The sequence below is a fragment of the Bombina bombina genome, chromosome 6 (assembly GCF_027579735.1).
Source record: "Bombina bombina isolate aBomBom1 chromosome 6, aBomBom1.pri, whole genome shotgun sequence".
Lineage (NCBI taxonomy): Eukaryota > Metazoa > Chordata > Amphibia > Anura > Bombinatoridae > Bombina > Bombina bombina.
The window spans coordinates 1,037,390,654-1,037,918,469 of NC_069504.1; the positions used below are offsets into that span (position 1 = coordinate 1,037,390,654).

Here is a 527,816-nt window from a genome sequence, read left to right on the forward strand (position 1 = left end):
AGAAATTAATTTGCGGCTAATCAGAAGGATCTGCATGCCAAGTGGAGAGAAACCTCAAAAATGCTCTAATTGGGACAGAGTTTTTAAATAAATAAAAAAAGAGAGAGAGACGTCAAACGTGATGTGAACACTGCAGTGTTTAAGAATAACAGTTTGTTAAATCATTATTGTTTTGCTAATTTTTGGTATGTTTGACTTTTACTACTAATTCCGGCCTGTTCCTTCTCTCTTTCTGCCGTCTGATTCTCTTACTGCATCTGTGGATAAGGCTAGTTTATTTCAAACTTTAAAGGGATATTCTTGTACCCTTTTTTTAAAAAAAAAATGTGGCCCCTGCATACTGTAAGCAATAAAGTTACCCTATATGCTATTTTTTTTTACATGTTTTATGTGGAATTTTACTCTTAAAGGGACAGTCAAGTCCAAAAAAAACTTTCATGATTCAAATAGGGCATGTAATTTTAAACAACTTTCCAATTTACTTTTATCACCAAGTTTGCTTTGTTCTCTTGGTATTCTTAGTTGAAACCTAAACCTAGGTAGGCTCATATGCTAATTTCTTAGACCTTAAAGGCTGCCTCTTGTGTGAATGCATTTCAACAGTGTTTCACCACTAGAGGGTGTTAGTTTATGTGTGTCATATAGATAACATTGAGCTCACGCACTTGAAGTTACCTAGGAGTAAGCACTGATTGGCTAAAATGCAAGTCTGTCAAAATAACTGAAATAAGAGGCCAGTTAGCAGAGGCTAAGATACAAGGTAATCACAGAGGTAAAAAGTGTATTATTATAACTGTGTTGGTTATGCAAAACTGGCGAATGGGTAATAAAGGGATTATCTATCTTTTTAAACAACAACAATTCTGGTGTTGAGTGTCCCTTTAAAACTGGCACATTTTCTATTCCCCAATACAGATCTGTATAGAAGCAAACAGCTGTAATTTCTGTGAATTTATATTTAGCCATGTATAGGCCTGGGAGCAGGATTACAAAAAAAAATCCATCTTCTTCCCTCAGGTTTCTTTTTTCTGCAAAGATCCACTACATTTTCAATATTAAAATTCCACATAAAATGGAAAATGTTTTCTGACTCTGTACGACAAAATAGCTCTAAAAATGGACAATTACATTCAGTATTCAAATTCATAATTTAACACATATATATATATATATATATATATATATATATATATATATATATATATATATATATATATATATATATATATATATATATATATATCTATATATATATATAACAAATAGCCAGTAGCCGAGCACTCCTTCCACTCAGGTGTAATCACTGCCTGGGTGCTGTCCTCATGGGGTATGTAGACACTTTTCATTGAAGGAGGGCACTCACAGGACTGTCTCCCAATCAAATAGAGATATCCGTGATCACGGATATCTCTATTTGATTGGGAGACAGGCGTGCATGCCGCTGTGAGCAATACTCGTTGCATTGTCAATGTCATATTCGTCTTGAAGAAGGCCCACAATGGGTCGAAACTAGGGTTGCACCGATAACGATACTAGTATCGGTATCGGTACCGATGCCAAATATTTGGATGAGTACTTGTACTCGTGTAAATGCACCGATACTTAAACCGATACCTCCACTTCCTACCCATATGCTATCTTGTGACGTTTTTTCAAACTGCATGTTCTCATTTCATTTTAAGCTGGAGTTGAGACTAAACTAAAAATTTTAACTATTGTTCTGCCAATACAAATTGTTGTTATTTGTATTATTGTAGGAAAGATCACTGTACCTCGTTCAGACAAACCCCTGAAGTACTGGGCAGTTAAAGGGACACTGAACCCAAATTTTTCTTTTGTGATTCAGATAGAGCATGACATTTTAAGCAACTTTCTAATTTACTCCTATTATCAAACTTTCTTCATTCTCTTGGTATCTTTATTTGAAATGCAAGCATGTAAGTTTAGATGCCGGCCAATTTTTGGTGAACAACCTGGGTTGTTCTTGCTGATTGGTGGATAAATTCATCCACCAATAAAAAGTGCTGTCCAAAGTTCTGAACCAAAAAAAAACTTAGATGCCTTCTTTTTCAAATAAGGATAGCAAGAGAACGAAGAATAATTGATAATAGGGGTAAATTAGAACGTTGCTTAAAATGTCATGCTCTATCTGAATCACGAAAGAAAAAAATTGGGTTCAGTGTCCCTTTAAGAAACTGAGATTTCCAGCACTGGCTAAAACGGCCCAAAAATATCTTTCTGCCCCATGCAGTAGTGTGGAAAGTGAAAGACTGTTCAACTTAGAGTCAAACCTCCTTACTGATAGCAAAAACAGACTAATAGCTTAACATGCAGAGATGCTTCTGTTCTGTTCCTTAAAAAGAATTTGCCACTAACTTTTGAAAAACTATTCTTATTGCTTGATTGCCTTTTTTACTGCTAGTTCTCATCTTGCACAATTATGTTCAAAACATACTGTACTCTGAGGAACATCCATACCCTTAGATTATATAATTGCAGGAAGAGTACTCATAGGACAAATTAAGTTAATTCCAATGAACACTCATCCTGCAAGTATAGGACTAGATTTAGATTACATTTGATTGGTAAGCTTTACCAATGCTCTGTTCACATTTCCAATTCCATAGACTTTAAAGGAGTAGGACATGTAATGAGATCATTGGTAAAGCTTGCCAGTCAAATGTAATCTAGCCCATAGTGTTGTTTCCCATGATTAAACAGTGCACTGTTCTATTTTTTTTTACTGTATTGCACTTTTGGTTGGTTGTAATTTTATATTTGTTATTTATTGTTGTTGTTATTAATATATTTTATTGTAATATTTTTAATTTATAAACATATTCTGTAAACTTTGTGACAAATAAAACTGTTTTATTATTTCATAATGCCTTTTGAGTTACATTCCTTCATAATTATAAAGAAAGAATCTTAAATAGTTAGTCTGTATTGTGCTTGGTAAACTGTCACATGACAGTAAAAAAAAGTATCGGTAATTGGTATCGGCAAGTATTTGAAAACAAGTATCGGTACTTGTACTCAGTCTTAAAAAAATGGTATCGGTGCAACCCTAGTCGAAACATCAACATTTATCTCATTGTTAAACTCATTTGGAAATAAAATTGCACTGTTTCATTTTACAAAAGTCCTGTGAGTGCCCTCCTTCAATGCAAAGTTTATATATATATATATATATATATATATATATATATATATATATATATATATATATATACATACATATTTATTTATACAGTGCATGTATTTTATTATATTTGCACAGCACTCTCTACCAGCTAGTAAGTGTTGTTAAAAAAATAATAAGAAATACAAATTTGATATTGCAGTATTAGTTTCAATATTAGAAAAATATATTTCAATATATTTATGTTCTGACCTTTCATAAGCATTTTGAAGCATTTTTTGAGCATAATGTCCCTTTAAATTGCTAACAGAACTGTCTTTAATAAAATAAGCTGTTTTTTAATTTATCTTCACTAAATTTTATAAACATTATTAACTGAGCTGGGGGGTTTTCTGTAATGTTTTAATGTATTCTAATATCTAAGCAAACTTCATATAAGCAATGTCAGATTTGGTAACGATATTTCATAATGTGCCCTAATTTGTATATCCGACAGTCACATATACAGATCCATTGTTATATTCAAATGAGTTGCCTTCATTTCATCTGAGCCTCAATGGATAATTATTTGTATTAACAATATTTGATTAAACCTATCGCTCTTACTTTGTAGATAACATAAAATATGACATATTATTTACATTTAAAATAAAATATCTGTGCGTGTGCAGTAGTACTTCAGTATGCTTCATAGCAACAAACAGCCTTGAGAGCACTCTTCTATAGTATACAATGCAATTGGTGATACAGTTACTTATTGACTAAATGAATCCATCTCAGGGGGCAGGTTAAAGTCCTGCAAAATAGACAGCTTTTTGTTTATTTAATGCAAAAGCTGCACATGATACGTTAAAACTTTTGACACATTTGGATTAAACTTGATTGAATGGAAGTAATGCATCAACATTTAATAGGACATAAGGGCAGTGCATAAAGGCAGTAGCAGCACATTTCAAATTCCATTAGAAACATCTTTGCAATATGCTTATTTTTGCAAAAATATTTCTTGGAGAGTTAGCACTTTTCTTGAGTGCACAATATTATTGGCAGATGGAGAGTGAGCGATTGGCGGACGTGAAGCACTATGACTAAATGATAACTTTCTAAAGAAACACATTGTGCACTTCATCCTCTCCAGAAGGAGAGGAACCACCACACTTTCCAAGGGTAGTTTACAACAAAAGCAGGCAAAATAAATAATGAAAGTTTATTACAATGTAGTTTAATTTATTTTATGGTGAAATTAAACGTTAAGTTTAATGTCCCTTTAGGAAGATATGCTTGTTTGCTGGCAATAACAAGTATATGTGCTAGTAATGGTATTGGCAGACACATGCTATTTACATATTCACTGAGAGGCTAATTAACCTGTGCTAAGGCACATTGGCTATGCAGCCCTCCAGTGCTTTTTTCCTGGCACTCACTTCCTCTCATGGAGCCTGATGATCTAAAGCTCTCCTTTCTGGCGAGAAGATCTAAATATATCTCATCAGTACAGCGAGGTCCCTCAAAGACTTTTAAAAAGGCCTTTTTTTCTTATAAGTTGTTTATATATCTATGTAGAGTTCTGGATGGGAATGAGAGACACCTACATTGCAAAATAATGCTCAACTCAATCTCTAACATTTGGCGAGATTTCTCTCCATGCCGGCAATTTCTTGATCACCAGGGCCCTTGGTGTTATTATATGTGTGCATATGAACTATAGAGATAATCCTCATCATCATTTGAGTAACTAATTGATTTTGTGCCCTCCCACAAATAACACTCAGTGATTATTATTATTAGACATGTGCATGGCGAAAAAATTCGGTTCGGTTCGGTTCGATTCAGAATTTTTCGAAGTTCGGACCGATTCGAATTTGGAAAATTTCGAATCGATTCGGATTCGTTTCGGATTCATTTGGATTCGAAGAAATTCAGCTGGATTCGGTTCGATTCGGTTCGGAAATAGACTAGTATTATACTGTATATTAGGTGTTAACCTAACATACTGTATAATACTAGTGTAATCCCAATGGCCATCCGAATTTACGAATCGATTCGATTCGGTTTGATTCGGAAAATTCAGCAACATTTTAATTCGGAAATTCGGTTTGATCCGAATGGCCAAATTTGCAGAATTTTCCGAATCGAACCGAACCGAATCGCGCATGTCTAATTATTATTATTATTGTTATTATAGTGGGAAACACTGAATAATATATACAGCTAGAGAGAGGAATATTTATCTATTCACCAAATACAGAGACACAATTTTGCCACCTATATGACCAAGTGAGAACTCAAGTCAATGCGAAATAGTCTCAAGACTTACAGGATTATGAAAGCACAAAGGTTAAATTTAAAGGGACAGTCTGCTTGAAAATGTTTATTGTTTAAAAAGATAGATAATCACTTTATTAATCATTCCCCAGTTTTGCATAACCAACACTGTTACATTTAATACACATTTTAGCCAATCAGTGCTGACTCCACGGGAGGGAGAATAAAGTCATCTATAGGGCACAAATGAACTAGCGCTGTCTTGCTGTGAAAAACTGTCAAAGGCCTTCAAGGTATATAATACATTAGCATATGAGCCTACCTAGGGCTACCAAGAGAAAAAAGAAAATTTGATGATAAAAGTAAATTGGAAAATTGATTAAAATTGCATGCCCTATCTGAATCATGAATGTTTAAGAAAGAAAGAGCAAAAGAAAGAAAGAAACAGAGAGAAAGAGAAAGAAAAAAGAAAGCAAGAGAGAGAGAGAAAGTAGGAAAGAAAGAAACAGAGAGAGAGAAAGAAAGAAAAATGAGAGAGAGAAAAAGAAAGAAAGAGAGAGAGAGAGAGAAAGAAAGAAAGAAAGAAAGAAAGAAAGAAAGAAAGAAAGAAAGAAAGAAAGAAAGAAAGAAAGAAAGAAAGGGATAGAGAGAGAAAGAGAGAGAAAGCAAGAGAGAAAGAATTGTATGTCCCTTTAATTCCAGTTCCCTGGTTGACTACACTCTCATGCTCCTCTGTACACTCTCTGTTCTTTCCTTGAATCATGAATGTGAAAGAAAGAAAGAAACAAACAAACAAAGAGAAAGAAAGAAAAATGAGAAAGAGAAAAAGAGAGAGAGAAAAAAGAAAGAGAGAGAAAGAAGGAAGAAAGAGAGAGAGAGAAAGAAAAAAGAAAGAAAAGCGAGAGAGAGAAAGAAAGAATGTTATGTCCCTTTAATTCCAGTTCCCTGGTTGACTACACTCTCATGCTCCTCTGTACACTCTCTGTTCTTTCCTTGAATCATGAATGTGAAAGAAAGAAACAAACAAAGAGAGAGAAAGAAAGAAAAAAACAGAGAGAGAGAGAAAGAAAAAAAGAAAGAGAAAAAGAAAGAGAGAGAAAAAAAAAGAAAGAGAGAGAAAGAAGGAAGAAAGAAAGAGAGAGAGAGAGAGAGAAAGAAAGAAAAGCGAGAGAGAGAAAGAAAGAATGTTATGTCCCTTTAATTCCAGTTTCCTGGTTGACTACACTCTCATGCTCCTCTGTACGCTCTCTGTTCTTTCTGCTTTCTGTCATCCTGTCTTTTTAAAGTATTTCTATGCCTGAACATTTGTTTCTCATTACTTTACCATTAGCTTAGTAGTTATTTCTGTTCTGTTTTATTACTTTTAACCCTTAGCATGCAGAAGGAACATTCAGCACTTTGGAGCTCATGATACACAGCAATTGCTCTGCATTTCACTCCAGGATAGAAGTGGTTATTATGATTATTGCTGTGAATTGAACAGAACAGCCCCTCAATGAATTCTGAATTGTTTTCATTGCCCTCTGCCTCTCTAGTTTGTAGGGGGGGGGCTCCCAAAGGTTGGGGGGGCTTCTTTATTTTAAGATGTTTTTGTTGGCCTCAGTTTAGAATGTGTCAGTTTCAAGGTCTTTATTTCCCAGAGAGGAAAATCTGTCATCAAACGGAGGTGCAGCCCTTTGTGTAAGTGCCTCATTACTGAAAATGTGTCAGGGATACAGATTCAATAACTTTCTAATGCAATACTGGCCAGGCCCACAAGTAGACTTTATGCTGAGAAATTTTCCTTCCCTAGAAAGAATTCATGATCAGAGACCCCTCCAGCTGTATGGATCACAGACTATGGGGCTGATTTATCAAGTTCCGTATGGAGCTTGATGCCCCTGTTTCCGCGCGAGCCTTCAGGCTCGCCGGAAACAGAAGTTATGAAGCAGTGGTCTAAAGACTGCTGCTCCATAACTTGTTTGTCTGCACTGAGGCCGCGGACAGAAATCAACCGGATCGAATACGATTGGTTTGATTGATACCCACTGCTAGGGAATCTGCAGGGGGCGGCATTGAACCAGCAGTTCACAAAAACTGCTGGTGCAATGGTAATGCAGACACCGTATGCTATCGGCACTTATTGATGTGCAGCGGACATGATTTGCTACATCGTATCATATCCGCTCGCACTATGATAAATCTAACCCCTATGTCTTTAGTTATAGATCCTGATTGAATTTGTTACGATAATATCCTGGTTTTAGTAAAGGAGTATGGTTTATCTTACAGCTTTTTAATTGTTGGGTTTAACATGTCCAAGGCTGGCTGGAAGTAGTGTACTACTTACTCTTGTAAAACAAATGGCCTTTTTTGTAAAGAACTACAATATATGCTTATCATATGCAGTTTCAGATTTCAAAAAACTCCATAATTATGTTGATTGGTTAGTCTGAAGAACAAGAAATAGAAAGAATTTAGAAGTACTATAGCCTCTTTGTTTGGCGCTCCTTCTAAATTCTTTCTATTTCTTGTTCTAATATATAACGACCGTATTGGGCGGTCGTTTTCTAGACGTTGAGCCAGTACTTTGTTATCTTTTGGCGCTGACCACTACAAACCATTTCTATGGCTAGTCTGAAGAAGACTGTTTTGTTATATTTTACAAGTCATTTTTATAACCGGTAACTTGGGTTAGATTTAATTTCTGTCACTAAAATGGAGCTGGTATAGAAGAAAAGCTACAATATCTATTTTTTTCATAGTGGCTCTATTTTTGTACCAGAATCACATTGAAATTGATATTAGAAATGAATTGCTATATGCAGACTTGCTTCCAGTAACAAATAAGGTGGTGTGCAGTGGGAGGGGGAGAGTAAGATTGCTGTTGGGGGGGGGGGCAGGGATATGGAAGGGTGAGGCGGGACCCCTACACTATAGAAATAAATAAATACATTTAACTAAACTGCATACAAGCAGACTGTCTTGCAGTACCAAAGATGGGGGGGGGGGGGTGAAGCTGTTTGGAAGGAATCAAGTAGGGATCAGGGTAGGGACGAGGTGTCAAGTGGGAGGCTAATCCCTACACTACAGCAAAAATTAACCTTACAAGCAAACTGATTAACCCCTTCAACTGCTAGGAATTTCGAAACTGTTGTGTGCAGCTGCAATATGCAGCCTTCTGATTGACAAAACCATCCACGTCTGCTATTTCTGAACAAAGGGGACCCCAGAGAAGATTTTACAACCAATTGTCTTATGACTGCAGTAGTTGTGTGTAAATAATTTCAGTAAGAAACCCAAAGTTTGCAAAACAGTTAACAATTTATTTTATATGATAAATATAAACCAAAAAAGGGGCATATACCAAAGTTAATCAAACCAACAGAAAACAAGTCTTAATAAAAACAGAACAATAAGACCTATTATGATCTAGACCAAAATGAAAATATATATAAAAATAAAGTTCAAGTCTCCTTCACATCTCCCAAGAAAGGCTACAGCACAGACTTCTCCTTGTCACCAGAAGTTGGTCCACCTCGTCCACAATGTGTATCTGAAACCAAACAACACAAGGGCGTTACATGGCCTTGCCAGGTGTCCAATATTCAACTGGACAGTCCAGTATTTTAGCAGGCTGACCAGTAAAACCTGTACAAAAATACTGGACACTTGAAAGGGATATTAAAGTCCAAATTAAGCCCTTCAAGCTGGAATTCTGTCCCGAATATTATGATATACATTAACTCCATGGAAAGGAACATATTCTATACTCTGAGTAAGATAGATTTATTTGAACTAATATGGGAAGATTGGGTCACACTATATAAACCTAATTGGCGCCCCACGGTAGCTATGTAATATAGACTTGGGTTCTCCTAATTAACAGCACACCCTCAATAGTAGGAGCCTAACATACCCCCCCTCCCAACCTATTCTCCCTAAACCTCTGATCTTTTATGCATATCTATTTTCATGAACCATCTTGAAACCACAATGTTTGATTCCCCACTAAGTCAAGGGGAACTATATGTGAACAGAGAAACTTGTATTACTCATTGGTTTAACATTCGCTGTTTCATATTGTTATACCACACTTTTTTGTTTTTGAACTTTACTGTATTTAATATGTCGAACCTTAATAAAGCTTTGAAAAAGTGGGGGGGGGAAAAGTCCAAATTAAACTTTCACGATTCAGATAGGGTGTGTAATTTTAAACAAATTTGCTTTGTTCTCTTGTTATTCTTAGTTGAAATCTAAGCCTAGGTAGGCTAATTTCTAAGCCCTTGAAGGCCGCCTCTTATCTGAATGCATTTGACCGTTTTTCACAGCTAGAGGGTGTTAGTTCATGTGTTTCATATAAATAACATTGTGCTCACGCACAAGGAGTTATTTAAGTCTCCAGAAGCTTAGATACAAGGTAATTACAGAGGTAAAAATTATATTTCTATAACTGTAATTGTTATGCAAAACTGCTGAATGGTAAATAAAGGGATTATCTATCTTTTAAACAATAACATTTTTGGTGTTTACCCTCCCTTTAAATGTCCAGTATTTTCCAAGTCCCCTGAGTGTCAGCTAATCATAAAGGGCCTCCTATGTATCTATATATTACAAATATGGCCCAAAAAGACGTAACACTGTGAAGGATGATGTGTGTGGAACTCAGAATACAGGAATAGATACACAAATGAAAGTTGCTTTCTTGATAGCTTTACTGTTTGATAAATAAAAGGAACAGTAGGTAGTGCAGATTGAAGATCACAGTAAAGACCTTCAAATCACTAAAGTCTTTCAGCAAAAACAAAGTTCATTAGACACTGGTTTGGTTAGAGCAGTAAAAGGTGAGGTTAACACAGAATACTTATTAGCTACAGCAGGCACAGCTGATCTGAAGAAGGCTATCACTGGTATGGTAGACACAGGTTTCTCAGCAGGCACAGCTGATCTGAAGAAGGCTATCACTGGTATGGTAGACACAGGTTTCTCAGCAGGCACAGGATACCCAGTGGGTACTGTTGGTGAGGATACCAGGTAGCTACAGCAGACACAGTTTCAGGAACAGGGTGAGCATACACCAGTATTAGGTTATTCTGCTTGACTTTCATGATCCAGGAGAGCATATGTGGGAACAAGGTAAGTATGCTTAGTTTCAGTAGCAAAGTGAGCATACACAGGTATCAAGGTAAGTATGCTTGTCTCAAGAGCAAGGTGAGCATACACAGGTATCAAGCTAAGTATGATTAGTCTCAGGCGCAAGGTGAGCATACACAGGTATCAAGGTAAGTATGCCTGGTCTCAGGAGCAAGATGAGTATACACAGGTATCAAGGTAATATGCATGGTTTCAGGAGCAAGGTGATCATACACAGGTATCAAGTTAAGTATGCTTGGTCTCAGGAGCAAGGTGAGCATACACAGGTATCAAGGTAAGTATGCTTGTATTGAGCAATAACTCAGCCTAGAGTGATGGGCTGGGTGAGCTTTTATAGGAACTCCCACACCTGAGTCCTCCAGGTGGGTGTTCCTATAATCAGAGGATGGCCCTTTAAATCTAGGCAGCATGCGGCCATGCGCTTAGAAGGCTGCAGCCACAGCTTATACAGAGACAGATCTTGCAATTTATTAAAAATAAGCATCCATTACATATGCTTAAAGTCGTTTGACTGTACATAAGAACGGTTATTGTATGCTCTGTTCTGTGACAGATACTGGCTATGTTATATGTCCAATATTTTTAATAAATTGCATTCTTTTACCTTGGAATCGTTGAAGTATCTATGATTGCCATCTCAAAAGTCGTGGGGCTTTATACCTACATGTGCTACCTCTAAGAGCTTAGATATAGCTCTCCAAAGTGTACGTATTACTCCCTTTTACTCGCTGGGCATTGATTCAAGCGGTCTTCACTATCATTTCCCCTCTCTCTCTCCCATATGATCATCTGAACCATATTTCAATTAAGTGTATGGTCCTCTGACAATACCTTTTTTCCAGTCACGGGACTATTTACACATCCTTTGTATACACTGTTGTTTTATAGCCTGGAGTAAAATGGCTGCTCAGTTGTAAAAAATATACATGGTTGGTTTAAAAGTGGGACTGTGGGGGGCTTTTCAGGAGGAGTATTGTGTGAACCCCACCTACCATAGTGCCCAGTCATCTAGAATGTGTCCAATATAATGGACAGCTGACAACACTAGGTATAGGTGTAATAAAGTGATAACACCTACAGGTGCAGTATAAGCAGACTAGGACCTCTCAGTCCCCCAGCAAACTGCAGTCCACGTCAATGCACTCTCATAGCCGCAGACACAAGCAGAAACTAATAGGTGAAGACAATATTTATAAAATAATGTAGAGCAAATAATGCTATATGATATAAAATCAACAATCTATTTAAAATCAGCAACACGTTTCTCAGCCATGTTATTGGCCATTTCCTCAGGCTTAATACAAGGTTAAAAGCAAACTTGCTCTATATAAACATATGTGCAGGATCCTGTTGGACCAGCATTTCAACACACTTGTGTACTGATCCGATCCAATTCACCCTAATTGGTTTATCAAATGTGTTAACCACTTTAAATAAAATGTTATATATATATACAGGTATATATATATATATATATATATATATATATATATATATATATATATATATAAGAATTCAAGCACACACAAATTTCTAATCACAATAACAATACTATCACTGACTAATTAAAGATAAGCTAAAGAGTTAAGGCAACAAATCAAGTGATCCTTATCCATCAAATGACAAAACTTGATATGAAGGGGCATCCTACACAACCAATCAGATTAAAGAATCGTCTAAGATATCAGTGAAAAATCTTTAAAAATATACTACCACTGACTAATAAAAGTGTGACCTATATGAATATACTACATATACAAGCTAAAAAAAATAAGACAGCTTTCAATATAACGGCACCCATGACTAGGGAGGCAGGAAAAAAACCTCAATACTAAGCTTATAAAATGTATTTAAAGGAACATGAAACCCAAAAATTTAAAATAACTTTCCAATTTATTTATCTAATTTGCTTTGTACCCTTGGTATCCTTTGTTGAAAAGTATAAATAGGTAAACTCAGGAGCTGGGAGCTAGTTGGTGATTTGTGGCTGTTCATATATACCACTTATCATTGGCTTAGTGATGTGTTCAGCTAGCTCCCAGTAGTGCATTGCTGTTTTTTTCATAAAAGGTATCAAGAGAATGAAGCAAATTTGATAATAGAAGTAAATGGAAAGCTGTTTAAAATTGTATGCTCTATATGAATTGTAAAAAATTGGTTTATGTCCCTTTAATGTTTAATGTCCCTTTAAATTATAAGCTCTATAGGGAGCAATTCCCTGTAATCCTTCCCTCACAGTCTGCCTTCTCTGTCTTACTAACTGTTCTCCAGTAAAGCACTGCAGGATCTGTTGGTACATTACAAATGAGGATAATAATAATGATAAGAATGAAGACACATACACACTCCTGTGTCTACCTTAGTATGACATCATAGAAAAAGGCCAAGTTTCCACCTAGGAGACCAATAGATAGAGGTAGATTTAATAAAATGATACATTATATATATATATATATATTAAAGGTACAGTACACTACACACTCAGTTCCCATCCTACACATACTTGTCTGTTGAATTAGCACATATTGGTGTTACTCCTGCAGTGTCACTAAAACCATGTTATTGTGTGAACCATTTTCCTGAGTCTGCACACTCTCAATCTCTCAAGCTCATTCTCTCCTCCACAGACACAACTTTTATATTACCATTTGCACACATACACTGACACTCACTGTGAGGGGTTTAGGGTGTGTGGAATTTAGAAACAGATACACAGTACAATGAAAGTCTTTTTAAAGGCTTTTCTGATTGATAAGCAAAAGAACAGTTGGTTAATTGAAGATCACAGAAACAGCAAGTTTGTATGTAGGCCCAATGCAGAACACTTTAAGTAGGTTGCAGTAAGAAAGTCCAATGGGCACTGGTGCTTGAATTGCACAGTAATGGGTAAGGCTGTCACAGAATACCTGGTAGGTACAGCAGGCACAGCTGGTATGAGGAAAGCAGGCACAGGGTTCTCAGCAGGATAGGGTAATGTTGGTTAGACTGTCATGAGATACCAGATAGGTAAAGCAGGTACAGCTGGTGTGAGGAAGGCTGTCATTGGTATGGTAGACACAGGTTTTTCAGCAGGTACAGGATACCCAGCGGGTACTGTTGGTTAGACTGTGACAAGATACCAGATAGATACAGAAGGCACAGCTGGTTTGAGGAAGGCTGTCACTGGTATAGTAGACACAGGTTTCTCAGCAGGCACAGAATATCCAGTGGGAACTGTTGGTAAGACACGGGATACCAGAAAGGTACAGCTTTACAAACAAGGTGAACATACAAAGGTATCAGACAAGTCTACTTGGGTTTCTGGAACCAGGTGAGCATACAGGGGAAATGCATGGTAAGTATGTTTTGTCTCTGAAACAGGGTAAGCATACACAGGTATCAGGTGAGTATGCTTGGTCTCTAGAACAAGGTGAGCGTACACAGGTACAAGGTAAGTATGCTTGGTCTATGGAACAAGATGAGCATACGTAAGTACAAGGTAACTATGCTTGCTCTGGAAAAGGTGGGCATACACAGGTATGAGGAAATTATGCTTGGTCTCTGGAACAAGGTTGAGCATACAAAGGTACAAGGTAAGTATGCAAGAGACTCTGGAACAAGGTGAGCACACATAGGCATCAGTTAAATATGCTTTGGCTTTACAGGAACCAGGAACAAGATTGAAAGGCAATAATGCAGTCCAGAGTGAAGCAGAGCTTTTATAGAACCTCCCACACATGAGACCTCCAGGTGGGAGTTCCGATAATTAGCACAGTGTGTTGCCGTGCGAGCCTAGGGATGCATGCAGCAGGAGCAGGAGGAGCTGGGTCTTGGCGTCCCTCCACGTGGGACACCGAGGCTGAAGCAGTTATTCTCCATGTTCGCTGAGATTGGAGGGACCAGGGCTCCCCGAGTAAGTCCCTTATACCCACTCACCAGGCTTACACATTCACACACATTTATGTCACAAACAAACACACACATTTACATTACAAAATATAACAATAAATACATCACACTCACACACACTCAATTCCCATTCCACACATACTTTAGTGGTTGAATTAGCACAATGTGGTGTTACTCCTGCAGTGTCAGTAACACCATGTTATTGTGTCAAACAACAACCATTTTACTGAGTCCATTTATATTCCATTCTCCATGCACACTACTTTCATAACACCATGTTTCACACACCGCACACTCTCACAGGTTTATTCTCTGCTCCACACACAACTTTCATATCACCATTTGCGCACTGACACTCACTCATCAGGCTTACACATTCACAAACATTCATGTCACAAACACAGTTAGTAAATTAAGAGTTAAAGGTAAGGTGTAATGAAGGTTAGAGAATGAAGATAAAAAGGAGATAGAATTAATAAGTTAAACTTACCCACTCATGCAGGCTACACCACCTAGATATCTTCCTGCAATATTGAGGATACTGGTTTTGGCAATGACGTAATTGAACCTTATTTATTTCTCTGAGCGAAAGCTGTGGGGGTTTTTTTTGCACCTCATTGGTGACACCATCTGTGGATGGATAATAGATTCTTATTATTAGATTTCTTTGCAGGATCAGACAGGAGGAGTCGTCAATGTTTAGTTAGTAATGCCTTGTTATTGGCTGGTTAAGGTTATTTGTAGGTTGGTTAGGGTTTAGTTAGTAGTTTAGTTAGTACTTGTTCGTTGGTTAAGGTTATTTGTTAGCTGGTTAGGTTGATAATGCTCACATTCGGTTAGAGAAGGTGTAGGGTTAGTAGTAGTACTACTAGTGGTGTTAGAGGTTAGTTTGGTTACTGTTTAATGATAGTTACTAGTTAGTTACTGAGGCCTAGATTTGGAGTTTGGCGGTAGATGGGCTGTTAACGCTCCGCAGGCTTTTTTCTGGCCGCACCATAAATTTAACTCTGGTATCGAGAGTTCAAACAAATGCTGCGTTAGGCTCCAAAAAAGGAGCGTAGAGCATTTTTACCGCAAATGCAACTCTCGATACCAGCGGTGCTTACGGACGCGGCCAGCCTCAAAAACATGCACGATTCTCCCATAGGAAACAATGGGGCTGTTTGAGCTGAAAAAAATCCTAACACCTGCAAAAAAGCAGCGTTCAGCTCCTATCGCAGCCCCATTGTTTCCTATGGGGAAACACTTCCTACGTCTGCACCTAACACTCTAACATGTACCCCGAGTCTAAACACCCCTAACCTTACACTTATTAACCCCTAATCTGCCGCTCCCGCTATCGCTGACCCCTGCATATTTTTTTTAACCCCTAATCTGCCGCTCCGTAAACCGCCGCAACCTACGTTATCCCTATGTACCCCTAATCTGCTGCCCTAACACCGCCGACCCCTATATTATATTTATTAACCCCTAATCTGCCCCCCACAACGTCGCCGACACCTGCCTACACTTATGAACCCCTAATCTGCCGAGCGGACCGCACCGCTACTATAATAAAGTTATTAACCCCTAACCCGCCTCACTAACCCTATCATAAATAGTATTAACCCCTAATCTGCCCTCCCTAACATCGCCGACACCTAACTTCAATTATTAACCCCTAATCTGACGACCGGAGCTCATCGCTACTATAATAAATGGATTAACCCCTAAAGCTAAGTCTAACCCTAACACTAACACCCCCCTAACTTAAATATAATTTACATCTAACGAAATTAATTAACTCTTATTAAATAAATAATACCTATTTAAAGCTAAATACTTACCTGTAAAATAAATCCTAATATAGCTACAATATAAATTATAATTATATTATAGCTATTTTAGGATTAATATTTATTTTACAGGCAACTTTGTAATTATTTTAACCAGGTACAATAGCTATTAAATAGTTAAGAACTATTTAATAGTTACCAAGTTAAAATAATAACAAATTTACCTGTAAAATAAATCCTAACCTAAGATATAATTAAACCTAACACTACCCTATCAATAAATTAATTAAATAAACTACCTACAATTACCTACAATTAACCTAACACTACACTATCAATAAATTAATTAAACACAATTCCTACAAATAAATACAATTAAATAAACTAGCTAAAGTACAAAAAAATAAAAAAGAACTAAGTTACAAAAAATAAAAAAATATTTACAAACATAAGAAAAATATTACAACAATTTTAAACTAATTACACCTACTCTAAGCCCCCTAATAAAATAACAAAGCCCCCCAAAATAAAAAATTCCCTACCCTATTCTAAATTAAAAAAGGTAAAAGCTCTTTTACCTTACCAGCCCTGAACAGGGCCCTTTGCGGGGCATGCCCCAAGAATTTCAGCTCTTTTGCCTGTAAAAAAAAACAAACAATACCCCCCCCCCAACATTACAACCCACCACCCACATACCCCTAATCTAACCCAAACCCCCCTTAAATAAACCTAACACTAAGCCCCTGAAGATCTTCCTACCTTGTCTTCACCATCCAGGTTCACCGATCCGTCCTGAAGAGCTCCTCCGATGTCCTGATCCAAGCCCAAGCGGGGGGCTGAAGAGGTCCATGATCCGGTCAAAGTCTTCATCCAAGCGGGGCAGAAGAGGATCTTCCATCCGATTGAAGTCTTCATCCAGGCAGCATCTTCTATGGTCTTCTATCCGGAGCGAAGCGGCAGGATCCTGAAGACCTCCAGCGCGGAACATCCATCCGGCCCGACGACTGAACGACGAATGACTGTTCCTTTAAGGGACGTCATCCAAGATGGCGTCCCTCGAATTCCGATTGGCTGATAGGATTCTATCAGCCAATCGGAATTAAGGTAGGAATTTTCTGATTGGCTGATGGAATCAGCCAATCAGAATCAAGTTCAATCCGATTGGCTGATCCAATCAGCCAATCAGATTGAGCTCGCATTCTATTGGCTGTTCCGATCAGCCAATAGAATGCGAGCTCAATCTGATTGGCTGATTGGATCAGCCAATCGGATTGAACTTGATTCTGATTGGCTGATTCCATCAGCCAATCAGAATATTCCTACCTTAATTCCGATTGGCTGATAGAATCCTATCAGCCAATCGGAATTCGAGGGATGCCATCTTGGATGACGTCCCTTAAAGGAACAGTCATTCGTCGTTCAGTCGTCGGGCCGGATGGATGTTCCGCGCTGGAGGTCTTCAGGATCCTGCCGCTTCGCTCCGGATAGAAGACCATAGAAGATGCCGCCTGGATGAAGACTTCAATCGGATGGAAGATCCTCTTCTGCCCCGCTTGGATGAAGACTTTGACCGGATCATGGACCTCTTCAGCCCCCCGCTTGGGCTTGGATCAGGACATCGGAGGAGCTCTTCAGGACGGATCGGTGAACCTGGATGGTGAAGACAAGGTAGGAAGATCTTCAGGGGCTTAGTGTTAGGTTTATTTAAGGGGGGTTTGGGTTAGATTAGGGGTATGTGGGTGGTGGGTTGTAATGTTGGGGGGGGGTATTGTATGTTTTTTTTACAGGCAAAAGAGCTGAAATTCTTGGGGCATGCCCCGCAAAGGGCCCTGTTCAGGGCTGGTAAGGTAAAAGAGCTTTTACCTTTTTTAATTTAGAATAGGGTAGGGAATTTTTTATTTTGGGGGGCTTTGTTATTTTATTAGGGGGCTTAGAGTAGGTGTAATTAGTTTAAAATTGTTGTAATATTTTTCTTATGTTTGTAAATATTTTTTTATTTTTTGTAACTTAGTTCTTTTTTATTTTTTGTAATTTAGCTAGTTTATTTAATTGTATTTATTTGTAGGAATTGTGTTTAATTAATTTATTGATAGTGTAGTGTTAGGTTTAATTATATCTTAGGTTAGGATTTATTTTACAGGTAAATTTGTTATTATTTTAACTAGGTAACTATTAAATAGCTATTGTACCTGGTTAAAATAATTACCAAGTTGCCTGTAAAATAAATATAAATCCTAAAATAGCTATAATATAATTATAATTTATATTGTAGCTATATTAGGATGTATTTTACAGGTAAGTATTTAGCTTTAAATAGGAATAATTTATTTAATAAGAGTTAATTTATTTCGTTAGATTTAAATTGTATTTAATTTAGGGGGGTGTTAGTGTTAGGGTTAGACTTAGCTTTAGGGGTTAATACATTTATTAGAATAGCGGTGAGCTCCGGTCGGCAGATTAGGGGTTAATAATTGAAGCTAGGTGTCGGCGATGTTAGGGAGGGCAGATTAGGGGTTAATACTATTTATGATAGGGTTAGTGAGGCGGATTAGGGGTTAATAACTTTATTATAGTAGCGCTCAGGTCCGCTCGGCAGATTAGGGGTTAATAAGTGTAGGCAGGTGTCGGCGACGTTGAGGGGGGCAGATTAGGGGTTAATAAATATAATATAGGGGTCGGCGGTGTTAGGGGCAGCAGATTAGGGGTACATAAGGATAACGTAGGTGGCGGCGCTTTGCGGTCGGCAGATTAGGGGTTAATTATTGTAGGTAGCTGGCGGCGACGTTGTGGGGGGCAGGTTAGGGGTTAATAAATATAATACAGGGGTCGGCGGTGTTAGGGGCAGCAGATTAGGGGTACATAAGTATAACGTAGGTGGCGGTCGGCAGATTAGGGGTTAAAAAATTTAAATCGCGTGGCGGCGATGTGGGGGGACCTCGGTTTAGGGGTACATAGGTAGTTTATGGGTGTTAGTGTACTTTAGGGTACAGTAGTTAAGAGCTTTATGAACCGGCGTTAGCCCAGAAAGCTCTTAACTCCTGCTATTTTCCGGCGGCTGGAGTTTTGTCGTTAGAGCTCTAACGCTCACTTCAGAAACGACTCTAAATACCGGCGTTAGAAAGATCCCATTGAAAAGATAGGATACGCAATTGACGTAAGGGGATCTGCGGTATGGAAAAGTTGCGGCTGAAAAGTGAGCGTTAGACCCTTTAATCACTGACTCCAAATACCAGCGGGCGGCCAAAACCAGCGTTAGGAGCCTCTAACGCTGGTTTTCACGGCTAACGCCAAACTCCAAATCTAGGCCTGAGTTAGGTAAGGATAGGGTTTGGTTTTAGGAAGGATGATGAAGATGAGGAAGTCTTAGAATCCATCACCCTGGCTGTGGGTGACGTTCCATTATATAATTAATTTATCATCAATTTTACAAGCGGTAGCATGAGAATACAATCTTAGTAATTGGCGCTAAGACTTTAGGTCCCTCACCCTGGTGGTGGGTGAAGGATATATCATTCATCATCATAAACAATCATCATTATTTTCTTAACAGCACTAAGAGTTTACAGTGTGTATAACTCAATTTGTCTATCAAGTAAGGCAACTATTTTAAAAAACGGAAGAATACATTCTTAGTAAATGGTGCTAAGACTTTAGGTCCCTCACCTTGGTGGTGGGTGAAAGATATCATGTGTGAGTATGGTAACACCAAGAGTGTAGCTTGTTGAACTCAAGGTGTGGAAGGAAGGCAGCATTTTATGAGGGGGTAGAGCAGCAGGAACAGAAAGTCTCAGTAATTGGCACTAAGACTTTAGATCCCTCACCCTGAGGGTGGGTGAAGTATATGTTTGTTATTAAGCACTCAGAGTGTAGCTTGTTGAACTCAAGGTGATGTTAGGCCAAAATCCATCACACTAAAGAGGGTAGATGTTGTTACTGGAGCCTAGTACAAAGGACATTCATCCTGGCACAACTGTATCCTTAATCCTATGGTGTGTCTGTCCCATGGACAAAACCGTGCGCTGTTCCCTAAGGATCCACACCATATCCGTTGTAAGGTAGCATTTTTGAGGGTGTAAAGCAGCAGCAGCAGGAACACAAAGTCTCAGTAATTGACGCTAAGACTTAGATCCCTCACCCTGGTGGTGGGTTAAAGATAATAGGATATTATTTGTGGTTAGTAGTAACACCAAGAGTGCAGCTTGTTGAACTCAAGGTGAGGAAGGCAAGCAGCAATTTTTGAGGGGATAGACCAGCAGCAGCAGGAACACAAAGTCTCAGTAATTGTTGCTTTAGATCGCTCACCCTGGTGGTGGGTAAAGCTTATGTTTGTTGTTAAGTGTCCAGAGTGTAGATTGTTGAACTCAAGGTGATGTTAGGCCAAAATCCATCACACTAAAGAGGGTAGATGTTGTTACTGGGGCCCACTGTAAAAGACATTCAGCCTGGTACAACTGCATCCTTAAATTGATTGTCCATCCTAGCATTTGTGAAAAGCTATTGACCATTGGAACAAATAAAGGGAACTTTCAATCACGAAGTATAAAATACTTTATGCTGAAAGCTCCTTTATTTGTTTCAAGCATTTGCCGCACTGAGCTGCTCAGGCAGCCACCGGCAGAACGCTGTTTTGCTAGACGCGAAGTTTCCACCTCTTAGCCAATAGCCGTGCAGCAAATACAGCGCCACACGGGGCCAAGCTGGATTTCCCGCATGGCTATTGGCTAAGTGGTGAAATGTAAATAAGAGTCTGCCTTGGGCAATTTACTTAATGATTATTTTATATCCTGGGTGAACTATCAAAGATCTATCCAAAGTTTTTACATGACATCTTATCCTTTAAAAGGTGTAAATTCACACTGTATAGAAATTGTTTGTTGCCAACATTTTATGGTCTTCAGTCCAATATTTTAGTTTGTTGTAAAAAAAAATTATGACTGTAAAAATTACAAGCTCAACTCTTGTGTTTTAGCTTCCTTGCCAACACACCATTCCAATCTATAAGAAGAGCTGACGTCTTCATTAGTTATTACACCTGAGTTATGTTTAAAAGACTTCCTGAACTTCTCGATTTCTTTCAGAGAACTACACCAACAAAATGTTGATATAAGGCTAATAAAATGTGGGCAAAGATAAGGAAGATCAGATAAAACATAAGCTCCAAATGAAAACAGTTTTAACTATAATGTGATGTTATTAGATCATATTATTAAACATTCTGATATTGTATTTGTTACTTCTGAATCAGGAGTAAGCACTATTAAAGGGACACAATACCCATTTTGTTCTTTCATGATTCAGATAGAAAATACAATTATAAACAGCTTTCCAATTTACTTCTATTATTTAATTTTCTTTATCCTTTGTTAAAAAGCAGGAAGGTAAGTTTAGAAATACAATAAAAATCTCCAGACCTCACTAGCTATAAGTCCTTTTTAGCACACTCCTAAAAAACGTGATCTTCTCACGCACGTTTTAATTAAGATAAATCAAAAATTGTTATACATAAGCAAGATCACTAGATAACACTGACAGCACTATTTACATAAATTTGTTAATAGAAATAATTTGGAAACTTTTTTAGAATTGTATTCTCTATCTCCTGTAGTTTTTTCACTGCTTAGATCAATTGAGTTGCTCATTTATAAAAAAAAAGACTTAACTTTGCACAATAATAGAGATAAGGTTAAACCCTTCAATAATTATATATAACAGACACCAGTCAGACGTCTGCAAGTCTCCAAGATCAGCACTTTGTGCACACTCCTACTAATCTTGAAAGTAAAAGGACATGATACTCAAATATTTTTGTTCTGTCTAAATATAGAATGTTCTTATATGGATTACAGCACTTTTTAAAAAAATATATAATTGGTGTTTCTCTGCTAAATAAATCTAATTTTAATGGGAGAGTATAGGGGCATATGTATCAATTTGCGAGCGGACATGATATGAAGTAGCGTATCATGTCCGCCGCCCATCGATAAATGCCGACAGCATACGCTGTCAGCATTTATCATTGCACTAACAGTTCTTGTGAACTGCTGGTGCAATGCCGTCCTCTGCAGATTTGCGGCCGCTAGCAGTGGGTGTCAATCAACCCGATCGTATTCGATCGGGTTGATTTCTGTCCGTGGCCTCAGAGCAGGCGGACAAGTTATGGAGTCTAAAGGCTCGCAGGAAAACAAGAGGCAAAACAAGGGGGAAACAAATATGCCCCTAGGACTTAGTTTATAGACAGTGCATTTCCTGCTACTTTCACTTTAAAGTTAAACAGCTTTCCCTTAAAGGGATACTAAACCCACATTTTTTCTTTCATGATTCAGATACAGTATGAAAATTTTAAGCAACTTTCTAATTTACTCCTATTATCAATATTTCTTTGTTCTCTTGGTATCTTTATTTGAAAAAGCAGGAATGAAGGCTTAGGAGCAGGCCCATTTTTTGTTTAGCACCCTGTATAGCGCTTGCTGATTGGTGGCTATATTTAAAAGAAACATGAAAGAAAAAAATTGGTTTATTATCCATGTAACATTTTTATGAAATAAAAAGTGCAGTACTATGTTCCATACATTTTTCTGAAAAAAAACTTTTGTATTAAAATGTCATGTTAAAGTTAACACATGTTCAATAGGTCCTTAAAATGAGCATATGAGGTTTTGCACTACATTTTAAAGGGACATTAAACCCAAAATTTTTCTTTCATGATTCAGATGGAGAATGCCATTTTAAACAACTTTCTAATTTACTTTTATTATCTAATTTGCTTCATTCTCTAGATATTCTTTCCTGGAAAGCATATCTAGATAGGCTCAGTAGTTTCTGATTGGTGGATGCACATAGATGCTTCATGTGATTGGCTCACCCATGTGCATTGCTATTTCTTTAACAAAAGATATCTAAAGAATGAAGCAAATTAGATAATAGACGTAAACTGGAATGTTGTTTAAAATTGTATTTTCTATCTGAATCATGAAAGACATTTTTGGGTTTAATGTCCCTTTAATTATTAATATGTTGATCTATCGTTGATCTATATATATATATATATATATATATATATATATATATATATATATATATATATATATATATATATATATATATTATTTCTTTTATTCATTTTTTCTACAGCAGGAACTATTTGTGAACTAGGATAAAAGCTCTACCAATGTTTCAGAAAAACCTCTCTTTGCCAAAACCACTAGAATGCTGTTTCATAAACTTTTATCTGTATTTGTGAAGTAACTTGCATATTCCCACAGTTACTCAGCAGGTCAAAAGCATCAGTTGTATTACTACCCATTCAAAATGTTGTTATGACAGCTGGTTTGCAGGGAAAAAAGTGTTTAAACAGAGAGGTGCTTACAGGACAATGAATCCAAAGTTAACAATAATGAAGGACTTGAAAAAAAGTATTATATTTAGTTAAGGGCAAATCATTCAAAAGAATTAACAGTTTAAAAAGGGACATAATAATATGAAAGCTTCACTTCCACTGCAAAAAAAGAAAATACTGGTTTAGCAAAAATATGTTTTCTATTAATTTAAATTTGCAAAATAAAAATGCACACTTTAAAGGGACAGTACACTGTAAAATTAAAATTTTATTACCTAAAGGACCAGTTTACTCTGTGGTGATGGGGTTCATAAGCAGGTATAACGCAGTTTTAATAACAAAACTAAATGAGTAATAATAATTATTATACGGAAAACATTTTTTTTAACCTTTTTCCTTGCCGATCTGCCCAACGACCCGGACAGCCCTGATAAAAGGGCTGTGCTAGAATGCTACCTTAGGCCCCCCCCCCCCACCCATGGCCAATCATATTAATTTATTTAAAGGGACACTGAACCCAAATATTTTCGTTCGTGATTCAGATAGAGCATGCAATTTTAAGCAACTTTCTAATTTACACCTATTATCAATTTTTCTTTGTACTCTTGCTTTCTTTATTTGAAAATTAGGCATCTAAGCTATTTTTTTGGTTCAGACCATGGAAAGCACTTGTTTATTGGTGGGTGAATTTATCCACCAATCAGCAAGAACAACACAGTTTGGTAACCAAAATTGGGCCGGCATCTAAACTTACATTCTTGCATTTTAAATAAAGATACCAAGAGAATGAAGACAATTTGATAATAGGAGTCAATTAGAAAGTTGCTTAAAATTGCATGCTCTATCTGAATCACAAAAGAAAACATTTGGGTTCAGTGTCCCTTTAATTATATGCAAACTACTCAAAGTTAGCAAGGCGCATGCGCAATTTGTTTAACACACGCCTGCACTATGCTCCATTAGTGCGCTCCCAATGACGCGCACTACTAGGTATAGTACTGATCTTTCTCAGGGGCAATTTCTCTCAGTGTTGGTCTCAGGGGCAGGACTGAAACAAATCAATCTGCTTACACACAGTGTAATATAAAGCCTATATCACAGAATTCCACTATTGCTCTGCAGGATGTTTTGCAAAGTAACTCATCCAATTTTGTGCTCAGTGTGCGCGCTAAGACGTATATAAGAGGTATAGTAGGCATTTTATTCATGGACCAATATGTATATTATCAAGGAACTAATAAACTGCTAAATGCATATATGAACTCAGAAATTTAAGAAGGAGGTACAAAACTCATGCACACCAGGCAGAAGCACAACAATTTGATCACTGCTGAAAACGGACGAGCATTTAGTGAGCGCTGGTCCGTATTCACACTACCAGTGACATCATCATGGGGGCCGGCACATGCGTATTGTGCTGCTGGGAGTGCAAACAGAGTGGCCGCATGGCCAGAAAATACAGTACTGGGTATGGGTAATGAAATAGAAAAACTGACTTTTCATAAATATGTGTAAAAACTTTAAAAATGAACTTTGTTGTTAGTGCAGCAACAGCCTATGTAATTAATTCATGTTAAGCATTTAAAAAATATTCTCATATTGGGTAAATTGTCCCTTAAACTATCCTGCACCCCACTGGGAGTGTACTTTCTTCTGCTGGCTGTGTTTACTTAGGTTTGGCAATAGCTTAGGCTCCAGTATACAAACTTTCAGTATAGGTGGGGATACCATAGGCTAAATCAGCTATTTCAAATGCCGAAATTGGGGTAAAGGAGCTACTTGTAAACAATTCAATACACTCCAGCAGGTAAAATGGAATGGATCATTGGGAACAATTTAAAGAGGAGAACATTTTTGGGTGGGTAGGTGGCGTGCACCTCTGAAGCACTATAGGACAGCAGTTTGTGCAATCACTGCTGCCATCTAGTCTTCTTGCAATGTATTACATTGTTAAAAACATTCTTGCAAAACTGCTGCCCTATAGTGCTCCAGACGTGTACATTGCTGAGCATACCTACCTGCTTTTGCACAAAACATTCTTTCCGAATAATTTAAGAAACATTTCTTTATTTCATGTTCCTTTTATTACTTATTCTGCACATGCTACCTGCTCCCTCGCACAGGCTATTTTTTCCTTTATACAGTTCTGCTTTGTGCAATCAAAGGCTGCATCGGCTGAGCACGGTAGCCTTCTAGCTAGCTTATCTATCATATAATTGGCTGCACAAAGCAGAGTGATGCAATAGAACAAAAAGTTGTGTTATTTTGTATAAGGTTTTATTTTGTTTTTGGTATAGGTTTTAATAGTTGTGTTAGTTTGTGTAATGATTTGTTTATTGTTTTTAGTTTGTAAAAGGGTTAGGTTGCAGGGGGGGGGTGATGGCTATGAAAGGATTAGTAGTGCAGTGGGGTTAGGTTGCAGTGGGGGTGATAGACATTAGGGGCAGAGCCTTAAGCTACTAGCCAGCCCAAAATGTTACTCGCCACTTTTGATCCCACCCACTACCCCCCACACCTCACCCACTAACCCAGCCCCTCTTTGCAATTGTTTAGCCAAAGTGAAACACCTTATTGTGCAGTACTTTTTTGTATTGTATTTGTTTTATGCCATAAATTAAATAATGCTACAAACAGTAATACATTTACCAAAATAAGTGCATAGCAGTTAGCAACATTACCTAGGGTTCTGGGGAAGACAACAGTTAGACAGAAATTGTAAGTTGTTGAACTGAGAGAAAGCAGAGAATGTTGACATTAAAGGGATACAAAAACCATTTTTTTCTTCTTTCATGATTCAGATAGAGCATACAATTTTAAGCAACTTTGTAATTTACTCCTATTATCAATTTTCTTCATTCTCTTGGTATCTTTATTCGAAAGGCAGGAATGTAAGCTTACAAGCCGGCCCATCTTTAGTTCAGCACCTGGGTAGTGCTTGCTGATTGGTGGCTAAATGCAGCCACCAATCAGGAAGCGTTATCCATGCTGCTGAACCAGAAATAGGCCGTCTCGTAAGATTACATTTATGCTTTTCAAATAAAGATACCAAGAGAATGAAGAAAAAAACATAATAACAGTAAATTAGAAAGTTGATTAAAATTGCATGCTCTATCTGAATCATGAAAGAAAAATATAGGTTCAGTGTCCCTTTAATGTAAGGCCATAGCAGACCTAGAAAAATAGTTTTACAATTGTCATCTCTCATCTATCTTTCTCCACTGCCTCCTCTCTTCAATCTCTCTTTTTACCTCCTCCCTTCTCTTTCAGGCCATATCTTCTCTTTCTCTCACCTCTCTCATATCTCTTTCCTTTTTTTTCTCTCCACTCTTTCTTAACGCTATCTTTTTCTCCACTTTCACTTTTCCTCTCCAATCTCTCTCTCTCTCTGCCCCTGTTTACCCTCTCAGACTAAGTCTAAGCCAGGGGCGGACTGACAAGTCGGGCAAATCGGCCCTGGCCTGAGGGCTCGGCTTCTTAAAGGGGTCCCATGCATCATACTGATGCTGCATTTTTTTTTCTATAATTTTTTTTTATTAATATATATATATTTTTTTTTTTTTACCGTGAATATTTTTTTTTTGCCGAGGGGGTGGGAGGCCTGGTGTGGTGGTGGAGGAGACGTGACTCGTCAATCGTGTGAAGCAATGAAGTCAAGCCAGGAACTTAGCTCAAGCAGGAGCCGGTTAGCCTAGGTAAGAAAAGACTGCAGTGGACTGGAGCGTGGAGCCGGGTGTAGTAAGAGGCAGCCTATGTGGACCTGCGGCCGGTGTGTATAAATCCAGAATCCAGTCCACATATTAATGATCACCTGCCCACCTGCCCTGGCTCTGTCTGGCTGCTCAGCTCCGCCTCCACGCGCCGTGCACACACAATTTTAACTGCGCATTAGAGGCTTAGGCGGCTGCTGCAGCAGACAGACAGTGGCCACACGTGCTTTTTGGAGCCAAGCTGCTGAGGAGCAGAAAACTGAGTCAGGCGGGCCGAGGCGACAATGACGTAGACAACTAAGGTAAATGGCAGTACAAATATAAATCTGGACCGGGCTAATTACAGAATGATTTCAAAGCAAAAGAAAGCAGGGTGTTATTGGTAGTAGAGGAGCTTATCACATTGGGTGGGTTTTAACAAGGTATAAATAAACTATCTACTATGACATAATTATTTTGTCTCCTTGCCTTGCTCTACAATACTGCTGCTTTGTAACACTGGACTATATAAACCATCAACCCTGAAAATTCTTGTTTATTCTAAAGTTCCTGGAGATATATAGGCAAAGCATATTGCATTCCAAATAGTTCTTGTGATGAGAGCAGGATGTGATGTCACTAGCATGTGGGCGGGGCTTAGGTCCGGTGTCTGTGTCGCAGTTAGTTTAGTACAATCAACCTGTCTGGATGTGTATTGCTATGCTCTGTAATAAAATAGAGTTGTACCATCATTGCTGTGTCCTGCATATGTCCTGCATCTCATGACATGGTGTCAGAAGTTCTGGACTGCGCTTCTGTTCCTGATCGATTGCAATGTCAAAGTTTACCCCACCTGAGCCTTTTGACTTTTCTCAGCCTGCAGCTTGGCCCACATGGCGTCAGCGGTTTCAGCGCTTCAGGATTGCATCCAAACTGAACAAGGAGAGTGGTGAAGTACAAGTTAATTCTCTTTTATACTCCATGGGGAAAGATGTAGAGCCAGTGTTCAATGCTTTTACTTTTCAAGAAGGGGAAGAAGTTAACTTTGATATAGTTATGGATAAACTCAGTGCCCACTTTGTGCCCAAAAGAAATGTGATTCATGAGAGAGCTTGTTTTCACAAACGTAATCAGCGTGTGGGAGAATCTGTGGAGTCATTTGTGCGCAGCCTGTATGAATTAGCTGAATTCTGTGAGTTTGGTGTTGCTAAAGAAGAGCAAATCAGAGACAGAATAGTTATTGGAATTGCAGATGCTGAAGTCTCCCTGAAGCTGCAGTTAGAGCCTGATTTAACGTTAGAAGGGGCTATTAGGATGGCCCGCCAGAGTGAACTGGTGAAAAAGCAAAGTGCTGATCTGAGGTCTGAGAGTATTGTGGATGAAGTGCAACAGTCTAGAAAAATTACTAGTGAAAGGCACAGTGTGAGCGGTAGATCAAAAGTACTGGAAAGGCCTAGAAGTGGATGGGCGCAACATGGCCGATGCACACGGTGCTACCGGGCTCATGATCAGAGTGCCATATGCCCGGCCAGAGATAAAAGATGCAGAAAATGTAACAGAATAGGCCATTTTGAAGTGGTGTGTAAAACTGAATACATTAAGGAGATGCAGGTGGACAGTGACCAGGAGGGTCAGGAAGTGTCTTTTGTGGGGTCTGTTGTGGAACGGACAAGCTCAGAGGAAGATTGGAAAGTTACTTTTACTGTAATGGGAGCCAATGTTGATTTTAAGATTGACACAGGAGCTGATATCACTGTAATGTCTTTTGCTGAATTTATGAAACTGCCTCGACAGCCCCAGCTGGCGAAGGTTACGACAAACGTCCATAGTCCTGGTGGCCGCATTGATTGTGTGGGGAAATTTCTCGCCAGCTGTGAGTACAAACAGAGAAAGTTCACCATGTGGGTGCATGTGATCCGAGGTCAGTGTGTTAACAGTTTATTGAGCAGAAAAGCAGCCTGTGATTTGGGCCTCGTGGCCAGAGTGAATGAGGTCTCTGAAGATATGTTTGGCGAGTTGGGCCTACTGAACTGCAAACCTGTCCGTATAGCACTTAAAAGTGATGCAGTCCCATACAGTATTTCTACTCCTCGTAGAATTCCGTTCCCGCTCATGCCTCAAGTGGAGAAAGAGCTCATGCGCATGAAGTCTATGGGGGTTATTGAAGAGGTTGTTGAAGCAACTGATTGGTGTGCCCCCATTGTTCCAGTTGCAAAGAAAAATGGGAAGGTGCGCATCTGTGTGGACCTGAAAAGGTTGAATGAGGCAGTGAAGAGGGAGAGATTTGTGCTGCCGACGTTGGAAGATATAGCCCCGAAGTTGGCTGGGGCGAAATTCTTTTCCACATTAGACGCTTCTAGCGGCTTTTGGCAGATCCCCCTGGATCCAAAGTGCCGCAAACTGACTACCTTTATCACTCCGGTAGGTCGGTTCTGCTTCTGCAGACTTCCCTTTGGGATATCCTCCGCTCCTGAGATCTTTCAAAGGGAAATGAGTTCTCTCCTGAGTGGCCACGTGGGCACAGCAGTCGTCATGGACGACATTCTAGTGTATGGGTCTACAGTGGAGGAGCATGATCAGCGTTTGAGTTGTGTGCTGCAGGCTATCAAAGAGTCTGGGCTGAAGCTGAATAAAGAAAAATGTCATTTTAGGAAAACTGAATTATGCTACTTTGGGCATATCATCAACGGGGATGGCATCAAGCCGGACCCCGAGAAAATTCGGGCTATCGAACAGATGAAAAGCCCTTCGGATGTACATGAGCTGAGACAGATATTGGGCCTTGTAAATTACGTGGGCAAGTTTCTTCCAGATTTATCTACAGTTTTGCACCCTATCACAGAGTTGCTTAAGAAAGATGTTGCCTGGGTCTGGGGACCCTCACAAGAAAAAGCGTTCCTGCATGCTAAGTCCCTGCTGGGGTCTGCCCCAGTGCTGGGGTTCTACGACCCTTCAAAAAAGACTGTGGTTAGTGCTGATGCAAGCAGTTATGGGTTGGGGGCTGCACTCCTGCAGCTGAATGACAACAAACTACAGCCCATCGCCTACTGTTCCCGCACACTGACGGCTGCAGAGTCAAAATACGCTCAAATTGAGAAAGAGTGCCTGGCTGCAGTTTGGGCCTGTGAGCGCTTTCAGCGTTATCTAGTGGGTTTGGAGAAATTTAGTCTGGAAACTGACCACAAACCGCTAGTCCCTCTTATCAATTCTTATGACATCGACAAAACACCCTTGAGATGCCAGAGACTTTTAATGAGACTACTCAGGTTCAATGTTCAGGCAGTGCATGTGCCGGGGAAGCAGCTGGTTGTGGCAGATACACTGTCCAGGCTCCCGCTGGCTGCTGCTGAAGAATCCTCCACAGAGTCGGATGTAAAAGTGTATGTTGATTCAGTTCTGGCCTCTAAGTCCATTTCTTCAAGGAAACTGGAAGAGATAAAGAAAGAGACATATTTGGACACAGATCTGCAAGAAGTTATAAGGTACATAAGAGATGGCTGGCCCGAGAGCCGGGCAGCCTGGATGTCTTTAAATGCTTACCAGCCAGAGAGGTCGCAGCTCACGGAGCTGGAGGGGTTGGTGCTGTTCCAAGACCGTATTGTAATTCCTGTCAGCATGAGGAAGGAGATGTTAAACAGGATTCACGATGGCCACTTAGGCATTACAAAGTGCAGAGAAAGAGCAGCTACAGCTGTGTGGTGGCCTGGGATCAGCTCCGACATTGCAAATCACGTGTCTAAATGTGCCTTTTGCCGGGAACGCCGGCCTACTCAGAGAAGGGAGCCCTTAATGTCTACCCCGCTGCCTGCGGGGCCGTGGCAGAAAATAGCTGCTGATTTGTGCGAACTGCACGGGAAAAAGTTTCTTGTTGTTATCGACTACTATTCCAGGTATTTGGAAATAGCACCCCTGAATGATATCACAAGTCAGGCCGTTATCATTCGCCTGAAGAGCTTGTTCGCCCGCTGGGGCATTCCAATGGAGCTGGTGAGTGATAATGGCATGCAGTTCGCTTCTACAGAGTTCAGTGCTTTCAGCAGGGAATATGATTTTGTACATTCCACGTCAAGTCCACATTATCCGCAGGCCAACGGAATGGCTGAAAGGGCAGTTCAAACAACAAAATTCATTCTAAAGCAATCTGAACCGTACCTAGCCCTCTTGTCATACAGGGCGACGCCCATTCAAGCCACCGGGTTTAGCCCGGCACAGCTGATGCTAGGACGCCAGATTCGCACCACTTTACCCTCAGTGGGTGTCTTCAAGCCGCCTGGCCCTGTTCCTCGGGACGAAGTCCTTAGGAGGGATGAAGAGGCCAAAAAGGGTTATCGTTTCTTCTACGACAGGAGACATTCTGTCAGGCCTTTACAGGAACTGAAAGCGGGCCAAAGTGTCAGAATTAAACTGGATGATGAGAAGAAATGGAAGACGCCTGCTACGGTAGTGGGCCGCTCTCCAGAACCAAGGTCTTACACAGTCCTTACAGAGGGAGGGACGGTTACACGCCGTAACCGAAGACATCTTCAGCCTGTACCTGAGAGTCTGGAACCGGATACCTCAGTACCACCGCCGGTGGGATCCCCTGTTCTAAGAGAGGTGCCTTCCCCTCAGCAAGATCATAGCGGGGATATATCTTTGCCTCCAGCAGACTCTTGTTCACCATCTTCTGTATCAGAGGACAGTTCATGCAAAGTTACATCAAGCGGAAGAGTGGTGAAACTTCCGGCCCGATACAGGGACTGACTTTAGCTAGAACAGTGACCGGAAGTATGGGCAGAATAATCCCATGGTCACTGTGGACTAGGGTAGTCTACCCCGATGTCCAAGTCAGGATGTAATTTATTTGTTCATGTTTTCTAATCTATCTGTTTTTATAATGTTCAAAAACAAAATGTTGTTGTATACTCTGTTGGTGTACCTTGTTATTTAATATATGCGAATGTATGCTTTGCCTTTGAAAAAGGGGAAGATGTGATGAGAGCAGGATGTGATGTCACTAGCATGTGGGCGGGGCTTAGGTCCGGTGTCTGTGTCGCAGTTAGTTTAGTACAATCAACCTGTCTGGATGTGTATTGCTATGCTCTGTAATAAAATAGAGTTGTACCATCATTGCTGTGTCCTGCATATGTCCTGCATCTCATGACAGTTCTATCACACATATAAAAACAAGGCTCGGAGAATATTTTTGCATGACAAATATTTGGTAAAATCTGCTTAACAAGGTTTTGTAAACAAGGTTCTTTTATGCTTCAGTGTCTGGAGAAGTTGTGAATCTAAAGCACAAACTAGAAGATTTGTGCTGAATATATTATTAAAATAATAAATGAGTGAAAGTTATTTCATATCTTGCACTTACTGTATGTATTTGATACTTTCAAGGAGAGGATAATGCCTGAGTATATTTCAATTTTGAATGGAAGCATTTTGCAATATACTTGTATTAGCAAAAATGTTCCAGCAAAAGAGATAATTGTTTCAGTTATCTCTTTTTACTCTTCAAGGGTGCATGTGGAGAATATGTAAATATGCTACTTGCACCTGCATTAAAACTCTGCGTCTGCTCAGTTTGTGCAATCGCCATTTCGACATACACCACTGCCTGCTGTCTTATGAGATGTTTAAGTGCAGATGCATGGAGCATATGTACACATATTTTTAGAAGGGTAAAAAAAGAATTAGTGATAACTTTCACAAGAAGCATTTTTCCCTCAAAGAAATGTATGCAAAATGGTTAAATTCAAAACTAAAATTCACTCAAGTGCATTTCAGTTTTGACAACCATGTCCCTCTAATTTATTAGTTCCTACCTTGTACGTTTGCTTGTTAAATAGATAAGTTATAACTACATTTTAGATCCCACTCATATCCGCCAGTTGCCTAGTTGTGTTTATTAATATCACTGTGGGACGATTCCTATGGCTGTGTGTAATTGTTTATTCCTCCTAATTATTAGTATTTCTGATATAAAATATAACATTCTATTTGTGTATGTTTTTCTTATGGTGTCACATACACTCCGCAGTTTCGCTTTGTGACAACAAGTGACATTCTGTAACGGTGTGTCTGCAGCACTGTCTTGGTGGCAAACTTGCAGGTAGTTACATAGTGGTATTTCCAGTTCTCTCTGTTAGTTGAGAGTGTTCAGAGTGAAAGGTGGCTGCATAGGTGGCAAGGTGACTCTCTTTGAATCTGGTGAATTTACTCTGAGACTGAGCTGTAAATGAATTCTTGTATACATGTATTAAAGTGTAATATATGTGTGTGTGTGTGTGTTCATGTACTGTATGTGTCTGTGTCTGCATGTGTGTGTGTTTGTGTAGTGTGTGTATATGTATGTGTGTATATGTTTGTATGTGTGTGTATATATGTTTGTGTGCATGTGTGTTTATATATGTTTTTTTATGTATGTGTGTGTGTATAAGTCTGTGTGTGTGTGTTTATATATGTGTATATGTGTTTGTTAGGTCCATGTGAACATATGTGTTTATATCTACATGTTTTCATGGTGAAGATTAATACACACTTTTTACACATGGTTATATCATAAGTGTGAGTGTGTTTAATATTCTTACTCTTACGCTGTGTGTATTGTATATTGTTGTATTTTGTTAAATGCCATTGTATTCAGTGATCAGTTTGTGTATAAAGTAAACCAGAAATACTAACTATTGAATGACCCAAAATATTAATCTTCTGCTTTCCTATATTTTTGATTCACAAGGTCTGTGCAGGTGTCTATAAACTATGTTTATATATTTCTTTTTGACAGTAAATTGCTAAACTTGTGTATGGGAAGAGGATACACAGAAATTGCACCAGCAACCATTCAGTACAGTAATAGCATTGAAATTGAGATTGAGACAAAAGATAGTGAGGCTGTAGACGGTTTATTCTGGCTAGTGTTTGTGAGTATGCTTAGGGAGCTGCTTGCAGTGACAAACAACTGGGTGCATCATTAATGAGACAGTCTACTTGATAATGTTTATTGTTTAAAAAGATAGATAATCCCTTTTGTGATGTGAGTGGGAAGTGATGTCACCAGATTTGGGGCGGGGCTTAAGTCTGTTTGTCTGTGTCGCAGTTACTTAGTGAGATCAATGCTACCAGATGTGTGTTTCTATGCTCTACAATAAAATAGAGCTGTACCATCTTTGCTGTGTCCTGCATGTATCCTGCATCTCATGACATGGTGTCAGAAGTTCTTGCCTGCACTTCTATTTCCTGATCAATGACAATGTCAAAGTTTACCCCACCTGAGCCTTTTGATTTCTCTCAGCCTGCAGCTTGGTCCACATGGCGTCAGCGGTTTCAGCGCTTCAGGATTGCTTCCAAGCTGGACAAGGAGAGTGGTGAAGTACAAGTTAATTCTCTTTTATATTAATTTGTACTCACAAAAAAGACTGATTCAAATTCTTTCAAAGATGTGGTATTCTCTTTAGACCCTTGAATGAACGTCAACGCGTTTCACCTGTGTTTTAGGCTTTATCAAGACATCTTTGAAAGAATTTGAATCAGTCTTTTTTGTGAGTACAAATTAATACTCTGCGCAGAGTTCCCAAAAAAGATTACGGATAAAGCCCATATTGCTTAAAGCGGATTGATACACATTTGAAGTGGAAGTGAAAAAGAACCGGTAGCCCCAGAAACATCCGCCACCTTGAGAGACCTATGCGGTAAAGATTTACGACAAGAGCAATCTAACCGGGATACGAACACATCCGAGAGGTCAGAGGTGAGATCGGAGGCCGACTGGTCCAAGGTCAGACCGTAGATATATTGCCCAATCAGCTCCATATCGAAACGGCAAGGGGACCGGTAAAGTATACGCACTATTTGTATCAATACCGTATTGAATTTTTATTGCATATCGGCTATCAGAGTCAAACCCACCATACATCCTGCAAATGTGAAAGTCTGTATACCAACTGGGAAACTGATTTTATAAGCCATTTTATAAGCTGTTGATGCAAGCTTTAATGGAACATTATATGCAAAGCTATCTGAAAGTATAACTTAGACTTTGATACATGTGCACTTTCCATTATAAAGAGACGTTTTTCTTTTCACAGATGAACTATATCTGACACACGCATTGTACAATCAGAGTGAATCGTCTAAAGGTGGTTTTAAAAAATACATGTAGAAGTGGCAGAAACACAGAAATTTTAAATAGAGGTTGGAGGAGACGTCCTCCTGTATTTACATTAACCTACGTTTTTTTACTTTGCAATATGCTTTTGGTTTCCCAAATGTGATATTGTTATATGGTTTTAAGAAATTAAATTGTATTTGTTTATACTTCGATTCTGAATTTTTTTATATATCAAATATCTGTTGATGCATACCTCTAGCTAACCAGTATTTAGATACAGGTCAAGCACTGTTTAAATTTTTCCTTTTTCTGTACATAGGGTTACTCTTACTGTAATGGGAGCCAAAGTTGCCTTTAAGATTGACACAGGAGCAGACATCACTGTAATGTCTCTTGCAGTATTCATAAAATTGCCACGACAGCCCCAGCTGGCGAAAGTTACAACAAATGTCCATAGTCCTGGTGGCCGCATTGATTGTGCAGGGAAATTTCTTGCCAGCTGCGTGTACAAGCAATGGAAATTCACCATGTGGGTGCATGCGATTAGAGGTCAGTGTGTCAACAACTTATTGAGCAGAAAAACAGCCTGTGGTTTGGGCCTAGTAGCCAGAGTGAATGAGATCTCAGAAGATATGTTTGGTGAATTGGGCCTACTGAATTGCAGTCCGTATATCACTTAAAGGTGACGCAGTCCAATACAGCATTACCACTCTCCGTAGAATTCCGTTCCCGCTCATGCCTCAAGTGGAGAAGGAGCTTCTGCATATGAAGAATATGGGGGTTATTGAAGAGGTTGTTGAAGCAACTGACTGGTGTGCCCCTATTGTGCCTGTTGCGAAGAAAAACGGGAAGGTACGCATATGTGTAGACTTGAAAAGGCTGTATGAGGCGGTGAAGAGAGAGAGATATGTGCTGCCGACACTTGAAGACATAGCTCCAAAATTGGCTGGGGCGAAGTTCTTCTCTACATTGGATGCTTCTAGCGGCTTCTGGCAGATACCTCTAGATGCAAAGTGCGGCAAACTGACTACCTTCATTACACCAGTAGGTCGGTTTTGCTTTTGCAGGCTCCCCTTCAGAATATCCTCTGCTCCTGAAATCTTCCAAAGAGAAATGAGTTCTCTCCTAAGAGACCACATGGGCACGGCAGTCGTCATGGACGACATCTTAGTGTATGGGTCTACATTGGAGGAACATGATCAGAGATTGAGCTGTGTGCTGCAGACTATCAGAGAGTCCGGGCTGAAGCTAAACAAAGAGAAATGCCATTTTAGGAAAGCTGAGTTATGTTACTTTGGGCATATCATCAATGGGGATGGCATCAAGCCAGACCCCGAGAAAATTTGTGCTATTGAACAGATGAAAAGTCCTTCTGATGTACATGAGCTGAGACAAATATTGGGCCTTGTAAATTATGTGGGCAGGTTCCTTCCAGATTTATCCACAATACTACACCCTATCACAGAGTTGCTAAAGAAAGATGTTGCCTGGGTCTGGGCACCTTCACAGAAAGAAACTTTTATGCAGGTCAAGTCCCTGCTGGGGTCTGCCCCAGTGTTGGGGTTCTATGACCCTTCCAAAAAGACTGTGGTTAGTGCTGATGTGAGCAGTTATGGATTAGGGGCCACCCTCCTGCAGCTGAATGAAAACAAACTACAGCCTATCGCCTACTGTTCCCGCACACTGACGGCTGCTGAGTCAAAATACGCCCAAATTGAGAAAGAGTGCCTGGCTGCAGTTTGGGCCTGTGAGCGCTTTCAGCATTACCTAGTGGGTTTAAAGAAATTTAGTCTGGAGACTGATCATAAACCGCTAGTCCCTCTAATCAACTCCTATGATATTGACAAAACACCCCTAAGATGCCAGAGACTTCTAATGAGGCTGCTCAGGTTCAACGTTTAGGCAGTGCATGTGCTGGGGAAACAACTGGTTGTGGCGGATACACTGTCCAGGCTCCCGCTGGCTGCTGCTGAAGAGTCTTCAATGGAATCGGATGTGAAAGTGTATGTAGATTCAGTTCTGGCCTCTAAGTTCATTTCTTCAGGGAAACTAGAACAAATAAAGAAAGAGACATATTTAGATACAGACCTTCAAGAAGTTATAAAGTACATAAAAGAAGGTTGGCCAGAGAGTCGGGCAGCCTGGATGTCTTTAAGTTCTTACCAGTCAGAGAGGTCGCAGCTCACAGAGCTGGATGGGTTGGTGCTGTTCCAAGACCTCATTGTTATTCCTGTCAGCATGAGGCAGGAGATGTTAAACAGGATTCACGATGGCCACTTAGGCATTACAAAGTGCAGAGAAATGGCAGCTACGGCAGTATGGTGGCCTGGGATCAGTTCCGACATTGCAAGTCATGTGTCTAAATGTGCCTTTTGCCTGGAACGCCGGCCTACTCAGAGAAGGGAGCCCTTGATTTCTACTCCGCTGCATGCAGGCCAGTGGCAAAAAATAGCTACTGATTTGTGCGAACTGCACGGGAAAAAGTTCCTAGTCGTGATCGACTACTATTCCAGGTATTTGGAAATTGCACCTTTGAATGAAATCACAAGTCAAGCCGTTATCACTCGACTCAAGAGCTTGTTCGCCCGGTGGGGCATACCAATGGAGTTGGTGAGTGATAACGGAATGCAGTTTGCTTCAACAGAGTTCAGTTCTTTCAGCAGAGAATATGATTTTATACATTCCATATCAAGTCCACATTACCCGCAGGCTAATGGAATGGGTGAAAGGGCAGTTCAAACAACAAAATTCATTTTGAAGCAATCTGAGCCGTACCTGGCCCTCTTGTCCTATAGGGCGACTCCCATTCAAGCCACAGGATTTAGCCCAGCACAGCTGATGCTAGGGCGCCAGATTCGCACCACCTTACCCTCTGTGGGTGTCTTCCAGCCAACTAGCTCTATTCCACGGGACGAAGTCCTTAAGAGGGATGAAGAGGCAAAAAGGGGCTATCGATCCTTCTATAACAGGAGACATTCTGTGAGGCCCTTGCAGGAGCTGAATGCGGGGCAAAGTGTCAGAATTAAACTGGATAATGAGAAGAAATGGAAGACGCCTGCTACGGTAATTGGACGCTCTCCAGAACCATGGTCTTATGTAGTCCTTACTGATGGAGGGACAGTTACATGCCGTAATCGAAAACATCTTCAGCCTGTACCTGAGAGTTTGGAAATGGATGCCTCAATACCACCGCCTATGGGATCCCCTGTTTTAAAAGGGGTCCCTTTCCCTCAGCAAGATCACAGCGGGCATATGTCTTTGCCTCCAGCAGACTCTCAATCACCTTCTTCTGTATCAGAGGACAGTTCATGTAGAGTTACATCAAGCGGAAGAGTGGTGAAACTTCCGGCCCGATATCGGGATTAACTTTAGTTAAAACAGTGACTGGAAGTATGGGCAGAATAATCCCATGGTCACTGTGGACTAGGGTAGTCTACCCCGATGTTCAAGTCAGGATGTAATTCATGTTGTTTATATTTTCTGTAACTTTTTATCTGTTATATACTATACAAAACTGTTGTTGTATACCTTGTTATTTGTTATATTCAAATGAAAAAAAAATGTATGCTTCATCCTTTAAAAAGGGGGAAGATGTGATGAGAGTGGGAAGTGACGTCACCAGATTGGGGGCGGGGCTTAGGTCCGTTTGTCTGTGTCGCAGTTAATTAGTGAGATCAATGCTACCAGATGTGTGTTTCCATGCTCTACAATAAAATAGAGTTGTACCATCTTTGCTGTGTCCTGCATGTGTCCTGCATCTCATGACACCTTTATTACCCTTTCCCCAGTTTTGCATAACCAACACAGTTATATTAATATACTTTTTACCTCTGTGATTACCTTTTATCTAAGCCTCTGCAGACTGCCCCCTTATATCAGTTCTTTTGCCAGACTTGCATTTTAGCTAATCAGTGCTGATTAATAAATAACTCCACAGGAGTGAGCACAATGTTATCTATAGGGCACAAATGACCTAGCGCTGTATAGCTGTGAAAAAATGTCATTCAAGGGCTTAGAAATTAGCAAATGAGCCTACCTAGGTTAAAATTTCAACAAAGAATACCAAGAGAGCAAAGCAAATTTGATTATAAAAGTAAATGGGAAAATGTAATTATTAAAAATTGCCAATTTAAATCATGAAAGTTTAATTTTGACTTGACTGTCCCTTTAAATCAGAATCCAACATGCTTAGTGTGAAGGGTACTTTTGACCTTACCCTGTATAAGCAGAATGTGGTACCTTTATGTCATAATAAAGCACTTGGACATCCGCTTCGCATTCTCTTTCATAAGGCATAAGCACAAAAAAGACTCATAACTGAGACAAACTTGGGGTAGACAATCCCTTTTCTGGGTGTGATTTGTCTCAGAAGTGTGTACACGTTTGTGTGTCTGTTGTTGGGTTATACAGTGCAGGAAGAAAAACATATATTTTTATTATTTTTTGGACACAATGCAGCACTTGTTGATTTATATTTTGTTCTATCTTATTAAAATATTTAAGGAAACTAAATGGTCTCTCTTTATATAGCAAATAAAAACATGGCAGGGGAGGAGCATAAGAGGTGGGAGAGGCAATAGGGTGGAGGATGGGCAGATGAGGTAGGTAGGTGGAGCAAAAAGGGGGTGGGGGGCCATGCCACACTTTTGCCCGTGTGCCCTGGTTGGTCTCAGTCCGCCCCTGGTCTAAGCACTAATGGGGTATCTATAGCCCTAGAGGAATATCATATTTTTGTCCTTTCATGGATATATAATATCCCTTTAGATAATATTTGTAGCAGGTAACCCAACAATCAACCACCAACTTTAACTTACCACTGTTAAATAATTTCACAAGCCAATGGCTAGTGGGCTAGTGGAAATTTTTAGCTCTGGGTTAATAGTGTAGAAGGGTTAGATTGTGGTGGGGGTAATGGCGATTAAAGGGTTAATAGTGTAGCAGAGTTAGGTTATGGTGGGGGTGATGGCAATTGCGGGGCTAATAGTAGTGTTGTATACATATCCAGCATCACCACCTACTGAGATGTATTGTAAAATGCCTCTCATCAAGACTGCCTTTAGACACGGATGGATTTCAGACATTTTGAATTTTTCACCAGCTTCCTTGTTCTGGCGACGAATCCCTTTTCAATATATCGCCACATTGCAGCAGTTTTGAACATCAGCGCCTAAGAGAGGAGCAGGATTAATAATGTTAGTTAAGGTAGATGTTTGTATATATTTAGCAAAAATAAAACAATGGTCTATATTACAAGTGTAGCATAAAAATATTAGCACTTTTGTTCTCAAGCACAATCAGTTCACATTACTCAAGCACAATCAATACTTTAAAGTTATTTTTTACTGTTTGAGCAATAGTCTAGGGTGTGCATGTCAAATAGCTCAGGTCCTTTAAATCCTTCACATCATATACTTCTATGGTGACAAATTCACTCAAGCACTAAGCTGAGGTGCATTGAGCCAAGGGTGCACTAAGCTGATGGTGAGCAAGTAGTGGAGTTCTTCATTTAGTCCTGTGCTATATTATTATAATGATCAATAATAATAATAATAATAATAATGATAAAAAGGTGATGCATTTTTCAGTGGTATTTGCAAAGAGTGAGCTTATATTGCTCCCTGCACTATCCATTAAAAGCATAGAGTGTGCTAAAAAACATTATGGTTGTGTTAAGATGATATGGTTAAAATATTTAGGGCCAGATTACAAGTAGAGCGTTATTTAACGCTCCTGCGCAAGCTTTACTGCGCTTGAAATAAGCTTTTTGCGCACAACGGGTTGTGCCCGTATTGCAAGTTGAATATAAACTGTTTTCACTTGTGCGCTACGCCGACGAACATGTGTTCGCTTGTGTATTGAGTTGATAGCTCTTATTCTGGCAATTACTATTTGGATTTACTGGTTTGACTTCTGCTTACCCTGACTTTGTTTCTGTTTAACCCTTTGTTTGGACTGATTTGATTTATGACTTTAGCTTGTTAATTGACTCTGCAACCGTTTAATATTTTGTGCTGCTGTCCCCTTTGAGGCCTTGACCCGGACTGTCTGACTTTAATTACCTTTACCGTGGATACCTCTGCTATTAGAAGATCTGAATATAAGTCATTTATACAAGTTACATTCGTCTGGATAGCGAGACTTAACTTATACAAAGGTATGTCTTACTTTGATATTCAAATTTATAAACCTATAGTTACTTTCTAGTACTTAATTGGTGTTTGTTTTGTAGGAGCTAATTAAAGTATTAGAAAGAGTTCACCTACTAAGTTTAGTTTCATTGCTGTTGAAACACTGTGTTTCGTTCAGTGCATCAGTAAGGGCTTGTGGTGAGCTGAGCCTCTCAGCCATTGATTCCAGCTTGTTACATTTGAAACAACAGCACTCTAACTGACATTGAGAAGATGCGTTTTTTTGGACAGGAAAGTGGTTTGCTCAGGGCCGGCTCCAGATATTGTGCTGCCTGGGTCCGTGAATGAAATACCGATCCCAGTAGTAATATTACTAATTAGCATATCAATCTACTAGCCTGGCCTCTGATCTTACTAAGCCTGCCTACCCGCATGAAACCAATGCTTATGCACAATTGCACAATAAGTGGGAAAGAAGTTAGGGTAGAGATGCATTTGTTCTACATTGAATGTTGTCCCTGACAGGTTCTGTGTCTGTTCGTAATGAGGTTACGTTGCTGGGAGTCTGCAACATCCCTTCACGGAGACAGAGGACAGAAGTGGTCTGGGTCTGACAGTGACTGACTAAGTCACTGAAGTGCTGCACCTTGTCAAGTGCTACCTGGGTCCACTGGACCCACTTGGTCCCATGGTTGAGCTGGCCCTGGGTTTGCTGTTTGTTACAAAGAAAGTGTGATATGCAAGCCATGGCATTTTTAAAGGACCATTAAATACAGCAGAGTTGCATAATCAGCAAATGCATAAATAATAAAACAACACAGAAACATGTTGGATGTCAACTGAGCAGTAGATTTCATGTAACAAACCATCAGTCAATCACAGATATAAGTATATCTTATAAATTCTTGTGCTGGTGCCTCAGAAAGTGTGCACATAAAAAGAATGCACACACTTTCATAATTGAACTAAATTGGAACATTTTTTTTTTTAAATTGCATGCTCTATCTGAATCATGAAAGTTTAATTTTGACTTTAATGTACCTTTAATGGAATAAAAAGAGAATCATGTACAAGGGAATATCACAATATACTAGTGTGTTTGTATGTGTGTGGGGGGTATACACAGCTTTAAAAGTGTGAGGTATGCAAACGTGGACAGTGATGGTATTTTATAAAATACAAAGCAATATTGTAATGCAGAGGCATCAGTGTGTGTGTGTGGTATACAGAGATATAAGTGGGTATATATAACAAGATGAGATAATGTGAAAATAAGTACAATTTAAGGGGGATTATAATGTTCCAATAAGACGTAATTTATGTAATTAACGATGTGTGACAAGGTGTGTGCCAGTGCGTGGATTACAAGGGTGTGTTTTATATAGATAATTAAGAAAATGTGTGTTGTACAAAGGGCCTATTGTTGTGGGTGTATAACATTCCATTTAAGCTATATATTGGGGTGTTGTAAAGAGTTGGCAGAAAGTGGAATTAGGAAAAGTTCTGAAGCCATGTGTCATGCACAGGCGTTTGAGCAAAATAAAGGACATGAATGAATGTCATAAATAGGGAAATAATACGTAGTATTATATGGCACAATTTTGACCAGTGGCGCCTTGCATTTTTTATTTTTTTTTGCTTCTTGACACCCTTTACATACTTTTGAATTTTGAATGAGACACATGATTTATAGCGTATATGAAACCTACATTACCCAGAGCATTTCTTTGACATACTAGAATGTACTTTAAAATTAAAATACTATGAAATAAGAAGCAAATATGACTTATGTTGCACAATGAGAAATGCTTAAACTTTTAAGATTAAAAATATATCCTCAAAGAATAAACAATTTGAGATGTTATGAGACGCAAATGGAGCATTCCGGTTATTTGTTGACTCTGTTTAAGAATCACAGATTTAGAACATTCAGGTGTATGGTCTGTGTAAATAAAGGTTGTCCAACATTTTAAGCCAGGGGGCCACAATGTATTTTTTCCCACCTGCATCTGTTTTTGAACCTATGGGGTATATTTATTAATGTGCGAGTGGACATGATACGATGTAGCTTATCATGTTTGCCGCACATCGATTGGCCGCTAGCAGGGGGTGTCAATTAACCCGATCGTATTCGATCGGGTTGAGTTCTGTCCGATGCCTCAGAGCAGGCGGACAAGTTATGGCGCAGCGGTCTTTAGACCGCTGTTTTATAACTTCTGTTTCCAGCGAGCCAAACAAGGGGCATCAAGCTCCATACAAAGCTTGATAAATCGGCCCCTTAGTATTTAATTAAAGCAGCAGAGAGAAGAGAACTGTGCTGTAACATGTGCAGAACAAACTACAAAAGTATTAGTGGAGTGAAATTTTGAGGCCTGGGGAAATCAATGTAGCAACCTGTAATAAAGTGGAAATCACTTGGTTAGACTGTCCGTTAATTTTCAGAATACAAAATTGATAAACCATGCAATCAATACAAACACTTGCAAGTCTTGACAAAGAAACTAGCCATGAGTGAAAAGACCTGGCCATGAGAGAAAAGACCTGGACATGCTGGATCCACAAGTACTGTTGTTGGTTGACTTGTTTAAATATCTGAAGAAAAATAAACACTGAAGTGACCCACGCTAAAGGAAATACTGATGATATCTTCTTCAAGCACTGAAACAGACATAGCAGTTCTTCCTTAATGCCATGATATATTTTTACTGTGTTAGAAATAGAGCAGATGAGCAACAGCATTGGACAGAGCTCCCACTTACACATGCTTAAGTTGCAGCAACATAAAAAAAGTATGCTTACCTGATAAATGTATCTCTTTCATGGTGGTGAAAGTCCACAATACATTATTTATGGGATTCACTTCATAGCTACTAGGTGGAGGCAAAGATTCCCAACATTTTTAAGATCACTTCTTCCCTCCCACCTCACTGGTATGCCAGTCATATGTATAGTCAAGACAGGAGGAATAGCAAAGAAAGGTAGGAAGGGACAACAGGGTAAATAGAGGTGCATAATGGTACTGTCTCCAAAATTTAGAATTTTAAATATTAAAAAGATTTGGCAGGGCTCATGGGCTCTCACCACCATACAATAAATTAATTTATCAGGTAAGCATAAATTTTCATAAGGGGGTGAGAGTCAACGATCCATATTCATGGGAACTAATACCCAAGCTGTGAAGTCCAATAGTAATGTTGGGCACCTATTTTCCAGATACTGCTGTCTGGATAACTTTCTACCAAAGGCCACTTTTGAAGAAGCAAAAACATCAAAATGATAGAATTTAGTAAAGGTATGCAAGGATAACCATGTTGCTGGCTTGCAAATCTGTTCAACAGAAGTCTCATTTTATGAAAGCCAAGGAAGAAAAAACAGATCTGGCACAGTGGCTGTAATGAGTTTAGAGGAACCTTACATGTCCCCAAGTAAGCTTTGTAAATCAGGCACTTTAACCAAAAATATAAAGTAACAGCTGAGGCCTTTTGGCCTTTCTGTGGACCCAATAACTGAATTAACAGATTAGAAGGTTGTCTGAAATCTTTTGTCGTCTTTAGGTAAAAAATTTCAAAATTATGAAGAAGTCTTGCCTTTGAATTTTGTGGATTAGGCCAAAGAGAAGGGACTACAATCTTTTGATTGATATTATCAAAAGAGACAACCTTTTGAAAGAAATCACATTTTGTTATTAAAACTGCCTTATCTTGGTGAAAAATAAGATTAGGAGGGTCACATGAAAGAGCTGATAACTCAGAAACTCTTCTGGCTGATGAAATTGCTGGTAGAAACAAAACCTTTCAATAAAGATACTTGATGTCTAGAGCAGGGGTCGCTAACCTTTCGGACCTCAGGGACCACTAAACTCACAATTTTGAATCCTGCGGACCACTAACATGATTTTTAAAAAAAAGGTAAAAACCTCTATGTGTGTGTGTGTGTATATGTATTTATATATATATATATATATATATAGTAGCTCTGTAGATGGAGGGCACTCACAGGACGTTTTTCGTGTTGTGAGTTCGTTTAACAATGCGGCACGCACTATTGCAGATTATGAGTTGTCTTGAAGAAGGCCTCTGGATAGGCCGAAACGTCGACATTCTTTAAAATGTGAAATTGATATTATGAATAAAGATTACAGATTATATAAAGTCCTGTGAGTGCCCTCCATCTACAGAGCTACTCTACATTCTAAACTGAGGATCGCACCCAGGCACAGGCAACACAAGTGTGGAAGGAGTGCTAGGCCACAGGCTCTATATTATATATATATATATATATATATATATATATATATATATATATATATATATATATATATATATATATATATATATACTGTAGTGTATATATATATATATATATATATATATATATATATATATACTGCAGTGTCCATAACTAGTAAAATCATAGCTAAGTTTACATTATGTATATATTTACACATTTTTAAAAATTATTTTATGGAATTAAATAACTGAATGACAGATCTGAGAGAATACTTCCAAATGACAGATGAGAGGCACAAAGTGGGAAAAAAAGAATTATGTTTAAAAGGACCACCCGACTTCCAAGTCTTCCAAATTACCTCCCCAGTTAGGAATTATTCAAAACTACTTATGATCATGGACAGACATTGGAGTCATATTTAAGTTTATATCAGAAAGCTCTCAATATGGATGTGAGCTAACCATGACTGATGTTACTGGTAATTACTATAATACTGGTGGCATATGGCTGATCTGCTGGATGGCAATTATTGGAATTAAGGTGGAATGGCTTTGTGCTCTGGAAAATTATTAGAATAAAAAATAATTAATATTTAATAAATAAAAAAAGAAGATGGAGGGGAGGAAAACAAACAGTGAGGTAAGTCCATCTGTAGGAATTAGGAAAACTACTACAAAGAGACAGGTAAAGGGAAGAAAATAAATTAAATATAAGAGAATTTGTTTTTTTAAGATTTTCTTTCTTATATACAGTACTTTAATTCCACTATTTCAAGCCAAGACTATACCAACCTCTTCTGGCTTTAGAATGAAAGCATCTTTCTCTGAGCAGCACGCGGGGCAGGAGGAGTTAAAAATACAATCTAGCTATGCAAGTTGCGCAGTGCTATGCAAGTTGCGCAGTACTACGCAACGTGCATAGGGAGATTGTAATTTAACTTCTCCTCTGTCGGTTTTCACTGATGTCCAGCCAGGCACTGTAGGGAGTTACGGGGCAATGGGGGTGTCCACGGACCACTGGTTGGCGACCGCTGGTCTAAAGAATGCATTGGTTCGAAGGGAGAAACCTGCAAGATTCTAAGAACCAAATTAAAATTTCATCATGGTGGAGAAATTCGATAAATAACAGGACGAATCCTAACTAAGGCCTGAACAAAACTCTTAATGTTAGGCTTTGCAATCTTCTTGTGGAATAAAACAGACAGAGATTAAATTTGACCCTTTAAAGAGCTTTCAGATAAACACTTATCTAAACCCTATTGTAAAAATTGAAGAATCCTAGGAATTCTAAAAGAATGCCAACTAAAGCCATTTTTCTCACACTGAAACAAAAACCTTTCCAAATTTTGTGATATACTCTTCTAGTAACAGGCATTCTAGCATGAATTAAGGTTTCTCTTTTTAAGAATTAGGCATTCAATCTCCAAGCCTTCAAGTTGAGAGACTTGAGATCTTGATGATAGAAAGGACCTTGAGAGAGAAGGCCACACAGGGCAAGTGGACATCTGAATCATATCCACATACCTGCGAGGCCAAGTTGGAGCAATTAAAATTAAAGATGATTGCTTTCATTTGATCCGAGATATCACTCTGTGAAAAAGAAAAGTTGGAGTAAAAATGTAAGCAAGTTGAAATGACCAGGGAGCTGTTAGAGCATCTACTGACTCTGCTTGAGGATCCCTGGATCTTGCAAAATACATGGGAAGTTTATTTTTCAAATGAGAAGCCATTAGGTCTATCTCAGACAGACCCTATCATTCTACTATCTGATCAAACACTTCCTGATGTAAAGACCATTCTCCTGGATGAAGATAATCTGCTTCCCAGTTTTTTACCCCAGGGATATGAATAGCTGAAATTCTCCAAAATTTCTACTCTGCCCAATACAGGATATGGGAAACTTCCTTCATTGCTAGAGAACTGTGAGTGCCCCCTTGGTGGTTGATATATGTGACATTGTCTGATTGTAGGGGCAGGAAAGTCTCTACTTTCAGGAGGTACCAGCTCTAGAGAGCCCTGAAGATAGTTCCAGGATAGCAAATTTCTTTTAGTTGAATCCGAAAGGATCCTTTGAGAAGGTTGAGAGAAGTCCTTGCACCACTAACATAGCATGCATAACTAAAGAGGTCTCATGTGAAACTGAGTAAATTGAATTGTATCTGATGCAGTAATTATCAGACCTAGAAACTCCATTTATAAAGCTAAAGTTGGATATGATAGAGACTGAAGTTTCAAACAAGTTGACTGCAAATTTGCTCTTCTTTGATCCATCATTCATTGTATATGATGACTCCTAGAAAGGAGACTCTGGTTTAGAGAGAGAGAGAGAGAGAGAGAGAGAGAGAGAGAGAGAGAGAGAGAGAGAGAGAGAGAGAGAGCTTGCAAGCTTTTTGGAATGTTGATTCTCCAACCATGATTATGAAGAAACAACTTATTTAGATATTTATTAGTGGGAGATTTTTCTAAAGGTAAAGATGGAGACTGAACCAAGGTATTGTCCAGATATGAGGCCACCGAAATACCTTGAGTTCGAATGACAGCTAAAAGTGTTCCCAGACGTTTTGTAAAATTTCTGGGAGCAGTAGGCAGACCAAAAGGAAAATCAACAAACCAGAATTTTTGTCCACAAATGCAAAGCAAAGGAACTGATGATGGTCCTTGTGAATAGGGATATGAAGGTAAGAATCCTTCAAAGATATTGTGAACATAAACTGTCCTTTGTTGGAAAAGAGGAAGAATAGTTGAAATTGTTTCTGTTTTGAATGCAGTAACCCTTGGAAATTTGTTTAGAGTTTTCAAATCCAGAATTGGCTTGAAAGTTTCCTCTATTTTAGGAACTATAGAAAGACTGGAATAAAAACCATGTCCTTGTTCTGGAGTCAGAACTGTAACTATTACTCCCATGAGTTCTAGATCCCAAATACAATGAAAAAAGGCTTAAACCTTCACAGGGTTCTTTGGAACATGAGACAGAAGAAACCTTACTCTGGGAGGCCTTGATCTGAAACCAATTCTGTATCCCTGAGACGCTATGTTTAGCACCCAAGGATCCTGTTGAGATTGAGACCAGGCCTTCTGAAAAAGGCATAATCTGCCCCCTCCAAGAAGATAATCTGGATCAGGGGCTGCACATTTATGCTGATTTAGAAAAGGAAGAATGCTTTTTTGAATATTTAGATTTGTTCCAGTAAGGATTAGATTTCCAGGAAGATCTGGATTACTTTTTGTTTATTTAGAAGAGGAGGAAGATCTTTGGTTCATTGATTGACAAAAGGACAAAACTATTTCAAGTTTTAGTCTTTCCTTTAGACTTTTTGTCTTGAGGAAGATAAGCTCCTTTACCTCCAATAATGATAGAAATGATTGCACCTAGACCAAGCCCAAAAGGAAGAGATAAAAGTCTAGATTTTGAAACCATGTCAGTAGCCAAGATTTGAGCCACAAAGATCTCCTTTTTAAAACGATAATGTCATGTTCTTGGTGTTTAGTCTGCTAATGTCTATAATAGCATTGCAGATAAATGCATTTGCTGACTGAAAAAGCTTAAGACGACATTGAAAATCTTCTTGAACTGAATCATAAGACATATGTTCAGATATATTGTCAGACCAAAGAGTAGATGCTCCCGCCATGCAAGCAATGCTAATAGCTTGTTTAAACAAATATCCCGCTTGAAGGAAGGCCTTTCTGTGGAAAGACTCTCATTTCCAATCCATGGGTATTTAAAAGTGGTACTGTCTTCTAAAGGAATAGTAGTCTGTTTTGCAAGAGTAGAAATGGCACAATCTACCATAGGAATTGTTTCCTAAAGTTTAACACAAGTCATAGATAGGAAACACTTTTTTAAATGCAGACATTGAGGCTCATTTATCAAGCTCCGTATGGAGCTTGAAGGGCCGTGTTTCTGGCGAATCTTCAGACTCACCAGAAACACAAGTTATGGAGCAGCGGTCTGAAGACCGCTGCTCTATAACCCTGTCTGCCTGCTCTGATGAGGCGGACAAGAATCGCCGCAATTCAACCCGATCGAATACGATCGGGTTGATTGACCCCTCCCTGCTGGCGGCCAATTGACCGCGAGTCTGCAGGGGGCAGGGTTGCACCAGCAGCTCTTTTGAGCTGCTGGTGCAATGCAAAGTACATAGAGCGTATTGCTCTCCGCATTCAGCGATGTCTGTCGGACCTGATCCGCACTGTCGGATCAGGTCTGACAGACATATGATAAATAGGCCTCATAGGATTAAAAGGAAGACCCGGCTTAGACCACTCTTTGGTGATAATTGCAGTAATTCCTTCAGGAACCGGAAAAACTTCTGAAGTTTTAATAGACTTAGGATCATGTACCCTCAGATTTTTAAGAAATCCTGTAATAGAGTTCTAAGATGTTCAATCTTAAACATAAAATATAAAGAGTCAGTATCCTGATCTGTAACTTACTCCTGGTCATGAGAAATGGTTGCCAGAGACTCTATTGCACATACTTGGAGGAGGCATGGCTGTCAACATCTCAGACACAATAGAGCCCACAAAATCTTTAAATCCAGGAGCACTGTATTGTACAAACAGAGGGAGGACAGACTCCTTAAGAGGCAAGGACAGCACTAGAATGGTTTGAATGTTAGATGATGCATAGATGAGCTGCACAGTTGAGCTGGTGGAGTAATAGAAGCTTACAGAAAATTCACTTGAACAAGGTATCAGAGGATCTACAGTAATGGGGACATTTCCAGAATGCTCCTTAGCAATAGCTAATAAATTAGCAGACCAAATTTTAACTCTTAATAACAGTGAATATGGTTTTACAGGAGACAGAACAAATGGAAATATGCAGGGACTTAAAGACGTTAAGGTCCAAGAAAATATAAAGGGAAAATGCTGGTAAGCACAATAAGGCCTATGTTAAACAATTTACACAGTAGCATAATAAAATACATTAAACATGGCTCTTGAAAATTGAGGAAAAATGTACCCCCTCCTGAGAGACATGGAATATGAAACTGCAGTGCAATCGCCTTAGTGCATAAGAACTAAAGAAAAAAAGGCAGACTTATACGAGGGGGGAAAATGTTAACTCTCGCATAGCCTATTAGCTAAAGCACAAAAGAAAAATCCTTAGGCCAAACAAGAGCGTTAATTCAATGCTGGAGGACGCCACAGTAGCCTTCATTAGCTTCACCTCCTAGTATGAGAGAAGTCGGTGTGCGCTATACAAAAGCAGTGTAAAATAATAATAGTGCTATGGTCCGGAGCGAGTAAAAGGCTGCAGCTGAAATATACATTAAAACTTAACAGCAAATAAAAAGTGTCAGAATAACATAGTTGCAGATGGAAATCTGTACTCCTGAGAGAACTGTGCCAGGATACCTGAGAATTATTATATATATATATATATATATATATATATATATATATATATATATATATATATATATATATATATATATATGTAGAACCAGGGTGTATAGTATGTGCACTCCCACCAACAAACTCCAATTTGCCAGGGTGCTGTAGCAAGGAGTGTAGAATTTCAGATAATAAAGCACTCACTGGACTGTAGACATCAGTGTTAAATCCAAACTTTATTGTGATGTTTCGGGGCCAACAGCGTCCCTTCCTCTGACAAACATCTAGTGAGAAAATCAGACTTTTATAGGCCTACAAACCACTCCCCGAGTAGGCTACCAATCAAAGTGAGCCATGTGCAGAAAGGCACAGACATGTGCAATTAATATAATACTGGTCATAAACAGTGTGAATATAGTGCTATATAAACAATATTAGTGTATCCATAAAAAATGTGTTAAGACTACATAAATGTGAATACTTATATCCCCTTAGAAAACTATGATCACGATCGTAATATATAAAGGACTGTATCGGCAGTATCACATATGTTGAGCACAACAAAAGTCCTGATAGGTGTAAAAACGTCATACCCCTTATTCATGATTGGCTAGTTCAGACTAACTCCACACCTCTATTAGCCCGTATGACAACATCAACAAATCTAACCACTATGCGATCCCAGAAACAGGAGATTACCTTCTCATGAGAGACCAAATAATTCCATCATAGTAAATCCGATATACAATATAATCAACATCCACAATCGCAAATATCAACATCCCCTGTAATCCCTACAGCAAAAGGAGAAACACGCTCATTAAACCCGGCACAACACACCCCTCGTTTTGATTGGCCAGGATCGTTACTCGTCAATGAACAGTCACTTCGCACCTACTACAAACTTTAAAACAAACTAAGTGCTAACAAATCACAATATATATACCCATCATTATATGTAAACGAATGTGCTGCTCTCATATCAAAGCATGCCAAATCATACCGCATCATTCCCATAAAATGTGTAACCACCAATACCCAATCAAGGACTCATCACGCGTATCCAAGTATATCTCCAGAACATTCAGTCTATATTTCATGGTCTTATTACTATAAATCATGCGAGTGCTATAGTCTGGAGCGAGTACAAGGCTGCAGCTGAAAATATACATTAAAACTTAACAGCAAATAAAAAGTGTCAGAATAACATAGTTGAGGATGGAAATCTGGACTCCTGAGAGAAATGTGTCAGGATACCTGAGTATTATTAAATAAATATATATATATATATATATATATATATATATATATATATACAGTATATATATATATATATATATATATATATATATATATATATATATATATATATATATATATATGTGTGTGTGTATATTTATCTACACATAGATTTATGATGACCACAGTTCAATTCTCTCTCACTCATCAAAGAAACTACTTACATAATTATTTCAGAGAGAACAAAGGATTGCTTTCAAAGAGTTCCTGATAAGGTGTGAAGCTGAAACCCCCATCAGATTGTCACTAACCCTTTCTTCTGAATATAAAACATTTGGCCATCAGTCATTTCAAAGAAAGGCAAATTGCTTCAAAAGAAATGGCAATGTATATTTTGTATATTATAAATCTTGGATCAAACATGATGATTTCCCTTCCTGATTAACAGGACATATGAGAACAAGATTATCAGATAGATAATCCCCTGCAGGGATATCAGAGAAATAGCTGGATTTCTTTTGAAACTCAATTAGACAGGGAAAACCAGCATTTAGCTGAAGAAATGGCTTATGTCACATAAGTGTGAATTATCCCCTGCAGAGTTTTCCATGTGCAGATCCCAGACAAATTGGCATTTAAAGTCTCTGTGTAACATAAAGAGAATAAAAAAAAAAATCTTGCAAAAGAAATGATCTATTTAATCTTCATATAAGGGAATACTCAAATAAATATTCAGACAAAAATTTCAATGTCTTAACCTCTGTATTTTTGAAAACACATGAATATGGGAGATTGTGGACCTAAGAAGCAGTGAAAAATAGCATTCATATTAGATAAATATTTGCTGAGATTGATAATCCGCTTCAGCTATTGGTCTAAGAAGGTCCTGTGACCAGGTAAAGTAACCCAGAACAAGCTACCCTGAGTAGAGAGCGGTGGAGCCTCGGAAGATATCCCCACCAGATGCTGGGCTCTAACGGCAAACAGGTTACCCTTTAAAGGTGAAGTGATGAAAACATACCACCACATCTCTTGGTCTGTCGGATGACACTGATCGTGGTCTAAGAGTCCTATGGGCCTGTTCCATGGCGTGCATATTTCCCTCCAAGGGACCCAGGAGAGCGGTGAACAAGGAAACAAGGAAGCCCTGTAGATCGCCCGTGGCGACCGTCTCTAGAATGCCTCGAAACTGAACATTGTTCCTTCTGGCTCTATCTTCTACATCAGCTAACTTTAATTCGAGCTGAGATATTTGTTCAGCAAGGCTTTCCGCATAAGACAGCAGGTTCGAATGGTCAGTAGCCAGGTCGTCCTGTTGGCACTCGAGGGAGTCCACTCTATCATCAATTTCAGCGATATCTTTTTTAAGTTCCGCCGAGCTTCTCTGGATCTCAGTTGTAATAGATTTGGTCTGGGCCGCCAACAGTTTTTGTAGAGTGCTTTCAGTGATGTAGTGATTGAGATGAGTGGCAGACTGGGAACTCGATTGCGAACCTTCATCCTGTGACTCCGGATCACTGACATCCTTCCTCTCGGGATTGGACACCTTGCGTGACTGAGAGAAATGATCTAGAACAGTCTTTTTAGCTGCCGCCGGGGTCCTGGAATTTTTCCTGATGGAGTGCAACATAGTTGGGTTTATATGAAGAACTGATACTGCCCCGAAGATCTACAAAGAGGCCCAACCCTGACCACCTACACAAAGAATGGTTGTTAGAGCATTGAGAAATAAACACAGATTATAACATTCAACTAAGTTATACTAAAGGCTAAACTCTGATGATTGGTTAGAGCATTTGCAGTTAATAGTAGAATGTGAGAGCGGGGCTAAACACAACCCTCAAATACAGGTTACGTCTGACACATATTATTCAAACATATACATTTGACTCAAAAAGGTCCAGCTAGTGGGCCAGCAACTGGCGATTGCAATGGTCCCTAAGGACCCCCACGTACCTCAGGCAAAGGGGGATACGACCAGTTGGAAGGGGAAAGGGGGAGTGGCAGTGACCAACCCAGACAAGCTGGGCCGGAAAGGGGGAGGCCCGAGGGGGACCAGAGAAACCAGCCCCTACCCTGTGGAACCCACAATCAAATACCAGTAGAGTACAATGTAGAGAAGAAATGAAATGGAAGAAAAGGGAGCAGTACACTAAAGGAAAAGTTATAATGTAACAGTAGGCTACGGGATAACTTTACTGATGTATCAAATATCTGGGTATGCTCACCTCACAAGGTACAATCAGAATCCACACTTTCCACCAAACCTTTAGAGCGGGGCTGGAAGGAATGTCACATTTACAGTCTACCTTATTACATTCTTAGACTACTAAACATTACAGGCAAATAGTAGGACCTAGGAACCCAGTGAGTGGGCCAATACCAAAGCACCTTAAAAGTTCTGAAACGGACACTGTAAGCTTAGTCTCCACGTGTGCAAGTGTCCTACCACTCAGCGGGGGCCAAAGTGACCCCTCAGGACTCAGGGTACAGGGGATACGACTTATAAGAAGGGAAAAGGGGTAGTGGAAGTGACCAACCCAGACAGGCTGGGTCGGAAAGGGAGAGTCCTCAGGGGAATACACTTACAAATAAGAAATGAGCAAACTCAGAGGCCTTATGTAGAGGGGACCAACTAGAAAATGTAATTAAAAGTATGTGTAATATAACGGGGCTACTGCAATGTTGCTAAGGTCTCATAAAGGTTAACAGCCCCAAGACAGCTGTGGCTCCACTAAGAGACTATAAGGTCTCAACAGTAGAATACTAATATGTTGTTAAAGGGTCAGATATCACATTAGTGTGTTCTCCAAAGGGGCAGGGTTGTCAGTTAATTACCTAGTAAGGGGTATGAGTTCTGAAAATTCCACCTAGAAATACTTGTAAATGCTAAGGGCCACTAGAATGGATCAGGAGCCTGTACATTATCTAAGACCAAAACATGGAGTGTGGGCAAAGAAATAAGAGTGTGCGTTGAATGCTGTGAACCATGTAACACATTGAATTGTAAGCAGGTGAGAATTGCATACACATATAATCACACTCCACTCTGAGCAAGGGCCTCAGAGAAACATTTGCTGACGCAGCAGCCTTCAAATAACCACTAGTGCCAAAGTAAATGATATGAGAGACCTTCTCAAGTCCAGGATAGCTCACATGGGGGTGTGACTGATTACAGGCAGCAGTCCTGAAAATAGGTAACACATGCACAGGAGATTAGTCGTCCTTTTACCAAGTAACACTATTGCTGCCACACAATTTAGGTAGGATGTTCTCTCTCCCCAGAGCTGTAGTTGGGAGGCTTAATGTGGAGGTATATGGAATGTCCACCTTGTTATGGGGGGCATAGCCCGCTAGTGGGGCAAATAAGTGAGTGCAATTGTGGATTGAGACCTCAGTATCCCTTGTGGCCTCGCACAGGCAGGAGATCCTCCTGATTAGGGGGGGATGGGTTGGTGAACCTTAGGCCCTTAAGTAGGCCTCAAGCAGACATATGTGAAGGGCCCCAGGTGTTGTCAGATACCTTAAGGGGATAGGGGTACAGTTAATTTAGGGAAAAAGAAAACAAAGTCTTACCCCCTGTGGCTTGGTAGTAATGTCCCGGTAAAGGAGCAGGCCTCAGACACCGGCTGGGCAGCTAAACCTCTCTGGCTCAGCTAATCAGATGCCCACGTGGCCTCCAGTGCACACCGGCAGATGAAGCAGCCCAAGGAATAATATGTGGGCCAGATCCGGCCTAAGGGCAAGCAGGAAGGTGGCCCCTCTGGGCAAAATGGACAATCCCAACGAGCCGATTGCTCACCACAGCAGCGCCTCTCAACAGGCCTCCCAGATCAGAAGCCAATGCAGCATGAGCCACAGGTAAAGTATGGCGGTCGTTAAGAGCTAAAGTGAACCGCTCTGATCGGGACACCTCCGACCTCACTCCTCACCAAGTATGGATCCAGACACTCAGCCTCAGAAGTCCGCTCTCGGAGTGTCTCACCAGCAGTCCCCCGTAAGCAGAGCACAGTGAAAGGAACCTGCGCACCTCGCCAATGGCGGCTTTTCGCGCCACCTCAGCCACATGGAGATCACTCCGGCACCAACCCTCCAGGCGCAACAGGTGAGTATGGACGGGTCCAGGGGAACTTCCTCAGAGTTAGGTAAACCGGACAAGTTTGGTGCCCGGCATCGAGTTAGTAATGGATAAGGCCGACCTGCAGTCAGATCATGATGGCGTGGGCCATTGATAGCGGTATGGTATTTGCCGATTCCTCCCTCCAGAGAGGCCAGATAGACCCGATCCTGAGATGCTGAGACACCGGAGCGGAGCCCCGACCCTCCGGTGTCTTAATAAGGCCTCTGCTTTGCGTCTATCAAAGGTTGCTTGCTGGCTCGAAATATGATCTTCCCTTTGTGTTGTGGACACAGGGTGATCAGTATCGATCTAGAGAGGTGTGTCATGAGATGCAGGACATATGCAGGACACAGCAATGATGGTACAACTCTATTTTATTACAGAGCATAGCAATACACATCCAGACAGGTTGATTGTACTAAACTAACTGCGACACAGACACCGGACCTAAGCCCCGCCCACATGCTAGTGACATCACATCCTGCTATCATCACATCTTCCCCTTTTTCAAAGGCAAAGCATACATTCGCATATATTAAATAACAAGGTACACCAACAGGGTATACAACAACATTTTGTTTTAGAACATTATAAGAACAGATGGATTAGAAAACATGAACAAATAAATTACATCCTGACTTGGACATCGGGGTAGACTACCCTAGTCCACAGTGACCATGGGATTATTCTGCCCATACTTCCGGTCACTGTTCTAGCTAAAGTCAGTCCCTGTATCGGGCCGGAAGCCTCACCACTCTTCCGCTTGATGTAACTTTGCATGAACTGTCCTCTGATACAGAAGATGGTGAACAAGAGTCTGCTGGAGGCAAAGATATATCCCCGCTATGATCTTGCTGAGGGGAAGGCACCTCTCTTAGAACAGGAGATCCCACCGGCGGTGGTACTGAGGTATCCGGTTCCAGACTCTCAGGTACAGGCTGAAGATGTCTTCGGTTACGGCGTGTAACCGTCCCTCCCTCTGTAAGGACTGTGTAAGACCTTGGTTCTGGAGAGCGGCCCACTACCGTAGCAGGCGTCTTCCATTTCTTCTCATCATCCAGTTTAATTCTGACACTTTGGCCCGCTTTCAGTTCCTGTAAAGGCCTGACAGAATGTCTCCTGTCGTAGAAGAAACGATAACCCTTTTTGGCCTCTTCATCCCTCCTAAGGACTTCGTCCCGAGGAACAGGGCCAGGCGGCTTGAAGACACCCACTGAGGGTAAAGTGGTGCGAATCTAGCGTCCTAGCATCAGCTGTGCCGGGCTAAACCCGGTGGCTTGAATGGGCGTCGCCCTGTATGACAAGAGGGCTAGGTACGGTTCAGATTGCTTTAGGATGAATTTTGTTGTTTGAACTGCCCTTTCAGCCATTCCGTTGGCCTGCGGATAATGTGGACTTGACGTGGAATGTACAAAATCATATTCCCTGCTGAAAGCACTGAACTCTGTAGAAGCAAACTGCATGCCATTATCACTCACCAGCTCCATTGGAATGCCCCAGCGGGCGAACAAGCTCTTCAGGCGAATGATAACGGCCTGACTTGTGATATCATTCAGGGGTGCTATTTCCAAATACCTGGAATAGTAGTCGATAACAACAAGAAACTTTTTTCCGTGCAGTTCGCACAAATCAGCAGCTATTTTCTGCCACGGCCCCGCAGGCAGCGGAGTAGACATTAAGGGCTCCCTTCTCTGAGTAGGCCGGCGTTCCCGGCAAAAGGCACATTTAGACACGTGATTTGCAATGTCGGAGCTGATCCCAGGCCACCACACAGCTGTAGCTGCTCTTTCTCTGCACTTTGTAATGCCTAAGTGGCCATCGTGAATCCTGTTTAACATCTCCTTCCTCATGCTGACAGGAATTACAATACGGTCTTGGAACAGCACCAACCCCTCCAGCTCCGTGAGCTGTGACCTCTCAGGCTGGTAAGCATTTAAAGACATCCAGGCTGCCCGGCTCTCGGGCCAGCCATCTCTTATGTACCTTATAACTTCTTGCAGATCTGTGTCCAAATATGTCTCTTTCTTTATCTCTTCCAGTTTCCTTGAAGAAATGGACTTAGAGGCCAGAACTGAATCAACATACACTTTTACATCCGACTCTGTGGAGGATTCTTCAGCAGCAGCCAGCGGGAGCCTGGACAGTGTATCTGCCACAACCAGCTGCTTCCCCGGCACATGCACTGCCTGAACATTGAACCTGAGTAGTCTCATTAAAAGTCTCTGGCATCTCAAGGGTGTTTTGTCGATGTCATAAGAATTGATAAGAGGGACTAGCGGTTTGTGGTCAGTTTCCAGACTAAATTTCTCCAAACCCACTAGATAACGCTGAAAGCGCTCACAGGCCCAAACTGCAGCCAGGCACTCTTTCTCAATTTGAGCGTATTTTGACTCCGCAGCCGTCAGTGTGCGGGAACAGTAGGCGATGGGCTGTAGTTTGTTGTCATTCAGTTGCAGGAGTGCAGCCCCCAACCCATAACTGCTTGCATCAGCACTAACCACAGTCTTTTTTGAAGGGTCGTAGAACCCCAGCACTGGGGCAGACCCCAGCAGGGACTTAGCATGCAGGAACGCTTTTTCTTGTGAGGGTCCCCAGACCCAGGCAACATCTTTCTTAAGCAACTCTGTGATAGGGTGCAAAACTGTAGATAAATCTGGAAGAAACTTGCCCACATAATTTACAAGGCCCAATATCTGTCTCAGCTCATGTACATCCGAAGGGCTTTTCATCTGTTCGATAGCCCGAATTTTCTCGGGGTCCGGCTTGATGCCATCCCCGTTGATGATATGCCCAAAGTAGCATAATTCAGTTTTCCTAAAATGACATTTTTCTTTATTCAGCTTCAGCCCAGACTCTTTGATAGCCTGCAGCACACAACTCAAACGCTGATCATGCTCCTCCACTGTAGACCCATACACTAAAATGTCATCCATGACGACTGCTGTGCCCACGTGGCCACTCAGGAGAGAACTCATTTCCCTCTGAAAGATCTCAGGAGCGGAGGATATCCCAAAAGGAAGTCTGCAGAAACAGAACCGACCTACCGGAGTGATAAAGGTAGTCAGTTTGCGGCACTTTGGATCCAGGGGGATCTGCCAAAAGCCGCTAGAAGCGTCTAATGTGGAAAAGAACTTCGCCCCAGCCAACTTCGGGGCTATATCTTCCAGTGTCGGCAGCACAAATCTCTCCCTCTTCACTGCCTCATTCAACCTTTTCAGGTCCACACAGATGCGCACCTTTCCATTTTTCTTTGCAACTGGAACAATGGGGGCACACCAATCAGTTGCTTCAACAACCTCTTCAATAACCCCCATAGACTTCATGCGCATGAGCTCTTTCTCCACTTGAGACATGAGCGGGAACGGAATTCTACGAGGAGTAGAAATACTGTACGGGACTGCGTCACTTTTAAGTGCTATACGGACAGGTTTGCAGCTCAGTAGGCCCAACTCGCCAAACATATCTTCAGAGATCTCATTCACTCTGGCCACGAGGCCCAAGTCACAGGCTGCTTTTCTGCTCAATAAACTGTTAACACACTGACCTCGGATCACATGCACCCACATGGTGAACTTCCTTTGTTTGTACTCGCAGCTGGCAAGAAATTTCCCCACACAATCAATGCGGCCACCAGGACTATGAACATTTGTAGTAACCTTCGCCAGCTGGGGCTGTCGAGGCAGTTTCATAAATTCAGCAAAAGACATTACAGTGATATCAGCTCCTGTGTCAATCTTAAAATCAACCTTGGCTCCCATTACAGTAAAGGTAACTTTCCAATCTTCCTCTGAGCTTGTCCGTTCCACAACAGACCCCACAAAAGACACTTCCTGACCCTCCTGGTCACTGTCCACTTGCATCTCCTTAATGTATTCAGTTTTACACACCACTTCAAAATGGCCTATTCTGTTACATTTTCTGCATCTTTTATCTCTGGCCGGGCATATAGCACTCTGATCATGAGCCCGGTAGCACCGTGTGCATCGGCCATGTTGCGCCCATCCACTTCTAGGCCTTTCCAGTACTTTAGATCTACCGCTCACACTGTGCCTTTCACTAGTAATTTTCCTAGACTGTTGCACTTCATCCACAATACTCTCAGACCTCAGATCAGCACTTTGCTTTTTCACCAGTTCACTCTGGCGGGCCATCCTAATAGCCCCGTCTAACGTTAAATCAGGCTCTAACTGCAGCTTCAGGGAGACTTCAGCATCTGCAATTCCAATAACTATTCTGTCTCTGATTTGCTCTTCTTTAGCAACACCAAACTCACAGAATTCAGCTAATTCATACAGGCTGCGCACAAATGACTCCACAGATTCTCCCACACGCTGATTACGTTTGTGAAAACAAGCTCTCTCATGAATCACATTTCTTTTGGGCACAAAGTGGGCACTGAGTTTATCCATAACTATATCAAAGTTAACTTCGTCCCCTTCTTGGAAAGTAAAAGCATTGAACACTGGCTCTACATCTTTCCCCATAGAATATAAAAGAGAATTAACTTGTACTTCACCACTCTCCTTGTTCAGTTTGGATGCAATCCTGAAGCGCTGAAACCGCTGACGCCATGTGGGCCAAGCTGCAGGCTGAGAAAAGTCAAAAGGCTCAGGTGGGGTAAACTTTGACATCGTCATCATCAGAAACAGAAGCGTAGTCCAGAACTTCTGACACCATGTCATGAGATGCAGGACATATGCAGGACACAGCAATGATGGTACAACTCTATTTTATTACAGAGCATAGCAATACACATCCAGACAGGTTGATTGTACTAAACTAACTGCGACACAGACACCGGACCTAAGCCCCGCCCACATGCTAGTGACATCACATCCTGCTATCATCACAAGGTGGTCTAGTAAAAAAGACACTTGTTAATTAAAAACTGCAGATTTTCTTTAAAGGCTTGCAGAGCTCCACACAACTGCGACCATTCAGCTCGGCTGACAGGTTACCCTAAGTGAAGAGCGGCGATATCTTGAAGGATATTACATCTAGACGCCGATTGAGAACGGTGAATCTCCGAAGGTAACAAATTTTACACCGACAGCCTGGGTAAGCTTTGCCATTGCTTAATACATGCGGAGAAACCATTGAAAGTTTCGGATTCTGGGAAAGGAGTCACGGACTCTATATACTTAAGTGTGCAGACTTTTTCACTAAAAAGTAATCTTCTTTTATACAGCTGAACTTCTACCCTAATCCTCTATTATAGTTTTATTTCCACCACAATCTTCCATTACAAGGTGGAACATTTGCTTAACATTTAACCGGATTTCAATTGAATTTGTTATGTATAGCCTTTTTTTGCTGGAGGATAATCAGTATTAGAAATACTGGTCCATGTTATATCATATCCTTGTTTGCATTAGTCATTTTAATATTCTTATATAGGTGATTTTAGCTAAGGTTTATTAATTGTAACCACCGGTGGTTTTATTTCTTTTTAAACAATATTTGTATTTGTACTATCTGTATTAAATAATACTCTTTCTAACGACATCTAACCAGCTCTATTCACATTTTTTTTACCTTGGAGGTCCAGCACTCCTCCTCAATTCAGTTTTATACTCACTCATTTGCATTTGAATATAGTACATTTTAGGGTATTTCTTGATCTCTTTAGCTGCTTATGTTTAGCGCTCCTCTTTTTTTTAATCAAATATTGCAAATAGATATATGAATGTTTAACATTTCTAACAATTATTTCTTTGTGTTGCAGACAACAATTGGTCATGGTCATCAATCTATACATTCAGAAAGAAGTGCACTGAATGTGAAATATGCTGCGGTTTTTGTATGAATATGGGGAAATAATCAAATGCTATTTTAAATGGATTTTTTATATTATAAGTGGAATATGTTCACGTGTGATCTTAAAATGACCAGAGAAAATGATACTGTGTTACCCATGTGTATTTGAACATGTAACTTATTAATATAAAGAAATTATAGTATTTTAAATAAAACATTTTTAAAGAAATGTTTTTACTGTATAGAAACAATTGAATGAAACTGTTTGTCTCTGCTGCCCCTAGTGTTGTGACCCGAGAATTACAGCCAAAAGATTTGACTGTTAAGAAAAGATGCGTTTCCCTAGTAACCATGCATTGCCATGGAACCAATGAAGGGAGGTGTCTCCCAAGTTAACCAATGAGATGTTCAGCTCCGAAGGGCCTCCCATATTGTTTCATCAATGATTAGGACAATATAAGCTGTATGCAAGAGGAGAAAAGGAGGAGGGTTGCTGACTTTTTGCTGGAGGACTAGTAACTGAAAAATTGGCTGCGTTGAAATACAGTTACTATAAGCAAGATTGGGCTACCTTTTTATGATCCACATTTGCAAATACACTTATTTTCATATGAGGTGAAACAAAGAATATTGGAAGCTGAATATCGATTTGGTTATTTTTGGTATAAGAGGTTGCTAAATATAGGTAATATTTAAAACAAACACCCATTGTTGCTATAGTTAGCAGATTTAAAGGAATACATTGTATTTTAACCTTGTATTTTATAGCCTGTATATTTTAAAACTAATCCTTAGTGCTAAGTAATTTATCTTTGCAAGTATATATATATATATATATATATATATATATATATATATATATATATATATATATATATATATATATTAGAATTGGTCTTAATTGTAAGTAATTAAACATTTACCTCAGCTTAGATAAATTGTCATTTAAACTGACTGTTTACATTAAGAATATATATACTTCTGGTGTTCTAATTAGAATTGTATTAGAATCAGTTGTGGGTTAAATAACTTAATTGTACCAGTTTGAATGTTAGTGGCTCAGATTCTGGTATCTCATTGTGGTATTCTAAAGGCAAATTTTAGGATCTTTGCATATCATATTATAATAATTTAAATGTGTATAGTATTGATTCATATCTGGATTTCTACAAATATATTTCAATGTGTGTATAAATATTAACTAATAAAAAAAGAACTTAGGAATTTACATTAATTTTATTGTTTCGTATATGCATTTTATTGGGGGTTTTATTTAAAAGAATAATTATTAAATATATTGTGTTATAACCCAGCCATATACTGGCATATTATTTGGAGACACTTGCATGAGATATTATTAATATTTATCACATTGATATGATATATTTGTAGTAAATAGAAATTATTAAAAAGAAAAAAAAATTAATCTAAAAAAATTATTATTACATTTTTGTTGTGATTAAATATTTCAAAATTAATATTAATATCTTCAAATATTAAAAAAAAATTAAATTGATAAAAATATTAATTTTCATATTTCAAAATTAATATTAATATGTTTGAAAAATATTTTTTTTTCTCTTCTCTTATTGGCCAAAATTGTATTAGCATTTTAATTTCACTAAATACTAAGCCAATATAATAATGTCTGTAACCAGAGGTGAATCAGTTGAATCTGTAAATAGCATCGAAAATTGTTCCCCCGACAATACCCCTTACTCCAGGTGATGTCCTTAAGATGGACATTATAGGCCACATTAAAGAGAGGTTTAATATTGCGGGTGAATTAAATGACTATATGGATATTCTTGAAATTAAGGCTAAAAATATTGCAATTTAAAAAAGTGAATTATTCAAAGAATTATTAAAAATTAATCAATGCAAGATTCTCAAAAAGCGAGACAAACTAATAGTAAAATCTTGGCCCCTTGTAATATGGATTATTGATGAAATGTCGCTATATCTCATAGAGAAAGAATTGCAAATACAGGGGCTAGAAAATAGTATTCGTTCTTCGCGCAGATGTGAAGAGAATTTAAAAATAGCCGAAAATAAAATTGATGAGTTTGCCCAAGACATAGCCACCTTAGATAAGCATAACTTAAATTTACTAACAAAAATACAAGAGTTATACATCAGAATTGAAATACAGAAATTTAGGGAAGAATTTAAACAAGTGACCTCTAATGGGTCAGAAGTAAATTTCCCAAATAGACAGACACCTCATGATATAAATTCAGGGAGCTGCTATAACTCAGCTGAGGAGGGGGAGGGAAGCTCTAGTAGTGAGTCAGAGGGTGTAGCTAACTTCCCAAATAGCCCACGTAGTACTAATATACGTAGGGGGTCCCCCCATAGTAATAGGGCAGATAAGAGAAACTACAGCCCCAGAAATAAGACTCCTAGGAAATCCCGAGATATGCCTAATATGTTATATGACACCCATAAAATAATTAACTTTTTAAGTCATGCAGTACCTAAGTTCTCCAACAAGGGAACAAATTCTATAATTGACCACTTAGAGGCCTTTGAAAATGCTTTATCTATAATGAATGTTACAAGTGAGCAGTCAAAAATTGAATTTCTTCCCTGGGTATTTGCAGGTAAATATCACAAATTCTTTGCTTCACTAAAGGATATGAATATTTATTCCTGGAATGAGACAAAACGACAGTGCAGAAAAGAATGCGGGCAACATTGTACTAAAACTGCAGCTAAAATATCTGTTTAAAATGTAGTGCAAATCAAAGCCCTATATAATTCCTTTATGTACTGAAAAGTGCGTACAGTATGGCTGAAGATAATCCCATTTTTGAATGCTCAGAATTTGTGAATTTATTTTTTGAAGCACTGCCCGCACCCATCAAACTTAATTTAACTAGAGATTTTGATGAGAACTGCTCATTGGAATGGCTGATCAAAGAGAGTACAAAGTTATACTCTATTCAGCAGTCCGGTGAACAGGGGGTTAAAAGGGAATCAAAACCCAGTCCCAAAATTGTGGCAGAAACTAGGGTGTCACCTAGCCCCCTCAATTTGGAGACTAAAAAGAAAACCTATGTGGAGGTGGCTGAGAAAACAGGCCCTCCGCACAAAGTTTTAACTCTGCCCCTCCCCCAACATGGGCTGAGGCGCAGAGAGACTATACCCAAAATGGAGGGGCATACCCAGATAAATAATTACTCCCAAAGAGAAGAATACCCACAAGATAATAGGTATCCCCGCAAAGGTAGATACAATAAGTGGCAAAAATACTCTCAGGGTAACCAGACACCCCAAGTAAATAGTGCTCCCCAAAATACTAACACGAGACAAGCTGAACCCCAGTGGCAACCACGCCATGATAGAAACAGCGGCCCTGATTCTGAGGGGACCCAATTGTCCAGGAATCACTACCATGGGGCATCAAGAGATAGGCCCAGGGCTAGAGGTAACTTATACGATCAAGTAGATCAGATTAGTGCCCAGCTAATTCGGTTGAGTGAACAATTCGCTAATATGAGTCAAGCGTTTTATGTGTGAAATGGTAGAAACTGCAGGGAGATATTATGTATTAGCTGAGCTGCAGGATTCAGTTTCCAACCCTATCATGGGATTAATTGATGCTGGGTCTAAGGCAACTATTTTATCCCACAAGTACTACACACAGCTAAATGAGCTAACACCCCACTAACCTAAAATAAAAGAATTTGATGGTTCACTAATAGGTGTTGGGGGTGACTCTCTAAAAGTCTACGGTACGGCATGGTTAAAATTTAAACTGGGGAACAGGGTCTTAAGGCACCCTGCCATTATAGTGGATCTGCGAACTGATTGTTTAATAATTGGTAGTGATCTCCTGAAGCGATTAAGCACCATAATTGATTGCATAAATAATGTAATTTGGTCACAAGTAAAACGGCCAATTAATTATGAGCAATCCGGTATATCTCGCACCCGACATAACTGTCACGTGGTGGAAGAGAAGCCAGATGCTGTGGAGATTCATTTCAGGAATAACTCTGTACCTGAAATCACTATCTTAGAAATAGATGATCAGACTCCTTTAAGTGGCTCTGATGGTAATACTTTAAAAATTTTGCCTGGAATGATAGCGAATATTTCCTTAGACGGCGATGTATTAATCATATCTTTTCACAAGAGGGATCATAAAATCCCTAAGGGGGAAGCCACACTCAATACCTCACAGGAATTGAGAAAGTTAAGGATGATCTATTTATCCCAATGCAAGTGCATGACCTTGGTAAAACCAAGTATGCTAAATTGAACTAACAGGAAGCTAGCTATATAAGCGAAGGCTTATTAGCGCAGATAGCTGAACCTAAAGTGATAAAAAAACCTTTCTCCCCAAGACCACTGTGTCCACGGCCTGGGTGACAGGTTTGAAAGCTATAACATCACAGCTAAGTGCTTATTATCTATATCTATTGGTAATAAATCAGCAAAACACCTGTTTTTAGTTTTAAATACTCCCCATAATCGAATAGACGTTGGCAATGATCTCTTACATAGATATGCCATACAAACAGATTTCATTAACTCTTGCCTCTGGAGCAGGTTAAAGGGGGACCCTGAAGTATGCCAGGATGAAAGTGCAGCCCTGAAATCAAACCAGCAATTGCAATATGCTGTGAATATGCAGGTGTCTAACGATGTTATAATTCCAGCTGGGGCTGATAAATTCCTTTTACCTTTACAGGTAAAAAGAGGTCAGAAATTTAAAACTTCTGAAAAAATAATTTGCCTCTCCCATAGAATACAAAAGCTGGGTATCACAATGACCTATGCTCCTTTGGTAAATATTGGAACTATTCCAAAACATGTTATTGTGCATAACATGACCCCACAGGATATTAACCCTACCCAAGGGAACTACAATAGGATCTGCGCTGGAATCAAGTTATTACACTTTTGGATTCCAGAATAATGTAATTGGGCTAATACCTGAAGGATACTTAACTGAAGAACAATTAATATAACAATCTTTTGCATCTATGCCAGAGGATCTATTTACTATTCAGTCTATTTATCCATTCAGCTCAGAGGAAGGCATCTGTAAAATTGAAGAAGCCTGCCTGGTGTTTGATCAACCGATTAAACAGCAAGAATACCCCAATACCCAGAGTTATGGGGGAAATGTAAATTATAATCAAGGGGACCTCACCTCTAGGTTGGAAGAAGCCTATGAAATAGGACAGCCTGAAATCTTTCCAGGATTTTAGCAAATAGTCCAAGAGCAAATATCTTTAGCTAATGGCTGTTCCAGTGATGATGAACAGGCAACGGGGGGTGACAGCAATTAACTTTTATTGAAAAGTTACATAGACAAAAAATACGGCATGCCATGCCAAACAAACAAACATTACTAACTTATATACTGACATACCACTAGGTGGCGCTAATGGTCATTTTATGTGTTAACTCATTCATGGCCTATACAACAATATATTATACAATGTTACATCATTTTTCTAGATATTAAGTACAAAGTCATTCTTAGATAAATTAAGCAGAATAAATACTCTAACTTGAAGGAAAGAATCACCATAAATTGCCCAATAAATTCATGCATCAGAGAATAATTCTATTGCCTAGAAATGGGACTATAAAAACACGGACAAGTCCCAATCTTTATTTAAACATTTAGGCTCAAGGGACCCTAATTCATAAATCCAAAAGGATTCTCTCTGCTTAAGACGTAGCTCACTGTCCCCCCCCCCCCCCCCCTCTGTGTGCTATTTCAATATGGTCAATAATTTTACATTTAAGTTGGCTAATTGAATGACCAGCTTTCAAAAAATGATTAGCTAGTGGGGCTTTATCAGAGACCTAATCAGAGAGGAAGGGTGGGCACTATCAAATCTTTGGAGGCTGTTGCAATCAGTGTTTTTTCTAAAAAGATCAGTTTTAAATGAATTGCCTTTTTTGATTACTCTTACATCAAGAAAGTCTAAGTATTCCTCGTTCCAGACTAATTTAAACTTTATATGATTGGTAGATGAATTTAACTCATTTACAGAGTCTACCAGGGTTCCAACGTCGCCCAGCCATATTCCAAATATGTAATCGATATATCGCCACCAGGTGGCGCCATATCGAATAAACATACTATTTGAAAAAATATATTTTTCTTCGTATAAATTCATAAATATGTTTGCATAATTAGGGGCGACGTTGGAACCCATGGCCGTCCCCTGAAGCTGGAGAAAATAATCATCCTGAAACAGGAAATAGTTGTTATATAATATAATAAATAACAATTGCGTAAGAAAATCAATTTGTGCCTGATTATATTTGGTATCAGATGTTAAAAACGAATATACTTTTTATCAAGAAATATGGAAATATTGGTGAACACTGAATTAGTGCTGGCCACGATAGGGTGACCCGGGGGATTAGCTAGATTTTTATGCACTTTAGGGAGTGAATAAATTACAGGAGTACATGGGTGGTCAGTTTTCAAAAACCTATACCTATAATGCCATTTTTCTTGGCTATTGATGTAACTCTTTCTATTTCCCTTTGGATTTTAAAGATTGGATTATATGCAATTCTCATATACACTGTGATGTCATCAAGTTGTTGTCTGATTTCATTAACATAGTAATCTTTATCTAAGATTACAACTACCCCTCCCTTATCGGCCCTTTTCAGGAAATTTCAAATTATTGACCATATTGAAATAGCATGCAGAGGGGGGGACAGGGAGCTACGTCTTAAGCAGAGAAAATCCTTTTGGATTTATGAATTAGGGTCTCTTGAGCCTAAAGGTTTAAATAAAGATTGGGACTTGTCCATGTTTTTATAGTCCCATTTCTAGGCAATAGAGTTATAAGGGATAGCCTCCCGAAACATTGCCGTATTTTTTGTAACTTTTCAATAAATGTTAATTGCTGTCACCCGTTGCCTGTTTTGATATTGTTTGGGGTCTTGAGTAGTGACCCTGGAGTGACGTGCATTACCTCTTCTGAGTGCTGGGATTTTCACCTGTGCCAGTGATGATGAACTCCAACAGCTACGGGAACTCCTGGTGGAGTACAAAAATATTTTTGCTAGAGATTCTTATGACTGTGGGACTACAGACTTGCACATTGCAAGAATCCAAACAGATCCCAATGCACCACCTGTCTTTGTTAAGCAATACAGACTTCCTTTAGCCTCATATGATTCTCTCGCAGAAATCATAGGGAACCTGGAACAAAGGGGTATTATCCGACAGGTGCACAGCTCTTATAATAATCCTATTCTAGGTGTTCTTAAACCCAATGGAGCAAAACTCTATCCCCAGTAGAAATAAAATTTAGCGATTGCGATAAAGCCCTCTTATCTACTGTATAGGCTCTACAAAATTTCCGCAGCTTTATACAGGGCAAGAAAATTATTGTAGAAACGGCCCACCAGCCTTTGCTATATTTGCAAAGTGAGAGAATAAGAGATGGGAATTTGTCTAATAGCCGCATAACAGTGTGGACTCTTTCCTTACAAGGCTGGCCTTTAGAAATTTGCTACAAGCAGAATAAAAAGAATCCAGTTGCACAGGGGCTTTCTGAGCTCCACGATTGTACTGCTAAGGATCCTGGGGAGAAATTATCAGAAGATGATTTCCTGGAGGAACAATTGCTTTCCCCATATAAAATGTATAATGAGGACCAGTGTCAAACATTACCTTGGGTATATGTTGATGGTTGTTCTTACCATGCCACTATTGATAATGAGCGCAGATTAGTTGCTTGCATTGGTATAACTTGGGCAAATGGATTCCCAAATATATCTATAGGTTTCAACATTGGACTAAGATCCAGTCAAGTTGCAGAACTAACTGCTGTTCTAAAAAAACATTGAAATGGCTATTGAACAGGATATTCATGAATTTGTGGTCATTACTGACTCAAATTACGTGCGTGACAGTTTTGTTGAATACCTGCCAACTTGGAAAAGAAATGACATGCAGAAAAGTAACAACAAACCAGTCAAGCATGGCAAGTTGTTCTGCAAGATTGATAATCTGGTGGTATCCAATGATTTAACCATACACTGGAAGAATACCAAGGGTCATTCCAGGGTTCTAGGTCCTGATAAGGAAGGCAATGATCTTGCGGATTCATTAGCCAAACAAGGAGCCATAACTGGAGAACTCCTTAATATCGACCACTTAATGGGTGCAATTCAAATTCAGGTAGAAGCCATTACCAGAAACCAGACTAAACAACAGAGTGAGCCTAACTTGGTACAATGGGGTCAGGATTCTCCTAGTGAGGACCTGATCACTAGTAAAAAAGAAGACCCCATTGTAGGCATCTTCTATAAACACATAGAAGATCCTGAAAGCAACCCCATCTCAAAAGATGATTGTATTGGCAAAGAAGATCTTAGAATCTTAATGAAGTCCAGATCACAATTCAAGTTACAGGATGGTTTGTTAATTAGAACCTCCAAAACTGGCATCCAGCAATGGGTAGTACCCACCAAGTTCAGAGGTCTCATGCTTCAACATGCCCATGATGCTCCCACATCTGGCCATTGTGGTGCCAAACTCACATATGAAATATTGCGTGACTATGCCTTTTGGCCACACATGTTGAAAGATGCTCAAACCTACTGTCAAGGTTGTTTAATCTGTCCACAGTTCCAACCCACTGCACCAAGGCATAGGGCACCATTGCAGAAAAGGGGGATGGTAATGCCATGGTCAGATATACAAATTGATTTTATTGGTCCAGTAACAAGGTCATCAAGAGGTAACAAATACATGTTAACAGTGACATGCCTGTTCACTAAATGGGTAGAGTGCATCAGTGCACCTAACAATAGTGCTGAAACATGAGCAGCATTGCTCATCAACCACCTGTTTTCCAGATTTGGTTTACCCCAAAGAATTAAATCAGATCAGGGAACCCACTTCACTAGCAAAGTGATGACCAAAATGTGGAAAATACTAGGGGTTAAAAGAAAGCTCCATATTGCATATAGAGCTGCCTCAAGTGGTAGTGTAGAGCATTACAACCAATCCATTGTGAAAATCCTCAAAAAGTTTGTGAGTGAAACGGGTAAAGACTGGGATGTAAAACTACCTCTAGTCTTAATGGCATTAAGAGCAACTCCAAGTAGTGCTACCAATATGTCACCTTTTGAACTGATGACTGGTAGAAGAATGGTTCTACCGCTGCATCTACTGTACCATACATCAGACCAGAACTTGATCATCGCTGCCAATACACATCAATATGTGGAGAACCTAAGAAAGCACCTGCTGCCTTTGCATTTGCTCAATGGAACTTAGAAAAGGCTGCAACTGCCACTAAAACCTATTATGATCTCAAAATGTCCAAAAAGGAATATGAAATAAATGATAAAATTTATCTTTATAACTTTGGAAGAGATCAGGTTAAGGAGAAGAAATTTCTTCCATCATGGAAGGGTCCTTTTGTCATCACTGACAAAATATCTCCAGTTGACTATAAAATAAAGATCCCCAAAAATGATAGTTTCATAGATAAATCGGTCCATATGAATCAGTTGCGAGTGTGCTATCCTAGATCCCGACTGCAAGTCATAGAGGGAGAATGAAGTGCCATATCCCAAAATGTACTAAATAAATAATGTAGTTTAAAGAGGCCTAACTATTGGAATAAGGGCTCAAGAATATCGGACTCTCTGCATAGAAGACTGTCTATGATGCATACTGCCAATGTACTCACCAAATACCACTGACTGTAAGCCAATTCAAATACATGTGTCCTACATCTATTTAAAATTGGAAGGGGTATTCATGTCAGGATACCTGAGTATTATTAAATATATATATATATATATATATATATATATATATATATATATATATATATATATATATATATATACATACATATTTATCTACACATAGATTTATGGTGACCACAGTTCATTTTGCTTTCACTAATCAAAGAAACTATTTGCATAATTATTTCAGAGAGAACAAAAGATTGCTTTCAAAGAGTTCCTGATAAGGTGTGAAGCTGAAACCCCCATCAGATTGTCACTAACCCTTTCTTCTGGATATAAAACATTTGGCCATCAGTCATTTCAAAGAAAGGCAAATTGCTTCAAAAGAAATGGCCATGTATATTTTGTATATTATAAATCTTGGATCAAACGTGATGATTTCCCTTCCTGATTAACAGGACATATGAGAACAAGATTATCAGATAGATAATCCCATGCAGGGATGTCAGAGAAATAGCTGGATTTCTTTTGAAACTCAATTAGACAGGGAAAACCAGTTTTTAGCTGAAGAAATGGCTTATGTCACATAAGTGCGAATTATCCCCTGCAGAGTTTCCCATGTGCAGATCCCAGACAAATTGGCATTTGAAGTCTCTGTGTAACATAAAGAGAATTAAAAACAAATCTTGCAAAAGAAATTATCTATTTAATCTTCATATAAGGGAATACTCAAATAAATATTCAGACAAAAATTTAAAAATGTCTTAACCTCTGTATTTTTGAAAACACATGAATATGGGAGATTGTGGACCTAAGAAGCAGTGGAAAATAGCATTCATATTAGATAAATATTTGCTGAGATTAATAAATATTGCAAATAGATATATGAATGTTTAACATTTCTAACAATTATTTGTGTTGCAGACAACAATTGGTCATGGGTATCAATCTATACATTCCAAAAGAAGTGCACTGAATGTGAAATATGCTGTGGTTTTTGTATGAATATGGGGAAATAATCAAATGCTATTTTAAATGGATTTTTTTATATTATAAGTGGAATATGTTCACATGTGATATTAAAATGATCAGAGAAAATGATACTGTGTGACCCATGTGTATTTGAACATGTAACTTATTAATATAAAGAAATTATAGTATTTTAAATAAAACATTTTTAAAGAAATGTTTTTACTGTATAGAAACAATTGAATGAAACTGTTTGTCTCTGTCTGCTGCCCCCGGTGTTGTGACGCTAGAATTACAGCCAAAAGATTTGACTGTTAACAAAAGATGCGTTTCCCTAGTAACCATGCTGTAAGTATATTTATAAGAGTCTCAGCAGTACTCTCCAAATAATATGTCAGTATATGGCAGGGTTATAAAACAATATATTTAATAATTATCCTTTAAACTGAACCCTCAATCAATATGCATATACTAGACAATAAAATTAATATCAATTCCTGAATTCTTTTTATTAGTTGATATCTATGAACACATTGAAATATATTTGTAGGAACCAGAATATGAATAAATACTATACACATTTAAAAACTATTAAAATATGCTATGCAAAATTAATAAAAGTTTACCTTTAAAATTAGCCTTACTCACAATAGCCTTTCATTCAATTAATACAATGAGACTAAAATATAAAAAACTAAACATTCAGACTGGTACAATTTTAACAGTGCTTAGTTAAACAATAGGACAATATATATATATATATATACTCAGCTATTTAGCTACAATTGATTCTAATACAATTCTAATTAGGATACTAAAAATACATATATTATTAATGTAAACAGTTACTTTAAATGTCTATTTACTTAAACTGGAACAAATTCTTAGTTACTTATAATTAAAACCAATTCTAAGATGTATATATATCTATATATTCTATATTTTGCACAGATGAATTACTTAGCATACAAAAGATAAACTTAACCCTATACAGGACTATGAATATAAGCAAAAATACAAACTGCTCTCTTTAAATCTATTAAATACAAATTGCCTATGTTCTTACCAATAACCTTTGTTTCAAATATTAAAAACTAGAACAATTATACTTCATCAATTTGAACCAATTTGTAGTTGTCTTTAGATAATCTCATTTGAAGGAAAGTTATTGCATAGATCAAGGTAAGTTTTCAGTTTCTTGCTTAAGTGAATGTGTTCCCAAGTATAATCGCCAGTTATCAATCACCAGTCTAAGCAAGTCACACAAAAACTGTCCCTTGTTTTCATTTAGCCATTCCTTATATCTAATCATTGATGATCTTTTTCGTTCATGCCCACGGTGCTTGTCCCTTCTAATTGGTTTATTTTGTGAATGTATGTTGTCAGGGAGATGCATCTTTGTAACAACCAATCGTCTTTTGGTTGTAATACCTGCATCGCAACACCGGATTTTGTCCATCGGGGCAGTATGACAAACAACACAGCAATACATTTAATAATTTCTAACATTTAAACATATTTCTTTAAAATGTGTAATAAATGCCATAATTTCCTTACATTAATAAGTTATATGTTCATTTGTACTGTATTATGTCACATTATTTATGCTGATTATTTTAATATGAAACATCAAATTATTTTTAATATCATATTACATTAAAGTAATTTCTACTGGTAACTGATTAGCTTTAAATCCATTTAAGATGTCACCAGTATCATGGCATTTATATATAAACACATCATATTTCACATTCAGTACACTTCCTCCTGAATATATGTAGATTTATGCCCATGACCACTTGTTGTCTGCAATCAAAGAAATATTTATTAGAAATGTTTAAGCATTCATATGTCTATTTGCAATATCATCAATGTAGTTATACTATAATATGTGTCTTTGCTGGTCAAGTTTTCATTGCCCCACTTACACAGCATGGGGTCAATTTGCATTTGAAAAGTGGTTACTTTCTCACAAAATATGTCCCTTAAACCAGACTTCTAGGCTACTCTGTGAGGAGTAGGAAGTTTATCACACATTTCCAGGTTGTAACCATATGCTCTCTTGAAATGGCTCAATGGTCCTATCCTATTTCATGCCATAAAACTCTGTACATAGCCAAATAAACATGGTCATTCCTTTTGAAACAAATTGCATTTCCTTGAAGTTTTCACCTCCAGCTAGAAAGCAAATGCTGTTTCTTGAAGTTTCTTGAGACATCCTGTCTGTATTTGAGTCTTGAGATGTGTATTTAAATCATGTGGGGTTTGAGTAAATTCCTGACATCAGAATTGCAACCCTATTTTAATAATATCTGATAAAAATATGGCTTCATACATAAACACATTCCCCTGTCCTATTTACATATATATATGTTAGTACATATATATATATATATATATATATATATATATATATATATATATATATATAATATATGTCATTTACCTGTACCCTGACAATTCATTTCCATGGAACCAATGAAGGGAGGCGTCTCCCAAGTTAACCAATGAGATGTTCAGCTCCGAAGGGCCTCCCATATTGTTTCATCAATGATTAGGACAATATAAGCTGTATGCAAGAGGAGAAAATGAGGAGGGTTGCTGACTTTTTGCTGGAGGACTAGTAACTGAAAAATTGGCTGCGTTGAAATACAGTTACTATAGGCAAGATTGGGCTACTTTTTTATGATCCATATTTGCAAATACACTTATTTTCATATGAGGTGAAACAAAGAATATTGGAAGCTGAATATCGATTTGGTTATTTTTGGTAAAGTATAAAAGGTTGCTAAATATAGGTAATATTTAAAACAAACATCCATTGTTGCAGTAGTTAGCAGATTTAAAGGAATAAATTGTATTTTAACCTTGTATTTCATAGCCTGTATATATATATTTTTTAAATAGTTTTTTATTGAGGTTTTTGCGATAAAAACAACATACAATGAACGCCTTGTAACAATAAAAGACATAAATGACATTGTTTAAAATAAATTAATGTTTGGAGGTAAACAGAAAAATACAACAATGCATAACCATAGGTAGGCTTCTCAAACCTCCATTTTTTAATATTATAGCGTGGTTGGCTGACTACTTGAGTGGCCACTTTTGGGCCAGATGATTGCGAAAACTGGGAGATATATGGTAGTCAGGTGAGCAGCCACTTTTGGGCTGTATGATTATATTAAATAGGAAATAGTCCCCACATCTGCAAGGGAAGCATGCTATATTCTTCCAATTCAATGGTAACAAGATGTGGGGAGTTAGCTCTTGTGGTAACCACTCTTAGGCCATAGTCTAAGGGGGGGAAGAAGTCAGCGGGCGAGAACCACTCAAAATATAGGGGATGATGGGGGGGAGGGGGGTGGGCGAAGCTTTCTATAATTCAACAAAGAGTTAGCTGGGGGAGTGAGTAAAGAATATATGGTACGCATAGAAGGGTAGTAATATTTAATGGTGTGTATCTATGGCAGGGTAGCAAGACTAATTATAGTGCAGCCTAGTGTTGTAAAATATCTCACATAATCTAGGCTCACTATCAGGGCGAAAGCCAGTTTATGGCAGTAGGGGAAAATATATCACTTAATACCGAACTTAAGACATAATATACAGTCACAACAGTAATAATAAGACATTGAAATAAAACTACCTCCAATTAAACATATAAGATGTAGGCTATAAATTATGAACATCCCCTCTTTTAGGCAGTGACCCATATATGAAAGCTTTAAATAGTAGCAAACAATACATCTTGTGGCCAAGGTAGATATTCATACTAAGATTCAGCAGTTTTACATTAAAGGGACAGTCTAGGACAAAATAAACTTTCATGATTCAGATAGAGCATGTAATTTTAAACAATTTTCCAATTTACTTTTATCACCAATTTTGCTTTGTTCTCTTGGTATTCTTAGTTGAAACCTTAACCTAGGAGGTTCATATGCTAATTTCTTAGACCTTGAAGCCCACCTCTTTCAGATTGCATTTTAACAGTTTTTCACCACTAGAGGGTATTAGTTCACGTATTTCATATAGATAACACTGTGCTTGTGCACGAGAAGTTATCTGGGAGATGGCACTGATTGGCTAGACTGCAAGTCTGTCAAAAGAACTGAAAAAAGGGGCAGTTTGCAGAGGCTTAGATACAAGATAATCACAGAGGTTAAAAGTATATTATTATAAATGTGTTAGTTATGCAAAACTGGGAAATGGGTAATAAAGGGATTATCTATCTTTTAAAACAATAAAAATTCTGGTGTAGACTGTCCCTTTAATGTATGTGTAGCTTACAAGTAACTCATGTAAGGATATGAGGAGGGAGATGCGCTAAGTATAATGTTATAATATACAATAAATCTTTCCGAGTCACGTTAGGGATACTGACCAAAGGCATATTAAACATATCAGCAATGACACATATTCGTACTAATAGCTTGATAAATCTCCCTTAATATGACACAAAATAAAGCAAGGGCATGTATGAGGTGCTCACATGACTGTGCTTGAGGGACTAAATTGGCCAAGACACTTCCTGTCACAGCCACTGACAGGGAAGCTTGGGTTGTAAGTACCTTTTAAATGAGAAATAGGGATGTCCACAATGCACAAACCAAATAAGTAGGAATTTACCAAATGCTATTAGGAATAAGGCATATATCTAATAATAAGGGGGGTAGTTATCAACGTGTCTACTTTTCCTGCCTTCGCCGGCCCAATACGCCCGCCTAAGCTCGCATCACATCGCCGCCGCGGAAGTTATCAAAAAAGCTGTCAAAAATCCGCGCACCAAGTATGGGCCGATGAGCAGCAGACTGTGAGAGTTATCACTCATCCGATCTCGCTGCTCTTCGTCTTTTTGACAGCTTTCTTGCTAGCCTGTCACTAAGCACCCACACTAACTACACTGTTCTACCCCCTATACCGGCGCCCCCGGAGCCTCCCGCAACTAAATAAAGTTACTAACCCCCTAAACCGCCACTCCTAGATCCCACCGCAACTCTTATAAATGTATTAACCCCTAAACCGCCGCTCCCGGACACCGCTGCCACCTACATTATACCTAGTAACCCCTATCCTGCCCCCCCTATACCGTCGCCCTCAATAATAAAGTTATTAACCCCTATCCTGCTGATCCCACACCTCGCCGCAACTAAATAAATAGTTTAACCCCTAAACCCCGCCCCCTGACCCCGCCGCAACCTATATTACATTTATTAACCCCTATCCTGCCCCCCCCTACACTGTCGCCACCTATAATAAATTTATTAACCCCTATCCTGCCCCCCACTACACCGTCGCCACCTATAATAAATTTATTAACCCCTATCCTGCCCCCCACTACACCGCCGCCACTGTAATAAAATTATTAACCCCTAAACCTAAGTCTAACACTAACCCTAACACCCCCTAACTTAAATATTAATTAAATAAATCTAAATAATATTTCTATTATGAACTAAATTAATCATATTTAAAACTAAATACTTACCTTTAAAATAAACCCTAAAATAGCTACAATATAAATAATAATTATATTGTAGCTATCTTAGGATTTATTTTTATTTTACAGTCATCTTTCAATTTATTTTAACTAGGTACAATAGCTATTAAATAGTTATTAACTATTTAATAGCTTACCTAGCTAAAATAAAGAGAAATTTACCTGTAAAATAAAAACTAACCTAAGTTACAATTACACCTAACACTACACTATACTTTAATAAATTATTCCTATTTAAAACTAAATACTTACCTGTAAAATAAACCCTAAGATAGCTACAATGTAATTAATAATTACATTGTAGCTATTTTAGGAATTATATTTATTTTACAGGTAACTTTGTATTTATTTTAGCTAGTTAGAATAGTTATTAAATAGTTATTAACTATTTAATAACTACCTAGCTAAAAGAAATACAAAATTACCTGTAAAATAAATCCTAACCTAAGTTACAATTAAACCTAACACTACACTATCATTAAATAAATTAACTACAATTAAATACAATTACATAAACTAACTAAAGTACAAAAAAAAAGCTAAGTTACAAAAAATAAAAAAAATAGGTTACAAACATTTAAAAAATATTACAACAATTTTAAGCTACTTACACCTAATCTAAGCCCCCTAATAAAATAACAAACCCCCCCAAAATAAAAAAATGCCCTACCCTATTCTAAATTAAAAAAGTTCAAAGCTCTTTTACCTTACCAGCCCTTAAAAGGGCCATTTGTGGGGCATGCCCCAAAGAATTCAGCTCTTTTGCCTGTAAAAGAAAAATACAATCCCCCCCCAACATTAAAACCCACCACCCACATACCCCTAATCTAACCCAAACCCCCCACAAAATAACCTAACACTAATCCCCTGAAGATCATCCTACCTTGAGTCATCTTTACTCAGCCGAGCAGCGATGGAACCGAAGAGGAGACCCGGAGCGGCAGAAGTTATCCTCCAAGCGACACTGAAGAAATCTTCCATCCAATGAAGTGATCCTCCAAGCGGCGCTGAAGAAGTCTTCCATCCGAGCGATGTCATCTTCCAAGAGGCGCTGAAGAAGTCTTCTATCCGGGCGATGTCATCTTCCAAGCGGGGTCTTCAATCTTCATCCCGCCGATGCGGAACATCCTTCTTTCCCAACAGACTACCGAAGAATGAAGGCTCCTTTAAGGGACATCATCCAAGATGGCGTCCCTTCAATTCCGATTGGCTGATAGGATTCTATCAGCCAATCGGAATTAAGGTAGGAAAAATCTGATTGGCTGATTGAATCAGCCAATCAGATTCAAGTTCAATCCGATTGGCTGATCCAATCAGCCAATCAGATTGAGCTCGCATTCTATTGGCTGTTCCGATCAGCCAATAGAATGCGAGCTCAATCTGATTGGCTGATTGGATCAGCCAATCGGATTGAACTTGAATCTGATTGGCTGATTCAATCAGCCAATCAGATTTTTCCTACCTTAATTCCGATTGGCTGATAGAATCCTATCAGCCAATCGGAATTGAAGGGACGCTGTAGCGGAGGGCAATATTAAAATATACGATCTCCGCAGGTATAACCGGTAAATCCACAGTCAGCGCTGAAAAGTAAGGCAATATCCCAATACTCCCAATAACCGGACGAAACACAGTTTGGGAGTCAACAACTCACAACCCAGCCAGTTTTCAGGTTTAAAACAGAATGACATTTTTTTATTTTTTTTATTTTATTTTTAGTCAACAAGTGGTACAGTGAGAGGAAATCAAAAATACACCACGCAGGGTGCCATAAAGTAATATAAAGCTGATACAGTTGCATAGTACGGTAACATATGTCTATACAGATATACAAATACAGCAGTATACAATGCATACAATATAGTAAGGTCTGCACCCGTCTCCAGTGGATTATAGAATGCTCTAGCTTCGGTACCCTCTAGTACCACATTGTTGGGATTTTTCTTTTATTTAACTTAATCTAACCTATAATCTAACATAGCTTATGGAAAAGGCTAGTGTCCGTATCTCCAGTGTCCATAGTTGGATATGTGTTTCATTCCTCATAGTACCTTTTCCAATTGCTCCTAGCCTTTAATAACTATTCACATTTTAACACACTAACACTTTAACAATTAACCATTAACATTGATAGCTGACCACAAACCTGATGCGAGCAAGGGAGGGCGGGGGAGAGCCAGGAACTTGGGGCGGGGGAGGGAGGGAGAGAGGGAGGGGAGAAAAAAAAATTCTGATTCAAAACAGCATTACCTCTAGAGAATCTTCGCCCACCGTGTTTTGCCTCCCCTCTCTTAGATTTATTTGTAACATTGCCTCCAAATGAGCAAAGGGTTTCAAAACCTGATTCTGTATGGATGGATCTAATGTGTCTATGTGTATTTTCCATTTCTGGAGAAAGGGGCGCAGTCTACGTGTTGTGTCTAGCCTAACGTCACACTGCTCCATGAAAAGTTGTTTGAGTAGTAAGTGTTTTAGTTGTGCTATTGTCGGTGCTTGTCTGTTGATCCATCTTTTAAAGGATACATTGTCTGGCCAGTAGTATGCATAGTGAAAGGAACCTAAGTAACTTTTTATGGGTATCATCCCATCTTAACAGAAATATTTCCGCCTCAGCAAGTGTTATCTCTATCTGATATGTACTCTTTAGCCAATATTGGCACTGGCTCCAGAATCTCTTAATCTTTGGGCAGGCATAAAAATAGTGGTGAAATGATGGCGCTGCTATTCCGCACTTAATGCATCGGTTAGGGATCCGCCGATCCCACTTTGAGAGTCTGTGTGGTGTGATATAGTCCATGTGTAGGATTCTAATCTGCGTTTCCCTTTGTGATATCGCTAGTGTGGCCTGCCTGGTGTGTTCTAAGCTTTCTTTCATGTCTTGTATTGTCAAGTCTAATAAGCAGTTATCTCTTTGCTTTGACATCATATTTGCTAAGATCAGAGATTATTTCTGCTGTAAGAGGCGTGTATATATATGAGAGAGCGAAAATGATCCCACTCGGAATAGTGTCTGTGTAATCGCAAAAGGCGATGCTCCCCAGAACTCAGTATTGGAGGTTTGCAATGAGCCCACATAGTGCAGAAGCTGCAAATAGGCATAGAAGTGCCTATTCGAGAGTTGAAACTTGGTTTTTAGTTCCTGAAATGATCGCACTGTATGTTGCAGTGGGTCCAATACATCTCCAATTACCCTTAGACCGGCCTTTTTCCAGTCTCGGAAGGGTTCCTGATCCAATCCAGCCGGAAAGTCTGGGTTTCCCACTATGGGGATGAATTTGGGGGGGGAGAGTCAATTTTCAAATATTTATGTATCTTGTGCCAGGCCCTTAATGGGTCTTTGTATGTTATGTTGGCAAGAATTTCATCTGGAAGTGTCTGTCCACTTCCATATGGAAGGTACGCTAACGAAGTTGGCGCAACTACTGCCTCCTCAAGCTTGTTGTCTCTGAAGTGGCCTGTGCCCAACTGCCAGTCCATTACTAATCTAGCCAGGGCTGCCCAGTTATATAGTTTTAGGTTCGGGAGACCCAGCCCCCCTGCCGAGTATGGGAGCTGGAGTTTTTCCAACGCTATTCTCGGTTTGCCCTTTTTCCATATAAATTGAGATATTGCCCTGGTAAGTACGCGTAAATCCGTTTGAGTCAATAGGAATGGCAACATGAGCATTGGGTAAAGTATTTTAGGCAATATTGTCATTTTGACTAAATTGACTCGGCCCGACAGTCCTAATGGGAGGTTGAGCCAATTTGACAGCTGGGAGGATAATTGAGCGCATTTATCAGTGATATTCAATCTGTATATTTTCGAGGGGTCTCTATGTAGGTGTATGCCTAAATATGTTAGGCCTTCCGTCGCCTCCACAAACGGGAAGCTATGCTTTGAGAGTGGGTGTCTGCAAAGCCACAAAATCTCAGATTTTGAGGTATTTATCTTATACCCGGAGAAGCCCCCAAATTCCTTTATCATTTGGAGTATGGTGGGAACGTAGGTTTGGGGGGATTCCATGAACAACAACATGTCATCCGCGTATAAAGCTAAATGAAGAGGGATGTCTTTAATTACGATACCTGGGAAAACCTGTCTGAACCTTATGGCTAGCGGTTCCAACGCCAAATTAAATAACAGTGGGGACAGGGGACACCCTTGTCTGGTGCCCCGCTGTAATTGGAAGTCGCCGGAGAAGAGACCATTAGCAAGGATCCTAGCTACCGGCGAGTCATATATTTTACCAAGCGCATTTAAAAACGGGCCTTCGAACCCAAATCTGTGTAGTATGTCCATCAGATGGGGCCACTCCACTCTGTCGAAGGCCTTCTCTGCATCCAGGGACAGCAGGAAGGCCTCCGGGCGAGCCCCCTCAGTATCGCATCTCCCCAACGTCCGGTAGTGGTCTATAACCTGCAGGACTCTGTGGAGATTCACCACCGATGTGCGTTTAAACATGAAGCCCGTCTGGCCCAGGTGGATCAGATCTGGCAATATGGTCTTAAGCCTGTTTGCCATGATTTTCGTGAACAGTTTATAGTCCACATTCAAGAGCAAGATGGGCCTATAAGATTCTGGCAATGAATGATCTTTGCCGGGTTTAGGTATGAGCGTGATGTGGGCCACCGTGAATTCCCTAGAGGGGCACGCGTCTGTTAGAAGGAACAAGTTAAATAACTTAGTAAGTGTAGTGGTCACCTGCGGTTGTAAAACTTTATAAAACTCGGGGGGCAGCCCATCCGGGCCTGGTGCTTTGCCCACAGGCAGGTCCCTTAGGGTGCTAGACAATTCGTCCTGCAAAATCAGGGCATTCATTTTATCTAGTTGGTCTAAGGTAATCTGTGGTAGTCTTATCGAGGCCCAAAACTGAGCCAATTTGTCGCCCGATGTCGGGGTTTGTTTAGTATAAAGCTGTGAGTAGTATTGTTCAAAGCATCGCACTATGTCTTCAGACTTAGTGTAAGGTCTATCTTTCCAGCGCAGAGCCGCAATTTTAAATTTGCCCGCCCTTCCCCCAAACCTGTAGAATTTACCTGCGGTTTTCAATAAACCTGATGCGGCTTGTTGTTTTATGAATGATTCTAATTCAGCTTTCGCAGCTATGTATTTATCGTACTGTGTTTTCGAGTTAGACTGGAGGTATGAGTGATAAGTCTGTCCTAGCTGCTTTTGTAATGTTCTGTGTCTGTGTTGGGTTTTATATTTTACTTTTGCAGCATATGAGATGATATTCCCTGCCAATACTGTCTTGGCTGCCTCCCAGAATAGCTTTATATTATCTATATGAGTAGCATTATCTGTCACATAGTCTGTCCATGAATGTTGTAGGAACTTAATGAAAGTATGTGGGAAACCGGAATGTATTTCTGTTTGTGTAGTGCTCTGTGGATCCCAATGTCAGTTCTACTGGCGCATGGTCTGAAATTAATATCTCATGTATTTTGCAGTCTTGCACCTGTTCAGCTAACTTGTTGTCAATTAAAAGTATGTCTATCCGAGATAGGGTGTGTTTGGTTTTTCGAGAGACATGTATATTCCTTACCTTCTGGGTTGTATAATCTCCAAATATCACAGGTATTGATATCTGATTCAAACATTTTAAATATTTTCGATTCATATTTTGCTTGTTTTTTTGGGGATCTCTAACTCTGAGAGGCTCCAACCATTGTCTGTCTAGAGTGTGTGTAGGGGAGATATTAAAATCCCCTCCCACTATCAGCTTGGACCCTAGATGCGGTGCTAGATTCTTTATTAGTTCTTTCCAGAATCCTAAATCTCTGTGGTTGGGTGCATATAAGTTACAGAATACATAATCTATAGAGTCCACAGTCGCCTCCACTATCATGTATCTGTCGCTTGAATCTAAATAGGTATGTTTTATATTGACCTTCACTCTTTTCCCGAATGCTATAGCCAATCCTCTACTGGCCCTGGTGTGCGATAGAAAGACCACATGTCGTATCCATTCCCTTTGTAATTTTTGGTGCTCTATGTCTAGTAAATGTGTCTCTTGAAGCATTGCGACGTCGGTGCCTATTTTCCTGAGGTGGTTAAGGACTGCCTTGCGTTTAATTGGTGTGTTGAGGCCTCCCACATTCCATGTTACTATTCTAAGTGGCATATGTGCATGTGTGTGGTATGCAGTGTGCAAGAAAAGTCAAAAAAAAAAAGAGGGGGGTATGCGGGAGTAGGGGGAGGTAGGTATAGGGCAAAGGAAGAGCGGAGGATTCAAATTCTTATCAAACAGTGTGAAAAGCAAGGTAATAGAACATCTCACAATACATATGTCGCTATACCACGTTTGACTGTGTGATGCGAAAACTCCTCCCTGTCTGACTCTTGTGATGGCTTTCAGTAGTGGTCTGTCCTTTCTGTATACTATCCTGTCTGGATCTTTGAAAGAGCAGGGGGATCTATTTAAGCCCTGGAGTCTTAGCTGTAATGACATGCTCTCTCTTCCCTCTAATTGGGCTACTAAGAGGTGTAGATGTGTTGTCTTCCCGCGTGCTGTGTGCTTTGCTTTCCTTAGTATCTCCCTCCCCTTCAATATCTGTCTCACAACTGTTTTCCTGCCAAAATGAGTAGATGAAAGTTTGTTCCCGCTGGTTGTACAGAGGGCCTGTGTTTGTTTAAAGACTGTGTAGCCTAGGGTACTAGTGATGTGGACATGCCTAGAATTTCCCCTCCTCTGCCGACCAAGGATGTCTACATTCCCCGGCCAGCATCCCCCCCCCCCCCCCAGCCCCGCTGCGTGTCCCTCCAAACCAGCTTTAGAATTGTGTTTTCCAGTGGGTTCCCCCCGCCTGTGTAAGAAAGGCCTCCGTGTATGTGGTTTTCTTTTGTTAAACAGTCAGAATTATACAAAGAACATAAAGTGGTATAGCTAAACATTAATAGTAACATATTAACCCAACTTACAGTATTCCATTTACTCTTCACACCAGCAGTTAAATATAGCTGCCGTATTCTTAGAGAACAATTGGAAACATTATAACCAATTATTATTAAAAATACGATCAATGACAAACACATCATATAACTGTGATACATTACAAAGTGGTGCAACTTTACCCTGGGGGTCTGGGATAATCCCCCTCTATACCAGTCCGCCTTCGTGGCCCAAAGGCCACTATCTTCCCAGAAGCCGTGACTTAACAAGTCTTGTACAGCCATTCAGAAACTTTAGTAACTCTTGTAAGGCTGTCAACTGCTCTCAGAGCAGAGAGAGTAGGAGTAAACTGTGGTTTCATCTTCCTTCTGAGTATTGACCCTGTTCCGTGGCTAGGTAACTCTTCAGAGCCTGTGGTGAGTGGAAGAATTTGACTCCATGCGGTGTTTGCAATCTCAGTTTAGCCGGGAACAGCAAGGCCACCTGTCTCCCTTGTTCATGAAGCTGAGAGCACAGTGGAGCAAACTCTTTTCTCTGCTTGGTTACGTCCATAGAGTAATCTTGAAACAGAAGAAGTTTTGAACCTTCATAAAGAATTTCTTTGCGAGCCCTATAGGCCCTTAGGATTTTGATTTTCTCCTGGAAGTTTAGGCATTTAAATATAACCTGTCTGGGCTTGTCTTTTGCTTGATCTAGGCCTCTCTCCGGGCCTATGCGGTGCGCCCTCTCTACATCTATTGGTAAGATATCAGGGTGGAGGCCTAGGAGCTTAGGAAAGGTCAATGCTGTAAATTCTAAGAAATCTTTGCCTTTGATACTTTCTGGGACCCCTACTAACCGTAGGTTGTTGCGCCTACTCCTGTTCTCCAGGTCATCAACACGTTCTTGAAGCATTTGTGATTTCTTTACTAGTTGTTTAATTGTTGCATCCGCTGTCACTTGTCTGTCCTCCACATCTGAGATGCGAGTTTCGGCTGCATTTATTCTGGAGGCAAATTGACGTACCTCGCATGTAAGTGTATCAACTCCAGTTTGCAGGGAGTCCATTTTGGGGAGGAAGAATGACTTTAATTCTTGCAGCAAAGCATTATGATCTAGTCCTGTGGGGGCCCCCTGGTCCATTGAATCTGAATTTTCTGCATGGATCTCTGCGGGGTGTTTTAGCTGTTTTTTATTTTCGGCATTCTTTGTCCTATGTGACATGTCCGCGACTGCAGATGTGGAGAGCTTATGGAAAAATGTATCAACTTTCATCGGAATTTAGGGTTTTTTATCACTTTGGTGTACCCCTGTGCGTATTTATTTGCGCACTGCGTTGTGGAATCTGTGGAGGTAGTTAACTGACTAAGTTTTGTTAAAGGTAAGGAGAGACCAATCTGCTAAGAAGGAAAAGGGGTAAGTTGGTTACTCAGGTGGGTATGTTTTAGTTCCCCTTAAGGCTGTAATGTCTTTTTGTTCCCACTTGAAGGCAGGGTGTAATGTCTCTTTAATAAATGTTTTCCTTTACCTTCCGCCCTCAGCGTTCTCAGTGTACTGTGGGTTGTCGCCTCGGTGGTCAGATTATCTGCTCCTGGTGCAGGGGGGCAATGGCGTGTAAACTTCTCTGTCACGGGCAATGAGCGTCTGCCACGTGGGTGCCGTTACCCCAAGCCGCTCTGTGTGTGTTGCGGTGCGGGTTTAAATTATTGAGAGTCTCTGAGTCTTTTTTTATTGATAGGTTCACTCTTGTGTTAGCTTCTCCGCTCCTTTTAACTGTCTCCCACTTGCTTTGGATAGCTCCGTGGAGGTTGTGTAAGCTTTTTACTTTTCTTCCAGGCCTCCCTCCTGAAACTCTCCCCACTGATCAAATTTCTCTTCTATATATGGAATGTCTCCTGCGCTATCACTGAGGCTGATTCATAGTATGTGTCCCCTTCAAAGGTCTACCCCGTGATTACCTGAGTAGTTTGAGGGTAAGCCTGCAGGCGTAGTTATTACGCTGTGTCCCGATGTGGTCCCGATATGGTGGGGGTTGAGCCAATATGGCGGTGCGCTTAAGTGTGGCGCTTTTTCTTTTTTAGGTCTCCCGGTCGCTAGATCCGATGTAGCGATCTGCACACTGGTGATACAGGTCGGCGAAGCTTCTTGCTACCCGACAATACTTTAAAGTGTGGGGCTAGGCAGGTATTAAAGGATTGTTAGTTTAAACCGTAACTTCAGATTACGGAGCTCTGTTGAGATGCGACTGCCTGGTGAGCCCGCCTACCGGAAGTCCCAAAACAGAATGACATTTATTAAAGGCTATATGCCTAGTATTTATGCAGGTCTGACCCCAGCTGGGGGGTTGAAAGAATATTGTACATTAGATAGAGAGCAAACGCCCTTTGACATGACACAATAGAAATTACATTACTTAAGCAGATAACAATTTAAACACAAGAAAACAATGCTGTCCATCTTATCAACTAGCAGTCTGACTCTGGAGATGATTAGACAATGGGAATGTTTATCACTAAACCTAATTAGAGCACACAATAGCTGATGCCAGCAACCTTGTATTTAGAAAATAGCTTCTGAAAGCTGAACAACGTTAACTCTTGCCGTTCTGACCGAAGGGTCTGTCACATATACATAGCACACAATACAGCCTATAGACAACCTTTCTTACATTATAGTCCAGAAGTGGCTAGGTTTGCCACAATGCTCCCCCAGAACCAAGCTGGCATACACAGTCTGATCCCAAAGGATCGGCTTGGGGATGTCCGGGGAAGTACTCACAGATCACTTTTCAAGTTCAGTTTGTCTGGATAATCCATCTGTATTCCCGTTATGAGAGAGAATTCCTGCCCGTATAAATAAGGGTTCAACTTCTTCAGTGCCCAGACCAGGGCTAAATAGTCCTTCAAAATCTCATCAGCTTCCTTACGAGTTTTTTGTACCTGCTCTTTATAGGTATCCACAATCCCTTCATACTGACATAGGGTGCCCTTGAGTTGCTGCACCTCACTATGAGCCAGCGTCAGCTTCTCCTCCAGTGTCACTAAGTTTGTCTTTAATGTTTCATGTTCCACTCTCAAGCTGGTGTTTTCTGCAGTCTGTTGGTGCAGCTTGTCTAGCAGAGATTCCTGTTCTAAACGTGCTTTTTCCTCTGCACTCCTCTTCTCCCGCTAGCACTGTTACATGATTATTTAACGTGACCATTTCATCCTCTTGTGGTGACATTTTATCACTGGAATATTCACTTAGCTGTTATTGGGATCCCTTCCCCCAGGTACACCTTTCTCTCTGAACTATAGACACTCCCATTGGTCTTTTTGAGTGGCATTTGATAAGCCACTCCCTTTTGAATTGGGTTATAAAATACTGTAACACCAGAGCCTCTGTCTCTCTTCCTTGTATCCTGCTCCTGCTAAAAGATGGATGATGTTGGACACAGAGAATTTGGCTAAGTATTTCTGGGATAATATTCTGTGTAGCACAATTGGGGTTAGTTTAGAAAAGTTGCCCTGTATCTTAAAATGTGGACTGTATCTGTAAAATAGATTGATATATATATATACCTGTAAATATTTATCTTATTATTAACATATATTGATTCCTAAATAAACTGTTTGACAAATAATGGAGGACCCTCATAGAGTTTATTTCACAATTTATCTGTGTTGGTTTTAGTGGTACCACCATAGAGATTTAGTATATTATATTTAGTAGAAAGTAGAGATATTTTAAATTAATAGATAACCACATTTTGGCGGCCATGAAGTTGTAGACAAATCCATATGCCATTTAGTTTTGCAGGAATCAAATTAATGTTGATTTATTTTAAATTTAACTGCAGTAAATGTAGATTTGGTGTTTTATAGCAAAGTTTTTTGTATGTAGTACTTTATTTAAAAAGCACAAATAGTGGTTGGTTTCAAAGGCCTGTTGTATGTTTCTCAAGAAAAGCATGGCTTTAAAAAACCTGTATTTCTGGTCTGTATAAATTTGCATTTGCATAGGGGAAGCACATAATGGTTGTTTGTAGCTTACTAAATCTAAAATAACCCCCACAGTGTTATCTCTGTGTTTGTGTTGAAAAGAGATTTAAAAAAAAAAAGCATGTGATAAGAGGCAACCCTAAAAGGCTTAGAAATCAGCATATGAGCCTACCTATGTTTGGCTTCAACTTAGAATACCAAGAGAAAAAAAGCAAGTTTGATGATGGAAGTAAATTGTGAAGTTGATTATACTAGACTGTCCCTTTAACTCTTGTATTTTTCTTGTTTTTGGAAACTGGATACTTTTATTGTTGAGCCAGTTTTCTATCAGTTTTCTAATGAATTTTAGAGACATGTGTTGTGTTGGTCCCATCTAAATGTTTTAACAAACAAAAGCTTTACAGTACTATGTAATAGCTGCCAACAGTAAGGTTTTTTATTTATTTCTTTTTACAAAGAATTCATTTCTGTGAATGTGTTACACCCAGAGCTGTAGCTTGCCCTATACATAAATTTAATTCTGAATTGTATGGGAAATTGTGTAGAATTTAAAGTTAAGAAATTACAGTTTAATTAAGCTTTGTTTTGGGTAACAAAGTTAAAAATTTGCATTTCCTGTGTTTGGAGCAGATCCTGGAACCAAAACTACAGTTGAAATTAGCATTTAGAAGTTCTATAGAATCTTCCTGTACTTAAAATATTTTTATAATTTTTCCTCAATTTGGGAAAATATCAGTAAAAAGGATTCCTTGCTTTGCTTTGTTCATTTATTTTATTTAGGTTAGTATTATTGATGGTTCACACCTTTTAAAAGAGAACAATATTTATTTTTTTAATTTTGTTCTGCTTAATTTCTGTTTAGTTTCATTGCCCTATAGAGATTATAATTCCTTGCATTTGGGGCAGTTAAAATAGTCTGGCAAACTATGCTGTGAGAGACACACAATAGTCTGTTCCCCAGATTTAAAATAAAGAATAATCAGCAGTGGTTAGAAAAACTAAATTTAACTATATTACCACCTCTGCTGGAATGCTGACCTGCTTATAAACAGATCTAATTACTACCATTTCTACATGGCTTAACTGCTATGTCCTTTGTTGTGTAAAATTAGTATCTCAACGGTATCTTGTACATCCTGTGTTAACATTTAAAAAAAAAAAAAAAACTACTATGCTGTGAGAGACACACTATTCTAATATATATATATATATATATATATATATATATATATATATATATATATATATATATATATATATATATATAGATTTTTTTTTATTATTTTAGTTCTAACGGCTATCTGTTAAAAATGTCTGGAAAAAACTATATTTCACAGGAAATCTGTGATTACTGTAACAATTACATTCATAAATATAATGGTCCATTCCTCATCCCAGAAGCTAAAAACAACAAGTGTGAAAGTGTTTTAGATATACTAACACAGGTATTAAGTCTTAAAAAGATGAATAATAATAAAAGAATTAAGAGGGATATTGTGATATTAGAGTAATACCACAAATCCCCTATAGGAGGCGCTAATGACTCAGGGCAGAAATTAATACTGAAATACAATCAAAAAACCCCTTTGGTGATACCAAAAATGTAAAAAAACCTATATAACAATATATAGAAAATAAATGGTAAAATCTGTAAAATGTAAAATATAAAACATAAAATATAATGATAGAATAAAAAATATATATATGAGAATACAGACGTATCAATAGGTGAAATGGGAAAAATCCCAACTGAAGTCCAAATAAGTCCAAATAAATGGAAGTAGAAATAGAAGGCAGCTCTCGGTCTTCACCCAAACGATGGTGTATCTTCAAAAAGAGGTTTCACTGCAAGGAAAACAGAAACAGAGGCGCCACATGTGTAGATCAATCAAAACAGACAATATCCAAGTTAGATGAGATACAGGATACTCACAAACGTGAAGGCACTCTCTTGTGCCTGTAGGAGCGGGCTGGTATTTAAACAGCAAACCAGCTAGCTGTACTAAGGGATCCCCGTCAGGATATCCTCGCAACAGTAATCCTTCACTAGATTGATTCCAGCAAAAAGGAAAAAATGTTCAGAGGGGAGGAAGGCTAAACAGCCTTATGGTTACTGGCAAGGGAAATGCCACACGAACACCAGATTTGTTTAAAAAGTATCAAGTATTTTATTTTACAAAAGATAAAAAATACCATCAATAACAAATTACAGCTTGGTGTATTTAATGGCAAATCTCCTTGTATATAGAGATAATAGCGACGCGTTTCTCAGGGAAGACCCTGTTTCATCAGGCTTGTATACTCTAGAACCATTTAAAACCCCTTTATATAGGGATCAGTAACCATATGTTTGCAATGAACCCTCCCCTTCCTTGACATAAACCAATGAAACCTATTCTTTCCGAAAACTCCCACTTGTTGCCTTAATTAGAAGTTTATAATAGTTTTTCCTTTAATATTATGTCCACTTGATCAATAATCTGTGAGCCCATATCCAAATGTGGTTATGTGTGATGTTAGATCTAGATCGTAATGTGTCGATTGTGAGATAATAAAAAGTGTATGAATGTAAACATACTTAATCGGTGATCGTTTTTTGACCAATTAAAAGCCTGCTTTAGGAGGCTTGTACAATTTGAAACACCCAATTGGTTCATGTGCTCTTAGTTTGATGACTACAATTACCATCATACCTCTCTACCGGAACTATAAGGAAATAGAATTTGCCTAATTGTGAATTGTTCTCTGACCGTCTAATTTCAGTGACTACAAGTACCATAATGCTTCTCTAGTCTCTACCGGAAGTGCCCGGGTAGTGTGTCTGCGTGACTGTTATTTTGTAGTCTTTTTCGTCTAAGTGGGGGCTTGTACTTAATAATCCATTCGATTGGTTGGTGTCACATTCCCACTTTAACTGCAGTTTGACTCTGATGGACTACAACTCCCATCATGCTTCTCTGTGTCCAATAGAAACCGCTATCTGGTGTCTAATGGGCATCCACTTGGAGTCTCCCTATACAGGCGCATTTGGTTCACTCGCAATGGTTTTGCAGATGTACCCATTGCGCTCCTAAGTGTAATGGTGGGGGCAGAATTACATACTCTAAATTATGAATAGCATGTTAATGAATAATATGATTGCTCTAAAACAATTTGCTCCATTGCTTATAATACTCGATCTTTAATTAGGTCAATGTGATAGCACAATAACAAATGTAAAGTGCTGTAAATAAACTTTGCTGATTACACTCTATATACTTTAACTATGAAATTAAAAACGTGTACCGATTTAAACATAATAATATAATGTCAGTGCATATAAATTTATAGTTAAAGTGACTCAACCTTTTACACCTAATGTATATATTTTTTTAACTAATAAAAAATGTTGGTGCACCTTAATCTAAATTATATGTATTATTTTATACCATATATTAGTCATCAGCCTTATGACAATGGTAATATTAATGAAGATAAAGATTATGCTAGGTGTGGTATTCAATATTATGCTGAATGTGTTATGAAAAACAAGAATATGAGTGGTCCTATTATTACCACTGGTGGCTGACAAAACCTAAGTGCGTGTATATATGTGTAATTTTCAAACATAGTGAAAATGATTGTGATAGTGAATTCCTAATAGTGTTTAAAGCTACCACTTAATACCACTTATAATGACGATGAAGTTGTGATGTCACCTATACTGCTGTGTCTATGATTATTTATCATGTGTATGATGGTGTGATAAATTATTATCCCAATTGGATGTAACTAGGCAGCAAGTGAGCTCGGAAAGTAAAGTATACCAAGAATTCCCACTGTTTAACACAGTGAAAAAAGGAAATATAAAAAACATCACCAAATCAGTGAATGATACCGTGTTAAACATACAAATCTTAACAGAGCCCATAACAATTATAACCATAGTATACTAATAACTTCGGAAATTGACATATTATGAAATAGCTTAAGAAAACGCAGCAGAGTCTATGACTTCATTGAGGCCAGTTGGAAATAAACTATTGAATTTAAAGATCCAATATGTTTCTCTTTGTCTCAACTTACTGAACCTATTGTACAGATTACTTTTAGGAATGCATTCTATTGGGGTGATTTTAAATGGACATTTACCAGATATAGATTTTTGACAGGTGTGACGGGATACGCTATGTTTAGATGATTTTACCTTAATGTTTCTTAAGTGTTCACTCCACCGAGTTCTGACCTTCCTACAGGTCCTACCTATATATTGTATCCCACATTCGCATGTGAGTACATAGATAACAAAATTAGAGTCACAAGTCATTTTGTTTTTGATGGAAAAAGTCTCCCCAGTGTTATGTGAAACAATCTCAGTGGAACCTTGCGTGATGTGGTCACACATATAACAAAGTTTCTTTCCACATCTAAAAGCTCCTATCCTATTAAAGATGTCATTACCTTTCTTTCTTGTTCCTCTAGACTTATTCACCATATTCCTTTTTGACATAACAACCTTACTAGGAGCTAGTTTCTGTTTATATGTAGGTGCTCTTTTAAAAACTAATTTTGGTTGTAGTGGTAAAGTTTTATTTAAAATCGGATCTTTAAGGAGGATAGGCCAATGTTTTTTTAGAACTTTGTTAATGATTCTGTGGTTAGAATTATACTGTGTGACAAATAGTGGTTGTTTGTTAAATGTAGTTTCTTTCTGGCTATTATGTTGATCTGAGGTAGTGACTGTTGATAGCAAAAGTTCCCTATCAAGGTCCCTGGCTCTCTGTTGGCCCGAGTTAATTAATTCAGAGGGATACCCTTTTTCTAGGAATCTGGATGTGAGTATGCTTGCTTGTTTATTATATTGTTCTACTGTGCTGCAGTTCCTGCGTAGACGACAGAACTGACTGTACGGAATATTTGTTTTCCATCTTGTTAGATGGTTGCTTTGGAAATGTAAAAAATTATTACAGTCCACTTTTTTAAAAAAAGTGGATGTTGATAAATTACCTATTGCATCCCATGATAGTGTCACATCTAAAAATTCAATATTGTTTTTTTGTATATTATGTGTAAAACTGATACCCATACTGTTCCTATTAAGATGTGCAACAAAGTCAAGAGCCTCAGGTACTGAACCATCAAAAATAAATATTAAATCATCTATGTAACGGCCATAGAACACCAGATTGCCCCTCCATCGCGAGTTGTAGATATATAGATCCTCAAATTGACCCATAAAAAGGTTTGCGAAACTGGGGGCAAATCTGGTGCCCATGGCCGTTCCTTTGATCTGTAAATAAAAAGTGTCCAAAAACTGAAAATAATTGTGTTTCAGAATAAAATTAATAAGTGATAGCAAATAATCCTGTTGTTGTTCAGGCATGAAGAAGTCTCTATTCAAATACATCTGTGTGGAGGATATCCCTAGATTATGAGATATATTAGAATAAAGGGACCCCACATCACATGATAGCCACAGATAGTTCCCCTTGTTTTTAATGTCGGATATTTTGTTCAGGAGGTCTCTTGTATCTTTGATGTAAGAAGGGAGATTTATGACATATCTCTGGAGATAGATATCTATGTACTCCGATAGTTTATCAGTTATGCTATTCATGCCCGCTATGATGGGTCTACCTGGCGGGATTCTTTCGTTTTTGTGGAGTTTAGGCAGATGGTAATAATACGGTGTGCTGGGGTGGTCAGGTGTGAGATATCTTTTCTCTTTTTTTGTCAGGATATTCTCCAAAAGACCTTGTTCTAATAAAAGATTTAGTTTCTTTGTATAATCTGCAGTGGGATCGAAAGACAATTTAGTGTAGTAATTAGTGTCATCTAGGATCCGTCGGGCCTCTTTAATGTAATCAGAATAGTTCTGTAAAACTATGCCCCCGCCCTTGTCTGCCTGACGGATGACCAGATTTTTGTCATCCGTCAGGCTTCTAAGGGCCCTGGCTTCATTAGGCCATGTACGCTTTTTGCCTATAATTCTATTGGGCATAGACTCAAAGTCTTCTAAGACTAGTTGTTGGTATAGGTCTATATAGGACACTTCCTCTTTAGGCGGGTGGAAAGTTGACAGAGGTGCCAAAGAAGTATGAATTACTCCTTCGAACAGCTCTTCTGTTAATTGGCTAGGCTCATATGTTAATATGGAGGTGGAGTTTCTTGTTTGTTGTGTATCTAATAGTATCGGGGCCCCTTCAATGTTGTGTTTTCTCATAGCTTTGACAGCAAAGTACCTTTGTAACGCTAGTTTGCGAGTATATTTGTTGAGGTCAACAAATAATTCAAATATATTGTGTGAATTCGGAGGGCAGTAAGACAATCCCCTTCCCAACACCCTGATTTCATCGTCAGTGAGGGAATGTGAGGAGAGGTTAAAAATCCCTTTCTTTAATTTCTGAAGTCTTTCTTTTTGGTAGGTTTTCCCTCTCCCTCTCCTTCCCCGTTTGGGTAAGGTCTTTTCTTTTGATTGGTTGAGGGATTGGGTTTCCTCCATAGGGGTGCCAGATTGGGGGTCCCTAAAAAAACCTCAGATGAAGTTGATGGAATATTATCCATTCTATGTGTAGTAGACCTATCTACCCTAGGGTGGTCAAAGGTATTGTCTTGTACTGAATTCAGAGCTTGAAACCTATTTGAGACTGGAATATGGTTAGGGTTGTTATATTCATGGTGTTCTACCATTCCTCTGTAGTCTCTGTCTGAATATGTAAATCTGTGGGAATTATCCCCATTGGCTTGATGTTGGTTCTCACGCGGAAAAAATGTGTTATTATGTGGATAGTTGTTATTGTGATTGATATGTTGAATTGTATTCCTTCCTGAAGTATCATTATTATGGTAGTTATGTTTATTTTTATTTCTGTTCCTATTTTGTCGTTTGTGATTCTGTACTACAGTCCAATCACTATTTGTATTGGTTTTAGTTCTATTATAAGTGTATACTTCACCTTTATTATAATCATCCTCATCTCTCTTTAGTTTTGAATTTTTGTTAGTAATAATCTCTGTCTGAAAATCATCAACTGATTTGATGGTCTGATTATTAAGTTTAAGGTATTCTGGATGTTCTTTGAACTTTTCTAATTCCTTTTGTGTAGAATCTATCTCTATCCCAATCTCATCTACCAAATGTTGTCTGTGAGAGATGAGCAAGTCAATAAGATTAAATGAACATTCATCTAAAATATTATACCATTTTGTCAGTAGTTCTGGGTTATTCTTAAAAGAACAATTCTTAAAAACACGTAAACCTCTAGGGATCTGTTTCTTTTCTTTGTATTTTTTCAAACAATCTAGATCCCACCAATGCCTATTCTCATTTTTCAGTAAATCTTCCAATTTAGAGAAAAGGCTTTCTATACTAGCATTGATGGCAGGATCTATGATGGTTTGTATACATCCCTCATTATTAGTGGAATTTTGTCTCCTTAGTGCTCTTTCAGAGGAGGATAACATAGTAAAAAAGCAGCTCTCCTATCAAACCAAACCGGTACTTGACTGCAAAAAGTATTAAGAGGGATATTGTGATATTAGAGTAATACCACAAATCCCCTATAGGAGGCGCTAATGACTCAGGGCAGAAATTAATACTGAAATACAATCAAAAAACCCCTTTGGTGATACCAAAAATGTAAAAAAACCTATATAACAATATATAGAAAATAAATGGTAAAATCTGTAAAATGTAAAATATAAAACATAAAATATAATGATAGAATAAAAAATATATATATGAGAATACAGACGTATCAATAGGTGAAATGGGAAAAATCCCAACTGAAGTCCAAATAAGTCCAAATAAATGGAAGTAGAAATAGAAGGCAGCTCTCGGTCTTCACCCAAACGATGGTGTATCTTCAAAAAGAGGTTTCACTGCAAGGAAAACAGAAACAGAGGCGCCACATGTGTAGATCAATCAAAACAGACAATATCCAAGTTAGATGAGATACAGGATACTCACAAACGTGAAGGCACTCTCTTGTGCCTGTAGGAGCGGGCTGGTATTTAAACAGCAAACCAGCTAGCTGTACTAAGGGATCCCCGTCAGGATATCCTCGCAACAGTAATCCTTCACTAGATTGATTCCAGCAAAAAGGAAAAAATGTTCAGAGGGGAGGAAGGCTAAACAGCCTTATGGTTACTGGCAAGGGAAATGCCACACGAACACCAGATTTGTTTAAAAAGTATCAAGTATTTTATTTTACAAAAGATAAAAAATACCATCAATAACAAATTACAGCTTGGTGTATTTAATGGCAAATCTCCTTGTATATAGAGATAATAGCGACGCGTTTCTCAGGGAAGACCCTGTTTCATCAGGCTTGTATACTCTAGAACCATTTAAAACCCCTTTATATAGGGATCAGTAACCATATGTTTGCAATGAACCCTCCCCTTCCTTGACATAAACCAATGAAACCTATTCTTTCCGAAAACTCCCACTTGTTGCCTTAATTAGAAGTTTATAATAGTTTTTCCTTTAATATTATGTCCACTTGATCAATAATCTGTGAGCCCATATCCAAATGTGGTTATGTGTGATGTTAGATCTAGATCGTAATGTGTCGATTGTGAGATAATAAAAAGTGTATGAATGTAAACATACTTAATCGGTGATCGTTTTTTGACCAATTAAAAGCCTGCTTTAGGAGGCTTGTACAATTTGAAACACCCAATTGGTTCATGTGCTCTTAGTTTGATGACTACAATTACCATCATACCTCTCTACCGGAACTATAAGGAAATAGAATTTGCCTAATTGTGAATTGTTCTCTGACCGTCTAATTTCAGTGACTACAAGTACCATAATGCTTCTCTAGTCTCTACCGGAAGTGCCCGGGTAGTGTGTCTGCGTGACTGTTATTTTGTAGTCTTTTTCGTCTAAGTGGGGGCTTGTACTTAATAATCCATTCGATTGGTTGGTGTCACATTCCCACTTTAACTGCAGTTTGACTCTGATGGACTACAACTCCCATCATGCTTCTCTGTGTCCAATAGAAACCGCTATCTGGTGTCTAATGGGCATCCACTTGGAGTCTCCCTATACAGGCGCATTTGGTTCACTCGCAATGGTTTTGCAGATGTACCCATTGCGCTCCTAAGTGTAATGGTGGGGGCAGAATTACATACTCTAAATTATGAATAGCATGTTAATGAATAATATGATTGCTCTAAAACAATTTGCTCCATTGCTTATAATACTCGATCTTTAATTAGGTCAATGTGATAGCACAATAACAAATGTAAAGTGCTGTAAATAAACTTTGCTGATTACACTCTATATACTTTAACTATGAAATTAAAAACGTGTACCGATTTAAACATAATAATATAATGTCAGTGCATATAAATTTATAGTTAAAGTGACTCAACCTTTTACACCTAATGTATATATTTTTTTAACTAATAAAAAATGTTGGTGCACCTTAATCTAAATTATATGTATTATTTTATACCATATATTAGTCATCAGCCTTATGACAATGGTAATATTAATGAAGATAAAGATTATGCTAGGTGTGGTATTCAATATTATGCTGAATGTGTTATGAAAAACAAGAATATGAGTGGTCCTATTATTACCACTGGTGGCTGACAAAACCTAAGTGCGTGTATATATGTGTAATTTTCAAACATAGTGAAAATGATTGTGATAGTGAATTCCTAATAGTGTTTAAAGCTACCACTTAATACCACTTATAATGACGATGAAGTTGTGATGTCACCTATACTGCTGTGTCTATGATTATTTATCATGTGTATGATGGTGTGATAAATTATTATCCCAATTGGATGTAACTAGGCAGCAAGTGAGCTCGGAAAGTAAAGTATACCAAGAATTCCCACTGTTTAACACAGTGAAAAAAGGAAATATAAAAAACATCACCAAATCAGTGAATGATACCGTGTTAACCCCTTAATGACCGGACCATTTTTCAATTTTCTTACCCTTAATGACAATGGCTATTTTTACATTTCTGCAGTGTTTGTGTTTAGCTGTAATTTTCCTCTTACTCATTTACTGTACCCATACATATTATATACCGTTTTTCTCGCCATTAAATGGACTTTCTAAGGATACCATTATTTTCATCATATCTTATAATTTCCTATAAAAAAAAATATAAAATATGAGGAAAAAATTGAAAAAAACACACTTTTTCTAACTTTGACCCCCAAAATCTGTTACACATCTACAATCACCAAAAAACACCTATGCTAAATAGTTTCTAAATTTTGTCCTGAGTTTAGAAATACCCAATGTTTACATGTTCTTTACTTTTTTTGCAAGTTATAGGGCCATAAATACAAGTAGCACTTTGCTATTTCCAAACAACTTTTTTTCAAAATTAGCGCTAGTTACATTGGAACCCTGATATCTGTCAGGAATACCTGAATATCCCTTGACATGTATATATTTTTTTTTAGAAGACAACCCAAAGTATTGATCTAGGCCCATTTTGGTATATTTCATGCCACCATTTCACCGCCAAATGTCATCAAATAAAAAAAAAAGTTCACTTTTTCACAAATTTTGTCACAAACTTTAGGTTTCCCACTGAAATTATTTACAAACAGCTTCTGCAATTAAGGCACAAATGGTTGTAAATGCTTCTTTGGGATCCCCTTTGTTCAGAAATAGCAGACTTATATGGCTTTGTGGTTGCTTTTTGGTAAGTAGAAGGCCGCTAAATGCTGCTGCGCACCACACGTAAATTATGCCCAGCAGTTAAGGGGTTAAATTAGGTAGCTTGTAGGGAGCTTGCAGGGTTAATTTTAGCTTTAGGGTAGAGATCAGCCTCCCACCTGACACATCCCACCCCCTGATCCCTCCCAAACAGTTCTCTTCCCTCCCCCACCCCACAATTGTCCCCGCCATCTTAAGTACTGGCAGAAAGTCTGCCAGTACTAAATAAAAGGAGTTTTTATTTTTTTTAATAAAAAAAAATAAAATGTTTTAGCTGTGATGGACTCCTGCCTTAGCCCCAACCTCCATGATCCCCCCCCCCCAGCAATCTAACCCTCTCCCCTACCTAATTGCCGCCATCTTGGGTACTGGCAGCTGTCTGCCAGTACCCAATTTGCCCCCCAAAAAAGTGTTTTTAATTATTATTTTTTATTTCTAATTTATTTTTTTCTGTAGTGTAGCAGCCCCCCACAATACCCCAACCCCCTCCCCCGCCCAGATCCTCATATATATATATTCCCCCCCCTCTTCCCACTCATTGGTGTCAGTGTGTTTAGGTGATCGCGGGCGTGCGCGCGCACCCGCGCGCGCACGCGCACGCGCATGCGCGCCCCCGCACGCTCCCGGCACCCGGCGTGCACATTGCACTAACAGGAGCCGGATGCCGGGTAGCGATGGGCCGCCCACCCGCCTCCCTGTTGCGCTCCCACCCACCAACGAACCGGCCGCATCGCTACCGGTGCAGAGAGGGCCACAGAGTGGCTCTCTCTGCATCGGATGCTTTCTAAGGGTATTGCAGGATGCCTCAATATCGAGGCATCACTGCAATACCCTGAGAGCTGCTGGAAGCGATTGCGATCGCTTCCAGCACTCTCTTAGACAAGTGACGTACCAGGTACGTCCATTGTCACTAACTGCAAGTTTTTGCAGGACGTACCTGGTACGTCACTTGTCATTAAGGGGTTAAACATACAAATCTTAACAGAGCCCATAATAATTATAACCATAGTATACTAATAACTTCGGAAATTGACATATTATGAAATAGCTTAAGAAAACGCAGCAGAGTCTATGACTTCATTGAGGCCAGTTGGAAATAAACTATTGAATTTAAAGATCCAATATGTTTCTCTTTGTCTCAACTTACTGAACCTATTGTACAGATTACTTTTAGGAATGCATTCTATTGGGGTGATTTTAAATGGACATTTACCAGATATAGATTTTTGACAGGTGTGACGGGATACGCTATGTTTAGATGATTTTACCTTAATGTTTCTTAAGTGTTCACTCCACCGAGTTCTGACCTTCCTACAGGTCCTACCTATATATTGTATCCCACATTCGCATGTGAGTACATAGATAACAAAATTAGAGTCACAAGTCATTTTGTTTTTGATGGAAAAAGTCTCCCCAGTGTTATGTGAAACAATCTCAGTGGAACCTTGCGTGATGTGGTCACACATATAACAAAGTTTCTTTCCACATCTAAAAGCTCCTATCCTATTAAAGATGTCATTACCTTTCTTTCTTGTTCCTCTAGACTTATTCACCATATTCCTTTTTGACATAACAACCTTACTAGGAGCTAGTTTCTGTTTATATGTAGGTGCTCTTTTAAAAACTAATTTTGGTTGTAGTGGTAAAGTTTTATTTAAAATCGGATCTTTAAGGAGGATAGGCCAATGTTTTTTTAGAACTTTGTTAATGATTCTGTGGTTAGAATTATACTGTGTGACAAATAGTGGTTGTTTGTTAAATGTAGTTTCTTTCTGGCTATTATGTTGATCTGAGGTAGTGACTGTTGATAGCAAAAGTTCCCTATCAAGGTCCCTGGCTCTCTGTTGGCCCGAGTTAATTAATTCAGAGGGATACCCTTTTTCTAGGAATCTGGATGTGAGTATGCTTGCTTGTTTATTATATTGTTCTACTGTGCTGCAGTTCCTGCGTAGACGACAGAACTGACTGTACGGAATAATAGGACCACTCATATTCTTGTTTTTCATAACACATTCAGCATAATATTGAATACCACACCTAGCATAATCTTTATCTTCATTAATATTACCATTGTCATAAGGCTGATGACTAATATATGGTATAAAATAATACATATAATTTAGATTAAGGTGCACCAACATTTTTTATTAGTTAAAAAAATATATACATTAGGTGTAAAAGGTTGAGTCACTTTAACTATAAATTTATATGCACTGACATTATATTATTATGTTTAAATCGGTACACGTTTTTAATTTCATAGTTAAAGTATATAGAGTGTAATCAGCAAAGTTTATTTACAGCACTTTACATTTGTTATTGTGCTATCACATTGACCTAATTAAAGATCGAGTATTATAAGCAATGGAGCAAATTGTTTTAGAGCAATCATATTATTCATTAACATGCTATTCATAATTTAGAGTATGTAATTCTGCCCCCACCATTACACTTAGGAGCGCAATGGGTACATCTGCAAAACCATTGCGAGTGAACCAAATGCGCCTGTATAGGGAGACTCCAAGTGGATGCCCATTAGACACCAGATAGCGGTTTCTATTGGACACAGAGAAGCATGATGGGAGTTGTAGTCCATCAGAGTCAAACTGCAGTTAAAGTGGGAATGTGACACCAACCAATCGAATGGATTATTAAGTACAAGCCCCCACTTAGACGAAAAAGACTACAAAATAACAGTCACGCAGACACACTACCCGGGCACTTCCGGTAGAGACTAGAGAAGCATTATGGTACTTGTAGTCACTGAAATTAGACGGTCAGAGAACAATTCACAATTAGGCAAATTCTATTTCCTTATAGTTCCGGTAGAGAGGTATGATGGTAATTGTAGTCATCAAACTAAGAGCACATGAACCAATTGGGTGTTTCAAATTGTACAAGCCTCCTAAAGCAGGCTTTTAATTGGTCAAAAAACGATCACCGATTAAGTATGTTTACATTCATACACTTTTTATTATCTCACAATCGACACATTACGATCTAGATCTAACATCACACATAACCACATTTGGATATGGGCTCACAGATTATTGATCAAGTGGACATAATATTAAAGGAAAAACTATTATAAACTTCTAATTAAGGCAACAAGTGGGAGTTTTCGGAAAGAATAGGTTTCATTGGTTTATGTCAAGGAAGGGGAGGGTTCATTGCAAACATATGGTTACTGATCCCTATATAAAGGGGTTTTAAATGGTTCTAGAGTATACAAGCCTGATGAAACAGGGTCTTCCCTGAGAAACGCGTCGCTATTATCTCTATATACAAGGAGATTTGCCATTAAATACACCAAGCTGTAATTTGTTATTGATGGTATTTTTTATCTTTTGTAAAATAAAATACTTGATACTTTTTAAACAAATCTGGTGTTCGTGTGGCATTTCCCTTGCCAGTAACCATAAGGCTGTTTAGCCTTCCTCCCCTCTGAACATTTTTTCCTTTTTGCTGGAATCAATCTAGTGAAGGATTACTGTTGCGAGGATATCCTGACGGGGATCCCTTAGTACAGCTAGCTGGTTTGCTGTTTAAATACCAGCCCGCTCCTACAGGCACAAGAGAGTGCCTTCACGTTTGTGAGTATCCTGGATCTCATCTAACTTGGATATTGTCTGTTTTGATTGATCTACACATGTGGCGCCTCTGTTTCTGTTTTCCTTGCAGTGAAACCTCTTTTTAATAATAAAAGAAAATGTATGATAGCGCAGGCAGTGATTTCAACTATAAAGAGATTAACGGACATTATTGGAGAACTTACAGAGCAAAATAAAGACCTTAAATTAAAGTTAGATAACACACAGACTGACAGAGATTGTATTAATCTTTCTGCTTTAACTAACACCATACAGATCAGTAAATTACAACGTAAATTAAAATTAACAGAACACATCAGTAACGAATACTCAAACAAAATTACTGAGTTACAGATGAAAATTGAACAAAAAGAAAAAATAATTAGTGATATTTCTGGGAACAATGCAGATAGTGATAACTTACTGCCACAAAGGAAAGAGCCAAAACAATTAGTAAAACAAGATAAAATGCAAATGGGCCCCACTAAAAACCCAAGTTCTGTTCCAATTGCCCCTGTCATAATTTCTGAGAATTTTAACAACCTGAAAGTTCCTACAGGTTTTTCAAATCAGACTAGGCCAATGACTGTAGCAGATAAAGACATTTTTAAGAAATGGTGGGGCACAATCCCCACAAACAGCTTTAATAACTTTTCACATTGGTTTCACAAGGGAACTGAAAAAGCCATAAAATTAGGTATGAGCATGCCGGAATGGACCGAATTGCTTCAAGATGCCATGGGCCCCTATGCCAACAGGTTATTAGGATTTAATTCAAGTATATGTGATCAGGCTGGCAGGATAGCTAAAACCTTTTTCAATTTTACTAGTCTAGAGAAAGAGATTAGTGAAATTACCATGAGACCACTAGATGGGCCATTTGAAGTAGCAAAAAGAGTTTTATTTTGGTGTGTGCTGCGCCAGCCACAGACCCAAATGGTCTGGGGGTCACCAGCTCACATACAGAGGGTACTTGAAGCTCTCCCCAGAAAATGTCAGGAGTTTGTAAAGCTGTATGATCCAAACTCCACAAACCTACATATGGTGCTCACTAGAGCTGAGAAGTGGTGGAATTATCACCCATACACTATTAAGGCAAATTCTGCAGTGAAGCAGTCAATGGAGAATAATCTGAATATTCACAGGCAGGAATCAGAGAGGGGTAATAGAAGGAATGTTTGTGGATATCAGAATAGTAGAGCATCAAATACAGAAAACTGGAGAGACAGGAATTTAAATGGCGATATTAACAGAGGAGAAAATTGGAGGCTGAGGTCAAATGAGATAAACAATAAGGCCAACTTAAGTTATTGGGAACTCAAACAAAAAAACAGGAGAATGAGAGATCAAATTGGGTTTCTAAAGAAGCAACTGACAGAGCTGGAGGGCTCAAATTAAATCATTCATTTTTTTTTATAAGCATATTTGTTTGCAGTACATTTGTATCGTGTAATGTGTACTTTAGTTTTAAGTTCAATTAATAATTTTAAGTGTTTTTCATTATTAAGTTTTAAATGCCAATATTAAGAATGTATAGTTAATTGATGCATTCTCTTTCTAAAAAAACAATAACAGATACCTCCATTGTGATTAGTTTTGGGAGGCCACCTGCAATACCATTTCTATGTAAACTGTCTGAAGTCATATCTTGCAGGAAGAAAACCAATGAAGATAGAAGGCTTCTCACCTTTCCTTCCAGTTTTTCCCCAATAACACATATTATAGATTGTTGTTTTTCAGGTGTCTTCAGGACTGATCTTACCATGAAGCTATGATGGTGGCGTTGGACAAATTAAATAAGTATAATGTATCACAATGGAGATGTAAAATGGTGCATTAGGCCAAAATAATTATATATATATATATATATATATATATATATATATATATATATATATATATATATATATATAGCATAAAGGGGTAAATAATCATATAAATCAAGCAACATAAGTTAAGTAAGGGTGCGAGTGGGATGATGCAATAACAGAGGCACTTTCCAACTTGAAGTTAATAACTGTGAATGTGGTTTCTACTGCAGATGGAGTGTTGTAGTGTGAAGTAAATATATGCCTGGTTTTAATCTTTTTTTTTCATTCCTTTGAGGGTCTTGGAAAAAACAAAATGGTTCAAAGAGAGAGATTTGGTAAAGCAAAAGCAAGGACCAGATGCCAAAAGCAAGGACCAGATGCCAAAAGATGACAACAAAGAACTTCAGTGAACCATTATAACTTTTGTTTTACAGGCACAATTCACACTTTCTTAATAAAGATTTTACTACACACATACCCATCTAGTGTACCCACACTCACACACTCATACATGAACTTTTCCCAATATTTAAGACCATTGTATAAATGTTGCTAATGGGGTTTAGCATAGGATTTTGTGTTTCTATCTATAATTTTAAATTAATTTTTCTAATGAATTGTATAAAGTTAGATTAGGAATTGACAGTCCTAGGAAAGTACAGAAGAGCTCATATCGCAGAGGGAATGATTCCGAAGGGATGGTGGGAGAATTTCTCCTGTAAGGTTTTCACTCCCACTATGTTCTTCTGTACTAGTGGGTATAACTAGAAAACGGGGCAACATAGGAGAAGAAAAAGTGAGGGAATGTGGTGACATTTTATCACTGGAATATTCACTTAGCTGTTATTGGGATCCCTTCCCCCAGGTACACCTTTCTCTCTGAACTATAGACACTCCCATTGGTCTTTTTGAATTGGGTTATAAAATACTGTAACACCAGAGCCTCTGTCTCTCTTCCTTGTATCCTGCTCCTGCTAAAAGATGGATGATGTTGGACACAGAGAATCTGGCTAAGTATTTCTGGGATAATATTCTGTGTAGCACAATTGGGGTTAGTTTAGAAAAGTTGCCCTGTATCTTAAAATGTGGACTGTATCTGTAAAATAGATTGATATATATATACCTGTAAATATTTATCTTATTATTAACATATATTGATTCCTAAATAAACTGTTTGACAAATAATGGAGGACCCTCATAGAGTTTATTTCACAATTGGTTTTAGTGGTACCACCATAGAGATTTAGTATATTATATTTAGTAGAAAGTAGAGATATTTTAAATTAATAGATAACCACACCTCTACGCGACTCTTCTCCTTCATCAGCGCATTGTAACAGGACTTCCACGTATCAATAGCGGATAGAGATTTACTGAGCTCAGCGTCCTGGGGCTTAGCAGCAGGTGGGTCAGTCTCTGCTGCACGGATCTGGGCATGGGTAATCACAGGGTTAACATCAGCGGGACCCATGGGAGCATAGGCAGAAACAAGGGGGGCCAAGTTATTTCCAAGGAGAACATCAGCAGGTAAGTCCTTCTTGACCCCCACATTCAAAGGTCTAGCGCCCACTCCCCAATCCAAATGTACCCTGGCAACAGGTAGGCGGAACACAGTGCCCCCTGCTACCCTTAGAGCCACAGTGTCTCCAGTGTGCTGTTTCTCAGACACCAAGTTCTTTCGAAGCAAGGTCATGGTAGCACCAGTATCCCGTAGACCACTGACCTCCTTCCCATTCACTTTAACCAGTTGCCGGTTATTCCGGAGGGCAGCTTGCACGGGGTCTGCTTCATGTAGGCTGCTCCAGCATTCTTGTGTCTCTACGTAGTGGGCCGCAGGCTGAGGATTACGTGGGATTCCGCCGGCGGGTCTTCTCCAGGACTGTGCTTGGTTTGCTGCGTTTAGGGGACACTCTGGTCTTTTGTGCCCTAGTTGCTTACATCCAAAGCACCGAATAGGTTGTGAGTAGCCACGCAAATTGAACCAGGCTCTCTGAGGGTAGTTTGTGGCCGGAGGCTGTGTGGTATAGCGGTGCGCCGGGGGTTGATAACTGGCAGCTGCTGGGGTGACTGGGGGTCTGTACTCCACTCTAGCAGGGGGCTTAGTGGTAACAGTGTCCAGTTTGCGGGCATCCGTATAGTCATCTGCCAGGTGAGCAGCTTCATGCAGGGTGGAGGGTTTACGGTCCCGATCCCACACTTGGGCTTCTGGGGACAAGCCGTTAAAGAATTGCTCCAACAGCATCAGTTGTCGCAATTCTTCCATGGTGGTAGCTTGGCTGGCCTGTATCCACCCCTGAGATGCTTGATCCATCTTGTGGGCCCACTCTGCATAGGAATCTCTTTCTGGCTTGTGCAGGCCTCTAAACTCGCTCTGGTATGCCTCTTGGGTAATGGCATATCTTTACAAGATCGCTCTCTTCACTTTAGCGTAATCCTTGCTGTCCTCCCTGGGTACAGCGCAATACGCTTCCGCTGCCCTACCGGCTAGCTTGCCTGCTAGCACCGGCACCCATACGGACTGCTCCAAATCATGTAACTCGCACAGTCTCTCAAAATCCTTTTAAGGGGGTTTGGGTTAGATAAGGGGTATGTGGGTGGTGGGTTTTAATGTTTTTTTTCTTTTACAGGCAAAAGAGCTGAATTCTTTGGGGCATTCCCCACAAATGTCTCTTTTAAGGGCTGGTAAGGTAAAAGAGCTTTGAACTTTTTTCATTTAGAATAGGGTAGGGCATTTTTTTTATTTTGGGGGGTTTGTTATTTTATTAGGGGGCTTAGATTAGGTGTAAGTAGCTTAAAATTGTTGTAATATTTTTTAAATGTTTGTAACCTATTTTGTATTTCTTTTAGCTAGGTAGTTATTAAATAGTTAATAACTATTTAATAACTATTCTAACTAGCTAAAATAAATACAAAGTTACCTGTAAAATAAATATAATTCCTAAAATAGCTACAATGTAATTATTAATTACATTGTAGCTATCTTAGGGTTTATTTTACAGGTAAGTATTTAGTTTTAAATAGGAATAATTTATTAAAGTATAGTGTAGTGTTAGGTGTAATTGTAACTTAGGTTAGTTTTTATTTTACAGGTAAATTTCTCTTTATTTTAGCTAGGTAAGCTATTAAATAGTTAATAACTATTTAATAGCTATTGTACCTAGTTAAAATAAATCGAAAGATGCCTGTAAAATAAAAATAAATCCTAAGATAGCTACAATATAATTATTATTTATATTGTCAACAATTAGTACCACTGGAGACCCAAAATCACCAGAGCACTGTTAAGAGGCGCCTAAGGCAAATGTGGAACAATATAGATTCTGATTAGTAATACACTTTAACTAGATAATACCAGAGAGATAATGCCAGCAATGTGGGGTATAGATAACAACAATGTTTGATGAGCAATGGAGATCCTGAAAAAACAATATAAGGGTGATATGATTTGTATTAGTCCAATCAATATGGTTAACTTATCTAATCCAGCAGAGTCCAAAAGTATGGCCCAAAAGGTATGTGCAGTGGGCAAAATTCCAGATAAAGGTAGGCCGCTCCTCCTGAGTGTTATGCCAGGAACACAGATGGATAATCTAGAACAAATTAGATAGAGGGCGCCACATGGTGCAGATCATATGAGGTAAATATAACACAGCGATATGATTGTAAGAATCCTACTCACAAGTTGTAGCGCACATAAGAGTGCAGAAAACACAGTCCAGGCTCCAAATCATGTAACTCGCACAGTCTCTCAAAATCCTGTAAATAACCATCGATCTCATCCTTCTCCTCACAAAACATTTTAAAGGCATGGTATGGGATTTTGGGTCTTACTGGGTTGCTGAGTGCTTCCGAAATGGATTCTGCTCGGGAGGATGCATTCCGCGGACTGTGTGCCATCACGTACTCCTGCACATCTGCCATTACCATGGATAGCATGTCCCGTGGTACAGGTTGGGGTAAAAATTCCAGCCTGGTCCTCATTTCCCTCTGGTATAGGGTCTCTTCCATGGCTGCTGGAGGCGTAGCGCTGCGAGCTCTGTCTCGCTCCATCAGCTCGGCAATTAATATAGCCTTGGGTTTGCTGCTGGCTATCTTTCCCCTGGCTTCTAGCAGTTCCTTTAACGTTTGTCTCTTTAGCTTAGAATAATCCGTCTCCATTCACTTCGGTAGTCGGTTCTTTCGCTGTATTCTGCTTGCCATTCCCTTTTCTTATTCAGCAGTTACAGTTGCACGAATTGCGCTTTTCGGCTGTAAGGTCGAATCCCACCGCTTGCCACCAATTGTAGCGGAGGGCAATATTAAAATCTACGATCTCCGCGGGTATAACCGGTAAATCCACAGTCAGCACTGAAAAGTAAGGCAATATCCCAATACTCCCAATAACCAGACGAAACACAGTTTGGGAGTCAACAACTCACAACCCATCCAGTTTTCAGGTTTAAAACAGAATGACATTTATTAAAGGCTATATGCCTAGTATTTATGCAGGTCTGACCCCAGCTGGGGGGTTGAAAGAATATTGTACATTAGATAGAGAGCAAACGCCCTTTGACATGCCACAATAGAAATTACATTACTTAAGCAGATAACAATTTAAACACAAGAAAACAATGCTGTCCATCTTATCAACTAGCAGTCTGACTCTGGAGATGATTAGACAATGGGAATGTTTATCACTAAACCTAATTAGAGCACACAATAGCTGATGCCAGCAACCTTGTATTTAGAAAATAGCTTCTGAAAGCTGAACAACGTTAACTCTTGCCGTTCTGACCGAAGGGTCTGTCACATATACATAGCACACAATACAGCCTATAGACAACCTTTCTTACATTATAGTCCAGAAGTGGCTAGGTTTGCCACAGACGCCATCTTGGATGAGGTCCCTTAAAGGAGCCTTCATTCGTCGGTATTCCGTCAGGAAATAAGGAAGTTCCGCGTTGGCGGGATGAAGATTGAAGACCCCGCTTGGAAGATGACATCACCCTGATAGAAGACTTCTTCAGCGCCTCTTGGAAGATGACATCGCCCGGATGGAAGACTTCTTCAGCGCCGCTTGGAGGATCACTTCATCGGATGGAAGATTTCTTCAGCGCCGCTTGGAGGATAACTTCTGCCGCTCCGGGTCTCCTCTTCGGTTCCATCGCTGCTCGGCTGAGTGAAGACGACTCAAGGTAGGATGATCTTCAGGGGATTAGTGTTAGGTTATTTTAAGGGGGTTTGGGTTAGATTAGGGGTATGTGGGTGGTGGGTTTTAATGTTTTTTTCTTTTACAGGCAAAAGAGCTGAATTCTTTGGGGCATTCCCCACAAATGGCCCTTTTAAGGGCTGGTAAGGTAAAAGAGCTTTGAACTTTTTTCATTTAGAATAGGGTAGGGCATTTTTTTATTTTGGGGGGGGTTTGTTATTTTATTAGGGGGCTTAGATTAGGTGTAAGTAGCTTAAAATTGTTGTAATATTTTTTAAATGTTTGTAACCTATTTTGTATTTCTTTTAGCTAGGTAGTTATTAAATAGTTAATAACTATTTAATAACTATTCTAACTAGCTAAAATAAATACAAAGTTACCTGTAAAATAAATATAATTCCTAAAATAGCTACAATGTAATTATTAATTACATTGTAGCTATCTTAGGGTTTATTTTACAGGTAAGTATTTAGTTTTAAATAGGAATAATTTATTAAAGTATAGTGTAGTGTTAGGTGTAATTGTAACTTAGGTTAGTTTTTATTTTACAGGTAAATTTCTCTTTATTTTAGCTAGGTAAGCTATTAAATAGTTAATAACTATTTAATAGCTATTGTACCTAGTTAAAATAAATCGAAAGATGCCTGTAAAATAAAAATAAATCCTAAGATAGCTACAATATAATTATTATTTATATTGTCAACAATTAGTACCACTGGAGACCCAAAATCACCAGAGCACTGTTAAGAGGCGCCTAAGGCAAATGTGGAACAATATAGATTCTGATTAGTAATACACTTTAACTAGATAATACCAGAGAGATAATGCCAGCAATGTGGGGTATAGATAACAACAATGTTTGATGAGCAATGGAGATCCTGAAAAAACAATATAAGGGTGATATGATTTGTATTAGTCCAATCAATATGGTTAAATTATCTAATCCAGCAGAGTCCAAAAGTATGGCCCAAAAGGTATGTGCAGTGGGCAAAATTCCAGATAAAGGTAGGCCGCTCCTCCTGAGTGTTATGCCAGGAACACAGATGGATAATCTAGAACAAATTAGATAGAGGGCGCCACATGGTGCAGATCATATGAGGTAAATATAACACAGCAATATGATTGTAAGAATCCTACTCACAAGTTGTAGCGTACATAAGAGTGCAGAAAACACAGTCCGGACTGTGTTTTCTGCACTCTTATGTGCGCTACAACTTGTGAGTAGGATTCTTACAATCTTATCGCTGTGTTATATTTACCTCATATGATCTGCACCATGTGGCGCCCTCTATCTAATTTGTTCTAGATTATTTATATTGTAGCTATATTAGGGTTTATTTTAAAGGTAAGTATTTAGTTTTAAATAGGATTAATTTAGTTCATAATAAAAATATTATTTAGATTTATTTAATTAATATTTAAGTTAGGGGGGTGTTAGGGTTAGGGTTAGACTTAGGTTTAGGGGTTAATAAATTTATTACAGTGGCGGCGGTGTAGTGGGGGGCAGGATAGGGGTTAATAAATGTATTATAGGTGGCGACGGTGTAGGGGGGCAGATTAGGGGTTAATAAATTTAATATAGGTTGCGGCAGGGTCCAGGAGCGGCGGTTTAGGGGTTAATACATATATTATAGTTGCGGTGGGCTGCGGGAGCGGCGGTTTAGGGGTTAATACATATATTTTAGTTGCGGTGGGCTCCAGGAGCGTCGGTTTAGCGGTTAATACATATATTATAGTTGCGGTGGGCTCCGGGAGCGGCGGTTTAGGGGTTAATATGTATAGAGTAGCTTGTGGTGGGCTCCGGGAGCAGCGGTTTAGGGGGTAATAACTTTATTTAGTTTCAGCGGTGTAGGGGAGACAGATTAGTGGTGTTTAGACTCGGGGTACATGTTAGGGTGTTAGGTGCAGACATCTCCCATAGGAATCAATAAGATATCTGGCAGCAGCGAACTTGTACTTTCGCTATGGTCAGACTCCCATTGATTCCTATGGGATCCGCCGCCTCCAGGGTGGCGGTTTGAAAACCAGGTACGCTGGGCCGGAAAAGTGCCAAGCGTACCTACTAGTTTTTTGATAACTAGCAAAAGTAGTCAGATTGTGCCGCACTTGTGTGCGGAACATCTGGAGTGACGTAAGAATCGATCTGTGTCGGACTGAGTCCGGCGGATCGAAGCTTACGTCACAAAATTCTACTTTTGCCGGTCTCTAGCCTTTGATAACTAAGGCGAATCAGCCTCGCCACAAATACGCTGCGGAATTCCAGCGTATTTGAGGTTGACGGCTTGATAACTAGGCCCCAATGTCTGGTTCACAAGAAAAATATGAGGGATCTGTACAATAGTGGTTTCATAGGAACATGCGATATATCTAAATATTTAACTTATTCAGGGTTGTGAAAAGAGAGGTGAAAAACACCACTAGGCTGCATAACTGGTATAAGTCTGTGTAGATAGTGTTACTCTACTCAGTTACCAAGAGGTAGATATGAAAAAAAATAAAGTATATCAGATGAGCAAATATATTCAATTTCTGCAGAATAGTCTCATGTTGGATCTAGTATGGGCTGCTGAGGTGTGACTGAAGTTTCCCAGACCTCTGAAATAGTGATTGCACCCAATGGGAGGAGACAGTGGACATGTAGAGAAAACCAGTTTGTATTGCACTTGAGCCTCTAAGCTATTAAACACTGTGTAAGCTGCATTAAACATATATAAAAAAAGAAATAGCCAATGATGATGGCTAAATACAGGGAAGTATAGTTAGGGGGAAAAAAAATTACTATCAGTCAATATAATTTTGCAGATACTATAGCCCCTTTGCATGTAGTTTAACAGGTTGACTGAATGCTTACACAAAACAAGGCAGGAATGTTTGATAAGGTAGTCAAATGCATAGGCTAATATTGAAGTAGTGTGGCCTCTGATTAAACAGTCTAGTTGCTTTTAAATGAGTACCAATTCATATCTTATACTAAATGGAAATAGCAATAACCATGTATGAAATAAGCAAATCTATAACCTCAGAGACATAATATGGCCACTTATAAACTAGCATTAGAGGTATAAGGCAGAGAATAGAGGTAGAATCAGCTGCCATGTGACAAAACAGCGGAGGGGCTATTCACTCCTCACCTCCTCGTAAGCATACAGTATGTGAATTGTACAACAACCAGAGCTGGCATTATAAAATAGTACATATGTAACAGTATATATATATATATAGGATATTGAGCTTTAGATCCTAATTGGCAACAATACTCATCTGTAAGATAAATTGCGTAATAACCCGAAGCTAATCTTGTAATATATTACATATGGAACATTTCACTAATAACTTTTGGGACCAAATGGGCAAACACATTACTCAGGCATGAAACCCTCAACAATGCTAACTTAAGGTAGAGAACAAGTAACGGTGGGAAAGGTCATCGTAATCCATATGTTCATTTAGGGGTGTAAGGAACATGTAGCAAGTAGTAATGGAGCAATACCTGCCTGCAATAAGAAATAGAGAATGATAGAGAGCATCAGTAACTTAGATGTCCAGTGAGAGATTAATCTAACCTACGCCCAATTTCTGAATTTGTCTGGGGAAGTCACTACCACTCTGGAGGCAGGTGTCAGTCAGTCTTATCTGTAGCTCAGCTACTGCCGTCATTGGGATCGTGGTTATAATGAATAGTGTTGATAGCAGTGCTATAACTATTTCGCCAGACCCACTTTTGTATACAGACCGGAGTTCATACTGCATCTCAGTAGGGATATCAGGTGATGTACCTGTTGTGTGTTGAGGCACTGTGGTGTGAACATGAACCTTTATTTGCGTAAATAATTCTGCCGTTGCACTCCATTGTCGTGTCGGCTCTACTCCCATGACCAGTCCATTTCTTTGGCCCTCTAAGTCGCGGCTGCTTCTAGGAGATCCTCCCTAGTGACCGTAGGATGTCTCCGCTGGAACTGGAGTGACTGCACTAGATAAATGCTGTGCCATCCGTATGAGTTTTGAGGTATGGGCGAGATGAGGGTGCAAGCTAACACTGGTATAGCCTGGGTCGGCTGTGGAAGCTTGTGGCATCAGAGTCTGCAAAGTCCTCATTGATATAGCTGTGTAGCTCCTGTCTGTTGTCCCATCCCCAGATCTCCATGTTGTGTGCTCGGGGAGGAGAGGGTCGTTCAGGTTTTGATATAGAACTCCAGCTGCAGCGATATAGCCGTTAAGCCGTGGGAGTTGGTGAAATGAAGTTTGTATATGCTACGGGGCTTTCACTTTCGGTATGACTTACAGCTCCATGTTATCCAGAGTATCGCTGGCTGCTCCCCTCATTACTGTTGCTAGTGTATCTGATAAGTCTGAAAAGCAAAGATCTAATTGTCGATCCAAGTCCTGTAACAAAACATGCAACATCTCATGAGCCTACTCCATGATTGTTATGTGCTGGTTGTTATATAGTCTAAAGTTAGCTGTTATATTCGGCGCACCGGGAGAGGGTGTTAAGAATCCTACGTATCAAGGCCTCCGCAGTCTAGATCAGGATAAAAACTAGATAAATATCACCAAACCGGTTGTTTTCTTGTTCAGCAATATATCATGCAGATGGCAGAACAATTTTCAACCATCTATACTGTTTGATGATAGGAATAGTTCAAAGCTTTAGAATCTCAAGATGGAGATCACTGAATTAACTTCCTCTCCCGGCACTGCCTGGCCACGCCCCCCTAGCCTGTATATTTTAAAACGAATCCTTAGTGCTAGGTAATTTATCTTTGCAAGTATATATATATATATATATATATATATATTAGAATTGGTCTTAATTGTAAGTAATTAAAGGGACATGAAACCCACATTTTTTATTTCATGATTTAGACAGAGCATACAATTATAAACAACTTTCTAATTTACTTCTATTATCTATTTTGCTTAATTCTCTTGATATTCTTTGCTGAAAAGCATATCTAGATATGCTTAGTAGCTGCTGATTGGTAGCTGCACATAGATGCCTTCTCTGATTGGTTCACTGTGTGCATCACTATTTCTTCATTTAAAGTATATCTAAAGAATGAAGCAAATTAGGTAATAGAAGTAAATTGGAATGTTGTTTAAAATTATATATTTTTTGTACTTTTGATAATTTTATTTAATTTTATTTAATTTTATTTAATTGTATTTAATTTAGGGAATTAATTTAATTATAGTGTAGTGTTAGGTGTAATTGTAACTTAGGTTAGGTTTTATTTTACAGGTAAATTTGTATTTATTATAACTAGGTAGTTAGTAAATAGTTAATAACTATTTAGTAACTATTCTACCTAGTTAAAATAAATACAAACTTGCCTGTAAAATAAAAATAAACCCTAAGATAGCTACAATGTAACTATTAGTTATATTGTAGCTATCTTAGGGTTTATTTTATAGGTGAGTATTTAGTTTTAAATAGGAATAATTTAGTTAATGATAGGAATATTTATTTAGATTTATTTAAATTATATTTAAATTGGGGGGTGTTAGGGTTAGACTTAGGCTTAGGGGTTAATAAATTTAATATAGTGGCGGCGACGTTGGGGGCGGCAGATTAGGGGTTAATAAATGTAGGTAGGTGGCGGCAATGTAGGGGGGGCAGATTAGGGGTTAATAAGTATAATGTAGGTGGCGGTGGTGTAGGGGGGGGCAGATTAGGGGTTAATAAGTATAATGTAGGTGGCAGCAGTGTAGGGGGGGCAGATAAGGGGTGTTTAGACTCGGGGTACATGTTAGGGTGTTAGGTTAGGTTACCATAGGAATCAATGGGATATTGGGCAGTAGCGAACATGAGCTTTCGCTGCTTTCAGACTCCCATTGATTCCTATGGCATCCCCCGCCTCCAGGGCAGCGGATTGAAAACCAGATACGCTGGGCCGGAATAGTGGCGAGAGTACCTGGTAGAAATTTGATAACTAGCAAAAGTAGTCAGATTGTGCCGAATTTGCATTTGGAACATTTATAATAACGCAAGCATCGATCTGTGTCGGACTGAGTCCGGCGGATCGTATGTTACGTCACAAAATTCTACTTTTGCCGGTCTGTAGGGTTTAATAACTAAGGGGAATCAGGCTCGCCACAAATACGCTGTGGAATTCCAGCGTATTTGCGGTTGACGGCTTGATATGTAGATGCCCATGTCTCAACAAGGAATAAGTCTCAACAAGGAATAACGAAAAAGAGAAAAATTTGATAATAGGAGTGATTTGTGAGTTTATTTTTTTTTTAAATTGCACACTCTTAATCATGAAAGTTTAATGTTGACTTCCATGTTTAAGAATATTGCTGATTCATACTTCAAAGTTTATAGTATTTTTAATTTTTAAGTGAATTAATCTTACTAATGGTGTGACAAGCATATAAAAATACTTCAGGCATGTCACAAGAATTTCAAAACCTTACAAACGTGTCCCAAAGCAAACATGTTGAAAACCAGTGAACTATATGAAAGAAATGCTTATTGCAAGTAATAACTTTTTTTTCTTTCTTTCAAATGCCTTGTTATGTTTGGAATGCCAAAAATCTGGTGAGCAGCCAATAAATTCAGATACACAAATTCCTACCTAACCAACGGATATGAAATAACCATAATTTAGAATTCTGGGTTAAAACAAGTTACTTGTGATTTAGTGTCCCAGAAAAAAAAAACATATATTTTTTTAGAAAGTATGGTCTCCTGTTTACAATTTTTTTTTTACTGAGGTTTATAATTCACATTTTCAGTATAGGTGGCGGTTTCTACAGCCAAATCCAGCTATTTCATATCAGAATTAAAGTAAAGGAGCTATTTGCGACTAACTAAACACACTCAAGCAGATAAATTGGGTCAGTAGAGGGGAGTACAATGCTCCTTTAAAGTGAGCATGTGTTTTGCTGACCAAGTAACCATTCATTTGCTAATTAATTTAATAAGGTGTTTATAAACTGTGTTACAAGGAATGCATTACTGGATCTAATGACCTGGTTGATGTATCACTGCGGCATCTTTATTTTTTTTTATTTACATTCTATATACTCAAAAATAAGTTTAACATATTCCTTTCTATTGCTATAAAAAATTAGGATCAAGAAGGAAAATTCTAGGGGGCAAGGATACCTAATTTCTGCTATTTGTCAAGCCCTGTATTACTGCCCAGAACAACCCTTTACTCATTTGTCAACAAAGCCGTTGGGGTGAGGACGAGGGTTACAATTATTCCTTTAGCTATCTGAGTATGCAACACAATAGTCTAGATTTAATAAACCCCATTGCTGAAACTAATCTCTTGTGGAAAAAAAAGAAATTGTAACTTGAAAATTACAGAATTTAGATAAATGTGTTACAACCACCCCTTAAAACAGCTGTGAGTTGTAAGTGACTCAATTATAATTAATATTATTATTATTTATTTATAAAGCGCCAACAGATTCAGCAGCGCTGTCCATGGGTACAAAGATTAAAGTACAGTACAATACAATATAAGACACCAGACAAAATTACACAAATACAGGAGGAATTTAGGGCCCTGCGGGAACATACAATCTAGATGGGTAGGAGGGTGAGAAACAGGAGGTGGGGCTACAAAGGTGATAATGATGTTAGCGTGGAGTTAGAAGAGGGCAACTATTAGGAAAGTGGAATTCATTTGTTACTGATTTGGTGATAGGCATCTCTGAACAAAATGGTCTTTAGGGAGCGTTTAAAGGAGGAGAGGTTAGGGGAAAGTCTGACAGCTCCAGGAAGTGCGTTCCAGAGGGTTGGTGCCGCACGAGAGAAGTCCTGTAGTCTAGCATGGGAGGAGGTGATGGTAGAAGATGCAAGGAGAAGGTCATTGTTGGATCTTAGGAGGCGGGCTGGAGTATATTTGTTGATGAGTGAGGACAGGTAGGGGGGGCTAAGTTGGTAAGGGCTTTGTAGGTCAGGATGAGAATTTTGAATTTGAATTATAATTAATTAAGCTGCATCTATCTTGTAACGGTTCATTTCTTGGAGCATAGAACAAGTTCCACTGTGAAGGATACTGGCATTAATAACACCTTAAAAAACACACAAAACAAACTGAAATAAAAAAATCTTCTATAAAAATAGAAACTTGCTAGCCTTTAATTGGCTATTTTCTAAAATAATAATTTATATAGTGCTTTTCTCTGGGTTGGTCTCAAAGCGCTTTACACAAGAAAGGTACATTTACATAAGAGGGTTACATGTTTTATTCCTGAACGTCTTGTGCAAACAGGCAGGTATTGAGTCTTTGTTTAAAAATGTCCAGAGAAGTGGCTTATTTCACTGTGTTGGGGAGAGTGTTCGAAAGAGATTGGGTGGCATGTCTAAAAGCTCACAATCCACATTATTGGGGAATTGTTGGCCCATTTTGCTTCTGGGCTATCTGTCCCTAACTGTCCTCAGCAGAAGACACACATAAGGGAAAGCTGAGGTTTCACAGAGGTAAAAAGTGTATTAATATAACAGTGTTGGTTATGCAAAACTGGGGAATGGGGAATAAAAGGGATTATCTATCTTTATAAGCAATACAAATTCTGGAGTAGACTGTCCCTTTAAGATATTGATAGAAAAATAGCATATTTTAATTAATTTTATTTAAAAAAAATGAAACAGTAATTTCCTGTTTAATGCAGTAATAATTGGAAATACCTATTCTGTTTATTTGGTGAATGCTAATATTGTAATATTTGCATTAATTCTCAGAGCAATGGGTTTTATGTCTACTGATTTGACAGTCATTTGCTAAATTTTGTAGCAGCTGAATTATAACTTTAATTTATAATGTATTATTAATTAAACATTAATTTACTATTGAGAATTTAAAATATGTAATGTAGTAATTATTGGATTAAAAAATGAAGATAATGATTCAAGATATTTTGTTAAGGTGGTATGATGTAAAATTGCAATCGCCTTAATAACCCAATTAGAACACATTATTTCTGCTTGGTTGGCTGAATTCCAGAAATTCATAGATAACCTATAAGTTAAATGCAATTTTGGGAAATTTTGTAATTGTAATAATTAATTGATATTATTATAATATATCTCTAATTTGTTTTTATCATATAAAAGTTATTTTAACGTTATCAAGCAAATAGTCAGTTTGGTGTAATAGGATTGTTCTCTCATTGTGTCAGAAAAATATTTATATATTAAAATATATCATATATGCCTAGTTTCAAATTGGTATATGACAAATAATATACTTTAGCTGTCTGCCTCTTTATTTCAAAGAAGTCTGAAAATAAGATAAGGCTTGGACTGAGGGCTTCTGGGAAATGTATTTGGTCAGATGCTTCTAGAACAGCACCTCTCTTATTACCCCTCCCTTCATCCTCTATGACCTTTTGTCCCATGGGTGGAGGAGACTGGTTTACAACTTAAGTGCTATGTCTTGTCAAAATGAATCTGATCACAACCATGCCTTTCTCTCAAGGCCACTGTCGGAGCATCAGTCTCTGTCTAAGAGTAGTTGCGTGTCAGCACTAGACATGCTTAAATGTGACTGTTACTGAAAAGCCGTCCGTTAAATTTTTCTGCTGCCCATCTGATGCAAGAAAGAGTCCATGACAACACTTCCCTTCACATAATGCTACGTACAATACAGGAGCTTTTAACCAGAGTAGGTCTCTGGCTGTCAGAAGAATATGCTTATGTCCAGGCTGCCAACAAAAAAAGAAGAAGTTAGGGAACAAAAATCATTATCAGAATCTGGGTCACATTTCCCTGAATGACAGAATGGGGTAACATATATACATATGTATTTTTATATATATATATTTATATATATATATATATATATATATATATATATATATATATATATATATATATATATATATATATATATATATATATATATATATATATATATATATATATATATATATATAAAAATAAATATACAGACATCTCAACTCTCCCTGAAGTTCAGAGAGTCTCCCTGATTGTAATAGGGGCTCCCTGATGCCAGCAAATGGAATGTAATCTCTCAGAAACTCCAAGTACCATGATCCAATGTGGCCCAAATCCAGAAAAGTGTTTCTTTAAGTAACGCCTTTAGTTGCTGGGACGTTATAGAACTCTCAAAGCATCAGTAACCAAAAAGCCCCCACTTATTCTAATAAAATACAAACACAAATACTACCTCATTTACTGCACATAATTAAACTTTGTATTCTAAAATATTTAAGCATTAAACAAGCGTACGATCACTGGAAAATAGGTTTGTTGTATGTGATTGTGCAATAAAACTACTTTTTTTAATGTGACTTTAGTGGGAAGCTACTTTAATGATAAGTCTCTAACTTATTTAGGGTTTCAAGGTGTCCAATATATAACTGGGATGGGGGGTGGCGGTGCAGTAGCGGGTGAAGCCACCTCCCTGAAATTAGTTTTTGCAGGTTGGGGTGTCTGTATATATATATGTGGTGTGTGTGTGTGGACTGCACAATGCAGTCTGAATTGGGTGCCCTACATTTGGGGCACAGTAATTTAGATGTTATACTACAAATAAACACAACCAAATACACTAGTTGACACCTACTAAATATTCATTTTGTGTTTGTATTTGTGATAACTTATAATTTATTTATTTTGCTCTATAGTTTCCTGTGTTTTAATACAATTTGGCTGTAGGAGTGGTTAATTATTTGTACAACAAATCAATAAATCCAATGTTTGTTTAAACCTAAAATGCCTCAAAAAACAGCTAAACAATTTTAATTGAAAATGTTCAAGTTTTGAAATCCAGTTAAAGGGACACTGAACCCAAATTTTTTTCTTTTGTGATTCAGATGCATGCATGCATGCAAATTTAAGCAACTTTCTAATTTACTCCTATTATCAATTTTTCTTCATTCTCTTGCTTTCTTTATTTGAAAAAGAAGGCATCTAAGCTATTTTTTGGTTCAGAACCATGGAAAGCACTTGTTTATTTGTGGGTGAATTTATCCACAACTCAGCAAGAACAACACAGTTTGTTCACCAAAAATGGGCCGGCATCTAAACTTACATTCTTGCATTTCAAATAAAGATACCAAAAGAATGAAGAGAATTTGATAATAGGAGTAAATTAGAAAGTTCCTTAAAATTGCATGCTCTACCTGAATCACGAAAGAAAAAAATTTGGGTTCAGTGACCCTTTAACCCCTTAATGACCAAGGACGTACGCCACACGTCCTCAAAAAAAAGACAGTTAATGACCGAGGACGTGTGGCGTACGTCCTTGGTCTGGAAAGCAGCTGGAAGCGATCCTGCTCGCTTCCAGCTGCTTTCCGGTTATTGCAGTGATGCCTCGATATCGAGGCATCCTGCAATAACCCCCCATGGCCATCCGATGCAGAGAGAGCCACTCTGTGGCCCTCTCTGCACCGGACATCGGTGGCCGGTATCGTTGGTGGGTGGGAGCAAGCCTGGGAGGCGGGTGGGCGGCCATCGATGTGCAGAGTAGAGGGAGGGGGCGGGATCGGGGGCGGGTCAGTCGGGAGCGCGCACGGGGGGCGGCGGGCGGGCGCGTGCACGGGGCGGGAGCGGGAGGGAACCGCTACACTGCAGAAAAATAAAGATGTAATAAGCAACAACAAAAAAAGTTTTGAAAGTTTAAATTAACAGCTAAGGGATCTGGAAGGGGTGGGGGGTTGGTCTTGGGGGGGGGGGAAGCTACACTACAGAAAAGGGAATTTTTTAAAAAAAAAAAAGGCAACTTTTTTACTAAACTGGGTACTGGCAGACAGCTGCCAGTACCCAAGATGGTGCCCATTAAGGCAGAGGGGGAGGGTTAGAGAGCTGTTTAGTGGGGGATCAGTGAGGTTGGGGGCTAAGGGGGGATCCTACACAGCAGCATATGTAAATATGCTAAAAAAAAAACACACAAAAAGCCCAAATATAGCTTTTATTTTAGTATTGGCAGAGTTTCTGCCAGTACTTAAGATGGCGGGTACAATTGTGGGGTGGGGGAGGGAAGTGAGCTGTTTGGGAGGGATCAGGGGGTCTCATGTTTCAGGTGGGAGGCTGAGCTCTACACTAAGGCTAAAATTAACCTTGCAAGCTCCCTACAAGCTACATAATTAACCCCTTCACTGCTAGCCATAATACACGTGTGAAATGCAGCAGCATTTGGCGGCCTTCTAATTACCAAAAAGCAACGCCAAAGCCATATATGTCTGCTATTTCTGAACAAAGGGGATCCCAGAGAAGCATTTGCAACCATTTGTGCCATAATTGTACAAGCTGTTTGTAAATGATTTCAGTGAGAAATCTAAAATTGTGAAAAATGTAACTTTTTTTTCATTTGATCGCATTTGGCGGTGAAATGGTGGCATGAAATATACCAAAATTGGCCTAGATCAATACTTGGGGTTGTCTACTACACTACACTAAAGCTAAAATTATACCTAAAAGCTCCCTACATGCTCCATAATTAACCCCTTCACTGCTGGGCATAATACACGTGTAGTGCGCAGTGGCATTTAGCAGCCTTCTAATTACTAAAAAGCAATGCCAAAGCCATATATGTCTGCTATTTCTGAACAAAGGGGGTCCCAGAGAAGAATTTACAACCAATTAAGCCATAATTGCACAAGCTGTTAGTAAATAATTTCAGTAAGAAACCAAAAGTTTGTGAAAATTAGTAAAAAAGTGAACGATTTTTTGTATTTAATCGCATTTGGCGGTGAAATGGTGGCATGAAATATACCAAAATGGGCCTAGATGAATACTTTGGGATGTCTACTAAAAAAAAATATATACATGTCAATGGATATTCAGAGATTCCTGAAAGATATCAGTGTTCTAATGTAACTAGCGCTAATTTTGAAAAATAATGGTTTGGAAATAGCAAAGTGCTACTTGTATTTATGGCATTATAACTTACAAAAAAAGCAAAGAACATGTAAACATTGGGTATTTCTAAACTCAGGACAAAATTTAGAAACTATTTGGCATGGGTGTTTTTTGGTGGTTGTAGATGTGTAACAGATTTTGGGGGTCAAAGTTAGAAAAAGTGTGTTTTTTTCAATTTTTTCCTCATATTTTATAATTTTTTTTATAGTAAATTATAAGATATGATGAAAATAATGGTATCTTTAGAAAGTCCATTTAATGGCGAGAAAAACGGTATATAATATGTGTGCGTACAGTAAATGAGTAAGAGGAAAATTACAGCTAAACACAAACACTGCAGAAATGTAAAAATAGCCTTGGTCCCAAACGGACAGAAAATGGAAAAGTGCTGTGGTCATTAAGGGGTTAATAAAATCCAGAGGTGCAGGGTTAAAATGTGACCTTCTATCTAACTTAAAATGGATTTTTTTAACAAGATTTTGTGTCACTATTGTGTGGCAAACTTACAAAATGAACTAGCAAGAATAAAAGACATGAACATTTATTTAATCATTATAGACATTGCAAGGTAATTCTATATTAAGAAAGCAGTGTAATGTTCAAGAAGGTGATGATTGATTGTACCAAAATAGAAATACATTTCCCATATTTCTTCAGTAGAAAAATCTCTCTAATTATGTTATCCTATTTTGTGTAATGATTTGAGAGCCAATTCACACTGTATTGAATCATTTTAAAAAGAAAGCATAAGAACTGGAAAGTTCTTTGTATTTGTAGTAAATGTAACTTGAGCAGTTACATGCAGTTACGCTTAGCTTACACTAGAGGGGGCTCCTCACAACAGTGAGCACCCACTAAATCATACAACATTTGTTACATCTGCCTAATTTTTCTTCTAACAATACATAATTATTTAAATGACAAATTTTGTCAAATACAACATTAGTTAGACAGGTTTCAGAAAACTAAGGAGAATCACACAAGGAGTGTGGATATCTCCTGTGAGTATGCACCTGAAAGCACTCTTAGCCTAGACTCTGTGGCAGTAATTCCAGAACGGGTAAAATTAAAATATAACTTTTATTATGAATTGCTCTTAAAATAAGGGTAACACACAAATTAAAAACGACACTAGCACCTCCAAGACATCTATTAAGTGGTTCACTCTTTAGGAGGACTTATTAGAAAAAAGGCCTAATGTATATAATTATATTCTCCTTAATAGAGTTATCTTTGTTCTGCTATACTGCTGCTATTGGGTCCAAATAATGTATGTGTGCAGTCATAATATGACTACCACCCTATATAAGGATATTTGGTTACCCTAATGACTCTGGATCATGTGGTGTTAGCCAGAATTGTGTCTGTTTGTATAAATATTTTCTGAGAGGACAATAACTGATTGATTTCTCTCAGTGAGGCCAAATATCCTCACTGTTTAATGGTACAACATGTGGATGTTTATTGAAAAAACAATATTCAGTGTTGCTTGTATCTAGATGTATACTATTTAGACTCTGTACTCTAAATAATAGTTGTGAAGTTATGTGTGCAACACTATAGTGTTATATTATATTGACCACATATGTGAAATAGTTTTCTGATATCTAAGCTCAATATAATCCCCAACCGTTTACTCAGTGCAAATCCTTGTTGTTATATTATTACTATTTTGTTCAGTTATCATTCACTTTGTAAGTAATATGGGAGTGCTCTCAGTCAAGCTAATGTTACGGTCACTGCTTGACTACTGATATATACAGCATTAGCACAACAGCACTAAACAATATCACTATAGAGTTAATGTGGGTTACAATATTTTCTTTTATCTTAGCGCTGCATCAATATCCTTTGTGGTATCTAGTATTGGTTGCAAAGCAGCAGCACTGTTATTGTGTTTCTATTTTGTATCACATTTCAGTTACATTCAATTCGTGCTGTAAACTTGTAACTAATTCCTATACTGGATAGTATAGTTCTATTTGAATTGGTTGGTATCTATACTCGTGTCAATTCAGATTGCAACTGACTCGGTAGGTTCTATTATACCCTCTATTGTCCTGCACAGTAATAAGTAAGACTGATTGTATTTCAGTTAGCCAAAAAATTCTAGCTAAGTCTGGCACGACCCAGACTGTACAACAAGTTAACTACGTATAGCAGATATTGAGTATTAGATTGTCATTGAGGTGCTAGGCTTTTAAAAAAATTGAGAGCGCCCAAACACTCGCTGTGACTCGCTGTTAGACAGGTACTAATCATTAGCAAAAAGATACATTGTACAAAATGCTTTCTTTGTAAAGTATTCAGGCTCCGGCACTTGCAAGACTAGATACACCTGGAGATTTTTCTCAAAACAATTCAAAGAAAGCTGGATAGCACAGTAAAGCTGGATAGCACAATACAGCTGGATAGTACAGTAAAGCTGGATAGCACAATACAGCTGGATAGCACAATACAGCTGGATAGTACAGTAAAGCTGGATAGCACAATACAGCTGGATAGTACAGTAAAGCTGGATAGCACAATACAGCTGGATAGCACAATACAGCTGGATAGCACAATACAGCTGGATAGCACAGTAAAGCTGGATAGCACAATACAGCTGGATAGCACAGTAAAGCTGGATAGCACAATACAGCTGGATAGCACAGTAAAGCTGGATAGCACAATACAGCTGGATAGTACAGTAAAGCTGGATAGCACAATACAGCTGGATAGCACAGTAAAGCTGGATAGCACAATACAGCTGGATAGTACAGTAAAGCTGGATAGCACAATACAGCTGGATAGTACAGTAAAGCTGGATAGCACAATACAGCTGGATAGCACAGTAAAGCTGGATAGCACAATACAGCTGGATAGCACAGTAAAGCTGGATAGCACAATACAGCTGGATAGTACAGTAAAGCTGGATAGCACAATACAGCTGGATAGCACAGTAAAGCTGGATAGCACAATACAGCTGGATAGTACAGTAAAGCTGGATAGCACAATACAGCTGGATAGCACAATACAGCTGGATAGCACAGTAAAGCTGGATAGCACAATACAGCTGGATAGCACAGTAAAGCTGGATAGCACAATACAGCTGGATAGCACAGTAAAGCTGGATAGCACAATACAGCTGGATAGTACAGTAAAGCTGGATAGCACAATACAGCTGGATAGCACAGTAAAGCTGGATAGCACAGTAAAGCTGGATAGCACAATACAGCTGGATAGCACAGTAAAGCTGGATAGCATAATACAGCTGGATAGCACAGTAAAGCCCGTGACACACTGCAAGCGATGCGGCGCGAGGCGAAGCAGCTGCTTCGCTCCACGTCGCATCGCTTCTGAAGTTCAAATATTTCATCTCTGAGCGCTCAGCTACGCGTCCTGACGCAGCAGAGTGCTCAGAGATGAAAAGGCAGGACACACTGAGCGCGCACAGCTGCATGTACACGCTGCACGTCGCTCTGCTTGCAGTGTGTCACGGCCTTAAAGCTGGATAGCACAATACAGCTGGATAGCACAGTAAAGCTGGATAGCACAATACAGCTGGATAGCACAATACAGCTGGATATCACAGTAAAGCTGTATAGCACAATACAGCTGGATAGCACAGTAAAGCTGGATAGCACAATAAAGCTGGATAGCACAGTAAAGCTGGATAGCACAATACAGCTGGATAGCACAATACAGCTGGATAGCACAGTAAAGCTGGATAGCACAATACAGCTGGATAGCACAGTAAAGCTCGATAGCACAGTAAAGCTGGATAGCACAATACAGCTGGATAGCACAATACAGCTGGATAGCACAATACAGCTGGATAGCACAGTAAAGCTGGATAGCACAATACAGCTGGATAGCACAGTAAAGCTGGATAGCACAATACAGCTGGATAGCACAGTAAAGCTGGATAGCACAATACAGCTGGATAGTACAGTAAAGCTGGATAGCACAATACAGCTGGATAGCACAGTAAAGCTGGATAGCACAATACAGCTGGATAGCACAGTAAAGCTGGATAGCACAATACAGCTGGATAGCACAGTAAAGCTGGATAGCATAATACAGCTGGATAGCACAATACAGCTGGATATCACAGTAAAGCTGTATAGCACAATACAGCTGGATAGCACAATACAGCTGGATAGCAGAGTAAAGCTGGATAGCACAATACAGCTGGATAGCACAGTAAAGCTGGATAGCACAGTCAAGCTGGATAGCACAATACAGCTGGATAGCACAATACAGCTGGATAGCACAATACAGCTGGATAGCACAATACAGCTGGATAGTACAGTAAAGCTGGATAGCACAGTAAAGCTGGATAGCACAATACAGCTGGATAGCACAATACAGCTGGATAGCACAGTAATGCTGGGTAGCACAATAGAGCTGGATAGCACAATAAAGCTGGATAGCACAGTAAAGCTGGATAGCACAATACAGCTGGATAGCACAGTAAAGCTGGATAGCACAATACAGCTGGATAGCACAGTAAAGCTGGATAGCACAATACAGCTGGATAGCACAATACAGCTGGATAGCAGAGTAAAGCTGGATAGCACAATACAGCTGGATAGCACAGTAAAGCTGGATAGCACAGTAAAGCTGGATAGCACAATACAGCTGGATAGCACAATACAGCTGGATAGCACAATACAGCTGGATAGCACAATACAGCTGGATAGTACAGTAAAGCTGGATAGCACAGTAAAGCTGGATAGCACAATACAGCTGGATAGCACAATACAGCTGGATAGCACAGTAAAGCTGGATAGCACAATAGAGCTGGATAGCACAATACAGCTGGATAGCACAGTAAAGCTGGATAGCACAATACAGCTGGATAGCACAATACAGCTGGATAGCACAGTAAAGCTGGATAGCACAATACAGCTGGATAGCACAGTAAAGCTGGATAGCACAATACAGCTGGATAGCACAGTAAAGCTGGATAGCACAATACAGCTGGATAGCACAGTAAAGCTGGATAGCACAATACAGCTGGATAGCACAATACAGCTGGATAGCACAATACAGCTGGATAGCACAATACAGCTGGATAGCACAATACAGCTGGATAGCACAGTAAAGCTGGATAGCACAATACAGCTGGATAGCACAGTAAAGCTGGATAGCACAATACAGCTGGATAGCACAGTAAAGCTGGATAGCACAATACAGCTGGATAGCACAATACAGCTGGATAGCACAATACAGCTGGATAGCACAATACAGCTGGATAGCACAGTAAAGCTGGATAGCACAATACAGCTGGATAGCACAGTAAAGCTGGATAGCACAATACAGCTGGATAGCACAATACAGCTGGATAGCACAGTAAAGCTGGATAGCACAATACAGCTGGATAGCACAGTAAAGCTGGATAGCACAATACAGCTGGATAGCACAGTAAAGCTGGATAGCACAATACAGCTGGATAGCACAGTAAAGCTGGATAGCACAATACAGCTGGATAGCACAGTAAAGCTGGATAGCACAATACAGCTGGATAGTACAGTAAAGCTGGATAGCACAGTAAAGCTGGATAGCACAGTAAAGCTGGATAGCACAATACAGCTGGATAGCACAGTAAAGCTGGATAGCACAATACAGCTGGATAGCACAATACAGCTGGATAGCACAATACAGCTGGATAGCACAATACAGCTGGATAGCACAATACAGCTGGATAGCACAGTAAAGCTGGATAGCACAATACAGCTGGATAGCACAGTAAAGCTGGATAGCACAATAGAGCTGGATAGCACAATACAGCTGGATAGCACAGTAAAGCTGGATAGCACAATACAGCTGGATAGCACAATACAGCTGGATAGCACAATACAGCTGGATAGCACAGTAAAGCTGGATAGCACAATACAGCTGGATAGCACAGTAAAGCTGGATAGCACAATACAGCTGGATAGCACAGTAAAGCTGGATAGCACAATACAGCTGGATAGCACAGTAAAGCTGGATAGCACAATACAGCTGGATAGCACAATACAGCTGGATAGCACAATACAGCTGGATAGCACAGTAAAGCTGGATAGCACAATACAGCTGGATAGCACAGTAAAGCTGGATAGCACAATACAGCTGGATAGCACAGTAAAGCTGGATAGCACAATACAGCTGGATAGCACAATACAGCTGGATAGCACAATACAGCTGGATAGCACAGTAAAGCTGGATAGCACAATACAGCTGGATAGCACAGTAAAGCTGGATAGCACAATACAGCTGGATAGCACAATACAGCTGGATAGCACAATAAAGCTGGATAGCACAATACAGCTGGATAGCACAGTAAAGCTGGATAGCACAATACAGCTGGATAGCACAGTAAAGCTGGATAGCACAATACAGCTGGATAGCACAGTAAAGCTGGATAGCACAATACAGCTGGATAGCACAATACAGCTGGATAGCACAATACAGCTGGATAGCACAGTAAAGCTGGATAGCACAATACAGCTGGATAGCACAGTAAAGCTGGATAGCACAATACAGCTGGATAGTACAGTAAAGCTGGATAGCACAATACAGCTGGATAGCACAGTAAAGCTGGATAGCACAATACAGCTGGATAGCACAGTAAAGCTGGATAGCACAATACAGCTGGATAGCACAGTAAAGCTGGATAGCACAATACAGCTGGATAGCACAGTAAAGCTGGATAGCACAATACAGCTGGATAGCACAATACAGCTGGATAGCACAATACAGCTGGATAGCACAATACAGCTGGATAGCACAATACAGCTGGATAGCACAGTAAAGCTGGATAGCACAATACAGCTGGATAGCACAGTAAAGCTGGATAGCACAATACAGCTGGATAGCACAGTAAAGCTGGATAGCACAATACAGCTGGATAGCACAGTAAAGCTGGATAGCACAATACAGCTGGATAGCACAGTAAAGCTGGATAGCACAATACAGCTGGATAGTACAGTAAAGCTGGATAGCACAGTAAAGCTGGATAGCACAGTAAAGCTGGATAGCACAATACAGCTGGATAGCACAGTAAAGCTGGATAGCACAATACAGCTGGATAGCACAGTAAAGCTGGATAGCACAATACAGCTGGATAGCACAATACAGCTGGATAGCACAATACAGCTGGATAGCACAGTAAAGCTGGATAGCACAATACAGCTGGATAGCACAGTAAAGCTGGATAGCACAATACAGCTGGATAGCACAATACAGCTGGATAGCACAATACAGCTGGATAGCACAATACAGCTGGATAGCACAATACAGCTGGATAGCACAGTAAAGCTGGATAGCACTGTAAAGCTGCTTGTTGCTAAGTAAAGGTAGATGTTTTGAAATGTAAGAGACTTTTTTTTTTCTTAAATAAGTCAGTTACTAAATTAGGAACAACCCAATAAAAATACAAGATAATAACTGCTATACAACAGCCACATACACACACGACATCCTGATCACTATAATACACCCAAGAGAATGCATCCTAGAAATCTTTTCTAAAGAACATGTATTGGGTGAACTCTCATATTTTCATAGAAATTAAACTAAATTTGATATTTTCTTGCTGGCCTTAAATCATAGAAACTCCTTAGGGTTGCCATGGGCGTTCCTGCCATAGTTGCAGGAGTTGTCTAATACATTATATCTTGCACATTAATTATGAAACGCTAACAACGCAGAAAAAAAAGTACAACTGCAGAACTTGCAAAATGGTTTATGCAAATGTTTGTAATCAAATTACAAACAATTCAGTATTTGTTTCGTTTTTAAACAAAACAAACAACGAATAGTGCAGCCATCAAACATTCTAGTGCTTTCTTGGCATTGTAGGGTTGCAGTATTGATTTTCACTTACACTTGGACCCAGCAAGACTCCCTTGTCAAGTAGGTTGTATTGTGGTCGTGTCTCATCATTTCAAAGCTGTCAAGGCTGACAAGTGTTTTTTCTTTTTCTTTTAGTTCTCTTTAAATGTTTTCATCCTTCACAGTAGAGCTTGTTCTATACGCAGAGAGATGAACTGCTATGAGGTATATACTGCTCCATTTATTCCATGGGGAGTAACTTACAGATCCGGTGAGGGGTAGGTACAAGTCTTTAAGAATTCTGCAAATTTTGAGTTGCAATGTTATGATTTTTTTCCATAAGATATTAGTTTTTACGAATGGGTTTTATTGAATCTAGACCAATGTATAAGCGTCACAGCAGATGCTGCTACAAATTATATCCTTTTGCACTTTAAAGTGGCACAAATAATACACAAGGATCCTTCTTGGCATAATAAACATTTCATGCTTTTGTTGCATTCGCATCTTTAATATGAATGTTTTACTCTGAACCTTTCATGTTTCCAAAAGGAGGTGTAGGTGTCCCAAACCTCAATAGACACAGAGAAGCTTATTTGTTTGGAGACTGAAAATCCAATTTTGTAAATATAACCTGGACACAAATAATTTAGAAATAACTAAAAATCTCATGAAATTATTTTAAAGTGAGTTCATGTTGGATGCCATCTCAGTTAAAGTTACATAAAACACTGTGTAGTTACAAGACTTGTCTGTATTATTGCAATAAATTAACGTCAGCTGAGAGTGAAAGATATCATTGTATTAACTGGTTTGGTGTAATTATTTTACAATTGCCAATGCCAAACTCCCCCACCACTTATATGAAGGAGTCAACCCAAACTTGTTACTGAAGTATGCAAGGCTTGCCACTGTCATTTTGTTAGCAAAATTTGCATTGTTTTACAATACTTTTCCTATAACCTTTTCTGAATCCAACACATGAAATCTCCGCACTTGAAACAAGAACCATTTACTAAGCTGTTAAAGTAAGTACACGTGCAGCAATTTCAGGAACATGCTTACAACTTGTTTAATGTAAATGTCTGTAAGAGGAGAATATTTGTCTGTTTTGTTATGGAAGCATAGATTCACTGGAAATAATGGAAGTTGTCATGGAAACCTTGCAGTCAGGAAGATAGGCTGAACATGGACAGTCTTGTGTGGAATTCACAACAATGCTACTGACCTTGTGAAGTATCTGTCTTGTGGTTGTATCTTGCTATTTCAAAGCTGATGAGGTTGTTTCATTTTTTTTTTTAGTTTTTAAAAGTTTCAATTTGTACATTTGTTACAGTGAACTGTTTTGTAGAAGGTGTATTTTTCCAGTTTTGATTAGTTTGATTTATAATATTTTGAAGGCATTTTTTATAACTGTATCCTTCACAGGGGGAATCTTTCTATGCGCTCAGAATTGAACAGTTAAAATATAGATGCGGCTCCATTGATTATAAGTTTAGATCACAATTTTCAAGATGGTTCAGCTTTTTTCCCCATTATTTAGGAACATCATTATTAAAAATAGAAAACAATTAGCTAAGTAATAAAATTGGAATATACTTGTACTGGGAATGCAATGCCACTAAACTGTCCCTTTAACTAGGCATGTGGACTGAGGCATGAGATGGGGTGTTTCATGGTAATCTATATGCTCTGTGCTGCCTGTGGTGTGACTAAGTGATACATCAGTAAAATTTGTGTTGTCTGTAGACAGGGTTTGGCTACTCCTTGCAGGGGTTTTGGCATCTGTTGGCGCTCTACAAATAACCGATAATAATAATAATAACCCTAGACTTCTCACAAACTGGAACATAAGTAAGCATGGATGAAGGATCAGCAGGACAGACTTCCAAATTCAGGCTAACTGGGGATCGAGAGCACTTATACAATGTTTTCGAATCTTCTTTTTATGTGGGAAAGAATCTGTGGATACATTTAACTCCTGCAACCAAGTGGTTATAGATTTATTTATTTTCATCAAGATTTCCTCTCACTCTTTTATAATCTACTGCTATTTTGTACACAGGTGTTGCAAGGGCTTTTTCTCTCTATGTATATATTTCTTTCATAAGCTGGTAACAGTCCACAAATCTATTACATCTGAGATTCAACTCCTGGTTAATAAGAGAAGACAAAGTATCCCAAAAATTCTGACCTCCTCTCTGATAAGCCAGTCTTATCTTCGACTCCCAGGAAGAAGGTGAAGAATCAAGGTGCTCTAGATTCTTCGTTGAGAGGGATCCTCAGACTGAGTTTAGGATTCCAAGAATTCTTCAGTTTTTATAAGAGGGTTTAGATAACAGTCTATCTACTAGCTCTGAAGGGTCAAATTTGAGCTTTTTCAATTTTATATCATAAGAAAATTGCTAAGCTTCCTGACATTCAGAGTTTTGTTCAAGCTTTAGTCAAGTTAAAACCAAGTTAAAATTAAGCCAGTTTCACCCCTTTGGAACTAGACTTGTTTGCCGCTAAAAAATTCGGTTTACTTTGTTTCGTTTTCAATTAGTTAAAAAAAAAATTTTCGGAAAATTAGTTAAATTGAGTTTAAAAAAAAATAAAAAAAAATTGTTTCGGCAAATTAGTTATGTTACGTTGTAGTTATAGAATAATGCATATGAATAAAGAATGGATCCGAAAAAATGAAAAATTTAACGTAACTTATATGCCGGCGATTGGCAAAACAAAATTATGTAAAACCGCCGCTGCCACTAAATAAAGCTATTAAAACCCCTAAACCACCGTCCCCCCACATCACTAACACTACCTAAACCTATTAACACGTAAACCGCACCCACCCTACATCGCCAACACTACCTAAACCTATTAACCCCTAAACCGCCATTCCCAAACATTGCCAACACTAACTAAACCTATTAACTCCTAAACCATCGTTTTAATACATCGCCAACACTAACTAAACCTATTAACCCCTAAACCGCCTGCCCCCACATTGCATCAACTTAAATTAAACTATATTAACCCCTAAATCTAACACCCCTAAATTAGGCCTAAATTAAAGTTACAATTATTAACTAAATATAAATAATACCTATTTAAAACTATTGAAATAACAATAAAACCTAAGCTAGCTACAATATAACTAATAGTTATATTGTAGCTAGCTTAGGTTTTATTTTTATTTCACAGGTAAGTTTGTATTTATTTTAACTAGGTAGACTAGTTAGTAAATATTTATTAACTATTTACTAACTACCTAGTTAAAATAAATGCAAACTTACCTGTGAAATAAAAGTATACCTAAGCTGCCTTACACTAAAACCTACCATTACAAAAAATAATAAACACTAAAATTTCAAAAAATAAAAATACTACCATTACAAAAAATAACAAACGAAATGATCTAAAACAATAAAAATTATTCCTATTCTAATACCCCATTTAAAAAAAAAAAACACCCCAAAATAAAAAAATAATAATCCTATATAATAAAAGGCCAAGTGTGTTTGTCCAAAGCTGTCATGCGCAGAAGACACTGCGCGCGAGGACAAGCACACCTGGCCTTTAACACTGCAGAGTGAGTGACAGGCCGGCCAGGCATGACATGGGCGTGACCGGATGTGACTTGGGAGCAATGCGGGCGTGGCATGGGCGTGGCATGGGCGTGGCCGGGCAGGGCGTGGGCAGGGCCGCGCCGAGAGCTCAAAAGAGGGGGGATAGAGAGAGCAAAAGAGACAGAGAGAGACAGCAAAAGAGAGGGGGTAGGGAGAGCAAAAGAAAGGGGAGAGAGGGATCAAAAGAGGGGAGATAGAGAGAGTAAAAGAGAGGGAGAGAGACAGCAAAAGAGAGGGGGAGGGAGAGCAAAATAAAGGGGAGAGAGAGATCAAAAGAGGGGAGATAGAGAGAGCAAAAGAGAGGGAGAGAGACAGCAAAAGAGAGGGGGGAGAGCAAAAGAAAGAGGAGTGAGAGATCAAAAGAGGGGAGAAAAAGAGAGTAAAAGAGAGAGAGGGAGACAGCAAAAGAGAGGGGGGAGAAAGTGGAGAGAGAGAGCAAAAGAGAGGGAAGAGAGAGCAAAAGAGAGGGGGAGAGCACAAAAGAGGGCAGAGAGAGCGCAAAATAGAGGGGAGAGAGAGCATAAGAGAGAAGGAAGAAAAAGCATAAGAGAGGAGGAGAGAGACAGCAAAAGAGAGGGGGAAAGAGAGCAAAACAAAGGGGAGAGAGAGAGAGCAAAAGAAAGGGGAGAGAGAGATGGCAAAAGAGGAGGGAAAGAGAGCAAAAGAAAGGGGAGAGAGAGAGAGCAAAAGAGGGGGGATAGAGAGAGCAAAAGAAAGGGGGGATAGAGAGAGCAAAAGAGAGGGGGGATAGAGAGAGCAAAAGAGGGGAGAGAGAGAGCAAAAGAGAGGGGGAAGAGAGCAAAAAAGAGGGGGGAGAGAGAGAGCGCAAAAGAAGGGGGATAGAGAAAGAAAAAGAGGGGGATAGAGAGAGCAAAAGAGAGGGAGAGAGACAGCAAAAGAGAGGGAAGAGAGACAGCAAAATAGAGGGGGAGAGAGAGCAAAAGAGAGGGGGGAGAGAGAGAGCAAAAGAGATGGGGGAGAGAGAAAGCAAAAGAGAGGGGAGAGAGAGAACGCAAAAGAGAGGGGGTGTAAGAAAGGGGAGAGAAAGAGAGCAAAAGAAAGGGGAGAGCAAAAGAGAGGGGAGAGAGAGCGCAAAAGAAGGGGGATAGAGAAAGAAAAAGAGGGGGATAGAGAGAGCAAAAGAGAGGGAGAGAGACAGCAAAAGAGAGGGAAGAGAGACAGCACAATAGAGGGGGAGAGAGAGCAAAAGAGAGGGGGAGAGAGAGAGAGAGAGCAAAAGAGATGGGGGAGAGAGAAAGCAAAAGAGAGGGGAGAGAGAGAGCGCAAAAGAGAAGGGGAGAGAGAGAGCAAAAGAGAGGGGGTGAAAGGGAGGTGAGAGAGAGCAAAAGAGGGGGGATAGAGAGAGCAAAATAGAGGGGGGGGTAGAGAGAGCAAAAGAGGGGAGAGAGAGAGCAAAAGAGAGGGGGAAGAGAGCAAAAAAGAGGGGGGAGAGAGCGCAAAAGAAGGGGGATAGAGAAAGAAAAAGAGGGGGATAGAGAGAGCAAAAAAGAGGGAGAGAGACAGCAAAAGAGAGGGAAGAGAGACAGCAAAATAGAGGGGGAGAGAGAGCAAAAGAGAGGGGGGAGAGAGCAAAAGAGATGGGGGAGAGAGAAAGCAAAAGAGAGGGGAGGGAGAGAGCGCAAAAGAGAAGGGGAGAGAGAGAGCAAAAGAGAGGGGGTGAAAGAGAGGGGAGAGAAAGAGAGCAAAAGAGAGGGGAGAGCAAAAGAGAGGGGACAGCAAAAGAGGAGAGAGAGAGCAAAAGAGAGGGGAGAGAGAGAGCAAAAGAGAGGAGAGAAAGAGAGCAAGAGAGAGATGGAGAGCGCAAAGAGAGGGGGAGAGAGAGCGCAAAAGAGAGGGAGGAAAAGAGAGGGGGAGAAAGTGTCAGGGTTTTTCCCTGTTGTGTTTGCCATGTGCTGCTGGCAGCCATTTTACTCACCTCTCTTCCTGATTATGGTGCATTGTGGGGGATGCTGCTCATTTCCTGCACTTCCATTTATGGCCAGACTGGTGTGCATCCTCAATGTGAGACAGGATGCAGTCTCAGAATTGTGATGTCATCATTTATTATTTAAAGGGCCTCTGTTCAGTATGCTTTGCCTTTGCGTTGTCTCAGACCTGTTTGTGAGAGTTCCTGTGTATTACCTGGCTGCTTAACGTCCTTCCTGATCCCTGGCTTGTTCCTGACTCTGCTGTTTTCCTTGTTCCTGATTCCGGCTCGTCTGACTATTCGCTTTGGCTCCTGACTTGGCTCGTCTGACTACCAGCTCTGGTTTTGACTCCTGGCTTGTTATTTGACTTGTGGACTTTTTATTATTTTTTGCTATTAATAAAGGTGTGATTATTTTTGCACTTCTCATCTCAGTCTGATTCCTGGCACCCTGACATTACGCAAAGGCCATGAATCCTTGATGCTGCTAATTATCCACCTTTACCTGCCATCATTTCCAGGATGGATGTACAGGATCACCGCTTGGATCAATTTGCACTAGCCCTGCAAACCCTGCTGACTAGCACTGCACATTTGGACCAAAGTGTCCCGCAACTTATGGCTGCTCCTGTTTCCGCTGCTGCACCCATGCCTACCAGGAGCCTGTCCCGTTCTGCACCTCTACCTCAGCGATATGGAGGCGATCCTATTCAGTGCAGAGGGTTTTTGAACCAGGTGGGCATTTACTTTGAGATGTTACCTCAGGTGTTTCCCTCTGACAGAGCTAAGGTGGGATTTCTCATCTTGTTACTCTCTGACACAGCTCTTGCCTGGGCTTATCCCTTGTGGGAGACTAATAAACCTGTGATTTCAAATTACCCTGAATTTGTGGCCTCCTTTCGAAGGGTATTTGATGTTCTGGCTCGCTTCTCCTCTGCTGCTAAACAACTCATGTCCATTCAGCAAGGTACAAGATCTGTTGCTCAGTATGCTATTGAGTTCCGTATGCTTGCCGCAGAGGTAGGTTGGAACAATGAAGCCCTTGTTGCCGCCTTCTTTCATGGGCTCTCTGATGCGATTAAAGACGAAGTTGCTGCCAGAGATTTACCAGAGGTTCTCGAGGCATTGGTGTCTTTTTTGATCCTAATTGACATCAGACTCAGAGAGAGGCCCTCTTTCAAGGAGCGCTTGCGGAAGCCTCCAGTTCCGTTGTCTCCTATGTGTTCGTTCCCACCCATGCCTCCTGGTCCAGAGTCACCAGGTACTGCTGAGCCAATGCAGTTGGGATTCACGCGTCTCTACGCGGCAGAGAGGGCCTTTAGGAGGAGGGAGGGGCTCTGCCTCTATTGTGGGTTACAGGGCCACCTTTTGAAGTCTTGTCTTACACGGCCGGGAAACACTCACACCTAAGGTCCTGTCGGGGGCAGATCTTGGGTGGTTTATCCTCGTCCCCGGAACCGCTTAAGGAATAACCTTTGGTCACGGCTGTCCTTTCCAGGGTGGACTCCTCCATAGTTACTCAGGCTCTTGTTGAATCCGGTGCTGCGGGCTATTTCATTGACAGTGCTTTTGTATCAAAGCACTCCATTCCTGTTTTGCCTCGGTCCATTCCGCTTGCTATTGAGGCCATTGATGGCAGGCCCCTTCAGCCAGCACTCGTTACTCAGAAAACTACTCTGTTGTCCATGGTTGTTGGGGCTCTCCATTTTGAAACCCTCCAGTTCCAGGTGATAAACTCTCTGCATTTTCCGGTTGTTCTGAGTTATCCCTGGCTCCAAAAGCACAATCCCAATCTCGACTGGCTCAGGTCCGAAATTTTGTCGTGGTCCCCGCAATGTATTTCCACTTGTCTTTGGAAACCAGTTAAAGTCTTCTGCACTTCTTTGGTATCTCAATTGCCAGAGGAGTACCGAGAGTTCCTAGATGTGTTTGACAAGGTGCGTGCCGGTACGTTGCCTCCTCACCGGTCTTACGATTGTGCCATAGACCTGCAACCCGGAGCCATTCCTCCTCGGGGCCGGGTGTACCCTCTGTCTGTTGCAGAGAATTGTGCTATGGAGGAGTATGTTGCCGATGCTCTGTCGCAGGGTATCATCCGCAAATCCTGCTCTCCTGCAGGGGCTGGCTTCTTATTTGTGAAGAAAAAGGGTGGCGAGTTAAGACCATGTATCGATTATAGGGGTCTAAATCGTCTTACCATTAAGAATGCTTACCCTATTCCGCTCATTACGGAACTCTTTGACTACCTCAAGGGAGCTACGGTCTTTACTAAACTTGATTTGAGAGGAGCGTACAATCTCATTAGGATTAAGGAGGGCCACAAATGGAAAACAGCATTTAACACCAGGAGCGGGCATTATGAGTATCTTGTAATGCCCTTTGGCCTATGTGATGCTCCTGCTGTTTTCAGGAATTTATTAATGATGTCCTACAAGATATGTTGCAACAGTGTGTTGTGGTGTACTTAGACGACATCCTCATACACTCACCCACACTTCAGGCTCATCGTTCTGATGTTACATGGGTTCTTCAGAGACTACGTGAGAACGGCCTGTTTTGTAAACTCGAGAAAGGTGAGTTCCATCAGACTCAAGTAACCTTCCTAGGTTATGTTATCTCCGTTGCAGGGTTCTCCTTGGATCCTGACAAGTTATCTGCAATTCTGCAGTGGCCTCGCCCAGTTGGTCTTCGGTCTATTCAACGTTTTTTGGGGTTCACCAATTACGATAGAAAGTTTATTAAAAACTTTTCTTCCTCCTCGTAACATTGCTATATATGTTAGTTGGATGCCATGTCCAAGCTTGTAGAATATAATATATACCTTATTCTGGCCAAACTAGGTAACACATACCTTAATTCCACATGTACACAGTTTAACCTCCTTCCCCCCCCCCTTTTTTTTTTTTTTTTTCTTTCTCCCCTCTCTTTCTCTTCTTCTTCTTCCCTCCCTGCCTTTCTTTTCTCCTCCCCGCCCTCTCTGTACTCATTCCTCTTATCCCCTCTATATGGATATAAATGACACTTAAATTGACGTCTTGGAACGTGGGGGGTATTAACTCCCCAATAAAGAGGAGAGCGATCCTCTCTCATTTAAAAAAACTAGACTCTGACATAGCGCTCCTTCAAGAGACCCACTTAACAGATACAGAACATGACAAATTAAAACAAACATGGGTGGGATCGATCTCTTACCTGTCTTATACTAGCTCAAGTAGAGGTTTGGCTGTTCTATTTGGTAAGCGCCTTTCATTTGAACTGTTGCAGACGTATAAGGATAAGGAGGGTAGATTTCTGATACTGAGGGTTAAAATTCAGGACACCATCTACGTTCTTTGCAATATTTATGCCCCCAACTCTAAAACTTTTGCCTTTTGGAACACTTTGACTCAAGCATTGACTCCTTTTGGTGATGCTCCACTTATCCTGGGGGGAGATTTTAATCTGACTCCAAGCCCGCAGCTGGATAGAACTTGGTTGGGTCCGATAGACGCTAATGCTCGGCTTTCAAAACATAAGGGAAGATTTGAAACAAAGGTTTTCTCCAAACTCCACTCAGATTTGGCGGTGTGCGACATCTGGAGAAGGAGACATCCTCTGGAGAGGAGCTATACATGCCTGTCCAAGACGGCAAGCTCTCTATCTAGAATTGACATGTTTTGGATATCAGAAGGGCTAATTCCTAGGGTTAGTCAAGAGAAAATATACACTATCTTACTATCAGATCACGCCCCAGTGGGACTGATGCTGAAACTCCACAGAAATAAGCCAAATAGGAATACGCTCAGGTTCCCATCATACCTCGGAGGCCTTCAAAAAATACCTCACACACTGCTGGAACGATTTCTATACAGAGAACCACCAGCATCTGGATCGACCACAGCTGTTCTGGGATACTGCCAAAGCAGTTCTAACAGGACACATTATTTCCTATGTAGCTAATTTAAAGCATAGGGCACAACAGAGACATGACGAGCTACAGAAGACCCTGGAACAGTCTTACCAAACTTACCATGTCTCCAGATCCAGGGACACACAAGAGGCGTTCGTGTTGGCTAGGGAGGAGTTGGAGGCTTTCCTGAAACAGAAAGCGGCTTCTGACCTGTTGAAGTCGGCGAGTAAATTCCATAGATATGGGAACAGATCGGGTAAGCTGCTAGCCAACCTAGTAAATGCAAGAGAGACGAGTCGAGAGGTCGCGGCGATACAGCTGAACGGCGATACATATAGGACACCTCTAGAGATAGCGGAGGGTTTTGCTCTCTTCTATAAACAGCTGTACACAAGTCAATCAGAGCCTCCAACGGAGGTATTGGAACGATTCTGGCACTCAGTATCACTTCCAAAGTTGACAGATGACCAATTGGAGTCTCTTAACGCCCCCTTCTCAGTGGAGGAGGTACAGGCCACGATCAAATCCTTGTCTGTGGGTAAAGTAGCGGGTCCGGACGGTCTCCCCATAGAACTTTATCGTCTGCTACTGCCGCAGGTGTCGCCCATACTTAATCAAGTGTACAATGGCCTCTTCAAGGAAGGTAACCACCCTTCCGATACCTTTTCTTCGGCTCATATCACTCTAATTCCAAAGCCAGGACGAGATCCGTTGGAGCCGGGATCATATCGTCCGATCTCGCTCTTAAATTCGGACTACAAGATCTTTACGAAGATTCTTGCAAATCGCCTAAAAGTTATCTTGCCTACTCTCCTAGACCCGGATCAAACTGGTTTTGTGTACCAGCGTACCCCGGTAACCAACTTAAGACGTGTGCTACATGTTATCAACTATTACTGGGAACGGGGGCAGAACCGTCCTGGAGGAGACAATTCGGAGGCATTTCTCCTTTCCCTAGATGCAGAGAAGGCCTTCGACCATGTCGAATGGCCTTATCTATTTGATGTCCTGAATCACTTTAACTTCTGAGGCTCGTATATGGAGGTACTGAGGAAACTCTACTCAACCCCTACAGCTCATATCCTGGTTAACGGCTGCTTCTCCTCAAGCTTCTCCCTAGGGAGGGGCACTAGACAGGGGTGCCCCCTGTCTCCTCTGATCTTCGATCTGGCCCTGGAACCCCTGGCAGTGACCCTGCGGAAAAATTTTCCGGGAATAAACTTGGGGAAACGAGTACTTCATCTTGCACTGTACGCAGACGACATGTTGTTATTTGTGGATTCCCCTAAGTCATCTATACCTAAGATCCTTGAGACACTGGAATTATTCGGCCGATTCTCGGGATATAAGGTGAACAACACTAAGTCCGAGATCTTGTGGCTACACAAACACACATCGGACACTACCCGGTACCCCTTTGTTGAGGTAACTGACTCCCTTACATATTTAGGTATTAACCTACATAAGAATCCGCATAAAATATATGACCTCAACATCACCCGACAGTGCAATTCGATATGCTCTCGTTTGACAAGCTGGCATAACCTTCCGCTCAGTCTCACGGGACGGGTAAACTTATTTAAAATGTCACTATTACCTAGGCTCCTGTACCCACTGCTTGTTTTGCCCTTCTTGATGACTAATGGAGAGGTGAGGAGGCTCAATAGAGCTCTGAACTGCTTCATATGGAAAGGAAAAAAACCCAGAATTGCAGCCAATAAACTGCACGCCTCATTTCTTAATGGTGGCTTGGGTTTGCCACATATCCAATATTATAACTGGGCTGCTTTAATAAGACTAGTACTGGATTGGCAGCTGGGTACGGCACACTTCTATGATAAGCAACTGGAGGAGGCGGTAATTGAGCGCTGTGGCCTGGCATACCTCCCATACTGCCAACCAGGGGATATACCCCAACACATAAAGAACAACGTTTTGTATAGAGAGCCACTTGCGGCCTGGTCTAAGGCACACAAGGCACTGGGCCAACCGTGCCCTTCACCTAAGTATATACCTATCAGGGGCAACATTAAATTCCCAGGAGGAGATGAACATGCTCCATTTGCAATATGGGACGAGAGGGGACTGCGGAGGCTCGGGGATGCTTTAGACCCGTGGTCGCACACCGTCAGAACATTTCAGGACCTGAAAGCGTCCTACAACCTTCCAAACCAACACTTTTATGCCTATCTGCAACTCAGGCATTATATTGGAGCCATAATGGACGCCAACCCAGGATTCTGGAATCAGGCCCCATTTGCAATTCCCCAAACTGCCTTCAAACTGGGGAACTTTTCTATGTCAGGGATATATCAGGAAATTCTTCGGCCATATAGTGCTAAGGCCCAGGTAGGATTATTGGAAAAACTGAAATTGGATACTACTGCAGAGATATCCATTCAGGACATCAAAGATAGTCTCCTGAAAACCAAATCAGCAACTTTGGCACTGCCATTGCGGGAGGCGCAAATTAGATTGATTAACAGAGACTATATCACCCCTAGTAGAAGGGCGAAATGGAACCCCCATCTCCCAAACCAATGCATAAAATGTCAGTTCCCCAACCCCTCTTTAGTCCACTACTTTTTTGACTGCCCCTTACTTAAGAAATTCTGGGGATGCCTGCAATACTGGCTTAAGGTAACCATGAGTCTTGACATCTCATTCAATCCCACCAACATATATCTGTTTACATGGACTGGTATAGATAGTAAGAAACAGCCTCTACTGACTTTGTGTACACTACTTGCAAGACATTGTATTCTTACCCTATGGTGTTCTCGCTCAGCACCTTCATTGACACAGTTTAAGAGGGTTCTCTTTAGGCACATGTTTATTGAGAGACAAGACGCTTGCTGGGACACTAAACATAGACTACAACCTTTTCTGAGGAAATGGAGACATCTTATAGAAAAGCTACCACCAGGACAGCAAAAACAAATTCTTAAACCCTTTGCACAGCATGAGATAGTGTTGGAGGGCATTCTGCGGGGAGAATGGGCCGCTTTAACCACCGAGGAGACCCCCCAGAACAGAACTGATGGGTCTGAGATGATTCTGATTGAATCTTTCTTTTAACTGCACCTGGGAGGTCCCCCTCCTCCTCTTCACACTACTCCCACACCCTCCCCCCACACCCTTTTCTCCTCTTTTCCTTCTCCCCCTTTTTTTTTTTTTTCTCTTCCTTCTCTCCCACTTACACATTTTTATTACGCCATAGGGCTGGACATGTGAGGGTCAACATGAGGGTATACTACTTAGGTAACAAGGCACTTAGTTTTAATTGTTGTTAGATGTATTAGAAATGTTAAGTTGTTGTTGTTTTTTAAGTTTAAAAAAGAAAAAAGATATTGAGGGATACGTGCAATCATCCACTGGAAACTAATTCCTGCTTTTCCTTGTAAACAACGAATGGTTCTACAATACGACTGTGTCATACCCTTCTATGTGGGCTTAACTAGTCGGAAAACTTACTTACACTGTCCATATGTATCCTGTTAACTTTCTGGCTAATAAGTATGTAATATTTTTATATGAATGCTGAGACGGTTGTATTTGTGATACCTGTACTCATTTGTTGTATCCTCAATAATAAAAACGAATTTAAAAAAAAAAAAAAAAAACTTTTCTTCCTTGGTCAAACCTATCACAGACATGACCCGTAAAGAGAAAAATCCACTCCATTGGTCACCTACTGCCATTAAGGCCTTTGATAGTCTTAAGACTGCCTTTGCTGCCGCTCCAGTTCTGGTTCATCCTAACCCTGTCCTGCCTTTCGTTCTTGAGGTCGATGTGTCTGAGACTGAAGTAGGTGCCCTCTTGTCTCAACGTCCTACGCCTGACGGTTCCTTGCATCCGTGTGGTTTCTTCTCCAAGAAATTGTCTCCAGCGGAGTGCAATAATGAAATTGGCGACAGAGAATTACTGGCCATAATTTTGGCACTCAAGGAATGGAGGCATCTTCTCGAGGGTACTAGCGTGCCAGTGCTCATTCTTACTGACCACAAGAATTTAACTTATCTATCTGAAGCAAAACGTTTGTCGTCCCGACAGGCCAGATGGGCGCTATTTTTGTCTGTTTAATTATGTGGTCTCTTACCTGCCTGGTAGTAAGAATGTTAGGGCTGATGCCCTCTCTCGACAATTTTCACCTCTGTCCAAGGAGGAGTCTGTACCTACTCCTGTTATACCTCCTGACCATATTTTGGCTACCATACGTACTAATTTGACTTCTCCCTTGGGGGAGGAGATCCTGGCTGCACAAACCAATGCATCTCCTGAGAAACCTAGTGGTAAGTGTTTTGTTCCTGATAATCTTTGAACTAAACTTTTGCACACTTACCACTATCTTAAAGCCGCAGGTCACCCAGGCAAGAACCAAATGATTTGGTCTGTCACTCGACAATTCTGGTGGCCAGGTCTTCATTCTGATGTTGCTGCGTATGTTGCCTCCTGCTCAGTTTGTGCACAGAATAAGACTCCTCAACGTCTTCCTGTGGGTCTTCTTCAACCTATTGCTAATGGTGAGCGTCCTTGGACACATCTTTCCATGGACTTCATTGTCGAGCTCTCTATTTCCAATGGCAATACTGTTATCCTTATGGTGGTCGACCGTTTTTCTAAAATGTCACATTGCATTCCCTTGATGAAGCTGCCTACTGCTCAGGAGCTTGCTTCAATTTCTGCCCAGGAGGTCTTCCGTTTACATGGGTTACCCAAGGAGATAGTGTCAGACCGGGTAGCCAGTTTGTCTCCAGATTTTGGCGTTCCTTTTGTACTCAAATAAGCATCCAGCTTTCCTTCTCCCCGGCATATCACCTTCAATCCAATGGGGCTGTGGAACGGTTCTAATCAAGCTCTGGAACAGTTCCTCCGTTGCTATGTCTCAGATCACCACAATAATTGGTCTGAATTGTTACCTTGGGCAGAGTTTGCTCGTAATAGTGCTATTAATGCTTCCTCCAAGTTATCCCCATTCATGGCGAATTATGGGTTTCAACCATCCTTGTTGCCCGATTCATTCATGTCTCAGGGTATTCCGGCTTTGGAGGAGCATCTCCGGCAACTCCGTTCCACGTGGGTGCAGATTCCGGATTGCCTTCATCGTTCTATGCAGCGCCAAAAGTTCCAGGCAGATCGCAGGCGTCTGCCCACACCTTCCTACCAGGTTGGTAAGAGAGTTTGGCTGTCCTCCCGCAACTTGAACCTTCGTGTGCCTTCCAATAAATTGGCTTCCCATTTTGTTGGTCCTTTTCAAATACTCCGATGGGTTAATCCTGTGGCCTACGCTCTTGACCTTCCTCCTGCTATGCGCATCTCCAATGTTTTTCATGTCTCCCTCCTGAAACCATTGGTTTGTAATCGGTTTACCACTGTGTTGCCTCGTCCCCATCCTATCTTTGTTGACAACCATGAGGAGTATGGGGTCAGCAGCATTATTGACTCTTGTATTTCCAGGGGCCGTGTACAGTATTTGGTTCACTGGAGGGGCTACGGTCCGGAGGAGCGTTCTTGGGTACCCTCCTCTGATGTTCATGATCCCGCCCTCCACCGTGCCTTCTATGCCCGTTTCCCCAATAAGCCTTTTGTCCTCCTGCGGGGGAGGGGTAGTTGAGGGGAGGGTACTGTCAGGGTTTTTCCCTGTTGTGTTTGCCATGTGCTGCTGGCAGCCATTTTACTCACCTCTCTTCCTGATTATGGTGCATTGTGGGGATGCTGCTCATTTCCTGCACTTCCTTTTATGGCCAGACTGGTGTGCATCATCCATGTGAGACAGGATGCAGACTCAGAATTGTGATGTCATCACTTATTATTTAAAGGGCCTTTGTTCAGTATGCTTTGCCTTTGCGTTGTCTCAGACCTGTTTGTGAGAGTTCCTGTGTATTACCAAGCTGCTTAACGTCCATCCTGGTTCCTGATCCCTGGCTTGTTCCTAACTCTGCTGTTTTCCTTGTTCCTGATTCCGGCTCGTCTGACTATTCACTTTGGCTCCTGACTTGGCTCGTCTGACTACCAGCTCTGGTTTTGACTCCTGGCTTGTTATTTGACGTGTGGACTTTTTATTACTTTTTGCTATTAATAAAGGCGTGATTATTTTTGCACTTCTCGTCTCAGTCTGATTCCTGGCACCCTGACAGAAAGAGACCAAAAGAGAGGGGGGGAGAGAGAGCAGAAGAGAGGGGGCATAGAGAGCAAGGGGTAGAATCGCTGTACTGCAAAAATTGGCCCGTGTACACGATCTTTAGGTCTAGTATATAATAAACTACCAAGGGCCTTTGAAAGGGCATTTTGTAAGACATTGCCCTAAAGAAATTAGCCCTGAAAAGTGGTATTAGAATTGGAATAATTTTTATTATTTTTGATAATTGTTTTTTTTGTAATGCGTTTTTATTATTTTTGGGGTGTTTTTTTTTTTTTGCTAAAGGTAATTTCTTCAGATAACATCACTAGGTTAATTGTAGTTCCCTGTCTTTGTCCTAATCCTAAACATTCTTGGGAAAGGCTTCTACATAATTAAGATGTCAGTGATATGCGGAGAGGTCAGAGGCTGGTGAGGCAGAAGAGTTATAGCTACAGTAGATACAGAAAGGAATATGAGTTTTACTAAGTTATTTTTTTATGCAATGGACAGTGTTAATCTGAGCCACTGTCTCAAAAAACAGTGGTCCAGATTAACCCTGTCCATTGAATAAAAAATAACTCTGTAAAACTCATATTCCTTTCTGTATCTACTGTGACTATAACTCTCCTGCCCTATTCATTTATGCTTTAAATTTATATATACAGGTCTTTTCTTGTGGGGGTACTCACCAGTACCACCACCTCTACCATCTCATAATGGGTTCTATATCATCATATAAATATTTTACAAGAGATGGCTGCAAATATATATTAGTGCACATACCTCTATTTTAATTAATGTATATAAATAGTCACAGCAGGTATTACTGTATATGAGTACACAGCCTCTCTATCCTGTTACTATAAATTATCTATCTCTGCCTCTCTGCCATATTATTAGAAATTAGTACACAGGCCTTAGTATTGTTCATTTTGAGGCATGTAAGTCATTGGTGTCCGTGGCAACTTAGCACACCAACACTGCTGGCACACAATTACCAGGGCCCACAAAGGAGATCTTTGTGCTCCCTGCTGGGCACTGCAATGCTGCTGGCACACAACTTACAGACTGGTGCTTACTGAAAACCTGGGACTCTGTCGCTATGCAGAAGGCAGTTTATACATGGTGCCTTCCTTATGGGAAATAAAGTATGGAGCGCGGAGGCATGACCTAGTGGATGAGATTGCTGCAGCCTTGCTTACTTAACTGTCTGGCTATGTAAAAAAAATACTGCTTGCCTGGAGCCCATAACAATGTCCCAAGAGCCAGGTGATAAAATTTACACATCCCTGGAAAAAATAAATAAATATATATATACATACACACACATATAAAATGTATAGGTATATACACACACATTGCTTGAGAAATCTGTTCAGAGTCTAGGAGACAAGTTTCAGGGTGTGTATTTACTATCGCCTAGATTAAGAGTCTTGCGTTAGCCTTAAAAAGTAGCGTTGAGAGGTCCCAACGCTGCTTTTTAATGCCCGCTGGTATTACGAGTCTGGCAGGTACAGGTGAACCGCTCACTTTTTTTCTGCTACTCGAGCATACCGCAAATCCCCTTACATCAATTGTGTATACTATCTTTGCAATGGGATTACGAGTCTTTGAAAAAGTGAGTGGTACAGCCTTTCCTGTCAAGACTCCTACCCCATTTAAAAGTCAGTAGTTAAGAGTTTTGTGGGCTAACGCCGTAACATAAAACTCTTAACTAAAGTGCTAAAAAGTACACTAACACCCATAAACTACCTATTAACCCCTAACCTGAGGCCCCCCACTTCGCAAACACTTAACTAAAGTTTTTAACGCCTAATCTGCCGACCGGACATCGCCGCCACTTAAATAAATATATTAACCCCTAAACCGTCGCACTCCCGCCTAGCAAACACTACGTAAATATTATTAACCCCTAATCTGCCGTCCCTAACATCGCCAACACCTACCTACATTTATTAACCCCTAATCTGCCGCCCCCAACGTCGCCGCCACAATATTAAATGTATTAACCCCTAAACCTAAGTCTAACCCTAACCCTAACACCCCCCTAACTTAAATATAATTTAAATAAAATGAAATAAAATTACTACAATTAAATAAAATATTCCTATTTAAAACTAAATACTTACCTATAAAATAAACCCTAAGATAGCTACAATATAACTAATAATTACATTGTAGCTATCTCATGGTTTATTTTTATTTTACAGGCAAGTTTGTATTTATTTTAACTAGGTACAATAGTTATTAAATAGTTATTAACTATTTAATAGTTTCCTAGTTAAAATAAAGACAAATTTACCTGTAAAATAAACCCTAACCTAAGTTACAATTACACCTAACACTACACTATCATTAAATTAATTACCTAAACTAAATACAATTAATTACAATTAAATTAAATAAACTAAAGTACGAAAAAAAACAAATACTAAATTACAGAAAATAATAAAATAATTACAAGAACTAATTACACCTAATCTAATCCCCCTAACAAAATAAAAAATCCCCCCAAAATAATAAAAATCCCTACCCTATACAAAATTACAAATAGCCCTTAAAAGAACTTTTTGCGGGGCATTGCCCCAAAGTAATCAGCTCTTTTTGTAAAACAAAATACAATACCCCCCCAACATTAAAACCCACCACCCACACACCCAACCCTACTCTAAAACCCACCCAATCCCACTTAATAAAACCTAACACTAACCCCTTGAAGATCACCCTACCTTGAGACGTTTTCACCCAGCCGGGCACAAGTGGTCCTCCAGACGGGCACAAGTCTTCATCCTATCCGGGCAGAAGAGGACCTCCAGACGGACACAAGTCTTCACCCAGCCGGCATCTTCTATCTTCATCCATCCGGAGCGGGTCCATCTTCAAACCAACCGATGCGGAGAATCCTCTTCTTCCGACGACTCCCGATGAATGAAGGTTCCTTTAAATGACGTCATCCAAGATGGCGTCCCTTGAATTCCGATTGGCTGATAGGATTCTATCAGCCAATCGGAATTAAGGTAGGAAAAATCCTATTGGCTGATGCAAACAGCCAATAGAATTGAAGTTCAATCCTATTGGCTGATCCAATCAGCCAATTGGATTGAGCTAGAATTCTATTGGCTGCTCCAATCAGCCAATAGAATGCAAGCTCAATTCTATTGGCTGATTGCATCAGCCAAAAGGATTTTTCCTAGCTTAATTATTTAATAATTATTGTACCTAGTTAAAATAAATACAAACTTGCCAGTAAAATAAAAATAAACCCTAAGATAGCTACAATGTTACTATTAGTTATATTGTAGCTAGCTTAGGGTTTATTTTATAGGTAAGTATTTAGTTTTAAATACGGAATAATTTAGTTAATTGTAGTTATTTTATTTAGATTTATTTAAATTATATTTAAGTTCGGGGGGTGTTAGGGTTAGGGTTAGACTTAGGTTTAGGGGTTAATAACTTTATTATAGTGGCGGCGACGTTGGCAGCGGCAGATTAGGGGTTAATAAATTTAATATAGTTGCGGCGACGTTGGGGGGCAGATTAGGGGTTAATAAATATAATGTAGGTGTCGGCGATGTTAGGGGCAGCAGATTAGGGATTCATAAGTATAATGTAGGTGTCGGCGGTGTACGGAGCGACAGATTAGGGGTTAATAATATAATGCAGGTGTCAGCGATGTCGGGGACAGCAGATTAGGGGTTAATAAGTGTAAGATTAGGGGTGTTTAGACTTGGGGTTCATGTTAGGGTGTTAGGTGTAGACATAAAAATTATTTCCCCATAGGAATCAATGGGGCTGCGTTAGGAGCTGAAGGCTGCTTTTTTGCATTTTTTTTCCAGCCGATTCTGCCCCATTGATTCCTATGGGGAAATCGTGCACGTGCACGTTTAGCCAGCTCACCGCTACCGTAAGCAGCGCTGGTATTGAGGCGAGATGTGGAGCTAAATTTTGCTCTCTGCTCACTTTTTAGAGGCTAACGCCGGGGTTGGAAAACCCTGTAATACCAGCGCTGTTTGTAGGTGAGCGGTGAGCATAAACTGAGCGTTAGCACCGCAAGCCTTACCGAAAAAAAATCGTAATCTAGCCGTATATATATATATAAAGTTAGAGCTTTAAAATTTTATCTACAGACTACAAAGGATTTTAGACAATCCTTTGTTCATTAATTTCTCGGGTCCACGCAAAGGCCAGAAGGTTTCAACCATTACTGTAGCTTCTTGGTTAAAGCTTTTAATTCAAAAGGCTTACTTGCGAGCCGGAAAGTCTCCCCCAAAGCGCATTACTGCTCATTCTACATGATCAGTTTCCACTTCCTGGGCAAAATTGAGGCCTCTATAGAACAAATTACGAGGCAGCAACATGGTCATCCTTACATACCTTTACTAAATTCTACCACTTTGATGTTTTTGCTTCTTTGGAAGTGGCTTTTGGTAGGAAAGGTCTCCAGGCAGCAGTGACTGGAAATTAGGTGGCTTCCTTTTTACAAAAAAAAAATGTTTAGCCCTTCAAATTTACTCCTGGACTCCACAGCTTAGGTATTATGTCACAGGATTAATGGACTTGTGGACTCTTACAAAAGAAAACAAAATTTATGATTACCTTATAAATTAATTTCATTCAAGGTGGTGAGTCCACAAGCCCTGCCCAATCCAGTTAATTTAGTTAATTTAAAAACAAATTCTGGCAGCACTTCTAGTTTTGCACCTGCTCTGTGCTTTGCTACCTTTCTTCTTCACCTTGCTTGGCTATACATAAGACTGTCTTATCAGAAAGGTGGGCAGAATTGAGTATTTTATTGGGGGGAATTTTTGCCCCCTCCTAGTGCCCAGGAGTTGAATCCCAGATGTTATGGAATTGTGGGCTCTCACTACCTCAAAATAAATTATTTAGCAGGTAAGCATACTTTTTGTTTTGTTAACTTCATTTTTAAGCTTTTGTTCATTTTTTATTCCAGATTATGTCCTAGGAAATAGTATTCAAACTATGGCACATAATTAGCCCCCTTTTTTTTTACATCTGTTTACATTATTGCAAGGTATATCTTGTACAGTCCATTATAAATTGATCTCCCTGCTCCCCAATACCACCTTATTATTTGTTATAACAAGGTGTTTTTTGTCATATCTGAATGCTTAGTTTTTACAATTTTTTTTTTTTACTTATGTTTCTGTGTTAAAGAGTTATTAAACCCCAATTTTTTTCTTTCACGTTTCAAATAGCGCATTCATTTTGAACCCCCTAAGCCAAATGGACATAGGTTCTTTGTGACTGTACTTTGTCCAGTGTACTGTGTTGACATAGTACCTACGTCCAACACTTGGCTCATGTTACTATACCCACTGTCAGCTTAGACTGGGCATCTGCCTTCATACTATAGGGAGTGGTATATGTTATGCCTTACCATATGAATGCAAATCATCAATACAGACAGTGACACAGTCACAGCCCTTAATGGGTACACACCCTGGCTATTTTTACTGACCACTCAGCTAACATGTAAGTTAATTTAATACTAAGCTAAAATTTGCAAATATTAATTTTTGCTTACAAATGATAATTAAATCAATATATGTTTCATTATGCAATTCATTTGTGCTTTTTGTAGTCTAAAGGGCTATTATTGTCGAAAAAAATTACATGCTCTAAATCATTGCATTTACTTTTGTAAAACTAGAAATCCACAGTCACTGTCTTCTATGAAATATTACTATCTCAAACATGACATTTTCTTCTTAAAAAAATAAAAAACACGTCACACACATTTTTAAAATCACGACAAGACTTTAAAAACATTATACAATAAAATACATATAAACATTGTAAACATATGTACAATATACCCACAATCCTCCAGCTCCTATAAGTTTCATAATAAGATTTTTTTTCTTTATTAACAAGGAAGATCGCAGACATAACAAATATATAGGTGTTCCGTTGGAGTTTCATGGGCATTCCATGTGAGAGACCTGTATTTTTTCCAGGAAACATTGTGAGCTTCTAATTTTAAACAGACTATCCTCTTTCTTAGATTCACCTTCTCAGCCATATCAGTTTCACCAGCTTTTCAGTGGCAAGATTTTCCATTGTGAGTAATCTACTAAATATACAGTGAAACTTAATTTACATGTGTATTACTCTAACTGCTACTACACAGAAAACATATATTTTTTTGTAAGTGTTAAAACAAAATCAACCCCCCCCCTCCCATGCTGAGATCAGAGATAACTGGTGAACTTTTTCTGAGCCAGATTTCTTCTTGTGAAAGTGTAATACACTAACATCTGTGCAAATTCAGAGTGGGCCAACTTCTTCCACATTTGGAGATGCAGAAACCCCCGAAAGCATAGGCCTAGTAAAATGTTACAAAACCCTTCTGCATAGTAGAGGTATGCGTTCTTCTTAACCTACCTAGATGTGGTCTCATATAAAGGAGAGCATGACTAGGTATTCTTAACAAAAGATATACAGGGATACATTTATTAAGGTACATTTGTAGGTTTTCGGGTATGTGGAGCAGGTTTGCCTAAGTGAGCCTGCTGCCACATATTTAAGAAGCAGAAACCGCTTCTTCTTCCTTTCCACTACCTCAGAGGTGGCCAGATCAGTCACCCAGACACTTGTTCATTCGGAGTGATTGACATTCCCTGCTCTGGCGCAATATGGTTGCGCCAGAGCAGGAGGTGGTATTGCACAAGAATCCTCTTGTGCAATCTGAAATGTTGCTGTGTGATGCAACATTACAAGTGGCGATTGAGGGCGGACAGGTTCTGAAGAACATGCACATACATATATTTTCTTATTTGTATTTGACTGTGTTGTTATATAAACTCTCTTTTCTTACTATATTAGACCATGTAGACACAAACATTCCTGTATCTGATCCTTCCCCCTCTACTTATCTCTGAAACATGAACCACTCCCATTCTATCTATGTCCCCTCATACAAAACTTACATTCCACCCTTTTCAACACCATTCTCTAAGCTAACCTCATCTAGAATACCTGAGTCATGCAGAAGTGTACAAGTGACCCATCTACTGATTGTATGTAATGTCTTCACAAATGTAATTTCCTTTTGTTTAACTTGTTAGTGTAAGAATTGTAGCATAACCCCATGAATGTAATGTAAATTTGTAAAATGTAGGTGTTGTATAAATTACAGATTAAAACTGTATGTTCTCTAAATCATGAAAATGTTACTTCCATAAGTTTTTAAACATTTATTGTACTAGTGGACAATGCAAATGAAATTAGAGGAGGTGTATTTTGACAAAGCTTATATGGGTTTCTACCACTATGGATTCATGCACCCTGTGGTGGGAAGAAACAAAGTAGTATCAATAACTTCAAAGCCACTGGTCAACAACAATGATATCACTACCACTAAATGTATTGGAACTCAGAACACTTAATTTATGGTCTTTATGGTCCTCGTATATCAAATACCAGAGACATATGAAGTCATAAACTGATGCATAAAGCCAAACTGATTCAGCAATAGGCTAGAAAACAACTATTGGATATAGAAACATAGTTTTTGATAGCAGATAAGAGCTATGGGCCCAGCAAGTCTGTTCGATATTTTCTAAAAGTATAAAATTATCTAGTTTGTAGGATAGCCTTATGCTTATCCCAGACATTCTTTAAAATCCCCTACAGTGTTTGTCATTACCACCTCTTGTGAAAGTTCATTCCATGAATCAATCTCCCTTTCTGTAAAGAAGTGCTTCCGCAAATTACTCCTGAATCTACTACCCTTTAGCTTGAGATCATGGGGCCCATTTATCAAGCTCCGGGTTGGAGCTTGAGGGTCCGTGTTTCTGGCAAGCCCCAATTATGAAGCAGCGGTCTAAAGACCGCTACTCCATAACCTGTCCGCCTGCTCTGAGCAGGCGGACAGACATTGCCGCAATTCATATAATTGACACCCCCCTGCTGGTGGCCGATTGGCCGAGAATCTGCAGTGGGCAGCATTGCACCAGCAGCTCACAAGAGCTACTGGTGCAATGCTGAATACGGAGAGCGGATTGCTCTTCGCATTCAGCGAGGTCTGTCTGACCTGATCTGCACTGTACTATTTAGGCAGCCCTCCTATGCACAGATTCCAGTTTGTTTATATCCTTCTGGAAATATTACCTCCAGAACTGTACACAATACTCAAGATACGGTTTAACTAATAATCTGTAAAGTGGCATAAGAGCCTTAGTATTTCTGCTGCAAATACCTCTACCAATACATCCAAGCATTCTACTGGCCTTACTCACTGCAGTACTACATTGTTTACTAAATTTTAAATAATCTGAAATAATAATTCCCAAGTCCCGTTCCTCATTTGTAACAGTCAGTAAAGTTTATTTGAGTCTGTAATTAACGTTTGGATTTTTCTTCCCTAAATGCATAATTTTACACTCCAGTCATTTGTCTAATCCTTTAATTGTTGTATATCACTTCTTATTTTGTCTACCAGCCCCCCCCCCCCACTGGAACATCTACTCTATTACAATTTTTTGGATCATCTGCAGACACACTTTCCCCTGTAGCAGCCCTTCGCTGATATCTCTGATGAATACGTTAAACAATACAGGACCCAGAATTGACCCCTGAGGAGCATCACTAGTAACAGCCCCATTTACTGAATGTACTACAGTTATTATGGCATTCTGGCTTATATCCTTAAGCCAGCATTCTACCCTGTTTATATTTTTTGAGTCTAGACCAAGGAGATACAGTTTGTGAATTAGTTTGTTGTATGGGATGGTATCAAATGCTTTGCTGACATTTTTATATGCAACATCAACTGCCCCACACTGGTCTAATACTTTTGTTACCTAATTTAAAAATGTCAATTAGATTAATATGACAGGATCTCCCTAACGTAAAACCATATTGATTTTGGTCCTCTAAATTGTTTGTCTTTATGAAAGTCATAATTCTTTTTTTTAAGAGACTTTACGTTAAAGGGAGAGTCAAGTATAAATTAAACTTTCATTATTCAGATAGGACTTTTAATTTTAATCAACTTTCCAATTTACTTTTATCATCACATTTGCTTTTTTCTCTTGGTATTCTTAGTTTAAACTAAACATAGGTTGGCTCATATGATAATTTCTAAGCCTTTGAGGGCTGCCTCTTATCACATGCTTTTTAAATCTCTTTTCAACACAAAGAGACAGAAAGTACACGTGGGCTATATAGATAACACTGTGTTCAGGCACAGAAAGTTATTTAAGATCTAGCACAATACAATGCTAAATTTAAGACAATAGATAATAAACAGTCACAGTCATGTGATCAGGGGGCTGGAAGAAGGTTCCTAGATACAAGGTAATCACAAAGGTAAAAAGTACTTTAATATAACTGTGTTGGTTATGCAAAACTGGGAAATGAGTAATAAAGGGATTATCTATCTTTTAAAACAATAACAATTCTATGGTTGACTGTCCCTTTAATTTCCCTACTAATGGAGTTAGTTAAACTAACTGGCCTGTAGTTACCAGATTCTTCCCTACTGCCCATTTTATGAACAGGTACTACATTCGCTATTCTCCAATCATCTGGAACAACTCCTGTCAAAAGTGACTGATTAAAAAGATCATTTAATGGGGTGGTTAGCACTGATCAAAGTTCCTTTAAAATACTTGAATGAATATGATGAAGACCCACTGACTTTTTTAAATTTATTTTTGATAATGCCAACAAAACTTTATTCTCTTTAAAAATATTAGTGCTAAGCTCATTTCCATTTTTTGTAGCATCCCTTAATATGAACATTCTAGTTTCACAATCTTTTGTGAAAACAGAAGTAATCATTGAGACAGTCTTCAATTTGCTTATCTCCTACTACTCTACCATCAACTGTTTCCAATTTTACTATTCCAACCTTACGGCTAGATTACGAGTTTTGTCGTTAAAGACTTGCGTTGCTAACAAGCCTTTTTTCCAGCGCTCACTTTAAACAACGCTGGTATTACAAGTTTTCTGAATGGCTGCGTTAGCCTCAGAAAAGTGAGCGTTGAGCAAATTTAGCTCCACATCTCACCTCAATACCAGCGTTGCTTACGGTAGCGGTAAACTGGCTAAAACATGCTCGTGCACGATTTCCCCATAGAAAACAATGGGGCTGAGCTGGCTGAAAAAAAACCCTAACACCTGCAAAAAAGCAGCGTCCTATGGGGAAAGAAAAAATATGTCTACACCTAGCACCCTGACATGAACCCTGAGTCTAAACACCCCTAATCTTACACTTATTAACCCCTAATCCACCCCCCCGACATCGTCGCCACCTGCATTATACTATTAACCCCTAATCTGCCGCTCCGGACACCGCCGCCACCTACATTGTACTTATGAACCCGTAATCTGCTGCCCCTAACATCGCCGACACCTACATTATAGTTATTAACCCCTAATCTGCCGCCCCCAATGTTGCCGCAACCTAACTACACTTATTAACCCCTAATCTGCCGAACAGACATCGCCGCCACTTTAATAAATCTATTAACCCCTAAACCACCGCACTCCTGCCTCGCAAACACTAGTTAATTTTTATTAACCTCTAATCTGCCTGCCCTAACATCGCTGACACCTACTTACATTTATTAACCCCTAATCTGCCACCACCAACGTCGCCGCTACTATAATAAAGTTATTAACCCCTAAACCTAAGTCTAACCCTAACCCTAACACCCCCTAATTTAAATATAATTTAAATACATCTAAATAAAATAACTACAATTAAATAAATTATTCCTATTTAAAACTAAATACTTACCTGTAAAATAAACCATAAGATAGCTACAATATAACTAATAATTACATTGTAGCTATCTTATGATTTATCTTTATTTTACTGGCAACTTTGTATTTATTTTAACTAGCTGCAATAGTAGAAGTTTAAACTAATTACACCTAATCTAAGCCTCCTAATAAAATAAAAAAGCCCCCAAAAATAATAAAAAGCCCTACCCTATACTAAATTACAAATAGCCCATAAAAGGGCCTTTTGCGGGGCATTGCCCCAAAGTAATCAGCTCTTTTACCTGTAAAAAAAAAATACAATACCCCCCCCAACATTACAACCCGCCACCCACACACCCCTACTCTAAAACCCACCCAATACCCCCTTAAAAAACCTAACACTACCCCATTGAAGATCATAGAACAGTGGGGGGTGGTGTGAGTGCTATCTATATAGGTATATGCTTAAATCCCTAAGTAGTCTGGTATAATCCCCAAAGAAAAAAGGGGGGGGGATAAGCGCTCTGGGAGGAGCAAACCTAAGGAGAACTAGATTAATGATAAATATTTATATAAAATGATCAAGATGTTGAATATACGTATAAAAATATATATAAATGTATTAAACAGATTATCAAAAAATCTTTAGACGAAAAAAGAACGATGTCAAAATATAAATTTAATTTAAAATATATATGTCAGCAGTGTGTAAACAACAAACATTCAACATAGGACATACAGTATAAAATCAATGTTGGATGACTAATGTTAGGCTAAGATGCCGGCATCAAAAAATAGACTATTAGTAGCAGATGAAGAAATATAATTTGCCAACTAAAATAAAATACACACAGTATTGGCGGTTAGTATTCTAAAATAGCAATAGGATTATATTTAAAAACAATAATTCAAGGGACTTGATAATAGCAGTAAAAGCGCTAATGCATTTAGAAATATAACAAACCGATGTGTCAAACACTATTATAAATGAAACCAAGAGTGAAAGTCGAAAAGTCAGTCTGTAATGAGACAATAATAGGCAAAAACAAACCAGCAGCCTGTGTTTGTGTCCGTTAGGAACAATGGTGAGTGAGATCCGTGGATAGTGACGTCACGTCATGTGATTTATAGTAGTAATCCAATTATATCAAACGGATTAGGTGTAGCGTAATTTTTTAAAAAATATATATACCGGTATATAGAAAACTGAAGAAACTTAGTGTCAATTTGTTGATATCTTTGTAGCAGTGTAGAATATACTTGCAAATAGTGGATCTCCTGAGGAAAAACGATTCAGCTGTTTAAAACAACATTGTAGACAAAGTGTGAACAAATGTCCGTCTTTTCTTTCTGAACTCCAGATGAGATATGGTTCTTTGCAAGGTGCTCTTTTTTCAGCTGTCCTTATAGTAGGTAGTAGTATTGTAATTAGAACCAGAAATAAACAGCAGGCACACAGGGATTATTCATATATCTAGCTCAAGATAGATTTGTGAGGTAGAAATGAACCTGTTATTAGTGCCGCCGTAAACAGGGTGAAATGAAAATCAGTGGCTATAATTAGCGTATGTATGTATGTATGTAAACAGGTAAACTAAACTAAAGATAGTATAAATCTAGAATTTATCACATATCCATTTCTGACTTGTACTCTTTTGAGGTCTATATATTTAGGTATGGATCTGTTTCTATATGTATTCTCTATATAGTATATATATTTTTTATAGTATGTATATGTTTTATGGACTATAACTTATATAAAAAATTTATTGCCACACATTAACTAATAAATCTATTCAAATTTATATGTCCATTTATGAGTAAAATATCTTACATACTACTATACCTCCCATAGAGGGTTAACTATAAACACTCCTATATCCTAATTGATATGACTCACGCAGTCTCCCTATATAAGGCCCTTTGTTACATCCTGTAAGCATCTTGATAAAGGCAGGTCACTCTGCCGAAACGCGTAGATTTGCTTACATTTGACGAGAGGCACTCATTCTCCTACTCTGCACTTGACAGGTTCATTTCGAGCTCTACAATCTAAGTAGAGCAAGATATATGAGTAATCCCTGTGTGCGGTATTTATACGCTAATTATAGCCACTGATTTTCATTTCACCCTGTTTACGGCGGCACTAATAACAGGTTCATTTCTACCTCACAAATCTATCTTGAGCTAGATATATGAATAATCCCTGTGTGCCTGCTGTTTATTTCTTGTTCTAATTACAATACTACTACCTACTATAAGGACAGCTGAAAAAAGAGCACCTTGCAAAGAACCATATCTCATCTGGAGTTCAGAAAGAAAAGAAAGACATTTGTTCACACTTTGTCTACAATGTTGTTTTAAACAGCTGAATCGTTTTTCCTCAGGAGAGATCGGAAGAGAGCGATCTGCTATTTGCAAGTATATTCTACACTGCTACAAAGATATCAACAAATTGACACTAAGTTTCTTCTTTTTTCTATATACCGGTATATATATTTTTTCAAAAATTACGCTACACCTAATCCGCTTGATATCATTGGATTACTACTATAAATCACATGACGTGTCGTCACTATCCATGGATCTCACTCACCATTGTTCCTAACGGACACAAACACAGGCTGCTGGTTTGTTTTTGCCTATTATTGTCTCATTACAGACTGACTTTTCGACTTTCACTCTTGGTTTCACTTATAATAGTGTTTGACACATCGGTTTGTTATATTTCTAAATGCATTAGCGCTTTTACTGCTATTATCAAGTCCCTTGAATTATTGTTTTTAAATATAATTCTATTGCTATTTTAGAATACTAGCCGCCAATACTGTGTGTATTTTATTTTAGTTGGCAAATTATATTTCTTCTTCTGCTACTAATAGTCTATTTTTTGATGCCGGCATCTTAGCCTAACATTAGTCATCCAACATTGATTTTATACTGTATGTCCTATGTTGAATGTTTGTTGTTTACACACTGCTGACATATATATTTTAAATTAAATTTATATTTTGACATCGTTCTTTTTTCGTCTAAAGATTTTTTGATAATCTGTTTAATACATTTATATATATATTTTTATACGTATATTCAACATCTTGATCATTTTATATATATATTTATCATTAATCTAGTTCTCCTTAGGTTTGCTCCTCCCAGAGCACTTATCCCCCCCCTTTTTTCCCATTGAAGATCACCCTACCTTGAGCCATCTTCACCCAGCCGGGCACCAGTGGTCATCCGATCCGTCCAGAAGTCTTCATCCTATCCGGGCAGAAGAGGACATCCGGACCGGGAAAAGGCTTCATCCAAGCGTCATCTTCTATCTTCATCCATCCCACGAGGAACGGCTCCATCTTGAAGACCTCCAGCGCGGAACATCCTTCTAGGCCGACGACTAACGACGAATGAATGTTCCTTTAAATGACGTCATCCAAGATGGCAACCCTCGAATTCCGATTGGCTGATAGGATTCTATCAGCCAATCGGAATTAAGGTAGGAAAAATCTGATTGGTTGATGCTATCAGCCAATCGGATTGAAGTTCAATCCGATTGGCTGATTGGATCAGTCAATAGAATTGACCTTGCATTCTATTGGCTGATCCAATCAGCCAATCGGATTGAACTTCAATCCGATTGGCTGATAGCATCAACCAATCAGATTTTTCCTACCTTAATTCCGATTGGCTGATAGAATCCTATCAGCCAATCGGAATTCGAGGGACGCCATCTTAGATGACGTCATTTAAAGGAACCGTCATTTGTCGTTAGTCGTTGGCCTAGAAGGATGTTCCGCGCCGGAGGTCTTCAAGATCGAGCCGTTCCTCGTGGGATGGATGAAGATAGAAGATGCCGCTTGGATAAAGCCTTCTCCCGGTCCAGATGTCGTCTTCTGCCCGGATAGGATGAAGACTTCTGCCGGTCTGGATGTCCTCTTCTGGCCCATCGGATAAAGACTTCTGGATGGATCGGATGACCACTGGTGCCCGGCTAGGTGAAGACGGCTCAAGGTATGGTGATCTTCAATGGGGTAGTGTTAGGTTTTTTTAAGGGGGTATTGGGTGGGTTTTAGAGTAGGGGTGTGTGGGTGGTGGGTTGTAATGTTGGGGGGGTATTGTATTCTTTTTTTTACAGGTAAAAGAGCTGATTACTTTGGGGCAATGCCCCGCAAAAGGCCCTTTTAAGGGCTATTTGTAATTTAGTATAGGGTAGGGCTTTTTATTATTTTGGGGGGCTTTTTTATTTTATTGGGGGCTTAGATTAGGTGTCATTAGTTTAAACTTCTTGTAATTTTTTTATTTTCTGTAATTTAATGTTTTTTTCCGTAATTTAGTTTATTGTATTTAATTGTAATTAATTGTAGGTAGTTTAGGTAATTTATTTAATGATAGTGTAGTGTTAGGTGTAATTGTAACTTAGGTTAGGGTTTATTTTACAGGTAATTTTGTACTTATATTAGCTATGTAGTTATTAAATGGTTAATAACTATTTAATAACTATTGTACCTAGTTAAAATAAATACAAAGTTGCCAGTAAAATAAAAATAAATCAATTACATTGTAGCTAAAAAGATAGCTACAATGTAATTATTAGTTATATTGTAGCTATCTTATGGTTTATTTTATAGGTAAGTATTTAGTTTTAAATAGGAATAATTTATTTAATTGTAGTTATTTTATTTAGATGTATTTAAATTATATTTAAATTGGGGGGGTGTTAGGGTTAGACTTAGGTTTAGGGGTTAATAACTTTATTATAGTAGCGGCGACGTTGGTGGTGGCAGATTAGGGGTTAATAAATGTAAGTAGGTGTTGGCGATGTTAGGGCAGGCAGATTAGGGGTTAATAAAAATTAACTAGTGTTTGCGAGACGAGAGTGCGGCGGTTTAGGGGTTAATACATTTATTAAAATTGCTGTGATGTCCGGTCGGCAGATTAGGGGTTAATAAGTGTAGTTAGGTTGCGGCAACGTTGGGGGCGACAGATTAGGGGTTAATAACTATAATGTAGGTGTCGGCGATGTTAGGGGCAGCAGATTAGGGGTTCATAAGTATAATGTAGGTGGCGGCGATGTCCGGTCGGCAGATTAGGGGTTAAAAATATTTATGATAGGGTTTGCGATGTGGGGGGGCCTCAGTTTAGGGGTTAATAGGTAGTTTATGGGTGTTAGTGTACTTGTTAGCAATTTAGTTAAGAGCTTTATGTTCCGGCGTTAGCCCATAAAACTCTTAACTACTGACTTTTAAATGCGGTAGAAGTCTTGCCAGGAGAGGGTCTACCGCTTACTTCTTCCAAGACTCGTAATACCGGCGTTAGGCAAATCCCATAGAAAAGATAGGATACGCAATTGACGTAAGGGGATTTGCGGTATGGAAAAGTCGCGGAAGAAAAGTGAGCGGTAGACCTGTACCTGCCAAACTTGTAATAACGCAAAACTCGTAATCTAGGTGTTAGTTTTTCTTCCACTAATATATCTAAAGAAGGTTTTGTCCCATGTTTTATTGACTGTTTTATTTTCTCTTTCACATGAGCTTTAACCTTCCTAATTAACTGCTTAGTCTTATTTTGCTGGAGTCTTCATATTTGCATATCAAATGTGTGTTTGTAATTTTTATAAACTATCTTTTTTTGTCTTTACAGCATGTGTTACTTCTTTGGAAAACCATATTGGTTTCCTCTTTCTTTTACTCCGTAATAAGAGTTTGTCCTTTAAAATAGTTGTTTTGGTATTCTCCCATGTATGAAAAATCAGCCTTCTGAAAGTCTAAAACGTTTGTTTTAGTCTGGGTGGACAGTGCCTGCACATGAATACTAAACCAAACAGACTGATGATCACTGGATCCTATGTTCACATCTACAGACACATCTGAAACTTTATCACTATTAGTAGATATTAAATCTAATATAGCTTCCTTTCGAGTTGGTTCCTTAACTAATTACTCAAGTGATTCCCCTTGCAAGGATTCCAGAATATACCTATTTCTAGCTGATCTAGCAGAATGAATCTTCTAGTATATATCGAGCAAATTAAATCCCCCATTACTATAACGTTACCCTTCATGGTCATTTTGGTTATTTTTTCTAATAACAAATTGTCCGGTCTTTCATCCTGCAATGGAGGCCTATATACAACCTATTCTAAACATATTTTTATCTCCAGTTTCCACAGTTACCAAAATACTTTCCACATAATCATTAGTTCCTACAATTTCAGTAACCTTTATATTTTCTTTTACATACAGAACAACTCCTCCACCTTTCTTCCCTACTCAGTTCTTTTTAAATAACTTGTATCCAGGTACAACAATGACCCAGTCAATATTACATACTCGGCTTCCAGTGGGGGAGGATTCAGCAAGAGATGTGCTGATTTCACGCTCTAACTACAGAAGGGTGACGGACTATTTTACCCCAGCACTCAGAAAACCATTGCCAGATGAAGATAACCTGGCCTAGGTTATTGGTCAGTGTTAGTCCATGTACAGAAGCCCCAAAAATAGCCGGCAGGACCTATTTGCTAGGGTCAGCAGAACGCCCAGAACAAGGCTGGTGCAAAACCGAATGGTTTCAGATTCTCAGATTCTGTAAAAACGGCGGTGTAAGTGAAACGCCTTACAAGTATTTCAAGTTTTGGAAATGAGAAGCTGAGTGTACTCCTCTGCAGTCTCCAGTATCAGTTGTTGGGCTGTCAATATACAGAAGCAGAGTCCCTGGCTGTGATTCCTGGCATCCAATAAAGAAAAACGTAGCTAAAACTATCAGAAGGGTGAAAAGCAGTGTAGCTCTAGAAGTGCCACACAAGATAATAGTTATAAGAGTAGGAGGACTACTTTGCAGTTTCCGCTGCTGGTAGAGGCTGCAGAGACTGGAAAGACTGGGCCTTGGAACAGTAAGTCTGAAAAGGGAACAGAAGATCCAGTCTCCTACAGTGGGTATTGAAAAGAATCACCACCCCCCCCCCCCACTTGAAAATAATCACATTTTGTTGCTTTGCAGCTTGAAATAAAGACAGACACAGTTTTTGTTTATCCAGTTGTAATTACTCAGTGCAACTTATAACATCCAAGTGAAATATATAACACCAACATGTCAGACAAAAATAAAGACAATTCAAAAACAGAATTACTGAATTGGGAAAAGGATCACCCCCTTGTGTCAGTATTTTGTTGAACCACCTTTTGCTTTAATTAAAGCCTTTAGTCTGTTGGGATATGTCTCTACTAACTTTGAACATCTAGACTGTGCAATATTTGCCCACTCTTCTTTGCAGAAGTTCTCCAGTTCCATTACATTTGATGGTGACCATTTGTGGACTGCAGTCTTAAAGTCATGCCACAGATATTCAATGGGGTTTAAGTCTGGGCTCTAACTAGGCCATGCAAGAACATTCACCTTTTTATCCTTCAACCAGTGTGTGGTCATTTTTGCTGTGTGCTTTGGGTCATTGTCATGTTGGAAGGTAAACCTTCTTCCCATTGACAACTTCCTGGCAGAGGGCAGCAGATTTTCCGCAAGAATTTGACGGTATTTCGCCCCATCCATTATTCCTTCTATCCTAACAAGTGTTCCAGTGCCTGCTGCAAAGAAACACCCCATGTAACAGGCTATTACCAACTCCATGCTTTACTGTAGGTATGGTGTTATTTGGATGGAGAGCTGTATTGGATTTCCTCCAGACATATTGTTTGGTGTTGAGGCCAAATAATTAAATTTTCATCTGACCATAAAACCTTTTTCCATGTTGCCTCAGAATCTCCAAGATGTGTTATGGCAAAGCTCAGTCATGACTGCATATGGCCTGTCTTGAGGAGTGGCTTTTTCTTGCAACCATCCCATACAAGTGATATTGTTATCACATGCACACAATGACCACTCTTTGTCATAAATTCCTGCAACTGCTTCAGAGTTCCTGTTGGCCTCTTGTTAGCCTCTTTGACCAGTTTCTTCCTGGCTCTTTCATCCAGTTTGGAACGAAATCCTGATCCAGAGAGGATCTGTGTTGTACCAAATAACTTCCACTTCTTAATAATAGACTTCAATGTGCTTCTAGGCATTGGTAAAGCCTTTGATAATTTCTTGTATTATCTCCTGACTTGTGCCTGTCTACAACTTTATCCCGGAGATCTTTTAACAGTGCCTTGCCACCCATAGTTGATTGTTTGCTTCAGTTGCACTACCAGGGACTGAGATGCTCCAGGAAAGCCATTTTCATGCTGAGCTAATCAATATGTCCACAGCTGATCATAGCTGAAGGTCAAATGGCTTTGTGTGTGCCATTGAGAAGGTGATTAGCTACAATCTATCTACAAAGTATCATTGCCCCCAGTGTACCCATGAAACATCATAACACACAGAAAAGTGTGTTGGGCACACAGCTTAAAGGCTTCTTTCCGTGTTATACATGCAAGGCATGCAAACACGGCAACAAATCACACACCTTTCAATCATGGACAAATAAGGAACCTTTCCATATGAAAGAACCCATACTATGCCAGAATATGGGGGGCTATTTATCTGATTGAATGTGGATGCAGGCTTCAATATATAGGGCAAACATCAAGAAAACTTAAAGATAGAATATGTGAACATCTACTCCAAATTAAATGGAAAAAAAGAAGACATCACCCTATATAGACATTTTAAAGAAGTCCACAACAATAGTAGCAAAAGTCTGAAATATATGGGCATATGTAAACTAAAAAACAACTGGAGGGAAGGGGATTTCGAAAAGCAGCTTCTGAGAATAGAATCCAAATGGATTTTTAATTTGCATTGCACATTCCCTAAAGGACTTAACAGCAATACTGAGATATTCCATCTATTATGTAGTCATTATGAACATATTCCATTTATTATGAATACGCATATATTATGAGCATATTCCATTTATTATGAATATGCATATCTGTTTTACACACTATACTATAACATACACATGTATATGTGTGTGTATATATACATAAACATAGAATGATAGGTATGGAAAACTGAATATACCATCCAGAATTGAAATAATATGGAATGCACATTCTCTCTGGACCGGTCACAATATATTTGGGATATTCCACACTGGAGACCAGACCAGTAGAACATAGGATTAAATTCCATCCATCCACATATCACAATGTATATGTATGTGTACACATATTGACCATATGTACCTTTCTCATATATCCTTTGTATATATCTTCAAGACACAAACGTTGAGCTTTGTACTATTATCAATTGTATACAGTACAAACTATTGTTCATATATGTTTTTATTATACATCCCTAGTATAGTTTTGGAACACCAAATGTGTACTATCACTAATTCTAAATGGCACCAGTGCTCTCAAATGTCAAAAAGATTTTCACGCAAAATTATCTGTAAATGTCAAACATTCCCATTGTTAATTAGAATCAAACTTATATGCATATCATGCTTATATGTATACAGATATGTCTATAATGTATACAGTTTTATGTTAATAAGATTATTTTCCCTTTCCTTTTGGAAATATGTACCTTTTAAAATGCAAACCTGAGTCTGTTAAAGTTTTAACCTTAATACATTGGAGAATAATATATGTGTATTATAATCATATACATATTTATATTTTTATAGGTCTGATTACCAATTGCCCTTTTTATTGTAACGGTAAGGAAACGAGATGTAATACAATTTCATTTTATATATACTCACTTCTTAGTGTGGATATAACACATGCATTTTTATATTTTTAATATTTCCCTCAAATATGGCCTACAATCGGAAAAAGAAAGTGAATTCTCACATAAACCGAATATGACGATTACCGAATGTGATGTCAAGAAGACCACTTCCGGTTTGTGACGAAGACATGTAATCACTTCCGGTTTCGCGAGTAATGTTTTGGCGCTCAAACAAAGCCCAACAATTGGCTCTATCTCCCTTTTTAAGGAAGCCCTCCCAGCTTAGCCATTACCAGTCTTGAGACCGAAATGCGTAGACTTTTCTGGTAAACGGCTCAGGTTCCCACTCGGTAAGCACATTACCTACTTTTACCATTGTTTGTTAGCTTTATTGGACTATGTTATTTATCTTTTATAGGATATCGTTCAGTGTTACCTGCATTGAAGATTGTCTAGCATAAAGGGATAATTCCATTGAAATTGCCCCCCTCTGCTTAACATATCATTGGATATTTTGGGATATATCATTGGATAAACTAATGGATACTTCATGATTGTTGTCACGTTATTATAAATTTTTGGTGTACACCACGTTTTTTAATTTTTGATTTTCATTTTTTAGACCTAGATTTTTTGGACTCAGATTTGGATATTTTTACACAGGTTTTTTGGTATATATATATATATATATATATATATATATATATATATATATATATATATATATATATATATACATATATATATATATATACATATATATATTATTTTTTTTTTAAAAGAAGAGTACTGTAATAAATTCAGCGCCTTAAAAACAGTCTCCCTTAAAAGAATAATAGTGAAAATACATATATATATATTTAAAATTTGTATATGGACACTTATACATAAAAGTATGATCTGACAATTGTTACGTTCATAACAATGAGGAGACAATGAATTAATAATAAGAAGAGTCCCAAGTGAAAAAATGCAAAAACAACAAACAAAAAGTCCCAGAGGTGCAGTTTCGTAGTATGTATCCTGAGAAGGTTTATATATTGTACTTACTGGACACAACCTCAATCTTATGAGGTAAGTAGGGAGCGAGGTCTAATCAATTCTCAGTAAATGACGTCAGGGCTGCGAGGTCCGATGGTGTAGAAGAATTCAACTTCACAATCACTGGAAACGCTTGCTGGCAACTTATGGTGTATGACTTGTCACCGTTTTTTGCACAATACAAGTGCACAGGCAATCCTCACCGGAGAATGTGATCAATCATTTGGAAGAAAAAGAGTGACAGAACATAGTGTAATTCCGTTTTTATTAGTAAAAAATATATATATCTAGGTAGCCAAATACACACTTACATTTATAAACCTCAATGTGAATGAGGTAACTTAAAAACATAGAACAACAAAAAGGACAGTAGGGACAAAGTAGTTAATCTGGATCCCCTTCCGTCCACTGTACTTGAAGAGCTACTGATCCGATTGTAACAACAGTGTTGCACCGGCCGGTTGCAACCTAATACCGAAATATGTTCTTGGGGTTTTTTTGAGAGTCAAATCCGACAGAATAGTGAGTGCTCAACACATGAGCTCCTATAACCTCACGCGTTTCGAAGGATGTGCTTAATAAGCGCCTTCTTCATCAGAGGTAGGTTATAGGAGCTCATGTGTTGAGCACTCACTATTCTGTTGGATTTGACTCTCAAAAAAACCCCAAGAACATTTTTCGGTATTAGGTTGCAACCAGCCGGTGCAACACTGTTGTTACAATCGGATCAGTAGCTCTTCAAGCACAGTGGACGGAAGGGGAACCAGATTAACCACTTTGTCCCTACTGTCCTTTTTGTTGTTCTACGTTTTTAAGTTACCTCATTCACATTGAGGTTTATAAATGTAAGCGTGTATTGGCTACCTACATATATATTTTTTTTACTAATAAAAACGAGATTACGCTATGTTCTGTCACTCTTTTTCTTACAAATGATTGATCACATTCTCCGGTGAGGATTGCCTGTGCACTTGTATTGTGCAAACACCGGTGACAAGTCATACACCATAAGTTGCCAGCAAGCGGTTGCAGTAATTGTGAAGTTGAATTCTTCTACACCATCGGACCTCGCAGCCCTGACGTTATTTACTGAGAATTGATTAGACCTCGCTCCCTACTTACCTCATAAGATTGAGGTTGTGTCCAGTAAGTACAATATATAAGCTTTCTCAGGATACATACTACGAAACTTCACCTCTGGGACTTTTTGTTTGTTGTTTTTGCATTTTTTCACTTGGGACTCTTCTTATTATTAATTCGTTGTGTCCTCATTGTTATGAACTTTTTTTTATCTTTTTCAAAATTTTATCTGAGGGATTACCAAGAAAGAGTCCTCCCGCTCACTGAAAACTAGATTCACAGCAGCCTTTTTTTACGGTCCTCCTTATATCAAATCAATTGTACTATCATTGACATACACAAACACTGGAATTTCCAGTTTATAATCAAAATAATAAGTTGATTCTGTCATAATTTTGTATATAGTTGTTATATCATTTAATTAATTTTATCAAACTGTTGCGCACCCTATACCAGAAAGCTTACAACTTCACTAGTTGCAGTTGTATTCTACTTTCTATACATACATACATATATATATATATATATATATATACACACTTTTTTTGATCGATTGTATGAACACTCGTTTTTGGATTATTTTTGGAACACTCACTTACTTGCTACGTTAAAGATTTTTTTGACACACACTTTTGAACTATCTGGACTATGTGGAAACCATTGATGTTATTTTAATTTACATACAGTTGATTTACAACAAATTTCGCATTCAGTATTTACATTTGACATTTTTTGTATTATCCATTTGTGTATTATTTCTTTCCCATCATGTACCTTTTATTGTAGAGGTTCTTGGTTTAGTTATTGTTGTACTGTGCATTATTTTTAATAATTTTAAATGACTTTTAGTGTTATCCTGAATAAATATTTTTGACCCATATATATATCCTACTTTTAGCATTTCTAGCTACCCAGCTTTTTTAGCGCTCCCCCCATTGGTGATTAGCCACACCTGATTGAGTTTACAAGTAATTTTAGGAGGGGTTGATCCTTTTTCAAACTCAGTGATTCTGTTTTTGAATTGTCTTTATTTTTGTCTGACATGTTGGTGTTATGTCTTCCACTTGGATGTTATAAGCACTGAGTAATTACAACTGGATAAACAAAAACTGTGTCTGTCTTTATTACAGCCTGCAAAGCAACAAAATGTGATTATTTTCAAGGGGGGTGATTATTTTCAATACCCACTATTTACCTAAAAACTGCAACTGAGAACATCTAACCGCGAGTATCTATGCTTTATTTTTTATATGAAGTATATGTTTCTACATGGGCTGCTGAACTTTGTTCTCACATTTGAGGAGATACCCCATAAAACCCACTAATAATAATTTTAGCAAACTATCAGGACTGATGTTCTTTTATTGGCTAATATATGGATTATCAATAACATGAAGTTTGCTTTTTTCTGGATGAGCAAATAAAGAGCCGAACTGGATCTCACTTCAAGAGACAGGTTTCAGGGAGAATCTGAGCTAATAATATGGATATTTCTAAGAATGGGGAGCAAGAATAAAAGTCTAAGTACATTTATATGTTGCACTCTGGTGTATATGTTAAAACCCCTCTGAAGAATATACGTTGTGAGATCTGACTTACACCATTGTGAGGCTCATTATCGTAATATCCCCCCTGTGAACAAGAGAGGAATCAGGAACTTTTCTCTGCAGTTGTTTATATCAGATGTCCCAAAATTGCTGATAATATCTTTATTTTTGAATTTTATTTGAAAGTTTTAAATATCGAGATCTCTATAAAAGTATACTGTGTGCGTGGTTATAGAAAATGTTGCTAGAAAAGGTTCTGTATAGATATATACAGGTGGCCCTCGGTTTACAACGGTTCAATTTACACCATTTCAGAATAACAACCTTTTTTTCCAATCAGTGCATTGATGAAAATAGCCAGTAGGTGGAGCTGTCCGCTTGTGTTGCAGCAAAGCCAAGCAAGCTGAAATTAATCAGTTTAACCAGACCTGAGCTATAGAGCAGATATCAAAGGAACTAGATCTTCCTGTATATAAATCAGTCCAGATTGGAATGCATAGAAAGAACTGTTTGCAGAAAAATGCCAGTGAAGTCTGTGTTGTGTGATTATTTTATTAGGTTTATAATGCTGTTTTGCAAATGTTTTTGTTCATTTGACTTAGTTTAATTATATATTCTGTGTTGTGTGATTATTTTATTAGGTTTATAATGCTGTTTAGCATTCAAAGTCTTCATTTCAAAGCTTTAAAAATAATGTATTAGGTGTTACTTATGACAATTTTGAGAGGGGCCTGGAACCTAACTCCCTCACTTCCGATTGACTTACATTATAAACTGGGTTTCAATTTACAATGGTTTCGATTTACAACCATTCCTTCTGGAACCTAACCCCGGCGTAAACAGAGGGCTACCTGTATATATATATATATATATATATATATATATATATATACAGGGAGTGCAGAATTATTAGGCAAGTTGTATTTTTGAGGATTAATTTTATTATTGAACAACAACCATGTTCTCAATGAACCCAAAAAACTCATTAATATCAAAGCTGAATAGTTTTGGAAGTAGTTTTTAGTTTGTTTTTAGTTATAGCTATTTTAGGGGGATATCTGTGTGTGCAGGTGACTATTACTGTGCATAATTATTAGGCAACTTAACAAAAAACAAATATATACCCATTTCAATTATTTATTTTTACAGTGAAACCAATATAACATCTCAACATTCACAAATATACATTTCTGACATTCAAAAACAAAACAAAAACAAATCAGTGACCAATATAGCCACCTTTCTTTGCAAGGACACTCAAAAGCCTGCCATCCATGGATTCTGTCAGTGTTTTGATCTGTTCATCATCAACATTGCGTGCAGCAGCAACCACAGCCGCCCAGACACTGTTCAGAGAGGTGTACTGTTTTCCCTCCTTGTAAATCTCACATTTGATGATGGACCACAGGTTCTCAATGGGGTTCAGATCAGGTGAACAAGGAGGCCATGTCATTAGATTTTCTTCTTTTATACCCTTTCTTGCCAGCCACGCTGTGGAGTACTTGGACGCGTGTGATGGAGCATTGTCCTGCATGAAAATCATGTTTTTCTTGAAGGATGCAGACTTCTTCCTGTACCACTGCTTGAAGAAGGTGTCTTCCAGAAACTGGCAGTAGGACTGGGAGTTGAGCTTGACTCCATCCTCAACCCGAAAAGGCCCCACAAGCTCATCTTTGATGATACCAGCCCAAACCAGTACTCCACCTCCACCTTGCTGGCGTCTGAGTCGGACTGGAGCTCTCTGCCCTTTACCAATCCAGCCACGGGCCCATCCATCTGGCCCATCAAGACTCACTCTCATTTCATCAGTCTATAAAACCTTAGAAAAATTAGTCTTGAGATATTTCTTGGCCCAGTCTTGACGTTTCAGCTTGTGTGTCTTGTTCTGTGGTGGTCGTCTTTCAGCCTTTCTTACCTTGGCCATGTCTCTGAGTATTGCACACCTTGTGCTTTTGGGCACTCCAGTGATGTTGCAGCTCTGAAATATGGCCAAACTGGTGGCAAGTGGCATCTTGGCAGCTGCACGCTTGACTTTTCTCAGTTCATGGGCAGTTATTTTGCGCCTTGGTTTTTCCACACGCTTCTTGCGACCCTGTTGACTATTTTGAATGAAACGCTTGATTGTTCGATGATCACGCTTCAGAAGCTTTGCAATTTTAAGAGTGCTGCATCCCTCTGCAAGATATCTCACTATTTTTGACTTTTCTGAGCCTGTCAAGTCCTTCTTTTGACCCATTTTGCCAAAGGAAAGGAAGTTGCCTAATAATTATGCACACCTGATATAGGGTGTTGATGACATTAGACCACACCCCTTCTCATTACAGAGATGCACATCACCTAATATGCTTAATTGGTAGTAGGCGTTCGAGCCTATACAGCTTGGAGTAAGACAACATGCATAAAGAGGATAATGTGGTCAAAATACTCATTTGCCTAATAATTCTGCACTCCCTGTATATATATATATATATATATATATATATATATACACACAGAGAGAAGCACACTCACAGGAATGAACAACTGGCTCAATACTATTGTTAGCCTGTTCTATGGCGATTTACCACCTGGGTGCAGCTTCTTTTAGCCCAGGAATGCTTTTCACAGAGAACTTTCCTGTAGTATATCAGTCTGATCCCGCCTATTACGGTCAGTCCAGCGCCGAAATACAAGGCAATTCCTCTCTGAACAAGGAACACAGCAACCCCAGACAATCGTTTTGGCCTTCATTGGGCCTCGTCAGTGAAGTGTAGCCATATTCCTCTAAGCACACTGAGCAAGGAGTCCACGTCTGGTTTCCCCTTTTCCCATAGGGAGACTGAATACACACAGAGAGAAGCACACTCACAGGAACGAACAACTGGCTCAATACTATTGTTAGCCTGTTCTATGGCGATTTACCACCTGGGTGCAGCTTCTTTTAGCCCAGGAATGCTTTTCACAGAGAAGAACTTTCCTGTAGTATATCAGTCTGATCCCGCCTATTACGGTCAGTCCAGCGCCGAAATACCAGGCAGTTCCTCTCTGAACAAGGAACACAGCAACCCTAGACAATCGTTTCGGCCTTCATTGGGCCTCGTCAGTGAGTTGTAGCCATATTCCTCTAAGCACACTGAGCAAGGAGTCCACGTCTGGTTTCCCCTTTTCCCATAGAGAGACTAAATACACACAGAGAGAAGCACACAATCACAGGAATGAACAACTGGCTCAATACTATTGTTAGCCTGTTCTATGGCGATTTACCACCTGGGTGCAGCTTCTTTTAGCCCAGGAATGCTTTTCACAGAGAAGAACTTTCCTGTAGTATATCAGTCTGATCCCACCTATTACGGTCAGTCCAACACCGAAATACCAGGCAGTTCCTCTCTGAACAAGGAACACAGCAACCCCAGACTTTCGGCCTTCATTGGGCCTCGTCAGTGAGGTGTAGCCATATTCCTCTAAGCACACTGAGCAAGGAGTCCACGTCTGGTTTCCCCTTTTCCCATAGGGAGACTAAATACACACAGAGAGAAGCACACTCACAGGAACGAACAACTGGCTCAATACTATTGTTATAGAGAGAAGAGGGGGTTAAAGGAGGGTGCTAAAAAGCCAAAGATATCACCACTATAAGTGAGGCATAAAATATGTATTTATTAGCCCAAATATTAAAAATAACAAATATATTTGAGGGACGTCTCCCTGTTATTCAATAGATAAAATACCAAAAATACAAGGTGCATACAGTTCAAATACAAAAAATATACAATATCACTATATTCCTGTTCTAAAACATAGTTAAAGGGATCCTATATGCATTAAAAATATTTTGATTAATTCGCTAAAATGTTCCTAAAAACCTTGTTACTTAATTTCTGCAGCAGAGAATTATTGTTTCTTAAATGTTACTAAAATCTAGAATATTCAAGATGACCAAGTTCCTTATTCGTGATGAGGTTAAAGAAAGCAACGAATTCAAACAACAATCAGTCAAGTTATATTGGGTTTTTCCATATAACTCTTACACTCCAAATGTCCAAACAGACGTATGTTAAGTTGCTTATTAGCACATATTTTCCTCTCTATTAATTTCAGCAATGATGCACTCCTTACAGATATTAGGTACGTTACCCTTCTTCTTATTCTTGAGGTGAGGTCCACTCCTGGCTCGGTATGTTTCCTCGAGCGTGTTTAAACTGAGATTTTCCGGCGTCTGACGTCACCTAAGGAGTTCCGGTAGTAGGAAACGGACAGATTCGTCTGCCGTATTTAAATGTGTTAATGGAAATCCTTATGATGAATCCTGCACTTAGTGCCATGCACACAGGAGATAAAACAGACTGTAGTGGGTATACTTTATTTTCCTCCAACCACAAACTGCAGAGAATTATTGCACTTGTCATCCAATAAAACGTTCAAGACTTTTCAATAACCCGGGTTATATTTTAAAACAATGATGAAATAAGCTTAGTGTCTCAAATGTCACACTGCCAACACAGCGACGAGTTTCGCCCTTCTATGGGCTTTTTCAAGGGTGCAAGGGAGAATGTGTTTTTTGGCTTTGTTTGAATTTACTTACATTTCTTTTAGTCACATTTTTTTCTACATACAGTATAACTGTATTCACTTATGGAAAAGTTTGTTTCACATGTCAAATCCAAGTTGCCAGCTATGCCTCCTAAACAGAGAGATGAGAAAAGTAAAATTACTGATATTAGTACAGATATAGCAGGCAATCTTACGCATATATCCCCTCAATGTTAAATCACAAACTTTAGTTAATCAATTAGCGGATTTGATTCTGCCACAATTGGACTGAAGAATGAAGTAAGACAATTTGCTGGCAGAGTGGCTTAGGTTGAGTCTAGGGTGTCTGATCTGGAAGATCAAGCTAATTCTCAAAAGGATATTATTAAATCAGAAGGAAACAAAATTAAACGCTTTACAGCTCAGGGTGGAGGAACTTAAAGATCCCTTGAGGTGGAATAATATTATGATAGTTGGTCTAAAAGAAAATAGTGATTTTTAGTATGGTCTATCCTTTCCTTCTGTACAACTTCCTCAGACCTTATAGGTATCTAATCAACATCTCCATTCATATCTACAGATAGAGCTCATAGAATAGGCTCAATCAAGAAAAATCAAGATGGTACAATTAAAAGTAAGTTGGTTATGATCAAAGTACGGAAATTTTCAAGATAAAGTGACTCTCTTTAGACAATCTAGGAAAATGGGAACAATATATGTTAATCAAAGTAAAATACTAATGTTTTAAGACTTCTCCATACTTTGAAAAAAAATCTGCCCAATACCTCTCCAGGATTATTAGGAGTAAACAGAATAATAATATGATTGAGAAAATTAAAAATCAAGATGTAAGATAAACTAATACTAAAGATATCAACAATATATTCTATGAATATTATAAACACATATATTCTAAAGAGGAGGTAAATGAATTGAATCAGGAGAAATTCTGGGATAAAGTTTCTTTACCCCAGATTTCCTCTGATGATCTGATCTGCAATTCTTGAATAAAAAGATATCAATTTAAAGCAAAATTAAACAAAGCATCAGGTCCACACCAGCTTCCTGTAAAATTCCATAAAATGCTGCAAGACGCCATTATACCTACCTTAGCTAAAAATGTTAATGAATACTATTGTGAACAGGATTTAAAATCTTTATATTTCTTCTATTATAACTTTAATTCTTAAGAGAGAGAAAGACCTGGAATCTCCCTCATCCTATGGTCCTTTTTCATCATTGAACAATAACTATAAACTTGTAAGACATATTATTGCAGTGATTGAAAATAAACTCTGAATTCCTTGATTCACATTGACCAATCTGGATTTATGATTGGTAGAAACCTGGCGAAAAATATATGTAAAGCACTCTTAGTATTAGATTATTTTGGAATAAACTAACCACTAAGAAGTCACATCACAAGGTTGATGTGGCTCTACTGACAGTCGATGCTGAAAAGTCATTCAACTCTATAGCATAGGATTACGTTTTCTACTTTTAGATAATTTTGGATTTACAGGCCATTTTTGTAACTTTAAAAGTCTACTGTACAAAAACCCCTTTTCTAACATATTGACAAATGGTATTATCTCACCTAATATATATCTATCAAAAGGGAGACAAGGGTGTCCACTTTCACCCTTATTTTTCATTTAAGACAGAGAATGAAAGGCATTCATATTGGGGCTCAGAATGTAGTATTATCTTTCTACACTGATGATTTAATGATTTTTTTTGAATGATTCTAAAGCAAAGTATCCCTTTATTCTTAGAATTTGTTCAGGAATATAGTTAATTTGCAGGATAAAATATTAATTTGGAGAAAAACAAAATGATGTGGATAGTCAAGCTAAAGGGAAGCTACCATAGTCATCCCTTCAAAGAGATAGAACATATTAAATATCTAGGCATTTCTATTGCTAAGAACCCATATCAATGATATGATCTAAATGTTTTTAAATTGTTTAATACATTATTATTATTATCATTTATTTGTATAGCGCCGATAAATTCCTTAGCGCTAATACGTGTCAATAAGAATTTAAAAAAATAGATTAGAGACTCCTCTTCAAATTACAAAATTTAACACTTATTATCCAGAAAAGAGATATTAACTATTTTAATAAAATGTGTTCTAGGTTTATATTAGCAAGATAGAAAACGGCAAATGTCCATTAAAAAATTATCACTATGTAAAGAGCAGGGAGTTGTAGCTTTTCAAAAATATTAGTGCATACAATTTATCATCATTGGTGAAATATGCTCTTGATTGGTTAACTGATAAATATCATTTAACCTTCTATAAGTTGAAATCAAATGTTATATCACCATTTTCCTTAAAATGTTCCTAAATGTAGCCACCAATCAGCAAGCACTATCCAGGGTCCAGATCCAAAAATGGGCCGGCTCTTATAGGGACAAAAAAACAAATTGGGATAGAGACAAAATATAATAATATGAACTTCAATTATTTTACCTGCAAATTTATACTGCAGTGCCTCGCCATTAACCCTTTCTTTCTAGTTTCTGAATTGTAAAGCTCTAACTCCCCCCACACATTTCATCCTGTGGCTGTATCTATATAATTGTTGTTTTAGTATAATGCAAAAATGCATAGGGATTATCTGCTGGACCATGCCTAGAAGCTGTGAACTCCGTTAAAATACAATGCCTGTGTCTAAACACTGATAAGGGGGTGGAGTTGGCTTCTCCAGACAGCTTAGCTATGTAATTAATTTTGTATATTTTCGAAAATTATTTTAAAATACTTGCAAGCAATTTTTAAACAATTTTTTAATGCAAACTATTTTTAATTAATAAGCACATATCTCAACCTATTTTATGTCCCTTTAAGCTTACATTCCGGGTTTTTCAAATAAAGATAGCAAGATAACAAAGAAAAATTGATAATAGGAGTAAATTAGAAAGTTGCTTAAAATTGCATACTCTGAATCATGAAAGAAAACATGTGACTTCAGTATCCCTTTAATCATTTAAAAGCGAATTATGGGTTAGATTGGAACCTTGGTGAATTGGAATGAATTGTTAATATGTACCGTATAGGCAATCGCTCCATATCTAATATTTAAAAGACTTAAAGGGACAGTCAACACAATGATTTTTGTTGTTTGAAAAGAAAGATAATCCCTTTATTACCCATTCCCCAGTTTTGCATAACCAAAACAGCTATATTAATATGTTTTACCTCTGTGATTACCATGCATCTAAGCCTCTGCGGGCTGCCCCCTTATCTCAGTTCTTTTGACAGACTTGCATTTTAGCCAATTAGTGCTCACTCCAGGGTAACTTCACGTATATGAGCTCAATGTTATCTATATGACACACATGAACTAAGGCCCTCTAGTGGTCAAAATGCATTCAGATTAGAGGCAGTCTTCAGAGTCTAAGAAATTAGCATATGAACCTCCTAGGTTTAGCTTTCAACTAAGAATACCAAGAGAACAAAGCAAAATTGGTGATAAAAGTAAATTGGAAAGTTGTTTAAAATTGCATTCCCTATTTACATCATGAAAGTTTTTTTTTACTTGACTGTCCCTTTAACTTAAGAATCAAGGCGGGATTAATCTGAACATTTTAATGCTGAAATAACAATGTCCCAGTCATGAGAATCCTTGTACCATGATTCTGTTATAGGTACTAAGGGCTAGATTTATCAAAGGCAAGTCGTAGTGTCTATTACGTGTGCCTGTAACTGCGCCTCATCTCGCCTCAGCAAGGGCGCACAGATGCGCTTATATTTATCACGACATGGGCAGAGAACATGTATTACATACAAATGCTAATCACATTAGCAGAAGACCAGAGCTAGAATCTATTAATGAAATGGTTTCAATTTACAGACTAGAACAAAAAGAATATTATGACAGAAAATTGATAATCGAAGGGGAAATAAACACTCTATTGAAGGAAAAAAATTATCTATTAAGGGGCATACAAGATCTATTGCGGAACAAAAATTATGCATTGAGGGTCCGAAATGATCTATTGCGTGACCAAACGGATGTATTGAGGGATAGAAATGAGCTCTTGATCAAAAACAATTAATTATTGTGTGACCTTGTAAAGAAAATGGAAATACTCACAAATCCGATGGTTGCATCAGCCAATAGGATTTTTTCACCTTTAATTCCGATTGGCTGATAGAATTCTATCAGCCAATCGGAATTCAAGGGACGCCATCTTGGATGACGTCATTTAAAGGAACCTTCATTCTGCAAGAAGACTTCGATTGAAGAGGATGCTCCACGCCGGATGTCTTGAAGATGGAGCCGATCCGCGCCGGATGGATGAAGATAGAAGATGCCGTCTGGATGAAGACTTCTGCGGGTTTGGATGAAGACTTCGGCCGCTTGGATGAAGACTTCTGCTGGCTTCGATGAGGACTTCTGCCGCTTCGTTGAGGATGAATGTCGGGTCTTCAAAAACTGTAAGTGGATCTTCAGGGGTTAGAGTTAGGCTTTTTTAAGGGTTTATTGGGTGAGTTTTATTTTTAGATTAGGGTTTGGGCGGAAAAAGAGCTAAATGCCCTTTTAAGGGCAATGCCCATCCAAATGTCCTTTTCAGGGCAATGGGGAGCTTAGGTTTTTTAGTTAGTATTTTATTTGGGGGGGTTGGTTGTGTGGGTGGTGGGTTTTACTGTTGGGGGGCTGTTTTTTTTTACAGGTAAAAGAGCTGATTTCATTGGGGCAATGCCCCCCAAAATGCCCTTTTAAGGGCTATTGGTAGTTTACTTTAGGCTATGTTTTTTTTTATTTTAGGGGGGCTTTTTTATTTTGATAGGGCTATTAGATTAGGTGTAATTAGTTTAAATATCTGATCATTTCTTTTTGTGTAATTTAGTGGGTTTTTTTTTGTAATTTAGGTAATTGTATTTAATTTAGATAATTGATTTAATTGTAGTGTAAGGTTAGGTGTTAGTGTAAGACAGGTTAGGTTTTATTTTACAGGTAAATTTGTATTTATTTTAGCTAGGTAGTTAGTAAATAGTTAATAACTATTTAGTAACTATTCTACCTAGTTAAAATAAATACAAACTTGCCTGTAAAGTAAAAAATAAACCCTAAGATAGCTACAATGTAACTATTAGTTATATTGTAGCTAGCTTAGGGTTTATTTTACAGTTAAGTATTTAGTTTTATATAGGAATTATTTAGGTAATGATAGTAGGTTTTATTTAGATTTATTTTAATTATATTTAAATTAGGGGGTGTTAGACTTAGGTTTAGGGGTTAATAAATTTAGTATAGTGGCGGCGACGTTGGGGGCGGCAGATTAGGGGTTAATAATTTCATTTTAGTGTTTGCGATGCGGGAGGGCCTCAGTTTAGTGATTAATAGGTAGTTTATGGGTGTTAGTGTACTTTTTAGCACTTTAGTTATGAGTTTTATGTTACGGCTTTGTAGCGTAAAACCCATAACTACTGACTTTCAGTTTACGGTATGGATCTTGACGGTATAGGCTGTACTGCTCACTTTTTGGCCTCCCAGGCAGACTCGTAATACCGATGCTATGGAAGTCCCATTGAAAAAGGACTTTTTGAAAGCTGTAATTACGTTGCGTTCCGGCCAAAAAAGTGTGCGGTGCAGCTAAACTTGCAAGACTCGTAATACCAGCGGTAGTGAAAAACAGCCATAACGCTGCTTTTTTCACCCATAAAGCAAAACTCATAATCTAGCCGATATATAGTTCTTAATATGTTTTAAAATTGGCTTTAACACAACATCCATATGCCTTGAAAATGATGGCTGACTCATTCCTACAATCGGACTAGACACAGATTAAAAAGATCCTGTAGCCAAGAAATGTAGCACAGCCAATAATTTCACTATTCCTGGTATTTATCTTGGTTCTAGTTCATGTTGTATTAGTCCATATAAATCTAAAATAGTTGATCTGTTGAGCCTGAAACGTTTATTAATTTCATAATCAGTTAGAGCATGCAGACCGCAACTGGGCAAGAAAACTCTCGGCACCCGTGTGCGCCTTTCTAAGCGCATATTTGTTGCCGAACCAGTCTCCTCCATGCACCGAGCAACAGACAAATTAGCTAAAATAAAAAATTACTCCATCTTCAGATATGTGAAAATGTCGGCTCTACTGAGATTCGCCTATGTATATAAGGCAAAATAGAGAACACGTAATTGTAGGAGAAACTACAGTTCACTATTGGCGCAAAGCAATGATGAATACAAAACAAGTCGTATTTCTATGTCTGCCTCTAAAATAACGTCTGTAACCGATGTGTATTAGCCCTGTTGGGAGCGCGCCCGTGCGCCTAGGCTAATGTAGGCAAAGTGTGAGTGAATTACTTTCAGATTTGTGCAATTGTAGGCGCAGATTACTTTCATAAATATGGCGATTGGTGCGTATGCGTTATTTTGCCCACAATTACAGGCAAATTGCTTTGATAAATCTAAGTTGTCCCTAGTCATTATTGAAGTTCAGGTAATTTATTTCCTAAGCTGTAAGCATTTGTGCTCATGACATGAAGAACTTTTCTACTAGAATTTCTACTGTAATTTGGACTAACAGTTTTGGCATGCTATGGGGGCAGGTGGTGGATATATTAAAGCTACCCCCTTTACTGGTTTAAATGACTTCTATTAAAGCATTTAAACTCCTCTCCCAGATACTATGTTCCTATAGCATCCAAATGCAAGCAGAGGGGCCGATTTATCATTGGTCTGTCCGACATGATACGCTTAGCGGACCATGTCCGAAGGACATCGATGATTGCCAACAGCATACGCGGTCAGCATTTATCATTGCACAAGCTGTTCTTGTGAACTGCTTGTGCAATGCTGCCCCCTGCAGATTCAGAGAATTTTGGACGCTAACAGGGGGTGTTAATCATTGATCGGGTTTTCTGTCCACCGCTCAAAGCAGGCGAACCAGTTAAGGAGCAGCGGTCTTAAGACTGCTGCTTCTCAACTGCTGTTTCTGGCGAGCCTGAAGGCTTGCGTTGGAAACAAGGGAATCAGGGGCCATTCGGCCCTTGATAATTCGGCCACCATATCTCCCCATATTATCTGTTCCACCTTTCCTGCTTCTTGGCCATACACAGGTAAAATAGCAGAAAATTATAAAGTTGATGTCACATGCTCTAAATGATTGCCTAGGTCACAAGACTATTTCTGAACAGCAGCAACAACATTACTAACCAGATAATTTTTTGCTAAATGAACAATCATATTTAAAGGCACAGTATACTATAAAATTGTTTTTCCCTTAATGTGTTTCCAATTACTTTATAACCAACTGCAGAGTATAAAATGTATGAGATTTGCTTTTTTAAGGCTTATTTGTGTATATGAATTAACTGATTTTGTGTTTTGAAGCCACAACCTAATAAAATGGGTTGAGCTTGTAGGTATAATCAGATCTCATTACTTTATCACATTGTACACATATACTTGCTTCTTTATCTTATATCTGTCCATAAACTAATCAATAATACTTGGAGAGAACAATGGAAAATTAACATTTTATTACCTTATCTCTTCTATAACCCACTGGGAGTGTAATTTCTTCTACTGGCTGTGTTAACACAGCTTGGCCTCGAGGCCAAAAGTTTTAAGTATAGGTGTGGATACCACAGGCTAAATAAACTATTTTAAATGCCAATATAAGGACAATGGAAATACTTGTAAACAATTTAATACATTCCAGCAGGTAAAGTGGATCATTGGGAACAAATTAAAGGGGAGAAAGTGTCCCTTTAACTCACTTTCCTTTCTTGCAGCCTTAACAATTCTCAAACTATGATTCTTATCCATGTGAGCAGTAGCTCATGGAAGACATCTAAGCTCCCTTGCTTCTCTTTTACTTTAACCTAATTACACATTACTCAAAATGGAGTCACCCACTAACAGTCTTTTCCTCAAAAACACATCTGCAGTTCTTACCTGTGTATCTGACTTGGAGAATCAGCTACCAATAGATTTTATTTACCTGTTACAACTTCAGAGGGCTAAGAAACAGCAATTCCCTCATCACATGTGTGTTCAGCTAGAGCATCATAGCAGTTTTGCAATTGCAGAGGTTGAGGGCAATGCTTCTGGTCTACTGTTCTAACTCTTCCAGACCCTACAGTGATCCATCTGCCTCTCCCTGTTGATCTCTGGGGTGCTTCTTTCTGAGGCAGCTTTTTAGAGGTAACAGACATGTAACTTACCTTAGCTTTAAGGTTAGCTATTTCTTCCCTTAAGAGGAAAACTGCTTGCAGACAGGGCAGCCCCTAAATCTACAAAATGTAGAATGATAAAAAAGTGCAAAACCCTCATTACACTGTATCTAAGACATTTAAAAGTAACAGCACTTTAACAATAAGTAAATTAAAAGGTTTTCTTTGCAGACTGACTAACTTCACATATCCTGAGATATTACTGAAAATGCTCTGACAGGAAACAAAAATTGTCAAAAGCTTATCTGAGAAGAAAACAGGTTTTTCAGCAAAAGATTCAATGTTAAGAAAAAACTGTAAATAACCCTACCAGGTAGAGAGATTTGTGAGTCACTTTCCTACAAGCATGTGGACACATTCACAATAAAATTGTTTTTTTTTTTTTTCATGTGGATTACCAGAACTGAAGACCTATTTACACTAGAAAAATATGGATTCTATAAAAAACAGAAATTAGAATTTTTCCATAATATGCAGTTTTATTGGGACCAATATATAGCCTCCCTTTGCCCCTCCTGTTAAAGAATAGTAAACAAGAAGCCCTCCGTCCACCCTCTCCACATTCCCCCTCTCTATCACTTAGTTATGTGTACAATAGAAGAAAGAAAGATCATAAAATAGTCTAATGTCAACACTAGAAGATACCATGTTTTGTTAGAGGTTGAAAGTCTTGACCTGTATGTTTACTATGTTACCTTACTATGTTGTTTTAGATTTCTTTGTTTTGTAAGGATGGATTATATCTCGAAAAAAATGTTTTCTACTAGATTGTATCTTTGAAAATGAGAAAATCTGAATAAAAAAAATTATTTTTTCCCCCTACATTTCCTTTCAGTTTGCATTTTCTACAGACAATTCAACAGGACAATGCAGAGATAACAGCAAGACTGTCTTTTTGGAAAGGACACAACTGGTTTCCTCTTAGAAGGCCTGTAAAAAAACTGACAACTAGGTACACATATTTGTGAGTCACTTTCCTACAAGCATGTGGACACATTCACAATAAAATATTTTTCTTTCCTCTGGCAAATTCCCCTCCTCTATATAATCTCAGTTTGCGTGTTCTACAGACAATTCAACTGGGCAACTCAAAGATAACGGCAAGTTTGTTCTTCTGGAAAGGACATAACTTGTTTCCTCTTAGAGGGTCTGATGAGCAAAATTCGCCTGCATGGAGAAATATCACACAAAATTATTAGGGCATTTTTGAGCATGAAATTGTAATTTAAGTGTCTCTCTGTCACATCCAGAAACTGCATAGTGAAATAAATAGCTCTCGCGCAAAATGTGCATTTATAAATTATTTTGAGGGACCTGGCAGTACTGATGAGACATCTTAGATAATCTTGCCAGAGTGGAGAATGTTATAATATCGGCCTGTTAGAAATTGTAGACAAGTACTGGGCTATTCCTCCTAATCCAGACCTATGTATTCAAGATTCGCTACTTTCTACATTTGAGCCTTTTGCTTTGTTGCAGAGTGGCACCAATTTAAGAATAGATTATTTGAATCAATAGTAGATATCTACACATTCTGTATTTATAAAGTTGTATGATTTTTTCAAGGATTAAATAACTCTGTAATGTACTTGAGTTCTTTAATGAGGGGTTCATACAAGAAAGTACTAGTGTGTTAAAAAGTTTTATTTTTTATCAGTTATTAATGGAATCAAGTGGACTCACAAATCATTTGTGCAGTAAATATTCCAAGAAGCCCGCATTCATCTTATGTGCCGGTCCTTAGCAATACCTCATATTAAACCACTTTGTGAAGCAGTTCTCTAAAATGTTATACTAAACACTGTATTCCTTTTTTATATCTCCTAAACCAGCTGAATCGCTGACTTACAAGCTCTTTCAAAGCTTCTCTTCATATGATATTTTGTGACAAAGCAGTTGTCAGCTAGTACCTGAATCCCTTCCTAGATTTTAAATTTCATGCCTCTTAAAGGAACATTGTAGTCAAAATTATCATTATTTAGATAGGACATGCAATTTTAAACAACTTTCCAATTGTATCATTAAATTTGCTTTGCTCTCTTGGTATTCTTTGTGGAAAGTTAAACCCACCTATACCACCTATAAGACATTTAAATAATGAGAGAACATTTTAATATTTTATCTTGAAATGTCGGGGGAATAACTTCCGCTATTAAATGCAAACAAATTATATCTCAACTCGGGAAACACTCTCCCCGAAATCTTGTTCTTACAAGAAACCCATCTCAAGGACAAAGAACTGCTCAAATTAAAATCACGTTGGGTAGGAAAAGTGCTTGCCACTCCTTGTTTAAACCGGAAATGTGGGGTAGCCATTTTAATCCATAAAAACTTAGAATATCAGGTCACTAAAATAGAACGTGACTGGAATAGTAGGTTCATTATAATTCATATTTTAATTAATGGTCTTAAATACATATTATGCAATGTGTATGGTCCAAACTACTTTTCACCCGAATTTTGGGATACGATTAAAAGAAAACTATACCCTTATTGTAGTCAAAGGCTAATACTCGGAGGAAATTTTAATGACACTCTGCCCCAGAATTGATAGAATGCTTCTTAAAGGGACGGTGGAATATAATAAAGCAACTACATATTTTAAAAAATTCTGTTCATCTCTCAAACTTAATGATGTTTGGAGGATCAAATTCCCTGATCCATTGTCATATATACAACCTTCTCTTTTATTCCTTGGACTGTACCTTTAATTATTATTACTTCACTCCCCTATTTAAGCTGGCTAAGTCTCACCTTCATTGCTTGTTATTGAGTATTCACCTACCTAATTGAATCTACCAAGCCTCCTCCTTCGTATTCTACCTGTCTCAGTATTCTGACAGGTTACGCTGTCACAGGATTGCTCCGTCTCTGCTCCGCCTTCCTCTCTCAACGGACTTTGCGGTCAAACACTCTGAGTCACATCCGGAGCCTGAACCTCTACTCTTTCTCGACTCTGCGAGTAAGTACTTACCGCATAGCATATGTGAACTCTCAGCCTATTACTGCCTACTTGTACCTATGTTGAAGACTTTGCATATTATCTCTATCGAGGAACTTTTGTCTAACATTTTACCGGAACATTATCAAAACTGACAAGTGTTTTTTTTCATATGTTTGCTGCTGCAGAACAATTACTTAAGATAATATTATCTATAGGAAAGTTTCTATCACACCTAAGAATAAGCTTACAAAGTGTTAAGTTGCCAAATCTCATTGCTTTGTAAAGCATACCATACTTTATTTCATTCGAATTTATATTTAATCTATGGAATGTTTAAACACCACTCAGTAGTTCTGTGTTTGTTAAAGGAAAACAATATATAACTACATTGTGGTAAATTAAATCCTATGGTAAATCATAACTCTAAACAGTTATTTAGATCTAATGATTTATCCAGGAACAAATAACTTATATTTATATATATGCATAAAATGTCATTGACACTAATCTGCACATTTGGTCCTTTATTAAAGCAGATTCAGATTGAACTCTGACAGAATAACAAGCCAAAGATGGATCAAGCAGATTTACCTACACACGTGTATAACTTTTCACAGAGGGTTGATCAGCTCTCACAAGGGTTAAGGGAACTCCAGCTAGAGAACCAGACCTTAAAAGATATTATTAAAGACACAGTAACACCAAAACAGTTAACTGTGGATTCTAATAATGAGCCAATAGTATCACCACCAGAGAAATTTTTTGGTGATAGAAGTCAATTTCGTGACTTTAAAAATTCTTGTTATTTACTCTTTACCCTAAGACCTAAAACTTATACTACAGATAAACAGAGAGTTCTAACAGTATTATCTTATCTTAAAGCTGAACCTAGAACTTGGGCTAATTCTTATTTCGAGCAAAATGACCCAATATTAGATAGTTTGGAGGTTTTTTTTCCAAGCTATGGCTCTTCTTTATGATGACCCTTGTAAACAGATAACATCAGAAAATTCTATGAGAGCTCGTAGACAAGGGAAAAGGCCCGTGGAGGACTATATAGCAGAATTCAAGAGAGTGTCTAAGGATTCACAATGGAACAACATTTCACTACGAAATCAATTTAGGCTTGGTCTATCAGAAGCATTGAAAGATGAACTTTCACAAGTTGATTTACCTGATACCTTAGACAAATTAATGTCATTATCTATTAATATAGATAGAAGGTTGAGGGAAAGAAAGAGAGAAAGGTTTAACCTGGAATCAATTACAAAAAGAAATGTTATTCCCAATAGTTCTCATCAGTATAAAACTCCTGACGAACCTATGGAAATTGGAGTGATCAGGGGTCCTCTATCCTCAGAAGAGAAAAAGAGAAGAAGGGACAATAACCTTTGTCTCTATTGTGCAGCCAAAGAACATGAGGTCAAGGATTGTCCAAACCTTTTGAAAATAAAGAAAGGTAAGAAACATAAGTTACCAAGATTTTCTAAAAAGAATAGTGAAAACTCAACTTATTGCCTCTTACCTATTTCTTTACAGTGGGGTTCAAAAGAGATTACCTTGAAGGCACTCATTGATTCCGGTGCAACAAGCAACTTTATAGATTATCATGTGGTGTGTAAACATGAAATACCAATAAAAGAAATAAATCATCCTTATGTTTTAAGAGTTTTTGATGGTAGCCAGGCTGTTAACGGATCAATTACACATCAAACACAGTCTTTATTTATGAGTACAAAAGAAGGACATATAGAGAATTTATCTTTTGACATAACACCTTCTCCTCTATTTCCAGTAATTTTGGGGTTAAAATGGTTACAACAACACCAACCTAGTATTGATTGGTTTACAAATAAAATTCAATTTCTCTCCCAATATTGCAGACACGGATGTCTATCCAAGATCTGCACTATACAATCAGACTCTGATAACACATCTGACCCCATACCTAAGGAATATTCCTTATTTCAAGATGTTTTTGACAAAAAGGAAGCAGAGTCCTTGCCCCCACATAGGGCATTCGATTGTCCCATCGAACTATTACCTGGTTCTCCGATTCCCCATGGTCATATTTACTCACTTTTTCAACCAGAACTCACACATTTAAAACAATATCTAGATGAAAATTTAAAAAAGGGTTTTATAAGACCATCGACCTCTCCAGCCGCAGCTGGGATGTTTTTCGTGCGTAACAAAGATGGTACTCTCAGACCAATCATAGATTACAGGCAACTAAACAAGGTCACGGTAAAAAAAACGATACCCCCTACCTTTAATAACAGAATTAATAGAACGGTTAGGTAATGCAACAATCTATACTAAGTTGGATTTAAGGGGTGCCTATAATTTAATCCGAATAAGGAAGGGGGATGAATGGCTCACAGCATTCCGTACTAGGTACGGATTGTACGAATATACTGTGATGCCATTCGGGCTCTGTAATGCCCCCGCGACATTCCAGTATTTTATAAATGAGTTATTTAGAGATCTATTGGATGTCTGTGTTAAAATTTATTTGGATGATATTTTAATTTATTCAGAGTCTTTAGAACAACATATCAAACATGTGACAACCGTTCTTTCAAGGCTCAGAGAGAACCAACTTTTTGCAAAAAAAGGTTATAGGATAACAGCTGAAGGTATCAACATGGAAGATACAAAAATATCAGCTATAACAGGTTGGCCAAGACCAACTACAGTAAAAGAATTACAAAGTTTTTTAGGATTCTCGAATTTTTACCGCAAATTTATAAACAATTTTTCTCATATAGTCAAACCATTGACAAGACTCACAGGAAAACATGTGCTTTTCATTTGGAGTGCAGAAGCACAACATGCATTTGAAACTCTCAAAATTAGTTTCACTACAGCACCAATTCTCCAATTCCCGGACCCCACCAAGCAGTTTGTACTTGAGGTGGATGCATCTGAGTGTGCCCTAGGAGCCATCTTATCTCAAAGAAAAAGTCTTTCAGAACCTATGCATCCTGTAGCTTACTTCTCAAGATCATTATCTCCAGCAGAAATTAATTATCCTATAGGAGAAAAAGAGCTTCTATCCATCAAATCTGCCTTCGAAAATTGGAGACACTTATTAGAAGGAACTGAGACACCAATTCTAGTTTATACAGATCACAAGAATTTAGAATATCTACAAACCAACCGGACTTTATCATCTAGACAGCTCAGATGGAGTTTGTTTTTCTCCAGGTTTAACTTCCATATTCAGTATCGACCTGGTTCAAGGAATGGAAAAGCAGACGCACTATCTAGACAGAAAATATCAGTTACTCACAAATCTCTACCTAGCACCGTACTACCAATTGAACATTTCATCTCTTGTACATTGAGTCAAGAACAAGAAAAAAAATATATACAAGGTAGAGACTGTAACCCAGAGAAATACAACCTCACAAAACATCCAGATGGGTTGTATTATTTCGGGAACTTATTGTATATACCACCCTCATTACAAGGAAGTATCTTACAACAAAACCATGACTCAATTTTAAATGGTCATCCAGGTGTTCAAAACACTTATCATTTATTAAAAAGGAAATACTGGTGGCCCAAAATGTGGAAATCAGTTGAAGAATATGTCCACACTTGTACAACCTGTGTTCAACATAAAAAGGAACATAAAAAACCATATGGTTATTTAATGTCTCTACCTATCCCTGAACGGCCATGGAAGGAAGTCGCAATGGACTTCATTGTAGAACTACCAAGTTCTAAAACTTACACGACAATACTAGTGGTAATTGACCTTTTTACTAAAATGGCACATTTCCTACCTATACAAGCTTTGCCTACTGCCTCAAAAACAGCTGATCTGTTTCTGACCCATATAGTCAAATTACATGGACTCCCAACTAGTGTTTTAACTGATTGTGGAAGTCAATTTACTTCAAAGTTCTGGCATTCATTATGCCAAAGGTTGAACATCACTAGGAAATTAACAACATCTTATCATCCACAAACCAATGGCCAGTGTGAACGTACCAATCAGTACAATACCTCAGGATTTATTGTTCTCAACAACAAGAGAAGTGGGCAGATTTTTTAGCAACTGCTGAATTTGCCTATAACAACACAAAGAATAATTCCACACAGATGACTCCATTCTTTGCAAATTATGGTTTTCATCCAGATTATGAATTTCATCCTAATATTCATGTACTGTGTCCAGTTGTCAACGATCTGGTTAACTCTATAGCACAAACTTTCAACCTTTTGAAGGAAAATATCAGTCAGGCACAGACCCAACATCAACATTACTACAATTTTCGACGGCGACCAGCGCCTGAATACAAAGTTGGAGACTCAGTTTGGTTATCCACCCGCCATCTGAAGATTCCGACCACTAAAGCAAAGTTTAACCAATTATTCATTGGGCCATTCCCGATCACTAAAATTATCAATTCCAACGCGGTAGTCCTAGTTACCTGAGAAATTCCGAATACATCCTTTATTTCATGTCTCTCTATTAAAACCGTACACAGCTGTTCGGTCACAACCAGTCCCTATTAGTGAACCTCCTGATTCTCAACCTTCAGAGGTGGATTACGAGGTCTCTGACATAATTGACTCTAGAGTATTCCATGGGGACTTGCAGTATCTTATTCGCTGGTCCGGTTACTCATCTGATGAAGATTCTTGGGAATCTGCCTCGCAAGTCTCTGCTCCTCGTTTGGTGAAGCTCTTCCATAGACGGCATCCGGATAGACCTTCTTTTTGAAAACCTGGAGGTTTTCCTTGGGTGGGGGACCTGTCATATATACAACCTTCTCTTTTATTCCTTGGACTGTACTTTTAATTATTATTACCTCACTCCCCTATTTAAGCTGGCTAAGTCTCACCTTCATTGCTTGTTGAGTATTCACCTACCTAATTGAATCTACCAAGCCTCCTCCTTCGTATTCTACCTGTCTCAGTATTCTGACAGGTTACGCTGTCACAGGATTGCTCCGCCTCTGCTCCGCCTTCCTCTCTCAACGGACTTCGCGGTCAAACACTCTGAGCCGCAACCGGAGCCTGAACCTCCACTCTCTCTCGACTCTGCAAGTAAGTACTTACCGCATAGCAAATGTGAACTCTCAGCCTATTACTGCCTACTTGTACCTATGTTGAAGACTTTGCATATTATCTCTATCGAGGAACTTTTGTCTAAAATTTTACCGGAACATTATCCAAACTGACAAGTGTTTTTTTTTCATATGTTTGCTGCTGCAGAACAATTACTTAAGATAATATTATCTATAGGAAAGTTTCTATCACACCTAAGAATAAGCTTACAAAGTGTTAAGTTCCATTTAAAAACAGGATGGAGCGAGTGCACCTTGAAACTGATTAAATATTAGTGAACAAAAAATTAAGTGGTTAAAATTATGCTCTACAACCCTTCTAAGTGATAAAAGTTCCTCCAAACAGTTATCGATATAAAAGTTAAAACGGACAAGTGAAGGGGAGCTAAGTTTCAATTAGTTGAAAAATAATTACAAAGTGCTTTTAGTAGTGTTGCAGCGTGGTTAGTGAACACAGTGTCAAAATCATAAAATTTATACGTGGTTACTTGTTTGTGTGATGATAAGAATCTAAGATTGTGAGGATCAATGTAAATGATGGACAGAAATCTGGGGTATTGTACAAAATGTGACAATTTATATTGTAAAAATGTAACGAATACAAGTTAGAATAAAATCAAATACAATTTGGTTTATATTTAAAATACTGAATAAGCAGATTAAAAAGACGTTAAACACATACTTGCACAAAATATATGTTATATGTGTATCGCACTGCAGTGGATAAAAATAAAGATATAGTAAAAATGTATAAAACAACCTAAAATAAGGTGATTGCTGATATAAGCGGTTGATTGTCAAAAAAGAGACAAAACTTGAAGGTGCCTTGTAACACCTTATTAAAAGTACCTTAGAAAGTAGTGGTTCTCAATACTACTTAATTGTTTGGTGGAATCCGTTTGAAGACAGTCGTATGGATATGCTATTAGTAATAGCTAAAAAACTTGGAAGTTTTTTGTGGGTTGCGGTTGTCTCAATACTATTTGTCAGTATGGACTACGGTCTGTTAGCAGGTATCTGGTTCCAGATAGAGGAGAGTTTCCTTTGCTGAGGGTCCTGGAAAATTTCCTGGAAATTGTGGTGTCCCAATACTCTCTATCAGTATGGACTTGTGTTCGCAGGTGAAGAAATTCTTTGTGTCCCAGTTGCAAGTTTTTCTCTGTTGCAAGGTACAGATCTCCTTATGTTGTGATGTCTAATGGACTTTGTGGTAAGATGCAGAGATGAGAACTTCAGCAATGAGCAACTTCAGTTTTAGCAATGTGCAATCTCAAATTATTTCTGGATCCTTAGCTAAACAAGTCTGGGCGATTTGTGTAGCGGCAGTTGGGTTTTACAGATCCGTTTGGCGGCAAAAAACAGTTCAAAGTCTAGAGGACCGTCTTTTTTTCAAACGAACTGGCTTTTTCAAAAGAACCGGCTTTTTCAAAGTGCCCGGCTATTTATCTTTAAATACCGACTGAGTTTGAGGTTAGGTATTTAAAGTGTTAAGTTGCCAAATCTCATTGCTTTGTAAAGCATACCATACTTTATTTCTTTCGAATTTATATTTAATCTATGGAATGTTTAAACACCACTCAGTAGTTCTGTGTTTGTTAAAGGAAAACAATATATAACTACATTGTGGTAAATTAAATCCTATGGTAAATCATAACTCTAAACAGTTATTTAGATCTAATGATTTATCTAGGAACAAATAACTTATATTTATATATATGCATAAAATTTCATTGACACTAATCTGCACATTTGGTCCTTTATTAAAGCAGATTCAGATTGAACTCTGACATCCATACGCATATTCTTGCAAATATCTTAATTTCAGAACAACTTATTTTGCTAGAATCTATATCCAAGATCCATGACATTATAATTTCAGACCATGCGATAGTTTCTATTGCTTTGTACCTAACTAATACAGAAAAAAAATCATAACATACGTTTGACTTTCCCCCCGTTTTTTGATGAACAATAGCAAGTTTATTGCAGTGGAAAGATTACTATTCTATAAACAATGCATATTATAACAAAATTGAAACGTTCTGGGAAGCCACTAAAACGGTTTTAAGAGGCCAAATAAAAGCTTATATGTGTAGGTGGAAAAAGAAACGGCCAATGAAGGAAATTAAACTATCTAATCAAGTTAAAAATACTTTTATACGTTATAAGACCTTTCCTACGCAGGATAATTGGTCCTGTCAGTCTAGAACGGAAAGAGAGGTCTTTATTAAACAAAAATGCATAGATGAAGACAATAAAATCAGTAAAGTTTCCTACGGAAGCTCTGCTAAATATCTGGCTATAGTGGTAAAAAAATAGGAAGAGCAGGAATTTAATCTCTGCCATTAAAGATAGAACTACGAGATATACGGATAACAAAAACATCAGAGAAGTTTTTTTTTTAGAGATTTTATAAGAAATTGTATTCTAAGTTGGACATAGATGCTACAAATTAGGAGCTTTTCTGGTCCAAAATAGTACTCCATAATATATCTGCTTTAGATTTAGTAAAATTTTAAACTCAAATTTTTCCATTAATGATTCAGATAGAGCATGCAATTTTAAGCAACTTTCTAATTTACTACTATTATCAATTTTTCTTTGTTCTCTTGGTATGCTTTGTTGAAGGAACAGCAATGCACTGCTGGTTTTAAACTGAACACATGGGTGAGTCAATTACAATCAGTATTTATATGCAGCCTCCAATCCGCCGCTAGAACCTAGGTTCTTTGCTGCTCATGAACTTTCCTAGATAAACCTTTCAGCAAAAGATTACAAGAGAAGGAAGCAAATTAAATAATAGAAGTAAATTGGAAAGTTGTTTAAAAGGGTTTTCTCTATCTAAATCATGAAAGAAAATTTTTCGGTTTCATGTCCCTTTAATGTTTCGATCTCAACTGAAGAGATTGTGACAATTAAGAATGCTAAGTTAAACAAGGCAGCCGGCTCAGACTGGCTCCCAAGAGTTATATAAAATCCTCTCTGAAGATATTAAATTTACTTTAGCCAAACTCTTTAACAACTATTATACAACCACTGCTCCTATGTCTAACTATTTAACTGCCGCAAATATAACTTTAATTCCGAAAAAAGGGAAAGATTATGAAGAACCATCCTCTTATAGACCAATATCAGTTTTAAACGCTGATTACAAAATTATTTTTTCTATTATTGCTAATAAACTCAATTTATGTTTACATAAAATGATCCACCTTGACCAAACAGACTTTATGCCTGGTAGAAATGTAACTACTAATCTCCGGAAAGTGGAAATTATGTTAGATTATTTTTGGAATCAAAATATGAAGAAAATGTTAGGTAAATATATAGCAATATTAACAGTTGACGCAAGGAAAGGCGTTTGATTCCATCTCTTGGGACCATTTATTTAATTCCTTACACCAATTTGGCTTTAATGGCCACTTTTTACATGTTATCCTTCAGGTAACCTGTCCCCAAAAATTATTTTCGGGCGTGGTAAACGTCAAGGTTGTCCCTTATCTCCCTTGTTGTTCAACATTTCCATTGAACCTTTAGCTATTTGGTTATGTCAAGAACTTTATGGAATAAGAGTTGGTTAAGAATTTCTTAAAACTCTTTTATATGCTGACAATCTCCTAATTTTCCTGGAAGACTCAACCAACACTATCCCAAAAATACTATACATTTTGTCTGTCTTTAGTTTGTTCTCTGGCTATAAGATTAATGTTGAAAAAAGTGACCTCTTGTGGATCCGGAAACTTAGAGACAGCTACTCAAACCACCCCTTTAAAAATACAGATTGTATTAAATACCTGGGCATTATTCTTCATAAAAATCCTAAAATGTGGTACAAATTGAACTATCCACAAGTATTCCAGAAAGCAATCCTAGATCTTAAGAATTGGGCAGCTTTTCCTCTTCCTCTATCTGCTAGAGTTAATTTAATTAAGACAATTATATTTCCACAAATATTATATTTACTTCAAAACCTGCCGCTTTTTATCCTTAATCAAGATATTCGCAAGTTCTATTCTGCTTGTTCGCAATTCCTTTGGAATGGCCATAAAGCACGAATATCAATCTCTAAACTATGTCAAAGAAGGATGAATGCTGGTTTATCCTTTCCGGACATTAAACTATATAATCTGACTGCATTAGTTAAAATTGCTTTGGACTGGCTCACAGAATTAAATAAAGTTTCCTCCAATGAGATAAAGAGCGTGCTAACCTTTCCATTTTCATTAAAATCTATTCTTCATTTCCTGCAAAAAAACTCCCGGTAAACATATCTAACCTATTGTCAGATCTTATGTATTGAAACTACAAGGAAGAACAAGATGTGCAGATTTAGAAGATTGTTTATAGTAACAAGAAAAAAGTTTGAGTATGTTGCTACATTGTATTGAACACTGTAAGGCTTGGGCAGTTCAGTAGCATTTAATATACCAATGTATGAGGATCTAGAGTAATACTTAAACAGGAGATTCCTCGTGAAGTGGATAATGTGATCACAGCATATTTATAAATATATTAAGCCAGACCGCACTGACTCAAATGAAATGAGAAAAGGTAACAAGAGGAAAAAGGATTACTCTAATTTGTACATAAGATGAGCAGGTAAGAGATGAATATCAAGTAATACAATTTAGGAAACTGAAAAGTAATACTAGTGAGAGTATACAAATGAAGTAGCAAAATCAGTAGAAAAGCTGGTATGATGATGAGGCTGTATACAACATGACAACTTCAGTAAGTTTACCAGAATTATTGTTAGTAGTTATGGTAGCAGTACTGTTGCCTGATATGACAATCTGTTGTAGTAATAGTGAAGTACTAACAGGAGGTTGCAGGAACGAATGAACCTGAATACACTGAACGGAACTGGAGTAAGTTTAACCGCGAAGCACTGAACACAGAAGGCGGTCCGGAGAGACACCTGACAGGCACAGATCACAGCGAGATTTCACCTTGCCAGGATAGATCCGGGTAGAGCTGCTTAGTGAGCTGGAACAGAACTACAAATGGCTAGCACTGAGAATTCCCACAGCAGGGGGAAATTACTTCATTAACAAGCAAAGATGATTAGGAAGTTAGTGCTTATAAAGGAGGATAAGACCTCCCTGAATTAAAGGGATAGTACATTAATCTGAATCACAGTATAGTGGAAATATATACAGAACATAACACCTATTGTCTATCAAAAATGTCACTATTGCATCGCAAATAATGTGTAGTATCCTTGATATAGATTATAGATTCTCTTTTTTTCTACCAATCCAAGGGAATCCAGAATTCCCACCCGGGATCCAGTATGTGGTCTTTAACCTCTGGACCCTTAAAGGGCTTAATTATATACATCAATTTATTTCTTCTTCTGGCTGAATTGTTTCTTTTAATAATGTAATTTGCACTTTTGAGCTCCCCAGATATAATTTATTTGCATATTTTCAATTACGACACTTTATCAATTCTCAGAATTGGAATTTTGACTCCTTACATCTTTGGTCTGAAATTAATGAATGTATCAATAAATTTGCAGTAGGTAAATATTCCACCTCTCTTTTATACAATATTATCAGCTAGATTACGAGTTTTGCGTTATGAGTGAAAAAGCATTGTTATTCTTCATTATGTTGCTTTTTCCCTAACGCCGCTATTACAAGTCTTGTAGGTATAGGTGTAGTGCGTCAGTACCGCACTTTTAAAAAACAACTTTTTCAATGGGACTCCAATAGCGCCGGTATTACGAGTTTGTCTGGGAGGCCAAAAAGTGAGCGGTACACTCTATACTGACAAGAATCGTACCGCCATCTAAAGTCAGTAGTTATGAGTTTTACGTTACAAATCTGTAGCATAAAACTCATAACTAAAGTGTTACAAAGTACACTAAACACCCATAAACTACCTATTAACCCCTAAACCGAGGCCCACCCGCATCAAAAACACTATAATAAACCTATTAACCCCTAAACCGCCGCCCTCCCGAATCGCAAACACTATTTAAAGATTAACCCCCTTATCTGCCGTCCACCCCACTGCCGCTATAATAAACCTATTAACCCCTAAACCTCCGCCCTCCCGCTTCGCAAACACTATTTAAAGATTATTAACCCCTAATCTGCTGTCCGCCCACACGGCCGCTATAATAAACCTATTAACCACTAAACCGCATGCCCCCACAACGAAATATACTTAAATTGTTAAGCCCTAAACCTATCACCTCCCACATCACTAACTGTACATAAATATATTAACCCCTAAACCTAACCCGAATGTAACCCTAAGCCTAAGTATAACCCTAACACCCCCTAACTTAAATATAATTAAAATAAATCCAAATAAACCTTACAATTATTACCTAAATTATTCCTATTTAAAACTAAATACAAACTTACCTGTAAAATAAAACCTAACCTGCCTTACACTAAAAACTAACATTACAATAAAATAAAATAAATTATAAAAATACAAATTTTTAAATTACAACCCCCCCTACTAAATGACTAAAAATAAAAAACGAAATTATTAAAAATAAAAACCAATTACTCCTAATCTAATAGCCCTATCAAAATAAAAAAGGCCCCCAAAATAAAAAACCTAGCCTACTCTAAACTGCCAATGGCCCTTAAAAGGGCCATTTGTGGGCATTGCCCCAAATAAATCAGCTCTTTTACCTGTAAAAAAAAAATACAACCCCCCCAAAAGTAAAACCCACCACCCAACCAACCACTGCCCCAAATAAGCTAACAATTGCCCTAAAAAGGGCATTTGGATGGGCATTGCCCTTAAAATGGCATTTAGCTCTTTTACATTGCCCAAACCCTAAGCTAAGAATAAAACCCACCCAAAAAACCCTTAAAAAAACCTAACACTAACTCCCGACGATCCACTTACAGTTATCAAAGTCCAGACATCCATCCTCATCGCGCCAGCAAAGTCATCATCCAGGTGGCAAGAAGTCTTCATCCGGGCGGCCTCTTCCATCTTCATCCAGATGGCAAGAAGTATTCATCCAGACAGCATCTTCTATCTTCATCCATCCGGCGCGTAAGCGGGTCCACATCAGGTGCTGAGCATCCTCTTCTTCCGATCGTTGCTGGAAAATGAAGCTTCACTTTAAGTGACGTCATCAAAGATGGCATCCCTTACATTCAACCAATAGGATTGAGCTCTCATTCTATTGGCTGATTAGGATTGGATGAAAGCTTAATCCTATTGGCTGATTGCAACAGCCAATATGATTTTTCCCCTTTAATTTCTATTGGCTGATAGAAATCTTTCAGCCCATAGGAATGTAAGGGACGCCATCTTGGATGACGTCACTTTAAGTGAAACTTAAATTTTCCATCGACGATCGGAAGAAGAGGATGCTCCGCGCCGGATGTCTTGAAGATGGAACCGCTCCGCGCCGGATGGATGAAGATAGAAGATGCCGTCTGGATGAAAACTTAGAGTAAATTAGAAAGTTGCTTAAAATTGCATGCTCTATCTGAATCACGAAAGAAAAAAATTGAGTTCAGTGTCCCTTTAAGATAGGGGGTGTTAGGGTTAGGTTTAGGGGTTAATATATTTATTTAGTGTTAGTGATGTTGGAGGCCAGAGGTTTAGGGGTTAATTACTTTAGTATAGTGGTGGCGACATTGGGGGTGGCAAATTAGGGGTTAATAACTGTAATGTAGGTGGCGGCGATATCGGGGGCGGCAGATTAGGGGTTAATAGTCTTATTTAGGTGGCGGCAATATTAAGGGCGGCAGATTAGGGGTTAATAAGATTATGTAGGTTGCGGCGATGTTGGGGGCTGCAGATTAGGGGTGTTTAGACGTGGTTTTTATGTTAGGGTGTTAGGTTTAAACGCAAATTTTTCTTTCCCCATAGACATCAATGGGGCTGCGTTACAAAGCTTTTGTTTCCGCGATTGCAGGTGTTTGGCTTCTTTTTTTCAGCTCTCCCCATTGATGTCTATTGGGAAATCGTGCACGAGCACATCAAAACAGCGCTTGTATTTTGCTGTGGTATGGAGCTCAATGTCACCATATTGCCCGTACAAGCCTGCTTTTTGTAAACCTGTATTAGCAGCGCTATAGGGAGGTTAAATAACGCCGCTTTAGTGGCGGACGTTAATTTCCCTATAGCGCTGAAAACTCGTAATCTAGCTGTATGTTAGCTAAACAGGGACAAATACATTGAAATACATTTTTGCTGACTGGCTTTGCCATTTTTGGAAATATCAAATATAAAATATAGCTTCTCCGCTTTAGAAAAGCTTGCTATCTCTGTAGGTTGGAAAGAATCACATATTAAACTAATTCATAATACACGGGTTGGATATGGATGGGAGGGCGGACAGCGCCTAAGACTAAATACCGGCTACACTATTAGGAAGACCCCCTATTAGGTCTAGGGGTAATAGCAGTGGAGGATAAATAGGAGCGCCTAGGGCTTAGGTGTAAACAGGAATCACACTATGATTAAAAATACATTAATTTATTATACCATCTTAATATAAACAAAAATATTAAAATATTAAAATGAATACGACCATTGATTGGAACAAGTTATTTGGACCCTTGTTAGAGGATCTTAGCTTAATTGGATCAGTTTCTCTTCTGGTTGTAACAGATATAGAAATTAAAACAGGAGCTGCGCTTAATCGCAATAAGAAATTAAAACAATACTGTGTTTGATCACAATAATAAATTAACTTAGCTTAGTTAAACAACATATAGTACATATAATTGTGACAAGATAGTGAAAATCGGTGATCAAAATGCTAATGTGGAAAACTGTGATCAAAAAATATTGTACCAAACAAAAAAGGGGTAGAAAAATTCAAAGATATTCAAATAATCAAAAAATCGAAAAATCAAAGGTGAAAAAATGAAAAAATAAAAGACAAAACCGGTTTGTCAAAAAGGTGAATTATAAATATGTATATGTGCTTATAAAGTTATGTGAAAAATTGTGTCACAATAGTAATAATGATTCTAATCAATTCTACAATCAACCATAATACAGACTCCTATTAGGAAAAGAATCTCATATAATATGCTATAATAATGGCCCAAACAACGAATCAAAAAACAATATGGTAACAATATTCTCGTTACTAATATAAGCTAAACGAATTGCAATGTTGCTAGCAAAAACTTACAGATATGTCAATAAATTATTAAAAAACACAAAATATTAAATATAAAATATACAAAATATTAAAAAATATTAAAAAAATACAGATTCTATAAAATGTCCAAGTGATAGGTCCAATTGGAAATAATCCAAACTTTGGGAAACTGATGGAAGGGAATAAAAACGATATCCTTAGAGGCTGTCCTGATCCAGAATCCTAGTCTTTACAACATGGACCTGAAAAAAAAAAGAATCTGTATTTTTTAATATTTTGTATATTTTATATTTAATATTTTGTATTTTTTAATAATTTATTGACATATCTTTAAGTTTTTGCTAGCAACATTGCAATTCGTTTAGCTTATATTAGTAACGAGAATATTGTTACCATATTGTTTTTTGATTCGTTGTTTGGGCCATTATTATAGCATATTATATGAGATTCTTTTCCTAATAGGAGTCTGTATTATGGTTGATTGTAGAATTGATTAGAATCATTATTACTATTGTGACACAATTTTTCACATAACTTTTTAAGCACATATACATATTTATAATTCACCTTTTTGACAAACCGGTTTTGTCTTTTATTTTTTCATTTTTTCACCTTTGATTTTTTGATTTTTTTGATTATTTGAATATCTTTGAATTTTTCTACCCCTTTTTTGTTTGGTACAATATTTTTTGATCACAGTTTTCCACATTAGCATTTTGATCACTGATTTTCACTATCTTGTCACAATTATATGTACTATATGTTGTGTAACTAAGCTAAGCGAATTTATTATTGTGATCAAACACAGTATTGTTTTAATTTCTTATTGCGATTAAGCACAGCTCCTGTTTTAATTTTTATATCTGTTACAACCAGAAGAGAAACTGATCCAATTAAGCTAAGATCCTCTAACAAGGGTCCAAATAACTTGTTCCAATCAATGGTCGTATTAATTTTAATATTTTTGTTTATATTAAGATGGTATAATAAATTAATGTATTTTTAATCATAGTGTGATTTCTGTTTACACCTTATAATACACATTTAACTCCCTGTAAACTATCTAAGTTCTATGTAAGTACAGAACATCATTGCCCAAAATGCCATTTGGAAAATGCAGGTACTCTCCACCTATTTTTTCATTGCCCCAAAATATACCAATTCTGGGGCAAAGTGAACTTATTGGTATAATAAACTTTTCCACAACAATTTTAAAATTCAGGCCCATCACATAATTTTTCTTGTACATTTCAGTGTAGAAGCTACTAAACCAGTTAGCCATAAAAGTTTAAACACCATAATTATGCTGGTAAGACTCCTGATTTAGAAGAATTGGAAAGACTCACTCCCGCACGTTTTTCTAGTTTTCGAAATACCCTCCTACAACAATTGTTTTTTGAGATACAAAATACGGACCTTTTCTCTGAGAGTAAGGTTCGAGAGCTATTTGAGAAATGGCTACCAATAAGCAAAACATTTAACCCCAAAATCCAAAAACAGACTTTAGGTCTCTTAGCCTATACTAATGATTATCTAGAAATTGGTAATGAGGTCTATTCCTTTCGCTCTTGACTTTTAAATCTCATTGCAAAATTTTTAGACTGATAATAGCTATTTATTTAACTCTTTATCAAATGGAACTCTGGTTGTAAGCAAGGACAATAGGAGGGGGATTTCCCCCCCTTTTTATTACCCCCTCTTTTAGTTGTAGTTACTGTCAATATTATTATGTTATGCTGTCTAAAATACTGTCAAAAACACCATTGAATAAGACCCACAATTGTTATATATTTTTGTTTTGATATATCAAACTGTTTTGATCATATGGCTTCCAACATTGTGGTTCTCTATTATGGATCTTCATTGAACTTTGTAACGAGGGTGATGAAACATACATCATCATTTTTCCTGTTTTTGATTTTGTAAGATGTTTTGGAACATAAATAAAAATACATTTGGAAAGCTAAACCTAGCTAGGCTTATTGGAAATACACACATGTATACGTTAATTAGATAAAGAGAATTGTATTTTCATTTTTACCACAACAAAGATGGAATATCCAGTTATTTAATTAGAAATTGAATTTCCCACAAATTAAAGAAAATAGTATTGCAACATAAATCATTTATTTAGATTACTCTTCTTCAGTGGTGGGATTCAGACTGTTCTCACCAGTTCTTAAAGGGACATTAAACACTTTGAGATGGTAATATAAAATGATAAATTGTATATAATAAAACAACTCTGCAATATACTTTAATTATTTATTTTGTCCTCTTTGCTTGTAATTCCATTCTGAAATTGTGAGCTTTTCAGTTCCTGTTAGAAATGGAAGTGCAGAACACTGTTAAATCCAGCACAACCATTGGCTGCATACTCTAGTGACCTATTTATAACTGACCCTAATTGGCCACAGCAGAGAAGGTAACACAAGTTACAACATGGCAGCTCCCAGTGTTTTATAGACACTAAAACTTTACACTTATTTTGTCACTTTTTAAACAACTAATGAAACTTTAAAAAATAAATCTACATGTTACTCATGGAATAATCTTTTCTTTTAATGCATCATTCTATCTAGCATGTATTTAGTGTTTAATGTCCCTTTAAGCACTTGTTCCTAAAATGTATAGAACCTGTTTCTAAAATTTAGAAACTGTATAGTTTCTGTACTATAGAGAAATTAGAAAACCTGTTGCTAAAATTTTAGAATCCCACCACTGCTCTTCACAGCTTTATAACAATAGGAACCAAACTAAATAATGAATGTACACTGCACATTTCTATATCATTCATTACCAGGTGATTAAATGGTGTGTTTAGTGTCCCTATAAATGCATTGTTAAACGAACTATTATATAACACTTATCACGCCCTTCAAGTGTCAAAAATGATGTGATGTCATAAGAATTTTCAAACGAACAAGAGAAACAGGTTGTTATTGGTAACCTCTGATTCCATAATGCATTGCAAGCTCCCATTCCAACAAGCAAACATGTTTCACTATTGGCTAAGTGCTATTGCGTAACACGTGCAACTCCCACATTGTGACGAACCCTATAACAGTTACTGTTACTATGACAAGTTGTGACAGTCACCAGTACAATACCTATGGGTGACGCCATATGAAAGGCGGGCTTCAGAAGTTTGCGTGGAACGTCTACTTATTTGGGCGGAGCTAAAGTTTTGCGCATGCTTGGATCTAGCGAGATGTTCCTTTGGGCATGCGCTTTGAAGCCGTTCGCCTTGGCAACAGTGTAGTACGCACGCGTAGTGTAGTGGACTGCCAAGGAGATTACTATTGCGCATGCCTAGTGTGACGTTAGTGGTCGTGGCACGGAAACACTGGTGCGTTTGCGCAGTGTGACATCGGCAGGTCTCCGGTGAGAGTGTGTGCGAGTCCCCGGGGTCCGAGGAATTGAACGGGAGCCACAATGCTCAACATGTGGAAAGTGCGGGAGCTAGTGGACAAAGCGTAAGTGATAGGACGACGAGGGCTGGTATTGGCTGGTTGTGTGACACCGGTAGCCGACTGGGCCTGTCAGGTGTCATTTGCTGAGACCTAGAGCGAGCCTCACCCACTTGTTCTATAAATATTTTGGAAAGAAATATCTATGTTGAGCTGTAGATATAAACATACATTTGCTCTGCCACTTGGAAGCTTATATGTGTGTGCACATTATATATTTTATATGAATGTAACAACATTATTGGTTAAAGGGGGATTGAGTATAATGTCTAGAAGACAATTCCATTAGAAAGTTCTAGCGCATTGCCCACACAACAACTCATAGGTAGCAGTGCCTTCAGAATTTTGTAGCACTAAGACTTTGACAAAGCTGCTTTTGCTTTTTTACATTTGAGAACTTTTTTTGTTTTGTTTTTTACTTTATTTCTTTTACTACTCAATTGTGTGAGAATGACTATAGTTGTATACACTACTTTACGTAATTTGTGCAAAGGATGACAATGTTGTGTTTTCCTCTTTTAATCAAGGACCCTTCTCTTTCAATCAAGGACTTTTATCTTTCAAAAGAGTAACCTTATGCTCCTCCTGGTAGTATGTGATTGTCTCAGGAATATACTGTCATTTATCTACAAGTTGCCTTTTAGGGTCCTCTGAGCTCTAAATAAAACGACTCATGCCCCCATCTAAGCACCAAACTTTCAAAAGATAAGAGGCTTGTCATTCTGATTGAGCACCGGATTCTTAGGTTGCTTTCAGGCAACAGTGGTTACTAGTAGAATCAAATGTATATGGTGATGAAATAATGAGGGTTTTTTTAATCTACTGAAGTGCTGTGGACATCATTCTGTATATCTGAGAGAGACCTGGCAGAGTCCCTTGTCTTCATCGGCACTATCATAATATGGTAATCTGCTAGTATATTGACTTTGTTTATATGGTGATGATAGCAGTACAATCTCCCTTATGTGAAATAAGCATTTCTCTTTTAAAGGAATGTTTCTGTGCTGGCCTGTCTGCCAGAATATTACCAAAGTAGTGCCAGGTGAATGTCTTAATAGTGACAAAAAACTTACAAGATACTCCTGGCACACACAAACACATGACAAATATTACTATAGTTTACTATTCAGGGGTTAAAAAATATTAGTGTGTGTGTGTGTATATATATCTATATCTCAAAAACAAAATGAAGCACTCACTGGACTTTTGACATCAAAGTGATAAGTTTATTTAGTGACGTTTCGGGACCTCTAGCGTCCCTTCTTCTGACAATCAGAATGTGCAAATGAACAAACTTATAAAGGCCTTCAGACCCCTCACCCAAACCAGAATCCAATCCTTGGAGATCATGTGCAAATATAATTATACACATTATACACATATAATACATATAGATCAATCTTTTTAAATATATCACCTTTCAGATAATGAATATCATGTCCTCATAGCTGTCAAGTGGCTTAAAAATCATTATTTTCCTTGAGCAAGTAGAAATTTACAGGTATCCAATTAAATTGGAGAACTGGGGGAGTCATGTCCAAAGTCTAGGCGCAAGCCCAAAAATTATATCTCTGATTATACAAGCCCGTCTCCTTTACTGTTTCTCTCATGCTTCCTGCAATGGGCCTGTCTACCCGCCCCCTAATATTTTGTGTCTCGCTTTTCATGTTGTACATGGCAACCCACAAGCTGCTGTTAATGAACACTGGACCTGAACCATATAGTATGCTGGGGTTTATTGTTCCGATGCATGCCTAGGGACAAAAGTGTAGGATGCAAATGGAGGAGGCAATGTTAAGCCACTGGTGCCTGGATTTATTTTGCTTTAAAGTGATTGTAAAGTTTAATGAATTATTAAGCAGATCGATAAGGAATCTGGCTTCCTCCAATCGTTGTGTGCCCCCTTTGGCGTCCAGCTCGTGGGGCATGCAACAACTGGAGGTAGCCAGATTCGTCACCGATCTACTAAATACAGTATGGTATACATATGGTACATATTTTAAAAAAGAAGCGCCTTTGTAAAGTTTAATGAATTAAAGTGCCCCGTTTTAAAGATAATTTTAGATACTGGACAGTAATTTATTAAACTTTACAATCAATCACTTTAATATTTATACATACAAATATACATTTATAAGGAGCCCACGTCTCAAGCCTATCACAAAAAATCATTTGAATAACCTACATTACTTATTCAAATATGGTTGTAGCAACTGCAGCCTTTTTTTAAGTAAAAAAACAAACTCATTTAGGGGCTGAATGTAATGTGCAGAAATAGGGTGTTTAGTTTAAAACCAACCTGAGTTATTCATACATATTGTAAATACTTCCCTGTATTGTATCCTCTTAGATTGGAAGTGATGCATCATTACAATATCCATTTAAATATCTCCCTATGCATTTCTTTCCTCTTGATTATACACACGTAAAATCTTTCTGTTCCAACTTCTTTCCATTGTTTATGCAGATAGACTTTCTTGTGCTAATTTTAAAAATCATGTTCTGCTCTACAACAGGATAATCCAACCTAAGGATTATTGAACACAAGTACTGACAAATCGGTATATTTTACATCTGTCAGGCAGAATATTGTTAGTATTTTGGTCTTGTAATATTGATATTACTCTTCAAGTCGCAACTTTGCAGATTGAATCTTTTCCAATTTTCTGTATCCTATAAATCTATGCGACTATTACACTTTGGGAAATATTCGCACCTGTGCACATCAAAACTGTACCACAACTTGGTAAAGCTTGAACCTTTTAAAGCTGTAATGCCGTTCTATTCCGTCATAATTAGACTGGGCTTTAAAGCCGTTATGACGGAATAGAACGTCATAGCTAACGGCTGTCCTGAAGCCTTCTGAGCTGTCAGGATTTGATCGCGGTCTGGAGTGTGTTCCTAGGGTTGTAGGGACACCCCCCGATGCGATCCAATAATTGAAATCTCGCGATCGTGTGCACGATTGCGTGGTTTCAATTTGTCTACATCGGAACAGTTGTTCCGATGTAGGCACTTTAGCCCTGACACAAAAGGGTTAAAAGTTATTTTAATGTTTTTTTTGGTATTCATTAATAGCAGGTGAGTAAAAAGTGCTCACATGTCCTATTTGTGTGGCCGCTCATTGAGTGGTTGAACACCTGTGATCTAGAGAGAATTAAAAACCTCATTCTAGTATTGAGTTCTGTAAAATATACACAGGGCTCAAAATTTCCACTCTTTACTAGCCATTGGCGAGTGGAAATTTAATGGTGGCGAGTAATAGTGAGTGAAAAAATGTACATTCCTGTTGCAGCATTGACAAACACATTTTGGGCTATGTGCTAAAAATATTATATGAAGGGATATGATATATCTTAGAAAGGGAAAGGATATATTATTCCTCTAGGGCTGTTGGAACACCATTAGTGCTTAGACTGTTACTTCTGAGAGGGTAAACGGGGGCAGAGAGGGAGAGATTGGAGAGCAAAAGTTATGTGGAGAAAAAAAAGAACAAGTAAAAAGATAGAGAGGGGAAAGAGAGTGTAAAGAAGAAAAGATATGGCCTGAGAGATAAGGGAGAGATTAAAAAGAGAGATTGAAGAGGGGTGGGTGCACACATGTCTCAATTGCTTTCTCAAGCCTTGTATTATTGGTTTTAGGAAACTTGTTACTTACAAGAGAATTTTATCTGTATTTATCACTCTTGGGTGAGTTTTCACTTTTGCACAAATCGCTGCCTAGTCAATTAATTTTACAGTGTAGTAATCAATAGCCCAGTATGTGCCTACATTTGTTTTTGAAGGGGGGGAAGAAAAAAAGAAGTGTTTTATCTAACCGAGAATATTTAAAATTGTGTTGCGGTTCTTGACTTTTTTTTTTGGGGGGGGTGGTCAAATAGATGTTCCTGTACAGTGTAAGCCAACTTTTTTTCTGAGGGAGTTGACTATTTTATCCAGTGAGAAGTAGATACTGGGGCTCAGTTGTAAACAATCATGCACTTCCTGTAAGTTTCACTTACAGCTTTCTCTTAAAGGGAAAGGCAAGTCAACTTGCATGATTCTGATAGATCATGTAATTTTAAGACACTTTTTTTTAAATTTTACTTCTATTTTCAAATATGTTTTGTTCTTTTGGTAACCCTTGTTAAAAAAGACTATGCACATATCCTACACTAGTAGGAGCTGCTGCTAATTGGTGCCTGCACACATTTGTCTTTTGTGATTGGCTGATTTAGATGTGTTCATCTTGCTTGCCAGTAGTGCAATGCTGTTCCTTCAACAAAGGATAAGAGAGCCACGTAAATTTAATAATGGAAGTAAATTAGAAAGTTGTTTGAAATTGTATGTTATCCAAATCATAAAAGAACATTTTGGGGTTTCCTGTCCCTTTAAAACAAATATTATTTTTTTTGGCGTGAAACATAAGGGATGCCTTTTGATTTACATGATAGGAATATTTAAGCAGTATGTCCCTTTAAGGTGTAATCAACAAGAAATGCATCTGCATACTGCAATTTTCATTTTTATTGGTTGATTGGGACAACCTCAACAGCATTACTGGGTATGAACAATAAAAGCAGGCTTCATTATCACAAATAACTTTAAAGAGACAGTCTATTCCATAATTTTTATTGTAAAAAAAGATAATCCCTTTATTACCCATTCCCTGGTTTTGCATAACAAATAGTTATATTAATACACTTTTTACCTCTATGATTACCATGTATCTAACCGTCTGAAGACTGCACCCTAGTTTCTGTTCTTTTGAAAGATTTGCATTTTAGCCAATCAGTGCCGACTTCACGGGAGTGAGCACAATGTTATCTATATGACACACATGAACTAGCGCTTTCTAGCTGTGAAAAATGTCAAAATGCACTGAAATTAGCATATGAGCTTACCTGGGTTTAGCTTTCAACAAAGAATACTAAGAGAACAAAGCAAATTTGATGATAAAAGTAAATTGAAAAGTTGTTTTAAATAGCATGCTCTATCTGAATCATGAAAGTTTTTAATTTTGACTTTACTGTCCCTTTTTAAAGTGCAATCTTTTAGTAAAGACACAATAAGTGTACTGCCCATATATTATATAATATACAGAGCTGTACCTTTTTACTAGTCCCAGGCTAATAAGAATGTGCAGTGGACAATTGTAAATGTAGGCTTTTTCCTATATATTTAACATGGGGCAGACTAGTACATTTTTTCTTTCTGCATAGTGATCGTATGGGTAATTAGAAATGTGTATGTTTTAACATTTTTGGACAAGGTGTTAGATTGTTAAACCATTTGTTGAGGTTTAAAATATATTCCATATACATGTTTAATTTTATTCAAAGTTTTGTCTACTGCCATTTCACTGACCTGTAGAGTAAGGCAGTTAAAGGGACTTGACGTTTACAGCTATACTTTCACGATTCAAATAGAAAAATGCAATTTTAGGAGACTTTTTAATTAACTTCTGTAAAATCTTTGTTCTCATTGTATTATTGGTTGGAAAGCATACCTATTGGGCTCAGGAGCAGAATTTGCACTATTGAGAGCTAGCTGGTAATTGGTGGCTTCACACACATGCCTCTTGTTATTGGTTGACCAGATAAATTCAGCTAGCCTCCCATTAGTGCATTGCAGGGGCTATACAGTACACAGTTCTATCCAAACAGAACATTTTCTGTGTGCATTTTTATGTCCCTTTAAGGTTGTTTGTTTTTTTGGTGCTTCTATGATCTTTATCTTCATCCTATTTTAAATTGATGAGTACTGTTTTTGCTTTGTAGTGTATGTAATAAAAATGCCTCAACTGTCATTAAAGGGATAGTCTAGTCAAAATTAAACTTTCATTATTAAGCTAGAGCATGCAATTTTAGGCAACTTTCTCATTTACTCCTATTATCACATTTTATTTGTTCTCTTGATATCTTTATTTGCAAAAGCAGGAATGTAAGCTTATGAGCCGGCCCATCTTTGGATCAGCACCTGGGTAGCGCTTGCTGATTGGTGGCTACAAAAAGGAATGTAAGCTTACGAGCCAGCCCATCTATGGTTCAGAACCCTGGGTAGCGCTTGCTGATTGGTGGCTACTTTTAGCCACCATTCAGCAAGTGCTACACAGGTGCTGATCCAAAGATGGTCCAGCTTGTAACCAAAGAGAGTGAAGAAAAATTGATAATTGAAGTCAATTAGAAAGTTGCTTAAAATTGCCTGCTCTATCTGAATCATGAAAGAAGAAATTTGGGTTTAATATCCCTTTAAGGATTAAAATGTATCCCAATCCATAAATATATGTTCTTATTCACCTCACACACACCTTTTTATCTATTTCTTCTGTCTCTTTAACCCCTTAACGACCGAGGACGTGCAGGGTACGTCCTCAGAAAAAAGGCAGTTAATGCCTGAGAACATACCCTGCACGTCCTCGGTTTGGAAAGCAGCTGGAAGCGATCCTGATCACTTCCAGCTGCTTTCCGGTTATTGCAGGATGCCTCGATATCGCTACACTACAGAAAAAACTGAAATAAATGATGTGTCAGGTGGGAAGCTGATCTCTACACTAAAGCTAAAATTAACCCTGCAAGCTCCCTACAAGCTACCTAATTAACCCCTTCACTGCTGGGCATAATTCACGTTTTGTGCGCAGTGGCATTTAGCGGCCTTTTAATTACCAAAAAGCAACACCAAAGCCATATATGTCTGCTATTTCTGAACAAAGGGGATCCCAGAGAGAAACCTAAAGTTTGTGAAAAAGTTGACTATTTTTTTTAATTTAATCGTATTTGGCGGTGAAATGGTGGCCTGAAATATACCAAAATGGGCCTAGATCAATACTTGGGGTTGTCTACTACACTACACTAAAGCTAAAATTAACCCTACAAGCTCCCTACAAGTTCCCTAATTAACCCCTGCACTGCTGAGCATAATACACTTGTGGTGTGCAGCAGCATTTAGCGGACTTCTAATTACTTAAAAACAACGCCAAAGCGATATATGTCTGCTATTTCTGAACAAAGGGGATCCCAGAGAAGCATTTACAACCATTTGTGCCATAATTGCACAAAATGTTTGTTAATGATTTCAGTGAGAAACCTAAAATTTGGAAAAATTTTACTTTTTTTTTTTTTATTTGATCGCATTTGGCGGTGAAATGGTGGCATGAAATATACCAAAATGGGCCTAGATCAATACTTTGGGATGTCTTCTAAAAAAATATATATACATGTCAAGGGATATTCAGGGATTCCTGAAAGATATCAGTGTTCCAATGTAACTAGCGCTAATTTTGAAAAAAAGTGGTTTGGAAATAGCAAAGTGCTACTTTTATTTATGGCCCTATAACTTGCAAAAAAAGCAAAGAACGTGTAAACATTGGGTATTTATAAACTCAGGACAAAATTTAGAAACTATTTAGCATGGGTGTTTTTTGGTGGTTGTAGATGTGTAACAGATTTTGGGGGTCAAAGTTAGAAAAAGTGTGTTTTTTTCCATTTTTTCCTCATATTTTATAATTTTTTTTATAGTAAATTATAAGATATGATGAAAATAATGGTATCTTTAGAAAGTCCATTTAATGGCGAGAAAAACGGTATATAATATGTGTGGGTACAGTAAATGAGTAAGAGGGAAATTACAGCTAAACACAAAGACCGCAAAAATGTAAAAATAGCCTTGGTCCCAAACGGACAGAAAATGGAAAAGTGCTGTGGTCATTAAGGGGTTAACAAAAAAACCTACATTTTTTTTCTATAGTTAGTAGTTTTGTGTGTATGAGCTGCACAGCACATGACAGAGCCATAAACCTGCATTGCACAATGTGTCCACTCCCTGAAATCTTTTTGTTGATACATGAACATTCTCACAAACCTATTAAGTTAATTGTCTTGGAGTCATACTGGACTTGCTTTCTCCTTCCTCCACCATAGCCAGCCATTTATTAAATACTTTTGTAACTACCTGCAACATATTAAACTTGTGTCTCTTTCTAACCCCAAACACCACTAAAACACTATCTCACTCATCCTGTTATTACTATGTCCTGTTAACTGGTCATTCTGTTGTACATATTAAAGAGCAGCAGCTACACATGTTAAAGTATTTCAAATTCGTTAGGAATGATTTTGTATACCTAGGTATTGCTAAATGGTTGATAGTGGTGGAGGGTTACTCTTCCTTATACCTAAATAGAGAAAGGTAGCATGTGAATATCCATAAGAAAAAACCCATCATTTTTTCACATGAAAAAAATTAAAACATTTGAGTACAGAACTTCTTTTCAGTGCGTCTGCCATACTGATCCAGCTCATACATTGTCCTACAACCCAAGGCAGAACATGTTGTTGTAATCAGAGATGTCATCATAGTAAATGCAGCATGTCTGAAGCAAAAACAGGACACAGGCAGGAACTTTTAAAGATTTCACCTTGTAGCGTTGCTCTACATAAGGCTTTTCTCCTCAAACAGCGCTGTGCTCTGGCTGCACTGTGTAAGGTTTCCTTAACACCATGCAGCCAAACCTAAGTGCTGTTTGATTAGAACAGTCAAATACAGTGCAGTGCTGCAAAATGGCAGCTTTATGACTGGCTAAAGCACATTTTTTTATTAATACATTTGTACCTTATAATTATGTGATGTTGGGGTAAAAGCAAAGGAAACAAATTTATTCAAGAGCCAATTTAAAAACTTAAAGACCATTTTTTTCTCTCTGCAGCTAATTTTCAAAGCAGCTTCTGCAATTTATTACACAACATTACAAATTGCTTTATTCTCCAGTTAATCAACACATTGCAATTGAGCTGGTGCTTTAGTATAACTGTCTAATATAAAATTACATTTCATTTTAAAATGACCTGCAGAAAATGTTTCACCAGGAAAAAATAAATAAAAAAATAATTTGCAGACATTGCAAAAAGTTCTTCCTATGGATCTGGGGTCCTACATTAACTGCTCCACTGCCCTTTCAGTCTTCTCTTGGCTTCAAATGTTCAGCATAAATCCTGACCCTAACCTACAAAGAATATACTGCAGTTCATCCCCTACTCAACCCAGGAACACTGTACACAAAGGTTGCGGGTTCCCTGCTTTCCTATTTGAAATCAAAGTCAAATACATAAATCTCAACAATTTTAGAGACCAGGTTCTTTTGATACTTGTTGTATTACGACCATTAGTCAAGCAGTTCTCTTACCTTTTGTCTCTCTCATTCAAGTATAGCCTGGTTGGTACCATGGGAGCCTACGTGCCTCCTTTATCAGCAGGCTAACTTGTGTTCTGTTTTGTATTTTTTGATATGTATATGCTGGTGCTCTGTACGAAAAGCAATTAAATTGTAAAACAAAAATTACCAAATGGGAGGTTGAAACCTGGTAAAAGCCATTGGTACAGTATGTGTTTGTTTTATTTATATATAGTGTGTAGAAAATCTAAATTCTTTTTGGGAAAGTATTTTCAAGCTTATTAAAGGTACAGTAAACCTACCAAATAATGTTTATATAATTCATAGTGCCGAATTATATAACATTAGCTTAGCGCCAAGTTTCTAAAGCAAGGGACTACAGAGATTTTACTATGAAAATTGAATTTTACAGAACGCCGCTCCTGGCTCTACTGAGCAGGTCTGTTTTTTCTCCTAAGTGCATCGCGGGCATGCTGTCTAGTCACAGCCCGGCCTGATCGTGCAATTAAACTCAATGTAGCTCGCTCCCGCTACCAGACCAGAGTAGAAGCAAGCTACATTGAGTTTAATAGCGCAATCGGGCCGGCTGTGACTAGACAGCATGCCTGCAATGTGCTTAGGAGAAAAAACAGACCTGCTCAGTAGAGCCAGGAGCGGCGTTCTGTAAAATTCAATTTTCGTTGTAAAATATCTCTGTAGTCCTTTGCTTTAGAAACTTGGCGCTAAGCTAATGTTATATAATTCTGCAAAGCAGCAGAATTATATAACATTTGTTGGGTTTACTGTCCCAGAGTATAAACTAACCTCAAGATACATAGTTTTATCAAAAACCTGAAATGAATTTACGGTTCTTCTCATCATCCATTTGCACACTGCTACCTAGGACAGGAAAAAATGAGCTGCTACCTTTTTTATTTCTCCTTGTACCAAGACATAAATATCTGGGGTTATTTTCTATATTCAGCACCTAATCACATGCAATGAAAAGGCTGGGTATTTGGAGCCTAGTTAGATAAATACTAATAGTGTTTCATATACATAGACAGTCCATGCATTCGAGTCTAGCAGAATGCTGTTCTATTGTTTTGGCGGTCTGAGAACAAGTTTTGAAATATTATTTCTCTGAAAACAAAATACCCCCATGCTTCTAATGCCACGATCACCTTTATTTCTCACACATACACAGCATTGCTTAATTACATTTCCTTTACAGACATGTTTGTGTTGCCAGTTCTGATTAGCTGCACATTTTTTAATCAGATTTCAAATCAGATTTCTCTGTAGCTGTGACCATGTTTAGTATGCAAAAAGCTTGAAACCAGGAAAACCATCTCATCTCTTACTTTTCAGGCCTTGAAATACTAATAGTTAAAAGTATCCATCTTACTGCTGGATGTTTATGCTTTCTTGGGGTAGATATGATGGTTATCTGTTTCAATTTGCATGTTACAAAAACATAGCTCTAGTGGCCATTTAACCAATAGTAACTATTGTGTATGTACTCCCTTTCAGTGGCACATAAACATAAGTTTAAAGGGATAAAAGTACCCTTCTTTCCACTGTAAAGTCATTGCTGACCTGCCCGTACAGCTAATCAGTATAGGTATACTTGCGTATTTACCAATTACAGTTTGTGTTCGGCTCTGGATTATCATGAAATAAAGCAAGGGGCTTGTCTATAAAGGAACAGCAAACACTTGGTAATTACAAGACTTTTCTGTTGTGTTGCTATAGAATAACATCAGCCAAGTCTTGAGGTTTTTTTTTAAACTTATATATTTCAAAAAACAAGCTCCACCCATCATTTGCTTTATTTGGAGGAGCCAATCTTTGCTTTAGGCCACAGAAAACAAGGCTAGCCACTGTCATAAAGTTAGTATAAAATGTGTTGGTTTGCTGAGAAAGCCAATTCGGGACAAACTTGTAGCAGAGTTTGCCCTAAGAAGTCAGCAGTGTGCTTTTCATGTTCTGAGAATCAGAAATTGCTCAATTTACAGAGCTAAATTACATGAAAGTGGGCAAAATAAACAGATATATTGCCAGTTGTTTTACTTCGTATAGCTAAACATTTTATATAAGAAATCTGTCTGTTTATTGTCCTTTTAACTGTGTTTTTAAACCCTTTATATGAGTTATAACACAGTGAAAATGCAGTTTTGTTTAAAAATAAAATGCTTTTTTTTATTTTTACACTTTTTTTCATTTCCTTTTATTTGAATTTATAGGAATCAAGTTATTGACCTACTTAGCTTAAAGGGATAGTCTAGACAAAATTAAACTTTCATGATTCAGATAGAGCATGCAATTTTAAGGAACTTTCTAATTTACTCCTATTATCATTTTTTCTTTGTTCTCTAGTCTAGGTATCTTTATTTAAAAAAGCAAGAATGTATGCTTAGGAGCTGGCCCATTTTTGGTTCAGTACCTGGTAGCGCTTGCTGGCTACATTTAGACACCAACCACCAAGCGCTACCCAGGTGCTGAACCAAAAATGGGACGGTTCCTAAGCTTACATTCAAATAAAGATACCAAGAACACAAAGAAAAATTGATAATAGGAGTAAATTAGAAAGTTGCTTAAAATTGCTGCTCTATCTGAATCTAGCGCTGTGGAATCTGTTGGCACTCTACAAATAACCGATGATGATGATAATAATAATAATGAAAGTTTTAATTTTGACTAGACTTTCCCTTTAATGCCATACAGTTTGCCAGCTATCCTTACAATAACAAGTTGTCATATATTTCCAGAACATGCTCTGTGGCTCACAAATGTATTTACCTATTGCGTCACAGCTCTGGCAGTGCACTGTAGCTGCATGAATCTTGGTAGCCCGAGGCTACTGGAGCAGCTCGGTATAGTAGGTGACCTCTTTGTAAAAATAATGCATTTAAAGGTTTTACTCATCAACTCCTCCCATACTGTAGACAGATTGTAATTGGTTTTGTTTGTAAAATGACAAGGCAGACTAGTTTTGCACAGCACAAGCAAGCTTAGTATGAAACCTAGAATAATGCTTTTATTGAATGACTGGTTCATGACATGCAGGAAGTACATCAGAAGAGAGTCTATGGTATTATTATGTAGCTAAGGGAGAATAAAAGCTTAAGAGACACGCCCACCATCTGCTTTTATTACATCATAAACCAGATTTGTGTGTTTGCAATTTAAATAATCCCTTTTTATTTCTGCTACCGAAATAGACTATAGTACATAAACCAATGGTCACCGATCTTTTTGCAGTATCACAGAGAAGTGCCTCCAAATTTTGTTAGTAAAAATATTTTCATCCAAATTAGTGTACTTTGGCCTATTTATACAATTATATTCATAATATACTTTCACCAGCCTAATATTTATGTAACAATTATTTATTTTGCTGTTAATGTTCATCTAAAGCTCCACCAATTGACAACCAGTACTATGACAATGATTATATCATCAGGCTATTTGATTAAATATGATTGGTTTGGTTGTATGACGTGAGAGCCTGACTTAGAAATATACTGTATATGATTAATATAAATAGTGCACGTGCATGAGGCATAATGTTTTGTATTTGATGATTCTATTTCAAATGAGTACAAGGTGCCAAGAAAGTTTAAAGTTTTAATCTTGATGCTAAACATTCGTCTCGGTCAATTTTTTTTTAATTTTTTTCCCCCTGTTATTTTTACTATAAAATATATATTTTAATAGAATTTGAATATAGTCAATGTAGTGTAAATGGTAAAAAACAAACAAACAAAAAAAAACAACCTATTAATTTACAGCTAATTACTTGTGGGTCCAGCATAAACAACACAGATGTGCCAGAACAGATATTTCCATTGTTCCAAGTTTGAGAACCATTGGACTATGTGGCATTGAAATGGTTATGAACCTCCAAGCTCCCAGGTATAGCTGGATACCTGTTTAGTTCTGTTCATTTTAATGCCACAAAAGCAATATAACATGTCTGTCTGGCTACACTATATTTTGTCCACTACTGTGGGCTGGTGGTATTTAGTAGTAGATCAAGGTTTGACACATGTATATGAAATGTAGGAACCACTCTTGAGGAATCAGAAATGCATATTTATATGTAACTAAGCAACATGAAGTTTAAAGAGATATAAAACATTTTTGTAATAAAAAAAGTGTTAAGCAGAAGCTTATACATGGTAGATAGGCATTATTCATAATTTAAAAAGGAGTTTACTTTTTATTTCTTTAATTTGTGCAGGTTCCATTACTTTCTGTCACAGCCCCACATGAGGACTGTGCTCCCTATAGGAAGGCAACGGAGCAGCTTTGATTTGAGGTAGTTGCTAGGAGACATCTGTACTAGCTCCAGTCAGTGTCTTGCCCATGCTCAGTAGAGGACTTTTGCTGTGAAATAAATAAATCATGTGACTGTAGAACACAAAAGGACCAGTAAATACAGAAGAATTAAATAATTGACAGATACACAATTAAAAAAAGACAATAGCGATTTACCCTTCCACCTGTATTGTGTGACAGCCATCAGCCAATCACAAAATTCAAAAAACAGAAAAAGATCTTGTTTTGTTACTTTGTGTGTCTTGCAATTTATTAGGGATGCACCGAAATTTCGGCCGCAGAAAGTTTCGTCAGAAAATGGTTTTTTTCCTGTTATTTTCGTTAAAATTATTGTGTAGCATGTTTCAAATTTGATGCTAGCCTAGAGCTGCTGTTTAAGGTTATTACTTGACTTACTGTTCGGCATATAATGAGTTTTCTATGACTATACTTTATTTGGATAATTGGTAAAAAAAAAAACCTGTTAAATATGATTCTGTTACATAGAACTAAATGAAGAATAATACAGTATATTGATATTTATAATTGTTTTAAGTAGGGATGCACCAAAATTTTGGTCGCAGAAACATTTTGGCCGAAAATGGCATTATTTTTTGCCTGTTTTTTTTTCTTGGTAAAATTATTGTGTAGCATATTATTGTTTCAAGATATTTTTGTCCAATTTTAGTGTTACTTTCAATAAAAGTGTGGGCTTTTTTTATTGGCTCTAATTATGCAAAAAAAACCCTAAAAAAAATTAATTTGAAAAAATACATTTTCGGTATCCGTTTCGGTTTTCGGCCAAGTGCATCCCGGATTTTCGGGATTCGGTTTCGGTCCAGAATTTCTATTTCGGTGCATCACTACAAATTATGCAGTAAATACATGTGCATAAAATATCTAACAATGAAATATTACATTTTAAAATTAAACAATTCTTATTTCCCAAAACTAAAACTTTCCCATTAATGTGTAGAACAATTACCATAGCTGGAACTAACTAAGTGTTATTGCTCACACATCGAAAATTCTGATTTTTTTTTTCTTTAGGCTATTGACGGTTTTGCATTCAGTGGCTATATATATATAAGTATGCCATGAATTTATACAATGTGCTTTGGCTATCGGCAGTCATGCAGCATTAGCTTTTAAATATTCAAAACATTTGAGCCACAACATTTGCATGGAAATCTGGTCTGCCCTGAAATCATTGTTTTGCATATTCATGTAACAAATGGACTAAGCTAGTTTAGTAAAGAACTTATTACTTGTTCTATTTCCTAGCAGGTCTTGACATTCCCAGGTTTAATATAAAATGTACTAATTCAACATAAAAGGCCATAATAGTCAAAAATGTAATTTTCTATTTGGTTACAGAATGTCATTGTAAGACTATTGACCCTGCACTACTGCTTGTGTAACTCCTGCCAAGGGGTAAACACACAGTAGAAGTACCGTTAGTCACACGACTCAGCTGATTAGATCAGCAGCAGTTTCTGCTCGGGTCCAGCAGTGCTCTGTGGGTTCCGAACTGTACTTCTACTGTGTGTTTAACCCATTTGCAGGAGTTACACAAGCAGTAGTGCAGGATCTAAAGTCTTAAAATTACATGCTCTAGTGAATTTGAGCATGTCATTTTTAGACTATTATGGCCCTTTATATGTTCATTTATTTTAAAGAGAGATCAGCAACATTTTTGGAATCATTTTGTGTAAGGATGTGCATTTGTCTAATTTGCCAGCAATTAAACGGCAGTTATGGCGGCCACCAGCAGCATTCGTCTTTTTTCAGAGACGGATTTCTTCTTATGAAAGTGCAACAAACTAAGATCTAGATTTACTCAGATTTCAGTGTTGCACTTTCACAAGAAGAAATCCAGCTCCAAAAATAGCAGAATGCCACTGGCGGCCACTATATTCTGCATTCCTTTGCTGCAAAATTAGATGAATGCACACCCCCCTACTGTTTTGTCCTTTCTGTTGGCAAATTGTTTTTGATTTTTTTAAACATTTATTGGTCAATGATTACACAAATTAAGAAATCTAATGTTTGGCTTATTGTACAAGAAATCATCACTTCTGTATGTGGTAAAATTGCTCAGAAAGATTATTAAGATGTCAGCCACATACTTTTCACAAACCAGGAATGCATATTTGTTTTAAATGGGCAGTAACTTTATATTAAACTTTCATGGTCTAGATAGAGCATGCAGTTTAAAAAAACTTTCCAATTTTGAATTTGCTTAATTCTTTTGGTTTCCTTTTGTTGAAGAGTAAACCTAGGTAGGCTTAAAATAACAATTTACATTGTCTTACACAAACACTGCTGACATCAAGTGCTAAACGCGTGCATCCTCCTGAGCTCCTATGAGCCTACCTAGGTATGTCTAACAAAGGGTTATCAAAAGAAAAAAGCAAGTTTGGTTACAGTAGTAAATTATTATTTTTATTGTATGCTTGATCTATATAAATCATAAAGGGACAGTAAAATAAAAGTTTAGTGTTTTAACTATGTAGCATAAAATTTAGGAGACAAACCTATATTACTTGTAGCTGTGGTTACTGGCATCTCTGGATTTTTAAAGAAATATGAAACTCAAATTTTCTTATCTTTCATGATTCAGGCAGAGCATACAATTTCAAATAACTTTCCAATTTACATCTATCAAATTTGCTTTGTTCATTTGGTATCCTTTGTTGACGGAATGTCAATGCACTTCTAGGAGTAAGCTAAACAGATCGAGCAAGCCAGTGAAGGCAGACACTAATCGCTAGCTATCTCGAAGTAGCGCATTGCTGCTCCCAAACCTTCCTAGATATGCTTATCCACAAAAGATACAAAATGAACAAAGCAAATTAGATAACAGAAGTTAATTGAAAAGTTGTTTAAAATTATTTGTTCTAATCGGAGTCATAAGTTTAATTTTGACTTTACTGTTCCCTTAACACCCTGGCATGGCTTATTTTATTGCAATGTTTGTTATTGAATGATTATTAGTCACACACACATTTTTTAATCTGTGTAATTTTGTATAATAATTTATGGCTGTGTAGTTTGAAGTGTATACAATTATTCTTAACATTTTTTGTTAATTTATATATTGATTTTTAGTCCGTTACAGCGAACATGTGATTTGGATCAGGCTGTACTCTTACTGCTATATACAGTGAGAAAGAAATGTACACAATTATGAATGCAAACGGGGGGGGGGGGGCAAAATGACTAATTTAGACTGATTATTGAAATACTTTGCTGTTGCAATGTCTCGATAATTTTATTGCCATAAGTGGGTTAGGTATGTTCTAATCCAGTGCTCGAAAAACCCAGGTGCCAGGGAGCCACTGGATCCTTAAAATTAGGCCCTGGTTTAGAGTTCCCAAGACGACCATGGCACCTACAATGTATCTTGGTATGACTTGATCCTTTCTAGGCCTTGTATGTACACTCACACATGATGAAATGAACATCCTTTTTACTGCAATTATTTTTCAGTAGCCAAGCTCCACCCACAATTTGGCTTATTTGGAGTAGCCAATCAGGGCTTTACTCTGTAGACCACAAGGTTAGTGTCATATTGTTGGTATAAAATAGTTTTTCAATTGCTATCTGTTAAAAGCCAATTGGGGACATATGTATGCAGCGTGCATTTCAAATTTTAAGAATTAGAAACTGCACAATTTTTAAAGCTAAATTACTTAAAAAGGGGGCAAAATAAATAATGAAAAATTTTGCAAACTTGTTTCATTATGCATAACTAAACGCAAGGTGCTTACTTTCCTTCTAAGTCCTGTAAACAATAATTATTTTGTGTTTGACATTATGACCACTGCGTTTTGGGCTTTTGTATTCGCGTAGTAATGCCCTTTCTATGAGATTCATTTAGTTTGGAGAACAGAAAAGTCTTTAAATGACTAGTTTCCGACCTTTGATCCTCAGACCAGTTTATGGCTCCTGTCAATACCTAACACTCGGAAGTTATGTGATGTTTTCTGTGTGAAAGGTTTCTTGTTATTTCTTGGACAACTTTTATATTTCTTGTTTCCTTATCATTCATTTACTGTTCAATCTCTTTTCATTTTATTTAAAAATAAAAACTTTTCAATAATAGAGAGTACAAAATAATGTACATTTGTAGATCAATGGCTGCTGTGAAATAACCTTTTAACATAGGGCATGGCAAATTTTATGTTTGGGTCCTAACTTATGTGTTTTTTTAAAAATGTTTTTAAATACATTATTCTTCATGTATCTGTAGACAAGCACTCCTGTCTGGTGCCTAAACATGTTTCTAAATATCCTTTATTTATAGAACAGGTTATTACTGTGAAGCTTCTTTTGCTGATATATCTAACAATTGTAAAAATATGTTTTTATGATTAAATATATTGGTCTTATTCCATAGTTTGACTAACCTAATCTTGTTCTTACACTTTAGCTGCCATGGGGAATTGCAGGAATCTGACACAGGGGATCTTGGAGATGTTATGTGAGATTAAATGTTGCAGAAGGCATGTTTTTCTAATCTTTTATTTTTCTATGATCACATGCTTCCTGGTCATGTGTCAGTGAGGTAGGGTGCACGCTGTGAGTTTACATAGCTTCAGTACAACACAAATAGCTTAGATATTAAAGTATAAGTGGTATTCATTATCTGTGAAATACTGTAGTTGTCAGAGTACCTGAATGTTCTGCCTCTCATATAAAATACTGTAGTTGTCCGAGTACCTGAATGTTCTGCCTCTCATACACCTAAATACAGTTAGCTATTCATTATCTGTAAAATACTGTAGTTGTCTGAGGACCTGAATGTTCTGCCTCTCATACACCTAATTAGTTAGCTATTCATTATCTGTAAAATACTGTAGTTGTCAGAGTACCTGAATGTTCTGCCTCTCATACACCTAATTAGTTACCTATTCATTATCTATAAAATACTGTAGTTGTCAGAATACCTGCATGTTCTGCCTCTCATACACCTAATTACAGTTAGCTATTCATTATCTGTAAAATACTGTAGTTGTCCGAGGAACTGAATGTTCTGCTTCTCATACACCTAATTAGTTTGCTATTCCTTATCTGTAAAATTCTGTAGTTGTCCGAGTATTTCTCATACACCTAATTAGTTAGCTATTCATTATCTGTAAAATACTGTAGTTGTCAGAATACCTGAATGTTCTGCTTCTCATACACCTAATTAGGTAGCTATTCATTATCTGTAAAATACTGTAGTTGTCCGAGGACCTGAATGTTCTGCCTCTTACACCTAATTACAGTTAGCTATTCATTATCTGTAAAATACTGTAGTTGTCAGAGCACCTGAATGTTCTGCCTCTCATACACCTAATTACAGGTAGCTATTCATTATCTGTAAAATACTGTAGTTGTCAGAATACCTGAATGTTCTGCTTCTCATACACCTAATTAGGTAGCTATTCATTATCTGTAAAATACTGTAGTTGTCCGAGGACCTGAATGTTCTGCCTCTCATACACCTAATTACAGTTAGCTATTCATTATCTGTAAAATACTGTAGTTGTAATGTTCTGCCTCTCATACACCTAATTACAGTTAGCTATTCATTTTCTGTAAAATACTGTAGTTGTCCGAGTACCTGAATGTTCTGCCTCTCATACACCTAATTACAGTTAGCTATTCATTATCTGTAAAATACTGTAGTTGTCAGAATACCTGAATGTTCTGCCTCTCATACACCTAATTAGTTAGCTTTTCATTATCTGTAAAATACTGTAGTTGTCCGAGTACCTGAATGTTCTGCCTCTCATACACCTAATTAGTTAGCTATTCATTATCTGTAAAATACTGTAGTTGTCAGAATACCTGAATGTTCTGCCTCTCATACACCTAATTACAGTTAGCTATTCATTATCTGTAAAATACTGTAGTTGTAATGTTCTGCCTCTCATACACCTAATTACAGTTAGCTATTCATTTTCTGTAAAATACTGTAGTTGTCCGAGTACCTGAATGTTCTGCCTCTCATACACCTAATTACAGTTAGCTATTCATTATCTGTAAAATACTGTAGTTGTCAGAATACCTGAATGTTCTGCCTCTCATACACCTAATTAGTTAGCTTTTCATTATCTGTAAAATACTGTAGTTGTCCGAGTACCTGAATGTTCTGCCTCTCATACACCTAATTAGTTAGCTATTCATTATCTGTAAAATACTGTAGTTGTCAGAATACCTGAATGTTCTGCCTCTCATACACCTAATTACAGTTAGCTATTCATTATCTGTAAAATACTGTAGTTGTCCGAGGAACTGAATGTTCTGCTTCTCATACACCTAATTAGTTTGCTATTCCTTATCTGTAAAATACTGTAGTTGTCCGAGTATTTCTCATACACCTAATTAGTTAGCTATTCATTATCTGTAAAATACTGTAGTTGTCAGAATACCTGAATGTTCTGCCTCTCATACACCTAATTACAGTTAGCTATTCATTATCTGTAAAATACTGTAGTTGTCAGAATACCTGAATGTTCTGCCTCTCATACACCTAATTACAGGTAGCTATTCATTATCTGTAAAATACTGTAGTTGTCAGAATACCTGAATGTTCTGCTTCTCATACACCTAATTAGGTAGCTATTCATTATCTGTAAAATACTGTAGTTGTCCGAGGACCTGAATGTTCTGCCTCTCATACACCTAATTACAGTTAGCTATTCATTATCTGTAAAATACTGTAGTTGTCCGAGGACCTGAATGTTCTGCCTCTCATACACCTAATTACAGTTAGCTATTCATTATCTGTAAAATACTGTAGTTGTCCGAGGACCTGAATGTTCTGCCTCTCATACACCTAATTACAGTTAGCTATTCATTATCTGTAAAATACTGTAGTTGTCCGAGGACCTGCATGTTCTGCCTCTCATACACCTAATTACAGTTAGCTATTCATTATCTGTAAAATACTGTAGTTGTCCGAGGACCTGCATGTTCTGCCTCTCATACACCTAATTACAGTTAGCTATTCATTATCTGTAAAATACTGTAGTTGTCCGAGGACCTGAATGTTCTGCCTCTCATGCACCTAATTACAGTTAGCTATTCATTATCTGTAAAATACTGTAGTTGTCTGATTACCTGAATGTTCTGCCTCTCATACACCTAATTACAGTTAGCTATTCATTATCTGTAAAATACTGTAGTTGTCTGAGGACCTGAATGTTCTGCCTCTCATACACCTAATTACAGTTAGCTATTCATTATCTGTAAAATACTGTAGTTGTCCGAGTACCTGAATGTTCTGCCTCTCATACACCTAATTACAGTTGGCTATTCATTATCTGTAAAATACTGTAGTTGTCCGAGTACCTGGATATTCTGTTTCTCATGCATTTACTTAAAATTGGCTATTCACCATCTCTAAAATACTGTAGTTGTCTGAGTACCTTGATGTTTTACATTTTAAAACTAATTTTTAACTTAAAGTGAAGGTAAAGTTTTTCGTTTTTGCAGCCTGTATTCTATTCCTCATCTAATATATAGTATGATCTCAACTCTTTTTTTTTTTTTTTTTTTTTTTTTTTTTTTTTTTTTTTAAATAGTATATATATTATTGTTATCAATACACTTTATATTTACAGTCCCGGCCGTTCCTAGCTCCGCCCTCCATGTATTTCCGGATTATTGCCTATATTACGTACAGAGCGGTCCCACCTATAGCTTGCAAAGCTCATTATTTTTGTATGCACACATAGGGGTAGATTTACCTAAGCCATTCTACTTTAATTCTTTCCAAATTTGCGCGTACAAACTGTCATATACATCAAAGTGCTCTGCGCCTATAATTGCGCAAATCTGAAAGAAACTTCTTCACATTCCGCTTGCATTCGCCTAAGCGCACGGGTGCGCTCCCGAGTGCACCAATATACATTAGTAATAGGCGTAATTTAACAGCCCGACCTACAAATACGCACAGTTTCTTATTTATCATTGTTTTGCGCTGATAGGGAACTGAAATTTCGCCTTAAATTGCGTGTTCTATATTTCGCCATACAGACTGAGGCGAACACCATTATCCAACATGCTTTTACATATTGTGATGCAGTACTTTCTTCTTTTTAACTCATTTTTCAAAGGCTCGGCGCCAAGAAGAGACTGTTATTGCCAGAAATTTGTACTTCCACAGGCGCATACGGGTACCAAGAGTTTTTTATATATATATATATATATATATATATATCGATATATTTATATATTGATTTTTGCGATCTTAAATTACCAACATATGGCTAAAACAGCACGGAAACATTATATAATATAAATATGCGCAAAATAGATACCTAAAAAATGCTTTAATAATCAAGACTTGGCGGCGTAAATATTTATAGGGATGTACTTGATATATAGGGAGTAAATGCTTTTTCCGACAGGTGAAATTTATCATTATTAGGCCCCAGCTCGCCTGCACCAATTACGTCTATATTTTTTTTAGAAATTCAGGCACACGTGCGCTTCTCCGGAGGCGAGCTGGGGCGCAGTTACAGGCGAAGCACATACAGAGTTCGCCTAGCCTTTGATAAATCGACCCCTTAGTAATCATGTCAGTGGTTATATATGTGGAAAGTTTACTATCCCTTTAACAAGTGTGCTAGAGGCAGTAATACACACGAAAACATGGGCTTAAAGGGACAGTCTAGTCAAAATTAAGCTCATGAGTCAGATAGATCATGCAATTTTAAACAACTTTCCAAATGACTTTTATCATTAAATTTGTTTTGTTTCCTTGGTGGCATTTTTGAAAAGCTAAACCTAGGTAGGCTCAATCTGATTTCTAAACCATTGAAAACCGCCTCTTAGCTCAGAGCATTTTTAAAGTTTTTCACAGTTTGACAGTACTAGTTACATGTGTGTCATATAGATAACATTGTGCTCACTCCTGTGGAGTTATTTAGGAGCCTTGACTGATTGGCTAAACTGCATGTCTGTCAAAAACACTGAGATAAGGGGGCAGTCTACAGAGGCTTAGATATAAGGTAATCACAGAGGTAAAACATATATTAATATAACTGTGTTGGTTATGCAAAACTGGGGAATAGGTAATAAAGAGATTATCTATTTTATTAAGCAATAAACAGACTGTCCCTTTAACGTATTAGACCATTTTAAAATATTAGAATGTTGCGTTGACTTTTATTTAGCTTTGTGTTTGCTGCAGTGTCTTGTTGATTCTGTTGTAGCAGGAAGGTAAATAACTCATGCTGTTACAAAGTTAGTGTGATGTACTATATAGACAACTTGATTTACTTATACCTTTTTATCTCTTTATGTACAAAGGGCCCTATGCACATACTGTTGCAGCTGCTCTTCATAATGCTGTGGAACAGATAGTAAGGTCATTAGTGTGCAGACATTTAACAGAAGAGCCCAAGTTGTGTAAAATGCTGTCTTGCTTGAAGTCATCAAAAGCCAGTTTGATTGGGTCAAGGTGACCTGTCACAAATGTTGCCAACTTTATGTATTTAAAACTGAGTTTTTCCTTCTTGGGAGTTTTATGGCTACATGATCTAAACTGCCAATTTTCTTTTTCATTTTATAGAATTACTGCAAATCTTATTCTGCCCATCAAAAAAAATAACACATCTGTAATTATTACAGCATTGCTTTCATACGAATATGTTTTTAACCCCTGCAAAGTCATTTCTAGGGGGTCGATTTATCAAACCCTTCACCTGCCTACGACTAAGATTCTCCCAAGAGAACCTGCAGTCCGTATTTATAAAGCAGCGGTCATCAGACTGCTGCTTCCCTAACCTTTCGCCACCTCTTAGGTGGCAAATTTTAATCTTCCCAGTCTCGTCCAACTGGGGAGAATGACCTCTAAATAGCACTCCGGCAGCGTAATTCAGCCCGCCAGAGGCGAGCTTCGGTGGACTGATGCACGTATGTGCGCCCCTGTCTGCCTCCTAACAGAAAACATCTTGTGAGCCAGTAACAAAAGAGAAATGTGTGCAGCCATTTATCACCAGTCATTAAAGAAAGAAAAAAGATCACATGCTCTTTCTTAATCATGAACGTTTAGAATCACAAAGAAACCCCCCCCAGTAATTTTTAATTAAAGTAAAAATTAAATTTTGTCATGGTTCAGATAGAGCATGCTGTTTCCAATTTACTTCCAGTATTACATTGCACACAGTCTTTGCATATGTACACTTTCTGAGGCACCAGCTCCTACTGAGCATGTGCAAGAGTTCACACTGTGTAGGTATGAGTTTGCTATTGGCTGATGGTTGTCACATGATTAAGGGGGTGGTAAATTAAATAACATTCTGAAAATTTGTTAGAAACGAATATGTTGTTCATTTAAAATTCAGAATAAGTGCTATTGCATTGTCCTTTTTTTATTATGCACTTCTTGATTTTATAGATATATATATGTATATGTGTGTGTATTGGTTTATGATTGGTTAGCAAGGGTTCTTTTGTTCTGGGGGGGGGGAAACAATATACTTGTTTGGCAAAATGAAGCTGCATTTTTCATTTCAAAATTCTTCTAAGATATTATGGTACGTTATCATACAGTTTAAAATGTTTGATTAAACATTGAATAAAATAAAGAACTTATTTCAAATCTGTGTATGATCCATTGTTTGTATATCAGACGGTATATGGGATATTGTAATCCATTTCTGAAACTATTTTAAGGGGACTTTCTATTCAAAGTATAAACTTTCCCTGCCAATGTGACACATCCAGATAGCAGCAACAGTTATAAACAATCAGATCATTAATGCAAAAATGGCATGCATTAACTTATTAGATCCCTTTTAAAAATTTAGAACATTGCTTTTCAAAACCTGGGAACAAAAGATCTGCTTAGAAAATATTTCTTCTTGCTTCCAGCTATTATCCTGTGATATATCTGTAGATAACTTTCCATCCTTCACTCCAAATCTTTATAGAAATTTGTCAGCCCCTTGTTTAGTGAAACTTTATTTTTATTTAAAATGATGATTTACAGTATTGCAGCTTATACAAGAACAAACATGACTGATAAGTGCATTGTAAAATAAAATAATCCCTAAAGAAAGCTTGCTTTAACTTCTTGAGGACCAATGACGGAATTATTCAGTCATGGTTGTTCGTGCCATAAGGACCCATGACAGAATATTTCCGTCATGCCTTAAAATTAGCCCCAGATCGCCGTGGTACCGGCGATCGCTGGGTTAATGCTCTTGCTGCCTCAGACTAGCAACCGCAAATTGCAATGTCCCAGCCCACGTGATCGCTGTGACAACCAATCACAGTGGTCACAATGTTGCTGGGACATCAGATCCATATTTCCGATTGGGAATTTAGTGTTAGGTTAGGTAGGGGTGGAAAAAAAAAAAGTTACTTTTTTTAAGCTGCACTAAGTATGTACACATTATTATCACCAAAACTGTGAAAAAAATGTGTTTTATTTTTTGGTATTTTGTTTATAATAAATGAGAACTTGTATATGTATATGTCACATCAAATTAAAGCCCTTCTGTTAAGTGTGATCAGTCCACGGGTCATCATTACTTCTGGGATATTAACTGCTCCCCTACAGGAAGTGCAAGAGGATTCACCCAGCAGAGCTGCATATAGCTCCTCCCCTCTACGTCACTCCCAGTCATTCTCTTGCACCCAGCAACTAGATAGGTCGTGTGAGAGGACTATGGTGATTATACTTAGTTTTATATCTTCAATCAAAAGTTTGTTATTTTAAAATAGCACCGGAGTGTGTTATTACCTCTCTGGCAGAGTTTGAGGAAGAATCTACCAGAGTTTTGCTATGATTTTAGCCGGAGTAGTTAAGATCATATTGCTGTTATCGGCCATCTGAGGAGTGAGGTAAACTTCAGATCAGGGGACAGCGGGCAGATGAATCTGCATAGAGGTATGTAGCAGTTTTTATTTTCTGACAATGGAATTGATGAGAAAATCCTGCCATACCGATATAATGTCATGTATGTATACTTTACACTTCAGTATTCTGGGGAATGGTACTTCACTAGAATTACACTGTAAGAAATACATAAAGCTGTTCAATAACTAGAGATTATGTTTAACGTTTTTGCTGGAATGTAAAATCGTTTTCATTTACTGAGGTACTGAGTGAATAAATGTTTGGGCACTATTTTTCCACTTGGCAGTTGCTTAAATCTGTTTTTTCTGTCAGTTTCTGTTCTCCCTCACTGCTGTGTGTGTGGGGGAGGGGCGCTTTTACTATGCATCAAATATTTCAGTCAGCAACTCATTGTATTCCCTGCATGATCCGGTTCATCTCTACAGAGCTCAGGGGTCTTCAAAACTTATTTTGAGGGAGGTAATTTCTCTCAGCAGAGCTGTGAGAATTATAGTTTGACTGAGATAAAAACTTTTATTCTGTAATTTGTTTCCTGCTTTCAGAAATTGTTATCTTTCCTAATGGGATTAAACCTTTGCTAAAGTTGTGTTGTTTACAAGGATTGAGGCTATAACTGTTTCAATTTATTAATTTTTAACTGTCATAGATCTTCTGTGCTTCTTAAAGGCACAGTACGTTTTAATATTATTCTATTTGAATTGTATTTCCAAGTTGCAAGTTTATTTGCTAGTGTGTTAAACATGTCTGATTCAGAAGATGATACCTGTGTCATTTGTTGCAATGCCAAAGTGGAGCCCAATAGAAATTTATGTACTAACTGTATTGATGCTACTTTAAATAAAAATCAATCTGTACAAATTGAGCAAATTTCACCAAACAACGAGGGGAGAGTTATGCCGACTAACTCGCCTCACGTGTCAGTACCTACATCTCCCGCTCAGAGGGAGGTGCGTGATATTGTAGCGCTGAGTACAGCTGGGCGGCCATTACAAATCACATTACAGGATATGGCTACTGTTATGACTGAAGTTTTGGCTAAATTACCAGAACTAAGAGGTAAGCGTGATCACTCTGGGGTGAGAACAGAGTGCGCTGATAATATTAGGGCCATGTCAGACACTGCGTCACAGGTGGCAGAACATGAGGACGGAGAACTTCATTCTGTGGGTGACGGTTCTGATCCAAACAGACTGGATTCAGATATTTCAAATTTTAAATTTAAACTGGAAAACCTCCGTGTATTACTAGGGGAGGTGTTAGCGGCTCTGAATGATTGTAACACAGTTGCAATACCAGAGAAAATGTGTAGGTTGGATAAATATTTTGCGGTACCGACGAGTACTGAGGTTTTTCCTATACCTAAGAGACTTACTGAAATTGTTACTAAGGAGTGGGATAGACCCGGTGTGCCGTTCTCACCCCCTCCGATATTTAGAAAAATGTTTCCAATAGACGCCACCACAAGGGACTTATGGCAAATGGTCCCTAAGGTGGAGGGAGCAGTTTCTACTTTAGCTAAGCGTACCACTATCCCGGTGGAGGATAGCTGTGCTTTTTCAGATCCAATGGATAAAAAGTTAGAGGGTTACCTTAAGAAAATGTTTGTTCAACAAGGTTTTATATTGCAACCCCTTGCATGCATTGCGGCATTCTGGATTGAGTCTCTGGAAGAGAACATTGGTTCAGCTACTCTGGACGACATTACGGACAGGCTTAGAGTCCTTAAACTAGCTAATTCATTCATTTCGGAGGCCGTAGTACATCTTACTAAACTTACGGCGAAGAATTCAGGATTCGCCATTCAGGCACGCAGGGCGCTGTGGCTAAAATCCTGGTCAGCTGATGTTACTTCTAAGTCTAAATTGCTTAATATACCTTTCAAAGGGCAGACCTTATTCGGGCCCGGGTTGAAAGAGATTATCGCTGACATTACAGGAGGTAAAGGCCATGCCCTGCCTCAGGACAAAGCCAAAGCCAAGACTAGACAGTCTAGTTTTCGTTCCTTTCGTAATTTCAAAGCAGGAGCAGCATCAACTTCCTCTGCACCAAAACAGGAAGGAGCTGTTGCTCGCTACAGACAAGGCTGGAAACCTAACCAGTCCTGGAACAAGGGCAAGCAGACTAGGAAACCTGCTGCTGCCCCCAAAACAGCATGAATTGAGGGCCCCCGATCCGGGATCGGATCTAGTGGGGGGCAGACTTTCTCTCTTCGCCCAGGCTTGGGCAAGAGATGTTCAGGATCCCTGGGCGCTAGAGATAATATCTCAGGGATACCTTCTGGACTTCAAATACTCTCCTCCAAGAGAGAGATTTCATCTGTCAAGATTGTCAACAATCCAGACAAAGAAAGAGGCTTTTCTACGCTGCGTACAAGAGCTCTTGTTAATGGGAGTAATCCATCCAGTTCCACGATCGGAACAGGGACAGGGGTTTTACTCAAATCTGTTTGTGGTTCCCAAAAAAGAGGGAACTTTCAGACCAATCCTGGACTTAAAGATCCTAAACAAATTCCTAAGAGTTCCATCGTTCAAGATGGAGACTATTCGGACAATTTTACCTATGATCCAAGAGGGTCAGTACATGACCACTGTAGATTTAAAAGATGCTTACCTGCACATACCGATTCACAAAGATCATTACCGGTACCTAAGGTTTGCCTTCCTAGACAGGCATTACCAGTTTGTGGCTCTTCCATTCGGATTGGCTACAGCGCCAAGAATCTTCACAAAGGTTCTGGGTGCTCTTCTGGCGGTACTAAGACCGCGGGGAATCTCGGTAGCTCCATACCTAGATGACATTCTGATACAAGCTTCAAGCTTTCAAACTGCCAAATCTCATACAGAGTTAGTGCTGGCATTTCTAAGGTCACATGGATGGAAGGTGAACGAAAAGAAAAGTTCACTCGTTCCACTCACAAGAGTTCCCTTCCTGTAGAAATGAAGATTTACCTGACAGAGGACAGGCTAACAAGACTTCAAAGTGCTTGCCGCACTCTTCATTCCATTTAACACCCGTCAGTGGCTCAATGTATGGAGGTAATCGGCTTAATGGTAGCGGCAATGGACATAGTACCCTTTGCACGCTTACACCTCAGACCACTGCAACTGTGCATGCTAGGTCAGTGGAATGGGGATTACTCAGACTTATCCCCTTCTCTGAATCTGGATCAAGAGACCAGAAATTCTCTTCTATGGTGGCTTTCTCGGCCACACCTGTCCAGGGGGATGCCATTCAGCAGACCAGACTGGACAATTGTAACAACAGACGCCAGCCTTCTAGGTTGGGGTGCCGTCTGGAATTCCCTGAAGGCTCAGGGACTATGGAGTCAGGAGGAGAGTCTCCTGCCAATAAACATTCTGGAATTGAGAGCAGTTCTCAATGCCCTCCTGGCTTGGCCCCAGTTGACAACTCAGGGGTTCATCAGGTTTCAGTCGGACAACATCACGACTGTAGCTTACATCAACCATCAGGGAGGGACAAGAAGCTCTCTAGCTATGATGGAAGTATCAAAGATAATTCGCTGGGCAGAGTCTCACTCTTGCCACCTGTCAGCAATCCACATCCCGGGAGTGGAGAACTGGGAGGCGGATTTCTTAAGTCGTCAGACTTTTCATCCGGGGGAGTGGGAACTTCATCCGGAGGTCTTTGCCCAAATACTTCGACGTTGGGGCAAACCAGAGATAGATCTCATGGCGTCTCGACAGAACGCCAAGCTTCCTCGTTACGGGTCCAGGTCCAGGGATCCAGGAGCAGTCCTGATAGATGCTCTGACAGCACCTTGGGACTTCAGGATGGCTTACGTGTTTCCACCCTTCCCGTTGCTTCCTCGATTGATAGCCAGAATCAAACAAGAGAGAGCATCAGTGATTCTAATAGCACCTGCGTGGCCACGCAGGACTTGGTATGCAGACCTGGTGGACATGTCATCCTGTCCGCCTTGGTCTCTACCTCTGAAACAGGACCTTCTGATACAGGGTCCCTTCAAACATCAAAATCTAACTTCTCTGAAGCTGACTGCTTGGAAATTGAACGCTTGATTTTATCAAGACGTGGGTTTTCTGAGTCAGTTATTAGTACCTTAATACAGGCTAGGAAACCTGTTACCAGAAAGATTTACCATAAGATATGGCGTAAATACCTACATTGGTGTGAATCCAAAGGTTACTCTTGGAGTAAGGTTAGGATTCCTAGGATATTGTCTTTTCTACAAGAAGGTTTAGAAAAGGGTTTTTCTGCTAGTTCATTAAAGGGACAGATCTCAGCTCTGTCCATTCTGTTACACAAACGTCTGTCAGAAGTTCCTGACGTCCAGGCTTTTTGTCAGGCTTTGGCCAGGATTAAGCCTGTGTTTAAAACTGTTGCTCCACCATGGAGTTTAAACCTTGTTCTTAATGTTTTACAGGGCGTTCCGTTTGAACCCCTTCATTCCATTGATATAAAGTTGTTATCTTGGAAAGTTCTATTTTTAATGGCTATTTCCTCGGCTCGAAGAGTCTCTGAATTATCAGCCTTACATTGTGATTCTCCTTATTTGATTTTTCATTCGGATAAGGTAGTCCTGCGTACTAAACCTGGGTTCTTTCCTAAGGTAGTTACTATCAGGAATATCAATCAAGAGATTGTTGTTCCTTCTTTATGCCCAAATCCTTCTTCAAAGAAGGAACGTCTACTGCACAACCTGGATGTAGTCCGGGCTCTAAAATTTTACTTGCAGGCAACTAAGGAATTCCGACAAACGTCTTCTCTGTTTGTCATTTTCTCTGGGCAGAGGAGAGGTCAAAAAGCTTCCGCTACCTCTCTTTCTTTTTGGCTTCGTAGCATAATTCGTTTAGCTTATGAGACTGCTGGACAGCAGCCCCCTGAAAGAATTACAGCTCATTCTACTAGAGCTGTGGCTTCCACTTGGGCCTTCAAGAATGAGGCCTCTGTTGAACAGATTTGCAAGGCTGCAACTTGGTCTTCGCTTCATACTTTTTCCAAATTTTACAAATTTGACACCTTTGCTTCATCGGAGGCTATTTTTGGGAGAAAGGTTCTTCAGGCAGTGGTTCCTTCTGTATAAAGAGTCTGCCTATCCCTCCCGTCATCCGTGTACTTTTGCTTTGGTATTGGTATCCCAGAAGTAATGATGACCCGTGGACTGATCACACTTAACAGAAGAAAACATAATTTCTTCTGTTATGTGTGATCAGTCCACGGGTCATCATTACTTCTGGGATATAACTCCTCCCCAACAGGAAATGCAAGAGGATTCACCCAGCAGAGCTGCATATAGCTCCTCCCCTCTACGTCAGTCCCAGTCATTCTCTTGCACCCAACGACTAGATAGGATGTGTGAGAGGACTATGGTGATTATACTTAGTTTTTATGACTTCAATCAAAAGTTTGTTATTTTACAATAGCACCGGAGCGTGTTATTACTTCTCTGGCAGAGTTTGAGGAAGAATCTGCCAGAGTTTTTTACTATGTTTTTAACCGGAGTAGTTAAGATCATATTGCTGTTCTCGGCCATCTGAGGGAGGTAAAAGCTTCAGATCAGGGGACAGCGGGCAGATGAATCTGCATTGAGGTATGTAGCAGTTTTTATTTTCTGAATGGAATTGATGAGAAAATCCTGCTATACCGTTATAATGACATGTATGTATACACTTCAGTATTCTGGGGATGGTATTTCACCGGAACTACTCTGTTAAAAGTCACTAATCCTTTTAATAAGTATTTATCATGTTAAACGTTTTTGCTGGAATGTAGAATCGTTTACATTGCTGAGGTACTGAGTGAATAAATATTTGGGCATTATTTTCCACTTGGCAGTTGTTTGCTTTTAATTGTGACAGTTTCGTTTCTCTTCACTGCTGTGTGTGAGGGGGAGGGGCCGTTTTTGGCGCTCTTTGCTACGCATCAAAAAATTCCAGTCAGTTACTCTTATATTTCCTGCATGATCCGGTTCATCTCTGACAGATCTCAGGGGTCTTCAAACTTCTTTGGAGGGAGGTAGATTCTCTCAGCAGAGCTGTGAGAATTTTATATTGACTGTGAATAAAAACGTTGCTCTGTAATTTTTATGTCAAATTTAATTATTGTTATTTTACTAATGGGAACAAACCTTTGCTAAAAGTTGTGTTGTTTTAAAGTTTGATGCTATAACTGTTTTTCAGTTCATTATTTCAACTGTCATTTAATCGTTTAGTACCTCTTTGAGGCACAGTACGTTTTTGCTAAAAAAGATTATAACCAAGTTGCAAGTTTATTGCTAGTGTGTTAAACATGTCTGACTCAGAGGAAGATATCTGTGTCATTTGTTCCAATGCCAAGGTGGAGCCCAATAGAAATTTATGTACTAACTGTATTGATGCTACTTTAAATAAAAGTCAATCTGTACAATGTGAACAAATTTCACCAAACAGCGAGGGGAGAGTTATGCCGACTAACTCGCCTCACGCGGCAGTACCTGTATCTCCCGCCCGGGAGGTGCGTGATATTATGGCGCCTAGTACATCTGGGCGGCCATTACAGATAACATTACAAGATATGGCTACTGTTATGACTGAAGTTTTGTCTAAATTACCAGAACTAAGAGGCAAGCGTGATCACTCTGGGGTGAGAACAGAGTGCGCTGACAATACTAGGGCCATGTCTGATACTGCGTCACAGCTTGCAGAGCATGAGGACGGAGAGCTTCATTCTGTGGGTGACGGTTCTGATCCAAACAGATTGGATTCAGATATTTCAAATTTTAAATTTAAATTGGAGAACCTCCGTGTATTACTAGGGGAGGTCTTAGCAGCTCTCAATGATTGTAACACCGTTGCAATACCAGAGAAACTGTGTAGGTTGGATAAATACTTTGCGGTACCGGCGAGTACTGACGTTTTTCCTATACCTAAGAGACTAACTGAAATTGTTACTAAGGAGTGGGATAGACCCGGTGTGCCGTTCTCACCCCCTCCAATATTTAGAAAGATGTTTCCAATAGACGCCTCCACTCGGGACTTATGGCAAACGGTCCCTAAGGTGGAAGGAGCAGTTTCTACTTTAGCTAAGCGTACCACTATCCCAGTGGAGGATAGCTGTGCTTTTTCAGATCCAATGGATAAAAAATTAGAGGGTTACCTTAAGAAAATGTTTGTTCAACAAGGTTTTATATTGCAACCCCTTGCATGTATCGCGCCGATTACGGCTGCGGCAGCATTTTGGATTGAGTCTCTGGAAGAGAACCTTAGTTCATCTACGCTAGACGACATTACGGACAGGCTTAGAGTCCTTAAACTAGCTAATTCATTCATTTCGGAGGCCGTAGTACATTTAACCAAGCTTACGGCTAAGAACTCAGGATTCGCCATACAGGCACGTAGGGCGCTGTGGCTAAAATCCTGGTCAGCTGATGTTACTTCTAAGTCCAAATTACTTAATATACCTTTCAAGGGGCAGTCTTTATTTGGGCCCGGTTTGAAAGAAATTATCGCTGACATTACAGGAGGTAAGGGCCACGCCCTACCTCAAGACAAAGCCAAAGCTAAGGCTAGACAGTCTAATTTTCGTCCCTTTCGGAATTTCAAAACAGGAGCAGCATCAACCTCCACTGCACCAAAACAGGAAGGAGCTGTTGCTCGTTACAGGCAAGGCTGGAAGACTAACCAGTCCTGGAACAAGAGCAAGCAGGCCAGGAAACCTGCTGCTGCCCCAAAGACAGCATGAACCGAAAGCCCCCGATCCGGGACCGGATCTAGTGGGGGGCAGACTTTCTCTCTTCGCCCAGGCCTGGGCAAGAGATGTTCAGGATCCCTGGGCACTAGAGATCATATCTCAGGGATACCTTCTGGACTTCAAATTATCTCCCCCAAGAGGGAGATTTCATCTGTCAAGGTTGTCAACAAACCAGATAAAGAAAGAAGCGTTTCTACGCTGTGTACAAGATCTGTTATTAATGGGTGTGATCCATCCGGTTCCGCGGTCGGAACAAGGACAAGGGTTCTACTCAAACCTGTTTGTGGTTCCCAAAAAAGAGGGAACTTTCAGGCCAATCTTAGATTTAAAGATTCTAAACAAATTCCTAAGAGTTCCATCGTTCAAAATGGAAACTATTCGGACAATCTTACCCATGATCCAAAAGGGTCAGTACATGACCACAGTGGATTTAAAAGATGCTTACCTTCACATACCGATCCACAAAGATCATCACCGGTATCTAAGGTTTGCCTTCTTAGACAGGCACTACCAGTTTGTAGCTCTTCCATTCGGATTGGCTACGGCTCCAAGAATCTTCACAAAGGTTCTGGGTGCCCTTCTGGCGGTACTAAGACCGCGAGGGATTTCGGTAGCTCCGTACCTAGACGACATTCTAATACAAGCTTCAAGCTTTCAAACTGCCAAGTCTCATACAGAGCTAGTTCTGGCATTTCTAAGGTCGCATGGATGGAAAGTGAACGAAAAGAAGAGTTCTCTTTTTCCTCTCACAAGAGTTCCATTCTTGGGGACTCTTATAGATTCTGTAGAAATGAAGATTTACCTGACAGAAGACAGGCTAACAAAGCTTCAAAATGCATGCCGTGTCCTTCATTCCATTCAACACCCGTCAGTAGCTCAATGCATGGAGGTGATCGGCTTAATGGTAGCGGCAATGGACATAGTACCTTTTGCACGCCTACACCTCAGACCGCTGCAATTGTGCATGCTAAGTCAGTGGAATGGGGATTACTCAGATTTGTCCCCTACTCTGAATCTGAATCAAGAGACCAGAAATTCTCTTCTATGGTGGCTTTATCGGCCACACCTGTCCAGGGGGATGCCATTCAGCAGGCCAGACTGGACAATTGTAACAACAGACGCCAGCCTACTAGGTTGGGGCGCTGTCTGGAATTCTCTGAAGGCTCAGGGATTATGGAATCAGGAGGAGAGTCTCCTTCCAATAAACATTCTGGAATTGAGAGCAGTTCTCAATGCCCTTCTGGCTTGGCCCCAATTAACAACTCGGGGGTTCATCAGGTTTCAGTCGGACAACATCACGACTGTAGCTTACATCAACCATCAGGGAGGGACAAGAAGCTCCCTAGCAATGATGGAAGTATCAAGGATAATTCGCTGGGCAGAGTCTCACTCTTGCCACCTGTCAGCAATCCACATCCCGGGAGTGGAGAACTGGGAGGCGGATTTCTTGAGTCGCCAGACTTTTCATCCGGGGGAGTGGGAACTTCATCCGGAGGTCTTTGCCCAAATACTTCAACGTTGGGGCAAACCAGAGATAGATCTCATGGCGTCTCGCCAGAACGCCAAACTTCCTCGCTACGGGTCCAGATCCAGGGATCCGGGAGCGGTTCTGATAGATGCTTTGACAGCACCTTGGAACTTCGGGATGGCTTATGTGTTTCCACCCTTCCCGCTGCTTCCTCGATTGATTGCCAAAATCAAACAGGAGAGAGCATCAGTGATTCTAATAGCGCCTGCATGGCCACGCAGGACTTGGTATTCAGATCTAGTGGACATGTCATCCTGTCCGCCTTGGTCTCTACCTCTAAGACAGGACCTTCTGATACAGGGTCCATTCAGACATCAAAATCTAACTTCTCTGAAGCTGACTGCTTGGAAATTGAACGCTTGATTTTATCAAAACGTGGTTTTTCTGAGTCGGTTATTGATACCCTGATACAGGCTAGGAAGCCTGTTACCAGAAAGATTTACCATAAAATATGGCGTAAATACCTATACTGGTGCGAATCCAAACGTTACTCCTGGAGTAAGGTTAGGATCCCTAGGATATTGTCCTTTCTACAAGAAGGTTTAGAAAAGGGTTTATCAGCTAGTTCATTAAAGGGACAGATTTCAGCTCTGTCCATCTTGTTACACAGGCGTCTGTCAGAAAATCCAGACGTCCAGGCTTTTTGTCAGGCTTTAGCTAGGATCAAGCCTGTGTTTAAAGCTGTTGCTCCGCCATGGAGTTTAAACTTAGTTCTTAACGTTTTACAGGGTGTTCCGTTTGAACCCCTTCATTCCATTGATATAAAATTGTTATCTTGGAAAGTTCTGTTTTTAATGGCTATTTCCTCGGCTCGAAGAGTCTCTGAGTTATCAGCCTTACATTGTGATTCTCCTTATCTGATTTTTCACTCAGACAAGGTAGTTCTGCGTACTAAACCTGGGTTCTTACCTAAGGTAGTCACTAACAGGAATATCAATCAAGAGATTGTTGTTCCATCCTTGTGTCCAAATCCTTCTTCAAAGAAGGAACGTCTTCTACACAATCTGGATGTAGTTCGTGCCCTCAAGTTCTACTTGCAGGCAACTAAAGATTTTCGCCAAACTTCTTCCCTGTTTGTCGTTTATTCTGGACAGAGGAGAGGTCAAAAAGCTTCTGCTACCTCTCTCTCTTTTTGGCTTCGTAGCATAATACGTTTAGCCTATGAGACTGCTGGACAGCAGCCTCCTGAAAGAATTACAGCTCACTCCACTAGAGCTGTGGCTTCCACTTGGGCCTTTAAGAATGAGGCCTCTGTTGAACAGATTTGCAAGGCTGCAACTTGGTCTTCGCTTCATACTTTTTCCAAATTTTACAAATTTGACACTTTTGCTTCTTCGGAGGCTATTTTTGGGAGAAAGGTTCTTCAGGCAGTGGTTCCTTCTGTATAATGAGCCTGCCTATCCCTCCCGTCATCCGTGTACTTTTGCTTTGGTATTGGTATCCCAGAAGTAATGATGACCCGTGGACTGATCACACATAACAGAAGAAAACATAATTTATGCTTACCTGATAAATTCCTTTCTTCTGTTGTGTGATCAGTCCACGGCCCGCCCTGTTTTAAGGCAGGTAAATATCTTTTCAATTATACTCCAGTCACCACTTCACCCTTGGTTACTCCTTTCTCGTTGATTCTTGGTCGAATGACTGGGACTGACGTAGAGGGGAGGAGCTATATGCAGCTCTGCTGGGTGAATCCTCTTGCATTTCCTGTTGGGGAGGAGTTATATCCCAGAAGTAATGATGACCCGTGGACTGATCACACAACAGAAGAAAGGAATTTATCAGGTAAGCATAAATTATGTTTTATGCTTACCTGATAAATTCCTTTCTTCTGTAGTGTTATCAGTCCACGGCCCGCCCTGTTTTTAAGGCAGGTAAATATTTTTTAATTTATACTCCAGTCACCACTTCACCCTTGGCTTTTCCTTTCTCGTTGGTCCTTGGTCGAATGACTGGGAGTGACGTAGAGGGGAGGAGCTATATGCAGCTCTGCTGGGTGAATCCTCTTGCACTTCCTGTAGGGGAGCAGTTAATATCCCAGAAGTAATGATGACCCGTGGACTGATCACACTACAGAAGAAAGGAATTTATCAGGTAAGCATAAATTATGTTTTTGTCCTTTATAAAATGGTATATGATATGTGTTGGTGCAATAAATGAGAAAGATGGAAATTTCGATTGAACACACACACACATAGCAAAAATGGCTTTGGTCCTTAACCGAAAGACAAGCATCTGAAGCTTGGTCCTAAGGGGTTAAATAAATTACCAGTATCTTTTTGATGGAAAAAAAATTCTGCGTGTTTTGTATTTGCAGAAAAACCCCGTTTAGTAATATTTGTTATTTAGACCTCAGTAATGAAGGAAGCCAGTTAGTTAAACTACTGGGGACTAGGTGCTGAGGTGAAAGACATTTCTCTTGTCGGAAATAATCCACATTCTTGTGAGTAGTTCTGCTGTGACATCAGCAACCTAATATAGGCTACATACTTTCTATGTACAGGTCAAGCAGGTTTTGCTCTTGTCTTCTGAGGAACTGTACAGAATACTGTATCTGTTGTTTACCCAGGTTTCTCTTTCTGTGTTTCAGTTAAAAGGACATGAAACCCACAACTTTTCTTTTATAGTTCAGATAGAGAAAACTATTTTAAACAACATTCCAATTTACTTTGTTGTTTAGGTATCCTTTGGTGAAGAAATAGCAATTCACATGCGTGAGCCAAGAACATGAGGCATCTGTGCAGCTACTGAGCATATTTAGATGTGCTTTTTAACAAAAAATATCAAGAGGCTGAAGCAAATCAGATTATAGAAGTAAATTAAAAAGTTGTTTAAAATTGCATGCTCTTTCTGAATGCGTTTAATGTCCTTTTAACTACTGAGATGTCATTGAAAATGTATCCCCTTACAGACAAAAATTGTTAAAGTGACCACATTTTTATTATATCCATTTAAATTTAATTTCCTAGATTCACTAAACGCCAAAGAGAGAGAGAGAGAGAAAAAAACAAAACACTAGTTCATAATATATGCGTTTGTAATTAGCTGATGTCCGTTCATGATAGCGGCATCAGGAAAAATAGAAGTAACTTTGAAAAAGTTAAACTACTTTTAATAGGGAGGGAATTAATAATGTGTATTGCAGTTATTTTTTACTATGCATAATGTAAACATTTTATATTTAAATCTAAATGTGTTTCATGTCCCCTTTAAATATGTGAGATGGCTCATTTGTTTAGTTGACAAGCTGCATATTTGAATCCTGTCAGGGAAAACTCCTCTTTATCCTTATGAGGTCAATAAATAAGTGCTATTAAGTTGGTTTATAACAGCTATTAGCTGCCCATTGAAATCATTAAAGGGACAGTTTACTCTGAAAATATCTCCCCTTTAATTTGTTCCCAATTATCCACTTTACCTGCTGGAGTGTATTTCCTTTACCCTTATATTGGAATTTGAAATAGTTGATTTAGTCTGTGGTATCCCCACCTATTCTGAAAGTTTCTGGCCTTAGGTCCAAGCTATAGATAAGCTGTGTAAACACAGCCAACAGAAGAAATTATACTCCCAGTGGAGTATAGAAGAGATACGGTAATAAAATATTAATTTTCCATTTTCTCTCCAAGTATTGGTCTTTTGTTTTCAGACAGATATAAGATAAAGAAGCAAGTATATGTATACAGTGTGATAAAGTAATGAGATCTGATTATAGCTACAAGCTCAACCCATTTTATTAGGTTGTGGCTTCAAAACACAAAACCAGCTAATTCATATACACAAATAAGCCTTAAAAAAGCAAATCTCATACATTTTATGCTCTGCAGTTGGTAAAAAAAAAAGTAATTGGAAACACATTAAGGGAAAACTATTTTAAAGTATACTGTCCCTTTAAGCATTGTGTCATTTTGGAGAGTATATAGCTGTTAGTAATACAGTCACCATTTCATATTTTAGAGCTGATTTCCACTTGATGTCTTGTATGCTTAAATTACATAACTCAGACACTCAAATTGACAGCTGGAATTTAATAATTGGAAGCCAATAGGTTGTATCATTGCTGAGAAATAATAATGTATTTTGTCTTGGCCAGCCAGTGATTACTGATTGAGTGCCCACCTAACCTAATGAGACTATCTGCTTTCCATTGTTTCCCGTTTTTCTTTAGGTTAATACTCCTTTTTTTGTTTAGTCCGAAAACATGTTTCTGTTGCTATGGAAAGGATTAAAGCCAAGACTTATTTTTATTAATTTATTACATTAGCCTTTAAAGGGACAGTTCACCCAAAAACTTTCTCCCCTTTAAATTATTCCCAATGATCCTTTTTACCTGCTAGAGTGTATTAAATTGGTTGCAAGTAGCTCCTTTACTCATATTTCAGCATTTGAAATAGCTGATTTAGCTTGTGGTTTCCCAACCTATACTGAAAGTTTTGATACTGGCGTATACGCTATTGACAAGCCTAAGTAAACACAGCCCACAGAAGAGATTACATTCAATTTTCCATTGTTCTCTCTAAGTATTGAGCTTTGTTGTTCCAGACAAATATAAGATAAGGAAGCAAGTCTGTGTACATAAAAGTGATAACATAATGAGACATGGCATTACCTGAAGCTCAACCCATTGTAATTGGCTGTGGTTTCAAAGCACAAAACCAGCTACTTCAGATACACAAACCCGAAAATGCAATTTCTCAAATATTTTATACTCTGCAGTTGGTATAACAAGTCATTTAAAATACATTTATGGAAAAACAATTTTACAGTGTACTGTCCCTTTAAAGTAGACTTGCCATTAAACGTAAAGTTTGATTTGTTAATCTTATGAGGTTCTGCATTGTGGAGTTTTTGCTTGTATTTGCTTGGGATTTTGGTGTAAGACTTGTAAAAATGTTTGTGGGGTAGAATAAATATCTGTGCTTTTGTTTCTGGATGGGACAAATGTATATCAAACTAAGGACCCTTTTAAAAAAGGATAAAGGCAACTATGTGTGTGTGTATAATATATATATTTGTACAATGGTCTAACCGTGATGGCCGACTTCCTAAAACATGGGGGCTACAGATCAGTATTTTAGAACAGGGGTTGACATTAATTTAGGACCCAGTAAGAATATTTAGTCACAGTCATACTTTTAGGATCCAGACAATGGTATCTGTATATAGATATCTGGAGAATAAACCAAAAAGTTAGGAGCCAGGGGTAAAATTTGAAGGAATCACTGGCTCCTGGGTTTGTCGAGCCCTGTTTTAGAAGACTATTTATAAGGGCCGCGTATAAATGCATGGCTATGAAACACACATTAATTTGTTCAGTAGCAGAGGGCAAGAATTAGTAAGGTTGCAGGCTACCCTCTCTCTGCTGCCCTCCCAGATGGCTCTTTTGAGTTGCAAGCATCTATGTTTGACCACCCATCACAAGTCCCCAAAAGTTCTGCTTTTTCCTGGGGCAACAATCTCTGTGGCACACAGTCTTAATCCTGCTTTCTCCTGTGGGAGCAAAAACTAGTCCGGCTTATGGTTGGCTAGTTGGCTATCCCTTTCTCTATGACTTTGAGGATTTGTTAGGTACATTCAAGACCAGTGCAGAGCCAAAACTTGAACACACTTATGAAAGGCACTGAAAAATGACGCAGGGTGCAGCTCTTTAAAAACGCATTGTAAATAACATAGCCAGCTGTTTTTATGTAATCTGCACCCTTTAGTAATGTAGATAATCTGATATAAGGACATTATACCCCTTCATTCTTGACCAGCTTATTAAGGAAACATGTAGGACATATTCACATTGCTATATATTCCCCACTTACACCTTTAGTTTGCTTTAACTTTAGCTACCTAAGACACACTTTAACAATTTTTTAGTCTTGAAGGGTTAAACAAAATATCTGCTTACAAAAAAATGAAATGCATTTTTTTAAATTACTTTATAATTTGCAAATTGTATTTCAGGCCAGAAATGTAGCTTCTTTATCATTGTTTGATGTGGCCAGTTATGAGCATGAGTAAATTAATTGGTTAAGCAATTACTGGGTAGAATGTTTTAGGGTAAGTGATCTACTTCTTCAAGCATCATAGTTAATTTGCAGAAAGAATAAAGGTACATCATTTCTTGTTTTACAATGCAATTGACATAAAACCCATTTTTTTTTTCATGATTTAGTCAGAGTATACATTTTTAAACAACTTTCCAAATTCTACTATCAGTTTTGCTTAATTCTCTTTTTATCCTTTGAAGATTAACAATGCACTACTGGGCGCTAGGGACTAGAGGTAAATATGTGCAGCCACCAATCAGCAGCGAGCTCCCAACTCCTGAGCCTACCTAGGGTATGCTTTTCAACAAAGGATACAATGAGAACTAAGCAATTTAGATGATAGAAGTAAGTTGGAAAGTTGTTTAAAATTTGAATGCTCTATCGGTATCATGTATCAAAGAAAATTTTGGGGTTTCACGTTCTTTGAATGTTTGTTGTTTTTTTTTAAGGCTATTTTTATGTTCCTCGGACAACCCTAATAAACAACCTTTAAAGGAAACAAAATGCACATGCCCTTTAAAGGGACACACAGCATTTTGTTTTCTCTGTTGCAGGCAGAAGAGGCAATTTCAAATGTTTAATTTTGTTTTTTAAGACAGATGTTTCTCCTACATTGGTGTGTCCGGTCCACAGCTTCATCCTTACTTGTGGGAATATTCTCTTCCCTAACAGGAAATGGCAAAGAGAGCACAGCAAAATCTGTCCATATAGCTCCCCCTCTGGCTCCGCCCCCCAGTCATTCTCTTTGCCGCTCTGAACAAGTAGCATCTCCACAGGGATGGTAAAGAGTATGTGGTGTTAGTTGTAGTTTTATTTCTTCTATCAAGAGTTTGTTATTTTAAAATAGTGCCGGTTTGTACTATTTACTCTACAACAGAAAGTGATGAAGAGTTCTGTTGAGAGGAGTATGATTTTAGCACCAGTAATTAAAATCCATTGCTGTTCCCACGCAGGACTGTTGAACCCAGAGAACTTCAGTTGGGGGGAACAGTTTGCAGACTTTTCTGCTCCAGGTATGACTAGTCTCTTTTCTAACAAGACATAGTAATGCTAGAAGACTGTCATTTTCCCTTATGGGATCGGTAAGCCATTTTCTTAGACTCATAACAGAATGAAGGCTTATAAATGGGCTCTATACTGGTTGACACTATTGTGGGCTAAATCGATTGATTTATATCATATTTATATGACTTTTGGAGTGTTTTGTGACTTTGAAACACTTTTGGGAACGTTTTTATTACGCCTGGCAGTTGTTTAGACACCTAATCTAGTCAGGAAGGCCCCTTCACTCTGGTATGCAGAGGGAGGAGGCCTCATTTTCGCGCCTCAGTTGCGCAGTTACTTCTTGAGGCAGTGCATGCAGCTTCATGTGAGAGGGTCCTGTGGCCACAAAAACGAATTCAAGAAGGCTTATTTCTGTGGTGAATAACCCCCAAGGAAGGTAAAAGCCGCAGCAAAGGCTGTGGCAGGGACTGTAGTGTGTTTAAACCGGTAAATTGAACAATTAGCTCCGGTTTGCTCATTTAAGGGGTTAGAGACTTGAAATTTGGTGTGCAATACTTTCAAAGCATTAAGACATTAGGGTGCAAATTTTCTAAAGATCGGATATTTTCTTCATAGTTTTTCAAACATTCAGAAATGAAGTGTGTTCTTTTTATTATTTAAAGAGACAGTAACGGTTTTGTTTAAAAACGGTTTTATTGCATTAATAGCCTGCCAAAGTCTGTCTAACATGTCTATACCTTCAGATAGCATATGTTCTGTGTGTATGGAGGCCAAGGTGGTTCCCCCTTTAAATGTATGTTCAAATTGTGCCATGGCGTCCAAACAAAGTAAGGACAGTACTGTCACATTTAATAAGGTTGCCCAAGATGACTCTTCAAATGAAGGTAGTGGGGATAGCTCATCATCCTCTCCTTCTGTGTCAACACCAGTTATGCCCGCGCAGGCGACACCTAGTACATTTAGCGCGCCAATGCTTGTTACTATGCAGCAATTAACGGCAGTAATGGATAATTCTATAGCAAATCTTTTATCCAAACTGCCAGCATTTCCCAGAAAGCGTGATTGCTCAGTTTTAAATACAGAGGATGAGCAAGTGGGCGCTGACGATAATTTATCTGTTATACCCTCACACCAGTCTGAATTGGCAGTGAGGGAGGGTCTGTCTGAGGGAGAAATTTCTGATTCAGGAAAAGTTTCTCAGCAGGCAGAACCTGATATCGTGGCATTTAAGTTAGAACATCTCCGCGCCCTGCTTAAGGAGGTGCTAACTACTCTTGATGATTGTGACTCTTTGGTGATTCCAGAGAAATTGTGCAAAATGGACAAATTCTTAGAGGTCCCTGTGCACGCTGATGCCTTTACGATACCCAAGAGGGTGGCGGACATAGTGACCAAGGAGTGGGAGAAGCCAGGTATACCCTTTGTCCCACCTCCTATATTTAATTGAAATAAATTTTTATTAGTTTTCTGTTGGACACAATACATAGTACATCAAGTGTAAATAGAGAAGTCAGAGTATACAAACATGACCAGGGTACATATCCTGACAATCTTTTAAAGAAATCAAACCAGCTCCTCCATTGTTGTCCAACCTCTTAAGACAAAATATTAACTTCAAAACTCTTAAAACCAACTAACGACCCCCCTCCCTCTTCCCCCCCAGGTGTTTCCAAGATCTTAAACTAGAATCAGGTAGATTTTATATTCCTGTATCTAAAGAGTACTAAATATATTAACTCGAGAAAGGTATAAGCATATATGGGTGTCAGGTGAACCTTGAGGTCAGCTTCCCCCTCCCTTGCCCCCTAGAGGTAGTTATCCTTTCTCAATACCCAGTAAAACCATACCTTCTGGAACTGCTCGACAGAACCCTGAGCCCAAGCTGCCAACTCCGACATCACGTAGGTGTCCTTTATTTTTTCTACCACTTCTCCCCAGCTAGGTGCCCCCACTTTCCAATGTCTAGCTATGCAGATTCGTAAACATGTACTTAGGGTTTTGATAAATTTATTAGTCGCTGAGTTGAACGGTTCTACCTTTTCGTTCAGAAGCGCTTGGGTCATCGTTAAAGTAATGTTTTCGTCTAATATGTTGCTAACTAATTCCGATAGCCTCACCCACAGTGGTCGCACTTTTGTGCAATCCCACCACATGTGCTTATATGTCCCTCTTTCCCTGCACCCTCTGTAGCAAGTCCCTGCATTTCCCAAGTTATTGTGTGCTGTCCGCTCGGGTGTAAGATACCATCTGAAAGCTACTTTCAAACAGTTTTCTTTCATATCTGCACTCAACAGTCCTGTACCGGCTTCTAGAAGAATACCCTCCCAAACCCCCTTTTCCTTTATCTCTCCTACATCTCTCTCCCATCTCTCCATCAGGGGAGACTTAGATGTAGTTTTACTCCTCTGGAGTAATATATATACCTGCGAGATCACATGTTTCCCTCTTGAGGGAGTGCTACAGATCTTTTCCATTAGGGTCAAGGGTTGGCTAGATCTCCCTGACATATACTTCGTAACAGCCGACGAAATCTGCAGGTAGAGAAACCAATGCAGTGTGTATGGTTGAATTCTATCTTTAAGCTGATTAAATGTTAGTAATATGTTGTTATCTACAAAATCCGCCACCCTGTATAATCCCTTGTTTTCCCATTTCCCCACTATCTTCCTAAGGTCCCTGGGCAACAAAAATTTCAAGGGCATCAGTAAGGAATGGGGAGGGTACAGTCCCAGAGCATTAGTTAGCTTCTGCCATAAGTGTATTGTCTCTCCCGTAACCGGGGATCTGTATGTAAGTGTTTTGGTTTTCAATGTGGGATCCCACAGTATCTCAGCTGGATTGTCACACCCAGCAATATCCGCCTCTATACGTGGCCATGCAATGTCTTTTAAGTTTTTCTCTAAGATGATAGATTGTGCCAGCCTAGATGCATGATAGTACTCTACCAGATTCGGAACTCCCACTCCTCCTACATGTCTGTGTTGTTTTAACACCTGTGCTGCTATTCTTGCTTTCCCATCCCCTCTCAAGAAGCGGAATAAGTCCGCCTGTAAGGCTTGTAAATCCGCTAAGGGTACTGCGATTGGCAAAGCCCTAAATAGATACATGATCCTAGGTAGGACATTCATTTTTATAGCCGACAGTTTCCCATACCACGAGAACCTGCCTTTCTTCCAGTTATTGAGGTCTTTCCTGATAGCTTTATAGAGGGGTATATAGTTCAGTTTGTACAGGTCTGAAAAATTACCATTTAGCTTCACTCCCAAATAAGTTATATGTACCTTTGCCCAAGTAATATTAAAATTTAATTCCACTGTTTTTTTTGTATGGGGGGGGAGGGCAATCGGCAGGGCCTCGCACTTTTCCAAATTAACCTTATACCCCGAAATCTCTGAAAATTGTCTCAAAATGTTATATAGGTGGGGTAGTGAGATCAGTGGCCTAGTCAGTGTCAGTAGGACATCGTCCGCGAACGATAGCTTATATTCCCTCCCCGCCAACCGCACCCCCGCCACCTCCGTCGATTGTCTAATGAATGCTGCCAGTGGTTCGATGCATATGGCAAACAGTAGTGGAGACAGCGGGCACCCCTGACGAGTGCCATTCAAGATGTCAATTGATCTCGAGACGTATCCCGCCGCCCCCACCACTGCCGTAGGCTTTGAGTATATAGACTGGAGGGCCTTTATAAAACCTCCTTTAAAACCAAGTTTATCCAGTACCCTAAACATAAAGTTCCAATCCACCCTATCAAACGCTTTTTCTGCGTCAAGTGATAGTAATAAGGCTGGCGTCTTGGTGTTTGCTAGATAATCCACTAGGGATACGGTTCTCCTCACATTGTCCGGGGCCTCCCGTTCCGTAACAAACCCTACTTGATCTTGATGGACTAAAGAGGGAAGAATCAATTTCAGTCTGTTTGCAATAATTTTAGTGAAGATCTTAAGATCCGTATTTATTAGTGAAATAGGTCTGTAGTTTTTGCAAAATTTCAAATTCTTCCCTATTTTGGGTATAACCACAATCTTAGCTTGGAGCATTTCCTTAGGTATCTCCCCCCCTTCCAGGATCCCATTACAGAATGTTAGTAAGTGGGGTAACAGTTCTTTCCCAAAAAGTTTGTAATATTCCCCTATGAAACCATCTGGGCCCGCAGCTTTCCCTGACTTTAGGTTTTTGATTACCGATAGTATTTCTATGGCCGAAATTTTAGCATTAAGTTGTGTCAGGTCTGAGTCCTGAATTGTCTGTAAATTCGCTTGCCGCAAAAAGTCATCTGTCTGTGTAGATAGGTCCCCTGAAGGTACCTTTTTCCCATCATACAAGTCCTCATAATATTGGGCAAAAGTTTCAGTTATCTCCTGGGGGTCAGAAGTGGGAGTTCCGTTAAGCCTCTGTATAGAGGGTATAGCAAAGAATTTAGTTCTTTCCCTTAATTTAAATGCCAAATACTTATCCGGCTTATTCGCATAGATATAGTAATGTGCTTTCAGCTTCAGGGCCGCTCGGATGGAAAATTCATTTAATATCTTAGACAACTCCTGTCTTTTAGATTGAAGGGTCCTATACACCTTTGCTGATAGAGTGCGTCTATGCTCTTTCTCCAAAGTCTCAACCTCTCCCTGAATGGTATTCACTAAAAGTGTAGATTTTTTTGTCCGAATCGATTTCTCTTTAATGAGTAGACCCCATAAGTAAGGTTTGTGTGCTGCCCATGCGACCAATGGATTACTAGTGGATCCCACATTAAGTAGCCAGTATTCCTTCAGTGCTTTGAGTATTCTCTCATGTATCTCTGGGTTCCTAAGGAGTGTGGGGTGGTATGACCACGATCTTTGTCGTGAAAAGTTTAGTAGGCCCGAGAGGTCTAGGATCACCAAAGAATGATCTGACCAAACACACGGCTGTGTGCTTGATGCAACTAAATTAGGGGTCAATATTTGGCTCACGTAAATATAATCTAAGGTGGAATACGTTTGGTGTGCCGGCGAGTAATATGTATGGTCATGCTTGGAGTTACCCACCGCCGTCCAAGAGTCTATGAGATTGTGTGCTTCTAGCGATTCCCTAATGGACTTAACAATGGCGTTGTGTCTATGTTGTTTACTCGTCGTCCCTGATGAGCCCCCACCCGAATAGGGGACCATGGAAACATTAAAATCCCCGGCTAAAAGAATTCTATCCCGCGACCATTGAGTGAGATGGTGTGATATCTGCCGGAAAAAGGCATTCTGTGTTTCATTAGGTGCGTAGATGTTACACAAAGTGATTTTGGAGTTCTGAATTGTACCCTGAACGATCACATATCTGCCTTCCCTGTCCCTAGTGACCTTTTCGAGTATGAAATCTAGTGATTTATGTAGTAAGATTGTTACCCCCCTTTTCTTTGAGTCCGTTGTGGAGTGAAAGTGTTGGGGGTATTGATGAGACCAGTATTTTGGGATTGTCTGGGGGATGAAGTGAGTCTCTTGAAGGAATATGATGTTAGGTTTTAGTTTTAAATAGTGTGTCATGGCCGTGCGTCTTTTAATGTCTGTGTTAAGCCCCCTCACATTGTGGGATATTAATCTCAAGTTATGCGACATCGATATTATCCTGTTTGCTTATCCCTATTCCCCATATAACTATTAATCTCCAGGGCCTCCCTGTGTGATAAAGGGCCCCTCCTACCCTCCCAACCACCTTCCCCTGTTTCACCTTCACCCTTCTCTTCCTTTCTCGTTTTACCCTTAGATACCCATAAGGAAACACCTGGTTGAGAAAAAAAACACATTAAAAAACAATGAAAAACAAAAACATGAACATAAACATTTTTGGTCCAATTAGGACTCCACCACATCATGAAATTAAGTGCAGTTATATAAATATTTTAGTTATTATGGCAAGATAGAAAACCGGAATGTGATAAAACAAACCAAAGTAAGAAGAGGTCTTGCACTATCCACCTCTCACTTTGCCTTACCTGGGGCAGCTAAATGTTTAAAAAATAATTCAAACCCTCTCAACTATGATCCTAAAGACCGCTCCATTTTAACATTAACTATAAATGCTATGTGACATTACTTCGTGTTTGTCATTTTTTGGCTCCATATTCAGGGCCCCTAAGGACACTCATCCCCCAACCCTCCAACAGTAAGTCATAAACTTTCCCACGCAAGGTAACAAAATGAAAGAAAGAAGAGAGAAGGAAGAAAAAAACAAAAAAGGGAAGAGCAGGAAACAAACACAGCAATGTTATACTCATCTGTCCATTATCCAGTCTCATAATGTTCTTTGGACAGTCCCAGAGATTTCTCCCCCCCTCACTTGGGGTATACCCAAAAAGGGAAGAAACAATTCTTAACCTCAGAGATTACCAATGCAACCTATGAATGTCAAGTCTTTCGCTTCTTCTCCGGTATCTTGGTCCATTGCTTCTGCCGGATTCTGCCTCCTTGAGTAAGCTGTGTTGAGGATTCCCCCTGTTGGACCAGAGCCGGAGGCTCCATCTTCATTCTGCGGCATGCTTCTGAGATCTCTTGGGGATCTTTAATGAAAAATGTCTTATTTTCCCACGTAATGTGGAGGGCAAAAGGGAATCCCCATCTATAAGGGACCTGGTTTTTCCTTAGTAAAGAAGTTAGAGGCCGGAGAGAGCTTCTTCTCTGTAATGTCCTTAAGCAAAGGTCCTGAAAGAACTGGATGACATTGCCTTGATATTTGAATGTGGGATTCTTCCTTGCCGCCGCAAGAATTTCCTCCTTTTCTTGAAAACGTAGCATCTTTATAATGACATCTCTGGGAGGTTCTTCCCCCCTAGGTTTAGGTCTGAGTGCCCGGTGTGCCCTTTCCATCTGAAATTTCTCTTCTCCAACGGAACCGGTAATGGCCCGGAACAGGTTAAGTAGATATGAATTCAGTTCCTTATTACCAATTGATTCTGGGACTCCTTTTAATCGCAAATTAGACCTGCGACTGCGATTTTCTAGATCTTCCAGCTTGTCGTATATATCTTCTATGTCCGCTTGCTGGGCGGTGACTCTTTCTGTTACTTCATTTAGGCCTTCCACCATAGAATCCCCACTCTCTTCCAGAGTGTTTACTCTTGATCCCAACTCTACCACTTCCTGCTTCAGGTCTGCTATACTGTTGGTGACAGAATTTTGTAAACGTTCCATCTTTTCCAGGAGCTTTTCAAAATTAGCATTGATATCCTGCTTTGAGACCAGGTGGTCTAGATCAGCTATTGTTATAGGCCTTGCAACCCCTGCTCCTTCTATAGATTGGTCATCCAAATCTCTCTCTTTATCAGATTGTTGTGCTTGGATGTCAGAGGATTTATCCCCCCTTGTAGGTTTAAAAAAGAGACTGGATGCCGAGTGTTTATTCAGTGGGGTCGCCTTAGTGTTCTTTCTAGCTGCCATTGTAGTGTATCACTGGTATGTAGATAGTGGGTGGGTGGTCTATCTGCTCACAGTATTGCCTGTGCTTCTCCCCTCTCCTCCTCCCAGCAGAACCGAGGGAACAAGTATAGTGTAGGTAAGCCCCTTTAATAAATAGGTTATGTCTGCATGTCTGGGGCGTCACTTATGATAGGTAGAGGGAAGTTTCTGCTTATTTAAATTGTGCTGTTTCACATTGACCAGCAAATGCAGGCCTCTGTATTTATTTTAATTTTTCCTGGCCTCCACCACTTTCATTGCAGCTCTTGAAATTATAAAAAGATTTCCCCAAAACCTTCCTTGTGGAGCTCCTCATAAAATCTCCTGGATTGAACGTCTCATAGCTCTCCTGGGGCAGGGCTAGTCCAATTTAACCACTATGGTCTCAAAAGTTCTGCTAAAGGAGCTGCAGCATACTGGATCCGCAATAAAGTTCACTGTCTCCCCTCTACTGCTGTGCTCATTCCTCACATCCCCATCACATTTCTAAATTCAAGATTGCAGACCTCCCTGCCAGGCAGATGTAAAGTGACTGAGCCGTTAATGTCTGTTCTGTGTGCCGTAGCTTAGGAGCTGCAACCGGTGCCCCCTCTGTCACTATCTTCCCACCGCCTTCTGCGGTTTATTTGCCCTTCTCATACAATCAATTGGCCCCTCTGTAGCCGTTTGCTCACTTTCAACCAACCTTAACTTTGGGGCTCTCCTTTCATTGCGGCCGCCACTCCATCAGATGCTGCCACGTGGGTTGCGGCAATGGCGCCCGGCCGTCTCTGTATGACCTCCTCTGAGACACCGCTCCCTGACTGGGATATATGTGAACCGGAGCTTACAGGTAGTTGCCCACGGGTGCCGCGACTCTTGCGGTTACATATTCTTTATATTTTGCGCCTCTGACTCCTTATCCTTGCCTTCAGACCGGTTATCCTGCACGGAGCTTTCCTCTCAAGCAGCCATTCTCTTACTGCTCCAGACTCCGCCCCCCACCTCCTATATTTAATAAAATGTTCCCCATTGTCGACCCCAGAAGGGACGCATGGCAAACAGTCCCTAAGGTTGAGGGGGCAGTTTCTACGTTGGCCAAGCGCACAACTATTCCCATTGAGGACAGTTGTGCTTTCAAAGATCCTATGGATAAAAAATTGGAAGGATTGCTTAAAAAGATATTTGTTCAGCAAGGTTTCCTTCTCCAACCAATTTCGTGCATTATTCCTGTCACCACGGCGGCGTCTTTTTGGTTCGAGGAACTAGAAAATTCGCTCCATAAGGAGACTCCATATGAGGAAGTCATGGACAGAATTCACGCACTAAAGTTGGCTAATTCCTTTATTTTAGATGCCGCTTTTCAATTGGCTAAATTAGCGGCGAAAAATTCAGGTTTTGCAATAGTGGCGCGCAGAGCGCTTTGGCTAAAGTCTTGGTCGGCGGATGTGTCGTCCAAGACAAAACTGCTTAATATTCCTTTCAAAGGTAAGACCCTTTTCGGGCCAGAATTGAAGGAGATTATTTCAGACATCCCTGGGGGAAAGGGCCATGCCCTCCCACAGGATAGGCCTTTCAAGGCTAAGAACAAATCTAATTTTCGTTCCTTTCGCAATTTCAGGAACGGACCGTCTCCTAACTCTACAGCCTCTAGACAAGAGGGTAACAATTCCCAGTCTAAACCAGCATGCAAACCAATGCAAGGCTGGAACAAGGGTAAACAGGCCAAGAAGCCTGCGGCTGCTACCAAGACAGCATGAAGGGGTAGCCCCCGATCCGGGACCGGATCTAGTAGGGGGCAGACTTTCTCTCTTTGCTCAGGCTTGGGCAAGAGATGTTCCGGATCCCTGGGCACTAGAAATAGTCTCTCAGGAGTATCTTCTAGAATTCAAGGAACTTCCTCCAAGGGGAAGGTTCCACAGGTCTCGCTTATCTTCAGACCAGATAAAGAGACAGGCATTCTTACATTGTGTAGAAGACCTATTAAAGATGGGAGTGATACACCCAGTTCCAACAGCGGAACAAGGACTGGGTTTTTACTCAAACCTGTTTGTAGTTCCCAAAAAAGAAGGAACTTTCAGGCCAATTCTGGATTTAAAAATTCTAAACAAATTCCTCAGAGTTCCATCATTCAAAATGGAAACCATTCGGACCATTTTACCAACAATCCAGGAGGGTCAATACATGACTACCATGGACTTAAAGGATGCGTACCTACATATTCCTATCCACAAAGATCATCATCAGTTCCTAAGGTTCGCCTTTCTGGACAAACATTACCAGTTCGTGGCTCTTCCATTCGGTTTAGCCACTGCTCCCAGAATTTTCACAAAGGTGCTAGGGTCCCTACTAGCGGCTCTAAGACCGAGGGGCATTGCGGTGGCACCTTACTTAGACGACATCCTAATCCAAGCGTCGTCCCTTTCCAGATCAAGGGCTCATACAGACATTGTATTAGCCTTTGAAAAATAGAGATGGGCCCAGCACTCACCATCCAATTTGGGGTGCATGCTACAGGGGTTTCTGCACTAACCCCCGAAGTAGACAAATTGTAGAAAAGAGCAGCAGCACCACACTTTATGAACTTTTAACTGCTTTTAATGATGAAACATACAGGAAAGCAACAACGTTTCGGTCATCAACTGACCTTAATCATGTTGTACAACATGATTAAGGTCAGTTGATGACCGAAACGTCGTTGCTTTCCTGTATGTTTCATCATTAAAAGCAGTTAAAAGTTCATAAAGTGTGGTGCTGCTGCTCTTTTCTACAAATTGTATTAGCCTTTCTCAGGTCTCACGGGTGGAAGGTGAACATAGAAAAGAGTTCCCTGTCCCCGTCCACAAGGGTTCCTTTTCTGGGAACAATAATAGATTCTGTAGAAATGAAGATTTTTCTGACAGAGGTCAGAAAATTAAAACTTCTAAACGCTTGTCAAGTTCTTAAATCTATTCCTCAGCCTTCCATAGCTCAGTGCATGGAGGTAATAGGATTAATGGTTGCAGCAATGGACGTGGTTCCTTTTGCTCTAATTCATCTAAGACCATTGCAACTGTGCATGCTCAAACAGTGGAATGGGGATTATGCAGACTTGTCTCCCCAGATTCAAGTAGACCAGGTAACCAGAGACTCACTCCGCTGGTGGTTGACTCAGGATCACCTGTCTCAGGGAATGAGTTTCCGCAGACCAGAATGGGTCATCGTCACGACCGACGCCAGTCTCTTAGGCTGGGGTGCGGTCTGGGACTCCCTTAAAGCTCAGGGTCTATGGTCTCGGGAAGAGTCTCTTCTCCCGATAAACATTCTGGAACTGAGAGCGATATTCAATGCGCTCCTGGCCTGGCCTCACCTAGCGAAGGCCAGATTCATAAGATTTCAGTCGGACAACATGACTGTAGCGTACATCAATCATCAGGGGGGAACAAAGAGTTCCTTGGCGATGACAGAGGTATCCAAGATCATCAAATGGGCGGAGGATCACTCCTGCCACCTATCTGCAATCCACATCTCAGGAGTAGACAACTGGGAGGCGGATTATTTGAGTCGTCAGACTTTCCATCCGGGGGAGTGGGAACTCCACCCGGAGGTCTTTGCCCAGTTAACTCAACTATGGGGCACTCCGGATATGGATCTGATGGCGTCTCGTCAGAACTTAAAAGTTCCTCGATACGGGTCCAGATCCAGGGATCCCAGGGCGACACTGGTGGATGCATTAGTGGCGCCTAGGTCGTTCAATCTAGCTTATGTGTTTCCACCGTTCCCTCTCCTTCCCAGGCTGGTAGCCAGGATCAAACAGGAGAAGGCCTCGGTGATTCTAATAGCTCCTGCGCGGCCACGCAGGACTTGGTATGCAGACCTGGTGAATATGTCATCGGCTCCACCATGGAAGCTACCTTTGAGACAGGATCTTCTAGTACAAGGTCCATTCGAACATCCAAATCTAGTCTCTCTGCAACTGACTACTTGGAAATTGAACGCTTGATTCTATCTAAGCGTGGGTTTTCAGATTCAGTTATTGATACTCTGGTTCAAGCCAGAAAGCCTGTGACTAGGAAGATTTACCATAAGATATGGCACAAATATATCCGTTGGTGCGAATCCAAGGGATTTTCTTGGAGTAAAATCAAAATTTCTAGGATTCTTTCCTTTCTCCAAGAGGGTTTGGAGAAAGGTCTGTCAGCTAGTTCTCTAAAGGGACAGATATCTGCTCTGTCTGTCTTGTTGCACAAACGTCTGGCAGCCGTGCCAGATGTACAAGCGTTTGTACAGGCGTTAGTCAGAATCAAGCCTGTTTACAGACCTATGACTCCTCCATGGAGTCTAAACTTAGTTCTTTCAGTTCTTCAAGGGGTTCCGTTTGAACCTTTGCATTCCATAGATATTAAGTTACTATCTTGGAAAGTTCTGTTTTTGGTTGCTATTTCTTCTGCTAGAAGAGTTTCTGAATTATCTGCTTTGCAGTGTACTTCTCCCTATCTGGTATTCCATGCAGATAAGGTAGTTTTACGTACCAAGCCTGGTTTTCTTCCAAAAGTAGTTTCCAACAGGAATATTAACCAGGAAATAGTTGTTCCTTCTCTATGTCCGAATCCAGTTTCAAAGAAGGAACGTTTATTACACAACCTAGATGTGGTCCGTGCTTTAAATTCTATTTAGAAGCAACAAAGGATTTCAGACAAACATCTTTGTTTGTCGTTTATTCTGGTAAGAGGGGAGGGCAGAAAGCTACTGCTACCTCTCTTTCGTTTTGGCTGAAAAGCATCATCCGATTGGCTTATGAGACTGCCGGACGGCAGCCTCCTGAACGAGTTACAGCTCACTCTACTAGAGCTGTGGCTTCCACATGGGCCTTCAAGAACGAGGCTTCTGTTGATCAGATCTGTAAGGCAGCGACTTGGTCTTCTCTGCATACTTTTGCCAAATTTTACAAATTCGATACTTATGCTTCTTCGGAGGCTGTTTTTGGGAGAAAGGTGTTGCAAGCTGTGGTGCCTTCCGTTTAGGTAACCTGACTTGTTCCCTCCCTTCATCAGTGTCCTAAAGCTTTGGTATTGGTTCCCACAAGTAAGGATGAAGCCGTGGACCGGACACACCAATGTAGGAGAAAACAGAATTTATGTTTACCTGATAAATTTCTTTCTCCTACGGTGTGTCCGGTCCACGGCCCGCCCTGGCTTTTAGTCAGGTTTAAATTTTTTTTTTTGTTTCTGTACACTACAGTCACCACGGCACCCTATAGTTTCTCCTTTTTCTCCTAACCGTCGGTCGAATGACTTGGGGGCGGAGCCAGAGGGGGAGCTATATGGACAGCTTTTGCTGTGCTCTCTTTGCCATTTCCTGTTAGGGAAGAGAATATTCCCACAAGTAAGGATGAAGCCGTGGACCGGACACACCATAGGAGAGAGAAATTTATCAGGTAAACATAAATTCTGTTTTTATGCTTGTGAGGTGAGTCACTCTCCACCAATAGAACAATGGGTGATCTGCTTTTCAGAGATTGAGCCCAGTTGTACACAGACATGAGCATTCTGCTAGCTTCAGTAGGAAAGTAAACATCTTTAACATTGCCATTTTTATCTTTTAACTGGAGCTTTTTCATAGGCCCCATACAAATATATAGAGCTTGTTGTCCCTGTAACTCTTTTAATGATACAGCCTTTAATACTTTTTAATAAGATTATGCTATTGCTATAGCAACTCGTCTTAGTATCCATGATCTCTGGTATGACATCACTGCCAGCTAGCCACACTTTCAGTAATTAAGGATTACTTTCTGGTAAATAAAATGAAAGGGGAACCTTTCCTAATGCTTTACTTATAGCTGCTGCGTTATGTTGAATTCTGGATAGATCAGCATGTCTAGGCAAGTTGCTGTACCCCTAAGCTTTAGAAGTTCAATGAGCATTGTGTGACCTGAGGTTCAAATACTTATACATTTATTTTTTTAATCGGTGGCTGGTCAAAAGTTTCTCGTTCCTAGGTGTTGAACACATTTATCAAACCCTGTCTTATTGGAAAATTAACAGGAATTGATGGTTAAAACACACACATCTTTATTGAAGAAAATACTCAAGCAGTACTCTGCAGCTCCCAAATGATACTTTGATTATGTGTTTAACAAGTAGAGTTGTTGGGTCGGTAGTGCTAAAATTACATGCTGTAAAGATTAGAGCATGTAATTTTTTTCAGTATAATGGCACTTTAAATCAATGACCAACACCACATCACCACTTCATCAAAATGATACACTATTTCTGGGTATAATCAAAACCCATTTTGCTCTTAAACTAGAACTCTGTGTTTGGTCATCTCTGGTGAGCTGTAAAATAGCCTCTCTGTTTAGTGGCTGAAGAACATTAGTATTTACATTACCATGTTTTAGCAGTGAAGATATTCACATTTATTGTGTGTTAATGGACTGTAAGCACTTACCAGTTCCATCTGTTATAAGATATTGTGTAGGCAATCATGGTAATGCATTATGAATCACGCTTGCAAGCATTTTGTAAAGTGTTTTCCAAAGTAATCTGATGCATTGAGTTCCACGAGACCAGAATTGCAGCCTCCTCACTCTTTTCAGCTACTAGGAACCATGTTTTTTCTTTATCACACACTGTACGTGATACTGTCTTTAATAATTAACGCAGTGTTAGCTAAATCAGTTAGGACAGACAAATCACTGCTTTGTGTGCTGCGACATGTAGTCTCATCAAATGTGCTTAGGAGTGCTTTTTGCGCTGTTCCAGGATTAAGCAGCACTGCAGGGACATTGCTTCCAGTTTAGATTCTTTGTGTTTTACATTTATTTTGTATTTGAGTTCTAAGTAACACAAGCATTTGCTTAAGTATTACCTGTAGTCACGTTATGCAGACTGAACCGTGAGAGCAGCTCATCAGTTGTAAGTATAGATTTACACCCAAAAGATATTCAATTTCCAGAGAGTTTTGTGACCCCTATGACTTACAAGTCCAGTCATTGTTAAATATAGGGAAAATACAGTTTCTTATTTCTCTTGTAAGGTGTATCCAGTCCACGGGTTCATCCATTACTTGTGGGATATTCTCCTTCCCAACAGGAAGTTGCAAGTGGACACCCACAGCAGAGCTGTCTATATAGCTCCTCCCCTAACCCCCACCTCCAGTCATTCTCTTGCAACTATCGACAAGATTGGAAGTATCAAGAGATATGTGTTGACTTAGTGTAGTGTTATCTTCAATCAAGAGTTTGTTATTTAAACGGTATCGGCGTTGTACTGTTTTACTCTCAGGCAGAAATTAGAAGAAGAATTCTGCCTGGAGGTTGATGATCTTAGCGGTTTGTAACTAAGGTCCATTGCTGTTCTCACACATAACTGAAGAGTATGGGAAAACTTCAGTTGGGGGAACGGTCTGCAGATTACCTGCTTTGAGGTATGTTCAGTATTTTTAATTCTAGAGAGATGAATAAGTTCTAGAAAATGCTGACAGAGCCTTGTGTATTTGAGGTAAGCTTGATGCAGTGATTTAACAACGACTGGGATCATGCTTACAAAACAGGGTAATACTCATATTACTTAGTGACAAAACGTTTACATGTTTTCATAAATAGGACGTTTTTTCTCTGAGGGAGATAACTCTTTATTTGGGGCCTAGTTTTCCACATGGCTAGTCAGATACTCCTAGGAGTATTTTCTCAAGGCCCCTCTGACATCCAGTACGTGGTGGGAGGGGCCTAGTTTCGCGCTCTAGATGTGCAGTTTCCTTCAGACTGAGGCAACCAGCTTCCCTAGAGGAGTTCTTTGGCATCTGAGGACCATTATGAAGGGTTTATTTCTTCCCTAAATCGTGTCTGAGGGCAGTTAGGAGCCTCAGCAGGGCTGTGGCAAGGTGCTCAACTGTCTTTTACCGGTGGTTGACGTTAACCATCCATTTGCAAGTGGGTGCAATGTCGCTTTAGTCCCTTACACACACTGTAAAAATTTTAAAGACTTTACTATATTTTTACACTGTTTTACAGTTTAAGTGCTAGTTTTTTTCTCTTAAAGGCACAGTAACGTTTTTGTTTAATTGCTGTTTCACCTTTATTAAAGTGTTTTCCAAGCTTGCTTGTCTCATTACTAGTCTGTTAAACATGTCTGACATAGAGGAAACTCCTTGTTCAATATGTTTGGAAGCCATTGTGGAACCCCCTCTTAGAATGTGTACCAAATGTACTGAAATTTCTATAAACTATAAAGACCATATTATGGCGCTTAAAGATTTATCTCCAGAGGATTCTCTGACTGAAAAATGGGAGATTATGCCATCTAGCTCTCCCCATGTGTCAGAACCTATAACTCCCGCTCAAGTGACGCCAAGTACATCTAGCGCGTCTAATTCTTTTACCTTACAGGACATGGCGGCAGTTATGAATGCTACCCTCTCAGAGGTATTGTCCATACTGCCAGGGTTACAAGGAAAGCGAGACAGCTCTTGGGCTAGAACTAATACAGAGCTTTCTGACGCTTTAATACCTGTGTCCGATATACCCTCACAATACTCAGAAGCTGAGGCAGGAGAGCTTCTATCTGTGGGTGACATTTCAGATTCAGGGAAGTTGTTTCTTCAGTCTGATTCTGAAATGACAGCGTTTAAATTTAAGCTCGAACACCTCCGCTTATTGCTTAGGGAGGTTTTAGCGACTCTGGATGACTGTGAACCTATTGTAGTTCCAGAGAAATTGTGTAAAATGGACAAATACTTTGCAGTGCCTGTTTACACTGATGTTTTTCCAGTCCCTCAAAGGTTTTCGGAAATTATTACTAAGGAATGGGATAGACCAGGTGTGCCGTTCTCTCCCCCTCCTGCTTTTAAAAAGATGTTTCCCATAGATGCCGCCATACGGGACTCATGGCAGAGGGTCCCTAAGGTGGAGAGAGCAGTCTCTACCCTAGCCAAGCGTACAACTATACCCGTTGAGGACAGTTGTGCTTTCCTATATCCTATGGATAAAAAATTGGAGGGTCTCCTTAAGAAAATTTTTATCCATCAAGGTTTTATCCTCCAGCCTCTTGCATGCATTGCCCCAGTTACTGCTGCAGCGGCTTTTTGGTTCGAGTCTCTTGAGGAGGCTCTATAGGTGGAGACCCCGTTAGATGATATTTTAGACAGGATTTAAGCTCTTAAGTTAGCTAATTCCTTTATTTCTGACGCCGTTTTTCATTTAACCAAGCTAACGGCTAAGAATTCAGGTTTTGCCATTCTGGCGCGTAGGGCGCTATGGCTTAACTCCTGGTCAGCTGACGTTACTTCAAAGTCTAAGCTTCTTAACATCCCTTTCAAAGGACAGACCCTATTCGTGCCTGGCCTGAAGGAAATCATCTCTGATATTACCGGAGGGAAAGGTCACGCCCTTCCTCAGGATAGGTCCAATAAATTAAGGGCCAAACAGAATAATTTTCGTTCCTTTTGAAACTTCAAGAGTGGCTCAGCTTCCTCTAATGCAAAACAAGAGGGAAATTTCGCCCAGTCCAAACCAGTCTGGAGACCTAACCAGGCTTGGAACAAGGGGAAGCAGGCCAAGAAACCTGCTGCTGCCTCTAAGACAGCATGAAGGAGTAGCCCCCGATCCGGGGCCGGATCTAGTAGGGGGCAGACTTTCTCTCCGCCCAGGCTTGGGCAAGAGACGTCCAGGATTCCTGGGCATTAGAGATTGTTTCCCAGGGATATCTTCTGGACTTCAAAGCTTCATCTCCAAAAGGGAGATTTCATCTCTCACAATTATCTGTAAACCAGATAAAGAGAGAGGCTTTCTTACGTTGTGTTTAAGACCTACTGGTTATGGGAGTGATCCACCCAGTTCCAAGGGAGGAACAGGGGCAGGGCTTCTATTCAAATCTGTTTATAGTTCCCAAAAAAGAGGGAACTTTCAGACCAATCTTGGATGTCAAGATCCTAAACAAATATCTCAGGGTCCCATCCTTCAAGATGGAGACTCCGAACCATCCTCCCTATGATCCAGGAGGGTCAATATATGACTACCGTGGACCTAAAGAATGCTTATTTTCACATCCCGATACACAAAGATCATCATCGTTTTCTCAGGTTTGCCTTTCTAGACAGGCACTACCAGTTTGTGGCTCTTCCCTTTGGGTTGGCCACGGCACCAAGAATCTTTACAAAGGTTCTAGGGTCCCTTCGAGCGGTCCTAAGGCCGCCGGTTATAGCAGTAGCCCCTTACTTAGATGACATTCTGATACAGGCGTCGACTTTTCAAGTTGCCAGGTCCCACACAGACATTGTTCTGGTATTTCTGAGGTCCCATGGGTGGAAGGTGAACGAAGAAAAGAGCTCTCTATCACCTCTAACAAAAGTTTCATTCCTGGGGACTCTGATAGATTCGGTAGAAATGAAGATTTACCCAACGAAGGCCAGATTGTCAAAACTTCTAGACTCTTGCCGTGTTTTTTTTTCCACTTCTCGTCCTTCAGTGGCTCAGTGTATGGAAGTAATCGGTTTAATGGTAGCGGCAATGGCCATAATACCGTTTGCCTGCCTACATCTCAGACCGCTGCAACTTTGCATGCTCAGTCAGTGGAATGGGGATTACACAGATTTGTCCCCTCTACTAAATCTGGATCAAGAAACCAGGGATTCTCTTCTCTGGTGGCTATCTCAGGTCCATCTGTCCAAGGGGATGAGCTTCCGCAGGCCAGACTGGACTATAGTAACGACAGATGCCAGCCTTCTGGGCTGGGGTGCAGTCTGGAACTCCCTGAAGGCTCAGGGCTCGTGGACTCAAGAGGAGACACTCCCGATAAACATTCTGGAACTAAGAGCGATATTTAATGCTCTTCAGGCTTGGCCTCAGCTTGCTGCGGTCAGGTTCATCAGATTTCAGTCGGACAATATCACGACTGTAGCCTACATCAACCATCAAGGGGGAACAAGGAGTTTCCTTGCAATGTTGGAGGTTTCAAAAATAATTCTATGGGCAGAGGTTCACTCTTGTCATCTATCACCTATCCATATCCCAGGAGTAGAGAACTGGGAGGCGGATTTTCTAAGTCGGCAGATTTTTCATCCGGGGGAGTGGGAACTCCATCCGGAAGTGTTTGCACAGTTGATTCAACGTTGGGGCAAACCAGAATTGGATCTCATGGCGTCTCGTCAGAACGCCAAGCTTCCACCGTTTCCTCTGCTCCCTCGTCTGATTGCCAAGATCAAGCACGAGAGAGCTTTGGTGATTTTGATAGCACCTGCGTGGCCACGCAGGACTTGGTATGCAGATCAGGTGGATGCTTATCTCCACATTCCGATTCAGAGATCATCATCAGTTTTCTCAGGTTCGCCTTCTTAGACAGGCATTACCAGTTTGTGGCTCTTCCCTTCGGGTTAGCCATGGCACCAAGAATCTTTACGAAGGTTCTAGGGTCCCTACTGGCGGTTCTAAGGCCATAGGGCATAGCAGTGGCTCCTTACCTAGACGACATTCTGATACAGGCGTCGACTTTTCAAATCGCCAAGTCCCATACGGACATTGTTCTGGCCTTTCTGAGGTCTCACGGGTGGAAGGTGAACGAAGAAAAGAGTTCTCTCTCTCCCCTCTCACAAGAGTTTCCTTCCTAGGAACACTGATAGATTCAGTAGAAATGAGGTCAGGTTATCAAAGCTTCTAACTTCCTGCTGTGCTCTTCATTCCACTTCTCGGCCGTCAGTGGCTCAGTGTATGGAAGTAATCGGCCTAATGGTAGCGGCAATAGACATAGTTCCATTTGCCCGCCTACATCTCAGACCACTGCAACTTTGCATGCTCAATCAGTGGAATGGGGACTACACAGATTTGTCCCCTCTGCTAAGTCTGGATCAAGAGACCAGGGATTCTCTTCTCTGGTGGTTATCTCGGGTCCATCTGTCCAGGGGAATGAGTTTCCGCAGGCCAGAGTGGACTATAGTGACGACAGATGCCAGCCTTCTGGGGTGCAGTCTGGGACTCCCTGAAGGCTCAGGGTTCGTGGACTCAGGAGGAAGCCCTCCTTCCGATAAACATTCTGGAACTGAGAGCGATATTCAATGCTCTTCAGGCTTGGCCTCAACTAGCTGCGGTCAGGTTCATCAGATTTCAGTTGGACAATATCACGACTGTAGCCTATATCAACCATAAGGGGGGAACAAGAAGCCCCCTGGCAATGTTGGAGGTTTCAAAGATAATTCTATGGGCAGAGGTTCACTCTTGCCATCTCTCAGCTATCCATATCCCAGGAGTAGAGAACTGGGAGGCGGATTTTCTAAGTCGGTAAGACTTTTCATCCGGGGGAGTGGGAGCTCCATCCGGAGGTATTTGCCCAGGTGATTCAACTATGGGGCAAACCAGAACTGGATCTGATGGCGTCTCGTCAGAACGCCAAGCTTCCTTGTTACGGGTCCAGGTCAAGGGATCCCCAGGCAGCGCTGATAGATGCTCTAGCAGTGCCCTGGTCCTTCAGCCTGGCTTATGTGTTCCCACCATTTCCTCTCCTCCCTCGTCTGATTGCCAAGATCAAGCAGGAGAGAGCTTTGGTGATTTTGATAGCACCTGCGTGGTCACGCAGGACTTGGTATGCAGATCTGGTGGACATGTAATCCCTTCCACCATGGACTCTGCGCTGAGGCAGGATCTTCTACTCCAAGGTCCATTCAAACATCCAAATCTAATTTCTCCAACATTGGTGTGTCCGGTCCACGGCGTCATCCTTACTTGTGGGAATATCTCTTCCCCAACAGGAAATGGCAAAGAGTCCCAGCAAAGCTGGCCATATAGTCCCTCCTAGGCTCCGCCCACCCCAGTCATTCTCTTTGCCGTTGCACAGGCAACATCTCCACGGAGATGGTTAAGAGTATGTGGTGTTTAGTTGTAGTTTTTTTTTTATTCTACTATCAAGAGTTTGTTATTTTAAAATAGTGCTGGTATGTACTATTTACTCTGAAACAGAAAAAGATTAAGATTTCTGTTTGTGAGAGGAAGATGATTTTAGCAGACAGTAACTAAAATCGATTGCTGTTTCCACATAGGACTGTTGAGATGAAGTAACTTCAGTTGGGGGAAACAGTTAGCAGACTTTTCTGCTTAAGGTATGACTAGCCATATTTCTAACAAGACTGTGTAATGCTGGAAGGCTGTCATTTCCCCTCATGGGGACCGGTAAGCCATTTTCTTAGTTTCAAACAGAATAAAGGGCTTAATATGGGCTATAAAACTGGTAGACACTTTTATGGGCTAAATCGATTGCTTTATTTGGACATTTTATACATGTTTATGCTGATAATTCACACTTATAAACTTGGGGAACGTTTTTTAACGTCAGGCACTATGTTAGACACCTTTTCCAGTCAGGAAGGGCCTTCCCAGTTGTAGGCTGAGCCTCATTTTCGCGCCTTTACTGCGCAGTTGTTTTTGAGTACAAGACATGCAGATGCATGTGTGAGGACCTGAGAGTAGTTGGAAAAGTTCCTAGAAGGCGTCATTTGGTATCGTATTCCCCTCTGGGCTTGGTAAAGTCACAGCAAAGGCTGTAGCTGTGACTGTATAGGGGTTAAATCTGTAACCGGCTCCGGTTTCGTTATTTTAAGGGTTAAAGCTCTGAAAATTGGTGTGCAATACTTTTAATGCTTTAAGACACTGTGGTGAAATTTTGGTAAATTATGAACAATTCCTTCATATTTTTTCACATATAAAGTGTGCTCTGTTTATAATTTAAAGAAACAGTAACGGTTTTGTTTTAAAACGGTTTTTGTGCTTTATTGACAAGGTTAAGCCTGTTTAACATGTCTGTGCCTTCAGATAAGCTATGTTCTATATGTATGAAAGCCAATGTGTCTCCCCCTTCAAAATTGTGTGATAATTGTGCCATAGCGTCCAAACAAAGTAAGGACAGTACTGCCACAAATTATGAAATTGCCGAAGATGATTCCTCAGATGAAGGGAGTAGACATGGTTCTACATCATCTCCTTCTGTGTCTATGCCAGTTTTGCCCACGCAGGAGGCCGCTAGTACTTCTAGCGCGCCAAAGCTTATTACCATGCAACAATTGACGGCTGTAATGGATAACTCCATAGCAAATATTTTATCCAAAATGCCTGCATATCAGAGAAAGCGCGATTGCTCTGTTTTAAACACTGAAGAGCAGGAGGGCGCTGATGATAATTGTTCTGTCATACCCTCACACCAATCTGAAGGGGCCATGAGGGAGGTTTTGTCAGATGGGGAAATTTCAGATTCAGAAAAAAATTCTCAACAGGCTGAACCTGATGTTGTGACATTTAAATTAGAACATCTCCGCGAACTGCTTAAGGAGGTGTTATCTACTCTGGATGATTGTGACAACTTGGTCATTCCAGAAAAATTATGCAAGATGGACAAGTTCCTAGAGGTTCCGGTGCACCCCAACGCTTTTCCTATACCCAAGCGGGTGGCGGACATAGTGAATAAGGAGTGGGAGAAGCCCGGCATACCTTTCTCCAACATAGGTGTGTCCGGTCCACGGCGTCATCCTTACTTGTGGGATATTCTCTTCCCCAACAGGAAATGGCAAAGAGCCCAGCAAAGCTGGTCACATGATCCCTCCTAGGCTCCGCCTACCCCAGTCATTCTCTTTGCCGTTGTACAGGCAACATCTCCACGGAGATGGCTTAGAGTTTTTTAGTGTTTAACTGTAGTTTTTCATTATTCAATCAAGAGTTTGTTATTTTCAAATAGTGCTGGTACGTACTATTTACTCAGAAACAGAAAAGAGATGAAGAATTCTGTTTGTATGAGGAAAATGATTTTAGCAACCGTAACTAAAATCCATGGCTGTTCCACACAGGACTGTTGAGAGCATTAACTTCAGTTGGGGGAACAGTTTGCAGTCCTTTGCTGCTTGAGGTATGACACATTCTAACAAGACGATGTAATGCTGGAAGCTGTCATTTTCCCTATGGGATCCGGTAAGCCATGTTTATTACGATTCTAAATAAGGGCTTCACAAGGGCTTATTTAGACTGTAGACATTTTTTGGGCTAAATCGATTGATATTAACACTTATTTAGCCTTGAGGAATCATTTATTCTGGGTATTTTGATATAATTATATCGGCAGGCACTGTTTTAGACACCTTATTCTTTAGGGGCTTTCCCAAAGCATAGGCAGAGTCTCATTTTCGCGCCGGTGTTGCGCACTTGTTTTTGAGAGGCATGGCATGCAGTCGCATGTGAGAGGAGCTCTGATACTGATAAAAGACTTCTGAAGGCATCATTTGGTATCGTATTCCCCTTGGGTTTGGTTGGGTCTCAGCAAAGCAGATACCAGGGACTGTAAAGGGGTTAAAGCTTAAAACGGCTCCGGTTCCGTTATTTTAAGGGTTAAAGCTTCCAAAATTGGTGTGCAATATTTTCAAGGCTTTAAGACACTGTGGTGAAAGTTTGGTGAATTTTGAACAATTCCTTCATGTTTTTTCGCAATTGCAGTAATAAAGTGTGTTCAGTTTAAAATTTAAAGTGACAGTAACGGTTTTATTTCAAAACGTTTTTTGTACTTTCTTATCAAGTTTATGCCTGTTTAACATGTCTGAACTACCAGATAGACTGTGTTCTGAATGTGGGGAAGCCAGAATTCCTATTCATTTAAATAAATGTGATTTATGTGATAATGACAATGATGCCCAAGATGATTCCTCAAGTGAGGGGAGTAAGCATGGTACTGCATCATTCCCTCCTTCGTCTACACGAGTCTTGCCCACTCAGGAGGCCCCTAGTACATCTAGCGCGCCAATACTCCTTACTATGCAACAATTAACGGCTGTAATGGATAATTCTGTCAAAAACATTTTAGCCAAAATGAACCCTTGTCAGCGTAAGCGTGGATGCTCTGTTTTAGTTACTGAAGAGCATGACGACGCTGATATTAATATCTCTGAAGGGCCCCTAACCCAATCTGAGGGAGCCAGGGAGGTTTTGTCTGAGGGAGAAATTACTGATTTAGGGAACATTTCTCAGCAGGCTGAATCTGATGTGATTACTTTTAAATTTAAATTGGAACATCTCCGCATTTTGCTTAAGGAGGTATTATCCACTCTGGATGATTGTGAAAATTTGGTCATCCCAGAGAAACTATGTAAAATGGACAAGTTCCTAGAGGTGCCGGGGCTCCCAGAAGCTTTTCCTATACCCAAGCGGGTGGCGGACATTGTTAATAAAGAATGGGAAAGGCCCGGTATTCCTTTCGTCCCTCCCCCCATATTTAAAAAATTGTTTCCTATGGTCGACCCCAGAAAGGACTTATGGCAGTCAGTCCCCAAGGTCGAGGGAGCGGTTTCTACTTTAAACAAACGCACCACTATTCCCATAGAGGATAGTTGTGCTTTCAAAGATCCTATGGATAAAAAATTAGAAGGTTTGCTTAAAAAGATGTTTGTTCAGCAGGGTTACCTTCTACAACCCATTTCATGCATTGTCCCTGTCACTACAGCCGCATATTTCTGGTTTGATGAACTGATTAAGGTGCTCGATAGTGACTCTCCTCCTTATGAGGAGATTATGGACAGAGTCAATGCTCTCAAATTGACTAATTCTTTCACTCTAGACGCCTCTTTGCAATTGGCTAAGTTAGCGGCTAAGAATTCTGGGTTTGCTATTGTGGCGCGCAGAGCGCTTTGGTTGAAATCTTGGTCGGCTGATGCGTCTTCCAAGAACAAGCTACTAAACATTCCTTTCAAGGGGAAAACGCTGTTTGGTCCTGACTTGAAAGAGATTATCTCTGATATCACTGGGGGTAAGGGCCATGCCCTTCCTCAGGATCGGCCTTTCAAGGCAAAAAATAGACCTAATTTTCGTCCCTTTCGTAAAAACGGACCAGCCCAAGGTGCTACGTCCTCTAAGCAAGAGGGTAATACTTCTCAGGCCAAGCCAGCTTGGAGACCAATGCAAGGCTGGAACAAGGGAAAGCAGGCAAAGAAACCTGCCACTGCTACCAAGACAGCATGAAATATCGGCCCCCGATCCGGGACCGGATCTGGTGGGGGGCAGACTCTCTCTCTTCGCTCAGGCTTGGGCAAGAGATGTTCTGGATCCTTGGGCGCTAGAAATAGTCTCCCAGGGTTATCTTCTGGAATTCAAGGGACTTCCCCCAAGGGGAAGGTTCCACAGGTCTCAGTTGTCTTCAGACCACATAAAAAGACAGGCGTTCTTACATTGTGTAGAAGACCTGTTAAAAATGGGAGTGATTCATCCTGTTCCATTGAGAGAACAAGGGATGGGGTTCTACTCCAATCTGTTCATAGTTCCCAAAAAAGAGGGAACGTTCAGACCAATCCTAGATCTCAAGATCTTAAACAAATTTCTCAAGGTCCCATCTTTCAAGATGGAAACCATTCGAACTATCCTTCCTTCCATCCAGGAAGGTCAATTCATGACCACGGTGGATTTAAAGGATGCGTATCTACATATTCCTATCCACAAGGAACATCATCGGTTCCTAAGGTTTGCATTCCTGGACAAACATTACCAGTTCGTGGCGCTTCCTTTCGGATTAGCCACTGCTCCAAGGATTTTCACAAAGGTACTAGGGTCCCTTCTAGCTGTGCTAAGACCAAGGGGCATTGCAGTTGTACCTTACCTGGACGACATTCTGATTCAAGCGTCGTCCCTCCCTCGAGCAAAGGCTCACACGGACATCGTCCTGGCCTTTCTCAGATCGCACGGCTGGAAAGTGAACGTGGAAAAGAGTTCTCTATCCCCGTCAACAAGGGTTCCCTTCTTGGGAACAATTATAGACTCCTCAGAAATGAGGATTTTTCTAACAGAGGCCAGAAAGACAAAGCTTCTGGACTCTTGTCGAATACTTCATTCCGTTCCTCTTCCTTCCGTAGCTCAGTGCATGGAAGTGATCGGGTTGATGGTAGCGACAATGGACATAGTTCCTTTTGCGCGCATTCATCTAAGACCATTACAACTGTGCATGCTCAGTCAGTGGAATGGGGACTATACAGACTTGTCTCCAAAGATACAAGTAAATCAGAGGACCAGAGACTCACTCCGTTGGTGGCTGTCCCTGGACAACCTGTCACGAGGGATGACATTCCACAGACCAGAGTGGGTCATTGTCACGACCGACGCCAGTCTGATGGGCTGGGGCGCGGTCTGGGGATCCCTGAAAGCTCAGGGTCTTTGGTCTCGGGAAGAATCTCTTCTACCGATAAATATTCTGGAACTGAGAGCGATATTCAAGGCTCTCAAGGCTTGGCCTCAGCTAGCGGGGACCAAGTTCATACGGTTTCAATCAGACAACATGACGACTGTTGCGTACATCAACCATCAGGGGGGAACAAGGAGTTCCCTAGCGATGGAAGAAGTGACCAAGATTATTCTATGGGCGGAGTCTCACTCCTGCCACCTGTCTGCTATCCACATCCCGGGAGTGGAAAATTGGGAAGCGGATTTTCTGAGTCGTCAGACATTGCATCCGGGGGAGTGGGAACTCCATCCGGAAATCTTTGCCCAAGTCACTCAACTTTGGGGCATTCCAGACATGGATCTGATGGCCTCTCGTCAGAACTTCAAAGTTCCTTGCTACGGGTCCAGATCCAGGGATCCCAAGGCGGCTCTAGTGGATGCACTAGTAGCACCTTGGACCTTCAAACTAGCTTATGTGTTCCCGCCGTTTCCTCTCATCCCCAGGCTGGTAGCCAGGATCAATCAGGAGAGGGCGTCGGTGATCTTGATAGCTCCTGCGTGGCCACGCAGGACTTGGTATGCAGATCTGGTGAATATGTCATCGGCTCCACCTTGGAAGCTACCTTTGAGACGAGACCTTCTTGTTCAGGGTCCGTTCGAACATCCGAATCTGGTTTCACTCCAGCTGACTGCTTGGAGATTGAACGCTTGATTTTATCGAAGCGAGGTTTCTCAGATTCTGTTATCGATACTCTTGTTCAGGCCAGAAAGCCTGTAACTAGAAAGATTTACCACAAAATTTGGAAAAAATATATCTGTTGGTGTGAATCTAAAGGATTCCCTTGGGACAAGGTTAAGATTCCTAGGATTCTATCCTTCCTTCAAGAAGGATTGGAAAAAGGATTATCGGCAAGTTCCCTGAAGGGACAGATTTCTGCCTTGTCGGTGTTACTTCACAAAAAACTGGCAGCTGTGCCAGATGTTCAAGCCTTTGTTCAGGCTCTGGTTAGAATCAAGCCTGTTTACAAACCTTTGACTCCTCCTTGGAGTCTCAATCTAGTTCTTTCAGTTCTTCAGGGGGTTCCGTTTGAACCCTTACATTCCGTTGATATTAAGTTATTATCTTGGAAAGTTTTGTTTTTAGTTGCAATTTCTTCTGCTAGAAGAGTTTCAGAATTATCTGCTCTGCAGTGTTCTCCTCCTTATCTGGTGTTCCATGCAGATAAGGTGGTTTTACGTACTAAACCTGGTTTTCTTCCAAAAGTTGTTTCTAACAAAAACATTAACCAGGAGATTATCGTACCTTCTCTGTGTCCGAAACCAGTTTCAAAGAAGGAACGCTTGTTGCACAATTTGGATGTTGTTCGCGCTCTAAAATTCTATTTAGATGCTACAAAGGATTTTAGACAAACATCTTCCCTGTTTGTTGTTTATTCAGGTAAAAGGAGAGGTCAAAAAGCAACTTCTACCTCTCTCTCTTTTTGGATTAAAAGCATCATCAGATTGGCTTACGAGACTGCCGGACGGCAGCCTCCCGAAAGAATCACGGCTCATTCCACTAGGGCTGTGGCTTCCACATGGGCCTTCAAGAACGAGGCTTCTGTTGATCAGATATGTAGGGCAGCGACTTGGTCTTCACTGCACACTTTTACCAAATTTTACAAGTTTGATACTTTTGCTTCTTCTGAGGCTATTTTTGGGAGAAAGGTTTTGCAAGCCGTGGTGCCTTCCATTTAGGTGACCTGATTTGCTCCCTCCCTTCATCCGTGTCCTAAAGCTTTGGTATTGGTTCCCACAAGTAAGGATGACGCCGTGGACCGGACACACCTATGTTGGAGAAAACAGAATTTATGTTTACCTGATAAATTTCTTTCTCCAACGGTGTGTCCGGTCCACGGCCCGCCCTGGTTTTTTAATCAGGTCTGATAATTTATTTTCTTTAACTACAGTCACCACGGTACCATATGGTTTCTCCTATGCTATTATTCCTCCTTAACGTCGGTCGAATGACTGGGGTAGGCGGAGCCTAGGAGGGATCATGTGACCAGCTTTGCTGGGCTCTTTGCCATTTCCTGTTGGGGAAGAGAATATCCCACAAGTAAGGATGACGCCGTGGACCGGACACACCGTTGGAGAAAGAAATTTATCAGGTAAACATAAATTCTGTTTTTGTTCCCCCTCCTATATTTAAGAAATTTATTTCCTATGGTCGACCCCAGAAAGGACTTATGGCAGACAGTCCCTAAGGTCGAGGGGGCAGTTTCTACTCTAAACAAGCGCACTACTATTCCTATCGAAGATAGTTGTGCTTTCAAAGATCCTATGGATAAAAAATTGGAAGGTTTGCTTAAAAAGATTTTTGTACAGCAAGGTTACCTTCTTCAACCAATTTCGTGCATTGTTCCTGTCACTACAGCAGCGTGGTTCTGGTTCGAGGAACTAGGAAAGTCGCTCAGTAGAGAGACTCCATATGAGGAGGTTATGGACAGAGTTCACGCACTTAAGTTGGCTAACTCTTTTAATTTAGATGCCGCTTTGCAATTAGCTAGATTAGCGGCGAAAAATTCAGGGTTTGCAATTGTGGCGCGCAGAGCTCTTTGGCTAAAGTCTTGGTCAGTGGATGTATCATCCAAGACAAAATTGCTTAACATCCCCTTCAAGGGTAAAACTCTCTTTGGTCCAGAATTGAAAGAGATTATCTCAGACATCACTGGGGGAAAGGGCCACGCCCTCCCACAAGATAGGCCTTTCAAGGCCAAGAATAAGTCTAATTTTCGTTCCTTTCGTAATTTCAGGAGCGGACCGGCCTCTAATTCTGCATCCTCTAAGCAAGAGGGTAATGCCTCACAGTCCAAACCAGCCTGGAAACCGATGCAAGGCTGGAACAAGGGTAAGCAGACCAAGAAGCCTGCTACCGCTAACAAAACGGCATGAAGGAGTAGCCCCCGATCCGGGACCGGATCTAGTGGGGGGCAGATTCTCTCTCTTTGCTCAGGCTTGGGCAAGAGATGTTCAGGATCCCTGGACGCTAGAAATAGTTTCTCAGGGTTATCTTCTGGAATTCAAGGAACTACCCCCAAGGGGAAGGTTCCACATGTCTCACTTATCCTCAAACCAAATAAGAATACCTGCTAAAGATGGGAGTGATACACCCAGTTCCAATGACGGAACAAGGAATGGGATTTTACTCAAATCTGTTTGTAGTTCCCAAAAAAGAGGGAACCTTCAGACCAATTCTGGATTTAAAGATCCTAAACAAATTTCTCAGGGTACCATCGTTCAAGATGGAAACCATTCGAACGATTCTACCCACTATCCAGGAAGGTCAATATATGACTACCGTGGATCTAAAGGATGCGTACCTACATATTCCTATCCACAAAGAACATCATCAGTTCCTAAGGTTCGCCTTTCTGGACAAACATTACCAGTTTGTGGCCCTCCCATTCGGATTAGCCACTGCTCCAAGGATTTTCACAAAGGTACTCGGGTCCCTTCTAGCGGTTCTAAGACCGAGGGGTATTGCAGTAGTACCATACTTGGACGACATTCTAATACAAGCGTCGTCCCTTTCAAAAGCAAAGGCTCATACAGACATCGTTCTGGCCTTTCTCAGATCTCACGGATGGAAGGTGAACATAGAAAAAAGTTCTCTGTCTCAGTCAACAAGAGTTCCCTTCCTGGGAACAATAATAGATTCCTTAGAAATGAGGATCTTTCTGACAGATGTCAGAAAGTCAAAACTTCTAAGCGCTTGTCAAGTTCTTCATTCTGTTCCACGTGCTTCCATAGCTCAGTGCATGGAAGTAGTAGGGTTGATGTTTGCAGCAATGGACATAGTTCCTTTTGCGCGAATTCATCTAAGACCATTAAAACTGTGCATGCTGAAACAGTGGAATGGGGACTATACAGATTAGTCTCCAGTGATTCAAGTAGATCAGAAGACCAGAGATTCACTCCGTTGGTGGATATCCCTGGACCACCTATCCCAGGGAATGAGCTTCCGCAGACCAGAGTGGGTCATTGTCACGACCGACGCCAGTCTAGTGGGCTGGGGTGCGGTCTGGGAATCCCTGAAAGCTCAGGGTCTATAGTCTCGGGAAGAGTCTCTTCTCCCGATAAACATTCTGGAACTAAGAGCGATATTCAATGCTCTCAGGGTTTGGCCTCAGCTTGCAAAGGCCAGATTCATAAGATTCCAATCAGACAACATGACGACTGTTGCGTATATCAATCATCAGGGGGGAACAAGGAGTTCCCTGGCGATGAAAGAAGTAACCAAAATAATACAATGGGCGGAGAATCACTCCTGCCATCTATCTGCGATCCACATCCCAGGTGTGGAAAACTGGGAAGCGGATTATCTGAGTCATCAGACATTCCATCCGGCGTTTTGTCAGGCTTTAGTTAGAATCAAGCCTGTGTTTAAATATGTTGGTCTGCCATGGAGTTTAAATTTAGTTCTTAAAGTTCTTCAAGGGGTTCCTTTTGAACCTCTGCATTCCATAGATATCAAGCTTTTATCTTGGAAAGTTCTGTTTTTGGTAGCTATCTCTTCGACTCGAAGAGTTTCCGAGTTATCTGCCTTACAGTTTGATTCCCCTTATATGATCTTCCATGCAGATAAGATTGTTTTGCGTACCAAACCTGGGTTTCTTCCTAACGTGGTATCTTATAAGAATATCAATCAGGAGATTGTTGTTCCGTCACTGTGTCCTAATCCTTCTTCAAAGAAGGAACGTCTATTACACAATCTTGACGTGGTTCGTGCCTTAAAGTTTTATTTACAAGCTACTAAGGATTTTCGTCAAACATCTGCATTGTTTGTTCTCTTCTCTGGACAGAGGAGAGGTCAAAAGGCTTCGGCATCTTCTCTTTCTTTTTGGCTGAGAAGCATAATCCGTTTAGCTTATAAGACTACTGGCCAGCAGCCTCCTCAAAGAATTACTGCTCATTCCACTAGAGCGGTAGCTTCCACATGGGCTTCTATAAACGAGGCCTCTGTTGAACAGATTTGTAAGGTGGCGACTTGGTCTTCGCTTCATACTTTTCCTAAATTCTACAAATTTGATACTTTTGCTTCCTCGGAGGCTATTTTTGGGAGAAAGGTCTTGCAGGCAGTGGTGCCTTCCGTTTAAGTTCCTGCCTTGTCCCTCCCTTCATCCGTGTCCTAAAGCTTTGGTATTGGTATCCCACAAGTAATGGATAAACCCGTGAACTGGATACACCTTACAAGAGAAAACAAAATTTATGCTTACCTGATAAATTTCTTTCTCTTGTGGTGTATCCAGTCCACTGCCCGCCCTGTCACTTTAAGGCAGGTGTTTTTTATTTTTAAACTGCAGTCACCACTGCACCCTATAGTGTCTCCTTTTTCTTGCTTGTCTTCGGTCGAATGACTGGGGGTGGCAGTTAGGGGAGGAGCTATATAGACAACTCTACTGTGGGTGTCCTCTTGCAACTTCCTGTTGGGAAGGAGAATATCCCACAAGTAATGGATGAACCCGTGGACTGGATACACCACAAGAGAGAGAAATTTATCAGGTAAGCATAAATTTAGTTTTTTAATTTCTTCAAGCAAGAGTTTTTTTGTTTTAAATGGTACCAGTGTGTACTATTTACTCTCAGGCAGCAGATGGATGAAGACTTCTGCCTGGAGGATGATGATCTTAGCATTTGTAACTAAGATCCAGTGCTGTTCCCACAGAGGCTGAGGGGTACAAGAAACTTCAGTGTGAGGAACGTTTTCATGCTATATAGCAGTGAGGTATGTTCAGTCATTTTTTCTGGAGAGACTGTGTATTTCAGAAGGGCTGACAGTATCCCCATGAGGGTAAGGGTAAGCAGTAAACCTAAGAGCTATAGAAAGGCATTACTAAGCTTGCATAAGGGGCTAATTAAAAGATGGTTGACACTGAGTTTTGAATGTTTGTGGGCAAACGTTTTATGAACTTGTGAGTGCTGTTAACGTTTTGTGGGCAATAACGTTTTTTGGGCAACTTTATTGAGGGTACACTTGGCTTATCTTTTGGGTCTCAGAACCCACATGGCTAGTTTTAAACCGCTCTGGTGCGGTTCTTTGAGGCTGTAGAGACATTGAGTGAGATGGGCGGGGCCTATTTTCGTGCCTCAGATGCGCAGTTGTTTTCAATCTGCAAGCAGCAAGCTCCAACTCCTGAGGGCCCTTGTGGATGTTTTTGGCCAAATCGAAGCTTTAACCCCATATTTACAATCCCTGAGGGTAAGTAGGCGCTACAGCAGGGCTGTGGCAAGGTGCTGGGTGTGTTTTTTCCGGATTTAGGCCTTATTTCAATCCGGTTTGCACAATAAAGGGTTAAATGTTAAATTTTCTTGTGGAGCAAACTTAACTACACATATTGAGTCTGCTATCAAAAATTTGAAAAATTTGGTGCATTTTAAAGCAGTTATGCAGAACGTGTATCCCTTTTTTTCTCTTAAAGGCGCAGTACGGTTTTTTAAGATAAAGTGTTTTCATGCTTGTTTGTAGTCATTACTAGCCTGTTCAACATGTCTGACATTGAGGAAAGTCATTGTTCAATATGTTTAGAAGCCATTGTGGAACCTCCACTTAGAATGTGTCCCTCATGCACTGAAAGGTCAATAAATTGCAAATAACATATTTTAGCTACAAAAAGTATGTCGCAGGATTATTCTCAGTCAGAAGGGAATCAGGTTATGCCATCTAATTCTCCCCAAGTGTCACAACCATTAACGCCTGCACAAGCAACGCCAAGTACTTCTAGTGCGTCTAATTCTTTCACCCTGCAAGATATGGCCGCAGTTATGAATATTACCCTCACAGAGGTTTTATCTAAGCTGCCTGCGTTGCAGGGGAAGCGCAGTAGGTCTGGTGTGAGAACAAATGCTGAGCCCTATGACGCTTTATTAGCCATATCCGATGTACCCTCACAATGTTATGAGTTGGGGGGGAGAGATTTCTGATTCAGGAAAGATGTTCCCTCAGACAGACTCAGATATGACGGCTTTTAAATTTAAACTAGAACACCTCCGCTTGTTGCTCAGGGAGGTTTTATCGACGTTGGATGATTGTGACCCTATTGTAGTTTCAGAGAAATTGTGTAAAATGGACAGATTTCTAGAGATTCCTGCCTACACTGATGTTTTTCCGGTCCCTAAGAGGATTTCGGACATTGTTACTAAGGAGTGGGATAGACCAGGTATTCCGTTCGGTCCCCCTCCTACTTTTAAGAAGATGTTTCCCATATCAGACACCATGCGGGACTCGTGGCAGACGGTCCCTAAGGTGGAGGGAGCTATTTCTACCCTGGCTAAGCGTACGACTATACCTATTGAGGACAGTTGTGCTTTCAAAGATCCTATGGATAAAAAATTAGAGGGTCTCCTAAAGAAAATATTTGTTCATCAGGGTTTTCTTCAACCTATAGCGTGCATTGTTCTTTTAACTACTGCAGCTGCTTTTTGGTTCGAGGCTCTGGAGGAGGCTCTTCAGGTTGAGACCCCATTAGATGATTTTCTGGATAGAATTAGGGCTCTCAAGCTAGCTAATTCTTTCATTACAGATGCCGCTTTGCAACTGGCTAAATTAGCGGCAAGGAATTCAGGTTTTGCCATTTTAGCGCGTAGAGCGTTATGGCTTAAGTCCTGGTCTGCTGATGTGTCATCAAAATCTAAACTTTTAGCCATCCCTTTCAAGGGTAAGACCCTATTCGGGCCTGAACTGAAAGAGATCATTTCAGACATCACTGGAGGGAAAGGCCATGCCCTTCCTCAGGATAAGACAAATAAGATGAGGACCAAAGAAAATAATTTTCGTTCCTTTCGAAACTTCGAAGGTGGTCCCTCTACCTCTTACCCGGCTGCGATGCAAGAGGGGAATTTTGCTCAATCCAAGTCAGTCTGGAGACCTAACCAGACTTGGAACAAAGGTAAACAGGCCAAGAAGCCCGCTGCTGTCACCAAGACAGCATGAATGGGTAGCCCCCAATCCGGGACCGGATCTAGTAGGGGCAGACTTTCTCTCTTTGCTTAGGCTTGGGCAAGAGACGTTCAGGACTCCTGGGCTTTAGAAATCATAACCCAGGGGTGCCTTCTAGATTTGAAAGATTCTCCTCCAAGGGGAAGATTCCATCTTTCTCAATTGTCTGTAAACCAGACAAAAAGAGAGGCGTTCTTACGCTGTGTAGAAGACCTATATACCATGGGAGTGATCTGCCCAGTTCTGAAAACAGAACAGGGGCAGGGGTTCTACTCCAATCGGTTTGTGGTTCCCAAAAAAGAGGGAACCTTCAGACCAATTTTAGATCTCAAGATACTAAACAAATTCCTCAGAGTCCCATCCTTCAAGATGGAGAACATTAAGACTATTTTGCCAATGATCCAGGAGGGTCAATATATGACCACCGTCGACTTACAGGATGCGTATCTACACATCCCTATCCACAAAGAACATCACCAGTTCCTCAGGTTCGCCTTTCTGGACAAGCATTACCAGTTTGTGGCTCTTCCCTTCAGGATGACCACAGCTCCCAGAATTTTCACAAAGGTGCTAGGGTCCCTTCTGGCGGTTCTAAGGCCGCGGGCCACCGCAGTTGCGCCTTATCTGGACGATATCTTAATTCAGGCGTCGACTTACCAACTAGCCAAATCTCACACGGACATCGTGTTGGCTTTTCTAAGATCTCACGGGTGGAAGGTGAACATAAAGAAGAGTTCACTTATCCCTCTCACAAGAGTTCCATTCTTGGGAAGTCTGATAGATTAGGTGGACATGAAAAATTTTCTGACGGAGGTCAGGAAATCAAAGATTTTAACCACCTGCCGAGCTCTTCATTCCTTTCCTTGGCCTTCAGTGGCTCAGTGTATGGAGGTAATCAGTCTAATGGTAGTGGCAATGGACATAGTTCCGTTTGCTTGCTTGCATCTCAGACCACTGCAACTATGCATGCTCAATCAGTGGAATGGGGATTATGTGGATTTATCTCCTCAGATAAATCTGGATCAAGAGTCTAGAGACTCTCTTCTTTGGTGGTTGTCACAGGATCATCTGTCCCAGGGAATGTGGGTCATAGTGACGACGGACGCCAGCCTATTGGGCTGGGGTGCAGTCTGGAATTCCCTGAAAGCACAGAGTTTGTGGACTCAGGAGGAGGCTCTCCTCCCGATAAATATTCTAGAACTGAGAGCGAGAGTTCTCTAGCGATGATGTTGGTTACCAAAATAATTTGATGGGCAGAGACTCACTCTTGCCATCTATCAGAAATCTATATCCCAGGAGTGGAGAACTGGGAAGCGGATTTTCTAAGTCGTCAGACTTTTCATCGGGGGGAGTGGGAACTCCATCCGGAGGTGTTTGCACAATTGATTCAGCAATGGGGCACACCAGAATTGGATCTGATGGCGTCTCGTCAGAACGCCAAACTTCCTTATTACGGGTCCAGGTCAAGGGATCCTCAGACAGTACTGATAGATGCTCTAGCAGTACCATGGTTGTTCAACCTGGCTTATGTGTTTCCACCATTTCCTCTCCTTCCTCGTCTGATTGCCAGAATCAAACAGGAGAGAGCCTCTGTGATTTTGATAGCACCTGAGTGGCCACGCAGGACTTGGTATGCAGACCTGGTGGACATGTCATCTCTTCCACCATGGACTCTGCCACTGAGACAGGACCTTCTGATTCAAGGTCCGTTCCAGCATCCAAATCTAGTTTCTCTGCGGCTGACTGCTTGGAGATTGAACGCTTGATTTTGTCCAAGCAGGGTTTCTCTGAGTCGGTCATAGATACCTTGATTCAGGCTCGAAACCCTGTCACTAGGAAAATTTATCATAAGATATGGCGTAAATATCTTTATTGGTGTGAATCCAAAGGCTACTCATGGAGTAAGATCAGGATTCCTAGGATTTTGTCCTTTCTCCAAGAAGGATTGGAGAAGGGGCTGTCAGCGAGTTCCTTTAAAGGGACAGATATCTGCTTTATCAATTCTACTGCACAAGCGTCTGGCAGATGTTCCAGACGTTCAGTCGTTCTGTCAGGCTTTGGTGAGAATCAAGCCTGTGTTTGAACCTGTTGCTCCGCAATGGAGTTTGAATTTAATTCTTAAAGTTCTTCAAGGGGTTCTGTTTGAACCTATGCATTCCATAGATATTAAGCTTCTATCTGGTTTTGTTTTTAGTTGCTATCTCTTCGGCTCAAAGAGTTTCTGAACTATCTGCATTGCAATGCGACTCATCTTATCTTGTTTTCCATGCTGATAAGGTGGTTTTGCGTACCAAACCTGGATTCCTTCCTAAGGTTGTTACTAATAGGAATATCAATCAGGAAATTGTTGTTCCTTCTCTGTGTCCTAATCCTTCCTCTAAGAAGGAGCGTCTGTGGCACAACTTGGACGTGCTTCGTGCTTTGAAGTTTTACTTGCAAGCAACCAAAGATTTCCGTCAAACATCTTATTTGTTTGTTGTCTATTCTGGAATACGTAGAGGTCAAAAAGCTACGGCTACCTCTTTCTTTTTGGCTGAAAAGCATCATCTGTTTGGCATACGAGACTGCTGGACAGCAGCCTCCTGGAAGGATTACAGCTCAATATATATAAATAAATATTTATATATATATTTATATATATATATATATATATATATATATATATATATATATATATATATATATATATATATATATATATATATATATATATTTATTTATATATATATATATATATATATATATATTTATTTATATTTATATATATATTTATATATATATTTATATTTATATATATATTTATATATATATTTATATATATATTTATATTTATATATATATATATATTTATATTTATATATATATTTATATTTATATATATATTTATATTTATATATATATTTATATTTATATATATATTTATATATTTATATATATTTATATATTTATATATATTTATATATTTATATATATATATATATATATATATATATATATATATATATATATATATATATTTATATATATATTTATTTATATATATATTTACCCCGGCGTAAACTGAGGGCTACCTGTATATGTGTATATATATATATATATATATATATATATATATATATATATATATATATATTATATATATACATGCGGTATATATATATATATATATAATAACACCTAAACTACCTTGTGTGCTTATATCTATTGTGCAAAGAATACATTTCTAACATGATTGATGCAAAACTGATAATCCACCTTAAAAAAAGCTGCTCCTGAGCTTTCCTAGATAAACCTTTCAGCAAAGGATAACAAGAGAAGGAAGCAAATTAAATAGAAGTAAATTGGAAAGTTGTTTAAAATTATATGCTCTGGCTAAATCATGGATGTCTAATTATGACTTTGCTGTCCCTTTAAACACTTTCAGATGGTAATATAAAATGACTGTATATATAAAAAACAAAATATACTTTCATTATTTATTTTGTCCCCTTTTCCCATAATTTCATTCTGACAATAGTGTGCTTTTCTGCTCCTGTTAGAAGTGGAAGTGCAGAACACTTTTATATTCTACCCAGTCATTGGCTGCACATTTTAGTGACTTATTAATAACTGTCTGTAATAAACCTCAGTAGAGAAACAACAACATGGCAGCATCCATTGTTTTATAGACACTAAAACTTTACACTTATTTTGTCCATATTTAAACAACTTATTAAATCCATCTATATGTTATTAAAAGACTATTTTTTCTTTGATTGCATCATTCTAGCATTTATTTACTGTTCAATGTCCCTTTAACCACAATGTGCATGACATCAGGAGTGCACAGGGACGTTATTAATATGCAAATCGCTGCGATTGGCTTGTATATTTACACGATGACATGACCATTTTTGAGGCAGGCATAGAAGCTTTGATTTAAAGTAAGTGCTATTTTATTGAGAATAACAAACTTTCCGATGGTATGTTTTTCAAATACAGGTGGCCCTCAGTTTACAACGGTTCAATTTGCACCATTTCAGAATAACAACCTTTTTTTACAGTTATGTGACTGCTATTGAAAAGCATTGAGAAGCAGTTCATTGATTAAAATAGCCAGTAGATGGAGCTGTCCGCTTGTGTTGCAGAAAAGATATTCAAGCCAAGCAAGCTGAAATTAATCAGTTTAACCAGACCTGAGCTATCGAGCAGCTTGCAAAGGAACAAGATCTTTCTATCTATAAATCAGTCCAGATTGGAATGCATAGAAAGAACTGTTTGCAAAAAATGCAAGTAAAGTCTGTTGTGTGATTATTTTATTAGGTTTATAATGCTGTTTAGCAAATGTTTTTGTTTATTTAACTTAGTTTAATTATATATTCTGTGTTGTGTGATTGTTTTATTAGGTTTATAATGCTGTTTAGCATTTAAAGTCTTCATTTCAAAGCTTTAAAATAATGTATTAGGTGTTACTTATGACAATTTTGAGATGGGCCTGGAACCTATCACCCTCACTTCCCATTGACTTACATTATAAACTGGGTTTCAATTTACAACGGTTTCTATTTGCAACCATTCCTTCTGGAACCTAACCCCGGCGTAAACTGAGGGCTACCTGTACTCGATTTTGCAAAGTTTTGTAATCCTTTTAACCATTTTATCATGGTCTACCCACTCCAGGCAAGCCTGTGGCTTAGTTCAGTGGATGCAAGGGTTAACAAACACCCTCTAGTCTGTGCTATACCTAGAAAAATGCTCAAACTCCCTTTAAATGCCACCACACTAAACTATCTCTGCTGCCAGCACCTTTAAGGGACTTGAATTCCAAAAATTTTCTTTATTTTTTTTTACAAAATTGCAATTTACTTCTATTATCAAATTTGCTTTGTTCTCGTGTTATTCTTTGTTGAAGATACCTAGGTAGGTAGCAGGCAGATCCCTAAAGCACTACATGACAGGAAATAGTGCTGCCGTCTAGTGCTCTTGCTAATCTACAACATTGTTTGTTGCAAAACTGCTGCCATATATCGCTGTAGACACGTGCACACCCCTGAGCTTACATCCCTGCTTTTAAACAAAGGATGACAAAAAGATTAAGAAAATTTCATAATTGAAGTAAATTGGAAAGTTGTTTAAAATTGTATTTCATTATTCGGATAGAACATACAATTTTAATCAACTTTCAAATAACTTCTGTTATCAAATTTGCTACATTCTCTTGTTATCCTTTGCTGAATTGCACTACTGGCAGCAACTAGATGAACACATCTAGTTAAAGGACATAACACATATGCTAAATCACTTGAAACTGATGCAGTATAACTGTAAAAAGCTGTCATGAAAATATCACCTGAGAATCTCTATGTAAAAAAGGAAGATATTTTACCTCACAATCTCCTCAGCTCAGCAGAGTAAGTTCTGTGTAAAAAGTTATACTCCGCTGCTCCCAGCTGCAGGTAAAAAAAATAAAAAAAAATGAAGAAATGAACAGCAGCCAATCAGCATCAGCAGTGCTGAGGTCATGAACTCTTACTGTGATCTCATGAGATTTGACTTCTCTCTCATGAGATTTCATAGTAAGCTTCCTTTACCTAATTGGTGAAATAATATGAGAGTTCACGAGGCTCATCCTTTCAGCTGTCCCAGGACAGACACACTAAAATGCTGCTTAGAAATCCTTTACAATGGGAGGTGGCTACTGAGGAACTTTTGAGGTAAAATATCTTTCTTTTTTACATAGAGATGTTCAGGAGATATTTTCTAGTCCGCTTTTTACAGCTATACTGCATCACTTTCAAGTGTTTAAACATTTGGGTATTATGGCCCTTTAACCAGTCACAAGAGACAAATGTGTTCAGGCACCAATCAGCAGCAGCTCCCACTAGTGTAGGATATCTGTGTGTTCTTTTTCAACATGGAATACAAAGAAAACAAAGCACATTTAAAAATAGAAGCAATATTAAAAGGGTCTTTAAAATAACATGCTCTATCTGAATCATGCAAGTTTAATTTGAGTTTCCTATCCCTTTAGAGATTTTTCACTTTTCGTATGTTAACACATTTACTTTTGGTATCCTTTGTTAAAAAACATAACTAGGTAGGCTCAGGAGCAGCAATGCACTACTGGGAGCTAGTTGGTTATTGGTGGCTACACATATACGCCTCTTGCCATTGACTCACTAGATGTGTTCCGCTAGGTCCCATAATGCTTTGCTGCTTTGAATCTGACTTAAGCTATGTGCTTAACATCTTTACAAGGGTTAAACAGTAATATGCCAGGAATAGTGCAATAACAATTTGCTCGAACACATTTCAGGCTTTTCTTATAGCATTATAGCACTTTTAAGTCTCTTGAAAATGTTTAAAACATTAGGTGGATATTTATTATTAATTACAAACACTCATACCTTTTGTTAAAGTCATTAAACTGAAGCTGTTACGGTTATGAAGTAAGTAGTTGTTCTTGCTTTATAATGTGGATTGAATGAGTTGTAATTCAGTAGAAGGCCTTTGACATGGTTGGGATAAGTTATAATTTGTGGGACGGATATAGCACGGTGTAATGAAGCCTGGTGTAGTGCTATAATTTATGTTCTTTGCAGCCATAAGTTTCCTACATTCATAAGCCAAATGTGTGTACACAGTGAAAAATCTTTACAGGTTTGTAGGTCTCCCACAGTGAAGAGGTTTTAGGTGCTTTCAGAATGGGGTCAGAATCCATATGCGCAGGAGCCCAGTTTTTCCACAATCCAAGTTGATTTATTTCCTGTCACACAAACCTTATTCCCCAAGAACTGAAATTGAATAAATGCCAAGGATCTGCCATCAGTACACTCGTCTCCCCCCCATATCACAGTTGCTCACTGCATGAGGCCCTGTCTAACCCAAATGGACAGACATTCCCTCAAGTTTTGGGATGTATCCTCCAATATCATATCTGTATCAATCATAGCAAGTTTTATGCTAACAAGCTTCTCCTGCCTCCTCCCAACCAGCCTACAACATCTGGATATAAATTCCTTACTTGTACTGAGGTCACAGGGACCCTGGGTATGGCAAAGAATGAGATCTGATCTCAACATGGGAAAGGAAAAGGCCTGGGGTCCCCCTCCTTGCAATACATTTCTTATTTAATTGCCCTGGAATAGTGCCACATACATTTCACTTGTCATTAACCCATTTTCTGCCAGATGGTCCTGAAATTCTCTGAAAAAGCCAAAGCTGGATTTTTATGACAAAAACCCTTTTATTATGTTTTATACCATAGTTTGTTACATTAACACATGTTGCCTTGAATAATCCGATTATAAGCACCTAGCTGCGTATTCATATCCTTGAATAGACTAGTAGGCATATATTGTATGTTGTTCCCCTGTGAGTAACCTGCTACCTTAAATCTTTGCCTTCTAAGTATGATCGTTTTATTGTGACCACAAACCATTTTATGCCGGATTAATAACAAGGGTGATGCGATCTCTGGGCTCATTTGTATTCCAAAATCCTAATGTCCTAACAGAATAGAAAAACTTTCTCGCAGATAACTTAAATGCATTGGAATGTGTCCTCAGGGCATATGCAATACTAAGTGAGGCTCTTCCCCGTCCTGTAGAAGGTAGCTCATTAAGGAGCCCAGTGGTGTCATTATTAAATCTCTGTGCTGCTCTGGACTAATGCTAATCGCCTGTGTTTTCTCTCCTACTTTGCAGCACCAATGTAGTGATGAATTATTCAGAGATTGAGTCTAAGGTTCGAGAGGCGACCAACGATGACCCTTGGGGACCTTCTGGGCAGGTCATGGGAGAGATAGCCAAGTAAGTAATCAGCAAAAGACCAATCTTTATGGTATAGCTCCTGTAAAAAAAATGACAAGGGAGGTTTTTGTTTTCTTTCTGGAAGTTCCTAAAATGTGCACAGACTTTAAAATGCTAGGATGTACAAAATGAATATTTTAAATATCTGAAGAAATATAGTGACACTAGTTATTTTATGTGTGTATGCTTAGTATATATCCTTAATTAAAAAAAAAAAAACAAGTTATTGCAAAATCTGCATACAAAATATTTATAAGCATTTAAACTAATTTTGTTGACATACTTTGTATTGTCAGAGCAGTTGGGGAAAGTGTCTCCAGTATGTTCATTTTATTTTCCCTGCTGTAGCCAATTAGGGACAGCCAAAGATGGGCACCCAGACTGATCATGCAATCGTTATTTTCCATATTGCATGGCCAGGTGCCTGCAGGGTGCACTCCAGCCTCTCTGTGGGACTGAAAAGCAAAATAAATATTGAAAGTACATTATGTTGTTGGTTTTTTTTATTCTTCCTGCAGGAATATTAGTAATATAAAATGCTTAAAGGGACATGATACACTCATGAACATTCCTTTGTGTATAACAAAGGAAGATATTTTTCCTCAAAATCTCTTCAGTTCATCAGAGTAAGTTTTCTGTGATTCAAAGCCACTCTCTTTACTGTCGTCTGCATAGTAAAAAACAATCTGCTTCATCAGTTCACACTTCTCATGGGATTTAATTGAAATCTCACAACATTTCACAGAATACTTCCTTAAAATGAAAAGGGAAATAGTGACTGTCCTGCATATGCCAGGTGCACACTCCATTGCAAGTCCTGGAACTAGTATGCTGATTGGATTAAAGTCCCCTTAGTATGGGATGTGGCTACTGAGGCCATTTTGAGGTAGAGCTGTTGAGCTGATATTTTCTATAGACATAGATACTGCATCACTTTCAAGTGATTAAACTTTTGGGTATCATATTCCTTGTTAATTCTGCATATTAAAACTATTTTCCAGTATACTTTTGTTATATTTTGTCCCTTTTTTTCCGTTATTTTAGTCTGAAAAGTGTGGCTTTTCTAGTCCTGAAAACTAATAGAGCACATGGCAGGATTCACAAGTCTAACTCTCTAATTTACAGTTCAGATTATCTTTTCTGCTGACTCCAAAATGACAACAGTGGCACAGCCTTTTATCTCCAGACTCAAGCCAGCAGTGGTTCCTCCAAATAAAAAAATGGAAAATTCTAGTTTTGGCCATTGAAAACAATTGCAGCAAAGCATCTGTTTGACTCGGCTGATGTTAATCTATTGGAAGTATATTTTGTAATTTCAATTTGTCTAATGCCTTCTTAAAGAGACATTAAAGTCAAAATAAATATTTTATGATTTAGATACAGGATACATTTTTCAACGGCTTTCCAATTTACTTCTTTTACATAATTAGCTTTTTTATTTAAGTATCCTTTGTTGAAAAGCGTACATAGGTAGGCTCAGGAGCAGCAGTGATGTGTTCAGCATTGCTGCTTCTTCAACACAGGATACCAAGAGAATGAAGCTGTAGCACAGAATTACAAAACACAGAAAGGAAAACCGCTCAGTAAGTTTAGGCTCCTTTGAGTTTTTGTGCATAAATCTGAAGAGCTGCGCACATCCACAGAGTTTCAGCATGAAAAAGCCAGGTTGTCAGATAGTGACTTCCTCCTTGTAAGCACGCTAGTTAGGGAGTGAGGAGATAAAGCCCTTTCTTTCTAACTAGTGTGTACTACGTCCGTATTCATATGCAGTGAAAGAACTTCAAGCTTTAGCAGCGTAATGCATGTATATGGCAAACTTTATCTACACTGAAAGCTTTATTTAAATAGACAATATTTTTTTTTGGTGTATAATGTCCCTTTAAGTTGCTTGATTTCAGAAGCTTGGACTAAACTATGCATTATTGTGAATTTTTAGCATTGTTAATGTGTAGTTGCAAGGGGATTTATTAACCCATTTTTCCAATTTTCTTCTTCATGATTACTATGTCTATACTGTAGGCACCTGTAGTAAATCTGTAATTCTAGTCAATGTATGAAAGATGAAGCAGTTCATTTTAAATAGACACAACTCATAAATGTCTGCATGAAAGAGCAACAGGCCATCATTTGCATTAAAATAAAAAATAAAAATGAAGTTGCTTAAATTAGTGTACTACCATGCACCTTGGTTGAAAAGGACATATCCTACAGCCTCTTTAAAGGGACAGTCAAGTCTAAAATAAACTTTCATGATTTAAATAGGGCATGTCATTTTACACAACTTTTCAATTTACTTTTAACACCAATTTTGCTTTGTTCTCTTGTTATTCTTAGTTGAAAGCTAAACCTAGGTAGGCTCATATGCTAATTTCTTAGACCTTGAAGACCGCCTCTAATCTGAATGCATTTTGACAGTTTTTCACCACTAGAGGGCATTAGTTCATGTGTGTCATATAGATAACATTGAGCTCACGCACGTGAAGTTACCTAGGAGTCAGCACTAATTAGCTAAACTGCAAGTCTGTCAAAGGAACTGAAATAAGGGGGCAGTTTGCAGAGGCTTAGATACAAGGTAATTACAGAGGTAAAATGTGTATTATTATACATGTGTTGGTTATGAAAAACTGGGGAATGGGTAATAAAGGGATTATCTATCTTTTTAAACAAAAATTCTGGTGTTGTCTGTCCCTTTTTTAAGGATTTTAGTTTTTTCTATAAATGGTCATTTGCTTGAAAAAAATGTCTAAACAAAAAACTTGATTGAATAAAGAAAAAATATTATAGTAATGTTTTTTTTTAACTGAAAAGCATCAATATACATTTAAAGGGACAGTGTACTATAAAATAGTTTTTCCCTTAATGTGTTTACAATTGCTTTTTTTTTACCAACTGCAGAGTAAAAAATGTATGAAAATTAGCTTTTTAAGGCTTTTTTGTGTATATTAAAGCTCTGATTTTGTGTTTTGAAGCCACAACCTAATAAAATAGGTTGAGCTTGTAGGTATAATCAGATCTCATTACTTTATCACATTGTGCACATATACCTGCTTCTTTATCGTATATCTGTCCTTAAAACAATCACCAGTACTTTGAGAGAACAAAGGAAAATCAACATTTTATTACCTTATCTCTGCTTTATCACACTGGGAGTGTAATTTCTTCTGCTGGCTGTGTTTACAAAGCTTATCTATAGCTGGTACGCGCGGCCACAAACTTTCAGAATAGGTGGGGATACCACATGTAAAAAAAAAAAAAAAAATTTATTAACAATTTCAAATGCCAATATAAGGGTAAAGGAGCTACTTGTAAACAATTTAATACACCCCAGCAGGTTAAGTGGATCATTGGGAACAAATTAAAGGGGAGAAAATTTTTGAGTAAACTGTCCCTTTAATGTTGACTAAATTGAAGCATGCTTAGTTGAGTAAATGAAGTCGGGACAGTTTTATCTTTTGACAGTGTAGCTCTGAAAGGGCAGCTGCACACAATATAAAAATACAGCTCCATTTATCTATTACTTTAATGTTTATCTCTTTTATATAGGGCTCTCCAAGAGCCCAGCTCATCACAAAGATAACAAATAATAAATAGAGAGGCACTGTGTTTTGTGCAAACATTGGTGAAGCAGTTCCTGTCAGAACAAATAACCATGCAGACGGTAGGAAGGACATCTAAGACAGGTGGCAGCAATCTAGGTTTACTTTTAGAGCAGTGATTTTTACCCTTTTTTTTGCCGTGGCACACTTTTTTACATTAAAAAAATCCTGTGGCACACCACCATCCCAAAATTTAAAAAAAATCACACATTGTAGCCTAATACAGCATATATATATACACATACACACAAACACACACATACTGTATGTATTGTGCTGTTATGCCATGCCTCCTACAAACTACCCCTGCACTGGGAGTAAAAAACAAGCAAAGTTTAAAAAATATGGCACACCTGAGGATCTCTCACGGCACACTAGTGTGCCACGGCACACTGGTTGAAAAACACTGGTTTAGAGAACCAACCATGTTTACACAGTGGGTGGGGCACATATTCAATCACTGTTGCATGTTGGGTATATAAAACATTTCTGTGAAGGGGAAATCCTAAAATGTATAGCTTTTTGTATGAAAGAACCAGCACTGAGGAGTCTGAAGAAGAAACAACTGAGCATTGTACTATTAACCCCTCAGATGGGCAGATATAGCTCTATATCAGGAGTGTCCTGCATGCTGCCATGTTTCCCACTTGTAGGACTGCTACTCAAATATATATAATGTAAATATAGATAATAATCTCCTTTTTAAAAGGAGATTAAAGTCAAAATTATATGTTCATCTTTCAGCTACAGCATGGGATTTTAATTTTTTTTCCATTTTACTTCTATTCTGATATTTGTTTTGCACACTTGTTGAAGAGTAAACCTAGGTACACTTATTGGAGCTTAGGAGCGTGTACGTGTCTTTAACAGTCTATGGCAGCAGTGTTTGCAACTATTTATGATGCTACTATAAACATTGTTGTACACATTGCTGCCAGACACATGCACTGTCCTGAACTCTCTTAGGCTTACTCTTTAACACAGGATACCAAGAGAACTAAGCACAATTGATCAAATAAGTAAATTGGAAAGTTGTTTAGAATTCCATGCTCTATCCAATCAATTTGACTTTATTGCCATTTTAATCAAGCAGCACATAATCCAGATATTTGCCATCGTTTTTGCTAGTGCAAATATCAGTCTGCAATGTCACTGTTGTACCGCTGATTCAGAAAACCATTTACACAGGGATCTACCTCTATTTTCTGTCTTACAACTTTTTTTTTTTTTTTTTTTTTTAAGGTCCATTAACATTAAATACATGATAGAAATACAGGGCAATAACACTTAAATGAACACTAAACCCAAAGATTTTAATTCATGATTCAGGTAGAGAATACAATTTTAAACTACATTCCAATTTACTAATTTGCTTAATTTTTTTTAGATATCCTTTGTTGAAGATATTGCAGTGCACATGGGTGAGCCAATTACACGAGGCATCTATGTGCAGCCACCAATCAGCAGCTACTGAGCCTATCTAGATATGCTTTCAGCAAAGAATATCAAGAGAATGAAGCTAATTAGATAATAGAAGTAAATTAGAATGTTGTTTAATATTGCACGCTCCTTCTAAATCATGAAAGAAAAAAGTTTCATGTCCCTTTAAATTTTAAGCTAGTAGTACATTTTTATACAAATTTCAGTTTCCTTTTCTTTCATGTAATTGGCAAGAGTCCATGAGCTAGTGATGTATGGGATATACAAACCTACCAGGAGGGGCAAAGTTTCCCAAACCTCAAAATGCCTATAAATACACCCCTCACCACACCCACAATTCAATTTTACAAACTTTGTCTCCCTATGGAGGTGGTGAAGTAAGTTTGTGCTTGATTTTGTTCTGTGATATGCGCTTCTCAGCATTTTGAAGCCTGATTCCTCTCAGAGTGCAGTGTTTGTCAGAGGGATGTGAAGGGAGTATCACCTATTGATTCTATGGTTTTCCTCATGGGAAATCTTTTCATAGGTTCTCTGTTATCGGTCGTAGAGATTCATCTCCTACCTCCCTTTTCAGATCAACGATATACTCTTATATTACATTACCTCTACTGATACTTTTTCAGTACTGGTTTGGCTATCTGCTATATGTTGATGGGTGTCTTTCGGTAAGTATGTTTTCATTACTTAAGACACTCTCCGCTATGGTTTGGCACTTTATGTATTAATATAAAGTTTTAAATACGTGTTTATGTAATGTACTTATATTTGCCATGAGTCAGGTTTATGTATATTTCCTTTTGCAGACTATCGGTTTCAAAATTTGGAAAAATATTTAGGAAGTTCTTACCTGGGGTATAGTCTTTTCTTCAAATTGACTGTTTTTTTCATTAAATTTCACCGGCAAAATTTAAACTTGCGAGGTCACAAAATGCTGATATTTATTGCGTCATTTTTGGCCCACTTCCTATATATCTCTTGCCTTTTTTATGCTCAGAGAGCTATGCTGTTTGCATTTTTTCAGTTCCTGAAACTGCCATATAAGGAAATTGATAATTTTGCTTTATTTGTTGTTTTTTTCTCTTACATTTGCAAGATGTCTCAATCTGATCCTGTCTCAGAAACTGTTGGAACCCTGCTGCCTGATAACAGTTCTACCAAAGCTAAGTTTATCTGTTGTAAATTAGTGGAGATTATATCTCCAGCTGTAGTATGTAACAGTTGTCATGATAAGCTTTTACATGCATGTATCCATCAGTACTAGTACAATGCTTGTTGTTCCTTCAACATCTAATGTACATGATATCCCTGTGAATATAAAAGATTTTATTGCTGATGCTATTCAGAAGGCTTTGTCTGCCTTCTAATAAACGTAAAAGGTCTTTTAAAACTTCTCATAAAGTTCATGAATTTTCAAATGACAGACTACATACTGAATTATCCTCCTCTGATGAGGATCTATCTGATTCAGAAGATCCTACCTCAGATATTGACACTGACAAATCTACTTATTTCTTTAAGATGGAGTTTATATAAGTTCCTTGTTAAGAGGTGTTAATTACTTTGGATATTGAGGAATCTAGTCCTCTTTATACTAACACTAGTAAACGTTTAAATTCTGTTTATAAACCTCCTGTGGTTACTCGAGAGGTTCTTCCAGATCCTGATGCTATTTCTGATATTTCTAATGAATGGAATAGGCCTGGTGGTACTTTTGTTCAGTCTTCTATGTTTAAAAAGTTGTATCCTTTGCCAGCAGCTAGATTTGAGTTTTGGAAAAAATCCCCAAATTTGATGGGGCTATTTCTACTACTACTATTCCTATGGAAGATAGTACTTCTTTTAAGGATCCTTTAGATAGGAAACTTGAATCTTATCTAAGGAAAGCTTATTTTTTTTCTGGCTATATTCTTAGGCCTGCTATATATATGGCTGATGTTGCAGCTGCATCAAAGTTTTGGTTGGAAAGCTTAGCGCAACAGGACACAGATCCTGATTTGTTTAGCATTGTTCGCTTGCTTCTACATGCTAATCATTTTATCTGTGATGCTATTTTTGATATCAGTTGATGTTAAATCTGTGTCTTTAGCTATTTTAGCTAGAAGAGCTTTGTGGCTCAAATATTGGTATGCTGACATGGTATCTAAGTCTAGATTACTATCTTTCTTTCCAAGGTAACAATTTATTTGTTTCTCAGTTGGATTCAGTTATTTCAACTGTCACTGGGGGGAAGGGAGTTTTTTTGCCTCAAAATAAAAGATCTAAGGGTAAATCTAAAGCTTCTTATCGTTTTCATTCTTTTTGACAGAATAAGGAACAAAAAAACAATCCTTCCCCAATGAATCTGGTTCCAATTGGAAACCTTCTTCAAGTTGGAATAAATCCAAGCCTTTTAAGAAACCAAAGCCAGCCCCCAAGTCTGCATGAAGGTGCGGCTCTCATTCCAGCTCAGCTGGGTTGGGGCAGATTAAAATTTTTCCAAAACATTTGGGCAGATTCTGTCCAAAATCAGTGGATTCAGAGTATTGATTCTAAAGGGTATTGAATAGGATTCAGAGTTAGACCTCCTGTGAAGATTTTTTTTTCTCACACGTTCCAGCAAATCCAGTGAAGGCTCAGGCTTTTCTGAAATGTGTTTCAGATCTAAATCTTTCAGGGGTAAGCATACCAGTTCTGTTTCAGGAACAGGGTCTGGGGTTTTATTCAAATCTATTCATTGTTCCAAAGAGAGAAAATTCATTCATGCCAGTTCTGGATCTGAAAATTTTGAATAGTTTTGTAAGCGTGCCAAGGTCATTATATGTCCATGATAGACTTACAGGATGCATATCTTCATATTCCGATTCATCCAGTCCACTATCGATTTCTGAGATTTTCTTTTCTAGACAAGCGACAGCTCCAATAATTTTTTCGAAGGTTCTTGGTGCCCTACTCTCTGTAATCAGAGAACAGGGTATTGCAGTGTTTCCTTATTTGGATGATATCTTGGTACTAGCTCAGTCTTTACTTTCTGCTGAATCTCACACAAATCAACTAGTGTTGTTTCTTTAAAGACATGGATGGAGGATCAATTTACCAAAAAGTTCCTTGATTCCTCAGACAAGGGTCACCTTTTTAGGTTTCCAGATAGATTCATTGTCCAAGACTTTGTCTCTAACAGACAAGAGACAAATGAAATTGGTTTCAGTTTGTCGAAACCTTCAGTATCAATCATTCCTTTCAATGGCTATGTACATGGAAGTTTTAGGTCTCATGACTGCAGCATCGGAAGCGATCCCCTTTGCTAGTTTTCATATGAGACCTCTTCAGCTTTGTATGCTGAACCAATGGTGCAGGGATTATATAAGGATATAACAATTAATATCCTTAAATCCCAATGTTCGACTCTCTCTGACATGGTGGTTAGATCACCATTGTATAGTTCAAGGGGCTTCTTTTGTTCGTACAACCTGGCCTGTAATCACAACAGATGCAAGTCTGTCAGGTTGGGGAGCTGTCTGGGGATCTCTGACAGCACAAGGGGTTTGGAAATCTCAAGAGGCGAGGTTCCCAATCAATATTTTAAAACTCTGTGCTATTTTCAGGTTTGACCTCTGTTGAAGAGAGAACCATTGATTTGTTTTCAGACAGACAATATCACAACTGGGGCATATGTAAATCATCAGGGTGGGACTGACCGTCCCCTAGCTATGAAAGAAGTATCTCGGATACTTTCTTGGGTAGAATACAGCTCTTGTCTAATTTCTGCGGTACATATCCCAGGTGTAGACAATTGGGAAGCGAATTATCTCAGCCGTCAGACTTTACATCCGGGGGAGTGGTCTCTCCATCCAGATGTGTGTTTTCAGATTGTTCAGATGTGGGGTCTTCCAGAAATAGATCTGACCGCTTCCCATCTAAACAAGAAACGTCCCAAGTACTTGTCCAGGGATCCTCAGGCGGAGTCGGTGGATGCGTTAGCAGTTCCTTGGTTTTACCAACCTGCTTATATCTTTCCGCCTCTAGTTCTTCTTCCAAGAGTGATCTCCAAGATCATTATGAAACAATCATTTGTGCACCAGCATGGCCTCACATGTTCTGTTATGTGGATCTTGTCCTGATGTCCAGTTGCCAACCTTGGCCACTTCCTTTAAGATCAGACCTGTCTCAAGGACAGTTTTTCCATCAGGATCTCAAATCGTTAAATTTGAAGGTATGGAAATTGAACGCTTAGTGCTTAGTCATAGAGGTTTCTCTGACTCAGTGATTCATACTATGTTACATGCTCGTAAATCTGTTTCTAGGAAGATTTATTATTGAGTTTGGAAGATTTATATTTCATAGAGTCCTTCTCATAAATTCTCTTGGCATTCTTCTAGAATTCCTAGAATTTTACAGTTTCTTCAGGATGGTTTGGATAAAGATTTGTCTGCAAGTTCCTTGAAGGGACAAATCTGTGCTCTTTCTGTTTTTATTTCACAGAAAGATTGCTAAACTTCCTAATAGTCGCTGTTTTGTACAGGCTTTAGTCTGTATCAAGCCTGTCATTAAATCAATCTCTCCTCCTTAGAGTCTTAATTTAGTTTTGAAGGCTTTACAAGCTCCTCCTTTTGAGCCTATGCATTCTTTGGATTAAACTACTTTCTTGGAAAGTGTTGTTCCTTTTGGCTATCTCTTCTGCTAGAAGAGTTTCCGAATTATCTGCTCTTTCTTGTGGGTCTCCTTTTCTGATTTTTCATCAGGATAAAGCAGTTTTGCAGACTTCATTTAAATTTTTACCTAAAGTTGTGAATTCTAACAACATTAATAGGGAAATTGTTGTTCCCTCTTTGTGTCTTAATACTAAGAATTCTTTGGAGAGATCCTTACATTCTCTGGATGTTGTAAGAGCGTTGAAATATTATGTTGAAGCTACTAAAGATTTCAGGAAGACTTCTAGTCTATTTGTTGTCTTTTCTGGTTCTAGGAAAGGTCAGAAAGCTTCTGCCATTTCCTTGGCATCTTGGTTTTGATTCATCAGGCTTATTTGGAGTCGGGTTAGGCTCCGCCTCAGAGAATCACAGCTCATTCTACTAGATCAGTCTCCACTTTGTGGGCTTTTAAGAATGAAGCTTCTGTTGATCAGATTTGCAAAGCAGCAACTTGGTCTTCTTTGCATACATTTACTAAATTCTACCATTTTGATGTATTTGTCTCTTCAGAAGCAATTTTTGGTAGAAAAGTTCTTCAGGCAGCTGTGTGTTTGATTCATCTGCTTATGTTTAAGTTTTTTCTTTTCAATTATGAGAAAAACTTATTTTTTTGGATGTGGATTTAATTTTTTCATCTTAAAATGGCTGTTTTTATTTTTATCCCTCCCTCTCTAGTGACTCTTCTGTGGAGTACCACATCTTGGGTATTACTATCCCATACGTCACCAGATCATGGAATTGCCAATTACATGAAAGAAAACATAATTATGTAAGAACTTACCTGATTAATTTCTTTCATATTGGCAAGAGTCCATGAGACCCACCCTTTTTATGGTGGTTGTTTTTTTTATAAAGCACAATTATATTTCCAGTTCCTTTTTTTATGCTTTTTACTCCTTTTTCTATCACCCCACTAATTGGCTATTCATTAAACTGAATTGTGGGTGTGGTGAGGGGTGTATTTATAGGCATTTTGAGGTTTGGGAAACTTTGCCCCTCCTGGTAGGATTGTATATCCCATACGTCACTAGCTCATGGACTCATGAAATAAATGAAGTTATCAGGTAAGTTCTATCACAAAAAATAGGGCAAAACATAATTTATGTAAGGACAGCTATCGGCCAATCACAAATTCATATACTGTATACTTTGCGCTCTCAACATGCTTAGTAGGAGCTGATGCCTCGAAGACTAGATTTATCATTGAAGTTCTCCTCTATTTTCTCCTGAGAATGAATCCCCTTATTTATCATGTGAAAATGCGCCTAAAATAAGGGCAATTTGACTCCAGAATTCTCCTACTAGATACACGCTTGCCAAAGTGAACTGGTGCGCCAAAAAAAAAAGTTAATTCTAGTAGTCAGGGGCACATTTTAAGACTATGCAGTGTAATATGACCAGTCACATATTTATATGCTAGTCGTGGGAACGCAAGTGCACGTACAACAGTTCTCCACAAGTACTGAAATCAGCTATCTTTCTGCTCTGGTTTATCATGCAGTTGTGTTTTTGTTTGTTTATGTATATATGTATATATGTATATATATATATATATATATATATATATATATATATGTATACAGGTGGCCCTCATTTTACAACTGTTCAATTTACACCGTTTCAGAATAACAACCTTTTTTTCCAGTCATGTGATTGCTATTGAAAAGCATTGAGAAGCAGTGCATTTATTAAAATAGCCAGTAGGTGGAGCTGTCCGCTTGTGTTGCAGCAAAGTCAAGCAAGCTGAAATTAATCAGTTTAACCAGACCTGAGCTATTGAGCAGATTTTAAAGGAACAACATCTTCCTGTGTATAAATCAGTCCAGATTGGAATGCATAGAAAGAACTGTTTGCAGAAAAATGCAAGTGAAGTCTGTGTTGTATGATTATTTTATTAGGTTTATAATGCTGTTTAGCAAATGCTTTTGTTCATTTAACTTAGTTTAATTATATATTCTGTGTTGTGTGATTATTTTATTAGGTTTATAATGCTGTTTAGCATTTAAAGTTTTCATTTCAAAGTGTAGGATTTTTTAATTGGCTCTAATTATGCAAAAAAATAAAAAAATAAAAAAAAAATAATTTGATAAAATACTTTTCGGTATCAGTTTCGGTTTTCGGCCAAGTGCATCCTGGATTTTCGGTTTCGGTCCAGAATTTCCATTTCGGTGCATCACATATATATTGATACAGATGAAATAAAAATGTTTTATTCCATATAAACAAGTGACATTTCGGGGTGTTTACCCCTTTATCAGACCATGGTGAACACCCCAAAACGTCACTTGTTTATATAAAATAAAACACTTTTCTTCTACTAGATACGTCGAGTCCACGGATTCATCCTTACTTGTGGGAATATTATCCTCCTGCTAACAGGAAGTGGCAAAGAGCACCACAGCAGAGCTGTATATATATAGCTCCTCCCTTCTCTCCACCCCCAGTCATTCTCTTTGCCTATACTAGTAATAGGAAGAGGTAAAGTGAAAGAGGTGTTAAAATGATAGTTTTTATTTTCTTCAAGCAAGACTTTTTTATTTTAAATGGTGAGTACAATTTTCCTCAGGCAGCAGATGGAAGAAGATTTCTGCCTGGAGGTTGATGATCTTAGCAGTTGTCACTAAGATCCAGAGGAGTTCCCACAGAATGGCTGAGGAGTACTAGAGAAGCTTCAGTGTGGGGAACGTTTTTCATGCTACAAGCATTGAGGTATGTTCAGTCATTTTATTTCTGGAGAAACTGATATTTCAGAGCCGGCTGACATAGTTCCCATGATGGAAGGGGTAAGCAGTAATCCTATATACAAGAAGGGGTATTACTGGAGACCTGTGTGTGAATGTTTATGGGCTTAATGCAGCAAAGGATGGCAGCATGGAGACACTGGGTCAACATAAAGTTTTATTGCAGAAACATTTTTTATGTTCACTGTTACTGGGCATTAGGTTTCACATGGCTTATATGTTATTTGGGATACAAAAACCCACATGTCTAATTCCTATACCGCTTCATAGCGGCTTTTTAGGCTGAGAGACGTCACATATGATGGACAGGGCCTAATTTTCGTGCCTCAGATGCGCAGTTAATCTTCACATGAAGGCAGCAAACTTCAGTTCCGGTTGGGCCCAAACTGAAGACATAGGCTAACGGAGTCATAGGGAGATTTCTCAGACCCCTGAGGGCAGGTAGGCGCCACAGCAGAGATGTGGCGAGGTGCAGGGGGTTGTTAATCTACTTTTTATAACGTTTTGGAATAATGTTTTTCTTATAGAGGGTTAATTTGTCCCTTACTTGTGGTGCAATCTTAGGCTACAATATAAGATAGATATATGCTAAAATTGTGAGCGTTATAGCGTTTTAAAGCAGATTTGGAAAAATTGTGTGCTTTTTTACTTCTTAAAGGCGCAGTACCGTTTTTCAAAATTGTTTTTTTTCAATAAATAAAGGGTTTTCAAGACTTTTTGTGGTTATTACTAGCCTGTTCAACATGTCTGACATTGAGTAAAGTCAATGCTCTATGTGTTTAGAAGCCATTGTGGAACCCCCGCTTACATTATGTCCCTCATGTACTGAAAGGGCCTTACATTGCAAAGAACATATTTTAGGTGATACAAGTATGTCTAAGGATGATTCTCCGTCTGAAGAGAATCAGATTATGCCATCCAATTCTCCCCAAGTGAGTGAGACAAAAAGAGGGCGCCACATAGTGTAATATGACCTTTATGAAGCGGTGAAATATGGCAGCTTGTTTGCCACTATTGGCGCCGTCTGGCTTCCAAGTGAAAGACGCTGTACCCGACGGAACTCGTTCCAGATACCAACCATTGCGAACAAGCATGCTAGCCCCTTAGAGTGCTAGTCTGCCTGATAGCACTGGTCACAGCACAGTGCCACTACCTTTGGTAAGCCTCCCTTTTGTTTGCCATATTTCACCGCTTCATAAAGGTCATATTACACTATGTGGCGCCCTCTTTTTGTCTCACTCATTTAGAATCGCCTTGCACTGGGTCAAGAGGAGCTGCCTACCTTTACTGCAGTCATTGCTGGAAAGATTTGTGAAACATCTAATATCATTGGACTCTTTTTCCAAGTCTTGGTAACAAACAAACAACTCATTCTTTTATTTTTCATTTGGCTTGGTTACTAACAAGCGATCCAGTCACGAACATTTTGGGATTTATTTTGCATTATATTTATTACTAAGCACTATTTCTTTAGAATATTTTTTTTTATTTTTCATTTTTTGATATCGCAATCTTATAATTTACAGTTTCATTTCATTTTTACTCATTGTTTGCCAATTAGAGCATTATTCTCCTTTTTTATATATATTATTATTTTTGGCCTTAATATACATTACTTAGCGAGTTCACTTCATATTTTTGCATTTTTTGGAGAGAGCGCTCCTCTATCAGATCCTCTCCTGGGATTTGCAGTTGTTTCGATTCTCCCCAAGTACTTCTAGTGCGTCTAATTCTTTTACCCTGCAAGATATGGCTGCAGTTATGTCTACTACCCTTACAGAGGTATTATCTAAACTGCCAGGTTTACAAGGTAAGCGCAGTAGGTCCGGTATTAAGGTAAATACTGAGCCCTCTGATGCTTTATTGACCATTTCCGATGTACCCTCACAGTGTTCTGATTTGGGGGTCGGGGAATTGCTGTCTGAGGGAGAGCTTTCAGATTCAGGAAATGTTTTACCTCAGACAGACTCGGACGTGATGTCCTTTAAATTTAAGCTTGAACACCTCCGTCTTTTACTCCGGGAGGTTTTAGCGACTCTGGATGATTGTGACCCTATTGTAATACCACCAGAGAAATTATGTAAGATGGATAAATATTTAGAGGTTCCTACTTACACGGATGTTTTTCCAGTTCCTAAAAATATTTCGGACATTGTTACTAAGGAATGGTATAGACCAGGCATTCCGTTCTCTCCCCCTCCTACTTTTAAGAAAATGTTTCCCATATCTGACACCATTCGGGATTCCTGGCAAACGGTCCCTAAGGTGGAGGGAGCTATTTCTACCCTAGCTAAGCGTACAACTATTCCTATTGAGGACAGTTGTGCTTTCAAAGATCCTATGGATAAAAAATTAGAGGGTCTTCTATAGAAATTGTTTATTCATCAGGGTTTTCTTCTACAACCTATAGCGTGCATTGTTCCATTTACTACTGCAGCAGCTTTTTGGTTTGAGGCTCTAGAGCAGCGGTTCCCAACCTTTTTTTCTCTCCTGTACCCCTTGATTAGGCTTTTCATTTATGAGTACCCCCTCTCTTCATTACCCCCACCCATCCCTCAATATAAAGGAAGCACTTTTTTATAGGGGAGGTAAGCTATTCCTGAATTGCATTCGACTGTACGTGTATCAACAGAATTAAAGCTCAGATTTTATTCTCAGGAGTCCTGCTGTGTGGCTGGTGCCCCTGGCAGCTGCCTGGTTGCTCCTAAACAAGGCCCTGGGGGGGAGTCAAAGTATAATGATCATAAAAATATTTAAATTTGTGAGATCAGATCGATATTAACCACCCAGACACTATGAACGTTTTTAGTTGGAAGTGAAGTAGTCTGAATCAAGCAAGCACTAGAAGCAGTACTTTACTTACCGGCACTGGCTATAACTTATTTGGGGATGCAGACCTGCCTCGCCTGTGTGACTCAACACAATCTCAACGGCTCTATCACATGTGTCCATGTAGCTAAGCTGCTGCAGTGCCGCTTCTATTTGAGCACTTGCAGTCAAAATTGTGTGCATGGGACAGAGGTGGGTGGAGCAGGAGGCTAAGCTGTCTGGTGACACAGGGTGATCATTAATATGTGGACCGGAGTCATCCACACCCGGTCCACATATTTCAGGTGCAGGGGCTCCCATCTGCCTATATGCCAGGCCAAGACTTCATTTGTCACTTTCCGGCTAAATGCTCCTTCCTTCCACAGTTCCACGATGCTTATTAGTTGATGACCCATTGAGAGTGCCCCCTGACCCTCCCCCCGCATCTTCCGCCATTACCAACAATATTTTTGCGTACCCCCAACCGGCCTGCCAAGTACCCCCAGGGGTACACGTACCCCAGGTTGGGAACCGCTGCTCTAGAGGAGTCTCTTAAGGTTGAGACCCCATTAGATGATATTTTGGATAGAATTAAGGCTCTCAAGCTAGCTAATTCTTTTATTACCGATGCCGCTTTTCAAATGGCTAAATTAGTGGCGAAAAATGCAGGCTTTGCCATTTTAGCGCGTTGAGCGTTATGGCTTAAATCTTGATCTGCTGATGTGTCATCAAAATCTAAGCTTTTAGCTATTCCTTTTAAAGGTAAGACCCAGTTCGGGCCTGAACTGAAGGAAATCATTTCTGACATTACTGGAGGTAAAGGTCATGCCCTTCCTCAGGATAAGACTGTTAAGATGAGGGCTAAACAAAATAATTTTCGTTCCTTTCGAAACTTTAAAGGTGGACCCTCTACTTCCTCTTCTGCCACAAAGTAGGTGGGGAATTTTGCACAATCCAAGTCAGTCTGGAGACCTAACCAGGCCTGGAATAAAGGTAAACAAATTAAGAAGGCAGCTGCTTCTACCAAGACAGCATGAAGGGGCAGCCCCCGATCCGGGACCGGATTTAGTAGGGGGCAGACTTTCTCTCCGCTCAGGCTTGGCCAAGGGATGTTCAGGATCCCTGGGCATTAGAAATTGTGACCCAGGGGGTATCGGCTAGAATTCAAGGATTTTCTCCCAAGAGGGAGATTTCATCTTTCAAATTTGTCTGTAGACCAGACAAAAAGAGAGGCGTTCTTACGCTGTGTAAAAGACCTCTATACCATGGGTGTAATTTGTCCAGTTCCAAAACTAGAACAGGGACAGGGGTTTTACTCAAATCTGTTTGTGGTTCCCAAAAAAGAGGGAACTTTCAGACCGATTTTAGATCTCAAATGCCTAAACAAATTCTTCAGTCCCATAGTTCAAGATGCAGACTATACGGACAAGTTTACCAATGATCCAGGTTGGTCAATATGACCACCGTGGACCTGAAGGATGCGTATCTTCTCATTCCTATCCACAAGGATCATCATCAGTTTCTAAGGTTTGCCTTTCTGGACGAACATTATCAGTTTGTGGCCCTTCCTTTCGGGTTGGCCACAGCTCCCAGAATCTTCACAAAGATGCTAGGGTCCCTTCTGGCAGTTCTCAGGCCGTGGGGCATAGCAGTGGCGCCCTATCTGGATGATATCTTGATCCAGGCGTCAACTTATCACCTGACCAAATCTCACACTGACATTGTGTTGGCTTTTCTAAGAACTCACGGTTGGAAAGTGAATATAGAAAGGAGTTCACTAGTTCCACTAACAAGAGTTCCATTCTTGGGAACTCTGATAGACTCGGTAGACATGAAAATTTTTCTGACGGAGGTCAAAGTCAAAGATTCTAACTACTTGCCGAGCACTTCATTCCATTCCTCGGCCATCAGTGGCGCAGTGTATGGAGGTCATTGGATTAATGGTAGCGGCAATGGACATCATTCTGTTTGCTCGCTTTCATCTCAGACCACTGCAACTGTGCATGCTCAGACAGTGGAATGGGGATTATGTGACTTTATCTCCTCAGATAAATCTGGACCTAGAGACCAGAGACTCTCTTCTTTGGTGGTTGTCACAGGATCATCTGTCCCAGGGAATGTGCTTCCGCAGGCCAGCATGGGTCATAGTGACAACGGACGCCAGCCTCTTGGGCTGGTGTGCAGTCTGGAATTCCCTGAAGGCTCAGGGTGTTTGGACTCAGGAGGAGTCCCTATTACCAATCAATATTCTGGAACTGAGAGCAATATTCAACGCGCTTCAGGCGTGGCCTCAGTTGGCTTTGGCCAAATTCATAAGATTCCAGTCGGACAATATCATGACTGTAGCATATATCAATCATCAAGGGGGAACAAAGAGTTCTCTAGCGATGATAGAGGTTTCAAAGATAATCCGATGGGCAGAGAATGACTCTTGCAATCTATATCCCAGGAGTAGAGAACTGGGAAGCGGATTTTCTAAGTCGTCAGAATTTTCATCCGGGGGAGTGGGAGCTCCATCCGGAGGTGTTTGCGTCATTGATTCATCAATGGGGCACACTGGAATTGGACCTGATGGCATCTCGTCAGAATGCCAAACTTCCACATTATGGGTCCAGGTCAAGGGATCCCCAGGCTGTACTGATAGATGCTCTAGCAGTACCTTGGTCGTTTAACCTGGCTTATGTGTTTCCAACTTTTCCTCTCCTACCTCGTGTGATTGCAAGAATCAAACAGGAGAGAGCTTCAGTAATTCTAATAGCGCCTGCGTGGCCACGCAGGACTTGGTATGCGGATCTAGTGGACATGTTGTCTCTACCTCCGTGGAAACTACGATTGAGACAGGACCTTCTCATTCAAGGTCCGTTCCAACATCCAAATCTAACTTCTCTACAGCTGACTGCCTGGAGATTGAACGCTTGATTTTTTATCAAAGCGGGGATTCTCTGAGTCGGTCATTGATACTCTGATTCAGGCTTGCAAGCCTGTCACTAGAAAGATTTACCATAAGATATGGCGTAAATATCTTTATTGGTGTGAATCCAAGGGCTACTCATGGAGTAAGATTAGGACTCCTAGGATCTTGTCCTTTCTCCAAGAAGGATTGGAGAAGGGGTTATCTGTTAGTTCTTTAAAGGGACAAATTTCTGCTTGGTCAATTTTACTACACAAGCTCTGGCGGATGTCCCAGACGTTCAGTCTTTTTGTCAGGCTTTAATCAGAATCAAGCCTGTGTTTAAACCTGTTGCGAGTCTGAATTTAGTTCTTAATGTTCTTCAAGGGGTTCTGTTTGAACCCATGCATTCCATAGATATTAAGCTGTTATCTTGGAAAGTTTTATTTTTAGTTGCTCTCTCTTCTGCTTGAAGAGTTTCTGAGCTTTCTGCTTTACAATGTGACTTGCCTTATCTTATATTCCATTCTGATAAGGTGGTTTTACGTACTAAACCTGGATTTCTTCCTAAGGTTCTTTCAAATAAGAATATTAATCAGGAAATTGTTGTTCCTTCCTTGTGTCCTAATCCTTCTTCTAAGAAGGAATGTCTATTACATAACTTGGACGTAGTTCGCGCTTTGAAGTTTTACTTACAAGCGACCAAGGATTTTCGTCAAACAACTTCTCTTTTTGTTGTTTATTCTGGAAAGCGTAGGGGTCAAAAAGCTACGGCTACCTCTCTCTCTTTTTGGCTGAAAAGCATCATCCGCCTGGCATACGAGACTGCTGGACAGCAGCCTCCGGAAAAAATTACGGCTCATTCCACTAGAGCTGTGGCTTCCACATGGGCTTTTAAAAACAATGCTTCTGTTGAACGGATTTGTAAGGCTGCGACTTGGTCCTCCCTTCATACTTTTTCCAAATTTGATACTTTTGCTTCTTCGGGGGCTGTTTTTGGGAGAAAGGTTCTTCAAGCAGTGGTGCCTTCCGTTTAGGTCTCAAGTAAGGGTGAATCCGTGGACTCGTCATATATTTGTAAAAGAAAAGGAAATTTATGCTTACCTGATAAATTTATTTATTTTACGATATGACAAGTCCACGGCCCGCCCTGTCATTTTAAGACAGAATTTATTTAATTTTTAAAACTTCAGTCACCTCTGCACCTTTTTAGCTTTTCCTTTCTCTTCCTATGCCTTCGGTCGAATGACTGGGGGGAGGAGTTAATGGAGGAGCTCTGCTGTGGTGCTCTTTGCCTCTTCCTGATAATATCCCACAAGTAAGGATGAATCCGTGGACTTGTCATATCGTAAAAGAAATAAATTTATCAGGTAAGCATAAATTTCCTTTTCTCTTGTTAGGTGTATCCAGTCCACGGATCATCCATTACTTGTGGGATATTCTCCTTCCTAACAGGAAGTTGCAAGAGGATCACCCACAGCAGAGCTGCTATATAGCTCCTCCCCTAACTGCCATATCCAGTCATTCTCTTGCAAGCTCTCAACATAGCTGGAGGTAGTTAGAGGAAAGTGGTAAAATATAGTTTAGTTTTTTCTTCAATCAAAAGTTTGTTTTTAAATGCTACCGGAGTGTACTATTTTATCTCAGGCAGCATTTAGAAGAAGAATCTGTCTGCGTTTTTCTATGATCTTAGCAGAAGTAACTAAGATCCACTGCCGTTCTCACATATGTCTGAGGAGTGAGGTAACTTAAGAGGGAGAATGGCGTGCAGGGTATCCTGCAATAAGGTATGTGCAGTTAAGTTTTTCTAGGGATGGAATTTGCTAGAAAATGCTGCTGCTACCGGATTAATGTAAGTTAAAGCCTAAATACAGTGATTTTATAGCGACTAGTATCAGGCTTGCTATCAGAGGTATATACTCTGATTAATGTGCAATATAAAAAACGTTTGCTGGCATGTTTAATCGTTTTTATATATGCTTTGGTGATAAAACTTATTGGGGCCTAGTTTTTTCCACATGGCTGGCTTTATTTTTGCCTAGAAACAGTTTCCTGAGGCTTTCCACTGTTATAGTATAAAAGTTACAGTTGGTGCAGTTAAAATTACAAACTGTGACATTCAGCTTCCCTCAGCAGTCCCGTGCACGCTCTAGGACATCACTGAAGGGCTCAAAAGGCTTCAAAAGTAGGAGCTGTGGCAGTTGTTATGACTGTTTAAAAAACATATTTTTCGTTTTGTTAATCTGTTTTTTGTATTAAGGGGTTAATCATCCATTTGCAACTGGGTGCAATGCTCTGCTAACTTGTTACATACACTGTAAAAATTTCGTTAGTTTAACTGCCTTTTTTCACTGTTATTTCAAATTTTGGCAAAATTTGTTTCTCTTAAAGGCACAGTAACGTTTTTTTATATTGCTTGTTAACTTGATTTAAAGTGTTTTCCAAGCTTGCTAGTCTCATTGCTAGTCTGTATAAACATGTCTGACATAGAGGAAACTCCTTGTTCATTATGTTTAAAAGCCATGGTGGAACCCCATAGGAGAATGTGTACTAAATGTATTGATTTCACTTTAAACAATAAAGATCAGCTGTTATCTTTAAAAGAATTATCACCAGAGGATTCTGAAGAGGGGGAAGTTATGCCGACTAACTCTCCCCACGTGTCGGACCCTTTGACTCCCGCTCAAGGGACTCACACTAAAATGGCGCCAAGTACATCAAAGACGCCCATAGCGATTACTTTGCAGGACATGGCGGCAATCATGGATAATACCCTGTCAGCGGTATTAGCCAGACTGCCTGAATTCAGAGGAAAGCGCGATAGCTCTGGGGTTAGACGTAATACAGAGCGTGCAGATGTTTTAAGGTCCATGTCTGATACTGCGTCACAATATGCAGAAGCTGAGGAAGAGCTTCAGTCTGTGGGTGACGTCTCTGACTCGGGGAAACCTGATTCAGATATGTCTACTTTTAAATTTAAGCTTGAGAACCTCCGGGTGTTGCTTGGAGAGGTTTTAGCTGCTCTGAATGACTGTGACACAATTGCAGTGCCAGAGAAATTATGTAGACTGGATAAATACTACGCGGTGCCGGTGTGTACTGACTTTTTTTCCAATACCTAAAAGGTTTACAGAAATTATTACTAAGGAGTGGGACAGACCCGGTGTGCCGTTTTCCCCCCCCTCCTATTTTTAGAAAAATGTTTCCAATAGACGCCACCACACGGGACTTATGGCAGATGGTCCCTAAGGTGGAGGGAGCAGTTTCTACTTTAGCAAAGCGTACCACTATCCCTGTCGAGGACAGTTGTGCTTTTTCAGATCCAATGGATAAAAAATTAGGTTACCTTAAGAAAATGTTTATTCAACAAGGTTTTATCCTGCATCCCCTTGCATGCATTGCTCCTGTCACTGCTGCTGCGGCGTTCTGGTTTGAGTCTCTGGAAGAGGCCTTTCAGACAGCTACTCCATTGACTGAAATACTTGACAAGCTTAGAACACTTAAGCTAGCTAATTCTTTTGTTTCTGATGCCATTGTTCATTTGACTAAACTAACTGCTAAGAATTCTAGATTCGCCATCCAGGCGCGTAGGGCACTATGGCTTAAATCTTGGTCAGCTGACGTGACTTCAAAGTCTAAATTACTTAACATTCCCTTCAAGGGGCAGACCCTATTCGGGCCTGGTTTGAAGGAAATTATTACTGACATTACTGGAGGTAAGGGTCATACCCTTCCTCAGGACAGGGCCAAATCAAGGGCCAAACAGTCTAATTTTTGTGCCTTTCGAAACTTCAAGGCAGGTGCAGCATCAACTTCCTCTGCTACAAAACAAGAGGGAACTTTTGCGCAATCCAAGCCGGCCTGGAAATCTAACCAGGCCTGGAGCAAAGGCAAGCAGGCCAGAAAGCCTGCTGCTGCCTCTAAGACAGCATGAAGGAACGGCCCCCTATCCGGCAACGGATCTAGTAGGGGGCAGACTTTCTCTCTTCGCCCAGGCGTGGGCAAGAGATGTTCAGGATCCCTGGGCGTTGGAGATCATATATCAGGGATATCTTCTGGACTTCATAGCTTCCCCCCACAAGGGAAATTTCACCTTTCGAGATTATCTGTAAACCAGATAAAGAAAGAGGCATTCTTACGCTGTGTGCAAGACCTCCTAATAATGGGAGTGATCCATCCAGTTCCACAGATGGAGCAAGGACAGGGATTTTATTCAAATCTGTTTGTGGTTCCCAAAAAAGAGGGAACCTTCAGACCAATTTTGGATCTAAAGATCTTAAACAAATTCCTCAGAGTTCCATCGTTCAAAATGGAAACTATTCGGACAATCCTACCTATGATCCAGGAGGGTCAGTACATGACCACAGTGGATTTGAAGGATGCTTACCTTCACATACCGATTCACAAAGATCATCATCGGTTCCTAAGGTTTGCCTTTCTAGACAGGCATTACCAGTTTGTGGCTCTTCCCTTCGGGTTGGCTACAGCCCCAAGAATTTTTACAAAGGTTCTGGGGTCTCTTCTGGCGGTCCTAAGACCACGGGGCATATCAGTGGCCCCTTATCTAGACGACATCCTGATACAGGCGTCAAACTTCCAAATTGCCAAATCTCATACGGACATAGTGTTGGCATTTCTGAGGTTGCATGGGTGGAAAGTGAACGAGGGAAAGAGTTCTCTATCACACCTCACAAGGGTTTCCTTCCTAGGAACTCTGATAGATTCTGTAGAAATGAAAATTTACCTGACGGAGTCCAGGTTATCAAAGCTTCTAAATTCCTGCCGTGTTCTTCACTACATTCCGCGCCCTTCGGTGGCTCAGTGCATGGAAGTGATCGGCTTAATGGTAGCGGCGATGGACATAGTGCCATTTGCGCGCCTACATCTCAGACCGCTGCAATTATGCATGCTCAGTCAGTGGAATGGGGATTACACAGATTTGTCCCCTCTGCTAAATCTGGATCAAGAGACCAGAGATTCTCTTTTCTGGTGGCTATCTCGGGTCCATCTGTCCAAAGGTATGACCTTTCGCAGGCCAGATTGGACAATTGTAACAACAGATGCCAGCCTTCTAGGTTGGGGTGCAGTCTGGAATTCCCTGAAGGCTCAGGGATCGTGGACTCAGGAGGAGAAACTCCTCCCAAAAAATATTCTGGAGTTAAGAGCAATATTCAATGCTCTTCTAGCTTGGCCTCAGTTAGCAACCCTGAGGTTCATCAGATTTCAGTCGGACAACATCACGACTGTGGCTTACATCAACCATCAAGGGGGGACCAGGAGCTCCCTAGCGATGTTAGAAGTCTCCAAGATAATTCGCTGGGCAGAGACTCACTCTCATATCCCAGGTGTAGAGAACTGGGAGGCGGATTTTCTAAGTCGTCAGACTTTTCATCCGGGGGAGTGGGAACTCCATCCGGAGGTGTTTCCTCAATTGGTTCATCGTTGGGGCACACCAGAATTGGATCTCATGGCGTCTCGCCAGAACGCCAAGCTTCCTTGTTACGGATCCAGGGACCCAGAAGCGACGCTGATAGATGCTCTAGCAGCACCGTGGTTCTTCAACCTGGCTTATGTGTTTCCACCGTTTCCTCTGCTCCCTCGACTGATTGCCAAAATCAAACAGGAGAGCGCATCAGTGATCTTGATCGCGCCTGCGTGGCCACGCAGGACCTGGTATACAGACCTGGTGGCCATGTCATCCTTTCCACCTTGGCCTCTGCCTCTGAGACAAGACCTTCTACTACAAGGTCCTTTCAATCATCCAAATCTAATTTCTCTGAGACTGACTGCCTGGAGATTGAACGCTTGATTTTATCAAGGCGTGGCTTCTCTGAGTCAGTCATTGATACCTTAATACAGGCACGAAAGCCTGTAACCAGGAAAATCTACCATAAGATATGGCGCAAATATCTTCATTAGTGTGAATCCAAGAATTACTCATGGAGTAAGGTTAGGATTCCTAGGATATTGTCCTTTCTTCAAGAGGGTTTGGATAAAGGATTATCAGCTAGTTCTTTAAAGGGACAGATTTCTGCTCTGTCTATCCTTTTGCACAAGCGTCTGGCAGAGGTTCCAGACGTCCAGGCATTTTGTCAGGCTTTGGTTAGAATTAAGCCTGTGTTTAAACCTGTTGCTCCTCCATGGAGCTTAAACTTGGTTCTTAAGGTTCTTCAAGGAGTTCCGTTTGAACCCCTTCATTCCATTGATATCAAACTTTTATCTTTGAAAGTTCTGTTTTTGTTGGCTATTTCCTCGGCTCGTAGAGTCTCTGAGTTATCAGCTTTACAATGTGATTCTCCTTATCTGATTTTCCATACAGATAAAGTAGTTCTGCGTACAAAACCTGGGTTTTAACCTAAGGTAGTTTCCAACAAGAATATCAATCAAGAGATTGTTGTTCCATCATTGTGTCCTAATCCTTCTTCAAAGAAGGAACGTCTTTTACATAATTTGGACGTATACCGTGCTTTAAAGTTTTACTTACAAGCGACTAAAGATTTTCGTCAAACATCTTCCCTGTTTGTTGTTTACTCTGGACAGAGGAGAGCTCAAAAGGCTTCGGCAACCTCTTTCTTTTTGGCTTCGGAGCGTAATACGCTTAACCTATGAGACTGCTGGACAGCAGCAGCCTGAAAGGATTACAGCTCATTCTACTAGAGCTGTGGCTTCCACCTGGGCTTTTAAAAATGAGGCTTCTGTTGAACAGATTTGCAAAGCGGCGACTTGGTCTTCGCTTCATAACTTTTCAAAATTTTACAAATTTGATACTTTTGCTTCTTCGGAGGCTATTTTTGGGAGAAAGGTTCTACAGGCAGTGGTCCCTTCCGTTTAAGTACCTGCCTTGTCCCTCCCTTCATCCGTGTCCTATAGCTTTGGTATTGGTATCCCACAAGTAATGGATGATCCGTGGACTGGATACACTTAACAAGAGAAAACATAATTTATGCTTACCTGATAAATTTATTTCTCTTGTGGTGTATCCAGTCCACGGCCCGCCCTGTCCTTTTAAGGCGGGTCTACATTTTAAACTACAGTTACCACTGCACCCTATGGTTTCTCCTTTCTCGGCTAGTTTCGGTCGAATGACTGGATATGGCAGTTAGGGGAGGAGCTATATAGCAGCTCTGCTGTGGGTGATCCTCTTGCAACTTCCTGTTGGGAAGGAGAATATCCCACAAGTAATGGATGATCCATGGACTGGATACATCACAAGAGAAATAAATTTATCAGTTAAGCATAAATTATGTTTTTGTTTGTTAAACTTAGTTTGATTATATTTTCTGTGTTGTGTGATTACGGTTTATAATGCTTTTTAGCATTTAAAGTCTTCATTTCAAAGCTTTAAAAATAATGTATTGGGTGTTACTTATGACAATTTTGAGAGGGGCCTGGAACCTAACTCCCTCACTTCCCATTGACTTACATTATAAACTGGGTTTCAATGTACAACGGTTTTGATTTACAACCATTCCTTCTAGAACCTAACCCCGGCGTAAACTGAGGGCTTCCTGTGTGTGTGTGTGTGTATATATATGTATATATATATATATATATATATGTATGTATGTGTGTGTATATATATGTATGTATGTATGTATGTATGTATGTATGTATGTATGTATGTATGTATGTATGTGTGTATGTGTGTGTGTGTGTGTGTGTGTGTGTGTGTGTGTGTGTGTGTGTGTGTATGTATGTATGTATATGTGTATGTATGTATGTATGTATGTATATGTGTATGTATATATGTATGTATGTATATGTGTATGTATATATGTATGTATGTATATGTGTATGTATATATATATGTATGTATATGTGTATGTATATATATATGTATGTATATGTGTATGTATATATATATGTATGTATATGTGTATATATATATATATATGTATGTATATGTGTATATATATATATATATGTATGTATATGTGTATATATATATATATATATATATATGTATACACTGAATTATTGAAATTGTCTCTTACTCACACAAATGTTTTAAACGTTTTTAAATTCACATTTATTACAGACTGAAGTAATATAAAATACATGTTACAAATAAGGTGCAAATTTGCCCCATTAATGTACCCCTGTCTAATTTCTATCTTAATGGGAGGAGAGTCCATTGCTTCATTCATTACTTGTGGGTATTAAGAACCTGGCCACCAGGAGGAGGCAAATAAACCCCAGCCAAAGGCTTAAATACCTCCCCCCAATCCCCTCATCCTTCAGTCATTCTTTGTCTTTCATCAGAGGAGGTTGGCAGAGAAGTGTCTGAAGATTCAGAGTAGTCTCTTATGGAGGGTAGTACTCTTTTTGAAATGGGACGGGAGTTTTAAGTAGTCCTGTCAGCCTCTCAGTGAGAGCATGGGTGAAAGTTGGAGTTCGGAGATGCAGGGAGAGACTCAGTTTAACATTAGCAATCAGCGTTGACAAGTTGCACTGCCTGCTTTTCTCTCAAGTCCATGTCAGGAGCGATGCTACTACCCTGTCACACTTGAAGGGCTGTGTTCCTGTTAGAATGCGTTGATTCTGGTAAGATTGTTTCATGTAAGATTGTTTCATTTTTATATATATATATATATATATATATATATATATATATATATATATATATATATATATATATATATATATATATATATATAAATATTATTAAGAATGAATGGGAGAAACTTGGTACCTCCTTTTCCCCCTCTTTTTCCTTTAAAAAGATTTTTCCCATTCCAGAACTGTGGGAAACCTTCCATACGGTGGATGGTGCTATCTCAACGCTCGCTAAGAGAACGACTATTCCGGTGGAAGATAGCTCCTCTTTCAAGGAATCCATGGATAAAAAGATGGAGTCCATGTTGTGGTTCCAACTCATGGGGTTCGTTTTTCAAACGGCGGCGGCGGTCGCCGCTGTGGCTGGTGCGGCTACCTACTGGTGTGACGCACTGTCGGCAATGGTCGAGGTGGAGACTCCTCTCGATGAAATTCTAGAACGAATCAAGGCCTTAAGAGTGGCGCATACGTTCATTTGTGATGCTAACATGCAGATTATTCGCCTGAATGCTAAAACATCAGGTTTTTCTGTTTTAGCCCACAGGCCTCTGTGGCTAAAGTCATGGTCTGCTGACATGACTTCTAAGTCTCGTTTGCTTTCCCTTCCATTCAAGGGGAAGGTTTTGTTTGGCCCGGGCCTGGATTTGATCATATCCTCGGATCATGTAGGGGGCAGACTATCTATTTTTGCGGAGGCCTGGAGAAGAGACGTTATAGACCCTTGGGTTCTGGAAGTCATTTCCCAGGGTTACAGGATAGGTTTTAAGTCTTATCCGCCCAGAGGCAGATTCCTCCTGTCAAATATATCTTCAAGACCAGAAAAGAGACTCCTTCCTGGGGTGTGTGAGGGATCTCTCGGGGTAATCGTCCCAGTTCCTCTTGCAGAAAAAGGTCTGGGGTACTATTCAAACCTTTATGTGATCCCAAAGGAGGAGAGGGCACGTTTCGTACAATTCTGGACCTAAAGGCCCTAAACAAGTTTTTTGTCAGTTCTATCGTTCAAGATGGAGACGATCAAGACGATTTTGCCCCTGGTTCAAGAAGGGCAATTTATGACGACTATAGACCTGAAGGACGCTTGCCTTCATGTTCCAATCCACAAGGATCACTTCAGGTTTCTAAGGTACTGTTGCATAGGAAGCTTGCGGAGCTTCCTGACATTCAGTCCTTTGTTCAGGCTCTGGTTAGGATCAGGCCTGTCTTCAGGAACCCGGCTCCTCCTTGGAGCTTAAACTTGGTTCTTAAGGTTTTGCAGAGGGCTCGGTTTGAGCCTATGCATGCACTTGACGTTGAGGTTCTTTCTTGGAAAGTCCTATTACTGGCTATTGCATCGGCACGCAGAGTATCTGAGCTGGCGGCCTTGCGATGTGAGCCTCTCCCTACTTAGTTTTTCATGCTGATAAGGCTGTTCTTCGCACTGGATTGGGATTGCTTACCAAGGTAGTGTCAAGTTGTAACATCATTCAGGAAATAGTGGTTCCTCTTTTGTGTCCTAACTCTTCTTCTTCGAAGGAGAGGTTACTTCATAATCTGGACGTAGTTCGAGCTTTGAAGTTTTATCTTCAGGCCACAAAGGAGTTCAGACAGACTTCATACTTATTTGTTGTGGATTCAGGGAAGCGCAGGGACAATGGGACTCTGCTACCTCTCAATCATTTTGGTTGAGTAGTATGACCCGTCTGGCATATGAGACAGCGGGACATAAGCTTCCTCAGAGGATTACGGCTCACTCGACTAGAGCTGTGGCCTCTTCTTGGTCTTTTAAGAATGAGGCTTCTATGTAGCAGATTTGTAAGGCGGCCACTTGGTCTTCCTTACATACTTTTGCAAAAATGTTATACATTTTATGTTTTTGCTTCAGCAGAAGCAGCTTTTGGGGGAGAGGTTCTGCAGGCTGTGGTGCCCTCAGTATAGGGTCTGCCTCCTTTTACTCTCCCATTTTGTTCATTCAGTGTCCTCTAGAGCTTGGGTATTTGTTCCCACAAGTAATGAATGAAGATGGAAAACATAAATTATGCTTACCTAATAATTTCATTTCCATCTGTGGGAGGACAGTCCACTGCACCCGCCCGTTCTCCGGTGGGCGGACCTAAATTTATTAATCTTCTGGCACCTTTTATACCCTGATATTTCTCCTACTGTTCCTTGTTCCCTTGGCAGAATGACTGGGGGATGAGGGGAGTGGGGGAGGTATTTAAGCCTTTGGCTGGGGTGTCTTTGCCGCCTGCTGGTGGCCAGGTTCTTATTTCCCACAAGTAATGAATGAAGCAGTGGACTCTCCTCCCACAGATGGAAATTAAATTATCAGGTAAGCATGATTTATGTTTTTTGCACATACTTAAAGGGACAGTTTACTCGGAAAATGTCTCCCCTTTAATTTGTTCCCAATTATCCACTTTACCTGCTGGAGTGTATTACATTGTTTACAAGTATTTCCTTTACCCTTATATTGGAATTTGAAATAGTTGATTTAGTCTTTGGTATCCCCACCTATTCTGAAAGTTTCTGGCCTTAGGTCCAAGCTATAGATAAGCTGTGTAAACACAGCCAACAGAAGAAATTATACTCCCAGTGGAGTATAGAAGAGATAAGGTAATAAAATGTTAATTTCTTTCATGTAATTAGCAAGAGTCCATGAGCTAGTGACGTATGGGATATACATTCCTACCAGGAGGGGCAAAGTTTCCCAAACCTTAAAAATGCCTATAAATACACCCCTCACCACACCCACAAATCAATTTTACAAACTTTGCCTCCTATGGAGGTGGTGAAGTAAGTTTGTGCTAGATTCTACGTTGATATGCGCTCCGCAGCAGGTTGGAGCCCGGTTTTCCTCTCAGCGTGCAGTGAATGTCAGAGGGATGTGAGGAGAGTATTGCCTATTTGAATGCAATGATCTCCTTCTACGGGGTCTATTTCATAGGTTCTCTGTTATCGGTCGTAGAGATTCATCTCTTACCTCCCTTTTCAGATCGACGATATACTCTTATATATATACCATTACCTCTGCTGATTTTCGTTTCAGTACTGGTTTGGCTTTCTACAACATGTAGAAGAGTGTCCTGGGGTAAGTAAGTAAGCTTATTTTCTGTGACACTCTAAGCTATGGTTAGGCACTTTTTTATAAAGTTCTAAATATATGTATTCAAACATTTATTTGCCTTGACTCAGGATGTTCAACATTCCTTATTTTCAGACAGTCAGTTTCATATTTGGGATAATGCATTTGAATCAATCATTTTTTCTTACCTTAAAAAATTTGACTTTTTCCCTGTGGGCTGTTAGGCTCGCGGGGGCTGAAAATGCTTCATTTTATTGCGTCATTCTTGGCGCTGACTTTTTTGGCGCAAAAATTTTTTTTTTCTGTTTCCGGCGTCATACGTGTCGCCGGAAGTTGCGTCATTTTTTGACGTTTTTTTGCGTCAAAAGTGTCGGCGTTCCGGATGTGGCGTAATTTTTGGCGCCAAAAGCATTTAGGCGCCAAATAATGTGGGCGTCTTATTTGGCGCTAAAAAATATGGGCGTCATTTTTGTCTCCACATTATTTAAGTCTCATTATTTATTGCTTCTGGTTGCTAGAAGCTTGTTCACTGGCATTTTTTCCCCATTCCTGAAACTGTCATTTAAGGAATTTGATCAATTTTGCTTTATATGTTGTTTTTTCTATTACATATTGCAAGATGTTCCACGTTGCAACTGAGTCAGAAGATACTTCAGGAAAATCGCTGCCCGGTGCTGGAGCTACCAAGCTAAGTGTATCTGCTATAAACTTTTGGTATCTGTTTCTCCAGCTGTTGTTTGTATTGCATGTCATGACAAACTTATTAATGCAGATAAAATTTCCTTTTAGTACTGTTACATTACCTGTTGCTGTTCCGTCAACATCTAATTTTCAGAGTGTTCCTGATAACATAAGAGATTTTATTTTTAAATCCATTAAGAAGGCTATGTCTGTTATTTCTCCTTCTAGTATACATAAAAGTCTTTTAAAACTTCTCTTTTTTCAGATGAATTTTTAAATGAACATCATCATTCTGATACTGATAATGGTTCTTCTGGTTCAGAGGTTTCTGTCTCAGAGGTTGATGCTGATAAATCTTCGTATTTGTTCAAGATGGAATTTATTCGTTCTTTACTTAAAGAAGTATTAATTGCATTAGAAATAGAGGATTCTGGTCCTCTTGATACTAAATCTAAACGTTTAAATAAGGTTTTTAAATCTCCTGTAGTTATTCCAGAAGTGTTTTCTCTCCCTGATGCTATTTCTGAAGTAATTTCCAGGGAATGGAATCATTTGGGTAATTCATTTACTCCTTCTAAAACGTTTTAAGCAATTATATCCTGTGCCATCTGACAGATTAGAGTTTTTGGGACAAAATCCCTAAGGTTAATGGGGCTTTCTCTACTCCTGCTATATTTTTAGCGGATGTTGCTGCAGCTTCAACTTTTTGGTTAGAAGCTTTAGCGCAACAAGTAACAGATCATAATTTTATAGCATTATTATTATTCTATAACATGCTAATAATTTTATTTGTGATACCATCTTTTGATATCATTAGAGTTGATGTCAGGTATATGTCTTTAGCTATTTTAGCTAGAAGAGCTTTATGGCTTAAAACTTGGAATGCTGATATGTCTTCTAAGTCTACTTTGCTATCCCTTTCTTTCCAGGGTAATAAATTATTCGGTTCTCAGTTGGATTCTATTATCTCAACTGTTACTGGAGGGAAGGGAACTTTTTTACCAAAGGATAAAAAATCTAAGGTAAATTTAGGTCTAATAATCGTTTTCGTTCCTTTCCTCACAACAAGGAACAAAAGCCTGATCCTTCATCCTCAGGAGCGGTATCAGTTTGGAAACCATTTCCAGTTTGGAATATATCCAAGCCTTATAGAAACCCAAAGCCAGCTCCTAAGTACCCATGAAGGTGCGGCCCTCATTCCAGCTCAGCTGGTATGGGGCAGATTACATTTTCTTCAAAGAAATTTGGATCAATTCCGTTCACAATCTCTGGTTTCAGAACATTGTTTCAGAAAGGTACAGAATTGGCTTCAAGTTAAGGCCTCCTGCAAAGAGATTTTTTTCTTTCCCGTGTCCCAGTAAACCCAGCAAAGGCTCAGCATTTCTGAAATGTGTTTCAGATCTAGAGTTGGCTGGAGTAATTATGCCAGTTCCAGTTCTGGAACAGGGGCTGGGGTTTTATTCTATCTCTTCATTGTACCAAAGAAGGTCAATTCCTTCAGACCAGTTCCGGATCTATCAATATTGAATCGTTATGTAAGGATACCAACATTCAAGATGGTAACTGTAGGACTATCCTGCCTTTTGTTTAGCAAGGGCATTATATGTCTACAATAGATTTACAGGATGCATATCTGCATATTCCGATTCATCCAGATCACTTTTAGTTTCTGAGATTCTCTTTTTAGACAAGCATTACCAGTTTTGTGGCTCTACCGTTTGACCTAGCATCAGCTCCAAGAATTTTTTCAAAGGTTCTCGGTGCCCTTCTGTCTGTAATCAGAGAACAGGGTTTTGGTATTTCCTTATTTTGGACTATATCTTGGTACTTGCTCAGTCTTCACATTTTCGCAGAATCTCATACGAATCGACTTGTGTTGTTTCTTCAAGATCATGGTTGGAGGATCAATTTACCAAAAAGTTCATTGATTCCTCAGACAAGGGTAACCTTTTTAGGTTTCCAGATAGATTCAGTGTCTATGACTCTGTCCTTGTCAGACAAGAGAAGTTTAACATTGATATCAGCTTGTCAAAATCTTCAGTCACAATCATTCCCTTTGGTAACCTTATGCATGGAAATTTTAGGTCTTAGGACTGCCGCATCGGATGCGATCTCCTTTGCTCGTTTTCACATGCGACCTCTTCAGCTCTGTATGCTGAACCAATGGTGCAGGGATTACACAAAGATATCTCAATTAATATCTTTAAACCGATTATACGACACTCTCTGATGTGGTGGACAGATCACCATCGTTTAGTTCAGGGGGCTTCTTTGTTCTTCCCACCTGGACTATAATCTCAACAGATGCAAGTCTTACAGGTTGGGGAGCTGTGTGGGGGTCTCTGACGGCACAAGGGGTTTGGGAATCTCAGGAGGTGAGATTACCGATCAATATTTTGGTACTCCGTGCAATTTTCAGAGCTCTTCAGTCTTGGCCTCTTCTGAAGAGAGAGTTGTTCATTTGTTTTCAGATAGACAATGTCACAACTGTGGCATACATCAATCATCAAGGAGGGACTCACAGTCCTCTGGCTATGAAAGAAGTATCTCGAATTTTGGTTTGGGCGGATTCCAGCTCCTGTCTAATCTCTGCGGTTCATATCCCAGGTATAGACAATTGGGAAGCGGATTATCTCAGTCGCCAAACGTTGCATCCGGGCGAATGGTCTCTTCACCCAGAGGTATTTCTTCAGATTGTTCAAATGTGGGAACTCCCAGAAATAGATCTGATGGCTTCTCATCTAAACAAGAAACTTCCCTGGTATCTGTCCAGATCCCGGGATCCTCGGGCGGAGGCAGTGGATGCATTATCACTTCCTTGGAAGTATCATCCTGCCTATATCTTTCCGCCTCTAGTTCTTCTTCCAAGAGTATTCTCCAAGATTCTAAAGGAATGCTCGTTTGTCCTGCTGGTAGCTCCAGCATGGCCTCACAGGTTTTGGTATGCGGATCTTGTCCGGATGGCCTCTTGCCAGCTGTGGACTCTTCCGTTAAGACCAAACTTTCTGTCGCAAGGTCCTTTCTTCCATCAGGATCTAAAATCCTTAAATTTTAAGGTATGGAGATTGAACGCTTGATTCTTGGTCAAAGAGGTTTCTCTGACTCTGTGATTAATACTATGTGACAGGCTCGTAAATCTGTATCTAGAGAGATATATTATAGAGTCTGGAAGACTTATATTTCTTAGTGTCTTTCTCATCTTTTTTCTTGGCATTCTTTTTGAATTCCGAGAATTTTACAGTTTCTTCAGGATGGTTTAGATAAAGGTTTGTCCGCAAGTTCCTTGAATGGACAAATCTCTGCTCTTTCTGTTCTTTTTCACAGAAAGATTGCTAATCTTCCTGATATTCATTGTTTTGTACAAGCTTTGGTTCGTATAAAACCTGTCATTAAGTCAATTTCTCCTCCTTGGAGTTTGAATTTGGTTCTGGGGGCTCTTCAAGCTCCTCCTTTTGAACCCATATATTCTTTGGTCATTAAAATACTTTCTTGGAAAGTTTTGTTTCTTTTGGCCATCTCTTCTGCCAGAAGAGTCTCTGAATTATCTGCTCTTTCTTGTGAGTCTCCTTTTCTGATTTTTCATCAGGATAAGGCGGTGCTGCAAACTTCTTTTGAATTTGTTACCTAAGGTTGTGAATTCTAACAACATTAGTAGAGAAATTGTGGTTCCTTCATTATGTCCTAATCCTATGAATTCTAAGGAGAAATCATTGCATTCTTTGGATGCTGTTAGAGCTTTGTATTATTATGTTGAAGCTACTAAGTCTTTCCGAAAGACTTCTAGTCTTTGTCATCTTATCTGGTTCTAGAAAAGGCCAGAAAGCTTCTGCCATTTCTTTGGCATCTTGGTTGAAATCTTTATTTCATCATGCCTATGTCGAGTCGGGTAAAACTCCGCCTCGAAGGATTACAGCTCATTCTACTAGGTCAGTTTCTACTTCCTGGGCGTTTAGGAATGAAGCTTCAGTTGATCAGATTTGCAAAGCAGTAACTTGGTCCTCTTTGCATACTTTTACTAAATTCTACCATTTTGATGTGTTTTTTTCTTCTGAAGCAGTTTTTGGTAGAAAATTACTTCAGGCAGTGGTTTCAGTTTGAATCTTCTGCTTATGTTTTCATTAAACTTTATTTTGGGTGTGGATTATTTTCAGCAGGAATTGGCTGTCTTTATTTTATCCCTCCCTGTCTAGTGACTCTTGCGTGGAAAGATCCACATCTTGGGTAGTCATTATCCCATACGTCACTAGCTCATGGACTCTTGCTAATTACATGAAAGAAAACATAATTTATGTAAGAACTTACCTGATAAATTCATTTCTTTCATATTAGCAAGAGTCCATGAGGCCCACCCTTTTTTTGTGGTGGTTATGATTTTTTTGTATAAAGCACAATTATTCCAATTCCTTATTTTTTATGCTTTCGCACTTTTTTCTTATCACCCCACTTCTTGGCTATTCGTTAAACTGATTTGTGGGTGTGGTGAGGGGTGTATTTATAGGTATTTTTAAGGTTTGGGAAACTTTGCCCCTCCTGGTAGGAATGTATATCCCATACGTCACTAGCTCATGGACTCTTGCTAATATGAAAGAAATGAATTTATCAGGTAAGTTCTTACATAAATTATGTTTTTCCATTGTTCTCTCCAAGTATTGGTCTTTGGTTTTCAGACAGATATAAGATAAAGAAGCCTGTATATGTACACAGTGTGATAAATTAATGAGATCTGATTTATACCTACAAGCTGAACCCATTTTATTAGGTTGTGACTTCAAAACACAAAACCAGTTAATTCATATACACAAATAGACCTTAAAAAGCAAATTCTCATACATTTTACACTCTGCAGTTGGTAAAAAAAAGTAATTGGAAACACATTAAGGGAAAAACTATTTTATAGTATAATGTCCCTTTAAGGTGAGCTCTAGAGCAGCAATGCACTACTGGGAGCTAGCTGGACACATTTGGTGAGTCAATGACAAGCAGCAAATGTTTGTAACCACTAATCATTCACTAGCTTTTTTTTCTTGAGCATGTCAAGGTATGCTTTTTTACACCAAGACAACAATATAAATGTAATAATATTATATGCTGTCTGGAAGTATAGTCACTTCTGACATTGTCTTTTTACTAGGTTAAATAAACAAATGTGGTTATGCATTTTTTAATTTCTCATTTATTACACACATGATATTTACAATATTACTTACAAGTAGGGTGCAAAATTGCCCCATGCAAAACACAAATGTAATGTTGACACATTGATATTTACATACACACACACACATATATATATATATGCGCAAAAATGTAACTAAAAACAGAGTACTTAAAAGGACATGAAACCCAATTTTTTTATTTTGTGATTTAGAAAGAGCATGTCATTTTAAACAACTTTCTAATTTACTTCTATTATCTAATTTGCTTCATTCTCTTGATATCACTTGCTGAAAAGCATATCTAGATATGCTCAGAAGCTGCTGATTGGTTGCTGCACATAAAGGCCTTGTGTGATTGGCTCACACATGTGCATTGCTATTTCTTCAACAAAGGATATCTAAAGAATTATGCAAATTAGATAATAGAAGTAAATTGGGAAGTTGTTTAAAATTGCATGCCCTATCTGAATCATGAAAGTTAAATTTTGACTAGACTGTCCCTTTAATGAATTATGATAACCACTTATTTTGCATGGAGGAATGTTTCATTTTCTTTATAATGGTAGTGAGAGGCCATGATCCTTAGACTTGGGAATTGCATCACCTGGCCACCAGGAGGTGGCAAAATGCACCCTACCAGAGCTTTAAATTTATCCCTCCTACCTCCCCTTCCCCACAGTAGTTCTGTGCCTTGTCATGGAGAAGGCACAGAGCGAGAGGTGTTAGAATAATTATTCTCATACCCTCAGTGTATAGTTCCCAGAAAAGAGGGTTATTTACTGGAAAGCTGTGTCTTATAATTCTCCTTGTTGAAATCTATTTTGTAGCAAATCTGGATGTCGCTGGGAAGTCCCTAAGCCTCATCAAACTCTTAATCATACATGTGTTTTATCACGGTCAGTAACAGCACACAGATTACCTGCTTCCCTGTCAAGGGTATCATTCTAATCCATGCATGAGGGGTAAGTGCACAGTAACCACAGTGGAGGTTCGGTGGTGGCATCATTCTTTCTTCTACAAGATACGGGTCCACAGATTTCATCCTTACTTGTGGGATATTATCCTCCTGCCAATAGGAAGTGGCAAAGAGCACCAAAGCAGAGCTGTATATATAGCTCCTCCCTTCCCCTCCACCCCCAGTCATTCTCTTTGCCTGTGTTATACTAGGAAGACATGGTAAAGTGAGGTGTTAGTTTTAGTTTTTCAATCAAGAAGTTTTTTTATTTTAAATGGTACCGGTGAGTACTATTTTTCTCAGGGGGATATGAAAGAAGATTTCTGCCCTGAGGTTGATGATCTTAGCAGTTGTAACTAAGATCCACGCTGGTTCCCACAAGACTTCTGAAGGTAACCCTGAGACATCTTCAGGGTAGAGACCGGTTTCATGCTACAAGCAGCATTAAGGTATGTGCAGCCTTTTTATTCTGAGGAGACTTGGTATATCAGAACTGGCTGGAAGTTATTTCCCTGTATGGGAATGGGGTAAGAAGTAATCCTAATTTACAAGAGGATTATTACTGGAGTCCCTAGATTTTATTATAATGGTTGACTTTATATGGGCTTTATGTGACATGGGAGAGACAAAGAAAAACGACGTATAACGTTTTTATTTTTTTGGCATTAACATCCATATGTGTGATGGTGTATTTGAGGGGTTATATTGTGTTGCATCACTTAGGTGTAAAACCGCTTACCCATGCGGTTGTGTTTGGGCCTACTCCGGCACTGACCTTAAGGGGCGGGGCTTATTTTCGTGCGCTCAGATGCGCACTTCCTTCAGGCTAGGCAGCAAGCAGTAACTCGGGTGGCTCCTGGCTGTAGCAAGCTGTTCTGGAGTGTTGGAAAGTTGTTTCGAAGAACCCTGGGGGCAGGTAGGCGCCACATAAGAGCTGTGGCGAGGTGCAGAGGGTATTTTTGACTGTAAATGACAAATTGTTGTTTTAAAGTACTTTAAGAGCCTTATTTTTGCCCTTCTTTTTGGATGAACCAACGATTTTAATGTTAAATTTAGAATTATTTAACGTTATCTAAGCATTTTTAGAAAAATTGTTCACTTTTTCTTTTCTTAAAGGCGCAGTACACGTTTTTTCAAAAGTTCATTTTAAGCAATAAATAAGTGTTTAAACGACTTTTGTTGTTATTATTAGTCTGTTCAACATGTCTGACATTGAGGAATCTGAATCTCATTGTTCTATGTGTTTAGAAGCTATTGTGCAACCCCCTCTAACTTTGTGTAACTCTTGTACTTAAAGAGCCTTACATTGTAAAGACCATATATTAGGTCAAGAAAGTGTGCCTAAGGCTGATTCTCAGTCTGAAGAGAATCAGGATATGCCATCCAATTCTCCCCAAGTGTCACAACCTTTAACGCCCACACAAGCGACGCCAAGTACTTCTAGTGCGTCTAATTCTTTTACTCTGCAGGAGATGGCTGCAGTTATGTCAACTACCCTTACAGAGGTATTATCTTAATTACCAGTGTTGCAGGGTAAACGCAGTAGGTCAGGTATTAATGTAAATACTGAATCCTCTGATGCTTTATTAGCTATTTCCGATGTATCCTCACAGTGTTCTGAGTTGGGAGTCAGGCAATTACTGTCTGAGGGTGAAATTTCAGATTCAGGAAATGTTTTACCTCAGACAGATTCAGACGCTATGTCCTTTAAATTTAAGTTTGAACACCTCCGCCTGCTGCTTAGGGAGGTTTTAGCGACTCTGGATGATTGTGACCCTATTGTAATTCCACCAGAGAAATTGTGTAAAATGGATAAATATCTAGAAGTACCTACTTACACTGATGTTTTTCCGGTTCCTAAGAGAATTTAAGAAATTATGGGATAGACCAGGTATCCCGTTTTCTCCCCTTCCTAATTTTAAGAAAATGTTTCCCATACCAGACACCATTCGGGACTCGTGGCAAACGGTCCCTAAGGTAGAGGGAGCTATATCTACCCTAGCTAAGCGTACAACTATACCCATTGAGGACAGTTGTGCTTTCAAAGACCCTATGGATAAGAAATTAGAGGGTCTACTAAAAAAATTATTTGTTAATCAGGGGTTTCTTTTACAACCTACGGCTTGCATTGTTGCAGTAACAACTGCTGCAGCTTTTTGGTTTGAGGCTCTAGAAGAGTCTCTTAAGGTTGAGACTCCATTAGATGACATCTTAGATAGAATTAATGCTCTCAAGCTAGCTAATTCTTTTATTACTGATGCCGCTTTTCAAATTTCTAAAGTAGCGGCAAAGAATGCAGGTTTTGCTATCCTAGCACGTAGAGCATTGTGGCTCAAATTTTGGTCTGCTGATGTCTCATCAAAAACTAAGCTTTTAGCTATTCCTTTTAAAGGTAAGACCCTGAATTAAAGGAAATCATTTCTGACATTACAGGAGGTAAAGGCCATGCCCTACCTCAGGATAAGTCTGTTAAGATGAGGGGTAAACAAAATAATTTTCCTTCCTTTCGGAACTTTAAAGGTGGACCCCCCTCTTCCTCTTCTTCCACAAAGCAGGAAGGGAATTTTACCCAATCTAAGTCAGTCTGGAGACCCAACCAGAACTGGAATAAAGGTAAACAATCCAAGAAGCCTGCTGCTGCTCCTAAGACAGCATGAATGGGCGGCCCCGGATCCGGGACCGGATCTAGTAGGGGGCAGACTCTTTATTTGCTCAGGCTTGGGAAAGAGATGTTCAGGACCCCTGGGCACTAGAAATAGTGACCCACGGTTATCATTTGGAATTCTAGGACTTTCTCCCAAGAGGGAGATTTCATCTTTCAAAATTATCTGCAAACCAGATAAAAAGAGAGGCATTCTTACGCTGTGTAAAATAACTTTTTACCATGGGAGTAATTTGTCCAGTTCCAAAATTGGAACAGGGACAGGGGTTTTACTCAAACCTATTTGTGGTTCCCAAAAAAGAGGGAACGTTCAGACCCATCTTAGACTCAAGTGTCTAAACAAATTTCTAAGAGTTCCATCATTCAAGATGGAGACAATACAAACAATTTTACCAATGATCCAGGAGGGTCAATATATGACTACTGTGGACTTGAAATATGCTTACCTTCATATTCCTATCCACAAGGATCATCATCAGTTTCTAAGGTTTGCCTTCTTGGACAAACATTATCAGTTCGTGGCTCTACCCTTCGGGTTGGTCATAACACCCAGAATCTTCACAAAGGTTCTACTGTCTCTTTTGGCGGTTCTCAGACCGCGAGGCATAGCGGTGGCGCCTTATCTGGACGATATTCTGATCCAGGCGTCAACATATTATCTGGCAAAATTTCACACATACACAGTGCTGTCTTTTCTGAGAACTCACGGCTGGAAGGTGAACATAAAGAAAAGTTCACTTGTCCCACAGACAAGGGTTCCTTTCTTGGGAACTCTGATAGACTTGGTAGCCATGAAAATATTTCTGACAGAGGTCAGAAAATCAAAGATCCTAAATACTTGCCGAGCGCTTTAGTCCATTCCTTGGCCATCAGTGGCTCAGCGTATGGAGGTAATCGGATTAATGGTAGCGGCAATGTACATCGTTCCGTTTGCTTGCTTTCATCTTAGACCGCTGCAGCTTTGCATGCTCGGACAGTGGAATGGGGATTATGCGGATTTATCTCCTCAGATAAATCTAGATAAAACAACCAGAGACTCTCTTCCTTGGTGGTTGTCTCTGGATCATCTTTCCCAGTTGACTTGCTTCTGCAGACCCTCGTGGGTGATAGTGACAACAAACGCCAGCCTTCTGGGCTGGGGTGCAGTCTGGAATTCCCTGAAGGCTCATGGTGTTTGGACTCGGGTTGTGTCTCTACTTCCAATCAATATTCTGGAACTGAGAGCAATATTCAATGCGCTTCAGGCATGGCCTCAGTTGGTTTCTGCCAAATTCATCAGATTCCAGTCGGACAACATCACGACTGTGGCCTATATCAATCATCAGGGGGGGACAAGGAGTTCCTTAGCGATGAGAGAGGTATCCAAGATAATCCGTTGGGCCGAGGCCCATTTTTGTCATCTGTCAGCAATCCACATCCCAGGAGTAGAGAACTGGGAAGCGGATTTTCTAAGCAGACAGACTTTTCATCCGGGGGCGTGGGAACTCCACCCGGAGGTATTTGCCTCATTTATTCTCCGATGGGGCAAACCGGAATTGGATCTGATTGCATCTCGACAGAATGCCAAGCTTCCAAGATACGGATCCAGGTCGAGGGATCCCCAGGACGAACTGATAGATGCATTGGCAGTGCCTTGGTCGTTCAGCCTAGCTTATGTGTTTCCACCGTTTCCTCCCCTTCCATGCGTGGTTGCTCGAATCAAACAGGAGAGAGCTTTGGTGATCCTGATAGCGTCTGCGTGGCCACGCAGGACTTGGTATGCGGATCTAGTGGACATGTCTTCACTACCACCGTGGAAACTTCCTTTGAGACAGGATCTTCTCATTCAAGGTCCTTTCCAACATCCAAATCTAACTTCTCTGCAGCTGACTGCGTGGAGATTGAACGCTTGATTTTATCAAAGTGAGGATTCTCTGATTCCGTTATTAGTACTTTGATACAGGCTGGAAAGCCTGTTACTAGAAAGATCTATCATAAGATGGCGTAAATATCTTTATTGGTGTGAATCCAAGGGCTACTCATGGAGTAAAGTTAGGATTCCTAGGATTCTGTCTTTTCTCCAAAAAGAATTGGAGAAAGGCTTATCAGCTAGTTCCTTAAAGAGACAAATTTCGGCATTGTCAATTTTATTTCACAAACGTTTGGCAGATGTGCCAGATGTTCAGTCTTTGTCAGGCTCTAACTAGAATTAAGCCTGTATTTAGACCAATTACTCCTCCTTGGAGTTTGAATTTAGTTCTTCGAGTTCTTCAAGGGGTTCCGTTTGAACCTTTACATTCCATAGATATCAAATTATTATCTTGGAAGGTTCTGTTTTTGCTATTTCTTCTGCTCGACGAGTTTCTGAGCTTTCAGCGTTACAGTGCGATTCGCCTTATCTCATATTTCATTCTGATAAGGTGTGGTTTTACGTACCAAACCTGGTTTTCTTCCTAAGGTTGTTTCGAATAAGAATATTAATCAGGAAATAATTGTTCTTTCATTGTGTCCTAATCCTTCTTCCAAGAAGGAGCGTCTGTTACATAACTTGGACATGGTCCGTGCCTTAAAGTTTTACTTACAGGCAACTAAGGATTTCCGTCAATCATCTTCATTGTTTATTCTGGAAAGCGTAGGGGTCAGAAAGCCACGGCTACCTCTTTCTTGTTGGCTGAGAAGTATAATTCACCTGGCATATGAGACTGCTGGACAGCAGCCTCCTGAAAGAATTACGGCTCATTCTACTAGGGCTGTGGCTTCCACATGGGCTTTTAAAAACGATGCATCTGTTGAACAGATTTGTAAGGCTGCGACTTGGTCGTCCCTTCATACTTTTTCCAAATTTTACAAATTTGATACTTTTGCTTCTTCTGAGGCTGTTTTTGGGAAGAAAGTTCTTCAAGCAGTGGTGCCTTCCGTTTAGGTCTCTGTCTTGTCCCTTTCTTTCATCCGTGTCCTGTTGCTTTGGTATTGTATCCCACAAGTAAGGATGAAATCCGTGGACTCGTATCTTGTAGAAGAAAAGGAAATTTATGCTTACCTGATAAATTGATTTCTTCTACGATACGATGAGTCCACGGCCCTCCCTGTCAATTTTAGACAGATTATGTTTTTTATTATTTATAAACTTCAGTCACCTCTGCACCTTTTAGCTTTTCCTTTCTCTTCCTATAACCTTCGGTTGAATGACTGGAGGGGAAGGGTGGAGCTATATATATACAGCTCTGCTGTCGTGCTCTTTGCCACTTCCTGTTGGCAGGAGGATAATATCCCACAAGTAAGGATGAAATCCGTGGACTTGTCGTATCATAGAAGAAATCAATTTATCAGGTAAGCATAAATTTCCTTTTTACTCTAATTTTGTCCAGCCTGCTCTACTAGCTTATTACATCCCTAGTACTGACAGGGGCAGAAGTGAGCTCTTTTAGTGGGATTTAGGGCTGCAACAACTAATCGGTAAGTTTTGATCATAAAAATAGTTGTCAACAAATTTCATTATCAATTGGGTAGTCAGCGATTAGTTGGTCAGTTGCACAGCATCAGCTGCTTTAATCTGATGATCTACTGCAACTAAGATTGTGCAAAAAAAATTAAATTTATTTATTTTTTTAATCTTTTTTCTATCCGATTAATCGGACAATAATTATCCGATTAATCGGATAGAAAAAATAATAATAAATAAAAATGTTTGCACAATACCATGTGCAGGAGTTCATCGGATTGAAGCAGCTGGTGCTGTGCAATAACCAACTAATCGCTGACCACCTAATTGATAATGAGATTCTTTGACAACTATTTTTATGATCAATCTTAACGATTAGTTGTTTCAGCCCTAGTGGGATTGTGCATTTTACTTTTATATCGGTCACGTGACTGGAATGCTGAGTCTAGACTTTAATGGGGGCCTTTTTCTTCATGCTCCTCCTTTATACGAGGAGAGATATTTTCCCGCCATTAGGAGCTCAGGCGCAGAGCACTTTGGCTTAAGTCTTGGTCGGCAGACATGGTTTCTAAATACAGACTTAACTTTGGCCTTTAAGGGTAAAACTTTTATATGACCCAGGTTTGGATTCCGTTATTACTACTGTAACAGGGGACAAGGGTGCCTTCTTACCCCAAGATAAAAAGACCAGACAGTAGGGTAAACCTTTGTATTTTTTGTCCCTTTCGCCAAAACAAGTATCAGAGGCCTTCAGCATACCAGAAGTCAGATTCGCAAGCATCATAAGAAGTCTTCCTCTAATTCCCAACCCACGTGAAGGTACGGCCCCCAATCTAGACTCATCATTAGTAGGGGGGCAGACTAAGCCTTTTTCAAGTGATTTTGAGGTGTTTGCCTCCTTAGAGGCTGCTTTTGGTAGAAAGGTTCGTAGGGATGGGGTGCCTAGTACTTAGGTGCCTGCCTTACCTTTTCTCCAACATTGGTGTGTCCGGTCCACGGCGTCATCCATTACTTGTGGGATATTCTCCTCCCCTACAGGGAATGGCAAGGAGAGCACACAGCAAGAGCTGTCCATATAGTCCCTCCCAGGCTCCGCCCCCCAGTCATTCTCCTTGCCGCTCTGAACAAGTAGCATCTCCACGGGGATGGTGAGGAGTTTGTGGTGTTTAGTTGTAGTTTTTTATTCTTCTATCAAGAGTTTGTTATTTTAAAATAGTGCTGGTATGTACTATTTACTCTGAAACAGAAAGAGATGAAGAGTTCTGTTTAAAAGAGGAGTATGATTTTAGCAGCAGTAACTAAAATCAATTGCTGTTCCCACACAGGACTGTTGAGCTGAGAGAACTTCAGTTGGGGGGAACAGTTTGCAGACTTTTCTGCTCAAGGTATGACTAGCCATTTTTCTAACAAGACTGTGTAATGCTGGAAGGCTGTCATTTTTCCCTCATGGGGATCGGTAAGCCATTTTCTTAGTCTCAAACAGAATAAAGGGCTTATTATGGGCTATAAACTGGTAGACACTTTTAGGGGCTAAATCGATTGCTTTATTTAAGTATTATTTGCAGTTTGAAGTTGAATTTCACACTTTTATAACATTGGGGAACGTTTTTAGCGCCAGGCACTTGTTAAGACACCTTCCCAGTCAGGAAGGGCCTTTCTCTGTAGTAGACAGAGCCTCATTTTTGCGCCATTACTGCGCAGTTACTTTTGAGTACAGTACATGCAGCTGCATGTGTGAGGGTCTGGAATCCACTAAAAACGTTCCTAGAAGGCTTAATTTGGTATCGTATACCCCCTGGGATTGGTGAAGTTGCAGCAAAGGCTGTGGCTGGGACTGTAAGGGGGTTAAAATTGTAAACGGCTCCGGTTTCCACATTTTAAGGGTTAACAGCTTGAAAATTGGGGTGCAATACTTTGAATGTCTTAATGACACTGTGGTGAATTTGGTAAAGATTGGATAATTCCTTCATAGTTTTTCACATATTCAGTAATAAAGTGTGCCCTGTTTAACATTTAAAGAGACAGTAACGGTTTTGTTTTAGAACGGTTTTTGTGCTTTATTAACCAGTTTAAGCCTGTTTAACATGTCTGTACCTTTAGATAGATCATGTTCTGTATGTATGGAAGCCAATGTGGTTCCCCCTTCAAATATGTGTGATAATTGTGCCATAGCGTCCAAACAAAGTAAGGACAGTACTGTCACAAATAGTAAAGTTGCCCAGGATGATTCCTCAGATGGAGGAAGTAGACATAGTTCTACATCATCTCCTTCTGTGTCTATACCAGTTATGCCCGCGCAGGCGACCCCTAGTACTTCTAGCGCGCCAATGCTTGTTACTATGCAACAATTGACGGCAGTAATGGATAATTCCATAGCTAATATTTTATCCAAAATGCCAGCATTTCAGAGAGAGCGCGATTGCTCTGTTTTAAACACTGTAGAGCAGGAGGGCGCTGATGATAATTTTTCTGTCATACCCTCACACCACTCTGAAGTGGCAGTGAGGGAGGGTTTGTCAGATGGGGAAATTTCTGATACAGGAAGAATTTCTTAGCAGGCAGAACCTGATGATGTGACATTTAAATTTAAATTAGAGCATCTCCGCGCATTACTTAAGGAGGTGCTATCTACTCTGGATGATTGTGACAATCTGGTCATCCCAGAAAAATTGTGCAAGATGGACAAGTTCCTTGAGGTCCCGGTGCACCCTGATGCTTTTCCGATACCTAAACGGGTGGCGGACATAGTGAATAAGGAGTGGGAGAAGCCAGGCATACCTTTTGTCCCTCCTCCTATATTTAAGAAATTGTTCCCTATGGTCGACCCCAGGAAGGACACATGGCAAACAGTCCCTAAGGTCGAGGGGGCGGTTTCTACTCTAGCCAAGCGCACAACCATTCCTATTGAGGACAATTGTGCTTTCAAAGATCCTATGGATAAAAAATTGGAGGGTTTGCTTAAAAAGATTTTTGTACAGCAAGGTTACCTCCTTCAACCTATTTCGTGCATTATTCCTGTCACTACAGCGGCGTGGTTCTGGTTCGAGGAACTGGAAAAGTCGCTCAGTAGGGAGACTCTGTATGAGGAAGTCATGGACAGAATTCACGCACTTAAGTTAGCTAATTCCTTTATTTTAGACGCCGCTTTGCATTTAGCGAGGTTAGCGGCGAAAAATTCAGGGTTTGCAATTGTGGCGCACAGAGCGCTCTGGCTAAAGTCTTGGTCGGCGGATGTATCTTCCAAGACAAAATTGCTTAATATCCCTTTCAAAGGTAAGACCCTTTTTGGGCCAGAATTGAAAGAGATTATTTCAGACATCACTGGGGGAAAGGGCCATGCCCTCCCACAATATAAACCTTTCAAGGCTAAGAATAAGTCCAATTTTCGTTCCTTTCGCAATTTCAGGAACGGACCGGCTTCCAACTCGGCAGCCTCTAGACAAGAGGGTAACTCTTCCCAGACTAAACCAGCTTGGAAACCAATGCAAGGCTGGAACAAGGGTAAACAGGCCAAGAAGCCTGCTGCTGCTACCAAAACAGCATGAAGGGCTAGCCCCCGATCCGGGACCGGATCTTGTAGGGGGCAGACTCTCTTCGTTCAGGCTTGGGCAAGAAATGTTCAGGGTCCCTGGGCACTAGAAATAGTCTCTCAGGGTTATCTTCTGGAATTCAAGGAACTACCCCCAAGGGGAAGGTTCCACATGTCTCACTTATCTTCAAACCAAATAAAGAGACAAGCATTCTTACATTGTGTAGGAGACCTGTTAAAGATGGGAGTGATACACCCAGTTCCAACAGTGGAACAAGGTCAGGGGTTTTACTCAAATCTGTTTGTAGTTCCCGAAAAAGTGGGAACTTTCAGACCAATTCTGGATTTAAAAATTATAAACAAATTTCTCAGAGTTCCATCGTTCAAAATGGAAACCATTCGAACAATTTTACCTACAATCCAGGAGGGTCAATTTATGACTACCGTGGATTTAAAGGATGCGTATCTACATATTCCTATCCACAAAGATCATCATCAGTTCCTAAGGTTCGCCTTTCTGGACAAGCATTACCAGTTCGTGGCTCTCCCATTCGGGCTAGCCACTGCTCCAAGGATTTTCACAAAGGTGCTAGGGTCCCTTCTAGCGGTTCTAAGACCAAGGGGTATTACAGTGGCACCTTATCTGGACGACATTCTAATCCAAACGTCGTCTTTCCAAAGCAAAGGCTCATACAGACATTGTTCTAGCCTTTCTCAGATCTCACGGGTGGAAGGTGAACGTAGAAAAGAGTTCCCTGTCTCCGTCGACAAGAGTTCCCTTCTTGGGAACGATAATAGATTCTTTAAAAATGAAGATCTTCCTGACAGAAGTCAGAAAGTCAAAGCTTCTAAATGCTTGTCAAGTTCTTCACTCTATTCTGCAGCCTTCCATAGCTCAGTGCATGGAAGTAGTAGGGTTGATGGTTGCAGCAATGGACATAGTTCCTTTTGCTCAAATTCATCTAAGACCATTACAACTGTGCATGCTCAAGCAGTGGAATGGGGACTATACAGACTTGTCTCCAATGATTCAAGTAGACCAGATGACCAGAGACTCACTCAGTTGGTGGTTGACCCAGGATCACCTGTCCCAGGGAAAGAGTTTCCGCAGACCAGAGTGGGTCATTGTCACGACCGACGCCAGTCTATTAGGCTGGGGCGCGGTCTGGGATTCTCTGAAAGCTCAGGGTCTATGGTCTCGGGAAGAGTCTCTTCTCCCGATAAACATTCTGGAACTGAGAGCGATATTCAATACTCTCCGGGCTTGGCCTCATCTAGCGAAGGCCGGATTCATAAGATTCCAGTCAGACAGCAATCCACATTCCAGGAGTAGACAACTGTGAGGCGGATTATCTGAGTCGTCAGACTTTTCATCCGGGGGAGTGGGAACTTCACCCGGAGGTGTTTGCCCAGTTGACTCAATTATGGGGCATTCCAGACATGGATCTGATGGCGTCTCGTCAGAACTTCAAGGTTCCTTGCTACGGGTCCAGATCCAGGGATCCCAAGGCGACTCTAGTGGATGCATTAGTGGCGCCTTGGTTGTTCAACCTAGCTTATGCGTTTCCACCGTTCCCTCTCCTTCCCAGGCTTGTAGCCAGGATCAAACAGGAGAAGGCCTCGGTGATTCTGATAGCTCCTGCGTGGCCACGCAGGACTTGGTATGCAGACCTGGTGAATATGTCATTGGCTCCACCATGGAAGCTACCTTTGAGACAGGATCTTCTAGTACAAGGTCCATTCGAACATCCAAATCTAGTTTCTCTCCAGCTGACTGCTTGGAAATTGAACGCTTGATTTTATCCAAGCGCGGGTTTTCAGATTCAGTGATAGATACTCTGGTCCAAGCCAGAAAACCTATGACTAGAAGGATTTACCATAAAATATGGAAAATATATATCTGTTGGTGTGAATCCAAGGGATTCTCATGGAGTAAGATTAAAATTCCCAGGATCCTCTCCTTTCTTCAAGAAGGTTTGGATAAGGGATTGTCAGCGAGTTCTCTAAAAGGACATATTTCTGCTTTATCCGTCTTGTTGCAGCTGTGCCAGATGTACAAGCTTTTGTACAGGCTTTGGTCAGAATCAAGCCTGTTTACAGACCTTTGACTCCTCCCTGGAGTCTAAATTTAGTTCTTTCAGTTCTTCAAGGGGTTCCGTTCGAACCCTTACATTCCATAGATATCAAGTTACTATCTTGGAAAGTTCTGTTTTTGGTTGCTATTTCTTCTGCTAGAAGAGTTTCTGAACTATCTGCTTTGCAGTGTGATCCACCCTATCTGGTGTTCCATTCAGATAAGGTTGTTTTGCGTACCAAGCCTGGTTTTCTTCCAAAAGTTGTTTCCAACAAGAATATTAACCAGGAAATAGTTGTTCCTTCTTTGTGTCCGAATCCAGTTTCAAAGAAGGAACGTTTGTTACACAATTTAGATGTAGTCCGTGCTTTAAAGTTCTATTTAGAAGCAACAAAGGATTTCAGACAAACTTCTTCTTTGTTTGTCGTTTATTCTGGTAAGAGGAGAGGACAAAAAGCTACTGCTACCTCTTTCTTTCTGGCTGAAAAGCATTATCCAATTGGCTTATGAGACTGCCGGACGGCAGCCTCCTGAACGAATCACAGCTCACTCTACTAGGGCTGTGGCTTCCACATGGGCCTTCAAGGACGAGGCTTCTGTTGATCAGATATGTAAGGCAGCGACTTGGTCTTCTCTGCACACTTTTGCCAAATTCTACAAATTTGATACTTTTACTTCTTCGGAGGCTATTTTTGGGAGAAAGGTTTTGCAAGCCGTGGTGCCTTCTGTTTAGGTAACCTGATTTGCTCCCCCCTTCATCCGTGTCCTAAAGCTTTGGGATTGGTTCCCACAAGTAATGGATGACGACGTGGACCGGACACACCAATGTTGGAGAAAACAGAATTTCTTTCTCTATACACTACAGTCACCACGGCACCCTATAGTTTCTCCTTTTTTTCTCCTAACCGTCGGTCGAATGACTGGGGGGGCGGAGCCTGGGAGGGACTATATGGACAGCTCTTGCTGTCTGCTCTCCTTGCCATTCCCTGTAGGGGAGGAGAATATCCCACAAGTAATGGATGATGCCGTGGACCGGACACACCATTGGAGAAAGTAATTTATCAGGTAAGCATAAATTCTGTTTTTCCCCCCATTCATTTCCTGGACTTCTCAGCTTGGGTATTAATTCCCAAGTGTAAGGATTGTGGACTCTCACTACTATTAGAAATAAAACATAATTCATTCTTACCTGATAAATTAATTTCTTGGTCCATGAACCCACCCAATCATTGTAATACATGGTTTTGGCATTCCTAGTGTTGCATCTCTTTACCCTACTGTCTTTCTTACTTTCTTCTTTTCTTAGCTTTAAGCAAAACTTGGAGGCAAGGGGAAGTAAGAGGGATATATTAAAAATCTCTAGTAGGGGTGTATTTGCCGCCTCCTGGTAGAAAGGTTATGTAATTATCATGTGTAAGGATTGTGGACTCTCACTACCAAGAAATAAATTAATCAGGAAGAATAAATTATTAGCCTCAGCTCGCCTTCTGAAATGCGTAATTTAACACAACCTATTGTTTGATAAATTTAAGCGCACTCGTGCGCCTCTCCAAGGGCAAGCTTCAGAGGAGAATCCTAATGAGGAAATATCCAAAAGCTAGCCCAAAGTGTGCACATAAAAAGAAGTGCTTCCAATGAAGCTTCACATAAACGCCAAAGCTCATCAGTCTTATTAATGTGAGGAAATATTCCCGGTTATTACGGTTGTGCAGTTGTACTATAAACCCTTCTGTTTACTCTGTAGTGTTTAGGTGTTTGAAGTACACTGATGTCGAGAGAGCCCTGTGGGTCTTGTCGTTGAGATCAAATCAAACATTCCTAGACCGTCTCACACTCTCCTTAAAAATGCGAAAATGTATTGTATAGAAAAGATCCGTAAAAGTTAATTGAGTCAAGGAGTGCTCCCTGGATTCTGACGCAATTTGTAGATAGATAATGTCAGTTTACTAGGGGCGTGCTGCTTATGTACATCATATGCACCTTGATTGGTTGTTTCTGATACATAGCAAACTATACCAAACCTTTATGCACTGTTGTCAATATATTACTGTAAACCTGATAATGCAGATTGATTCTTTCAAACGGCTTAAAGGGACAGTATACACTCATTTTCATATAACTGCATGTAATAGGCACTACTATAAAGAATAAGATGCACAGATACTGATATAAAAATCCAGTATAAAACTGTTTCAAAACTTACTTAGCTCTCAGTTTAGCTCTGTTGACAAGGTAGCTGGAAAGCCCACTGCAAGTGGGAAATAAGACACTCCCCCCCCCCCCCCTGCCCCTTCTTTTGCATATGAAAAGGCCCTTTACACAAACAGGAGCAAGCTGGAGAAGGTAGCTGACGGTATTCTCATAAAACATTGGGGCTTGGTTAGGAGTCTGAAAATCAGAGCAATGTTATTTAAAAATAAGCAAAACTATACATTTAAAAAAAAAACTTTATGTGCTATATAAATAGATCATCTACAAAACATTTATGCAAAGAAAAAATGTGTATAATGTCCCTTTAACACAATATATCCAACTATAAATGGAAATATAATGCAGCATTTTGCAAGAGCGCATAACAACTGACTGTGTATCTGTCGATGAAAATATATCAATCAACTTTTACGAATCTTATGTTGTTACATTGTTTTAATTTTTCTATTCAATAAGTTTTTAAGCCGAGAGTGAGCCGGTCTGGAAATGTGTTTGGTTTCGATTGATCATAAAGAGAAGTGCCCAGTATTATAATAGAAGTAAATTTGGATTTTTTTATTTTTGTTTTACAAATTACATTATCTGTCTGTATCATAAAAGTTTTTAATTTTGACTTTTATGTTCCTTTTAAAAAGGAAGTGTTTCTAGTTCAGTTTCTACTGACTAATGGGTTCCCACACCTGCAGTTTTAGCAGCATTAGCCACCTTAGGTTGGACAGGTCTGCTTTATTTTTAAAGGGACATAAAATAAGTTGGGATAGAGACAAAATATAATATGTACTTAAATTACTTTACCTGCAATTTATTCTGCAGTGCCTCACCATTAACTTTCTTTTAAGTTTCCGAATTGTACAGCTAACTCCCCCCAGGCAATTTCTGCTATGGCTGCATTTATATCCACCTTTGATTTGGTAGAATGCAAGACTTTAACAGTAATTATATACTGGAGCATGCCTAGAACCAAATAAGCTGCTGTGAACACAGTTAAAATACAATGCCTGTGTTTCTGGTGATAAACACTGGTAAGGGGGTGGAACAGATTACTCCAGACAGCATGGTTATTCAACTAATTTTGCTTAATTTTGAAAATTATTTTAAAATACTTACCAGCAATTTTTAAACTTTTTTTTCAATGCAAACTATTTGTAATTAATTAGCCCTTTTAGAATATGCACAGATCTCAACATGTTTTATGGCACTTTAATGCATTACCATGTTAAAGGGATAGTAAACACCAAAACATTTTTTTTAAAAAGACCCCTTTATTTACCATTACCTGGTTTTGCATAACCAACACTGTTATAGAAAAATACTGTTTACCTCTGTAATTACCTTGTATCTAAGCTTCTGCTGACTGCCTCCTTATCTCAGATCTTTTGACAGACTTGGATTTCAGGCAATTAGTGCTGACTCTTAAATAACTTAACATGCGTGAGCACAATGTTATTTATATGAAACACATGACCTAGCACTGTCTAGCTGTGAAAAACTGTCAAATGCATTCAGATTAGAGGTGGCCTTCAAGGGCTTAGAAATTTGCATATGAGCCTACCTAATTTTAGCTTTCAACTAAGAATACCAAGAGAACAAAGCAACTTTGATGATGAAAGTAAATTAGAAAATTGTTTAAAATTACATGCCCTATCTGAATCATGAAAGTTTAATTTGGACTTTACTATCCCTTTAAGAAAATGCATGTTCTTGGTAATGTACATCTCTAGCCAGCGAGCATTCAAAATTAAGTTGGAGCCTTATCTCCCATGTTTCTTTGTCAATTCCCAGCCTCTTTGTTAATTAATGTTAACATTTAATCGACTCTTCAGGGCAAGAAATTACTGGTGTATGTATAACACCCAGTGCAATAGGCACTGACTGCAACATAAATGAATTAAACTTGAAACAAGCAGGAACTCACGCTTGTTATGTCAAATTATATATCTACAGTGTGAGTAAAGCAGCTAGATTATTTTTCTAATGTAGCCAAGTAAATTAGAAGCTGAAGTTAACATGGATTATACAGAACAGAGAGGTGATGTGGGGTTGGTAAAACTGTGAAATATAATAAACAGGATAAGTGCCCAGTGTTAATGGTGGTGGGGTTCGTTCTGCTTGCTTTAGCTAAGGATTTACTTCTTGTCACCAATTTCCTGTTGGACTAAACACAGAGTGAATTTCAGTATTCGAACAGCACATATTACAATATCACCTGTACTGTAGTATCCATGGCAGGGGAAGGATGGACATGTTTTGTAGAATTCATTGTGGTCATCCCAAATCACCACATAAAATGACATTATAGCCTGGGATAGACAAGTAGGTAATGACCTAGTATAATGTGATTGCCTATCGGGCTGATTGCTGTCAGTACTTTGCATATTTTCTACAAAGCAAAATGTCATTTTTGTAATTAAGCTCTATTCTGCCATCTAGTGGTTTAGTTATATTAAAGCAGATGGATTATTGAACTTTTCTATGTTACAGGTCAACATTCATGTACGAGCAGTTCCCAGAACTCATGAATATGCTATGGACAAGGATGCTGAAAGACAACAAGAAGAACTGGCGCAGAGTTTACAAGGTAAGCATAGTTGTTTCACAGATGGTGCATTTTGTTTAGCTATTTATTATTAAATCCACATGGAAGTATTTTTTTTTTAGTTTAATGTACCACTTTCAGCCATTATTAAACTGCATTTGCTTCCCAATTAAACATTTATATATACTTCTATTTGTGATTATTATAGTCATAACAAAAGTATGCAGCGTGTAAACTTACTAGCAGTCTGCAAATAAAAATAATAATTACCCTTGAAGTTTTTCTCATCTACATACAATAGTTATTCACTTAAAACTTATCAAGCAATGTCAGCCAAAAAAAGTGATAAAGCCACTGGTAGAAAAGTGGTTGCCTGGTCTATACTTACGCTGTGTCTTTACTTAGCTGCAGCTGTGGTCTCGAGGTGTGGAGGAACAGCTAAGGGGGTCTTTTTATGCCAACCTGTTAATGGGTTGGTTTGTGCTGTTCCACATCTTTGGAGATATTAATCTATAGATTCGTAGATGTTTTTTCTTTGGGTAAGGACCCCATCACAAAGAGGTGATTTTGTGCAACATCTCACCAATAATAATATTGGATTATATTTTACTTATGAATACAATTAATGGACGATTTTCATTCTTGATTTGAAACCTTTATTGCTAATGTTGAGGGAATCATTCAAACAGCATACAGAAAACATATTTTCTTTTGCATGATGGAAAGAGTCCACGGATTCATCCTAACTTGTGGGATATTGTCCTTCCTGACAGGAAGTAGCAAAGAGAGCACAACAGCAGAGCTGTCTATATAGCTCCCCCCTTAACTCCACCCCCCAGTCATTCTCTTTGCTGGCTCTAAGCAGGAAGAGTAAAGAGAAGAGGTGTTAAACGGTTAGTTTTATTTTATCTTCAATATAGTGTTTGTTATTTTTAAATGGTACAGGTGTTGTACTATTTACTCTCAGGCAGGACATAGATGAAGATTTCTGCCTGGAGGATGATGATCTTAGCATTTGTAACTAAGGTCCACTGCTGTTCCCACAGAAGCTGAGGAGTACAGGAAAACTTCAGTGTGAGGAACGGTTTCTTGCTATACAGCAATGAGGTATGTTCAGTCATATTTTCTGCAGACACTGTGTTAACTCAGAAAGGCTGACAGTGTCCCCATTAGGGGAAGGGTAAGCAGTAATCCTAGTGTTATCAGAGGTTTTTACTAGCTTGCATAAAGGGTTAATTTTTTGTGGGCACTCAGTTTGTTATGTGAATTTGGGACAAACGTTTTTGTGTCTGGGAGTAACGTTTTCTGTTTTATGGGACATTTGCTTGAGGGTTCTTTGGGGTTGTTTATAACCCACATGGCTTTCAGGCAGGGTTTGCTAGTTTTGTGTAGGCCCCAGCAACATCGCGTGAGGTGGGCGGGGCCTACATTTACAAGCAGCAAGCAACTTCTCCTGAGGTCCTGATAGTCTTCTGAGGGACTAATTGAAGCTTTCAACCCCATATTATCGCTTCCTAAGGCAGGTTGGGCCACAGCAGAGCTGTGGCAAGGTGCTTTAGGGGGTTTTAACCGGTTTTAGACATATTTCAATCCGTTTTTTTCATTTGGGGGATTTATTGCTTATTAACTTGTGGTGCAATCCTTCTAAAGCTTAGAGGGTACACTGTTAAAATTTCAGAAAAATTGAAGCAATTTTAACCTGTTTTGCAGTTTGTGTATGACTTTTTTTCTCTTAAAGGCACAGTACCGTTTTTGCAAATTGTTTTTTTCATTAAATAAAGTGTCTTCCAAGCTTGCTTGCTTTATTACTAGTCTATTAAACATGTCTGATACTGAGGAAACTCATTGTTCAATTTGTTTAGAAGCCATTGTGGAACCCCCTCTTAGAATGTGTCCCACTTGTACTGATATGTCTATAAATTGCAAACCGCATATTTTGACTTATAAAAGTTTGGCATTAGATGATTCTCAGACAGAAGGAAATCAGGTTTTGCCATCTAGTTCTCCCCAAGTGTCACAACCGGTAACGCCCGCACAAGCGACCCCAAGTACTTCTAGTGCGTCTAATTCCTTCACCTTGCAAGATATGGCTTCAGTTATGAATACTACGCCGCTTTTCATCTTGCTAAATTAGCGGCTAAGAATTCAGGTTTTGCCATTTTAGCGCAGAGTGTTATGGCTTAAGTCCTGGTCAGCTGATGTGTCATCTAAATCTAAGCTTTTGTCCATCCCTTTCAAAGGTAAGACCCTATTCGGGCCTGCATTGAAAGAGATCATTTCAGACATTTCTGGAGGGAAGGGTCATACCCTCCCTCAGGATAAGTCAAATAAGACAAGGACCAAACAAAATAATTTTCTTTCCTTTCGAAACTTCAAGAGTGGTCCCTCTACCTCTTCCCCTGCTGCAAAGCAAGAGGGAAACTTTGCTCAATCCAAGCCAACCTGGAGACCTAATCAGGCTTGGAGCAAGGGTAAACAGGCCAAAAAGCCTGCTGCTGCCACTTAGTCAGCATGAAGGGGTAGCCCCCGATCCGGGACCGCATCTAGTAGGAGGCAGACTCTCTCTCTTTTTGCTCAGGCCTGGGTAAGAGACGTTCAGGATTCCTGGGCAGTAGAAATTGTAACCCAGGGATACCTTCTAGATTTCAAGGATTCCCCTCCAAGGGGAAGGTTCCATCTTTCTCAATTGTCTGTAAACCCGACAAAAAGAGAGGCATTCTTCCGCTGTGTAGAAGACCTTTTTACCATGGGAGTTATCTGCCCAGTTCCAAAAGCAGAACAGGGGCAGGGGTTCTACTCCAATCTGTTTATAGTTCCCAAAAAGGAAGGAACCTTCAGACCAATTCTGTATCTCAAGATCCTAAACCAATTCCTAAGAGTTCCATCTTTTAAGTTTTCAAGTTTCATCTTTCATTCGGACTATCTTACCATTGATCCAGGAGGGTCAATATATGACCAACGTGGATTTAAAGGAATGCGTATATGCACATTCCTATCCACAAAGATCATCACCAGTTCCTCAGGTTCACCCTTTCTGGACAAGCATTATCAGCTTGTGGCTCTTCCTTTCGGGTTGGCCACGGCACCGCAAATCTTCACAAAGGTGCTAGGGTCCCTTCTGGCGGTTATAAGACCACGGGGCATAGCAGTGGCGCCTTATCTAGATGACATTCTAATTCAAGCGTCGTCCTTGCAACTAGCCAAGTCTCACACGGACTTAGTGTTGGCCTTTCTAAGGTCTTACGGGTGGGAAGTGAACGTAAAAAAAAGTTGTCTTTCCCCCCTCACAAGAGTTTCATTTCTAGGGACTCTGATAGACTCGGTGGACATGAAAATATTTCTGACTGAGGTCAGGAAATCAAAGATTTTGTCCACCTGCCGAGCTCTTCATTCCATTCCTCGGCCGTCAGTGGCTCAGTGTATGGATGTAATCGGACTAATGGTAGCGGCAATGGACATAGTTCCGTTTGCTCGCTTGCATCTCAGACCACTGCAACTATGCATGCTCAATCAGTGGAATGGGGATTATGTGGATTTACCTCCTCAGATAAATCTGGATCAAGAGACCAGAGACTCTCTTCTTTGGTGGTTGTCACAGGATCATTTGTCCCAGGGAATGTGTTTTGGCAGGCCAGAATGGCTTATAGTGACGACAGACGCCAGTCTTCTGGGCTGGGGTGCAGTCTGGAATTCCCTGAAAGCTCAGGGTTTGTGGACTCGGGAGGAGGCTCTCCTACCGATAAATATTCTGGAATTAAGAGCGATATTCAATGCTCTCCAGGCATGGCCTCAGCTGGCTTCAGTCAGATTCATCAGGTTTCAGTCGGACAACATCACAACTGTGGCTTATATCAATCATCAGGGCGGAACAAAGAGTTCCTTAGCGATGATAGAGATCTCAAGGATAATCCAATGGGCAGAGGCTCACTCTTGCCATCTGTCGGCGATCTATATCCCAGGTGTAGAGAACTGGGAGGCAGATTTTCTAAGTCGTCAGACTTTTCATCCAGGGGAGTGGGAACTCCATCCGGAGGTGTTTGCTCAGCTGGTTCGGCTATGGGGCACACCAGAGTTGGATCTGATGGCGTCTCGTCAGAACGCCAAACTTCCTCGTTACGGCTCCAGGTCAAGGGATCCTCAGGCTGTACTGATAGATGCTCTAGCAGTACCCTGGTCGTTCAACCTGACTTATGTGTTTCCACCTTTCCCTCTTCTTCCAAAGAGGAGAGAGCATCAGTGATTTTGATAGCGCCTGCATGGCCATGCAGCACTTGGGATGCAGACCTGGTGGACATGTCATCCTTTCCACCATGGTCTCTGCCATTGAGACAGGACCTTCTGATTCAAGGTCCATTCAAGCATCCAAATCTAATTTCTCTGCAACTGACTGCTTGGAGATTGAACGCTTGATTCTGTCAAAGCAGGGTTTCTCTGAGTCAGTCATAAATACCTTGATTCAGGCTCGAAAGCCTGTTACCAGGAAAATTTATCATAAGATATGGCGCAAATATCTTTTTGGTGCAAATCCAAAGGCTTCTCCTGGAGTAAAATCAGGATTCCTAGGATTTTGTCTTTTCTCCAAGAGGGATTGGAGAGAGGATTATCAGCTAGTTCCCTAAAGGGACCGATATCTGCTCTGTTTATTTTGTTGCACAAGCGTCTGGCAGATGTTCCAGACGTTCGGGCTTTTTGTCAGGCTTTAGTTAGAATTAAGCCTGTGTTTAAATCTATTGCTCCGCCATGGAGTCTAAATTTAGTTCTTAGTTCTTCAGGGGGTTCCGTTTGAACCCATGCATTCCATAGATATTAAGCTTTTATTTTGGAAAGTTTTGTTCCTAGTGGCTATCTTTTCAGCTCGAAGAGTTTCTGAACTATCTGCATTACAATGTGACTCTCCTTATCATGTGTTCCATTCTGATAAGGTGGTTTTGCGTACCAAGCCTGGGTTCCTACCTAAGGTTGTTACTAACAGGAATATCAATCAAGAAATTGTTGTTCCTTCTCTGTGTCCTAATCCTTCTTGTAAGAAGGAACGTCTGTTGCACAACTTGGACGTGGTTCGTGCTTTGAAATTTTATTTGCTGGCAACCAAAGATTTTCGTCAAACATCTTCTTTGTTATCTATTCTGGAAAGCGTAGGGGTCAAAAGGCTACGGCGACTTCTCTTTCCTTTTGGCTGAAAAGCATTATCTGTTTGGCTTATGAGACTGCTGGACAGCAGCCTCCTGAAAGCATTACTGCTCATTCTACTAGAGCGGTAGCTTCCACATGGGCTTTTAAAAATAATGCTTCTGTTGAACAGATTTGTAAGGCTGCGACTTGGTCGTCGCTTCATACCTTTTCAAAATTTTATAAATTTGATACTTTTGCTACTTCAGAGGCTATTTTTGGGAGAAAGGTTTTGCAAGCAGTGGTGCCTTCCGTTTAGGTTCCTGTCTTGTCCCTCCCTTCATCCGTGTTCTAAAGCTTTGGTATTGGTATCCCACAAGTTAGGATGAATCCGTGGACTCGGTACATCATGCAAAAGAAAACAAAATTTATGCTTACCTGATAAATTTCTTTCTTTTGCGATGTACCGAGTCCACGGCCCGCCCTGTCTATTTAAGACAGTATTTTTTTATGTAAACTTCAGTCACCTCTGCACCTTATAGTTTCTCCTTTTCTTCCTTGGCCTTCGGTCGAATGGCTGGGTGGTGGAGTTAAGGGGGGAGCTATATAGACAGCTCTGCTGTGGTGCTCTCTTTGCTACTTCCTGTCAGGAAGGAGACTATCCCACAAGTTAGGATGAATCCGTGGACTCGGTACATCGCAAAAGAGAGAAATTTATCAGGTAAGTATAATTTTTGTTTTTCCACCTTGGCCAAGCGGACTACTATTCCTATTGAGGATAGTTGTGATTTCAAAGATCCCATGGATAAGAAGTTGGAGGGTCTACTGAAAAAGATCTTTGTACACCAGGGTTTACTTCTACAACCTGCCGCATGCATTGTTACAGTAACCAGTGCAGCAGCTTATTGGTTTGATGCTCTTGCGGAGTCTCTTAAGACTGAGACTTCTTTGGAAGAAATCCAGGATCGGATTAAAGCTTTAAAATTAGCAAATTCAGGTTTTGCTATTCTAGCCCGCAGAGCCTTATGGTTGAAACCTTGGTTGGCTACGGATCATCCAAGTTTAAGCTTTTGGCAATTCCTTATAGGGGAAAGAACTTCTTTGGACCTGGATTGAAGGAAATTATTGCTGACATCACGGGAGGCAAGGGCCATTTCCTTCCTCAAGACAAAAGAAATAAGCAGAAAGGACGACGGAGTAATTTCCGTTCCTTTCGAAATTTCAAGGGAAATTCTTTTGCTTCTTCCTCTAAACATGAAGGGAACTATTCGCAAACCAAGTCAACTTGGAAACCCAACCACTCTTGGAACAAAGGTAAACAATCCAAGAAACTCGCCGCTGACCCCAAGTCAGCATGAAGGGTTTGCCCCCAAACCGGGACCAAGATCTGGTAGGGGGCAGACTTTCCTTCTTCATTCAGGCTTGGGTACGAGATGTTCATGATCCCTGGGCTATAGAAATAGTGTCTCTGGGATACAAACTGGAGTTCAGAAATTCTTCTCCCAGAGGAAGATTTCTTCTTTCAAGATTATCTGCAGACCAGATAAAGAGAGGCGTTCTTACATTGTGTATGAGACCTCTCTTCCATGGGAGTGATTTGTCCCGTTCCAATACAGGGGCAGGGTTTTTATTAAAATCTGTTTGTAGTCCCAAAAAAGGAGGGAACTTTCAGACCTATATTAGACCTCAAGAGTCTAAACAAGTTTCTCAGAGTTCCATCTTTCAAGATGGAAACTATTCGTTCCATTCTTCCATTGACACAGGAGGGTCAATTTATGACGACAGTGGATTTAAAGCATGCATATCTACATGTTCCTATCCACAGAGATCATCACAAGTTCCTGAGGTTTGCCTTTCTGGACAAACACTTTCAGTTCGTGGCGCTTCCTTTCGGTCTGGCCACGGCACCAAGAGTTTTCACCAAAGTTCTGTCGTCTCTGCTGGCGGTTCTAAGGGGGCATTGCGGTGGCGCCTTATCTGGACGATAGATATTCTAATCCAGGCGTCATCTTATCAGCAAACAAAGTTCCATACCGACATTGTGCTATCCTTCCTGAGAACTCACGGATGGAAGGTAAATCTGGAAAAGAGTTCATTAATCCCGCAGACAAGGGTACCCATGAAGATTTTTCTGACAGAGGTCAGAAGGTCAAAGATTTTGAATACTTGTCGAACCCTTCAGTCCACTCCTCGGCTTTCAGTGGCTCAGTGCATGGAGGTAATTGGATTGATGGTAGCGGCAATGGACATCATCCCGTTTGCTCGGTTTCATCTCAGGCCTCTGCAGTTAAGCATGCTCAGGCAGTGGAATGGAGATTATACGGATTTGTCTCCTCGAATAACCCTAGAGCAAGAGACGAGGGACTCTCTTCTATGGTGGTTGTCTCTGGATCATCTGTCCCAGGGGACATGCTTTTGCAGTCCGTCATGGGTGATAGTGACAACGGACGCCAGCCTTTTGGGTTGGGTAGCAGTCTGGGGCTCTTTAAAGGCTCAGGGAGTATGGACTCGGACAGAGTCTCTTCTTCCTATCAACATCCTAGAGCTGAGGGCGATCTTCAATGCTCTTCTGGCTTGGTCTCGGTTGACTTCGGCTCAATTCATCAGATTCCAATCGGACAACATATGACAGTGGCTTATATCAATCATCAGGTAGGAACAAGGAGTTCCTTAGCGATGACCGAAGTAGCCAAGATAATCTAGTGGGCGGAGACCCATTTGTGTCATCTGGGAGAGTGGGAACTCCATCCGGGTATATTTTCCAATCTGATTCTCATGTGGGGTCTGCCGGAAATAGATCTCATGGCATCTCGACAGAATGCCAAGCTCCCAAGATACGGCTCGAGGTCCAGGGACCCCCAGGCAGACCTGATAGATGCTCTGGCGGTTCCTTGAACCTTCAGTCTAGCATACCTATTTCCCTCGTTTGTGCTTCTTCCACGGGTCATTGCTCGCATCAAGCAAGAGAGGGCATCGGTGATTCTCATTGCACCTGCTTGGCCTCGCAGGATTTGGTATGTCAACTTGGTGGACATGTCATCTCTGCCACCCTGGACTCTTTTATTTAGGAAGGCCCTTCTAATCCAGGGACCCTTCCTTCACCCGAATCTGGTTTCTCTGAAGCTAACTGCTTGGAGATTGAACGTTTAATTCTATCCAAACGAGGTTTCTCTGATTCGGTCATAGATACTTTAATTCAGGCCCGTAAACCTGTAACTAGAAAGATTTACCATAAGATATGGCGTAAATATCTTTATTGGTGTGAATCTAATGGCTACTCATGGAGTAGAGTTAGGATTCCTAGAATTTTGTCCTTTCTCCAAGAAGGATTGGAGAAAGGACTATCAACGAGTTCCTTAAAGTGCCAGATCTCTGCTTTATCTATTTTGTTACACATGCGTCTGGCAGATGTTCAATCTTTTTGTCAGGCTTTGACTAGAATCAGGCCTGTGTTTTAACCGATTGCTCCTCCTTGGAGTTTGAATTTAGTTCTTTAAGTTCTTCAAGGGTTTCCTTTTGAACCTATGCATTCCATAGATATTAAGTTATTATCTTGGAAAGTTTTGTTTCTGGTTGCCATTTCTTCTGCTCGAAGAGTGTCTGAGCTTTCGGCACTACAATATAATTCTCCTTATCATTTTTCACATTGATGTTAGTTTTAGTATGCACCTTCTTTTCCTGCTTTGTCCTTTCTTACTTCTATGTTTTTCTCCTTTTATCAGCTATACATTAGACTGAAATACCAGGTAGATGAGAGGGATTAAAAGTTTGTGGAATGTTGGGTATCTTTGCCTCCTCCTAGTGGCCAAGAATAATGAGTAATGGCTTGTGGACTCCATAAGAAATCAATTCACCAGGTAAGCATACATTTCTCCAACATAGGTGTGTCCGGTCCACGGCGTCATCCTTGTGGGATATTCTCTTCCCCAACAGGAAATGGCAAAGAGTCCCAGCAAAGCTGGTCACATGATCCCTCCTAGGCTCCGCCCACCCCAGTCATTCTCTTTGCCGTTGCACAGGCAACATCTCCACGGAGATGGTTAAGAGTTTTTTGGTGTTTAAATGTAGTTTTTATTCTTCAATCAAGTGTTTGTTATTTTAAAATAGTGCTGGTATGTACTATTTACTCTGAAACAGAAAAAAGATGAAGATTTCTGTTTGTAAGAGGAAGATGATTTTAGCAGAAGTCACTAAAATCGATTGCTGTTTCCACACAGGACTGTTGAGATGAAGTAACTTCAGTTGGGGGAAACAGTTGGCAGACTTTTCTGCTTAAGGTATGACTGGCCATATTTCTAACAAGACTATGTAATGCTGGAAGGCTGTCATTTCCCCTTATGGGGACCGGTAAGCCATTTTCTTAGTTAAATAAAAGAATAAAGGGCTTCATAAGGGCTTAAAAAACTGGTAGACATTTTTCTGGGCTAAAACGATTGCTTTGCTAGGCATATTTTGCAGATTCTAACTATTAATGGTTATTATAATCTTGGGGATTGTTTAGAAAAACGGCAGGCACTGTGTTGGACACCTTTTTCAGATGGGGGCCTTTTCTAGTTATAGACAGAGCCTCATTTTCGCGCCACTAATGCGCAGTTGTTTTTGGAGAGCAAGGCATGCAGATGCATGTGTGAGGAGCTAAGAATCACTGAAAAAGCTTATAGAAGGCATCATTTGGTATCGTATTCCCCTCTAGGCTTGGTTGGGTCTCAGCAAAGCATATAGCTGGGACTGTATAGGGGTTAAATGTAAAAACTGCTCCGGTTCCGTTAATTTAAGGGTTAAAGCTCTGAAATTTGGTGTGCAATACTTTTAATGCTTTAAGACACTGTGGTGAAATTTTGGTGAATTTTGAACAATTCCTTCATACTTTTTCACATATTCAGTAATAAAGTGTTTTCAGTTTGAAATTTAAAGTGACAGTAACGGTTTTATTTTAAAACGTTTTTTGTGCTTTGTTGACAAGTTTAAGCCTGTTTAACATGTCTGTACCATCAGATAAGCTATGTTCTATATGTATGAAAGCCAAGGTGTCTCCCCATTTAAATTTATGTGATAATTGTGCCATAGTGTCCAAACAAAGTAGGGACAGCAATGCCACAGATAATGATATTGCCCAAGATGATTCCTCAAATGAGGGGAGTAAACATGATACTACATCATCCCCTTCTGTGTCTACACCAGTTTTGCCCACACAAGAGGCCCCTAGTACATCTAGTGCGCCAATTCTTATTACCATGCAACAATTAACGGCTGTAATGGATAACTCTATAGCAAACATTTTATCCAAAATGCCTACTTATCAGAGAAAGCGCGATTGCTCTGTTTTAAACACTGTAGAGCAAGAGGACGCTGATGATAACTGTTCTGACATACCCTCACACCAATCTGAAGGGGCCATGAGGGAGGTTTTGTCTGAGGGAGAAATTTCAGATTCAGGAAAAATTTCTCAACAAGCTGAACCTGATGTTGTTTAATTTAAATTTAAATTAGAACATCTCCGCGCACTGCTTAAGGAGGTATTATCTACTCTGGATGATTGTGACAATTTGGTCATTCCAGAGAAATTATGTAAGATGGACAAGTTCCTAGAGGTTCCGGTGCCCCCCAACGCTTTTCCTATACCCAAGCGGGTGGCGGACATAGTAAATAAAGAGTGGGAAAGGCCCGGCATACCTTTTTGTCCCCCCCCCCTATATTTAAGAAATTATTTCCTATAGTCGACCCCAGAAAGGACTTATGGCAGACAGTCCCCAAGGTCGAGGGGGCGGTTTCTACTCTAAACAAACGCACTACTATTCCTATCGAAGATAGTTGTGCTTTCAAAGATCCTATGGATAAGAAATTAGAGGGTTTGCTTAAAAAGATTTTTGTTCAGCAAGGTTACCTTCTACAACCAATTTCATGCATTGTTCCTGTCACTACGGCAGCGTGTTTCTGGTTCGAGGAACTAGAAAAGTCGCTCAATAAAGAATCTTCGTATGAGGAGGTTATGGACAGAGTTCAAGCACTTAAATTGGCTAACACTTTTATTTTAGATGCCGCTTTGCAATTAGCTAGATTAGCGGCGAAAAATTCAGGGTTTGCTATCGTGGCGCGCAGAGCGCTTTGGCTAAAGTCTTGGTCAGCGGATGTGTCTTCCAAGACAAAATTGCTTAACATCCCTTTCAAGGGTAAAACATTATTTGGACCTGATTTGAAAGAGATTATTTCAGACATCACTGGGGGAAAGGGCCACGCCCTCCCACAGGATAGGTCTTTTAAGGCTAAAAATAAGCCTAATTTTCGTCCCTTTCGCAGAAACGGACCAGCCTCTAATTCTACATCCTCTAAGCAAGAGGGTAATACTTCACAACCCAAACCAGCCTGGAGACCAATGCAAGGCTGGAACAAGGCTAAGCAGGCCAAGAAGCCTACCACTGCTACCAAAACAGCATGAAGGGATGGCCCCCGATCCGGGACCGGATCTGGTGGGGGGCAGACTTTCTCTCTTTGCTCAGGCTTGGGCAAGAGATGTTCAGGATCCTTGGGCGCTAGAAATAGTTTCTCAAGGTTATCTCCTGGAATTCAAGGAACTACCCCCAAGGGGAAGGTTCCACAGGTCTCAATTATCTTCAAACCAAATAAAAAGACAGGCATTCTTACATTGTGTAGAAGACCTGTTAAAGATGGGAGTGATTCATCCAGTTCCAATAAGAGAACAAGGGATGGGTTTTTATTCCAACCTGTTCATAGTTCCCAAAAAAGAGGGAACATTCAGACCAATTTTGGATCTCAAGATCCTAAACAAATTTCTCAAGGTTCCATCGTTCAAAATGGAAACTATTCGAACGATCCTACCTACTATCCAGGAAAATCAATTTATGACTACCGTGGATTTAAAGGATGCGTACCTACATATTCCTATCCACAAGGAACATCATCAGTTCCTAAGGTTCGCTTTTCTGGACAAGCATTACCAGTTTGTGGCACTTCCATTCGGATTAGCCACTGCTCCAAGGATTTTCACAAAGGTACTAGGGTCCCTTCTAGCGGTTCTAAGACCAAGGGGCATTGCAGTAGTACCTTACTTGGACGACATCCTGATTCAAGCGTTGTCTCTGTCAAAAGCAAAGGCTCATACGGACATCGTCCTAGCCTTTCTCAGATCTCACGGATGGAAGGTGAACAAAGAAAAAAGTTCTCTGTCCCCGTCAACAAGAGTTCCCTTCTTGGGAACAATAATAGATTCCTTAGAAATGAGGATTTTTCTGACAGAGGTCAGAAAATAAAAAATTCTAAGCTCTTGTCAAGTACTTCATTCTGTTCTTCGTCCTTCCATAGCGCAGTGCATGGAAGTAATAGGATTGATGGTTGCAGCAATGGACATAGTTCCTTTTGCACGAATTCATCTAAGACCATTACAACTGTGCATGCTCAGACAGTGGAATGGGGATTATACAGACTTGTCTCCGACGATTCAAGTAGATCAAAAGACCAGAGATTCACTACGTTGGTGGCTGACCCTGGACAATCTGTCACAGGGAATGAGCTTCCGCAGACCAGCGTGGGTCATTGTCACGACCGACGCCAGTCTGGTGGGCTGGGGCGCGGTCTGGGAACCCCTGAAAGCTCAGGGTCTATGGTCTCGGGAAGAATCTCTTCTCCCGATAAACATTCTGGAACTGAGAGCGATATTCAATGCTCTCAAAGCTTGGCCTCAACTAGCAAAGGCCAAATTCATAAGGTTTCAATCAGACAACATGGCGACTGTTGCATATATCAATCATCAGGGGGGAACAAGGAGTTCCCTGGCGATGGAAGAAGTGACCAAAATAATTCAATGGGCGGAGGATCACTCCTGCCACTTGTCTGCAATCCACATCCCAGGAGTGGAAAATTGGGAAGCGTATTTTCTGAGTCGTCAGACATTCCATCCGGGGGAGTGGGAACTCCATCCGGAAATCTTTGCCCAAATAACTCAATTATGGGGCATTCCGGACATGGATCTGATGGCGTCTCGTCAGAACTTCAAGGTTCCTTGCTACGGGTCCAGATCCAGGGATCCCAAGGCGACTCTAGTAGATGCACTAGTAGCACCTTGGACCTTCAACCTAGCTTATGTATTCCCACCATTTCCTCTCATTCCCAGGCTGGTAGCCAGGATCAATCAGGAGAGGGCTTCGGTGATCTTGATAGCTCCTGCGTGGCCACGCAGGACTTGGTATGCAGACCTGGTGAATATGTCATCGGCTCCACCATGGAAGCTACCTTTGAGACAGGACCTTCTTGTTCAAGGTCCATTCGAACATCCGAATCTGGTTTCCCTCCAACTGACTGCTTGGAGATTGAACGCTTGATTTTATCAAAGCGTGGGTTTTCAGATTCTGTAATAGATACTCTGATTCAGGCTAGAAAGCCTGTAACTAGAAAAATTTACCATAAAATATGGAAAAAATATATCTGTTGGTGTGAATCTAAAGGATTCCCATGGAACAAGATAAAAATTCCTAAGATTCTATCCTTTCTACAAGAAGGTTTGGAGAAAGGATTATCTGCAAGTTCTCTGAAGGGACAGATCTCTGCTTTATCTGTTTTACTTCACAAAAGGCTGGCAGCTGTGCCAGATGTTCAAGCATTTGTTCAGGCTCTGGTTAGAATCAAGCCTGTTTACAGACCTTTGACTCCCCCCTGGAGTCTAAATCTAGTTCTTTCAGTTCTTCAAGGGGTTCCGTTTGAACCCTTGCATTCCGTAGATATTAAGTTATTATCTTGGAAAGTTTTGTTTTTGGTTGCAATTTCTTCTGCTAGAAGAGTTTCAGAGTTATCTGCTCTGCAGTGTTCTCCGCCCTATCTGGTGTTCCATGCAGATAAGGTGGTTTTGCGTACTAAGCCTGGTTTTCTTCCGAAAGTTGTTTCCAACAAAAATATTAACCAGGAGATAGTTGTACCTTCTTTGTGTCCGAATCCAGTTTCAAAGAAGGAACGTTTGTTACACAATTTGGACGTAGTCCGTGCTCTAAAATTCTATTTAGAGGCTACTAAAGATTTCAGACAAACATCTTCCTTGTTTGTTGTTTATTCTGGTAAAAGGAGAGGTCAAAAAGCGACTTCTACCTCTCTTTCCTTTTGGCTTAAAAGCATTATCCGATTGGTTTATGAGACTGCCGGACGGCAGCCTCCTGAAAGAATCACAGCTCACTCCACTAGGGCTGTGGCTTCCACATGGGCCTTCAAGAACGAGGCTTCTGTTGACCAGATATGTAAGGCAGCGACTTGGTCTTCACTGCACACTTTTGCCAAATTTTACAAATTTGATACTTTTGCTTCTTCGGAGGCTATTTTTGGGAGAAAGGTTTTGCAAGCTGTGGTGCCTTCCGTTTAGGTGACCTGATTTGCTCCCTCCCTTCATCCGTGTCCTAAAGCTTTGGTATTGGTTCCCACAAGTAAGGATGACGCCGTGGACCGGACACACCTATGTTGGAGAAAACAGAATTTATGCTTACCTGATAAATTACTTTCTCCAACTGTGTGTCCGGTCCACGGCCCGCCCTGGTTTTTTTAATCAGGTCTGATGAATTATTTTCTCTAACTACAGTCACCACGGTATCATATGATTTCTCCTATATATATTTCCTCTTGTCCGTCGGTCGAATGACTGGGGTGGGCGGAGCCTAGGAGGGATCATGTGACCAGCTTTGCCGGGACTCTTTGCCATTTCCTGTTGGGGAAGAGAATATCCCACAAGTAAGGATGACGCCGTGGACCGGACACACCGTTGGAGAAAGTAATTTATCAGGTAAGCATAAATTCTGTTTTTATTTCCCAGAAGAACGTTATTGGATGCAATAAGTTGTGATCCATGTGGTAGCTAAAGGACAATTCATATGTTTTTAAAATGAAATTGTACCAATGACAGGCAGATCCGTTGGAAAGTGACAAATTAAGTGATTGAAAAAAAAGTTATACAGCCCAAGTCATTGAGCGAGCCAGAGATACAGTAGACTGTAGAGCATATCCCTAGAGAAAAACAACTGCATGGTAACAAACACGCTAACAAAGAACAGAGTGTTCACAAAGTGAAGTTCATTACTAATTACAACATTCAATATAGGAAGATATGCAACATAATTTGGGAATATTTTCCCCTTTTTCAAGCTAATGATAACTTAAAGTATCGTTCAAAATTAATGCTGGTTTGTAAGCATAGGGAAAAAATTAAAGGAATCTGAACCTATTGCTTGGGTATCAAAGGAACATTTAAATGTGACAATCCAAGAAGTAAAGCTGTGATCATATCACACAATCTGCAAGATTTACATTATTTGTAACTGGATACTTATCTGATAGAGAGAGGATTCCCATAAGATTTTAATTTCTAAGAATAGGTCTCTGCGTTTGTTTTTGATGTAAGCATACTCTTCCAAACTTAAAACTACGTTGCATTGATCTATCCATTGCACGATGGTCGGAACTGAAGATGTCTTCCAATTGTTTGCTATTGATGCTTTCATGCCATTGATTAGAATATGTAGTAGTTTGGTTTGGCTGGAATTTAATTTTTTAGGAGTTAGGTTAAAGGGACAGTCTACACCAGAATGTTTATTGTTTAAAAATATAGATAATACCATTGTTACCCATTCCCTAGTTTTGCATAACCAACACAGTTATATAAATGCAATTTTTTATCTCTGTGATTACCTTGTATCTAAGCCTCTGCAAACTGCCCCCTTATTTCAGTTCTTTTGACAGACATTCATTTTAGCCAATCAGAGCTGGCTCACTGGAACTCCACGTGGGTGAGCACAGTGTTATCTATGACACACATGAACTAATACCGTCTAGTGGTGAAAAACTGTCAAAATGCCCTGAGAGAATAGGCGGCCTTCAAGGGCCTAGAAATTAGGATATGAACCTCGTAGGTTTAGCTTTCAACTAAGAATACCAAGAGAACAAAGCAAAATTGATGATAAAAGTAAATTGGAAAATTGTTTAAAATTACATTCTCTATTTGAATCATGAAAGTTTATTTTGGACTAGACTGTCCCTTTAAACAGCTAAATGAGTGGGTTATCACTTACTGATGGGCCAAAGAGTTTTTGTGTACACATTTTTAACATGCTGCACCAAATTAGATTTTTAATGAGTTTTAATTAAAGTTTTTTTATATTTAACAGCTATTTCACTTGCGATTTGAGCTTTTGTGCTGTTTATTATATTAGTTCCCTCTTTAGAAAACGGAGACCCCAGCAACAAACTAGAAGGGATTGTATGCGTGTTACAGAAAGAATTTGATCAGCTAGTGCAGCACAAGTAGTTTAATTCTCCTTTTAGCCATATAGATAACATTGTGCTCACTCTCGTGGAACTATGCAGGAACCAGGACTAATTGGCTAAAATGCAAGTTTGTAAACAAGCATTGAGATAAGGGGGCAGTCTGCATAGGCTTAGAAACAAGGTAATCACAGAGGTAAAAAGTATATTAATGGAACACTGCTGGTTATGCAAAACTGGGGAGTGAGTAATAAAGGGATTTATCTATCTTTTTAAACAATAACAATTTTAAAGTAGACTATTTCGTTAACCTTGTATGAATGTACCTTTTATAGTTTCAGCCAAGTTAATTTATAGCTTGGTTGGCACGCTCCACAGCCAGTAAAACCTGGTTTTAGTTTAAATCTTTAATCCTAATAACCCAAAAATGTAGGAGCCAGGGGTAAAATTCTAGTAGCCAGTAGCCTTGTTTTACAGCATCTTTGTAAAAAAAATGTTGCAAATTAAAATGGTAGTTCTTCCAACCCCCCTCCCTTTTTTCATAACAAAGGAGATACATTTAAGAGGCTTTACAATGAGCATGTCCCTCTCTGGGCTGCAAAACAATGTAAAATTTGCTAACAAAATGACAGTTTTAAAAGCTTTTAAACACTTGTTTTACAAGGCAGATAATTTCTGCTGCATAAATATAACAGGGCTTTTATTTTCTCTGAGTTAAATGTCAGAAAATGTATCAATGATAGGCCTTATAAAATAATATAAACTTTGACTGGCCAATAGTTGTCAAGTTTAAATGATTTACATGACATAGTAGGATTATGTGGACCAATAAAAAATTATAAGCAATATTAAATAAAATCCTTAGTAGGATTCCTAAGCATTCTTGAGTGATGGTCCTCGGAGAGACTGCGTAAAGGCAGCCGTCTATTGACGAGGGCAGTATTGCTCTTCGTTCTTTCCTATATTATTAACTGTTATTCCATCTACAGTATTTGTTTTGTTTTTTAAAGGGACACTGAACTAAAAAAAATTTCTTTCGTGATTCAGATAGAGCATGAAATTTTAACAACTTTCTAATTTAATCCTATTATCAAGTTTTCTTTATTCTCTTGGTACCTTTATTTGAAAAGCAAGAATGTACGTTTAGATGCCGGCCCATTTTTGGTGAGCAACCTGGGTTGTCCTTGCTGATTGGTGGATAAATTCATCCACCAATAAAAATGTGCTGTCCAGAGTCTTGAACCAAAAAAAAACTTAGATGCCTTCTTTTTCAAATAAAGATAGCAAGAGAACGAAGAAAAAATTAATAGGAGTAAATTAGAAAGTTGCTTAAAATTGCATGCTCTATCTGAATCTTGAAAGAAAACATTTGGGTTCAGTGTCCCTTTTAATATATTAAATAAAATATGTTTATGATATAGTAGACAGGTAAATCAATTAGTGACTGATGTCACAGCAATACCTTTTAAGAATAGGCATTTCATTTCTGTGTGATTTTGTTTTAATGATTTGATTTTCACCTTTTTAGTATTTTACCTGCGCTTTCAGTAATTGGATCTGAAGATTGTTTTTAATTCTGTTGCAAGTTGAAGTAATTATTTTTATTCACATAAAGGAGCAGAGTTGAATCCAATTCTAACCAATACCATAAAACCATGTTTGAGTCTATGGTTGACTAGATGCCATAGATAGGGGCACACTGATAGCCACACATACTTAGGTGTGTAATGAGTTGGGGAGAAAAAACTAGATCTACAGCCATGCCTGCCACCGTCTGCTTTTTTGATTATCTGTATGATGTGCTTTGCAGGGCCAGTGTATATAGAAGGTTCAGTTTGCAGGCCTACAGGGTGCTTGTGAGCGCTCTGCTTGCTTTCCCAAGAGAACAGTGCCTGTTAATATTTAATGCTCTCACATACACTGCTTATACATCCAGCTTCTCTTCTGAGGATTAGCTGCTGGGCTCGTCCAGATTTCCTCCTTTTATTACTAACATTTTTTTTCTCTATCTACATAAAGCTCCATTTCAGTAATCATTAGCTTGGAGAGGAAAAGTTGACAGTAACTGACTTTGAATGTGGGTAACTTTGCTTGTTTTATGCATTCTGCCGTGTTCATTTTTACATTGATTCTGTACTCTGAAACCAAAACAAACTTTTGCTCATTTTCACACATTGACTTACAGATTATTTTGTATTTATTCTGTTCACAAGAAAAATTGTTCTTCTGCACTTCTAATGATGAATGATTGTAAAAAGATGCTGTAAAACGGGTCTCGACAAACCCAGGAGCCAGGTAGCCAATGACTCCTAGAATTGTAATACTGGCTCCTAACTTTTTGGGTTATTCTCCATAGCTCTTTAAAAAAAAATAAAAAAAAATTGCTTATTCACTTGTGCATCTCTATATAAGATGCATTACTTTCAGTGCATACATCTCGAAGGTAGTATATTAAAAAGTCATTTGTGACTGTTCTAATCTAAGAGTATAAGAAAAAAATCACATAGAGCGAATATGGTAAATGCAGTAAAAAGTATTCAGGGTCTATGTACAGCTGTTACGAATTACAGTCAATAAATATTATTTGAAAAGCCAGTCACACGCATGTTGAATTAAGAGCGCTTATAAAAAAAATGCATTAGGTTTTTTTTTATATATTTTAATTTCTTCTACAAGATATGACGAGTCCACGGATTTCATCCTTGGGGGATATTAACCTCCTGCTAACAGGAAGTGGCAAAGAGCACCACAGCAGAGCTGTATATATAGCTCCTCCCTTGCCTCCACCCCCAGTCATTCTCTTTGCCTGTGTTAGTAAAAGGAAGAGGTAAAGCAAGGTGTTAGTCTTAGATTCTTCAATCAAGAAGTTTTTTGTTTTAAATGGTACCGGTGAGTACTATTTTCCTCAGGGAGATATGAGCAGAAGATTAATGCCCTGAGGTTAATGTTCTTAGCAGAGGTAACTAAGGTACATATTGGTTCCCACAGAAGTTCGGAAGGTAGTGCAAGAGAAATCTTCAGTGTGGAGAACGGTGTCATGCTGCAAGCAGCATTGAGGTATGCTCAGTCTTTTATTCTGAGGAGACTTGGTATATCAGAGCTGGCTGACATTTTTTCCTTGCAAGGGAAGGGGTAAGCACAGTAGACCTGTACACTGAGGGTGTTACTGAGAGACCTATGTTTTTTCATATTGCCTAACCTATAACGTTATACTATATGGGGCTTGACATGATAAACTTTCAAAAGCAGACAATATTTCCATTAGTAGTAGTCCATTACCTGTTGTTCCTTCAACATCTAATGTTCAGGATATTCCTGTTAATGTGAGAGAATTTGTTTCTAATTCTATTCAGAAGGCCCTGTCTGTTATACCTCCTAATAAATGTAAAAGGTCTTTTAAAACTTCTCATAAATTAGATGAATTTTTAAATTACCGCCAGCATTCTGATTTATCTATCTCTGATGAGGATCTATCTGGTTCAGAAGATTCTGCCTCAGATATTGACACTGACAAATCTTCATATTTATTTAAATTGGAGTTTATTCGTTCTTTATTAAGAGGTGTTGATTGCATTAGATATGGAGGAGTTTAGTCCTCTTGATATTAAAACCAGTAAACGTTTAAATTCGTTTTTTAAACCTCATGTAGTTATTCCAGAGGTTTTTCCAGTTCCTGATGCTATTTCAGATGTAATTTCTAGGGAATGGAATAGTTTGGGTACTTCATTTACTCCTTCTTTAAGGTTTAAGAGACTGTACCCTTTTCCGTCTGATAGATTGGAGTTTTGGGAAAAAATCCCCAAAGTTGATGGGGCTATCTCTACTCTTGCTAAATGTACTACTATTCCTACGGCAGATAGTACTTCTTTTAAAGATCCTTTAGATGGGAAACTTGAATCTCATCTAAGGAAGGCTTATTTATGTTCAGGTCATCTTCTTAGGCCTGCTATTTCTTTGGCTGATGTTGCTGCGGCTTCAACTTTTTGGTTGGAGGCTTTAGCGCAACAAGTACCAGATCATAATGTGTATAGCATTGTTAAGCTACTTCAACATGCTAATAATTTCATTTGTGATGCCATCTTTGATATCATTAGAATTGATGTCAGGTATATGTCTTTAGCTATTTTAGCTAGAAGAGCTTTATGGCTTAAATCTTGGAATGCGGATATGACTTCTAAGTCAACGTTGCTATCTCTTTCTTTCCAAGGTAATAAATTGTTTGGTTCTCAGTTGGATTCTATAATTTCAACTGTCACTGGGGGAAGGGAGCATTTTTGCCTCAGGATAAAAAATCTAAGGGTAGATTTAGGGCTGCTAACCGTTTTCGTTCCTTTCGCCAGAATAAGGAACAGAAGCCTGACACTTCCCCTAAAGGAACGGTTTCCAATTTTAAGCCTTCTCCAGTCTGGAATAAATCCAAGCCTTTTAGAAAATCAAAACCAGCCCCCAAGTCTGCATGAAGGTGCGGCCCTCATTCCAGCACAGCTGGTAGGGGGCAGACTACGATTTTTCAAAGATATTTGGATCAATTCAATTCAAAATCATTGGATTCAGAACATTGTTTCTCATGGGTACAGAATAGGTTTCAAGGTAAGATCGCATGTGAGAAGGTTCTTTCTCTCACGCATTCCAGTGAACCCAGTGAATGCTCAGGCTTTCCCGAAATGTGTTTCAGACCTGGAGTCATCTGGGGTAATTGTGCCAGTTCCATATCTGGAACGGGGTCTGGGGTTTTATTCAAATCTGTTCATTGTACCAAAGAAAGAGAATTCTTTCAGACCAGTTCTGGATCTAAAAATTTTGAATCGTTATGTAAGATACCAACATTCAAAATGGTGACTATAAGGACTATTCTGCCTTTTGTTCTGCAAGGGCACTATCTGTCCACAATAGACTTACAGGATGCTTATCTTCATATTCCAATTCATCCAGATCACTATCAGTTCCTGAGATTCTCTTTTCTAGACAAGCATTACCAATTTGTTGCTCTTCCTTTTGGCCTAGCAACAGCTCCAATGATCTTCTCAAAGGTTCTCGGTGCCCTACTCTCTGTAATCAGAGAGCGGGGTATTGCAGTGTTTCCTTATTTGGACAATATCTTGGTACTTGCTCAGTCTTTACATTCTGCAGAATCTCACACGAATCAACTTGTGTTGTTTCTTCAAAGACATGGTTGAATCATCAATTTACCAAAAAGTTCCTTGATTCCTCAGACAAGGGATACCTTATTAGGATTCCAAATAGATTCAGTATCCATGACTTTGTCTCTAACAGACAAGACGTCTGAAATTGGTTTCAGCTTGTCGGAACCTTCAGTCTCAGTCATTCCCTTCAGTAGCTATGTGCATGGAGGTTTTAGGTCTCATGACTGCAGCATCGGACGCGATCCCCTTTGCTTGTTTTCACATGAGACCTCTTCAGCTTTGTATGCTGAACCTTTGGTGCTGGGATTATACAAAGATATCACAATTGATATCCTTAAATCCCAATGCTCGACTATCTCTGACTTGGTGGTTAGATCACCACCGTTTGGTTCAAGGGGCCTCTTTTCTTCGTCCAACCTGGACTGTGATTTCAACAGCGAGTCTTTCAGGTTGGGGAGCTGTCTGGGGATCTCTGACAGTGCAGGGGGTTTGGGAATCTCAAGAGGCGAGATTACCGATCAATATTTTGGAACTCTGTGCGATTCTCAGAGCTCTTCATTTCTGGCCTCTTCTGAAGAGAGAACCGTTTATTTGTTTTCAGGCAGACAATGTCACAACCGTGGCGTATGTCAATCATCAAGGTGGGACTCACAGTCCTCAAGCTGTGAAAGTAGTATCTCGTATATTTGCATGGGCGGAATCCAGCTCCTGTCTAATCTCTGAGGTCCATATCCCAGGTATAGACAATTGGGAAGTGGATTATCTCAGTCGCCAGACTTTACATCCGAGAGAATGGTCTCTCCATCCAGATGTGTTTCTTCAGATTGTTCAGATATGGGGGCTTCCAGAAATAGATCTGATGTCCTCTCATCTAAACAGGAAACTTCCCAGGTTTCTGTCCAGGTCCAGGGATCCTCAGGCAGAAGCAGTGGATGCGTTGTCACTTCCTTGGAATTATCAACCTGCTTATATATTTCCGCCTCTAGTTCTTCTTCCAAGAGTGATTTCCAAAATCATAATGGAACGTTCGTTTGTACTGCTGGTGGCTCCAGCATGGCCACACAGGTTTTGGTATGCAGATCTTGTTCGGATGTCCAGTTGCCAACCATGGCCACTTCTGTTAAGGCCCGTTTTTCCATCAGGATCTCAACTCATTAAATTTGAAGGTATGGAGATTGAACGCTTAGTGCTTAGTCATAGAGGTTTCTCTGACTCAGATTTACGAGCCTGCAACATAGTATTGATCACTGTGTCTAGAAAGATTTATTACCGAGTTTGGAAGACTTACATTTCATGGTGTTCTCATAAGTTCTCTTGGCATTCTTTTAGAATTCCTAGAATTTTACAGTTTCTTCAGGATGGTTTGGATAAGGGTTTGTCTGCAAGTTCCATGAAAGGACAAATCTCTGCTCTTTCTGTTCTGTTTCACAGAAAAATTGCGGATCTTCCTGATATTCATTGTTTTGTACAGGCTTTGGTTTGTATCAAGCCTGTTATTAAGTCAATTTCTCCTCCTTGGAGTCTTAATTTAGTTTTGAGAGCTTTACAGGCTCCTCCGTTTGAGCCTATTCATTCTCTGGACATTAAATTACTTTCTTGGAAAGTATTGTTTCTTTTGGCTATCTCTTCTGCTATAGAAGAGTTTCTGGATTATCTGCTCTTTCTTGTGAATCTCCTTTTCTGATTTTTCATCAGGATCAGGCGGTTTTGCGGACTTCATTTAAATTTTTTCCTAAGGTTTTAAATTCCAACAACATTAATAGAGAAATTGTTGTCTCTTCGTTGTGTCCTAATCCTAAGAATTCTTTGGAAAGATCTTTACGTTCTTTGGATGTGGTAAGAGCTTTGACATATTATGTTGAAGCTACTAAAGATTTCAGAAAGACTTCTAGTCTATTTGTTATCTTTTTTAGTTCTAGGAAAGGTAAGAGAGCTTCTGCCATTTCTTTGGCTTCTTGGTTAAAGCTTTTTTGATTCATCATGCTTATTTGGAGTTGGGTAAGTCCCCGCCTCAGAGGATTACGGCTCATTCTACTAGGTCAGTTTCAACTTCCTGGGCTTTTAAGGATGAAGCTTCTGTTGATCAGATTTGCAAAGCAGCAACTTGGTCTTCTTTGCATACTTGTACTAAATTCTACCATTTTGATGTTTTCTCTTCTTCAGAAGCAGTTTTTGGTAGAAAAGTTCTTCAGGCAGCTGTTTCAGTTTGATTCTTCTGCTTATAATTTCATTTTTTTTCATTATACGATTAAAACTTTTTGATTTGGGTTGTGGATTCTTTTTTCAGCGGAATTGGCTGTCTTTATTTTTATCCCTCCCTCTCTAGTGACTCTTGCGTGTAGTTCCACATCTTGGATATTTGCTATCCCATACGTCATTAGCTCATGGACTCTTGCCAATTACATGAAAGAAAACATAAATTATATAAGAACTTACCTGATAAATTCATTTCTTTCATATTGGCAAGAGTCCATGAGGCCCAACCTTTTTGTGGTGGTTATGATTTTTTGTATAAAGCACAATTATTCCAATTCCTTGTTGATACTTTCGCTCCTTTCTTATCACCCTACTTCTTGGCTATTCGTTAAACTGAAATGTGGGTGTGGTGGGGGTATATTTATAGACATTTTGAGGTTTGGGAAACTTTGCCCCTCCTGGTAGGAATGTATATCCCATACGTCACTAGCTCATGGACTCTTGCTAATATGAAAGAAATTAATTTATCAGGTAAGTTCTTAAATTATGTTTTTGCTCAATCCAAATCCGTCTGGAGACCCAACCAGGTAAATAATCCAAGAAGCCCGCTGCTGCTATAAAGACAGCATGAAGGGGCGGCCCCCGATCCAGGACCGGTTCTAGTAGGGGGCAGACTTTCTTTCTTTGCCAAGGCTTGGTCAAGAGATGTTCAGGACCCCTGGGCATTGGAAATCGTGACCCACAGGTATCAACTGGAATTCAAGGATTTTCTCCCAAGAGGGAGATTTCATCTTTCACGGTTGTCTGTAGACCGATAAAAAGAGAGGCGTTCTTACGCTGTGTAAAAGACCTCTCTACCATGGGAGTAATTTGTCCCGGAAACTGGAACAGGGACAGGGGTTTTACTCAAATCTTTTTGTGGTTCCCAAAAGAGAGGGAACTTTCAGACCCATTTTAGATCTCAAGTGTCTAAACTAGTTTCTCAGAGTCCCATCGTTCAAGATGGAGACTATACGAACAATCTTACCAATGATCCAGGAGGGTCAATATACGAGTTGAAGGATGCATACCTTCATATCCCTATTCACAAGGATCATCATCAGTTCCTAAGGTTTGCCTTCCTGGACAAACATTTTCAGTTTGTGGCTCTTCCCTTCGGGTTGGCCACAGCACCCAGGATCTTCACAAAGGTTGTAGGGTCCCTTCTGGCGGTTCTCAGACCGCGGGGAATAGCAGTGGTGCCTTATCTGGACGATATTTTGATTCAGGCGTCAACTTATCTGACAATCTCACACGGACACAGTGTTGTCCTTCCTGAGAACTCACGGTTGGATGGTGAACATAGAAAAGAGTTCACTAGTTCAACAGACAAGGGTCCCCTTCTTGGGAACTCTGATAGACTCTGTAGACATGAAAATATTTCTGACGGAGATCAGAAAATCAAAGATTCTAAATACTTGCCAAGCACTTCAATCCATTCTTCGGCCATCAGTGGCTCAGTGTATGGAGGTAATTGGATTAATAGTAGCGGCAATGGACATCATTGCGTTTGCTCATTTCATCTCAGACCGCTTCAGCTGTGCATGCTTGGACAGTGGAATGGGGACTATGCGAATTTATCTCCACAGATAAATCTGGATCAAGAGACAAGAGACTCTCTTCTTTGGTGGTCATTATTCATTTTATTCTGGAAAGCGAAGGGGTCAGAAAGCTACGGCTACCTATTTCTTTTTGGCTGAGAAGTATCATCCGCCTGGAACATGAGACTGCTGGACAGCAGCCTCCTGAAAGAATTACGGCTCATTCAACTAGGGCTGTGGCTTCCACATGGGCTTTTAAAAACGATGCTTCTGTTGAGCAGATTTGCAAGGCTGCGACTTGGTCGTCTCTTCATACTTTTTCCAAATTTTCCAAATTTGATACTTTGCTTCTTCTGAGGCTGTTTCTCCAACATAGGTGTGTCCGGTCCACGGCGTCATCCTTACTTGTGGGATATTCTCTTCCCCAACAGGAAATGGCAAAGAGCCCAGCAAAGCTGGTCACAGGATCCCTCCTAGGCTCCGCCTTCCCCAGTCATTCTCTTTGCCGTTGTACAGGCAACATCTCCACGGAGATGGCTTAGAGTTTTTTGGTAGCCAGGATCAATCTGGAGAGGGCTTCGGTGACCTTGATAGTTCCTGTGTGGCCACGCAGGACTTGGTATGCAGACCTGGTGAATGTGTCATCGGCTCCACCATGGAAGCTACCTTTGAGACAGGACCTTCTTATTCAGGGTCCATTTGAACATCCGAATCTGGTTTTCCTCCAACTGACTGCTTGGAGTTTGAACGCTTGATTTTATCAAAGCGTGGGTTTTCAGATTCTGTAGTAGATACTCTTATTCAGGCTAGAAAGCCTGTAACTAGAAAAATTTACCATAATATATGGAAAAAATATATCTGTTGGTGTGAATCTAAAGGATTCCCATGGAACAAGATAAAAATTCCTAAGTTTCTTTCCTTTCTACAAGAAGGTTTGGAGAAAGGATTTTCTGCGAGTTCTTTGAAGGGACAGATCTCTGCTTTATCTGTTTTACTTCACAAAAGGCTGGCAGCTGTGCCGTACTGAGCCTGGGTTTCTTCCGAAGGTTGTTTCCAACAAAAATATTAACCAGAAGATAGTTGTACCTTCTTTGTGTCCGAATCCAGTTTCATAGAAGGAACGTTTTTTACACAATTTGGACGTTGTCCGTGCTCTAAAATTCTATTTAGATGCTACAAAGGATTTCAGACAAACATCTTCCTTGTTTGTTGTTTATTCTGGTAAAAGGAGAGGTCAAAAAGCAACTTCTACCTCTCTATCTTTTTGGCTTAAAAGCATCATCAGATTGGCTTATGAGACTGCCGGACGGCAGCCTCCTGAAAGAATCACAGCTCATTCCACTAGGGCCGTGGCTTCCACATGGGCCTTTAAGAACGAGGCTTCTGTTGATCAGATATGTAAGGCAGCGACTTGGTCTTCACTGCACACTTTTACCAAATTTTACAAATTTGATACTTTTGCTTCTTCTGAGGCTATTTTTGGGAGAAAGGTTTTGCAAACCGTGGTGCCTTCCATCTAGGTGACCTGATTTGCTCCCTCCCATCATCCGTGTCCTAAAGCTTTGGTATTGGTTCCCACAAGTAAGGATGACGCCGTGGACCGGACACACCTATGTTGGAGAAAACAGAATTTATGTTTACCTGATAAATTACTTTCTCCAACGGTGTGTCCGGTCCACGGCCCGCCCTGGTTTTTTAATCAGGTCTGATGATTTATTTTCTTTAACTACAGTCACCACGGTATCATATGATTTCTCCTATGCAAATATTCCTCCTTTACGTCGGTCGAATGACTGGGGAAGGCGGAGCCTAGGAGGGATCATGTGACCAGCTTTGCTGGGCTCTTTGCCATTTCCTGTTGGGGAAGAGAATATCCCACAAGTAAGGATGACGCCGTGGACCGGACACACCGTTGGAGAAAGTAATTTATCAGGTAAACATAAATTCTGTTTTTTGGGAGAAAGGTTCTTTAAGCAATGGTGCCTTCCGTTTAGGTCTCTGTCTTGTCCCTCCCGTTTCATCCGTGTCCTGTAGCTTTGGTATTGTATCCCACAAGTAAGGATGAAATCCGTGGACTCACATCTTGTAGAAGAAAAGTAAATTTATGCTTACCTGATAAATTAATTTCTTCTACGATATGACGAGTCCACGGCCCTCCCTGTCATTTTCAGACAGATTTAGATTTTATTTTATTTTGTATAACTTCTGTCACCTCTGCACCTTTTAGCTTTTCCTTTCTCTTCCTAAACCTTCGGTCGAATGACTGGGGGTGGAGGGAAGGGAGGAGCTATATATACAGCTCTGCTGTGGTGCTCTTTGCCACTTCCTGTTAGCAGGAGGTTAAAGTGAAGATTAAGTTTGAGGCTTCTTCTTTCATTATTACACTTGTATGCATAAAAGATATAGAGTCGCTATTTTTTTTTTTTTTTTTTGGAATTGCATGTTATTTTTATTTTTTTATACTTTGTTTTTTCCTTACCGTTCACTCCTAATCTCCTCCCATTAGTTATTTCCTGGTTTTTGATGCATTGACGTATAGAGCGTTCCCACCCGCTCTACGTGTCCAGTAGGCTCGTGCACGGAAAATAGCAAAAAAACTGCGCATGCGCATCTTTCTCTGACTCCCATCAATGCGCATGCGGTAATCACGTCCATTGCCCATTTGTAATGCGCATGCGCGAAACGGGGCCGAGCTCGCTGTGACAATGTGAACAGAAACACTGACGCATGCGCATATCCTCACAGTAACTGCTGACTTCAATTGACGGCCGCCTAACGGCCAAATAGTCAATTGGCTGGAGAAATAACGTGATCATCGTTTGCAAAAAGAAAAAAAACAGGGCTGATTTACAGATAGCGAACTTGACAAGAAAGAAGGGATATATCTAAGGAACTAGGTACAAGTATAACTATTGATGAATGAAACTCACATTTATTTCTAGTGATACATACAATATCTCATTAGAAACAATCGAAGTTAACCTTCACTTTAATATCCCACAAGTAAGGATGAAATCCGTGGACTCGTCGTATCGTAGAAGAAATTAATTTATCAGGTAAGCATAAATTTATTTTTTTAAAGGGACAGGAAACCCCACATTTTTCTTACATTATTCAGATGGAACATACAATTTTTAACAACTTTCAAATTTACTTTTATCGAATTTGCTTCATTATCTTGTTATCCTTTGCTGAAGGAATAGCATTGCACTTAATGAACACATCTAGTTAGCCAATCACAAGAGACAAATGTGTGTGCAGGCACCAATCACCAGCTGGCTTCCACTAGCGTAGGATATGTGCATATTCATTTTCAACAAGAGATACCAAGAGGACAAATCACATTTGATAATAGAAGTGATTTTAAAAGTGTCTGAAAATTACATGAGATCTGATTCTTGCAAGTTTAATTTGGACTTTCTTATCTCTTTTAATAATGAATTAATATTCCCTAATGTAGTGAAGACTCCAATAAAACATTTTATGCAGATCTAAAGTACTGATATATATATGTAAAAAAAAAAAAAAAAAGCTTTAATCTCCCTTAAGACTTTTTCTCTTTTTTAATCATGTGCAAAAATAAAATGCTCTACTTCTTTAAGGTAGGGTCATTGTTTTAATATATGACTGTGGGCTTTGGAAATCCAGTGTAAAGACAGAAAAATCTTCTGGAACAAGCGTGTATCTCTTGAGCATACACACTGAAACATAATGAATATTAAAAAAGCAGAAGTGCTCAACAAATATAGCTGATAGATGACATCTGCTAACTCACCAGTAGCTTTCATAAAGATCAACTCTAAATGACAACACATTTGTCCGAAATAAGAGACAGACATTCTTAGCCATAGTTATTTGATGGAATTCTCCCTTTTGAGCACGTTTTTATTTTGTTAACCCTACCAAGAGAAATTAAATTGCAACTTAACAAGTGCAGTGGTCCTACATATTACCAACTCCACATGCATGCTTGTCACTGTAAGGCTGTATAAAAAGAATACAGCACTTGCATGTTTTTTTTTTGTTTAAATATTTTTTATTGATTTTTCAAATTAAAACATTGTTATACAAATAAACTAAAAAAAAAACAAAACAGGTTCAGTCTGTAAAAGAGTCACCATCATTACATACATGTCGGATTTTACTCCGAATAATGTTTTCATCATATCAAACACAACATCCTACTTCAATCAATAAGTATCAGTTCTCACACAATGTCCCCTCTAACTCTGACCTTTTATATGGGATTTTGTCTTATCCGTCTGGCCCCCTCAATATGCATAATGTATGGTTCCCATATATCAATGAAGCGGTCTTTGGTGTTTAAGAGTTCAGCGTGGCACTTGACATATTATAGTGGTATTCTATTCTCTTTTCAATATAGTCAAAGGAAGGGACATCCATTTTCCAAAATTTAGCTATACACATGCGTGTGACAGTACAAATCATATTGACTAATTTAGAATGCCTCTTTAGAGGTCCTTCTAGCGGAAAATGCAATAGGGCCTACTCTGGAGAGAGGGCTATATCTGATTCTAGTATTACGCTTAAAAAAATTTGAGAGATAATCCCACACTCGCTTGACCTTAACACAGTGCCACCACATATGTAAGTAGGAACCCATTTCGTCACATCCTCTATAGCACCGGTGGTGTTCACGATCCTCTGCCTTGGCCAATCTAGTGGGATAGATATACCATCTTTGTATTACTTTAAGGTAGTTTTCTTTCAATGTTGCATTGGGGGATAATTTAAGGCCTCTCTGGATATTTTCTGTCCAGGTCTCTACTGACCAGGATCTGCCTAGATCTTCTTCCCATTTTATCATGCTATTAGTTTTTTTATCCCTATCTTTGATATTGGAAATTGGATATAGTAAAGTAATTATGCCCTTCTTGTATTCCTTTGATAAGCATAGTGACTCATATATAGTGTTATGCGGTCTCTTTGTGTTTCCCAAAATCTCCTGTACCCTGGATTTGAGTTGTAAATAGTGAAACCACAAATTTCTATCTGGTTCCTCTAGTTCTTCATATTGTTTGAAAGTTATTATCTTGTTATGTATAAGTGTATCTGCAATACAATATAGACCCTTGTTTTCCCACTTTCCCTGTAGTTGTGAGCTTGTTATTAACTTGATGGTTATTAAGGGTGTAGCCTGAGATCGGCTATTAATAATCGTATAAGCCTTGGTCAATTTGTCCCATAAAGCAATAGTATGGTATATTGCTACATATTGTCTTATAGATTGAGGTCTATCTTGCTTATCTGCCCATAGCAGTCTATCTAGCCTTCCTACCTCCATGATATCAGTTTCTAGTTGAACCCATTGTGGAGTCTTTGTCGTTCTGTGCCATTGGATGGTTTGAGCCATTCTAGCTGCATAGTAATAGGATATTAGATCTGGTAGCCCCACTCCCCCCCTGATTTATGTCTGGACATAGTATTTTTGTTGATTCTCGTCCTTTTCCCCCTGCCATATGAATTTGAAGATTTCCTTCTGCATCGTTTGTAACTCTGTTACCGGTACATTTATTGGGAGAGAGCGAAACAAATAAAGGATTTTGGGTGGTATCGTCATTTTGATAGACATAATTCTACCATATAATGAAAGTTTATGTTTAGCCCATGTGGCTAACAATGTTTTAACCTGGTTAAATATAACTGAATAATTTTCTTTATATAGAGTATGCACATTACGTGGAAGGTGTATGCCTAAATATTTGATCAATGTTTTTGCCCAGGAAAAGGCAAAATTAATCTCTAATAATTTTTTAGTGTGATTAGGTAGATGGACATCCAGGGCCTCACATTTACTCTCATTCACCTTGTAGCCCGACAATGCACCGAATTTACCTATCTCTGAGTATATTACTGGGAGGGAAAGTAAAGGCCTAGTGACTACGAGGATGACGTCATCTGCAAATAGTGAAATTTTGTATTCACTTCCACCTGCTTTAGTTCCTGTTATGTTGGGGTTGTCTCTAATTCTATGTGCTAGGGGTTCAATGCATAATGCAAATAATAATGGAGACAATGGGCAGCCCTGTCTGGTCCCATTTCTGATTGTTATTTGCTTTAATTGGTATCCCGAAAGTCTGATAAACGCATCTGGAGTGGAGTACAACTTTTTTAACCCCACATAGAATGGACCCCTTATTCCCACTTTATTTAGGACTGCTAGCATATAATCCCAATTGACCCTGTCAAATGCCTTCTCTGCATCCAAGATGAAGAACAGAGAAGGCATTCCTGTATTTGATGCCAAATTTATCAAATCTATAATCTTTCTTACGTTGTCTGGGGCCTCTCTTTGTGCTATAAATCCTACTTGATCTGTATTTATTAAATTTTTGATGGGGGTAGCCAATCGATTTGCCAATATTTTGGTGAATAGCTTAAGGTCCTTATTTATTAGTGAGATTGGCCTATAATTTTGACAATATTGTTTGCATTTCCACGGTTTTGGTATAACTGTCACCCTCGCAATCAATATGTCTTGTGGTATGTCAATCCCCTGCAAAATATTATTAACCCCTTAATGACCACAGCACTTTTCTATTTTCTGTCCGTTTGGGACCAAGGCTATTTTTACATTTTTGCGGTGTTTGTGTTTAGCTGTAATTTTCCTCTTACTCATTTACTGTACCCACACATATTATATACCGTTTTTCTCGCCATTAAATGACCTTTCTAAATATACCATTATTTTCATCATATCTTATAATTTACTATAAAAACATTTATAAAATATGAGGAAAAAATGGAAAAAAACACACTTTTTCTAACTTAGACCCCCAAAATCTGTTACAGATTTACAACCACCAAAAACACCCATGCTAAATAGTTTCTAAATTTTGTCCTGAGTTTAGAAATACCCAATGTTTACATGTTCTTTGCTTTTTTTGCAAGTTATAGGGCCATAAATACAAACTTTCCTATTTCCAAACCATTTTTTTTTTTTTTTTCTTCAAAATTAGCGCTAGTTACATTAGAACACTAATATCTTTCATCTTTCAGGAATCCCTGAATATCCCTTGAGATGTATATATTTTTTTTTTGTAGACATCCCAAAGTATTGATCTAGGCCAATTTTGGTATATTTCATTCCACCATTTCACCGCCAAATGCGATCAAATACAAAAATTTGTTCACTTTTTCACAAATTTTTTCACAAACTTTCGGTTTCTCAGTGAAATTATTTACAAACAGCTTGTGCAATTATGGCATAAATGGTTGTAAATGCTTCTCTGGGATCCCCATTGTTCAGAAATAGCAGACATATGACTTTGGCGTTGGTTTCTGGTAATTACAAGGCCGCTAAATGCTGCTGCGCCTCACACGTGTATTATGGCTAGCAGTGAATGGGTTAATTAGGGATTTTGTAGGGAGCTTGCAGGGTTAATTTTAGCTTTAGTGTAGAGATCAGCCTCCCACCTGACACATCCCACCCCCTGATCCCTCCCAAACAGTTCCCTTCCCTCCCCCACCCCACAATTGTCCCCGCCATCTTAAGTACTGGCAGAAAGTCTGCCAGTACTAAAATAAAAGTTTTTACATATGCTACTGTGTAGGATCCCCCCCCCCCCCCACAGACCAAACCCCACCACCTAACTGATGTTTTTTTTTATTATTATTTGTTTATTTTTTAAAACTTTTTTTAAAAAATTTTCAACACTTTTTTCCTGTAGTGTAGCGGCTCCCACCCGCTCCCTCCCCGTGCACGCGCCTGCCCCCCCCGTGCACGTGTGCGCCCCCGACCATCCCCACCCACGATCCCGCCCCCCTCCAGATCAGCAGGGCCATCGATGGCCGCCACCTGCCTCCCATATCGGCTCCCACCCACCAACGAAAACAGCCACCGATCTCCGATGCAGAGAGGGCCACAGAGTGGCTCTCTCTGCACCGGATGGCTAAAAAATGTTATTGCAGGATGCCTCGATATCGAGGCATCCTGCAATAACCGGAAAGCAGCTGGAAGTGATCAGGATCGCTTCCAGCTGCTTTCCAGACCGAGGACGTGCAGGGTACGTCCTTGGTCGTTAACTGACTTTTTTTTTTTTTGAGGACGTACCCTGCACGTCCTTGGTCGTTAAGGGGTTAAAGATAGTTACTAATTGTGGTACCACAGTTTTTTGAAGGTCCTTATAAAAGGAGCCTGGAAATCCATCAGGGCCAGAGGCCTTGTTTCTCTTTAATTCCTTAATAGCTAGGGTAACCTCCTGAAATGTTATAGGTGCATTGAGCAGATCAAGATCTTCTTGGTGGATTTTTTTTAGTGTACTACTCTCCAGGAAACTATCTAGTTCTTTCTGTTTATCTCACGTTGAGGTTGTGGCAAATTGTAGAGCGAGTTATAATAGTTAGTAAATTCGTTAGGTATCTGGAGAGGGTCATTAGTAACTGAACCGTTTGCCAACTGTATTTGTGGAATGGTGCAAGCTCTGGTCATGTCTTTTAACTTGTTTGCTAGCAATTTGTCTTGCTTGTTACCATAAGTGTAGTATCTAGTATCTACCGCTTTGAATGAGGAGATTGCCTCCTTTTCAAGCAACAGGTTAAGTTCCTCACTTTTCTTTTTTAATAACTTGGTTGGGCATCCCCTAGGGTCTCTCATTACCCGTTCCCGAATTGTGGCTATCTCCTTCCTCAATTGTTCTAGTGTGTGGTTATATTGTTTTTTAACTTTGGAAGATTCAGCAATAATCAATCCCCTAATGGAAGCCTTCAGAGCACTCCAAATTATATTTGGGTTGGTTGTAGAGCCCTTATTTATTTTTATGAATTCCTTGATATGTTTCTCAATTTGTTGTTTAAAAACTTAATTTTGGAATATTTTGGGATGTAAGGCCCAGGACCTTACTCTGCCTGGATTTAACACTCCCTCTAGATCTATACTCATCATGTCATGATCTGACCAAACACAATTGCTCATAGTAGCCTTTGTAACTAGGGGGAGTAGAATTTGACTTATTAATATCAAGTCGATTCTAGAACGTGTTACATGTACTGACGAATAATAAGTGTACTCTTGGGCTCCCTTATTTACTGCTCTCCAACTATTTAATAAGTTGTGGTCTAGCAAGAAATCCCTTAAGATTAGCTGGTCTGGGGTCTGTCTTCTATTCTTTTGAGAGTCTGTAGATGTCCTGTCTAATCTATCATCTAGCGTCATATTAAAGTCACCCCCTATGATTGTTTTGTATCTCTTCCAGGATAATAATAACTTTGGTGAAGAATGTTCCTTGGTGATTATTGGGGGCATAAATGTTCACTGACATAATTGGTGTTTTATGAATCTATCCCCGTACTACGAGATATCTCCCCTCCCTATCAGAGATTATCTCCTCTTCTTTAAAATTAAGGGAAGCATGTAGGAGTATAGAGACACCACATTTCTTCTTATTATTGATAGCATGATATTTAGTAGGGAAAATTTTATCCCATTATTTGGGTGTTGTGGTGGAGGTGAAATGAGTCTCCTGTATCATCACTATGCTAGCGTTCTGGGACTCTATAATGGCTCTAATACTCTATAATGGCTTTCTTTCTCTTTATATTAGAATTAAGGCCCCTGGCATTATATGAAATTATCCTAATCTGCATGTTAATTTTCTATTTCTAAGATGAATAGCATCTGGAAAATCTTTGTACCTATGACCTACTCGGACTAGTGTCGTGGGACCATTACAAATTGAGAGGATACCTTCATATCGGAAATCTCTTAATAAGCTTGCTTTTCATGACTGCTGTAACTTAACCTTTAAAACTGAACAATAAAACATATAACATTGTAATATAACCATTAAACTAGGTGTCTTAAACTGCACCTGATGCATTCTTTGACCTTTTGGTCAATATTCAACTCTGGAGTAATCTCCTATTAACTTCTTACTCTCCATATTTTGACTATATATCCTGAGGGAGAGAATATAGCAGCATAAAGATAAACAGAGATAGACATAAGAAAAGGAAAAAATAAAGATAGAGACAATACAATTTTCCGTACAATTTGTGAACTTATGTCTCTTTCAAATATAACTTACAACCAGTCCAGCTGTGGGAGGTAAAGTTGTTAATCTATGAACATTTTCACCATGAATCCAAAGAATGTAAGATTCATGGGACAGGAGGGTTCTCTTCGTTGGAGGAGTTTTGATCTCCACTTGGGGATGTGGCTGGTCTTGATTTTTTCGCATTCCCTTTTTTAGTGGCCACAAACCATTCTCTCTGAGGCAACCTTCTTGCTGTCTGCTGTGTGGCCTGTTTCGTAGGTTCTTCCATTGGTATCTCCAGCTTGTTCAAAATTATTTGTCCCTCTTCTAGAGACGAGCAGGAGTACGAGGTGTTTTGATGTGTAAAGATCAACCTAAAGTGAAAGTTCCACCGATATCTTATTTTCTCTCTAATCAGCGACTCCACAATTGGCTTCATTTCACGTCGCTTTCTCAGTGTTATGGGAGACAAATCGGTGTATATTTGGATGTTGTGCCCTTCGTATGTGATCGACCTGGTTTGTCTCGTCGCTTGTAAGATCAGTTACTTGACATGATAATAATGTAGTTTAATTATTATGTCCCTGGCTTTGGATTGGGAGGGTCTGGTGAGGGCTCTGTGAATTCTATCAAACAGTAACATGTTGATTTCTGTATCTGGAATAAGTTGGTGAAATATCTCCGTTACATCCGCTTGGAGATTTTTGTAGTCCTCTGGGAGGTTTCTGATTCTCAAATTTGATCTTCTGGATTGATTCTTCAAGTCTTCCACCTGTTCTTCAAGCTTTTTGATATATATAGCATGATCCAACAAGGTGTGTTTGATTTGGGGGGATTTCTTCCGTGATATCATCAATTTTATTCTCCAGCTCTGTTGTCCTCCCCCCTATTTCTCTGATGTCCTTCTTGAGGTCATATATTGCAGTTTTCAACTCCTTGTGGAAGAAGGATTTAATTTGGGTTAACAATTCGTTATTTGAGATATATTTTCCCACTGGGTTATCCTCTTCTGTTGATTCTGCCTCAGTATGCCGTTTTGTTGGAGAGGCAACTTTATGAGTTTAAGTTGCGACTTGGATAAGCAGTCCTTTACTGTTTGATTTCTGCTCTTCATCTTAACGGTTATCCCCCCTCAGAAATTATGTTGAAAAATGTATCAGGAATGCAGATAAATTGATAGTGCTTCACCTTGATTCTCCCTTGCTCACCTCACCTCCCTCTCCTCCACCAGTATTATAATAGCATTAATTTAACTGCTAGGTAGCATTCTGGCTACTGATATCCTCAATGTCTCTCTGAGATCACTCCAGGTTGAATTTTTACATATTTAACCAAACATTGTAGGATTTGGGCATCTCACCAAAATTTGTAAGTATTTCTTGATGTCTCAGGGCCTGCCGTTCTAGTGTCAACGTGACAACGTATGCCACAGAAAGTCCCACTAAATGTGTCCCAATCTCGCCTTGATAAGGTGCAGAATCAGGTTAGTGAGGTGTAAGATGCTGTCTGCTGTGGCTGCCTTAGAACTGTTATTCAGGACCCTGAATCTGATATTAATGACTTCTCATGCGCTTTGTCTATTTAAGCATACAGTTAAGTGTCCTGCAAATTTTATTTGCTCTCTACTTTGTGATCTTCCCCCAAAGGCTCTCCCCTGTGCTGCAGGGAATAATCCGATTGTAATGTAAATCCACTCTCAGTGCAAATTTTGTGATAATGAGTGGATGTGCAGTTCAACTGTGATACTATTAAGGCCTCTAAAATGGCAATTTTCCCGCCACTCACCCTTATTTTACGGAGTCCTGATGTAGTCTCTGAAGTTGTTATATGGCTCCCAGAAGAGTCTGTCATTTTCCCCCAGCTTGTTCTCCTCAGCCTCCTAGCTCAGTCTTTACATTTAGCCAAATCTCTCACGAATCAACTAGTGTTGTTTCTTCAAAAACATGGTTGGAGGATCAATTTACCAAAGAGTTTCTTGATTTCTCAGACAAATGTAACCTTTTTAGGTTTCCAGATAGATTCAATGTCCATGACTCTGTCCTTAACAGACAAGAGTCGAATAAAATTGGTTTCAGCTTGTCGAAACCTTCAGTCTCAATCATTTCCTTCAGTGGCTATGTGCATGGAAGTTTTAGGTCTCATGACTGCAGCATCGACCCCCTTTGCTCATTTTCATATGAGACCTCTGCAGTTTTGCATGCTGATTTAATGGTGCAGGGATTATACTCGGATTTTACAATTGATATACTTAAATCCCAACATTCAACTCTCTCTGACTTGGTGGTTAGACCATCATCGTTTATTTCAGGGGGCCCATTTTGTTCGTCCTACCTGGACTGTGATCACAAGAGACGCAAGTCTTTCAGGTTGGGGAGCTGTCTGGGGATCTCTGACAGCACAAGGGGTTTGGAAACCTCAAGAGGCGAGGTTACCAATCAATATTTTAGAACACAGTGCTATTTTCAGGGCTCTTCAGGTTTGGCCTCTGTTACAGAGAGAACCATTCATTTGTTTTCAGATGGACAATATCACAACGGTGGCATATGTCAATCATCAGGGTGGGACTCGCAGTCCCCTATCTATGAAAGAAGTATCTCGGATACTTTTTTGGGCAGAATCCAGCTCTTGTCTAATTTCTGTGGTGCATATCCCAGGTGTAGACAATTGGGAAGTGGATTATCTCAGCAGTCAGACCTTACATGCGGGGGAGTGGTCTCTCCATACAGATGTCGTGTCAGATTTTACAGATGTGGGGTCCTCCAGAAATAAATCTGATGACTTCTAGTCTAAACAAACTTCCCAGGTACCTGTCCAGGTCCAGGGATCCTCAGGCGTAGATGGTGGATGCTTTAGCAGTTTCTTGGTTTTACCAACCTGCTTATATCTTTCCGCCTCTAGTTCTTCTTCCAATAGTGATCTCCAAGATCATTATGAAACAATCATATGTGTTTCTGATAGCACCAGCGTGGCCTCACAGTTTTTGGTATGCGGATCTTGTTCGGATGTCCAGTTGCCAGCCTTGGCCACTTCCTCTAAGACCAGACCTTTTGTCTCAAGGGCCGTTTTTCCATCAAGATCTCAAATCATTAAATTTCACGGTATGGAAATTGAACGCCTAGTGCTTAGTCATAGAGGTTTATCTGACTCAGTGATTAATACTATGCTACAGGCTCGTAAGTCTGTTTCAAGGAAGATTTATTATCGAGTTTGGAAGACCTATATTTCATGGTGTTCTCAAATTCTCCTGCCATTCTTTTAGATTTCCTAGAATTTTACAGTTTCTTCAGGATGGTTTGGATAATGGTTTGTCTGCAAGTACTTTGAAGGGACAAATCTCGGTTCTGTTTTATTTCACAGAAAGATTGCTAAGCTTCCTGATATTCACTGTTTTTTTCAGGCTTTGGTTCATATCAAGCCTGTTATTAAATCAATTTCTCCTCCTTGGAGTCTTAATTTGGTTTTGAAGACTTTGCAGGCTCCTCCTTTTGAGCCTATGCATTATTTGGATATTAAACTACTTTCAGGCCTAGAGATTGGAAGAACAAAACTTCATCTGAGACCCTGGCTGAATTGCACCCTGAGCCAGTAATTAACACAAGGTATAATGATACGACCAATTCACAAGTCTTAGTCAACAGTATTCTAGAAGCTTTAAATCCTAAGTTTGAGTCATTGAAGGTAGAAATTAAGCAAGATTTGCTTAGCCTTTCTAATGAGATCAAGCAGTTTTCCATAAGAATTCAGGAAGTGGAACGAAGGGTGTCTGTCTTAGAGGACCTTGTAGATACATAGAATACTAGGATGCAGACAAACTCCTTCTCCCTGACAAAGCTCCAGAATAAGCTTGAAGATTTAGAAAATCGCTCAAGGAGAAATAATGCAAGAATTATTGGAGTTCCAGAATCTAAACAATATGCAGATTTAATAAAATTCACCGCTTAGGCTCTTCCACAACTACTTAATTTCTCTCAGGAACCTCTCTCCGTGGAAAGAGAGCACAGACTGAGGAGACCTTCACTAGATGGTACTAATTCGAGACTAAGACCCATAATAGTGAAATACCTAAAGTTCCAGGACAAAGTTCAGATTATGCAGTTATTTCACAAGAATGCGCCCATCTTTTTAAATGGATCTAAAATTCTGTTATTCCAAGATTTTGCATATGAAAGATCTATGAAAAGGAAGGAGCGCTCCCCAGTCTGCGGCAGATTGATTTAAGAGGGCTTATCGGCCACAGTTATTTACCCTGCTAAACTCAAAGTAGAGTTGAATGGGCAATTGTATTTCTTTGACTCTCCCTCTGAAGCTGAAACATTTTGTAAGGAAAATTGCATTAAGTAGAAGGCTACGAGAGTTATAAGTCTGCACATAGTGCACAATCCTATACTTAATAATGAAGGCCTCGTAAAGATCTTCTTTACCTTGTAAAAAAAAAATATTATTTTTTTTCTCTACCCCCTTTCCTTCTCCTTTAACCTATGAAGTAATTTTGGTGTTTTATGACCCGGAAAGCAGGTTCTTGCTTTTAATAATTAAAATTGCAAATTACACATTCACACTATGTAATATTTATGCTCCCAATAATCTCGAGGTACACTTTTGGGAGTCCCTACAAGCCCATATTTTACAATTCGGTGAAGGGGATATAATTATGGCAGGTGATTTTAACATGGCACCTCAGGTCCCCCTTGATAGACTCGGGCACTCCCGGACCTCCTTCACCTCTAAAAGAGAATAGTCAGAAGCCAAGATGTGCAAAACTCTATTTATAAATCTGGCACTTTAAGATATTTGGAGAGCACAGCACCCAACTCAAAGAGATTCTACTTGTAGAGCTAGAAATGTCAATTCTTTATCTAGAATTGATTTATTTCTAGTCAATGACAAGTTGCTAAAAAAAAAGGGGGCTAAAGCCAGAATTATGCAAATTGCTATTTCAGATCATGCTCCGTTCATCTTAGATATCCTCTTATATAAAAAATCATCAAGCCTATGTCGCTTTTTCTTTCCAAAATTTCTAATTAAAAATTCAAAGCACAAAAATGGAATCTTATGTCTCCTGAGCTAAATATCAATGCAGAGCGGTTGAGTCGCTCTATAACTATATTGGAGAAATCCACCTTATCCACGAGTTGGAGGGAATCTTATTATAAGCTGCTCTATAGAACCTACTATACTCCTTTACAAGGACTTAACTGGCACAACTCTAAATTTAATAAATGTACTAAATGCACACTTCCAGCAGCAGATTTAATCCATATGCTTTGGTCCTGCCCTCGAATAAAGCAGTTTTGGCAGAAAAGAGTTCTGGCTTATTAACATTTTAAAAATACCAACTCACTCTGGCGGAGGTAGTTTTTTTCACAGATGGCATTTTGTCTTCTGAACATAAAAAGATCATGAAAATTACATTTCTGGCAGCAAGAAGCTTAATTTTCTCCAAATGGCGCGATAACTCTGTACCTAGTATCTCAGAAATTAAAAATTATTTGAAAAAACAACTTAAAGGGACATGAAACCCAAAAAAATTATTTCATGATTCAGATAGAGAATACAATTTCAAACAACTTTCCAATTTACTTCTATTATTTAATTTGCTTCTTTCTCTTGTTATCCTTTGCTGAAATGTTTATCTAGGAAAGTTCATGTGCAGCAGAGAACCTAGGATCTAGCTGTTGATTGGTGGCTGCATATATAAACTGATTGTCATTAGCTCACCCATGTGTTCAGTTAGAAACCAGTAGTGCACAGCTGCTCCTTCAACAAATGATACCAAGAGAATAAAACAGATTAGATAATAGAAGTAAATTAGAAAGTTGTTTAAAATTGTATTCTCTATCTGAATCATGAAAGACATTTTTTGGGTTTCATGTCCCTTTAACTTCTAAACAAGAAATAACTTTTTTTTTTTTTTTTTTTTTTAAATGGTCTACATTTATTAGAATTCTCCCATCCGAGGAAATAGATTATCTTATATACCCCTTCAGACACTCAGAGATAGTTCTCCTTGATCTCTGGTAATAGAGGGTGGTTTGGGTTTTCTTTGTTTTTTCTTCTTCTTCTTTCCTTTAGCTCATATAATTCTAATTTCTAATGGGCATTGGGTAATATTATCTCCTTTTTTTCCTAGTCTCTTTTTGCAAATTAGAGAATTATGGTTCCATTCTTTGTGCCAGGAACTGAGAGGACATTCACTAGAGTTGTTGATCTTATTTCATTATTATTGACTTGCTTATTTATTGTATAATGTGACACTAGAGTTTGTAGAGATGTAAGAATTAGAAATTGTGAGGTTTATCACTTGTATATTTGAGTTGATCTGTGATGTAACAGTCATGATTGCTTTTTTTTACCATTATGAATAACTTTTCTTTCTTGTAGTCTTCTATGACTTTTGAAGCAATCCTTATCTGTACTGTTACATACTAAACCTCAAAATTACTTTGGAAAAAAAAAGAAAAAAAATACTACTTTCTTGGAAAGTGTTTCTTTTGGCTATCTCTTCAGCTAGAAGAGTTTCCGAATTGTCTGCTCTCTCTTGTGAGTCTCCTTTTCTGATTTTCCATCAGGATAAGACTGTTTTGCGGACTTCGTTTAAATTTCTTCCTAAGGTTGTGAATTCTTACAACATTAGTAGGGAAATTGTTGTTCCTTCCTTGTGTCCTAATCCCAAGAATGCTCTTAAAAGATCTTTGCATTCTTTGGATGTTGTAAGAGCTTTGAAATATTATGTTGACGCAACTAAAGATTTCAGGAAGACTTCTAGTCTATTTGTTGTCTTCTCTGGTTCCAGGGAAGGTCAGAAAGCTTCTGCCATTTCTTTGGCATCTTGGTTGAAGCTTTTGATAAATAAATCTTATTTGGAGGTGGGACAGTCCCCGCCTCAGAGGATCACAGCTCATTCTACTAGATCAGTCTCCACTTCTTGGGCTTTTAAGAATGAAGCGTCAGTTGATCAGATTTGCAAAACAGCAACTTGGTCTTCTTTGCATACATTTACTACATTTTACCATTTTGATGTATTTGCTTCTTCTGAAGCAGTCTTTGGTAGAAAAGTTCTTCAGGCAGCGGTTTCAGTTTGATTCTTCTGCTAATGTTTTAAGTTTTTTTTCTTTCAGTTTATGAGAAAAACTTATTTTTTTGTGGATTTAATTTTTTCAGTGGAAAATGGCCGTTTTTATTTTATCCCTCCCTTTCTAGTGACTTTTCTGTGGTCTCCCACATCTTGGGTATTTCTTTACCAAACGGGACTAGCTCATGGACTCTTGCCAATTACATGAAAGAAAACATAATTTATGTAAGAACTTACCTGATAAATTAATTTATTTTACAAGATATGACGAGTCCACAGATTTCATCCTTACTTATGGGAAATCGCCTCCTGGTCAGCAGGAGGAGGCAAAGAGCTCCACAGCAGAGCTGCATAAATAGCTGCTCCCTTCCCTCCCACCCCTGTCATTCTCTTTGCCTGTGTTAGTGATAGGAAGAGGTAAAGTGAGGTGTTAGTTTAGATTCTTCAATCAAGAGTTTATTATTTTTAAAAGTGGTGCCGCTGTGTGCTACTTTGTTCTGGGGTTAGCCTAGACCAAATCAATCTCTTCCATAACAAAAGAGAAGCATTTGGTGGCTTTACAGCCATGGGAACTTGTGGGACATATATCTCACTGCGCCTCCCATACTGATGCTGCCCTGCTTGTAAAGTCTGAGGGAAGAATAGTAAAACTCAGTACTTTTTATTTCCACAGGCCAATGTGAGGGGAAAATTAGGACCTCGCAAGCTGGGTGGACTGACTTTGCTGTCGGGCAGATTGAGGTAAGTGCTGACTTTTATTTCTGGGGTTACAAGAGTTCTCAGAAGAAGGTGGGCACTTGCTGGGGTGAAATAAGGAAGCCCTTAATAAGAATTGGGCACTTTATTTTTGTTTGCTTCACTTGTCTCTATTACATGGGAGACTACATGCGACAGCCAGCGCAGGCACTGAAGGGCTCTCTATATGTACTACTCATTACGATTGGGGTAGTCGCATCTCCCGGCGGTTCTTAGAGAGATATACCGACCGGGAGATGTCTGGGCTGTGTATCACTTTTGTGAAAAGTTTCTGGCTCCCTGCGGTCATTTTATTGATAAGAAACATGCCGACCGGGAGGTATTGGTAGTTAACGCCCACGAAGAGCGCTCCTTGAAAGAGCGCACCTTTTTCTCTTCTCCCGGCATTTCATTAATAAAGAGAACTCATGCCGGGAGCTGTGTTTACCGGTCCTATTTAAGCAAGCATTGGCTTTGGGGGACATTTAGAAACGGGCAGGCTACTTTAAGGATGTGCCCGATGGTTGTGAATAAGTGCTTTTTTATAAATATATCATGTTGGTTCAAAACCTCTATGTAGTGGCTTAGAGGAGGAAACTTACTACACGCCCACGATGGGCGGAGCTTGGGGCCGACTTAGACCGCACTGGTTGTTTGCAGGAAAATATGTCTTGCCCATGGGTCCGGATAGGGCTACAGATGCGCTTCGGATTGGTTTATAATCTGGGGCTTTGGTGTTTCTGTCATGTTGTTCCATAGGAATACATTACGTTTTATGCCCTCGACGTATCTGGAGAAAGACTCAGAGAAAACTTGCTGAGACTCCCTCCGGTGTCTATATGTTGTTATTACAGCCTATGCATTCTATAGATATTAAGCTTCTATCTTGGAAAGTTCTGTTTTTAGTAGCTATCTCTTCGGCTCGAAGAGTTTCTGATCTATCTGCATTGCAATGCAACTCGCCTTATCTTGTTTTCCATTCTGATAAGGTGGTTTTGCATACCAAACCTGGATTCCTTCCTAAGGTTGTTTCTAATAAGAATATTAATCAGGAAATTGTTGTTCCTTCTCTGTGTCCTAACCCTTCTTCTAAGAAGGAGCGTCTGATACATAACTTGGACGTGGTTCGTGCTTTGAAGTTTTACTTGCAAGCAACCAAAGATTTCCGTCAAACATCATCTCTGTTTGTTGTCTATTCTGGAAAACGTAGAGGTCAAAAAGCTACAGCTACCTCTCTTTCTTTTTGGCTGAAAAGCATCATCCGTTTGGCATACGAGACTGCTGGACAGGATTACAGCTCATTCTACTAGAGCGGTGGCTTCAACGATGCTTCTGTTGAACAGATTTGTAAGGCTGCGACTTGGTCTTCCCTTCATACCTTTTCCAAATTTTACAAATTTGATACTTTTGCTTCTTCGGAGGCTATTTTTGGGAGAAAAGTTCTTCAAGCAGTGGTGCCTTCTGTTTAGGTATCTGTCTTGCCCCTCCCGTTCATCCGTGTCCTGTACCTTTGGTATTGTATCCCACAAGTAAAGGATGAATCCGTGGACTCGTATCTTGTAGAAGAAAAGTAAATTTATGCTTACCTGATAAATTAATTTCTTCTATGATACGACGAGTCCACGGCCCGCCCTGTCAATTTAAGACAGATTATATTTTTTGATTTAAAACTTCAGTCACCTCTGCACCTTTTAGTTTCTCCTTTCTCTTCCTATACCTTCGGTCGAATGACTGGGGGGTGGAGTCAAGGGAGGAGCTATATAGACAGCTCTGCTGTGGTGCTCTTTGTCACTTCCTGTTAGCAGGAGGATAATATCCCACAAGTAAAGGATGAATCTGTGGACTCGTCGTATCATAGAAGAAATTAATTTATCAGGTAAGCATAAATTAACTTTTTTCTAGAGACAGGTTTTTATTTTTGTTAAACTTCAGTCACCTCTGCTCCTTGACTTTTCCTTTCTTTCCTAACTTCGGTCGAATGACTGGAGTGGGAGGGAAGGGAGGAGCTATTTATTTATGCAGCTCTGCTGTGGAGCTCTTTGCCTCCTCCTGCTGACCAGTAGGCGATATCCCATAAGTAAGGATGAAATCCGTGGACTCGTCATATCGTAAAAGAAATAAATTTATCAGGTAAGCATAAATTTCCTTTTCTTTCATATTGGCAAGAGTCCATGAGACCCACCCTTTTTCTGGTGGTTATGATTTTTTGTATAAAAGCACAATTATATTTCCAGTTCCTCTTTTTTGTATGCTTTTTTACTCCTTTTTCTATCACCCCACTACTTGGCTTTTCGTTAAACTGAATTGTGGGTGTGGTGAGGGGTGTATTTATAGGCATTTTGAGGTTTGAGAAACTTTGCCCCTCCTGGTAGGAATGTATATCACATACGTCACTAGCTCATGGACTCTTGCCAATATGAAAAATGAATTTATCAGGTAAGTTCTTACATAAATTATGTTTTCTAATGGTAGCGAGAGTCCACGATCCTTGGGAATTACATCACCTGGCCACCAGGTGGAGGCAAAGACACCCTATTACCAGAGTTTCATGTACTTCCCTTTCCCTCCCAGTTTTTCTTTGCCTAGTCAAGGAGAAGGTGTGGATTGAGGAGATGCTGAAATTTATGTACATTTTTTTTTCAGAATTTTTTTACTTCAGTGGATAGTTCTTGGAAGAGGAGGAATTATGAGGGTGCTGCTAGTGCATTATTCTTCTCTTTGTTGGGTCTAAGCTGTTTGATTATTGCGGTGGGGAAGGAGACATTCGTTCCGCGGATGACAGTTTTGGCACGCTCTCTGATGTCTTCCTTTTCCGGTGTGGCTGCATTCTGGATCTGTGGTGCCAATATCGCTGCTTCCTTGAGCTGACCAGTCGCAAGGTTGCAGGAGGGGGTGAGAACCCTGTGCTAGAGCTGAGCGGTGTAATTTTGAACACTTATTTACACATTTAAAAAGATATTAGTGCACACACACATTTTGCTATATATTAAACAAAGAGAGAGACTTTTACATCATTTGGATGTGGTAAAGGCTTTGAAATTCTATTTACAAGCTACTAGGAATTTCATCAGTCTTCCAGCTTATTTAGTCTGTATTCTGGTAAACAGAAGGGTCAAAAGGCTACTTCAGTATCCTTATCTTTTTGATTGACTAGCATTATCCGTATGGCTTACTTGGAGGTGGGTCAGCAACCGCCTAACCAAATTACTGCTCACTCTACTCATTCAACTTCTTGGGCTTTTAAAAAATGAGGCTTCTGTCGAACAGATATGCAAAGCTGCTACTTGGTTGTCCTTGCATACCTTTACCAAATTTGATCATTTTGATGTTTTTGCCTCGGCTGAGGAATGATTTGTCAGGTAGGTTCTTCAAGCGGTAGTTCCTGATAATTTAGGGCCTGCCTTTTTCTTTTTTTATCCCATCCTTATAGAAACATAGAAACATAGATATTGACGGCAGATAAGAGCCATAGGCCCAGCAAGTCTGCCCGACCTTACCTAACAGTATAAACTTATCTAGTTCGTAGGATAGCCCTATGCTTGTCCCATGCATTTTTAAAGTCCCCCACAGTGTTTGTTGCTACTACCTCTTGAGGAAGTTTATTCCATAAATCAATCACTCTTTCTGTAAAGAAGTGCTTCCTCAAATTACTTCTGAATCTACTACCCTTTAGCTTGAGCTCATGACCCCTTGTTCTTGAATTTTCCATTTTATGTAAAATACCCACAGCCTCAGTTTTACTAAACCCTTTAATGTACTTGAAAGTTGCTATCATATCACCTCTTTCCCTTCTCTCCTCTAAGCTATACATATTTAGGTCATTGAGCCTATCCTGGTAAGTTTTATTTTTTAGACCATGTACCATTTTGGTAGCCCTCCTTTGCACAGATTCAAGTTTGTTAATATCCTTCTGAAGATATGGTCTCCAGAACTGCACACAATACTCAAGATGAGGCCTAACTAATCGATAAAGTGGCATAATTTTTGTCTACTCCACAACATGATTATTGGTTCGCAAGAGTAAGGATTGTGGACTCTCACTACCATTAGAAAGAAAACATAGTTTATTCTTACCTGATAAATTCTTTTCTTTCTTGGTAGTGAGAATCCACGATCCCACCTGATAATTTTTTTTCTGGTGGCTGCAGTCCCATTTGCATCTCTGTACCCTATTATGTTTCTTCTTTCTTTCCTTGGCTATACCTTGGCTATACACAATACTGGGAGGGAAGGGGAAGTAGGAGGGATATTTGAAACTCTGGTATAGGGTGTCTTTGCCGCCTCCTGGTGGCCAGGTGATGTAATTTCCAAGACTAAGGATCCTTAACTCTCACTACCAAGAAATAAATGAATTTATTAGATAAGAATAAATTATGTTTTTGTTGAGCCTTGAATAATAAGACCTCTGTTTTAACAGTCCCACTGTGTAAAACTCTATACTAAAGAACCCCCCTTATATGGTCCATATGACTACATAACACTCTGTAATACACTTATCATGCTTCCATTTTAAAGATCAGTCTATTCAGTTTCACTTACAGTGATTAATGTAGGGGTTAAAAAGAAAATAAAGTCAGTCATGTCAGTGATGCTGGAACATTTCAGGATTGCATGGATAGGAAATGGAAACATTTCTAAAGAGAACAATATATCACCCAAGTGGCTGTTTAATTTTATCAAAGCCTCAAAGTGATGGACAGCTAAAAAAGAAAAAATCTGGCAATATTAGCTGCTATCGTGCCTTTAAATGGACAGTCAACACAAAAAATTGTTATGGTTTAAAAAAGATAGATAATGCCTTTATTACCCATTCCCCTGTTTTACATAACCAGCATGTATATATTAATATACTTGTTACCTCTGTGATTACCTTGTATATAAGCCTTTGCAGACTGCCTCCTTATTTCAGTTCTTTTGACAGACTTGCATTTAGCCAATCAGTGCCCTCTCATTTGTAACTCCACGGGCGTAGTCACAATGTTATCTGTATGTCACACATGAACTAATGCCCTCTAGCTGTGAACAACTGCCAAATGCAATGAAATAAGGGGTGGCCTTCAAGGGCTTAGAAATTAGCATATGAGCCTTCCTAGGTTTAGCTTTCACCTAAGAATACAAAGAGAACAAAGCATTTGATGAATACAACTGAATTGGAAAGTTGTTTAATATTGTATTCCCTATCTGAATCATTTTAGTTTAATTTTGACTAGACTGTCCCTTTAATTAAATCTATAGTAGCCCCACAAAACACATATTTAGCAGTGTCCTGAATCTTGTGACCATACACTTGGAGACTGACATTTTTGTTTTCTCACTTTCATGCAAGGGAGTCTTTTTAAAGGGATATTAAATGGTAAATACATGCTAGACATAATGATGTATTCAACGCAAAGATCATCAGAATAGTATGTAGATGTATTTTACAATTATAACACGGTGCCCATTACTTTATAGAAACTCAGTGGACATTAGAAAACCAACAATTTTCCGACCTAAATTACAAGAAAAGGAGACAAAAACATGATTAATGTATGTTGCAAAGTTTAACTACACATCATTGAACACTTATTACAATCTCATACTGTATAAGACTTCCAAAATATTTATTTCCAGATAGATTGCTTCATCCATACTTGGCTTAAGATCGGCAAGAATATATATATATTCTATTGAATAATTTGCAAAACAGCTCTCTTATTTATATTTGCTAAATTTCTACTAAGCAGGAGCTTGGAGCATTTGCACAAGGTGCCGTTTCTTAATATGCACTATTGAGGTTCTGAACCATACCAGGTATTTTAGAGAAAAACATATACCAGAGAATTTTTAGCATTTTTTGCCATCACTCCATTTTAACAGAAATATAGCATTTTTGACTTACAACCCAAGATATTGATCTAGGCCTATTTTTTGGTATATTTGATGCCCCTATTTGGCATCATATAAAAAATATAAACTTTTCCTTTCTACTATGAGGAGAGTCCACGGCTTCATTCCTTGTGGGAATACAGAACCTGGCCACCAGGTAGAGGCAAAGACACCCCAGCCAAAGGCTTAAATACCTCCCCCACTTCCCTCATCCCCAAGTCATTCTTTGCCTTTCGTCACAGGAGGTTGGCAGAGAAGTGTCAGAAGATTTCAGAGTAGTTCCTTATGGAGGGTAGTACTCTTCGAGATGGGCCTGGAGTTTTAAGTATTGTTGTCAGCCTCTCAGTGAGAGCATTGACGAAAGTTAGAGTCTGGAGATGCACGGAGAGTCTTTCTGCGAACCCATCCAGACTAATATTAACAGCTCCTTAAGCAATCAGCGTTGACGAGTTTCACTGCCTGCTTTTCTTCACTCAAGTCCATGTCAGAAGCGCTGCTACAATCTGTCAAACTTGAAGGACCATGTCACTTTTCCATGGCATAAATTCCGGTAAGATTGTTTCACAGTGGGACTCCTTTATCTTTATGGAATCAAGGGTTAATATCTCCTGAGGTGGATTATTGAACAGTGGGGTTTTTAAATCATGTTTGTTATGTGATTTCGGCTGCTTATGTGTAAGAACGTTTGGGCTCTTAGGCTGATATGGAACGTACAGGCTATTTTCAATTGAGAGCTGCGCAGTTTCTTGTATAAGCTGGCGCGCTTTTTCGTTAGCAGGGGCAGGTCCTGCGTGAGCACCATGTGACCGGGAATGGTCACGTTTTGTTTTCTTCACCGCTTCTGATTCCTGACTGGGATGTCTGCAGGGAGTAGCTTCTTCTCTATCTGGTTCATAGGTGGTGGTGAGTGCCCCAGCCATTGGGGGTATAAGGTGCCAGTTGGTTTTCCTTTCTTTAATTTGATATAGCCAAGTTATGGAGGATTCTGATTATTTAGAGGGGGATCCCTTAAATACAGAATTTGATACGTGTATATTGTGAGGAGGCCCGGGTAATCCAGCCCGCTCAATTACGTTCCGTATGCCGCAATAGTGTTCTCATCAACCAATGTTGAGATGTTGGAAACCACTGAGCCATACGCCTCTGAGGTGTGTTCCCTGGATTCTGTTCCTACATATGCAGTTTGCCCGAGTTCCGATCCTCCTTCACCTGTAAGGGGTTTGTTTCCACCAGAGGTTACTAGGCACCTCCGCATAGCCATCTGTTCGGCCTTAGCGAGATTACCTATTACTTCTTTACGCAAGCGAGGGGTTATTCCGGGCTCTCCTGCCCAAGGACAATTGGTGTCCGATCAGTTCTCAAGGGATGCGGTTCCCTCTGAGGCTTCAGAGAGAGAACCTCCAGGGTCGGAGTCTGCTGACTTGGGTCCTTCGACTGCAGAGGGCTTAGCATTTAGATTTAGATTGGTACGTCTGCGTTTACTTCTGAGAGATGTTTTGGCGATGTTAGAGGTTCCAGTACTGCTCCATCAGTTGAATCTCTGTACTCTAAATCTGATAACTATCTTAACTAAGACGAGTGGAGGATCGTGATATTCCTCGTCGTCTTGTTTTACTTTTGTTTTATTGTTTATTTAGAATCCCAGTTCCCAGCTCTTTAGGGGATTGTGTCGTATGACAGACAGGACCTGTTTTTGTTGCACACTCCTTGTCAGCTTATCACTGTGCACGCTTTGCTACTATGTTTCTGATAGTTTTTTTTTCTTTCTTTCTTTTTTGAGCTCTGGATTGTTATAGAAGCTCTTCTTAGAAAGATGTTTCGTCACATGGTTTTTTTTATACCATCTACTTTGATGGTTGAGATTGTTGGAGACTTCCGGTGGAAGCTTATAGATTTCTGCTTGGAGTGATAGTTCCCCTGATGTTTTAGAGGATTGTTTTAAGTCTCGGAGCTTAATTCCTTTTAATTTGATTACTCAGTTGTTCTAGCTCTGCTAAAACTTAAGTATCTTTTTAGCCCAGGAGTGTTCCGGAAGATACCTCGTATCCTAGATGACAGCCAGGTCCTGTTGTAGATACTCGTTAGTTTTTTCTTCTAGATTCCGGTCCAGGTACAGCAGGCCCATCTCTCCTAGTCAACAGGCTGGACCTGTTTAAATATTATCTGGGATGGGTGCTTAATACTGGATCATATGGATCGAGGGGTTCCAGAGACCAGAGCTAGGCTTCCTTTCTGGGCAATCATCTTGTCAGAAAAGAGACCTTTGGTGGAGTCATTGTCCCGATATCTATCACACTGCGGGATATTTTCTTCCTCTGTTGGTGCATGCCCTAATAGGGGAAGGGTCTTCCCGTCCTAATTGGGTTCTAGGATATTGAAGCAGAGCTTATCAGTACTTATTTTGCTGGAGAAAGAAGGATGTATTTCCTGTTTCATCCTTTTTGTACAAATTCAGTTCTTAGAAACCATATCTTTCAGTAAGCATCGTTCTGATCCTTCTTGGAATCTAAAGTTTCAGGTGGCAGTATCCTGCTTCCAGTTTTTTCAGTAGTTCCCGGGTCTCTGCTTTTCTGGATTTCTTCCTTCACCTGCTAATAGACTTTTAGAGATTTTCTCATGTCTTTTCGATCCTCAGAGTTGGATCTAGACCTGAGTTGCTGGTGGGGACACCAGGGTGTATCTGGATGCTGTTTTGTCTTAGGGACAGGGATTTTTATCGACGCTGCCTAGCAGGTTGAAGGCTTAGCGTTGAATCCTGCTGTGGCAACTTTCTTTTAATCCTGAGATCTTGCGATTTTGCCATCAGATTATGCCCTCCAGCCCCCTTCTGGTCTTTGTTGACGTGGGGGTGGAGAGTGATAGACACAGCCTGGTGATTCTGTCTTTACAGTCTTACATGAAATATCGGTGGGGAAAATTAATTCCCAGTGTTCCGTTCAGATCTCCCTGTTCTGAGAATTTTTTCTCTTAAGTTCTCCCGGGGCAGTTTTGACCTTGTCACTTCCTTGTCCGTGGGGAGGGTGTGTGAGGTCCGTGGGTTGGGAGTTTCCTTCTGATTATTCCTTTGATTCCTCAGCGAGCATTCTGTTTGGAGGATTTGGTCTTGTGGGTTCGTACCAGTTAGGACCTCTCAGTGGGTTGACCTTCTATTGAAGGAGTTCCTCCTGCTATTTGGGAGGGTCTCGTATTTGGTGGTGGGTGAAAGCCCACAACGGTCATTGCTAGCGACCCTCTCTATGAGCGTACACTTTAGGATCGGATGTCCCCTACCATTATTCCCTGCTTGTATGTTGGTATCTAATGGGGAGGACGATCAAGATTTTAAGGCGTCTGTTTTAGCTCCACCGCTTCTGTAGCTGAAGGTGGGTTTGATCCCAGATGGGGCTCCGGCCTTTTCATCCAGAATATGCTAGTCATATAGAATTCTTTAGAGGTTTCTTTTAACCTTCTCTTTCAGCCATGTCACGATTGTTGTGGATGGTTCGATCCTAGCAGGAGCAGCGTCTGTGAGACGGTTGGCTCCGTTTATATCTACAAGTTATATTGCAGTTTAGGGGCTTCGCCTCCATGGACCTTGTGGAATGAACGCTTAGTCTTAGCCATGAGAGGCTTTTCTGAAAGGATGGTTGATACTCTCGTTTTAGCTCATAAGCCGGTGTATCGTTGCATCTATCAAAAGGGGGTGCCGGACCTACTTTTTCTGGTATGGAGAACGGGGATGCCCCTGGCATAAGGCCAGGTTTTATAGGATCCTTCTGAAGGGCCTTTTCTGTGGCTCCCTTAGGGGACAGATTTCGGCCCTATGGGTTTTACTGCTCGAGAGGCTCTCAGAGCTTCCAGATATCCAGTTTTTGGTTCAGGCTTTGACTAGATCAGACCTGGGTTTAGATTAAGTGCTCCTCTTGGGAGCTTACATCTTGTTCTAAGTTTTGCAGACGGCTCCGTTTGGGCCTAGGCTTGGTGTTGACATTAAGATTTTCTGTCTTGGAAGGTTCTTTTTCTACTGTCTATTGCTTCGGCGCGCACAGTTCTGAGATGGCTTCCTTGCATTGTGAGTTTCCTTACCTAGTTTTTTTATGTGGCTAAGGCTGTTCTTCGTACTGGGTTAGGTTTTCTTCCTTGGTTGTTTCAGATTGCAACATTAATCAGGAGATTGTGGTTCCTTCCTTGTGTTCTAATCCATGTCTTCGAAGGAGCGGTTATTTCGTAACTTGGATGTGGTTCGGGCCTTGAAGTTCTATCTTCAGGCTACAAGGGTGTTTCGTCAGACTTTTTCCTTGTTTATGTCTATTCTGGGAAGCGCAAGGGACGGGTTGCCTCGTCCACTTCTTTGTTTTCTGGTTGAGGAGTTTTTCTCGCTTAGCTTATGAGTCGGCAGGACACAAGCCTCCTCAGAGGATGAAGGCTCATTCAACCAGAGCTGTGGTTTCCCTTTTGGGTCTTTTGAGAATGAGACCTCTATGGATTAGATTGTAGGGTGTCTACCTGGACTTCATTACATACTTTTTCAAGATTTAATATATTTTACATTTTTGCTTCGCAAGAAGCAGCTTTTGGGAGAAGGGTTTTGCAGGCTGTGGTGCCCTCAGAACAGGGTCCGCCTCTTTTTTTTACCCTCCCGTTTTTCATTCAGTGTCCTCTAGAGCTTGGGTATATGTTTCCCACATGTAAGGAATGAAAGTGGGCTCTCCTCATATTAAGAAGGAAAACATAAATTATGCTTACCAGATAATTTCCTTTCCTTCTGTATGAGGAGAGTCCACGGTCCCCCGCCCAAATTCTTCATTCGACGGACTTAAATTTGATTTTGTTCTTCTGGCACCATTTATACCCTGTTATTTCTTCTACTGTTCCTTGTTCCCTCGGCAGAATGACTGGGGGATGAGGGAAGTGGGGGAGGTATTTAAGCCTTTGGCTGGGGTGTCTTTGCCTCCTCCTTGTGGCCAGATTCTGTATTCCCACAAGTAAGGAATGAAGCCGTGGACTCTCCTCATACAGAAGGAAAGGAAATTATCTGGTAAGCATAATTTGTTTTTTAAAAATTTTAGGTTTCTCACCGAAATTACTTACAAGCAACTACTGCAGTCATAAGACAAATGGTTGTAAAAGATTATCTGGGGTCCCCTTTGTTAAGAAACATCAGACATGCATGGCTTTGCCATTTCTTTTGGGAACTATTAGGCTGCTAGTTTTAGCTGATAAGTACACTAGTCTGCCAGTAACAAATTAAACTTACTGTTTTATTTTATATTTATTTTTTCTGTAGTGTAGGGGAATACCCTTGCCCTCTCCCCTCCAAGATCACTTTTTTCTCTAGTGTAGGGTCCTATCCTTCTCTCCATTCAAGATCATTTTCTATAGTGTAGGGAACCCAGCTCCCTCCTCTTCCCTCCCACCAGCACCAACAGAGAATTGTTAGAGAGTTTCAGATCAGTGCTCCCTTACCCTATCCATTTTTTTAGAAAAGCAAAACACTTTAATGCATTTTGAAATACCCTTTAGATGGAACAGAGAAAAAAACACCCTGCTATCAATGTCATTATCGTGTGAGTGAACATTTTATATCACATTAGCATATCTGTGGATCATGTAAATTACTTCCAGATATCTCATCTGTATTAATAATGTGCCAAGCGTAAGAATTGTATATTTAAAAGATGGCAATGACCTGTGAACCAGTGTAAGGAGGCTTTCACTATGAGCAAAGATAGTTATAAGTAATCAGGTTACAGTTGTAGGAAAGAGCCCAAGAAAATTGCACCTTTTTAAATGTATATCAGTGATATGAGTCATTCAGATGTACTTGAATAACCTCTTGGCTTTCAGAGGGCAGCAGCAAATTATTTCATTGCTTTTGAATATGCTACAGTTAGTTTTTAGGGACTTTGATATCACTGTGTTCCTACTGACTCCAGAAGTCTGTTAATTTTAATTTGTCTCATTCTCTCTCCTCCTTCCAGTCCTTGCTGTTGCTGGCGTACCTCATACGGAACGGATCGGAGCGGGTTGTCACCAGCGCCCGGGAGCACATTTATGACTTACGATCCTTGGAAAATTACCACTTTGTAGGTGAGTATTGATATAAAAAACTGAGAGGGGGAAATGGTGGGGGAGCAAATTAAAGCAGTTGTCTGCCTTGTCACTCACCCGAACATCTTCACAGGCTGCAGAGGCCTAATTGGGCCCGAGCTGCTGCAGGCTGTGTGAAGAACAGATTCCAAGACACGGGGCCCTAGAGTATTAATTAGTGAAGAGAAGAACTTTTGCCGAAAGGAGAAACCTAATAACAACACAAGCAGCACAACACGACCGGCCACGGTTTATGTTAAAATATGCACCAGAGGCCGGTCCCCTGTGGCGGCAGAAAGAAAGGGAAAACTTTAATTATATACAGAGAAAAAAGGTTGGCCCTCCAACACATGCGCAACTGTTTGATGCAGGGTTTATTCTTTCTGTCTACCCCTCTAGCCTATGCCAAATAATATTTACAGTGCAAAGGAAAGCTATGGTATGTTTTGAATGCATTAAAATTAGAAGAAAATGGATATTGAAGCAGTAGATGCAATGTTATTAATATATTAAGTAGCAGTGGCTTTCAGAGACAGGTTATCAGCAATTAATAGCTGCTGAAGCGATGCGTTTGTGGCCTGCCCAGTAAAATGTGTTAATTTGCAGCTCTTTGAGCTTAGTTTAGCTTGTTGTTTAACAGGGGTGAGAGCACTGTTGCATTAATCAGCAGGAGACATCAGTTTTTGTAATTGTTGCCCTCCGCTTTCTTGCACAGTATTTTGCACTGTCACAATCCATTCTCACTCTCAAGAGTTTCACCTTCTCAAGGCAAGCCTGCTCAATCTGCTGAACTCATCTATAGGATTTTCATTTGAGCCAAGATTATTTTTCTCTTCCTCAATATCATTTCAGTATGAGCTCCAACCAGCACAGAGGTAACTGGTACTGACAGTTGTAGGTATAACATTTAAAGTATGTTCTTTTAATTGAAGCACACATTTACAATTTTTTAGGTTTAAATTAATAAGGTTAGGGATCTCTCTAATATTTCCATATAGAAAAGTTTGTATTTTCATCATGCCTTCTATGCACTATTAACATGATATAGAGAAACATAATTTGTTTTAAGAGAGCAGCCATGAAGAATCCATGTTTGTCCCTAGGTGAGATTTTGCTCATTGGCTGATAAGAGTAACTCCCACACCTATGTTAGTGAACTCGGACAGAAACATGGTTTTGTTTGTAATACAGTTTTTTAACATTCCTTTTTTAGATCCAACAGATAAGGAAAACATTACTCTAACCAATATCCGGCAAAGTCAGATCAGTCTAATGTCTTGCCCTCCTGCACATACAATAAAATGCAGACATTATAAATTCAGAGTATTGCTTAGTGATACAAAGGTTAACACGTTTTCTTGTTTGTCTTTTTAAAATATCCAGATGAAAACGGGAAGGACCAGGGCATTAATATCCGACAGAAAGTGAAGGAAATGGTAGAATTTGTCCAAGATGATGATCGTCTGCGAGAGGAACGGAAGAAAGCCAAAAAAAACAAGGATAAATATATCGGGGTGTCTTCGGACAGCACTGGGGGGTTTAGATACAGTGAGTAACTGTGTGTGTGCTGCACGTAGCGATTGGCGGTGGGCCCCATGGTGATTATAGCCTGGCATTGTGGACATACTGCAATAATATGTTCAAGCTATTTATATTATTTTGGAGTCAGTGGTAATAGGAATATAGTTTCAAAGTAATTATGTAAGACCATTATCTTGAAGTGTGCAATAGTGTCACTGCTAATGTAAGCTGATAAAAAGGCCTATTTAGGGTGTGTGCCTCCTACTTAAATGTTTGCCTCCTGTGACCTTTAAAGTTATAGTAAATCCTAGCATTTGTGAAACACTAGGATTTACCATTGCAACAAATAATGGGGACTTTCTGTTATGAAGTATAAAATACTTCATACTGAAAGTTCCTTTATTTGTCTGCAGCATTCGCAGCTCTAAACGCCTGAGGCCGCCCACAGCAGAACGCTATTTTGTCAATGAGGTGCTATTTCCACCTCTTAGCCAATAGACGTGCTGGCCAGCTGGCATCATACCGGATAGCTAGCACGCTATTGGCTAAGATCATCTCACTGCAAAATAGGGTTCTGCCGTGGGAGGCCTGAGGTGTTCAGTGCAGACAAATAAAGAAACTTTCAACATGAAGTATTTTATACTTCATGACTGAAAGTCCCCTTTATTTGTTGCAATGGTAAATCCTAGCATTTCACAAACCATCACTTTAAGAACTGACAGTAAGTACAGTGGGGATAAAGGGGACGTCTCCCTTATAACATCGATTTCATCAGAGAAAACAATTGAATAACTGTAGTATGTGGGATCATTTTTCTTCCATCTAGTTTGCTTTTTATTATTTGGAAACATTTGTTTTATTTGTTTGTTTTTGTTTGATCTCACATTTACACGGTTACCCTGTAACTGTGAAATGTCTCCCTACTCAAACAGGATTAGGAATAATTATGAATAAACTATTTCTTCAGAATCCACATATAAACACATTCCAAGTCCAGAAAAGTTTTCCTTGTACTACTTTTCATGTTTACTGGATCATTTCCTTTATAATATTTCAGATAACTTAAAACAAATTGAAAAACAACAAGCTTGTTTGTCAGATTTAATTTAATTGATTACAGTGTGAAATGTATTTGTGCTAATCTGGGTATATGGCTATGGCCCAGATATTCTTTTGGCTCTGGCTTGTCTTTGCAGTATGTCCCTTGAGCTTACGCTATTTCGCTTTGCTGCCTTTGACCTCTCCTCGCTGCTTGTGCAGCATGGATACAGGTCACTGCATCTGCACCTTTCTGTGTTGCTTCCTTTGTCACTCTGACCTCCTACCAATCAGATCTGGATGTGACAGGTGACATCTTATGTGTTTTGTGTTCTTGCAGTTACAGGAGGTACAGGGACAGGTAGATAAAGTAAAATATTTGTCACTTGCCAATAGTTATACTGATACTGATTTAAATTGTATTACATGTATTTGGTTTAATTCCTTTGTGTATTTCTGAATTCTGATTCTTTCTCCAGCACCCCTGGTTTTGGTTTAACTTCCGCTGCCTTTTATCTAAATGTTTTAGATATGTCCCAGAGAGAGGTTTTATTTATATGGTATAATAGTTTTTTTATATGGTATTCCAGCAAAATTTCCTTCACTTAAAGGGACATGAAAACTATTTTTATTTTTTTATGATTCAGATAGAGCATGCAATTTTATACTTCTGTAGTCTTATTTGTTTCATTCTCTTTGTATCCTTTTTTGAAAAGCATACATATGTAGGCTAAGAAGCTGCTGGTTGGTGTCGGCACATATGACTCTCTTCATTGACTTACCTGAAGTATTCAGCTAGCTCCTCCCAGTATCAAATTGGAAGGTTATGCCCCTATCTGAATCATGAAAGAAAGCATTTGTGTTTAATGTCCCTTTCTCCAACATAGGTGTGTCCGGTCCACGGCGTCATCCTTACTTGTGGGATATTCTCTTCCCCAACAGGAAATGGCAAAGAGCCCAGCAAAGCTGGTCACATGATCCCTCCTAGGCTCCGCCTTCCCCAGTCATTCTCTTTGCCGTTGTACAGGCAACATCTCCACGGAGATGGCTTAGAGTTTTTTGGTGTTTAACTGTAGTTTTTATTATTCAATCAAGAGTTTGTTATTTTAAAATAGTGCTGGTATGTACTATTTACTCTGAAACAGAAAGGTGATGAAGATTTCTGTTTGTAAGAGGGAAATGATTTTAGCAACCGTTACTAAAATCGATGGCTGTTTCCACACAGGACTGTTGAGAGGAATTAACTTCAGTTGGGGGAAACAGTGAGCAGACTTTTGCTGCTTGAGGTATGACACATTTCTAACAAGACGATGTAATGCTGGAAGCTGTCATTTTCCCTATGGGATCCGGTAAGCCATTTTTATTACATAAGAAAAAAAGGGCTTCACAAGGGCTTTTAAGACTGTAGACATTTTCTGGGCTAAAACGATTGATATATAAGCATATTTTAATACTTCATAGCTTTGAGAAATTATTTTATTCTTGGGAATTATGTAAAATAACCGGCAGGCACTGTATTGGACACCTTATTCTCTAGGGGCTTTCCCTAATCATAGGCAGAGCCTCATTTTCGCGCCTCTATTGCGCACTTGTTTTTGGGAAGCATGACATGCAGATGCATGTGTGAGGAGCTCTGATACATAGAAAAGACTTTCTGAAGGCGTCATTTGGTATCGTATTCCCCTTTGGGCTTGGTTGGGTCTCAGCAAAGCAGATACCAGGGACTGTAAAGGGGTTAAATATAAAAACGGCTCCGGTTCCGTTATTTTAAGAGTTAAAGCTTTCAAATCTGGTGTGCAATACTTTTAAGGCTTTAAGACAATGTGGTGAAATTTTGGTGAATTTTGAACAATTCCTTCATACTTTTTCACATTTGCAGTAATAAAGTGTGTTCAGTTTAAAATTTAAAGTGACAGTAACGGTTTTATTTTAAAACGTTTTTTGTACTTTGTTATCAAGTTTATGCCTGTTTAACATGTCTGAACTACCAGATAGACTGTGTTCTGTATGTGGGGAAGCCAAGGTTCCTTCTCATTTAAATAGATGTGATTTATGTGACACAAAATTTAGAGAAAATGATGCCCAAGATGATTCCTCAAGTGAGGGGAGTAAGCATGGTACTGCATCATCCCCTCCTTCGTCTACACCAGTCTTGCCCACACAGGAGGCCCCTAGTACATCTAGTGCGCCAATACTCCTTACTATGCAACAATTAACGGCTGTAATGGATAATTCTATCAAAAACATTTTAGCCAAAATGCCCACTTATCAGCGAAAGCGCGACTGCTCTGTTTTAGAAAATACTGAAGAGCATGAGGACGCTGATGATATTGGTTCTGAAGTGCCCCTACACCAGTCTGAGGGGGCCAGGGAGGTTTTGTCTGAGGGAGAAATTTCAGATTCAGGGAAAATTTCTCAACAAGCTGAACCTGATGTGATTACATTCAAATTTAAATTGGAACATCTCCGCGCCCTGCTTAAGGAGGTGTTATCTACTCTGGATGATTGTGAGAATTTGGTCATTCCAGAGAAATTATGTAAAATGGACAAGTTCCTAGAGGTCCCGGGGCCCCCCGAAGCTTTTCCTATACCCAAGCGGGTGGCGGACATTGTAAACAAAGAATGGGAAAGGCCCGGCATACCTTTCGTCCCTCCCCCTATATTTAAGAAATTGTTTCCTATGGTCGACCCCAGAAAGGACTTATGGCAGACAGTCCCCAAGGTCGAGGGGGCGGTTTCTACTCTAAACAAACGCACCACTATACCCATAGAAGATAGTTGTGCTTTCAAAGATCCTATGGATAAAAAATTAGAGGGTTTGCTTAAAAAGATGTTTGTTCAGCAAGGTTACCTTCTACAACCAATTTCATGCATTGTTCCTGTCACTACAGCAGCGTGTTTCTGGTTCGATGAACTAGAAAAGGCGCTCAATAAAGATTCTTCTTATGAGGAGATTTTGGACAGAATTCATGCTCTCAAATTGGCTAACTCTTTCACCCTAGACGCCACTTTGCAATTGGCTAGATTAGCGGCGAAAAAATCTGGGTTTGCTATTGTGGCGCGCAGAGCGCTTTGGCTAAAATCTTGGTCAGCGGATGCGTCTTCCAAGAACAAATTGCTTAACATTCCTTTCAAGGGGAAAACGCTGTTTGGCCCTGACTTGAAAGAGATTATTTCTGATATCACTGGGGGCAAGGGCCACGCCCTTCCTCAGGATAGGTCTTTCAAGGCCAAAAATAAACCTAATTTTCGTCCCTTTCGCAGAAACGGACCAGCCCCAAGTGCTACGTCCTCTAAGCAAGAGGGTAATACTTCTCAAGCCAAGCCAGCCTGGAGGCCAATGCAAGGCTGGAACAAAGGTAAGCAGGCCAAGAAACCTGCCACTGCTACCAAGACAGCATGAGATGTTGGCCCCCGATTCGGGACCGGATCTGGTGGGGGGCAGACTCTCTCTCTTCGCTCAGGCTTGGGCAAGAGATGTTCTGGATCCTTGGGCGCTGGAAATAGTCTCCCAAGGTTATCTTCTGGAATTCAAGGGGCTTCCCCCAAGGGGGAGGTTCCACAGGTCTCAATTGTCTTCAGACCACATAAAAAAACAGGCATTCTTACATTGTGTAGAAGACCTGTTAAAAATGGGAGTGATTCATCCTGTTCCATTAGGAGAACAAGGGATGGGGTTCTACTCCAATCTGTTTGTAGTTCCCAAAAAAGAGGGAACATTCAGACCAATCTTAGATCTCAAGATCCTAAACAAGTTTCTCAAGGTTCCATCGTTCAAAATGGAAACCATTCGAACAATTCTTCCTTCCATCCAGGAAGGTCAATTCATGACCACGGTGGATTTAAAGGATGCGTATCTACATATTCCTATCCACAAGGAACATCATCGGTTCCTAAGGTTCGCATTTCTGGACAAGCATTACCAGTTTGTGGCACTTCCGTTCGGATTAGCCACTGCTCCAAGAATTTTCACAAAGGTACTAGGGTCCCTTCTAGCGGTGCTAAGACCAAGGGGCATTGCAGTAGTACCTTACTTGGACGACATTCTGATTCAAGCGTCGTCCCTTCCACAAGCAAAGGCTCACACGGACATTGTCCTGGCCTTTCTCAGATCTCACGGGTGGAAAGTGAACGTAGAAAAAAGTTCTCTATCTCCGTCAACAAGGGTTCCCTTCTTGGGAACAATAATAGACTCCTTAGAAATGAGGATTTTTCTGACAGAGGCCAGAAAATCAAAACTTCTAAACTCTTGTCAAATACTTCATTCTGTTCCTCTTCCTTCCATAGCGCAGTGCATGGAAGTAATAGGTTTGATGGTAGCGGCAATGGACATAGTTCCTTTTGCGCGAATTCATCTAAGACCATTACAACTGTGCATGCTCAGTCAGTGGAATGGGGATTATACAGACTTGTCTCCGACGATACAAGTAGATCAGAGGACCAGAGATTCACTCCGTTGGTGGCTGTCCCTGGACAACCTGTCACAGGGGATGAGCTTCCGCAGACCAGAGTGGGTCATTATCACGACCGACGCCAGTCTGGTGGGCTGGGGCGCGGTCTGGGGACCCCTGAAAGCTCAGGGTCTTTGGTCTCGGGAAGAATCTCTTCTCCCGATAAATATTCTGGAACTGAGAGCGATATTCAATGCTCTCAAGGCTTGGCCTCAGCTAGCAAAGGCCAAATTCATACGGTTTCAATCAGACAACATGACGACTGTTGCGTACATCAACCATCAGGGGGGAACAAGGAGTTCCCTGGCGATGGAAGAAGTGACCAAAATCATTCAATGGGCGGAGGATCACTCCTGCCACTTGTCTGCAATCCACATCCCAGGAGTGGAAAATTGGGAAGCGGATTTTCTGAGTCGTCAGACATTTCATCCGGGGGAGTGGGAACTCCATCCGGAAATCTTTGCCCAAATTACTCAGTTGTGGGGCATTCCAGACATGGATCTGATGGCCTCTCGTCAGAACTTCAAGGTTCCTTGCTAGTAGATGCACTAGTAGCACCTTGGACCTTCAAACTAGCTTATGTATTCCCGCCGTTTCCTCTCATCCCCAGGCTGGTAGCCAGGATCAATCAGGAGAGGGCATCGGTGATCTTGATAGCTCCTGCGTGGCCATGCAGGACTTGGTATGCAGACCTGGTGAATATGTCATCGGCTCCACCATGGAAGCTACCTTTGAGACGGGACCTTCTTGTTCAAGGTCCGTTCGAACATCCGAATCTGGTCTCACTCCAACTGACTGCTTGGAGATTGAACGCTTGATCTTATCAAAGCGAGGGTTCTCAGATTCTGTCATTGATACTCTTGTTCAGGCCAGAAAGCCTGTAACTAGAAAAATCTACCACAAAATATGGAAAAAATATATCTGTTGGTGTGAATCTAAAGGATTCCCTTGGGACAAGATAAAAATTCCTAAGATTCTATCCTTTCTTCAAGAAGGTTTGGAGAAAGGATTATCTGCAAGTTCTTTGAAGGGACAGATTTCTGCCTTGTCTGTGTTACTTCACAAAAAGCTGGCAGCTGTGCCAGATGTTCAAGCCTTTGTTCAGGCTCTGGTTAGAATCAAGCCTGTTTACAAACCTTTGACTCCTCCTTGGAGTCTCAATTTAGTTCTTTCAGTTCTTCAGGGGGTTCCGTTTGAACCCTTACATTCCGTTGATATTAAGTTATTATCTTGGAAAGTTTTGTTTTTGGTTGCAATTTCTTCTGCTAGAAGAGTTTCAGAATTATCTGCTCTGCAGTGTTCTCCTCCTTATCTGGTGTTCCATGCAGATAAGGTGGTTTTGCGTACTAAACCTGGTTTTCTTCCGAAAGTTGTTTCTAACAAAAACATTAACCAGGAGATAGTCGTGCCTTCTTTGTGTCCGAATCCAGTTTCAAAGAAGGAACGTTTGTTGCACAATTTGGATGTAGTTCGTGCTCTAAAATTCTATTTAGATGCTACAAAGGATTTTAGACAAACACCTTCCTTGTTTGTTGTTTATTCTGGTAAAAGGAGAGGTCAAAAAGCAACTTCTACCTCTCTCTCTTTTTGGCTTAAAAGCATCATCAGATTGGCTTACGAGACTGCCGGACGGCAGCCTCCTGAAAGAATCACAGCTCATTCCACTAGGGCTGTGGCTTCCACATGGGCCTTCAAGAACGAGGCTTCTGTTGATCAGATATGCAAGGCAGCGACTTGGTCTTCACTGCACACTTTTACTAAATTTTACAAATTTGATACTTTTGCTTCTTCTGAGGCTATTTTTGGGAGAAAGGTTTTGCAAGCCGTGGTGCCTTCCATCTAGGTGACCTGATTTGCTCCCTCCCTTCATCCGTGTCCTAAAGCTTTGGTATTGGTTCCCACAAGTAAGGATGACGCCGTGGACCGGACACACCTATGTTGGAGAAAACAGAATTTATGTTTACCTGATAAATTACTTTCTCCAACGGTGTGTCCGGTCCACGGCCCGCCCTGGTTTTTTAATCAGGTCTGATAATTTATTTTCTTTAACTACAGTCACCACGGTATCATATGATTTCTCCTATGCAAATATTCCTCCTTTACCTTCGGTCGAATGACTGGGGAAGGCGGAGCCTAGGAGGGATCATGTGACCAGCTTTGCTGGGCTCTTTGCCATTTCCTGTTGGGGAAGAGAATATCCCACAAGTAAGGATGACGCCGTGGACCGGACACACCGTTGGAGAAAGTAATTTATCAGGTAAACATAAATTCTGTTTTTAATAAATTTATTCCGACATACTCTGCTATGCCAATGAGGAAAAAACAAAAACTTTGAGTTAAAGGTGCATTAAATTCAATTTCTCTTGTTAAGTGTGTTCTGTCCACGGGTCATCCATTACTTATGGGATATGTTCTCCTTCCCAACAGGAAGTTGCAAGAGGATCACCCAAGCAGAGCTGCTATATAGCTCCTCCCCTCACATGTCATATCCAGTCATTCTCTTGCAACCCTCAACAAAGAAGGAGGTCGCGAGAGGAGCTGGAGTTTTTACTTAACTATTCTTCAATCAAAAGTTTATTTTAAATGGCACCGGAGTGTGCTGTTTTTCTATCTCAGGCAGTATTTGGAAGAAGAAACTGCCTGCGTTTTTTTTCTATGATCTTAGCAGGCGTAACTAAGATCCACTGGCTGTTCTCGACATTCTGAGGAGTGGGGTAACTTCAGAAACTGGGAATAGCATGCGGGGTCCTCCGCAAATGAGGTATGTGCAGTACATTATTTTCTGGGAATGGAATTGACTAAGAAAATACTGCTGTTACCGTATGATGTAAGTACAGCCTTAAATGCAGTAGTGGCAACTGGTATCAGGCTGATAAATGTATGTGCAGTCAAGTTATTTTCTAGGGACTAGAATTTGACTGAGAAAATACTGTTAAAACTGAAATAATACTTAAGCCTTATCTGCAGAGGTAGCGACTGGTAGCAGGCTTAGTGATAACTTTGCATGACATTGGAAAATGTTATTTTTTAATAAAACGTTTACTGGCATGTTATTCGTTTTTGTGAGGTACTTTGGTGATAAATCTCTTTGGGCATGATTTTTTTTCCACATGGCTGACATATATTTTCTGCATGGAAACCGTTATATCAGGGCTCCCACTGTTGTGATAGGAGTGGGAGGGACCTTGTTTTAGCGCCTTGTTGCGCAGTTATAATTCTAGCACAGTCTTCCTGCTTCTTCCTCCTTGATCCAGGACGTCTCAAGAGAGCACAGGGGTCTGCAAAATTCATTTTTGAGGGAGGTAATCAGTCACAGCAGATCTGTGACAGTGTGCTTGACTGTGATTAAAAGCGTTAAATCTTAATTGATATCCGTTTTATCCGTTTTGGGTATTGAGGGGTTAATCATCCTTTTGCTAATGGGTGCAATCCTCTGCTAATATTACACTTCTTGTTAAGAATTGTTTAATTATATCTGTATTTTAAAGCGCTGCAGCGTTTTTTATATTGCTTGTAAACTTATTGAAAGTGATTTCAAAGCTTGCTAGTTTCATTGCTAAGTCTGTTTAAACATGTCTGATTTAGAGGAAACTGTTTGTTCATCATGTTCAAAAGCCAATGTGGAGCCCAATAGAACGATGTGTACCAATTGTATTGATATTGCTTTGAATAACAGTCAATCTGTACCGATAGAGAAACTATCACCAGACAACGAGGGGGAAGTTATGCCGCCTAACTCTCCTCACGTGTCAGTACCTGCGTCTCCCGCTCGGGAGATGCGTAGAATTGAGACGCCTAGTACATCTAGGCCCTTACAAATCACTTTACATGATATGGCTAATGTTATGAAAGAAGTATTATATAATATGCCCGAATTGAGGGGCAAGCGCGATAGCTCTGGGTTAAGGACAGAGCGTGCTGATGACACGAGAGCCATGTCTGATACTGCGTCACAATTTGCAGAACATGACGGTGAGCTTCATTCTGTCGGTGACGGTTCTGATCCGGGGAGACCGGATTCAGAAATTTAAAATTTTAAATTTAAGCTTGAGAACCTCCGTGTGTTACTAGGCGAGGTATTAGCGGCTCTGAATGATTGCGACACGGTGGCAATCCCAGAGAAATTATGTAGGTTGGATAGATACTATGCGGTACCGGTGTGTACTGACGTCTTTCCTATACCAAAAAAGACTTACAGAAATTATTAGTAAGGAGTGGGATAGACCCGGTGTGCCTTTTTCCCCTCCCCCGATATTCAGAATAATGTTTCCTATAGACGCCACCACACGAGACTTATGGCAGACGGTCCCTAAGGTGGAGGGAGCAGTTTCTACTTTAGCCAAGCGTACCACTATCCCGGTGGAGGATAGCTGTGCTTTCTCAGATCCAATGGATAAAAAGTTAGAGGGTTATCTTAAGAAAATGTTTGTTCAACAGGGTTTTATTTTGCAGCCTCTTGCATGCATTGCGCCTGTCACGGCTGCAGCGGCATTCTGGTTTGAGTCTCTGGAAGAGGCGATTCGCACAGAACCATTGGATGAGGCTTTGCGCAAAGTTAGAACCCTTAAGCAAGCTAATGCGTTTGTTTCAGATGCCGTAGTACATCTAACCAAACTTACGGCTAAAAATTCCGGATTCGCCATACAGGCGCGCAGAGCGCTCTGGCTTAAATCCTGGTCAGCGGATGTAACTTCCAAGTCTAAGCTACTTAACATTCCTTTCAAAGGGCAGACCTTATTCGGGCCCGGCTTGAAGGAAATTATTGCTGACATTACGGGAGGTAAGGGCCACGCCCTTCCTCAGGACAGGGCCAAACCAAAGGCCAAACAGTCTAATTTTCGTGCCTTTCGGAACTTCAAGGCAGGAGCAGCATCAACTTCCTCCGCTCCAAAACAGGAAGGAACTACTGCTCGTTACAGACAGGGTTGGAAAGGCAACCAGTCATGGAACAAGGGCAAGCAGTCCAGAAAGCCTACTTCCGCCCCTAAGACAGCATGAAGACAGAGCCCCCTACCCGGAGACGGATTTAGTGGGGGGCAGACTTTCTCTCTTCGCCCAGGCTTGGGCAAGAGATGTGCAGGATCCCTGGACGTTGAAGATTATATCTCAGGGATACCTTCTGGATTTCAAAACCTCTCCTCCACAAGGGAGGTTCCATCTTTCGAGGTTATCAAAAAACCTAGTAAAGAGAGAGGCATTTCTACAATGTGTACAAGACCTCTTAATCATGGGAGTGATCCACTCAGTTCCGCGATCGGAACAGGGACAAGGATTTTACTCAAATCTATTTGTGGTTCCCAAAAAAGAGGGAACCTTCAGGCCAATCTTGGACTTAAAGATCTTAAACAAATTCCTAAGGGTACCATCGTTCAAGATGGAAACCATTCGAACCATCCTACCCATGATCCAGGAGGGTCAATATATGACCACAGTGGACTTAAAGGATGCTTACCTTCACATACCGATTCACAAAGATCATTATCGGTACCTAAGGTTTGCCTTTCTAGACAGGCATTACCAGTTTGTGGCTCTTCCCTTCGGGTTAGCCACGGCCCCGAGAATTTTTACGAAGGTTCTGGGCTCACTTCTGGCTGTACTAAGACCACGAGGCATAGCGGTGGCTCCGTACCTAGACGACATTCTGATACAAGCGTCAAGTTTTCAGAATGCAAAGTCTCATACAGAGATAGTTCTTGCATTTCTGAGGTCGCATGGGTGGAAAGTGAACGTGGAAAAGAGTTCTCTGTTACCACTCACAAGGGTTCCTTTTCTAGGGACTCTTATAGATTCTGTAGAGATGAAGATTTACCTGACTGAGTCCAGGTTATCAAAGATTCTCAATGCTTGCCGTGTCCTTCATTCCATTCCAAGCCCATCAGTAGCTCAGTGCATGGAGGTAATCGGCTTAATGGTCGCGGCAATGGACATAGTGCCATTTGCGCGCCTGCATCTCAGACCGCTGCAACTATGCATGCTCAGTCAATGGAACGGGGATTACTTAGATCTGTCCCCTTTGCTAAATCTGGACCAGGAGACCAAAGATTCTCTTCTCTGGTGGTTGTCACCGGTTCATCTGTCCAAAGGAATGACCTTTCGCAGACCAGATTGGACGATTGTAACAACGGATGCCAGCCTTCTAGGCTGGGGAGCAGTCTGGAATTCCCTGAAGGCTCAGGGTTAGTGGACTCAGGAGGAGAAACTCCTTCCAATAAACATTCTAGAATTAAGAGCAATATTCAATGCTCTTCTAGCTTGGCCTCAGTTAGCAAGACTGAGGTTCATCAGATTTCAGTCGGACAATATCACGACTGTGGCTTACATCAATCATCAAGGGGGAACCAGGAGTTCCCTAGCGATGTTGGAAGTCTCGAAGATAATTCGCTGGGCAGAGTCTCACTCTTGCCACCTGTTAGCGATTTACATCCCAGGCGTAGAGAACTGGGAGGCGGATTTCCTAAGTCGCCAGACTTTTCATCCGGGAGAGTGGGAACTTCACCCGGAGGTATTTGCTCAACTGATTCGTCGTTGGGGCAAACCGGATATGGATCTCATGGCATCTCGCCAGAACGCGAAACTTCCTTGTTACGGATCCAGGTCCAGGGACCCGGGAGCGGTGCTGGTAGATGCATTAGCAGCCCCTTGGGTTTTCAACATAGCTTATGTGTTTCCACCATTTCCGTTGCTACCTCGACTGATTGCCAGGATCAAACAGGAGAGGGCATCGGTAATTCTGATAGCGCCTGCGTGGCCACGCAGGACCTGGTATGCAGACCTAGTGGACATGTCGTCCTGTCCACCATGGTCTCTTCCTCTGAGGCAGGACCTTCTAATTCAGGGTCCTTTCAACCATCCAAACCTAATTTCTCTGAGGCTGACTGCCTGGAAATTGAACGCTTGATTCTATCTAAGCGGGGGTTTTCGGATTCGGTTATTGATACATTAATACAGGCTCGGAAACCTGTAACCAGAAAAATTTACCATAAGATATGGCGTAAATATTTATATTGGTGCGAATCCAAGAGTTACTCATGGAGTAAAGTTAGGATTCCTAGGATATTGGCTTTTCTACAAGAGGGTTTAGAAAAAGGTTTGTCCGCTAGTTCGCTAAAGGGACAGATTTCAGCTCTGTCTATTCTTTTACACAAACGTCTGGCAGAGAATCCAGACGTCCAGGCCTTTTGTCAGGCTTTGGCTAGAATTTCTTAAAGTTCTTCAGGGTGTTCCGTTTGAACCCCTTCATTCCATTGATATTAAGCTTTTATCTTGGAAAGTTTTGTTTTTGATGGCTATTTCCTCGGCTCGAAGAGTCTCTGAGTTATCTGCCTTACATTGTGATTCTCCTTATCTGATCTTTCATTCAGACAAGGTAGTACTGCGTACTAAACCTGGGTTTTTACCTAAGGTTGTTTCTAACAGGAATATCAATCAAGAGATTGTTGTTCCATCATTATGTCCTAATCCTTCTTCAAAGAAGGAACGTCTTTTGCATAATCTAGACGTGGTCCGTGCTCTGAAGTTCTACTTACAGGCAACTAAAGATTTTAGACAAACTTCTTCTCTGTTTGTCGTTTACTCTGGACAGAGGAGAGGTCAAAAGGCTTCGGCTACCTCTCTCTCTTTTTGGCTTCGTAGCATAATACGTTTAGCCTATGAGACTGCTGGACAGCAGCCTCCTGAAAGAATTACAGCTCATTCCACTAGAGCTGTGGCTTCCACCTGGGCCTTTAAGAATGAGGCCTCTGTTGAACAGATTTGCAAGGCTGCAACTTGGTCTTCACTTCATACTTTTTCCAAATTTTACAAATTTGACACTTTCGCTTCTTCGGAAGCTGGTTTTGGGAGAAAGGTTCTACAGGCAGTGGTTCCTTCTGTTTAATGTTCCTGCCTTGTCCCTCCCATCATCCGTGTACTTAGCTTTGGTATGGGTATCCCATAAGTAATGGATGACCCGTGGACTGAACACACTTAACAAGAGAAAACATAATTTATGCTTACCTGATAAATTTATTTCTCTTGTAGTGTGTTCAGTCCACGGCCCGCCCTGTCTTTTTAAGGCAGGTTCTAAATTTTAAAATTATAACTACAGTCACCACTGCACCTTATAGTTTCTCCTTTCTCGTCTTGTTTCGGTCGAATGACTGGATATGACATGTGAGGGGAGGAGCTATATAGCAGCTCTGCTTGGGTGATCCTCTTGCAACTTCCTGTTGGGAAGGAGAATATATCCCATAAGTAATGGATGACCCGTGGACTGAACACACTACAAGAGAAATAAATTTATCAGGTAAGCATAAATTATGTTTTACCATAAAATGTATATGTACATATATTATTATTTTTTTTGTAATTGTAATGTTCTTTTATTATGCAGGGAGATTAAAGGGCCATGAAATCCAAACTTTTTTTCCCCATGATTCAGATAAAGAATACAATTTTAAACAACTTTCCAATTTACTTCTATTATTTAATTTGCTTCCTTCTCTTGTTATCCTTTGCTGAAAGCTTTATCTAGGCAAGCTCAAGAACAGCAGATAACCTAGGTTCTAGCTGTTGATTGGTGGCTGCATATATTTATATTGATTGTAATTGGCTCACCCATGTGTTAAGTTAGAAACCAATAGTGCATTGCTGCTCCTTCAACAAATGATACCAAGAGAATTAAACAAATTAGATAATAGGAGTAAATTAGAAAGATGTTTAAAATTGTATTCTCTATCTGAATCATGATAGAAAAATTTTGGGTTTCATGTACCTTTTTAAAGAGATGTTGTGTAGGCTGCAAAATTCTACACTCCTATCTTCAGCTTTTCATATAGTTTTAAAAGAAAACAATTCTTTATATTTAACTTTCATAGCAAAATGAGAATAAAAAAAATAATTAAAAAATTACACTGCCTCTCTTTGAAACATATCCCTTTTTTTAGTGGCTTTTGAATGAGCCACATGTTCTGATCTAATTTCCAATATCAATCATGCACTATATTTTTTTTTTTATTAATCTTTCCTGTTTAATCTGCTGCAGATGAGCGTTATGACACAGAGCCCAAATCTAAGTGGGATGAAGACTGGGACAAAAGTAAAACAGGCTTTCCATTCAGTGATAAACTGGGTGAACTGAGTGACAAAATAGGAAGCACTATCGATGATACTATCAACAAGTTCAGGAGGAAAGACAGGGAAGATTCCCCTGAGAGGGGCAGGTGAGTGTTTTTCACTAAGGTTCATCAATGGCGTTTAGTGCTCACTTATCAAATTTGCTGGGTGCCTTATATTCAGCTTGTGTGATAAATGCTCAGATTCCAAGCTTTATTAAGCTATGCTGTATCGCTCAAGTTGTATTCTAATTGTTGTGCCACTCAATAGGCTGCAAAGTTTTCTAGAGCTAGGCTATATCCTTTTCTAATTAATCTTTTTTATTTAACACAGTGAGAGTCCACAAGTCCATTACCCTGGGATTCAACTCCTGGCCACTAGGAGGAGTCAAAGATTTCCCAAAACTCCAAGAGTACTCCATCCCTCCCTCCTCACTAATTCTTCATTAAGAGTGAGGTCCTCAGTCCAATTTGAGGCCCATTTTTCCCCTTGCAGAGCTGCTATAAAAAGAGAGAGGGGATATTGGAGTATAGGATTGTGACACAATTACTTCTGGTGATGGAGTTAGTCACAAGCCTGCACAGGTGCCTCAGGGACCAATCTCCTAGCCTCCTCCTGTTGGGTTGTCGAGATACTCCTTACAGTGACGTACACAGCACTAGATGGGCTTTTCTACTGGAAGCAGTAAAGCTACAGAGGTAAGCTCAGTAGAATGGTTGCAGTACAGTTAAGTGCTATGTCACTAAGTGCACTCATATAGCCCACTGGCTATTATCAGGCACATTCTGACACTGTATATCAAAGCCAGTGGACAAAGCTTAGACAGGATTTACCACAAATGCAACTTGTCTATGGGACATACAGGAAGACATGGAAGGGTATGGTGGGGCCTCTTATAGTCTAATGGCAGAATTTTCCCATCTAATACGAGGAGAGTCTACGGCTTCATTCATTACTTGTGGGAAATACAGAATCTGGCCACCAGGAGGAGGCAAAAACACCCAAGCCAAATGCTTAAATACCTCCCCCACTCCCCTCATCCCCCAGTTATTCTTTGCTTTTCATCACAGGAGGATGGCAGAGAAGTGTCGGAAGATTTCAGAGAAGTCTATTATGGAGGGTAGTACTCTTCGGAATGGGACTGGAGTTTTAAGTAGTCTTATCAGCCTCTCAGTGAAAGCATTACGAATGTTAGTGTCTGGAGATGCAGGGAGAGTCTTTCTGCGAAACTATCCAGACTCATATTAACAGCTCTTTAAAGGGACACTGAACCCAATTTTTTTAGAGCATGCAATTTTAAGCAACTTTCTAATTTACTCCTATTATCACATTTCTTTCATGTAATTAGCAAGAGTCCATGAGCTAGTGACGTATGGGATATACATTCCTACCAGGAGGGGCAAAGTTTCCCAAACCTTAAAATGCCTATAAATACACCCCTCACCACACCCACAATTCAGTTTTACAAACTTTGCCTCCCATGGAGGTGGTGAAGTAAGTTTGTGCTAGATTCTACGTTGATATGCGCTTCGCAGCAGGCTGGAGCCCGGTTTTCCTCTCAGTGTGCAGTGAATGTCAGAGGGATGTGAAGAGAGTATTGCCTATTTGAATTCAATGATCTCCTTCTACGGGGTCTATTTCATAGGTTCTCTGTTATCGGTCGTAGAGATTCATCTCTTACCTCCCTTTTCAGATCGACGATATACTCTTATATATACCATTTCCTCTACTGATTCTCGTTTCAGTACTGGTTTGGCTTTCTACTACATGTAGAGGAGTGTCCGGGGGTAAGTAAGTCTTATTTTTGTGACACTCTAAGCTATGGTTGGGCACTTTTATATAAAGTTCTAAATATATGTGTTTAAACATTTATTTGCCTTGATTCAGGATGTTCAACGTTCCTTATTTCAGACAGTCAGTTTCATATTTGGGATAATGCATATGAATAAATCAATTTTTTCTTACCTTAAAATTTGACTTTTTTCCTGTGGGCTGTTAGGCTCGCGGGGGCTGAAAATGCTTCATTTTATTGCGTCATTCTTGGCGCGGACTTTCTTGGCGCAAACATTTTCTTGTCATTTTTTTGACGTTTTTGCGCCAAAAAATGTCGGCGTTACCGGATGTGGTGTCATTTTTGGCGCCAAATAATGTGGGCGGCTTTTTTGGCGCTAAAAAATTTGAGCGTCGTTGTCTCCACAATATTTAAGTCTCATTGTTTATTGCTTCTGGTTGCTAGAAGCTTGTTCATTGGCATTTTTTCCCATTCCTGAAACTGTCATTTAAGGAATTTGATCAATTTTGCTTTATATGTTGTTTTTTCTATTACATATTGCAAGATGTCTCAGATTGACCCTGAATCAGAAGCCACTTCTGGAAAAACGCTTAACTGAGTTTCAGTTCTACCAAAGCTAAATTCATTTATTTTAAATGTTATAAATGTTTATCTTTAGCTATGGTTTGTAATAAGTTATTATGATATACTTTTACATGCAGAATCCATTAGTATTTATGCTTTATATATTGCCATTCTTACATCTTATGTACAAGAAATATATATAAATCTTCTAAATATTTAGAAGATTTATAAGAAATATTTTTCTGATTCTATTTTAAAGGCTTTGTCTGACTTCGTGCCTTCTAATAAAAAAATTTAGGTCTTTTTCACTTCTTTTTCAATTATTGAAGTTTCAAATGACCAACAACATACTGATTTATCCTTCTCTGATGATGTTTTTTCTCTTTCAGAATTTTCTTCATCAGATATTGACACTAACAAACCTACTTTTTTATTATTTTTTTATTATTAAAGTACATTTCTTCTGTTAAGTGTGATCAGTCCACGGGTCATCATTACTTCTGGGATATTACTCCTCCCCAACAGGAAGTGCAAGAGGATTCACCCAGCAGAGCTGCATATAGCTCCTCCCCTCTACGTCACTCCCAGTCATTCTCTTGCACCCAACGACTAGATAGGATGTGTGAGAGGACTATGGTGATTATACTTAGTTTTATATCTTCAATCAAAAGTTTGTTATTTTAAAATAGCACCGGAGTGTGTTATTACCTCTCTGGCAGAGTTTGAAGAAGAATCTACCAGAGTTTTTGCTATGATTTTAGCCGGAGTAGTTAAGATCATATTGCTGTTTCTCGGCCATCTGAGGAGAGGTAAACTTCAGATCAGGGGACAGCGGGCAGATGAATCTGCATAGAGGTATGTAGCAGCTTTTATTTTCTGACAATGGAATTGATGAGAAAATCCTGCCATACCGATATAATGTCATGTATGTATACTTTACACTTCAGTATTCTGGGGAATGATACTTCACTAGAATTACACTGTAAGAAGTACATAAAGCTGTTTAATAACTAGAAATTATGTTTAACGTTTTTGCTGGAATGTAAAATCGTTTTCATTTGCTGAGGTACTGAGTGAATAAATGTTTGGGCACTATTTTTCCACTTGGCAGTTGCTTAATCTTTTTTCTGACAGTTTCTGTTCTCTCTCACTGCTGTGTGTGAGGGGGAGGGGCCGTTTTTTGGCGCTTTTGCTACGCATCAGATATTTCAGTCAGCAGCTCATTGTATTTCCTGCATGATCCGGTTCATCTCTACAGAGCTCAGGGGTCTTCAAAACTTATTTTGAGGGAGGTAATTTCTCTCAGCAGAGCTGTGAGAATTATAGTTGACTGAGATAAAAAACGTTTATTCTGTAATTTGTTTCCTGCTTTCAGAATCTGTTATCTTTGCTAATGGGATTAAACCTTTGCTAAAGTTGAGTTGTTTACAGGGATTGAGGCTATAACTGTTTCAATTTATTAATTTTCAACTGTCATAGATCTTCTGTGCTTCTTAAAGGCACAGTACGTTTTTAATATTATTCTAATTGAATTGTATTCCAAGTTGCAAGTTTATTTGCTAGTGTGTTAAACATGTCTGATTCAGAGGATGATACCTGTATCATTTGTTGCAATGCCAAAGTGGAGCCCAATAGAAATTTATGTACTAACTGTATTGATGCTACTTTAAATAAAAGTCAATCACAAATTGAACAAATTTCACCAAACAACGAGGGGAGAGTTATGCCGACTAACTCGCCTCACGTGTCAGTACCTGCATCTCCCGATCGGGAGGTGCGTGATATTGTAGCGCCGAGTACATCTGGGCGGCCATTACAAATCACATTACAGGATATGGCTACTGTTATGACTGAAGTTTTGGCTAAATTACCAGAACTAAGAGGTAAGCGTGATCACTCTGGGGTGAGAACAGAGTGCGCTGATAATATTAGGGCCATGTCAGACACTGCGTCACAGGTGGCAGAACATGAGGACGGAGAACTTCATTCTGTGGGTGACGGTTCTGATCCAAACAGACTGGATTCAGATATTTCAAATTTTAAATTTAAACTGGAAAACCTCCGTGTATTACTAGGGGAGGTGTTAGCGGCTCTGAATGATTGTAACACAGTTGCAATACCAGAGAAAATGTGTAGGTTGGATAAATATTTTGCGGTACCGGCGAGTACTGAGGTTTTTCCTATACCTAAGAGACTTACTGAAATTGTTACTAAGGAGTGGGATAGACCCGGTGTGCCGTTCTCACCCCCTCCGATATTTAGAAAAATGTTTCCAATAGACGCCACCACACGGGACTTATGGCAAACGGTCCCTAAGGTGGAGGGAGCAGTTTCTACTTTAGCTAAGCGTACCACTATCCCGGTGGAGGATAGCTGTGCTTTTTCAGATCCAATGGATAAAAAGTTAGAGGGTTACCTTAAGAAAATGTTTGTTCAACAAGGTTTTATATTGCAACCCCTTGCATGCATTGCACCGATCACGGCTGCAGCGGCATTCTGGATTGAGTCTCTGGAAGAGAACATTAGTTCAGCTACTCTGGACGACATTACGGACAGGCTTAGAGTCCTTAAACTAGCTAATTCATTCATTTCGGAGGCCGTAGTACATCTTACTAAACTTACGGCGAAGAATTCAGGATTCGCCATTCAGGCACGCAGGGCGCTGTGGCTAAAATCCTGGTCAGCTGATGTTACTTCTAAGTCTAAATTGCTTAATATACCTTTCAAAGGGCAGACCTTATTCGGGCCCGGGTTGAAAGAGATTATCGCTGACATTACAGGAGGTAAAGGCCATGCCCTGCCTCAGGACAAAGCCAAAGCTAAGACTAGACAGTCTAATTTTCGTTCCTTTCGTAATTTCAAAGCAGGAGCAGCATCAACTTCCTCTGCACCAAAACAGGAAGGAGCTGTTGCTCGCTACAGACAAGGCTGGAGACCTAACCAGTCCTGGAACAAGGGCAAGCAGACCAGGAAACCTGTTGCTGCCCCTAAAACAGCATGAATTGAGGGCCCCCGATCCGGGATCGGATCTAGTGGGGGGCAGACTTTCTCTCTTCGCCCAGGCTTGGGCAAGAGATGTCCAGGATCCCTGGGCGCTAGAGATAATATCTCAGGGATACCTTCTGGACTTCAAATACTCTCCTCCAAGAGAGAGATTTCATCTGTCAAGGTTGTCAACAATCCAGACAAAGAAAGAGGCGTTTCTACGCTGCGTACAAGAGCTCTTGTTAATGGGAGTAATCCATCCAGTTCCACGATCGGAACAGGGACAGGGGTTTTACTCAAATCTGTTTGTGGTTCCCAAAAAAGAGGGAACTTTCAGACCAATCCTGGACTTAAAGATCCTAAACAAATTCCTAAGAGTTCCATCGTTCAAGATGGAGACTATTCGGACAATTTTACCTATGATCCAAGAGGGTCAGTACATGACCACTGTAGATTTAAAAGATGCTTACCTTCACATACCGATTCACAAAGATCATTACCGGTACCTAAGGTTTGCCTTCCTAGACAGGCATTACCAGTTTGTGGCTCTTCCATTCGGATTGGCTACAGCTCCAAGAATCTTCACAAAGGTTCTGGGTGCTCTTCTGGCGGTACTAAGACCACGGGGAATCTCTGTAGCTCCATACCTAGACGACATTCTGATACAAGCTTCAAGCTTTCAAACTGCCAAGTCTCATACAGAGTTAGTACTGGCATTTCTAAGGTCACATGGATGGAAGGTGAACGAAAAGAAAAGTTCACTTGTTCCACTCACAAGAGTTCCCTTCCTGGGGACTCTTATAGATTCTGTAGAAATGAAGATTTACCTGACAGAGGACAGGCTAACAAGACTTCAAAGTGCTTGCCGCACCCTTCATTCCATTCAACACCCGTCAGTGGCTCAATGCATGGAGGTAATCGGCTTAATGGTAGCGGCAATGGACATAGTACCCTTTGCACGCTTACACCTCAGACCACTGCAACTGTGCATGCTAAGTCAGTGGAATGGGGATTACTCAGACTTATCCCCTTCTCTGAATCTGGATCAAGAGACCAGAAATTCTCTTCTATGGTGGCTTTCTCGGCCACATCTGTCCAGGGGGATGCCATTCAGCAGACCAGACTGGACAATTGTAACAACAGACGCCAGCCTTCTAGGTTGGGGTGCCGTCTGGAATTCTCTGAAGGCTCAGGGACAATGGAGTCAGGAGGAGAGTCTCCTGCCAATAAACATTCTAGAATTGAGAGCAGTTCTCAATGCCCTCCTGGCTTGGCCCCAGTTGACAACTCGGGGGTTCATCAGGTTTCAGTCGGACAACATCACGACTGTAGCTTACATCAACCATCAGGGAGGGACAAGAAGCTCCCTAGCTATGATGGAAGTATCAAAGATAATTCGCTGGGCAGAGTCTCAGTCTTGCCACCTGTCAGCAATCCACATCCCGGGAGTGGAGAACTGGGAGGCGGATTTCTTAAGTCGTCAGACTTTTCATCCGGGGGAGTGGGAACTTCATCCGGAGGTCTTTGCCCAAATACTTCGACGTTGGGGCAAACCAGAGATAGATCTCATGGCGTCTCGACAGAACGCCAAGCTTCCTCGTTACGGGTCCAGATCCAGGGATCCAGGAGCAGTCCTGATAGATGCCCTGACAGCACCTTGGGACTTCAGGATGGCTTACGTGTTTCCACCCTTCCCGTTGCTTCCTCGATTGATTGCCAGAATCAAACAAGAGAGAGCATCAGTGATTCTAATAGCACCTGCGTGGCCACGCAGGACTTGGTATGCAGACCTGGTGGACATGTCATCCTGTCCACCTTGGTCTCTACCTCTGAAACAGGACCTTCTGATACAGGGTCCCTTCAAACATCAAAATCTAACTTCTCTGAAGCTGACTGCTTGGAAATTGAACGCTTGATTTTATCAAGACGTGGGTTTTCTGAGTCAGTTATTGATACCTTAATACAGGCTAGGAAACCTGTTACCAGAAAGATTTACCATAAGATATGGCGTAAATACCTATATTGGTGTGAATCCAAAGGTTACTCTTGGAGTAAGGTTAGGGTTCCTAGGATATTGTCTTTTCTACAAGAAGGTTTAGAAAAGGGTTTATCTGCTAGTTCATTAAAGGGACAGATCTCAGCTCTGTCCATTCTGTTACACAAACGTCTGTCAGAAGTTCCTGACGTCCAGGCTTTTTGTCAGGCTTTGGCCAGGATTAAGCCTGTGTTTAAAACTGTTGCTCCACCATGGAGTTTAAACCTTGTTCTTAATGTTTTACAGGGCGTTCCGTTTGAACCCCTTCATTCCATTGATATAAAGTTGTTATCTTGGAAAGTTCTATTTTTAATGGCTATTTCCTCGGCTCGAAGAGTCTCTGAATTATCAGCCTTACATTGTGATTCTCCTTATTTGATTTTTCATTCGGATAAGGTAGTTCTGCGTACTAAACCTGGGTTCTTACCTAAGGTAGTTTCTAACAGGAATATCAATCAAGAGATTGTTGTTCCTTCTTTATGCCCAAATCCTTCTTCGAAGAAGGAACGTCTACTGCACAACCTGGATGTAGTCCGTGCTCTAAAATTTTAATTTCAGGCAACTAAGGAATTTCGACAAACGTCTTCTCTGTTTGTCGTTTACTCTGGGCAGAGGAGAGGTCAAAAAGCTTCTGCTACCTCTCTTTCTTTTTGGCTTCGTAGCATAATTCGTTTAGCTTATGAGACTGCTGGACAGCAGCCTCCTGAAAGAATTACAGCTCATTCTACTAGAGCTGTGGCTTCCACTTGGGCCTTCAAGAATGAGGCCTCTGTTGAGCAGATTTGCAAGGCTGCAACTTGGTCTTCGCTTCATACTTTTTCCAAATTTTACAAATTTGACACTTTTGCTTCATCGGAGGCTATTTTTGGGAGAAAGGTTCTTCAGGCAGTGGTTCCTTCTGTATAAAGAGCCTGCCTATCCCTCCCGTCATCCGTGTACTTTTGCTTTGGTATTGGTATCCCAGAAGTAATGATGACCCGTGGACTGATCACACTTAACAGAAGAAAACATAATTTATGCTTACCTGATAAATTCCTTTCTTCTGTAGTGTGATCAGTCCACGGCCCGCCCTGTTTTTTAAGGCAGGTAAATATTTTTTAATTTATACTCCAGTCACCACTTCACCCTTGGCTTTTCCTTTCTCGTTGGTCCTTGGTCGAATGACTGGGAGTGACGTAGAGGGGAGGAGCTATATGCAGCTCTGCTGGGTGAATCCTCTTGCACTTCCTGTTGGGGAGGAGTAATATCCCAGAAGTAATGATGACCCGTGGACTGATCACACTACAGAAGAAAGGAATTTATCAGGTAAGCATAAATTATGTTTTGTTCTTTGTTGAAAAGGTGTTGATTATTTTGGATATTAAGGTAACTAGTTCTTTAAGACTAGCTGACACTATTTCTGTCTATTTATTCTTCTGTGTTTTCAGAGGTTTTCTTTCCAATTCCCCATACTAGGGAATGGAATAGGCTGAGAATTTTCTTTTATTCTTTCTTCAAAGGTTTTAAACTATATTCTTTGCCAGCAGTTAAATTCAATTTGGAGGGTTCTCCAATTTATTGGGGCTATCTCTACTCCTACTAATTATGCTATTGTTTCTATAGCAAAATAGTATTTATTTTCCTTTAGATGGTTGTATCTTATTTATGGAAAATTATTTAGTGTCAGGTACTTTTCTTGGTCCTGTGATTTATTTGGATATTGCAATTGCTTCATTTTTGTTCTGTTTACTTTAAGATCAAGTATCAGATTATGGTTTATTTTAGCATTGTTAAAGGGACAAAATTTACTAGACTAGGTGCTGTTGCATTTGTCTTGTTGTTTTGCATTTATTGATTATGCAAGTCCACTGTATTGACTGGTCCTTTAAACTGGACTATCATACTAATAATTTCATTTGTGTCTTTATTTTATTGAATATTTTCGCAAATGAGGGTTAATCTATGTCTTTAGCTATTTTAGCTAGAAGAATTTTGTGATTTTTAAAAAAATCCATATTTCTTTTGTTCTAAGATAATCAATTATTTGTTTTATAATTGGATTCAATTCTTAACTGTTACTCTGGGCTTCAAGATTGAGTTCTAAGACTAAAACTTTAAGCTTATACTAGTTTGGTTGTTCTTATTAAGGAACGAATTCCTGAATTCTTTCCCAAGTAACATGTTTATAATTGGAAATTTTTCAGTTCGAAATCAGCTCCCTAATATTGCGATGTACGTGCCGTATTCCAGCTTGGCTGGCAAGGGGCAGGTTAAGACTTTTTTGAAATTTATTTGGTTCTATTCGGTCCAAATTTCTTTGATTTTATTCCAGTAAGGCTAACACTTTCTTTAAGTGTGTTTCGGTCCTATATATTTTGGGTACTGTTGAAGCATGGCTGGGCACCCATGGGGTTCAAGCGCTGCTCAGACCTGGAATCTTCTGGGGTATTTCTTCCAGTTCCATTTTTAGGAACTGGGTTTTGGAGTTTTATTCAAACTATTCTGCCTTTTGGTCAGTGATAGCATTATTTGGTTTCATTAGATACAATAAATGCATATTTTCATTTTTCTGTTTTCATTCAGATTTTTTTCTGAGGATGCGGAATCTCATATGATTCACTTTGCTCTTCAGGACATAGTTAGAGGATCTTTTTTTCAAAAGCTCTTGATTCCTCACACAAGGGTCACCTTTTTTAGGTTTCCAGATATTTGTGTCTCTGTCTTTGTCTCTATCAGACAAGGGACAATTTTATTCCATTGTGTCGGTACCTTTAGTCTATATTATTTCCTTCAGTTGCTATATATGCATAGAAGTTTTAGGTCTTATGGCCACAGCATTGGATTTAATTCCCTTTGCTCATTCTCTATAGAAAGAACCTTTTCAGTCTTTTATGCTGAATTATGGTGCAGGGATTCTAGGATTTCGCTTTTTTAATCTTCGAATCCTAATATTTATCTCTCTTGATTTGGTGGTTAAGATCACCATCATTTAGTCTACAGGTCTCTTCGTTTCTTTCAACCTGGGCCATGATCTCTACAGATGTGAGTCTTTTTGGTTGGGAGGCTGTCTGAGGATCTCTGTCAGCACAAGGGGTTTGGAAATCTCAGGAGGCGAGATTACCATTTGATATTTTAGAACTCTGTGCTTTCTCAGAGTTTTTTCAGTTTTTTTCTTTTTGAAGAAGAGACGTTTAATGGTTTTCAAACAATATCACTACTATGGTGTATGTCAATCATCAGAGTAGGACTATCAGTCCTTTGGCTGTGACAGAAGTGTCTCGGATATTAGCTTGGGCTAAATCCAGCTCCTATCTAAATTCTGTGGGGTTTTTTCCCAGGTATAGATATTTGGGAAGCGGATTATCTCTGTTAATCAAGCTTTTCTTCCGGGAGAATGGTCTCTCTTACCCAGATATGATTTTCATTTCATCTGAATAAAGAACTTCCCAGGGGCCTATTAAGGTCCGGGAATCTTCAGGCGGAAGTAGTGTATGCATTGACATTTCTTTGGAATTATCTTTTTGCCTATTTCTTTCCGCCTCTAGTTCTTCTTCCAAAATTCTTATGGAGTATTTGTTTGTTATGCTGGTAGCTCCAGCATGGCCTCTCAGGTTTTGGTATACGAATCTCATTCGGATGGCCAGTTGCCAACGTTGGACACCTCCGTTTAAACCAGACCTTTTCTTTCTCAAGGCCTTTTTTCCATCAGGATCTCAAATCATTACATTTGAAGGGATGGAGATTGAACGCTTGGTTTTTAGTCATAGAGGTTTTTCTGACTCATTGATTAATACTATGTTTCAGGCTCATAAATCTGTCTCTAGAAAGATTTATATTGAGTCTGGAAGACCTACTTTTCTTGGCATTCTTTTAAAATTCATAGAATTTTATTATTTTTTCAGGTTGGTTTGGATAAGGTTTTTGTCTTCAATTCTTTGTTAGGACAAATCTCTACTTTCTGTTCTTTTTTCACAGAAAGATTGCTAATCATCCTGATATTCATTGTTTTGTACAGGCTTTGGTCCATATCAAGCCTGTCATTAATTCAATCTCTCCTCTTTGGAGTCTCAATTTGGTGCTGAGGGCTTTACAGGCTCCTCCGTTTGAAACTATGCATTTTCTGAACGTTAAATTACTTTCTTGGAAAAGTATTGTTCCTTTTGGTTATTTCTTCTACTAGAAGAGTTTTTGAGTTACCTGCTCTTTTTTGTGAATATCCTTTTCTGATTTTTCATCAGGATAAGGCAGTGTTACTTCCTGATATTCATCATTTTTTTCAGGTTTTGATTCGTATCAAACCTGTCATTAAGCCAATTTCTCCTCCTTGGAGTCTTGGGTTCTGAAGGTTTTTCAGGCTCTTCTATTTTGAGCATATGCTTGCTCTTTTTTCATTACTTTCATGGAAAGTATTGTTCTTTTTGGACATCTCTTCAGCTAGAACAATTTTTGAATTATCTGTTCTTTCTTGTGAATCTCCTTGTTCTGATTTTTCATCACGATAAGGTGTTTTTCTTTCATGTAATTAGCAAGAGTCCATGAGCTAGTGACGTATGGGATATACATTCCTACCAGGAGGGGCAAAGTTTCCCAAACCTTAAAATGCCTATAAATACACCCCTCACCACACCCACAATTCAGTTTTACAAACTTTGCCTCCGATGGAGGTGGTGAAGTAAGTTTGTGCTAGATTCTACGTTGATATGCGCTCCGCAGCAAGTTGGAGCCCGGTTTTCCTCTCAGCGTGCAGTGAATGTCAGAGGGATGTGAGGAGAGTATTGCCTATTTGAATGCAGTGATCTCCTTCTAAGGGGTCTATTTCATAGGTTCTCTGTTATCGGTCGTAGAGATTCATCTCTTACCTCCCTTTTCAGATCGACGATATACTCTTATATATACCATTACCTCTGCTGATTCTCGTTTCAGTACTGGTTTGGCTATCTGCTATATGTAGATGAGTGTCCTGGGGTAAGTAAGTCTTATTTTCTGTGACACTCCTAGCTATGGTTGGGCACTTTGTTTATAAAGTTCTAAATATATGTATTCAAACATTTATTTGCCTTGACTCAGAATGTTCAACTTTCCTTATTCTTCAGACAGTCAGTTTCATATTTGGGATAATGCATTTTAATTTAACATTTTTTACCTTAAAATTTGACTTTTTCCCTGTGGGCTGTTAGGCTCGCGGGGGCTGAAAATGCTTCATTTTATTGCGTCATTCTTGGCGCGGACTTTATTGGCGCAAAAATTCTATTTCCGTTTCCGGCGTCATACGTGTCGCCGGAAGTTGCGTCATTCTTTGACGTTATTTTGCGCCAAAAATGTCGGCGTTCCGGATGTGGCGTCATTTTTGGCGCCAAAAAAAGCATTTAGGCGCCAAATAATGTGGGCGTCTTATTTGGCGCGAAAAAATATGGGTGTCACTTTTTGTCTCCACATTATTTCAGTCTTATTTTTTATTGCTTCTGGTTGCTAGAAGCTTGTTCTTTGGCATTTTTTCCCATTCCTGAAACTGTCATTTAAGGAATTTGATCAATTTTGCTTTATATGTTGTTTTTTTCTTTTACATATTGCAAGATGTTCCACGTTGCAACTGAGTCAGAAGATACTTCAGGAAAATCACTGCACAGTGCTGGAGCTACCAAGCTAAGTGTATCTGCTATAAACTTTTGGTATCTGTTTCTCCAGCTGTTGTTTGTATTGCATGTCATGTCAAACTTATTAATGCAGATAAAATTTCCTTTAGTACTGTTACATTACCTGTTGCTGTTCCGTCAACATCTAATTTTCAGAGTGTTCCTGATAACATAAGAGATTTTATTTTTTAAATCCATTAAGAAGGCTATGTCTGTTATTTCTCCTTCTAGTATACATAAAAGTCTTTTAAAACTTCTCTTTTTTCAGATGAATTTTTAAATGAACATCATCATTCTGATACTGATAATGGTTCTTCTGGTTCAGAGGTTTCTGTCTCAGAGGTTGATGCTGATAAATCTTTGTATTTGTTCAAGATGGAATTTATTCGTTCTTTACTTAAAGAAGTGTTATTTGCATTAGAAATAGAGGATTCTGGTCCTCTTGATACTAAATGTAAACGTTTAAATAAGGTTTTTAAATCTCCTGTAGTTATTCCAGAAGTGTTTTATCTCCCTGATGCTATTTCTGAAGTAATTCCAGGGAATGGAATAATTTGGGTAATTTATTTACTCCTTCTAGACGTTTAAGCAAATTATATCTTGTGCCATCTGACAGATTAGAGTTTTTTGGGACAAAAATCCCTAAGGTTATGGGGCTGTCTCTACTCCTGCTAATGTACTACTGTTCCTACGGCAGATAGTACTTCATTTAAGGATCCTTTAGATAGGAAAATTGAATCCTTTCTAAGAAAAGCTTACTTATGTTCAGGTAATCTTCTTAGACCTGCTATATTTTTAGCGGATGTTGCTGCAGCTTCAACTTTTTGGTTAGAAGCTTTAGCGCAACAAGTAACAGATCATAATTTTATAGCATTATTATTATTCTATAACATGCTAATAATTTTATTGGTGATACCATCTTTTGATATCATTAGAGTTGTCAGGTATATGTCTCTAGCTATTTTAGCTAGAAAAGCTTTATGGATTAAACTTGGAATGCTGACATGTCTTCTAAGTCAACTTTGCTTTCCCTTTCTTTCCAGGGTAAATAATCATTTTCGTTCCTTTCCTCACAAGGAACAAAAGCCTGATCCTTCATCCTCAGGAGCGGTATCAGTTTGGAAACTATTTCCAGTTTGGAATATATCCAAGCCTTATAGAAACCTATAGCCAGCTCCTAAGTACCTATGAAGGTGCGGCCCTTATTCCAGCTCAGCTGGTATGGGGCAGATTACGTTTTCTTCAAAGAAATTTGGATCAATTCCGTTCTTAATCTCTGGTTTCAGAAACATTGTTTCAGAAAGGTACAGAATTGGCTTCAAGTTAAGGCCTCCTGCTAAGAGATTCTTTTCTTTCCCGTGTCCCAGTTAACACAGCAAAGGCTCAGCATTTCTGAAATGTGTTTCAGATCTAGAGTTGGCTGGAGTATTTATGCCAGTTCCAGTTCTGGAACAGGGGCTGGGGTTTTATTTTATCTCTTCATTGTACCAAAGAAGGTCAATTCCTTCAGACCAGTTCCGGATCTATCATTATTGAATCGTTATGTTAGGATTCCAACATTCAAGATGGTTACTGTAGGACTATCCTGCCTTTTGTTTAGCAAGGGCATTATATGTCTACAATAGATTTTCAGGATGTGTATCTGCATATTCCGATTCATCCAGATCACTTTTTAGTGTCTGAGATTCTCTTTTTAGACAAGCATTACCAGTTTTGTGGCTCTACCGTTTGGCCTAGCCTCAGTTCCAAGAATTTTTTTCAAAGGTTCTCGGTGCCCTTCTTTCTGTAATCAGAGAATAGGGTTTTGGTATTTCCTTATTTGGACGATATCTTGGTACTTGCTCAGTCTTCTCATTTTCGAAGAATCTCATACGAATCGACTTGTGTTGTTTCTTCAAGTTCATGGTTGGAGGATCAATTTACCAATCAGTTCATTGATTCCTCAGACAAGGGTAACCTTTTTAGGTTTCTAGATAAATTCAGTGTCTATGACTCTGTCCTTGTCAGACAAGAGAAGTTTAACATTGATATCAGCTTGTCAAAACCTTCAGTCACAATCATTCCCTTTGGTAGCCTTATGCATGGAAATGTTGGGTCTTAGGACTGCCGCATCAGATGCGATCTCCTTTGCTCGTTTTCACATGCGACCTCTTCAGTTCTGTATGCTGAACCAATGGTGCAGGGATTACTCAAAGATATCTCAATTAATATCTTTAAACCGATTTTACAACACTCTCTGACATGGTGGACAGATCACCATCGTTTAGTTCAGGGGGTTTCTTTGTTCTTCCGACCTGGACTATAATCTTAACAGATGCAAGTCTTACAGGTTGGGGAGCTGTGTGGGGGTATCTGACGGCACAAGGGGTTTGGGAATCTCAGGAGGTGAGATTTCCGATCAATATTTTGGAACTCCGTGCAATTTTCAGAGCTCTTCAGTCTTGGCCTCTTCTGAAGAGAGAGTTGTTCATTTGTTTTCAGATAGACAATGTCACAACTGTGGCATACATCAATCATCAAGGAGGGACTCACAGTCCTCTGGCTATGAAAGAAGTATCTCGAATTTTGGTTTGGGCGGAATCCAGCTCCAGTCTAATCTCTGCGGTTCATATCCCAGGTATGGACAATTGGAAAGCGGATTATCTCAGTCGCCAAACGTTGCATCCGGGCGAATGGTCTCTTCACCCAGAGGTATTTCTTCAGATTATTCAAATGTGGGAACTTCCAGAAATAGATCTGATGGCTTCTCATCTAAACAAGAAACTTCCCAGGTATCTGTCCAGATCCCGGGATCCTCAGGCGGAGGCAGTGGATGCATTATCACTTCCTTGGAAGTATCATCCTGCCTATATCTTTCCGCCTCTAGTTCTTCTTCCAAGAGTAATCTCCAAGATTCTGAAGGAATGCTCGTTTGTTCTGCTGGTAGCTCCGGCATGGCCTCACAGGTTTTGGTATGCGGATCTTGTCCGGATGGCCTCTTGCCAACCGTGGACTCTTCCGTTAAGACCAGACCTTTTGTCTCAAGGTCCTTTTTTCCATCAGGATCTGAAATCCTTAAATTTAAAGGTATGGAGATTGAACGCTTGATTCTTGGTCAAAGAGGTTTCTTTGACTCTGTGATTAATACTATGTTACAGGCTCGTAAATCTGTATTCAGAGAGATATATTATAGAGTCTGGAAGACTTATATTTCTTGGTGTCTTTCTCATCTTTTTTCTTGGCATTCTTTTAGAATACCGAGAATATTACAGTTTCTTCAGGATGGTTTAGATAAGGGTTTGTCCGCAAGTTCCTTGAAAGGTCAAATCTCTGCTCTTTCTGTTCTTTTTCACAGAAAGATTGCTATTCTTCCTGATATTCATTGTTTTGTACAAGCTTTGGTTCGTATAAAGCCTGTCATTAAGTCAATTTCTCCTCCTTGGAGTTTGAATTTGGTTCTGGGGGCTCTTCAAGCTCCTCCATTTGAACCTATGCATTCATTGGATATTAAATTACTTTCTTGGAAAGTTTTGTTCCTTTTGGCCATCTCTTCTGCCAGAAGAGTTTCTGAATTATCTGCTCTTTCTTGTGAGTCTCCTTTTCTGATTTTTCATCAGGATAAGGCGGTGTTGCGAACTTCTTTTGAATTTTTACCTAAGTTGTGAATTCCAACAACATTAGTAGAGACTTTGTGGTTCCTTCATTATGTCTTAATCCTAAGAATTCTAAGGAGAAATCGTTGCATTCTTTGGATGTTATTAGAGCTTTGAAATATTATGTTGAAGCTACTAAGTCTTTCCGAAAGACTTCTAGTTTATTTGTTATCTTTTCCGGTTCTAGAAAGGCCAGAAAACTTCTGCCATTTCTTTGGCATCTTGGTTGAAATCTTTAATTCATCTTGCCTATGTTGAGTCGGGTAAGACTCCGCCTCATAGGATTACAGCTCATTCTACTAGGTCAGTTTCTACTTCCTGGGCGTTTAGGAATGAAGCTTCGGTTGATCAGATTTGCAAAGCGGCAACTTGGTCCTCTTTGCATACTTTTACCAAATTCTACCATTTTGTTGTATTTTCTTTTTCTGAAGCAGTTTTTGGTAGAAAAGTACTTCAGGCAGCGGTTTCAGTTTGAATCTTCTGCTTATGTTTTTCATTAAACTTTATTTTGGGTGTGGATTATTTTCAGCAGGAATTGGCTGTCTTTATTTTATCCCTCCCTCTCTAGTGACTCTTGTGTGGAAAGATCCACATCTTGGGTAGTCATTATCCCATACGTCACTAGCTCATGGACTCTTGCTAATTACATGAAAGAAAACATAATTTCTCCAACATAGGTGTGTCCGGTCCACGGCGTCATCCTTACTTGTGGGATATTCTCTTCCCCAACAGGAAATGGCAAAGAGCCCAGCAAAGCTGGTCACATGATCCCTCCTAGGCTCCGCCTACCCCAGTCATTCTCTTTGCCGTTGTACAGGCAACATCTCCACGGAGATGGCTTAGAGTTTTTTAGTGTTTAACTGTAGTTTTTATTATTCAATCAAGAGGGAACGTTCAGACCAATCTTAGATCTCAAGATCTTAAACAAGTTTCTCAAGGTTCCATCGTTCAAGATGGAAACCATTCGAACTATTCTTCCTTCCATCCAGGAAGGTCAATTCATGACCACGGTGGATTTAAAGGATGCGTATCTACATATTCCTATCCACAAGGAACATCATCGGTTCCTAAGGTTCGCATTCCTGGACAAACATTACCAGTTCGTGGCGCTTCCTTTCGGATTAGCCACTGCTCCAAGGATTTTCACAAAGGTACTAGGGTCCCTTCTAGCTGTGCTACGACCAAGGGGCGTTGCGGTAGTACCTTACTTGGACGACATTCTGATTCAAGCGTCGTCCCTTCCTCAAGCAAAGGCTCACACGGACATCGTCCTGGCCTTTCTCAGATCTCACGGATGGAAAGTGAACGTGGAAAAGAGTTCTCTATCCCCGTCAACAAGGGTTCCCTTCTTGGGAACAATTATAGACTCCTTAGAAATGAGGATTTTTCTGACAGAGGTCAGAAAAACAAAACTTCTAGACTCTTGTCGGATACTTCATTCCGTTCCTCTTCCTTCCATAGCTCAGTGCATGGAAGTGATCGGGTTGATGGTAGCGGCAATGGACATAGTTCCTTTTGCGCGCATTCATCTAAGACCATTACAACTGTGCATGCTCAGTCAGTGGAATGGGGACTATACAGACTTGTCTCCGAAGATACAAGTAAATCAGAGGACCAGAGACTCACTCCGTTGGTGGCTGTCCCTGGACAACCTGTCACAAGGGATGACATTCCGCAGACCAGAGTGGGTCATTGTCACGACCGACGCCAGTCTGATGGGCTGGGGCGCGGTCTGGGGATCCCTGAAAGCTCAGGGTCTTTGGTCTCGGGAAGAATCTCTTCTACCGATAAATATTCTGGAACTGAGAGCGATATTCAATGCTCTCAAGGCTTGGCCTCAGCTAGCGAGGACCAAGTTCATACGGTTTCAATCAGACAACATGACAACTGTTGCGTACATTAACCATCAGGGGGGAACAAGGAGTTCCCTAGCGATGGAAGAAGTGACCAAAATCATTCTATGGGCGGAGTCTCACTCCTGCCACCTGTCTGCTATCCACATCCCAGGAGTGGAAAATTGGGAAGCGGATTTTCTGAGTCGTCAGACATTGCATCCGGGGGAGTGGGAACTCCATCCGGAAATCTTTGCCCAAGTCACTCACCTGTGGGGCATTCCAGACATGGATCTGATGGCCTCTCGTCAGAACTTCAAAGTTCCTTGCTACGGGTCCAGATCCAGGGATCCCAAGGCGGCTCTAGTGGATGCACTAGTAGCACCTTGGACCTTCAAACTAGCTTATGTGTTCCCGCCATTTCCTCTCATCCCCAGGCTGGTAGCCAGGATCAATCAGGAGAGGGCGTCGGTGATCTTGATAGCTCCTGCGTGGCGATACTCTTGTTCAGGCCAGAAAGCCTGTAACTAGAAGGATTTACCACAAAATTTGGAAAAAATATATCTGTTGGTGTGAATCTAAAGGATTCCCTTGGGACAAGGTTAAGATTCCTAGGATTCTATCCTTCCTTCAAGAAGGATTGGAAAAAGGATTATCTGCAAGTTCCCTGAAGGGACAGATTTCTGCCTTGTCGGTGTTACTTCACAAAAAGCTGGCAGCTGTGCCAGATGTTCAAGCCTTTGTTCAGGCTCTGGTTAGAATCAAGCCTGTTTACAAACCTTTGACTCCTCCTTGGAGTCTCAATTTAGTTCTTTCAGTTCTTCAGGGGGTTCCGTTTGAACCCTTACATTCGTTGATATTAAGTTATTATCTTGGAAAGTTTTGTTTTTAGTTGCAATTTCTTCTGCTAGAAGAGTTTCAGAATTATCTGCTCTGCAGTGTTCTTCTCCTTATCTGGTGTTCCATGCAGATAAGGTGGTTTTACGTACTAAACCTGGTTTTCTTCCAAAAGTTGTTTCTAACAAAAACATTAACCAGGAGATTATCGTACCTTCTCTGTGTCCGAAACCAGTTTCAAAGAAGGAACGTTTGTTGCACAATTTGGATGTTGTTCGCGCTCTAAAATTCTATTTAGATGCTACAAAGGATTTTAGACAAACATCTTCCTTGTTTGTTGTTTATTCAGGTAAAAGGAGAGGTCAAAAAGCAACTTCTACCTCTCTCTCTTTTTGGATTAAAAGCATCATCAGATTAGCTTACGAGACTGCCGGACGGCAGCCTCCCGAAAGAATCACAGCTCATTCCACTAGGGCTGTGGCTTCCACATGGGCCTTCAAGAACGAGGCTTCTGTTGATCAGATATGTAGGGCAGCGACTTGGTCTTCACTGCACACTTTTACCAAATTTTACAAGTTTGATACTTTTGCTTCTTCTGAGGCTATTTTTGGGAGAAAGGTTTTGCAAGCCGTGGTGCCTTCCATTTAGGTGACCTGATTTGCTCCCTCCCTTCATCCGTGTCCTAAAGCTTTGGTATTGGTTCCCACAAGTAAGGATGACGCCGTGGACCGGACACACCTATGTTGGAGAAAACAGAATTTATGTTTACCTGATAAATTTCTTTCTCCAACGGTGTGTCCGGTCCACGGCCCGCCCTGGTTTTTTAATCAGGTCTGATAATTTATTTTCTTTAACTACAGTCACCACGGTACCATATGGTTTCTCCTATGCAAATATTCCTCCTTAACGTCGGTCGAATGACTGGGGTAGGCGGAGCCTAGGAGGGATCATGTGACCAGCTTTGCTGGGCTCTTTGCCATTTCCTGTTGGGGAAGAGAATATCCCACAAGTAAGGATGACGCCGTGGACCGGACACACCGTTGGAGAAAGAAATTTATCAGGTAAACATAAATTCTGTTTTATGTAAGAACTTACCTGATAAATTAATTTCTTTCATATTAGCAAGAGTCCATGAGGCCCGCCCTTTTTTGTGGTGGTTATGATTTTTTTGTATAAAGCACAATTATTCCAATTCCTTATTTTATATGCTTTCGCACTTTTTTCTTATCACCCCACTTCTTGGCTATTCGTTAAACTGAATTGTGGGTGTGGTGAGGGGTGTATTTATAGGCATTTTAAGGTTTGGGAAACTTTGCCCCTCCTGGTAGGAATGTATATCCCATACGTCACTAGCTCATGGACTCTTGCTAATATGAAAGAAATGAATTTATCAGGTAAGTTCTTACATAAATTATGTTTTTTGCTGTCCTCATCTCAATTTTCACCTAAATTGTGAATTCTAACAACATTAGTGGAGGAATTATTGTCTTTTCCTTGTGTCCTAATCCTAAGAATTCTTTGGTAAGATTCTTACATTCTTTAGGATATGGTAAGAGTTTTTATTATGTTGAAGCTACTCAGATTTCAGACAGACTTCTAGTCTATTTGTTATCTTTTCTGGTTTTAGGAAGGTCAGAAGGCTTCTGCCATTTCCTTGGCATCTTGGTTAAGCTTTTGATTCATCATGCTTATTGGGAGTCGGATTATTCCCCGTCTCAGAGGATTACGGCTCATTCTACTAGGTCAGTTTCTACTTCCTGGGCTTTTTAAGAATGAAGCCTCTGTTGATCAAATTTGCAAAGCAATGACTTGGTGGTCTTTGCATATTTTTACTAAATTCTACCATTTTGATGTTTTCTCTTCTTTAGAAGCAGTTTTTGGTAGAATAGTACTTCAGGCAGATGTTTCAGTTTGATTCTTCTGCTTATAATTTTCATTATTAAAATTGAAACTTTTGATTTGGGTAGTGGATTAATTTTTCAGCGGAATTGGCTGTCTTTATTTTATCCCTCCCTCTCTAGTGACTCTTGCGTGGAAGTTCCACATCTTGGGTATTTATATCCCATACGTCACTAGCTTATGGACTCTTGCTAATTACATGAAAGAAAACATAATTTATGTAAGAACTTACCTGATAAATTCATTTCTTTCATATTAGCAAGAGTCCATGAGGCCCACCCTTTTTTGTGGTGGTTATGATTTTTTTGTATAAAGCACAATTATTCCAATTCCTTATTTTGTTGATGCTTTCGCTCTTTTCTTATCACCCCACTTCTTGGCTATTCGTTAAACTGAATTGTGGGTGTGGTGAGGGGTGTATTTATAGGCATTTTAAGGTTTGGGAAACTTTGCCCCTCCTGGTAGGAATGTATATCCCATACGTCACTAGCTCATGGACTCTTGCTAATATGAAAGAAATGAATTTATCAGGTAAGTTCTTACATAAATTATGTTTTTCTTCATTCTCTTGGTATCTTTATTTGAAAAGCAAGAATGTAAGTTTAGATGCCAGCCCATTGTTGGTGAACAACCTGGGTTGTTCTTGCTGATTGGTGGATAAATTCACCCACCAATAAACAAGAGCTGTCCAGTGTTCTCAACCAAAAATTGGCTGGCTCCTTAGTTTAGATACCTTCTTTTTCAAATAAAGATAGCAAGAGAACAAAGAAAAATTGATAATAGGAGTAAATTAGAAAACTGCTTAAAATTGCATACCCTATCTGGTATTACAAAAGAAAAAAAATTGGGTTCAGTGTCCCTTTAAGCAGAGGCCGTGTTCCTGTTCCACGGCGTTGATTCTGGTAAGATCATTTCATTTTTTTATATATGTAATGATAACGCAAGAAGACAGGGTCACAGTGTGGTTCCTTTTATCTGTATAGAATCAAGGGTTAATCTCCGGAAGGTGATTATTGAACAGGGGTGAATGTATACAGTACATGATTGCTTTATTATGTTTTGCTGCAACATGTGTGAGATGTGGATCTGGCAATGTGTGAACAGTCAGGTTCTTCCTTCATTTTGATTATTGTGCAGCCTGTTTAGTTTGGCGTGCTTGTTCTCGGCTGCAGGGGCGGTCCTGCATGGCACTCCATGTGACCGGGTGTGGCCTCATTCTCTCCCATTCCTGACCGTCGGTTGCAAGAGACGAAAGCGGTTTCTTTGTGGGCCTGGGTCATAAGAGGTGGTGAGTGCCATTGGGAATATAAAGGTGCCATTTAATTTTTGCTATAAGTCAATATTAAAAGCGCAAGCTATGGATGACTCTGATATGTTTGAGGGTACTCCCTCTTTACCTAAATCTAATGCCTGTGTTTATTGTGAGGAGGCTTTGGTATATCCGCCTGCTCAACTATGTTCCGCATGCCTCGATAAAATAGTGATATCTAAAAGAAATCAGATATTTAGCGCATTGAGCCATCCACCTCTGAGGGGTCGCCGTCCCGTGAGGTGCGTTTCCTACATTAATCTGCGATTACACATGCAGCTACCCAGTGCACTTCTAATCCTCCTGCGGAAGTGGCCATGTTGCTGCCCGATTTTGCTGAGCAGTTGCAATTGGCGGTATCTGCAGTCTTTAGTGCTTTACCTCACCCGGCTAAGCGCAAGCGAAAGGTTAAACATTGCTATCCTTCCCAGGGGTTATCTACTCCATTGGATGTATCCAAGACTAGATTATCCACTAATGCGGAGGACTCTCTCTTTTTCTGGGTCGGAATCTGCGGCCTCTAAACCTCCGGCTGCGGAGGAACCAGACTTTAGGTTTAGGATGGAGAACTTAAGTTTATTAAAAGACGTTGGCTACTCTAGAGGTTCTGGAACCAAAGTTACCGGAGGAACCTTCTATTCCTAAGCTTGATAAAGTTTGAGGACAGGGTAGTGCCCCAGACTTTCCCAGTTCCGGTAAAGATGGCATATATTTTTAAAGGGACACTGAATCCAAATTTTTTCTTTCGTAATTCAGATAGAGCATGGAATTTTAAGCAACTTTCTAATTTACTCCTATTATCAAATTTTCTTTATTCTCTTGGTATCTTTATTTGAAATGCAAGAATGTAAGTTTAGATGCCGGCCCATTTTTGGTGAACAACCTAGGTTGTACTTGCTGATTGGTGGATAAATTCATCCACCAATCCAAAACTGCTGTCCAGAACTCTGAACCAAGAAAAATGCTTAGATGCCTTCTTTTTCAAATAAAGATGGCAAGAGAACGAAGAAACATTGACAATAGTAGTAAATTAGAAAGTTGCTTAAAAGTGCATGCTCTGAATCACAAAATAAAAAATTTGGGTTTAGTGCCCCTTTAAGAATGAATGGGAGAGACTTGGATCGTCTTTCTCCCCTTCTTCGTTTAAAAAATAGTTCCCAGTCCCAGACTCTCTGCTAGAATTGTGGGGATCTGTCCCTAAGGTGAATGGAGCTATATCTACACTTGCTAAGCGCACCACTATCCCGCTTGAGGATAGTTCGACGTTTAAGGAACCCATGGATAAGAAATTAGAGACCCTGTTAAGAAAGCTGTTTCTGCACACGAAGTTCGTATTTCAACCTGCAGCCGCGTTCGCTGTGGTGGCGGAAGCCTCTACCTATTGGTGTGACTCTATCAAAGATGGTCGAGGTGGAAACTCCCCTCAATGAGATACATGAAAGAATTAAGGCCCTGAGGGTAGCTAATTTGTTTGTTTATTTGTGATGCTAATATGCAGATTATTCGCTTGAATGCCAAGACATCAGGCTTTTCTGTCCCGGAGGGCTCTGTGGTTCTGCTGACATGACGTCCAAATCGACATGAAGGGGTGGCCTCCGATCAGTCTCTGGATCTCGTAGGGGGCAGACTATCTCTTTTCGTGGAGGCTTGGATGAGAGACGTCCAGGATCCTTGGTTTCTGTAAGTTGTTGCCCAGGGTTACAGGATAGGTTTCAAAACTCATCCTCCCAGGGGCAGAATCTTTTTGTCAAATCTATCATTAAAACCAGAGAAACGGGATGCCTTTCTAGAGTGCGTGAGTGTAACATATGCCTGCCTGATGTCACTGTCCCTTTAAGACTGCATTTCCTGCTACTGACAATAATACTGTTTGGGTAGTATCTGCATTTAACTTACCTGCCTAATTAATTAATCATTCATGCACCTGATTCCCTCAGCCTCTTTTTAAACCATCTAAGGCCTGATGTGCATTGCATTAGCTTTAACGTTTTGTTCCAGAACAACAGAGGTCTGTGACTGTTCCTGCATGGATTTTACCAGCATATTCAAACTACAGCCTTTCCTTTTAGCTATGCTTAAAATGATCTAATCGCAAGTATCCATATAATTCCATTTTGTTTCCTGAACACTGCTACTTAACAAACTCTGAACTTTTATTCTAAATTACAAGTATGCATTTGGTTATAATCACTCTCTAATTACTACAACAGCATTGTACTCAGAACTTTATAACTATTCTCTGCTACAAGTTGTCATATTCTGAAATATCCTCCTCCAAATATGTTAATATATTCAGAAATCTGCATCTATGTGTTCAGTTAAACAGCTTTCCTGTGATTCTCCAATATATGCTCAAACAGTATTTAATGCCTTAAACCTGCAACGTGTCTATCACCTGTGCTGCTCTGCTTATTACTGACATACAGCTCTATATAATATTATGTACTGTGAACCTGCAACAAACCTTTGCATCTATGAGTCAATCTTCTACCAGTTTACTCTGAAGCCTGAACATCTTACATTGCTATAATTTTCACTTATGAATCCTGCAGCTACTCCTATTAACTACAAATCACAGTATCAATTTATGTTTACATTGAAGCCAGAATATATTGTATACATATGTTTCACTCTCCATGAATTCTACAATAAGTTCTTGCAACTATGAATCACAGAATATCATCTATCCACGTCCAGGATACTCTTCCCCGGGTCTGGGGTCGGTGTCTCCAATTCCCAACCACTGCCCCGAGGGTCTGTGTCCTGAGCGCATATACATTAGAGCATGACAGTGAGGGATTTCTCCTCTCCAGCAGTAATTGTGCCAGTACCGCTAGCAGAAAGAGGTCTAGGGTACAATTCAAACTTTTTCGTGGTACCAAAGGAAGAGGGCATGTTTCGCCCGATTCTGGACCTAAAGTGCTTGAACAAGTTTCTGTCGGTTCTATCGTTCAAAATGGAGAAGGTGAAGTCTATCCTGCCCCTAGTTCAAGAGGGTCAGTTTATGACTGATAGACTTGAAGGACGCTTACCTTTGTGTGCCAATACACAAGAATCACTTCAGGTTCTTAAGGTTCGCCTTTCTGGATCAGCACTTCCAGTTTGAAGGTTCTGGGAGCTCTGCACGCGATGGCGATATCCAGAGGGATAGCAGTTGCTCCTTATCTGGACGACATCCTGGTTCAGGCTCCGTCCTACCGGCTGGCAGAGGACCATTCCGGAGCTGCTCCTCTTCTGTGATCTCATGGATGGAAGATAAACTCAGGAATGAGTTTTGGTCCCCAGTACCAGAGTTGAATTCCTGGGCACGATAATAGACTATATAGCCATGAAAATATTCCTAACAGACCAGAGACGTCGCAAAATTGTCTCCAGCTGTCTTGCCCTTCAGTCCTCCTCAAGGCCATTAGTGGCCCAGTGCATGGAGGTGATGGGGCTCATGGTATCCACTATAGATGTCATTCCATTCGCCAGATTCCATCTCCGGCCTCTTAAGCTGTGCATGCTGAGGCAGTGGGACAGCGATCATTCGGACCTATCCCAACTGATCTCTCTGGACAATGGGTCGAGGGAATCTCTCTCTTGGTGGATCCGTCCAGATCAGCTGTCCCAGGGGACATCCTTCCTGAGACCATCTTGGGAGATTGTGACTACGGACGCGAGTCTCCCAGGTTCGGGAGCAATTTGGGGTGCCAGGAAGGCACAGGGCAGGTGCAATCGGAAGGAGTCTTCTACCGATCAACATCCTAGAAATTCGGGCGATCTTCAACGCTCTGGGGGCTTGGCCCCTCCTGGGTTTGTCCAAGTTCATCAGATTCCAGTCAGACAATATTACCTCGGCGGCTTACATCAACCATGTTTTTGCTTCGGCTGAAGCAGCTTTTGGGAGAAACGTTTTACAGGCTGTGGTGCCCTCAGAATAGGGTCCTCCTCTTCCTTTTTGTTCCCTCCCGTTATTCATTCAGTGTCCTCTGGAGCTTGGCTATAGTTTTCCCAACAGTAAGGAATGAAGCCGTGGACTCTCCCTATCTTAGAAAGGAAAACATAATTTTTGCTTACCAGATAAATTCCTTTCCTTCCAGATAGGGAGAGTCCACGGCCCCCATCAGTTTTTTCTTGTCTTTGGGTGGTCCCCTATTATTTATTTTATTCTTCTGGTACCATTTATACCCTAATGTTTCTCCTACTTTTCCTTGTTCCCTCGGCAGAATGACTGGGGTAATGAGGAAGTGGGAGGGATATTTAAGCCTTTGGCTGAAGTGTCTTTGCCTTTTCCTGGTGGCCAGGTGTTGTATATCCCAACAGTAAGGAATGAAGCCGTGGACTCATCAGGAAGGAAAGGAATTTATCTGGTAAGCATAAATTATGTTTTTAAACAACATTCCATTTTACTTCTATTATATAATTTGTTTAATTATTTAGATATCCTTTGTTGAAGAAATAGTAATGCACATGGGTGAGTCAATCACATGAGGCATCTATGTGCAGCCACCAATCAGCAGCTACTGAGTCTATTTAGATATGGCTTTTCAACAATGGATAACATAGGATGAAGCCAGGGAACTGTGTAAAACTTAGCATATATTAGCACAACTAGTGCTTAGTAAAAAAAAGAGCAAACTAATCATATGGAAAATGCATCAAAAGAGAACGCGTTTCGGCCTTGGTCGTAATCATAGCTGTTGCACAAACCAACACCTGCGACATGTAAAACACATATCACCATATGGTTGGTTAAAACAAATATTACAGATTTGCATGTTGATTCCCTGCACCTGTTCCACTATGACAACTATAATAAGTGTAAATATCGGTACATATTAGTAGACTATGTAACATTTAGGTAGCTATCTTTCCCTTTTCTTTGCTTTCTTTCTTTGAAAAGCCTAAACAGCTTTACTTTTCGTTCCTTATATGTCCTAAACCTTTCCCTTAACTTATCTTGTATGATACATGTACCAATAGAGCAAAAATGGTTACAGTATAAAGGGAGATACATTGTATCAAAAATTCATAAATCCAGATACGTTGCTGAGAAGTACAAAGTAAATGTGTCAGATGCTTAAAGTGTTCATAAAGTGACGCTATAAATAGAATATATAAAAAAAAATTGGCAATAAATAAATGGTGATACAATATTGATTATTCTAGGGCAACACAAAGCCCGATACGCCCAGCATTTACCATTTTACATTTACCATAATAAAATACATATACAAGGTGAGATTAAATTATTCAACTAAATAGTTGAACTTTATGTTGTATACATAGCTGACTTGTATTAAATCTACATATGAAAATTTAACATGGGAATAATATATGTATGATACATTATGACATCAAACTTGCTAGTGGAGGTTAAGGTCATACATATTTAGAGTTCATACCTGCTGGAGCTCTGGTACGCAGTCTGAATATCCAATACATTTCCTGTCTGGCTAAGAGAATGTCCCTATTCCTTCCCCTTTTTGGATTAAACACTTTATGATCGTCCACCTGAATGAATTGAGATTATTTGTATGTACTAAAGCAAAGTGTTGAACCAGTGGAGTAGTTGCTCATCCTATTCTAATTGCGGACAATTTGCAAACCAATAACAAAAACAAATATTTGCATTTCTAACCGTTCTGCAATTAGTTTTTGAAACATTAGAGATTTTATTGAAAATTGAAATTAGATTTTACTTAATATAGAATTATCCCCAAATTTTTATTTTCTATCATTGAAAGATTGTGTTTCACCGTAACAACATTCTTCCAGCATACTAAGATGATTCTATCATAAGAGGCTTTGCTTTAACCCCTTAATGACCGCAGCACTTTTCATTTTCTGTCCGTTTGGGACCAAGGCTATTTTTACATTTTTGCAGTGTTTGTGTTTAGCTGTAATTTTCCTTTCTCGCCATTAAATGGACTTTCAAAAGATACCATTATTTTCATCATATCTTATAATTTACTATAAAAAAACATTATAAAATATGAGGAAAAAATGGGAAAAAACACACTTTTTCTAACTTTGACCCCCAAAATCTGTTAAACATCTACAACCACCAAAAAACACCCATGCTAAATAGTTTCTAAATTTTGTCCTGAGTTTAGAAATACCCAATGTTTACATCTTCTTTGCTTTTTTTGCAAGTTATAGGGCCATAAATACAAGTAGCACTTTGCTATTTCCAAACCACTTTTTTTCAAAATTAGCGCTAGTTACATTGGGACACTAATATCTTTCAGGAATCCCTGAATATCCATTGACATGTATATATTTTTTTTCAAAGACATCCCAAAGTATTGATCTAGGCCCATTTTGGTATATTTCATGCCACTATTTCACCGCCAAATGCGATCAAATAAAAAAAATTGTTCACTTTTTCACAAATTTTTTCACTGAAATTATTTACAAACAACTTATGCAATTATAGCATAAATGGTTGTAAATGCTTCTCTGGGATCCCCTTTGTCAGAAATAGACATATATGGCTTTGGCTTTGCTTTTTGGTAATTAGAAGGCTGCTAAATGCCACTGCGCACAATACGTGTATTATGCCCAGCAGTGAAGGGGTTAATTAGGGAACATGTAGGGAGTTTCTAGGGATAATTTTAGCTTTAATTTAGTGTAGTAGACAACCCCAAGAATTGATCTAGGCCCAGCTTGGTATATTTCATGCCACCATTTCACCGCCAAATGCGATCAAAGTAAAAAAAAAAAAGGTTAATTTTTTCACAATTTTAGGTTTCTCACTGAAATTATTTACAAACAGCTTGTGCAATTATGGCACAAATGGTTGTAAATGCTTCTCTGGGATGCCCTTTGTTCAGAAATAGCAGACATATATGACTTAGGCGTTGCTTTTTGGTAATTAGAAAGTCGCTAAATGCTGCTGCGCATCACACATGTATTATGGCTAGCAGTGAAGGGGTTAATTAGGTAGCTTGTAGGGAGCTTGCAGGGTTAATTTTAGCTTTAGTGTAGAGATCAGCCTCCCACCTGTCACATCCCACCCCCTGATCCCTCCCAAACAGCTCCCTTCTCTCCCCCACCCCACAATTGTCCCCGCCATATTAAAGGGCCATGATACCCACATTTTTTCTTTCATGATTTAGAAATAGAATGCAATTTTAAACATCTTTCTAATTTACTTCTATTATCTAATTTGTTTTATTCTCTTGAGATTCATTGCTGAAAAGCATATCTAGATATGCTCAGTAGCTGCTGATTGGTTGCTGCACATAGAAGCCTCATGTGATTGGCTCACCCATGTGCATTGCTTTTTCTTCAAATAAGGATATCTAAAAAATGAAGCAAAATAAATAAAAGAAGTAAATTGTAATGTTGTTTAAATTTATATGTTCTATCTGAATCATGAAAGAAAGATTTTGGGTTTAGTGGCCCTTTAAGTACTTCATGATTAGGATAGAGAATAAAATTTTAAATGACATTCCAATTGACTTTTATTATCTAATTTGCTTCATTCTTTAGATATCCTTTGTTGAAGAAATAGCAATGCACATGGGTGAGCCAATCACATGAGGCATCTATGTGCATCCACCAATCAGCAGCTCATGAGCTGATTTAGATATGCTTTTCAACAACAATGCCAAAAGAATGAAGCAAATTAGATGATAGAAGTAAATTGGAAAGTTGATTAAAATTGCATGTTCTTTCTAAATCATGAAAGAGAAAATTTGGATTTCATGTCCCTTTAATATGACAGTAGTATGAAGATGCATGTGTAACTAAAAGTCTTTATACATGGTTACTCTGCTTTATGATCTTCTCACTGTTCATTTCCACTTGTACTCTTTGTCCATTATTCACCAATCTTCTTGTGCTGTAAGCCATTGCCCCTCCTTCTCCCTCCATACACTGTTGTGTAATTGAAGCTGATGTTCCTAATATCCATCCAACCTCTAATTGTTACTCACGTATAATCAGCTACAGTTAGTTGCAACTATCACAGCTGATATAACTACAAAAGCACTTCTAATATACAAGTGTTCCCTATTGATTTCTGCACACGGCTTTACTGTTTGCATAGACACTGCAGTTCATTTTGTTGCTCAAAATATATACTTTTCTTTTTTTCACCAACCCATCTAGGCTCTGAACCCTTGTATCTTCTTCTCCCTCCTTTTGTCTTGCACCTTTCTTTTTTAGGTTATAAGCTTATAGCCAAGTTCTATTTGTTTGTTTGTTTTAAATATGTGTTCTCTGTCTGTATGTACTACACCCCTGTACAGCACTGTATACATTGATTCGCAATTATTTTCACTGGTACAGCAACTGTTTTTTGCTTTGTTTTCTTTTGTTTTTTTGGTAAAGTTAAATAAATGTTAAATGATGTGAATTTAATAAGTCTGATTAAAATTAGCAAAGTAAGTATCTGTTTACATTGACATCAGAAGCTTGACCTTTTCTATAATCCCATACTTTGAAGTGACAGTGAAGAGGATAAGAAATCCAACCGATCAAAACCAGCATCGGAGTTCAAAGATGAAGAAGAAATGGTAACTACTAAAAGCATCCACATCACTCAGGCTACTGAGACCACTACAACACGCCACAAACGTACAGGAAACCCAGCCAAAATTGACCTGGGTGCAGCTGCTCATTACACTGGGGACAGAGATAGCCCAGAGACCATACGTTCTAGTCAAACTGCTGCATCCAAGGTGAATTCTCTTATTTTAATATAGTGGCTTATCATTATTTGGTTTAGAAGTGGTTGTCACTTACAACATTGCTATCCTGTTAGTTCTTGAATGTTCACTAAAACTTCCTTTTGTAGCTTCTCGCATGTCTACTTGTCATTGGGAAAGTGCTGTCCTGACATAATTTGTTCTTTTGAAACCACTCACTCTGTGTAGAGTTTGTTCTAATTGTTTTATTTTTTTCTAGCCTGCTGCAGCCAATAACAAGCCTACCAACTCCTTGGTAGACCTATTGTTTGAGGAATCTGGACAGGCAACAGGTACTGTATGTATAGAAATTATATAGTTTAAGCAGATAATGAATGTCTCTATGTATGCAATGTTATGCGAATTGTCCATGATAAACAATATTCTATCTTATCAAAACTTTTAGTAGCAGGGTTAAACAATATAGTCAGTTTAGATTTATTTCTAATATCACATTCCATCATGTTCATTCACAATGCTATCATTTTTTTTAATGTCAATTAATTGAACATCTGGTCCATATTTAAAAGCTAAACCCCCAGTTATGGTTCATACCACCTAATGATCATGAGATTAAAAAGTGTATGTATATATATATATATATATATATATATATATATATATATATATATATATATATATATATATATATATATATATATATATATATATATTGTAAAGGACTTCTAAGCAGCAAATTAGTATGTCTGTCCCGGGACAGTGGAAGGAGCGAGCTTACGTTCACTCTCATCTTATTTTCCTATTCAGCTTAAGGAAGTTTACAATGAAATCTCATGAGATCACAGTAAAAGAGTTCATGACCTCAGCACTGTTGATGCTGATTGGCTGCTGTTCATTTCTTCATTTTTTTTATTTTTTATTTTGTTTTACCTGCAGCTGGGTAGCAGCTGAGTATAACTTTTTACACAGAACTTACTCTGCTGAGCTGAGGAGTTTGTGAGGTAAAATATCTTCTTTTTTCACATAGAGATGCTCAGGTGATATTTTCCTGTCCGCTTTTTACAGTTATATACTGCATTAGTTTCAAGTGATTTAGCATATTATGTCTCTTTAAAACTAAAAGATAAGGTATTTTAAGGTGTTACATGGTATATTTTCTTGATTTAAGCTTACGCAAATTTACTCACTGGTCATTTTTAGGTTACAAGTGGCCGCACACAATTTGTATTGTGAAACTGGGTGGAGTAACAATTCTTATTGGGACCTCTTCTACTCTCATAACTTGAAAATTATTTTTTCTATTTATGCTTTAAAGCCTTGTTAAATCTGTTAAGTTTCTGTACAATTTTGTGGTTTTATTTATTTTGTTTTGTCCATCATTGATCTAAAATCTACCACTCAATAGATTGTGTGCTATAATTCAATTTTGAACTTTATATCTACTATGGAAAAATTAAAGCTTCCAAGGATGGCAAATAACATTTACGTTACTGTGTTTAACAAAGCATCATTTACTTCAAGCATAACACTTTGTGCCCGACTGGCATTGCCAGGTGTCTAGCAGTGTAGTCTGCCAATTATCAAATGCACTGGTTGGAGGTTGAGTTCATCATATATATATTAAATCACCACATGCACCTGTAATGCTGGTATGGTCATAGCACTCACTATTGTCCTTGCTTAATTCTCTAATGAAACAACATTTCAGGACTCCTGCTTGTTCAGAATTTTAATAAACATAATTTTGAAATGTTTTAAATGACATATGTTTTATAATACTGCTTGTTTTACTTACAGGAATAAAAGAGACAGAATTAAAATGTGCATGGGTACATTCCAATCTTAATTAGAATCATTTTTTCAATATACTTCAATTAGTTAAAATGCTAGTAAAAGTTATTATTCTATTAGTGACATACACACATATACTATGTGGGACTATAGGGACAGAGTACAAACATCATACCTGGTCTGAGAGCTGGTGGTGTTGTGTCAGTAAACACTTTATTTGTGTCATACAAGCCACAGCTGAAATATGGCATATGCCATTAAAAAACAGTAATACATTTTACATGAAGCATTTTTGCTAATGGAAATATGTTGCAAACACTCTTCTACACATTTTGATTTGACTTTTCTATCCCTTTAATATAATCGTAAAGGAATGTTTATAAAGTAATCAAAAATTATATCATGCACATGAGTGCTATTATTTTTCCATGCAAAAATGATTTTCCTGTAGTGTATGAGTCTAATCCCGCTTTTTAAAGGGACAATCTACACCTTGGTCAATTTAAAGTCTTATTATGGAATAGCAAAAATCTTATATCCGGATATAATAAAATCCAATCAAAAAATTCTTTAAAAGAATAGATCTAATAATATCTATATGATTGACGATAATTTGTAAACAGTATTATAAGGTAAATAAGATCACAGAATTACATATAAAAAAATATATAGGTTACATATAAAAACAATTTGTGCGGGACCAAGTGGTACATATTAAGATAATAAATATATATAAAAAGGATTATGCCAATAATAGAAAAAAAAGAGTATACTCAAAAATATAAAAAGAAAAAAATAAGAAAAAATATAAAAGATGGAAAAAATGATGAAAAAATTAATAAAATTGGAAAAATGTTAGTGATAAAGTACTTTATAGTTAATCAAATGATCCAAATGTGAATAGGTATCTCCAAATCCCAATCAGGAGAATGTAGACATTTAGTGCAAAAGATAAACACACAGGTAAATCCTGAGACCAGTATTGTAATGTCTCTTTAAATTTATCATTAACATTTTTTAAATTTTATAAATTTTTTCATCATTTTTTCCATCTTTATTAATTTTTTATATTTTTCTTTTTTTTTCTTTTTATATTTTTGGGTATACTCTTTTTTTCTATTATTGGCATAATCCTTTTTATATATATTTGTTATCTTTATATGTACCACTTGGTCCCGCACAATTGTTTTTATATGTAATTCTGTGATCTTATTTACCTTCTAATACTGTTTACAAATATTATTGTCAATCATATAGATGTTATAAGATCTATTCTTTTAAAGAAGGTTTGATTGGATTTTATTATGTCCGGATATATACATAAAGTTTTAATCTTAACATTTTTAATTTTATGTTTAGTTCTTCTAAGAGTATATATATATATATATATATATATATATATATATATATACTCGCTATATATATATATATATATATATATATATATATATATATATATATATATATATATATATATATATATATATATATATATATATATATATATATACTGTATAATATAATTATACATTTTTTTTATTGAACTCGGGTATATGCTTTGATTTTTTTCTAAGACCACCATTGTAATTATTTTACAATCTAAGTTTATGTTTTGTCTATAACACTATTTCTTTCATGTAATTAGCAAGAGTCCATGAGCTAGTGACGTATGGGATATACATTCCTACCAGGAGGGGCAAAGTTTCCCAAACCTTAAAATGCCTATAAATACACCCCTCACCACACCCACAATTCAGTTTTACAAACTTTGCCTCCGATGGAGGTGGTGAAGTAAGTTTGTGCTAGATTCTACGTTGATATGCGCTCCGCAGCAAGTTGGAGCCCGGTTTTTCTCTCAGCGTGCAGTGAATGTCAGAGGGATGTGAGGAGAGTATTGCCTATTTGAATGCAGTGATCTCCTTCTACGGGGTCTATTTCATAGGTTCTCTGTTATCGGTCGTAGAGATTCATCTCTTACCTCCCTTTTCAGATCGACGATATACTCTTATATATACCATTACCTCTGCTGATTCTCGTTTCAGTACTGGTTTGGCTTTCTACAAACATGTAGATGAGTGTCCTGGGGTAAGTAAATCTTATTTTCTGTGACACTCTAAGCTATGGTTGGGCACTTTGTTTATAAAGTTCTAAATATATGTATTCAAACATTTATTTGCCTTGACTCAGAATGTTCAACTTTCCTTATTTTTCAGACAATCAGTTTCATATTTGGGATAATGCATTTGAATTAATCATTTTTTCTTACCTTTCAAAAATTTGACTCTTTTTTCCCTGTGGGCTGTTAGGCTCGCGGGGGCTGAAAATGCTTCATTTTATTGCGTCATTCTTGGCGCGGATTTTTTTGGCGCAAAAATTCTTTTCCGTTTCCGGCGTCATACGTGTCGCCGGAAGTTGCGTCATTTTTTTGACGTTATTTTGCGCCAAAAATGTCGGCGTTCCGGATGTGGCGTCATTTTTGGCGCCAAAAGCATTTAGGCGCCAAATAATGTGGGCGTCTTGTTTGGCGCTAAAAAAATATGGGCGTCGCTTTTGTCTCCACATTATTTAAGTCTCATTATTTATTGCTTCTGGTTGCTAGAAGCTTGTTCACTGGCATTTTTTTTCCCATTCCTGAAACTGTCATTTAAGGATTTTGTTCAATTTTGCTTTATATGTTGTTTTTTCTATTACATATTGCAAGATGTTCCACGTTGCAACTGAGTCAGAAGATACTTTAGGAAAATCACTGCCTGGGCTGGAGCTACCAAGCTAAGTGTATCTGCTATAAATTTTTGGTATCTGTTTCTCCAGCTGTTGTTTGTATTGCATGTCATGACAAACTTATTAATGCAGATAAAATTTCCTTTAGTACTGTTATATTACCTGTTGCTGTTCCGTCAACATCTAAATTTCAGAGTGTTCCTGATAAACATAAGAGATTTTATTTTTTAAATCCATTTAGAAGGCTATGTCTGTTATTTCTCCTTCTAGTTTACATAAAAGTCCTTTAAAACTTCTCTTTTTTTCAGATGAATTTTTAAATGAACATCATCATTCTGATACTGATAATGGTTCTTCTGGTTCAGAGGTTTCTGTCTCAGAGGTTGATGCTGATAAATCTTTGTATTTGTTCAAGATGGAATTTATTCGTTCTTTATTTTAAAGAAGTATTAATTGCTTTAGATATAGAGGATTCTGGTCCTCTTGATACTGAATCCAAACGTTTAAATAGGGTTTTTAAATCTCCTGTAGTTATTCCAGAAGTGTTTAATCTCCCTGATGTTTTTTCTGAAGTAATTTCCAGGGAATGGAATAATTTGGGTAATTCTTTTACTCCTTCTAAACGTTTAAGCAATTATATCCTGTGCCATCTGACAGATTAGAGTTTTTTGGGACAAAATCCCTAAGGTTTGGGGCTGTCTCTATTCCTGCTAAAATGTACTACTATTTCTACGGCAGATAGTACTAAATTTAAGGATCCTTTAGATAAGAAAATTGAATCCTTTCTAAGAAAAGTTTACTTATGTTCAGGTAATCTTCTTAGACCTGCTATATTTTTACCGGATGTTGCTGCAGCTTCAACTTTTTGGTTAGAAGTTTTAGCACAACAAGTAACAGATCATAATTTTATAGCATTATTATTATTCTATAACATGCTAATAATTTTATTGGTGATACCATCTTTTGATATCATTAGTGTTGATGTCAGGTATATGTCTCTAGCTATTTTAGCTAGAAAAGCTTTATGGATTAAACTTGGAATGCTGATATGTCTTCTAAGTCAACTTTGTTTTCCCTTTCTGTCCAGGGTAATAATCATTTTTTCGTTCTTTTTTTCATAATAAGGAACAAAAGCCTGATCCTTCATCCTCAGGAGCGGTATCAGTTTGGAAACTTTTTCCAGTTTGGAATATATCCAAGCCTTATAGAAACCTATAGTCAGCTCCTAAGTACCCATGAAGGTGCGGCCCTTTCTTTCATGTAATTAACAAGAGTCCATGAGCTAGTGACGTATGGGATATACATTCCTACCAGGAGGGGCAAAGTTTCCCAAACCTTAAAATGCCTATAAATACACCCCTCACCACACCCACAAATCAGTTTTACAAACTTTGCCTCCGATGGAGGTGGTGAAGTAAGTTTGTGCTAGATTCTACGTTGATATGCGCTCCGCAGCAAGTTGGAGCCCGGTTTTCCTCTCAGCGTGCAGTGAATGTCAGAGGGATGTGAGGAGAGTATTGCCTATTGAATGCAGTGATCTCCTTCTACGGGGTCTATTTCATAAGGTTCTCTGTTATCGGTCGTAGAGATTCATCTCTTACCTCCCTTTTCAGATCGACGATATACTCTTATATTTACCATTTCCTCTACTGATTCTCGTTTCAGTACTGGTTTGGCTTTCTACAAACATGTAGATGAGTGTCCTGGGGTAAGTAAGTCTTATTTTCTGTGACACTCTAAGCTATGGTTGGGCACTTTATTTATAAAGTTCTAAATATATGTATTCAAACATTTATTTGCCTTGACTCAGAATGTTCAACTTTCCTTATTTCCAGACAGTCAGTTTCATATTTGGGATTATGCTTTAATTATCATATATTTTCTTACCTCAAAAATTTGACTTTTTTCCCTGTGGGCTGTTAGGCTCGCGGGGGCTGAAAATGCTTCTTTTTATTGCGTCATTCTTGGCGCGGACTTTTTTGGCGCAAAAATTCATTTCCGTTTCCGGCGTCATACGTGTCGCCGGAAGTTGCGTCATTTTTGACGTTATTTTGCGCCAAAAATGTCGGCGTTCCGGATGTGGCGTCATTTTTGGCGCCAAAAGCATTTAGGCGCCAAATAATGTGGGCGTTTTATTTGGCGCCAAAAAATATGGGCGTCGCCTTTGTCTCCACATTATTTCAGTCTCATTTTTCATTTGCTTCTGGTTGCTAGAAGCTTGATGTTGGCATTTTTTTCCCATTCCTGAAACTGTCTTATAAGGAATTTGATCTATTTTGCTTTATATGTTGTTTTTTCTCTTACATATTGCAAGATGTCTCACGTTGCATCTGAGCCAGAAGATACTACAGGAAAACCTCTGCCTGCTGGATCTACCAAAGCTAAGTGTATCTGCTGTAAACTTTTGGTAGCTATTCCTCCAGCTGTTGTTTGTATTAAATGTCATGACAAACTTGTTAATGCAGATAATATTTCCTTTAGTGATGTACCATTGCCTGTTGCAGTTCCCTCAACATCTAAGGTGCAGAATGTTCCTGATAACATAAGAGATTTTGTTTCTGAATCCATAAAGAAGGCTTTGTCTGTTATTTCTCCTTCTAGTAAACGTAAAAAGTCTTTTAAATCTTCTCTCTCTACAGATGAATTTTTAAATGAACACCATCATTCTGATTCTTTGGACTCTTCTGGTTCAGAGGATTCTGTCTCAGAGATTGATGCTGATAAATCTTCATATTTATTTAAGATGGAATTTATTCGCTCTTTACTTAAAGAAGTACTAATTGCTTTAGAAATAGAGGATTCTAGTCCTCTTGATACTAATTCTATACGTTTGGATAAGGTTTTTAAAGCTCCTGCGGTTATTCCAGAAGTCTTTCCTGTTCCTAATGCTATTTCTGCAGTAATTGCTAAGGAATGGGATAGATTGGGTAATTCATTTACTCCTTCTAAACGTTTTAAGCAATTATATCCTGTTCCGCCTGACAGGTTAGAATTTTGGGACAAAATCCCTAAAGTTGATGGGGCTATTTCTACCCTTGCTAAACGTACTACCATTCCTACATCAGATGGTACCTCGTTTAAGGATCCTTTAGATAGAAAAATTGAATCTTTTCTAAGAAAAGCTTATCTATGTTCAGGTAATCTTCTTAGACCTGCTATATCATTGGCTGATGTTGCTGCAGCTTCAACTTTTTGGTTGGAAACTCTAGCGCAACAAGTAACAAATCGTGATTCTCATGATATTATTATTCTTCTCCAGCATGCTAATAATTTCATCTGTGATGCCATTTTTGATATTATTAGAGTTGATGTTAGATTTATGTCTCTGGCTATCTTAGCCAGAAGAGCTTTATGGCTTAAGACTTGGAATGCTGATATGGCTTCTAAATCAACTCTACTTTCCATTTCTTTCCAGGGAAACAAATTATTTGGTTCTCAGTTGGATTCTATTATTTCAACTGTTACTGGTGGGAAAGGAACTTTTTTACCACAGGATAAAAAGTCTAAAGGTAAAAACAGGGCTAACAATCGTTTTCGTTCCTTTCGTTTCAACAAAGAACAAAAGCCTGATCCTTCGTCCTCAGGAGCAGTTTCAGTTTGGAAACCATCTCCAGTCTGGAATAAATCCAAGCCTGCTAGAAAGGCAAAGCCTGCTTCTAAGTTCACATGAAGGTACGGCCCTCATTCCAGTTCAGCTGGTAGGGGGCAGGTTACGTTTTTTCAAAGAAATTTGGATCAATTCTGTTCACAATCTTTGGATTCAGAACATTGTTTCAGAAGGGTACAGAATTGGTTTCAAGATGAGACCTCCTGCAAAGAGATTTTTTCTTTCCCATGTCCCAGTAAATCCAGTGAAAGCTCAAGCATTTCTGAATTGTGTTTCAGATCTAGAGTTGGCTGGAGTAATTATGCCAGTTCCAATTCCGGAACAGGGGATGGGGTTTTATTCAAATCTCTTCATTGTACCAAAGAAGGAGAATTCCTTCAGACCAGTTCTGGATCTAAAATTATTGAATCGTTATGTAAGGATACCAACGTTCAAGATGGTAACTGTAAGGACTATATTGCCTTTTGTTCAGCAAGGGAATTATATGTCCACAATAGATTTACAGGATGCATATCTGCATATTCCGATTCATCCAGATCATTGTCAGTTCCTGAGATTCTCTTTTCTAGACAAGCATTACCAATTTGTGGCTCTACCGTTTGGCCTTGCTACAGCTCCAAGAATTTTCACAAAGATTCTCGGTGCCCTTCTGTCTGTAATCAGAGAACAGGGTATTGTGGTATTTCCTTATTTGGACGATATCTTGGTACTTGCTCCGTCTTTACATTTAGCAGAGTCTCATACGAATCGACTTGTGTTGTTTCTTCAAGATCATGGTTGGAGGATCAATTTACCAAAAAGTTCTTTGATTCCTCAAACAAGGGTAATCTTTCTGGGTTTCCAGATAGATTCAGTGTCCATGACTTTGTCTTTAACAGACAAGAGACGTCTAAAATTGATTACAGCCTGTCGAAACCTTCAGTCTCAATCATTCCCTTCGGTAGCCTTATGCATGGAAATTCTAGGTCTTATGACTGCTGCATCGGACGCGATCCCCTTTGCTCGTTTTCACATGCGACCTCTTCAGCTCTGTATGCTGAACCAATGGTGCAGGGATTACATGAAGATATATCAATTATTATCTTTAAAACCGATTGTTCGGCACTCTCTAACGTGGTGGACAGATCACCATCGTTTAATTCAGGGGGCTTCTTTTGTTCTTCCGACCTGGACTGTAATTTCAACAGATGCAAGTCTCACAGGTTGGGGAGCTGTGTGGGGATCTCTGACGGCACAAGGAGTTTGGGAATCTCAGGAGGTGAGATTACCGATCAATATCTTGGAACTCCGTGCAGTTTTCAGAGCTCTTCAGTTTTAGCCTCTTCTGAAGAGAGAATCGTTCATTTGTTTTCAGACAGACAATGTCACAACTGTGGCATACATCAATCATCAAGGAGGGACTCACAGTCCTCTGGCTATGAAAGAAGTATCTCGAATTTTGGTTTGGGCGGAATCCAGCTCCTGTCTAATCTCTGCGGTTCATATCCCAGGTGTAGACAATTGGGAAGCGGATTATCTCAGTCGCCAAACGTTGCATCCGGGCGAATGGTCTCTTCACCCAGAGGTATTTCTTCAGATTGTTCAAATGTGGGGGTTCCCAGAGATAGATCTGATGGCCTCTCATCTAAACAAGAAACTTCCCAGGTATCTGTCCAGATCCCGGGATCCTCGGGCGGAGGCAGTGGATGCATTATCACTTCCTTGGAAGTATCATCCTGCCTATATCTTTCCGCCTCTAGTTCTTCTTCCAAGAGTAATCTCCAAGATTCTGAGGGAATGCTCGTTTGTTCTGCTAATAGCTCCGGCATGGCCTCACAGGTTTTGGTATGCGGATCTTGTCCGGATGGCATCTTGCCAACCATGGACTCTTCCGTTAAGACCAGACCTTCTGTCTCAAGGTCCTTTTTTCCATCCGGATCTGAAATCCTTAAATTTAAAGGTATGGAGATTGAACGCTTGATTCTTGGTCATAGAGGTTTCTCTGACTCCGTGATTAATACTATGTTACAGGCTCGTAAATCTGTATCTCGAGAGATATATTATAGAGTCTGGAAGACTTATATTTCTTGGTGTCTTTCTCATCATTTTTCTTGGCATTCTTTTAGAATACCGAGAATTTTACAGTTTCTTCAGGATGGTTTAGATAAGGGTTTGTCCGCGAGTTCTTTGAAAGGACAAATCTCCGCTCTTTCTGTTCTTTTTCACAGAAAGATTGCTATTCTTCCTGATATTCATTGTTTTGTACAAGCTTTGGTTCGTATAAAACCTGTCATTAAGTCAATTTCTCCTCCATGGAGTTTGAATTTGGTTTTGGGAGCTCTTCAAGCTCCTCCGTTTGAACCTATGCATTCATTGGACATTAAATTACTTTCTTGGAAAGTTTTGTTCCTTTTGGCCATCTCTTCTGCTAGAAGAGTTTCTGAATTATCTGCTCTTTCGTGTGAGTCTCCTTTTCTGATTTTTCATCAGGATAAGGCGGTGTTGCGAACTTCTTTTGAATTTTTACCTAAAGTTGTGAATTCCAACAACATTAGTAGAGAAATTGTGGTTCCTTCATTATGTCCTAATCCTAAGAATTCTAAGGAGAAATCATTGCATTCTTTGGATGTTGTTAGAGCTTTGAAATATTATGTTGAAGCTACGAAATCTTTCCGTAAGACTTCTAGTCTATTTGTTATCTTTTCCGGTTCTAGGAAAGGCCAGAAAGCTTCTGCCATTTCTTTGGCATCTTGGTTGAAATCTTTAATTCATCTTGCCTATGTTGAGTCGGGTAAAATTCCGCCTCAAAGAATTACAGCTCATTCTACTAGGTCAGTTTCTACTTCCTGGGCGTTTAGGAATGAAGCTTCGGTTGACCAGATCTGCAAAGCAGCAACTTGGTCCTCTTTGCATACTTTTACTAAATTCTACCATTTTGATGTATTTTCTTCTTCTGAAGCAGTTTTTGGTAGAAAAGTTCTTCAGGCAGCGGTTTCAGTTTGAATCTTCTGCTTATGTTTTTTGTTAAACTTTTATTTGGGTGTGGATTATTTTCAGCAGGAATTGGCTGTCTTTATTTTATCCCTCCCTCTCTAGTGACTCTTGTGTGGAAAGATCCACATCTTGGGTAGTCATTATCCCATACGTCACTAGCTCATGGACTCTTGTTAATTACATGAAAGAAAACATAATTTATGTAAGAACTTACCTGATAAATTCATTTCTTTCATATTAACAAGAGTCCATGAGGCCCACCCTTTTTTGTGGTGGTTATGATTTTTTTGTATAAAGCACAATTATTCCAATTCCTTATTTTATATGCTTCGCACTTTTTTTCTTATCACCCCACTTCTTGGCTATTCGTTAAACTGATTTGTGGGTGTGGTGAGGGGTGTATTTATAGGCATTTTAAGGTTTGGGAAACTTTGCCCCTCCTGGTAGGAATGTATATCCCATACGTCACTAGCTCATGGACTCTTGTTAATATGAAAGAAATGAATTTATCAGGTAAGTTCTTACATAAATTATGTTTTTTTCCAGTTCAGCTGGTATGGGGCAGATTACGTTTTCTTCAAAGGAATTTGGATCAATTCCGTTCTCAATCTCTGGTTTCAGAACATTGTTTCAGAAAGGTACAGAATTGGCTTCAAGTTAAGGCCTCCTGCTAAGAGATTTTTTTCTTTCCCGTGTCCCAGTTAACACAGCAAGGCTCAGCATTTCTGAAATGTGTTTCAGATCTAGAGTTGGCTGGAGTAATTATGCCAGTTCCAGTTCTGGAACAGGGACTAGGGTTTTATTTTATCTCTTCATTGTACCAAAGAAGGTCAATTCCTTCAGACCAGTTCCGGATCTATCAATATTGAATCGTTATGTAAGGATACCAACATTCAAGATGGTTACTGTAGGACTATTCTGCCTTTTGTTTAGTAAGGGCATTATATGTCTACAATAGATTTACAGGATGTGTATCTGCATATTCCGATTCATCCAGATCATTTTTAGTGTCTGAGATTCTCTTTTTAGACAAGCATTACCAGTTTTGTGGCTCTACCGTTTGGCCTAGCCTCAGTTCCAAGAATTTTTTTCAAAGATTCTCGGTGCCCTTCTTTCTGTATTCAGAGAACGGGGTTTTGGTATTTCCTTATTTGGACGATTATCTTGGTATTTGCTCAGTCGAAGAATCTCATGCGAATCGATTTGTGTTGTTTCTTCAAGATCATGGTTGGAGGATCAATTTACCAAAAAGTTCATTGATTCCTCAGTCAAGGGTAACCTTTCTGGGTTTCCAGATAGATTCAGTGTCCATGACTCTGTCTTTAACAGACAAAAGACGTCTAAAATTGATTTCAGCTTGTCGAAACCTTCAGTCACAATCATTCCCTTCGGTAACCTTATGCATGGAAATTCTAGGTCTTATGACTGCTGCATCGGACGCGATCCCCTTTGCTCGTTTTCACATGCGACCTCTTCAGCTCTGTATGCTGAATCAATGGTGCAAGGATTACACAAAGATATCTCAATTTATATCTTTAAAAACCGATTGTTCGACACTCTCTAACGTGGTGGACAGATCACCATTGTTTAATTTAGGGGGCTTCTTTTTGTGCTTCCGACCTGGACTGTAATTTCAACAGATACAAGTCTCACAGGTTGGGGAGCTGTGTGGGGATCTCTGACGGCACAAGGAGTTTGGGAATCTCAGGAGGTGAGATTACCGATCAATATTTTGGAACTCCGTGCAATTTTCAGAGCTCTTCAGTTTTGGCCTCTTCTGTAGAGAGAATCGTTCATTTGTTTTCAGACAGACAATGTCACAACTGTGGCATACATCAATCATCAAGGAGGGACTCACAGTCCTCTGGCTATGAAAGAAGTATATCGAATTTTTTTGGTTTGGGCGGAATCCAGCTCCTGTCTAATCTCTGCGGTTTATATCCCAGGTGTAGACAATTGGGAAGCGGATTATCTCAGCCGCCAAATGTTCCATCCGGGCGAATGGTCTCTTCACCCAGAGGTATTTCTTCAGATTGTTCAAATGTGGGAACTTCCAGAAATAGATCTGATGGCGTCTCATCTAAACAAGAAACTTCCCAGATATCTGTCCAGATCCCGGGATCCTCAGGCGGAGGCAGTGGATGCATTTTCACTTCCTTGGAAGTATCATCCTGCCTATATTTTTCCGCCTCTAGTTCTTCTTCCAAGAGTAATCTCCAAGATACTGAAGGAATGCTCATTTGTTCTGCTGGTAGCTCCGGCATGGCCTCACAGGTTTGGTATGCGGATCTTGTCCGGATGGCCTCTTGCCAACCATGGACTCTTCCGTTAGACCAGACTTTCTGTCGCAAGGTCCTTTTTTCCATCAGGATCTGAAATCCTTAAATTTATAGGTATGGAGATTGAACGCTTGATTCTTGGTCAAAGAGATTTCTCTGACTCTGTGATTAATACTATGTTACAGGCTCGTAAATCTGTATCTAGAGAGATATATTATAGAGTCTGGAAGACTTATATTTTTTGGTGTCTTTCTCATCATTTTTCTTGGCATTCTTTTAGAATGCCGAGAATTTTTTTCAGTTTCTTCAGGATGGTTTAGATAAGGGTTTGTCTGCAAGTTCCTTGAAAGGACAAATCTCTGCTCTTTCTGTTCTTTTTCACAGAAAGATTGCTATTCTTCCTGATATTCATTGTTTTGTACAAGCTTTGGTTCGTATAAAACCTGTCATTAAGTCAATTTCTCCTCCTTGGAGTTTGATTTTGGTTCTGGGAGCTCTTCAAGCTCCTCCCTTTGAACCTATGCATTCATTGGTCATTAAATTACTTTCTTGGGAAGTTTTGTTCCTTTTGGCCATCTCTTCTGCCAGAAGAGTTTCTGAATTATCTGCTCTTTTCTTGTGAGTCTCCTTTTCTGATTTTTCATCAGGATAAGGCGGTGTTACGAACTTCTTTTGAATTTTTACCTAAAGTTGTGATTTCCAACAACATTAGTAGAGAAATTGTGGTTCCTTCATTATGTCCTAATCTTAAGAATTCTAAGGAGAAAGCATTGCATTCTTTGCATGTTGTTAGAGCTTTGAAATATTATGTTGAAGCTACTAAGTCTTTCCGAAAGACTTCTAGTCTATTTGTTATCTTTTCCGGTTCTAGAAAAGGCCAGAAAGCTTCTGCCATTTCTTTGGCATCTTGGTTGAAATCTTTAATTCATCTTGCCTATGTTGAGTCGGGTAAAACTCCGCCTCAGAGGATTACAGCTCATTCTACCAGGTCAGTTTCTACTTCCTGGGCGTTTAGGAATGAAGCTTCGGTTGATCAGATTTGCAAAGCAGCAACTTGGTCCTCTTTGCATACTTTTTCAATTCTACCTTTTTGATGTATTTTCTTCTTCTGAAGCAATTTTTGGTAGAAAAGTACTTCAGGCAGCGGTTTCAGTCTGAATCTTCTGCTTATGTTTTTTATTAAACTTTATTTTGGGTGTGGATTATTTTCAGCAGGAATTGGCTGTCTTTATTTTATCCCTCCCTCTCTATTGACTCTTGTGTGGAAAGATCCACATCTTGGGTAATCATTATCCCATACGTCACTAGCTCATGGACTCTTGCTAATTACATGAAAGAAAACATAATTTATGTAAGAACTTACCTGATAAATTCATTTCTTTCATATTAGCAAGAGTCCATGAGGCCCACCCTTTTTGTGGTGGTTATGATTTTTTTGTATAAAGCACAATTATTCCAATTCCTTATTTTATATGCTTTCGCACTTTTTTATCACCCCACTTCTTGGCTATTCGTTAAACTGAATTGTGGGTGTGGTGAGGGGTGTATTTATAGGCATTTTAAGGTTTGGGAAACTTTGCCCCTCCTGGTAGGAATGTATATCCCATACGTCACTAGCTCATGGACTCTTGCTAATATGAAAGAAATGAATTTATCAGGTAAGTTCTTACATAAATTATGTTTTTCACCTTTTGTGATTATCTATCCAAAGTGGGTCCCCGAGGGGTCCTTCAATAAGCTTATCAGCACTATCCCCAAACTCACACATCATTTTTCAACTTAGTCTTACCTTAGATTAAGCTGCAAATAGCCTCTTGCACCCTTTTCTATATCATGCAGCAGGAATAGTAAAAAGTTATTTTAAAATTAATATTGTTTCTAGCCACTTTCAAATGGCTGATAAGCTCAGCCCACTAATGACATCATGATCTGGGCTGCATGTGGCATACAATAACAAAAGGCTCACTAGTTGGATTCAGCAGACTGTCAATGCTATTCAGCAGAGTGCCTAGATGCAGCCCAGATTGTGATGTCATCAGTGGGCAGAGCTTAGCAGCAATTTCGGAGTGGCCAGAAACAATATTCATTATAAAATAACTTTTTTTACTGTTCCTGCTGCATGATATAGAATGGGTGCAGGAGGCTATTTGCAGCTTAATCTAAGGTAAGACTTTAAGATGACTAAGGTGTAGACTGTCCCGTTAAAGTCAATCCAGCGCCGAAATACCAGGCAATTCCTCTCTGAAAATGGAACACGGCAGCCAAAGACTATAGTTTCGGCCTCCATTGGACCTCCTCAGTGAGGTTCAAAAAATACTTTTCTCCAACATAGGTGTGTCCGGTCCACGGCGTCATCCTTACTTGTGGGATATTCTCTTCCCCAACAGGAAATGGCAAAGAGCCCAGCAAAGCTGGTCACATGATCCCTCCTAGGCTCCGCCTTCCCCAGTCATTCTCTTTGCCGTTGTACAGGCAACATCTCCACGGAGATGGCTTAGAGTTTTTTAGTGTTTAACTGTAGTTTTTATTATTCAATCAAGAGTTTGTTATTTTAAAATAGTGCTGGTATGTACTATTTACTCTGAAACAGAAAAGAGATGAAGATTTCTGTTTGTAAGAGGAAAATGATTTTAGCAACCGTTACTAAAATCGATGGCTGTTTCCACACAGGACTGTTGAGAGGAATTAACTTCAGTTGGGGGAACAGTGAGCAGACTTTTGCTGCTTGAGGTATGACACATTCTAACAAGACGATGTAATGCTGGAAGCTGTCATTTTCCCTATGGGATCCGGTAAGCCATTTTTATTACAGACAGAAAAAAAAAAAGGGCTTCACAAGGGCTTTTTAAGACTGTAGACATTTTCTGGGCTAAATCGATTTATATATAAACATATTTTATACTCCATAGCCTTGAGGAATTATTTTAATCTTGGGAATTTTGTAAAATAACCGGCAGGCACTGTATTGGACACCTTATTCTCTAGGGGCTTTCCCTAATCATAGGCAGAGTCTCATTTTCGCGCCTGTATTGCGCACTTGTTTTTGAGAAGCATGACATGCAGATGCATGTGTGAGGAGCTCTGATACATAGAAAAGACTTTCTGAAGGCGTCATTTGGTATCGTATTCCCCTTTTGGGCTTGGTTGGGTCTCAGCAAAGCAGATACCAGGGACTGTAAAGGGGTTAAATATAAAAACGGCTCCGGTTCCGTTATTTTAAGGGTTAAAGCTTCCAAATTTGGTGTGCAATACTTTTAAGGCTTTAAGACACTGTGGTGAAATTTTGGTGAATTTTGAACAATTCCTTCATACTTTTTCGCAATTGCAGTAATAAAGTGTGTTCAGTTTAAAATTTAAAGTGACAGTAACGGTTTTATTTTAAAACGTTTTTTGTACTTTGTTATCAAGTTTATGCCTGTTTAACATGTCTGAACTACCAGATAGACTGTGTTCTGAATGTGGGGAAGCCAAGGTTCCTTCTCATTTAAATAGATGTGATTTATGTGACACAAAATTTAGAGAAAATGATGCCCAAGATGATTCCTCAAGTGAGGGGAGTAAGCATGGTACTGCATCATCCCCTCCTTCGTCTACACCAGTCTTGCCCCCACAGGAGGCCCCTAGTACATCTAGCGCGCCAATACTCCTTACTATGCAACAATTAACGGCTGTAATGGATAATTCTATCAAAAACATTTTAGCCAAAATGCCCACTTATCAGCGAAAGCGCGACTGCTCTGTTTTAGAAAATACTGAAGAGCATGAGGACGCTGATGATATTGGTTCTGAAGGGCCCCTACACCAGTCTGAGGGGGCCAGGGAGGTTTTGTCTGAGGGAGAAATTTCAGATTCAGGGAAAATTTCTCAACAAGCTGAACCTGATGTGATTACATTTAAATTTAAGTTGGAACATCTCCGCGCTCTGCTTAAGGAGGTGTTATCCACTCTGGATGATTGTGAGAATTTGGTCATTCCAGAGAAACTATGTAAAATGGACAAGTTCCTAGAGGTCCCGGGGCCCCCCGAAGCTTTTCCTATACCCAAGCGGGTGGCGGACATTGTAAATAAAGAATGGGAAAGGCCCGGTATACCTTTCGTCCCTCCCCCCATATTTAAAAAATTGTTTCCTATGGTCGACCCCAGAAAGGACTTATGGCAGACAGTCCCCAAGGTCGAGGGGGCGGTTTCTACTCTAAACAAACGCACCACTATACCCATAGAAGATAGTTGTGCTTTCAAAGATCCTATGGATAAAAAATTAGAAGGTTTGCTTAAAAAGATGTTTGTTCAGCAAGGTTACCTTCTACAACCAATTTCATGCATTGTCCCTGTCACTACAGCCGCGTGTTTCTGGTTCGATGAGCTAGAAAAGGCGATCAATAATAATTCTTCTTCTTATGAGGAGATTATGGACAGAATTCGTGCTCTCAAATTGGCTAATTCTTTCACCCTAGACGCCACTTTGCAATTGGCTAGGTTAGCGGCGAAAAATTCTGGGTTTGCTATTGTGGCGCGCAGAGCGCTTTGGTTAAAATCTTGGTCAGCGGATGCGTCTTCCAAGAACAAATTGCTTAACATTCCTTTCAAGGGGAAAACGCTGTTTGGCCCTGACTTGAAAGAGATTATCTCTGATATCACTGGGGGCAAGGGCCACGCCCTTCCTCAGGATAGGTCTTTCAAGGCCAAAAATAAACCTAATTTTCGTCCCTTTCGCAGAAACTGACCAGCCCCAAGTGCTACGTCCTCTAAGCAGGAGGGTAATACTTCTCAAGCCAAACCAGCCTGGAGACCAATGCAAGGCTGGAACAAAGGAAAGCAGGCCAAGAAACCTGCCACTGCTACCAAGACAGCATGAGATGTTGGCCCCCGATCCGGGACCGGATCTGGTGGGGGGCAGACTCTCTCTCTTCGCTCAGGCTTGGGCAAGAGATGTTCTGGATCCTTGGGCGCTAGAAATAGTCTCCCAAGGTTATCTTCTGGAATTCAAGGGGCTTCCCCCAAGGGGGAGGTTCCACAGGTCTCAATTGTCTTCAGACCACATAAAAAAACAGGCATTCTTGCATTGTGTAGAAGACCTGTTAAAAATGGGAGTGATTCATCCTGTTCCATTAGGAGAACAAGGGATGGGGTTCTACTCCAATCTGTTCGTAGTTCCCAAAAAAGAGGGAACGTTCAGACCAATCTTAGATCTCAAGATCCTAAACAAGTTTCTCAAGGTTCCATCGTTCAAAATGGAAACCATTCGAACAATTCTTCCTTCCATCCAGGAAGGTCAATTCATGACCACGGTGGATTTAAAGGATGCGTATCTACATATTCCTATCAACAAGGAACATCATCGGTTCCTAAGGTTCGCATTCCTGGACAAGCATTACCAGTTTGTGGCACTTCCGTTCGGATTAGCCACTGCTCCAAGGATTTTCACAAAGGTACTAGGGTCCCTTCTAGCGGTGCTAAGACCAAGGGGCATTGCAGTAGTACCTTACTTGGACGACATTCTGATTCAAGCGTCGTCCCTTCCTCAAGCAAAGGCTCACACGGACATTGTCCTGGCCTTTCTCAGATCTCACGGATGGAAAGTGAACGTAGAAAAGAGTTCTCTATCTCCGTCAACAAGGGTTCCCTTCTTGGGAACAATAATAGACTCCTTAGAAATGAGGATTTTTCTGACAGAGGCCCGAAAAACAAAACTTCTGAACTCTTGTGAAATACTTCATTCTGTTCCTCTTCCTTCCATAGCGCAGTGCATGGAAGTAATAGGTTTGATGGTAGCGGCAATGGACATAGTTCCTTTTGCGCGCATTCATCTAAGACCATTACAACTGTGCATGCTCAGTCAGTGGAATGGGGACTATACAGACTTGTCTCCGACGATACAAGTAAATCAGAGGACCAGAGATTCACTCCGTTGGTGGCTGTCCCTGGACAACCTGTCACAGGGGATGAGCTTCCGCAGACCAGAGTGGGTAATTGTCACGACCGACGCCAGTCTGGTGGGCTGGGGCGCGGTCTGGGGACCCCTGAAAGCTCAGGGTCTTTGGTCTCGGGAAGAATCTCTTCTACCGATAAATATTCTGGAACTGAGAGCGATATTCAATGCTCTCAAGGCTTGGCCTCAGCTAGCAAAGGCCAAGTTCATACGGTTTCAATCAGACAACATGACAACTGTTGCGTACATCAACCATCAGGGGGGAACAAGGAGTTCCCTGGCGATGGAAGAAGTGACCAAAATCATTCAATGGGCGGAGACTCACTCCTGCCACTTGTCTGCAATCCACATCCCAGGAGTGGAAAATTGGGAAGCGGATTTTCTGAGTCGTCAGACATTTCATCCGGGGGAGTGGGAACTCCATCCGGAAATCTTTGCCCAAATTACTCATCTGTGGGGCATTCCAGACATGGATCTGATGGCCTCTCGTCAGAACTTCAAGGTTCCTTGCTACGGGTCCAGATCCAGGGATCCCAAGGCGACTCTAGTAGATGCACTAGTAGCACCTTGGACCTTCAAACTAGCTTATGTATTCCCGCCGTTTCCTCTCATCCCCAGGCTGGTAGCCAGGATCAAGCAGGAGAGGGCATCGGTGATCTTGATAGCTCCTGCGTGGCCACGCAGGACTTGGTATGCAGACCTGGTGAATATGTCATCGGCTCCACCATGGAAGCTACCTTTGAGATGAGACCTTCCTGTTCAAGGTCCGTTCGAACATCCGAATCTGGTCTCACTCCAACTGACTGCTTGGAGATTGAACGCTTGATCTTATCAAAGCGAGGATTCTCAGATTCTGTCATTGATACTCTTGTTCAGGCCAGAAAGCCTGTAACTAGAAAAATTTACCACAAACTATGGAAAAAATATATCTGTTGGTGTGAATCTAAAGGATTCCCTTGGGACAAGGTAAAAATTCCTAAGATTCTATCCTTTCTTCAAGAAGGTTTGGAGAAAGGATTATCTGCAAGTTCCTTGAAGGGACAGATTTCTGCCTTGTCTGTGTTACTTCACAAAAAGCTGGCAGCTGTGCCAGATGTTCAAGCCTTTGTTCAGGCTCTGGTTAGAATCAAGCCTGTTTACAAACCTTTGACTCCTCCTTGGAGTCTCAATTTAGTTCTTTCAGTTCTTCAGGGGGTTCCGTTTGAACCCTTACATTCCGTTGATATTAAGTTATTATCTTGGAAAGTTTTGTTTTTGGTTGCAATTTCTTCTGCTAGAAGAGTTTCAGAATTATCTGCTCTGCAGTGTTCTCCTCCTTATCTGGTGTTCCATGCAGATAAGGTGGTTTTACGTACTAAACCTGGTTTTCTTCCGAAAGTTGTTTCTAACAAAAACATTAACCAGGAGATAGTCGTGCCTTCTTTGTGTCCGAATCCAGTTTCAAAGAAGGAACGTCTGTTGCACAATTTGGATGTTGTTCGTGCTCTAAAATTCTATTTAGATGCTACAAAGGATTTTAGACAAACATCTTCCTTGTTTGTTGTTTATTCTGGTAAAAGGAGAGGTCAAAAAGCAACTTCTACCTCTCTCTCTTTTTGGATTAAAAGCATCATCAGATTGGCTTACGAGACTGCCGGACGGCAGCCTCCTGACAGAATCACAGCTCATTCCACTAGGGCTGTGGCTTCCACATGGGCCTTCAAGAACGAGGCTTCTGTTGATCAGATATGTAAGGCAGCGACTTGGTCTTCACTGCACACTTTTACTAAATTTTACAAGTTTGATACTTTTGCTTCTTCTGAGGCTATTTTTGGGAGAAAGGTTTTGCAAGCCGTGGTGCCTTCCATCTAGGTGACCTGATTTGCTCCCTCCCTTCATCCGTGTCCTAAAGCTTTGGTATTGGTTCCCACAAGTAAGGATGACGCCGTGGACCGGACACACCTATGTTGGAGAAAACAGAATTTATGTTTACCTGATAAATTACTTTCTCCAACGGTGTGTCTGGTCCACGGCCCGCCCTGGTTTTTTAATCAGGTCTGATAATTTATTTTCTTTAACTACAGTCACCACGGTATCATATGGTTTCTCCTATGCAAATATTCCTCCTTTACGTCGGTCGAATGACTGGGGAAGGCGGAGCCTAGGAGGGATCATGTGACCAGCTTTGCTGGGCTCTTTGCCATTTCCTGTTGGGGAAGAGAATATCCCACAAGTAAGGATGACGCCGTGGACCGGACACACCGTTGGAGAAAGTAATTTATCAGGTAAACATAAATTCTGTTTTTAAACTTTCCTTTTTATAGATTAAACAACAATTAAAATAATTGAATGTACATTTGCCATGCCATTGTATCACATTAACTCTCTGTTATGTCACTAAACAGCCTCCTCATACTGCCTATTAATCATATCTGATTATGGATCTGCAAAATAAATGACTTAAAGGGACATGAAACACAGATTTTTTTTTTCTTTCATTATTCAGATAGTGAATACAATTTACTTACACTTTTAATGATCAAATTTGCATAGTTCTCATGTTATTCTTTGTTGAAGAGATATTTAGATAGGCAGGGTGCACATGTCTAACTAAAGCACTACTAGTTCTCTTGCTGATGTATAACATTGCTGCAAAACTGTTGTCCATATAGTGCTGCAGACACATGAACACTCCTGAACTTTCCTTCGTGCTTTTCAACAAAGGATAACAATAAAACAAAGAACGATTGATATTAGAAGTAAATTGGGAAGTTGTTTACAATTGTATGCTGTATCTGAATAATGAAAGAACATTTTGGGTTTTATTTCCCTTTTAAAGATTAAATCCCTTGGAGAAATGTCTTAATGATTGTTGTAAAAAATGGAAAGGTAACAACATATAGTCTTTCTTTCTAATGGTAGTGAGAGTCCACAAAACCTTACTCTTAGGAATTACATCACCTGGCCACCAGGAGGAGACAAAACACCCTACACCAGAGCAGTGCTGATGTCCAACAATCCTCTGTGGCACCTTCTTCTTTAGAGACTAGATCTACTATCTCAAGGACTGTTCTTTTATCAAAATCTGCTGTCTCTCAGTTTAACTGCTTGGAGATTGAATGGTGGATTCTTTCACAGAGAGGTTTGTCTGACTCTGTAATACTTTGATTCAGGCTTGCAAGCCTGTCACCAGGCGGTTTTATCATAAGGTGTGGAAGATTTGTTTGTCTTTCTTCTTTTCTTTTTTCATCCCGGTTACTTCTGACATTCTGTTAGAATCCAACAGATTTTGCTGTTTCTTCAGGGCATATCCGCCTTATTCTTCTTAATAAGGGCCAGATGTTGTCTCTTTCGGTCCTGTTACACAGAAAATTGGCTCTTCTGCCAGATATTTAATCCTTTGTTCAGGCTCTTGTCACAATTAGACCAATGATTAAACCAATTGCTCCTCCTTGGAGTCTTAATTTGGTTCTCAGAGTTTTACAGCATCCTCCATTCGAACAGATGCATTTGTTGGATATCAAGTTTTTATCTTGGAAGGCGTTGTTATTGCTAGCTATTTCCTCTGAATTGTCAGCTCTTTCTCCAACATAGGTGTGTCCGGTCCACGGCGTCATCCTTACTTGTGGATATTCTCTTCCCCAACAGGAAATGGCAAAGAGCCCAGCAAAGCTGGTCACATGATCCCTCCTAGGCTCCGCCTACCCCAGTCATTCTCTTTGCCGTTGTACAGGCAACATCTCCACGGAGATGGCTTAGAGTTTTTTAGTGTTTAACTGTAGTTTTTATTATTCAATCAAGAGTTTGTTATTTTGAAATAGTGCTGGTATGTACTATTTACTCAGAAACAGAAAAGAGATGAAGATTTCTGTTTGTATGAGGAAAATGATTTTAGCAACCGTCACTAAAATCCATGGCTGTTCCACACAGGACTGTTGAGAGCAATTAACTTCAGTTGGGGGAACAGTGTGCAGTCTCTTGCTGCTTGAGGTATGACACATTCTAACAAGACGATGTAATGCTGGAAGCTGTCATTTTCCCTATGGGATCCGGTAAGCCATGTTTATTACGATCGTAAATAAGGGCTTCACAAGGGCTTATTAAGACTGTAGACTTTATTTGGGCTAAATCGATTCATTATTAACATATATTTAGCCTTGAGGAATCATTTTATCTGGGTATTTCTCCAACATAGGTGTGTCCGGTCCACGGCGTCATCCTTACTTGTGGGATATTCTCCTCCCCAACAGGAAATGGCAAAGAGCCCAGCAAAGCTGGTCACATGATCCCTCCTAGGCTCCGCCTACCCCAGTCATTCTCTTTGCCGTTGTACAGGCAACATCTCCACGGAGATGGCTTAGAGTTTTTTAGTGTTTAACTGTAGTTTTTCATTATTCAATCAGATGGAGGAAGTGACCAAGATTATTCTATGGGCGGAGTCTCACTCCTGCCACCTGTCTGCTATCCACATCCCGGGAGTGGAAAATTGGGAAGCGGATTTTCTGAGTCGTCAGACATTGCATCCGGGGGAGTGGGAACTCCATCCGGAAATCTTTGCCCAAGTCACTCAGCTGTGGGGCATTCCAGACATGGATCTAATGGCCTCTCGTCAGAACTTCAAAGTTCCCTGTTACGGGTCTAGATCCAGGGATCCCAAGGCGGCTCTAGTGGATGCACTAGTAGCACCTTGGACCTTCAAACTAGCTTATGTGTTTCCGCCGTTTCCTCTCATTCCCAGGCTGGTAGCCAGGATCAATCAGGAGAGGGCGTCGGTGATCTTGATAGCTCCTGCGTGGCCACGCAGGACTTGGTATGCAGATCTGGTGAATATGTCATCGGCTCCACCTTGGAAGCTACCTTTGAGACGAGACCTTCTTGTTCAGGGTCCGTTCGAACATCCGAATCTGGTTTCACTCCAGCTGACTGCCTGGAGATTGAACGCTTGATTTTATCGAAGCGAGGTTTCTCAGATTCTGTTATCGATACTCTTGTTCAGGCCAGAAAGCCTGTAACTAGAAAGATTTACCACAAAATTTGGAAAAAATATATCTGTTGGTGTGAATCTAAAGGATTCCCTTGGGACAAGGTTAAGATTCCTAGGATTCTATCCTTCCTTCAAGAAGGATTGGAAAAAGGATTATCGGCAAGTTCCCTGAAGGGACAGATTTCTGCCTTGTCGGTGTTACTTCACAAAAAGCTGGCAGCTGTGCCAGATGTTCAAGCCTTTGTTCAGGCTTTGGTTAGAATTAAGCCTGTTTACAAACCTTTGACTCCTCCTTGGAGTCTCAATTTAGTTCTTTCAGTTCTTCAGGGGGTTCCGTTTGAACCCTTACATTCCGTTGATATTAAGTTATTATCTTGGAAAGTTTTGTTTTTAGTTGCAATTTCTTCTGCTAGAAGAGTTTCAGAATTATCTGCTCTGCAGTGTTCCCCTCCTTATCTGGTGTTCCATGCAGATAAGGTGGTTTTACGTACTAAACCTGGTTTTCTTCCGAAAGTTGTTTCTAACAAAAACATTAACCAGGAGATTATCGTGCCTTCTCTGTGTCCGAAACCAGTTTCAAAGAAGGAACGTTTGTTGCACAATTTGGATGTTGTTCGCGCTCTAAAATTCTATTTAGAGGCTACAAAGGATTTTAGACAAACATCTTCCTTGTTTGTTGTTTATTCAGGTAAAAGGAGAGGTCAAAAAGCAACTTCTACCTCTCTCTCTTTTTGGATTAAAAGCATCATCAGATTGGCTTACGAGACTGCCGGACGGCAGCCTCCCGAAAGAATCACAGCTCATTCCACTAGGGCTGTGGCTTCCACATGGGCCTTCAAGAACGAGGCTTCTGTTGATCAGATATGTAGGGCAGCGACTTGGTCTTCGCTGCACACTTTTACCAAATTTTACAAGTTTGATACTTTTGCTTCTTCTGAGGCTATTTTTGGGAGAAAGGTTTTGCAAGCCGTGGTGCCTTCCATTTAGGTGACCTGATTTGCTCCCTCCCTTCATCCGCGTCCTAAAGCTTTGGTATTGGTTCCCACAAGTAAGGATGACGCCGTGGACCGGACACACCTATGTTGGAGAAAACAGAATTTATGTTTACCTGATAAATTTCTTTCTCCAACGGTGTGTCCGGTCCACGGCCCGCCCTGGTTTTTTTAATCAGGTCTGATAATTTATTTTCTTTAACTACAGTCACCACGGTACCATATGGTTTCTCCTATGCTAATATTCCTCCTTAACGTCGGTCGAATGACTGGGGTAGGCGGAGCCTAGGAGGGATCATGTGACCAGCTTTGCTGGGCTCTTTGCCATTTCCTGTTGGGGAGGAGAATATCCCACAAGTAAGGATGACGCCGTGGACCGGACACACCGTTGGAGAAAGAAATTTATCAGGTAAACATAAATTCTGTTTTTGATATATTGATATCGGCAGGCACTGTATTAACCCCTTAATGACCACAGCACTTTTCCATTTTCTGTCCGTTTGGGACCAAGGCTATTTTTACATTTTTGTGGTGTTTGTGTTTAGCTGTAATTTTCCTCTTACTCATTTACTGTACCCACACATATTATATACCGTTTTTCTTGCCATTAAATGGACTTTCAAAATATACCATTATTTTCATCATATCTTATAATTTACTATAAAAAATATTATAAAATATGAGGAAAAAATGGAAAAAAACACACTTTTTCTAACTTTGACCCCCAAAATCTGTTACACATCTACAACCACCAAAAAACACCCATGCTAAATAGTTTCTAAATTTTGTCCTGAGTTTAGAAATACCCAATGTTTACATGTTCTTTACTTTTTTTGCAAGTTATAGGGCTATAAGTACAAGTAGCACTTTGCCATTTCCAAACCACTTTTTTTCAAAATTAGCGCTAGTTACATTGGGACACTAATATCTTTCAGGAATCTCTGAATATCCATTGACATGTATATATTTTTTTTTAGAAGACATCCCAAAGTATTGATCTAGGCCCATTTTGGTATATTTCATGGCACCATTTCACCGCCGAATGCGATCAAATAAAAAAATTATTTTACTTTTTCACAAATTTTTTCACAAACTTTAGGTTTCTCACTGAAATTATTTACAAACAACTCATGAAATTATGGAATAAATGGTTGTAAATGCTTCTCTGGGATCCCCTTTGTTCATAAATAGCAGACATATATGGCTTTGGCTTTGCTTTTTGGTAATTAGAAGGCTGCTAAATGCCACTGCGCACCAACCGTGTATTATGCCCAGCAGTGAATGGGTTAATTAGGGAGCATGTAGGGAGCTTCTAGGGTTAATTTTAGCTCTAGTGTAGTGTAGTAGACAACCCCAAGTATTGATCTAGGCCCATTTTGGTATATTTCATGCCACCATTTCACCGCCAAAAGCAATCAAATAAAAAAAAATTGTTCACTTTTTCAAACTTTAGGTTTTTCACTAAAATTATTTACAAACAGCTTGTGCAATTATGGCACAAATGGTTTTAAATGCTTCTCTGGGATCCCCTTTGTTCATAAATAGCAGACATATATGGCTTTGGCGTTGCTTTTTGGTAATTATAAGGCCGCTAAATGCTGCTGCGCATCACATGTGTATTATGGCCAGCAGTGAAGGGGTTAATTAGGTAGTTTGTAGGGAGCTTGCAGGGTTAATTTTAGCTTTAGTGTAGAGATCAGACTCCCACCTGACACATCCCACCCCCTGATCCCTCCCAAACAGCACTCTTCCCTCCCCCACCCCACAATTGTCCCCGCCATCTTAAGTACTGGCAGAAAGTCTGCCAGTACTAAAATAAAAGGTATAAAAAAAAAAAAAAAAAATTTTTTTTTAAGCATATTTACATATGCTGCTATGTAGGGTCCCCCCTTAGCCCCCAACCTCCCTGATCCCCCCAAAATAGCTCCCTAACCCTCCCCCTCTGCCTTATTGGGGCCATCTTGGGTACTGGCAGCTGTCTGCCAGTACCCAGTTTGCAAATAAAAATGTTTTATTTTTTATGTTTTACTTTTTGTTTCTGTAGTGTAGCTTCCCCCCCACAGTCCAATACCCCACCAGCCAAACCGATCACCAAAAAAACCATATTAACCCCTTTGATCCCCACTTCTAACATAAACATTTTCTGTAGGTAGTGGTTCCCACCCGCTCCCTCCCCGTGCACGCGCCCGCCCGGCCTCCCCGTGCACGCGCGCGCGTCCGTGCGCGTCCCCCCGGTCGTCCCCGCCCCCGATCCCGCCCCCCTCCGCATCACAAAGGCCATCGATGGCCGCCACCCACCTCCCATACCGGCTCCCACCCACCAACGAACGTAGCCGTTAATGTCCGGTGCAGAGAGGGCCACAGAGTGGCTCTCTCTGCACCGGATGGCTACAAATGGTTATTGCAGGATGCCTCGATATCGAGGCATCACTGCAATAACCGGAAAGCAGCTGGAAGCGAGCAGGATCGCTTCCAGCTGCTTTCCAAACCGAGGACGTGCAGGGTACGTCCTCAGGCGTTAACTGCCTTTTTTTTGAGGACGTACCCTGCACGTCCTCGGTCATTAAGGGGTTAAACACCTTATTCTTTAGGGGCTTTCCCAAAGCATAAGCAGAGCCTCATTTTCGCGCCGGTGTTGCGCACTTGTTTTTGAGAGGCATGGCATGCAGTCGCATGTGAGAGGAGCTCTGATACTTAGAAAGGACTTTCTGAAGGCGTCATTTGGTATCGTATTCCCCTTTGGGCTTGGTTGGGTCTCAGCAAAGCAGATACCAGGGACTGTAAAGGGGTTAAAGTTCAAAACGGCTCCGGTTCCGTTATTTTATGGGTTAAAGCTTCCAAATTTGGTGTGCAATACTTTTAAGGCTTTAAGACACTGTGGTGAAAATTTGGTGAATTTTGAACAATTCCTTCATGTTTTTTCGCAATTGCAGTAATAAAGTGTGTTCAGTTTAAAATTTAAAGTGACAGTAACGGTTTTATTTTAAAACGTTTTTTGTACTTTGTTATCAAGTTTATGCCTGTTTAACATGTCTGAACTACCAGATAGACTGTGTTCTGAATGTGGGGAAGCCAGAATTCCTATTCATTTAAATAAATGTGATTTATGTGAAAATGACAATGATGCCCAAGATGATTCCTCAAGTGAGGGGAGTAAGCATGGTACTGCATCATTCCCTCCTTCGTCTACACGAGTCTTGCCCACTCAGGAGGCCCCTAGTACATCTAGCGCGCCAATACTCCTTACTATGCAACAATTAACGGCTGTAATGGATAATTCTGTCAAAAACATTTTAGCCAAAATGAACACTTATCAGCGTAAGCGCGGCTGCTCTGTTTTAGATACTGAAGAGCATGACGACGCTGATAATAATATTTCTGAAGGGCCCCTAACCCAGTCTGATGGGGCCAGGGAGGTTTTGTCTGAGGGAGAAATTACTGATTCAGGGAACATTTCTCAACAGGCTGAACCTGATGTGATTGCATTTAAATTTAAGTTGGAACATCTCCGCATTCTGCTTAAGGAGGTATTATCCACTCTGGATGATTGTGACAAGTTGGTCATCCCAGAGAAACTATGTAAAATGGACAAGTTCCTAGAGGTGCCGGGGCTCCCAGAAGCTTTTCCTATACCCAAGCGGGTGGCGGACATTGTTAATAAAGAATGGGAAAGGCCCGGTATTCCTTTCGTCCCTCCCCCCATATTTAAAAAATTGTTTCCTATGGTCGACCCCAGAAAGGACTTATGGCAGACAGTCCCCAAGGTCGAGGGAGCGGTTTCCACTTTAAACAAACGCACCACTATACCCATAGAGGATAGTTGTGCTTTCAAAGATCCTATGGATAAAAAATTAGAAGGTTTGCTTAAAAAGATGTTTGTTCAGCAAGGTTACCTTCTACAACCTATTTCATGCATTGTCCCTGTCACTACAGCCGCATGTTTCTGGTTTGATGATCTGATAAAGGCGGTCGATAGTGATTCTCCTCCTTTGGAGGAGATTATGGACAGAATCAATGCTCTCAAATTGGCTAATTCTTTCACCCTAGACGCCACTTTGCAATTGGCTAGGTTAGCGGCTAAGAATTCTGGGTTTGCTATTGTGGCGCGCAGAGCGCTTTGGTTGAAATCTTGGTCGGCTGATGCGTCTTCCAAGAACAAGCTACTTAACATTCCTTTCAAGGGGAAAACGCTGTTTGGCCCTGACTTGAAAGAGATTATCTCTGATATCACTGGGGGTAAGGGCCACGCCCTTCCTCAGGATCGGCCTTTCAAGGCCAAAAATAAACCTAATTTTCGTCCCTTTCGTAGAAACGGACCAGCCCAAGGTGCTACGTCCTCTAAGCAAGAGGGTAATACTTCTCAAGCCAAGCCAGCTTGGAGACCAATGCAAGGCTGGAACAAGGGAAAGCAGGCCAAGAAACCTGCCACTGCTACCAAGACAGCATGAAATGTTGGCCCCCGATCCGGGACCGGATCTGGTGGGGGGCAGACTCTCTCTCTTCGCTCAGGCTTGGGCAAGAGATGTTCTGGATCCTTGGGCGCTAGAAATAGTCTCCCAAGGTTATCTTCTGGAATTCAAGGGACTTCCCCCAAGGGGGAGGTTCCACAGGTCTCAGTTGTCTTCAGACCACATAAAAAGACAGGCATTCTTACATTGTGTAGAAGACCTGTTAAAAATGGGAGTGATTCATCCTGTTCCATTAAGAGAACAAGGGATGGGGTTCTACTCCAATCTGTTCATAGTTCCCAAAAAAGAGGGAACGTTCAGACCAATCTTAGATCTCAAGATCTTAAACAAGTTTCTCAAGGTTCCATCGTTCAAGATGGAAACCATTCGAACTATTCTTCCTTCCATCCAGGAAGGTCAATTCATGACCACGGTGGATTTAAAGGATGCGTATCTACATATTCCTATCCACAAGGAACATCATCGGTTCCTAAGGTTCGCATTCCTGGACAAACATTACCAGTTCGTGGCGCTTCCTTTCGGATTGGCCACTGCTCCAAGGATTTTCACAAAGGTACTAGGGTCCCTTCTAGCTGTGCTAAGACCAAGGGGCATTGCTGTAGTACCTTACTTGGACGACATTCTGATTCAAGCGTCGTCCCTTCTTCAAGCAAAGGCTCACACGGACATTGTCCTGGCCTTTCTCAGATCTCACGGATGGAAAGTGAACGTGGAAAAGAGTTCTCTATCCCCGTCAACAAGGGTTCCCTTCTTGGGAACAATAATAGACTCCTTAGAAATGAGGATTTTTCTGACAGAGGCCAGAAAAACAAAACTTCTAGACTCTTGTCGGATACTTCATTCCGTTCCTCTTCCTTCCATAGCTCAGTGCATGGAAGTGATCGGGTTGATGGTAGCGGCAATGGACATAGTTCCTTTTGCGCGCATTCATCTAAGACCATTGCAACTGTGCATGCTCAGTCAGTGGAATGGGGACTATACAGACTTGTCTCCGAAGATACAAGTAAATCAGAGGACCAGAGATTCACTCCGTTGGTGGCTGTCCCTGGACAACCTGTCACAAGGGATGACATTCCGCAGACCAGAGTGGGTCATTGTCACGACCGACGCCAGTCTGATGGGCTGGGGCGCGGTCTGGGGATCCCTGAAAGCTCAGGGTCTTTGGTCTCGGGAAGAATCTATTCTACCGATAAACATTCTGGAACTGAGAGCGATATTCAATGCTCTCAAGGCTTGGCCTCAGCTAGCGAGGGCCAAGTTCATACGGTTTCAATCAGACAACATGACAACTGTTGCGTACATCAACCATCAGGGGGGAACAAGGAGTTCCCTAGCGATGGAAGAAGTGACCAAAATCATTCTATGGGCGGAGTCTCACTCCTGCCACCTGTCTGCTATCCACATCCCAGGAGTGGAAAATTGGGAAGCGGACTTTCTGAGTCGTCAGACATTGCATCCGGGGGAGTGGGAACTCCATCCGGAAATCTTTGCCCAAGTCACTCAGCTGTGGGGCATTCCAGACATGGATCTGATGGCCTCTCGTCAGAACTTCAAGGTTCCTTGCTACGGGTCCAGATCCAGGGATCCCAAGGCGGCTCTAGTGGATGCACTAGTAGCACCTTGGACCTTCAAACTAGCTTATGTGTTCCCGCCGTTTCCTCTCATCCCCAGGCTGGTAGCCAGGATCAATCAGGAGAGGGCGTCGGTGATCTTGATAGCTCCTGCGTGGCCACGCAGGACTTGGTATGCAGATCTGGTGAATATGTCATCGGCTCCACCTTGGAAGCTACCTTTGAGACGAGACCTTCTTGTTCAGGGTCCGTTCGAACATCCGAATCTGGTTTCACTCCAGCTGACTGCTTGGAGATTGAACGCTTGATTTTATCGAAGCGAGGGTTCTCAGATTCTGTTATCGATACTCTTGTTCAGGCCAGAAAGCCTGTAACTAGAAAGATTTACCACAAAATTTGGAAAAAATATATCTGTTGGTGTGAATCTAAAGGATTCCCTTGGGACAAGGTTAAGATTCCTAGGATTCTATCCTTCCTTCAAGAAGGATTGGAAAAGGGTTTATCTGCAAGTTCCCTGAAGGGACAGATTTCTGCCTTGTCGGTGTTATTTCACAAAAAACTGGCTGCTGTGCCAGATGTTCAAGCCTTTGTTCAGGCTCTGGTTAGAATTAAGCCTGTTTACAAACCTTTGACTCCTCCTTGGAGTCTCAATTTAGTTCTTTCAGTTCTTCAGGGGGTTCCGTTTGAACCCTTGCATTCCGTTGATATTAAGTTATTATCTTGGAAAGTTTTGTTTTTAGTTGCAATTTCTTCTGCCAGAAGAGTTTCAGAATTATCTGCTCTGCAGTGTTCTCCTCCTTATCTGGTGTTTCATGCAGATAAGGTGGTTTTACGTACTAAACCTGGTTTTCTTCCAAAAGTTGTTTCTAACAAAAACATTAACCAGGAGATTATCGTACCTTCTCTGTGTCCGAAACCAGTTTCAAAGAAGGAACGTCTGTTGCACAATTTGGATGTTGTTCGCGCTCTAAAATTCTATTTAGATGCTACAAAGGATTTTAGACAAACATCTTCCTTGTTTGTTGTTTATTCCGGTAAAAGGAGAGGTCAAAAAGCAACTTCTACCTCTCTCTCTTTTTGGATTAAAAGCATCATCAGATTGGCTTACGAGACTGCCGGACGGCAGCCTCCCGAAAGAATCACAGCTCATTCCACTAGGGCTGTGGCTTCCACATGGGCCTTCAAGAACGAGGCTTCTGTTGATCAGATATGTAGGGCAGCGACTTGGTCTTCACTGCACACTTTTACCAAATTTTACAAGTTTGATACTTTTGCTTCTTCTGAGGCTATTTTTGGGAGAAAGGTTTTGCAAGCCGTGGTGCCTTCCATTTAGGTGACCTGATTTGCTCCCTCCCTTCATCCGTGTCCTAAAGCTTTGGTATTGGTTCCCACAAGTAAGGATGACGCCGTGGACCGGACACACCTATGTTGGAGAAAACAGAATTTATGTTTACCTGATAAATTACTTTCTCCAACGGTGTGTCCGGTCCACGGCCCGCCCTGGGTTTTTTTTTTAATCAGGTCTGATAATTTATTTTCTTTAACTACAGTCACCACGGTACCATATGGTTTCTCCTATGCAAATATTCCTCCTTAACGTCGGTCGAATGACTGGGGTAGGCGGAGCCTAGGAGGGATCATGTGACCAGCTTTGCTGGGCTCTTTGCCATTTCCTGTTGGGGAAGAGAATATCCACAAGTAAGGATGACGCCGTGGACCGGACACACCGTTGGAGAAAGTAATTTATCAGGTAAACATAAATTCTGTTTTTTTGTGATCCGCCTTTTTAGTGTTAAATCAGGATAAGGCTGTTTTGCAGACTAGCTAGTGTCGGCAGATGATATTAATTAGGAAATTATTGTTCCATCTTTATGTCCTCACCATAGCTTTTCCAAAAAAAAAAAACTGTTGCACAATTTAGACGTCGGGGTTCTGACGTTTTTATCTTCAGACGACTAAGGATTTTTGTCAGTCTTTCTAGTCTGTCTGGTTTTCTGACAAACTTAAGGGCCAGAAGGCTACTGTGGTGTCTTTGGCTTCTTGGTTGAGGAATTTAATATGTTCAGTTTACTTGGATGCCGGACAACAACCGCATGCCAAAATTACTGCTCTCTACTTCCTGGGTCTTCAAGAATGAGGCTTCTGCGGAACAAATATGCAAGGCTGCGACTTGGTCTTCTTTAAATACCATTTACCAAGTTTTATCATTTCGAAGTGTTTGCCTCAGCAGAGGCAGCATTTCTAGCAAATAGGGGCCTGCCTTTTATGTTATCCCACCCAGATTTTCGTGGACTCCACAGCTTGGGTATTGGTTCCAAAAAGTAAGGTCTTGTGTATGCTCACTACCATTAGAAAAGAAACATTTATTCTTTTTTTTTATTTATTTTTTTTTATTTTGTTTCTTTATTGAAAGTTTCAGACATAACAAAATTCAAAAATCCATGAGTTACAATATTTCTATTAAATCGACTCCATTCTTAACAAGAGGTCTAATACCATCATATAACCAAATCTTGCATATATTTACTAGCTTAATACTAGTCCTTTTATAGAGCCTTCTTTCATCTGAACTTCCCGTGTTTCTTAACAAAGTTTTATTCAATGACATTTAACAAACAACAATTGAACTAATTTTAACAATAACAAACAACTTGCAGACTTTAAATCATTCTTATGCAACGAAAAATGGGAAGAAAAGCATCGTGCCACTCTGTGTGTAGGGTTCATTTTAATCTTCATATCTTGGTTCAAAGGAAATTTATATTTATTTATAATTAGCCATCTCTGTATTTTCTTGTTAAGTACCCATATATGATTCCCAGTAGAACATCATATTATGAAACATTGTCAATCTATTTGTTTTTAGATAGAATTATCTCTCTATCATTAGGGCTCCCCCAACCTTCTCCTTCCAAAACTCAATTGTGGGGACCTCATTAGATCTCCACTTAGAGGCTATAAGCTGCTTTGCTGTGTTCAGCATTATGTGTATGACATTTCTCTTAATAACACATTGGACATCTTTCAACACATTAAATAGGCATATCCGTGGGTCAGAAGCTAAGTTACAGGACAATGCACCGTTTATTTCTTTAATTATTTGTTCCCAAAAAGTTTTTATCCTTTCACACGACCACCAAATGTGACCCATGTTGCCCACTCCTTGTTTGCATCTCCAACACTTCTCATTGGCAGATGGAAATAGATGTTTCATTCTATTCGGTGTCATGTACCAACGGAAAAGTATTTTATCATTTGTTTCTAAGGCAAAAATTGTGTGGGCAGAGGAAGCTATGCTATGAAAAATCTCGTTCCAGACCTTTGGGCTCTCAGCCCCTAGTATTTCCCTCTCCCACCCTTTTGTGAAGTTATGTGTTTTTGGGGTTGTTGCCTTAAGTAATAATTTGTAAGTGACAGAGACTATCCCCTTCTGTGGTATAGTGGAAATGCACATCTGTTCTAGAGGTGTTAACTGTCTCAACAAGTTACCCCTGTCTCTATGAGTCATTATATAGTGATTTACCTGATGGTATCTAAACCATTGTTCAAAGAAACTCTCTCCCACCTCTAGTAATTCATTTTTCGGAAGCATTTTCCCTAATCTGGTTATGAGAGTGATGGGAATAAGATCTTTCAAGATGTGGATTCTGTGAGGGAGAGGTCCCTGTCCCACTGGAAACTCAGGATCCATCAAGACTGGGGTTAGGGGAGAGTAGGTGCTAGAGATGCCTCCACAGCTATCACGTATTTGTTTCCAGTCTTAGAGGGAATTTGAAACTGTTTGTGTGGTGTTAGTCTGTATCCTAGATAGTAAATTGGGTGTCCAACAGCCCCCCCTAGTTGTGGCACATTACTAATGTCGCATTCTATTTGGATCCAGTGCTTTGGTTCTTCTGAGTTATGTCTGCACCATTCCACCACTCTCTGAAGTGAAATGGCCCATTTGTAAAGTATTATATTGGGTACTCCTAAGCCCCCCATACTCTTATTAGCATATAAAGAAAGTTTATTTACCCGTGCCGGGTTTTTTTCCATATAAAATTGAGTATCACTCTTTGTATTTTTTGTAAGTATAATTGGGTATGAGGGAGTGGTAACGTCTGTAAAATGTACAGAATTTTAGGCAACAATACCATTTTTACTGTGCTTACTCTCCCTATCCAGGAAATATTTTTAGATAGCCACGAAGAAGCCTGGTTAGATATATTAGTCAATAGTTTAGAGTAATTATACGTGCAAATTGATTCTAAGTTATGCATTAAATATATACCTAAGTATTTAATATGTCTCTGCTGAATTGCGAAAGGGCTGTTCTTTTTAATATTGTTTAGTTCTACTTGGGATATATGTAAAGGTAACAATTCTGACTTACTAGGGTTTACTAGAAAATTCGATACGCTTCCATAATCCAGCATTTCTGATTGCACCGCGGAGAGAGACTCCATAGGACATGATAAAGACAACAAAACGTCGTCTGCGAACATAGATAATTTGTATTCCCTATTTCTCCAACATAGGTGTGTCCGGTCCACGGCGTCATCCTTACTTGTGGGATATTCTCTTCCCCAACAGGAAATGGCAAAGAGCCCAGCAAAGCTGGTCACATGATCCCTCCTAGGCTCCGCCTACCCCAGTCATTCTCTTTGCCGTTGTACAGGCAACATCTCCACGGAGATGGCTTAGAGTTTTTTAGTGTTTAACTGTAGTTTTTCATTATTCAATCAAGAGTTTGTTATTTTCAAATAGTGCTGGTATGTACTATTTACTCAGAAACAGAAAAGAGATGAAGAATTCTGTTTGTATGAGGAAAATGATTTTAGCAACCGTAACTAAAATCCATGGCTGTTCCACACAGGACTGTTGAGAGCAATTAACTTCAGTTGGGGGAACAGTGTGCAGTCTCTTGCTGCTTGAGGTATGACACATTCTAACAAGACGATGTAATGCTGGAAGCTGTCATCTTCCCTATGGGATCCGGTAAGCCATGTTTATTACGATCGTAAATAAGGGCTTCACAAGGGCTTATTTAGACTGTAGACTTTTCTGGGCTAAATCGATTCATTATTAACACATATTTAGCCTTGAGGAATCATTTTATCTGGGTATTTTGATATAATAATATCGGCAGGCACTGTATTAGACACCTTATTTCTTAGGGGCTTTCCCAAAGCATAAGCAGAGTCTCATTTTCGCGCCGGTGTGGCGCACTTGTTTTTGAGAGGCATGGCATGCAGTCGCATGTGAGAGGAGCTCTGATACTTAGAAAAGACTTTCTGAAGGCGTCATTTGGTATCGTATTCCCCTTTGGGTTTGGTTGGGTCTCAGCAAAGCAGATACCAGGGACTGTAAAGGGGTTAAAGCTTAAAACGGCTCCGGTTCCGTTATTTTAAGGGTTAAAGCTTCCAAATTTGGTGTGCAATATTTTTAAGGCTTTAAGACACTGTGGTGAAAATTTGGTGAATTTTGAACAATTCCTTCATGTTTTTTCGCAATTGCAGTAATAAAGTGTGTTCAGTTTAAAATTTAAAGTGACAGTAACGGTTTTATTTTAAAACGTTTTTTGTACTTTCTTATCAAGTTTATGCCTGTTTAACATGTCTGAACTACCAGATAGACTGTGTTCTGAATGTGGGGAAGCCAGAATTCCTATTCATTTAAATAAATGTGATTTATGTGATAATGACAATGATGCCCAAGATGATTCCTCAAGTGAGGGGAGTAAGCATGGTACTGCATCATTCCCTCCTTCGTCTACACGAGTCTTGCCCACTCAGGAGGCCCCTAGTACATCTAGCGCGCCAATACTCCTTACTATGCAACAATTAACGGCTGTAATGGATAATTCTGTCAAAAACATTTTAGCCAAAATGAACCCTTGTCAGCGTAAGCGTGGCTGCTCTGTTTTAGTTACTGAAGAGCATGACGACGCTGATATTAATATCTCTGTTGGGCCCCTAACCCAATCTGAGGGGGCCAGGGAGGTTTTGTCTGAGGGAGAAATTACTGATTCAGGGAACATTTCTCAGCAGGCTGAATCTGATGTGATTACATTTAAATTTAAGTTGGAACATCTCCGCATTTTGCTTAAGGAGGTATTATCCACTCTGGATGATTGTGAAAATTTGGTCATTCCAGAGAAACTATGTAAAATGGACAAGTTCCTAGAGGTGCCGGGGCTCCCAGAAGCTTTTCCTATACCCAAGCGGGTGGCGGACATTGTTAATAAAGAATGGGAAAGGCCCGGTATTCCTTTCGTCCCTCCCCCCATATTTAAAAAATTGTTTCCTATGGTCGACCCCAGAAAGGACTTATGGCAGTCAGTCCCCAAGGTCGAGGGAGCGGTTTCTACTTTAAACAAACGCACCACTATACCCATAGAGGATAGTTGTGCTTTCAAAGATCCTATGGATAAAAAATTAGAAGGTTTGCTTAAAAAGATGTTTGTTCAGCAGGGTTACCTTCTACAACCCATTTCATGCATTGTCCCTGTCACTACAGCCGCATATTTCTGGTTTGATGAACTGATAAAGGTGCTCGATAGTGATTCTCCTCCTTATGAGGAGATTATGGACAGAATCAATGCTCTCAAATTGGCTAATTCTTTCACTCTAGACGCCACTTTGCAATTGGCTAGGTTAGCGGCTAAGAATTCTGGGTTTGCTATTGTGGCGCGCAGAGCGCTTTGGTTGAAATCTTGGTCGGCTGATGCGTCTTCCAAGAACAAGCTACTAAACATTCCTTTCAAGGGGAAAACGCTGTTTGGTCCTGACTTGAAAGAGATTATCTCTGATATCACTGGGGGTAAGGGCCACGCCCTTCCTCAGGATCGGCCTTTCAAGGCAAAAAATAGACCTAATTTTCGTCCCTTTCGTAAAAACGGACCAGCCCAAAGTGCTACGTCCTCTAAGCAAGAGGGTAATACTTCTCAGGCCAAGCCAGCTTGGAGACCAATGCAAGGCTGGAACAAGGGAAAGCAGGCCAAGAAACCTGCCACTGCTACCAAGACAGCATGAAATATTGGCCCCCGATCCGGGACCGGATCTGGTGGGGGGCAGACTCTCCCTCTTCGCTCAGGCTTGGGCAAGAGATGTTCTGGATCCTTGGGCGCTAGAAATAGTCTCCCAGGGTTATCTTCTGGAATTCAAGGGACTTCCCCCAAGGGGGAGGTTCCACAGGTCTCAGTTGTCTTCAGACCACATAAAAAGACAGGCGTTCTTACATTGTGTAGAAGACCTGTTAAAAATGGGAGTGATTCATCCTGTTCCATTAAGAGAACAAGGGATGGGGTTCTACTCCAATCTGTTCATAGTTCCCAAAAAAGAGGGAACGTTCAGACCAATCTTAGATCTCAAGATCTTAAACAAATTTCTCAAGGTCCCATCGTTCAAGATGGAAACCATTCGAACTATCCTTCCTTCCATCCAGGAAGGTCAATTCATGACCACGGTGGATTTAAAGGATGCGTATCTACATATTCCTATCCACAGGGAACATCATCGGTTCCTAAGGTTTGCATTCCTGGACAAACATTACCAGTTTGTGGCGCTTCCTTTCGGATTAGCCACTGCTCCAAGGATTTTCACAAAGGTACTAGGGTCCCTTCTAGCGGTGCTAAGACCAAGGGGCATTGCAGTAGTACCCTACCTGGACGACATTCTGATTCAAGCGTCGTCCCTCCCTCGAGCAAAGGCTCACACGGACATCGTCCTGGCCTTTCTCAGATCTCACGGCTGGAAAGTGAACGTGGAAAAGAGTTCTCTATCCCCGTCAACAAGGGTTCCCTTCTTGGGAACAATTATAGACTCCTCAGAAATGAGGATTTTTCTAACAGAGGCCAGAAAAACAAAACTTCTGGACTCTTGTCGGATACTTCATTCCGTTCCTCTTCCTTCCGTAGCTCAGTGCATGGAAGTGATCGGGTTGATGGTAGCGGCAATGGACATAGTTCCTTTTGCGCGCATTCATCTAAGACCATTACAACTGTGCATGCAATTTCTTCTGCTAGAAGAGTTTCAGAATTATCTGCTCTGCAGTGTTCCCCTCCTTATCTGGTGTTCCATGCAGATAAGGTGGTTTTACGTACTAAACCTGGTTTTCTTCCAAAAGTTGTTTCTAACAAAAACATTAACCAGGAGATTATCGTACCTTCTCTGTGTCCGAAACCAGTTTCAAAGAAGGAACGTTTGTTGCACAATTTGGATGTTGTTCGCGCTCTAAAATTCTATTTAGATGCTACAAAGGATTTTAGACAAACATCTTCCTTGTTTGTTGTTTATTCAGGTAAAAGGAGAGGTCAAAAAGCAACTTCTACCTCTCTCTCTTTTTGGATTAAAAGCATCATCAGATTGGCTTACGAGACTGCCGGACGGCAGCCTCCCGAAAGAATCACAGCTCATTCCACTAGGGCTGTGGCTTCCACATGGGCCTTCAAGAACGAGGCTTCTGTTGATCAGATATGTAGGGCAGCGACTTGGTCTTCACTGCACACTTTTACCAAATTTTACAAGTTTGATACTTTTGCTTCTTCTGAGGCTATTTTTGGGAGAAAGGTTTTGCAAGCCGTGGTGCCTTCCATTTAGGTGACCTGATTTGCTCCCTCCCTTCATCCGTGTCCTAAAGCTTTGGTATTGGTTCCCACAAGTAAGGATGACGCCGTGGACCGGACACACCTATGTTGGAGAAAACAGAATTTATGTTTACCTGATAAATTTCTTTCTCCAACGGTGTGTCCGGTCCACGGCCCGCCCTGGTTTTTTTAATCAGGTCTGATAATTTATTTTCTTTAACTACAGTCACCACGGTACCATATGGTTTCTCCTATGCAAATATTCCTCCTTAACGTCGGTCGAATGACTGGGGTAGGCGGAGCCTAGGAGGGATCATGTGACCAGCTTTGCTGGGCTCTTTGCCATTTCCTGTTGGGGAAGAGAATATCCCACAAGTAAGGATGACGCCGTGGACCGGACACACCGTTGGAGAAAGAAATTTATCAGGTAAACATAAATTCTGTTTTTTAATAGTTATGCCCTTTGTTATCATTTAATCTAATTCTGCTAGCCAATGTTTCTAGGGAAAGGATAAATAAGAGCGGGGAAAGCGGGCATCCCTGACGTGTGCCATTTCGAATTTCAAATTGTTCTGAAAGAGTACCATTTATTCTAATTTGGGCCGTGGGAAAGGAGTATAGGGCCATGATAGAAACATTTATTCTTACCTGATAAATTCCTTTCTTGTTCATGGGCTAACTACCCAGCCCAAAAAAATAAAAAATTCTAGTGGCAGCAGTCATTGTTTGCATCTCTTTACTCTACTGTCTTTCTTACTTTTCTTCCTTTCTTCAGCTATACATACTAATGGGAGTGAAAGGGAAATAGGAGGGATACTTAAAGCTTTGGTGAAGGGTGTCTTTGCCTCCTACTGGTGGCCAGGTGATTTAATTCTCAATAGTAAGGTTTCAGTGACTCACTACCAAGAAATAAAGGAATTTATCAGGTAAGAATACATTTGTTTTCTTTCCTAAGATATGGTGAGTCCACGGCGTCCTCGATTACTGTTAGGAATATCACTCCTGGCCAGCAGGAGGAGGCAAAGAGCACCACAGCCATGCTGTTAAGTATCACTCCCCTTCCCACAAACCCCAGTCATTCTCTTTGCCTCTGTTCATGGAGGAGGTGAAGTTTTTGGTGTTTGCAATTCTACCTACAGGCAACTAAGGATTTTCGCCAATCTTCTGCCCTGTTTGTTTCTCTGGGAAACGTAAAGGTCAGAAAGCTACTGCTACTTCTCTTTCTCTCTGGTTAAGAAGTATAATTTGTTTGGCCTATTAGACAGCAGCCTCCTTAGAGAATTACAGCTCATTCTACTAGGGTTGTTTCTTCTTCTTGGGCTTTCAAAAATGAAGCTTCTGTGGAACAGATTTGCAAGGCTGCAACTTGGTCTTCTCTGCATATTTTTTCCAAATTTGATACTTTTGCCCCGGCTGAGGCTTCCTTTGGGAGAAAGGTTCTTCAAGCGGTGGTGCCTTCTGTTTAGGTCTACCCGTCTTGTCCCTCCCTAGTCCTCTGTGTCTTCTAGCTTGGGTATTGGTTCCCAACAGTAATTGAGGACACAGTGGATTCACCATATGTTAGGAAAGAAAACAAAATGTATGCTTACCTGATAAATTTATTTATTTCCGGATATGGTGAGTCCACAGCCCTGCCCTTTGTTTTAAGACACTTTTTTTTTTACTAAACCTCATGCCCCTCTATACCTTGTCTTACTCCTTTTTTCTACATTTACCTGCGGTCGAATAACTGGGGTTTGTGGGAATGGGAGTGATACTTAACAGCTTGGCTGTGGTGCTCTTTGCCTCCTGCTGCTGGCCAGGAGTGATATTCCCAACAGTAATTAAGGATGCCGTGGACTCACCATATCCAGAAAGAAAGAAATTTATCAGGTAAGCATAAATTTTGTTTTTTCTAGAGAACTTGGGCTAAATTATATACTTTTGGGTGATGGTTCTTCTTCTTTATTGAATCTCAAGTTCCAAACACCTCCTAGCACCAAGTTTGTATGTCATAAAATTGACATTAGTATTACATTTGCTTGTTTGTGTGCAGTGTATTTTCAGATGTTTTTTGTAATATTATATTTTTACTTAGGTAATGTGTCGGATCCATTTGGAGGATTTGCAGACTTTAGCTCACCTGCTGCTGTGTCATCCAGTGCTGTATCATCCAGTGCTGTGTCATCCAGTTTCCCAGCACAAGGTAAATGCAGTGTGCCCAACTATGCAAAAATAAATAAAATAAAAAATAAATTTGTAAAAAATCTAAAAATACACACACACACACACACACACACACACACACATATATATATATATATATATATATATATATATATATATATATATATATATATATATACCCACACACTATGCAAAAATAAATAAAATAAAAAATAAATTTGTAAAAAATCTAAAAATACACACACACACACACATATATATATATACCCACACACTGTGCAAAAGTTTAAGGCAGGTGTGAAAAAATGTTTTTAAGTAAAAAATAGTTTCAAAAACAGAAATGTTAGTTTATTTTTTATCTGAACAGAAGAAAAATTGACATCAAATCAATATTTGATGTTAACCACCCTTTGCCTTTAAAGATAGAAAACTATCTCTAGGTAGATTTTTCTTTAGAAAGCATTTTATTAAAAAATATATATATATATAATTTATGGTTACCTTTATAAGTTTATTTCTTTCATGGTGGTGAGAGTGCACAAACTATTGCTCCTGGGAATTCTACTGCTGGTCACTAGGAGGAGGTAAAGACTTCCAAAACTCCAAGAGCCCTTAAAAAGCCTCGCAACTCACTGGTAAACTTGAACTGCCACTTGAAAAAAATGCAAACAAAAATAATCATAAATTATAAAAATAATAGACAGGTCTTGTGAACTCTCACCACCATAAAATAAATTAATTTATCAGGTAAGCACAAATTATGTTTTTCTTTCATAACTGTGATGAGTACACAAGACCGATTATTTTCGATTATAATCGCTAATAGTCTAAATGCGCTAACTTTTAAAAATGAAAATAAGCAATGCACACTTTAAAAAAAAAAAAAAAAAGTCATGCAGCAACAAGACAATGCTCTCTCCCTAAGGCAGCATCCAATATGCGCAACTCCATACACAAGCCGATGCATGCAAAGTCCAAAAAAAGTGCAAAAGAGGCCAACGTGCACTATAGAAACACACTGAACACGCCTAAAAATGCCAGAGTGCGCTAAACACATCTGACGTGTGCTACAACCAAAAATAAAGTGTATGAATTAAAAACCTAGGTCCCTGTAGCCCATTACAATTACCCATATAAAACATATGAGAATTCATTTTGCTAATATAAATAGTCCCCTGGCTATGATATACAAAACTATATGTACCTACTAATGGTCAATAAGCTATGAGAGTGCCAAACAATAATAAACTAGTTACTTGCCTGACAAGCCACCCACTCTACCAGATTTACCATTTGCAGAAGATTGCTTCCAGTACATAGCCAATCCAGTGCTGTACTCGTGACAGCAGATGATCAGATTATGTGGAGTATAACAACAATCCAACAGGAGGCATTCCTCGGGACAACTGTGGTAGGCCTGTGGCTAACTCCCACTGGGTGTAATTGTACCACTACTCCAATTTAAAAAAATCATGGTTGGTTGGTTATGCATTTATACATGATTAAAGGGACACTCAAGTCAAAATTAAACTTTCATGATTCAAATAGAGTATACAGTTTTAAACGACTTTCTAATTTATTTCCATTATCAAAATGTGCACAGTCTTTTTAGATTTACACTTTTTGAGTCACCATCTCCTACTGAGCACGTGCAAGAATTCCAAGAATAAATTTATATGCATGTGTGATTGGCCACATGATACACATAACTAAAATTTGTCAGAAAAAAAATCTACTACTCATTGGAAGTTCAAACTAAGTGCTATCGCATTGTCTTGTTATCGTGCATTTGTTGATTGTGCATATTTACTGGTCCCTTAAAACAGGATTCATTTTTTAAAAAAAATAGCTTTAAAGAGACAGTAGACACCAATTTTCATATAACTGCATGTAATAGACACTACTATTAAGAATAATACGCATAGATACTGATCTAAAAATACAGTATAAAACCTTTTTATAAACAAACTTAGATGCTCCCAACTTAGCATTGTCGATGAGGTAGTCTGGGACACCCACTGAAAGGGGCTGGGTAAACAAAAAGAGCAGACACTCCCCACCTCCCCCCGTCCCTGCATATGAAAAGACAGATAACAACATAAACAGGAGCCTGCAGAAGTCTGTAAACGCATGTATACATCTGACACTGTGGGGTTTGGTTTGGAGTCTGAAAATCAGCACAATGTTCTTAAAAAAAAAAGCCAAACAATAAATTTTTTATAAAAACACTACCAGGTGGGCAATATAAATGGATCGTCTACAAAACATTTATGCAAAGAAAAATCTAGTGTTTAAAACTGAAAAGTGATACTGTTTTGTCCTGGTTATCTGCCTTACCTGTTTACAAATTGGTCTTTCTATTGCATCTTTGACCACTGTCTTGTTTTTATCAGGTTCCGCAGCAAGTGGAGACTTTGGAGACTGGGGTACATTCAATGAACCACAGCCAACCCCTGCAACTCCCTCAGCTGATTTGTTTGGAGCTGTCTCCCAGCCTAGCACTGACATGTTTGCTGTTCAAAATCCTCAGCCTTCTTCCTCCAATACAACAGACCTTTTTGATCTTATGGGGCCTTCACATTCAACCTTGAGCTCCTCTCAAAGTATGAACTTATCCATGATGAGCTCTAGCACTATGGGAGTTTCACTACCTATATCACGGTCTCAGGTAGGCCATACTCGAAGACAATTTAACATTTTAGTAGTTCTATACACGTTCCCAGACACTAGAAGATTAATAAAACAATAGCCAGCAGTTATTTTGCTTTACGGTACAATAGGAACCAATCTGGTAGTTGTGCAATTAATTCAAGTATATCACTACCCCCCACCCCATATGTCACAGTATGCAGCAGAAGCAAAAAGTTGTTATTTTTATGGCTATACAGAGATTTGGTATCGGTATGTTATTTTATGCACAGTTTATGTTGTAATTTTACAGATATACATTAACATTCCTTGTCGCCTATGCAGAAAAATAAATGTGTTGTGATATGCATCTCGTCTTACCTCTATGTCTGCAGACATCTTTTATAAGCAAATATATATCCGTGAGCACAGAAAATGTGAATATCTTAGATGTGTATTCAGAGGTTTTGTGAACCTCTAAATGCAGAAGAAGGCACCCCGTCATGCTACTCGTGTTTTATGTTGCCAAATTCATTCTTGTGCAACAGCAACATTCTAAAATCTATACAAATCCCAGATTTTAGCGTTGCACAAGTAGGCAACGGAAATAGCCGAGCAGCACTAAGAGCCGCTGCCTTCCGCAGAATATCTTCAAATCGTGTCTCATAATGTTTCTTGTGGCAACCACTGCCCTAGCAAATAAGAGCAAGATACATATTTTTCCTTAAAGGGACAGTCTACTCCAGAATTGTTGTTTAAAAAGATAGATAATTCCTTTATTACCTATTCCCCAGTTTTGCATAACCAACACTTTTATATTAATAACATTTCTTTCATATAAGTGGCAAGAGTCCATAAGCTAGTGACGTATGGGATATACATTCCTACCAGGAATAGGCAAAGTTTCCCAAACCACAAAATGCCTATAAATACACCTCCCACCACACTCATACCGTAGTTTTACAAACTTTGCCTCCTACGGAGGTGGTGAAGTAAGTTGTGCTTGATTTCTTCTATGATAGGCGCTTCTAAGCATTCCTCTCAGAATACAGTGTTTGTCAGAGGGATGTGAAGGGAGTATTGCCTGTTGATTTTATGGTTTCACCCATGGGAAATCTATTCAAAGGCTCTCTGTAATCAGTCGCAGGGATTCACCCCTGCCTCCCTTTTCAGATCGAAGTTATACTCCTATACCATTACCTATGTTGATATTTTCCAATACTGGTTTGACTGTCTGCTATATGTGGATGGGTCTCTTCTGGTAAGTATGTATAATTTTTTAAGACTCTCTCAGCTATGTTTGGCGCTTTATATTATATTGCTAAGTTTTAAATATGTGTTTGCTTATATTTGCCATGTGTCAGGTCTATGTATAGTTCCTTTTTTGCATACTTTCAGTTTCAGTATGGGATTTATGTTTGAGATTATTTAAAATTTTACTTACCTGGGTTTCCAGTTTTTTCAATTTGACTTTGTTTTCCAAAGATTTTCGCGAGCAAACTAGGCTTGCGAGGACGCAAAATGCCATTTTTTTATGGCGTCATTTTTGGCGCAAACATTTTTTCTCTTGTTAAGTGTGTTCAGTCCACGGGTCATCCATTACTTATGGGATATATTCTCCTTCCCAACAGGAAGTTGCAAGAGGATCACCCAAGCAGAGCTGCCATATAGCTCCTCCCCTCACATGTCATATCCAGTCATTCTCTTGCAACCCTCAACAAAGAAGGAGGTCGCGAGAGGAGCTGGATTTTTTACTTAACTATTCTTCAATCAAAAGTTTGTTATTTTAAATGGCACCGGAGTGTGCTTTTTTTCTATCTCGGGCAGTATTTGGAAGAAGAAACTGCCTGCGTTTTTTTTCTATGATCTTAGCAGGCGTAACTAAGATCCACTGGCTGTTCTCGACATTCTGAGGAGTGGGGTAACTTCAGAAACTGGGAATAGCATGCGGGGTCCTCCGCAAATGAGGTATGTGCAGTACATTATTTTCTGGGAATGGAATTGACTAAGAAAATACTGCTGTTACCGTATGATGTAAGTACAGCCTTAAATGCAGTAGTGGCAACTGGTATCAGGCTGATAAATGTATGCGCAGTCGTTATTTTCTAGGGACTAGAATTTGACTGAGAAAATACTGTTAAAACTGAAATTAATACTTAAGCCTTATCTGCAGAGGTAGCGACTGGTAGCAGGCTTAGTGATAACTTTGTATGACATTGGAAAATGTTATTTTTTAATAAAACGTTTACTGGCATGTTATTCGTTTTTGTGAGGTACTTTGGTGATAAATCTCTTTGGGCATGATTTTTTTCCACATGGCTGACATATATTTTCTGCATGGAAACCGTTATATCAGGGCTCCCACTGTTGTGATAGGAGTGGGAGGGACCTTGTTTTAGCGCCTTGTTGCGCAGTTATAATTCTAGCACAGTCTTCCTGCTTCTTCCTCCTTGATCCAGGACGTCTCAAGAGAGCACAGGGGTCTGCAAAATTCGTTTTTGAGGGAGGTAATCAGTCACAGCAGATCTGTGACAGTGTGCTTGACTGTGATTAAAAGCGTTAAATCTTAATTGATATCCATTTTATGGGGTTAATCATCCTTTTGCTAATGGGTGCAATCCTCTGCTAATATTACACTTCTTGTTAAGAATTGTTTAATTATATCTGTATTTTAAAACGCTGCAGCATTTTTTATATTGCTTGTAAACTTATTGAAAGTGATTTCCAAGCTTGCTAGTTTCATTGCTAAGTCTGTTTAAACATGTCTGATTCAGAGGAAACTGTTTGTTCATCATGTTCAAAAGCCAATGTGGAGCCCAATAGAACGATGTGTACCAATTGTATTGATATTGCTTTAAATAAAAGTCAATCTGTACCGATAGAGAAACTATCACCAGACAACGAGGGGGAAGTTATGCCGCCTAACTCTCCTCACGTGTCAGTACCTGCGTCTCCCGCTCGGGAGATGCGTAGAATTGAGACGCCTAGTACATCTAGGCCCTTATAAATCACTTTACATGATATGGCTAATGTTATGAAAGAAGTATTATATAATATGCCCGAATTGAGGGGCAAGCGCGATAGCTCTGGGTTAAGGACAGAGCGCGCTGATGACACGAGAGCCATGTCTGATACTGCGTCACAATTTGCAGAACATGAGGACGGTGAGCTTCATTCTGTCGGTGACGGTTCTGATCCGGGGAGACCGGATTCAGAAATTTCAAATTTTAAATTTAAGCTTGAGAACCTCCGTGTGTTACTAGGGGAGGTATTAGCGGCTCTGAATGATTGCGACACGGTGGCAATCCCAGAGAAATTATGTAGGTTGGATAGATACTATGCGGTACCGGTGTGTACTGACGTCTTTCCTATACCAAAAAGACTTACAGAAATTATTAGTAAGGAGTGGGATAGACCCGATGTGCCTTTTTCCCCTCCCCCGATATTCAGAAAAATGTTTCCTATAGACGCCACCACACGAGACTTATGGCAGACGGTCCCTAAGGTGGAGGGAGCAGTTTCTACTTTAGCCAAGCGTACCACTATCCCGGTGGAGGGTAGCTGTGCTTTCTCAGATCCAATGGATAAAAAGTTAGAGGGTTATCTTAAGAAAATGTTTGTTAAACAGGGTTTTATTTTGCAGCCTCTTGCATGCATTGCGCCTGTCACGGCTGCAGCGGCATTCTGGTTTGAGTCTCTGGAAGAGGCGATTCGCACAGAGCCATTGGATGAGGCTTTGCGCAAAGTTAGAACCCTTAAGCAAGCTAATGCGTTTGTTTCAGATGCCGTAGTACATCTAACCAAACTTACGGCTAAAAATTCCGGATTCGCCATACAGGCGCGCAGAGCGCTCTGGCTTAAATCCTGGTCAGCGGATGTAACTTCCAAGTCTAAGCTACTTAACATTCCTTTCAAAGGGCAGACCTTATTCGGGCCCGGCTTGAAGGAAATTCTTGCTGACATTACGGGAGGTAAGGGCCACGCCCTTCCTCAGGACAGGGCCAAACCAAAGGCCAAACAGTCTAATTTTCGTGCCTTTCGTAACTTCAAGGCAGGAGCAGCATCAACTTCCTCCGCTCCAAAACAGGAAGGAACTACTGCTCGTTACAGACAGGGTTGGAAAGGCAACCAGTCATGGAACAAGGGCAAGCAGGCCAGAAAGCCTACTTCCGCCCCTAAGACAGCATGAAGACAGGGCCCCCTACCCGGAGACGGATTTAGTGGGGGGCAGACTTTCTCTCTTCGCCCAGGCTTGGGCAAGAGATGTGCAGGATCCCTGGACGTTGAAGATTATATCTCAGGGATACCTTCTGGATTTCAAAACCTCTCCTCCACAAGGGAGGTTCCATCTTTCGAGGTTATCAACAAACCTAGTAAAAAGAGAGGCATTTCTACAATGTGTACAAGACCTCTTAATCATGGGAGTGATCCACTCGGTTCCGCGATCGGAACAGGGACAAGGATTTTACTCAAATCTATTTGTGGTTCCCAAAAAAGAGGGAACCTTCAGGCCAATCTTGGACTTAAAGATCTTAAACAAATTCCTAAGGGTACCATCGTTCAAGATGGAAATCATTCGAACCATCCTACCCATGATCCAGGAGGGTCAATATATGACCACAGTGGACTTAAAGGATGCTTACCTTCACATACCGATTCACAAAGATCATTATCGGTACCTAAGGTTTGCCTTTCTAGACAGGCATTACCAGTTTGTGGTTCTTCCCTTCGGGTTAGCCACGGCCCCGAGAATTTTTACGAAGTTTCTGGGCTCACTTCTGGCGGTACTAAGACCACGAGGCATAGCGGTGGCTCCGTACCTAGACAACATTCTGATACAAGCGTCAAGTTTTCAGAATGCAAAGTCTCATACAGAGATAGTTCTTGCATTTCTGAGGTCGCATGGGTGGAAAGTGAACGTGGAAAAGAGTTCTCTGTTACCACTCACAAGGGTTCCTTTTCTAGGGACTCTTATAGATTCTGTAGAGATGAAGATTTACCTGACGGAGTCCAGGTTATCAAAGATTCTCAATGCTTGCCGTGTCCTTCATTCCATTCCAAGCCCATCAGTAGCTCAGTGCATGGAGGTAATCGGCTTAATGGTCGTGGCAATGGACATAGTACCATTTGCGCGCCTGCATCTCAGACCGCTGCAACTATGCATACTCAGTCAATGGAACGGGGATTACTCAGATCTGTCCCCTTTGCTAAATCTGGACCAGGAGACCAGAGATTCTCTTCTCTGGTGGTTGTCACCGGTTCATCTGTGCAAAGGAATGACCTTTCGCAGACCAGATTGGACGATTGTAACAACGGATGCCAGCCTTCTAGGCTGGGGAGCAGTCTGGAATTCCCTGAAGGCTCAGGGTTCGTGGACTCAGGAGGAGAAACTCCTTCCACTAAACATTCTAGAATTAAGAGCAATATTCAATGCTCTTCTAGCTTGGCCTCAGTTAGCAAGACTGAGGTTCATCAGATTTCAGTCGGACAATATCACGACAGTGGCTTACATCAATCATCAAGGGGGAACCAGGAGTTCCCTAGCGATGTTGGAAGTCTCGAAGATAATTCGCTGGGCAGAGTCTCACTCTTGCCACCTGTCGGCGATTTACATCCCAGGTGTAGAGAACTGGGAGGCGGATTTCCTAAGTCGCCAGACTTTTCATCCAGGAGAGTGGGAACTTCACCCGGAGGTATTTGCTCAACAGATTCGTCGTTGGGGCAAACCGGATCTGGATCTCATGGCATCTCGCCAGAATGCGAAGCTTCCTTGTTACGGATCCAGGTCCAGGAGCGGTGCTGGTAGATGCATTAGCAGCCCCTTGGGTTTTCAACATAGCTTATGTGTTTCCACCATTTCCGTTGCTACCTCGACTGATTGCCAGGATCAAACAGGAGAGGGCATCGGTAATTCTGATAGCGTCTGCGTGGCCACGCAGGACCTGGTATGCAGACCTAGTGGACATGTCGTCCTGTCCACCGTGGTCTCTTCCTCTGAGGCAGGACCTTCTAATTCAGGGTCCTTTCAACCATCCAAACCTAATTTCTCTGAGGCTGACTGCCTGGAAATTGAACGCTTGATTCTATCTAAGCGGGGGTTTTCGGATTCGGTTATTGATACAGTAATACAGGCTCGGAAACCTGTGACCATAAGATATGGCGTAAATATTTATATTGGTGCGAATCCAAGAGTTACTCATGGAGTAAAGTTAGGATTCCTAGGATATTGGCTTTTCTACAAGAGGGTTTAGAAAAAGGTTTGTTCGCTAAAGGGACAGATTTCAGCTCTGTCTATTCTTTTACACAAACGTCTGGCAGAGAATCCAGACGTCCAGGCCTTTTGTCAGGCTTTGGCTAGAATTAAGCCCGTGTTTAAAGCTGTTGCTCCTCCGTGGAGCTTAAACTTGGTTCTTAAAGTTCTTCAGGGTGTTCCGTTTGAACCCCTTCATTCCATTGATATTAAGCTTTTATCTTGGAAAGTTTTGTTTTTGATGGCTATTTCCTCGGCTCGAAGAGTCTCTGAGTTATCTGCCTTACATTGTGATTCTCCTTATCTGATCTTTCATTCAGACAAGGTAGTACTGCGTACTAAACCTGTGTTTTTACCTAAGGTTGTTTCTAACAGGAATATCAATCAAGAGAATGTTGTTCCATCATTATGTCCTAATCCTTCTTCAAAGAAGGAACGTCTTTTGCATAATCTAGACGTGGTCCGTGCTCTGAAGTTCTACTTACAGGCAACTAAAGATTTTAGACAAACTTCTTCTCTGTTTGTCGTTTACTCTGGACAGAGGAGAGGTCAAAAGGCTTCGGCTACCTCTCTCTCTTTTTGGCTTCGTAGCATAATACGTTTAGCCTATGAGACTGCTGGACAGCAGCCTCCTGAAAGAATAACAGATCATTCCACTAGAGCTGTGGCTTCCACCTGGGCCTTTAAGAATGAGGCCTCTGTTGAACAGATTTGCAAGGCTGCAACTTGGTCTTCCCTTCATACTTTTTCCAAATTTTACAAATTTGACACTTTCGCTTCTTCGGAGGCTGGTTTTGGGAGAAAGGTTCTACAGGCAGTGGTTCCTTCTGTTTAATGTTCCTGCCTTGTCCCTCCCATCATCCGTGTACTTAGCTTTGGTATGGGTATCCCATAAGTAATGGATGACCCGTGGACTGAACACACTTAACAAGAGAAAACATAATTTATGCTTACCTGATAAATTTATTTCTCTTGTAGTGTGTTCAGTCCACGGCCCGCCCTATCTTTTTAAGGCAGGTTCTAAATTTTAAAATTATAACTCCAGTCACCACTGCACCTTATAGTTTCTCCTTTCTCGTCTTGTTTCGGTCGAATGACTGGATATGACATGTGAGGGGAGGAGCTATATGGCAGCTCTGCTTGGGTGATCCTCTTGCAACATCCTGTTGGGAAGGAGAATATATCCCATAAGTAATGGATGACCCGTGGACTGAACACACTACAAGAGAAATAAATTTATCAGGTAAGCATAAATTATGGGTTTTTTTGGCGCAAAGTTGCGTTTATGGAGACGCAAGTCTCGTCATTTCCTGCGTCTTTGTTGACGTTATTTTTGCACAAAGTTGCGTTTTCTATAACGCGAGATGCGTCATTTCCTGGTGTTGGCTTTGGTGCCAAAAACTTTTTTCACTTCCTTTTGCGTCATGCGTCATACTAGGCGCCAAAAATATGTTTGTATATTAATTACCTCTCTTCCTTTAATGCTTCTGGTTCTCTTCATATTTTTAAGAGCTATGATGCTTATTTTCTTTCATGAAATTGGCAAGAGTCCATGAGCTAGTGACGTATGGGATATACAATCCTACCAGGAGGGGCAAAGTTTCCCAAACCTCAAAATGCCTTCAAATACAGCCCTCACCACACCCACAATTCAGTTTTACAAACTTTGCCTCCTATGGAGGTGGTGAAGTAATTTTGTGCTAGATTTCTACGTTGATATGCACTTCTCAGCTCTTTTGAAGCCAGATTCCTCTGAGTACAGTGAATTTCAGAGGGATGTGAAGGGAGTATCACCTATTGAATACAATGGTCTACCTAACGGGCATCTATTTCATAGGTTCTCTGTTATCGGTCGTAGAGATTCATCTCCTACCTCCCTTTTCAGATCGACGATATACTCTCATATTCCATTACCTCTACTGATAACCGTTTCAGTACTGGTTTGGCTATTTGCTATATGTGGATAGGTGTCTTTTAGTAAGTATGTTTCATTTACTTAAGACACTCTCAGCTATGGTTTGGCACTTTATATATAAAGTTCTAAATATATGTTTGTACTTATATTTGCCATGATTCAGGTTTTCAGTATATTTCCTTTTTGCAGACTGTCAGTTTCATATCTGGGAAATGCATTTTATGAAAACAAAAGAAAGAAAAAAATGTTCTTACCTGGGGTTTAGTCTTTTTCAATTGACTCTTTTTCTAAATTGCGGGCTGTATTAGAGGATGCGCTCATATAAAAACCAGTGATATTAGTTTAAACCCATTGGTTTCTGTTCTTAGAATATATTATAACTATTAGTTAAATCCAATAATATAAAATGTATTTGAATCTTCAAGTATAAAAACATATGTATCAAATAAACTTGTAACAAATTCTTGATGAGTGACAATAAGTGCAAAAAATAAAAAATATAACAATGTAAACAAGTGTGACAGTTCAAGAAAAAATATATATCGGTGTCCAGAAAAATGTCCAATTCACAAATTAAAAGGATATGATCATTTGGATTATTCAGATGCTTGGCATGCTCCACTTGTGTCCACGGTGTGGTGGGTCAGGATATCTAGGAGGAGGAGAAGACAAGGGGCGCCAACATAGTATAAATCGTATACATAAGAAGAAAAATATTATGTGATAATACTACTCACAAACAGAGTGGCACCTTGAGTGAACTAGGTGCATGCAGGCAGACTGACATTCGGTGTCCAGCAGTCAGTACGCTGTGGGTCTCACCCGGGAGACCTGTGGAGGGGGGTAAGCAGCTGTAAAGATGAAGGTGCCGGATAACCAACGTAGGTGTTCAATGAGCTGTGGTATTATCCCCAAGAAACACTGCTCACACGATCGAGCTCTGTCCCAAACAGACTGACAGCGTCAGTGCAAAGAGATATAGTGGTGATGAAACGGTCCTATTGGACTGAGAAACGCGTAGCAAAATAAATACTAAAGATTTGAATCCAAGACCTGGTTTTTGTATCTTTTCGTAGCTGCTTGCAGTTCCTTTCATTTCAGTGGGATAAAGACCACTATATCTCTTTGCACTGACGCTGTCAGTCTGTTTGGGAAAGAGCTTGATCGTGTGAGCAGTGTTTCTTGGGGAGAATACCACAGCTCATTGAACACCTCCGTTGGTTATCCGGCACCTTCATCTTCACAGCTGCTTACCCCCCCTCCACAGGTCTCCCGGGTGAGACCCCCAGCGTACTGACTGCTGGACACCGAATGTCAGTCTGCCTGCATGCACTTAGTTCACTCAAGGTGCCACTCTGTTTGTGAGTAGTTTTATCGCATAATATTTTTCTTCTTATGTATACGATTTACACTATGTTGGCGCCCCTTGTCTTCTCCTCCTCCTAAAATTTATTGCGTTATTCTTGGCGTGAGACTTTTTTTGGCACGAAAGTTACGTTAGTTGACGCATATTCGTCATTTCCGGCGTCTTAGTCTTTCACAAGGTTGCGTCATCTATGACGCTAGAGTTTCGTTCCGGACGTTTTTGGCGCCAAAAAATATTTTTCTGTTTGGGGTGCGTCATACTTGGCGTCAAACATTTTTAATTATTTCAGACCCCATTCCTTTTTGCCTCTGGCCTTTTTTTCTATGTCAGAGGCCTATGCTCTTTGCATTTTTTCCCATTCCTGAAACTGTCATATAAGAAAATTGATAATTTTGCTTTATATGTTGTTTTTTCTCTTACATACTGCAAGATGTCTCAATCCGATCCTGTCTCAGAATCTACTGCTGGAATCCTGCTGCCGGATATCGGTTCTACCAAAGCTAAGTGCATTTGTTGTAAGCTTGTGGAGACTATACCTCCAGCTGTGGTTTGTAATAGTTGTCTTGATAAACTTTTACATGCAGATAATGTTTTCATCAGTAGTAGTTCATTACCTGTTGCTGGTCCATCAACATCTAATGCTCAGGATATTCCTGTAAATTTAAGAGAATTTCTTTCTGATTCCATTCAGCCTTCTAATAATCGTAAAAGGTCTTTTAAAACTTCTCATAGAGTTGATGAAATTTCAAATGACCGACAACATACTGATTTATCTATCTCTGATGAGGATCTGTCTGATTCAGAAGATCCTGCCTCAGATATTGACACTGACAAATCCTCTTATTTATTTTAAATGAAGTATATTCGTTCTTTATTAAAAGAAGTGTTGATTGCATTAGATATGGAGGAGACTAGTCCTCTTGATATTAAAACTAGTAAACGTTGAAGTTCTGTTTATAAGCCTCATGTAGTTATTCCAGAGGTTTTTCCATTTCCTGATGCTTTTTCAGATATGATTTCAAGGGAATGGAATAGATTGGGTACCTCTCTTTCTCCTTCTTCAAGGTTTTAAAAATTGTATCCTTTGCCAACTGATAGATTAAAGTTTTGGGAAAAAATCCCCAAGGTTGATGGGGCCATCTCGTACTACTATTTCTACCGAAGATAGTACTTCTTTTAAAGATCCTTTAGATAGGAAGCTTGAATCTTATCTAAGGAAGGCTTATTTATGTTCAGGTCATCTTCTTAGGCCTGCTATTTCTTTGGCGGATGTTGCAGCTGCTTCAATTTTTTGGTTGGAAACGCGTTTCTGCCCTCAAAAAAGGGCCTTTCTCAAGACTAGGTGGTCTTGAGAAAGGCCCTTTTTTGAGGGCAGAAACGCGTTGACATATTGGTAAGCATTACTTTAATCTTTACTTCATTCTCATATTGGATACACTATGTTGTGAATTTCTTTTTTTACAGGGACACTTTTTAGGATACCATAGGAGCAGCTGACAGGTGCTAGGATCCAATCAGCTACTTCAGCAACCACACTCAGGAATTTGGATCTGTTAAAGTAACTAACATTGGAAGGAATCAATTTCCTCACTTTCACCTTGCTTTTCATCACCCATTTCTCCAACATAGGTGTGTCCGGTCCACGGCGTCATCCTTACTTGTGGGATATTCTCTTCCCCAACAGGAAATGGCAAAGAGCCCAGCAAAGCTGGTCACATGATCCCTCCTAGGCTCCGCCTACCCCAGTCATTCTCTTTGCCGTTGTACAGGCAACATCTCCACGGAGATGGCTTAGAGTTTTTTAGTGTTTAACTGTAGTTTTTCATTTATTCTGGGTATTTTGATATAATAATATCGGCAGGCACTGTTTTAGACACCTTATTCTTTAGGGGCCTTCCCAAAGCATAGGCAGAGTCTCATTTTCGCGCCGGTGTTGCGCACTTGTTTTTGAGAGGCATGGCATGCAGTCGCATGTGAGAGGAGCTCTGATACTTATAAAAGACTTCTGAAGGCGTCATTTGGTATCGTATTCCCCTTTGGGTTTGGTTGGGTCTCAGCAAAGCAGATACCAGGGACTGTAAAGGGGTTAAAGCTTAAAACGGCTCCGGTTCCGTTATTTTAAGGGTTAAAGCTTCCAAAATTGGTGTGCAATATTTTCAAGGCTTTAAGACGGGAGTGGAAAATTGGGAAGCGGATTTTCTGAGTCGTCAGACATTGCATCCGGGGGAGTGGGAACTCCATCCGGAAATCTTTGCCCAAGTCACTCAACTATGGGGCATTCCAGACATGGATCTGATGGCCTCTCGTCAGAACTTCAAAGTTCCTTGCTACGGGTCCAGATCCAGGGATCCCAAGGCGGCTCTAGTGGATGCACTAGTAGCACCTTGGACCTTCAAACTAGCTTATGTGTTCCCGCCGTTTCCTCTCATCCCCAGGCTGGTAGCCAGGATCAATCAGGAGAGGGCGTCGGTGATCTTGATAGCTCCTGCGTGGCCACGCAGGACTTGGTATGCAGATCTGGTGAATATGTCATCGGCTCCACCTTGGAAGCTACCTTTGAGACGAGACCTTCTTGTTCAGGGTCCGTTCGAACATCCGAATCTGGTTTCACTCCAGCTGACTGCTTGGAGATTGAACGCTTGATTTTATCGAAGCGAGGTTTCTCAGATTCTGTTATCGATACTCTTGTTCAGGCCAGAAAGCCTGTAACTAGAAAGATTTACCACAAAATTTGGAAAAAATATATCTGTTGGTGTGAATCTAAAGGATTCCCTTGGGACAAGGTTAAGATTCCTAGGATTCTATCCTTCCTTCAAGAAGGATTGGAAAAAGGATTATCGGCAAGTTCCCTGAAGGGACAGATTTCTGCCTTGTCGGTGTTACTTCACAAAAAACTGGCAGCTGTGCCAGATGTTCAAGCCTTTGTTCAGGCTCTGGTTAGAATCAAGCCTGTTTACAAACCTTTGACTCCTCCTTGGAGTCTCAATTTAGTTCTTTCAGTTCTTCAGGGGGTTCCGTTTGAACCCTTACATTCCGTTGATATTAAGTTATTATCTTGGAAAGTTTTGTTTTTAGTTGCAATTTCTTCTGCTAGAAGAGTTTCAGAATTATCTGCTCTGCAGTGTTCTCCTCCTTATCTGGTGTTCCATGCAGATAAGGTGGTTTTACGTACTAAACCTGGTTTTCTTCCAAAAGTTGTTTCTAACAAAAACATTAACCAGGAGATTATCGTACCTTCTCTGTGTCCGAAACCAGTTTCAAAGAAGGAACGCTTGTTGCACAATTTGGATGTTGTTCGCGCTCTAAAATTCTATTTAGATGCTACAAAGGATTTTAGACAAACATCTTCCTTGTTTGTTGTTTATTCAGGTAAAAGGAGAGGTCAAAAAGCAACTTCTACCTCTCTCTCTTTTTGGATTAAAAGCATCATCAGATTGGCTTACGAGACTGCCGGACGGCAGCCTCCCGAAAGAATCACAGCTCATTCCACTAGGGCTGTGGCTTCCACATGGGCCTTCAAGAACGAGGCTTCTGTTGATCAGATATGTAGGGCAGCGACTTGGTCTTCACTGCACACTTTTACCAAATTTTACAAGTTTGATACTTTTGCTTCTTCTGAGGCTATTTTTGGGAGAAAGGTTTTGCAAGCCGTGGTGCCTTCCATTTAGGTGACCTGATTTGCTCCCTCCCTTCATCCGTGTCCTAAAGCTTTGGTATTGGTTCCCACAAGTAAGGATGACGCCGTGGACCGGACACACCTATGTTGGAGAAAACAGAATTTATGTTTACCTGATAAATTTCTTTCTCCAACGGTGTGTCCGGTCCACGGCCCGCCCTGGTTTTTTAATCAGGTCTGATAATTTATTTTCTTTAACTACAGTCACCACGGTACCATATGGTTTCTCCTATGCTATTATTCCTCCTTAACGTCGGTCGAATGACTGGGGTAGGCGGAGCCTAGGAGGGATCATGTGACCAGCTTTGCTGGGCTCTTTGCCATTTCCTGTTGGGGAAGAGAATATCCCACAAGTAAGGATGACGCCGTGGACCGGACACACCGTTGGAGAAAGAAATTTATCAGGTAAACATAAATTCTGTTTTTTTCCATTTTTTAGTTTTGATTGACTTATTTTTGTTCTTCACTAACATTTGTTGATCAACTTTTTGAACACTTTTTTTGGATTATTTTTTATTTTTTATGTTATTGCATATTGTGTATTTTATTTTTTATGTTATTGCATATTGTGTATTTTATTTAATTATATCTTAACCTCACTGGATTAAGTAGCTAGCATTTTTATATCCATTTGCACTCACTCACTATTTGATTGTATCTATACAATTATTTTGCTACCCTCCTTTTTTTGCACTGCAGTGCATTTTTCTATTTTTTGGAACACTATTCTGGTGTACCACTCACACTGATCACCTGTTATTACCTCTGTTTTTATTGTAATTATCAGCTTTGGCCCTTTGAGCCGCTTCTGTAAGATATTCCTGTATTTGTAATTTTATTTATATGTGCTTTTTACATTTTTTATATATAGTCTTTTATTACTGATGCTTTTTAACATAGTTCATTAAATAATCTTCTTTTATCTCTCTGTGAGTATATTTATCCCTTGGCCTCTTGTTGGCGCTGTATTCACTTCTTACTACTTGTGCATATTTTTTGGAGGTTGGTTAGGATCTCTGTTTGGATACAGCTTGGGGATTACCTTAGCGCTTGTACACACACCCTTTTTCACTCTTCTGCTTATAATTTCAGTTTTTTTCATTATAGAAATTGAAACTTTTGATTTGGGTAGTGGATTAATTTTTCAGCGGAATTGGCTGTCTTTATTTTATCCCTCCCTCTCTAGTGACTCTTGCGTGGAAGTTCCACATCTTGGGTATTTATATCCCATACGTCACTATCTCATGGACTCTTGCTAATTACATGAAAGAAAAAATAATTTATGTAAGAACTTACCTGATAAATTAATTTCTTTCATATTAGCAAGAGTCCATGAGGCCCACCCTTTTTGTGGTGGTTATGATTTTTTTTTGTATAAAGCACAATTATTCCAATTCCTTTTTTTGATGCTTTCGCTCCTTTATCACCCCACTTCTTGGCTATTCGTTAAACTGAATTGTGGGTGTGGTGAGGGGTGTATTTATAGGCATTTTAAGGTTTGGGAAACTTTGCCCCTCCTGGTAGGAATGTTTATCCCATACGTCACTAGCTCATGGACTCTTGCTAATATGAAAGAAATTAATTTCTTACATAAATGTAATAATTTCTTACATAAATTATGTTTTCCTTATTTGGACGATTTCTTGGTACTAGCTCAGTCTTTATGTTCTGCAGAATCTCACACAAATCAACTAGTGTTGTTTCTTCAAAGACATGGTTGGAGGATCAATTTACCTAAGAGTTCTTTGATTCCTCAGACAAGGGTCACCTTTTTAGGTTTCCAGATAGATTCAGTGTCCATGACTCTGTCTCTAACAGACAAGAGACAACTAAAATTGGTGTCAGCCTGTCGGAACCTTCAGTCTCAGTCATTCCCTTCAGTAGCTATGTGCATGGAGGTTTTAGGTCTCATGACTGCAGCATCGGACGCAATCCCCTTTGCTCGTTTTCACATGAGACCACTTCAGCTTTGTATGCTGATACCAATGGTGCAGGGATTATACAAGGATATCACAATTAATATGAAAAAGAGTAAAACACAGAGGCGCCAACATGGCCTAATATCGCCAGAAAAATATAAAGCACAGCAACACAGATGAGTAGGATACTCACAAACAAAAAGCACCCAGCTGGTGCATATGTAGCAGGCTGAAACTTTTGCAGTGGTCCAGCTCACTGTGTCCTTGGCACAAAGGCAGTTGGAAATCTTCAGAAGGCCCAGATATTAAATACCTAAATGAGCAAGAGAAAACAAACCAACATGGCCAAATATCATCTGGACAAGGATAGTAGGACCCAGAGTGATTGAACTTACAAGATAGTCTGCACCTGAGGGTGCAAATTCAGCAAGCTGGAACCATAATGTCGCCCAGTAGACTACTGCAAAGGCAATCCTCAGCAAAAACCAGGAACAAATATGTAGTTTTCACATATAGTGATAAACCACACAATAGCAAGTGTATAAAATATTTTAAAACTTTATTAATACAGCGACGCGTTTCTCAGCCTACTCAGGGCTGTTTCATCAGGCTATAAACAAACATTGTGATACACTTGCTATTTAACAGATAATCTATAACATAGGGAACTGATGTGATTGGTTGAGCAATTAACAGACCGCACCCATAACACATTTCATGAATGTGGTTGCTTAGTAACAGTTATATACACAAATAGGTCAGGTAATGTCAAACATGTGTTAACTGATTCATAAAAAATGATAGCAATGACCACATATATAAACTGCAGTTGGCTCATAACATTTTGATAAACCCCACAGTGAACATAAATAAAAACTTAATTAAAAACAATTTTAAAAATATTCAATAGATAGCCCCTAATGTAAACAATTCTATGAATTAAAATTATATATTTAGTACAAGTACAAAAAGCATTTATTATGCCATCATAATATAAACATCCTATTAATCTAAATGTGTAGTAAATATATATGCCTAATAGACTCAGTTTGTAAACTAACCTCATTCCTGTCAAGTATGAAAAAAGGTTTGAGAGAGAATTGATACTAAGTATCATAGGTATTTACTTATGGTTTCTATGCATATTCATATAAGATCTGATGTTAGCGTTGTTGTCTAGCTCAAATATTGTGAGATCATATGTTAGCACTGTTGACTACTATATATTGTCAACTAATCGTTGCTAATTTGTGAAAAAACCCAGAGTAACTTAGTAGTCACACTTATATATATATATATTATAGTTCTTTACACTAGCAAATTACTCTCTATCACACGGACACTTTAGGTCCATTATTTTAGGTATTACGATTGAGTTAAATCGCACTATTATCTTGAGCCTGCGTGTCTGCCCTTACCCCTAACATTTATCTGATAGTCTCTCACTTGAATAGCGGTAGCGCACGGACCGACATGCAAGTTTAACTTTAACTGCCGATACACAACAGTATATGTCCTGTGAAGAAGAGAGGCGTGCCTATCTATTGTGAGTTTCTTACACACAATCCCATTGGATCTTCATCCTTTTGCCATATCACTTCAGCATCGCGATTGGCTGGATAAATCACACTATGGATTGGCTACTATCTGACACTCCCTTGTCAGTTAGACGCACCAGTTATAGTTAGACATGGGTTTGCAAATTCATACACACACAGCTGATTCAGTCTTCGCGCCGTGCAACAGAACAAGGTTAAGTGTGACTACTAAGTTACTCTGGGTTTTTTCACAAATTAGCAACGATTAGTTGACAATATATAGTAGTCAACAGTGCTAACATATGATCTCACAATATTTGAGCTAGACAACAACGCTAACATCAGATCTTATATGAATATGCATAGAAACCATAAGTAAATACCTATGATACTTAGTATCAATTCTCTCTCAAACCTTTTTTCATACTTGACAGGAATGAGGTTAGTTTACAAACTGAGTCTATTAGGCATATATATTTACTACACATTTAGATTAATAGGATGTTTATATTATGATGGCATAATAAATGCTTTTTGTACTTGTACTAAATATATAATTTTAATTCATAGAATTGTTTACATTAGGGGCTATCTACTGAATATTTTTAAAATTGTTTTTAATTAAGTTTTTATTTATGTTCACTGTGGGGTTTATCAAAATGTTATGAGCCAACTGCAGTTTATATATGTGGTCATTGTTATCATTTTTTATGAATCAGTTAACACATGTTTGACATTACCTGACCTATTTGTGTATATAACTGTTACTAAGCAACCACATTCATGAAATGTGTTATGGGTGCGGTCTGTTAATTGTTAATTGCTCAACCAATCACATCAGTTCCCTATGTTATAGATTATCTGTTAAATAGCAAGTGTATCACAATGTTTGTTTATAGCCTGATGAAACAGCCCTGAGTAGGCTGAGAAACGCGTCGCTGTATTAATAAAGTTTTAAAATATTTTATACACTTGCTATTGTGTGGTTTATCACTATATGTGAAAACTACATATTTGTTCCTGGTTTTTGCTGAGGATTGCCTTTGCAGTAGTCTACTGGGCGACATTATGGTTCCAGCTTGCTGAATTTGCACCCTCAGGTGCAGACTATCTTGTAAGTTCAATCACTCTGGGTCCTACTATCCTTGTCCAGATGATATTTGGCCATGTTGGTTTGTTTTCTCTTGCTCATTTAGGTATTTAATATCTGGGCCTTCTGAAGATTTCCAACTGCCTTTGTGCCAAGGACACAGTGAGCTGGACCACTGCAAAAGTTTCAGCCTGCTACATATGCACCAGCTGGGTGCTTTTTGTTTGTGAGTATCCTACTCATCTGTGTTACTGTGCTTTATATTTTTCTGGCGATATTAGGCCATGTTGGCGCCTCTGTGTTTTTACTCTTTTTCAGATTTTGTACATCAGGATTGACATCCTTTGACAGAGTGCTGCCTTTACCTTTGGATCATTAAGGATATATTGACTTTTATTTTTATCTTTTGTAAACAACTTGTATCTTCCATTTTTTAGGTTCGCTGGTATTGGGTTTTATTTTATTGCAATTCATTTATATTTTATGTTTTATATTAACTGTATTTGGTATTGTCATTTGATTATTTCAATTTAGTATACTTTTGTATGACCACATAATAAGAAATATTTACCAGTATATCTCACTTATCGTTGTGAATCTTCACAATAAGGAAGCGCCCCCTAAGGGCGTGATGTGTTAGTAGTTCACATCACTCTCTCTATACACTTATCACAATTAATATCCTTAAATCCCAATGTTCGACTATCTCTGACTTGGTGGTTAGATCACCATCGTATAGTTCAAGGGGCCTCTTTTGTTCGTCCAACCTGGACTGTGATCACAACAGATGCAAGTCTTTCAGGTTGGGGAGCTGTTTGGGGATTCTCTGACAGCACAAGGGGTTTGGAAATCTCAATATTTTGCAACTCCGTGCGATTCTCAGAGCTCTTCAGTTTTGGCCTCTATAAAAAGAGCCGTTCATTTGTTTCCAGACAGACAATGTCACAACTGTGGCGTATGTCAATCATCAGGGTGGGACTCACAGTCCTCAAGCTATGAAAGAAGTATCCCAGATACTTGTTTTGGCAGAATCCAGCTCCTGTCTAATTTCTGCGGTCCATGTCCCAGGTATAGACAATTGGGAAGCGGATTATCTCAGTCGTCAAACTTTACATACGGGAGAGTGGTCTCTTCACCCAGATGTGTTTTTTCAAATTGTTCAGATGTGGGGGCTTCCAGAAATAGATCTGATGGCATCTCATCTAAACAAGAAACTTCCCAGGTACCTGTCCAGGTCCAGGGATCCTCAGGCGGAAGCAGTGGATGCTTTGACACTTCCTTGGGGTTATCAACCTGCTTATATTTTTCCGTCTCTAGTTCTTCTTCCAAGAGTGATCTCCAAGATCATCATGGAGCAGTCGTTTGTGTTGCTGGTGGCTCCAGCATGGGCTCACAGGTTTTTGTATGCGGATCTTGTTCGGATGTCCAGTTGCCAACCTTGGCCACTTCCATTAAAACCAGATCTTCTTTCTCAAGGTCCGTTTTTCCATCAGGATCTCAAATCATTAAATTTGAAGGTATGAAAATTGAATGCCTAGTGCTTAGTCATAGAGGTTTCTCTGACTCAGTGATTAATACTAGGTTACAGGCTCGTAAATCTGTTTCTAGAAAGATTTATTATCGGATTTGGAAGACTTACATTTCATGGTGTTCTTCTCATGAATTTTCTTTGCTTTCTTTTAGACTTCCCAGAATTTTACAGTTTCTTCAGGATGGTTTGGATAAAGGTTTGTCTGCAAGTTCCTTGAAAGGACAAATCTCTGCGGTTTTCGTTCGAATCAAGCCTGTCATTAAATCAATCTCTCCTTGGAATCTTAATTTGTTTTTGAAGGCTTTACAGGCTCCTCCGTTTGAGCCTATGCATTCTTTGGACATTAAATTGCTTTCTTGGAAAGTATTGTTCCTTTTGGCCATCTCTTCTGCTAGAAGAGTTTCTGAATTATATGCTCTTTCTTGTGAATCTCCTTTTCTGATTTTTCATCAGGATAAGGCAGTTTTGCGGACTTCATTTAAATTCTTACTTAAGGTTGTGAATTCTAACAATATTAGTAGAGAAATTGTTGTCCCTTCTTTGTGTCCTAATCCTAAGAATTCTTTGGAAAGATCTTTACATTCTTTGGATGTAGTGAGAGCTATGAAATATTATGTTGAAGCTACTAAAGTTTTCAGGAAGACTTCTAGATTTGTTATCTTTTCTGGTACCAGGAAAGGTCAGAAGGTTTCTGCCGTTTCTTTGGCATCTTGGTTAAAGCTTTTGATTCATCAAGCTTATTTGGAGTCAGGTAAATCCCCGCCTCAGAGGATTACAGCTCATTCTACTAGGTCAGTTTCCACTTCCTGGGCTTTTAAGATTGAAGCTTCATTTGATCAGATTTGCAAAGCAGCAACTTGGTCTTTTTTTCATACATTTATTAAATTCTACCATTTTGATGTTTTTGCTCCTTCGGAAGCAGTTTTTGGTAGAAAAGTTCTTCAGGCAGCTATTTCAGTTTGATTCTTCTGCTTATAATTTAAGTTTTTTTCTTTTTCATTATAAGATTAAACTTAAAATTTGGCTTGTGGATTAAATTTTTTCAGCGGAATTGGCTGTCTTTATTATTTATCCCTCCCTCTCTAGTGACTCTTGCGTGGAGTTCCACATCTTGGGTATTGCTTTCCCATACGTCACTAGCTCATGGACTCTTGCCAATTTCATGAAAGAAAACATAATTTATGTAAGAATTTACCTGATAAATTTATTTCTTTCATATTGGCAAGAGTCCATGAGGCCCACCCTTTTTATGGTGGTTATGATTTTTTTGTATAAAGCACAATTATTCCAATTCCTTATTGATGCTTTTTACTCCTTCCTTTTTTCACCCCACTTCTTGGCTATTTGTTAAATTGAATTGTGGGTTTGGTGAGGGGTGTATTTGTAGGCATTTTGAGGTTTGGGAAACTTTTCCCCTCCTGGTAGGATTGTATATCCCATACGTCACTAGCTCATGGACTCTTGCCAATATGAAAGAAATTAATTTATCAGGTAAATTCTTACATAAATTATGTTTTTTTGCATCTTACTTTAGCATAAGCATTTTTTCCCATTCCTGAAACTGCTATATGAGGAAATGAAATATTTTGTTTAAATGTTTTTTTCTTTTTACATTTTGCAAGATGTCTCAGTCTGAGCCTGCCTCTGATGTTGCTGTAGAAACCATGCTGCCTGAACACAGTTCTACCAAAGCTAAAAGTGTCTGTTGTAAATTAACTGATGTTATTTCTCCTGTTAAGTGTGGTCAGTCCATGGGTCATCATTACTTCTGGGATATTAACTCCTCCCCAACAGGAAGTGCAAGAGGATTCACCCAGCAGAGCTGCTATATAGCTCCTCCCCTCTACGTCACACCCAGTCATTCTCTTGCACCCAACTAATAGATAGGATGTGTGAGAGGACTGTGGTGATTATACTTAGTTTTATACCTTCAATCAAAAGTTTATTTTATAACAGCACCGGAGTGTGTTGTTCCTTCTCTGGTAGAATTTGAAGAAGAATCTACCTGAGTTTTCTTCTGTTAAGTGTGATCAGTCCACGGGTCATCATTACTTCTGGGATATTACTCCTCCCCAACAGGAAGTGCAAGAGGATTCACCCAGCAGAGCTGCATATAGCTCCTCCCCTCTACGTCACTCCCAGTCATTCTCTTGCACCCAACGACTAGATAGGATGTGTGAGAGGACTATGGTGATTATACTTAGTTTTATATCTTCAATCAAAAGTTTGTTATTTTAAAATAGCACCGGAGTGTGTTATTATCTCTCTGGCAGAGTTTGAAGAAGAATCTACCAGAGTTTTTGTTATGATTTTAGCCGGAGTAGTTAAGATCATATTGCTGTTTCTCGGCCATCTGAGGAGAGGTAAACTTCAGATCAGGGGACAGCGGGCAGATGAATCTGCATAGAGGTATGTAGCAGTTTTTATTTTCTGACAATGGAATTGATGAGAAAATCCTGCCATACCGATATAATGTCATGTATGTATACTTTACACTTCAGTATTCTGGGGAATGGTACTTCACTAGAATTACACTGTAAGAAATACATAAAGCTGTTTAATAACTAGAGATTATGTTTAACGTTTTTGCTGGAATGTAAAATCGTTTTCATTTACTGAGGTACTGAGTGAATAAATGTTTGGGCACTATTTTTCCACTTGGCAGTTGCTTAATCTGTTTTTCTGACAGTTTCTGTTCTCCCTCACTGCTGTGTGTGAGGGGGAGGGGCCGTTTTTTTGGCGCTTTTACTGCATCAAATATTTCAGTCAGCAACTCATTGTATTCCCTGCATGATCCGGTTCATCTCTACAGAGCTCAGGGGTCTTCAAAACTTATTTTGAGGGAGGTAATTTCTCTCAGCAGAGCTGTGAGAATTATAGTTTGACTGAGATAAAAAACGTTTATTCTGTAATTTGTTTCCTGCTTTCAGAATTTGTTATCTTTGCTAATGGGATTAAACCTTTGCTAAAGTTGTGTTGTTTACAAGGATTGAGGCAATAACTGTTTCAATTTATTAATTTTCAACTGTCATAGATCTTCTGTGCTTCTTAAAGGCACAGTACGTTTTAATATTATTCTAATTGAATTGTATTTCCAAGTTGCAAGTTTATTTGCTAGTGTGTTAAACATGTCTGATTCAGAGGATGATACCTGTGTCATTTGTTGCAATGCCAAAGTGGAGCCCAATAGAAATTTATGTACTAACTGTATTGATGCTACTTTAAATAAAAGTCAATCTGTACAAATTGAACAAATTTCACCAAACAACGAGGGGAGAGTTATGCCGACTAACTCGCCTCACGTGTCAGTACCTACATCTCCCGCTCAGAGGGAGGTGCGTGATATTGTAGCGCCGAGTACATCTGGGCGGCCATTACAAATCACATTACAGGATATGGCTACTGTTATGACTGAGGTTTTGGCTAAATTACCAGAACTAAGAGGTAAGCGTGATCACTCTGGGGTGAGAACAGAGTGCGCTGATATTAGGGCCATGTCAGACACTGCGTCACAGGTGGCAGAACATGAGGACGGAGAACTTCATTCTGTGGGTTACGGTTCTGATCCAAACAGACTGGATTCAGATATTTCAAATTTTAAATTTAAACTGGAAAACCTCCGTGTATTACTAGGGGAGGTGTTAGCGGCTCTGAATGATTGTAACACAGTTGCAATACCAGAGAAAATGTGTAGGTTGAATAAATATTTTGCGGTACCGACGAGTACTGAGGTTTTTCCTATACCTAAGAGACTTACTGAAATTGTTACTAAGGAGTGGGATAGACCCGGTGTGCCGTTCTCACCCCCTCCGATATTTAGAAAGATGTTTCCAATAGACGCCACCACAAGGGACTTATGGCAAACGGTCCCTAAGGTGGAGGGAGCAGTTTCTACCTTAGCTAAGCGTACCACTATCCCGGTGGAGGATAGCTGTGCTTTTTCAGATCCAATGGATAAAAAGTTAGAGGGTTACCTTAAGAAAATGTTTGTTCAACAAGGTTTTATATTGCAACCCCTTGCATGCATTGCGCCGATCACGGCTGCAGCGGCATTCTGGATTGAGTCTCTGGAAGAGAACATTGGTTCAGCTACTCTGGACGACATTACGGACAGGCTTAGAGTCCTTAAACTAGCTAATTCATTCATTTCGGAGGCCGTAGTACATCTTACTAAACTTACGGCGAAGAATTCAGGATTCGCCATTCAGGCACGCAGGGCGCTGTGGCTAAAATCCTGGTCAGCTGATGTTACTTCTAAGTCTAAATTGCTTAATATACCTTTCAAAGGGCAGACCTTATTCGGGCCCGGGTTGAAAGAGATTATCGCTGACATTACAGGAGGTAAAGGCCATGCCCTGCCTCAGGACAAAGCCAAAGCCAAGACTAGACAGTCTAATTTTCGTTCCTTTCGTAATTTCAAAGCTGGAGCAGCATCAACTTCCTCTGCACCAAAACAGGAAGGAGCTGTTGCTCGCTACAGACAAGGCTGGAAACCTAACCAGTCCTGGAACAAGGGCAAGCAGACTAGGAAACCTGCTGCTGCCCCTAAGACAGCATGAATTGAGGGCCCCCGATCCGGGATCGGATCTAGTGGGGGGCAGACTTTCTCTCTTCGCCCAGGCTTGGGCAAGAGATGTTCAGGATCCCTGGGCGCTAGAGATAATATCTCAGTGATACCTTCTGGACTTCAAATACTCTCCTCCAAGAGAGAGATTTCATCTGTCAAGATTGTCAACAATCCAGACAAAGAAAGAGGCGTTTCTACGCTGCGTACAAGAGCTCTTGTTAATGGGAGTAATCCATCCAGTTCCACGATCGGAACAGGGACAGGGGTTTTACTCAAATCTGTTTGTGGTTCCCAAAAAAGAGGGAACTTTCAGACCAATCCTGGACTTAAAGATCCTAAACAAATTCCTAAGAGTTCCATCGTTCAAGATGGAGACTATTCGGACAATTTTACCTATGATCCAAGAGGGTCAGTACATGACCACTGTAGATTTAAAAGATACTTACCTTCACATACCGATTCACAAAGATCATTATCGGTACCTAAGGTTTGCCTTCCTAGACAGGCATTACCAGTTTGTGGCTCTTCCATTCGGATTGGCTACAGCTCCAAGAATCTTCACAAAGGTTCTGGGTGCTCTTCTGGCGGTACTAAGACCGCGGGGAATCTCGGTAGCTCCATACCTAGACGACATTCTGATACAAGCTTCAAGCTTTCAAACTGCCAAGTCTCATACAGAGTTAGTGCTGGCATTTCTAAGTTCACATGGATGGAAGGTGAACGAAAAGAAAAGTTCACTCGTTCCACTCACAAGAGTTCCCTTCCTGGGGACTCTTATAGATTCTGTAGAAATGAAGATTTACCTGACAGAGGACAGGCTAACAAGACTTCAAAGTGCTTGCCGCACCCTTCATTCCATTCAACACCCGTCAGTGGCTCAATGCATGGAGGGAATCGGCTTAATGGTATCGGCAATGGACATAGTACCCTTTGCACGCTTACACCTCAGACCACTGCAACTGTGCATGCTAAGTCAGTGGAATGGGGATTACTCAGACTTATCCCCTTCTCTGAATCTGGATCAAGAGACCAGAAATTCTCTTCTATGGTGGCTTTCTCGGCCACATCTGTCCAGGGGGATGCCATTCAGCAGACCAGACTGGACAATTGTAACAACAGACGCCAGCCTTCTAGGTTGGGGTGCCGTCTGGAATTCTCTGAAGGCTCAGGGACAATGGAGTCAGGAGGAGAGTCTCCTGCCAATAAACATTCTGGAATTGAGAGCAGTTCTCAATGCCCTCCTGGCTTGGCCCCAGTTGACAACTCGGGGGTTCATCAGGTTTCAGTCGGACAACATCACGACTGTAGCTTACATCAACCATCAGGGAGGGACAAGAGGCTCCCTAGCTATGATGGAAGTATCAAAGATAATTCTCTGGGCATAGTCTCACTCTTGCCACCTGTCAGCAATCCACATCCCGGGAGTGGAGAACTGGGAGGCGGATTTCTTAAGTCGTCAGACTTTTCATCCGGGGGAGTGGGAACTTCATCCGGAGGTCTTTGCCCAAATACTTCTACGTTGGGGCAAACCAGAGATAGATCTCATGGCGTCTCGACAGAACGCCAAGCTTCCTCGTTACGGGTCCAGATCCAGGGATCCAGGAGCAGTCCTGATAGATGCTCTGACAGCACCTTGGGACTTCAGGATGGCTTACGTGTTTCCACCCTTCCCGTTGCTTCCGCGATTGATTGCCAGAATCAAACAAGAGAGAGCATCAGTGATTCTAATAGCACCTGCGTGGCCACGCAGGACTTGGTATGCAGACCTGGTGGACATGTCATCCTGTCCACCTTGGTCTCTACCTCTGAAACAGGACCTTCTGATACAGGGTCCCTTCAAACATCAAAATCTAACTTCTCTGAAGCTGACTGCTTGGAAATTGAACGCTTGATTTTATCAAGACGTGGGTTTTCTGAGTCAGTTATTGATACCTTAATACAGGCTAGGAAACCTGTTACCAGAAAGATTTACCATAAGATATGGCGTAAATACCTATATTGGTGTGAATCCAAAGGTTACTCTTGGAGTAAGGTTAGGATTCCTAGGATATTGTCTTTTCTACAAGAAGGTTTAGAAAAGGGTTTATCTGCTAGTTCATTAAAGGGACAGATCTCAGCTCTGTCCATTCTGTTACACAAACGTCTGTCAGAAGTTCCTGACGTCCAGGCTTTTTGTCAGGCTTTGACCAGGATTAAGCCTGTGTTTAAAACTGTTGCTCCACCATGGAGTCTAAACCTTGTTCTTAATGTTTTTCAGGGCGTTCCGTTTGAACCCCTTCATTCCATTGATATAAAGTTGTTATCTTGGAAAGTTCTATTTTTAATGGCTATTTCCTCGGCTCGAAGAGTCTCTGAATTATCAGCCTTACATTGTGATTCTCCTTATTTGATTTTTCATTCGGATAAGGTAGTCCTGCGTACTAAACCTGGGTTCTTACCTAAGGTAGTTACTAACAGAAATATCAATCAAGAGATTGTTGTTCCTTCTTTATGCCCAAATCCTTCTTCAAAGAAGGAACGTCTACTGCACAACCTGGATGTAGTCCGTGCTCTAAAATTTTACTTACAGGCAACTAAGGAATTTCGACAAACGTCTTCTCTGTTTGTCATTTACTCTGGGCAGAGGAGAGGTCAAAAAGCTTCCGCTACCTCTCTTTCTTTTTGGCTTCGTAGCATAATTCGTTTAGCTTATGAGACTGCTGGACAGCAGCCTCCTGAAAGAATTACAGCTCATTCTACTAGAGCTGTGGCTTCCACTTGGGCCTTCAAGAATGAGGCCTCTGTTGAACAGATTTGCAAGGCTGCAACTTGGTCTTCGCTTCATACTTTTTCCAAATTTTACAAATTTGACACTTTTGCTTCATCGGAGGCTATTTTTGGGAGAAAGGTTCTTCAGGCAGTGGTTCCTTCTGTATAAAGAGCCTGCCTATCCCTCCCGTCATCCGTGTACTTTTGCTTTGGTATTGGTATCCCAGAAGTAATGATGACCCGTGGACTGATCACACTTAACAGAAGAAAACATAATTTATGCTTACCTGATAAATTCCTTTCTTCTGTAGTGTGATCAGTCCACGGCCCGCCCTGTTTTTAAGGCAGGTAAATATTTTTTAATTTATACTCCAGTCACCACTTCACCCTTGGCTTTTCCTTTCTCGTTGGTCCTTGGTCGAATGACTGGGAGTGACGTAGAGGGGAGGAGCTATATGCAGCTCTGCTGGGTGAATCCTCTTGCACTTCCTGTTGGGGAGGAGTAATATCCCAGAAGTAATGATGACCCGTGGACTGATCACACTACAGAAGAAAGGAATTTATCAGGTAAGCATAAATTATGTTTTTTGTATGATTTTAGCCGGCGTAGTTAAGATCATATTGCTGTTCTCGGCCATCTGAGGAGTGAGGTAAACTTCAGATCAGGGGACAGCGGGCAGGTTAATCTGCAAAGAGGTATGTAGCAGCATATTATTTTCTGACAATGGAATTGACTGAGAAAATTCTGCCATACCGATATAATGTAAGCTCAGCCTTAAATGCAGTAGTAGCAACTGGTATCAAGCTGTCATGTATGTATATTTTACACTTCAGTATTCTGGGGAATGGCACTTCACTGGGATAATACTGTATGCATAAGACTTTAGCCTAATTTGCAGTGACATAGCAACAGGCTTTCTAATGGCATTTCATTTATTTGATGTTAAACGTTTTTGCTGGCATGTTAAATCGTTTAAATTTCTGAGGTACTGGGTGAAAAAATGTTTTGGGCACTGTTTTTTTCCACTTGGCAGTCGTTTTATTTAATTTAAGACAGTTTACTGATCTCCCTCACTGTTGTGTGTGAGGGGGAGGGGCCTATTTTGGCGCTTTTGCTACGCATCAAATAATTCAGTCAGAAGTCTCTTGTCTTCCCTGCATGATCCGGTTCGTCTCTACAGAGCTCAGGGGTCTTCAAAACTTATTTTGAGGGAGGTAATCACTCACAGCAGAGCTGTGAGATTGTAGCTGACTGTGATAAAAAACGTTTATTTCTGTACTTTTTTTCTGCTATCAGGGTTAGTTATCCATTGCTAATGGGGGCAATCCTTTGCTAAAATTGTGTTTTTACCGTTTGATGTTATAGTTTCTCAGTTTATTATTTTTCAACTGTCATAACTTTTTTCTGTGCTTCTTAAAGGCACAGTACGTTTTCATATTATTTGTAAATTACTTTGAAAAGTATTTCCAAGTTGCTAGTTTATTTGCTAGTGTGTTAAACATGTCTGATTCAGAGGAATATCTCTGTGCTATATGTGCTAAAGCCAAAGTGGAGCCCAATTGAAATTTATGTACTAATTGCATTGATGCTACTTTAAATAAAAGTCAATCTGTACAAATTGAACATATTTCACCAAACAACGAGGGGAGAGTTATGCCGACTAACTCGCCTCACGTGTCAGTACCTGCATCTCCCGCTCGGGAGGTGCGTGATATTGTAGCGCCGAGTACATCAGGGCGGCCATTACAAATCACATTACAGGATATGGCTAATGTTATGACTGAAGTTTTGGCTAAATTACCAGAACTAAGAGGTAAGCGTGATCACTCTGGGGTGAGAACAGAGTGCGCTGTTGATAATAGGGCCATGTCTGATACTGCGTCACAGTATGCTGAACATGAGGACGGAGAGCTTCAATCAGCAGGTGACGGTTCTGATCCCAATAGAATGGATTCAGACATTTCTAATTTTAAGTTTAAACTCGAAAACCTCCGTGTACTGTTAGGGGAGGTATTAGCAGCTCTAAATGATTGTAACACCATTGCAATCCCAGAGAAATTATGTAGGCTGGATATATACTATGCGGTACCGGCGAGTACTGACGTATTTCCTATACCTAAGAGGCTTACAGAGATAATTACTAAGGAGTGGGATAGGCCCGGTGTACCCTTTCCCCCCCCCCTCCTGTGTTTAGAAAAATGTTTCCAATAGACACCACCACACGGGACTTATGGCAGACGGTCCCTAAGGTGGAGGGAGTGGTTTCTACTCTGGCTAAGCGTACCACTATCCCGGTGGAGGATAGCTGTGCCTTTTCAGATCCAATGGATAAAAAATTAGAGGGTTACCTTAAGAAAATGTTTGTTCAACAAGGTTTTATATTGCAACCCCTTGCATGTATTGCGTCTGTCACGGCCGCGGCCGCTTTTTGGTCCGAGTCCCTGGAAGAGACTCTTGACTCAATAACTATAGATGAGATTTCAAACAAGCTTAAGACGCTTAAGCTAGCTAATTCATTTATTTCGGATGCCGTAGTACATTTAACTAAACTTACGGCTAAGTATTCCGGATTCGCCATTCAGGCACGCAGAGCACTGTGGCTAAAATCCTGGTCAGCTGACGTTACTTCTAAATCTAAATTACTTAACATACCTTTCAAAGGGCAGACCTTATTCGGGCCCGGGTTGAAAGAAATTATCGCTGACATTACAGGAGGTAAGGGCCATGCCCTGCCTCAAGACAGAGCCAAGCCTAAGGCTAGACAGTCTAATTTTCGTTCCTTTCGTAATTTCAAAGCAGGAGCAGCATCAACTTCCTCTGCACCAAAACAGGAAGGAGCTGTTGCTCGCTACAGACAAGGCTGGAGACCTAACCAGTCCTGGAACAAGGGCAAGCAGGCCAGGAAACCTGCTGCTGCCCCTAAGACAGCATGAATTGAGGGCCCCCGATCCGGGAACGGATCTAGTGGGGGGCAGACTTTCTCTCTTCGCCCAGGCTTGGGCAAGAGATGTCCAGGATCCCTGGGCGTTAGAGATCATATCTCAGGGATACCTTCTGGACTTCAAATCCTCTCCCCCAAAAGGGAGATTTCATCTGTCAAGGTTGTCAACAAACCAAATAAAGAAAGAGGCGTTTCTACGCTGTGTACAAGATCTTTTACTAATGGGAGTGATCCATCCGGTTCCGCGGTCGGAACAAGGACAAGGGTTTTACTCAAATCTGTTTGTGGTTCCCAAAAAAGAGGGAACTTTCAGGCCAATCTTGGATTTAAAGATCCTAAACAAATTCCTAAGAGTTCCATCGTTCAAAATGGAAACTATTCGGACAATCTTACCCATGATCCAAAAGGGTCAGTACATGACCACAGTGGATTTAAAGGACGCTTACCTTCACATACCGATTCACAAAGATCATTACCGGTATCTAAGGTTTGCCTTCCTAGACAGGCATTACCAGTTTGTAGCTCTTCCATTCGGATTGGCTATGGCTCCAAGAATCTTCACAGAGGTTCTGGGTGCTCTTCTGGCGGTACTAAGACCGCAAGGAATTTCGGTAGCTCCGTACCTAGACGACATTCTGATACAAGCTTCAAGCTTTCAAACTGCCAAGTCTCATACAGAGTTAGTACTGGCATTTCTAAGGTCGCATGGATGGAAGGTGAACGAAAAGAAGAGTTCTCTCTTTCCACTCACAAGAGTTCCCTTCTTGGGGACTCTTATAGATTCTGTAGAAATGAAGATTTACCTGACAGAAGACAGGTTAACAAAGCTTCAAAATGCATGCCGTGTCCTTCATTCCATTCAACACCCGTCAGTAGCTCAATGCATGGAGGTGATCGGCTTAATGGTAGCGGCAATGGACATAGTACCCTTTGCACGCCTACATCTCAGACCGCTACAATTGTGCATGCTAAGTCAGTGGAATGGGGATTACTCAGACTTGTCCCCTACTCTGAATCTGGATCAAGAGACCAGAAATTCTCTTCTATGGTGGCTTTCTCAACCACATCTGTCCAGGGGGATGCCATTCAGCAGGCCAGGCTGGACAATTGTAACAACAGACGCCAGCCTACTAGGTTGGGGCGCTGTCTGGAATTCTCTGAAGGCTCAGGGACAATGGAATCAGGAGGAGAGTCTCCTGCCAATAAACATTCTGGAATTGAGAGCAGTTCTCAATGCCCGTCTGGCTTGGCCCCAGTTAACAACTCGGGGGTTCATCAGGTTTCAGTCGGACAACATCACGACTGTAGCTTACATCAACCATCAGGGAGGGACAAGAAGCTCCCTAGCAATGATGGAAGTATCAAAGATAATTCGCTGGGCAGAGTCTCACTCTTGCCACCTGTCAGCAATCCACATCCCGGGAGTGGAGAACTGGGAGGCGGATTTCCTAAGTCGTCAGACTTTTCATCCGGGGGAGTGGGAACTTCATCCGGAGGTCTTTGCCCAAATACTTCGACGTTGGGGCAAACCAGAGATAGATCTCATGGCGTCTCGACAGAACGCCAAGCTTCCTCGTTACGGGTCCAGATCCAGGGATCCGGGAGCGGTTCTGATAGATGCTTTGACAGCACCTTGGACCTTCGGGATGGCTTATGTGTTTCCACCCTTCCCGATGCTTCCTCGATTGATGGCCAGAATCAAACAGGAGAGAGCATCAGTGATTCTAATAGCGCCTGCATGGCCACGCAGGACTTGGTATGCAGATCTAGTGGACATGTCATCCTGTCCACCTTGGTCTCTACCTCTGAAACAGGACCTTCTGATCCAGGGTCCCTTCCAACATCAATATCTAATTTCTCTGAAGCTGACTGCTTGGAAATTGAACGCTTGATTTTATCAAAACGTGGTTTTTCTGAGTCAGTTATTGATACCTTAATACAGGCTAGGAAGCCTGTTACCAGAAAGATTTACCATAAAATATGGCGTAAATACTTATATTGGTGCGAATCCAAGAGTTACTCATGGAGTAAGGTTAGGATTCCTAGGATATTGTCTTTTCTACAAGAAGGTTTAGAAAAGGGTTTATCCGCTAGTTCCTTAAAGGGACAGAATTCAGCTCTGTCCATTCTTTTACACAAATGTCTGTCAGAAGTTCCGGACGTTCAAGCTTTTTGTCAGGCTTTAGCTAGGATCAAGCCTGTGTTTAAAACTGTTGCTCCACCATGGAGTTTGAACTTAGTTCTTAATGTTTTACAGGGTGTTCCGTTTGAACCCCTTCATTCCATTGATATCAAGCTGTTATCTTGGAAAGTTCTGTTTTTAATGGCTATTTCCTCGGCTCGAAGAGTCTCTGAGTTATCTGCCTTACATTGTGATTCTCCTTATCTGATTTTTTATTCAGACAAGGTAGTTCTGCGTACTAAACCTGGGTTCTTACCTAAGGTGGTCACTAACAGGAATATCAATCAAGAGATTGTTGTTCCATCTTTGTGTCCTAATCCTTCTTCGAAGAAGGAACGTCTTCTACACAATCTAGATGTAGTCCGTGCCCTGAAATTTTATCTACAGGCAACTAAGGATTTTCGACAAACGTCTTCCCTGTTTGTCGTTTATTCTGGTCAGAGGAGAGGTCAAAAAGCTTCGGCTACCTCTCTCTCTTTTTGGCTTCGTAGCATAATACGTTTAGCCTATGAGACTGCTGGACAGCAGCCTCCTGAAAGAATTACAGCTCATTCTACTAGAGCTGTGGCTTCCACTTGGGCCTTTAAGAATGAGGCTTCTGTTGAACAGATTTGCAAGGCTGCAACTTGGTCTTCTCTTCATACTTTTTCCAAATTTTACAAATTTGACACTTTTGCTTCTTCGGAGGCTGTTTTTGGGAGAAAGGTTCTTCAGGCAGTGGTTCCTTCCGTGGTGCGAATCCAAGAGTTACTCATGGAGTAAGGTTAGGATTCCTAGGATATTGTCTTTTCTACAAGAAGGTTTAGAAAAGGGTTTATCCGCTAGTTCCTTAAAGGGACAGAATTCAGCTCTGTCCATTCTTTTACACAAATGTCTGTCAGAAGTTCCGGACGTTCAAGCTTTTTGTCAGGCTTTAGCTAGGATCAAGCCTGTGTTTAAAACTGTTGCTCCACCATGGAGTTTGAACTTAGTTCTTAATGTTTTACAGGGTGTTCCGTTTGAACCCCTTCATTCCATTGATATCAAGCTGTTATCTTGGAAAGTTCTGTTTTTAATGGCTATTTCCTCGGCTCGAAGAGTCTCTGAGTTATCTGCCTTACATTGTGATTCTCCTTATCTGATTTTTTATTCAGACAAGGTAGTTCTGCGTACTAAACCTGGGTTCTTACCTAAGGTGGTCACTAACAGGAATATCAATCAAGAGATTGTTGTTCCATCTTTGTGTCCTAATCCTTCTTCGAAGAAGGAACGTCTTCTACACAATCTAGATGTAGTCCGTGCCCTGAAATTTTATCTACAGGCAACTAAGGATTTTCGACAAACGTCTTCCCTGTTTGTCGTTTATTCTGGTCAGAGGAGAGGTCAAAAAGCTTCGGCTACCTCTCTCTCTTTTTGGCTTCGTAGCATAATACGTTTAGCCTATGAGACTGCTGGACAGCAGCCTCCTGAAAGAATTACAGCTCATTCTACTAGAGCTGTGGCTTCCACTTGGGCCTTTAAGAATGAGGCTTCTGTTGAACAGATTTGCAAGGCTGCAACTTGGTCTTCTCTTCATACTTTTTCCAAATTTTACAAATTTGACACTTTTGCTTCTTCGGAGGCTGTTTTTGGGAGAAAGGTTCTTCAGGCAGTGGTTCCTTCCGTATAAAGAGCCTGCCTGTCCCTCCCGTCATCCGTGTACTTTAGCTTTGGTATTGGTATCCCAGAAGTAATGATGACCCGTGGACTGACCACACTTAACAGGAGAAAACAAAATTTATGCTTACCTGATAAATTCCTTTCTCCTGTAGTGTGGTCAGTCCACGGCCCGCCCTGTTTTTTATGGCAGGTCTAAATTTTTTAAATTATACTCCAGTCACCACTGCACCCTTTGGCTTCTCCTTTCTCGTTGGTTCTCGGTCGAATGACTGGGTGTGACGTAGAGGGGAGGAGCTATATAGCAGCTCTGCTGGGTGAATCCTCTTGCACTTCCTGTTGGGGAGGAGTTAATATCCCAGAAGTAATGATGACCCGTGGACTGACCACACTACAGGAGAAAGGAATTTATCAGGTAAGCATAAATTTTGTTTTCTTCAGCTCAATTATGTGGTATCTGTCATGACAAGCTGTTGAATGCTGATAATGTTTCTATTAGTACAAATACATTGTCTGTTGTTCCTTCAACATCTAATGTACCTGATATTCCTGCAGATGTAAAGAATTATATTGCTGCAGCTATAGAAAAGGCTATGTCTGCTATGACACCTTCAAATAAACGTAAAAGGTCTTTTAAAACTTCTCATAATTCTGATGAAATTGGTATTGACCAACAACATACTGAAGTATCCTCTGCTCATGAGGATCTCTCTGGTTCAGAGGATCCTGAATCAGATTCTGAAATTGACAAATCTTCCTATCTGTTTAAGATTGATTATATTCGTTCTTTGTTGAAGGAAGTTTTGGTTACTTTCGGTATTGAAGAGTCTAGTCCTCTTGATAACAAAGCCAGTAAACGTTTAAATTCTGTTTCTCTTGTAAGGTGTATCCAGTCCACGGGTTCATCCATTACTTGTGGGATATTCTCCTTCCCAACAGGCAGTTGCAAGAGGACACCCACAGCAGAGCGGTCTATATAGCTCCTCCCCTAACTGCCACCCCCAGTCATTCTCTTGCAACTCTTGACAAGATAGGAAGTATGAGATATGTGGTGACTTAGTGTAGTTTTTACCTTCAATCAAGAGTTTGTTATTTTTAAACAGTACCGGCGTCGTACTGTTTTACTCCCAGGCAGAAATTGGAAGAAGAATTCTGCCTGGAGGTTGATGATCTTAGCGGTTTGTAACTAAGGTCCATTGCTGTTCTCACGCATAACTGAAGAGTATGGGACAGACTTCAGTTGGGGGAACGGTTTGCAGATTACCTGCTTTGAGGTATGTTCAGTATATTTATTTCTAGAGAAATGATAAGATCTAGAAAATGCTGACAGAGCCTTGTATAATTGAGGTAAGCCTGATGCAGTGATTTAACGACTGGGATCATGCTTACAAAAAAGGGTAATATTCATGTTAATACTCATATTTCTTAGTGACAAAACGTTTACATGTTATATAGAAAGAACGTTTTTTCTCTGAGGGTGATAAATCGTTTTTTGGGGCCTAGTTTCCACATGGCTAGTCAGATACTCCTAGGAGTATTTTCTTAAGGCCCTCTGACATCAAGTGCATGGTGGGAGGGGCCTAGTTTCACGCTCTAGATGCACAGTTCTTACTCAGACTGAGACATCCAGCTTCCCTAAAGGAGTCCTCTGGCATCTGAGGACCACTATAGAGGGCTTATTTCTTCCCTAAATCGTATTTGAGGGCAGGTAGGAGCCACAGCAGAGCTGTGACAAGGTGTTTAACTGTTTATTAATGTTTTTCAAATCCGGTCTGGGGCCTAAAGGGTTAATCATCTATTTGCAAGTGGGTGCAATGCTGCTTTAGTCCCTTATACACACTGTAAAAATTTCGAAGAGTTTACTACTTTTTAACACTGTTTTGCAGTTTATGTGATAGTTTTTTTCTCTTAAAGGCACAGTACCGTTTTGGTTTAATTGCTGTTTCACATTTATTAAAGTGTTTTCAAAGCGTGCTGGTCTCATTACTAGTCTGTTAAACATGTCTGACATAGAGGAAACTCCTTGTTCAATATGTTTAGAAGCCATTGTGGAACCCCCTCTTAGAATGTGTACCAAATGTACTGAAATTTCTATAAATTATAAAGACCATATTATGGCATTTAAAGATTTATCACCAGAGGTTTCTCAGACTGACAAAAGGGAGGTTATGCCATCTAGCTCTCCCCACGTGTCAGAACCTATAACTCCCGCTCAAGTGACGCCAAGTACATCTAGCTCGTCCAATGCGTTTACCTTACAAGACATGGCGGCAGTTATGACTAATACCCTCACAGAGGTATTGTCCAAACTGCCAGGGTTACAAGGAAAGCGAGACAGCTCTGGGGCTAGAACAAATACAGAGCTTTCTGACGCTTTAGTAGCTATGTCCGATATACCCTCACAATGCTCTGAAGCCGCGGCAAGGGAGTTGCTATCTGAGGGTGAGATTTCAGATTCAGGGAAGACGTTACTTCAGTCCGATTCTGAAATGACAGCCTTTAAATTTAAGCTTGAACACCTCCGCTTATTGCTCAGGGAGGTTTTAGCGACTCTGGATGACTGTGACCCCATTGTAGTTCCAGAGAAATTGTGTAAAATGGACAAATACTTTGCAGTGCCTGTTTACACTGATGTCTTTCCAGTCCCTAAGAGGTTCTCGGAAATTATTACTATGGAATGGTATAGACCAGGTGTTCCGTTCTTTCCCCCTCCTGCTTTTAAAAAGATGTTTCCCATAGATGTCGCTATACGGGACTCGTGGCAGACAGTCCCTAAGGTGGAGGGTGCTGTTTCTACCCTAGCTAAGCGTACAACTATCCCCGTCGAGGACAGTTGTGCTTTCCTAGATCCTATGGATAAAAAATTGGAGGGTCTCCTTAAGAAAATTTTTATCCATCAAGGTTTTATCCTCCAGCCTGTTGCATGCATTGCCCCAGTTACTGCTGCAGCGGCTTTTTGGTTCGAGTCTCTTGAGGAGGCTCTACAGGTGGAGACCCCGTTAGATGATATTTTAGACAGGATTAAAGTTCTCAAGTTGGCTAATTCCTTTATTTCTGACGCCGTTTTTCATCTAACCAAACTAACGGCTATGAATTCAGGTTTTGCCATTCTGGCGCGCAGGGCGCTATGGCTTAAGTCCTAGTCAGCAGACGTTACTTCAAAGTCTAAGCTTCTTAACATCCCCTTCAAAGGACAGACCCTATTCGGGCCGGGCCTGAAGGAGATCATTTCTGATATTACTGGAGGAAAAGGTCACTCCCTTCCTCAGGATAGGTCCAATAAATTAAGGACCAAACAGAATAATTTTCGTTCATTTCGAAACTTCAAGAGTGGCGCAGCTTCAGCTTCCTCTAATGCAAAACAAGAGGGAAATTTCGCACAGTCCAAACCAGTCTGGAGACCGAACAAGGGGAAGCAGGCCAAAAAACCTGCTGCCGCCTCTAAGAGAGCATGAAGGAGTAGCCCCCGATCCGGGACCTGATCTAGTAGGGGGCAGACTTTCTCTCTTCGCCCAGGCTTGGGCAAGAGACGTCCAGGATCCCTGGGCATTAGAGATTGTTTCCCAGGGATATCTTCTGGATTTCAAAGCTTCATCTCCCAAGGGGAGATTTCATCTCTCACAATTATCTGTAAACCAGATAAAGAGAGGCATTCTTACGTTGTGTTCAAGACCTACTTGTTATGGGAGTGATCCACCCAGTTCCAAGGGAGGAACAGGGGCAGGGCTTCTATTCAAATCTGTTTATAGTTCCCAAAAAAGAGGGAACTTTCAGACCAATCTTGGATCTCAAGAGCCTAAACAAATTTCTCAGGGTCCCATCCTTCAAGATGGAGACTATCCGAACCATCCTCCCTATGATCCAGGAGGGTCAATATATGACTACCGTGGACTTAAAGGATGCTTATCTCCACATTCCGATTCACAGAGATCATCATCAGTTCCTCATGTTCGCCTTCTTAGACAGGCATGACCAGTTTGTGGCTCTTCCCTTCGGGTTAGCCACGGCATCAAGAATCTTTACGAAGGTTCTAGGGTCCCTACTGGTGGTTCTAAGGCCACGGGGCATAGCGGTGGCTCCTTACCTAGACGACATTCTGATACAGGCGTCGACTTTTCAAATCGCCAAGTCCCATACGGACATTGTTCTGGCCTTTCTGAGGTCTCACGAGTGGAAGGTGAACGAAGAAAAGAGTTCTCTCTCCCCTCTCACAAGAGTTTCCTTCCTAGGAACACTGATAGATTCAGTAGAAATGAAAATTTTTCTGACAGAGGTCAGGTTATCAAAGCTTCTAACTTCCTGCCGTGCTCTTCATTCCACTTCTCGGCCGTCAGTGGCTCAGTGTATGGAAGTAATCGGCCTAATGGTAGCGGCAATGGACATAGTTCTGTTTGCCCGCCTACATCTCAGACCACTGCAACTTTGCATGCTCAATCAGTGGAATGGGGACTACACAGATTTGTCCCCTCTGCTAAATCTGGATCAAGAGACCAGTGATTCTCTTCTCTGGTGGTTATCTATGGTCCATCTGTCCAGGGGAATGAGTTTCCGCAGGCCAGAGTGGACTATAGTGACGACAGATGCCAGCCTTCTGGGCTGGGGTGCAGTCTGGAACTCCCTGAAGGCTCAGGGTTCCTGGACTCAGTAGGAAGCCCTCCTTCCGATAAACATTCTGGAACTGAAAGCGATATTCAATGCTCTTCAGGCTTGGCCTCAACTAGGTGCGGTCAGGTTCATCAGATTTCAGTCGGACAATATCACGACTGTAGCCTATATCAACCATCAAGGGGGAACAAGAAGCCCCCTGGCAATGTTGGAGGTTTCAAAGATAATTCTATGGGCAGAGGTTCACTCTTGCCATCTCTCAGCTATCCATATCCCAGGAGTAGAGAACTGGGAGGCGGATTTTCTAAGTCGGCAGACTTTTCATCCGGGGGAGTGGGAGCTCCATCCGGAGGTATTTGCCCAGCTGATTCAACTATGGGGCAATCCAGACCTGGATCTGATGGCATCTCGTCAGAACGCCAAGCTTCCTTGTTACGTGTCCAGGTCAAGGGATCCCCAGGCAGCGCTGATAGATGCTCTAGCAGTGCCCTGGTCCTTCAGCCTGGCTTATGTGTTCCCACCATTTCCTCTCCTCCCTCGTCTGATTGCCAAGATTAGGCAGGAGAGAGCTTTAGTGATTTTGATAGCACCTGCGTGGCCACGCAGGACTTGGCATGCAGATCTGGTGGACATGTCATCCTTTCCACCATGGACTCTGCCGCTGAGGCAGGACCTTCTACTCCAAGGTCCATTCAAACATCCAAATCTAATTTCTCTGCGGCTGACTGCTTGGAGATTGAACGCTTGATTATATCAAAACGTGGTTTCTCCGAGTCTGTCATTGATACCTTAATTCAGGCTCGAAAGCCTGTCACCAGGAAAATCTATCATAAGATATGGTGTAAATATCTTCATTGGTGTGAATCCAAGGGTTACTCATGGAGTAAAGTCAGGATTCCTAGGATATTATCCTTTCTCCAAGAAGGATTGGAGAAGGGATTGTCAGCTAGTTCCTTAAAGGGACAGATTTCTGCTCTGTCTATTCTTCTGCACAAGCGTCTGGCAGATGTTCCAGACGTTCAGGCGTTTTGTCAGGCTTTAGTTAGAATCAAGCCTGTGTTTAGACCTGTTGCTCCGCCATGGAGTTTAAATTTAGTTCTTAAAGTTCTTCAAGGGGTTCCGTTTGAACCTCTGCGTTCCATAGATATCAAGCTTTTATCTTGGAAAGTTCTGTTTTTGGTAGCTATCTCTTCGGCTCGAAGAGTTTCAGAGTTATCTGCCTTACAGTGTGATTCCCCTTATCTGATCTTCCATGCAGATAAGGTAGTTTTGCGTACCAAACCTGGGTTTCTTCCTAAGGTGGTATCTAATAAGAATATCAATCAGGAGATTGTTGTTCCGTCACTGTGTCCTAATCCTTCTTCAAAGAAGGAACGTCTATTACACAATCTTGACGTGGTTCGTGCCTTAAAGTTTAATTTACAAGCTACTAAGGATTTTCATCTAACATCTGCATTGTTTGTTGTCTATTATGGACAGAGGAGAGGCCAAAAGGCTTCGGCATCTTCTCTTTCTTTTTGGCTGAGAAGCATAATCCGTTTAGCTTATGAGACTGCTGGCCAGCAGCCTCCTGAAAGAATTACAGCTCATTCCACTAGAGCGGTAGCTTCCACGTGGGCTTTTAAAAATGAGGCCTCTGTTGAACAGATTTGTAAGGCGGCGACTTGGTCTTCGCTTCATACTTTTTTCTAAATTCTACAAATTTGATACTTTTGCTTCCTCTGAGGCTATTTTTGGGAGAAAGGTCTTGCAGGCAGTGGTGCCTTCCGCTTAAGTTCCTGCCTTGTCCCTCCCTTCATCCGTGTCCTAAAGCTTTGGTATTGGTATCCCACAAGTAATGGATGAACCCGTGGACTGGATACACCTTACAAGAGAAAACAAAATTTATGCTTACCTTATAAATTTCTTTCTCTTGTGGTGTATCCAGTCCACTGCCCACCCTGTCACTTTAAGGCAGGTGTTTTTTATTTTTAAACTACAGTTACCACTGCACCCTATAGTTTCTCCTTTTTTCTTGCTTGTCTTCGGTCGAATGACTGGGGGTGGCAGTTAGGGGAGGAGCCATATAGACAGCTCTGCTGTGGGTGTCCTCTTGCAACTTCCTGTTGGGAAGGAGAATATCCCACAAGTAATGGATGAACCCGTGGACTGGATACACCACAAGAGAAAGAAATTTATCAGGTAAGCATAAATTTTGTTTTTTAAACCTCCTAAGGTTGCTCCTGATGTTTTTCCTATTCCAAATGCTGTTTATGATATGATTACTAAGGAATGGTCTAAGCCTCGTTCTTTTTTTAACCCTCCTATCCTTCTGGGTTTAAGAAGTAGTGTCCTTTACCTGTGGCTAATTTAGAGTTTCTTTCATGTAATTAGCAAGAGTCCATGAGCTAGTGACGTATGGGATATACATTCCTACCAGGAGGGGCAAAGTTTCCCAAACCTTAAAATGCCTATAAATACACCCCTCACCACACCCACAATTCAGTTTTACAAACTTTGCCTCCGATGGAGGTGGTGAAGTAAGTTTGTGCTAGATTCTACGTTGATATGCGCTCCGCAGCAAGTTGGAGCCCGGTTTTCCTCTCAGCGTGCAGTGAATGTCAGAGGGATGTGAGGAGAGTATTGCCTATTTGAATGCAGTGATCTCCTTCTAAGGGGTCTATTTCATAGGTTCTCTGTTATCGGTCGTAGAGATTCATCTCTTACCTCCCTTTTCAGATCGACGATATACTCTTATATATACCATTACCTCTGCTGATTCTCGTTTCAGTACTGGTTTGGCTATCTGCTATATGTAGATGAGTGTCCTGGGGTAAGTAAGTCTTATTTTCTGTGACACTCCTAGCTATGGTTGGTCACTTTGTTTATAAAGTTCTAAATATATGTATTCAAACATTTATTTGCCTTGACTCAGAATGTTCAACTTTCCTTATTTTTCAGACAGTCAGTTTCATATTTGGGATAATGCATTTTAATTTAACATTTTTTACCTTAAAATTTGACTTTTTCCCTGTGGGCTGTTAGGCTCGCGGGGGCTGAAAATGCTTCATTTTATTGCGTCATTCTTGGCGCAGACTTTTTT

The 527,816-nt window shown here is 39.8% G+C and overlaps 1 protein-coding gene across 4 annotated transcripts; it reads left to right on the forward strand.

Annotated features, from left to right (window-relative positions):
* The first annotated feature begins 203,843 nt into the window (after positions 1-203,843).
* Positions 203,844-487,140, forward strand: CLINT1 (clathrin interactor 1). 4 transcript variants are annotated; one of them, XM_053718783.1, is made up of 10 exons: positions 203,844-203,977; positions 286,770-286,874; positions 339,804-339,900; positions 394,768-394,876; positions 396,260-396,424; positions 410,909-411,086; positions 441,914-442,148; positions 442,375-442,447; positions 484,054-484,161; positions 486,536-487,140. In XM_053718783.1, exons 1-10 carry the CDS (start codon positions 203,937-203,939, stop codon positions 486,889-486,891), a joined length of 1,467 nt encoding a protein of 488 aa, XP_053574758.1. In that variant the 5' UTR covers positions 203,844-203,936; the 3' UTR covers positions 486,892-487,140. The 4 variants fall into 4 exon arrangements, with proteins under 4 accessions (XP_053574758.1, XP_053574760.1, XP_053574757.1 ...); XM_053718785.1 differs by having other exon boundaries at positions 441,914-441,983; XM_053718782.1 differs by having other exon boundaries at positions 410,909-411,085; positions 441,910-442,148.
* Positions 487,141-527,816: the final 40,676 nt, after the last annotated feature.

Excerpts from the sequence above, each read along its gene's own strand:
- CLINT1 (XM_053718782.1), top strand. The coding sequence starts at position 203,937 with ATGCTCAACATGTGGAAAGTGCGGGAGCTAGTGGACAAAGC. Across the intron at positions 286,875-339,803 it reads GTCATGGGAGAGATAGCCAA|GTCAACATTCATGTACGAGC; the intron begins GTAAGTAATCAG and ends TCTATGTTACAG. Across the intron at positions 396,425-410,908 it reads CACTGGGGGGTTTAGATACA|ATGAGCGTTATGACACAGAG; the intron begins GTGAGTAACTGT and ends AATCTGCTGCAG.